This window comes from Dermochelys coriacea, chromosome 2 (assembly GCF_009764565.3).
Source record: "Dermochelys coriacea isolate rDerCor1 chromosome 2, rDerCor1.pri.v4, whole genome shotgun sequence".
Classification (NCBI taxonomy): domain Eukaryota; kingdom Metazoa; phylum Chordata; order Testudines; family Dermochelyidae; genus Dermochelys; species Dermochelys coriacea.
Genome location: NC_050069.1, coordinates 200,695,032 through 201,271,747, shown reverse-complemented (window position 1 = coordinate 201,271,747; position 576,716 = coordinate 200,695,032). Strand labels below are relative to the sequence as shown.

Sequence of the window (576,716 nt, the reverse complement as noted above, 5' to 3'; positions counted from 1 at the left end):
GCCATACCAACTATAACGAGACTAATCAATTAAGATGGGCTATCATCAGCAGGAGGAAAAATACCTACAAAATCACTACAAATGTCCTCTCATCATTCTCTATAAATATCTATTCTCGTGGCATCTGTCTTTAGCCACCGCTTCTGTTGCAACTCTGCTCTCCCTCTCTCCTGCAGATGCCATACCACAGCAAGCATGGAGGCCGCTCAGATCACCGCGGCACTTATGAGCATTGTAAACACCTCGTGCATTATCCTGCAGCATGTGCAGAACCAGAACCTGCAAAAGCAGGCGAGGAGGCGACAGCAGTGCGGTGACGAGAGTGATGAGGACATGGACACAGATTTCTCTCAAAGCATGGGCCCCAGCAATTTGGACATCCTGGTGGCAATGGGTCAGGCTCATGCCATGGAACACCAATTCTGGGCCCAGGAAACAAGTACAGACTGGTGGGATCACATAATGTTGCAGGTCTGGGATGATTCACAGTGGCTGCGAAATTTTTGCATGCGTAAGGGCACTTTCATGGAACTTTGTGACTTGCTTTCCCCTGCCCTGAAGCACAAGAATATCAAGATGAGAGCGGCCCTCACAGTTCACAAGCATGAGGAGATAGCCCACTGGAAGCTTGCAATGCCAGACAGCTACCGGTCAGTCGGGAATCAATTTGGAGTGGGCAAATCTACTGTAGGGGCTGCTGTGATCCAAGTAGCCAACGCAATCACTGAGCTGCTGCTATCAAGGGTAGTGACTATGGGAAATGTGCAGGTCATAGTGAATGCCTTTGCTACAATGGGGTTCCCTAATTGTGGTGGGGCAATAGATGGAACGCATATTCCTATCTTGGGACCAGACCACCTTAGCAGCCAGTACGTAAACTGCAAGGGGTACTTTTCAATGGTGCTGCAATCACTGGTGGATCACAAGGGACGTTTCACCAACATCAACGTGGAACATCTGGGAAAGGCGCATGATGCTCACATCTTCAGGAACTCTGGTCTGTTTGAACAGCCTCAGGAAGGGACTTACTTCCCAGACCAGAAAATAACAGTTGGGGATGTTGAAATGGCTATAGTTATCCTTGGGGACCCAGCCTACCCCTCATGAAGCCATACATAGGCAGCCTGGAGAGTAGTCAGGAGCTGTTCAACTATATGCTGAGCAAGTGCAGAATGGTGGTAGAATGTGCATTTGGACGTTTCAAAGCATGCTGGCACAGTTTACTGACTCGGTTAGACCTCAGCGAAACCAATATTCCCATTGTTATTGCTGTTTACTGTGTGCTCCACAATAACTGTGAGAGTAAGGGGGAGACGTTTATGGCGGGGTGGGAGGTTGAGGCAAATCACCTGACCACTGATTATGCACAGCCAGACACCAGGGTGGTTAGAAGAGCGCAGCAGGGTGTGGTGCGCATCAGAGAAGCTTTGAAAATCAGTTTCATGAAATGATGGTTCTGTTTGTTTCTCCTTGATGAAAACCCGCTCTCTGGGTTCATTCTACTTCCCTATGAGCCAACCTCCCTTCCCTTCCCCCTTCTATCACCGCTTGCAGAGGCAATAAAGTCATTATTGTTTCAAAATCATGCATTCTTTATTAATTTGTCACACAAATAGGGGGATAACTGCCAAGGTAGCCCAGGAGAGGTGGGGGAGGAAGGAAGCACTGGGTGGGGTGATGGAGGAGGGGAGGACAAGGCCACACTGCACTTCAAATGCCAGCCTTCTGTTGCTTGGGCAGTTCTCTGTGGTGGAGTGGTTGGGTGCCTGGAGGGCCTCTACCCCGTGTTCATGGGCTTCTGGGTGAGGAGGCTATGGAACTTGGGGAGGAGGGCGGACAGTTACACAGGGGCTGCAGCGGCAGTCTGTACTCCTGCTGCCTTTCCTGCAGCTCGACCAGAAGCTGAAGCATATCAGTTTGATCCCCCAGTAGCCTCAGCATTGCATCCTGCCTCCTCTCATAGCACTCCTGCCACCTCTCATCTTGCTCCCACCATCTCTCATCTTGCTCGTCATTTCTGTCATTACGTTCATTTTCTGCTTTCCTGGACTCTGCCATTGTTTGCCTCCACGCATTCTGCTGAGCTTTTTCAGTGTGGGAGGACTGCATGAGCTCAGAGAACATTTCATCACAAGCGCATTTTTTCACCTTCTTATCTGCGCTAGCCTCTGGGATGGAGATAATAGGGGGAGCGTTGAAACATTTGCAGCTGGGGGAGGAAAAAAAGGGAGAGTAGTATCTAAAAAACATTTTAGAGAACAATGAGTAGACTCTTTTACGGTGAACCAAGCTGTTAACGTTACTTAGCACATGTGCTTTCAGTACAAGATCGCATTTTGCTTCTTGTATTGAGGGCCTGCCGGTTTGGTGTGAGAGATCACACACGCAGGGCTGGGCAACAAAATTTGGCTTGCAGGTAGCCATGGTAAGCCACAGTCTTTCGGCTTCTTCAACCTTCATAACATGTGGGAATGGTTTCAAACAGCAGCACCCTCCTTTCCCATACCAAACACCCATTGGGTTGGCCATTTAAAAGGAGGGGTTGTACTGGCCGCAAATGCATCCCAAGTCTTCAGTGCAAATTAATCATTAAACACATTTGCTTTTAAACCATGTATTATATTTACAAAGGTACACTCACCAGAGGTGCCTTCTCTGGCTTCATGGTCCAGTAGCCCGCCTTGGGAAGGTTGGGAGGGTATTGGCTCCAGGGTGATAAACAGTTCCTGGCTGTCGGGGAGAATGCTTTCTCTGCTTATCTGCTGTGCACTATCCTCCTCCTCCTCGTCATCTTCCTCATTCCCAAAATCCTCATGCCTGTTGCATGAGACGCCCCCCTTGCAAGTGTCCACAGACAGGGGTGGGGTAGTAGTAGGGGTCCCCCTAGAATTGCATGCAGCTCATCGTAGAGGTGGCATGTGTGGGGCTTTGACCCAGGGAGGCTGTTTGTCTCTTTGGTAGGCTTGCCTGAGCTCCTTAATTTTATGGGTCCCTGTTGTAGCCTCTGTGCAACGTGCCCTTGGAGATTTTTGCAAATATTTTGGCATTTTGTCTTTTGGAATGGAGTTCTGATAGCACGGACTCGTCTCCCCATACAGCGATCAGATCCAGTACCTCCCATTCGGTCCATGCTGGAGCTCTTTTGCGATTCTGGGACTGCATGGTCACTTGTGCTAATGAGCTCGCCAAGCTGGCCAAACAGGCAATGAACTTCAAAAGTTCCCAGGGCTTTTCCTGGGTACCTGGCTAGTGCATCTGAGTTGAGAATGCTGTCCAGAGCAGTCACAATGGAGCACTCTGGAATAGCTCCTGGAGGCCGATACCGTCAAATTGCATCCACACTACCCGAAATTTGACCCGGTGATGTCGATTTCAGTGCTAATCCCCTTGTCGGGGAGGAGTACAGAAATCAATTTTAAGAGCCCTGTAAGTCGATAAAAATGGCTTCGTTGTGTGGACGGGTGCAGGGTTAAATCGATCTAACGCTGCTAAATTCGACCTAAACTTGTAGTGTAGACCAGGGCTGAGTTCTTGTGTTATGAGAGGTACTAAACAACACTTCCTTATCTACTTTCCCTACACTAGTCATGATTTTATAGACCTCAATCATATCTCCCCTTAGCCGTCTCTTTTCCCAGTCTTATTAATCTCTCCTCATATGGAAGCTGTTCCATACCCCTAATCATTTTTGTTTCCTTTTTCTGAACCTTTTCCAATTCCAATATATCTTTTTTGAGATGGGGAGACCATATCTGCACACAGTATTCAAGATGCGGGCGTGGATTTTTATAGAGGCAACATGATATTTTCTGTCCTATTATCTATCCCTTTCTTAATTATTCCCAGCATTCTGTTCGCTTTTTTGACTGCCTCTGCACATTGAATGGATGTTTTCAGAGAACTATCCACAATGACTCCAAGATCTCTTTCTTGAGTGGTAAAAGCTAATTTACACCCCATCATTTCATATGTACAGTTGGGATTATGCTTTCCAATGTGCATTACTTCGCATTTATCAACATTAAATTTCATCTGCCATTTTTGTTCAACATTAAATTTCATCTGCCAACAGTCACTCAGTTTTGAGAGATCCTTTTGTAGCTCTTTGCAGTCTGCCGGAGTTATATAAAATTATATGTTATAGAAAACATACTAAACTACACAAGATCAAACCCTAGTGTAGCAAATAATATCAGAAACTAGTGAATAATATAATGGGCTACTTCATCAGTTCCATTGATTTTGATTATGATGTGTGGTGCAAGCGGAATCAAGAAGCACATATGGCAACCCTTTAAGGGCCTGGAAGAACATACCATCTCTTAACTTTTATTAACCCTGGAAAATCCAATGACCGATAACTGTAAATTTTATCTGAAGGGCAAGTTAAACTAATTGTGCTTCTGGGTCTCCATGAGGATATTTCTGTCTCATATTCAGCTTGCTCTCTGTGTGTTTTTAGCATTGTCCCTTTTTCTTGTCTTTTGCTTTAACTTCTTCTCTGTAAATCTGAATTGGCCTTCTATATTTTCTTTCTCTTTGCTTTTATGTGTGTCCTTTTCATTCATCTTTTCTTAGAATGTAGGCATGGCCCTTCATAAAAAACTAACAAGAAAAAGAAGGGCATTTAAGTTCCTCCAGCTCACTTTTGATTAGGCTGGTTGGGGGAAAAATAGCCCAAAATTATTTTAAACTGATTTAGCAGGGCTGGAATGCACTACCGCATATAAACAGACCCAAATACAGACAGCAATAAAATCAATTTTAATTTCCAATTAGAGAGAAAGAAGTACCAGAAGTAAGTGTCCTTTTACTCTCAGCCATTGATTTGCCTGGGGCAGTACAGTCACTAATTCCTCCCCCTTCAGAAACAAAACAAAACAAAAATAGCAATTTTAACAATAGGAAATATTGCTGACATGGCAGCTTTAAGTGTAGGTTTCAATATTCCACTAATACAAATAGGCAGTAGGCATCCTGCAAGAAAGTATTTAAATAGGTCAATACTTAGAGAAATTTCAAAGTACTGGTCAGAACAGGTTCAACAATGTTGGAAAGCACCCACATACCAAGGAAGGTAAAATAGACTTACTCTATCACTGATGAAACTTCAACTGACTTACCTCAGGGATGAATGTGGCCCAGTGGCATTTCTTTCTTTATTTTACAAGCAGTACTGTAACTCAGGAATGTCACCACTGCTATTTTTAGCCCCACAAGCCTAAGTCAATTAACCTGGGCTCTAAGACTCGGCACTGCAGGTTTTAATTTGAAGTGTAGACATACTCAAAGGTATTAAATGATGTTGTATACCTTTTTAGGCTAACTAGCATCCTATTAGCAGAAGAAAAAAATCACTTCTGAGTAAGCTAACAATTTTTCCTAGGCACAGGATACAGTGAACAAGCTACAGTAAGACTGGAATCAAGGTTGTCAGAACATATGGTTCAAGGACTCAACATCATGTGGTTAGGTTAACATAGGTTATGTCTACACTGCAATGTAAGCTCAGGCTCATGTTCAGGTTCAAGCCCAATCCCCCTCCTGTCTACACACACATCTGTCTGACGCAGGTCAGTAAGCCCTCAGGACCCAGACCCTAGGACCTAGCAGGGGTAGGTCTGAGCCCAAGTCCCACTGAGCTCAGGCCCGGGTCCCTAGACTCGTGTCCTGAGAGTCCACCAATGCTATCCCACAACCCCATAGGCCAGTGTTGCTTGACCTTTCTATCCCAAGATTAGCCAATCGATACTCAGGAAATGGAAACAACCACCTTAGTTCAAGAACAGCTGCTCATTTTATTCTGACTGTTGAACTGCAAAAACAGTGAATCATCTCCTGCGTTAACGTGGACCACTTCAGGAAGGCATCTTTTGCCAAGTGCATTGCTACCAGGTCATGGGAGCACAGTCAGATTCTGGTAAACCTCTGGTGTGAGGTGAGCAAGATGTTTGACTTTTGTAAGAGTACTAGAAATGATGATGAGTACCAAGAAATAGCGGACAAACTGGCAGAATCAGAGATTAACCTGATCGCTGACCAGGGAGTGGATTTAAGCAGCTCAAGAATGACTATCAGAAAGCAAGGGATAAGAACCACACCTCTGGGAACTCCCTGTCATCCTTCCCCTTTTACAATCAATTTGACTGGGTGCTGGGTACTGTGATGAGCACCAACTTCCTAGCAGTTCATGATATCCAGATTAGCTGGGATAGCAACCAGCTGACCCCCAAATCTAACACAGCACTGGAGAGGAGCAAGAAGCTGCCAGATCAGGCTAACATAGAATCATAGACTATCAGGGTTGAAAGGGACCTCAGGAGGTCATCTACTCCAACCCCCCTGCTCAAAGCAGGACCAATCCCCAATTTTTTTGCCCAGATCCCTAAATGGCCCCCTCAAGGATTGAACTTACAACCCTGGGTTTAGCAGGCCAATGCTCAAGCCACTGAGCTATCCCTCCCCGCTAACAAAGCGACTCTGATGCTCAAAACAGTCCTCATGAAGCTTTGCTGTCAGAGCAGGTGCAGCATGTCCTGGATCCATAGTCAGAGGAGCCATTTAATGACACCCAGAGGAGCAGCCCACTGTGGAAATGGGAGCAGCAGCAAAAGGCAAAGGTAGCCCCACAGCCTGGTAAATATTTGGCTCCATGTCTGTATTAATATATAAATGAGAGGGATTTCCAGGTTATGACCCAAAGCAATGATTTTTGCAAGCCATGAGTAGCATCTTGTATCCATTAATGTTGGAATGCATGCCAGCACTTTGGATTCTCTCCAACCCCAATTCAACATGAAATTCAAAATGGATAACAGAAAGCAAAAACAACATTTAAAGTAGCATTTTAACATCAAATTTTTACTAGATAGTTGCACATTCTTACAAAGACATGCTGGGGTCTTAAAAGTAAGAACCTTGTATTGCCTTCCCTTTTAGTATGCTGCATTGTACAATTTGGCGACGTCACATAACCAGCTACCTGTACAAGGAGAAAGGGGAAATGTAGTGAATGGGAGACAAAAAAATCACTGTCCAAAAGATGGCTTACATGGTTTACACAATCCAAAAGTATGCCAGAGAAGTGGGCATGCTGGCTGTGTAGTTCTTTGAGAGTATGTATTGTCATATGTATTTACATGTAATCCAGTAGATGCAGTCAGACCAGACCATACTGTAAACTGCAGATGTACCTGCAGAAAGTTTTCAGCAGGTTACAAGGAGGCAGTAATCCATGTAGATGTTAGCACGACATCCTGTTAATTCTCCCATAAATTTTCACCCAATCCCAGCTGCTGATCACTGCAAACTTTTCCAATAATAGGAACTCCAGATAGGTAGTTACATTTTGAGGCAGGGTATACTTCTGGGCCCTCCCCTGCAGGTCACCAGCCTCCACTGTGCTTGTAGACACATTGTTCAGTCACCATAAACCTGAAAACGTCTTTGGCGTACACTGCTGAGTTGCCCCTGGTAGTTTGGACTAGAGTGTTCCATTCAGGAACTTCCAGCATTGTTATGTTCTCCAGAATGTGGAATTCCTGAAAGGGTGGAGAAACCATCCGTAGTAAACCATGGCAACAGTCTCCCTCCCCCACTCCAAGGCTAAAATGGTCTGCAATATTTAAAAATATCATTTATAAATTTTCCCCTTACCCTTATGAGTGCAGGATACACACTCTGCTTAACTCTGAGGGAGGAAAATAGAGTAGAGTAGAAAGAGTTGTCCGCAAGGCTGCTTGCACTAATGACCACAAGAGCTCAAGCTCTTGCTCCACCCGCACCACATCCTGAGTCCTTTCCGTGGTACCATGTCCAGAAGATCAGGAACACATTTGACAATACCATGGTTGGGTGGCCCATGCAATCAGAACTGAACACTAGTTGGACAGGACAAGTGTCCCCCCTGCAGTCTTCCACACACCCCCCCCCCCACACACACACCTCCAGAGCAGGGCCAAGCACATGCAAAATGTAGAAAGGCAAAGGAGAAGGGGTGGGGAGGGTCAAGGGACACATGGATGAAGGAGATTTATTTATTTGTTTGCATAAATTTCACTGTTCAATGTTTGTGTTATACACTTTATTTTGTTATTGGGTTTTGTGTTTTAATGAGACCTGGCCTGCTTTTCAATTCTTACATTTTTAATGTATTTATTTATTTGGCAATACAGCCATGATAACAAATAAAGGCACATATTTCATTAGGAAACTTTATTACCCTCATTGCCTCACATCATATCACATGTATTTCAAAGAATAAAGATTAAGGCACAACTGGGAAGTTGTATCTAAACACAATTTCTCAAAATATCTTTTCAGACCAATCCATAATGAAAATCCCCAGTTCCTATCACACAAGCCACCTTTCCTGCCGCCCCCTCCGCCTCCCCCCGGCCACACACACTGTATAAGCAATCAACTCAGCCATAATTGAAAATGTATCACAATCCCCCACTCATAGTGTACCACAATAGTATTTCATTTACCTTTAACATTGCGGTAGAAGCACATTCATAAACATACTATATCCCATCTTCCGCTAGTCCATAATGTGGCCGCAGATGTGTAGTGATCAGAAGTGGCTAGCTTCTAGATGATTATAGCAACCCACTTGTGAACCAGCATGGCCGCCCTCATCTGTTTCTTGACAGTGGAAGGTTGGGGCAAGCTGCTTACAAAGCTCCAGAAATGTCTCTTTCTTCATGCAAAAGTTCTGGACCCCTTGCTAATCATGCCAGGGCCACATGACGATGTGATCCAGAAACACCAGTCCACACAGGGGGCATCAGCAACTATGCAAAGAGTCGTGAGCAGCATCAACCAGTTGAAGTCTGCCATGTCTGTATCATCCTCTTTCTCTGATAGGTTCCTATAGTAATGCCACAGAAATGTCTACCAGCATCTCATAGAATCTGTGACCATTTCCTGACAGGAGTGAAAGCGGAAGCAGGACAAGTTTTCCAAATGGTGCCTCTTCCATGTTGCTGGCTATGATTGCCAAGAGCATGCAGACCCAAAAGATGGCTTGGCAGGATGTATTGGCAGGCTGAGATGACCTCTGGAAAAGTGCTGTGGGATGGACAGTCAAGTTTTCCCCACATTGCACCACAAACAAGGACTAGAGCAGCTACACTTCGGAAAGGCACGAAGCAGCCTGGGTTGACTCAGGTCTGTGTAGTGCAGTGTGAGCATGTGTGGTGGGGTGTGAGACCCAGGTCCAGAAATTCTAACCCAGAGTCAATGTTCAATGTGGAAGCTCAGGTGCGGGCTTAGAAACATGGAGCCTGCATGCTTTAGTCCTACAGACCTAGCGTAGACATACCATAGCCAGACTGAGTCTGAAATGGAGTCTCTGGTGAGTTAGCTGAACTCTGCATTCAGGATGATTCCATATAGCAATGTTCTTCCAGGACATTTAGCAATGGCAATGAAAGACCCTTTTTTAAAAAATCACTTTATGTGGATGAGTGTAGTTTAAAAAGGGATTAGCATGATGGAGATTCTTTAGCAGTTGCAACAGCGTTACTATATAGCAAATGTATTCAGCAAACAAATAGACCTGTTTACACATAGATGCAAGAGAATTGGCATTGCTTTGGAGTTTATTTGCAATGGCCTCCTGTGTTTGCAGCAGATTAGTGATGGCCAGTGAGTTTGACAAAATATGGCATTTTTAAAAGTTGGTCTCTATGATGGTGACATTAGTTCAATTTAGTTACAGGAGGTGATACACTGATTCAGGGCTGTGCTAGTTTGGTCCAACAATTTAGGAAGATGTGACGATTGATCATGATGTTTAAAGCTTTCAATTCTTAAAGCATAACATATTCAAAATATTTACAATGAAACTGCAGAAATTATCACATATTACTTAACGTTTATATTGCCAAAAAGGTCTCTTAAGGACACTGCCAGCACAGATGGAAGTGCAAGGAGAGTTACATTCTGGTTTCTGCTCTACTCCTGACTCAGTGAAGCTGTCCCTTATTTAGGCAGGATTGTAGGGTTACAGTCTAGTCCTTTATGCTTTCTTATTTGGGCCTATAGAGATAGCTTAAAGATATTTTATGTAGCAGTAATGCAAGAAACCTACGGGCCTATCCTGTAAAATATTTAGCTTAAGTAGTTAACTTAAGGCTTTGAGGTCTATGACCCTAGCATAAATTGAGTTACACAACAGTGTTATTGGGGAACTGGGAATATTACGCTGAGGAGATTTTTGTATGAAACAATACTAGGTTACTGCAGGAATATGAACTGATGCCAGTTTTTGGATATTTTAGGATAGGAACATCTGCAAATTACAACCAGAAACTTTCCTGCGCAATGAATTGATGTATATGATAATAAGCTGAGATCACTAATATACTAACCTATCAGATAAGGTTTCAGAGTAGCAGCCGTGTTAGTCTGTATTCGCAAAAAGAAAAGGAGTACTTGTGGCACCTTAGAGACTAACAAATTTATTAGAGCATAAGCTTTCGTGAGCTCACGAAAGCTTATGCTCTAATAAATTTGTTAGTCTCTAAGGTGCCACAAGTACTCCTTTTCTTCTATCAGATAAGGAAACCCCAACATTATTAGGGTGAGGAAGTTAGTTATGGACTAATGTTAGTTAGAGGCCATTCTAACTGCAAATGAGAACAGGACATCATAAGTACAGAGACAGTTGTATTCCTTTGAAGGCAGGCAGTTCAATTTTCTATTTACTGAGATTAATGGTCATCCCCTCTCACTTTCACAGGCTGAGAAACTGTAAAAAGGAACAAAGCAGACAGAAACAGCCTGTCAAATTGTAGATCACTGGAAAGGTCACATCAATACAGTTGCTGGCTGATGTCTTTTGCTGGGTGTATGATGGATTAAAAACTTCACTCTTGTGACAAAAATGATAATGAGAACACAAAATGAACCCAGCATTCTGACAGGAATTGCAATGAAAATCAGAATAGTACAAATTTAATCTAATCCCATCACAGTGTTGGAACTTCAGTCACGAAGAATTTAGTTACATCTAGTGTTTTACACTTAATCTCCCGTACACTTAGTTTACACGGGAAAAGGTAAAGTTCTGATACTTTGAAGTTGTGAGAGACTTGCAGGTCCTGCATTATTTTGCAGTCTAGGCCCCATAGCATAACATGCTCAGCTCTAACTGTTATACCAATAAAGCAGGATCTTATTAAAAGGGAAAAGGCAAAATGCCATATTTATTGTAAATACAGAAAGAATCATAGTAAGCAGTTAGTTATAGCTATAACATTCCATTCAACTTCATATTTATTCACACATTCATTCATACACACACACACAGGTTCTGCAAGGTTGTTATCATAGTTACCAGCCTTAGAGTTGCTCATGCCAAGCCACTGGCCAGGTGGCCTGAACATGGGGAGGGAGCAGGACCTTGTCAGATGCTCATCTGATGCTCCTGGAAGTTGGTTTGCAGAATCAGACGCCAAAGTTCTCACTTTCTAGAGTCCATTTTTATAGGAATTGCTTCATCATGCTGTTGCTGAATCAATCAGCAGATGGCACATTCCTGATGGCTCCGTGCTGCCAGATGTTATCTTGTTCTGTGGTTCTCCCATTCTTGAGACTGATGAGTGGATTCCAGTCTGCCCTCCGGGGGTCCTCTGGTTATTTCCACTTGACGCCTTCTTCAGCTGATGAACACTGGATCCTTAAGCTGGCATCTCCCTGATCATTCAGTTATTATCCACACCAAGCATCCATCCCCATACATCCTCTATCTCTATTTTAATCACAATTGTTAACAAAGTGAGATGAATACAACAAAAGGGCGGGGAGTCTCTGGGTGCTGTTTCTGTTGTTACAGAGTATTGCTTTGAGTCTCTCTGTGTGAGTAGCTATTGTTACAAAGAATTGCTTTGAGAACAGACTCTGTCTTAGAATGTACTAACACAATTAGCAGCTTGCAAGTTTCACACAGAGAGGGAGAGAAACAGTACCAAAAACCAAGAGACCTCTTAATTAGTAATACCCTGGAACTTAAACTATGGGGAATCAAACTCATTTGTGATTTTAATACAGAACTACTTTAATATGATCCAACATAACCTCCAATTTTGTACATGCAACTACCTGAATCCACAGAACTGAATGCACACTGGTGCACCCAACTGGAGCACCCAAATTTCCAAATGCAAAATAAGAGCACACTTATTACTTTATGTGTAATCAGTGACATATGAAAAGTTGGAGGCCATTTTAAGACTCTGGGGAAAGCTTTAATCCAAATTTCCCTCACATTGCAGTGGCCTCGACCATTGGTTCACCTCATTTCCTCCTGTTCTCTCCCTGGGACACATAATGGTCTAGTGTCCTGTGGGTTTTAATACTTTGCTCTGATTTTGACTGTTGGATTTAGTGTGCAGGTGCCAGGCGATGTTGGTGGCCTATGATATACTGGAGGTCAGACTAGATGATTTAGTGGTAGCCCTCTGGCCTTGAAGTCTGTCACTCTATGACAAATCTTACCTTTCTTAATTTCTTCCATGAGAGGCTGAAGTCCAATTACCAATTTTACCAGCTTTAAACATTTGTTTTAGGTTTCAAAGTCATCCATGCAGGTAAAAAGCACCAAGATGCTTTTTCAAATGACAGTAAAGTCACAAAGCAAACATTGGATTTCTCTCTTTTCAGTGGAAATTCAAGATGGCAGGTCACTCACCCCCCTGCAGACCTGTGTGGTATGCCACACTATTCCCATGTAAATTAGTTATTTATATCTTTTGGAGAAAGCTCTGTTTTCTCTAACAATCACAAAAGACTTGCCCCTTGAATATCCAGTTACTGTTACCTTAAAGGTCTAGAGGAAGGAATATACAGCAGGTTTCTTTCAGGCATATGCCTAAACCTAAGCTGTTTATTTTACAGGCTTGCCATTTTACTGTAAGGACAAGATTTACAAGTTCACAATTGCATTCAGCAATTATTTAGATTGGATTTAAATTACAGCTACATGAGATCTTGCACACAGCAGTACATTTTTTATTTAACAAGTTTCACTGACAGTTCCAGTTCATTTCTAAGTACAGCCTCTGAAGCACATATTTAGAGCTACTTCTTGATTTCCTCCCTTTCTCATCAACTCTCATAAAGAAGATCTCAAAATTTTAAAACATAGTAAAATAAGTCTCGACACAATCCTAGTGCTTTTTAAAAAAAAAACACCATGATTTTCATAGCAGTAATGTAGAAAAAAAATTATGCTGTGTGCAAAAATATGCAAAATCAAGCACTACTGAAGTCTGCCAACACTCCTAATCTGCTGAAAATCCTAATTATCACAAGAAGATCCCATCCCATATACAACTCCCAATCTGAAGAGTTAGTGCTTCAGAAATATAAAAATATCAAGGTAAAAAGTAGTTTCTTTTCCCACCTCCCAGTTATTCAACTGGTGCTGAAAACAAACATGAAACTGCAAATCAACTTTATGAAAAAATAATTCCCCAATAAGTGCACAGTGATATCAATATCAAACCAACCTTCCCAGACTCAGCTATTAGTAGGTCTGTAATGTGCAAGGTGTGTTGCATATCATTTGCTATTGCAAAACTATAAGTGTGTAATGTAAATATGTATAATTTATAGGAGATAGGTGAAAGGACACCTAATGTGTTTAGTGGTAACTGTACCTCGAACGTGTACCTTCTGAAGGCACTCTTAAAATATGTCCATATAAATATTATGACAAGGCCTGGTATGCTGACTGCAAGATAGCACATAAAAAAAGAACTGGCACCACACAGAAAAAAATCATGATACAGAAAAGAAAAAAATTATAAAGTCTTCTAAAAGGGTATAAAGTTAGATGGGTCTAGGATTCTTCTAATGCATGTAATGGAAACAACAGTAAACTTATTGTATTTGCCTATTGTCTCTTCACTTTCTTTAATCTTACCTTTATACAGACTCAGTATCAGATACGGCTCTCTTCTCTCTCCCAAACCCAATATACCTTATATACCTCTCCATCTCCTCTTCATAACGTAGCATTCCTTGAACTAATAAATTTACTGTAGCAATTTAAAAAACAAACATTCTTCCATTTGTGTTTACCCACATGTTAATGACCATGCATAAAATCTTTTCTCTATTCCCCTTGTGATAAAAGCTACTTCTATGGCTCCCATCAACTGAAGCAATTAATTGTATGGTTATGACTTGGGTAGTTACAAGTGTAACCTTTCTGCCCATCAGAGTTGGCAGCAACAAGGGCTGGGTTCAGTATATAGGGGTTCCATTCCAATAACACAATGCAAAACTGGCTCGAGCCCCCACCAAGTGACCTGGAACAAATATATACCACCCCCGCTGGGCACCTCCAAGAGGCAATACTTCCCCTCTCGCAAGCACAGAGTCTGAGTGTAGCAAAAAGCCTTTTAATAACAGAGAGAAACAATGTGTCATTATGTTGGGGAAACACCAACAGGATTCATAACGCAACCCATGAGCAAAAAACCCACCCAAAGCAAATTTGGGCATGTCCTTTCCCTTTGGTTCTTGAGTCCAGCAACCCAAAATCACCCAGAGTTTCTGTCCCTGGTCAGGCCAACCCCAGAGTTCGAAAGTTTATCTGAAGAGTTTTACCTCCCAACCTGGGTGAAGATGGGGGGGTGTGGGGGTCAAGGGGCACCTTACATGGTTAAAAGCTGATTGCCCTACCCCTCCATGGGCTCCGCTCTGCCAGCCTCCCTCATGAGCTGCTCCAGGCATCTGACAAACTGCTCTATTCTGCCAGCTGTCCCACAAATTGCTCTGCTCCACCAGCCACTCTGCTCCACCAGCCGTCCAGCAATATATCTTCGGGCTCCCCCACTACTTAACACAACACTCAGTGATTTTAGCTCTTTTGTGATTTCAGCTTATAGTAGGGGAACCTCGCCGCTGGTACACCATTAGCCCAAAGTGAATTCAGCTCAGCAGCCTGTAACTAGACTCTTAATAGAAACAAAATTAGCTCTGATATTCCACAGTAGAGAGAGGAGGAGAAGGTGCAATTAGCATGTAAAGCCCTCACCAGAGGGATTATACCACCAAGTATTAATACCTATCCCCAGCCTCTCTCTATTCACTGGGTTTTGGAACCCATGACCCTTGCCTAGCGAGTGCTGCTTAGTTGATGGTGAGTCCTTCCATCATAACAAAAGACCAAGTACAGTTCCGCTGTCCTTGATTCACATAATCAGGATAATAACAGTTTATTCCTGCCCCAATAACAGAGAAACTGGGGCTCCTACAGCAGCCAAAGTGACCATCGAGGCAGGGTGGGAGTGCCTATGGAAATGAGATCAGCCCCTGAAGTTCTTTTCCACAACCCACCATGACTCACCACCAGATGTCAGGGTAGAGCTCATCCTGACTCTTTTTACACAAGCATATAGCTTCCCTGTATTGGACTGAATCAGAACATATTAACTAGGTGTCAACTTCTAAGCATTAACAGCCTAATGGTCAGGGGCAGTGTTTCTTGAGAAAAAGAATCTTAGCTCTGTTCCCGCTGCAATAAGTGAGGTTAAAGTCATTGTGTATACACCCCATTGTGCATGTGCAGTCAAAAATCAAACAAGAGGGTAGGATACATAAAAAATAAGACAGCAAATAGCATTATATTTTCAGTACTATTTATATAAATGGATGGTATGCCCTCACTTGGAATATTGTATTCAGGTCTCATAACCCTCAAAAGGATCTGTCAGAAAAAAAGAGGATGAAAATGACTGAGATTATGAAGCAAGATTAAAAAGAAAGAATTGTTTCAAGAGAGAGGAAATTAACAGCATGCAGTGTTGCTAACTCTCATAATTTTATCACGAGTCTCACAATAACTGGTGCTTTTCTTAAAGCCCCAACCCCTGGCATCATGTAAATCTATGAGAATCTCAGCTTTTATTGGGGAAAAAAATAAGTTTCTGTCCCTCATAGTTGCTAAAAAGAGCTTGAGAACTTGACCCCCAACTGTCAATCAACAGAAGGTAAATCAAAAGACCCAAATTTATTGTTTTTAAACATCTCATAACTTCAGGGGCCCTGAGTCATGATTTCTGGGGTTGGCCGTACTGAAACAGGGAAGTATTAGAGAAGTATTCAAAATAATGACTAGTATGCAGAAGGTTGATCAGGCGCTCTGTAATTCTTTATTGTAACACAGGAACATCAAACTGAAAAGCAGTACAATTAAACATGGCAAACATATAATTAACCTGCAGAGCCCACTACCACAGGATATCACTGAGCCCAAGAGCTTTTTAAAAAAAGGATTTTTTAAAAATTAGACATATATACTGATAATTAGGCCATTCCATAGTTACCATAGACAGGATAAAAAGGTATCCTATGTAGGTACAATTGAATGGCTTTCCTTGAGGCTCCCCTAGTGAGAGTGTGCTGCAATAGAAGTTCATCACTTGGATACCTCCTTTGCGAAGATGGCTCTCATTGGTCAATCCGGGTATTTGCCATAAGTGCTTGGGTTGGCTGATGGGCATCACTAATTAAAAGCTGGGCTGCCTGGAAACAGGCCTATTCCTGCTCCATCCACACCCTTTTAGGCAGTAAATTTCTTTAATCCTTAAGTGATTTCTTTTAGGCAGTAAATACAATCTGTTATCTGAATCAACCTAGGGTCTTTTTGTTTTCCCAAAAGAGAGTTTCACAAGATCACAACTTTGGATAGTAAGTCTCAACAGCATGGGTACAGGATACTGTATAACAAATTAGAGAAAGAGAGGCAATAGTCTTAAGGCATGGTAAAGTGATGGGTCAACAAATACACAGGTGTAATCAATTGCAAAAAAGGGCAAGCTTCTTTTTTATGCTTTTATTTCTCCAGTGAATGTATGATCCCTCATGGTACCATGCCTTGAAGACTATTAATTCTAATTTCTCCATTATTCTTTGGAACTTCCACCTAAGTAATGCAAAAAATTAGCCACATTTGCTGAGCTATGTGAAAGTTATGTTGATGACTGGGTCAAAGCCCAGAGCACACGCATGTATCTGAAATGACCTACTTCTATTTATTTATTTATTTATTTATATATGTTTGTGCTCATGAGTCAAAAACACAGAACAGGGTTTGGTTTGATTTTTTAAACTCAAGGGGGAAAAAACATTGCTCCCAGGCTGAGCCTTATACTGCCTAAGCTAAATTAATCCCCATTCTCCCAAGAAAGCTTATAATAGAAATACCAACAGACCTGTAACTATGGTATTCAGGGGTGAATGGTGAAGCTGTCAGTGCCAAAGCTCCTTCAAAGCCACACAGAATTACTTATAGAAATTTCCTTGATAAAATCAATAGGTCTAAAAAGTTTAATAGGCAGCAGATTTCCCCTCTTATTCTCTTTGTCTTTCGCAAAATATTTTACTTGTTAAAAATATTCCAAACTATTCAATCCTCCAGGGACAGCTTAAGATTTCTTTCATTAATGAATTATTTAAAACCAGTGTACATTGACCAGAGTCTACAAAAAATGTATGCAAGCACTGTAATGTTATTTGCACTGGGAAAAATACTTGGGCTTAATAGTAAAAAGCAAAACTTCTGCAGCTTGGGGAAAAAATATTTTATGTTAGATTCAACCATGTTGTGCTTTGTTAAGGCTGGTCAAATAGTAAGAAAAGTTATTTGTGAACAGTTCACTAACTTCTAAATAGAATTTTACTTCATCCTTATTTGTAGCCATTTTATTCACCTTCCATGAACAACTGCAAGTGAAGTTTTAATCATACGAATGTGGTGGAAAGCAAATTTTGGGTCTATAAAACAGACTTTTTAAAATCACCAGACAATTTTTTGTTGAGGTACAATAGAAGGAGTTTATAGAGGTTTTATCATCCAGTCAGGGAAAAGAAAAAATAACATACAAGTTAAGTGACCTCTCACACAGCTTGAATACACAACACTAACAGTGAACTATTCACAAACAATACATATTATAAATTTTGTTCTCACAAAACATTCAATTCAACAACTTTGGATAGCAAACAAAATAGTTTAAAAATCAGTGTGATGGGCTGCCTTCCCCTCATTGGGCTCTAAGAGGTTAATAGAGCCCTTGGGAGACTGCACAGGAAGCAGCCATATAAGAAGGGCTGCAGAAGTGAGCAGCTTCAGTCACTCCCTGGAGCTTGAGGAGGGAGAAGGACAGGCTGCTTTGCCAGCTGAAAGCAGCAAGCATCCTGGACAGAGCTGTGATGCTGGCAGAGACCTGGGGAGCTAAAGGCAGCTCCTGGGGAGCTGCAGGGGTCTGCAGGCTGAGGCCCTGAGGCAAGGACAAAGAGGGTGCTGGGGTGCGAGGAAGTGGCCCATGAAAATCTACTGAGGAGGGTTCTGCCAGCAGCAGCCATCTACAGGGTCCCTGGGCCAGGACCTGGAATAGTGGGTGACCCTGGGGCTCCCCCTTGTCACTGAGGACATGGCTGGACTAAGGGACTGTGACATTCTCCTGGAAGGGGGAAGCACAGAGTGCAGCACAGCCAGACGGCTGTGTCATGCAGTCCTGGGAGTGAGTTCCTGGAGCAAAAGCAACAGCGGTGAGACACCACCAGAAGAAGGTGCACTGGCTAGTCATCCAGCAGGGGGCACTGCAGTTGTGAGTCCCACCCCATCACAATCAGTCTCTTAGAACACTGCATGAACAAAAAAAAAAGCAGCTGAAGACCAGATTCTCTCCCCCGCCCTTATCCATCTACCTTATTCCCTTGTTTCAAATGCCTGCTTAAAGTCTTTGTTTGGAGCAGGTGGTGCTATGTTTAATTCCACTGCACAGATCCATTATTTAAGAGCAGCTGCCAGTTTTGGTGATCTACTGCACCAGTAGTCCTGACTTTAGGGGATGGGTATCTATTTTCCATATCTTATCCCCTGAAGTTCTAGTACTTATCCCTTGACTAATCACTAGGAAAAGGCAAATTTCAAACAGAATTTCAGAGGTTTAGCATGCGTCTACAAATTGTATCATGAGAATAAACAAAAAATCCTGTTTAGTCTATGCAATATTAGGTCTATTGCAAATATGCTAGCCTCCTTCTTGCAATCATGTAGTCAACAAGAGTCTTCAAAAAACAAAGGTTTGAGTGAGGTCCCTGATGTATCCCACATTTCTCTAGCATCCTCTGAAGTTATGTAGCCCAGTGAGTGAAATGCCATGCTCTCAAATTCCTCTAAACCTGCTGCTGAGGCAACGGAATAGGGAAAATGTTATCCAGAGAGTATCCAAAGTTTTTTGTTTCTGATTAAGATTGTATGTACAGCCAGGACAGATCTATTTTGTATAACATGCATTATGGCTGCTCTTCATCAGATCATTAGACAAGAAATACAAAGTTAAGGATTAATCTTCAGCTACAAGTTTTGAATATAACGTGACTGTGACAAATAGGCCTGTGTTCCTCATCTTTAAACATATGGGCCAGACATAGGAGCCCATAGAATAGTCATAACTTGTATTGCTACAAAGGGCTATATGTATTTGTGTTCCTGGAATCACTGGGGAGATGGGGAGGTAATACAAAAACCTCAAGGCTGGCAATGCAGATAACCAGAGTTTGAAGCATGACCACATGAGATTGAGGGGGGAGGGACTGGTTTTTCCTGTTTTTAGGAGACAAAGCAATTATTTTGATATAAAGGCTAAATTTAAACAGCACCAGCGCCTTCTTTCTGATCAAGCAAATGGCCATAACCTTTAGGCCAAGGAAAATCTGGGAGCAACCCTTGCTGAAAGGTTGGAAAGACTAACCATAGGACTGATGGGCAATTTCTGGTATGTTTAGTATGTGTGTAGGACGTTTTGTTGTTTTTTGTTTTCTCTGTATATTTCTTACCCTGAATAAATGTGCTTTGCTGAGAAATAGTCATGTGGTGGTTTTTAAAAGCCAGTGTACTCTGTTCCTGGCCCTCAAAGAGAAAGAAAAGTGCAGGTTGTGATGGGTTGGATCACAGAAACCCCTTTGGGGCTGCCAACTAATGTGCCAAGACTACTTCTGCCCCTGCTTTCCCTGCCAGCTTGGGACTCCAGCACCCTGTCTTGTTGAGCCAAACATGCCAGTCTGCTCCAACCCAGACCCAGGGTCAGAACCACATGTCCCAAAGCTGCAGACTTAACTGGAAGCAGCTTAAGAAATGTTCCTGTCTTTAACACTCAGATGCCCAACTCCCAATGGGGTCCAAACCCCAAATAAATCCATTTTACCCTGTATAAAGCTTAAAATAAACTCAAATTGTTCACCCTCTATAACACTGATAGAGATATGCACAGCTGTTTGACCCCACCCACCAGGTATTAATACATACTCTAGATTAATTAATAAGTAAAAAGTGATTTTATTAAACACAGAAAGTAGGATTTAAGAGGTTTCAAGTAGTAACAGACAGAACAAAGTAAATTACCAAGCAAAATAAAATAGAACATGCAAGTCTATGTCTAAGAAAAACCTCACCCAGTAAGCTTCCTTTTACAGACTAGTCTCCTTCTAGTCTGGGTCCAGCAATCATTCACACCCCCTGTAATTACTGTCCTTTATTCCAGTTTCTTTCAGATATCCTTGGAGGTGGAGAGGCTATCTCTTGAGCAAGCTGAAAACAAAATGGAGGGGTTTCCCAGGGGTTTAAATAGACTCTCTTGTGGGTGGACACCCCTTCCTCCCTCCCCCTGTATAGAATCCAGCTACAAAATGGAGTTTTGGATTCACATGGGCCAGTCACATGTCCATGCATGACTTAGAAATTACAGGTAACATCCATGGGTCACATGCTACCTTGAACATCCTCAAGTAGACTTCTTATGTGAATTGGAGCATTCCAAGATCCATTGTCCCTTAAGTGCTTCTTAATTGGTCACTTAATTTGCACATTCCTTTCTCAAGAAGCTGACCAAATGTTTTACAAAGGCTACTTAAAAATCAAGTCAGTACACACCCAATATTCATACCTTTGAATACAAAAATGATACATGCATACTAACAGGATTAATAGATTCAGTAGATTATAACCTTTACAGAGATGTTACATGTCATATGTAGCATACAACATATTCTAGTTATGTCATATATACATTCATAAGCGTATTTCCATAAAGCCTTATGGGGGGCACAGTCACACAGGTGCTGGCCTTTAGGCAGACTAGCTTGCTGGGGAGATCACAGTGAACTACTGGGGACTGCCATTTAACACCCTACCCTGGGGAGAGAAGACTGAAGGTCCCTACCCATAAAGGGATGATGGCTAGAGGTCAGAAACCTGAACAGACATTTCTAGAGTAGAACACAGAGTGGGGGAGTGGGTGCAAAGGTGCACTTATCCCAAAACTGTGACACTGACAAATTGTATCTTTAATCTTTACAAAACCCCACCTTTATCTCCAACCAAAACATAAATGGAAAAAACAGAACATATTTAAAATTATAAAGATTAAATTTAAGTAATTAATTAAATTTAATTAATTAATTAATTAATTAAATTTGCATAATTATTGTTCTTTGCTAGCTTCCCATAATTATTGTTATTTGCTAGTATGCTCTGGGATTTTATTTATTTATTTTTGTAACAGGAAACAAAGTAATGACTCATAGCTATAATTTCCCACTTTTTTCAAAAAGATAAATGGTCAGAAAAGCACAGTCCCAAATTTGTAAAAAGTGTATACACAGTATACATCAAAAGGAGCTGTATTTTGTATCTTCTTTTCATATAACCTTGTTTCAAAGATAGTAACAAATAATCACCCTTTGAAAACAAACAATGCAACTTACCAAAATACAAAAGCCAAAGTGGCACAGCTGGGTCTTATCAAAACACAGTATGTGTTCACTATAGTTGCTCCTGTGGCCCCCCCTTTGTAACCGCAGGGGGAGAGATCGTTATTTTAATGGAATAGAAAGCAGTGATGTCACATCATTTACGCAATATACTGCTCACAAGGAGCTAACACACAAACATTATCACCTTCTAAGTTCTTACTGTGATTGTTTTTATGGTGACCAATTTCCCTGTCTGTTGTAAACGGGTTTCTCATTATCTTCACGGCTGTAGATTAGCCAAAGGCAGAAACTGCATTACTGAAGGTTCCAAAAGCTTATGCAACTAAGGAGGTACAAACAGGGGAATCTCGAGAAGCAGTAGAGAGATATTACCTGTGTATGTAGCACTGGTGTGGCAGAGAATCAGAAATCCATTGTTTGCCCAGTCCTAATCCACAATTAGATTAAATGATGTTAGAAAAATTGGAGAGGATTCAGGAAGGAGCCATGAGAATGATTAAAGAATTGGAAAACATGGCTTCTGAGGATTTAAGGAGCTCAATCTATTTAGTTTATCAAAGAGAAAATTCATGGGTGACTTGATCACAGTTTATTAGTACGTTCAAGGGGAACAGAAATTTGGTAGTAGAGGGCTCTTCGTAATAGCAGACAGGGGTATTAACAAGATCCAATGGCTGAAAGCTGAAGCTAGACACATTCAGAGTAGAAATAAGAAACAATTTTTTTAACAGTGAGGGTAATTAATCACTGGAACAATCAAATAAGGTTGTGGTGGATTCTCCATCACTGGCATTTTTAAAATCAAGATTGGATGCTTTTTTAAAAAGAGCTGTTCTAATTCAAACAGGAATTAATTAAGGGAAGTCTTATGGCCTGAGTTATGTAGGAGACCAGACTAGATAATCACAATGGCCTTTTCTGTGCAGGCAGGAAGGGACAAGCTGCTTTGAGCCACAGGGGAAGGTGGATTGGGGGGGTGGGGGTGGGAGGGAGAGATGAGCTCTGCAAGGACACAGGCTAGGACATCCCTTTTTCCCCCCCTCCGCCCCCCCCACTGTTCGAAGTAGCTCCCATTCCTTCCCTCCGCACAGTGCCGAAAGGCTGTTGCTGGCTGCACTCTGGTGTGAACCCTGGCAGAAATCTGGGAAGGGGAGCCCACCCCCCATGTGTTGCCTCAGGAAGATGCGGCAGCAGGTACCAGAAGAGGTGAGTTTGTCCCGTGGGCCAGCTGGGCAGGGAGGGCCAGGCAGAGAGGGTTGGGTCAGTTGGTCACCCCCTCCCCTCCATGTGAGAGCAGTGTAAGGGAGTGTGTGTGTCACCCCTCCCTGTGTGAACTCCAAAGCCTAAATGATAAGAAGGTAAATAAAAATAATCCAACTACGCAGCATTTCTTTTTAACAGGAGCTCAGTCAATTTCATGTTAATTGGAACATTTGTACTGCATAGTTCTGATTGCCGTTTAACTCACTTGAATATGAGTAATTTTACCAGGTGTTCCATATTCAGCATAGGGAAATGTGGTCACCCTAATTATCTGAAAATATATGACATCCTCAAAGAGGTTTTCTTATTGGTGTGATAATCAGACTGAGTTTTTCCAGGGACCATGGAGTGCACTTGTCAGACAGCAGCACTGACATCTGGCTCTGGGATATGAGGACCTGGTGTAGGCCCAAAAGTCTAAGCTCAAAAATTTAACCAAAAACTAATTTTAAGTCATAATATAAAAATTGTTTTACATAGCAATATTTGCATTTTGTTAGTAAAATCTGTTTTAAATTGTTAAAAAGAAATGGTTTTATTCTGTTTTAGTGTTAGTAAAAAAAAAAAGATTCCATTTTGGTTTTAGTATGATTAAAAGGTTAGAACTGTAAATTGTTGTTCTGTAAAAAATCTTGCTTTTAAAATTATTTACTGTTTTATATGTAAATAAAAATTTAGAGTATATTAACAAATAAAAAATGCTAGTACCAAATGGGCTAAATAATTAGGTTGGTGTTTTGACCTTTTATATTACCAAAATTGTTCTAATAGCTAAAAAAGAGCAAACTAACAATCCTAAAGCAAAGGCATACCTCCAAAAAATACAGCCAAAAAACAAAATAAAAAACAGCTGCAAAAACTCCCAGTAACAACCCAAAATAAGGCTGATTGAAAGCAACCTTAACTATTGCCTTTTAACAACTTCAGCATAAAACAGCAAAGCCCATAAACTTGCATTAAAAACTTATTACCATTAAAAAAGGGTGTATTGCCATGGGACTTTAGGTTCATTCTGGATTAACATCGAAGCTTTGGATGCGTCCGACAGAGACCCAGCTCCTCCCCTCCTTTGTGTGCAGTTTCACCTAGCCACTAAAATTAACCAAGCAATGCTAAAAACTAATAACTATACAATCCAGCTGCAAAACCTTTAATGTGTATATATAAAAATAAAAGCATATGCTACGTTCAATATTTAAATTATACTTTAAATAAACATGGCATATTGCCTTGTCCCCTAAAAAACCAATTGTCTTGTTTCAGAGTAGCAGCCGTGTTAGTCTGTATTCGCAAAAAGAAAAGGAGTACTTGTGGCACCTTAGAGACTAACAAATTTATTAGAGCATAAGCTTTCGATGAAGTGAGCTGTAGCTCACGAAAGCTTATGCTCTAATAAATTTGTTAGTCTCTAAGGCGCCACAAGTACTCCTTTTCTTTTTGCAATTGTCTTGTGTGTCTTATAAGCATAACACTGGATCAGACAGGTGTTTACGGTGTGGATGGGGGATGCAACCAGATTTGTCACTGGAGCTCCCAGTGGCCGATTTCCAGTTTGGTTAAAAGGGCCAGTTCCTTAAAGACAAGGACCTGGGATTCTACTGAGGGATCTTGTGCTTATGGGATAGGGGGAGATCTTGTGGTCTTCATGGGCCAAAGTCCTCCCCTTTTTAGTACTCTATGTCCCCCTCACAGGGGGAAAGCATGGGGAAAAAACAATCAAGAGTGAGCTGAGTCTTAAGGGTAGGTTGAGGAGAGTCTACATCGAATTCTGGGTTACATGGTGGGAGTCCTGTAACCCTATACTGGAATCACTTAATGCCTGACATGTGAAAGTATGGTGAAAGGGTGTGTTGTGCCCCTCTGCTGGGTTAAGTTTAATAAAGTTGCAGGCTACCACTTAAAATCCATCCCTGTGTCTGCCATCATTTACCAGCTTGTCCTGATCAAGCAGCACTAGGCCACCAATTTGTCCTGAATATTTGTTAATGAACTCAAGAGCAAGTTAGCAGACAGCTATGAATCACTTACACTACAAGGGCTTGCTGGGAACTTGCAAGAAAGAAGTTGGCAGAACAAGTTAACCAAATACATGCTCTTACTACTGTTAAAATAAGGAAAGAGCAATTTCCAGGTAAGTCAGTTCATTGCAGTACCTACCTGCTTTGCAAAGAGGAAGGTCTCCTCTTGCTCATTGGCAAGACTTTCAAGTGCTTGAATGTTGGGGTGTCCTGCAATGGTGGTTTTATGTAAAATTTGTAACAGGTTGAAAGTATTTTCTCCCTTTAACTGGATGAATACTACTGACTTGAAATGTTTCTTTAGTCCTCTGTGTAGTTTATTTTAATTTAATGTAATTTAATTTTAATAATAAAAGTGCTTGAATAAATATTTTTATGGCGCACACAGGAAAAACAGTGTGTCCAGAACAACATACTAACAAAATGTGGGGAAAAGTTGTTATGAAAGCCTTCAATGTTAGTAAATGAAGTTTTTAGTGACAGGTTTCAGAGTAGCAGCCATGTTAGTCTGTATTCGCAAAAAGAAAAGCAGTACTTGTGGCACCTTAGAGACTAACAAATTTATTAGAGCATAAGCTTTCGTGAGCTACAGCTCACTTCATCGGATGCTTGAGTACTGCTTTTCTTTTTGCGAAGTTTTTAGTGTTTCTCAATAAGTACATCTATGAACAAAAGCACAGTGGTCTCTGTCTTTTTATGTACAAGCTATTTTAATTATTTAGCAAAACATGACAAATGTTATAGAAATATCTATTTCACACCAGTGCTGATACCTGTACATAAAAATATAAAACACGTCCCATACAAATGCTGCTATTGTTATTTCAAAACATCATAGTTTCAATCATTCATTACTTTAACAAAGAATGTTAAGATATTGTATAAACATGACAGGAGGAAAAAGGGGTTTTATCTTTATAAAGAATGTCAACATATCTTACTTTCCCTTACAAAGTGTATCAATGTGTCTTTCATAATAAAAGAGCAAGCTATTCCTTAAAAACGATAATCTTCTAAAACACACAATTTAGTAAAAGTCTTTATATCATTCATGCAAATGTCATCTGTTTTCTCTCTTGCAAATTTCTCACTTAGAAAGAAAGTTGACATGCTTTATAAACACAAAAGCATGAAATTGATGTATGTCCCTGCAGTTCACAAAATCACAAATTTCATATCAAACAAAATACACATTGCAGATCACTCCACACACACTGATTAGTAGCTGAAATTTCTTTCAAATTCCCCTAGGCGTATTGCCAAGAAGGATTCTGAAAAAGGGTGAGATGCTCATGACCCAAATCTATATTCCAACCTATTCTGAAACAAATATTTCACAAAACAAAGAAGTTACCTGTATATAACAAATACATAAAAAATAGAACTCTTTAATAAAATGAGAGATTAATAAATTAGATTCAAAAATATAATCTCTATATTTTATTAATCTGAAAAGATTTTGGAACAAACAATTCATTACCTTGTGAAACTGAAAATTCTGAGACAACCTTGACTATGTTCTCAAGATTGTTCCACCTTTGTAAATAACACATGATTTCTCTTTTCCCAGATCTGCAGAGTTGTTGGCTATTGTATCATAGCCATTTCTTACTATCTCATATTTGATATTGCCGTGTTTGCTCAGTTTCAATTTGACTAACAAGCTATATTAAAAGGTGGAAAGTATGTAAAACTATGCTGGCCTGCAGTCTTCATCTTTTATGCACTGGTTCTCAAATTTTTTTTTTTTTTGCAGACCACTTGAAAATTGCTGAGGGTCTCAGAGGACCATGTAATGATCTTTCCAAATATTGTTTACATCATTGGCTAACTATTGTAAAGCACTTTGGATAAAAGTGCTATATTAAAAAAAACCTTAATAATCATTGTTTTTTTAAAAGCACACAACTCATATTTTAATATCAGTAGTCTTACCTTTCTAATGCGATAGATGTGCCCTCTCTCCCCTGTCACGGCAGCCCGCAAGCTGGGGCTGGGAAGGAGGGGGGGTCTCTCCCCCACCACAGCAGCCACAGACCTGAAGCTGGGAAGGAGGGCTATCTCTCCCTGGTAGCTGCAACCCTGGAGCTGGGGAAAGTCACCTCTTTCTCAGGCCGCCACAACCCTGCATGTCCCAAATTCCCCCCACTTGCTCTTCTCACTCCACTACCCCTCCCACCTACCCACTATACCCCCCAAGGCCACCCCCTCAACTTACATGTGCATCTTTTCCAGCGTCCAGGCACTTAATTAGTGTGCAGCTCCACTAATTAGGTGGGTGGCCCTCATTCTCTTGTTTGCAGCCACCCAGGCATGTACCTTAGAGGGAGCCATCTGCGGACCACCTGACTGGAGCTCATCTGCAGACCACAGTTTGAGATCCTCTGTTCTACAGTATATACAGATTTTTACAAACAATGATCCATTTTCCAGTCAGGTTGCAAATCCAGAGAAGTTACTAAGGTTGTGCTAGTGTAAGTAGGCACTGAACTTGGCCCTACGTACATTGACAATATACCATGTTAAGCAAGCTTCTGTACTCCACCAAGTGTCAATTTTATAGGAACTCAATGTTATTGAATGGAATCCACCCTGCAGGACAGGAGATTTTTAAAGCTCCACATTTGTGCATATTAGGAGCTGGGTACAGGTTCAGCCCTCTGCTTTGCTGCTCTAAGTTACGCTGGCAAGAAAGGCCCCCGAGGAGCCATTCTAATAATCAGGACTTATTGAAGTGCAATAGCTCCAGCTATATCCCCTCACATGGCCTCAGAATTCCCCGTACATCAATAGGAGGGGAGCAAGTGCCATAGAGACAGGTGCAAGCTGTATGCCACGGGAGGTCAGAGGAATAGCGCTGTTTTGCAAGGCCTGGGTGGTGCAAAGTTGCTGCATATGAGGCCAAAATATAATAGACATTCCTGCCAGCCCAACCAAGTCCTCGGGGTGCGAACAGGAGAAACTGGCCAGACAGCTACTCCCAGACACTTTGGATGGATACAAGCTACGCCTTTCCTTTCAAATATACGTAAAAAAGAAAAGGAGTACTTGTGGCACCTTAGAGACTAACAAATTTTTGTGAGCATAAGCTTTCGTGAGCTACAGCTCACTTCATCGGATGAAGGATAGCTACTCTCAGGTCTTCAACAAAAAAACTTCAAAAACAGACTCCAACGAGAGATTGCTGAATTGGAATTAATTTGCAAATTGGATACAATTAATTTAGGCTTGAATAGAGACTGGGAGTGGATGAATCATTACATAAAGTAAAACTATTTCCCCATGTTATTTCTCCCCCCATCCCACCCCCTACTGTTCCTCAGACGTTCTTGTTAACTGCTGGAAATGGCCCATCTTGATTATCACCACAAAAAGTTTTCCTCCTTTCCCCCCTCCTTCCTGCTGGTAATAGCTCATCTTAAGTGATCACTCTCCTTACAGTGTGTATGATAAACCCATTGTTTCATGTTCTCTGTGTGTGTATAAAAATCTCCCCACTGTATTTTCCACCAAATGCATCCGATGAAGTGAGCCGTAGCTCACGAAAGCTTATGCTCAGATAAATTTGTTAGTCTCTAAGGTGCCACAAGTACTCCTTTTCTTTTTTGCAAATACAGACTAACAGGCTGCTACTCTGAAACTTCAAACAAAACAGTCTCTTTCTTGGCCCCCTATTGTTTAATTTTCTAAATATTATTACTGTATTGTGTGTGTCCTCCCTCATATGGCTTTGCTTCTACCTTTTTGTTGGGAACTGTTAATTTGTTCTCCTTTTCCACTCAGTCCATGCAAGCATGTTCAATTATTCAGTCGTAATGTTAGCCTTTATAGCATCTACAAAAAGTAGCCCATTTTCCCCTCATTTCCACCAAGTGCATGACTACTAAATCCTTTTATCAGCCACATGATACTCAAGAAGAAAACAGAGTGTGGATAATAGTAACCCTGGCCTGTCTCTAGCAGTAGCAGCACATTTGCATGACTATGAAGTAGCCACGGTGACATACAGAGCGGACCTCTATCATGAATGGTTCCACACAAATCTTCTTACAGCAAGGGTCAGTATGGGAGCATTTAGGGTTATTAAATCCCTCAAAATTGCATCTTCCAGCCTGATTCATGGTTGATCTTATGCGCTACTTCCATCAACCTCAGCTCTATACAACTTCTGACAAAGTGTACCACCCTGGACATGTCACCCCTCCCCTCGTCGCAGTCATCTTTTTCTCAATCACTGCGAGTTGCCAGGATCATTGAAGTATCTCCTCCTTTCTGAGGAAATCAAACCAAATGGTGTTAAGAATATACTGTATCTTCTGTCCCTGAAACAGTTTAGTTCCCTCCTCTCATCTGTTTTTAACAGACACATTTCTGCTGCATATAGCAGAATTATCACCACCACGTTGAAAACTCATATCTTGGTTGTCCCACAGACATCCTGCCACCAGCCAGATACCTTTGAAGACACTGAAATGCAAATGATGCAAAACTGAGCTGATGTTTGACAGTGGGAGGTTCTACATCTAAAGAAGTCACACAACTGCCCGGACAGATAAAACTATTCACTCACTAGCATCTCAATGTACATAAAACGTCAGAAGGTCATTTGTTCCTATAGGAGGCATGCAAAGCTTTGGTTTTATCCTGATGGATCTTAAATCCCATAGATTCTGCTGTTTTTTCCCCAGCTCTTCCAGCATCAGCTATAATGGGTCAGTGTCAAGCTGTCCATCATTGGCTCAAGAGCATGAATACTAACCTCAGAGGAAACCATTCAGAAGCAGGACAGAAAACCCAAATTGGTTGTGAGTTCTATACTTAGATTTCACCATCCAATTGTCAAGTGTGACTTTCTCAAGCACTATAACAGCCTTAACACAGAGTCATAGACAGTCCCCTTTGGTACTCCAATTTATCTTGTCACCCAGGTAAGCTTCCCTTGGTGATAGATGGTCCCTTACACCAAAGATCACAGCAATATTCAGGTTACTCCCAGTCCTAAAGAACCAGTCATTTACCCCAGTCATTTGTTCCTTAGATCTCACACCAAAGACAGCGCTTGTGGCCAGTCCTATAATAAACTATCTAAAGATTTATTAAGTAGGAAAAGGAAATGTGATATTTACAAGGTTAAAGCAGTTAAACATACATACACACAAATGAATTCCAGTCTTATGTTAGGTAATAGAAGCCTCTATAATAGGCAAGCTCTACATGTCCTTTACGGCTAACCCAGGCCAAGCACTGGGGATCTTTTGCTTATGCTTTGTAATCCTTGCTCCTCAGTGTCCAAGCAGCATAAAAGATACAGTTTCTCCTTGTTCAGGCCTTTTATTCCTTCCCCACTTCTGCTTCAAGTTATAATTTCAGCTGTTGGGAGAATTCAGTTGCAGTCTCCTCTTAATGGGTGGAGCAATCAACAAAGTCTGTAGTCCTCTGATGCTCCACAGTGGTTTGTCTGGTATAGATGGGCCTTCTTTTGTTGGGCAGGATGGCAATCTAGTATTTCACACTTGGTAATGCTTCTCTCTTGACTGGTGATTTACAGTTACAGAGCAAACACTTAAATATTATCTTGTAACATGGGATACAGATATTATCAGTGAGATTAATGCATGCAGCAACTTATAAGCATTTCACAAAGTCTAAACACTAAAAACATTTTTTTAAGTCTAATACTTATTTTAATAATAATAGCACACAGATGAACCAAACTGGCATGATTTGGCACCTGGTCTGGCAGCATCACAGTCAGTAGTCTCTCCAAAAAGGCAACATCATCTGCATACTTGAGATCTTCTAAAGAAAGTATTAGGAAAAATGCTTTAACTGTACGGGTAGTTAACCTCCGGAATAGGCTTCAACAGGAAGTTATGGAATCCCTGTCACTGGAAGTTTTTAAAAACAGGTTGGACAAACACCCGTCAGGAATGGTCTAGGTTTACTTGGTCCTTCCTCAGCAAAGGGGACTTGACTTCTCAAAGTTTCTTCCAGCTCTATAGTTCTAGGATTCTATGAATCTTTAGATTTCACACCTCCTACTTTGTCAATCAGCTTTGTCATCGGGTAGCCTATTAGAACAGTAAAAATGTAGGTCAGAGAACATGTCCCTGGAGTACCCTGAATCTATTAAAAACCAATCTGTAATACAAATGTTGACCCTCATATAGCTAAATGTACTACAGTACAGTTCCTCTACTAAGTCACTAAGTCCTCCAGCACCCCATGCTGATGTAGCAGTATCCATAGTGCTGACCAATGCACTGAGACTGAAGCAATTACAAAGTCTACAGACACAATATTAACTTCCTTTTGTCACTCTCATCATTTTTAAATAATATTAAGTAGAGCATACTGTGATGGAATACACTCCTGTATTCACACCCTACACACTATGGTAATAATCTCTGTGTAAGGTGGGCATCATTTGAAAACTCATAATTTGTTGGTCAGTATAGTCCTGATAAAATGTGTGCCAACACTGTATGTGAAGTATAAGATTACCCTGTATGGTGTTTTTAACTCATGTTCCAAACCCCACAACCCTGCCTAGCCAGAAGTAAACAAATAGGTCTGTCTAAAACAAAGGAATGTGTGCTTGTCTTAATTTGCATTTAAGCAGTAAACAAAGTCATCAAGCAGAAAGGGAAAACAAAAGAAGCTTCAAACTGGTGAAAAAAACAGCAGGAAACATCCTGCCACACAGACTTTGTCTCCTGGGTCTCAGATGGAAATGTTTTTCAAGAGGGGGACTGAAACTATAAAAGGGAAGGACAAACACCCCTGGGGACATGTCCCCTCACTGACCATCACATTCTCTGCACCTGAGAAGACAACAGCATTATTCCCTACAATTTAAGCAGACTGGATGCTGAAAAAGATGCCTTTTATACCACATTAGATGACATTGTCTCTAGTATGTCACCCTGGCTTCATACTATCATCTTAGGAGATATGAATGCAAGACTTGGCCATGATAGGACTGGATTTGAACTGGTACTTGAGCCACACATCTTACTGGAAAGAAGATCAGATAATGATGTGCATCTATTAAAATTTGCTTCCACATATGGACTATTTTTAATAGCTATTTGGTTACAGCACAATTCCCATAAGTATACATTTCAATAGCCATTGGGCAACAATGCAACTTTGCATCACATTCTAGTTCAGAAATCCTTGACTAAACTCATCCAGGATGTACGTGTATATAGGTGTGCTGGCCTTCCTCTGAAATCTAATTGACTCCTAATAGCAGCTATAATGTTCTATTTAATAAAGTTCCAGAGATGGGTATTGGTTGCATCTGAATTCTTCAATGCTAAGTTACTTGATGAAGTGATCACTAATAGTTAAAAGCGTTTCCTACAAATATTCCATATTAGATGACCAGCTGTCTACAGTGGAGGAAGAGTGGGCTTTCTTTTGGGAGTCTATCACAGAGATTACTGGAGAACAACTTGGACTAAGGAGAATGAAAAAGCAACATTGGATTACAGGTAATACCATCAAATTATGAGATAATTTAAGAAGTTGCAGTGCAGAACAGATGCACTAGATACTAGAAGGCCAAAGTGAAGTCTATGAAGAGGAGGAGGAAATGGGCAATAGAGGGAAAAAATGTCTTGAACAAGCAGTCAGGAGGACCTGCTGGAAGGATCATAATCAATGGTGGAATAGTATGGTGCAGCACATTGAGGAAGCTTCTGAAAGATATGATCAAAAATATGTATTTGAGATTTTGAAGGCCCTAACTATCACCACTTCTGCCATTTAAGAACAAATACACACAATACTGCCAAGATATTGATGCACAACTCAAGCAATGGTGTCAGCATTTCTATTAATTAGTGAATAGATCTGCACCAAGAAGTAAACTACAACTGAACCCAGCAGAAAACAGAACAATGAAAGAGGAAGTGATTCTTGCAGTCAAACAGTTATGAAAAGATAAAGCAGCCCTGGTCTGGACAATATTTCATCAGAACTGCTAAAGAGTGGAGGCCCAAATTTAGTACACAGGCTTCTTAGAGTTGCCTTTAAGTTTGGGAAATCAGTCACATTACAGAAGATTGGAAAACGGGCTGCATCACCTCTTTGGGGAAAAAAAAAAAAAGGAGAGTGAGCAATCAGCCTATGTTAAACCATTCTCCCAAATTACTAAATACACTGTGTTTTTCTTTCACATGAAAGATTACATGGTGCCTGAACACAGAAAATTACTGCTAGTGAGACAGCTCGGCTGGAAGAGTAGCTGCATTTGCCTACAGTGCAACAGTCCCTTATCAGTGCTATGGCATATCAATCACTTTTAATTTTAAAATGTATTAAAAAGTTAATCATGCTGCACAGTACATTATACTTAACATATGAATCCATTTTGAATGATACACTGATTTCTGTACAAGAGCCCAACATGTTTTGTTTTCAACAAAGACAGACACCTTTAATGTTTCTTTTTGAAAACTAGGCTCACATGGGGTGGGGGGAGAGGGAACAAAAACAACAAATTCGTCTGTTCCATTGTCAGGGATTTTTTTAACCTATAATTCCACAGAAAGACTCTCCAAACACACTAGAATTGTAATGCAAGTAAGATTACAGCCATCAGTATCTCTTCATTTTCTCCTCTTTCCTCTGACTATACTCCCTCTTCTGAAATTGCATGGTACAGACAGAGTATTAAAAAAAAAAAATCAAGCACTGAAATCATTGCCAAATACACAGAAAAGGAAAAGGAATGTCATTAAAACATTTGTGTGTGTCAAGTTTTCAAGTATTCATTTAATGTTATTTCATTTCTTTGTTTAGATTCATAACAAAAGGGGGAGCAGGGTTCCTAACCAAGCTTTCTAGGCATGATCACTATATTTTAAAAGTAAAGCATAAAAAGCCAATTATACCCCTAAAGCCAGAAGATAATCAGGGATAACAATACAATAGCTTGCCACACCCACTAACACCAGCCTTTATTGTGCCCCTCCCTCGTCTAATTGCCAGAACAAAGAGGTGGGCTATACAACAAGCTCTGAATGTCAAGAAACGTGCACTCTGTTGGGACAAAAGGGAGTGAGAAATGAATTCAAAAGTTGAAGAGCCCTCCTGGAAGAGGCTGTGTTGGCAGCTCTCACTTATATTTACGTTTGCTAAAATTTGATTTTTTTTTATTTTGACAGAGAATATCAACGTTTATATTTAAGCAATTTTTAACTTTTATCAACTAAAATTTTTACAGTTGCAGGAAATTATGGGGGGAGTCAGACAGTAATTATTTAATGATAGTAGGCACTGGTGTCAAAAATTAAAGCTTTATAACCATTAAAACACAAATTGTCAACTTCAGATGTTAAAATATACAAAGTACATATCCTTAAATCAAACTCAAGTAAGTTCTCAAGCACCATTTTCCTTACTTTGCCTATCTGTACATTTAGATGATCATCAATGGAAATGTTTTCATTGGTTTGTGTGTGTAAAGTGAAATTGACATTTACCAATAAAAATCTAATACTTCCAAGCCTATCCCCTGCTGGGACTCCAGCTTTAGAGCCTCTGATGGCCACTACTGTGGCCCTAGGACATGGGGAGAGAGAGGGAGACACATACTCTCTCTGTGTCTCATATACAGGCACCTCCCAAGCCATTTAGGGATTTATAGCTCAAAACTAAACATCTTGAACTCCACCCTAAAACTGACAGTAAGCCAGTGTAGATCCCAGAGCCGTTACATTGTGGGCTCCAACACAATATACAGCTGAAAACATGGGCATCCACATTATGAACCAGACTCAGTTTCAGGTTGATATAACAATGTGGCCCCAAGCAAAGCTCATGCATTGCGTTAGTCTGATCTTGAGGTGACAAAGATGGATTATAGTAGCAAGGTTCACATCTGAGAGAACTGGTCATTATCTTCAGACTAGCCACAAATTGAAAGGATAGACATCACTCACTGCTGCAATATGGTCATCTGACAGCACTGGAGGAGTCTAATAATGCCCCCACATTGTAAACTCTCATAACAATGGACAGGGACACACTTCCAATTAAAGGAGGAAGGTATAACTTGGCCAAGTCTTCCAGTTGCTCCCACTACCATCAACTAGTCTTATCTGGATGAGCTTCAGCCAGCTCCTATATCCAAATCCGTACCACACATTGATAAAGGCATAGAATAGCACTGGCGGAACTGAATTAGACTGAGAAATAGAGTTGGGTATCATCAACGTAGTGAAAAAGCCATAGTCTATACCTCCCTGCTAACGCTTCCAATCCCCCTTATTGGATAAAATTGAAAAAGATGGGAGATAAGATGCAGAAAAGAATTGTCTATCACTACCTCTGGAATCTCTCAAAGATGTGAAGCCATAAAAGGCAGCACCTCCCACTAGAGTTCACTGGTGAGCCAATTGAATCATAGAAAATTAGGGTTGGAAGAGACCTCAGGAGATGATTTAGTCTAACTCCCTACTCAAAGCAGAACCAACCCCAACTAAATCATCCCAGCCAGGGCTTTGTCAAACCAGACCTTAAAAATCTCTATGGATGGATATTCCACCACCTGCATAGGTAACCCATTCCAGTGCTTCACCACCCTCCTATTGAAATAGTGTTTCCCAATATCCAACCTAGACCTCCCCCACTGCAACTTGAGACCATTGCTTCTTGTTCTGTCATCTGCCACCACTGAGAATAGCCTAGCTCCATCCTCTTTGGAACCCCCCCTCCCCCATTCAGGTCGTTGAAGGCTGCTATCAAATCCCCCCTCACTCTTCTCTTCTGTAGACTAAATAACCCCAGTTCCCTCAGCCTCTCCTCCTAAGTCATGTGCCCCAGCCCCCTAATAATTTTCGTTGCCCTCTGATGGACTCTCTCCAATTTGTCCACATCCTTTCTGTAGTGGGGGGCCCAAAACTGTGATCTGTGATTGGGTACCTTCTGCGCAGCCTCTCCATGGCTCTATTAGAGCGCAGTGTGGGGAAAGCGCCCCATCACAGGCTGATAAGGAAGATTCAGAGAAAAAGTACCTTTTAGGAATAATGATGTACTTGAATATCTTTTAGAATTATAGTCCCTAGGCTGAATCCTCAGGTATGATGGCAGTGTGTTCAGTGCTTATGAAGAGGGAAACAAAGGTAATTTTCTGCCATCTTACCGATTTTAGGAGTAACCAAGGGCCTGTTCAGTCCCTTACACAAATAAGAGCAGAATCAGGGCTTCTCTAGGCTGCCTTGGCTTGTAACCATCCCCCAAAGGGCATCATACTGGTGGGGATTGCTGGAAATCGGTGCACTTCATCCGACTCCTCATCCTGTCTCCAGCATGCCCCAAGATATCCCCAACACCAAGTTCAGGAGAAGGGGTAGTTGGCATAGGCACGGCTATGTTAGTTCTATGCCAGCCCAGGCTCAATAAAAAAGATTATTAGTCTATGACTGTGGGAGCAGAAAGGTTGCAGAAAATCAACTCCCTCCATCCTCTGCTTTTCTGAGCTGTGTGAAATCCAAACTCAGTGTTGCTGAGAATCTGACCCTGTAATTCTAGCTGTTTTAGCTGTATTTCTATTTTTCATATAAATGTCTTACCCTTTTTTGAATCATACTAGACTATTTGTTTCTATAATATCATGTGGCAATGAGTTCCACAGGGTTATTTACTTATTTTTTGGAAAAGTATTGTTAGCATAAACAAATTTAAATGGACTGTAATATTAGTTCACCAGTGTAATTGTGGCATAACTCTGTTGAAACTAATGGATCTACCCCTTGTTTACAACTGTATAACTAAGAGTACATTTTCTTTTAATTTCACTAGGTAACTTCAACAGAATAGCTCATATGAGTAGAACTCTGACCTACAGAAAGAAATTCATGTGTTAACCCAATGCACCAAACAGAACATGTATGTTTCTCAGGTATCTTATGCTACCTATTTGTACTAATTCTTCCACATATAAATTTGTTCATTTTGCTCATTACTTTTGGTGGATTTTCCTTACACTCTAAATTTCCTTGCATTATTGATATCTTTAGTAAAACAATCATTTGTCACTGTTTTCAATTGATAATACACTTTTATTTTTAAGACACGTTATATGTCATATAGCACTGATACACACATACACCAATCACAGATTTTCAAAGGGAAATTTTGATGGCATTAAAAAGCTTTTCTGTTTTGAAATGGGATAGAGCTGCAGAGAGAAAAAACACATGAAAATGCATGGGAATTTTTTTCCTCTGAGTTATTTTTCCTCCATATTTAATGTATCTATGCAGTCTATCATAGCAATGGTCTCTATGGACTAAATATTGCCTCTACAGCCCTGGACCATCAAATTATCCAAAATACTGGAGGACAACCTGCAAAACAACACAGTGTAAGAAAGATAGGATATGAAACAAACCTTAGTTAAACAAAATGCTTAACTGATCATGCGTATCACCTTTCTTAGGGATCTCTGAATTTAGATTGCTTAATGAAAGAAAAGTACTCAAGGTGAATTTAATTTTATAGAGAGTTTTGTTATGATCCTTAACAGTAGCAACTAATAGATAAGGTATAACAATGGCAAAAATAATATTGGACTATGGTTTTGCTAACAAACTAGAAAATTTATCAATACAATAACTATCCAGGTTTTCAGAATCAGATAATACAACCACAATAGAAAAGAATATTCTACCATCCTGGGTCCCACTTGTGCCAACAATGGTGTTGCTAACAAAACAGAGGAAAAACAATAAAGCTAAAGCCTAAAACAATTTGGTCAATTACTTTCCTGAGAATTCAACCCGATTTCCTTCCCAATGGATCTACAGTACTCAACCCTTTTAACCTACATCCCAACGAATTACATTAGACCCAGGATCCGATTAGCACTCCTAACTAACATAAATGTTATGAGAAACCCTGTTTATGACAAAGTGTATAGACTGAGTGCATTTCAAGTGGTTTTTACACTTGGTTTTGTTCTGTGTCTGTATACATCTAGAACTTGAAAGGCTATATGAACCTATTAACAATGGTAGACACATGTAGTGTTTCACAATCTTAGTTAACAGTAACTTGTTCGGTTTCAAAGCTATTTTTCAACATGCTAGATTGAACTCTGCTACAAAACAAGGACATGCACTGGAATTCTGTGACAATGATTAAAGCACATACACTTTCATATACACTTCTCTACTAATTAGGTACTCAGTTTTAGGAAACAGTCTACCATCTGATTTGGGTTGTCACCCAAGAAAAAGTCTGTGTTATACTTATCACCAGATCCTTGCTCAGCCATCAGCTTTCAGCTCAGTTACTGTTCACAGCAGGAGTGGACACTGTAAATACATATTGAGTGAAGGATGGATGTGACCATAGTCTTTTCCTGGCATACTAACAGGCAATCTAAATTGCTGGAAAATAGACAGAGACAGTTAAAGGTGCCTATCTGAGATAGGTACTTGATACCACTAGAAGGACGCCCAAGTGGCCAGCCCCAGGACCTCATTTTTCTCCCTTCCAGGTGTCTTCAGCTTTTGGGAAACAATGTACTGAAGGAGACAGGTCGTTTTATCCCATTTCTGCTCAGTAGTCCAACTTGTTTCCTCTTCTTGAAGATGCTGACATGGACCGGTTAGACACTGCCCCATTCTTCTGATGAAGATTCAAAATATCCAACCAAAATGAGAGTTGTCCTCTCTTACTATCCAATTAAGGAATGAGGCATCACCTCTGAGTTTTTGCAACTGGGGCTGGAATTTTCCAGTCCCTTTGCTTTTCTCATACCAGCTTGCTTAAGACAAGTTAGGCTGTAGCTGTTTGTACCACCATCTTGGGACATACATTGAAGAGTGGCTGGTTTGCTCCAGTCAGCAACATATCTCCACAAGTCAGTTTCCATCTGTACAAATCTTCCATTTCTGTTCTCCTTGTTTTACAACAATGGGGGGACCTTGGTATGTATCGCTGAGCTGTCTGTGCATTACTGATCAAAGAGTTACATTTTTGATTATTTCACTCTGTGACCAAGTGTCCTTATAAACACACTATTTGGTTTCAGTTCCTTTAATTTACTTCCTCTTTCATCACAGGTGTATTCCCTAACTTGATAGCATAAGCATGCTTGACTGCAAATATTAACCATACTTCTTCACTAAATTTTAAAAAAATCAATATGAGTGCAACCCCCTTCTCTCCTACCAGGATTGCTCATGAGGTAAAAGCATCATTAATGTTTACAATATTTTGCCCTAACTTGTATCACTTCCTTTTTACATATATAACTTCATTTAATCACAATTATTGATTCAGTCTGGTTCCCTATTTTTCCTATGGTATCTGACAATGTAATATGGTATCTTAATATTTGATATTTATATTTGAATTCATCACTCAAAAGGAAAGTCTCTTCAGTGCTCACTTACAAAAGGCTGCAGAAATTCTGAGTTTCCTCAGAGTACTTGGCAACTCTGAAGAAATTTTGCCATTAGACTGAGTATTTTGTTTCGTTTTGTGAATCTCAGATCTGTGTCCTATCTTTTCTAAAAAATCTCGATGCCTGGGCAATTCTTAAATAGTAAAAACTCATAATTTGGGGGCATTTGTTAATACAACAGGCTCAGGTGAACATCACCACAGCACTACACTAGCTTCTTGGGCTCCCTATTCACTACAAGACCAGATTCAAGACCCTTATGCTGATTTTCAAGCCCCTCACCAAATGGGCCCAGGCTCTTTTTAGGGTACACCTAGACTGCAAGAAAACCCCCTCAGCACTGAGTCTCAGACCTGAGCTTGGGCTTGGGCTGAGGGGCTAGAAGCAGCAGTGTAGACACTCGCGCTTGGGCTGTTCCCTGGGCTCTGAGACCCTCCCCACTCATGGGGTCTCAGAACCCAGGCTCCAGTCCAAACTCAAACATCTTTGCTGCAATTTTATAGCTCCACAACCTGAGCCCACTGACCCGGGTCAGCCCCAACCATGCTGTGGGTCTTTTATCACAACGTAGATGTATCCTTGGGGAGTCTCTCACAAAGACCATGATTGGCCCTGACAACTGTGCTTCTCTGGAACTGCAAACCAAATGAGTAAAGCTTGTGGCAGCAAAGATCAGAGGAAGTCCATAGTCATGGAACTCTTCCCAGAAGAGTGTAAGGCTATCATGAATATCACTGCCTTCAGAAACACATACAAGACCCGTGTCTTCCATAGCATCCACCTTGGAATATTTCAGAAGATTAGGCAAATGAATTTAAAAAAAAAACAAACCACCACTCAGGCTTACCTCAGAGAGAAACCAAAGAAGATGTTAGTGCTACTGTTACATCTGCAATTTTATTTATTTTAAGTTATTCCAATGCCTTGGTGATGGTGGCAGGGTTGATAGGTAAGAAAAAGTGAACAGTTTCCTAAACTCCAGTCTTAAAATTTCTTCTTGGCTCATTCTTCAAAATACCATTTTCCAGTGAACCATTCTAAAAAGAGACTGGCAGATTTTTCTTATTGAAGTCATTGAAGATAGCAGAAAGAGGAATATTATGTGGTCCACTGGGAGCCTAAACACCAATCTGTCTTCTGTATACACAGTCTCACTGAATGAAGTGCCAAAGAGATAAAAGCACTCCTAGTAAATGTCTGATAAGCATTGCTTCTTACTCCCTCCTGGACTTATTGAACTGCCCAGCTGTGCATCTTAGAGAGATTCAAAAAACAGATTCTTGACTTTAAAAGGATAACTTTGCTGTAAGCTAAAATCCCAGCACTTCAGTCTTTTATTTTTTAATTTATTCTTAATGTTCCCTAAATGGCATCTGAAGATGAATTTGAAAGATGCCTCATTTATTTAAGCTTTCACTTACCACGCAAATATGGTTAAAGATTGAATCAAACAGCGGTTGTGGTGTTTTCAGTCTTACGTGTGACAAACATAAAATTTGTTTGCAGCAAATAAATGTCTGTAATATTGGGTTCTTTGCTATCAAAGAACAGCGTAAAATTGTTAGGATTGAACTTGCCAATTGAAAGCAGGGTTCTTGTGCTATATATTAATCTGCTTTCAATGTGTCTTAAAAATCTTTACAAAAAATTAAAATAAAATTAGTGTGAAAGAAACATATAGTGCGTACAATTTTAAAGACTGTTGAGATGTTTAAAGCCACTTGTAGTCAGATAAAAATATTTATATTGGATTCCATTGTCGTGGAAAGTAAGAGCACTGCAGTGCTATTTACAATAATCATGTACTTTTATAGAATAAAGGGAGATTATAGTTGTACTCAAAGCTAGGTATATAATGCAACAAACTCTTGAATCAATTTCTCCATTTTCCTGCATGTCACACTACAGAGCCACTTAAAATATCTCACTCTACAGGTACATTATTAATGTGCTAATGATTTCAAAAGACACCAACAATATGTCAGACTACTAACTGGAACTTGCTCAACATCCAGAAAAGAATTTTGGTAGTGGATAAGCTAAGATACTCATTTGTTGCTGAATATCATACACACTTTATTTCTCGTTCCTCATTCCAACTCCTCAAGATTTTTTTTCAAAAATAAGCTTGTTTTTGACTCTCTAGTCTAAATGGAAGCTAAAACTTCAAGACATTTGTTTATCTCCACTTATGCTAAATGAAATATTTGCTGTTGCAATTGAGGGACCAATACATACATTTTAAATTTGGGTGCCTTGGGCCACATTACATGTTTGAAGAGCGATAAAAAATATTGTCTAATACTGAATTCTTTACAAGGCATTTATACTTCCAAAATGTTGTTAAAGTATGTATGTAGGAGTATGTAATATATTCATTATACATCTAGGGCTAGTGTATAGGTTTCTGTATTGCTGTCTGATCCCAGTAAGGGGGCATTTAATGGGATAGCCTCTCTGAGGTGCAAATTTTTCTCCTGCTCCCTCCATGTTTCCCATGGAAGCAAAAGCAGTTTACTACCCTCTTTCATAAAAAGAAAAGGAGTACTTGTGGCACCTTAGAGACTAACAAATTTATTAGAGCATAAGCTTTCGTGAGCTACAGCTCACTTCATCGGATGCATTTGGTGGAAAAAACAGAGGAGAGATTTATATACACACACACAGAGAACATGAAACAATGGGTTTATCATACACACTGTAAGGAGAGTGATCACTTAAGATAAGCCATCACCAGCAGCAGGGGGGGGAAAGGAGGAAAACCTTTCATGGTGACAAGCAAGGTAGGCTAATTCCAGCAGTTAACAAGAATATCAGAGGAACTGTGGGGGGTGGGGTTGGGGGGGGAGAAATAACATGGGGAAATAGTTTTACTTTGTGTAATGACTCATCCATTCCCACTCTCTATTCAAGCCTACGTTAATTGTATCCAGTTTGCAAATTAATTCCAATTCAGCAGTCTCTCGTTGGGAGTCTGTTTTTGAAGCTTTTTTGTTGAAGTATAGCCACTCTTAGGTCTGTGATCGAGTGACCAGAGAGATTGAAGTGTTCTCCAACTGGTTTTTGAATGTTATAATTCTTGACGTCTGATTTGTGTCCATTCATTCTTTTACGTAGAGACTGTCCAGTTTGGCCAATGTACATGGCAGAGGGGCATTGCTGGCACATGATGGCATATATCACATTGGTAGATGCGCAGGTGAACGAGCCTCTGATAGTGTGGCTGATGTGATTAGGCCCTATGATGGTATCCCCTGAATAGATATGTGGACAGAGTTGGCAACGGGTTTTGTTGCAAGGATAGGTTCCTGAGTTAGTGGTTCTGTTGTGTGGTGTGTGGTTGCTGGTGAGTATTTGCTTCAGATTGGGGGGGGCTGTCTGTAAGCAAGGACTGGTCTGTCTCCCAAGATCTGTGAGAGTGATGGGTCGTCCTTCAGGATAGGTTGTAGATCCTTGATGATGCGTTGGAGAGGTTTTAGTTGGGGGCTGAAGGTGATGGCTAGTGGCGTTCTGTTGTTTTCTTTGTTGGGCCTGTCCCTCTTTCATGATCACCAGCTTAGCTGCACTGTCAGGTGCATACAGGGAATAGGGAGGTGGAACAACTCCCTGCCCGTTTGTTGGAGTGGGAAGGTATAGGCTAAGCACATCTGCCCTCTCCACATGCCTGCATTAAAAAAGCAGGAAAGCCACAGAAGAGGTGAGTGGGGAAAATATTATTTCCCCTTTATACAGATTCTAAGGGCCAGATGGTGGCACACTGCTTAGAATCTATTTGTCACTCATATAAAATTGTTTATTAGAAAAAGTAATACATTTGCTTCTTGCAGATCAGTACAGCAGGTACAAACATCTCTCTCTGATGTTAGTTATGCTTAAAAAAACACAATATATTGATCTTGGTAGTTCGTGCTTTACAAAATGTATTTACTTCAGCAGCAAAAGGCCCAGTCCTGGAAGGTGATGAGTGACCTCAGTGCCCACTGAAGTCTACGTTGCTCTGTATCTTGCAGGGTTGGCACTAAGGGATTGAAATACATTCTGGAATTGAACTGTAGTCCATGTGAGTTCTGGGAACACTCAAAGATGAAATCGTGTTGCATCTTGTTCCCTTCAGCTGTCTAATCACATCTGGCTGCATCTGAAAAATTGCAGGAAGATGCTAGGTTCTGAGCTGGCTGAATGCTCTTAACAGATGTTAGTTCCCTAAAGTTTAATACTCTGAACAAAACAAAACACAAAAATTAAATTTCCTTTTCAAGGAAATCTAAGTGGGTGCTTTGTGATTCTTCAATTCACAACATTTGAGGTCTACTAAAAACTCAACTAACGTTGCTAAAAGCAAAATACTCTTCTTTTTTAAGTGAAAACAAGTAAATTAGCTCAGACCACACAGTACGTACACAATGATAATATTTTTAACATTTTTTCTTAAGTGTTTAATAATTAAACAAGTCAAGTTTTTGCAGGCTTTGCAGGTTAAAAGTTTGTGGGTTGCTTTGGTGCCTTAATAGCTTTTACCTCGCCAGTTGTTCAACCTTTCAGGAAGATGCTGTTGCAGCAATGAAAACTGTGAGTTCAAGGTATTATGAAAACATTCATAGAGTTAATAAAAAGATAGTCATTCTGAAAGCACTTAAGCCAACACAAAATTTACAACACTGCCAAGTCACACAATGAAGAGTTCTTAGCAATGTTTTGCAAAGGTATCTACAGGTTCTCAATGTTTTATGCTGTATTCATGTTCTCCTCCCAATCTCTCGTAATCTGCACCCAGCACATTTTCCATCTTGAAGTGCTATTATCATAAATGAAAAAGAAAAGGACATTTAGATGATTTCCATTCCCATTTTATTTTTTGCTCTCTCGACCTCCTGGTAAGTTGTTTTACTATGAAGATTTCATTATAATCTCTATTAAATTCAAAATGGAATAGAGCAAGGATGATACAATTCATTTTATTGACATTAATAATTATAGAAAAGGTAACGATGTGAATAGTCCTTTCATCGAAACAGCAAAGGCTGTAATAACTTTCTACATTATGGGAGCTTACCTCCACCTTGCTTAAGAAATGGCTCTCCATTGTATTATTAGTCATCTCTTAAGCATAGAACAAGGATGCCACTGCACCAAACAGGTAGCAACATGACTGTAAATTAAATGAGTTTTTGGCACAGAAATTAGATACTACAAAAACTAGCCTATCAAAAATGTCTGCATACCATGATAAATAAACTACAATACTCACCCCATGGTCATGGCCTACTACAAACCTCTCAGCGTCCCTTGTCAATACCGATTAGCTGTCGCGCAAATGTACCATTCTGAAATAGTGACATATAGTATCTTTAGAAGGCCACTGAAGGAGCTTTTTTTACTTTCAGAAATGAATTAAAGAAACATTATGACCCATCTAGTATAGTCATACTTTTAGTTCTATCTATCTTGTATCTTAGAATTTTACACTGCTATCCTTCACTGTACTATCTGAGCACCTTCCACGTAAAATCAATAGCAAATAGACTCCTGGAGTCTCTGCCACTTGTCCCTTTGCAGGGTCAAAACTCTGCTTAGGATACAGGTTTTTGTTTTGTTTTAGGGAGGGAAGTTGGTAGGAATTGGGGAATAAAAGGGGATATTCATATTGCATGTGTCACTTATGGTGGAAAAGGTTTCTCAACAAATAATGTCTCCACCTAAATATGCATTATAGCAAATCTACTGAAGGGAAGTTATTCCATGCCATAAAGAATGATACAGAATAACCAGACAAGATGTATTCACATGCCCACTTCCAGGAAAGAACATAGCACTGGAAGGGACCTCCTGGATCATCAAATCCAATTCCCTGCTATTGCAGGCCACTCTGTTATATAATCTCCATTCATAAATGTTTCAAGCTCCATGTTAAAACTAGTTCAGTTTCTTGCCCCCACTACTCCTGTTGGGAGGCTGTTCCAGTACCTCACTCCTCTGGACAGTTAGAATCCTTCTAGTTTCCAGCCTAGATGTATTCACGGCCAGTTTATACCCATTAGTTCTTGTGCCAATATTAGCCTTTAGATTAAATAGGTTTCCCTTCCCCCATATATTTATCCCTGCTCAGGCTTCATTTTGCTGGACTAAACAAGCCAGCTCTTTTAGTCTGTTCTGGTAAAATAGGGTTTCCATTCCCCTGATCATTCTAGCAGTCCTTCTCTGCATCTGTTCCAGATGACTTAATCTTTCCTGAACAGGGTCAGAGCTTCTCTAGTGCCATGTTGTAAGGCATACTATATGTCAATAAAAATCTCTTCCCTCAAGGTCAGGTTAGCAGAACTCAGAGACGTTCCATTTCAAACACAGAGAAATTTGCAAGTGGAAAACGTTTTAATGAAAATGACACAAATGCTGTAAACCCTTTAACTGTTTTAACAGGATCTGGCAAAAAGCAGTTTGATTAGATGATTAATCAGTGTACTGAAAAGGTTGCACTTGATGGTCAGTGAGTGTTTAAATAGCAAGAAAATATTTTCTAATTAGAGATTGAGCCAGACCAACAGGAGCTGTGCTAGGTTCAGTAGTGCTAGTTCAAAGAGAGAGCTCAGCTGACCCATTATAAAAACCTTCGCAGTACAAAAATAAAGAAGGATAAAAAGGCTCTCCTAACTAATTGGTGAAACTGGAGCTAAGTTGCAATAATGCAATAATGATCAAAGGTTATTTAAAATGGGACATCTGTCATGTGCATATGGTGAAGGTTTATTTCTCACTGAGAATTTGTAAATCAAGTCACTAGTTTAAAAAAATCACATCTGAATACAGTGGGGATAACAGGCATTGTTCTACATGTAGGAATTCAGTGGTAAGATTTCCTATTTACACATGACAGAGACAGAGTCACCTACTACAGGACAGGCCCAACAAAGAAAATAAGAGAACGCCATTAGCCATCACCTTCAGCTCCCAACTAAAACCTCTCCAACGCATCATCAAGGATCTACAACCCATCCTGAAGGACGACCCATCACTCTCACAGATCTTGGGAGACAGGCCAGTCCTTGCTTACAGACAGCCCCCCAATCTGAAGCAAATACTCACCAACAACCACACACCACACAACAGAACCACTAACTCAGGAACCTATCCTTGCAACAAAGCCCGTTGCCAACTCTGTCCACATATCTATTCAGGGGACACCATCATAGGGCCTAATCACATCAGCCACACTATCAGAGGCTCGTTCACCTGCGCATCTACCAATGTGATATATGCCATCATGTGCCAGCAATGCCCCTCTGCCATGTACATTGGTCAAACTGGACAGTCTCTACGTAAAAGAATAAATGGACACAAATCAGATGTCAAGAATTATAACATTCAAAAACCAGTTGGAGAACACTTCAATCTTTCCGGTCACTTGATTACAGACCTGAGGGTGGCTATCCTTCAACAAAAAAACTTCAAAAACAGACTCCAACGAGAGACTGCTGAATTGGAATTAATTTGCAAACTGGATACAATTAACTTAGGCTTGAATAGAGAGTGGGAATGGATGAGTCATTACACAAAGTAAAACTATTTCCCCATGTTATTTCTCCCCCCCCCCACTCCATCCTCCACTGTTCCTCAGATGTTCTTGTTAACTGCTGGAAATAGCCTACCTTGCTTGTCACCATGAAAGGTTTTCCTCCTCCCCCCCCCCCCCGCCCCGCTGCTGGTGATGGCTCAGCTTAAGTGATCACTCTCCTTACAGTGTGTATGATAAAACCCATTGCTTCATGTTCTCTATGTGTGTATATAAATCTCCCCTCTGTATTTTCCACCAAATGCATCCGATGAAGTGAGCTGTAGCTCACGAAAGCTTATGCTCAAATAAATTTGTTAGTCTCTAAGGTGCCACAAGTACTCCTTTTCTTTTTGCGAATACAGACTAACACGGCTGCTACTCTGAAAAGAGACAGAGTTGATACCCTTGGAGCCAAAGCCACAGCATCCAGTATCTGGTCACAGGCTTTGATAAATTCTCAAAGATTTTGTAGGCTCCATGTGTCAGAGAGGGGTATGAAGGTCCAATTTACAGAAGTGAGTAGAGATCTTTGATGAAAATTGCTATAACGTGATGCACAGTTGAAAGAGCCAACAACTTTCGTGTGTGATTATACAGGGTCCTGAAATGAAATGGCAGGTAGAAAGAGTCATTTATGTCACTACATATTCCTGGGCCCTGGGTTAAAGTTGGATCTCTTTCCCCTCCCCACTATTCTTTAACAAAAAGTTATTAATTAAATGGCTAACTAGGCAACATAAAGACTGAACAGTGTAATAAGAATAATCCTTAGTGCACATTCCAAGTGACATGAAATGGGCTCAGGAGAGACTGGAAATGGGTCAGAATGAATTTTTAAAAAATGCTCCAAACTAATTTTAAAATGTTCAAACCAAGGCAAGGGAGGGAAACAAATCTTCTCACTGAGGCTTAGTGAAAAAGATCACAAGTCTAGAGAATGATATAATGTGGGTCAGAGATAAGGCTATGCAGGGAATAGAAATGCTAAAAATGGAAACTTCTCAAAAAGTCAGACACTTTAAAAAGGAAAATAAAGTTAAAGGGATAAACGAAATGAAAAATGGCTGCTATAGCAAGCTTAGATTTTGAAGAGGATGTGGATAGAAGGTTAAAAAGGTTTTGACAGGCATCTTCAAATGATGGTACAAATATTAGAAGAGACTCTGCCTCTGGAGGGATCAGAGCATGAAATCAGGATGTCCAAAATATTCTACACCCATAAAATAGGACATTTCTATTTTGCTTTCTTCCTCCCCTCCACACCATTGCCCCCAAGGAAAAGTGCCAACTGTAAAGGAGCTTCAGACTAAGCTTGCAGAAAGTCTTGCTTCTTTTAATATAGATCCTCCTCGGGTGCCCCATCCCATCCTGAAAGTCCTGGCCAAATGAATCATCAGTCTGCTAAAGGAGGACAGATTTCTTTAAACCAGCTTGCAGAGACCAGCTCATCTATAAATTCTTCTTCATATAACTGCCTACCTCTGGGGATGCAGTGGATATAGTTTTCAGAGTAGCAGCTGTGTTAGTCTGTATTCGCAAAAAGAAAAGGAGGACTTGTGGCACCTTAGAGATTAACACATTTATTAGAGCATAAGCTTTCGTGAGCTACAGCTCACTTCATCGGATGCATCTGGTGGAAAAAACAGAGGGGAGATGGATATACACACAGAGAACATGAAACAATGGGTTTATCATACACACTGTAAGGAGAGTGATCACTTAAGATCAAGTGATCACTCTCCTTACAGTGTGTATGATAAACCCATTGTTTCATGTTCTCTATTAAGTGATCACTCTCCTTACAGTGTGTATGATAAACCCATTGTTTCATGTTCTCTGTGTGTGTGTATCCATCTCCCCTCTGTTTTCTTCTTCCAAGTTGGAACATGTAACTCAAAGCAAGACAGTGAAAACTGGCAAGATTTTCAAGTCCCCTGACAGCAAGTGCTTCAGATTTCAATATAGGTGAGTCACAAGGAGAATAAATTTTAGTTTGGAAATTAGAACAGAATAAACATAGCATGATTTACAAAAAACAAATCTATGCAGAGTTTTTCTGGTGATAGGAAACCACAATGAGAGGCCAAACTACTAGGGGGTATTAGAATGCCTCCAAACTCAGGCTAGGAAACCTGCCATGGTTAAAAAGCAAGGAAACAAGATCCAATAATGTTAGGGCTAGATTCTGGCTAGCTTTTACATGGGTACAATACAGAGGAGGGAAGTTCCCCACCACTACCTTTCATATGGCCTGTGTAAAGCTAGGCAGAACTGAAGTCCCAGTGCTCAGGGTCTGCTGCCCTTATTTCCTAGGGGACACTAATCAACACAAGGTGGAGAGTAGGTGGCCTTGACTTCACCTCCTTAACAGGGTGCAGCAAGGTAATGTACTCACTCCCTATGCCGCAGGGTGTCCCCAGGAGCCAGAATGTCTTTGGGGCCGTACAAACTGTACCCTACCCCCAGTGCAAGCCTGCCTCACTGTAATACACTCCAGCCCTTAGTGGTCATATTACTACAAAAACGTAGATCAGTTTAATTCAGTTTATGTTTCTTAAGTCCATGGAAAGAGTGATAGAACATGAATGTCACACATGACAATTTGGGATTATTAAAACAAAGTCTGAAAGACTAAACTTTGGGTTTGATTATACAGTTTTTCCTGAGGGCAAAAGTCCTACTGAAGTCACTGGCTCTTCTGCCTGCATAAGGTTGAGCATATAAAGTCCCTTGGTGAGGGAAATACACTTTAAAAACAAAACTCAGAAAAGGTTACAAGAAAAATAAAGATGAAACGCTTACTAGTGCCTAACTTAAACTGTAGGAGATTTAAACAAAATTTCTCACCACATGCTTCCAGTAAGGCTACTGAGCAAACTCTTCAAGTCAGGACTGTCCCTGCCCTACCCCCAGCCAAATCCAGTGGCTGTTTTCCTTGATCTTCTTAGGTACAATGCCAGTGACAGACAGAGGGGATGGGGGTATCTTCAGTGTTTGCCCCTTGTTTTTATGCTCTTAGTCCCCCTCTTGAAAAATAGTTCCAGCTGGGAACTAGGAGACAAAAAACGACGTGGGCGGATGTTCCCTGCTGTTTTTTCTACCTATTTGAGCTTCCTTTGTTTCCCTTCCTGCTTGATGACCCTGTTTACTTCTTAAATTAAGGCAAAAATACACTCTTTTGTTCAAGACAGACCTGTCTGCTGACTTCTGCCAAGGCAGGGATGTGGGGTTTGGAACATGTGTTGACAATATCATATGGGGAATCTTATAACTTCACATACAATATTGCCCCACATATTTTATCAGGACAATACTGACCAGCAAATTATGAGTTTTCAAATGCCTTATAAGGTATATCTTGAAAAAAACATAACAAAAGTGTGTAAGATATGACAATAAGGGTATACTTCATCACAATATGCAAGTGGCTGCAATGTCTGATCAAGATACACTGAAGTTAGATTTTCCCATTGCTATTGTGGGTGAAGGCCAATTAAGAAGAGGATAACTTCTCAGTGTCTATAAAGTGAAATTCCTTTAAAGTGTAATCCCCTTGTAATATTATGTTTAAGGTAAAACTATCATTCCATCTGTACTAAAAGTGATTATTTAAGCTAACTTTGAAAATATAATTCAGTTAAATAAGGCCATTGGAATAGATTAGATTGTCTAGTGAAATCCTTTTGGAAGGGGTGTTGTCTGGATGCAAAAATAGTCATGGGTTTGTTTTAAAAAATGACACTTTTTAAAAATTGTGTATTAGAGTCAGAGTCTTACGCGAAGACATTTTTGTTTCATGGATAATTTTCCTGTGCCTATCCAAGGAATTATGTTATATGGTTAACGCTGCAGCCCTTGGTGTAAATGATCCCTCAATTAGATTTCCAGATTAGCACCTGGTGCCTCTACCTGAAAATCTCCAGCAAATAAGCAACATCTAGGCTAGTTGCAGAATTAATAAAATTCAGAGGTTAGATCCCTTCTCAAGTTACCAAATTGTATCCCACAAGGTAGCACTTTTATTAGGAAAGGTTTGGGAGGATACAGCTTTTGGAAATAAAATTATGATATTGAGCTATATGTACAGCAAATGAAAGAGATAACCAATGTCTTAAACAACCAGATTATAGCAACAGAACTTTATCTTCATGTGTAAAGGCACTGCCTGATCTGAATTTTGAGGGAGAGTCTTTATCTTTAGGAAGCCAGTCTGCCTTCCTCTGTGCTGGGAAAGCTAAAATTAAGACACACAAAAATGTCAGTAACAAAGCCATAAACAGAACTCAGGATTGCAGACTCCCATTTTAGCTGCAATGCAAGGTGCTATAGGGAAGACGGTATTTATGTCTAAACAGAAGTCTTCTGGGTTTAAAGACCTACCATTTATTTTACATAATGAGGGAGCTACTTATGAAAGGTTAATAGAAAACATTTTGTATGATTTACTTTTCATTTTTTTAGGTGTCACTTTGGTTTATATTAAACCCTTGGAGCAGGAATTAAAATCTGCAGAGCAGAAATGTGATATGGCTGCCAGTCTGAAACAATTATAAGAATGCAAGTTGTTTCAGAAAGGGAATTATTTGGGATGGAGCATTAATAAGAAATGAAGTTTCTGAGCCAACCGAATGTGGGCAGTACTGACCAGACCCCACTAATGTTAGGTAAGTCAATCAATTGAAAGGCATTAGCTCCTATTATCAGCTTTATTCCTGGTTTTTCATGTATGGCAAAGCAGACTTACAGCAGCAATTCATTATTTTAAAAGAAGTTTCTCCAAAAGTTGAATAAGTCTCTGGCAATGACACAGCTCTGTGAGTAGCCCTGCTTTATATCACTTTTTCTCCTTTGTATATACTGCGTAGATAGATACATGGCTGGGGGTGGGCAAAGTCAAGCATAACTATTGTGTCTCCAGAAACATTAGCAGCAACTATTCCTTTCTCTTTTTTTAAAATAAATTTGTAGAAAAATGTCATTATAATTAGAGATGTGCAAATCTACACAAGGTTCAGAGTTTCAGATTGATAAGTCATAAGTCCCCATATGTCTGAACGCTGTGAAAGAGAGCTTAATCAAAATCTTTTGTGATCTCCCTTTCCCTACCGCTCTTTTGTTTCCTTTCTCCCAAAGCAACCAGACAGCCTCCTTCTGATCTCATTCTTCCCTTACCTGACCTCTCCAAATTTCATTTCTGACCATACCCCCTCTCCTCCCACAAGAGTGCAACCAGGTCTCTGGCTTTTAGCCATCAAAGCTTGACCTTTGTTTCTTCTCCATTTCCTGTGTATCTCTCCCTCATCCTCTGGGCTAATCCAAAGGCTCTAATTTTATCTTATTCCATCAAGACTCCCACAGGGTCCCACTGAACTTGGCAGTTTTTACAAAGCCAGCTACTATCTTAAAAGGCTGTGTACTCTGGTTGGGACTTTCCAACTCAGAGCCACGTCCAAATTCTCTTCACATCCCTGGACCATGGAGGCCCAGAGCCTTGTTGGATTTAAAGACTGATTCTGGCCCAACCAAAGTTGCCAGTCCTACTTCTAACTTCCAGTAATTTTGATGGGAAATCAAAGCAAAGGCAAGGAAATGTTTTGGACTGAACATTCCTTGGTTGAGCTAAGGGTATACGTGAGGCAGTGCATCAGTGCAACGGCACCCCCTTTGGCCAAGTGTGGTATAGCCCATGGGATCAAATAGCCTAGAGCGACTGTCAGTCTATCCCTGGTGCCCAGAAGTGTGAAAAACCCTTCCTTCACTACCAAGTCAGTAGGGGAACCCAGGCCCACCCACTCCACTGGATGCCAGCTCAGGGCCCTCGAGGTAGATAAGCAGGGTTAGTGTTCTTCAATTCTGACAAGGGCCTGAGCTTCTTCCTACCTTCCCCTGGATCTCTGCAAGCTCTCCAGCCTGTTAGTCAGTTCATTGCCTCCTGGGCTGTTGTCTCTGGGCAGCTCTTGAGTAGATTGCCAGCAAGAGCTACTTTCTCTAGCAAGCTTACTCCTCTTGTAACCACCCCATCCCTCTGCTTCCCAGCCTTTTTATCCTCCCAGCTCCCATGAACAACAGTGGCCAAAGGTGCCTGTATTAACCCTTTGGTCACTGATCCACCATGGGGTACATACACATACATATATACAATATATTTCTTTAAACATTCTGATCTCAGCTAGTTCTGAGTTTTTTTCTACACCAATTGCTATTCCAATCACCTACATCTAGTCTCTACTAAGATGCAAAAATCCAGAGGGAGATATTGCAACAACAACAACAAAAAAAGATTTCTACTTGAAACCGCCACTGAATAAGAACCTGAGAATTCTTATGCACTATCTAAAATAGATGTCCAGTATAAAGAATATACATGTAAACTCTGCATTAACCAAGAGTGAAAGAAGATAAATTGACAGATAGATAAGAGTGCTGGTGAAATAAAGCAGATAAGTGGCTGTGGCTGGAGAATTGCAAACACTGCCATCTCTGATGCAGAAAGTTTAGAAAATTGCTTATGGCTGAACTTCTGATGAGCTAAAGGAAGATCAGCGAATGAGCCCAGAGTGTGTCATTGAATGGAAATTGACAGGAAAAAATCCATTACGAATTGCAATGTTTCCTCTTGGCATCATCATTAAAAGATATTAGTGACAGTGGGAACCTCTGGCATTTAAAGAGAAAGTGGTCCATCATGGATTGGAAAAACCCACTTCTTGTAGCTGTAGGCTTCAATTTGTTATAGCTGGTCTTTTAAGAAAGGAAGTTATGACAATGTCTTATGAATCTGATGCTAAAAACACCCTAAATTACCAAAACTTTACAGGTGAATGAAGTGTTTGCAGAAGGTGAAGATGTTGTACAGTAGGATACAGTGAATGCTCCATATGTAAATGTCATTTGCAAGGTAAAGCTCTGAAAGTGTATTTCATCCTAAAGGAATGTCTACATGGCAATGTAAGCCTGGGCCCAGGCTTGAGCCCAACCCTCCTTTCCATCTTACACACAAGGCATTTGAGCTTGGACTCGGACTCAGGGTCCTAGGACCCCGTGAGGGTGGAGGGTTTGAGCATAAATCAAGCCAGGACCCAGGGTTCAAGCCCTATCACTTTGCAGTGTAGATGCAGTCCCACCCTGGACTTGGGTCCTGGGAGTCCACAAAAAGTATCCCATAATCCCATGGGACAACTTCTCTATCCCAAGAATCACCAATCGACTCCAGGGAAACAGAAGCAACCCCCCTTATTGTAGTGCAGCCTCTCAACAAGTCAGTGTTTAACCCTTCCATTATACTCTGACCACCAAGTTGCAAACCCTTTGGAAAGCCTTCTGCATTGCAATGGACGCTGACCAGAGGAAGTCCTTTACAAAGCATGCTGTTTCAGGGTGACAGGAGCACAGCCAGATTTTGGTTAATATCTGGGGTGTGGCCAGCAAAACAGTAGATTTTAGAAAGAGTACCAAGAATGACCATGCATTACCAGCAAATAGCAAAGAAACTGGCAGTGCTGGAAATTTACTGTACTGGTTACCAGTGCAGGGAGTAGATTAAGCAGCTCAAGACCAACTACTGGAAAACCAGGGACCAGAGCTACACCGCGGGCAACTCACCAACATCATGCCCATTTTATGTTGAGCTTAATGGTGTGCTGGGTACTGGGCTGAGCAGAGAACTAATGGTGGCACACAGTGACCTGGTCAGCCACGACGGCCCCTTGCTGGCCCCAGAATCCCTCATTGGAACTGATGGGAGCCAGCAGCAACTGCTGCTGAGAAGCCAGAGAAGTGACTCTTCTGCTGACACCGATCCCAGAAAAGGCTTTTCAGCAGAAGCTGCTGAAGCACATCCCAGAGCTGTACTCAGAGGTGCTGCTTGATGCCCCCTCCCTGCCTAGAACAGCCCACCGAGGAATCAGCAACAGTAACAGAAGAGGCAGAAGCCACACCAGAACCTGGTAAGTTTCTGACTCCTTTTTAATGTGTATTAATATAGGAATGAGAGGGCTTTCCAATCTATGGACCAATACAGAAGTTATTACACACTGCTAGGTGGGGCATGTATCCATTAATGGCAGGATGTATGCCAGCATGTTGGTGCCCCTCACCCCCACCCATGTGGAATTCAAAATGGCGACCAGGAAATGCAAACAATTAAAAAAAAAAGCCTTAAAATTGAATTTTTACTTGATAGGTGCACATTTTTGCTAGGCATCCCTGTTTCTTAAAAATAATGTTACATTGTCATCCCTGTAAGTACTCCACTCTATAACCACTCAACAATGTAATGAGCCACCTGAAAAGAGTAAAACTGGGCAGAGGAAGGGAACCAGAGGAGGTGGAATTGTGTTTCATTTGCAAATCTAGTCAATTTCAGTTACATGTAATCCATGTAGTCCATACGTGACAATATTATTTGTCCCAAATTTGACTGGGATTTGAAATTTGTCCAGAAGAGAAGACAGAGAGGAGAGAGAGGGTATAAGGAGGATGGCCATGGAGTTCTGTGTGTTTGCATGAAGTCATAACAGGCGAAGCCATGTGGAAGCTACAGCAGCATGCTGTTAATTCCCTCAAGACTTCTTACCCAATCTCGGGTGCTGATAGCTGCAAACTTTTCCTGTAGCAGGAACTCCAGATAGGTAATCACATTCCGAGAGAGGGGTATTGTCCAGGGCCACTTCAGTAGCTGGCCAGCCCACACCACTCAGAGATGTGCTGTTCAGTCACTATTTATTTGAATATTTCAATAGCGTACACTGCTGGTTTCCCACAGGCAGTTTGGAGCAACACCTCCCTTTGCCAGTCGGGCACCACAACAACTGTCATGTCCTCCAAAATGTGGAATGCCTGAAATGACAGAGAAACCCTTTTGTAGCATGTCCACCAACTGCTGCCCCAATCCTAAGTTGTTCTGCAAATTTTAGAATAAAAAGCAGCTGTGATTTTTAACTTACTATTCTTCCTCCACTTCTTTCACTGAGATTAACCCAACTGTGTCCAGGGAGCTTCTGTGGTCTGAAGCATCCCTCTCACAATATACTGAAGTTCAGTTTTAAAAAGTAATATTTTATGTCCTTGAAATTGCATAGATTTTTGTAGTGCTCCTGCACTGAGCTATTTGAAAAGATAACCTTCTGTGTCTTGTCCTATTTCAGGCCCCGTGATTTCTACAGACTTTAGTACCTCCACAGCTTGTCCACACTGCAGCAGCAGCCAAGGCTCAATGTACCTTCATGGATTATTCCTAAAGGAAGCTCTTGACAAAGCCAACAAGCAGGTCCAGTACCAAAGGCAGAGGGACTTACAACTAGTTGAAAGTCATGGCAAGAGGAAAGGCTCAGGATGGCTGCACAGCTTGAGGACAGGGTTGCAGCATGGGAGCAGACATTTGCTTTGCAGTTCCTGGAACAGGAATTGCTGCTAAGGGAAGATGATGCATTCCAGGAACAACTTGGATAACTCTGTGGCTGGGTGGCTTATGCAATCGGGCCCTGTGAGCAGCTGGACAGGTCAACTGTGACCATGCTGACCTCCATACTATACCCTCTCTGGTGCCAAATGCATGGCAAATATGGAAGGAAGGGAAAGGAAAGGTGGGGGGCAGGGGAGATGCAAGCATAGGGAGGTTCTGTTTTGTACATTGTTTCACTATTTTCAAATGATCATGCACTTTGTTTTTTGGGGTTTTCTTTTAAAAGGTTTTGTTGTTACTGGCGTTTTGGTGGGGTAATGACAGATGGCCTGCCTGGCAATGAGTTAATATTGTACTTTTCTAAGAAAAGTATAAATAGAGCTTTTTATTTTATCAGTAAAGTTTACTGTTCTCGCTGCATCACCTCATAAAATGTGTATTTCAAATAAAAAAGGTAAATACATGATCAGAGAAAATTGGGAATTTGTATGCAAATACTATTCCTCAGTGCAGTTAGTTACATCAACCCATACAACAATCACTTCCTTATATCAACACATACTGTAAATCAACACCCTCCCCTCCCATTTGATAAGCAATCAGGTCATTCAGAAACACACTGCATGGCAATCAGCCACTCCCCACAAACAAATAAACCTCTCCTCCCACAGCACATTCATAAAGGAACTTTTCTACCTTTTTCGTTGGCCTGTGCAGGTCCATAAAGTATGAGCACAAAGCATCCCTGACTTCTGTTGCCTGAGTGCATCCAGCTCCAGCTGTGATAGGTGCACTGAGTGTGCAGTTCAGCAGTCCATCATTTCATAGTTCCATGCAGGGGAAAACGGCTCATCTTTGGGTTCACAAAGATTGAGAAGAGCACAGCAAGCCCCAGTAATGGGCACAGCATTGAAGACGATGGAATCCAAATGTGCCTAGAGATATCTCCAATGGGATTTCAATCTGTCCAACGCACATTCAACAGTGATTCTACACCCCTGAGAGTGTAATTAAACTTCTTTTGTCCAGGCCTTTAATATTAGGCTATGGTTTCATAAGTCAAGGCAAAAGGGAGTATGTGGAGTCCCCCAGAATAGTGGTGGGGACAGTAATGCCATTTATGACAATGTCATTTAGTGGGAATAGCATCCCAGCCTGTCTATGACTGTAGACTCCCAATCAGTGAAAAACCCTGGCATCACCTAAACTTTTCCAGTGCAGCACATGTCAACATTCATAAGTCAGCTCTGTGGTTCACAAGGACCTGCATAACAGTGTAGCAGCATCCTTTGTGGTGTATGTACTCAGTGCTCCTTGAGGATGGCGAACTGTGGGCACGTGAGTCCCATCAATGGCCCTGGCATAGTTTGGAAACCCCATTCTCTCAACGCCAACAATTACCTCAGGAATATCTTTTATGCCTACTAACTTGGGGTAAACCACAGGTCTGATTGCCTCAGAAACCTTCACCACAACTTTACCCACAGTCAACTTCCCTCCACCAAACTGGTTGGCAACAGACGTGTAGTTATCTGGGGTAGGCAGCTTTCAAACAGTTACAGGAACTCACTTCTGGATCAGCAAGCCAAACGCATGCTTACACTGGAGGACCAGGGCAAGCTGCTCACAAAGCTCCAGAAACTTAGCTTTCTTCATGTAAAAATTCTGGACCCACAGCTGGTCATCCCAGGTTTGCAAGGTGATATGATCATCTCAGTCTGTGCTTGTGGCCCTGCTCCAGAAGTCGGTCTATGTGGAGGGCTGACTGTCATGAGCAGCATCAGCCAGTTCAAGTTTGCTTTATCTGTGTCCTCCTCTTCTCCCATCATTAGCTCTGTCAGGTGCCCTCAGTGGTCAAAAATTGCCACTGAAATGTCCACCAGTGTCTCATGGAAGCTCTGCCAGTTTCCTGAAATAGGAGTGAAAATTCAAGCGAGAGTTCTTCAACTGGTAAACTCTTCCAAGTTACTGTCTTTGGTAGCTGGGAGTATACAGACCAAATGACAACTCTGAAGGATGCATTGGCAGGCTGTTCAAATGTCCTGTAATGTGCAGGATGGACAGTGAAGTTTTCCCACACTGCACCATGATCAAAGAGCTAGAGCAGCCACATTTTGGGAGAGGGTTAGGAAGACTGGGGTATGATTGAACTCAGGTCTGCGTACTGCAATGTGGATTTTGGAGCCCCAGGTTTGAGCTCACGTTCATGGGCGACGTGTGACTCCTCCATTTGGAGCAGCTGGGTCTGCCCGGATCATGGCCCTGCTCCGAGGCCCACTCCCATCGGCCTCCTCCTCCCAAAGCCCTGCCCACACTCCACTCCCAACCCCCTTCCCCAAAGTCCCCCTGCCTGCCTGCCGCTTGTGCCTCTTCTCCCCTTCCCTCGTGGCTCCTCCTGCCCACCACCCAGCTGGCCACTCACTGCTCATGCGCACCTCTTCATTCCCTCCTCCAAGGCCCCCTGCCCATCCCATGTGACTCTTCGCCCTTCCTCCGAGGTCCCCATGCAGGTGAAGTGGGGATTTGTGACTCTCTCAGCAGATGAGAGAGAGAGAGATGTAATGGATACTTCTGGACACAGGCATCTTGAAAGGGGCTGGCCAGAAAATGAGGCCTAATTTAAGTATTTTTAGTGAGTTCAATTCACTCCACCAGTATTTGCACATGCATCCACTTGCATGTATTTCTGTGGCATGACAGCAGTGCTTGGTACTTTTCTCCCCAGTGGTTAAGCTTGCTGACTCTTACTGACCTAGAGTGAGAGACTAATCTTGAGTACCATGGCTAGTATTTTTCAAAAGGCCCTGTGGGAGTTAGGCACACAACTCCTGCTAAAATTCAGTGGGACTTAAGTGAATAATTCCCTTAGAAAATGAATAATTGCTTAGCATATGAATATCAGGGCTGGGATTTTCTTTTCTTAATAGAACTTTAACACTTTTCAGATGAATTCCACATACTGTTCATGTTGCACAAGTGATTTAAATACTAATTAATTTGAAAAGACAGGGCATCTCACAAAAGGGTTCCCAGTGACAATGTGATTTTCCATAAACAGTCTTTTAACAAGGACATTGCCCTAAATTTGAAGAGAAACGTGCAAATATCCATATTTGCCTGGCTGAGTGTTTATGATGTTACTTACGTGTTATCTTTGCATGGGAAATTGTTTGCAAACATTAAGCCTATTATGCAGAGCATATTTACCTCAAACAGTGCTATTTTTCAGTAAAATGTACATACCACAAGGTCAAGAATGACAAACTTACCTTTAGGATTAAGAGCATCAGAAGCAAACTCCCCACAAACCAGGAAACACCAGCTCAAAGAGGCACCAGATGCTGGTAGAACAAAAGATGCAAAACATGCAGACATATCTTCACTGCTACAATGATCAATATTCCCCAAACCACACCTTTCAAGACCCATGGGTCCTACACTTGTCTATCACAACATGTGGTGTACCTCATCCAGTGCACTAAATGACCTAACAACAACTACTTAGGTAAAACCTGACAATCACTACACTCTTGAATGAACACACATAGAAAAATGATAAAAGACAAAATACACCCTTTCACCCATGGGTGAACACTTATCACAAAGCGTTCACTCCATATCTGACCTCTCAGTCCTCATCCTCAATGGAAACTGCACAACACATTCTAAAGACGAGCCTAGGAACATAAATTCATAACTCTGCTGGCCATTAAAACCCACAGATTTAACAGAGACACTGGTTTTATGACTCATTACAACAATTTTTTGTGGGAGGGATAGCTCAGTGGTTTGAGCATTGGCCTGCTAAACCCAGCATTGTGAGTTCAATCCTTGATGGGGCCATTTAGGAATCTGGGGTAAAAATTGGGGATTGGTCCTGCTTCAAGCAGGGGGTTGGACTAGATGACCTCCTAAGGACCCTTCCAACCCTAACCATCTATGATAATTTGCAACACACCCTACTGCCTGCTGTCCCTTAAGTTCTCACTTCATTTTAAGTGGTCTCCGTACAGTAGCGTTTCTCAACCTTTTTGATACCAGGGACCGGCTTGCTGCCTTCCTAAACTACATCAGAGAAATCTTAGGAACCGGCACCAATCCATGGGCTGGTAATTGAGAAAAACTGTCTTACAGAATGTGTGAATCTCTTATGCTTAACAATCTGTCACCATCTTGTATTTAGCTTAGATATTCTGGTTACCTTCCCCAGACCCAAAGAAGAGCTCTGTGAAGCTCAAAAGCTTATCACTTCCACAAACAGAAGATTGTTCAATAAAAGATATTACCTCACCTTCCTTGTTGCTCTCAATTAGGATTAAATTCAGTTTGCCATGGACAACTGTTGAATGAGAGACAGAATCAGTAGATATATTGGAGAGGCAAAAAGCAGCCATTTCATTGAGCAGGTCCACAGACAGAATATACAAAGGCAGTTAGTTCTGTATATCAATAATATGTTCTTTGATCCCCAAGGACATTGATTTCCTGGCACTGGGCTCCCAGGGCTAGAGATGGCCCAAAGTTTGAATTTCCTTTCTGTGGGGAATTCTGAAGATGTGGAAAAAAAATTAGTTCCATTTTGGAATGAAAAGTAGAATTTTCAAAATTTCCCAGGGCAAGGAAAATCTCCAAAAAGATTGTTTCACAATAACTGACGCATTTCATTTTGAAATTTTCTATGTGGAATGAGCCCGCGAACCCAAGTTCCGAGGCTCCCGGCTCAGCCCAACTCCCCATTATCACTAGTGAACTGATGGGGAGCTGAGAGCCTGGAAGGCCTGGGAGCCACAGCTGAGCCAGGAGCTTTGGAGTTTGGGAGCAGGGGCTCGCAGGCGCGCAGCAGGCAGCCTAGAAGGCTTGGCTGAAGCTAAGGTTCTCAATGCTCCCAGTTCCACAAAGGCAGCCCTGGGGTCCCCAGAGAGATCCACATGGCAGGCCTGCCCTGAAGCCAGGAACTGCCAAAGCCCAGGCTCCCCAGTAGCCTACTACACAGGTTGCCATCAGAACCCTGCCTGTAGTTCATTGGAAGTTCATCAAACCAAATACATTTCTACAAAATATTTCAGGTTAGATGAATTGGCACTTTTCAGTGAAAGCCTGTCTTGTCAGAAAATTCCTGATTAGCTCTTCCATGGACCATCTTGCAACTGACACTTATGTCACAAGAGACTGGTTTTGTACAAGCCACAGATGAGCCCTCAATCTGAGCACAATGGTCGTTTTTCACACTTTGGACGTTACAATCCTTTTCTCTGGTTTTGAAGAAAATACCAATCCTATTCCCTTACTGGCAAAGGCATGACACATAAGTATCTAGTAGGCAAGCAGCAGACACCACTGATGTGGTCAACTTACTGTACCTTCTCTGCATACATTACATATATAGCATTTGAAAGCTTATTATGTCTCCTTTAAGATGGTATATGACATGGAGCTCTCAAGTAGTGACATTACCATAGAAATGGAGATAAACAATGACACCATCAAGCCTTTAAAATGACCACTTTGAAATAAATGCATTAGTTTCTGTTAGTTTAATGACTCTCTTATTTCAAGATATAAAATTGGATTCCTTTGTGGCCCCATATCATCACAACAATCTAAAGAATAAAACAAAATCTAATCATAAATTTGTACAGGTATTATTGAAATGTAATAGCACTTGTGAAATTTCTAGCCAATATCATTTTCATCATTATGAACTCTGTCGACAAAGAGTGGTTTATCATAGTCCTCATTGCCTTGGCATGTACACCGTTCCATGCAGGGAAGATCATTCTGACTACAGACACAGCTGATTGTGCAGTGACCCCAACTGGCTCAGGTACAAATAAGATCTTATAGGAGCTCAGATGCCATTGGGCCCTTGAAGAACACAGGAAGTAGTTCATCATTCACATTTTTCCATCCATGTTGCTACGATGATCCCATATCTGGTTTACCTGTGTGTGAAGCATAAGTTTTGGAACTAGGGGTGCTGAAGGGTGTGGCAGCACCCCCTGGTTTGAAGTGGTTTCCATCATATTCAGGGTTTACAGTTTTATTCAATGGCTTTCAGCACCCCCACTATAAAAACTGTTCCAGCACCTATGGTGTAAAGACATCCAAATCTTTGTTTGCCAAGACGTCCTTTTGGCATGGTCTTCAAAACTATTTGTGCATGGTGGGAGTCTGAGCAGTGATTTGTCCTTTTTGATGGCTAGCTTGATGTGCAAGCAATTCAGGTCTCTGTGGGTCTCCTTTTCTTTCTTGCTCTGAGCATACAGCACCACTACAAACTTCCTTGCTGCAGAAATTGTGGCTTGTCCATTACTATCTCTCAATTTGGCAAGATCCTTGAAGTGGTAAGTTCCTTTTATTTTGACAACATTTAAACACAGATTTTTTTTCCCCGAATCAAATAGGGACGACATAGTCACACCCTGTTAATGAATGTACAGCAGAAAATATGTTGCAGAAATCAGGAGTGAGTGCGTCACACATTGCATGCACAGGTATGAAGCAACACTTGTAAGCTGTGCTGGTAACGGTGACTGTTTCAATCCACATGTCATCTATGTGTTTGTTTTTGGAAAGTAGTGAACAGGAAGGACTAAACCATCTATTTCAGGTGACCTAATTAGTATGGTTCCTTTGACATCAAGAGACCCCAAACCCATATTGGTACATACAGCATGCAGAAGCATCCTTGTGACCACTTCCTCGAGTGCACTTCCACTGTACAAGTCTTGGGCTTCTTCAGTACCTCTGCTGTAATGGACTTTGCTATGTCACCATTGGAAATGACTGCAGCAAGAAGGAGTGTTTGTGTTGTGTGTGATTCTACAATCTCAGGTGCATTTTGAACTAAGTATTTAGAGAGGAATTTTACAAGTGACTACTTGTTGGATGCCACATTTAGAAACTTTTTCCACGGAGGCACAGGGCATCCAGCATTTCACTTAGTATTTCTTGCATCCAACCTTAGATCCTGTCTGGTGCTATCTTTCTGCAGTTTTGACAGAGTTACTGTTGTCATATCTGTCAAAAACTTCAATTATAAAATTAGCTTTGTCAAATCCTTTTAGGACTTGCCTCACGTACTAAGCAGACAGTTCTTTGAATGTGTGGAATTTGTCTCCAGACATCATTTCTATGACAGCCATGACATCTCTGTTATACACTGTGGTTTCTTTGTTGCATGCTCTTTAACTCTTACAGATTCTTTCAGTTTGGGCTTTCAGCTGATGCTGTAATTCAGCTTTGTCTGTTTTTCTCATCAGCATGGAAGAGGGACATAGGCACAGGTCCTGCTGGGGACTAAGAAGAGTGGCCATTGAAACATCATCTCTGCATCTTGCTAAAGAGCGGACTCTGTGGAAAACAATTTTGGACTGATCATTGCTGTGATTGTCCCTCCCTTACAAGATTTAAATTTGGTCTTCTTGGTAATGTCAGCAATTGTTGTGATGCCAGATTTCTTGACTGAGCTGAAGGGGCTGTCAGATTCCTGTCAGAATCAAGTGCATCTCTCATAAATCTCTCCATTTGTTTTTCACCAATATCTGCTTTTTTCAGTCAAGGCTGTTGTACATCTGATGCAGTCCAGTAGATATGCTGATAAGCAGCTCTAAATGTGATTCAGGGTCAGGTGGATTTGTCATATTGTTGATGACATGGTTGGTAAGAGCTATGGCATGTTCTTCATCTCTCTTCAGTGCAAAGGCGAAGATTTGTTTGTGGACTTTTGTCTTCAGTACTTCTTGTTATTCCATATCTGTCTCTCAAACCTTTTGCATATTCATAACAAGAAGCTGTGTATTGTCATCTCTAACACTAATACTGACCTGCACATGTGTCACTAAATTAAAAAGCTAGTTTCTAGACTATTCCGAAGGCTAGTAATGCATGCATAGGCAATCACAAATTAAAGTCTTCTACCTTGCAGACTAGATGCCACAGTGTATGTAGAAAAGCTTACAAATGGAGAATAATTACATTAGGAATTCACATACATTTATATGCACCCACTATGCAGTACAGACTGTGGGCAGGACCATACTGCTATTAGTTCAGTGTAAGACTGTTCTGGTCAGCAAATTTCAACTGAAAATATAGACAACTATTATAATCCCTAATGACATATTTTGGCAATTAATAATATGCAATGTGAAAAACATTTCATGTTAGTATATTGCAAATTGTTGATATTCACCATTTTTGCCACATATTAAACAGCTTCATAGTTTCTGTGGAAAAAAATATTTGGCCACGCAAAACCAATAAAAAAAATGTTAATACAGTTTTGTTTAGTTGCTCTGACCAATAAACACCAGATTGAAATTAACTGAAACCATAAAACCATGTGTTTCTGGACCGGTGCAAAACATTATACTCATTTTGGGTATCATTGTTTCACCTTGGCTATAGGTTTACAGCACCACTTGACCGCTCCACATCTTACCTCATCTAAACAGTACATAAAATAAGCTTTCAAATGATATATCATGTCAGTTTGTGCAGGGTGAGTACATTAAACTCCAACTACATGGCCCTTTTTGGAGAATTGCCGCACACCTATAGTAACAGAGTAAAATATATTGATTATAAAAAAATGCTATGCCTGCTCCACCAGCTCTGTTTTTTTATTCCACTCTAGTCCTGAATTTAACAGAGCATGTGAGGTAAATCTTCAAGATGCAGATGTATACAATGTATACCCTTCCTGAGGTAATGGAGACAGGATAGTCTTGTCAGTAAAGCACAGGACTGGAAGTAAGAAGATACTCCCAGATCTTCTACAGACTTCCTCTATGGTCTTAGGCATTTAATCTCTTAACTGCTCTGTTCCTCAGTTTTCTCATCTGCAAGGCCAGCAAAATAACTTCTTAACGGCAATGGTGCTAGGATTAGTTTATTCGTTTGAAATCCCTGGATAGAAGGTGCTATCGAAATGCAATTTAATTATTATATGATATAGCCACCACAGTGGTTCCAGATACTGCAGAAACTGACACATTTTTAAAAAGCTAGTCGTGAGCTCCTGCTTCTGTTGGCCATTTCAATGGAATGGCAAAAGGACAGTAACTATGTTAACATGAAATTGGATATTATCACCTATACAGGGTTATACTGCATACTGAAACAATGATGGGCAAGCCATTAACCTTATTAGAATGTTTCAGGCATACAACATCATGTAGCCAAGAAAGTGGAAGTATCTCATAAGGGTCTAATGGCTATGAAATGATGACAATGAAGCTATCTGGTTGCAAAGATTTGTACAACCACCTGGGCTACCTTATAGGTGAAAGCTAGACACTTAGGCTAGTAGCATTAGGATGTTGTGAGAAAGTTCAAAGATTGCACTTGGGCACTCTAAATTGCATATACATATCATTCCAAATCCTAGTAACACATTCCTACTGGAAGTTAATAAAAGTCAGATTTTACTATATTAATGTCCATAGGGATTTTGAGAAATTGTGAAGGACACCATATGACCCCTAATATGAATTACATACAGGTTTCTTGCTAATAGTGTTTACCTGTCAGAGGCAGCTAACTCATTACCCCATCTAGCTACAAGGGAATAACATTTTAGGGAGCTAGAATCTAGCATGTTGACTGAGAAGCCAACCTTGGGAAGAAGTTTGTGATGATCTTTGCTTTCTTTGCTAAATGAAATCTAACCCCAGCAAAGGGCTGAGTTTTAGCTTTATGTAAAGAATGGACTTGTTTGAAGAGTAGGTTGGGAAAAATGTCTGCTCACAGTACACAATATGTTTAGGAAAAATCCTGTAAGGAAGCCTGTATACAAACATTTGACAGCACATAAAATGAAAATGGTTGAATTAGTTCAGATTATATTAATATGTATAATAGTTTGCAGTAGAAGATGGATAGTGGGAATATTGATTGCACACACTGTTACTATAGGATAACGTTTGGAATCAAATCTTCATTCCCTGCCCAAGAATAGAATGGTTGTTCTGTCTGGCATACTCACCAATAGCCATTTATCTATATGGGTTATCTATCTAGCTATTAGAACATGTATATATTCCATAATATCTAAAATGTCGGCAGGGACTGCTAGAGCAGCTACACATCAAAAGTCAACAAATATGATTATCTTTGTACATAGCATAATATTTATTAAGTTGCTGTTGCACATGCAGAATTAAAAATGACTGCATAATTTTTTATCCAACATGGTTTATTTTGTGATCTAAGGAATAAGTCACATTTGAAGAAAATCAGCTCATCATTAAGTGTTAGCTATGAAGATCCATTATTTCAAATAATTGGAGCCAGGCAATAAAGATTGGTCTCTTGTCAGAACTTCTGTGATAGTAGAAATCTGGCTCTTTGCAAAAATTATGCCAAAGATATTATCTGAACCCCTTAGTTTGGAAAGGAACCTGGCAGAGAACAAGAAGAAGTAAAAAGAAGGAATCACTTTTTCACTACCCAAGGAAGCCAAGTAAGAGACAGCCAAAATGCTGCTGCCTTTGTTCTGAGAGCAAAAACAGGAAGAGGTTTGCAGCTCCACATCTCATAGAGGGTGTGTCTGGCAATAAGTGGGGTGATGTCCCCCTGCTCACTAGCTAACACTGGGGATGGAGCACGTTATGCTGGTAGTAAAAGTGCACCAGTTCTCCTACCCAACATGCTCCCTCCAGTGCCAGGAAGTAGAATGCCTCACATTGGATTATACCTTCCTCTGTATTGCTTGGCAATGAGGTGCTCTCCTCAAGTGCTCTGTCTCTTAGCTACACTCCTTGCATTCCTCTTGCTCTCAGGAATATTAAATTCAGTCTTTGGATTTTTAAGTATACTTCAAAGAAAATCAATGGGAAATTTTAATAGACAGTCTCAGCAGGACCACTTTAAGAGTGTCTACATTCTTCCTTCTTGATGTAGAATAGATAACCACACTACATCTCAGTTTACAGGCCAGTTTGAAGGCTGTCTTCCTGAAGGACAGATTACAAATTACATGACAGACTGCTTTGCTGTTACACTTAACTGATAATTAAGGATCCAATTCTGTCACTGAGGTCATGGAGATCATAGATTCCATGACTTCAATGGATCTCCGTGCCATCCGCAGTGATGGGGGCTGGAGCAGCTGTCAGCTCCTGCTGCAGGAGCAGTGGTCCACAGGGCCAGGTAAGTCCCTGTGGCTCGAACAGCAGCCCAGGGCCATCGGATCAGTGCCCCCCAGGCTGGATCATCAGCTGCCGGGCCTGGAGCATGAGTAGTGGCCCCTGGGGTCACCAGATCTGCGACCCAGGGCCAAGTCAGCCCCCAGAGCCAATGGAGCAGCAGCCCCGGGGCCAGGTGAGCCCAAGGGGCTGGAGCAGCAGCATGGGGCTGATGGGCCAGTGCCCCCTTCGTCAAAGCAGTGGCTGCTGGGGCCGGAGCATGAACAGCGGCTGCCAGGGCCACCAGAGCTGCTGGGTCAGCCCCGCTGGGCTGGAGCAGTAAACCACCACAGGAACAGCCCCTGGACCGCTGGTCAGCCCATGGAGCCAGATCAGCAACTGGGACTGTAGATTTTGTCCTCCCCCATGCATATTTTTAGTAAAAGTCAAGGACAGGTCACAGGCTTCCATGAATTTTTGTGTATTGCCTGCGATCTGTCCATGACTTTTACTAAAAATACCTGTGACAAAATCTTAACCTTGCTGATAACTATCTACTATGAGGTAATTAATCTCCTCTTAAATTCAAATGATCACAAATTACATTATGTAGTTGGAATACACATTTTCAATTTAAAATCCCCTTAATCTACAGGATGATATTTATTATCTTAGCTACGGACAGTTAATTTTGGTCAATACAGATATAACAGTAAGAAACAGACAAAACTGTACAGCTCATTATCCCTCAGTCAGGTAAAACTGGGGTAAGCAAAAGGCTCAGATAGTTAGTAGGCTGTTTTTCATGTAGTCCAAACACAACTGTCCTATAAAAAGGTAAAGAGTAAATAGGTAGGCAAAAAAATGTCAGTAAGTCCCAAGATCAAGCAGGCATCTTCCCTTGCTTCACCTTTCTCCTAACTATCGCTTCCTGTTTAGATTCTTGAAGTTCCTCCCAAATGACTCTTCAAAAAATTCATATATAAAAGTTTGTTTTTTTTATTTTAAACCATCTTAACAAATTCTATAGGATGGATATAATTCACTATTAAAGTCTATAAAATGGTTAAAGATTCTATAGACATGACATAATTACAGCTGGTCTTAAACTAGAATTTCCATTCAGAATGAAAAAGCCAAAATTTCCCACCAAATGAAAATTTTGAACATTTCTGACACAAAACTATTGAAGCATTTTGTTTTAATAATGTTGAATCATTTCATTTAGACTTATTATACTTAAGATAATTTGTATTACTTAATATATGTTACAATATTCAATATAATTTTATATAAATCAAAAATTAAACAAAACAATCTTTTGAAATTAATATCATCTAAAATTCCAATATACACTTTGGATATTGGATGGGACAACCAGAACTTGAACAGTATTCAAGGTTTGGTCATACCATTAATTTATATAGTGGCATTATGATGTTATTGCTTTACTGTCTATTACTTTCCTAATGGTTCCTTACATTCTGATAGCTTTTTGACTGTGATTGCAATTGAGCGGATGTTTTCAGAAAAACATCTGCGCTGAATCCAAGGTCTCTTTCTTGAGTGATAACAGCTAATTTAGACCCCATCATTCTGTATGTATAGTTTGTTTTCCAATATGCATTACTTTGGATTTATCAACATGGAATTTCATCTGCCATTTTGTTGCCCAATCAGTTGGTTTTCTGCGATCCCTTCACAGTTAGCTTTGTACTTAACTATGTTGAGTAATTTTGTATTGTCTGCAAACTTTGCCACCTCACTGCTTAGTCCTTTTTCCAGATCAGTTATAAATATGTTGAACAGCACTGGTCCCAGTGCAGACCCTTGGGGGACCACACTATTTACCTCTCTCCATTGTGCAAACTGGCCATTTATTCCTATGCTGTGTTTCCTGTCTTTTAACCAATTACTGATACACGGGAGAACCATCCCGTCTTATCCCATAACTGCTTAGTTTTCTTAAGAGCCTTTGGTGAGGGACCTTGTCAAAGGTCTTCTGAAAGTCCAAGTACACTATACCCACTGGATCACCCTTGTCCAGATGTATACGCTCAAAGAATTCTAACAAAAGAATTATGATTAAACTGTTCCATTTAGACACAATCTTTTATTGAATGTTGTATGGAGCAGATATGGATCCTCATGGATCTATAAAATCCACCCAGCTACCTAAGTAGAGACTGTGCCTATTTATATTCTTTCCTTTAAGTAACTTGTCTGAGTGACCCTAGTATACCTCGTTATCTCATTTATTATTTTGATTACTTCAGTCATAGCACCCTCTTCCTCCAGCAAATATAGTCCATTTACTCAATCTTTCTGCATACATTAACCTTCCATGTATTTTCACATTATTCTTGCTCCTTCTGCTTAGTCTTTTCTGTCTCTTCAGGGGTCTTTTTAGAGTTTAGCATTGTGCACCAAAATCTGACACAGCAAAGCAGCAAATGGAAAAATGTTTTGGGGTTGGTATTACAGTCACTGGTGACAGAGTGAATAGAAGGAAACTCACTGTGCTGCTTCATCCTGTAGTGCATTTTTAAGTGTCAGGCTGGTTATCTACCCAGAAAAAAACTCACAGAAATAAGAAGGCCAGTGGGCTGACCTTGCACTTCCTCCTAAAGGTGCCAGTTGGGGAAATTAGCAAGCAAGTAACCACTGAAGAAGTGGATGCCTCTGGGTCCCCTTCCTGATGGCTTCTAGAGTGTAATTGGAATGGTTCAGTATGGACTGACTGGCATGGTAGAAGTGGAATTCTGGTGAAGGTGGGACAATACAGATGAGAAAGTAGGCTCCATGACTGGGTCTTGACTTGGGAAAAGAAAGTGGAGCAGCTTCCAGACCCATTAGCTTGAATCCACCACTGAATATTTTAGATCCAAAGCCCAAGAGATAGGTCTGGTCTAGAGATAAGGATCTGGATACCCCAAAGTTAAAGATATTTGATTTTGGAATCTGAATTTGGACCTCTATTAATATTAATTGAAATAAAGATCCAGTTGGCTAAAAACTGAAAAGCATACAAAAGTAAAGTCTTGAGTCTTATATTGTGTGACAGAGCAAACAACAAATTCAGCAAATTCTAAACAATTTTTATAGGCTTTTATGCCTTGCCTGTTTGGGTCAGTGATTCTGGTCCTTCATTGACAGAATATTACTAGATTTTTAGATTGAAAGTATGAGGGGTTTTGTTTGTGGGGCAATATTGCTATGGAAATTGCAGAACAACAAAAGATTAATGTACATTATGATACTGTGATATATCAATTGTTTGGTAAGTTAGCAAAAATATAATAGAGGGTTGAAGATTTATGTTGAATAGCACTGAATGAACAAGTCCCATAATATTAAAATGATGCATTTTTTTCCTTTTTATGCGCTGACAGCTTGGGGCTCTTGGCCAGATGCTCAGCTGATATAAGTCACCATAGTTCTATAGCCCATTATTTTTGTTCAGTGCAGGAAAAAAATCAAATCTGTGATATGTGATAGCACAAAAAGGCCTCAGTACTGGTTGGAACTCCATTGAGCTTTGTGCTGTTACTGTGCTCCAGGAACTCTTGGTGCTATCCGGCAGAGGGTACAAGAGTGCATAGGGGTTCACAGGGATCCCCTGGGTCTGATGTGTACAGAATAGTGCTGAAGCAGCCTCCATTCCCTTTTCCCGTCCACTTTTGAATTCTTGTGCCACTTAAATAACATGTGATATAATTTACTCATTGAAGAACCAATATAATGCCCATTAAAGCCAACAGAAGTTGTTTCATTTCAATCGCTGAGTTAATAGTTGAACAGTGATTTGGACTGGGATGGGTAAGTGACATACTGTGGGCTTGATCCAGAGATGACCTGTGCCTGCTGATAGTGGGCAGGGCAGAGTGAAGGCAGCCAGCTTCTGCTATGTTACTAAACATGATCAATCCATGTGAGCATGCTTAGTACAAGCCACGCAGCAAATCTGGGGTAGGGCACGTGACCTCTGCTTGCCCACCACGCAATGTCTCTGTTGATCCAAAGCACTTTTAAGTCAGAAGGACTCCCACTGACTTCAGCAGGCTTTGGATCAGGCTCCATCTTCCTTTAAAGCTCAGCTAAATGGCTGATTACATATATCTTCTCACTCTGACTTAAACTAGTAAAATAGCCTTAGAATTCAGAAATTAAAGGCCCAGTCCTGAAAACATTTAAGAATGCAAGTGTTTCCATAGAGTTCAATGTGACTATTCACCTATATAAAATTATCTGCATGCAAAAGTATTTGTGAAATGAAGGTCTATATTATTTGTATCTTTTTGATTTATGTATTCATTTACTTCTAAGATTTCCTATAGGAATACTCTACACAGAAGAATTATTAAGTTTGCTGAGTTACATACTGTGAAATAATCTTGTAACCAATAGGTCTCCATTTTTTAAAAAACGTAAGTTAGGACTGTCAGAAAATCTTTCCAATGGCATTAAGAAAGTGAAGGTCCTTGGGACTGAGCAAAAGAGTCAAGTGTTATGCTGGATTTCTTAAAATCCCCTGTAAATCTGCTGAAAGAACATAATAACCTTTAATAAAACAGTATTCTAGGCACTGCTTAAGGGTAAGAACATATTTTTGCTATCTGTAATGTAATGAAAATGTACCTCCAGGACTTTGAAACATACATACAGATAATAAATATAGCCTCGGTTTCACACTAAGCTCAGTGCATGCTGGACAGAATGTTCAGATTTTAGTCAAAGCTGCATAAATACTCATACATTGGAGACATGGTCAACATTATAGCTAAGTACTCTACTACTGAATCTTAGTGCATTAAGTAAAACTTCCATATAAAGCAAATAGAAATGCAGGTTTCTCCTCTGTGGATCTAAAGGGTAATTCTCTTTGTCTATCTCTCTCAAAAGTTTCAGAGTAGCAGCCGTGTTAGTCTGTATTCGCAAAAAGAAAAGGAGTACTTGTGGCACCTTAGAGACTAACAAATTTATTAGAGCATAAGCTTTCGTGAGCTACAGCTCACTTCATCGGATGCATTTGGTGGAAAAAACAGAGGAGAGATTTATATACACACACACAGAGAACATGAAACAATGGGTTTATCATACACACTGTAAGGAGAGTGATCACTTAAGATAAGCCATCACCAACAGCAGGGGGGGGAAGGAGGAAAACCTTTCATGGTGACAAGCAGGTAGGCTAATTCCAGCAGTTAACAAGAATATCAGAAGAACATTGGGGGGCGGGGTGGGAGGGAGAAATACCATGGGGAAATAGGTTTACTTTGTGTAATGACTCATCCATTCCCAGTCTCTATTCAAGCCTAAGTTAATTGTATCCAGTTTGCAAATTAATTCCAATTCAGCAGTCTCTCGTTGGAGTCTGTTTTTGAAGCTTTTTTGTTGAAGTATAGCCACTCTTAGGTCTGTGATCGAGTGACCAGAGAGATTGAAGTGTTCTCCAACTGGTTTTTGAATGTTATAATTCTTGACGTCTGATTTGTGTCCATTCATTCTTTTACGTAGAGAAAAACGTAAAAGAATGAATGGACACAAATCAGACGTCAAGAATTATAACATTCAAAAACCAGTTGGAGAACACTTCAATCTCTCTGGTCACTCGATCACAGATCTAAGAGTGGCTATACTTCAACAAAAAAGCTTCGAAAACAGACTCCAACGAGAGACTGCTGAATTGGAATTAATTTGCAAACTGGATACAATTAACTTAGGCTTGAATAGAGACTGGGAATGGATGAGTCATTACACAAAGTAAAACTATTTCCCCATGGTATTTCTCCCTCCCACCCCACCCCCCACTGTTCTTCTGATATTCTTGTTAACTGCTGGAATTAGCCTACCTGCTTGTCATCATGAAAGGTTTTCCTCCTTCTCCCCCTGCTGTTGGTGATGGCTTATCTTAAGTGATCACTCTCCTTACAGTGTGTATGATAAACCCATTGTTTCATGTTCTCTGTGTGTGTGTATATAAATCTCTCCTCTGTTTTTTCCACCAAATGCATCCGATGAAGTGAGCTGTAGCTCACGAAAGCTTATGCTCTAATAAATTTATTAGTCTCTAAGGTGCCACAAGTACTCCTTTTCTTTTCTCTCAAAAGTGTTTGTGTTCTGCTTTTTATCTTAAAATACCTGGAATGTCAGGATGAGCTTGCCCTGCTTTCAGGGGAAGACTTGTTGGAGGTTTCAGGTGTATATTGGAAGCTCATAACTTAACTAAAAAGATGAGAGTGTTTAATATTTAGCAAGGACATCCCTTGTCCTAGATGGTACACATTTGAGTTAGATACATTTTTAACCCTACCCCAGTCTCCCAAAAGATAGACAAAAAGAAAAGGAGTATTTGTGGCACCTTAGAGACTAACAAATTTATTAGAGCATAAGCTTTCGTGAGCTACAGCTCACTTCCACCAAATGCATCCGATGAAGTGAGCTGTAGCTCACGAAAGCTTATGCTCTAATAAATTTGTTAGTCTCTAAGGTGCCACAAATACTCCTTTTCTTTTTGCGAATACAGACTAACACGGCTGCTACTCTGAAAAGATAGACACTAATTAAAAACAAATCTCCACACCAACCCCCACCTTCAACTGCTCACATTTCAGTCTCATGGAATTATAAATGAAACAAGAATAGTTCTCCAGCTACTTACAGAATTTCAGAGTAAACAAGACCTAAATTTCAAGTGCAAAAAAAAAAACCTGATTTTTAAAGAAATAACAATCCAGACTTTCCTTATGCAGCACCAAAGAGCATAAAAATTCAAAAGCCCAATGTATACCTTTGCAGCTGCCAATGCCTCACAATGCCACAGGTATTATGTAATATGGATACCTATCCCCTCGGTTATCGGCTAAGACCACAGACCCATTTCATGTAAGCTACTGAATAGCCATTAGATAACAAATGACTTTCAAACACTATTAACTTGAGCTTGATTATGCTGCCACTTATTGCCAAACAAAGTGCTTATTATGGTGAATAGTCCCATTGATGTTGGAACTACTCATAGCACTGAGCCCTATGCTTGGTAGGAAGAGGTTGCAGGATCAAACCCTTGGGCTGGATCTGACGTAGAGTCCTAGAAGTGAAAGGCTGCATTACCGAATCTTTGGATTCATCCAGTCCCGACTTGTATAAACAGTCTTAAACAGCTGTATAGAATATGGCTTCCAAAGCTAGCTACAGAAAGCACTAAGCTGTGCTACTAACATTATCAGCAAAGGAAAGCATTACCATAAAAATGATATATCAGGTTTACGCTTTCAGTACGATTAAACCCCCGCAGATTCCAGTAACACATCAGCTGAAAAGTTCTGACAGGTATTTTTTAAAACCTTAGTACCTAGAGAGCTTGCAACACACACTAGATTCAATATTCACAGAACTGGCATAAAAGTATGAGATTTGGGATGTAGGTCAAAAGATTGATATCCTGCCTCCCTAATATTTGCATTTTCAGTTTAGTTTCCATTCTCAATAAATATTCTGGATTGATAGCCCTAGACAATGAAGTCCTCTCCCTATCCTCTGAAGGGGGACTGAATGAGTGTCAGGAATTCAAGTTGCCACACTAAGCCAATGTTCCTCAATTCTGAATTGGAAGGATCATTACCATCAATCATTTATACTATGGGAGGACCAAGAGGCTTCAATTGGTCAGGCATGGTACAAACACAATAAATGACTATCCCTTCCCTCAGTGGCAGTCCCTTCCCTCGGACACCTTACGATCTAGAGGCAGCCTATAATAGGTGGGTGAAACACATGAAGCAAATGCAGTGAGAGCAGGTGAGCGGGAGGAAAGAAGGACAGATAGAAAAACAATAAAACTAGGATCTTTGTGCGTGCACTAGCTGCATGAACAATCACAGTTCGCCACCTTCCGAGGACTACCTCAGACTGCAAAGACAGTGGTAATTAATAATGATCTGTTACTCTCCGCAACAATCCCATAAATATCACTCACCACAGGAAAAAAGGAGCGGGGATGCAACACAGTAAAAGAAAAGGAAAAGGAGGGAAATAGAACTCTGGAGCCCACAGTTTCATACTATTGTCATACAGAATTCTGGGCAGGGAAACCGTAAGATGTTGTTGAACCGGATATCAAGATGGAGAGAGTTCCACAACCTCTGCCCCATCACAGAAAAAGCGGGCACAGTCACCTCCTGAATCCCTAAAAGATGGGTAGTCTTAGAATGCCAATACCTGCCAGGAAAGATTCAAGGAGGTGTTGTCAGATGTTATGAAGACCTACAAGTTAAGAGCTTTAAAAGCCAACAGAACCAACTTAACTCATTCTGATTTACAGGCAGCCCGTTCTCATAGCATTTTATATCACAGTGACATAATGAAGATGATGGGTCAAAACCAGAACCTTGAATCCTAATGTCTTCAAATGCCAGGAACTCAGATTTTAATCCCTAAAGCCAAATATGCCCCCATTTCTAGGCTTTCAAATTGGATGCTCGTAAAATCTCCTGAGAACAGTTTGTGAGATTATTCCACTACCGAAGCCAGGGACAGCTCCAGGCACCAGCTTTCCAAACAGGTGCTTGGGGCGGCATTCAGAATGGGGCGGCAGTCCATGTCCCGCGGCGGCAATTTGGCAGCAACTGCTTGGGGCGGCAAAATTGGTAGAGCCGCCCCGACTGAAGCTAAAACAAAACCTAGCACTGATTTGATCTCTAATGTAACCTAAATCAAATATCTGCTCTTTTGCCTATTTGTGAAGCACTCTTAACTAACCTTTGGAGAACTGAGACAGGAACCCAGATGTTGCTTTCAGTTGCACCAGTGCAAATCCCAAGTAAATGTGAGACTGGATACAAACTCAAATTTTGTCATTTTCAACAAACAAGGAGGTGATAATCTGCCTTGCCTAGATGTTTACATACATAGCACCATCACTGCAATATCTGCATTCTCCAAAAATATTGAAACAGAAATCATAGCAACAGTTTCTACCACTTTTTGACTGTCTGCACCAATCTATTTCTTCCTGACAACATTTCCCATTGTTACCACCACTGTTTCAGTGCCACATGTGCCAGGAACTGTGGAAATGTTACTGTACACCAACCACTAACATTTTGACTACAGGTTTCAGAGTAGCAGCCGTGTTAGTCTGTATTCGCAAAAAGAAAAGGAGTACTTGTGGCACCTTAGAGACTAACAAATTTATTAGAGCATAAGCTTTCGTGAGCTACAGCTCACTTCATCGGATGCATTTGCTGGAAAAAACAGAGGAGAGATTTATACACACACACACATAGAACATGAAACAATGGGTTTATCATATACACACAGTAAGGAGAGTGATCACTTAAGATAAGCCATCACCAGCAGCAGGGGGGGGAAAGGAGGAAAACCTTTCATGGTGACAAGCAAGGTAGGCTAATTCCAGCAGTTAACAAGAATATCAGAGGAACAGTGGGGGGTGGGGTGGGAGGGAGAAATACCATGGGGAAATAGTTCTACTTTGTGTAATGACTCATGGCCCCACAGTATGCCAACATTTTTATGGCTGACTTAGAACAACGCTTCCTCAGCTCTCGTCCCCTAATGCCCCTACTCTACTTGCGCTACATTGATGACATCTTCATCATCTGGACCCATGGAAAAGAAGCTCTTGAGGAATTCCACCATGATTTCAACAATTTCCATCCCACCATCAACCTCAGCCTGGACCAGTCCACACAAGAGATCCACTTCCTGGACACTACGGTGCTAATAAGCGATGGTCACATAAACACCACCCTGTATCGGAAACCTACTGACCGCTATTCCTACCTACATGCCTCTAGCTTTCATCCAGATCATACCACTCGATCTATTGTCTACAGCCAAGCGCTACGATATAACCGCATTTGCTCCAACCCCTCAGACAGAGACAAACACCTACAAGATCTCTATCATGCATTCCTACAACTACAATACCCACCTGCTGAAGTGAAGAAACAGATTGCCAGAGCCAGAAGAGTACCCAGAAGTCACCTACTACAGGACAGGCCCAACAAAGAAAACAACAGAACGCCACTAGCCATCACCTTCAGCCCCCAACTAAAACCTCTCCAACGCATCATCAAGGATCTACAACCTATCCTGAAGGACGAGCCATCACTCTCACAGATCTTGGGAGACAGACCAGTCCTTGCTTACAGACAGCCCCCCAATCTGAAGCAAATACTCACCAGCAACCACACACCACACAACAGAACCACTAACCCAGGAACCTATCCTTGCAACAAAGCCCGTTGCCAACTCTGTCCACATATCTATTCAGGGGATACCATCATAGGGCCTAATCACATCAGCTACACTATCAGAGGCTCGTTCACCTGCGCATCTACCAATGTGATATATGCCATCATGTGCCAGCAATGCCCCTCTGCCATGTACATTGGCCAAACTGGACAGTCTCTACGTAAAAGAATGAATGGACACAAATCAGACGTCAAGAATTGTAACATTCAAAAACCAGTTGGAGAACACTTCAATCTCTCTGGTCACTCGATCACAGACCTAAGAGTGGCTATACTTCAACAAAAAAGCTTCAAAAACAGACTCCAACGAGAGACTGCTGAATTGGAATTAATTTGCAAACTGGATACAATTAACTTAGGCTTGAATAGAGACTGGGAATGGATGAGTCATTACACAAAGTAAAACTATTTCCCCATGGTATTTCTCCCTCCCACCCCACCCCCCAATGTTCCTCTGATATTCTTGTTAACTGCTGGAATTAGCCTACCTTGCTTGTCACCATGAAAGGTTTTCCTCCTTTCCCCCCCCTGCTGCTGGTGATGGCTTATCTTAAGTGATCACTCTCCTTACAGTGTGTATGATAAACCCATTGTTTCATGTTCTCTGTGTGTGTGTATATAAATCTCTCCTCTGTTTTTTCCACCAAATGCATCCGATGAAGTGAGCTGTAGCTCACGAAAGCTTATGCTCTAATAAATTTGTTAGTCTCTAAGGTGCCACAAGTACTCCTTTTCATTTTGACTACAGTGTCATCTAACCGCACTCAGATATAGGCAGCACCTACAATGAAGCAGGAGAGATGGACCAAGCAGCTGTGAACCAGCGTAGAAGTGAACCACGTTGTCTAGAAAAACACAGAGGGAGCATGAGAGAAGATAATCAGGAGATAAGGGAAGGAAGAATGTGCATGGGAGCTGAGAGAGAGAAAGAAACAGGAAGAGGAAAGAAATAAATGAAGTACAGAAGGACGCAGTGTGATTAATGCTTTCACTAATGACAAAATATTCATTGCTTTAAAGTACCTAAGCATCTTTCTGATTATAGGGCTAAACTGTGGCTTTGATACAAGCCCTGTGTATGGGGAAGCACAGCTATGGAAGACAATCTGCCTCCCAGTTTTCCCTCCGCTCAATGTGAGAGAGAAAGGAAGAGAAGGACATACCTTGCACCTATACTGGCACCAGGAAGAAACAAGGCCTTACTCCTTCCCACTCACCTGCAAGGAACAGAAATTACCAACTATTTAGAGGTTGCTTCCCCATCCCCTCACTACGCACGTAGCTGGTATCTGGCACAGACAAGAGGACACCTTACACATCTTCTTACTCCCTTGGTTGGAGACATTAGATGAGACACACTGACTGACACACTGGGCTGATTTCTGACTCTCTTACTCAAACTGAACAGAGACTTACACTGCAAGGATTCTCACTGAAATCAATGGAACAACTCACAGAGTAAGGTACTAAACAAGGAGAATGAAGTGGCAGCATCCAGCCCATAACTTGCCCATGTAATCAATTATGGTTCCCATAAGAATGTGACATGATTGCAAATGGGATTGTTATTAGACAGGAGGGTGGTCCACAAGATGATATCCCTGTTAAGAAGTTGTCCACACTGGGAAAAATCTTGAAAGCCATTGCTATAAAGAAAAGGAGTACTTGTGGCACCTTAGAGACTAACAAATTTATTAGAGCATAAGCTTTCGTGAGCTACAGCTCACTTCATCGGATGCATTTGGTGGAAAAAACAGAGGAGAGATTTATATACACACACACAGAGAACATGAAACAATGGGTTTATCATACACACTGTAAGGAGAGTGATCACTTAAGATAAGCCATCACCAACAGCAGGGGGGGGAAGGAGGAAAACCTTTCATGGTGACAAGCAGGTAGGCTAATTCCAGCAGTTAACAAGAATATCAGAGGAACAGTGGGGGGTGGGGTGGGAGGGAGAAATACCATGGGGAAATAGTTTTACTTTGTGTAATGACTCATCCATTCCCAGTCTCTATTCAAGCCTAAGTTAATTGTATCCAGTTTGCAAATTAATTCCAATTCAGCAGTCTCTCGTTGGAGTCTGTTTTTGAAGCTTTTTTGTTGAAGTATAGCCACTCTTAGGTCTGTGATCGAGTGACCAGAGAGATTGAAGTGTTCTCCAACTGGTTTTTGAATGTTATAATTCTTGATGTCTGATTTGTGTCCATTCATTCTTTTACGTAGAGACTGTCCAGTTTGGCCAATGTACATGGCAGAGGGGCATTGCTGGCACATGATGGCATATATCACATTGGTAGATGCGCAGGTGAAGGAGCCTCTGATAGTGTGGCTGATGTGATTAGGCCCTATGATGGTATCCCCTGAATAGATATGTGGACAGAGTTGGCAACGGGCTTTGTTGCAAGGATAGGTTCCTGGGTTAGTGGTTCTGTTGTGTGGTGTGTGGTTGCTGGTGAGTATTTGCTTCAGATTGGGGGGCTGTCTGTAAGCAAGGACTGGTCTATCTCCCAAGATCTGAGAGAGCGATGGCTCGTCCTTCAGGATAGGTTGTAGATCCTTGATGATGCGTTGGAGGGGTTTTAGTTGGGGGCTGAAGGTGATGGCTAGTGGCGTTCTGTTGTTTTCTTTGTTGGGCCTGTCCTGTAGTAGGTGACTTCTGGGTACTCTTCTGGCTCTGGCAATCTGTTTCTTCACTTCAGCAGGTGGGTACTGTAGTTGTAGGAATGCATGATAGAGATCTTGTAGGTGTTTGTCTCTGTCTGAGGGGTTGGAGCAAATGCGGTTATATCGTAGCGCTTGGCTGTAGACAATGGATCGAGTGGTATGATCTGGATGAAAGCTAGAGGCATGTAGGTAGGAATAGCGGTCAGTAGGTTTCCGATATAGGGTGGTGTTTATGTGACCATCGCTTATTAGCACCGTAGTGTCCAGGAAGTGGATCTCTTGTGTGGACTGGTCCAGGCTGAGGTTGATGGTGGGATGGAAATTGTTGAAATCATGGTGGAATTCCTCAAGAGCTTCTTTTCCATGGGTCCAGATGATGAAGATGTCATCAATGTAGCGCAAGTAGAGTAGGGGCATTAGGGAACGAGAGCTGAGGAAGCGTTGTTCTAAGTCAGCCATAAAAATGTTGGCATACTGTGGGGCCATGCGGGTACCCATCGCAGTGCCGCTGATTTGAAGGTATACATTGTCACCAAATGTGAAATAGTTATGGGTCAGGACAAAGTCACAAAGTTCTGCCACCAGGTTAGCCGTGACAGTATCGGGGATACTGTTCCTGACGGCTTGTAGTCCATCTTTGTGTGGAATATTGGTGTAGAGGGCTTCTACATCCATAGTGGCTAGGATGGTGTTTTTAGGAAGATCACCAATGGACTGTAGTTTCCTCAGGAAATCGGTGGTGTCTCGAAGATAGCTGGGAGTGCTGGTAACGAAGGGCCTGAGGAGGGAGTCTACATAGCCAGACAATCCTGCTGTCAGGGTGCCAATGCCTGAGATGATGGGGCGTCCAGGATTTCCAGGTTTATGGATCTTGGGTAGCAGATAGAATACCCCAGGTCCTGGCTCCAGGGGTGTGTCTGTGCGGATTTGTTCTTGTGCTTTTTCAGGGAGTTTCTTGAGCAAATGCTGTAGTTTCTTTTGGTAACTCTCACTGGGATCAGAGGGTAATGGCTTGTAGAAAGTGGTGTTGGAGAGCTGCCTAGTAGCCTCTTGTTCATACTCTGACCTATTCATGATGACGACAGCACCTCCTTTGTCAGCCTTTTTGATTATGATGTCAGAGTTGTTTCTGAGGCTGTGGATGGCACTGTGTTCTGCATGGCTGAGGTTATGGGGTAAGTGATGCTGCTTTTCCACAATTTCAGCTCGTGCACGTCGGCGGAAGCAGTCTATGTAGAAATCCAGGCTGCTGTTTCGACCTTCAGGAGGAGTCCACCTAGAATCCTTCTTTTTGTAGTGTTGGCAGGAAGGTCTCTGTGGGTTAATATGTTGGTCAGAGTTTTAATCTATCCAACTATACTCTTAGCCCAGCGGAAGAATCTGTCCTATCTCGGGGCCTCTCCTTTTGCCCCTCCACCCCCACGAACATGATACAGTTCTGTGGTGACCTAGAATCCTATTTTCGACGTCTCAGACTCAAGGAATATTTCCAACACACCTCTGACCAACATATTAACCCACAGAGACCTTCCTGCCAACACTACAAAAAGAAGGATTCTAGGTGGACTCCTCCTGAAGGTCGAAACAGCAGCCTGGATTTCTACATAGACTGCTTCCGCCGACGTGCACGAGCTGAAATTGTGGAAAAGCAGCATCGCTTACCCCATAACCTCAGCCATGCAGAACACAGTGCCATCCACAGCCTCAGAAACAACTCTGACATCATAATCAAAAAGGCTGACAAAGGAGGTGCTGTCGTCATCATGAATAGGTCAGAGTATGAACAAGAGGCTACTAGGCAGCTCTCCAACACCACTTTCTACAAGCCATTACCCTCTGATCCCAGTGAGAGTTACCAAAAGAAACTACAGCATTTGCTCAAGAAACTCCCTGAAAAAGCACAAGAACAAATCCGCACAGACACACCCCTGGAGCCAGGACCTGGGGTATTCTATCTGCTACCCAAGATCCATAAACCTGGAAATCCTGGACGCCCCATCATCTCAGGCATTGGCACCCTGACAGCAGGATTGTCTGGCTATGTAGACTCCCTCCTCAGGCCCTTCGTTACCAGCACTCCCAGCTATCTTCGAGACACCACCGATTTCCTGAGGAAACTACAGTCCATTGGTGATCTTCCTAAAAACACCATCCTAGCCACTATGGATGTAGAAGCCCTCTACACCAATATTCCACACAAAGATGGACTACAAGCCGTCAGGAACAGTATCCCCGATACTGTCACGGCTAACCTGGTGGCAGAACTTTGTGACTTTGTCCTGACCCATAACTATTTCACATTTGGTGACAATGTATACCTTCAAATCAGCGGCACTGCGATGGGTACCCGCATGGCCCCACAGTATGCCAACATTTTTATGGCTGACTTAGAACAACGCTTCCTCAGCTCTCGTTCCCTAATGCCCCTACTCTACTTGCGCTACATTGATGACATCTTCATCATCTGGACCCATGGAAAAGAAGCTCTTGAGGAATTCCACCATGATTTCAACAATTTCCATCCCACCATCAACCTCAGCCTGGACCAGTCCACACAAGAGATCCACTTCCTGGACACTACGGTGCTAATAAGCGATGGTCACATAAACACCACCCTATATCGGAAACCTACTGACCGCTATTCCTACCTACATGCCTCTAGCTTTCATCCAGATCATACCACTCGATCCATTGTCTACAGCCAAGCGCTACGATATAACCGCATTTGCTCCAACCCCTCAGACAGAGACAAACACCTACAAGATCTCTATCATGCATTCCTACAACTACAGTACCCACCTGCTGAAGTGAAGAAACAGATTGCCAGAGCCAGAAGAGTACCCAGAAGTCACCTACTACAGGACAGGCCCAACAAAGAAAACAACAGAACGCCACTAGCCATCACCTTCAGCCCCCAACTAAAACCCCTCCAACGCATCATCAAGGATCTACAACCTATCCTGAAGGACGAGCCATCGCTCTCTCAGATCTTGGGAGATAGACCAGTCCTTGCTTACAGACAGCCCCCCAATCTGAAGCAAATACTCACCAGCAACCACACACCACACAACAGAACCACTAACCCAGGAACCTATCCTTGCAACAAAGCCCGTTGCCAACTCTGTCCACATATCTATTCAGGGGATACCATCATAGGGCCTAATCACATCAGCCACACTATCAGAGGCTCCTTCACCTGCGCATCTACCAATGTGATATATGCCATCATGTGCCAGCAATGCCCCTCTGCCATGTACATTGGCCAAACTGGACAGTCTCTACGTAAAAGAATGAATGGACACAAATCAGACATCAAGAATTATAACATTCAAAAACCAGTTGGAGAACACTTCAATCTCTCTGGTCACTCGATCACAGACCTAAGAGTGGCTATACTTCAACAAAAAAGCTTCAAAAACAGACTCCAACGAGAGACTGCTGAATTGGAATTAATTTGCAAACTGGATACAATTAACTTAGGCTTGAATAGAGACTGGGAATGGATGAGTCATTACACAAAGTAAAACTATTTCCCCATGGTATTTCTCCCTCCCACCCCACCCCCCACTGTTCCTCTGATATTCTTGTTAACTGCTGGAATTAGCCTACCTGCTTGTCACCATGAAAGGTTTTCCTCCTTCCCCCCCCTGCTGTTGGTGATGGCTTATCTTAAGTGATCACTCTCCTTACAGTGTGTATGATAAACCCATTGTTTCATGTTCTCTGTGTGTGTGTATATAAATCTCTACTCTGTTTTTTCCACCAAATGCATCCGATGAAGTGAGCTGTAGCTCACGAAAGCTTATGCTCTAATAAATTTGTTAGTCTCTAAGGTGCCACAAGTACTCCTTTTCTTTTTGAGAATACAGACTAACACGGCTGCTACTCTGAAACCTGTGATTATGCAAGGCACTGAATTTAGCCGTATAGAGTGGAAATCTGTCAACTTCATGAAAAAACTCGCACAGATACAGACAGACATCATCTTCCTCTCCAAATGCAAACAGATGGACATCATACCGAAAGGACTGAAGGTAAAAAATCCATTACAATCTACATACCACACAGACTATGCTGACAGCTTGTGCCACACACTCTCAAGGAAACTGCGGAACCACCTGATCAACATCCTCTACAGCAAACAGGGAAAGATTAAGAATGAGCTCTCAAAACTGGATACTCTCATAAAGAACCAACCTTCCACACAAACTTCCTCGTGGCTGGACTTTACAAAAACTAGACAAGCCATTTACAAAACACACTTTGATTCTCTACAAAAGAAAAAGGACACTAAGCTATCTAAACTACTATATGCCACAAGGGGCCACAACAATGGTTCCCGTAACCCACCCAGCAATATTGTTAATCTATCCAACTATACTCTTAGCCCAGCGGAAGAATCTGTCCTATCTCGGGGCCTCTCCTTTTGCCCCTCCACCCCCACGAACATGATACAGTTCTGTGGTGACCTAGAATCCTATTTTCGACGTCTCAGACTCAAGGAATATTTCCAACACACCTCTGACCAACATATTAACCCACAGAGACCTTCCTGCCAACACTACAAAAAGAAGGATTCTAGGTGGACTCCTCCTGAAGGTCGAAACAGCAGCCTGGATTTCTACATAGACTGCTTCCGCCGACGTGCACGAGCTGAAATTGTGGAAAAGCAGCATCGCTTACCCCATAACCTCAGCCATGCAGAACACAGTGCCATCCACAGCCTCAGAAACAACTCTGACATCATAATCAAAAAGGCTGACAAAGGAGGTGCTGTCGTCATCATGAATAGGTCAGAGTATGAACAAGAGGCTACTAGGCAGCTCTCCAACACCACTTTCTACAAGCCATTACCCTCTGATCCCAGTGAGAGTTACCAAAAGAAACTACAGCATTTGCTCAAGAAACTCCCTGAAAAAGCACAAGAACAAATCCGCACAGACACACCCCTGGAGCCAGGACCTGGGGTATTCTATCTGCTACCCAAGATCCATAAACCTGGAAATCCTGGACGCCCCATCATCTCAGGCATTGGCACCCTGACAGCAGGATTGTCTGGCTATGTAGACTCCCTCCTCAGGCCCTTCGTTACCAGCACTCCCAGCTATCTTCGAGACACCACCGATTTCCTGAGGAAACTACAGTCCATTGGTGATCTTCCTAAAAACACCATCCTAGCCACTATGGATGTAGAAGCCCTCTACACCAATATTCCACACAAAGATGGACTACAAGCCGTCAGGAACAGTATCCCCGATACTGTCACGGCTAACCTGGTGGCAGAACTTTGTGACTTTGTCCTGACCCATAACTATTTCACATTTGGTGACAATGTATACCTTCAAATCAGCGGCACTGCGATGGGTACCCGCATGGCCCCACAGTATGCCAACATTTTTATGGCTGACTTAGAACAACGCTTCCTCAGCTCTCGTTCCCTAATGCCCCTACTCTACTTGCGCTACATTGATGACATCTTCATCATCTGGACCCATGGAAAAGAAGCTCTTGAGGAATTCCACCATGATTTCAACAATTTCCATCCCACCATCAACCTCAGCCTGGACCAGTCCACACAAGAGATCCACTTCCTGGACACTACGGTGCTAATAAGCGATGGTCACATAAACACCACCCTATATCGGAAACCTACTGACCGCTATTCCTACCTACATGCCTCTAGCTTTCATCCAGATCATACCACTCGATCCATTGTCTACAGCCAAGCGCTACGATATAACCGCATTTGCTCCAACCCCTCAGACAGAGACAAACACCTACAAGATCTCTATCATGCATTCCTACAACTACAGTACGCACCTGCTGAAGTGAAGAAACAGATTGACAGAGCCAGAAGAGTACCCAGAAGTCACCTACTACAGGACAGGCCCAACAAAGAAAACAACAGAACGCCACTAGCCATCACCTTCAGCCCCCAACTAAAACCCCTCCAACGCATCATCAAGGATCTACAACCTATCCTGAAGGACGAGCCATCGCTCTCTCAGATCTTGGGAGATAGACCAGTCCTTGCTTACAGACAGCCCCCCAATCTGAAGCAAATACTCACCAGCAACCACACACCACACAACAGAACCACTAACCCAGGAACCTATCCTTGCAACAAAGCCCGTTGCCAACTCTGTCCACATATCTATTCAGGGGATACCATCATAGGGCCTAATCACATCAGCCACACTATCAGAGGCTCCTTCACCTGCGCATCTACCAATGTGATATATGCCATCATGTGCCAGCAATGCCCCTCTGCCATGTACATTGGCCAAACTGGACAGTCTCTACGTAAAAGAATGAATGGACACAAATCAGACATCAAGAATTATAACATTCAAAAACCAGTTGGAGAACACTTCAATCTCTCTGGTCACTCGATCACAGACCTAAGAGTGGCTATACTTCAACAAAAAAGCTTCAAAAACAGACTCCAACGAGAGACTGCTGAATTGGAATTAATTTGCAAACTGGATACAATTAACTTAGGCTTGAATAGAGACTGGGAATGGATGAGTCATTACACAAAGTAAAACTATTTCCCCATGGTATTTCTCCCTCCCACCCCACCCCCCAATGTTCCTCTGATATTCTTGTTAACTGCTGGAATTAGCCTACCTTGCTTGTCACCATGAAAGGTTTTCCTCCTTTCCCCCCCCTGCTGCTGGTGATGGCTTATCTTAAGTGATCACTCTCCTTACAGTGTGTATGATAAACCCATTGTTTCATGTTCTCTGTGTGTGTGTATATAAATCTCTCCTCTGTTTTTTCCACCAAATGCATCCGATGAAGTGAGCTGTAGCTCACGAAAGCTTATGCTCTAATAAATTTGTTAGTCTCTAAGGTGCCACAAGTACTCCTTTTCATTTTGACTACAGTGTCATCTAACCGCACTCAGATATAGGCAGCACCTACAATGAAGCAGGAGAGATGGACCAAGCAGCTGTGAACCAGCGTAGAAGTGAACCACGTTGTCTAGAAAAACACAGAGGGAGCATGAGAGAAGATAATCAGGAGATAAGGGAAGGAAGAATGTGCATGGGAGCTGAGAGAGAGAAAGAAACAGGAAGAGGAAAGAAATAAATGAAGTACAGAAGGACGCAGTGTGATTAATGCTTTCACTAATGACAAAATATTCATTGCTTTAAAGTACCTAAGCATCTTTCTGATTATAGGGCTAAACTGTGGCTTTGATACAAGCCCTGTGTATGGGGAAGCACAGCTATGGAAGACAATCTGCCTCCCAGTTTTCCCTCCGCTCAATGTGAGAGAGAAAGGAAGAGAAGGACATACCTTGCACCTATACTGGCACCAGGAAGAAACAAGGCCTTACTCCTTCCCACTCACCTGCAAGGAACAGAAATTACCAACTATTTAGAGGTTGCTTCCCCATCCCCTCACTACGCACGTAGCTGGTATCTGGCACAGACAAGAGGACACCTTACACATCTTCTTACTCCCTTGGTTGGAGACATTAGATGAGACACACTGACTGACACACTGGGCTGATTTCTGACTCTCTTACTCAAACTGAACAGAGACTTACACTGCAAGGATTCTCACTGAAATCAATGGAACAACTCACAGAGTAAGGTACTAAACAAGGAGAATGAAGTGGCAGCATCCAGCCCATAACTTGCCCATGTAATCAATTATGGTTCCCATAAGAATGTGACATGATTGCAAATGGGATTGTTATTAGACAGGAGGGTGGTCCACAAGATGATATCCCTGTTAAGAAGTTGTCCACACTGGGAAAAATCTTGAAAGCCATTGCTATAAAGAAAAGGAGTACTTGTGGCACCTTAGAGACTAACAAATTTATTAGAGCATAAGCTTTCGTGAGCTACAGCTCACTTCATCGGATGCATTTGGTGGAAAAAACAGAGGAGAGATTTATATACACACACACAGAGAACATGAAACAATGGGTTTATCATACACACTGTAAGGAGAGTGATCACTTAAGATAAGCCATCACCAACAGCAGGGGGGGGAAGGAGGAAAACCTTTCATGGTGACAAGCAGGTAGGCTAATTCCAGCAGTTAACAAGAATATCAGAGGAACAGTGGGGGGTGGGGTGGGAGGGAGAAATACCATGGGGAAATAGTTTTACTTTGTGTAATGACTCATCCATTCCCAGTCTCTATTCAAGCCTAAGTTAATTGTATCCAGTTTGCAAATTAATTCCAATTCAGCAGTCTCTCGTTGGAGTCTGTTTTTGAAGCTTTTTTGTTGAAGTATAGCCACTCTTAGGTCTGTGATCGAGTGACCAGAGAGATTGAAGTGTTCTCCAACTGGTTTTTGAATGTTATAATTCTTGATGTCTGATTTGTGTCCATTCATTCTTTTACGTAGAGACTGTCCAGTTTGGCCAATGTACATGGCAGAGGGGCATTGCTGGCACATGATGGCATATATCACATTGGTAGATGCGCAGGTGAAGGAGCCTCTGATAGTGTGGCTGATGTGATTAGGCCCTATGATGGTATCCCCTGAATAGATATGTGGACAGAGTTGGCAACGGGCTTTGTTGCAAGGATAGGTTCCTGGGTTAGTGGTTCTGTTGTGTGGTGTGTGGTTGCTGGTGAGTATTTGCTTCAGATTGGGGGGCTGTCTGTAAGCAAGGACTGGTCTATCTCCCAAGATCTGAGAGAGCGATGGCTCGTCCTTCAGGATAGGTTGTAGATCCTTGATGATGCGTTGGAGGGGTTTTAGTTGGGGGCTGAAGGTGATGGCTAGTGGCGTTCTGTTGTTTTCTTTGTTGGGCCTGTCCTGTAGTAGGTGACTTCTGGGTACTCTTCTGGCTCTGGCAATCTGTTTCTTCACTTCAGCAGGTGGGTACTGTAGTTGTAGGAATGCATGATAGAGATCTTGTAGGTGTTTGTCTCTGTCTGAGGGGTTGGAGCAAATGCGGTTATATCGTAGCGCTTGGCTGTAGACAATGGATCGAGTGGTATGATCTGGATGAAAGCTAGAGGCATGTAGGTAGGAATAGCGGTCAGTAGGTTTCCGATATAGGGTGGTGTTTATGTGACCATCGCTTATTAGCACCGTAGTGTCCAGGAAGTGGATCTCTTGTGTGGACTGGTCCAGGCTGAGGTTGATGGTGGGATGGAAATTGTTGAAATCATGGTGGAATTCCTCAAGAGCTTCTTTTCCATGGGTCCAGATGATGAAGATGTCATCAATGTAGCGCAAGTAGAGTAGGGGCATTAGGGAACGAGAGCTGAGGAAGCGTTGTTCTAAGTCAGCCATAAAAATGTTGGCATACTGTGGGGCCATGCGGGTACCCATCGCAGTGCCGCTGATTTGAAGGTATACATTGTCACCAAATGTGAAATAGTTATGGGTCAGGACAAAGTCACAAAGTTCTGCCACCAGGTTAGCCGTGACAGTATCGGGGATACTGTTCCTGACGGCTTGTAGTCCATCTTTGTGTGGAATATTGGTGTAGAGGGCTTCTACATCCATAGTGGCTAGGATGGTGTTTTTAGGAAGATCACCAATGGACTGTAGTTTCCTCAGGAAATCGGTGGTGTCTCGAAGATAGCTGGGAGTGCTGGTAACGAAGGGCCTGAGGAGGGAGTCTACATAGCCAGACAATCCTGCTGTCAGGGTGCCAATGCCTGAGATGATGGGGCGTCCAGGATTTCCAGGTTTATGGATCTTGGGTAGCAGATAGAATACCCCAGGTCCTGGCTCCAGGGGTGTGTCTGTGCGGATTTGTTCTTGTGCTTTTTCAGGGAGTTTCTTGAGCAAATGCTGTAGTTTCTTTTGGTAACTCTCACTGGGATCAGAGGGTAATGGCTTGTAGAAAGTGGTGTTGGAGAGCTGCCTAGTAGCCTCTTGTTCATACTCTGACCTATTCATGATGACGACAGCACCTCCTTTGTCAGCCTTTTTGATTATGATGTCAGAGTTGTTTCTGAGGCTGTGGATGGCACTGTGTTCTGCATGGCTGAGGTTATGGGGTAAGTGATGCTGCTTTTCCACAATTTCAGCTCGTGCACGTCGGCGGAAGCAGTCTATGTAGAAATCCAGGCTGCTGTTTCGACCTTCAGGAGGAGTCCACCTAGAATCCTTCTTTTTGTAGTGTTGGCAGGAAGGTCTCTGTGGGTTAATATGTTGGTCAGAGTTTTAATCTATCCAACTATACTCTTAGCCCAGCGGAAGAATCTGTCCTATCTCGGGGCCTCTCCTTTTGCCCCTCCACCCCCACGAACATGATACAGTTCTGTGGTGACCTAGAATCCTATTTTCGACGTCTCAGACTCAAGGAATATTTCCAACACACCTCTGACCAACATATTAACCCACAGAGACCTTCCTGCCAACACTACAAAAAGAAGGATTCTAGGTGGACTCCTCCTGAAGGTCGAAACAGCAGCCTGGATTTCTACATAGACTGCTTCCGCCGACGTGCACGAGCTGAAATTGTGGAAAAGCAGCATCGCTTACCCCATAACCTCAGCCATGCAGAACACAGTGCCATCCACAGCCTCAGAAACAACTCTGACATCATAATCAAAAAGGCTGACAAAGGAGGTGCTGTCGTCATCATGAATAGGTCAGAGTATGAACAAGAGGCTACTAGGCAGCTCTCCAACACCACTTTCTACAAGCCATTACCCTCTGATCCCAGTGAGAGTTACCAAAAGAAACTACAGCATTTGCTCAAGAAACTCCCTGAAAAAGCACAAGAACAAATCCGCACAGACACACCCCTGGAGCCAGGACCTGGGGTATTCTATCTGCTACCCAAGATCCATAAACCTGGAAATCCTGGACGCCCCATCATCTCAGGCATTGGCACCCTGACAGCAGGATTGTCTGGCTATGTAGACTCCCTCCTCAGGCCCTTCGTTACCAGCACTCCCAGCTATCTTCGAGACACCACCGATTTCCTGAGGAAACTACAGTCCATTGGTGATCTTCCTAAAAACACCATCCTAGCCACTATGGATGTAGAAGCCCTCTACACCAATATTCCACACAAAGATGGACTACAAGCCGTCAGGAACAGTATCCCCGATACTGTCACGGCTAACCTGGTGGCAGAACTTTGTGACTTTGTCCTGACCCATAACTATTTCACATTTGGTGACAATGTATACCTTCAAATCAGCGGCACTGCGATGGGTACCCGCATGGCCCCACAGTATGCCAACATTTTTATGGCTGACTTAGAACAACGCTTCCTCAGCTCTCGTTCCCTAATGCCCCTACTCTACTTGCGCTACATTGATGACATCTTCATCATCTGGACCCATGGAAAAGAAGCTCTTGAGGAATTCCACCATGATTTCAACAATTTCCATCCCACCATCAACCTCAGCCTGGACCAGTCCACACAAGAGATCCACTTCCTGGACACTACGGTGCTAATAAGCGATGGTCACATAAACACCACCCTATATCGGAAACCTACTGACCGCTATTCCTACCTACATGCCTCTAGCTTTCATCCAGATCATACCACTCGATCCATTGTCTACAGCCAAGCGCTACGATATAACCGCATTTGCTCCAACCCCTCAGACAGAGACAAACACCTACAAGATCTCTATCATGCATTCCTACAACTACAGTACCCACCTGCTGAAGTGAAGAAACAGATTGCCAGAGCCAGAAGAGTACCCAGAAGTCACCTACTACAGGACAGGCCCAACAAAGAAAACAACAGAACGCCACTAGCCATCACCTTCAGCCCCCAACTAAAACCCCTCCAACGCATCATCAAGGATCTACAACCTATCCTGAAGGACGAGCCATCGCTCTCTCAGATCTTGGGAGATAGACCAGTCCTTGCTTACAGACAGCCCCCCAATCTGAAGCAAATACTCACCAGCAACCACACACCACACAACAGAACCACTAACCCAGGAACCTATCCTTGCAACAAAGCCCGTTGCCAACTCTGTCCACATATCTATTCAGGGGATACCATCATAGGGCCTAATCACATCAGCCACACTATCAGAGGCTCCTTCACCTGCGCATCTACCAATGTGATATATGCCATCATGTGCCAGCAATGCCCCTCTGCCATGTACATTGGCCAAACTGGACAGTCTCTACGTAAAAGAATGAATGGACACAAATCAGACATCAAGAATTATAACATTCAAAAACCAGTTGGAGAACACTTCAATCTCTCTGGTCACTCGATCACAGACCTAAGAGTGGCTATACTTCAACAAAAAAGCTTCAAAAACAGACTCCAACGAGAGACTGCTGAATTGGAATTAATTTGCAAACTGGATACAATTAACTTAGGCTTGAATAGAGACTGGGAATGGATGAGTCATTACACAAAGTAAAACTATTTCCCCATGGTATTTCTCCCTCCCACCCCACCCCCCCACTGTTCCTCTGATATTCTTGTTAACTGCTGGAATTAGCCTACCTGCTTGTCACCATGAAAGGTTTTCCTCCTTCCCCCCCCTGCTGTTGGTGATGGCTTATCTTAAGTGATCACTCTCCTTACAGTGTGTATGATAAACCCATTGTTTCATGTTCTCTGTGTGTGTGTATATAAATCTCTACTCTGTTTTTTTCCACCAAATGCATCCGATGAAGTGAGCTGTAGCTCACGAAAGCTTATGCTCTAATAAATTTGTTAGTCTCTAAGGTGCCACAAGTACTCCTTTTCTTTTTGAGAATACAGACTAACACGGCTGCTACTCTGAAACCTGTGATTATGCAAGGCACTGAATTTAGCCGTATAGAGTGGAAATCTGTCAACTTCATGAAAAAACTCGCACAGATACAGACAGACATCATCTTCCTCTCCAAATGCAAACAGATGGACATCATACCGAAAGGACTGAAGGTAAAAAATCCATTACAATCTACATACCACACAGACTATGCTGACAGCTTGTGCCACACACTCTCAAGGAAACTGCGGAACCACCTGATCAACATCCTCTACAGCAAACAGGGAAAGATTAAGAATGAGCTCTCAAAACTGGATACTCTCATAAAGAACCAACCTTCCACACAAACTTCCTCGTGGCTGGACTTTACAAAAACTAGACAAGCCATTTACAAAACACACTTTGATTCTCTACAAAAGAAAAAGGACACTAAGCTATCTAAACTACTATATGCCACAAGGGGCCACAACAATGGTTCCCGTAACCCACCCAGCAATATTGTTAATCTATCCAACTATACTCTTAGCCCAGCGGAAGAATCTGTCCTATCTCGGGGCCTCTCCTTTTGCCCCTCCACCCCCACGAACATGATACAGTTCTGTGGTGACCTAGAATCCTATTTTCGACGTCTCAGACTCAAGGAATATTTCCAACACACCTCTGACCAACATATTAACCCACAGAGACCTTCCTGCCAACACTACAAAAAGAAGGATTCTAGGTGGACTCCTCCTGAAGGTCGAAACAGCAGCCTGGATTTCTACATAGACTGCTTCCGCCGACGTGCACGAGCTGAAATTGTGGAAAAGCAGCATCGCTTACCCCATAACCTCAGCCATGCAGAACACAGTGCCATCCACAGCCTCAGAAACAACTCTGACATCATAATCAAAAAGGCTGACAAAGGAGGTGCTGTCGTCATCATGAATAGGTCAGAGTATGAACAAGAGGCTACTAGGCAGCTCTCCAACACCACTTTCTACAAGCCATTACCCTCTGATCCCAGTGAGAGTTACCAAAAGAAACTACAGCATTTGCTCAAGAAACTCCCTGAAAAAGCACAAGAACAAATCCGCACAGACACACCCCTGGAGCCAGGACCTGGGGTATTCTATCTGCTACCCAAGATCCATAAACCTGGAAATCCTGGACGCCCCATCATCTCAGGCATTGGCACCCTGACAGCAGGATTGTCTGGCTATGTAGACTCCCTCCTCAGGCCCTTCGTTACCAGCACTCCCAGCTATCTTCGAGACACCACCGATTTCCTGAGGAAACTACAGTCCATTGGTGATCTTCCTAAAACACCATCCTAGCCACTATGGATGTAGAAGCCCTCTACACCAATATTCCACACAAAGATGGACTACAAGCCGTCAGGAACAGTATCCCCGATACTGTCACGGCTAACCTGGTGGCAGAACTTTGTGACTTTGTCCTGACCCATAACTATTTCACATTTGGTGACAATGTATACCTTCAAATCAGCGGCACTGCGATGGGTACCCGCATGGCCCCACAGTATGCCAACATTTTTATGGCTGACTTAGAACAACGCTTCCTCAGCTCTCGTTCCCTAATGCCCCTACTCTACTTGCGCTACATTGATGACATCTTCATCATCTGGACCCATGGAAAAGAAGCTCTTGAGGAATTCCACCATGATTTCAACAATTTCCATCCCACCATCAACCTCAGCCTGGACCAGTCCACACAAGAGATCCACTTCCTGGACACTACGGTGCTAATAAGCGATGGTCACATAAACACCACCCTATATCGGAAACCTACTGACCGCTATTCCTACCTACATGCCTCTAGCTTTCATCCAGATCATACCACTCGATCCATTGTCTACAGCCAAGCGCTACGATATAACCGCATTTGCTCCAACCCCTCAGACAGAGACAAACACCTACAAGATCTCTATCATGCATTCCTACAACTACAGTACGCACCTGCTGAAGTGAAGAAACAGATTGACAGAGCCAGAAGAGTACCCAGAAGTCACCTACTACAGGACAGGCCCAACAAAGAAAACAACAGAACGCCACTAGCCATCACCTTCAGCCCCCAACTAAAACCCCTCCAACGCATCATCAAGGATCTACAACCTATCCTGAAGGACGAGCCATCGCTCTCTCAGATCTTGGGAGATAGACCAGTCCTTGCTTACAGACAGCCCCCCAATCTGAAGCAAATACTCACCAGCAACCACACACCACACAACAGAACCACTAACCCAGGAACCTATCCTTGCAACAAAGCCCGTTGCCAACTCTGTCCACATATCTATTCAGGGGATACCATCATAGGGCCTAATCACATCAGCCACACTATCAGAGGCTCCTTCACCTGCGCATCTACCAATGTGATATATGCCATCATGTGCCAGCAATGCCCCTCTGCCATGTACATTGGCCAAACTGGACAGTCTCTACGTAAAAGAATGAATGGACACAAATCAGACATCAAGAATTATAACATTCAAAACCAGTTGGAGAACACTTCAATCTCTCTGGTCACTCGATCACAGACCTAAGAGTGGCTATACTTCAACAAAAAAGCTTCAAAAACAGACTCCAACGAGAGACTGCTGAATTGGAATTAATTTGCAAACTGGATACAATTAACTTAGGCTTGAATAGAGACTGGGAATGGATGAGTCATTACACAAAGTAAAACTATTTCCCCATGGTATTTCTCCCTCCCACCCCACCCCCCACTGTTCCTCTGATATTCTTGTTAACTGCTGGAATTAGCCTACCTGCTTGTCACCATGAAAGGTTTTCCTCCTTCCCCCCCCTGCTGTTGGTGATGGCTTATCTTAAGTGATCACTCTCCTTACAGTGTGTATGATAAACCCATTGTTTCATGTTCTCTGTGTGTGTGTATATAAATCTCTACTCTGTTTTTTCCACCAAATGCATCCGATGAAGTGAGCTGTAGCTCACGAAAGCTTATGCTCTAATAAATTTGTTAGTCTCTAAGGTGCCACAAGTACTCCTTTTCTTTTTGAGAATACAGACTAACACGGCTGCTACTCTGAAATTGCTATAAAGGACTGTGTTGTAAGCAGCTTCTGGACAGTAACCATTAAAGTTGTCTGGCATCAAAACCTGTTCAGGAGTGACCATTGCAATAGAGGGGCAGTGTGTTAATTCTTAAAAAAATAAGAAATAAAGTGGCCAGTCTGTTGACAACGAAGAGGATTCTGGGTTTTTTGTTTGTTTGTTTTTCTGTGTGAGTAATTTTCATTGGATCTATGATCCTGTGTGTGATGCACATTTTTAGGTCTAATTCAGGTCAGTGTTAAGGAACTAAGCAAGCTACAATGCACTTTAACCTCAAATTTCTTTAACAAGCCTCAGATTTTGAGCAAATCCTTATCAAGTGACAGGTGGATGGTAAAGCACTAATGCAAGCCTGATTTCAAGACATGGAAGTATTTTATTTATACAGATGTATATAGATGGAAAATAGAAGTATGCTGTAGCTTTCAGTATAAAAAAAAAAAATCCTGCAACAAGAACCTCCCTTCCTTGTATCTTATATGAGTCAATGTTTTTGAAAATAGGAAAAGCAGTTTTTAACTAGTTTTTCAAGAGGATGTAAATCATATTTTTGCAGATTGGGAAATACAGTTTGTTTCCTCTAAGTCAGGTTTATTGATTAATCTTCTAGGTACATTATAAAGCTTAAAAGATATATTCACCGACTGCTATATATTTTCTGATTCTACAGCTCACTGTAGACTGTGTCAATATATTTTTACCTTAGCAGGGCCATCTTCAAGGTCACTGGGACTATTTCTGTTAAGCTTTAATATTGTATCTCTGCATGCACTAAATCCTGGATATTACACTATTGACTTACAAAAGAATGACTTCTTTCAGCTTGACTATATTCAGTTCACTGAAATTTATATTCTTTGCTTCAGAGCGTTTATTGGACCACTCAGCATGAGGAAAACCTCTGGCTGAATTTTGTGGTGAGGCCTGGCTCTGTTTGGGCTATTTGGTTAGGGCTCCCTGGCCTAAGGTTAGAGTTAGATAGGGGAGGGTGCCCCACGTTAGGGTTAGGGTTAGGCCAGGGTCTTACTGGATTCCCCAGATTAGGGTTGCAAAGAATAGAGCTCCCCGCATAAGGGTTTGGCCTGGGTCTTGTTGGGGCACCTGGTTACAAAGAGTAGGGTTGCCAAGCTTAGGTTAAGCTTGGGAATGGTACCACTCTCTGGGCTATAGTTAGAGTTATCAGAAGTAGGGTTCCCCAGTCCACGATTAGGTCTGGGTCTAGTAGGGCTCACCAGGCTAGTCTTAGGGATAAAAAAAGGTTGCGTTCCTCGTACTAGGCTTAGACCTGGGTTTAGTTGGGCTACCGAGCTGTGGTTAGGGTTACAGAGAACAGGGCTTCCGGGGCTAGGATTAGGGTTACAGTGTAGGGCTCCCCATGACAGAGTTAGGCCTCAGGACTGTAGGGCTCACTGAGCTAGGGCTAGAGTTACAAAATTCAGGTTGCCCTACACTAGAGTTAGGCCTGGGCCTGGTAGGGCTACCTGCGTGAGCGTTTAGGTTACAAAGGGTAGTAGTCCCAATGCGGCAGTTAGGCATATGTCTGCTAGGGGCACATCAATTAGGATTGGGGTTAAAAAGGGTCGGGGTCCCCAGGCTAGGGTTAGGGCTGGGTTTGATTGGGCTCTCCAAGCTAGGATCAGGGTTACAAAGGGAAGGGGGCTCCCTGGGCTACGGTTAGGCCCGGAGCCAGTATGCCTCCACCACCTAGGGTTAAGATTCCAAAGAGTATGTATCCCCACATTATGGTTAGGCCTCAGACTGGTACAGCTCTTTGAGCTAGACTTAGGGTTACAAAGGGTAGGCCTCCCCAGAGTAGGATTAGACTTGGGTCTGGTTGGCCTACCTGGATTAAATTTAGGGTTACAAAATATAGGGGTCCCAGAGCTAAGATTGGGTTACACTATGTAGGGGTTCCTGGGATGCCATTAGGCCTCTGGCTGGAAAGGCTCCCTGGCAAGGGTAGAGGTGGATTAAGGTTTCCTGGGGCCCTGGGCCAGAACAAGAGGGGGGGAACCCCTCCCCTCTCCTTCGGCCAGCAGTCCCACCCCTTCTGACTGCAACCCTGCCCACAGCCCACCCCTTTCTCCCCCTTCTCTAGGATCCTATCCCATCCCTCCCATTCCGCCCACCCCACAACCTATTTGATCCTTTTTGTCCCCCGCTCCCACGAGGGTTGCCAACTTTCTAATAGCACAAAACCGAGCAAGGTCCTGCCCCTGCCCCGCCCTTTTTTTGAGGCTTCACCCCTGCTCACTCCATTCCCCCTTCCTCCATCACTCACTCTCCCCCACCCCCACTCACTTTTATCGGGCGGGAGCAGAGGATTGAGGTATGGGAGGGGGATGAGGGCTCTGGCTGCAAGTGCAGGCTTTGTAATGAGGCCAGGGATGAGGGGTTCAGGGTGCAGAGGGTGAGGGCTCTGGGGTGGAGGTATAGGCTCTGGGATGGGGCTAGGGATGAATGGTTTGGGGTGCAAAATGGGTCTCCGGGCTGGGGCCGAAGGGTTCAGAGTGCGGGAAGGGATGCAGGCTCCAACTGGGTGTATGGGTTCTGGGGTGGGGCCAATAATGAGGGGTTTGGGGTGCAGGAGCAGACTCAGGGCTGGGGCAGGGGGGTAGAGTGAGGGTTGTTGTGGGATGCAGTTTCCGGGAGGAATTTTGGGTGCAGGAGAGGACTCCGGGCTGGAGCAGGGAGTTGGAGTGCAGGGCAATGAGGGCTCTGGCTGGGGGTGTGGGCTCTGGGGTGCAGGAGGGGACTGGGCAGGAGTGTGTAACGGGGGGTGCAGGCTCCGGGAAGGAGTTTGAATGCAGGAGGGGACTCTGGGCTGGGGAAAGGGTGCAGAAGGGGACTCCAGGCTGAGGCAGAGGGGTGGGGTTCAGAGTGCGGGTTCCCAGCGGTGCTTTCTGTGGCTCCCAAGAAGCGGTGGCCCGGTCCCTGCAGTGCAGCCCATAGGCGCATTGGTGGCCAGTGAGGTTCCGCATACTACTCTCGCATCTGCAGGCACCACCCCCGCAGCTCCCATTGATTGCGGTTCCCAGCCAATGGGAGCTACTTAGTTAGCACTCAGGGCGAGGGCAGAGTGTGGAGACTCCCCGGACACCTATGAGCCTAGGGGCCACAGAGACCCGGCGACCACTTCCAGGAGCCACGCAGAGCTAGGGCAGATAGGGAGCCTGCCATAGCCCCGGCCCCTTGCTGCGCTGCTGACTGGAATTTTAATGGCCCGGTCAGCGGTGCCAACCAGAGCCACCAGCATCCCTTTTCAACCAGAAGTTCTGCTTGAAAACCGGAAGCCTGGCAACTCTATCCCCCACTGCAGCTCCCAAGATTGGAGAAGCTCTGTCCTTGCACCACAGCCCCAGGACCACAGCAGGGAGTGAGAGCTACTCCAGTACCAGGGTCACAGCGGGGGTCCAGGTGCATGGATTTTCCCCGCCACCACCATGCTTCTGTAGGGGACCTGACTTCGGGTGCTGGGGTTTTTCCATCCCGCCCACCCAGCACTTTTGCCGGAGAGCAGGGTAGGGCACGGGGGCTTCCCCTGTTGCCTTGCACTTCTGCCAGGGATGGGGTTGGGCACTGGGGGCTTCCTCTACTGGAGATGCAGGCTACTGGGAGGGCTTCCCCAGCCTGGGAGATTCCACCGGGGAGTGGTCCAGATGGCTGCTGAACAGCTTTCCCTGTCCCATGTCTTTTGCCAGGGATGGGGTCAGGGGCCGCTGGGGGAGCTTCTCCCATCCCGCAGCTTCTACCAGGGTTGGGGGGGCTTCCCCCACCCGCTGGGTGGCAGAAGCCAGGGCTCTCTCCATTGGCTGGCGCTTCTGTGCACGGGCCTCAGTGGCTAATCCACCACTGGCCTAGGCTTAAGGTTACAAACGGTACGGCTTCCCGTTATTGTGTTAGGCCTGGTTCTTGTAGGTCTCCAAGGGTTAGGGTTACAAAGAGAAGGGTTCCCAACAAGAAGGTTAGGCCTGTATATCACAAGGGTACCCTGGTTAGGGTTAGAATGCATAGGATTCCCCATGCTAAAGTTAGACCTGGGACTGGTAGGGTTCCCCAGCCTAGGATTAGAGTTACAAATGGGCTAGAGTTAGGCATTCATGTGGTTGGGCTACCCTAGTTAGGGTTAGAGCTAGAAAAGGATACGGCTCCTGAACTAGGATTAGTAATACACAGGGCAGGGCTCCCTGAGATAAGGTTAGACCTGTGGCTGGTAGGACTCCCTAGGCTAGAGTTAGGCCTCTGTCTGGATGGGCTACCTGAGCTAGAGTTAGGGTTACAAAGTACAGTGCTCACAGGACTAAGATTAGGATTTCATAGCATAAGGGTCCCAGGGATCTGTTAGGCATGTGTGAAAGATAAGGCTCCCTGGCCTAGTGTTGTAGGCCTACAAAGGATAGGGATCCCTGGGTTAAGGTTAGACCTGGGGCTGGTATGGCTCTGCAGCCTCAGTTAGGATTACAAAGATTATGGATCCCTGTGCTGAGGTTATGACTAGGACAAAGTCCCTGGGCTAGTCTTAGCATTACAAAGGGTGGGGCTCCCCAGGCTAGAGTTAGGGTTACAAAGGGGAGGGCTCCCCGGGATAGGTTTAGGCCAGGGTCTGGTAGGGATTCCTGGATAAGGATTAGGTTTGACAGGATGAGACTCCCAATATGGAATTAGGCCTTGGTCTGGTGGAGGTACCCATATTAGAGTTAGGGTTGTGTGATGTCCTCTCCCTTTAAACTTTCAGGGGGCTTGGAATTCTTCTCGCTCCCCAGTGCAAAGCCACATTTTCATGTTAGTTTCAGTTTTTCAGTCACAACAATAAAGTGAATATGGCACACAGCTATGTGTCAATCAACTCCCCCTGTGTTCAGTCAGTCAGCTTTGTGTTCTTGGGGAACCAGGGCACAGTATCCAGCCTGTCTGACTCATGAAGGATACACCTCACCTCCCCCTCAACCCATCTCTGCTTGAACCAAAACCAAACAGAGGAAAGATTTACAGAAAGCAATGAAAACACCTACAGCCCTCCTGACAAGGGTGATAGGATTAAAGCAACTCCCCTAGCCTCATTTGCATTGAAGATGGGACAGGGAGGCATCTCCATTAGCATGGAGAACAGAGATTCCAAAGCTAGAACCGCACTGAACTCTAGGACCAGAAAAGCAGGGAAGCACTGCATCCTGGGGGATCTCTGCTCCAGATGTTAATGAACCTACGTCTGCACACACCCAGCTCAGCAGTTATCAGACCAATTCTACTAATGAATCCTTGATTGATATCCAAAATACTGAAGCTGTCTAATTGCATTGGGAGCTCCCTGGAAGGAACACCACCCATAACAAGAGTGATCAGTTCCTATTGTCTAGCCTAAAGAAATCCTTGAGTCATCAATTTACCCATAACCAAATCTAGTGTTCTCCCTTGAACCATTGTGGTTTCCCTACAAAAAAACCTACCCACGCTCAAGTAAGTGTTCTACCATGGATCCAAACTTTGCATCAGTTCCACTGGGATTTCATCTTCTGAATGATCATGCTGAGGGCTCTGCAAGATCCCAGCTCTCTCTCTCTGTTTTCTTTTCTACCTTTTTAACCCTGATGTTTTCTATATATGACTTTTGTAATCTTTTATAATGTAACTGTTATGTTTGTTTAGGCTCTCCTTGTGTGGTTATCGCTATTATTCAATAAATAACTTTTATGGTTAAGCTGGTTGTTTCCCTCCCGCTCTCTCTGAACTTTACTTTTTTGTGTTTCTGGTTTCTCCATTTACTCTGCAGCAATGCTTCTCTTACCTAAGCTAAAGATCCCTGTAGTGCCCAAAAATACTGGGAGGTTTGCTCATCAAGTGGGTTACTACCGGAACAATTGTAACGTGAAAGTGGGGATAGGGATGTGCTGAACCTATGACATATGAAGGTGGTATCTTGGAAGTGCTGCTTGACCCAGTCCACTGAGTCCAGGGGCATATAAGGGGTCAGCTTGAGAGTGCTGATTGACCACTCAGATTTGCTCTGTTAGTGTGAGAGAGACTGAGAGTGAGTGTGTGTGCATGTGTGCATGCACGCTCATCTGATTCTGGGGCTGGAGGAACCCAGCCCTGGGGAACCTAAGTCCTGCAAGATAGCTCCATTGGGAGGGGACTTGCAGAAGAGAAAAGTAGAGTTCCATATGAACACACAAGTGACGCAAGCAGTACACTGATAGAATTACAGAACCACCCCCGCCCCCGAAGGGTAACCTAATAAATGAGCGTATCCCAACGTAACAGGCAAATCTGGTAACAGTGTGTCTATCCCCTTCTTTGCTGGCTCCAAAAGTATAACATTTGACAATGAGGAATTTATATCCCATGAATGTCCAGTGTTCCCATTGCCTGAACAAGAAGAAGAAAAAGTAAGCAAATAATACTATAAAAAAAAAAAAGGAGTTAAGTTCTCCTAGAACAGTGAACTCCAACCTTTTTATGCACAAGATCACTTTTTGAATTTAAGATCAACCCACGATCTATCCTGCCCCTTCCCCAAGGCCCTGCCCTTCCCTGAGGCCCCGCCCTGCTCACTCCATTACCCCCTTTCCGGGACGGAGGGAAAGGAGGCAGAGAAGAGGCAGGAACTTTGGGGGGCGAGGGCGGTGCAGAGGTGGGAAGAGGTGGGGGTGCAGGTGAGGACCCACCAGGCAGAGGGGAAGTCGGCACTGTAGAAGTGGCTGGCGGGGGGGTGAAGAGGCAAGCGGTGAGCCAACGGAGGGTGGGCGGTGGGGGAGGTGGCAAGCAATGGGTGGGGGACTGAGGAGGGACGCAGCAAGCCAGCAGCGGGTCGGGGGATGGAGGAAGGGTGCGGTAGTGGGAGGGCTGAGCGGGGAGGGGGCGGGACCTGGGGCAGAGTGGGGGTGGAGCCTGGGAGGAGCGGGGGTGGACTATGGGTGGGGCTGCTGGAACCCCAATGTGTCCCAGTATTTTACTGTTGTGATCTAGTCACCTTAGGCACAATGGAAAGTTGGCACCTGTACTTAGGTCGACTTACTGCAGTGTCTACACTGCACTGTGTTGATGGGAGATGCTCTCCCCTTGACTTACCTTACTCCTCTCATTTGGTGGAGTACTGGAGTCAACCAGAGAGCGCTCTGCGGTCAGTTTAGTGGGTCTTCACTAGACCCGCTAAATTGACACCCACTCAATCAATTTCAGCAGCAGGGATCCCCGGTAACTGTAGACATAGCTTTGGGGAGGCTCTGCTCTTTATACCTGCATGTAGTGGAACATGGCAGCAGGGGGAGCTCAAGCCACTCAGCAGGTACTGCTGAGAGGAAAAGTTTCCAATGGTCATGTGCTCAGGCCACTGTCACTAAGAGTGGAATGCACATGTGCAATCACTGGAAGAAGAAGTATCATTTCGCCTACGATCAGATGATTACCTACATAATCAATTACACACGATTGTTCTTTCAAAGTCCATATTTGTGTAAACAAAGCTATCTTTGCAAACAGTATTCAAATACAAAAACCTGCTAAAACTTCAGCAGATTAATGTTCCAAAATCTCAATTTCAATTCTGGAGGAAAGCAATTTAAAACCCAAATGGATTAATCAGACAACACTCTATCTGGTGTCAAATGACAATGTTGTGGGATTTTAGCTATCCAAGCATTTGCTCATGAAACCTTGGTGAATGGGAGAGAAAAGGAAAGAGGAAAAGGATGAAAAAAGTTCCCTCTGGGCTAAATAGTAGACATATCTACTTGTAATTATAACAAGAATTAACAGTTAGGGAGCCTGTAGTTAATCAGCTTACTCTTACCAGTAAGTGTCTTTGCAGCAACAAGAATTATAATAGAGACAGAGAGAGGACCAAATTCTGTTCTCAATTGTGCCAACGTAAATCTGTAACTCAGGATTACTGATATCAAGGGATTTGCTCCAATGCAACAGAAAAATTTGGCTTCAAGACTATTAAAATAGACATAAAGGGACACTCATCTCAGTTGAAGTCACCAGAGTTGCACTGATGTTACAAAAGAATTTGGTCCCAAATAGTTCATTTTACACACAGAATTTTTTGCATTAATTATTTTCAGCTACAATACACATTATCAGGCCACATACACAAATGAACATACAGCTTGTTTCCTACAAGATCTCTGTCAGTTTGACCCAGTTTTTCATTGATGATATCAGGTACTGAGCATCAGCAAGGATTCCCCACAATGGAGTGCTGACAAGTTATTCTGCACAATGCTGGTACTCTGGCTCAATACCATAAGGTTAGACTAAATACCTTTCTGTTGCTTTTTCCTTCTCTCAAGGAGCAATTGCTTAGAAAAATAACCTTTGGCTGACAAGACTGTAAGACAAACAAAAAATGCATCCTAGCTGCTGTTATCAGAGAGTTTGCTAGGAACCAAACTTCAATTCCCAACAGCAGACGACTAATAGTCTCAGTCATTGAGCCATCAACTTCAGCAAGTCAAAATTAAGCATAACTGATGGTTGGCTGCCTGGGAAATAGCCTGGACTAACTTTAGAGAAGAAACCTGTAAGTTAAATGAACAATCCACATAATGGCCAATATATAGATTTCCGCTCCTTTTGGAGCACAGTATGTACAGAGGGATAATTAACTTTGGCAATCACAAGGAGATAAACACACCTACATGCAGTCTGTAGAATGAAGAACTGGCAGCCATGCTACAGAATACATAAAATAAGATGTACAGACAGGAAACGGTTGCTCACAGATTACAAAGTCATTCACAGATAACAGCTGTGCACCCTCCCTTTATAAAAATGGTTCAGGGTGACATTAAGGTAAGCATATAACTTTAAAAAACCTGTGTCTGTGATGTACTGACACGCTTAAAAGTTGAGGCTAAAAGAGGACATCACTTTACATGAGAGTAGTTTGTACTGTCATTGCTATCCTCTTGGGACAGATCAGAAAACACAAGAGAGGATGTTTCCTTAATTAAAATCCTTCCATCAGATAGATAAGCCTCAAAAAGAAGCTTCCCCTCACATACACATTCTCTAGACAATTTTTAAATGCAAGGGATTCAAAGCATTACAGGCTTGACCCTGATTAACACTCATTTAAAGGCCCCTTTACACTAAGCAGTGTCAAGGGGACTTAGTGTAAGTGACAATCAGGCCCTATGCACCTGCTCATTTGGGCTTTGATAAAACACTGAGTAGATTGGCTGTATTTTGACACTTACATGGAGGTTTCATTGTATCTGAATTCACACAGACCACATGCCACTTTTTAAAGTGGAATCTCAACAAAGGACTAGCACATACAATTCCCTTTCGTTATTTATACTTGACTTCATAAATGTCTCACAAGTCTGGCCTCCTCTTTCTTATCTGCACATAACTCTCCTTGACTATCATTGATAGTAGCTGAGCACACAAAGGTGAGATTTTGCCCACAGATTTTTTAAGATAATGACTTATCTTCATATTGGAAGAAAGTGACTACCTCTCCCACCCTGTTCAAAGCCAAAGTAAATGGGCTTTGCTTGGAGAACTAAGCAGGATTGTCTGTGTGAAAACAGAAGCCACACACTGAACCAGGCTATGGTCCATTGAATAGTGTTTGTTGCCCTCTGTGCCCATTTCCCAGAGGGTACCAAGGACTGCTCAGCCTAGTTGGATCCAGTGCAATGTACTGGGACTGTTGGAATGCAACTCATTTCCACCCATTTCACTCCGCAATGTGGCTACACTTCCTAGAGCACCCACAACAAAGAGTTCCTCGGAGCTCCAGGGGCATGGAATACCTTATATGGGCCTTCTGTCAAAAGGTGAATTTCATACCCTGCTCCCTCAGCTGTTGGTTTACTTTGTACATTTCTACATTTGTGAGCAATGCCACAATCCTATTTTAAAAATACAACGAAGGGTAAGCATAAGATGTGACACTATGATCCTGCACATGAAATAATAATATTAATATCTATGTTGTGCCTAATTTAATGCACACTTTTTATTTCTTTGATGAAAACGCTGTACAGGAAAATAAACAAATTGTAAGAGCAAAGCAAGTTTAGGAATTAGAGTGACTCACTTTGGCCCAGATCCTCAAAGATACCTAGGCACGTAATGACCATTGATTTCAATAGAGTTAGGCTCCTGAATACCTTTTGAGGATCTGGGCCTTTCTAATTTGTTCATATTCTACCTTCTCCCCCGCCCAAAAAAACCCCACCATCCGTGTGGCTGATTAGCTGTGCGCTGTTCTTCCCAAAGAACATCTAAAATACCAATTACTAATTGAATGAGCTAGCATGTATGTACACCACTTCCTTTTGCAATCAGAATTGTCCATTTGAAACCCAGAGTTCCTGATTTGGAGGTATTTTAGGTCACACAAGAATGTGATTGGTCCTTAACCTCACAGAAGCACTGAAATGGTAGAAGTGTATGACTTTTTAATCAATTAAAAAAAATAGCATTTGGCTTTACAGAAATTATTTGTTTTGTTTTAATTACCTCCCTAATTAGGCTTCCCTGTCTGTAACGATTATGTCTCACCACGTGCTCAAGGGGTAGAGCCCAGGTTGCTGTAAAAAGCTTAAATTTAATTTCTTGACTTGTGGGTTTTAATTTCTATTTCAACATTGCTTTTGCCTGCAATAATCAATGGCTTGGAACGTTAACATTAAAAATGTGACTTAAATATGAAAATATTTTCATAATGAACATTTCCAAGTCTTGCTTTTCTTCACATTTTTATTAGTCATTGAAAAATATGCAGACAAAGATGCTGTGGAGACTTTAATTACTACTGGCCATCACAGCTGCAGTGTTAATTTTTTTATTGACAGCATGGTACAGTAAATTTATGATTGAAATTTATTTTTCTATTAGGTAAATATAAATTCTTAGATGTAATTTGCTCGTATGTGCTTTAATCCCATAATAGGGTTACTATTCCAACAGGATTTACAAAATATTTACAGAATGAGAACTACAACAGCAAAGCACAACCTTGCATTTAGCTTTGTCAATTTAAAAGAAAATAATCCATCCAATCATAATCCATTACTTGTGTTCTCAGAAACTGAATATAAATCGATATACAGGATGACATTAGTTCTACATTAGTAGATTTACATTACTGAAATTAATATTAGGCATGCACGTATTACCATAATGAAAGCAGTACAAGTACCTGGATTGATATTATTAGGTTATTTATAATAATATATTTAGAAGTTTCTACAGGATTCACACTTTGTATTATTAGTCTCCGCCTTTAATACAAGGCAGAACTTGTGCATAAGTAAGGGCTCACCCCTACAGTCTCTACTCAGGCAAAACTCCCATTGATAATCATACTGCTGCTAGAGGTCTCTTGTTGTGTTTGAGGAGAAAAAACTCCAGGAAATTGACCAGAATATATATCAATCACAAACTCTGTGCTAACTTGTTTTCAATTATATGTTCTTGAAGGAGTTTGAAGGTCCCAATTACAGGAAACAATTATAAACCTGAGCAAAACTCCAACTAGGAAAGAGATGCTAACACCTCCACTCATGAGAGCATAACATAATACAAAATGCACAGTGCAGCTCTGAATCAGGCCTTCAGCGAATGAGTAGATTTTAGCTTGGATTTCCTATAAATTATCTGGGTTTAAGCAAGGTTATTGGGGTTTTGTTTTTTAAAAAACAAACAACAAAATTTGGTTTTATATTGAATATTTCTGAAAAAATGTTCGATTCTCTTCTTATTCACACCTGTGCAAATACACGATCTCCAGTTCTCAGCCATGCTGCATTTGGGAATATTATGGAAGCACAGGAACACAACAGCAGTTCTGATGCCCTCTCCTTCCATCCCCTGGTAAAAGGAGTCTGACTGGGATATACCTGCCCAACGACAATCCCTGCTGCTAGAACAACTTGGGGGGGAGAGGGGTGGGCAGTGATGCGTTATTGACTGCCAGCATAAAGTCAAGCAGCTCAGGGCTGGGAGCAGATCAATAGCTAAACAGATCTCTGGACAGGGGGTATATAAAGGTTGTTTTGTAGTTTTCCCCCTACAGGGCTGCACCAAGCCCAGCTTAGATGCAGCAGAGGATCTGGCTCATTGTTTTCAGTGGAGTTGAGAGCTATGCTGGTGTTCGAGACAGGAATATTGGGCCTAAAGTATTTAACATGCAGCTTATCTACGTATGATGTACTGAGTGCCATGGCAGGAGTCAATGTGATGGCACTCTGTTCACCCACACAAGTGGGGCAATTATATGAGATGTAGGATGGGAATTAGCCAAATTATCACAAAAAGAGACCAGTCTCCTTTTTACTCCCCCTTCTAAACCAATGTTATATACAAAGGTTAATTCGCTTCCTTCCAAATCCACTGAGGAAACAACATACACAATCCACTCCTTTGGGGAATGCATGCTGGAGCATTACCACATCTCCCAATCCTAATAATAAAATTTACTACTTGTTATCACGCCATGATTCTCCCCCAAATTAATTATCTCCAAAGCCAGTACCCAGTTTAACTCCCTACATTCACTTCTGTATTATTGAAAAGTCTCACTTTGTGTAGAGTATTTATGCTTGTTTGTAAGCAACCCAGTTCATAGCTCAATTTTTTTTGTTAAGATCTGCAGATGTTTGCACAGAGTCTTGGAAAATTGTATTCCCTTCTTCCTCTAGATGACCTTCCACAATTCTAGCCTATTAGATGGCACAGAAAAGGAATGCAAATATGAAGTGTGTATTTATGCCAATTCTTAGCTGGACTAGAGTAACTTTGGAAATTTCATACTGTGGGATGAAAGGCTGTTTAAACTGCATTTGAGTGATACCAGTTACTAAGTGCCAGAGGTATTATCTTCACGTCAGTACTTCAGAAATATACCTGAAGGAATGGGGGAAAAGGGATGAGAAGAGTTATTTAACAAAGAGATGAATACTGTTGTCCTGACGTAAGAAAAACTCCCAATGGGCCAAATTCTGTTCTCATTTACATTGGTGAAACCCAACTGAAGTATATGGGGGCAGGGAGCCAAGTCTTTTAAGACATTGGGGATATACTGGTGCAACAGAGCAGAATTTGGCCCAAAGGAAGGAGGTTACATCCATTGTTTTGAACTTGTCCTTATGAACAGAAGTTTTTTTAATTGGTTCCCATTTGGCATTAGCATAGAATCTTGGTTTAATACCAATTTTTGCATTTGTCCATACGAGGACTTAAGATTCACTACTTCCTCTCACACTTTCTAGGATAGCTCCAGACCCCTGGGAAGAGAGAACCAGTAAGAAGGCTGAGAAGTAGCATGGTGGTAGAAGTGGGGAAAGTAGGTAGGCCACACTACCACTAGCCTTGCTATCTCCTGAATTGAGATGGAAGCTGCTTCAAAGTGCTAGGCCACCAGTGGCTCCCTCCTGCACTATCTGGGACAAGAGCCTCTCCACCCACCTTCCAGGAGCAGGCGCAGATTCCTGAGAGGAAACAAGCAGAAATGGGGCAGAGTAGGCCAGAAGTAGGCCCGCACCTCCACTACATCGCCTCTGGTGAAAAGAGATCTAGACTATGCTCTTGTCTGTACCACTCACCCCCCACCATCACTACTACACCGGGCAGAAGCCACTCCAGCCACTTCCCAGGTAGAGAGAGAAGCAGCAGCAGCAGGGCAGATAAATTCACAACCCCGGGAGCCTCCCTACACACCTCTGGCATGAGTAGAGACTTCTTCCACCAATTGGTAATTTGAGCAGGGTCAGGCTATTTTCATACAGAATGAAATGGCTTCCAGGAGGAAGGTGTTATGAGAACCATACAGTAGAGTATGCAAATTGCTATATGAAGGGAAGACATGGGGCCAGGGCAGGTGGGGAGAATTGTGAATTGTGACTATGGGGAACTTTAAACCAGAACTGAAATTAGCAGTTATTTAGGGACAAATAAGGTAAATCCAGAATAACTCCATTGACTTCACTGGAGTCACCCCAGCTTTTGACCCTTAGTTCTCAAAACAAATATGCAAAAAAAAAAATTCTATTGAATTACTACATTAGGTAGCTGTTGTCAGAAGCTACCGGTATAGTGCCTGCTCGTGTTCCGTGATGAGAACAGTTGGCTGCGTGTGTGTTCCCTCTGTGTGCTGTCCCAGCTCTGCGCAGATAGCGAACACAGCAGACCCCGAGTGAACCCCCAGTGACCACGGACTCTAGTACGGTACGAATGCATGTCTGCCAGGTTTATTGTCAAATGAAACACAGTAATAGTTCCCTATAGACTCTACAGGGCATACTACGAATTAGTGCTCCCTGGCAATGGACTCAGCTCAGTCAGTGGCGGGACTTTCCTTTGCCCCCTAGGCCGGACAAAGACACCACTCCAGGGATACATTCTTATACACAGGTACAAACAAGTTACATAACGCTCCTGATGTATTGAGGTGCAACCCCTGTACGTAACTATGCACCACCCTTCTACGTAGTGAGGTGCCGCCTCTCACCTTGTACATGTTGGTTCAAACAAAACAACTCTATCCATCATACTAGCCTTTTGCCCCTGTCCTTGTTATCTATGTTATCTATATCTTAGGTATAAGAATGTTCTTGTTCCATTTGTATACAGTTCTGGTATCCAATACACTTTAGATATATGTTTGTGCAACAGCATATGTTTATGCAACCTCAGCCTTTTCTTGCCAGCTTCTGTGAGCGGGGCCTGCCTCTGGCTCACAGCTTAACTTTGCTTTATGTTAGCAAAGTCTTGACCATTACTTTAGCTCAGGCTTTAGGTCTCATACCGGGCCTCTGATACCATGGGTTTTTGTTTCAGGGCCTCATCTTACTACAATAGCCATACAAAGGCAAGAATATGTAGAAAGAATTAAAATCTTCCATAAAAGGTAAATAAAATAGAGTTACTCCAGATTTACACATCATAAACATGAACAGTACTGGGCTGAAATATTCTAAAAATCTAAATGTGTATACCATATTTGTTCTAATGAAAGCTATATATGCAGAGCCTGAGCCCACAAATTGTGGCTATAGCACAGTAGGAGAATATTTATGTCCTTCAAGCACAAGAAACAGAAGTAAAATTCACAGGTCAGTAGTTTTATCTGGAGCCAGAGAAAACTACAGACTAAAGAGAGTCACATCTAACTCTAAAAAGTTTTTCATCACACACAAGTCACTTTCTTTTTTCTCTCCCACTTTCCAGACAGTCTAGGTTGCTACATTTGAACTCATACTCAGTAAGGTCTATACTAAATTCCATTCAACTTTGAACAGATAGTGCTTGATTCTCCTTTGTATTTTGTAAGTTTTACTTCATTGACTTCAAAGGAATTTAAACACTGGATCAGGGCTGTTTGAAGTCTGGCAATCCTCTCAAAAGGGTGTCTGTAGAAATGCCATTGCAAGATTGCATGCTTATTGTCTTTCAACAAGTCCAAATCAAATTTGTTTAGTTTACAAATTGTTAAACCTAGCTCTCCATTCAGGGGGAGTTTTGCTCAAGGACCATGATTTCTCTTCCTCCATTTTTTTTAAGTGAAGCTGTATTTTTTCTGACTCACGGCACTATCTATAATAAAGATTCTGCTGGATAAATTCTGTCCTCAGTGGGATCACACAGACTGAGGCCTAATTGTGATTTTATTCTGATGTAAATCAGGAGTGATTCCATCTCAGGTATTTCTGTGGCCCTGATTACTGTAGCATCTGAGCGCCTCACGATCCTCAATATATTTATCCTCACACCCCTGTGAAGTAGGAAAGTACTATTATCCCACTTGAGATGGGAAACTGAACACAAAGGCTAAGAGCTTTGCCCAAGGTAACATAGGAGCATAGCAGGGACTCAAGCCAGGTCTCCATTCAAGTCAATGAAGTCTAATGGTATAAGACAGTAATGAGATCAGAATAAGTTCCAAAGAACAGATATGTTGAATAAGAAGGTGCCATTCTTAAATAATCACTTTTCTGAGTGGAACTACACTTTAAAGGACTTTGCCCACCTACTCATTAATTTCTAGACCATGTCTGAAATCATGGCAATTTCTGTTCCAGTGACTTAGGGCCCAGTGGAACAGTAGCTGTTTACACTAGCTGAAGATCTGGCCCTCATGCTTTACGCAACATACTGTGAACACTTCATTGTCTCTTGGACCTCCTCTCCCACCACCAGACTTCTACAGACCCAGGAACTGTCTCTATCATATCTCAGAATTTATCTTGGTGACATTTAATGGAAAAATTTTGTTTGCAACTGTGCATGTATGTTTGGGGTGAGAGTGGAATTCTTGTATTCTATTATTATTTGAGAATGATTCACTTAGATTAGCAAGATCAAAGGGATGTACTCTACCTGAAGAGAGACTAAGTAAATATTTTACATGTTTGCCACAACTAAGCAACTGTTCATCCTGAGAAATTCCCTGGTGAACCAACTAATGTTGTCTGAGTCAAGATACCACCATACAGAAATTTGACCCACCAGTGCTAGTGATTAGAATGATAGTGTCAAATATTTTTATCTTAATTCTAGAATGTTTCTTTTCACTCTCGGTCTCATTTTTGGATGAAATCCCAATGTATCATGGAGCTTGTGATGGGGTGTCCACCCCATACAAGGCTTGAAAGAGTTAAGATGGCTAGCTGGGCCAATTAGCTCCCCAGGCTCCACCAGGAAGAGAGCCAGGGCACAGGGAATTAGATATGAGGCTCAGGGAAGGGCCTTTATAAAGCCCAGGAACTGAAAGGAGGTAGCCTACCATTACTCCCTGGGAGGAGGAAGTTTGCGCTGGCAAACCCAGAGAGGGGAGAGAGCCAGAAAGGTAGGAAAGGCTCAGGGGGAAAGCAGCAAGGTATGGGATAGGGATGATCTGGGCTGCTGACAAGATGTCCCCTGAGCTGGAAATTGGAATCCAGGGTAGAGTGTGGGCCCAGGTTCCCCTACCAGCCACTTGGGAAGTGGCACAGACCACAAAGCAGAGAGCAGACTGTCAGGGACAGTTTGCCTTGGAAGACTTTGATACACAGGAAGAGGACCACCATGAAGGGTGAAGGGCCAAGTCATGAACAGGAAGCTGCAGCTCCTGGAGTGAGAGGCGCCGCAGGATTAGAGAAGATGATGGGTGGAGAGATCACCAGAGAAGGGTGCAGCACCTGGTAAGAACTAATCCCCAGAGCGGTCAGGAGGAGGAGTCCTTAGCAGTGTGGGGACCATGTAACAGAGCAGCATAACCTATGTGACAATGAGGATTTCTGAGGAAAATGTTAACTGAAAGAAGTCATGTTTAACTTTTCAAAAAAGATCTATGCAAACTGACCAGTACACATTATGGCATCTAAAAAAAAAGAGTAAAAATAAAAATGAAAAGGGGTTCACTAATTCTGCTTTCACTATCTGGAAATAACAGTTGCAGAAATATTATACTCTCCACTTTTAATATCACTGAGGTAATATGATCTTATCTTATGGTTCTGTCAAATGGGATTTCTAGTATATTGAACCACAAAAAATTGTGTTTAAATGATTTGACTCATGAGTCAAGAAATTTAGAATTAAGGCTAAAAAATTTGCCCTTAACTTTCCCTATTGTTCCCCCCGTTTGAAAAACCTCTTTAGGACAAAGATGTGATTTAAGCCTTAACTCTGAATTACCTTGCTTTTGGGGAATTAAGTTAGTCCCTAACTCCTATTTTAGTGCAGTTATGTAATTTAATAATCTCAGAGCTAAAAACTTGCATAAGTCTGGCAAATTTCAGAGTGAGCAAGTTTTTATGGCTGAATTTAAAATGCACTTCTAAACTGGGGCTGATAATGGAAAAATTGATGGACCCCTAACTTCAGTGGTTTTACCAGGTGCTGCTGTAGTCACTATGAATAAAAAGCTGAATCTTATTAAACAAGCTCATGCTGGAAGACATCCAAGACAAGTGAAAGTGAAGACTTCAGAACATTAAAAATAGAAGTTTAAAAATGGACTGCCAGGGGAAAATAATTAGTGTCTTTTGTTGTTGTTGCTTCTTTATGACTTCTAAAGAAAATTCTTTTTCCTGCTTGCTTTTTAAATCTTATAGATGTTAAGTCGGGTCTCAAACTTGCGTTGTGAACTCTCTACCCATTGAATGAAGGGGTGAGAATGTGGACTCTTTACCACACTTTTCTCCCAAGTATTTCTCATGCATTGGAATTAAATAGGTATGAATGAATAAAGGTTTTAACAGTTTGAACAAAAATCCCATCCCCTCTAAAATTGCTACACTTTCAATGTACAGTATTGTGATGTCACAATCACACTAGTTATATCTCCAGGAGTTCCAGGGTATACCAGACCTGAATGTTTGTTTTTTCCCCTAAACCAACAACAAAACCCAACCTTTTAGGCTTCTTCCTACATCATCAAGAAATAAAAAAAGGGCACAAGCGCACTTTTCTCTCAGGTCACCTTTAACGAAAACAGGGCTTATCTGAAGTCAATCATTTCTATTTACAGTAATCTCAAAAGTTCATATTAGCTTCGATTGTGCAACTTGCATTTAAACTTTGATCTTCACCTCCTTGATCTGACATACAACTTTTGCTTCTGACAAGTGAACCAAAACAATTATTGAAAATGGCTCTTCAGTTGGAGTCAAAGGGATAAAAGCATCCTTGCTGAAAGTGGATTTTTTTCCTGGCATATGCAGAACTAGCAACAGAGCAAGTTTTGCTGCTTTTGTTTTATGTGCACAATATTTTCTACATTTCTAGAGGAAACGTGGTAACATTTCAAATGAGTTATTGTGCCTAGGTATTCTTGATGGCCACTCTATGTCAGATCCTACCCTCTCCTTTTAGGATTAGAGGGCATGGAGATCTAGTGTATCCCTTCCCAGCACAAAATAGGGAAGTGCTGCCTTCAGAGCCTCATTCGCCTTCCCACTGCACACAGATCTGCTGGAGTGTAGGATCCATGCCTGGAGAGGTAACAGGTCACATGCAGACTGGAGATGACAACAGGAAGACAGTCTTGAAGGCAACAGCATTCTATCACCAACTCCACAGGTCCACTTCAGGTGGCTTCAGGTCCACTAACTAACATAGTAATCCCCATCAGCAAGGATCCTGCAGAAACTATGCAATCTGTAACAGATTCAGAGACAGCAGAGCCAATCCATTAAGGGCCAGCTTGTGGAGCTCTGTATTTCTGCAGACCTGAGGGGTTCTGCTGGGACAAATCCCTGCTTGTTCTGTGTGTAAGCAAACCCCAACCCACTATTGAATGATGCCAGCCCACTTACAATTTGCCTATACAGGTTATTCCCATGCAGGTTATTCCCATCTCGTTCTCTCTCCTCATGTGACAAAGCAGCAAATTTCATAGAGGAACTGAAGTGGAGTCAGGGTAAATTCCATTTTTTCCCCCTCCATTCAAACAATTATGCTCAGCTTGTAGAATCTTACATCAATCACTTCTCACGTTCATATGGAGGGCACAAGAATCCAGCTTTCAAAGTGTACTTCATAATCTGCTGTAGTTGTTGCAGTCCATTACAGTTCCAGTAAAATGAACCTGCTATCTAATGTAAGCAGACTCCTGTCAATTATCCTCTAATTTACTGCCTGTAGCTAAATTGAATTTGGTTCTGCTTACATACCTGATCTTTTACAAATGACAACATGCCTCTTCATATTAGTTCATGACCTTAAGTGTTTTTCCATGCCATCCTTGTATCTCTGACCCTCTATTCTTTCTCTTACTTACACAAAAGAGGGGCCCAAATCTAGAACAAAAAGGAAAAGGAATTTGGACTCAAATCAATGCTGACATTGGATAAAAATACAGAAGAATGTTCCTGACTTAATTTAAAACCACATACACTTTTATTTTAAGTAAATTCTTTGGCCATATTAAGTCATAATTTTCATGGTTAGCGCGAGCAGGTTTGAGATGGGTACGGTTTATTTTCAGGCTGATTAAGTTGGAGTCACTAGCAATTAATGTAAAGGCAGAGTTCAGTTCTAACTGTGAGCTGTTACAAAGTATATAGAGTCCACTGTACCTGGTAACATGCAGATGACCAAGAATTGGAGTTACTGTACTGGATGTTAAAGGCTTTTGGAAGCTACAGTAGTGTGCCAATATTGTAGAATATCTAAAACTTAAAATAGTTAGTCTCCAATGCTGAAACCTTTAATAACCACTGAAAAGGAACCATTCACAAGTATTATAACAAACAGGATGGCTGTGCATACTTATTTCCAGTGCCACATTAGAAGGATTTTATGTATTCTTCAGGATTTTTAATATTAATCACAATTTTAATGTGTTGCAGTTTTATATCTGAATAATTCATATTGTTATATTTAAACCTAACCTTACTTGCTAGATTGTGCCACCCCTACTGAGGTCCAATAGCAACTTACTCTTAGCGTATGTCCATTGAAATCAATGGAATAACTTGAGGAATACAGTAAAGGTGAGACAATTTGGTCTTTTACAGTTAGAATAGGTTAAAATCTTAGTGTCTGTCATCTCTACATTTATTTCATGCACAGAACTTGTACTGATCTCAATACGGAGTACTGAAGCATCCAGAGTTGAGCATCATATGTAGTGGCTGTTACTAGTTAAACCATAAGTTTTATATAGTAATTATAATATCTTAACAGGTCTATTAATCATTTTGATGTCTGTGCAGAGTAACAGAAATTCATCTAAGGAGGATAGTAGCGGAGAGAAAGAGGGAAAATAAATCAGACATTATTGTAAAGCAACCTTTCTTAAGGGGCCTCCATTTATAAGCAGTTATTGTTCAGCGTTGTATTACATACAAAGGCTGATGTTTTCAAAACACAGAGGCTTGAGTTCTGCACACAAAGCATATGGATAGAAAGGTACACCCAAGATCTCACACACTAAATAAACAGAGGAAATGCACATGCAAAATAATAGCTAGACCATGTGTGCACTAATCTGATTTGTGCACACAAGCATAGTAGCTTCATAGGGGTTTACTTCTGTGAAGATGCATTTATTTGTAAACCTTCTAGAAATCTGGCAAAAATGCTCCTAGCAAAGAGGCCAAGTGAGAGGCTGCCTTTTATTAAACAAAAAAAAAACAGACACACTCCTTGTAACCATGCATTTGAAGCATGTTCTGAGGCAAAGATGCAAAAATGCTATTTTGTGTTATACAGTGACCAATTCCTGGGAGTAAAACCAACAGTTTTATAAAGGTCACAGAAAGGAAGGACTCCACAAATATCTTTAAAACAGTCATAGTGCACTTGCTCCCTCTGATTTGTTGTGTTCTAGTGTCCTCCAATGGATACTTTCGAAAGTGCTAGCTTTTGAAATGGCACTGAATTAGAATTACTGCTGTGACTTCGAGTCCTTGGGGCATCTTAAAGACTAACAATTTTATTTGGGCATTAGCTTTTGTGGGCTAAAACCCACTTCATCAGATGCATGGAGTGAAAAATACAATAAGCAGTATATATATTACAGAACATGAAAAGATGGAAGTTGCCTTACCAAATGGGGGGTCAGTACGAACGAACCAATTCAATTAAGGTGGAAGTGGCCTATTCTCAACAGTTGACAAGAAGGGGTGAATATCAACAGAGAGGAAAATTACCTTTGTAGTGCTCACGAGGCCCATGCAATCAAGGTGGGCATTGCCCATTCCCAACAGTTGACAACAAGGTGTGACTTGTTTAATGATTTGAGTAGGAAACTGCATGCAAGATTGGAGGGGAAGGGGACAGGAAATCAAGTTCTCACCTGGTCTTCAGTCTCTTCCCTTTGACTAGCAACACTTGGGTACATGAATGACACACATTTTACCCAATAGCTCAGCAGTCAAAGCACTCACCCAGAACGTGAGAGACCTGGCCATATGGTGACCCTAGGCAGAGAGGGAATTAAACCTGGTTCTCACATTCCAAATGAGTGCCCTAGCCACTGGGCTAAAGCTGATAAGGGAGGCAGCACTGCCATCTCATATTGTAAATGTAGGCCTTTAAAATATTGCCCAAATACCCCAAAGAAAATAGTTGGGTTGAATTGTGTTTTCATTTTTAAGACCTGAAACAGATTCAATTGACCAAAACCTCTCGCAATTTTCATATTTAGTGTGACCCCGTCACGGGATCACTCATCACACTTGCGCCTCCTGCTACACATTTCAGGCATTCGCTCAGTCCCAGTGGGTGTGCCTGTGTATGGTGGTGGCTCTCCCATCCTCGCCTCCACCTGCAGACCCATTACGGCTCCTTTCCCTCAGCGTCTGCTTCCTGGCATGGCCCTCCCACTGTCTCACCATCCGTTTCCCCCCCCCACGCTTCCAGGGTACTCCTCCAACAAGAGTCCAGCCACTCCTCGCCAGCAGCATGGCCGTCCACAGCCAGGCCACTCCTTCCCTGCTAGAACTTGCCCTTCCCCAGGTACTAGTCTCTCTGTAGCCCTCTAGGAAGCCAGTCTTCTCCCTAGGGCTCACTGCAGCAGACTCGCTTGCTCTGGCCTGCCGTTGCCTTGATGGGCTGTTTCCTTGCAGCCCTCCAGGCTGGGTTTTAACCCTATCAGGGCCAGTGTGGGGCAGAAGCCCAGTCACAGACCCAAACTGATATTTTATTTTTCTGCAAGTGCCATTAAACCAAAGAGTCAGTTATTTACCCAGTTCTAAGGGTTAAGGTCAAACCAGGGCCTTGATCAAGCAAAAAACGTAGGGCACCAAAAACCCGTTTGACAGCTTCAGAGTTTAAGGCATAAATCAGCAAATATGCTTAATACCCCATTGCAGACAGTTATGGGACAGTAACCATTTTTTATCACTACTGCCTGGCCTGGATTTAAACTACTGAGCTAATGGTAATAGGCTCTGTATCCTTTTTATTGATCCATCCATGTCACATGCTTCCTCTATAACTTTTATATTGCTCACTATACAAGCACAGGAAGAATAATGTTTCCCTTACAAAGAACTCAGTAGTAATAATCCCTTTCACCCACGTTCCTTTCCACATAGAAGGGTTTAAAACAGTGTCAGATTCTCTTAAGCACAAAGATCAGTAATGTACTTCCAGGTCCCCTTATACACACAATTGTCTAATACACTTTCAGATTCCCTAAGAGACAAAGCTCTGTAATCCACTATCTAGGTTCCTTAAAGTGGAAAGTGTCTCGTATACTTCCCCATTCCATTAAGCACTGGGGTTTCTTATAGGCTGTAATTTTTGCTAACACAATTCTGTCTATGTTCCCAGATTTCCCTATGCTGTATTCTCTAATACAGTCTCAAATTCTCGAGCATTTTTCTGAGGCATTTGTAAAAGCCATTTTACCAGTCAGTTTATATACCTTCTGAACATCTAATATTTTTTTTCCACTGAATGCATCCAATGAAGTGAGCTGTAGCTCACAAAAGCTTAAACTCAAATAAATTTGTTAGTCTCTAAGGTGCCACAAGTACTCCTTTTCTTTTTATCTAATATTTAAGTTTCTATGTTTCTTTCTACTGTAATTTGCAGTACTACAGAAAGGCACAGGGCACACATAGGCAGGCCATTCATCCTGTTTAAAGCCAGACAGTCCTGCATTTCTAAGGTTTCTCCCTCATCCAGTGCTGAGACAAAACCAGATATGATTCTGTCCAGTATTGCACAAGAGACATGATTTTGAGGAATGCACTGTCCTATCCCTGTGGGATGTGCCCTCACATGCACAGTGCATGCAAGGTCATGCCTTTGGGGCAGTGCCCTCTTCAAAATGCATCCCCTATGCAGAGAGACCTCAGGTACACTGTGCACATGTGGTCACATAAGCGGGGGTAGGCTCATGCCGTTCTCACAAGTACTACGTCTGGTATTCTGGGGATACATGAGAAGCCATCCTTATGACACACAATAAATAGACTGAGTAAAATTTTCTAAAGTGAATTAGGAACCTAAGGGCTTCTCTACAGAATGCATTAGCTTGCATCAGAGGAGTGTAAGTTTTAGTCCGCAGGAGTGCGTCACACACTAACTAGCCATATGAATCCTGCTGGCCTGCACTTTACTATGGTAACATGCACTAAAGAACTTTATTGTTTGAAATGGGACTACATTATCACACACTAGTATACAGCATTATTCGTGTATTTATGTTTTAATATGCATGCTCTGATTTATGTCTATGTGGTATGTTGTATTATTTACCTGGGAAATGGTAATGTCAAAAGTTTGTTAAAATCACCATCTTGAATGGTGTCTAGTAGTTGTTTGGCAGCCATGTTGGCTACCCTTCTCTTTGGAACTTTGGTGCCCTTTTGTTTGAGTTTGGCGCTCTTTTGTGGAAAGGAGGGAAAGGAATGGTCAGGTGGTCACTAATCTGCCTAGAGAGTAGAGGATATAAAAGCCCCACACACACGGGCACGAGGGTGCTGTCCTCCCTAGTGGCAGCCTGCATTCGCATCGTCAGATCAAGAACCGTTGGAAGATCTCTGAGAGATATCACCATCGCTACTTAACTGAGAAGTGATCCTGATCCTAATCCTGGTCCAGCAGTCAAAGGTCTGAGTCCTCTCTGCGCCATCTCTCATTCCCAAGCACAGTGGTAGGTCCGGATCCAACATTGCGAGGCCGAGGCAGACAATCAGACGAACTTTGATCTGTAAAGTGCAAGTACCTTTGTCTGTCATTTGTAGAGGGAGAGGGTTCCGGGCTTCATGCCCGTGCAAGCCACTGAGATATTTTGTCCATATACTTACCTTATGTTAAATAAAGCACCTTTTTAGTTTTTTTTTAGTTCTTGTCCCTTATCCTTATTTGCACTGAGATCAATTAGGTGATAGATCCTAATTCAGGGACAGCCGTGCCTCTGACTTCTTAGCAGGGGTCCATAACATTCTTAATTTCTCCCCCCAAATTGATACATTGTAATTGTAGGGCACTTTTAGTAGGGTCCTCACAAGCCAGTTAGTGCACAACATGTTAGCGCACACTAAAAGTACACCCCTCTGGGGCGGATAAACACACTGTGCAGACAAGCCCTAAATCTCATTCTCAAAAGTGACTTAGCCACTTAGGATCCTCAACCTCATTTTAAATAGAACTTAGGCACTTTTGAAAGTGTTATCCTTTACCTATGTAGAAGTTAGAGGCCAGATCCTCAGCTGATTTAAGTCAGCATAGTTCCATAGTTCTGATGATCTGGCCTTGGGCTGGTGTGTGAGTGACTGTGCCAATTACTGGGCATACAGTTACATATTATTACTACTGAGGATCAGCAAATCCATGCTTGAAAAAAAATACACAGTCAAGACCCTCACAAATCTTTCATCTTTAAACTCAAATGTTACCAGCCTCCCAGCTAAACAAGCCCTCCATCAGTCTTCTTGCAACTCTGAATCCCTATCTTAAATGATCACCTCCTTATCTAGGGCAGTAGAGAGAAAAGACAACGCCTTTTCCAGATCTACTTGCAGCTCCACTGTGGGAGAAGTGCTTACACTAGTAGAATCCCTCAAGTTATTACAGCTCTGCTAGGACATAAGGGGAACATGGCTGCTAATTAGAGCTGGTAAAAAATTTCAAGACTAGATTCTTTTCCTATCAAAAGATGCTGTTTTCACTGAATCTCCATTTTCATGAAACATTTATTATCAATATTGATAAAAACTCTCAGGTCTAGAATGGATCACACCCAGACCTACTCCAAAATAACATATAGCCCAATGGGTAGGTCAACACCCTGCTGGGAAGTGGGAGACCCAGGTCCAAATCCCTGCTCTAAACCAGGCTGAGAGATTTGAATCTAGGTCTCCCCCATCCCAGGGGAGTGCAATAATCACTGTGCTATTTGCTCTCAAAGAATTCTGGATTTACTAATTTCCTTAAGAAAATGTATAAACTGAATATATCTGTATAAGAAGCTGCATGGGATATGATAACTAGTTCTAATCAGATCAAATATTTTCACCTTGATAAGATCTCATGGTATTAAAATGCAAAACTCTTCCCATAACTGAAAAGATTGCCTATAAAGAGCCACTGGCATATCAGGGGTTATGCTTTAAGGTTACAAAAGAGGTACATCTTGGGAGGATTTACAATGGTTATTGTGACAAACGGAAAGACACATTGCTTAATACGAATGTTTTGTTCCAATTTAGCAGGAAAATACAGTCCTAGGTTTATAAGCATGCTGTATAAAAGTAAAATATTTCTATGATGCAACAGAGTAGCATTATTCCTGGATTATTTAAGTGGAAATGGAGACAGTAATCTGTCTATACCACTACTCACAAATGATTTATGGATTTAGGGGTGTTTTTGGCCTCTTAAGACACATTGTTTTAAACTAGAACATATTAGTGCTATAGAAAAGCAATCCTGGCTGATAAAAGGTCAAATTTTTCAAGAAAAATAATTTTTATTTCTTGAAACTTTTTGCTTTCTAAAAGTAAAGTCAGTTTTCACAGACACTTTACCCTGAACATTTGTTCTTGCTGAGAAAATAAGGCTATTTCTTCCCAAACTTTGAAACTTTCCAGGTTGTTAGGGTAAATCCACAAAAACTGAATTTTGCACTGGTGATCAAAATTCATTCTTTCTACCAGAAACAGTTGCCTTCACTGGGGTAAACTGAAATTTGTCCTGAATGAAATTCACAAAAATACACATTGTTAAACTAAACTCTTTCCATCCCATTGAGGTTTCTATCTGCAATGAATGAACAGGGAAGAAAAATACAGGCACTCCCATCCCCGTTTCCTCTAAATTTACATTCATGAGGGAAGTAGAAGTGTGTTAGTGAAGCAACTGGGTCAGAAGAAACCCTATAGGATTTTGAATGAGCACACAACTTTCAATATAAATCCTTGAACATCAAGTTACAGTATTATCCATGTGATAGATCACCAGTAATGTAGAATGCACTATAACAGAGAAGAATGTACTGGCCACTTGTGTTATAGGTGCACTAGATGTAGAGCTACTGAAAATTCTTTTCTATTGGAAGCCTTGAGGCATAGGACACAATATAAAGATATATTAAAAGGTAAAGGTTACCTTCTATTTGAGTCATTCAGGTGAGGCTCACATACATTTAGTGCCTCATGATGGTTGTCCACTTAGTTATTCAGGGCTGGGCAGTGAGCAATCTGACTGCATAAGACAGGGTGTTGTTCTGTAAAGTCTGTTCGTCTGTCATAGTTGGCAAGATAGCTTGTGCTCACATGTTGTGCTTGTGTCTGTTTTCTCCTTAGAAGATGCACTAGATAAACAGGGACACCTCATGTCCCAGTATGAGTTAAGTCTTTCGGCACTCCCACTTGCAAAACAGTAGAAACCTGTGGAAAGCATTAATCTGGTACAAATTATTTTTGTGGGGGCCATTCTGCTCCCATTAACTTCAATGGGAGCAGAACTGCGTTCTCTATTTTATTATCAGTTATCAGCATGCAGGGCCGGATTAACCCATAGGCTAATAAGGCTATAGATTTAGGCCCACTTATTTTTAGGCCCTCCTGTAGGCCCTCCATTCCATATTAAAATAACAGCTAAGCGACAGTAGCGGGGCGATCAGAATTTCTGTGTCTCATTAGGTTTCAGAGTAGCAGCCGTGTTAGTCTGTATTCGCAAAAAGAACAGCAGTACTTGTGGCACCTTAGAGACTAACAAATTTATTTGAGCATAAGCTTTCGTGAGCTACAGCTCACTTCATCGGATGAATTTGGTGGAAAAAACAGAGGAGAGATTTATATACACACACAGAGAACATGAAACAATGGGTTTATCATACACACTGTAAGGAGAGTGATCACTTAAGATAAGCCATCACCAGCAGCAGGGGGGGGGGAAAGGAGGAAAACCTTTCATGGTGACAAGCAAGGTAGGCTAATTCCAGCAGTTAACAAGAATATCAGAGGAACATTGGGGGGTGGGGTGGGGGGGAGAAATACCATGGGGAAATAGTTTTACTTTGTGTAATGACTCATACATTCCCAGTCTCTATTCAAGCCTAAGTTAATTGTATCCAGTTTGCAAATTAATTCCAATTCAGCAGTCTCTCGTTGGAGTCTGTTTTTGAAGCTTTTTTGTTGAAGGATAGCCACTCTTAGGTCTGTAATCGAGTGACCAGAGAGATTGAAGTGTTCTCCAACTGGTTTTTGAATGTTATAATTCTTGACGTCTGATTTGTGTCCATTCATTCTTTTATGTAGAGACTGTCCAGTTTGGCCAATGTACATGGCAGAGGGGCATTGCTGGCACATGATGGCATATATCACATTGGTAGATGCGCAGGTGAAGGAGCCTCTGATAGTGTGGCTGATGTGATTAGGCCCTATGATGGTATCCCCTGAATAGATATGTGGACAGAGTTGGCAACGGGCTTTGTTGCAAGAATAGGTTCCTGGGTTAGTGGTTCTGTTGTGTGGTGTGTGGTTGCTGGTGAGTATTTGCTTCAGATTGGGGGGGCTGTCTGTAAGCAAGGACTGGCCTGTCTCCCAAGATCTGTAAGAGTGATGGGTCGTCCTTCAGGATAGGTTGTAGATCCTTGATGATGCATTGGAGAGGTTTTAGTTGGGGGCTGAAGGTGATGGCTAGTGGCGTTCTGTTATTTTCTTTGTTGGGCAGGACAGGATCACTCTCCTTACAGTGTGTATGATAAACCCATTGTTTCATGTTCTCTGTGTGTGTATATAAATCTCTCCTCTGTTTTTTCCACCAAATGCATCTGATGAAGTGAGCTGTAGCTCACGAAAGCTTATGCTCTAATAAATTTGTTAGTCTCTAAGGTGCCACAAGTACTGCTTTTCTTTTTGTGTCTCATTAGATATTGCTTTGTACAAATTAATCCATCAAGGTTTGGATTCAATTTATGGTGGTTGTAATTTTGTCTTTGTGGGCTAAGCAAGTGTTTGGCAAAGTAGTGAGGCATTCACAGTAGATTGTCAACCCCCAACCTTCTCTGAAATATCCCCAGATTTGTTCTCCACTCCCAGACATCATAGAAAGATGAAAAGGGAAAGAAGGACAGCTAAGGCCTTGGGAACCCGAATACTGGCCCAAAGCCAGAGGGTCGCTCTAGTAGGTAGGCGGACCCAAGCAGCTGAAAAGGAGGCCACCTAGGAGGGAAAAGCACCCGAGTCTGACCCACACCCTAACACCTCTGAACCAGTAGAGGTAACAGAGACTGGCCCCCTAGATCTCGGGCAGATTAGCCCCGGGAGAGGAAATTTTGGATGGGACCAGGCTGAAGATCCAAGTATGACAACATTAGGAAGGAGATGACTGAAATAGATGGGGTCCGTGTGGAAGGGAAAACCCAGGGACCAGGACCCTACTTTATAATGAAGAAGAATTTCTTATACTGGGTTGCACCAGTACAGGGGCAGAAGGTACAGCAGATCTTAGTACCTCAAAAACACCAGAAGGCTGTATTAAGTCTGGCCCATAGTCATCTTTTGAGGGGGCATTTGAGGGTAAAGAAGACCCTGGCATGGGTCCTGCGACGATTCTTCTGGCCCAGAGTACATGAAGAAGTGCGGAGGTACTGTGTGTCCTCCATGGAGTGTCAGCTGCACAGTCCCTGTCCCCACTTGAGGGCACCTTTGTACCCCTTCCCATCATACAGGTCCCTTGAGCGAATAGCCATGGACCTCATGGGACCCCTGGAGAAGACAGCCCAGGGCCATCAATATATACTTGTCGTTCTGGATTATGTTACTCGCTACCCAGAAGCCATCACCTGCGGAACACGGCCTCTAAAATGATAGCGAAAGAGTTGGTAGTGATCTTTGCCTGAGTGGAGCTATCAAAAGAGATATTAACATATATTAAAAGGTTCCCCATTTATGTCAAAGCTAATGAAGGACCTCTGTACGCTGCTCCATATACATATCCTGAGAACGTCAGTCTATCATGTGCAGACCGATGGGCTGATAGAAAGTGATCAATGGCTCCATGTCTAGTTGGCAGCCGGTGTCAAGTGGAGTGCCCCAGGGGTCGGTCCTGGGGCCCGTTTTGTTCAATATCTTCATAAATGATCTGGAGGATGGTGTGGATTGCACTCTCAGCAAATTTGCGGATGATACTAAACTGGGAGGAGTGGTAGATACGCTGGAGGGGAGGGATAGGATACAGAAGGACCTAGACAAATTGGAGGATTGGGCCAAAAGAAATCTAATGAGGTTCAATAAGGATAAATGCAGGGTCCTGCACTTAGGATGGAAGAATCCAATGCACCGCTACAGACTAGGGACCGAATGGCTCGGCAGCAGTTCTGCGGAAAAGGACCTAGGGGTGACAGTGGACGAGAAGCTGGATATGAGTCAGCAGTGTGCCCTTGTTGCCAAGAAGGCCAATGGCATTTTGGGTTGTATAAGTAGGGGCATAGCGAGCAGATCGAGGGACGTGATCGTTCCCCTCTATTCGACACTGGTGAGGCCTCATCTGGAGTACTGTGTCCAGTTTTGGGCCCCACACTACAGGAAGGATGTGGATAAATTGGAAAGAGTACAACGAAGGGCAACGAAAATGATTAGGGGTCTAGAGCACATGACTTATGAGGAGAGGCTGAGGGAGCTGGGATTGTTTAGTCTGGAGAAGAGAAGAATGAGGGGGGATTTGATAGCTGCTTTCAACTACCTGAAAGGGGATTTCAAAGAGGATGGCTCTAGACTGTTCTCAATGGTAGCAGATGACAGAACGAGGAGTAATGGTCTCAAGTTGCAATGGGGGAGGTTTAGATTGGATATTAGGAAAAACTTTTTCACTAAGAGGGTGGTGAAACACTGGAATGCGTTACCTAGGGAGGTGGTAGAATCTCCTTCCTTAGAGGTTTTTAAGGTCAGGCTTGACAAAGCCCTAGCTGGGATGATTTAACTGGGACTTGGTCCTGCTTTGAGCAGGGGGTTGGACTGGATGGCCTTCTGGGGTCCCTTCCAACCCTGATATTCTATGATTCTATGATTCTATGATTCTATGAAAGGTTTAATCGAACCCTCAAGGCAATGATAAGGAAAGTGATAAGTCAGGACGGGAAGGATTGGGACACCCTACTACCCTACCTTACTTTTGCAATCCGGGAGGTACCTCAGGCCTCAACTGGGTTTTCCCCCTTTGAATTATTATATGGATGCTGCCCCCATGGCATACTAGATATTGCAAAAGAACTCTGGGAAGAGGAACTCCATGAGGGGAGAAATATAATTGACCATGTGTTGCAGATGCGAGAACGGATAGCCCGGATCACCCCTATTATACGGGAACATTTGGAAAAGGCGCAGGAGGCCCAGCGAACCCATTACAATCGCCAGGCAAAAGTCCGATAGTTCCAACCAGGGGATCGGGTGATGGTGTTGGTACCCACGGCAGAAAGCCAGCTTTTGGCGCAATGGCAGGTGGGTTGAACCCAAGGAGTCCCCCCCAAGGTGCGACAGCCAGGACGCTGGAAACTAGAACAAATTTATCACATTAACCTCTTAAAGCCTTGGCACCAACGAGAGGCATGTGTAGTGGCCCAAGAGACCCCGATCCAGGGAAATAACATGCAGGAGCAGATCAGGATATCCACTGATATGACACCAAACCAGAAGAAGGAGGTAGCTGAGATGATCACCTGATACCAGGATGTGTTTTCAACTAAACCAGGCCAGACCACCAAAGCATATCATCACATTATCACAGACCCTAGGGCAAAGGTAACTTTAAGGCCCTTTCGGGTCCCAGCAGCAAAAAGGGAGGAGATCAAGGCAGAGGTAAAAAGGATTTTGGAGCTGGGAATCATCGAAGAGTCCCACAGTCAGTGGTCAAGCCCAATTGTGTTGGTGCCCAAACCCGATGGCACCACTAGGTTGTGTAATGACTTTCACCAGCTGAAAGAGATACCCAAATTCGATGCATATCCCTACCCCATATCGATGAGTTAGTTGACCACCTGGGCAATGCCCAATTTTTAACTACCCTTGATTTAACAAAGGGATACTGGCAGATTCCCCTTGCCAAAGATGCGAAAGAAAAGACAACATTCTCTACACCAGAAGGTCTGTTTCTGTTCTTCCTTTTGGACTGCATGGGGCACCTGCCACCTTCCAGCATCTTATGGACAAGCTCCTACGGCCCCATACCAATTATGCAGCGGCATACCTGGATGATATGATTATTCACACCCCTGACTGAGAAACCCACTTAGGAAAGGTGGAAGCAGTTCTGGACATGCTAAGACGGGCTGGCCTCATAGCCAACCTGGCCAAGTGTGCTATTGGGCTAGCCGAGGCTAAATACCTTGGCTACATTGTAGGAAGGGGCATGGTCAAGCCCCAATTAAACAAACTAGAGGCTATCCAAAATTGGCCCCGGCCCAAATAGAAAAAGCAAGTCCAGGCATTCCTGGGTGTGGTGGGGTACTACCGATGATTTATTCCCCATTTTGCTACCAGAGCGAGTCCCCTGACAGATCTGGTAAAAAACCGGGGACCAGACATGGTGAAGTGGAGAGATGCTGCAGAGAAAGCATTCACAGATCTACGGACAGCCCTCTGTAATAATCCTGTGCTTATAGACACAGACTTCAACAAAGAATTCATTTTACAAACAGATGTCTCTGAAGTAGGATTGGGAGCTGTCCTATCGCAGATGGTCGGAGATGAAGAACACCCAGTCCTCTACCTCAGCAGGAAATTCCTCCCGAGAGAGCAGAAGTATGCCATGGTTGAAAGAGAGTGCCTAGCTGTGAAATGGGCCATGAAAACACTACGTTATTACCTTCTGGGACAACGGTTTACCCTTGTGACCGACCATGCACCCCTCCAGTGGATGCAGCGAAATAAAGAGAAGAACGCAAGGGTGACCAGATGGTTCCTGTCCCTACAACCTTTCCAATTCACCATACAACACTGGGCTGGAAGCCACCATGGCAATGCAGATGGCTTGTCACGAGTACACTGCCTGACGTCCCAAGTTGCCCAACCCCATAGTGTTGAACAGAGGGGAGGGGATATGTGACAGGGTCAGGCAGATGGCTACAGGAGAGTAACAGAAGGCAGATGTATTAGCCCCAGGCTAAGCAGGTCCCTTTTCCCTGGGTAAGGTAACAGGTAACAATCAGGAACCTTCTGGAGACAATTAAGACAGGCAGGCTGATTAGAACACCTGCAGCCAATCAAGAAGCTGCTAGAATCAATTAAGGCAGGCTAATCCGGGCACCTGGGTTTTAAAAAGGAGCTCACTTCAGTTTGTGGTATGCGTATGAGGAGCTGGGAACAAGAGGCACTAGGAGCTGAGAGTGAGAACGTGGACTGTTGGAGGACTGAGGTATACAAGCATTATCAGACACCAGGAGGAAGTGAGGATAAAGAAGGTGTTGGGAGGAGGTCCTGGGGAAGTAGCCCAGGGAGTTGTAGCTGTCGCACAGCTATTCCAAGTGGCACTCTAGACAGCAGCATTCCACAGGGCCCTGGGCTGTAACCCGGGTTCCCCCCAAATCCTCCCAACTCCTGATCAGACACAGGAGGAATCGACCTGGACAGTGGGTTCAGAAAAACAGCCAAGCTGAGGGCTGCCGTGAAGCTCCAAGGTGAGCAAATCCACCAATAATTGCAAGACCCACCAACGTAGAGGAGGAACTTTGTCACAGTTATTACAGGAGAATCTCAATTCTTTTTATGTATATTTTAAACAAGTGTCTATTCCTCCCAGTTGTGAAGAAAAGCTTGAAAACATGAACCCTAAAGGCTCAGGAATGGGAAGGCAAATAAAGTAAACCCTATATTTTTTATGTAGATAGACAGATAAATGCGCGCACACACACACACACACACACACACACACACACACACACCCTGACTTTGGTGGGCTTGAGTCATGATGTTTCAATGCTTGTTGCTGGCAATATTGCAACAGGCCTGGGTTGGTTCTGGAGTTGCACAAGTTATTTTCACCAAGTCTGCCATCTTTCACTAGCTCAGCTGTAGTGGCGCCTCTAGGTGGCCACAGGGCTGAAAAATATTTGGCACAATGCTATGTTTTGTGTAACTATCCCAAGATACATGGTCACCCTAGGAAATACTCTACCTGCAAGAGTCTCATAGGGTTAGGAAGGAGTTCATTCCTGTAGGCCTGTGCCCTGCTCAGCAGCAGAATCCTCACAAAAAGGTTTGTGTGGAAATTTTTGGGATGAGGAAATGAAAGTAGTGGAGGTGGCTTTTCTCCATGGTGTGCACCTTGTTCCAGACCCACTAGAATTTCACTCCTTTGACCTGGGATGTGAAGTGCTCTCTTAGGAACCAATTGTGCAAACACTCCCACGTGATTTCAGCTGTTTTGTGTGCTGAATTGTTTGGAGCATTAGGTTCACAGATAGCACATCAAAGTGTCCATTGAAAACTAACGACATGCTAGAAGTACAAATATTTTTGGACTCAAACTCAAAGAATGACTTCTTGTACTTAAAATGAAAAGGCACAGGTTTAACATGAAGACATTTAGTGATTAAAAAGTAAATGAGTAAGTTATTAATATTATGAAAATTACTGCAGCAGATTTTCAAACGTTCTCTAAGTACATATTAATGCCACAACAAGACTGAGGACAGCATCTCGAAAGGTGGATTTACTAAAGTGTTTAATTAAAATTGGATTTAAATTCTGAGAACATATTAGAGTTCATATGCTCAGGCAGAAAAAATTAGTTGTCTTAAAAATTCCTTTTAAAGCTTTTTTTATTTTTAAACCACAACTAGCTTTCCTCATTGTACTAGCTCTCAGCATGCTGCCACCTCTGCTGTCTCAACCTTCAGAAGATATTTCAAACAGTGGAGAGATTTAAAAACAAAAACAAAAACACCTCAAGCTATTGATTATTATTGTTTCCCTTCCCACACAGTGATTTCATAAGTGCTAATCATGCACCATCTCATCATGTAAGCTGGTAGATGTCAGGGTAGCTCCTTAAGCACATAATAGGTAGAATGCTTAGAAATCCACCCCTTGAGAGATTCTTATTCTGCTTGAGTCAGGCTAACCCCAATGCATATGTGCACTGGATGAAGTCTGCTAGGTGAAGCAATGTATAGTCAAGCTGATGGGCCAAAACTCTCAAATTTGAGTGTCTAAAAATAGGCAAATCTATGCTCAGGCTTCTAAATAATTGACCCGATTTTAAGAGGTGATGAGCAGCTCCAGCTGGTACTGTGTCAGGAACCAGGGTATGGGCAGTCTGGTTCAGTGGTTAGAGGCATAGGCAGTCAGTATGAGTGGGTCGAGCCAGAGTCAGCAGCCAAGGTCTGAGTCAGAGCGAGTAGTCAAGGGACCTGAGGACAGGGTGAGGAACAAGGCCCTGACCTGCTCCTTATGTGAGCCACCTTGTTCCTGGTATCCCTTCCAGGCTTAAAAAATAGATTTGCAACAATCAGAAGTCTTGGGAAGGGCTGTCAGTTATCAATACCATGAGCAGCAATACCTCCAGTGACTCGTCTTCAAGGATGTATGTTGAATTGACTGTGGCTCTACCAAGGCTGCCTGGTGGAAGCATGAAGCACTGGTTCAAGTCCAAAAATCCTGACACATGGACTTCCATGGGAGTTGAAAACCTCTGGGGGGGAATCAGTAGTTCTTTAGATGCCCAAATATGGATGTAAGTGCCAACATTAAGGCACACAAATTTTAAAGTTTTGGTCTCCCCTCCACCCACATCTCATTGACGGTCTTTCCTTTCACTATATTTGGTATTACACTGACATTTTGAAGTAAGATTGAACAGGATTTCCTTTGGAACCCTCTAAAACCACTCCCAAATTACCATAGATTACCTGCAGAGCAATCTAAGGTTAAAGGCAGTCAAAATATGACTTTATTCCAACCAAATTTTTAACAATTTTTGGAGTATCAACTAGAAACTGGAACAAAGTTTTCCACAAGAAATACTTCTCATGAAAACATTGCCTTTTTTTGACCAGCTGTAATGGAGGTGTTACTTTATCACAGGAGCAGAATGTACCTACATAACTGTCTCAGAATCCAGTACTCTTTTATTACTTAAGAAAGAAAAGGTGTTTATTTTTACCTTTGAAATATCAGAAATGCCAGCCAGGACATCTCAAGTTTGGCTGGAGGACATCCTACCTGTCTTAAAGGTGCATATTGTTAGCTAAAAGGGAATGGGTGCTGAATCTTTAACAAAGACACCTTTTCTCCAAAATTTTAGTCATAGATGTTAAATAGGTGTTAAGAAAACAAAACAGAATTTCAAACCAGGGCTTTGGAGCTGTGCTCTAGCTCCAGGCAGAAACCTGCAGCTCCACTGCCCTGGAGCTGCTCCGTGCTCCAGCTCCGGACTCCACTCCAAAGCCCTGCTTCAAACAGTGACTAAAAATCCCTTCCCCTTCAATTGCTTAATTTTCATTCCCAAAATGCCATAATTTCATTATCTCTCTAGTCAGCATGGTCTTCGGGGTAGACAACAATTTAAATTTCTAACATATCAGAAACATGAGCAGAAGAAAAAAAGATAGCTGGGATTTCAATATATATTTAAAGAAATATAAAGGAGCATAATCCCACTTTTCCGAGTTATATTTTAAGGACCATTTTTGGCCCCTTATTCTATTGTACAATAAAGTGTACCATGTGCCTACAAGAAGGCTAAATGGCACAAGTCTATACTCCAGAGACTAAACCAGCATAACCTCATCGCGTAGACAAAGCCTAAACTAACGGAATGGTTTTCCCATCAATCTAGCAATGCCAACTCCACAAAGTCCTGACTCGGTTTTTAAATCAGCCCTTACTCCAGTTCCTTCATTTTTACTCTATTGAGGTCAAGTGGAAAGACCTTCAGATTATAAATTATTTTAAAAAGTTAATACTTTGCATTTACATAATTTTTATCCCAAAGAGCTTTACAAATATTAACCAATTAACTCTCCAGAAATAAGACGGATAACTGAAATATAGCCACCCACTGTGTGATAAGCAGCAGCTGTGAATAGCACACAGAAACACTGTACAACAATTAAGGGTAAGAACTGAAAAATACCATAACCAAATGACATTGTAGTAGACAGTCAGGTAGGGAGAAAATTACTACTTGAGCTGGAATTTGTCAGGAACATAAGGATTAACACTTACTCTCTGAAAATTACAACAGCTTTAAGTACTGATCTCTTGTGGTCATTTCCTTTAAATAGCCCATTTGAAAGACATTGGCACACTACTGCTTAGCATCATGTTGGGATATTATTGGTCCATTAATGACTCAGAGGGAAGAATCACCAACACTACTTCCTGCTATGCCAAAGGTCCTTTGAGAACTACTGAATTTGGAGACTTTCAAAGTGAAGGTTAAGCCCTATTTCTTTGCATGAAGTTTTAATGACTGTTTGAACTACTGAAGTAAAGTATAGAGATATTTTATTAAATCCTTAATTTATAATTATATATATAAATTTATTATTTAGTTGGGAATTGGTCCTGCTTTGAGCAGGGGGTTGGACTAGATGACCTCCTGAGGTCCCTTCCAATCCTGATAGTCTATGAAAAAGCTACACTGTGCAACTTTTGTATTTCTTTTCATTAGCACAAACTGCCTAGGTTCTGGGGCAATGGAATTTAATTCCATTCCATTCCGTTGTAATTGTCTCAGAGCCAAATCCTGAAGTCTCACTCAAATTCTCAGGGCAATTTTACTCAGGTAAATTCCCACTGACTTAAAGCAGAAAACTCAGGATGACCCTACAACCAAGATTTTTGAGCATAGGAGCTCAAACTTAGGCTCCTAAATATCCATATTTAAACACAAAAATTACCTAATACTCCTTGCCTAATACATGCTACTCAGTGGCTTCTGATATCTTAATACACTTTTTCCACAACCCATGTTTATTCCAGTGGAACCAGACATTAGCAGTAAAGTTCTATCATCTCACCATGTATAATTCATTTAAAAACATAATATACTTCGCAGTTGCTGGCGCAGAACATTCAGGACCTGCCCTATATTAGCATTTCAAAACCATACAACCTGCCAGGCCATGACTAATAACTTAGAACAGGTTGCTTTCACCCTTCTCTTTCATATACTATTTTGTTACAGTCACTGGGACAGATGATCCTTGGCAAAGGGTCCCCAGTTCTTTGCAAACTCCTCTCACTTCAGACCCAACAAACTCACTACACCAAACATGCCTTGCAGAATATTTATCCATAAAGAGTAATATGTAAGGTATTTACAGAAAGCTTGTAACTTGTCAAGCTTCATAATCATTGCAGGATGTACATACAGGTAATATTTAAGAATGGACTTGGTCAGGAAAAAGGGAATTCACTCTGGGCCTGAACACAATTATTTATCAGTTTCTAGGATTCTCAGAAATATAGTCTGAGTCCCTTACACCAATGGTTCTCAACCAGGGGTCCTGGGCCCTTTGGGGGCCTTGAGCAGGTTTCAGGGGGTCCTCCAAGCATGGCCAGCGTTAGACTTGCTGGGGCCCAAAGCAGGAAGCCAAAGCCCCACCAAATGGGGCTGAAACTTGGGGCCCTGAGCCCTGGCACCAGGGGCTGAAGCCAAAGCCTGAGCAACTTAGCTTCATGGGGCCACCAGGCAATTGTCCTGCTTGCTACCCCCGAATGCCAGCCATGGCCTTTATATGCAGAAAACCAGCTGTAGTGGCACAGGTGGGCCATGGAGTTTTTATAGCATGTTGGGAGGCCTCAGGTAGAAAAAGGTTGAGAACTCTGCCTTACACAAACCCAAACTTCCACTTGAGAGGAAAGTCAATAGCAACATGGGTTGTTAAAATTACATCCTCTTACTACAAAACACAGAACTTGATGCTTCCCTTAGGTGAGTGAAAGGCAACAGAAGTGGGCAGAAAGACTAAACTGTTCAGGGCAATGACCGTCATTTACCATATGTTTGAACAGAGCCCAGCACAGCAGTGCCTTGATCTCAACTGGGACCACAAAGCACTACCCCAAGCCAAATACTAACAAGGGGATGAGAAGCATAGACATTTAGGAGTTATTGCACCACCACTGCATGATTTCTCCACTCTAGGCACTCCCAGAAGCCCCTTTGCATCCACTACATATAACCAGGCACCATTTCTTCTATGCTTCTCACTCCATCCCCCCTTCAACTGCATGGGAAGACTGGGGGGAGAAGAAGCAGTAATACTTGTCTTTGAGAACATGTCATTGAAGGCAACATGCACCCTGTACCTGACAAAGGAGTGGATTGTGAGAGACAGTGCATCTCCTGCAAGGTGCTGAGCACCCTCAAGTCCCCTGACTTGACTAACAGAAGAGAGTACTTGGCAAACCCCCCCTTACTCCCCCCCAAAAGGTTTTCAGCACCAAGCAGCATCAGTTCTTATGAGCAACATGAATTATTCTTTTCCTAAAGAGTCATACAATGTATCATAACACATTGTAGAGACGAGTACAGATGACAATATAATAGCAGTTGCTTTCAAAGCATTTCTGAAGAGGCATTCATATCAGTTTAATGCATCTCTATATCATAATACATTGCACAATAATTAGAAAAACAAATATCACTTAACACAGGGCCAAATCATGCCCTTAGATGCACATGTGCAGCTCCCACAGACTCACTAGGAACCTTGTGTATACATCCCAGGACAGAAATTGGCCCAGAGCATTTAGATAAGCTACCTTAGAGACAACCAAATAATTCATTGTGAAAATGATATCTTCAGGCTGTGTGTGATGGTAATTCTTATTTTGATACTTTAGCTCCTCCTTGTGGCAAGTAGTAGTTTTAATCTCTACTGGATACAAAGAACATTTTTTTAAGTCTTGCTTTTCCTTCATTATTCTTAATACAAAAAATGAAATCTCACCAAAAATACAATAATACACTATGAGGCAAGAATGATTAGTTCTGAGGATAATGAAAGTAGAACAAAGACAGCATTAGTCTAATAATTGCTATTAGTCACAAATGGGTACTTTCATAACACGATGTAGCTAATCTGTATGTTCATAAAAGCCACTCTGTGTTCAGATACAAATCAACTATTTCAGAGAATGAGCTTTGGACAGAGATATTTGAATTAAAATAGCCTCTCTCAGGCACAATAGCTGTCCTTTTCCCCCTTTGCTTGGGGCAAGATATCCAGCAACACATACTATATTTCGTCAAAGAATTCCAGTTTATGTTCTGTCAAGCAAAATGTAACAAGCCATGATTGTAGTTATGTAAATGTCTTTCTTGATGTTACAAGGAACACCACATTACAGTGCAAAGTATGTGCCATGTTTATTTAAGAAAATCGACTCCAAGATGACAAATGTCTTTTTTTTAATTACAAATGAATTATAGAACAGAAAATAACTAAATATATATTATTTTTTTCAGTTTGTGTCTTTTTTGCATGACAGCTTTTTATGTTCCGTCAGTTTCACTTCTGCATTGAGTGTTTGCTTTACTTCCCTTTCTTAGGTGCTAGAATGAGGATATCAGCTTGCTCATGCATGGTGCGAAAATCTCACATACTCACTCTTTCAGACACTGAGTACAACAACTGTGCAACCACAGTTGGTTTACAGGGTTTTTTTGTTTTGTTTTTTTGGTTTCTGTTGTATAACTCTCTCTCAGTTAAGTTATTTAATGTATGCATTTGCAAACAATGCTTTTAATAGATAATATATAGGTCTTGTTTTAAACATTTTTGTTTTGTTTTTTACTAATGGATGCCTTAATTTTTAGTTCTTTGGATCAGGACAAGTAAATTGCCTATTTTAGAGATGTTACAAATCCACACTTAATTCAGCCAATTATTCACTAATGGCTGTCAGTATCTGGAAATACCTGACATGGTTCTCTGGTACTTCTGGGGAGACCTGAGGCAAAGGAAAGCAGCAGCAGCAGGCGGAAATGGGCAGGTGATCTCCCCAAGACGACTCCATGGAACCCATAGGCAGAGAAGAGCAGTGGATCTAGGAAGCAGAAGGAGCAGACATTTGCCTCCAGCTACTTCTCAGAGCTGCCTGTGCACAGCACAAGACAAAGGGCTGTTTCGCATTTTCACTGATGTCCCCCACCAGGCCCACAAACACTGCAGCAGTCAAGAAAAACAGTCAAACCAAAAAACCTTAGGAAAAGTTGGTTAAATAATTTGAGCAGCTATTCAGAGGAAGATGCACTGTGCCTCGATTCTGTGAAATTGAACAAATCATAAATTGACAGTGTCCCTTTACCTACTCAATTACCACATGTGCAATTGCATAGGCTATAAAAGGGATCAATCACTCAATACCTCTGACTTTCAGGAAACTATAACCCCTCTCACAGATATTCCATGATTGAGTAATATTTCTCACAGCACCACATAACTTACAAGTGGTCCTACCATTAGCTCCTGCAGCAGAAAGTGCAAATCTCACATCTCCCAGTCTGCTATAATCAATGCTTTGACACTCGTTACAGGCAGAGGGAGCAAACCACCCATGGGAGGGAACAGAAATGTAAGGGGACTGTTGGCCCCTTACTATAAACCTCAGTGGGTTGTTTTGTTTTTTTTTGGTTGGCTAGCTCCCAGTACCAAAAGAAAGGGGAAGGGTTGATAGGAAATCAGGATCCTGAGACTGCCAGTCCCCAGGAACAATGGGGAGAGGCCAATGCTCCAGGTCTGCCTGATTGACAGGGCAGGCAGGCTAATGAGGGAGTTAGAGGGGCTAACGGGGTCCCGTCCTCCAGGTGAGCTGGAATTGCCTGGAACAGAGTGATGGGGGCTAAGGAGCTAAGGAGAGAGCAGGAGCCCAAGCTGAGCTGGGAAGCAGAGCCCAGCCAGCCAGAAACAGAGAAGCAGCCCAGGGAGCAGGTCAGTGCTGGGAGCAGAGCCACAGAAGCAGCCCACAGAGCAGACCTGTGCTGGGAGAAGAGCTGCAGCAACCATAGAATATCAGGGTTGGAAGGGACCTCAGGAGGTCATCTAGTCCAACCCCCTGCTCAAAGCAGGACCAATCCCCAACTAAATCATCCCAGCCAGGGCTTTGTCAAGCCTGACCTTAAAAACTTCTAAGGAAGGAGATTCCACCACCTCCCTAAACAACGCATTCCAGTGTTTCACCACCCTCCTAGTGAAAAAGTTTTTCCTAATATCCAACCTAATCAGAGCCAGAGGGGCCAGAAAAAGCAGCCCAGGGCACTGGAGGCAGAGCAGCATCAATGCTGAGGCAGAGTGGAGCTAGATCAGTCCAGAGCCGGGTGCGATGAGCAGCTGGGGAGAGCGAGGGGGGAACCTGGGCAGCAGGCCAGTGCAGGGAAATGCCCCCAGCCAGGAGGCCTTGCAGGCGAGACTCAGGAGGATCATAACCCTGACAGAGGGGGATACAGAGGGGAGGCTGACGCTGGGAAGAAGGGTCCTACCATGTAGAGCCTGAGAGCATGTGGCCACCACCAGAGCAAGTGTCCAACCCGCAGCATCCCTGCAGCACAGCCAGGACTGAGAAGGAGGCCTGGAACTTGTGAAACAGACTGAACTTCCCTTACACTCCTAAGACGCTGGTTGTGATGTCCCCATGCCACAGAGCAGAGTTATGTGTTTTCCTTTAAGCTTTCCCACATTTTCCTTATTATTTTAAATTGACTGCTGTTTGATAAATTGTATTTGCTTTGAACTGTATGTAATGATCAGTGGGTCAGGGAAGCATCCAGTGCAGAGAGAGTACCCCAGAGTGGGGACACCCTAGCCCCTGTCCTAAGAGACCACAACAAGGTTAGGGGTTGAGCCCCCCAGGAATCCTGGGCCCAGCCTTGTTGGGGTTACGAGGACTCTGCCACACAGGAGAGTGGAAGGGGAGCTCTCAAGGTCAGGCAGGCCTCTGGGTAGAGGAAATGGGGGTGAGGACTCGGATCCTTTCACTAGCCCATTTCACAGGGGTAGTGTATAAGCCAGGAAAGTTCCCCACAATAGTGGGACCATTCCCCCGCTTACAGAAAGGATCCAATGATGAGGAAGCTGCACAAGCCACACTCCCACACCATGGGCTGGAAAAGGAGGATTGGGGAATAATCCATTCCATGATTGCTCTGTACAGGCCGGGATATAGACACAGCCTGTGAGTAAACCTCTGCTCTATAAGCTGTGTGTCGTCTGTGAGCCAGGGAAAACCTGTGTCTGTGGTTACCGCAGGACAGAATTCCTTCTGTTTACTTGCCCAAATCCTCTCTCTTCTCTGTTAAGGAGATTACTGAGAAAGGCCAGGAAAGAAAAAAATAAAAAAGGATGAAAAATGGTATCCCACATTTTGAGAAGCCAGTATGTCTTGCAAACCAGCAGTCGTGCTGGCACAACTTTTATATAGGTGGTGCTGAAGACGGAAACCATGTATTTGGGTTGTTATTACTACTTCAAGCCAGGGAATACAGCAGAATCCCCAGCACCCCTAGTTCCAGCACCTATGCAAACCAGTGTTCGGAAGCTTGCTAATAGTAACGTATAGCTTGTGTGGCTATCTACTGTAGCTTCTGTGGTACTTGTTGTATTATAACCTACAACAGTTAACTCATTTTGTTTTTAAATGCATTAATTTAGGGGATTTAGTGGCACATTACAGGTTTACAGCCCGGAGACCGAAATCCGCTTTTTCCAACGGAACAAATACAGGTTCCTTACGTCATTGTATTTCAAAACCATGTCCTGAAAGGACCAACTCTACGGCTGAAAACATAGTTCCCTCAGCCGATCCAGGCTGTGTACACACTATAGCTTACATCAGTATAAGTTATGTCACTCAGGAGTGTGAATAATCCACCACCCTGAGCAATGTAAATTACACTGACCTATGCACCAGTGTGGACAGCACTATGTAAGCTGGAGAGCTTCTCCCACCAACATAGCTATCACCACTCACGGAGGCTGCAGTAATTAAGTCAACGGGAGAGCTCTCTCACATTAGCGCTGCTAGTGTAGATGCTTTAAGCCACAGTTGCACAGCTGCATTGATGCAGCTGCACCACTGTAAACTCTGTAGTGTAGTCATAGCTTCAGTCATTAGCCTCCCTGAACTGTCAACGAAGGAATGAGCCAGTGACAGTCATGCCAAGGAATGTTAGGGACATCTGCTCCTGAGGCCACCATCTCATTTCACACAGGCTACCAGATAACCAGAAGAGAAAAAATGTTTATTCTCACTACCAACCTCAGCTGAATTTGAACCGAGAAGTCAATTTGTTTTCAGTATGGTTGAGGTATGTTCCCCATATGCATTTCATTGCCCTACATACAATGCCTACTCCCCAAATGATTCCTATGTTCCCCAACAAACACCACTCAACATGCTGCCCTCCCCCACCTCTGTACTGCCACTCTTTTGCCATATCCAGCTTTAAAAAGTTGATGTGTATCAATATATGTTAACACCAGAATATAGTAAAGGCAGCATTTGAGGATGAGCATTTTGAGGAGCAGGCTGTGGTGGGGGCTATGAGGAGCAAGGCTATGCTAGGGAGAGAATATGTGGGAAACCTGGATGAGGTGGGATGAGGGGAGCAAGAGGAATCCTGAAGGGAGAAAAGGAGTAGCATTGCAGGGGAATGAGGGCTTATGTATTATTTTCCCTATTAGTGTTGATATACATTTATTTAAAAACATGGGAATTTCCCCAGAACAAAACCCATCAGATTACAGCGAGTTTTATTCAACAGACAATCCCAATAACATAATCTCTACAATTTAAGCAACACCAATTCAATTATTCCTCCTCCCCAATCCAAAATATGCACCATCATTCCTTCTCATGCTCACCTATTACAATACACATATCCCCCTCCAAAACAATCAGCAACAAATGTACAGCCTTACCTCTGATCCCCCACAGTTACCCACCAACCCACAAGCAACATCATCTTGAAAGCACAAATACATAAATTAATGACATTTTGTATGGCGAAAACACAAGGATGTGTATGAACACCTAGAATTTTTTTTAAAGACCCTTCCCCCAAATGGCAGATGGATTTTTAGCCATGCTTTAAAGAATCTCAAACATCCAATCTTTTGGATTATCCAACTGCACCATTGTTCCCAGTACTATTTCAATATGGTGACATTCTTGGCTTAGGGCCCAATTCATCACTGCGTTATTCCAGTTGTGTGTCAGTATAACTCCATTAAAATCAGTGAAGATACATCAGTGGACAACTGGAATAAAGCAGCAGATTGGGCCCTTTGTTTAACCTCTAAAACATTATATGTAACAAGGGAATAGAAATTAAGAGCCAGATCCTCAGTTGTGTAAATCGTCTGAGTTCCACTAGAACGAACCTTGAGGCTTGACCTCAGAGCGTTGACCTAACTTGTGCTGTGCTGACACCCTTTCTATGAGCAGCCATGAAATAGCAGCTATGGCTCTGCGCAGCACTGACTAGACTGTAATTAGCTCTGTGCTTGTCATGGGTGTTCCCAGGGGGAAGCCAGGGGGTTGTTTGGAAGCTAGTTTGAGCTAGCACAGCCAGTGTAAAGCATTGGGAGACTGAACCCTTATTTTCAAGAGTATGGTTACTGCCTTCATGTGGTTGTATAAATTTCCACAAATTTGGATAAGAGTTAAAATGTACGGCAAAGTAAATTAGAGAAAGACAAGCTTCATCTCTGCCAAATGCTAAAATTAATAGGAATTTTTAAAACTATGTATCTGCAAGTCAACAAAAGAATACAGAATTTCATCAATGGCATTATGACTAAGAGTTCAGAGAAAGTCTAGAATTTGCAAAGGAATAAGGAACACCATTTTTAGCCCTGTATGAAACATGGATAGGTATAACTGAAGAAGCTGCTTTTGGAAGCTTTTTTCTGTTACTCTTGGGGCAGTTACTCTTACTCACTTCTCACTCCTTTATTTTCTTATATGGAAATATCAAAGCTTGAATACTTGCACATTTGTTGTACAGCATCTTTAAAGAAATTAGTGAAAACAATCTTTAACATCCCCCCCACACCCCAGAAAAAAGCATTGCAGTTTAAGAAAATTATATTTAAAAGAACAATGGGATACTTCGTGTCACTGATCCTTTTTAGAACAAAACTCATTTATACAGCGTTCTCCCTGCATGAGAATTAACATCTCATTTTTGCCTCAAAAAGAGTAGCGCCTACACCAGGCAATAATTTTTCACCCTTCTATTTCCTTCCTTGAAACACTACTTCATGTTTAATTTGGAGTCAAATGTCAAGGAAAGAGAAAGATCAATTGTGAATATTCCAGGCTAACAAAAAAACAAAAATCCTTGATTCAAAGTTTTACTTTACATACCTACAGTTTCCCAGTAGTCCCATTTCTCATTCCGAATTTGAATAATCTTTACAATTTATATTCCCCAAAACTCAGATTTAATGAGTTAGTCGGTATAGAAAAAGAAATAACAGCTGCAGCTTATCCCGCTGTGCTATTCAGTAATGACAATGTTATACCACATTAGTAATTGTGACATTAATAAAAAGAAACCCATAGGATTAGCCAGTGACAGCTGACTTTAGTCAAATGTAGGTCATGCTTTGTTTGCTCAGAGCTGGGTAATAAATTTCCAGGTAAGTGCTCTCATGTGTCACACACATTTGCCAGGAGCATAATTTCAGCCACACTAAATGATCCACATTTTTAAATTTCCGTAAGCAGTTTCTAAATTATTGTTAAGCATTTAATTCCACTGCAGCATCTTATAGGTTACTTAAAGTTATTAACTTGTGACACTACTGTGTGTTTCTTTTCTCATGGCAGTTAATAGTATCTTGATCTCATTTTCCTTTCACCTGAAGGTATCTGAGACTGTGAAGTATGAGTATTTAACAAAAGATTCTTAGCAAAGAACCAAACCCAATCCATTTTCCTGCACTAGCTAAAGGGGAAAACACCATTTGGACTCCATCCAAGGAGCAGCAAGATATTTTCCACCACATAAGGGAGGCTTTAAAAAAAAAATGAAAGGAAATGAAGGTGATGCCTTCAATTAATAGTACAAAAGATCCTATCTCTATCTCTGTTATTTTGGCAAGCCCTCAAAATCTGGATTTAAAACAGACCTTTAACATATTCATATTCTACTCTCAATATAAACATACAATACACATATCTTGAACTTAAAAGGCCAAATTCTGCCTTCACACTCACTTCAGTGGGAAAGAACATGTGTAATGGAGAGCAGAATGTAACCTTAACATTGTAATCTTACCTCCTCCTCATTTACTAATTGTATGAGGGTAACAATTAGAGGCATCAACCAAAATTGGGGCCCCATTGTTCTTGGTTTCATATAAACACAGTGAAAGATGGTCTCCCTGTCCTGAAGAATTCAAATCTAAATAGAGAAAACAGAAAAAAATTATACTTATTTCCTCCATTTTACATATAGAGAGATGAAGTGACTTGCCCAAGGCCACATAACAAGTTTGTGGCATGGTAGGGAATTGAACCTAGTGTCCTGAGTCCCAGACAAGTACCAAAGCCCCAAGACTATTCTTCCACTCCATTTATACTTAATGCAATTCTTTTACCTTCTAGTGGTTTAGATCTTATATCTAGAGTGCCATATATTTTTAACCCATGTCTTGATTTGTAAAAATGTAGCTACCTGTCAAGCCACCTCTGGGCACAAGAGCAATTAGAACCCAAATCGCAATTATAAATCACTCTAGACCACATCACATTCATGATCTAAATAAAAGCTAAGGACAGCATGTTTGAACTTGGATGCCTAGAATTAGGCCCCTAAATCTATGGGGCTCAGTTGTCCCCTCCCATGGAAAAAACCCACACAAGGGGGTAAGTGTAAGTAACAAAACAAACAAGCAGAGTTACCAGGATCTGCATAGAACCTGAGGCATCAGATTAGACTAGGGCCATTAGCACAGAGACCGCATGCATTGTTTCTTTCATTGGTTCATTGTTTCTAGTGACATACCCACCCCCACAATACTTCCTGTCAGTGTGGTTCCAGTGCAACCATGTTGTCAGGTTTTTCTCCAGCCTGAACTGATCCCAAAGCTCCCTTAAAAGGGGGAGATTCATCACCACAGACAGCATAGTCATAAACACACAGACACGCACACCGGTGAATTTCCTCCCCGCCCCCATCTCCTTTCCCAACAACACATATCTGAAGGTCCACTACATATATCTGCTGATAGGAAGGAGAGGCAGGGAAATTTGTACTGGACACCTGTGTGTGTGCACCTTCATCTCTCTCTCTCACTCTCCCTTCCCCTAGCCCATCATTGTGCCCAAACAAGGCCCAGAGTAGGCCAGTGGTGCTATGGAACTGTCTGACCTCTGCACATGGATCTCAGGGGCACATTCATACCCATAATGAGGCACTTAAAGGTGTGAGAGGAGAGGGGACTGCACAGCACAAAAAACCCACCCTAATTTTTCATAAAGGGGCTAAATATGGAGAGATTGTCTTGTTTGAGACACCCAGCTTTAAAGTCTTTTTACAATTCAAGGACTTTTTTTTTTAAACACAAATAAAGTGGAAGAATTGACACACTAATAAATTCATGTTAGTAATAGCTTTAGGAAAAAATCTAAGACAGTCACATATTAAAGAATGTTAAGCTCTCTATTATCCTCAGTAATTAAGAACGCTAAAGCTCTGATACAATTACTGTATGACAGAAAGTCATATGAATCTGAAGTCTGGAATTTTCTGTGAGGAACTAACAAAATGAAAACATTTTGTTGTCATTTTTTATTACAACCATGAAATAACAGCAATGCTTTAAAGGGTCCTTTTTCTCTTTTAAAGGACTTCATTTGTACCTGCAACCCTTTCTTGTTATGAGACAACTCATTGTGAAATTGTGGCTATATTTTTAAAAGAACATTTATTTCATAGCGGGTTCTGGTTCCCAGGAGGTGCTGAACACCTTCAGCCATCTTTGACTTCAAAGGGAATCAAGGGTATTCGGCACTTTGCAGCGCCGAGATGTAAATCTATATTACCTATAAATCATCATGTTACCTAATGTGAAAAAATACAAGATATTTGTGCAATTCAAACATGAGTGTGCAAAAAGACACACTCAGAAACGGACATGTGAGGACAAATTCTTCGCTCAACTATAGCCAGGCAACCCTGCTGATTTCAATGGGGATTGCGTACGCACATCTGAGGGCAGAACCTGACCCACAGTTTTGAAAGAGACAATTCTGGCCAGGCTGCCTGTTGCTCCTGCCTTCTGGTTGATCTGTGGGGAATCTCTCTGAATAACACTGTGCTCCCCCTAACTGGGCACCAGTCACAGGAGCTCTCTTTTCCTTATATCTCACTACAGCTGGTCAAAAGTTTTCCATCTAAATATTTTATCAAAAATGGCTTTGACAAAATGGGATTTTTTTAAAAAAATGTTTATTTTTGTCTGACATTTCTCAGGTTTATACCAATATAACCCCAAAACTGAAAGCTTTCAGCAACAAAAAACCATGTTAAATGAAAATTTTTGAATATGGAAAAAAATTCCTTTCCATCTAAATTGGGGGGAGGGGGCGAGTGGGGGGAACCAATTGCTTCCTGACCAGTTCTCTGACTGTGCAGGGTGACCCTCCTTTGTTCAGTGTCCCCCTTGCCCTCCCTGGGCTCAGACAGCCAGTGACTCACAAGTATACCCCCTGCTAAGGTCAGCGTTATGCTCCGAGACACCCCAGAACAGCAATCCCAAAACACAAAGAAATCAAAGGAAGACATGCAAGTAGGTGGTCAATCAAAACATGTAACAATCATGCACCAATTAAATCAGCAACAGTCTGAACAAAACATAAAATAAAACCAAATGGCAGATATGTAGCAGCAGGTCCTACACTCACGCAAACAGGAATTAGAACACTGAGTTTAGGGAATAGGAAGCAATTCCCTGCTATGGTCTGTTCACGACTACCGGTTTCAGAGGGGCCAGAGAAGCAGTAGATCTATGCACTGTGCAGGCTGAGCATACCGTCACACAATGCTCAATGTCTGAGTGCAGCCCTGGCCACCAAGCATAACTACGCAGAAGTTCCTTCATCTTTGTAACTCCCAAGCGTCCTTCTTGAGTCACATCCAGGACTGTTTGTCGCATCTCTGCTGCGATACCATCTGTGCTGCTTTGCATAAGATGTGTCACGTAACACACATCTTCACTGTGAGCTCAGAACATATTTTGCAGAATGTAGACAAAGTTCTCTTCAGGACTGCATCTGTCCAGTCCACTTGTACAGCACATATCACCTTGCACAGCATCTTAAAGAGTGACATCATCAGTCTGCCCTATGTCAATTGGCATATCCTTAAGAAAGAACAATATGGCTTACTGTGCTCTTTCAAGAAATTCTGTTGGATTGGCACTGTCGTATGCAGAAATGACATCAGCAAGTAAATTACATCTTTCTTTGATATGTACCAAATTAAAGTCATACTGCTGCAGCTGAATAATCCACCACTACAGCCACATATTCAGCAGGTCAATAGCGTTATGATGGAGGCCTAAAAAAATTATCAGTTTGTAATGTGAAATGTCTTCCCAATAAGATTGAAGCATACAGTTGCAAAATCTATTGCCAAGAATTTTCTCTCAATGTTGGTATACTTTGCTTCCATTGGGGTGAGAGTACAGGATGCATATACAACCAGCCATCCCTCCTGAAGCAGAGCTGCACCCAGGCCCCAAATGCATGGATCAGTTTGAATCGTTACAGGCTTCCTTGGATCAAAATAAGCACAGGACTGGATCCAACAGAGGGCTTAATGCACGGTTTCAAAACCATGCTTTGCCTATTAAGTCCAAAACAACTGTCCCTGGGCTAAATCCCGTAGAGGCTTCGCAAGGATACTAAAATGGAGCAGAGCAAAGCCACCTATGTATTGAGCTTGGCCAAGGAATGAACGTAAAAATGCTACAGTCAGTGGGAAGTGGTAGAGGAGCAACAGCTTGTAGCCATTCAGGTGTCGGTTTCACACTATCAACCAATAGAAAATGCCCTAGAAATCCTACAGCATCTTTTGCAATACCATACTTGGACGCATTCAACTTTATGCCATCTTGGAGTTAGGTTAACATCCAGAAGAGCATTATACTCAGAAAGGGTCCTACCAAAGATGAGAATGTCATCCAAATAGAAAAATGCACTCTGAATATTATCAAGGAACTGAGAGACTACTCTCAGAAATCAGAAGCAGAGACTAAACCAAAAAGAGCCATTGTGTCAAGAGGCACTACCTTCAAACTGGCATGCTGAAAGTCAAATAACTGCAACTTTCAGCCCCGGGTATTTACCAATAACCATACTGGCAATCTCACACAGAGAAAATCCAGGATCCACTTACCCAGCAAGTCACCACTTCGAAGATTGGAAATTAAAACTGCTCACATGTCACATATTTATTAAGGGACCTAAAATTTGTGCACAGTCAAAAGTTGCCATTCTTCTTGTAGAGGATCACCATGAGTGAGCTCCAACCCTTAGGCCTACCACCTCCCAAATGCACTGAAATTCTGTTAGAATCTTGTCCAAAAATGCAGCTGATACACAACATGCAGGCGGTGCAAAGGGCTTGGCATGTGAATCCAGCACCAGAGAGAGTATGCATATCCCATGGACAGACCACCACTACCATTAAATAAATCAGGGTGTCTCTGAATGATATGTTGGGAATCCTCTTCTATTCTAGGGGACACAACCGTATCCAAGGTATCTTGTGCAAGTTCATGCATAATACCAAGCTGTAAGCACAGATCGTAGGACAATAATAGAACTGCATTCACAGCCTTGCCTTTAACAACGTAAAACTTTGCCATCAAAGCTATGCCTTCATAGAGCACAGATCATATAGCTTCACCCACTGTCTGCAAAGCACACAAATTCCAAGCTTTTATAACCACTATAGTTGGGCAAGTGTCTAGATGATGATCTAACAGAGGGGAAAATGTTAACTTCAGAACCCATATCCACCATGTACTTTAGCAGTGTACCATTAATTTCCACAATACAGGATATCTGCTCCAGGGCCTTGCCACATGAGAAAGTTGTACTAAAGGAAACATCAGGGTCCCTGGTAAAGGTGGTCTCACATGGCTCCAGGTTTACGGTATGCACTTAAGGCCTCCCATCATTGTGAACCAGTGCACTGCAGCACACTAAGCCCTGGTCTACACTAGGCATTGAGGTTGAATTTAGTGGCATTAAATCAATGTATCCCTGTACCGTCCACATGACAAAGCCCTTTTCTTTGACTTAAAGAGCTCTTAAAATCAATTTCCTTACTCCACCTCTGACAAGGGGATTAGCGCTGAAATCGGTTTTGCTGGGTCGAATTTGGGGTACTGTGGACGCAATTAGATGGTATTGGCCTCCAGGAGCTATCCCAGAGTGCTCCATTGTGACCGCTCTGGACAGCACTCTCAACTCAGATGCACTGACCAGGTAGACAGGAAAAGGCCCGCGAACTTTTCAATTTCAATTTCCTGTTTGGCCAGTGTGGCAAGCTGCAGGTGACCATGCAGAGCTCATCAGCAGAGGTGACCATGCGGAGCTCATCAGCAGAGGTGACCATGATGGAGTCCCAGAATCGCGACCGAATGGGAGGTACGGGATCTGATCGCTGTATGGGGAGAGGAATCCGTGCTATCAGAACTACATTCCAGTTTTTTAAATGCCAAAACATTTGTGAAAATCTCCCAGGGCATGAAGGACAGAGGCCATAACAGGGACCCAAAGCAGTGCCGCGTGAAACTTAAGGAGCTGAGGAAAGCCTACCAGAAAACCAGAGAGGCGAATGGCCGCTCTGGGTCAGTGCCCCAAACATGCCACTTCTATGAAGAGCTCCATGCCATTTTAGGGGTTTCAGCCACCACTACCCCAGCCGTGTTGTTTGACTCCTTCAATGGAGATGGAGGCAACACGGAAGCAGGTTTTGGGGACGAGGAAGACGATGATGAGGAGGTTGTAGATAGCTCACAGCAAACAAGCGGAGAAACCAGTTTTCCTGACAGCCAGGAACTGTTTCTCACCCTGGACCTGGAGCCAGTACCCCCCAAACCCACCCAAGGCTGCCTCCTGGACCCACCAGGTGGAGAAGGGACCTCTGGTGAGTGTACCTTTTAAAATAGTATACAAGGTTTAAAAGCCAGCATGTTTAATGATTAATTTGCCCTGGCATTCGTGGCTCTCCTGGATATACTCCCAAAGCCTTTGCAAAAGGTTTCTGGGGAGGGCAGCCTTATTCCATCCACTATGGGAGGACACTTTACCACTCCAGGCCAGTAGCACATACTTGGGAATCATTGTAGAACAAAGCATTGTAGTGTATGTTTGCTGGCATTCAAAAAACATCCGTTCTTTATCTCTCTGTGTTATCCTCAGGAGCGTGATATCATTCATGGTCACCTGGTTGAAATAGGGTGCTTTTCTTAAGGGGACATTCAGAGGTGCCCGTTCCTGCTGGGCTGTTTGCCTGTGGCTGAACAGAAATGTTCCCCGCTGTTAGCCATGTGGTGGCAGCAGGTAAAATGCAACCTTGGAATGAAAGCACATGTGCTATGTATGTAATGTTAACAACAAGGTTTACCATGAAAGAGTGTACCTATTGTTCTATAAAAGGTGTCTTTTTAAATACCACTGTCCTTTTTTTTTCTCCACCAGCTGCATGTGTTTCAAGGATCACAGGATCTTCTCCTTCCCAGAGGCTAACGAAGATTAGAAAGCGAAAAAAATGCACTCGCGATGAAATGTTCTCTGAGCTCATGCTGTCCTCCCACCCTGACAGAGCACAGACGAATGCATGGAGGCAGACAATGTCAGAGTGCAGGAAAGCACAAAATGACCAGGAGGAGAGGTGGCAGGCTGAAGAGAGTAAGTGGCGGGCTGAAGAGAGGGCTGAAGCTGAAAGGTGGTGGCAGCATGATGAGAGAAGGCAGGATTCAATGCTGAGGCTGCTGGAGGATCAAACTAATATGCTACAGCGTATGGTTGAGCTGCAGGAAAGGCAGCAGGAGCACAGACCGCCGCTACAGCCCCTGTGTAACCAACCACCCTCCTCCCCAAGTTCCATAGCCTCCTCACCAAGACGCCCAAGAACGCGGTGGGGGGGCCTCCGGCCACCCAGCCACTCCACCCCAAAGGATTGCCCAAGTAACAGAAGGCTGGCATTCAAAAAGTTTTAAACTTTTAAAGTGCTGTGTGGCCTTGTTCTTTCTTCCTCGGCTACCTTGGTAATTATCCCCCTATTTGTGTGATGAATTAATAAAGAATGCATGAATGTGAAGCAACAATGACTTTATTGCCTCTACAAGCGGTGATCGAAGGGAGGTGGGGAGGGTGGTTAGCTTACAGGGAAGTAGAGTGAACCAAGGGGTGGGCGGTTTCATCAAGGAGAAACAAACAGAACTTTCACACCGTAGCCTGGCCAGTCATGAAACTGGTTTTTAAAACTTCTCTGATGAGCACCGCAACCTCCTGTGCTCTTCTAACCACCCTGGTGTCTGGCTTTGCATAACCAGCAGCCAGGTGATTTGCCTCAACCTCCCACCCCACCATAAATGTCTCCCCCTTACTCTCACAGATATTGTGGAGCGCCCAGCAAGCAGTAATAACAGTGGGAATATTGGTTTCGGTGAGGTCTTACCAAGTCAGTAAACTGCACCAGCGCACTTTTAAACATCCAAATTCACATTCTACCACCATTCTGCACTTGCTCAGCCTGTAGTTGAACAGCTCCTGACTATTCTCCAGGCTGCCTATGTATGGCTTCATGAGCCATGGCATTAAGGGGTAGGCTGAGTCCCCAAGGATAACTATAGGCATTTCAACATCCCCAACGGTTATTTTCTGGTCTGGGAATAAAGTCCCTTCCTGCAGCTTTTGAAACAGACCAGAGTTCCTGAAGATGCGAGCGTCATGTGCCTTTCCCGGCCATCCCACGCTGATGTTGGTGAAACGTCCCTTGTGAGCCACCAGTGCTTGCAGCACTATTGAAAAGTACCCCTTGCGGTTTATGTACTTTCTGGCTTGGTGCTCCGGGGCCAAGATAGGGATATGGGTTCCATCTATGGCCCCACCACAGTTAGGGAATCCCATTGCAGCAAAGCCATCCACTATGACCTGCACATTTCCCCGGGTACCCTTGATATCAGCAGATCTTTGATTGTGTTGGCTACTTGCATCACAGCAGCCCCCACAGTAGATTTGCCCACTCCAAACTGATTCCTGACTGACGGGTAGCTGTCTGGTATTGCAGGCTTCCACAGGGCTATTGCCACTCGCTTCTCAACTGTGAGGGCTGCTCTCATCTTGGTATTCTTGCGCCTCAGGGCAGGGGAAAGCAAGTCACAAAGTTCCATGAAAGTGCTCTTACGCATGCAAAAGTTTCGCAGCCACTGGGAATCGTCCCAGACCTGCAACACTATGCGGTCCCACCAGTCTGTGCTTGTTTCCCGGGCCCAGAATCGGCGTTCCACCGCATGAGCCTGCCCCATTAGCACCATGATGCCCACATTGCCAGGGCACGTACTTTGAGAGAAGTCTGTGTCCATGTCCTCATCACTCTCGTAACTGCTCTGATGTCGCCTACTCGCCCGTTTTCACTTTGCCAGGTTCTGGTGCTGCATATACTGCCGGATAATGTGTGTGGTGTTTAATGTGCTCCTAATTGCCAAAGTAATCTGAGCGGGCTCCATGCTTGCCGTAGTATGGCATCTGCACGGAAAAAAGGCGCGGAACGATTGTCTGCTGTTGCCCTGATGGAAGGAGGGGCGACTGATGACATGGCTTACAGGGTTGGCTTACGGGGAATTAAAATCAACAAAGGGGGTGGCTTTGTGAGAAACTGAATGGCCGCCTCAAGGATAGAACTCAAAACTAGGTTTAGCAGGCCGTTGATTTCACAGAGGGAAGGGGGGAGGAGAAAATGAATACAAAACAAATCTGGTCTATTTCTTGTTTTGAGCCACTTCATCTATCTTTATACATCTTGCTGGCAGCAGACTGTGCAGTACGACCACTAGCCATCGTCACCTCCTGGGTGATCGGCAGAAGACGGTGCAGTATGACTGCTGACCATCATCTTCTGCTGGCTGCAGATTAAAAGACAGTGCACTGCCGGTAGGACTCAATCGCCATGAGACGAAACAAGGGAAATGACCTGGCTAAGTCACTCCCATGTTTGCCCAGGCACCCGGTTAAAAGAGCACCCAGGACTACATCGACGATGGCTACCAGTCATACTGCACTGTCTGCTGCCAAAAGGCAATAAACTGCTGCTGTGTAGCAATGCAGTACCACATCCGCCAGCACCCAGGAGACATACGGTGACGGTTAGCTGAGTGGGCTCCGTGCTTGCCGTGGTATGGTGTCTGCACAGGTAACTCAAGAATAAAGGCGCAAAACGATTGTCTGCCCTTGCTTTTATGGAGGGAGGGATGGAACGGGGGCCTGACAATATGTACCCAGAACCACCCGCGACAATGTTTTAGCCCCATCAGGCACTGGGATTGCTACCGAGAATTCAAATGGGCGGTGGAGACTGCAGGAACTGTGGGCTACCCACAGTGCAAAGCTCCAGAAGTCGACGGTTGCGTCGGTACTGTGGACACAGTCTGCCGACTACATGCACTTAGAGCATTTGTGTGGCGACACACACACTCGACTGTATAAAAACGCTTTCTACAAAACCAACTTCTATAAATTTGACCTAATTTCGTAGTGTAGACATACCCTAAGGGTTCTTCCTTCCCATGAGCCCAGCACACAGCAGTTCTAGCCAGGCAGGCAGGGAAATTGGCTAAGTGACCCATACTACCACAGTGGAAACAGTGTGGGGCTGGCAACTTTTGCTGCTAACTCTGTGGAGCTGGAGTAGGAAACATCATATGACTCTGGTCAATGAAAGCAGGAGGAGCAGCTGAAGGTTTAAGTGTAGACACACAGAGAGCAGCAGTCTGAGACATAGAACCCCTGTCAGCTGAGCCCTCTCAAATACCTCACTCATAGCAACTGCAGGATCTAAAGTTAGAGTTATAGCATCTTTAGCCAGTCACTGTTCGTGCAGGCAGTCATGCTGGCCACCTTCAAAAAATGTTTTACTCTTCAGCAGAACAGAATCTCCAGTCCCAAAATATTCATTGAGGTGCTGCACAGCCACATCAAAGGGGACTTGGGCTCTGAGAGTCTAGCATGAATATCAATGCCATTGTGGCCTAAGCAGTTCCTAGCAACAGTAACCTAGCCACATTGGACAATTGCAGGATCTGCACACAGTTCCAAAAATTCCAAATAAAATATCACCAGTCAACAGCCAAAGGATGTACAGACAGCATGGGTCACAAAATAGAAGCACTCATCACCATAATGTTATGCTCTGATGTGCCCCAGAACAGCAATTCCAAAACACAAGATAATTGAAGCAAGATATGCAGGTAGGTGACCAATCAAAACATGGAATAACCATGAACCAGCTAAGTCAGCAACAGTCTAAATAGAACATAACCATCCAGATGGCAGGTATGTAGCAGCAGGCGCTGGGTAACTGCACACATCCAACACTATGTACATTAGGGTTGCCAACTTTCTAATCACACAGAACAAAACACCCCTGCCCGCCCCTTCCCCACTCCTTCTCCGAGGCCCTGCATCCGCTCGCTCTGTCCCCCCATCCCTCTGTCGCTTGCTCTTCCCCACCCTCACTCACTTTCACTGGGCTGGGGGTCGGGATGTGGGAAGGGGGTGAGGGCTTCGGCTGGGGCTGTGGTCTCTGGGGTGGGCCCAGGGATGAGGGGTTTGGGGTGCAGGAGAGGGCTCCAGGCTGGGGCAAGGGGTTCGGGTGTGGTGGGGGTTCTGGGTTCTGGGCTGGGGGTGAGGGCTCTGGGTGAGGTCAGAAATGAGGGGTTTGGGGTGCAGGAGAGGGATCCAGGCTGGGGCAGGGGGTTGTGGTGCAAGGGGGTGAGGACTCCAGCTGGGGATGCAGGCTCTGGGGTGGGGCTAGGAATGAGGGGTTTGAGGTGCAGGAGGGAGCTCTGGGCTGGGGCAGGGGGTGGAGTGTAGAGGTCGGGTCTCCGGGGGGTGAGGGCTCCAGCTGGGGATGCAGGCTTTGGAGTGGAGCCAGAGGTGAGGGGTTTGGGGTGCAAGAGGGGGCTGGGGCAGAGGTCGGTGCAGGCTCCAGGAAGGAATTTGGAGGCGGGAGGGGACTCTGGGCTGGGGCAGGTGGTTGGTGTGTGGGAGGGGGTCCGGGGTCACGGCAGCACTTACCACGGCTCCCAGGAAGCAGCTGCCAGGTCCCTGCAGCCCCTAGACACATGGGCAGCCAGGGAGGCTCCATGCACTGATCTCACACTCGCAGGCACCACCCCAGCAGTTCCCATTGGTCGCAGTTCTCAGTCAATGAGAGCTGCAGAGCTGGCCCTTGGGATGGGGGCAGCGTGCATAGCCTCCCTGACTGCACATGCATCATGGGGCTGCAGGGACCTGGCAGCTGCCTCCAGAATCCTTGCAAAGCTAGGGCAGGCAGGGAGCCTGCCTTAGCCCCAGCCCCCCGCTGCACCACCGGCCAGACTTTTAACAGTCCGGTCAGCAGTGCCGACTGAAGCTGCCAGGGTCCCTTTTTGACCGGGTGTTCCGGTCGAAAACCGTATGCCTGGCAACCCTAATGTGCATACACAGACGCACACACACACACAAAGAAACTGGAACCCTGAGTTCAGAAAGCAGAAACCAGGAAACAAACAAGAAGCAATAAGCAGGAAGGCAACACACCTACCCCAACCAACACTGTCAGGCAGAGTGCTTTGCTGGCAGCGTATGGCCCTCACTTAGATTTTTTTTTTCCCCCACACGAAGGCAAACAAGAAGATACAAGTGCCAAAATACAATTTTAACAACATTTTTCCTCAGAATATTAAAAATTTATGGGAAAAAATGTTAAAAGTCTTCATAATGGAGAGATTCTCCCCCCGATATAACCCTTTTACACTGCAGTCTAGAAGGGTCACTAGATTCCTGGAACCAGTCAAATGAGAATTCCCCCTCATGCAGGCTTTGCACAAGGTAATTTATGCTGCTCTATGAGGCCCCTGCCACAAGCCCAGGGGGCATGTTGGTGATGAGGGTGGGAGTGGAGACAGAAGGGCATATCACATAGCACCACAGAAGTTCTAGTGCAGGGGTGGGCAAACTTTTTGGCCCGAGAGCCACATATGGGTATGGAAACTGTATGGTGGGCCATGAATGCTCACAAAATTGGGGGTTGGGTTGTGAGAGGGCTTCAGCTGGGGAGTGTGGGCTCTGAGGTGGGGCTAATGGTTGGGGGTTCAGGAAGGTGTTCTGAGCTGGTACTGAGGGATTTGGAGGGTGGGAGGGGGATCAGGGCTGGGGCAGGGGGTTGGGGCAGCTCTTACCTCAAGCAGCTCCCAGAAACAGCAGCATGTCTCCCCTCCGGCTCCTACCCAGAGGGCCGGCCACATGGCTCTGCACTCTGCCCTGTCCGCAGGCACTATCCCTGCAGCTCCCATTGTCCCATTGTTCCCAGTCAATGGGGGCTGCAGGGTCAGTGCTTTGACCAGGGGCAGCGTGCGGAGCCCCCTGGCTGCCCCATTGATCGGAGCTGTAAGGGGGACATGCCGCTGCTTCTGGGAGCCATGCAGAGTGGGGCAAGACCCCAACCCTGCTCCCCACCTGTAGTGCCAGAGCGGGTCAAGCCCTGGACCCCACTTCCCAGCAGAAGCTTGAGGGCCGGATTAAAACGTCTGGAGGGCCAGATGTGGTCCCTGGACGGTAGTTTGTCCACCCCTGTTCTATCAGGCGTTTTCATCTATAGGAAAAAATACCCCCTCCCCCCTCTGCCCCCTGCTAAGTTATACCAGGGCTTCATTGACCCCTGCAGCAGCCCAAAACTTAGAGGACACAATGGTGCCTGAAACCCAATTTAGTCACACACACACAAGCAAGTTTTGTGCTGTGCCACTTAGAGGCACAAAATACACACACACAAATCATACTCTAACTCCTAAATATGGGTCACACTTGTCTTTTGCCCCAAATCAAAAGTAGTTGATGAAGGTAACAACACCAGCAGTACCTCTACTGGGCCTTTGTTCACAGCTACTCAGATGAACTGTAGGATATCTCTAAAGGGAAGGAATTATCTTTGGCAAGCATTTAGCTACAATTCCTGATTGGTCTGTGGAGGGGGACTGTCAGTATTTCCTGAGGAAAGCACAGCAATTAAAAGAGGAAGAGTGTCATTGTAAATTTACTCTGCTGTGATTACTAAATAATACTCAAACAGAAATAGCATCTGTAAAATCTGATACATGTTCACCTTACCATGCAGGTGTAAAGAAATAAAACAGCAATTTATTCCATAAATTGGTCATAAGGATTACTGTCTGTCAAACAAATATATAGCACTGTCAACTCCAAATATTCAAAAATCATGAGTCATGCCCTCCCACAATCTTAAAATTATCTTAAGATAGATTATCTTAAAAATCATAAGATTTTTAAAACATGTTTTGAGTTCTTTTTCTTTGCCTTCTTATTTTAGCCTTTCAGAGTCACTTTTCCAAGTTTTGCTTCACAATCAAGAAAGCAAGAAATTTAATTAAAAAAAAAATTCTCAAAATCTCCAGGAGTTGTGGCTTTAAGAAAAAAAGCAGCCAAAAAACAAAACACCAAATATCACATGACAAAAAAAATCACAAGAGTTGGCAATAACAATTAATACATCAGTGTGTAAAATTAAAACCACTCTGTCACCAGAAACAGGCAGCTGATGAGCTCAAAAGGAAACCAACCTTTTGGTGGCAAGGGAAAGGAATAGAAAGAAAAACATTTTTTCCTCCAACTAACAATGGATTATAGGGGCAGTTCTTTAAATTTCATTGTTGAGCCCTTGTTCAGCTATGAGTCAATGATGTGTCTGAACAAATGTCTCTCTCTGTGAAGAAAGATCAATACCGAATGTAACTGACACTACAGGGCAGATTCACTGATATCAGTGAAGTTATAACAGGGATGAAGTTGGTCTTGTACACCTTTTTGTAATGATCAAATTACCACCATCCCTGTGAGTGCTAAATAATGTCTGCACTGAGGAGGAGGGCAGCAGGAAGACCAGGTAAGGCCACTAGCCTCCAAGACGCTCACATAGTCTAGATGCAAGAGGGCACCTTGGGGAATTGTGAAGAATGGTGAAGGTTAGCTGAACAAAATACATCATGCCAAGTTTGTGACTCATTCACAAATTTGGGCTGACATTCAAGGCTTCAACTGAACCCTAATTTCTGATGACTTCTGCAGTTGGGTTCAGGGTTGTGTGTGAATCACTTTCTCTCAGACATAATGGTTACATGATATTGCGACTTTATTAAAAAAAAACATACACCTTTGGGTATAAGGGCCACCTGAATCCTAATTACTATGAAATAAAATTACTAAGAAAAGAATTAAATGTACTTTGTAACCTCTAAGTGTATTCCCAAGTGAAGAAATAAATGAAGTCATTTTACTAATGAAGACCTTGGAGGTTAATCAGACAACTATGTTAAAAAAAATGTCGCTAAAAAGATATTTTTTAAAAACTTGATGCACAGTAATGTAAGGGCCAAATTCTGCAACTGGATAGAAGCATGCAACTTTCATTGGCTTTCATTGGAGTTGCATGCATATATTGAAGGGCAAAATTTGATCCCAAAAATATAAGAACCAATCTGACCAATTCACTGAAACTCTTAATATTAGTGTCAGATTAAAGGACGCAAACAAACACAAAGTAAAAGTAAATGGAAATTAGATGTAATGTTTGAGAGCATAAGATATTACTAACTATGATTAATATCCTTTCAAAAGGATTATAATTTTCCAAGTTTGACTGATTTAGTTATTACAGTTGTAAGGAAACATGTTGATCATGAAATATGCACTTAACTCTTAGACATGAACCACAGAACAAGTTTTGAACTGGACACAAGGGGCACTAGAAGGTTTTCACGCTGAAAATAAGATTGCTTCCGACCAAGCAACGAAAGATTTGTTCCCAAAAAACTAGAAAAGTTAATTATAGTTTTCTTATTAATAAATCCAATTTCACTTCCTGCTTATAAGGGCGAGATCTAGGAAGGTGTTGAAAACGAACAGGAGGAACTTAGGTACTTTCCTGTCAAGTTGAGAGCATTTGTCACCATCTGTTGTACAGATGGATCCAAATTCTGCAGCTTGGGCACATTTCTGTTCCATATTACAAAGCATTTTCCTTCTATCCAGGTTCCTAACAAAAGAGGGAGTTATGGTTTTAATGTACAGTTATTGGAAGTTAAGGTACAAGCCATCTTTTAACATTGAAGGGAAAAGAGCGAACTATTTATTTATTTTTTGTTCAGCAGCCTAACACCCCTCACACACATTTATTACCCTTTTCTTTCTTAGATTCTTTACAGTGGCCATCCATTCATCTCTGAACCTTCTCCCACCCAATACTATCCCCATACTGAGATTTCCCATGCATGCAGCTTCCCAGAATCAGAAAACCCACCTCCAGACTCAGAACCTTTTCTTCTCCTACATGAGACCCACCATCACTGGGCTCAAAAGCCCTCGCTACTAATTTCTGAGTCTGGAAACAGAAGGATCATAGGCAGAAGGATGGGTTATAGACCTGGAAAATGCTCTGTTTCTGTGGTCAGTCTGGATATTTTCCCTGCTGCCTCTGAGTCCCATGGTGTCAACAATTGGAAGTGCATTAAGTAGGCTACCTAACTACTAGAGCAATGTGGAGAAAGGCAAATTCTGTTTCATGGAAAATGTCAATATTTGACAGGAAAATGGAATAGATCCTGGGAGCCAGGACTTCTGAGGAGTTGGACAGGCAAGCTGGCAGAAACCGTGACTGAGTTCCATCAAAACTTCAAAGCAGAACCATCTCCGCAGAACATTTCTATTTCAAAGATTTGTCAAATTCTGACCCCAAAAAAGCATTTCATTTAAATTTTTCTGACCAGCTGTAGTTGTGACTTTATCAGAGGGCTCAGCTCCATTAGCCCAAAAAAAGCAGTCACCCTTGAGGTTGTTTCAGGTTTAGCATCATACTTTCTTCTCACCCTCTCCCCATCTAGCTCTTACCTGAGTTGAGAGAGAATCATATTGCTGGGAGTGCAGAGGTACACCTCATCATTCCTATAACACAGCTATTAGAGATAAATTTTCTTATGAAAGAACAAGATACATCCCAGAGAGATTTTTTGACCTCTAAGTGTCAGATTAAAATAGATGCCTTTGGTACAGTCCAGTACAAAGATCATGGCAATCAACTGAGGAAAGCTGCAAGCATTCACATAATTCTACCCAAACACATAGTTACTGCATGCACCTTTGGCATAAACTGGCCACTGATATTTGGGATGATTCTGAATTTACATGGTTGGATTGGATTCTCCTGCAACACTAAGTGATTAGTGTAGTAAACTGCCCAAAATAGCTTTTGCATCATGTGCCATCACAGATGCTATTGTATGTTTGGCTTCTGTGTTCAATCTCTAAGGAGACCTATGCCAAACTCTGTGTAATAATGGGCTGCAACTTATATGAAATGACTTTGCAACAGAAAAGAAAGATACATTCAGTAATTACCTGCCCTGAGGGGAAGTTATAAAAAAATAAATATTAATACGTCTTTCACCAGAGGATGTCAAAGTGATTTGCAAACATTAACAAAAATTCAACAGACTCCATACTCATCATGTACAAACTGCTGAGAAAGACAACAAGCTATAGTCATCATTTGTGACAATTTATTCTTAGCTAAAATGATCAACTTTTCCTATGTGGTATATAGGTGTATGTAAGGTCAGAAAAGTTAACAGATACTGACAGGTTTTTTTGTCACAGAGTTTCCCGATGAGGCACTCAACAGCTGGAGAGAAGAGACAGAAGCAAGTCCTGACTGGTTTGGAGTAGCAATGGAGGGCCAGAAAGCCAAAATTTGTTCTGTCTGTGGAAGCTGTTTTAATGCAGTACTGTTGTAGCTGTGTCAGTCCCAGGATGTTAGAGAAATAAAAGATACTGGTCCAATAAAAGATATTACCTCATCCACCTTGTCTCTCTGAAATTGTTTTAATACAGTGAAACCTGTGTAAGATCCTCTTTCCCAGCTACAGATTGTGCTGCTCAGTAACTTATTTGGCTCAGTTGATGGATGGCTTTGAAAATGTTACAAGAAAGTTTTAACTTTCTTGTCTCTCAAAAAACCAAGGCCTGGGTTCAGCAAAGCATTTAAGGAACTGATTAACTTCTAGCACGTGGGTAATTGAAGACAATGGATTCACTCAACCATGTACTTACATGCTTTGCTGAATCAGGGCCCATAGTAAAAATTTCCTATCTTCCACTAGGCATTAATAGAGACAGCAAAGACTGGGACAGACAGCAAGTGATTCTTCTGAGAAATTATCTGAATTATTCTGTATCACTATTCTTAGCTACTTTAAGTTATTCCATTTTAGAAGCAGCATCTCAGATGTGAATCTGTTCCCAGTTACAGGTCACCTCCTGCCCCTCTCTCACTTCACACGTTTGAATACTGATGCAGTTTGAGCATTGCCAATTTTCCTGAAAGCTTGCAGCAAAATTGATCTCTATGCTAGCTACCTCTTTCAATGCTTTCCCTCCAAGGAATAATGGAGGCTGGTAATGGGAATATCTGAAGATGGGTAGGCAAACCTGATACACTGTTATATTTTTCTAAGCGAGGACCCTTTCCTTCTGTTGCTTCTTTGATTCACTCTTCAGTTTGTACAGACTTCTAAAAAACGAGGGAGATGTTTATCCTTCCTCTGTCAAGGAAAGCCACAAACATCTAAATACAACTGTGTAACCCTTTTACCCATCAGAGTTGGTAGCAACAAGGGCCGGGTTCAGTATCTAGGGGTTCCGTTCCAATAACACAATGCAAAACCGGCTCGAGCCCCACCCAGTGACCTGGGACAAATATATACCACCACCACCACCATCCCCCCAGGCACCTCTAAGAGGCAATACTTCCCCTCTCGCAAGCACAGAGTCTGAGTGTAGCAAAAGTCTTTTAATTACAGAGAAACAATGTGGCATTATGTTGGGGAAACACCACCAACAGGATTCATAACACAAACCATGAGCCAAAATCTACCCCAAGCAAATTGGGCCATGTCCTTTTTCTTTGGTTCTTGAGTCCAGCTACCCAAAAGTCACCTAAAGTCCCAAAAGTCTCTGTCCCTGGTCAGTGCAGCCCCAGAGTTTGAAAGTTTATCTGCAGAGTTTGACCTCCCAGCCTGGGTGGAAATGGAGGGGTTAAGGGGCACCTTATGTGGTCTCAAGCCAACTGCCCCACCTCTCCGTGGGGCTCTGCTCTGTTCTGCCAGCCATCCCATGAGCCGCTAAAGCTGTCTCACCAACTGCTTCACCAGCCACCCTGTGAGCCACTCCAGTCGTCCCACAATATAGCTACAAGCTTCCGCACCCTCCCTACTTAACACAGCGCTCACTGACTTCAGCTTTTAGTAATTTTAGCTCTTCAGGAATTTCAGCTTGTAGTAGGGGAGCCTACCATTGGCCCAAATCGGGGGGGGCACATACCACCAAGTACTAATACCTATCCCCAACTTCTCTCAATTCACTGGGTTATGGAACCCATGACCCTTGCCTAGCGAGTGTTGCTGAGTGTTGCTGAGTTGATGGCGACTCTCTCCATCATAACAAAAGGCCAAGTACAGTTCTGCCATCCTTGATTCATATAGTCAGGATAATAACGGTTTATTCTTCCTGCCCCAACAACAGAGAAACTGGGGCTCCTACAGCAGCCAAAGTGACCATCTAGGCAGGGTGGGTGTGCCTATGCAAGTGAGATCAGCCCCTGAAGTTCTTTGCCCCAACTCACCACTGTATGTCAGGGTAGAGGTCATCCTGACTGTTTACAACAGCATGAACTTTTTTTCAGCACGTGCATGCAATTTAGCGTTCAAGCTATAGAAATAGATGGCTCACCTTTCCCAGAACTGACAGACGTGAATAAAAATGTAACAGATTATTACCTTCCCCTCTCCCCGCAGTTTCCATCACCGCTGAGCACACCAGCAACCTTCCTGTTAAGCTAGGAATCATCTTCAATGCGCACATCTAGACCCTGTCTTATTCTTACTACTTCTTCCTCTGTCTCTTTCCACCCACAAAGCTAAAATTGTCATCCTGATCTTGATCTCCCTGGCTTCTCTTAGAATGACATTAAGGCTTTCTCTGTGTTCTAGGGCTGTGATTCAAAGATATTCCTACCTGTGCAGTTAGGTGGAAGCCACACAAGTGCCATCCACTATGGACTCCTCTCTTGGGTAAACATGATTTGCCCCCAATAAAATTATTATTTCAGTGCTTTATCCTTTGTCATGCAGGAGGTGCAGCCAGGCCAAACCTGATCAGCACTGTGACCCTGTGCATGAGTTTGCAACGTCTAAAGAGGGGAGCCAGACCCAGTCAGCAGATGCCGCTGCAGGGGGAGTTTGTCTTTTTAAAATGTTCTTTTTAGTTTTATTTCATGTTATTTTGCATTTGCGAAGGTGCAGGTGGGCAGGAGAATGTGGGACAGGGTAGGGCAGCTCAGGGAAGAAGACTGAGGAGATGAAAATGGGGGACGAAGATGGGAAACTAGGAGGTGAGGGAGTCAAGACAGTAATAGGAAAAGAACCACTTCTCCCCTACTTTAGGAAGGGATAAGTGGAGTCTCCATATGAGCATCAAAGAAGAGGCAAGCATGTGTGTGCATTATAGGCTGACTTTTAAATCTGAAGTCACCACACACACTGGTCAGGAGTTAAAGTCAAAAATACAGACTAAAAACATTTTTTAAAATCTCATGTTTGAGTTCTAAGAAGCCACATGGCCAGCCTCATGAGCTCAGACAGTTTGTAATCTGTGGGTAAGAAACTGCCAGTGATTTATTCAGAGTGATTGAACCCCATGGCCCTGGTTGGCTGGGTTTTTAAAAACACCTCCTTTCCTCAGCTGAATGCAAGTGCCTCTCCTGTCTGCTCACCTTTATTGGCTTATTTAAAATACACCATGCCTTTACCATAATCAAATGTCTGGGTTCAGCAAACTAATTCAGGCAGTTTACTCTGGAAAGGATGTTGTACAAATCCCATTGAGTGGGTTTGCTCTCCCACTGTTCTTATGGGAATGCTACTCCCTGCTTCCCACTTAGGCCGTTCACGCATCCGGGCAGAGTTCCTCTGGGCGGCATCCGCTGGCTCCCTTGACACCTTGGAGGAGCAGTGGGTGCTGTCCAAGGTTCTCCGTTCGGTGTCCCCACCAGGTTCCCTTCGTTTAGCCCTGTGACCTCACTCCCGTTCCTGTTGTATCTCTTGTTGTCCCCCGCAATCATATGGAATCCTGGACCTGTGGATCCTCCCATTAGGCTGTGGGGAGGTCCTTCAGCAGTGGGCTTCCGCCCATCCACTTCCTGGATCCCAACAGGATTGTTCCACCCTTCTTGAATGCTTCACTGTTACCAAGTACACAGCCAGGCAGGCCCAACTAATTTATAGTAAAGCCACCTTTGGGCTGCATATTATCTTTGCAGACCCTGGAACAAAGCCATTGTAGCGATGCAAAAAGAAAAGGTGTACTTGTGGCACCTTAGAGACTAACAAATTTATTTGAGCATAAGCTTTCGTGAGCTACAGCTCACTTCATCGGATGCATTTGGTGGAAATGGTGCTAAAACCCACCATATCCATGTCAGATAAATGGCTCCTCTTGCTTCACCAGGACAGTTAATAAAATATTCATCCTTTCCCTCCAAGTAAATTTTAGTCTGTTTTGTTTTCAATCAGGACAACAAATTAAGGGGGAGGGGAGTTATAGGGAATTGTCATAGGTCTCAACAAGTTTGAAACAAAATCACTACGTGATCTTAGATTTTCTTTGTTTAGTTTAGAGAATACATCAGAAAAACTCAGTGAGAAATATTACTGCTTAGTTGAGAATTTCTATATAGTCAACTAAAACTAACACAAGATCAAGTCAACTAATGACCAGGGGCTAAAGCCTTTTCTTCGCATCCATGGGCAAAAGGAAAAAAGCCCCACTGGATCTCAGCTAAGGGGCTGCCAAAGGCAGACTGCCAACTATGCAACATCACTTCCCCAGCCAACTCCCGTGCCAGACTCTGTGGAAGCCCCTCCTCACAGACTCTACACAGAATCAGATTCACAGATGGACTAGATTGAGGCATAAAGAAGAGAGAATGAGCACCGTCTAAGGAAACTCATTTCTCTTCCCCTCTTTTGAGGAAATTCCCAGGACACTACTCTGCAGCATCCATTGGGGACCAGAGGTCAAAAAGCCATAAGAAGCCTCATGTCTCTGAACCTGTACCCAATGATGCAGGAACTAAGAGTGCTGGGTGTGCTGCCACACCCCCTGGCTTAAAGTAGTAATAACAAACACCGAATACATAATTTACATCAACATTTCACTATAAAAATTGGACCAGCACCACTGGCCTATGGAGCTCTCCCATGGCATCTCTAAATAGCACGCTGCTTCATCTACCTACAGGAAACAGTCCTAAGGAGACTCATTATCGTTGTTTAATGCTTTTAAAGCAGCTTAAGGACACTTAGAATCAACTCCATGTGCACCCATCAAATGATATTCTAAAGTTCTCTGTTTCTCCTCCGTCTCCTCCCAGCAATATCCAAATAGAAGCCTACCCTGAGTGGGAAGAGAAATAAGTTATACCAGTATAATGCAACCTTAAATCAATATTACTGCATCCACACTGGAGTTTGTACTTGTATAACTATATCAGACAAGACAAACATATTTCAGACTCCTAACCGAAATAGCTACACTGGCACAATTTTCAAGTGTGGACCATGCCTTATCAGCTAAGCGGGCCTCGTCTCTTGATCACTGTGGTCACCACCATCATCCTGCCTGTTATTCAAGTCTATAGCTGAAAGTCATCTTCGACAAGGACCTCCCTGTAGGTCCTCATAGCCTGGATATGAGGACCTAAAGGATATGTCTAAATCTTGCCCATTCTTTTTGTGTAATATCTCTAAGATGGATGAACAGCTAGAGCTCTCATCATCTTGTATCTTGATTACTGCAACATCCTGTTCTCTGGCCTGGACAAATGCAATCTTGCCCAGCTCATATCCATTCAAAATGCCATCGTCCATTGTTTTGACCATGTTAGCCTTCTTCTTATACCCCTCCACTAGCTCCCCAAAAGCATGAAATTTTTTAGAAAGTAATACATTTGGGGTTTTTTCTTTGTTCTGTGGTTTCTGAGCCTTTAGGTTAACAGGTCACATTTTCTATCTTTTCTTCACAACTCTATTTAAATTTAAAACTGAGCCTCTCTAGCAGCCAAGGCTTCAGATCAACACAGATCATCATAAGAACTGGCAACAGTGACTGTTAGCCACATGCTTAAGTGGTTTTGGGGGTCAGCACCTTCACCTCAAGCCCCTTCATCTTTGAGCTTCTTCCTTCTTGAATACAAGTTTGGAAGGGGGCTTTGCAGCAAACCTGGACAGTTAACAAATCCAGTCTCTAGTTGTAAGGCTGTGAGGCCCCTGGGAGATAAGGAAACTAGGAATACAGAAAGTGGTAGAGTGCCTTGAACTCATTTAAATGACATCTCCCTAGCCCCCCTCTACCCCACCCTTCCCTTCCAAGCCATCCTGATGCTCCTATCTCAGAAGTACAGGAAGGTTCCCCCCACCCCTACTTACTGAGCTGACTGTTCTGGTAAGGTTGGCCCAGCGTAAAACTAATTAACGTGATCTTCTGAATCTCATACACCACAAAGCCGTATATCTTATGGGCTCAACAAGGCTCTCAGAGATTCCTTTCAGGTCCGTTGTTATGAAGCGCACCATTAGATATAGTAGGAAAGAGGTTCAGCAAGATAGCAAATAGTAAGCGTGATAAATGATGGGGGGGGGGGGGGAAGCTCCCTTTTATGGACACCCAGTAGCTATAAAATCCCTCTTAGTAGCTGTTCTCTAATTGTTCTACCTGTAAAGGGTTAAAAAATGTCACTGCTATGCATAGGTAAAAGAAGTAAGTGGACACCTGGCCAAAAGAGCCAATGGGAAGCCTAGAACTTTTTAAAATTGAAACGATTCCCCTTTTGTCTATCTGTTGTGGTTCTCCCGGAGTGAGGGACAGGGCAGAGCTATGCTGTAAAAAGCTTGGGCCGGGTATGAAAAAATCATCAGTATCATACCTAGAAACTACTCATTTGAAACCCCAGATATGTAAGAAGATCAGGAAATGTCTAGGAAGGCACGATTAGATTTATCTCTTTTGATTTCTTTATGGCTTATGGATTCCTCTGTGCTAACCCTGGGTGCTTTTGTTTTGCTTGTAACCTTTAAGATTGACTTCAAGAAAATGATTCTTGATGCCTAATCCTTGTAGTTGCTCTTTTTAAATCTAGCAATAGCCTAAGTTCCCAGATGTATTTTCTTTCTTTTGTTTTTTAATAAACTTTACCTTTTTTAAGAACAGAATTGGATTTGTGTGTCCTAAGAGGTTCGTGCACATGTTGTTTAATTAGCTGGTGGCAACAGATGCTTTCCTTTGTTTTTCTTTCTCAGCTCTACCCAGGGGGGAGTGAAAGGGCTTGAGGGTACCCCACAGGAAGGAATTCCCAAGTGCGCCCTCCTGGGCTTTCAAAGGAGGTCTGCACTTGGGTGGTGGCAGCATCTACCAATCCAAGGTCAGAGAAAAACTGTAACCTTGGAAGTTTAATACAAGCCTGGAGAGGCCAGTATTAACTGTTAGAATTGCCAGAGTGGGGAATAAACCTTAACAGTAAGTAGAATCTAAACCACCACGATAAAGAAGCAGAGGCCCTTTAAAAATGTGTTTACTGCAATCAAACCTTTCCTTCCTTTGAAAGGCGTGTTTTTCTGTTAATTCATGTCAGTTCCAATTAGAACTACTGAACCATCCAGGACATACATCAAGATCTCTTTGGTATTGGGATTTAGAGTTTGGTGTAAGGCAACCAGATTTTAGAAAGCCATTTAGGGATTAAATGATTCAGTGTAAGGTTTCTGCCACCTATAATTTAAGAGCTAAAAGTCTTTCTGCAGCCACCAATACTTACAAGGTCATGAGCTGGCTTTTACTCTGCTATTTCAATTTGTAAAATGTACTGGAGGCGGTGTGAGGGGAGGGCTGATCCCGCACAGGTTTTTGCAGGGAGAATTCTTTAATTAATAATAGAAATAGCTGTACAAAGAGAAAGTAACTCATAGTTTTGACTTCAGGATTAGTACTACTGTCAATTTTACATATAAGAGAATGGATGCTAATAATTAGAGAGCAATCTGAATGGGAAAGTTCAGCAATATTTAAAAAAAAACCACTTAAGGTTGATAGACTTTGCACACAGATGAAATTTCAGGCTTGTGATTTTGTGTGTTCATTTATCTAAAGCAGATGTTTTATTACTACCCAATAAAAAGAAGATACCTTCTTCACTGGACCACAAAAACGCATGAAATTCATGATTAATATTAATTAGCCCTATTTTATGTAATGAATCATTCACAAGCTAATATTAAATCCTGTTAGTGCATCCCTTAATCAAAATGATTGCTGCATGCTTTCAATTAATAATTTCTCTCCTGTTTGTTTCAGATACCCAGTATTTGGTATTTACTGAATGCAACTGGTAGCATGATACAACTTCTGCTCCCTGAAAGATTTTAAACAAGGGAATCATAAATGAAAAATAAATGTTTAGTTAATTTTCAGGTGAATAATAATTTGTACAAAACTTGGGAATCAAAATTTTACACAAATATCTATGAGTATCATGAACCCACAAATCAAAGCAAACCAGACTTGATGCTTTTATTTCCCTCCCTCCCTGTTTTTTTAATTATTTTTAATTATTAATTATTATTATTAACTATTTAACCATTTCAGGGGGGGAAAGGCAGCTAAAAACCACAGTTCAGCCTCAAACCTCAACATGGTTATTTTAAATAAATAAATAAAATAAAATAAAATAAAATAAAATAAAAGTGAGATTTTCTGGAGGGATTGGATGACTCCACTGGGGGTTGGTAATGGTGGGAGATTTCATGGTCCAGTGGGTTGCCAGTTCATATCCAACCCACACTGTAGCAACTGAAAGTTGCCACTGTCTGTAGCTTCTTGGTTGGCCTAAATGCAATGAGGTTTTTTTTTTATGGTGTTCAGAACACCTCACCACCACCCGCAAAAAAGTTCACTGCAGCAGCTGTTAATTAATTGGAATTTTTGTTAGTCTCAGCAGAGGGGCCATGTCTGAAGAATTATATCATCTGCTAAGTATTCCCTTTAGATGAGAACTGAAGCAGTTGGACAGGATAGAGAGGTTCCCCAATGGCTTGCATTGCCATTGGCCATGTAGAATATTTATTTTAAAACGACAAGCCATGCAGCAACCACTTGGACTTCCTTAAAGTTTTTATACTTAAGGGGAAAAGGAATTAAAGTTTCATTTCAGCCAGTGAAGCAGCAGGTAGACAGGTCGTGAGCCATTACTCTCTGGTGGAGGGGTGTGTCATACCCATCAATCACATTTCCTTGCATAGGTTGCTGAGTTTAGTCAATACTATTATAATGCACTATTATGTGTTTCCATATGAAAAGAGCAATTCTACCTGTCTATCTTTCAGCCTGAAAGATTTATTTTAGATTAAAGGGAACCATCAAACAGGACACCAAAAAAAAGTTTCTGTGAGGAAAATCCCATGTGTCTCATCTGTAACATGCAGCATCAGCGCTTCCACACAAAATGGCACCTACCCCTCCCTGCAGGCTGTAGATTCTTAGGAATGTAGGGTATGCATATAAAGCATTTTGGAGCAAAAAGTAGCAAGCCTCTCAGCTCAGTCAATAGACTCAGGCTAGTGGGTTAAAAACAACAGTATAAACAGCACTTCAGAGTTGTAGCTTGGGCTGAAGCTCAGGCTCTGAAGCCCACCCTAGGTTTCAGAGCCAAGCCACAACTTCTAATCTCTGTGTATACAGCTATTTTTGCAGCACTTGTGAAAGCCCCATTAGCCTATGTCTTTTGACCCAGGGTGGGAGGCTTGCTCCCGCTCACTCCAAAATGCTGTGTAGAAATACCCTTAAAGGTAAAGTACCCCAACATTTACATATTACCAACACCACACCCATATTCTGTAGCGTCAGACATTTTAGACATTTTTCTACTTACTTTTTATTTCAACTTATGGATGTGTTCATCTTGTATTTTAATTTTCTACAGTAACTGTGGCATTATAGCTATTGTATTATGTATAATTACCAGCATATGGAGATTTAAGAAGGGTGGTGTCTGTGTCTAGCAACTGATATGGAATGTTGGGTGTGTCAAATTAAAAAGACTTCTTGGTTGCTAATCAGCTAGAGTTGAGGCTGGAGAGTCAAACCTAGGAATAAGTGAGCTGCAGGTAGCTTGTAAATAATAACCTACTCACAGCTAGCTTTTGTTTCTGCTTTACATTGTGTTCATAGTTTTGTTTTTCAGACCAAAAGGGACTTTTACACTCATCTAGGCTGATCTCCAGTTATTTATTCCAATTTAAGTGATTGCAGTTCATTTAAACACACATTTGTCTAACTGGATTTCAAGAAAGAGTACAAACAAAGGCAGAACTACCCTTATGTTCTCAACTAGAACTTAATACAGCGTGCAGTTAGTGAGACCAAACTCTCCCTTCTGTACTGACGTTCCTCCACCTTCTAAAGGAGCGAGGCCACCTTAAACTTATGCTTCTCAAATATTGATTTCTTCGAATAACTTAGGATAAATTTAAAAACTCTCATTGTTACAGCAGAGGAGAAGAGCAAGAGCCAGGCCTGCTTTCCTTGATCCCTCCTTCAGTCAGAAGATGAGATCAAGGCTGATAGCCCCACTGAAGTAGGGTGCGAGAATTAGCGATGAAAACCCTGGATTCTTCTCATTTAGGGGGAAGCTGTTTTTCTTCCTGGGGTGGAAAGATCTCTCTTCCTCTTGTTTCTCCTCTGCACTGGGCTGGGCAGGTGGTTAAGGTGTCCTCCTTCACAGGCCAAAAGAAGTTCCCCCTCTTCAGTGTAGGTATGTGTGCATGGTGGTGGTTGTAGCAGCGGCAGCAACAAAGATAGGCTGTAGTGAACACCCATTTCTCTTCCTTACTAGGGAGGTGGGAGGATCCCAGAGCTCAGCTGCAACCCTAGCCCAAATGTCTACACAACAATTAAATGGCCTGTTGGCCAGAGTCAGGCAGCCTGGGCCAGATGTGGGTTTTTAATTGCAGTGTAAACATACCCCTAGAGACCATTACCTGCCATCCATACCTCATGTCAGGATGGTGTAAGAGTCACACCAGGAGAGGGTATGGCAAATGTCTGTCTCTTTCAATGGGAAATGCCTTAAGGAGTAGCAGACCAGTACAGGGGAGATAGATAGAAGCATGCATTTTGATGGTGATGGGTTTGGGAAGTTGATATCTCCTGATGGAAATAAGGAAGCCTATCACACTGCCCTTAGTCTCCTCGTTGCACTTATAGTGTATCTGAAAATCTAAAGTGGGAACAAGCTGGAAGCTCATGTCACCCCACATGAATCTTGATTAATATGCTAGCATAAAATAAGCATAATTATTTAAAAGAGCAAATGTCTATTAAGGTCCCAAGTCAAATGTCGCTGATATTTGATAAACATATTGATGTACTCTTCTTCCCGATGAAGGATGAATAAAGGGAATGTGTTCACTATTACTGCAAAATTACTTTTCTAATGGAAAAAGAAAAGGAGTACTTGTGGCACCTTAGAGACTAACAAATTTATTTGAGCATAAGCTTCCGTGAGCTACAGCTCACTTCATCGGATGCATTTAGTGGAAAATACAGTGGGGAGATTTATATACACAGAGAACATGAAACAATGGGTCTTACCATGCACACTGTAACAAGAGTGATCGGGTAAGGTGAGCTATTACCAGCAGGAGAGCAGTGGGCGGGGGGGAATTTTGTAGTGATAATCAAGGTGGGCCATTTCCAGCAGTTGACAAGAACGTCTGAGGAACAGTGGGGGTGGGGGAAATAAACATGGGGAAAATAGTTTTACTTTGTGTAATGACCCATCCACTCCCAGTCTTTACTCAAGCTAAGTTAATTGTATCCAGTTTGCAAACTAATTCCAATTCAGCAGTTTCTCGTTGGAGTCTGTTTTTGACTCCCTCCTCAGGCCCTATGCTACCAGCACTCCCAGCTATCTTCGAGACATCACTGACTTCCTGAGGAAACTACAATCCATCGGTGATCTTCCTGAAAACACCATCCTAGCCACTATGGATGTAGAAGCCCTCTACACCAACATTCCACACAAAGATTGACTACAACATCAGGAACAGTATCCCCGATAATGTCACAGCAAATCTGGTGGCTAAACTTTGTGACTTTGTCCTCACCCACAACTATTTCACATTTGGGGACAATGTATACCTTCAAATCAGCAGCACTGCTATGGGTACGCACATGGCCCCCCAGTATGCCAACATTTTATGGATGACTTAGAACAACGCTTCCTCAGCTCTCGTCCTCTAATGCCCCTACTCTACTTGCGCGACACTGATGACATCATCATCATCTGAAACCATGGAAAAGAAGCCCTTGAGAAATTCTACCATGATTTCAACAATTTCCATCCCACCATCAACCTCAGCCTGCACCAGTCCACACAAGAGATCCACTTCCTGGACACTACAGTGTTAATAAGCGATGGTCACATAAACACCACCCTATATCGGAAACCTACTGACTGCTATGTCTAACCTACATGCCTCCAGCTTTCATCCAGACCACACCACACAATTCATTGTCTACAAACAAGCTCTACGATACAACCGCATTTGCTCCAACCCCTCAGATAGAGACAAACACCTACAAGATCTCTATCAAGCATTCTTACCAACTGCAATACTCACCTGCTGAAGTGAAGAAACAGATTTACAGAACCAGAAGAGTACCCAGAAGTCACCTACTACAGGACAGGCCCAACAAAGAAAATAACAGAACGCCACTAGCCATCACCTTCAGCCCCCAACTAAAACCTCTCCAATGTATCATCAAGGATCTACAACCTATCCTGAAGGATGACCCATCACTCTCACAGATCTTGGGAGACAGGCCAGTCCTTGCTTACAGACAGCCCCCCAACCTGAAGCAAATACTCACCAGCAACCACACACCACACAACAGAACCACTAACCCAGGAACCTATCCTTGCAACAAAGCCCATTGCCAACTCTGTCCACATATCTATTCAGGTGACACCATCACAGGGCCTAATCACATCATCCACACTATCAGAGGCTCGTTCACCTGCACATCTACCAATGTGATATATGCCATCATGTGCCAGCAATGCCCCTCTGCCATGTACATTGGTCAAACTGGACAGTCTCTATGTAAAAAAATAAATGGACACAAATCAGACGTCAAGAATTATAACGTTCAAAAGCCAGTCGGAGAACACTTCAATCTCTTTGGTCACTCGATTACAGACCTAAAAGTGGCAATTCTTCAACAAAAAAGCTTCAAGAACAGACTCCAAGGAGAGACTGCTGAATTGGAATTAATTTGCAAACTGGATACAATTAACTTAGGCTTGAATAAAGACTGGGAGTGGATGGGTCATTACACAAAGTAAAACTATTTCCCCATGTTTATTCTCTCCCCACAACCCCCCGCCACTGTTCCTCAGACGTTCATGTCAACTGCTGGAAATGGCCCACCTTGATCATCCTGCCCCCACCGCTCTCCTGCTGGTAATAGTTCACCTTACCTGATCACTCTCCTTACAGTGTGTATGGTAACACCCATTGTTTCATGTTCTCTGTGTATATAAATCTCCCCACTGTATTTTCCACTGAATGCATCTGATGAAGTCAGCTGTCGCTCATGAAAGCTTATGCTCAGATAAATTAGTTAGTCTCTAAGGTGCCACACATACTCCTTTTCTTTTTATTATTTTATTTGTTCACTGGTTTCCTCTAGAGAAGAAATTAGTGCCTTGTGATCTTGACAACCAAGTTCAAATCAGACATATTGCAAGTGGATGGAATATTTATCATCAAGGGACATAACAAGATTTTCAGTTCCCAACAGTTAAAGAGGAAATATGCATATGTGATAAGTATAAATATATAACAAAGCACCCATTTAGGAACCCTATCAAGGTAAGTCATAATAAAAACAAGCAAGCAAGCTATTATTTTCAACTTAAACTTCTCACTTGACTGAGCTTCTTACTAATGTGATTTTGATTAGCTCCCAGAATAGAAATATATAATCATGATAGCCAAACTCTACAACAGTAGAGAAACAAGGAGGGTGAGGTAATATCGTTTATTGGACTAATTGCAGTTGGTGAGAAGGACACACTTTCAAGCTACACGGAGATCTTCAAATGGCTTTTTGGTTCAGTACGATAGCTTTCATGAATGAGAAACAGATGACATGATGTACCCTCTAAGAAGTTCATGTCCAGTCTATATAATGTTATTTTTAAATACAATGGTGTGAAGACCAAATGTACAGATGTATGTACATATATGGATATATATAGATATAGATATATAGATATATGTACAGATGGAGTACATATATGGATGATTGTCAGGACTGGTCTGTCTTCATTACCCCAGGACACAAACTGGCATGTTATTTTAGACACGGTTAATTTAACTACCCAGACTAATTTGATCTTCAGGTAGGGTGACAAGTGTAAAATACACAGAAGATATTCTCTGCTTTCAGGCTCACTCCCTGCTTTCAGACTCACTTTCTGTGAATAAGTTGCATTATTAGCATTTTATATTTTACTTGTCTTAATTACACCTGGACCAGAGGGTCTTTCATCCTTCAGAGGCCCTTTCAGCTGCACAGCTCTTTTCCTCTCTAAAAGCAAAACCCTATATTTATGGATGATATTTCACATGCAAATCACAAAAACTGACCTTAGCTCAACTTAGGCAGATCTCTGCTGCAGCTCCACTGAAGTCGCTCTGAGCCTGGTTAGGGAGGCATTTGACACCCTGGACTACAGTTAAGGAAACAAAAACACTCACACACACACCACTTTTTTAAAAAAAATAAACAAAACATGAATGCTTGAAATAAATACTCCAATCTTATTGCTTTTAAAACCTTAGCTTTATATATATATTTTTATACAGAGAGTATAAAAGGTTAAAGGTTTAAATGACTCTTCAGAGATAACTGAATACACTAAAGCAAGTGAAAACATGCAGAGTGGACTAACAAATTAGTATCAATTTAAATTTCTGTGTAGTTCTTACATTCACTAAAGGCCATATTTAGAATTTGATAGGCAACTCAAGATGATTCAGAAGCATCTGTATTTTACATCCCTAACTTTACTCAGTCATTTGTTTTGATATTGTTGTCCACATCCTCTAGCTGTACAATCCACTGTCAGCTATTGATTTCATAATGGAACTCCATGTACTGTACTGCACTGCATATTTAAAACTGATTTCACTCATATCATAAATGGTTGATGGTGCTTTGAACACACTGCACCAGATCTTTAGCCATAACTCTAGTTAAACGTATGGAGTTACAGCAATTCACCAAAATAACTGAGAATCTGGCCCAATGGGTATCATAAGCTTATCTCATTCTTGAAAAGTGGCTATATTGGTAACTGAAACAACGAGATGCAAATATCACAGTTTTCTTCCCAAGGTTGGCCAATCTTGGGCATTTCCCTCAGGACCCTTCTGTCTCTGTCCTAGTCCCTCATTTTTTTTGTCTCAGGAGAGATGCACCATTCTTTCTTATATCCTGGTTGAAGCTAACACAATCCACCTGCCAGTACTCACAACTTCCACTGTGACAATTACTAATTCATATTTAACCTGGAAGATAGGGCTAGAACTCTAGTCCTCGTGTCTCAAAAAACACAGATGTCTACCATTTAAGTTAAAGAGGAGCTCCTTTAATTTTGCTATTAGTAGGGCTCTTGTTCTCTGTGGTCAGTCAGTAGTTGGAAACATGATTCACTTGCATAAAGCTGGTATCTTACATATTATCCCTGCTTTCCTATTAGACCAAATATCCTATACTTGTGAGGTTCACAAGAATTTATATCCAACAGTTGGGCACTACTCTATAATTACTCAATTTTCTGCACACAGACATTATTATTATACAAATCACCCACATCCAAAGAGATAAGGCTTGAAACCTGTTCCTGGCACACCAAAAACCCTAGTCCTCTACTGCTTGTAGCAGTTCAAGTAAAGGCTCTCAACCAGTAGTATTCAATTTGGGAAATTTATATGTCACAATCTTATAGCTACTTCACCTTTACTAGTCAGTTATGTAGTCTGAACTCTTACTGTAATCCACCAGGCAACAAATTACCTTTTTTTGCCCTTGCTGAATTTGTTTACAAGGTATGATCTCCTATTACAGGATCTCTACTTCAGTTCAACTTGAGATTTGATTAACATTTAATAGTTGCTTGTGGTATCATGTCAGATCACCTAGGAAGTAATGATGGGCAAACTTCCAAACAGTGGGGAAGTTAAAAAGCTGATGTGAAACTTATTCAAGCCTTTTTGAAGGTGTCACTCCAATCCCAGACTGACATTACTAAATTAACCAAATTAATTGTTTATTTGTGTTTAGCTAAAAGGATCCCTGAAGTGAAATTAATGAATTAAAGGATTAAGTTCTAATTTCTCCAAAGTGAAAGAGAAGCTAAGGGAGACTGACTATTTTCAGTAATACAATGGAACTGTGGATCAGATTGTTTGGGGGGAGGAGGCAGGAGGGCTTAAACAATGGGTCAGGAAGCAGAGTTAGTCACAGATTCTTTTGAATGGCAAAAAGGTGGTTATTTCCTACTCTGACATCATCTAAAACATAGTGAGCATCATGGATAACTGTAAAGGAGAAAATATGATGGCAAGGCTAGCTTTATTATTGATATTTTCTTGTCTGTCTAATCAGTAACAATAGTAAGTTCCAATTTGTTTCACCCTTATTCATGCTGAGTAGGACTTTATTTCTGGAATCACCCCAAGATTTCAATGGAATTATTTGCAATGATGTATGAGGATAGTTGTGGGACAATCTAGCCCTAATCACTTTAAAGATAGACCAAAGGAAGGTGGTGTGTTGGAAACTGGTTAAAAATGATAAGCTGTCACTTTAATTGGGAGGGGGTTCCTAGTTCTGCTTGCAGGTGGCTCTGAAGGAAATTATGGGATCTGGGTCATGTGAGTCAGTCAATAGCCAGCCAACCTGGAGCGAACCAGTTTACAGCAAGGTAGCGTGAATTGTGCCTCACTGCCTAAGGGAGCAGCTTGTTCGTTCGCTCTCTGTTTTGGGTTCTGTGCAGACATGCCAAACCTGTGAAAAAAATGCAGAAATTGGGCTAGTTTTTGGCTTCATTGGCTTGTAGCTTCTTTTTTTTGATTGGCTCCCGGCAAGCAGGGGCAAGGGAGGGAGAGAATCAGGGGTGCACAGCTGGCCCACCACCATCCCAGACTGCACACCAGGGGGATCTAGTCCCATAGAGTGTTGGGGTTCTTAGGGATTGGCTTGCTTTGGCCTTGTTTTGAAATGGGATTAGCTTGATTTTTGTCTTCTTGTGAAAGCTGGCAACTGTCATTCTGTGTGTTATTCTGAATTCTAAGAAATAAAATAGTATTATGTTGCAACCTTTCAGTGAGAGTATTTACATTTTTAATCTAATTTCTCTGTGGCTATGCTATGAACATAACAGGGAATATAGCTGTACAAGCATGTATGCTTATTTCATCTACATGCTTTATGCTGCAGCATTTGGGGGGTTTTTTGGGTGGGAGGGCGGGGGAATTAGATTAAAGAAAGAGAATCAGTGGGGAAGAGACATGGTGTCCACAATTCAGGAAGGATGTTGAAAGATTGGAGAGGGTTCAGAGAGGAGCCATGAGAATGACTAAAGGATTAGAAAACATGGCTTATAAAAATAGACTCAAAGAGCTTAATCTATTTAGCTTACAAAAAGAGAATGTTAAGGAGTGACTTGATTACAGTCTATAAGTACCTACATGTAGAACAAATACTTAATAATGGGTTCTTCAGTCTAGCAGAGAAAGATATAACATGATCCAATGTCAGTTTTAAATTGCAGTAAGGACTCCATATAAATCCTGATGAGTCTAACTATGGTATACTATCTATTATGCTGATGGAGAGATGCTAAGCAAGTTATATTATTCTGCCAGGAAGGCAGGAAACAAAAAGAGGGAGAAAGAATTATGTGCTGCACTCATTTTACAAAGGAATGGCCAAATTTGGCAATTTCTCTTAACATTTCGGTTCATATCCCCTGTGGTTTATTCTGCGTTTGTGTGTCTGGGTGGGGGTGGGTCAGTCAAAACTCTGGCCTTGTCTTCACTACATGAGAAAGTTAATCTAAACTTTGCAATTTGAGTTACATTAGTAGTGTAACTCAAGTCGACATAGCTTAGATCTACTTTCCGCGGGGTCCACACTATGCTATGTCGATGGGAGATGCTCTCCCGTCAACTCCCCTTACGCTTCTCGGTCTGGTGGAGTACACAAATTAATGGGAGAACAATCTGCAGTCAATTTTGCGGGTCTTCACTAGACCCTTTAAATTGACCACCGCTGCATTGATTGCCACACATCAACCCTCAAGTAGAGCCACACAATTTTTTCTGCTTTCCACCTAAAACGACAATAAAAGCTCAAATTTACTTAAATTCAGCCCAGGTTTATGTAAAACATGACTGTATTTTGTTCAAAACTCATTGGTGACCCTTAGTGAACTGCTCCATGAACTTGGCCCATGTTTCAAGTATGTTATATTAGGGAGTGGGTCTCCCTATAAAAGTTTCATGCAACTCTAATGCATCAGTGCAATCCCTGAGTGTCTGAAAATTCCCACTGAATTGCACAGCTGAAAAGTGCACAGACCACAGAAAAGACCACAGAAAAGTGCAGTGAGTTTAGAGAGAAAGTAAAAGGCTCCATAACAATATGTTTTACTTATTTATTAATTTAATGTAAATTTATTTAGGGATAGAACTTCATTGAGGTCTCTTACCAAACCAATCTGAAAGACAATGGCATTAAAATATCAGCAAAACAATCAGATTATCATACAATTGCAACAAAAAAACAAAAGTGGTCAGGTGCAGTCACACAGATGATAGCAATAAATGCTTATTCTAAAAGTAATTGCATATAACTTTTAAGGAAGTTTGCAAAAGGTCTATAAACTTGATTCATACTCAGCATGGTGGCTAAAAGCAGACAAAGCTTCCAACAATCCTTATATGCCAACAGAGAAAAAATTCAGCCAGCACACAGGCACATCCAAACTTTGTAGTCCATTTCCAACAAACACCACACGCCAGTAGTTCTATAAAACAGGCAAGAGCTGGAACTTTATGCCAATTACTGGCAAGCAAATTCAAACACAAAACAGCCTACTTGATTTCATCAGGTAACACAGCATGCCACAAAAAGTGCAGTTGCTTTGTAAGCTGGGTTTATCTGATGCAGGTGTGTAACTATATGCAACACATTTAATTATTTGATATGCTTTATTTCCATGCCAATACACAGATCAGAGATAGTCAAGCATGTGTTACTTGTGAAGCACTCCTTCGCAGCACACGCACACAACCTTTCTACCCAATGGCCTTCTGAAATCTCGCAACCTCTTGTCACTGCTGCTAGTTCAATCAAGGGGAAAAGAACTGAAATAGGGGTTGGAAGGTGGGTATCAGTATTGAGAAAAAAATCAGACCCTACCATGACCTTTTAAAAAGCACAAAATCACTATCTTCCCTGTCCCCCACCCCCTTCACGCACTGCACCATTTACTTTGAAATTGGAACCATAGCAGCCTAGTTATCAAAACCTTTCCTGACCCTCTAGCTCACTAAGGCCTTGTCTTTACAAAGACTGTAATGTTAGATCATGTTAGCTAGTTCAATCTATCATCTTCTAAAACTCTCATTGAGGGAAGGAAAGTTGTACTTTTAGCATTTGCCCAACTGGTAAAGTAATAAAGCCTAGAGTGCCTCCCAAGTTTCAACACAATCAGCTTAAAATTAGGGTTGTCAATTAATTGCAGTTAACTCACCTGATTAATTCAAAAAAATTAATCACGATTAATCACAGTTTTAATCGCACTGTTAAACAATATAATACCAGTTGAAATTTATTAAAATATTTTTGGATGTTTTTCTACATTTTCAAAAATATTGATTTCAGTTACAACACAGAATAAAAAGTGTACTATGCTCACTTGATATTATTCTTTTTTATTACATATATTTGCACTGTAAAAATGATAAAAAGAAATAGTATTTTTCAATTCACTCATACAAGTACTGTAGTGCAATCTCTTTATCATGAAAATGCAACTTACAAATCTACATTTTTTTTAATGTAACTGCACTCAAAAACAAAACATGCTGATGATGCTCATTAAAAAAATAATGCGTTAATTAAATTTGTGACTGAACTCCCTGGGGGAGAATTGTATGTCTCCTGCTCCGTGGTTTTACCTGCCTTCTGCCATATATTTCATGTTAAAGCAATCTCGGATAATTACCCAGCACATGTTGTTCATTTTAATAACACTTTCACTTCAGATTTGACAAAATGCAAAGAAGATTCCAATGTGAGCTTTGTAAAGATAGCTACAGCACTCCACCCAAGGTTTAAGAATCTGAAATGCCTTCCAAAATCTGAGAGGGATGAGGTATGGAGCATGCTATCAGAAGTCTCAGAAAAGTAACACTCCGATTCGGAAACTACAGAACCTGAACCATCAAAAAAGAAAATCAACCTTCTGCTGGTGCATCTGACTCAGATGATGAAAATGAACATGAGTTGGTCTGCACTGCTTTGGATTATTATCGAGCAGAACCCGTCATCAGCATGGGTGCATGGCCTCTGGAATGGTGGTCAAAGCATGAAGGAACATATGAATCTTTAGTGCATCTGGCACATAAATACCTTGCAACACCGACTACAAAAGTGCCATGCAAATGCCTGTTCTCACTTTCAGGTGACATTGTAAATAAGAACCGGGCAGCATTATCAAATGTAAATGTAAATAAACTTGTTTGTCTTAGCAATTGGCTGAACAAGTAGGCTCTAAAGTTTTACATTGTTTTATTTTTGAGTGCAGTATTTTTGTACAAAATTCTACATTTGTAATTTCAACTTTCATGATAAAGAGACTGAAATACAGTACTTGTATTAGATGAATTGAAAAATACTATTTCTTTTGTTTTTTTACAGTGCAAATATTTGTAATAAAAAATATAAAGTGAGCACTATAGTGTTGTAATAAAATCAATATATTTGAAAATGTGAAAAACATCCAAAAATATTTAAATAAATGGTATTCTATTGTTGTTTAACAGGGCAATTAATTGTTTTAATCGCTTGACAGCCCGACTTAAAATACAACTCTCCTTGTCTTGACTGGAGTTTCAGAAGAGGTTGGCTAGATTGAGCTAGCTAACACCATCAATCATTCCATCTTTAAATCCTAATCAAGACAAAACATAACCCTTTTAGCCAGTCCCACCAGTAATGATGAATATACTGATCAACCTCAGCCCCGCCTCAGCAGAGACTAGTGCCTTAACCCCTCCCCAAATGCTAAAATCTTGCTGTGTGCCTATAATCACAAGCAACCCTAACCCATCCAGCTGCCAAATGTTCACACCTACAAAGGTGATTTGCTATGTGGGTTACAGAAATCTGCCTGAGGCCCAGCTTGTCTAACTTTGCACAGGACCCTCAGGAGCTGTGAGACATACCCTGGACTGATGTGTTCCACCCAGTTATTTAGAAAGGTTGTCTCAATCCTTTGCCAGTATAAAAAGAAGAGAAGAACCTCAAAGTCACAAGCACATCTACTCTGCTTGCAGCAGTGTAACAACATATGAAATAATAGTGACATGGAAGAGCAATCTCAAATATTGTGGGTTTCTTTTTATTATGGCCTGCAGTCTTACCACCACCTCAGGCTGTGATCCCATTGGCTTTCACGAGGTAGAGCAGAGTCAAGCCTAATTGGTACTTGGATAGAAAAACTGTAGGGAAAACCCAGAAGTAGTTTTAGTTATTCAGTATCAGAAGGAACATTTTCCCCTCTGCATCAATACTAAAAAAGTGCTCTAGTGTATCTTTAGGGGATAGTTCTGTCGCTCAGATAAAACATAACGCAGGGACTTGATTGCTTATGGTTAATAAAGATCCTAGAGCACTTTTCCCCAAGAGTAGAGGTGTTAATTCGGTTGGTAACTCCATTCTGAAGACAAAACTCCCCCACCAGTATCAAATGGAGATTGTATCCTTTCTTCATTTCTGTTTTAGATTATAATGTAATGTTGCTAAGCACTGAAACAGTTGTCATTTATTACCCCCGAGGTGGCAGCGCTGTGCTTCAACAGTGTTTCCTGTATGTGTAAATTGTTTAGATTAAAAGGTTTTAAGCAAAGTAGATATAAGGACCCCAATTCTCCAGTACAGCTGAAGAATGTTTGATGGAAATGTGGAAGGCTGTGTATGCAGGTGGCTCTGAGCTAACTTTGTGCTTTCTTGATCCTGGGGCTTTCCAGGTCCCAGGCCAGTTCTCAGAACAAGTCAGAGCAGTCTAAGGGCTGCTCTAATTTATACCAACTACCAACAGCCTGCAAGGCACATTATCACAGGCAGGAATAAGCCCTAGTGTCAGGATGACTTGACCATTTTTCCTTTTCCCTAGCCAGGCCTCCCACACTGGCAACCAGCATGAGGCAGTAGAGTAGGCACCACAACATCACCCAAGGGTCCCCCAGACTGGGGAAATCCTCTAATGTCTGGATCTGCCAGATTTAGGGTTGTTTTCTGCTGGAGGAGCAGTGAAAATCAGCCCTACCATAGAATAGACTCTGGGCCAATATATTTTAGATATTACTGTTAAGACATATTTAGGAAATTCCATTGTGCAAATAGAACAAAATTCAAACTATTTTATTTGCCTTGACTCAGTACAGTACTAAACACAAAAACCTCACATATTCATCACAGAGAAGACAATCTTTATCAATTAGTACTTGAATTCAATCCTTAAAGAGTCTGTTGTACAGTACTCTAAATATCTTTGACATTACTATGTCTTATTTTGTTTTAATGTATACCCCTTCACATTTGAATTTTGCCACTTCAGTTAAGTGCCTTTTATGAGTTATTGATGCTCCATGGTTTTGCTAGTACTTCATTCTTTACCATCTGTGACAAGATTTTTAATCTTTATACAACAGAAACCAAGCACAAGCAAGGATGACCTGTCAAGAATACTTACAACTTTGTGGTTAACTCTCTCTTGAGTGTGATTTAATCGACATGGTGCTGCTTGACAGTATACAAGATACAGCAACATAGTAAAATCTACATATTAACCCTCTGATATTAACAAGTTAAATCACCTATAATGCCCATGTTTCTTGTTAAAAATTAGCAAGAAGAATGTTTCTGACCTGTGTTACAAAATAATATTTGGAGTTTATATTTTTTTAATGCTGCTATATTTACACTTTTAAAGTTTTCTGTTTATTAGCAGAACAGGTAGTACATGATCAGTGGCAGTGTGAATTTCCCCATGCTGTTCTGACAATATGCCTCAACCCTAATTTAGAAGAGAGTTTTTTGAGGGAGTTTTGAGTCTTCATTGTAAATTCTGCCCTGGGCCTCTCTGTGGAGATTGCCAGGAAATGTGGGTGCCCCTTGCTAGGGGATTTTTTGTGATGTACTCATATCTCCATTAAGAACTGAAGTGTAACCACTAACCCATTGCAACCACTAACCCATTGTAACCACTAACCCTAATCCGTGACTTCCAGAGACCTCCATGTGACATTCTCTGCTTCAGCCCCAGGGGCTGCAGGACTCTGGAGCTGACAGCCAACGGGGCCCTGGCAGGGTTCCAGGGACAGGCAACAGCCTCGCACGAGGGGTAGGGGGATGCCTCAGGTGAGCGGCTGGGTGTCCCATTTTCTCTTTGGGAAATATGGTCATCTTGCAGCTTCCAGCCGCTGTGGGCAGAGGGAGAACCCCACAGCTCCCAGCCACCACTGTGGTGGGGGAAACCGTGGAGCCACAGCAGCAAAAGTCACAGACAGGTCACAGACAGGTCCATGACTTTTACTAAAAATAACCATGACAAAATCTTAGCCTTTCTTATAATCCAACAAATCTGCTCCTAGATACAATAGCAATGGGTGCTATTGAAGAAAAGAACAGGTAGAAACATCCATTAGATACTAACTTTCTTTTAGTGAGGCTTGTAATCTGGGGATCATCTTTGTAACCTTCATCCACAGATCCAGGCCAAGTCCAAATCTTCCTGATTTATTTTTCTCCACAACATTTTGAAGATCCAACCTTCTACCCCCAATGGCTAATGCTCTCATCTATGTTCTGATCACCTCCAGTCTCTAGCTCCTCTTACACCTTTTAATACCATACCTCTCCTCCAGTCCATCAAAAATGTAAAATTATCCTCACCACCTGGCAATATGACTTCTGCTTTTTGAGGGCTTGATCCAAAGCCCACTGAAGGCAGAAGAAAGACTCCTATTAACTTAAGTGGATTTTGAATTAATCCACTGACTTCACTTTCTCCAATACTTCAAACATAAGATCTGTGCCCTTATCTTCAAGGCCCTACATAACTCTGCTCACCCCTTACATGTACAGTCTCTTTCATATCACCCACCTACCCTCTCCACTTGCCAATGAGACCAGTCTTGATGTCATGTTGATTCAACTCTACCACAACCATGTCAGTGTCTTTATTCCATGCGACCCCCATCCTCAGGTAATGAAGTAATAGTAAATAAGTAACCTCTGTTCATTCTATTCCTCCTTTAGATTCCCTTCTGTGATGCCTACAATAGTGAGTCAATAACCATAATTATTTTAAATAAACACTTTTAATTGAGCAATCAAGATGTTCACAAACACAAACAGTGTAACAGCGCAATCTTCATGCTGCAACATGTGGACTAATTCCTCAGTCCCTCCTCTGCTGTTTATTACTCTCATTCTAATCTCAGATTAGATGATAAACTCCCCAGGAGAGGGACCCTGTCTTTTTTTTTTTTTTTTTTTGGTTCTGTAAAGTGCCTGTCAATTTGCTTGGCTCTGTAAAATAATAATAATAAATATTGTGCATAAATTATAAGGATATCATTATAGACTCAAAATTCCTTTTACAGTCAAGACTATTTTAACAGACTTTTAAAAAAATCAGATGTCAATTTCTGTATTCGGTGCCCAGCAATATCAATGGGAATATGAGGGTATTTTAGTGCTTTTAGAAGATTACTTGGTTAAAGGATTCATTTGCAACTTTCCCTTAAAGAATCGCTGCCACAATCCACTAAATTTAGAACTTGAAAATATTCAGTTTAGTAGTTCTATAAAGGTGCTTAGAAACTTCAGAGCATGAATGTAAGTGACCTAGTTTAGTCTTCTAATGCAGCCAAGAATCTCTCTCTAGAAAGACTTTTCCAGGACATAACAGTCTCAGGCTTCAGATGAATGTTGTGCATGCCTCTACTAGAGCTGAAGTCTACAATTTAATCTAATCTGTTTAACATCTGAGGATCTAGTTTTAGATTTTTGGCAGCTAACATATGCTCCCCCTGTGGCAACTACATAACAACATCATATAGTTAAAAAAATCGAGATCGGTTCAGGCTCAATTACCTCATGAAACTATTTTAAAATTCAGGCCAAACAAAACGGCAGTATTTCAGTTTAGTAGCATTATTTTGGTTCACAGCTGTTTTAAAAGGACACATTCTAAAGTTTTATGGCTTTCAGCACCTGCAGCTTGGATGAAAGTATTTATCCCATCTTCGTCATAGAGGGCTACCTGTACCAAGGAAGAAGAAATGAGCGAAGAGACAGTAAACACAGGGGGCAAAGTACCTGGTTTTGAAACCATTCTGTTATAGTGATGGAATGGAAAAAAATAAAATGGTAAAAAAGTTGCCAACATGAGAATAAAAGTCAACTGTAAAATAGGTAAGAATCTTCAGAATAGTAAGTTTCCTAAATTAAATATTTATAAACCTGGCATCAACATTTAGAATCTTATTTTTTTACTTAACTCTTTTTAACAAGTTAATTTCCTGTATGTCTGTTTAACCTCCAGTGTTAACATACATAGATTCTAAAGTCTTTGGAACAAAAATTGTGTTTTCACTATATGCGTCTACAGTGTCTAACAGGGACTTCAGTTGCTATCATAATACAGATAATAATAAATGTAGGGTAAACAGTGAAAGTCCCTGAAAAAGGCCTGCCTGGGACAATAAAAGCTATACTTTCACTAAGAGGGGAAGGATTAAAAAGAAATTGGGGTCAATCAATTGGGGAGACAAAAGAAAAAATGAAGAGGGGCTAAGGCAGGGCTGGAAGCGTAGCAGGTGAGGGTCAGTGGGGGATGCTGATCAGAAAAGGCTAGACAAGTGAAAGGCACCAGTTTATTTGTTCTTTGTGAGCTCACCCACATCCTTGTGATCATCTCACCCTTAACTGAGGACAGGATCCACAATGACCCAAGGGTCAACTTGTGGCTTTGAACAACAACAAAAGAACAGGAATGGGACTGAGGGCAGAAGTGCCTGTGACAGGATGTACTTGCCCCACACTGGGAACTAAAGTGTTAAGACAGCACTCTTAGCAGCGGAAGCCACACCCTCTCGCCCCTACTGGGCGTGCTCTAACTGCTGCTGCAGTATAAAAGGAAGCAGCCTAGCTCAGTCTGGGCAGAGTAGGAAGGATGCACCTTGCTGGTTCTAGCTGCAGAGTAGCCGGAATCCTGGACCATGGGAGCAGGAGACACTGAGGCTCAGACGGGTACCCAGGTACCTGTGGACACCACAGGGAGATTGAAGTTGCTGGCAGTGGTGTCATCCAAGTTTCCTGAAGACTTCAACTGTGGAAGTCATGATAGGAAGTAGCGCAGGGAGGGACTAGCCAGTGTCCCTGCAGCATTTAGCATGTTTTGGGTTGATTTCCTGCCAACTTCATTTGTCACCACCCCCCTCTCATGATTGACTCTGGCTATTGGGCCACATTACCTGGCAGTCAGTGGGTAGTCCTGTTGACTCCAGCCATTCGGCCATGCAGCCCTGAGGCTATGGGCAGCCATATTGACTTAACTGAAGGGCTACCAGACCCTTGCCCCACCCTCACTGTGATGGGTATAGCACCCACTGCCCCACAAAGGAGTCAATGGATGCTACTCATGGAAGCTCTGCCCGGACAGTGAGATGATTAGGGAAATAGGCTGTTTGTGACTGTGGGGGATTCCCAGCCAGCTTTCTCCTCCTGAAGTGATACTGTCAAGCTGTTCTCTTTAACTATGGAACAATGCTACAAGCTAGTGACAGAGGATGTGGAAAAAGCTAATGTACTCAATGCTTTTTTTGCCTCTGTTTTCACTAACAAGGTCAGCTCCCAGACTGCTGTGCTGGACATCACAAAATGGGGAAGAGATGGCCAGCCCTCTGTAGAGATAGAGGTGGTTAGGGACTATTTAGAAAAGCTGGACGTGCACAAGTCCATGGGGCCGGACGAATTGCATCCGAGAGTGCTGAGGGAATTGGCGGCTGTGATTGCAGAGCCCTTGGCCATTATCTTTGAAAACTCGTGGCGAACGGGGGAAGTCCCGGATGACTGGAAAAAGGCTAATGTAGTGCCCATCTTTAAAAAAGGGAAGAAGGAGGATCCTGGGAACTACAGGCCGGTCAGCCTCACCTCAGTCCCTGGAAAAATCATGGAGCAGGTCCTCAAAGAATCAATCCTGAAGCACTTAGAGGAGAGGAAAGTGATCAGGAACAGTCAGCATGGATTCACCAAGGGAAGGTCATGCCTGACTAATCTAATCGCCTTTTATGATGAGATTACTGGTTCTGTGGATGAAGGGAAAGCAGTGGATGTATTGTTTCTTGACTTTAGCAAAGCTTTTGACACGGTCTCCCACAGCATTCTTGTCAGCAAGTTAAGGAAGTATGGGCTGGATGAATGCACTATAAGGTGGGTAGAAAGCTGGCTAGATTGTCGGGCTCAACGGGTAGTGATCAATGGCTCCATGTCTAGTTGGCAGCCGGTGTCAAGTGGAGTGCCCCAGGGGTCGGTCCTGGGGCCCGTTTTGTTCAATATCTTCATAAATGATCTGGAGGATGGTGTGGATTGCACTCTCAGCAAATTTGCGGATGATACTAAACTGGGAGGAGTGGTAGATACGCTGGAGGGGAGGGATAGGATACAGAAGGACCTAGACAAATTGGAAGATTGGGCCAAAAGAAATCTAATGAGGTTCAATAAGGATAAGTGCAGGGTCCTGCACTTAGGATGGAAGAATCCAATGCACCGCTACAGACTAGGGACCGAATGGCTCGGCAGCAGTTCTGCGGAAAAGGACCTAGGGGTGACAGTGGACGAGAAGCTGGATATGAGTCAGCAGTGTGCCCTTGTTGCCAAGAAGGCCAATGGCATTTTGGGATGTATAAGTAGGGGCATAGCGAGCAGATCGAGGGACGTGATCGTTCCCCTCTATTCGACACTGGTGAGGCCTCATCTGGAGTACTGTGTCCAGTTTTGGGCCCCACACTACAAGAAGGATGTGGATAAATTGGAAAGAGTACAGCGAAGGGCAACAAAAATGATTAGGGGTCTAGAGCACATGACTTACGAGGAGAGGCTGAGGGAGCTGGGATTGTTTAGTCTGCAGAAGAGAAGAATGAGGGGGGATTTGATAGCTGCTTTCAACTACCTGAAAGGGGGTTTCAAAGAGGATGGCTCTAGACTGTTCTCAATGGTAGCAGATGACAGAACGAGGAGTAATGGTCTCAAGTTGCAATGGGGGAGGTTTAGATTGGATATTAGGAAAAACTTTTTCACTAAGAGGGTGGTGAAACACTGGAATGCGTTACCTAGGGAGGTGGTAGAATCTCCTTCCTTAGAGGTTTTTAAGGTCAGGCTTGACAAAGCCCTGGCTAGGATGATTTAACTGGGACTTGGTCTGCTTTGAGCAGGGGGTTGGACTAGATGACCTTCTGGGGTCCCTTCCAACCCTGATATTCTATGATTCTATGATTCTATGAATGGACTTCAATGTAAGAGAAACAGTAGGGGCAATGACAGGAAAAGTTTTCCCCCATGGCCTACCAGTGTGCCACTCAGACCAAGCTAGTGATGAGAGAACAAGTGAACACACGTCCTCGCCTCCAGGGTACCCCTCATTCCTGAACACAGCATTGCAGGGGACTTGGTCTCTCACACTCCTCTGGTGGCCACTTTTTCAGCTACAGTGACCACTCCCAGAGAGCCTCTTCCACAGACTCCCTCATTGGGTCTACTGTGGCTTAGCCTTCCAGCCAACTGATGGGATAGTTCACACCATTTGTGGGATTAAGCTCTAAATAAAATAGCCTTCACCCCTTCTGGACTTGACTCCTTTAAACAAAAGATTCTTTTCCATATCTGGGCTCAATTTCAATTCCCTCACCCTTGTAGAACCTCATATAGGATTCTTCTCTATTGGAGCAACCTCTCTCCTCCCAACTGACCTCCCTCAGTCTATTTATATGGCTTAGCTCCACCCCTTCTGGCCAGGAGACAATTAATTACTCAACCTTCAGATGCAAAGCATGATTAATTGCATTCTTTCATTTGCCTTGCAGGTGATGGAGTTAAGCCCCATCACAGGGAAGTTAAACTCCCATGTCCTTTTCATATTTGGCTTCTCTGCTGAGAAAGCCAGCTAGTGCTAGCTGTGGTCATGGTTTTCATCCTGGATGTACTTGTCCACTAGGAATTGATATTAGTCCACCAATACAGTTCATATAGACCACAAAACAGGTGTTAGACTGCAAAGCTTTCAGGTGAGGTGAGGCAAGGGGTAAGAGGGGAATTCTCCAAGAATATCAGAGCTGGTTGAATACCCCACAAAAAAAAGTCAAACAAATTTTATTTATGACAAATTGTTAAATTAATTGACTAATGAATATTGTTCTCACCATATCTAGAAAATACTCATCCAAATTTCAAAGCTAATTTGGATCCAAACATATTATCCACTCCTTCATGTCACTTCAAGCTAAAACTATAATCTTTTCATAAATAATTTTCAGATTAAGAATTATTACTTAAAGAAATTTGTGAATAATTTTGAATTACAAATATATTCAAGAATTTCAGTCAGCTGATTTTTGTGAGTTGTTCACTGGCAATCTTCACTGTGTAAATAATTTAGAATAAATTAATTGTTCAATTGTGACTTGCGTTACTAATATGGGCTGGATTCAAACCAATAAAAAATCATGTATCCTGAAACTTAGCCCATCAGACACAGTTTGCCAAAAAGCTGATTTTTATGGAATATTTAGTATTTATAAATAAAATGCAATCGTATAAATAGCTGATAAGAATGAAAGTTTAACCATACAGCCAGATTAAGTCATAGGCACTATAGACCTATGCAGTGAGGTCTGCCTGAATCTGCAGAGAGCCTGGACTATTAGCTCTGAAAGGTGTGAACCACCTCATGTATCTCAATATGGTGATAACTCCAAGATCCACTACTCTGGGGACCCTGCTGCTGCTACTACTACCCCAGCAGAGAACAGAGGTGAGAGAATACATCCTGGTTGCTGCGGTAAATACTGGGAGGCATCCCTGCTTTTCTGTGGAGAGGAGAGAGGGCTTCTGATAATCCTAAAGGGACAAGTCTCTGCTACCACTTCCAGGGAAGTGGTGGGAGGAAAGAGCCCTCATGCCACTTCTCACACTCCTTCTTGAAGAACAAGAGGAATAAAATAAAAAACACAGCAGCCTAGAAAGTGTTTTACTAGAGCCAAATGAATTTTACACATGAAAAGTCAGAAACCTCACAGTGTTTAAATATGGCATGCTAATAATGATCTCTCAGAAACTGTGATGATGATAATCCCTAGCCACACAGACTCCAGGGGCAGGATTAAGGATGATTGACTATGAAGCAAACCAAGAAACATGGTGGATTCTTCATTTCTCAAATCTATATCTCAAGACTGGATGACTTTCTAGAAGACATGCTTTAGGCAAACACAAGTTACTGGAGTACAGGGGTAATTGAATTAAATTCTGTGGCCTTTGGCACACAGGAAGTCAGACTGAGCTAATGGTCTCTTCTGGCCTTAAAAACTATTAATCTATGATGGCCATAGGATTATTTTCCAAGACTCCTTGACTTGGGTGGAGTTAATTACAATATGGCTACAAAACTTTGAAATTGCTAAATTTTAAATGGCAAAATGGTGAAAACGGATACTGAAAAATTGAACTGGGTTTATGAAAGAATAGGTTCTGATTCTGAGCTGCATCTTTCAGGAGTTACGTTCCAGGAGGGAAAGGAGCAAAGATGGCTTTAAACCGCCTTTGCATGCCCTCAGTTCTTGACCTGGCTGAGGGCCTTCACTTTCTTCCTCCCTGAGCTCAAATGAGATTGGGGCAGCTAACAAGGAGCCCTTGTGTGAGAGAGGTGTACAGGAGTGTGTAGGGATGTATGTGTGTCACCCATTCCTGTGTGAACCCTGAAACCTTAAACATAAGAAGGTAAATCAAAAGAATCCAACTACATGATATTTCTTTTTACCAGGGGCTCCGTCAACTTGATGTTAATTTGAACGTTTGTACTGCATAATTCTAATTGATTGCCATTGAACTCACTTGAATGAGTAATTTTACCAGGTGTCCCATATTCAGCATTGGGAAATATGGTCACCCTATCTTTCTCATAACCCATCAGTGCAGGAAGAAGTACCCATCAAGCCCCAGCTGATAGCCACTGGAATGTATCCAGGAGCCATTTCTCTACAAGACAGTCCTGCACCAGTGACAGTAGCAGCAGAGAGCCAGTGTCTGCCTGGTCCCCTCCCATGCTATGTAGTAGCAGTCACTGGAGTCAGCAGATATTGCCCCATGCCATGTAATTGGGTCCAGGAAATAAAAATCAGTCTTTTGCCAGCAGTCCTTTACGTTATGCCTTCAATATCATGGAAAATTTAACCTTTGGCAAAAATGGAGTGAGGGAAGTCACCTGAATCCCTGAGTTTGCAAGGGAACATTGCAGAGAACTGGAGGAGTGGTGCTTACAAGCCTGGAAGTGAATGGTATTCTGGACAATCTGGAGAGGGTGAAATCCTCCATAGTGCAACATATGGCAAGCAAGATGTGTTGGCAATCTACAGTATCTTGCAGGAGAATATGAAGACAAAGTCATTCAAAGTTTCAAAAAAGGTTTGGTCCATGCAAAACTGTTACCTGGGAAAGGCACAGTTTCTTTATAAGAAATCAGTGGCCAGCTGCAATCCTTGACCAGTGTGTTACAGATCTATGAAGCTAAATAATGTGAATAGTTAGACTAACTGGAGACCAAGTTATTTGTGGCATAACTGATAAGTAGGTCAAGGTTATTGTGAGAAGTGGACTTGATAGTAGATATTTGCAAGGTTAGTGAAAACTATACATCAAATGAACACATGAGCAAGTATGACAGCCTCATAGTAACTGAGCCACACAGGAGTGAACTAGGGACTTCCAGAGCTAAAAGCATAAGATGTTACAGCTGGAGCTGAACTTCCAAGGGGGCAGGAGGCAAGAATAGACAGTGGGGCATGTGTAACACACACTGAGCAGTGGATTACACAAGCGATGAAAAAATAGAAGTACATCTAATTATAAATCCATGCCAAGGCAAAATAACAGCATACAGTGCAAACAAATGACAGAGATCATATCTGTTTGCAATAAAAGTGGAGGCAATCACATGACATAAGGAGATCCAGCATAAGGAGTATAGGAGATACTGACTACTATTATATGAGAAAGGTAAATCTGTTGTGAACCATGCCATGTGACTGCAGCAATGAAATAAAGAGCAGTCTCTCACCAACATACCTCTGTGGCACATGCTTCTAATCAGGAGCCACTTCAGTGCACTGTAGCCAGGGACTTTCCCCAACTAGGACACATCTGAGAGAAGCCCTTTTAACTATGCTAGACTAATCACAATGTACGTTAGGCTTGTAACTACTGTTCTGATCTGGCATGAGGCCCCAACCCTGGCAACCAGGCCTCAGATATCAGCCACAATGTCTCCTCTGCTTCTGTATATAGCAATATTGCCACCCTGGTTCATGTCTAGAGCTCTTAGGCAGTAATACAAATAATAATAGTCATTAATAATAATAAATATAGCAAGAATTGGCAACACTGAAGTTTGGCTCTGCAGAATGCTGCCTGCAGGAGTCTCCCTTTTGGGATATGCTCAGCATATTCACGCACACAACAATAGGAGAGAAGATTGATGCTGGCAGTGCTTAACACATACATTTAGGGCTAGATCCACAATGGAATTTAGGTGCCTAAATCCAAAATTTAGATCCCCAAAAGCCCTGCTCAGCTACTGCCTAACCCTGTAGGCATCTAAATTCCCTAAGCATTTATATTTCTGCTGGTGGGCATGTGCATAGCTGCCTAAATCCTGATATCCATTGCCTTAGCTCATGCCTAAGCCGCAGTGGGATTCACAAACTAAGCATTCTTCTGCTTTTCTCAGCTGTGGGGACCATAGGCGCCAACTCAGTGGGTGCTCCAGGGCTGCAGCACCCACAGAAAAAAATTAGCCAAGCTCCGTCCCTTTCCCCAGTGCCTCACACCTGCCAGCAGCCCCACCGATCAACTCCTCCCACTCCCTTCCTGTACCTCCCACCCACCATGGAACAGCTAATCCACTGTGTGTAGGAGGTGCTGGGAAGGAAGGGGAGGAGCAGTTGTGGGTGCACTCAGGGGAGTGGACAGAAAGAAGGGGGTAAGGGTCGGGCCTTGGGGGAAGGGATGGAGTGGGAATGGGGGCAGGTCCTGGGACTGAGCAGGAGTTGAGCACCCCTGGGGAAAATTGGAAACTGGCATCCATGGTGGGTACTGTTCCAGTAGGCATACTCAGAGACCACCTCATAGAACACAAACCGAATTGAATCCCACACAAAATGCAGCTGGAGGAGAATTTAAAACAAAGTCTTGGGGCAGCTGCTGGCTGGGGAAGTGCTGCTGGAAGAAAGGGGAGATATCACTGGACAACTAGAATGAGCGCAGAGCCTCTATGAAGATGGATCCATGCTTCTTGCTATTAGGGGCTGGACCTAAGGCCTTCTATAGGGCAAGTAAACCTTGGTCCCTCAACAGAGCAGTTTGGGGGCAGGGGATACTCTGTGCTCCAAGTCTCATGAAGATTTCGAACCTTGTAGCATTCTCCTGTGGGTTTCAGAAGGCAATCAATCCCATTATTATTTTATTGGCATAAGGGAGCTCTTTTCTAGTGCATGGTGATAGAGTAATAATCTACAATGTACAGCCTTATCACCATTTACAAGTGAATCATATAAAACTCCTCCATTATCATACACCATAAAAAAGATTAAGCCACACGTACATTTTAAAAGGTAATTATTATATTTAAAGAAATGAAACTGAATTCTGAAGGACTGCAGGATTCATATATAGCACCAGCGGCTGCACCAATTTATTCTTTCTATTAAAACAGTTTTTATGATTCCAGACTTGTATTTTTGTTAGAAAATAAAAGTTTAAAGCCAAGCACGGCTGCTGAATAATGCTAATAAAACCTGCATCTGCCTAGTAGGGCCAAAGAAGCTGGAGAGGTGGCAGATAGCAGCAGAAGAGGGCAGGGCAGATATGGAAAGCAGTAATAGGAGAGGCAAAGATTTATAAATGGGTTCTTTGTTACCATGTGTTACAATCTGTATTTGTATCTGTGCAAAATTGTGATCAACAGACTGCAGTTCAGAAGAGGCTAACACATCATGATGACACCAGAATTGGGCACCAGAATCCTTGGATTGAATTACAGCTGTAATGCGTACAGTAGGCTGTACATAATTTGGTTATATATAAATCAAATGTGTATTTGGGAACTATGATTTATGTGATTAGGCCAAAGATGTATGTGCGTAACCTGTTATTAACCTTTTGAAAACAGTAGTTTCTTCTGAACACAAATCAATGTAGTATTTTTAAAAAAAAAAATCAGAATTAAGTTATGTAACAAAATATGTCCTTTATATGAAAGTAAAACAAGCTGACATTTGCTTTCCTTTGTAAGGCAGATGTTTTAATTGTTAGATAAGCTCCTAATAGTTTGCTCTTTTTTGAAAGGAAAATAAAAGTATATGAATAACTTCTCCTTCCCCATGCTTTTCAGAGAAGCTACTTTTCTTGAAGATTAGGAGTCTTTTGGATTCAAGCCCTAGCTCTTCCTATATCTTCAAACTATGGTTTGAATTAGTTCTCTTTTCTAACAAAAAACTCCTGCTGTTCTTGACAATCTCTTAATTACTTTTCAAGCTTCCCCTGTTTTGCAAACTTCTGTGAAAATGTAATTGTGATGCTAATAAAAGGAATGGATTTTCTTTTCATTTGGACAGAAAAATACAAAATACAGAGGTGTGCACGAGATACATTGTAAGATAACATAATTACAAATATGCAAACAATACTATATAAGAACCTTGTGTTAAGAAAATGTAGTTGGGCGAATTATAATACAATGGAGTAAAGGCGAAAGCACAATGTGGATTTCAATCAGGATTCAATCCTGGGAAGTATTAGGAGCCAAAATTTGACAAATATATGTGTTCAAAATTCCATATCAAGATAACTCCATAATGCTGAAACTGCATCCTCTCAGAGGTCTAAGTAGAAATAACCTGTTTCCCCCAAGCTTCACAAAAACATAATTCTTAGATTAAAAAATACCCAACCTACAACTGATACATATGTTTTGGAGGCAGCCAGCGGCTTCCAATCTGTTATCAGACATAAAGATTCTACACACATAGGCAGAGTTGCTTCAATATGGGCTGCTGTCTTTTTGAGAGCAAATAGAGACTTCAAGGCCTGCTCAGCCAAAATTATACAGCACAAGACCAAAAGGGAAAAACAGCAGAGAGCTGCAAATGATTAGTGAGTGCTCATGTAAATTCTCTCTCTGTCTTCCTCAGACCTCAATTCTTTATCCTGCAGCTAATCTTCTCTGTACCCATACCCAGAGGGGAAAAAAGCCTGTGAATCCCCAAACTAGGGCTGATGCTAACCTACACTCTACAGCCCCATTATGGAGAGATGGATGGGTTTGGGGTAGTTGCTTTGCCTTGTCCCATTAACTGGGGTCAGCCGTACAGACCCATAGAGCAGGTGTGATTGGCACAACTTTTATGAACCATCTGGCCCGGCCTGATTGTCTTGTTTTGAAATCAAAGTTTTCCTTCTCCTCCGGGAGCTGCCTGCAATGACTGATGAACCCTACTTTTTCTGAGAAAGGCACAGAGAAGTGAAGTGACTTACCCAAGGTGACCCAGCATGTCCATAACCGAGCCAGGAATGAAACCCAGGTTCCCCAAGACCTAGTCCTGCACCCTTTCTAGAGTACCACGCTGCCTCCTCTGGCTCTGGGATAGTTGATGAGGCTGTTTTAAGCTAACAGATAGGTAGATTTGGAAACTCTCCCCCAGGATCACTAGTGCGGGACAGTTGAAAGATGCTCCTGCCCTAATTTCCCAAGTTGGGGGGAACCCTGAGCCCTATGACTTTTGTGTTGGTTCCATCCTCACCCACTACGTCCATTTCAACTGCCATCTGAAACTCAGCCGGTAGGGTCATCCCTTTAGAATTTCTTTTTTTGGTGACCACTCACTCTCTGCAGTAAGCATTTGGGGATACTGTGAGACTTACATTATCTTGTAGTGGAAATCAGAGAGAAGGCAACTGAGATGTGCTAAAAATTATGCCAAAGAATGTCAGAAATTGCATTGCATTCATACCCCCGATCATCATGATTATCCACTATCACTTATGCTAGTGCAAATCCAGAGAAACTTCACTGAATTCAATGGAAGTACTCTAGATTTACCCAGGTTTAACTGCAAGCAGAGTTTGTCCTACTGGGTATGGCTCAAGGACCCATTGTACAGAGCCCTTACTTTGAGAGAGACTGCATAGCCCTGATCTGCTGCATAAGGGCCTTATCAGGGGTAAGGGACCAGGGTATTTGAATGTTTATAAGGAGAACCTCTCTGAAGCCCTTGTTCTACAAGCAGACATTTGCCAGCTGCAGTTGGTGCTGACATGGAGACCCAAAGTGCACAGTCTGCAGGTACTGCTGCCTGGAAGAACAGTACTGTAGTTTGCTATTATTCCCTCTGGCAAATTAGGTAGCTTTTCAGAGGTATTATACCAAATTAAACTGTCTTCCTCAACTTCTCACATCTTTTCTACTGACCACACGACTCTTTTTCTCTGTTTATTAGTCTTGTGCAAATGGGACCACTATGGTGAGATGCTATTGTATCATACCACTTCCTCCCTGCATATGACTTTTTTAGGAATTCATTGTACTTACTGATTTGTGCCTCTGCTCTCCATTGCTCAGCACACGAGCCAAGGCAGTGTGCAGTCCGCAGTTATTGTTGTTTAGTTCTGAAGGTGAAGTGGAAAACGAGTCAACATCAGTGTTTTGTTAACATTAAGTCTATGTGCTAAAGGGAACTTGCCAAAAGAATCATAGAATGTCAAAGTTGGAAGGGACCTCAGGAGGTTATGTAGTCCAACCCCCTGCTCAAAGCAGGGCCAACACCAACTAAATCATCTGAGAAAGAATACAACAAAAGCTGGCTGCTGTGCTGACTGTTTGTTCTCAGGAGACTGATTTGCTGACATCACCAGCACTGGCAGATCTGAATGTTCCTCTTTTGGTTCCTTTGCTGCAATTTAGATTGCACTGTTGCAATTCATTTCACTGCTCTGACCAATGAGGGTCAGGGGTTTGAATTCTTGTACATGTTTTTTTCTGGAAATTGAAACTAAATTAGAATTGGTGGTCTGCCAAGAATAGAGAAGCTTCTACCATCATGAATGTACATTACGAGCCAAATCCTCAGGTCCTCCCTGTGGACGATAAGTGTTTGCCCAAGTGTTGAGCTAATAGCAAGTAAGGACTTCAGATTTGGCCCAGTGAGTGTTAAAACTATTACCTTAACTTTCTTTCCTCCCAAAACGTGTAAGTGAATATAGTCCTTACAAAAGAAAACAATAGCACTGGCCTGAAGGAGCATAGTGCAGTTTTCCCTGTACTGCTGTGATGATATCAGCCTACCTGACCAGAGATTTCTAGTATGTGAAACTGTGCAATGATTTTCTATTGTACACAAATAGGGAGTAGGATGATCTCCCAAAATACTTTAATTCCTATTTTATTTCATCTGTAAAAATTAAGTCTAAAGAAAGGAATTTTGATCTAAACAATGTAGTGCCCAGACACCACAGTGATTAGTACCAGATTAGATTAGTTAAAAAATGTGTTGTTCTCTTTGCTGCTTCTTTTCAGTTCTAATGTACAAAATGTATATTTACACAGATGGACCAAATAGCGGAAGCATGTATTTGTGCTATTTGTTAAAATTTTAATTTGACCATATCCATGATTCTTTTCTGTTTGCTTTCTGCAAACGTTTGAGTGCTTGCACATTTCCAGCCAGAATCTGCCCACTTTGCACTATCTGAATAGTGAAAACGGACAGTGTGGTCTAGAGAATTTAATTGAAACTTCTGTGATTTGTTTCCAGACACTTCACAATCAGAAAAATTCACTGAGCAAAGGATTAATTATAAATTATTCAGCAAACTCTGTCTCACAAAATGTTGTCAGCATTGCATGGATATTCAATCTCATGAGTCCTGCTGACATTGACAGGAAATATATGTCTTAACCTCTGCTCACTGTTGTGAAAAAGTAGAGTTTTAAGTGGAATCAGTTTATAGAAAAGGTCATTATTAGAGAAAATGCTTTTCCACATCAGAATTGTTTTAAAAAATATTGAGACAGGTGAGGGAGAAGGATCTGTGGAAAAAAAAGTCTTCTGCTATCATTTTTATTTTGAAAACCTGGTTGTTTAAATGCTCTTCTTATTGTGTAGTAAAATTTGCTTCTAATTCATAGCCTGATTAACATGTGCAGTTCCAAATTCTATTTTCTGTTATCATTTTGCTGTGGAATACACTAGCTAAAAATATAGACTATTCTCGAATATAATTTTTTAAATCAGATTGTACAGTAACATGGTTTAATCCTGTCCACTCAGGCCAGGCCAAACTGGGCAGCAAATGAGTTTAGCAATGGTTTTTAAATTCATTGGTTTGTGTAATGAAGATCAGAAGTATTTGGAAGTTCCTGCATCCCTGCCACATGCCCTCTCAGCTCCTCCCTTCTCCCAGCCCCCTATTTCTGGCCACTTCATTCCAAAATCATCAAGCGATAGACTAGTTTGCAGCTATTTTTACTTTCATTTGCGGGGGGGGAGGGAAATCTTCTTCAGAGACCTAGGTTGAAAAAGGAAATCAAAGCTATGGCTTAGCCTACATGAAAGATTAAATATTAATAGCTAAAAGTTCACTGAAGCTGAATGCTGTTTACAGAGCAGGACCCTGCCTGAGTGGATGCCAAAAAGATTGTTCTGTTTTCTACAACAAGGATCAAATTCCATTCTCATTTACACTGGTGTGAATATGATTGTTAAATTCATCTGGATTTACACTGGTTTAATCAAGGATCAGATTCTGCTACCCTTACTGACTTAGTAAATCATTAAGTAGTACTTTACTCTACTAGTGGCCATCTTACACCACTGTTACTAAGGGTATGTTTACACTCCAACTGAAGGTGTGATTGTAGCATGTGTAGACATACCCAAGCTAGCTTTGATCTAGCTAATTCTGCTACCTATAGCTGTGAAGCCATGCTAGCACAGGTTGTACAGACCTGTCCTCGGTACTTATTCAGGCAGCTAACCCACACTGAAGTCTGTGCTGCTGTGACTTCACTTCTATCGGTACCCAAGCTAGCTAGAGCACACGTAGCTCAGGTATGTCCATACATGCAGCAATCACATCACTGATTGCATTGTAGACATGTCCTGAAAGTGGCATAAAGTGGCCCTGAGAGATTATAGAATCATAGAACTGGAAGGGACCTCAAGAGGTCATCTAGTCCAATCCCCTGCACTCATGGCAGGACTAAGTACTATCTAGACCAGAGTTTCTCAAATGCGGCCACCACCTCCTGAGTGACAATGGGGGGGGGGCAGGGGAATAACCCTCCCCCAGGGCCACAGCAGGGGCTGGTCTCTGTCCCCTTCTGGAGCCACAAACACTGTAGGAGCAGGCGGTCAGCATGAGCTCCCCACCTTCCTGGGGACAGTGGGCCTCGGGCTTCAGGCTTAAGCCCTGGGATGGTGGGTGACAGGCTCTGGCCATGCTGCAGCAGGCTCCACCCCCCAGCCACAGGGCTCCAGGCTCACCCCCCACACATCGCCCCTGGCCCTCGCTGCCTCCTCCAGTCCCCAACGGTAAACCAGGGCCCCAGGTTCTTGCTCTGGGCTCGCCTCCCCCATCTCTCCTGATTCCCACTGCCTCCCATCTATCCCCTATTGCTCCTTGGCCCCCACCCACCTCCCCATCCAGCGCTTAATTTGGCCCCCAGCTTGCTGAAAAAATGTCACTTTTCACAACAGACTTACTAGCTAGCAAGTCTAAAAAAAAGAAAAAAGGCAACCAAAAAAAAAAAAAAGCAAAACATGCAAAGCACCTTATTTGTGTTTCTATTCTGTTTAGGTCCAGTAATGAACAGACAACTGTACATTATTTTTAATGATTGAGTCTGCAAAAAAACCCTACATAAATAAATTACAATGATTTGGATGTGTATATGCGCATATTTATTTGTTTTTCCTGAAGTTAATTAAGTATTTTAGGAAAAATTGTCAGAGCGGCCACCAGCAAGACCCCTGATCAAAACCACTGATCTACACCATCCCTGAGAGGTGTTTGTCCAACCTGCTATTAAAAATTTCCAATGATGGCGATTCCACAACCTCCCTAGGCAATTTATTCCAGCGCTTAAATCACCCTGACAGGAAATTTTTCTTAATGTCCAACCTAAACCTTCCTTGCTGCAATGGAAGCCCATTGTTTCTTGTCCTATCATCAGATGTTAAAAAGAACAATTCTTCTCCCTCCTCCTTGTAACAACCTTTTATGTACTTCAAAACTGTTATCATGTCCCCTCTCAGTCTTCTCTTCTACAGACTAAACAAACCCAGTTTTTTCAATCTTCCCTCATAGGTCACATTTTCTAGACCTTTAATCATTTTTGTTGCTCTTCTCTGGACTTTCTCCAATTTCTCCACATCTTTTCTGAAATGTGGTGCCTAGAACTGGACACAATACTCCAGTTGAGGCCTAATCAGCGCAGAAGAATTACTTCTTGTGTCTTGATAACAACACTCCTGCTAATACATCCCAGAATCATGTTAGCTTTTTTTTGCAACAGCGTTACACTGTTGACTCATATTTAGCTTGTGGTCCACTACGATCCTCAGATCTCTCTCCACAGTTCTCCTTCCTTGGCAGTCATTTCCCATTTTGTATGTGTGCACCTGATTGTTCCTTCCTAAGTGCAGTACTTTGCATTTGTCCTTATTGAATTTCATCCAGTTTACTTCAGACCATTTTCCAGTTTGTCCAGATCATTTTGAATTTTAATCCTATCCTCCAAAGCTCTTGCAACCCCTCCCAGTTTGGTATCATCCACAAACTTTGTAAGTGTACTCTCTATGCCATTATCTAAATCATTGATGAAGATATTGAACAGAACCGGACCCAGAACTGATCCCTGTGGGACCCCACTCATTATTCCCTTCCAGCATTACTGTGAACCACTGATAACTACTCTCTGGGAACAATTTTCCAATAAGTTATGCACCCACCTTATAATAACTCCATCTAGGTTGCATTTCCCTAGTTTGTTTATGAGAAGGTCATGCAAAATAGTATCAAAAGTTTTATGTTAATGTCCTATAGTAAAAGGTCATGAAATACTGTTTTGCATCCCGCAGTTAAGATTGATCCTGTTTAATCTTATTTTGCTGCTTAAATCATATTGTGACAGAAGAGCATTGAATACAAAGCGATTTAGATACTTCCTGGTGACCACCATCAGGGAAGATGATGGAATCATTGGTCTGAGGCAAGGCTGTGCAAGTATGCAGTCTGTGAGAATTGCCTGCAGTGGATAAAGCAGTATCCTCTCAGTTGCTGTGCTGTGCATCATTCTTCGAAGTATTCCCTAAGGATGAGCATGCTAGCCATCTGAAACAAGTGTGGGTAAAGCTTATTACAATATCACATTACCGCTATTGAGCTGTTTCAGCTTAAAATCAGCAGTGGACCCTTTGTTTGTATATCTTGTTTCTCAACGTAATGATACATTTTTAAGAAAGAGAAGGAATGCTCCATAAAATGTGTCAAGGAAGACATGATAGAACATCTGGTGAATATATATTTAGGGCTAGGTTACACAATTGGAATAAACATTCTGTAAATATGTATAGTATTTATAGTTTGACTGGAGAGAGTGCTTTTGTTCTGCATCTGAATGCACTCTTAGAAATTATGTTATTAAGTTACAGAGGGAATTTTTCCCCCCAGTTTATAAGAATACAGGTCACAAACTGGCTTCCTGTTCATCAAGGCCCTGATTCAGAAAAGCATCCCAATTTAGTGCTTAAGTGCTGCCCAAAACTGGGGTGTAAGAGCTAAAGTGTGGAATTACAATCTGCCCTGCAGAATGTAGATGTGTTGCCCCAGAAGCAGCACAAGGAAAGGATCATGCTTCAGAAAGGCACAATTTCTTCTCTTTTTCTTTGCTCGTACACTGCTGATCAGACCCATGCTGGCTGGTGCACTGGAGACAGAGTCAAGACTCCACACTCACTCATTTGAGGGGTGCAGAGCCTAAGAAGGTAATTCAGGGGCATTGGAACTTACTTCTCCTTTGGCTCCAAGTGGCCACATTTTGGCCTTAATATATGGAATGGTTTCTGTCAGGCTATGAGACTGAGCCCTAGGCATAGAACCCCAATATTTCATTACCATGTTACTCATATTAGACATGAGCTGCCATACTGGTATTAGACATCCAACCTTTCGACACTGCTAGTGCTATCAATATCTTTGGTGACTTCCAGCACTAGAATCTAAATTGTTTCACTGCTGAAGGTTGTCATTGGTGGTACTTCTAATGCTGGATATTAGCAATGCTGCTAAGGTCTCATGCAGGAGTTCTCAAACATTTTCATAGTGTGGGTCACAGGTTAACAGAGCTATTGACTCATGGAGAGCTTCCTGTCTCATTCACAACTACATGGGCCTGCTCCTTCATGATTTTATAATATCTGTGGCCGCTCCAGCGATTGGTTATGTTCAAAATACTATCAGAAAAGTATTTGATGTATTTTAGCTGTCTTTTAATGCAATTTAGCAGCTGGAAACAAGGAAGAGATCAGCACTAAGTAATCAGCCAAATCTCCACAGACTACCAGTAAATTGTCCACGAGCCACAGTTTGAGAAGCACTGGTCTAAGGTGATTCTTATTACTTATTATTTGTAAAAAGAAAAGGAGTACTTGTGGCACCTTAGAGACTAACAAATTTATTTGAGCATAAGCTTTCATGAGCTACAGCTCACTTCATCGGATGCATTCAGTGGAAAATACAGTAGGGAGATTTATATGCACACATGCACAGAGAACATGAAACAATAGGTTTTATCATATACACTGTAAGGAGAGCGATCACTTAAGATGACCTATTACCAGCAGGGGTGGGGGGGGAAGAAAACCTTTTGTGGTGATAATCAAGGTGGGCCACTTCCAGCAGTTGACAAGAACATCTGAGGAACAGTAGGGGGTGGAAGGGGGGGAAATAGTTTTACTTTGTGTAATGACTCATCCACTCCCAGTCTCTATTCAAGCCTAAGTTAATTGTATCCAGTTTGCAAATTAATTCCAATTCAGAAGTCTCTCATTGGAGTCTGTTTCTGAAGTTTTTTTGTTGAAGAATAGCCACTTAGGTCTGTAATCGAGTGACCAGAGAGATTGAAGTGTTCTCTGATTGGTTTTTGAATGTTATAATTCTTGACATCTGATTTGTGTCCATTTTACGTAGAGACTGTCCAGTTTGACCAATGTACATGGCAGGAGGGCATTGCTGGCACATGATGGCATATATCACATTGGTAGATTGGTAGCTCACGAAAGCTTATGCTCAAATAAATTTGTTAGGCTTGAATAGAGACTGGGAGTGGATGGATCATTACACAAAGTAAAACTATTTCCCCATGTTATTCCTCCCCCCCCACCACCACCACTGTTCCTCAGATGTTCTTGTCAACTGCTGTAAACGGCCCACCTTGATTATCACCACAAAAAGGTTTTCTTCCTTCCTCCCCCGCCTTGCTGGTAATAGCTCATCTTAAGTGATCACTCTCCTTACAGTGTGTATGATAAAACCCATTGTTTTATGTTCTCTGTGTGTGTATATAAATCTCCCCTCTGTATTTTCCACCAAATGCATCCGATGAAGTGAGCTGTAGCTCACGAAAGCTTATGCTCAAATAAATTTGTTAGTCTCTAAGGTGCCACAAGTACTCCTTTTCTTTTTGCGAATACAGACTAACATGGCTGCTACTCTGAAACTTACTATTTGTATTATTGTAAAAGCTCCAGTCATGGACCATGACCCCATTTTGCTAGGCTTTGTACAAGCACAGAACAAAAAGTCCCTGCCTCAAAGATCTTACAATTTAAGTTTACCATACCTGCGAGGAGTAAGTAACCAAGGAGTTGGATTAGGAAGTGGAAAAGTAATCAAGAGAAAGAGAGATGCCAAGAGAGTGACTGGCAAAGGGAAGGGAAGCAGTGAAGGAGGTAAGTGGGAAAAGGTTGAAGTAGGATGACAGGCAGGAAACCAATGAAGGGCTGAGGGGGTCATTGCTATGGAGAAAGAATGGCAAAGAATGAGTATGAAGGTAAGAGGGAAGCGTGAAGGTGAAGGAAAAGGGAGAAGAGATAAAAAGTGTGCAAAAATGTGCCAAAAGCCAATGGGAAGATAAGTCAAACAAGACAAGGCCCCCAGATGTGCCTGTTATTCATCACATCCTGTTTCTCCCCACACAACTCTCCTTCACTTTTCTTAGCATGTTTAGTTTTATTTTGTTAAAGTTGAAAACACTCAAATCTATCTGTTTTCTCGAGTTAGTGAGCAAAAAGAGAACTTCATTCCAGATGCCAAAAGCCATTTATTACTAAATAAATAAATGAGATCCTAAACTGACAGACAAGTCAAATTTATAACACATCATCTGTTTTGTGAAAGCAATAAAACAGATTCTGCATACATCATCATAACCTGTCTCATTCTGCCTAGACTCTCAAGTTTTTAGGGCCAGATTGTGGCTGCCCCTTACACAGGGCTGCAGAGTACAAGGAATCTCCCTGTCACTCCCAATGCCTATTTAGCAGCCAGACACAATTGCAGGGCCTGTGTTCAGAGGTGCTCAGGGACTGTCCTGTCCAGACATCTCTGGAAAATGTCGCAAAAGGATCAGGTGAGGATACAGGGAGGAGAAGGCGTCTTCAGTTTGGTGCAGCCTGCGCGACCCCTTTGTGTACAACAAAGTTCTAAAAGGAACTGGAAGCATAAAAGGGGAGCCTTTGCTCATGCACAGTCCCTCCCAATCTGCCCCAGGAGTGGTGAGGCTCTTGAATAGTGAATAACCATTTGATGTTTAGCCCACTCACTTAGGATTTCTGAGTTCCCATAACATTTCTCAAAGTTTATGCACTGTTGCTACTGAAAATGCAAACTGCCACCTGAGATCTCAGATATTTATTTCCCCCTATTCTTGGAGTGAAAAGTGTAGCACAATTCAGCTTTGTAACTCCACTCTGGAAAATGAAAGTAAACCAGTGCTGTTGTAGTGTTCACTTTCATTTTTAAGAATTATAATAATTATACTTTGCACCTTGATCTGAGGCTCTCAAAGTGCTTTACAGACATCAGTTAATTAATTCCGCTTTTCATAGGAACTGGGTATTATTATCTCTGCTTTGCAAAAGAGAAACTGAGCAAGATAGCAATTAAGTGACTCGTCTGAGGTCAGACAGTCAGTCAATATGCCTAGGTCTCCACCCCCCCATGCTTAACGGAAAAGACCATTCTTCCTCCACAATGTTCACCACGCAACCTGAAACCACATGAAAGTAACCTTGTTTAGGGTTTCAATACAAACTCAAGCCTCGGTGCAGCTTTGCCAACAGGCTTGTTGTGACATTTGTGAACTTTTAGAGTGAATCTAGACCCAGGTTTGAGCAAACCTGGACAGATATGTGGCTTAGTAACCAACCATGTAAAATATATGAAAATGGATTATATATTTTGACTGAGTTTGGTTTGACTTTTGACATTTAAACCCAAAGGCATACTTGAGGGTGCAAACTATTATGAATCAACAACAGCCTTGCATAGCCCTCACCGTTTTGCACAGTTCTCTATTTTTGCTATAAAATGTAATGGTGCTTTGGGGCAGAAACAAAGAAAACCTGAAATCTCATGTCAGAACTATGGTTTCAAATGAAACATACAATTTAAGGTGCATAATTCCCAGAGTGTATTCAGGCCTTTATTAAAATGCATAAATGGCAAATAATTTATAGCTTCTATAAAAGATTTTACAGTGGCAATTAGGACCTGATCCAAAGCCCATTAATGTCAATGGGAATAGTTCCATTGATCTAAATGGGCTTTGGATCAGGACCTACTAGGAATGTACACCATTCTTTGTGTCCTTGCACCATACAGAGAGGAGGGAGAAAATATGTGGATGGTCCACATGTGTCTATCTCACCTTCTAGGCTCCAACCAATGTATTTTTAACTGTCAGCAATGACCAGTCCATTATATTTAAATTGCCAGCCAAATTCTGGTTCATCATTTTCCTGAACTCAGTAAGCAGATGTACAGGCAGTTGGGATACTCACAGCTTCTCTGTCATTTCACCTCATGGGAGATGAAATGTAGCAAACTATCTAGCTGGTCTCCACTGCACTAAGGAATTCTAGGCAAGTAAAGCAGTGCACCCAAAGCTGAAGACTCACAGGCATGCAATGCTACCTTTGAAATTCTTCTAAAAACAAATGATATCTTCTGTTGTCTCAAAGGAATAATAAACTGTGGCTGGCTGATTGCAGAATATAATAATCAGCCATCTGAATTAGTAGACATTCCTAGGAGTGACTGTCTTTTGCTTTTCCAGACAGGATTTGTAAAGATAACATTACTCAATATCTAAAGAACACGGCTCTACAGTGCATTACTATATGACAGCTATATTAACTGAAGTTAGAAATTGTTAGATTCAGAGTTACACTCTATCAGTGTATTTAGTCACAATAACACTCTTATTCAAAAATAAATGGTTATTGAAAGCCATTTCCACTAATATGATACTTTAGGAACTTTTAAGGAAAAGAAATCTTCACAGTAAGTGTCACTTCATTTGTAATATCAGGCATCTTAATCTCATTTGGGTTGATCTGGATACTTGGATGTCTTAGATACTGTATTCAGTTTTACAGCATATTTGAATCTCTGCTACTTTCATTATTCTGACATTTATTTTACTGTTTTGACCTTAACTAAAATCTAGAAGTCAGAGGACCCCCCCCACACACACACACCCATGAGATCTAAGTGGGCATTAAACATTCCATCAGGATTGCGTCCCAAAAGCTCTTCATAAAATGGAAAATCAAAATAAAAATAAATTTAAAAGAGAAGGTAAAAACAGTGGACCAGATTCTCTACTACTTTCCATTTGTGCAGTGTAAATGTATTAGTATTTTACAGCCACTTTTCACAGGTAGAAATGGCTATATAAGATGCAAATGTAGAAGAGAACCAGGTCCAGCTAGTTTAAACCATTGCAATAATTATAGCTAGATGGGCCTAAACTTAGTTATAGGGATGAGCACAATTTTAAAATCTGCTCTCATCTATGTTGTCTTTCACCAAACTCTCTCTCTCGGAATCACAGGTGCAGCCAAATATCACAAAGATATGAATGTGGATCAAGTTCCAGAATATTTTTTAATATTAAAAACAGGCTTTTTTCTTCTTCCAGATCCCACCCAATACTTCCTTGTAGCTCATTTAAATATTATGACCTCTTTTCAAACCAAGTACTCATAGACCACAAGAAGTATGCTCCATCCTTTTTCTTGTAGGTTAATATTCAAATGTCCAGTCTTAAACTAGAATTTGAGCATTGCATCATAACTGGCCAAGCTTTAGAGTAGTCTAAGTTCAGTTTCTATGACATAGGTCCTACCGATGGCCAGGGGTCTATTTCTGGTGCTCAAGAGATACCACTAAATTGTGCCCTTTAAGGGCAACAGTGTGAAAAAGAAAAAATGTATTTTTATTTGTAAAGAGAAAATGTGTTTCCCTGAGCCACAAGTTGCAATTTTTAAATTGAAACATTTTTATCAATCCCATCACTATGGGGAGGTAGTAGAAAGCACTGCCTCCCACAGGTCCTGGAACTAGAGGTGCCGGGAGTGCTGACACACCGAGTGGCTTGAAATGGATTCCATTATATACAGAGTTTACAGTTTGGTTCAATGGCTGTGGGTAACCCCACTATACAAATTGTTCTAGCACAGGGGTGGGCAAACTACAGCCTGGGAGCCAGATCCAGCCCATCAATTGTTCTAAGCCAGCCCTCGAGCATCTGCTGGGGAGCGGGGTCTGGAGCTTGCCCTGCTCCAGCACTCCGGCACTCTAGGCGGGTAGCAGGGTCAGGGACACTCCACGCAGCTGGTGAAAGCAAGCCGCATTGCCCGCCTCTGGCACTCCAGCCAGGGAGCAGGGTCGGGGGCCTCTCCACGGGGCTCCTGGAAGCTGCAACATGGCCCACCTCTGGTTCTATGCTCTCCAATGGCCCCGCTCCAGTGGCCCCCTCTGGCACTCCAATGGGAGCTGCAGGGGTGGTGCCTGCAGATGGGGCAGCGTGCAGAGCAGCCTGGCTGCGCCTCCATGTAGAAGCCAGAAGGGGGACATACTGCTGCTTCCGGGAGCCGCTTGAGGTAAGCATGGCCCAGAGCCTGCACCCCTGAGCCTCTCCCCACGCCCCAGCCCCCTGCCTCAGCCCTGATCCTGTTATGCAGAAAAAACTACACAGGATCGTTTCAGGGGACAAGACAAGACGTCATGTTTATTATAACACAATTTGATTTATGACCAATAATTAATACCTATGTGTGTATGTATGTATATATATATATATATATATATATATATATATATATACACACACACACACATCCCGAAATGTTCTGCAGCTGCTGTTTAGTTACCAGTCCTGAACATAGCTTGAGTTCGTGGCTTGGGTTTGTAGCTTGTGGTGGCTAACTGGCCAGGAAAGCTGTGTACAAGGAAGAGCTGGGTCTCTGTTGGGCATGCACCGATGCCCTTCCATGTTGGCAGCAGAATGTTACCCACCAAAGTCTTCCATCTCATCCATCCTTTTTGTAGGCTTTAGTTTGAATCCAGAGTCTATAGGTCTTGCTGTGTCAAGCTGTCTCTGGGTTCAGTGTGATTGATCACCCATCAATTGCAGACATGACTTTCAGCCTGGGACCTGGCTTTGATGTTTCTTCAGTTGTACTTTTGTTCTTTTCTTTTTAGGGTGGACTCTTCTTGCTTTCTCAGGGCTGTTGTCTGCATCTTCAGCCGTTGATATTTACACTTTATTTCATCAGGAGAGGCTGGGGCTGGAGGTTGATTCTATCATCCATACATACCTCATTCACACATCTAAACTACACTAATAAGATTACATCAGAGTTTTGCAAAATGAATGTTGCAGCAGGGTTTACAAAATGGAGTGAGCATTTTAAAATGGAGTTTGGGCCAAGTTAAAACAGAGTTTGAGTTACAATATGGACAAGTGTAAGGAATGGCAAACAGTGAGCAGAAGTTACAATGTTGAAACAGTACAAGTTTCAGTGATTTAAGCAGCAATTGGATTCAAAGTGAAACTCAATAAGCCAGTTATTAGGGTAACTGGTTTTATGAATGAGTGTTGTTGTTTCATTCATAAAACTTTGCTTATGAAGTTATATTATAAAGTGAACAATTAAAAACAATTTCATTGATCAGTTCTACAATCCCCCTCCCTCCCACCAAACCCCTCAGTCCCAGCCCAGAGCAACCTCCTATCCCCCAAATTCCTCATCCCCAGCCCCACTCCAGAGCCCGCACTCCCAACAGAGCCCTCGCCCCCCCACACACACCCCCCAACCCCAATTTTGTGAGCATTCATGGCCCACCATACAATTTCTATTCCCAGATGTGGCCCTCGAGCCAAAAAGTTTGCCCACCCTTGTTCTAGCTCCCTTGTTGCCTCTCAGTTACCTCTCACCACTTACCCTGCAGGCCCAGGAACAGCTATGATGCAATTTAAGAGAGCTCTATGCAGCTGCAGTCCCTTCCCTATTCCAACTGCTCCAATAGCTCCTATGTGGGCCAACTGCTGCATTGCAGGGGAAGGAGAAGAGAATAATTCTTGCTCCTCTCTTTCCTGCTTCCCTGATAGGCTGTGGGAACCCAAGAAAGCCAAGGGATAGGAGTTTGATGGGCTCTACCTGTACTTAAGGGAAGATGTAGCAAAGGACAGTAACACTCCCACCACAGTTACCCAGAGCAGACCAGGAGAGGGCAAAAGATGGAGAAACCGAGAATCAACAACAGGTTGCAGCTGGTTGCTGCCCTAATTTACATAAACTGGTTATAGTCCCCAATCCTCAATAAACCAGTGAGGATAATTGAAATGTATTGAACTCCAGCCACTTCCCTTTCCCAGCTCCAGTATACCTCTGCCCGCCTTCAACATCCCCATTGCACCAGGATCTGCAGGGAGAGAGTATAAGCCTTGGCTATACTGTCTTGATGCCATTGGGGACTTCCCTTTCTCTAGGGGAATCCCCAGCAGAAAATTTGTGGGTTATTTCTGTTTCCTTTACACTGCCTAAAGCAGCACAAAGGAAGAGGGCCAGAGCATACAATTTGGGTGAAATATTGATTGTGGCCCCTGACATTTTTGAAATATGTTCAGCTCTCATGCTGGAAAGGTTGGACACTTTGATTTCTTTTGCTGTAGAAACCTTCTCCTCAACCACGCATAACCTGTTTATCCCATTTCCTCCACAGGTAGAAGAACTAATAGCTCTTCTGTATTTTATCCATCTTAGATCAGAAACCCAAGCTTTGATCATGTGGTTAAAGAGGTTATGAATCCAGTAGAAAAGAACAGGAATTTGGAAAAGGACAGAAGATACTGCCTTATTTTATCTACCCTCACCTCTCAATGTTTTCTTCCACCTCAGAATTAGATAGATAATGCAAAGAATGTTTCCACATTTGCAGCCACTGCATTAGAATGACTTTAAAAATAAAGGTTTTTGCTGTAGCAGCTAGAAGAGATTATTCTTAAAATCGTGGATTCAGTTGTTAACAGTTTCTGTCTTTAACCTATCATGATATTATCCTCTGCAGTTATCTTAAGTTAGGCTTTAAACTAGCAGGTAAAAACAAGCCTCCACTCTTGACACTAAGCAGTGATTTATTTCCTACCTCGAAGAAAAAGTCAGGATTTTATTAAGAATGCAGAAGTTAGTTATTACTTCCCTCCCACTTCCACCCATCCCTAATATGTTTTATCTTTATTCTTTAGAATCCTGGATAGTAAAGCACTTGAGACCTGTGAGGATACTGATTCCACATTGCTATTGTTCTAGTTTTTTTTCTTCTGGTTCCAGTTGAACGACAGTTAGTGGAAGCTGCTTCAGAGCACAGGAGAGGAGGAGCAGCTGAAGAGTCCTGATTTTATACTGAAGAAAAAGGTCTGTAGATGTTTGCATGAGACTTAAGTCTATTTTCATATTTAATGGTTTGAACAAATTGGGATAAACAAGTAAAATCTAATCTTCTGGGGTTTTTTGTTATGTTTCAGAACAAATAAAGAAGACAAACTACTACTAACTTGTCTCCGTGCCCATAAAATTATTTTCCCTTAGGATGGTAGGAAAAATACTTTGCTTAAAATAGTTTTCTGTCAAGGCACTAGGAAAATAACAAGCTTGTCATTGTTCAGGATTCAACCATGACTGTTTTGATTTTGAACATAATTCTTTTTTAGCAATCAATTCATGAATTAAATTGAAAATGTAATATTATTTCTGTTTTTGCTACTGCCCTAAGATTTTTCCATGCTGGTCCACTGCGCTCCACTCTATGTGCTGGCAGCTGTAATGTAAAATGAATAAGAATTTTGGTCTCTGAATTGGTGTGTCTCAGTGCTTCAGAGATCAGGATTCTTGTAAATTTCACTTTACGGTTGCCAGCATAGATAGCAGAGTTCAGCCAAGTAGCAATAAAAGCAACAGGGAATCATGGGGAAGACACACACATTTGGAGAAAGTGTGAGGAAAAACAAATTGGAAAGAGTGAGAAAAAGTAAAGTACGGGCCTGATTCTCAGTTACTACGCATGATGTAGGGACAAGAGTAGGGGGGGGCAAAGGTACCTTTTAGTCACTTTTTCTCTCCCTTGATGAAATCCATGCTGTTCTCAACTAGGACCACGACTGCCCCACACAAATCCAACAGAGCTGTATCACAGATCTGAATATCAGATGCCTGCACCCAGCTAAGGGACCCAGCCAAGGGGAAGAGAATGCCCCTCCCCCAGCACCACCTGTATGCATTCCCTTATTTTCAATTTAGTTAATATAGACACATACTACAAGTTCCCAAAGTAATACACAGGAACTTGTAATGTGTGTCTATTCAAAGGGGCTTTATTAGCAAATTAAGTACCACCACAAATCTCCCTGATCTTAATTTGAAAATGTTGTTCAGTACACAAGGCAGTATCTGGTTAGACTCCGGCCCCAGCCAGGCCTTCCTTCACAAGGTTCACTCAAGAGATCTATTCCCTCTCTCAGCCAGCCACCCCAAAGCTAGGCTTTTCCTCTTTTATCACCACCCTGCAGGCTTGATACCTTGTACAGCTGTAAAGAGGTGGGGCTGATTGGGCCCACAGGCTCTCATTAACCCCTTCTTGTTCAATATAACATCCCACTCTATTATATATCCCATCCCACTGATTTCAGGGGTATCAGGATTTCATGTTTTCTATTCTGTGGTTCTACAAGGCCCTGTTCTGCCTGTGGTGTAAATTAGACTAGCTGTAGTGTAGTACATGGGGACTGGGATTGTGACTGATGTAGAGTCTTTACATCAACTGGGGAAGTTTCCAGCACACAGGATATTCTCATTGAATTTTCAATGCCCACTTCAAGGCATCTTTAAACTACCAGAACAGTGTTAAAGGGCCTCAGTGTGAGAACTGAAAATGAAATGCATATCTCCATGGTTAGATTTAGGAGAGCCATCCTGATCTATAAGAAGAAAGGCAATGTCCAGGTGATTCCTGATACCACAAGATTGGCAACCCAGGCAGTGGCCTTTTACTATGATAACTTATTGTCATTTGAAGACGGTGTGCATTACTTATAAGGTTATTTATACCATCAGGCTCTGCTGATTGGTCTTTTACTGGCCCTGTAAGAATTTATCTAGGGCATATTGCTAATTGGCACTGCTCCTAGTTTATGTGAAGAGCTTCTCTCAATAGGTTCCTTAGTAGGAACAGAAAAAACACAACTGTTTATATACAAAATAAGAGACAAGATAGGTGAGATATAGGGTGATGTCCCATATATATATATATTTATTATGTCCCATTTTGGCCAGGACAATCAGTTTTTAAGCCTTGTCCTGGCTGTCCCAACATTTTTGGCAAAAGTGGGCATTTGTCCTGTTTGCTTTGCCAACTTGACCAGAAGGAAGAGCTCAGGCTAGCTCCACATGGTTTCTCATTTTCCCTTTGGGAAATATGGTCACCCTAGTGAGATAATATCTTTTATTAGACCAATTTTTGTTGGTGGAAGAGACAGAAGACAAGCTTTTGAGCTATACAGAGCTGTTCTCAGGTCTGGGAAAGTTAATCAGAGTGTAAAGCTAAATATAAGGTGAAACAGGTCTTTAAGCATAGGAATTAACATGTTGCAAGGGACCATTCAAAATGACTGTAATAAGAAGTAGCTTGTTCCGGTGCTTTTTTAAACATGGGTGGGAATTATATTTGAATTCCTTTCATTTCTAGGAGAAACTTTTAAATGAGCATGATTAGGACATGAAAACAGGTTATTTCAAAATAGTTAATCTCTCAAAGGAGAGAAAGATTGTTTATTGTGCAGTAATATACAGAAAGAATATGTAGAAAGAATGGGGAGAGCATCAAAAGACAGGTGTCAACAGCATTTCCAGTCTTTAGGTTTCTCAGCAGTGGTTCCTGAGATTTATATTTGTGATCTCCACTATTCTACATCCATCGGTTAGGATAAGTACTGTAACCTGATTTACACCTAAAATAGAGATGAGCACTGAAATGTAAATGCTGTGAAAATTTAAAAAAAAATTTCCCCCAAAAAGGAAAAATATGGTGATTCATCATTAAATATTTATCTTCTGTGTTAATTGAAAAGGGGTTTGTATTTATAAAAAGTTTAGTGAAATCTAGCTAAAAATTGATTACAGATGATGGGAAGCACATTACTATTGCATTCTTGTCCCTCCCTTCTGAAACACGCCCCCAGTGTGGGGATGTAAGCATCCATCAGGGAGTTCTTTACTCTGGTCTTACTCCCTGATTGGCGTTTAGCTTCCCTCTCTGGCTATGTGTTTGAGGCAGAAACAGGAGTTGGACTGATGGAAGGAGGGGATGGGCTGGCACTACAGAAATGTGCAGTTCTCGCTGGCAGGATGAGAGAAGTGAGGAGCAGAGGAGAGGGAGAAAATCAGAGGGGACGAAGCAGAAGAAAGACCGTTAATGTGCATTCCCATGTGCTTTTGCTATGGTCATCCTTCTCTCTCTCCTACTTCCTCTGTCCTACTGTCCTCCTTTGTGTGTTGCACCTCTGCTTCATCTTGTTTTCATTTACACCCTAACTTCTTTGGGGGGTATGGCCTTTTATAATTTGTTTGCACAACAACCCGCACCGGGGGGCACTGATCCTGATTGGGGCCTCTGGAACTTATTACAATATGTAATAATAAATAGAAAAAAAAGCGGAAGGGGAAATTCCATATCTCCCTCTAGGATGATGAAACTCTCCAGAGACCACCTGTCTGACCTAGGGCAGATCCTTGCCTCCTGTGCCCTCCCTCACCTTGTATTTAACCTGGAACGTACCCACCTTAGCCCTCTCAGCACCCAGCTTCCACCAGACCTAGCCCCTCCTTTCATCCATCCAGGTGGCCAGCCCAATGATGGCCATACATAACCCCAATGCAACCACCTTAACTAAACGTAATTCCCCATGCATCTACCTCCCCTACACATAACTCCCCCCCCCACACATACACACAGAGCTGGGCACCCAGCTCCCCTACACATAACCCCCCCCACAGATACCCACCCAGTTCCCCGCACCTAACCCCCAGCTCCCCCCCACCTAACCCCGCCCCACGGCACCCAGCTCCCCCCTACCTAACCCTCATCCCGGCACCCAGCTCCCCCACCACCCACCTCTCGCACCCGATTCACTTTTCTCACCCCAGCGCTCCCACCGGTGTTTCCCTTTAACGCGCGCTCCCGCCAGACCCCTCCACCCCCGCGCCCGCTCGCGGGTCATTTTCGCCTCCCCCTCTGAGAACGTGCGCGCGAGCCCGCTCCTCCCCCGACCCGCGAGCTCCGGGCTCATTGGCTGTCGGGTGCGCGCGCGCGGCGGGGTCGGGTGCGCGCGGCGGCAGCTTCACTTCTCTTCGGGCAGCGGCGGCGGCGGCAGCGGTAGCCGAGGGGGCAGCACGTAGCCCCCACCCCTCGCCTGGCCCGAGCCGAGCCGAGCCGGGCCGCTCGCCGCGCAGCGCCCGCAGCCTGAGCCGGCACCAACACCAGCCCTAGCCCTGCGCCCGCAGGTAACGACTCCCCTCTCCCTGTTCCCCCCGGCACCGCCTGCCCCCAATCCCCTGTCTCTGCCCCCCCCCCAGCACTGCCTGCCCCTGCCCGCCTCATTCCTCTAAACTCCCCCCCCCCAGCACTGCCTGCTGCCCCATCTCTCTCCCGCCGCACCCCACCTAGGGCATCGCCTGTTCCCTTGTACCCTCCTGCCCCCACACCCATTCCTTTTATCCCCAGCAATACCTGCCCCATCACCTTACCCCCCCCCATCCAGCAGCCCCCAGCACTGTCTGCCCCTCCAGCACATCGCTTTGCCCCCCCCCCCAGCCCCTGTCCCGTTCCTCTACTCTCCTGGCACTGCCTGCCCCCCTCCCCCACTACATTCCTCTACTCTCCTGGCACTGCCTGCCCCCCAACCTCCTCCAGCCCAGTTCTCCTACCCCCTGGCATCACCACCTCCCTCCTAGCCCATCTCTCTACCTCCCCGACTCCCCGCTACCCAGCACAACTTGTTCCCCTGGGCTCCCCTCCCTATCCCCTTTCTATAGCCCCATTCATCCTTATGCCCTTGACACCTCTCCTCAGCCCATCCCTCTGCCCCATCCATCCATCCCCAGGTCCCCCAGCCATAGCTGCACAGATCCCTACATCCTCCTTACTCTCACCATATCTCTTGCCCCATCTTTCTGTCCATCCTTGTGTCCCCTAGCCAACTCTGTCTATGCATCTCCACATCCTCTGCTCCAGCTATATCCATCCCACAGCTCCCCAAACCCCTCATATCCCCTCTATCACTCCTACCCCATCCACCTGCCCTCTGACATCCCTCCACATCTCACTGCAATAGCTCCATCTATTCCCCTGTCACCCTCTTCCCCACCACCTCCCGCTGACCTAGCCCCATCAATTCCCCTTTTCTACTCCCTCCACCACATTCCTCCTGCCTCTGTTCCTCTCCCAGGGTCCTAGAAATGCCTTCTCTCCAAATCTTTCTACAATAACACCTGCATTCTTCAGCAATATCTCCTTCACTATCCCCTACAATACTCCCACACACAGGCAAAGGCCACTTTCTTTTCCCCCTCTTATCATCCCTATATCTCTACCAGTACTTCTGTTTCTTTTGCTCTCCTCTCATTGCCCTTCTATCCCCTAGAAATACCCTTCCCTCTCCTTAGTATCTTGTTCTTAAACTCCCCTTATCCTCTCTTTGCACTCATTCACAAACACATAGAGGGGGTAAAGAATTCCTTCCCCCATTATTCCCTTATCTCCCAGTTCTCACTATTATAACCCCTTGCCCCCAAGGAGTGGGATGGGGAGCACCCCCCCCTTTCAGAAATACATAAGGATGGGAATTGGCAAACACAAGTAAGGAATTCTACCCTATGCAACAGCCCCCTCTTCAATAGAGATGGATCTAAACCACCCCACTGCGTGATGAGTAAATTAATCCCTTAGCTCATTTTGCCCAACCCCCCATCTCTTCCTCATATGACCCCTATGCCTTCCTTACAAAGTCTTCTTCCATCATCCACTGTCACCTATTTCTCACCCCTAATCCTTTTCCTTCCAGCCTCTCTCTTTTCGCCTTCTCCCTACCCCTTTCCTCCTCCACACAAAGTATCTGGAAAGTGCAGGATAAATGTCATTTTGAAAAGTGCCTGTTTCAGTCTCCTGCTATCTTCTAGTACTGCATAATTATTGTACATTGTGTCTCTCTGACATGTGCCTCCCCCTCCCCCTCCAGGCAGCAGGAAAATAGGAGAGGGGGGTGTGTGTGTGTGTGTGTGTGTGTGTGTTTCAGTCTAGAGCTGCTGCAGCAGCAGCTTTTTATTTCTTTCTGGGTCCCTCTCTCAACCATAGACATTGGCCTGGTTGGCTAGAAATCGGACTCCTCCTGTTTTCTCTCCTATAATGTTTTGATCTTTTCGCCCTTTATGATTTCTAATGAAGATCAAGTGAGGTGTCTGCTCCTGCTGCTGCTTTTCATGGACCCAGCAGAAAAGTTCAATTTATCTTTGCTTATAGGAATTAAGGCAGCTTTAGAAAGACTTCATCACTGGCTCTGCTGCCCTCAGGACTATCTGCACATTGCCAGGATCTCTTTCCCTAGCTGCTACTGTTGGTTTGTTTGTGTGTGTGGGGGGGAAGAGCATGGCATAAATGGAAGAAGTATGTTCTCTTGAACGTGTTTGACTTAAAATTTATAGCAGAGGTTTGATACAAAGGTCTCTGAAGAATCATGGTGTGTTCAGGGAAATACTTTTAATCCCCCTTCTGTTCCCTCCATCCAGTTCTCTCAACACAAGGGCAGCAGAGGGTTTAAATTTTGAATGTGGCATAATTTAGCAATCCAGAGAATTGGACACAGTCTTTTTTCTTTTCTCTTTGCACTGAGACGAGACTAGGGGATGTTTGGCTTCAAGAAATATTTTGTGTGTGTTTGTGTAATTGCACTGAAATGTTTTCCCACAGTGTCATTCCCGTTTCGATTTTTCCACTCTTATTGTTCGTTTTTTCTTATTTTGGCCACATATTTGAAGGTCTGACTTCACAGACCCTTTTAAATATTCTTTTATCGAGGTTAAATTTAGCTTTCAATCCTTAAATAAAATATAACTTGATTTTTATTTAAATGAAATAAAAGGGACAGTATAGAAAATATTTGCCTCTGAGAGTGAAATAAGAAAATAGCCAGACATCAAATGACAGATTTAAACGTTTTCGTGTTGTAAAAGCTGGCATTACTTGTTACAGTAATTACACATTATGGGCTACTGTTTCTGCATATATCTGTTGAGTAGTAACCTGAATTCATGAAGTGAATGCAGTAGTTCTTGGATAATAGTAATATTTATAGCAGAATCATCCACAGCAGACCTTCTGTGGACATAAACTTCATTAAAAGATGTTGCTGATTTTTTTTTTCCAACAGTTTAAAGTATACATATGTTGTGTGGATAATCCTCTCATTCTAAAATTAAATGTTAATGGAAGATCAATATCCAAACTTGCAGAGCAAATAAAGAATATCTCAAGTGTGTTAAGGAAATATAAGATTGTTTTACCTCTGTATAGAAACAGAAAATATAACTATATGTAGCTGCGAAGTCAAAATGTGCATTTAATAGTTGTATGCAGTGTAGTTGTAGCAATATTGGTCCCAGGATATTGGAGACACAAGGTGGGTGAGCTAATTTCTTTTAGCTTGTTTCTCACCAGCAGAAGTTGGTCCAATGAAAGATATTACCCTGCCCACCTTGTCTCATTTAATAATTGTAACTCGGTCTTGAAACTATCAGTGTATTTATAGTAGCTTGTTTGTTAACTTAAAGCTTTATTTTTCTCCCTTAAGATTTGACAACTGGGATGTAGATACCTAAGATTAATCTGTGTAAAATGTGAAATATGGAAAAGACAATGTTATGTCTCTGCTGTGGGAAAAATTTAAGAAATAAAAGAATTGTTTACTGTTAACTATAGAAGTCAAATAATGCATCATTTTCCATTCTTAAATGCACCACTAAGTCTGTACAATGTAATCATTTTTATAATCAAAACAAAAAAAAAAGAGCTGATACTGATTAAGGCTAATCTATTCTAGCTTCCATCATCATGAACTGTGTTCTCTTTAAGAATTCTAAACCCCACCAAACCTCACTGCTTTGATACAGTCATATAAATTAAGCAAAGGGACTTAATTCATATGAAAGTGGTTAGGATTCATTCACATGAATAATCATTTGCAGTATCGGGCCCCCATTGGAGGCCATTATTTAAGCAAAGCGTATGATATTTTTGATAAATTTAAGATTTTGGTAATGCTCCTAACTGCAGAAAATTTTTTTTTTTCAGTAGGCAACTATCACAATTTTTGGTTCTTTGTTTGCTTTTTTTTTCTTTCTTCCAGCGCCACCTCAGTGACAGTGAAGTTTTTCCTTCTTTCCACTGCCCTCCTTCCATATATGTATTGGGAATACTGTCTGGGTAGAATATTTCCATCCTAATGTTCAGTTACAAACTATTAATAAACTTTTAGTGGGTTATATAAGCAAACTATTGCACATTTTACATCATATTTTTTAGAGCAGTGGTTCTCAAACTTCATTGCACTGGAACCTCCTTTTCTGACAACAAATTACTACACACGTTACTGGAGTGGGGACTGAAGCCTGAGCCTGCCCAAGCTCCACTGCCCTGGGTGGTGGGAGCAAAGTCTGAGGGCTTCAGCCACAGGTGTGGGGCGGGGGCCTGTAACCTGAACCCCGCCACTCAGGGCTAAAGCCCTCAGGTTTCGGCCCTGAGCGATGGGGCACAGGCTTCGGCTTTGGCCCTAGCAAGTTTAATGCCAACTTTCAGGACCCCTTTAAAATGGGGTTGGAGCCATTTTGGGGTCCTGACCCACAGTTTGAGAGCTGCTGTTTTAGAGTCAGAGTCTGGAATCCTGGTTTATTCTCTTGAGAGAATATTGCAGCATATTATAATTGAGATGTACAGTTTTCTGTAACTGGTGTTCTGCGTATGGTTTCTGTATATGGCTAAAAGGATAAATGAGACAAAGTTCACAGACTAAAACAATATTGAACATAAACCTCGTGCACTGTAGGTCAGATTCTGATGTGAATTACATCTGTATAATTCCACTGAGTTCATGTAGGTTGCACAGATGTAACTGAGCAAAAGTTGGCCCTATATGCTATTAAAGTTGTTCTTTTATTAGAATATCACAAAGAGAACACAGTGGTGTCACTGAGGTAAAGAGGGACCTTCTAGTATTGCTTCAGGTTTCAAATAGATTCAGTCAGCAATTGTTGCCACCACATCTGGCAATCTTAGATCTAACCCCCAAGAAAAAGCCTCATTTACAACAGTTAGAGAAGTCATAATATTAATTACAACCATTTTAATTTAAACAGTCTATAGTTGAAGAAATGCAATTATTAAAGTGAAGGAGGAAAAGAAGAATATAGCTAAATGTTACAAGTGTGAGATAAAATATACTGAGATAATAAAGTTAGACTTCTCGGTGACTAGTGTTCATTGACAGCTTTGTCGTCTGATGTCCTCTGCTCACAAACAGGCTTTAGCAGTACAGATTTCCTTACGTTTTCCCACCAATGTGCTTACTCCCTGGTGTGGGAGTATCATCTCTAGCTATGAAAGATAGTTCCATTTCTGGTTTCAGAGTAGCAGCCGTGTTAGTCTGTATTCGCAAAAAGAAAAGGAGTACTTGTGGCACCTTAGAGACTAACAAATTTATTAGAGCATAAGCTTTCGTGAGCTACAGCTCACTTCATCGGATGCATTTCATTTCTATGTCCTTATAAGCTTTCTCTATCAAGTGTGCCAACCAAAATGAATTCTGTGAAGTGGAAACCCATCCACTGGGAGTTGGTTAGCCTAGACTTTTTACCTGTGGGCTAATGAATAGTCTTAAAATAGTAATGACTGCCAGTTACTAACAAAAGGGGCCTGATTTGAACCAATGTCTTAGAGGTGAAAGACTCTTCCTCCCATCACTAATCCCTTGAGCTATCCACTCCATTAAGCCTCGATTGATTGTCTTATTCATTTGGTTTTGTTTTCCACTTAGCATTTATTCTGGATATCTCCCTTTCAATATTTTTCATATATGTAAAAAGGCTTTTCATATTTTGTTGTATACTTTGTAGTTGATGTAAAATGTCTATCTCTTCAGTTACTCTGTAGACGTTTGTGGCTAGATTCTTCAATACTGCAGACTAAAATACTGCAATATAAAGAGTACAATATTATGCAAGTAATTTCTTCACCCTATATATCTCTAGTTTAAAAAAAAAAAGCATAGTATTGTTACTAAAGTTATCAGACATTTTAAGAAGAGACTCCTTACTCGTCTTTGTTTTTTAGCCCAGAGTCTAAAATGTCCACTGAAGGGCAAAGAGTTGATGATAGCCCAAGCACTAGTGGAGGAAGCTCTGATGGAGATCAACGTGAGGGTGTTCAGCAAGAGCAAGAAAGGGAGCAGGTTCAACCCAAGAAAAAGGAGGGCAAGATCTCTAGCAAAACAGCTGCTAAACTATCAACTAGTGCTAAAAGGTACCCTGCTCTTTGAAGCTTTTTTTTTTTTTTGGATGGGCATCAGCCTAATTCATTTTCTTAATGTTTTATTACAGTATGATTGAATTTGTACATTAGTTCTTTGATTGGGGTCGCAATGTGACCTGTATGCTGCTGCTGCTGCTACTTTTTAAAAAAATATATTTATTTTTTGGCAAACTGGTTTGTTTTCACATGGGTTTAATATTAGCTTGCATGATGGAAACTGACACTGTTTTATTCTTAGTAAAACTCAGTTTTTTGTATTCTTATGAAGTGTGTGTGTGTGTGTGTGTGTGTGTGAGAGAGAGAGAGAGAAACTTGTCAGTGTAACTTAGAGTTAATTAACCATAAACATTTCAGACAAGTCAGTAATTCAGCGTGCTAGGAGAGTACTGTAATACCTATCACTACAAAGTACTGCATTTTCTTGTCCCAGATGGTCAAGTCAGAAATGATGGAATGAACAAATGTTTTCGTTTCATTACATTAAACTGTGTTATGTCTTAATTCTGTTTTTGTGTTTTTTTTTCCCATTCCTGAGAGGAATAGTAGATTTGGAGAATAGCTATTGAAATGACCCCACTCCGTCACATCAGTCATTGGATCATTGGCATGCATGGACTGTGCAAAGGAAGCCTGCATTAACAGTGTAGCCATGTCACATCAGTATTACTTTAGGCAGCAATGTTCAAAACCTATTAAAGGGAACCCAAATACAAAACAATTTTAAGAGTTTATATTGAACCCAAATGTGCAGACCTAACTCATGCAGAACTCTGAGCTTGATTCTTCACTAATTTACACCAGTCTAAATTAGGAGTTACTGTTGTAAAACTAGTATAAAGGAGAGGAGAATCAGGCCCCCATTGTGTTCATTTGGCGTTTCTTCTAAATATGGTGTGTACATATTCATAGGCTGCAAATACTAGTGTGTGTACATTTTAATTCATACATTTTACCTTACTTTGACTTGATAGTATATAATTTATTTGTACCAGCCTCACAGATCTAAACCTCTCTACGTACCTACTCCGGTATCTTCATGAGTCACTCTCCATCCTGCCAGTGATGCCAGTATTGATCACGCATTTTGTCCACTTCTCTGTTTATCTTCAGGCTTTCATTTTATTCAAGGATAATCTTCCTTTATGTAGTCTGTGGCGCCAATGCCCGCTTCCCTCCCCGCCTTTCAAATCTTTCCTCAAGGTCCACTTCTACCATGATGCTTACAGAAGATTATCTAGCCATTATCAGTTGGCAGAAGATCAATGGGGATTACTAATATCTAACTCTTTTTTTTATATTTTATAACTAAAGGGAGAAGAACGACTATCAATAACTTAGAACTATAAAATTGTGCAAATACCTGGTCTTTGTAGTTGCTACTGCTTCTAACCTTGCCTATGCTCACATATCTCCTATTGTTACATCAACTTGTTGTGTCTTGTAGCCACATTAGAATAGGTTCTGCACATTCCTGTGTTTGTACAGTGCCCAGCACAATGATACCATGATTCCGACTGGGGCCTGTGACACTACTGTATTAAAAAATTTATGATAGCAGTTGGGCTATTTATTCTTAGTTCTGTGTCTTCAAAGCTTAGAGCTCTTATTAACATGCATTTAGCAGTGATAAAATTACTTAAACCTTTTAAAATTTAATCATATCTGCTAGTGGTTTCTGCTGAAACTAATTATTCCAATTGCAGACAGATATGTTTGCCAATCAGACTGTAAAACAGCAGTTTTACATGTATAGTATATAAAAAAAATTATGAATCTGAAAGTTGAAATGTTTTCCAAGAACTATGCTTCTTAAAATTGTTTGGATATGTTCAAATAAACTTGTAGTTTAATAATTCTGTAAAGTAGTAAGAGACTTATTTAGATGTTAGTCTTATCAACATTGGTAACTGCAGAGTCACTTCAGTTAAAGTTGTTTCTACTTTCTTATCCAAACCCCATTTTCAGGGGCTTGTAACTCCACTTATGAATTATTTAGGCTGAAAATTTAATATACAAATTCTTAGCTTGATAAGGTGGCTGTTTGAAACGTGTGAAAATCAGTTGGAATGTTTTAAGAATATGGGGAAGAAAATAAACTGCTATAGGGTTCTGTTGCTTTTTTATTTACCACTTGCAAGGAGTAGCTTGGAATAAAAATAAAATTTTAAAGGTACTTACCTCTCAATATGAGATATTGAGACAAACATCTTAGAGCAGTGGTTTTCAAACTTTTTTTTCTGGGGACCCAGTTGAAGAAAATTGGTGGTGCCCGCAGCCAATGAAGCTGGGGGTGAGGGGCTCGGATGTGGGAGGGGCTCGGGTGTGGAAGAGGGTTGGGATGCAGCTGTGAGGGCTGCCTAGTGGGGCTAGGAATGAGGGTTCAGGGTGTGGAGGGGGCTCTGGGCTGGGGCAGGGAGTTGGGGTACAGGAGGAAGTCAGGGCTCTGGGCTTCGGGTGCAGGCTCTGGGCTGGGGCTGAAGGGTTTGGGGTACAGGAGGGGCTCTGGGTTTTGGGGGGTCTCAGGGCGGTGGCAGGGGATTGGAGTGAGGGTTGGGGCGCTGACTTACCTCTAGTGGCTCCCGGTCAGCGGTGGTGCCAGGGTGCAGAGGCAAGCTTCCCACCCGTCCTCGCACCATGGACTGCGCTGTGCCCCGGAAGCAGCCAGCAGCAGGTCTGGCTCCTAGGCAGAGGCATGCAAGCAGCTCATGCCTGCAGGCACTCCCCGCCCCGAGCTGTGTGCGGAGCCGATATTTGGGGTGGGGCAGCACACAGAGCCCTCTGGCCCCCCTGCCTTAAAGCCAGACCCACTGCTGCCCGCTTCTGGGGCACAACTCAGTGTTGGAACAGGTAGACACTAGCCTGCCTTAGCTGGGAAGCACCGCCAATGGTACTTCTAACAACCGGTTGACGCTGCTGACCAGAGATGCTCGAGTCCCTGCGTGCTGAGCAAGGCGACCCAGGACCTTACATGCTGCAACCCAGTACTGGGTCGTGACCCGAACTTGGAAAAACACTGCTTTAGAGTGTGTTTTTTGTAAACACAACTTAATAGGACTACTTGCAGGATTAGAGGTATAGCAGTTCACTTGAAATGTTCATCTCTTCAAAAATAATAGTGAGTTTTACCAGTTGATTGTGGAGAAAGACTGCACCAATATTTTGCGGAAACCGATTTCTGCTCTGTTACATGCATGTAACCCCACTGAATCCAGTTGTTAGTCTAAAATCCCAATAACGTTTGCATAATGGAGGACAATTCATCCAGTAACTGTTTTTAATAACTCTAAAATAATTTTGGAATCACACAATTGAAGTTAGCAGAATAATTTAAAGCATCCAGCTTTTACATGAATTATAATTATTAGACAGCACTGGAAAACTAATACAGCTCTGGAGCTTAGTCTTATTCCAAGTGCTAAATTATAGTCTACAGACTGCAGGCTTCATTCTGATCTCAGTTTGGAAGCCATGCATTGTCACACACTTGAAAAATGTATTTGTGCACGTGGAAGTGAAGTAGCAATCTTATTTTAGATACGTTATCCTGAGTAATTACCCTGTGTATCTCAGATTAGAATTAAAATCTAAAGAGTTGTTGTAATACAAATTTTCTTGCTGTTATAAATTTGATTCTAAAATTTTACTACTTATAAAAGTCACTTCAGCAATATTATTTTTATATAAATCAATAGAAGGAAATGTTCAGTTACGTGTGAAATGTGCTCCAAGATGTTCTATAATATATATATACTCTTTAGGGTGCTACCTCAGCAATTTAATGCTCCCTAAAATGACTTGATTTTGAGGGAAGTATGAGGCATTTTGTGCTTCCCTGTATTCCTGAGTATTATAGTTTGTGTAACATTATCAACATTATTTTAATTTAGTTTTTGGTGGTTAATTTAATTGCAAATGTTGCAGTCATAGGATGCTCATCTTACTTCGATGAGTTTTCTTCTGTCAGCATTTTGTGTTGACTTGTATTTCTGTTTTTCCTTCTTTCTCTTTTCTCCTCACCCCCATTTAGTGGGTTTTTGTGTGGTTCCAGTAGAAGAGTGATAAGTTAGGGATATATGGGTTGCCATAATAGAATAGTATTTTAAATAAATTTGGCAACCAATATTGTACTTGACAAGCCACAAGTGACCGAGAAAATACTGAAAAAGGAAAACAACTCCATGACTTTTTTTTAAGTTGGCATTTATAAGTGGGCCTAATATATTCTGTTCTCCTTAAACAGCCATTCTTAGTTCAATTTCCAAGGACGCTGTTCTGTCACAACTTTTGAAAGAGTGAAATGTATAATAGGGTTTGCCCTGTTTTAAAATGTGGTCTAAATTTTCTCCAATCTGGGTTTTTGGGTTGCCTAATGTTTATGTGAAGGGAGGCACAAAGCCCAGAAAAATGGAAGCAATAAAATGAATTTCTAGGAAGAGTGACTACATGGCAATAAATAGTAGGACCTGAGCGCCTCTAGAGTATTCAGTCCTCAATCTTTTCCTCATAAAAATGCTACAGAATCCTTACTTTACAAGTGACAGCAAGCAATCCTGCTAGTCTTACAGCAGTAGTTCCCCACAGCCTCATATTTATTAGTATTTGAGAGCACTTTTCATTTTGAAAAAGCTTGTCCTAGATTAGCTGATCCTTTCAGGGTAGATAAGTATTTTTCCCCATCTGTAAAATGGGGGAGCACGGAGAGAGAGAGCTTGAATTTTCTAAGACCATAAAAGGAGCATCAGTGTGACATTGCAAATTGCATGTTCCTGGTGCAGTCCTGGATTCTGACTACTGGAGCATGGTTCTCTCTCACTAGTCAAGTAGTAACATAATAGTACTAATAAGTACTAATAACTGATACCTATTTTCATTTTTTATTATATAGCCTGGCATTGCTAAATATAAATACATTTGGGCAGAAAATCTGTTGGCAACAAAATCCATAGAGATAGTTGCCAAGGGGGAGGAAGGAAACCCTGTGGTTTCTGAGGGATCCTTCAGAGGCTTGAGCAATCTGTGTGTTGGTTCCTATGCCTCTCTGCTGTCTCTGGATTATCCACTCCACTCCCAGGTGGTATAGCTCCACTGAAGCTATGCTACTAGGGTTTCCCACCATTGAAGGATCCCTGCAGAATAGGTTATACTGCTAGAGTCTGTATATCCTTTACTAGCTCCATGGGATTTATCCTGAACAAGGAATTATGTGCCTCCCCTTCATTACCTGTTTCTGAAAGGCGCTCACCAGAGAGACAGTCAACAGGGTAGTGGCAGCACTAGCATGGTTGGTGTGTAGTAAAGGAGATCTACATGTAGAAGGCAATCAGTATTGGGATTTTTGGGACATGATCTGGTCATTTACATGCAATTTCAACAATAAAATACAAATGCAGTTCGTATTTGTTTCAACCACTTGCTACAGTAACACATGTTCAGGACTTAAATACAAGGTAGCATGCGGTTTCATTTTTGTGGCTAGAGGTGCAAGGTACTGTGATTTCTTCCCTCCACCTCATCCCCAATGAAATTCTTGCTTCTGCTCATCGTCTAGGGGCCAGAAAAAGCAAAACAAATAGCAGTTAATACTATTATGGACAAATATTCTCATGTTTATCTGAACCACATCCTTTAAAGAATCAGATCTATCTATATCAACCTGAAGACCCTAATCATTGTACTAGGGCCTGATATGAGGTGAGGGCAGGAGAGACATCCACAACTTCCCCTTTCCCTTCTGGAATGAAGGGGAGGAGGTTAGATGTGGAAGGATACTGAAAATGGAAGACTTGTGGTTTAGGACACGGGGCAATATCTGTTCTCATTCTCTTCTTGATGTTTCATACTCCTTATGATGAAGTATCAGCTGCTGTATATGTGTGTTCAAAGTGAGGATGTAGTCCAGGGCGGGCAAACTATGGCCTGCCAGCCGTTATAATCTGGCCCTTGAGCTCCTGCTGGGGAGCGGGATCTGGGGCTTGCCCCACTCCGGTGCTCCAGCAGGATCAGGGGCTGTTCCATACAGCTCCTGGAAGCAGCAGCATGGCCCTCCTCCATCTCTTATGCGTAGGAGCAGCCAGGGCGCTCCAATCTGCATTCTGTCCCTGCCCCAACTGCCACCCCCGCAACTCCCATTGGCCGAGAACTGTGGCCAATGGGAGCTGCATGGGTGGGCCTGTGGATGGGGCAGCGTGCAGCACTGCCTGGCCGCAACTCCGCATAGGAGCCAGAGAAAGGACATGCTTCTGCTTCTGGGAGCCGCTTGAGGTAAGTGCTGCCAGGAGCGTGCACTCCAAGCCTCCCCCCATGCCCCCATACCTCCCTACCCCACCGCTGATCCCCCTCCTGCTCTCCAAAACGCTTGATCACAGCCCAGAGCACTCTCCTGCACCCCCAGCCAGAGCCCTTAATGCCCCCCGACCCAGCCCTGATCCCTTTCCCACCCTCCGAAGTCCTCTGTCCAAACCCAGAGCACCCTCCTGCACCCCCAGCCCCAGAGCCTCCTCCTGCACTCTGAATTCCTCATTTCTGGCCCCACCCCAGAGCCCTGATCCCCTCCCACACCTCAACCCCAATTTTGAGGATTCAGAGCCCGCCATACAATTTCTATTCTTGGATGTGGCCCTTGGGCCAAAAAAGTCTCTCCTTCTCCCCGCCCCCCCCCCCGGTGTAGTTCTGAAGTGGTGCATTTTCAGAGCCATTCTGTACAACTTGCCAGAGAGAAAAATCCATAGACCACAAAACTGAAGGAGATTTCTATGTTCCTTAGGTGTTCACATGATCTAAATGAGAGAGTTTCCCATTTTGCTTAAATTTGCACTTTATATAATTTTTGAACTGGAAAAAGGATAATTTAAATATGGAACTCTTTTTTGAGGGGATAAAGGTGGGGGGGGGAGAGAAGGGGTGAGATGTCCGGCAAATATTTTTTTTTTTTAAATGGTAGTGTTTGGTATGTTGAGCCACTTAAACTTGTCATATTTTCTTTTCTTTTTTTTAGTGGATTTTTTAGCATTTCTCTAATTACTTTTTTCCAAATATCAGTTAAGAAAAATTAATTCATGTTTTTTCATTGAGATACCTTCTACTGAAATATACAATATAGTGAAGTATTTACATTCTCTAGCAGTTGGAATCATCAAACATATTTCATTTCTCTCCCTGCACAGAAGTATCTTGTAAATTTTCCCCCAATCTCATACACACATGTGCGCGCACATCCTCCCCAAGATATGAGACTAGGACTAATATAGGAGGTAGCATTTTATTTTTGGCTGGTTCCTTTCCCTTCTTAGGCTACAAACAAATGAATCACAAAATGCATTCTTAATGGAACAAGGGGAGTATTGATAGTAGTTTTGGCCCAGTTTTTAAAAAGGTATTTAGTCATTGCTGTGCTGAACATTGCCTAACTGTTTTAGAAATCTCAATCTCATTTTCAAAAGGCATATAGACACTGACTGTCGATGGAATTTAGACTTGTGGTGTTTGAAAATGAGATTTATGCTACTAAAGCTCCTAAGAGTTGTGGTGATGAGTGCACCAATGCCTAAATACCTTTAAGAATCTGGGCCTTTGAGATTATCTTCCACATCCAGGACTGCATTTAGATCTTAATATTATGTTTAGAATTAGAATAAATTGCTTATTTTTAATCTTGAGTGCTCTAATATACCTGACTGTTTACCTTGGGGAAATCAGTTTCTTTACTCATGCTTGTTATAAATCACCACCATGCATTCTACACACAAGATACACATGTACCTTAGGCCATGCTTGAGCTCTGTGGCTAAGATTTAGCATGTATCCTGGGGAAAGGTAATCTGGCCACTCTAATTTTCTTCATTGAGATGATAAAAGCAATGGATACCTGCTTCTTTAGCCCAGATCTCTGGAAGAGGGGAGAGCATTCAGCAATGTTGAATTATTCCTTTTTTCCCCTTGATGCTGCAGAAAACCCTCCAGGCTGTGGTGTGAACACCTTTGTCGTCAGGTTTTGGATGGATGTGACTAGGTTTACAGGGTGTGTGGTCTGGAGAACCTCCATGGATGGAATGCTGCCCTGCCAAATCTATAGGAATTTTCTTACATAAACTGGTGGTGATTCCTAAACTGATGTGTAGACTCCTGCTTTGCTTTTAAATTCCTTTGGGGGAAGAGGGCTGGTTTGGCCCAGCACAGGTGGGGAGGATAAGGAAATCTAATGCCATAGAGGATAGCTGTACTATGGTTCTGGGGCATGGCGTATGGGTCCAGCCCTCTCTACGATGTACCAAGATGTGTGGAATTCTCACAGTTCTTGGGTTATGAGTCTGTTTTCAGAGATGCTGGGTACTCAAACATATGAAAATCAGCCTATGAAGTCTGTATCTTTTGACCCCTAGTTTTTAAAAATATGGTCAGTTTTTTAAATGTGTGCATTGCCTTACCATAATAGGCCTGTCCACAGAAGGACATAATTTGGCTCTTTTATGAGGCTGGTACATGAGGCATCCTTTCTGAAAAACACTGGTAATTTTTTAAATAAGATGTACGAGCTGAGTCTGACTAGATTGTGTGTGCCACACACAAAAAAACATTGCAGCCTGACTTTCGTCAAATATTTTGTTAAGCCGTTTCATGAAACTTTGACATCAACTTTCCATTACAGATGAGAATGAACTATATATTGTAGTATTAACAGTAGATTTTTCATAAAGTTGGAGGAAATCCATTTAAGAAAAAGTATTGTCTTTATACTTCTGTATATAACTTCTGTTTCTTTTTTCTTAAGAATTCAGAAAGAACTTGCAGAAATTACATTAGACCCTCCTCCAAACTGTAGGTAAGTTTACATGGATTTTATTAATTTGAAATGCATATGGAAATTACATAGAGGACCAGAGGTAATTTTTCAGTTTTTCCTTGGAGGTGAATACTTAGCTTGATTTTTGACATAAAGGACATAAATACCATTGTTTGTAGATGCAAATATTTGTTATCACTTAAATGATAGTGGTGGCGATCAGGAGAAGTTTGCTAAAAATACAGCACTAATGAAATGTAGGCAAAGTTATTGAGTTGCAATTTGTTTACAATCCTGGAAAATATCTTTTTGGTGACAGTTATTAGTGTGACTCTTTTCCTTACAAATTGGTAACTTTGAGAAAAATGTTAAGTACAAACATTGCAGATCTTGATCTTTTTGTCTGGCCATTGGTTATGACATTAAGAGGAAACTTAATGAAGTGGAGTTGGTTATCAAACATTTTTTGACTTTATGCTTTGCCTTTCTGTCAGTTAGGTTTATTTATAGTGAGTTAAAACTTGCTTTAAAATTAGTATTGATGTAGGCAAAGAAAACCCTGTTACCTTGTAGCTCAGATTTTGTAAAATAGTTTTCAGATGGCTGCTCCAGAATTCTTATCTGGCAGCTTGACATAACGGTCATATTGGAATTATGCCAGAGTTGTGCAGCAGTACTTAAGGGAGCCCCTGCAATAGTACCTCTTGCATGGGAAGTCAGACTAAATGCAGATGGATAGTTCTAATCCAATTCTGCCAACTGATTTCCAGCATTGCATGTGGGAAAGGTCCATTCTATCGTGTTGTAAAAAGAAAGTTTGAGAGAAGTAGCTGATGGCATGCAGTTTTTATAATGAATTCCAGTACATTTCAATATCAGATTAACTAAGGAAATGGTAGTAAAAATGACAGTCGGCTTTATTGTTTTGGTTGCTTGACAAAAGTATATGTGTAAGAAAATGTTATAAGAAGATTTGATATAGTTGTGCTGGATCTCAGGATGTAATTCAGGTAGTTACATATGAAAGCACTGTGCAGGGAAGTGGCTTTGTAATAATAGTGTTAAAAGAGTATTTCACTCACTCAATTAGGATGAACATTGCTTTGCTACATAAAACGTTTTAATAACTAAGCTGTTCTGTCATACTTATGACTGAGAGTCTTCAGTCACATCAAAGCTGTTTCAAATGGCAGGCCTTTACTTAGGTGTTGATGACTGATGCTTATTAGTGGGCTGATTTGCTGAGGTAAATATAAAATTCCAGTCTGTACATAAATGAAGAAAGAGCACTTTGAACTGAATCTAAAAGGCTTGCAGTTTTTACAACAGACACATTTGTTTGTTTTTCTGAATCCTTTCTCTTATAACAAAGCAATCATTTTAGTATACTATGTACTGCTATATATATTTTTTTAAAGCAAATGTAAAGTCATCACTAATGGGCTTAGTGGAAACCTCTTTTAGCAACTCGTACAGAAAATGTATGAACTGGGGTTTTACTGTTCTCTGAATTTGTTGGACTAATGACAAAGTATCATTGCCTCCATCATGTATTGGATTTCAATCTGTCTTGCAAAATGAAAGAATTACATTTAACTTAGTGTCTGGTCTTTCAGTGTAGTTTTTGAGATAGCATTATTTCATGTTGTGATCTTGATAGATAATCATTTAGTAACTTTACTATTGGCAAATGTTTTTTTATAGTCCAATAAGAAATCACTTCATTTAGTTTTGTGCAGTGGTGACATAGTCTAGTGTTTTTTTTCCTAAACTTTACTTATTTTCTATTATATTTAAACATTATGAAATCAACGTACCAGCCAGGGATGATTCCTCAATATGATGAAGAAAGATAAGTTGTAATAGAGTATTTCTTATCCTAAAGTACTTGATTTCTTGCAGAAACTCAACTCATTCTTACAGAACATGTGCTAAAGATAAATGTTGAATAGGATATAGATATGTTTTCCTCCAAATGGGTCTCAGATGGTTTCTTAAATAAACTGTTTGTACGAATTATGGCTCCAGTCCACATGCAGGTACGCTCCCATTGATTTTCAATGGGAATTTTACATACACACAAGGCAAGATTGGGCCATAGATATGTGTACAAATCTGTTTTTATTTTTTCTAACACTCCCCCTCTCCGTGCCCCCCCCCCTTCAAATGCAGCCAGGTGTGAAGTGAAACTTGTCAACTGCTTAACAAGGCATGAGAGCCATATCAAATATCTTAGGATCTCGAAGTGTAGAATACTTTATCCAGCTGAAAATATAGTGATATATTAGGCTAAAATTACCTGAATTGGAATTTGGCTAGTATCTGTGGGGAATAGGACAGCCCTATTCATATGTGAAATGCCATGGGATCTTTGGTTGACCACAGATTGTCAGGACCCTGATTTTTATGTCACATCCAAAGACTCTCCAGTACGATAGTACCCCTTTATGCTATGGTAGGGTAGAGTCTCAATATTTATTCAGAAGGAGGAGCAGTACCAGCCAAATTGCTAAGACCACTTCATTATTTGTAAGCCTAAACTTATTTAAACTTACTAAGCACTTGTATAGCATATTTGTGAAAATCTGCGCGTTTTAAAGAAACGTGTTATTGACATATATGTGTGCCTGAATAATTAGCAGACAATTGCTGTGGCAACTTGAAACATTTCTTTCAAAAACTGAGAAATGTAGTCAGTAGTTTTGTGCATATGAAAATCTGAGACCAATAGGAGTTAGTGATTTCAGATAGCTTTGAGTCACAGAAGTACAGAAAATTGCTTTCAAAACTGAAATTCCACATCATATAGACTACTGTGGCCTTTGGCTATTTTAGCAACAAGAAATTTAAAATGAATTATTTTGTGTGATATAGTTTACTGCTTGTGAGCACTTACAAATTTAAAATTTTGTTAGATTTTTTTACATGGAATGATGTTACAGTGTGATCTATCCAGCAGTCCTTACCCAGGGCAAAAGTTCTTTTTACGTCAATGAGAATTGTGCTGGTGAGAACATGGATATAGATAAGCTTTTGCATATACACATCAGACAAATAAGCGATGGATTTCAGAGATCCTGTAAAGGTGGATTTAGGAGTATACGAAACCTAAGTTCCGTGCTTTAGTAGGTATTAGTGTAGTCTATATTCAGTGGGCTTTGGTTCAGTCCTATGGAAAGAATCGCACTCACCGTAATAAACTTTGGATCATGCCCTACGGGCGTGTGTGTAATATACCAAATATCATGGGTAGTAGCAGAAGCCAAGTTGGAGGGGTTGCAGGGAGGGGAAAGTGTACCATTACCATTTACAAAGAACAGTACCTCATGAAGAATCTGGTGTAAAAGTTTCTTGATCATTGTGCAGACTGCATTATTATCAAGGCAAATTATGTAACTTGAGAGAGAATATGGATCTCTGTATTTGAGAGACCTAAACACTTTTAAGATTGCATTAAAAGTTTTAATACACCCCCACCTTCGCTTTTTTTTTTTAAGTATCTCTACCATTTGGCTATATTTTTTTCCCCAAAGATGTATCTTAATTGCTGGTGATACTGCCTGCAATAGATATTGTAACAAGCTAGGGAAGTGCTCAAACTTCTCACATGTTAAATTTAAGATTTTATATATCTATATATCTGTTGTATAGTAAAACATACGAAATCCCACCTTCTCTAATTTTTACATAGTTTGGACCTTCTTTTAGTAGGACAGTGTCTCATGGAACATCTCTTACCTATTCCTGATCATGTAGATCAGCTCCCTCTCCACCTGGCAATAGAATAACATCTCTGGCAACTACAGCAGTTGCTTACATGGAAAAGTAATTTTAGGAATGTATTGTATTTTTAGCTTTTTTTCCATATGAATTTAGTAGCTGGAAACAAGGAGGAGCCATCCAGCACAAAGTCACTAGCTGGCTCTCTGTGGACCACAGTTTGGGAACCAGTGCTCAACAATTTCCCATTTAAATCAGTTCAGTATCCCTTAATTTTTCCCACTCTGCAGTGACCCCTTATGGCAACTGTCACAATCCCTTCATTTTCCTATACATTTTGTCTCCTGTCCTTTTTCTGTTTTCCCTTGTCATATTTTTTTTAAGCTTTCCAGTATTTTATGGGCTGTGCTTTAAACTAAACTTGCTATGCAGCCTACTGGATAAATGCTTTCTATTTCAAAACAATTGAGTTAAAACCCTAAATGTGTACTTATTAAAATTTATATCTACTTTAAACTTTCATAGATTCCAAGGCCAGAGGGGACCATTATGATTATCTAGTCTGACCTCTTGTATAACATGTCATAGAACTTCCCCAAAATAATTTGAGTGCACATTGTTTAGAAAAATATCCAGTCTTGATTGAAAAATTGTCAGTGATGGAGAGTCCACTAGGACTCTTAATAAATTGTTCCAGTGATTACTTATTCACCTATTAGGTTTATGCCTTATTTCCAGTTTGAATTTGTCTAGCTTCCGGCTATTGGACTGTTACACATTTCTTTGCTAGCTTGAAGAACCCATTATTAAATATTTGTTCCCTGTGTAGATACTTATTAACTGTAATCAAGTCACCCCCAACCTTCTTTGTTCAATCTAAATAAATTGAGATCTTTGAGTCAGCACTATAAGGCATGTTTGGTAATCCTTTCATTGTTCTCATGGCTCTTCTATGAACCCTCTCCAATTTATCAACAGCCTTCTTGAATTGTGGACGCCAGAACCAGACATTGTATTCCAGCAGCAGTTATACCAGTGCCAAGAATAGAGATAAATTAACTTCTCTGCTCCTACTCAAGTTTCCCCTATTTATGCATCTCAGGATCTTGTTAGCTTTTTTGTTCACAGTGTCGTATTGGGAGCCCATGTTCAACTGCTTATCCATCACTGCCCCCAAATCTTTTTCAGAGTCTCTGCTTCCCAGGTTAGAGTCTTCAATTGTGTAAGTATGGCCTAGATTCTTTATTCCTAGATATTTACATTTAACCCTATTGAAATGCATATTGTTGGCTTGTGACCAGTTTACCAAGTGATCTAGATCGCTCTGAATCAATGACCTCTTTGTTGTTTACCATTTCGCCCAGTTTTTGTCATCTGCAAAAGTTATCAGTGATCTATTTTCCATAAACCCATCTTGATTTATATTAATTACATTACCCTCTTTTTTAGTTCTTTTTTAATCAGGTCTCATTATTTTTCCTGGGATTGATGTCTGGCATACAGGCCTGTAATTATCTTGGTCATCCTGTTTTAAAAAATGGCACATTAGCTTTCTTCCAGTCTTCTGGAACTTCCTGAGTGTTCCAAGACCTGAAAATCAACATTAATGGTCCAGCAAGCTCCTAATCCAGCTCATTAAAACTTTGAGTTGAAAGTTGTCTGGACTTGCTGATTTTAAAAATGGTCTAACTTCAGTAGCTTCAGTTTAACATCCTTTAGTGATACTGGTAGAATCACCATAATCTGAGAAAAGAAAAGAAGTACTTGTGGCATCTTAGAGACTAACAAATTTATTTGAGCATAAGCTTTCGTGAGCTACAGCTCACTTCATCGGATGCATTCGGTGGAAAATACAGTGGGGAGATTATTTATATATATATATACATACACACACACACAGACCATGAAACAATGGGTTGTTTAGTTTTTTTATAAAACCCATTGTTTCATGTTCTCTGTGTGTGTGTATATATAAATCTCCCTACTGTATTTTCCACCGAATGCATCCGATGAAGTGAGTTGTAGCTCACGAAAGCTTATGCTCAAATAAATTTGTTAGTCTCTAAGGTGCCACAAGTACTTTTCTTTTTACGAATACAGACTAACACAGCTGCTACTCTGAAACCTGTTATAATCTGAGACTATCACATCTGTATTTGGAAAAAGAACAGAAATAGATTTTTGGCTACTTCTGCCTCGTCTGCATTATTATTGATAGGTCTACCATTTCCATCTAGTAATGGACGTGTACGGTTGTCAGGATTCTTTTTGTTCATAATATATTTTTAAAAACTCTTTGTTCTTAATTCTGCTAGCCATAGATTTCTACTTGAGTGCCTTGGTTTCCCTTATCAATTTTTACAATTAAATTTCTGATTAATATTCATTATTATCAATTCCCCCTTTCTTCCATTTGTTAAATACTGTTTTTTTTATAGCTAGCTTCCCTTCACTTCTAAACCAGGTCAGTTTTCTAACCAGCACAATTGCTTTCTCAATTGTGGCTTTTTGGGCATCTAATAAGGAGTTCTTTAATGATTCGCATTATCATTTTTTTCTGACTAAATTCTTCCTCCCATCTGATTTGACTCATACTTGCTGTCTGCTTTGTGAAACTGGCCGTGTTAAAGCTCCAAATAGATGTTACTGGTCTGCACATTGTACATACTGCTTGTGCATGATAAAATGTGATTAAGTTATGATCACTTGTACTTAAGCTGCCTTTTAATTTTTAGTTCTATGATCAATTCCTCTTTATTAGACTTTTTCTTAACAGACTTCCCTTATGTTTGATTGCAATGTTTTTTGAGTTGGGAAATTGTCATCTATAATGTTTAGAAATTCCAAGTATTTTAGTATTGGCAGCATCAGACCTCCAGTATGTCACTCAAATTGAAGTCCCCATGTTAACACAGCTTCCCTTTCCTCTTCCCCTACCCCCGCCATAATGACGGGTTTCAGAGTAGCAGCCTTGTTAGTCTGTATCCGCAAAAAGAAAAGGAGTACTTGTGGCTCCTTAGAGAAAATTCGGTGGAAAATACAGTGGGGAGATTTATATACATTTTCCACCGAATGCATCCGATGAAGTGAGTTGTAGCTCATGAAAGCTTATGCTCAAATAAATTTTAGTCTCTAAGGTGCCACAAGTCCTCCTTTTCTTTCTCCCCTCCCATGAGTGTGAATTGTGACACTATGTGTGTGTGTGTGTGTGTGTGTGTGCATTTTTTTTGTTACTTTTCTGTGTGTGTTCATCTTGTGGATATACTTTATCTGAAAATTTCTGGGTAAACCTGAAATTCTTTTGAGGAAGCGCTATCACATTATTTTTCTGTCTCCCTCCCTCCCTTCCTTCTACATTTGCCTTGTTTTGGCTGGTCCAGTAAGATTCTACTAGCCTACTCCCAGGGTATGCTCACCCACTGGGTTGTTATACTCCTCTTCAAGACTACTTCGTTCCCAAAGGCTGTTACAAACTGCCCAGTCCATTGACTCTGTGTGGCAATTGAACTCTTGAATTTGTTGTTTGAAGATGGATATTCGGTATGATTCCTCCTCTCTTACCCTCCCAACCCAATAGGGTGAGGTTCCTCTTTGTCAGAGGAAACTTTAAAGAGGTTGTATTGCCAGAGTATGATTTCTTGTTTGACAATTCCCGCACAGAACTTGGGAAGAGATGGTGTAAGTTGTGCCAGAGATTGGGCACTCCTAAAACAGCGGTAGAGGTGGCTTTCCTGATTGAAAAGAGTCTTCCTCTTTTCTTGCTGGTTTCAGAGTAGCAGCCGTGTTAGTCTGTATTCGCAAAAAGAAAAGGAGTACTTGTGGCACCTTAGAGACTAACAAATTTATTAGAGCATAAGCTTTCGTGAGCTACAGCTCGCTTCATCGGATGCATTCGATGAAGTGAGCTGTAGCTCACGAAAGCTTATGCTCTAATAAATTTGTTAGTCTCTAAGGTGCCACAAGTACTCCTTTTCTTTTCTTGCTGATAGTCTTGTGACTTTAGAGATGTGCAGTGTTGCCTACGTCCAGCAGGAAAATCTCTCCTGCCATCTTCCCTTCACCCCCACCTTAAAACTAAAGGTTGGTCACTTTTATTGTAATTTAAAATAGCTATCAGGACTTCTGATCAGTTAATTTATTATTATTTATTCATTTGGGTTGTGGTAAAGAGGAATTGATCCAATCATGGGGTTGTGGGAGTGCCAGTGTACTGGGGTGTATGAGAGATGCAAACCAGACCCAGAATAGTGGTTCACAGGAGACTAGGAGTTTATTTAAATAAACTTCTCTTCCTCTGAGCAGCTCCACTGCTTTCTGCTGCAGATGTACTCCCCCTCTCATCCCATTTGATCTTGCACAGAGGATTTACTTCCTGCCTGAATGGGCTTACCCTGCTGTGTAGTCACTTCACTTCTGTGTAGCCTCCTGGAGAATGTGTACCTCACAAGAGTACAGATAATTTCTTCTGGTCAGGCCACTAAGAATGTACTTCAACCAACATCAATTAATCAGAAGCATATAGTGGAGGATGGTGATATTAAAGCACAGAGCCCTGTAGGGGTAAGATGGCTTTTAATGTCTTTCATTATAGAATTTAGTTTTTGTTGTTTTTTTACTAGTTTGCACACATTACGAGTTCTTTCTGCATCTTTTAATATTTTTTTCTCTGTATGTTGCTGTTTCAAAGTGGAGTAAAGGATGTGTTCCTCAAAAACACACACAGTACAATCCCAGGGTAATCACTTAAAGTGTACCACAGTTGTTGTTATAAATTATCACTGTTAGTTTGCCTGGGTTTATAACTGGTGGCTTCAGTATTACTTAAAATATCTTGGGTGGAAAGTGTCAAATTACTTTCTAACATGTAATCTTTTAATTCCTTAAGCTATTTTCTTTTTGAAAAAGAAATCCATGATAATATCTTCTGTCTTCTTTTTAAAGTCTGAAGTATTTAGCTATAATGCAAAAGGAAGATTAATCAGTTTAAAAATTTTTCTTCAAACAAATATCTTACGTTTTCTCTGTGTCACTATTTGTGACATTCTTAACCTTTTGAAGGCATACTGACTGATTTAGAGACCTAATCTGACTTTCTAAAATTTGTTCATATCTTTATCAGTTTGTATATGTCAAGATGAAGTGCACTGCATATGCAGACCATTGATGATTGATTTTTTTTTTTTTGTACACGGGTTTGCTATATTTGAATGAATGTTTCAGAAGTAGAGATTTTCAAAAATGAACTATAGAGAGGAGTAATCTACTGCAGCAGGAAACTTGTCTGGATCCCTTAGTGCAGTGGTTCTCAAAGCTGGCCCGCCGTTTGTTCAGGGAAAGCCCCTGGAGGGCCAGACCTGCCGCGTCTGCAGGTTTGGCCGATCGCGGCTCCCACTGGCCGCGGTTTGCTGCTCCAGGCCAATGGGGGCTCTGGGAAGGGCGGCCAGCGCATCCCTTGGCCCATGCCGCTTCCCGGAGCCCCCATTGGCCTGGAGCGGCAAACCGCGGCCAGTGGGAGCCGCCGTCGACCGAACCTGCAGACGCGGCAGGTAAACAAACCGGTCCGGCCCACCACGGACTTTCTCTGAACAAACGGCAGACCAGCTTTGAGAACCATTGCCTTAGTGTACACAAGATAATGAAGAACCAACACTTGGTTGATTGAAACAAGGTCTACATCTCCGTTAATGGCAATTCTCTTTGTGTACCGTGATAACTTTTAAACACCACATTTGATCAATTCCAAAATTTCAGGGAATGTTCTAGACATCAATGGCCAGAACCATACAGATGCTGATAAAAATGGGAAAAACCAAAAGGAGGAAATGGGGGACACATGGAACAGATAACATCTGGTTAGCAGAGTCAGCAGCTTCAACCACCTGTATAATTGTCAATATATCAAAGAACTAGTTGATGGCAGCCATTAACACATTACAGCATAACAATAGTCCTCATTTTAGCTCTGCCTATGCACCCAATACAGGTTAAAATGTTGACAACCTGAAAGACTTCTCCCTCATATAGAAATAAATGAAAATGATGGGGTAGGGAAAACAGAGATGCATACAGAGCCCATTGCATTGGAGGAGGAGAACAGGAATGGGAGGGGACAGTCTCTGGCAGGAGAGGTGAATGAGGGATCTTGGTATTGGCAGGGCACACAAATCATACCATGGGAGAATGGGACCTAGTGGTAGGAGTCAGGCAGTAATGGGGGCACACAGAGCCTCTGCCATTGTGAAGTTGGGGGAGAGGGAGGACTTGGTCACACACAGAGTTCGTGACATGAGGGATAGAGTAGGGGGTTGCAGAAAGTCCTGAAATACATGGGGATATGAGGGTGACACACAGAGGGCTGGGGGGATGGAGGTATGCAAGGAGCTCCTGGAGTGTGTTGTGCTGTCAGCCTACAGAAGCAAAAAAAGTATGCAACTCTAGTTTAAATATACATAACAGGAAAATAGGGAGGGAGAGAAGAAATGAAATCCTACAAGTTGCTTTTTTAAGATGCACAGAGTGTTTCTCTGCCTAGCACAATGTATGGGAATTCAAGATGAGGGCTTTCTTCAATCTGGTTCCTCTCCAAAAAGAGATGCTAAATAAAATATAGTAGAATGGCAGATGGTCTCTGTAAGTTAGTCTGTCAAGCTGTATGATAAGATAGCAAGGGGAAAACTGAGTATCTGGCCTGGGCTTTGGGAGGAAGGACTCTTTCTTCAGGACCCCAGACCCAGCTTTCTTGTTCCTTCTCCTTTTGTATTCTTGATCTAAAGAAACCCTTCCCTGTCTTTCTGAGGCCCTGTCTCCACTACAACCTTTGGTCAATGCATGTGTTGTCAGTGTACAGTTGCTGTAGTTTGTATGTTGCTCTGCGCACTGCACGTACTCACCAGAAGATTTTACACTGATGTAGAGTGCAGTGCACCTTGGGTAAGTATCCCAGTGTGCCATGCACTGCTGTCCAAAGCAATGACTTTTGGGGTAGTGTTTGTGGGCTGGTAATGACTTGCCCAGAGATATCTGGGACCTAGGGGGTTAAGTGCCCAGCATGCAACTTTCTCCATCCCATAATGCCATCCGTATCCCATAGTTAGGGCCCTACCAAATTCACAACTGTGAAAACATGTCAAGGACCATGAAATCTGATCTCCCCCTACAATAGATGGATAGCACAGGGAAGGGTAGGGTTGGGGGAGCTCCAGCCGGGCGCTTCTATTATGTGCCCAGGCTCTAGCTGCTAGTCCCAGCCAGCCAGGCTCGGAAGGGGTGGGACTTCCTCTTCCCCTGCACAGGCCACTCCCAGAGCTGGGTCAGACCTGCCTCCAGGAAGCTCAGTGGCTGCTGGCTGGGGAGTCCAGCTCTGAAGGCAGCACAGAAGCTTCCTGCAGCCGGGCAAGGTTTCCAGAGGTGGATGCATCCAAAGCCTAGCCCTGGGAATGGCCTGTCCAGGGGAAGAGGAAGTTCTGTCACTCCTCTTCCCAATTGGCTAGGACTAACAGCATGTGCCCAATGAATGGTAGGAGCCTCCTTGCCCCTCCCTGGCTTCAGGCCCAGCACTTGGGGATTAAAGAAGCCTTGGGCTGGCTGTGCGTGCGTGCGTGTATGCGTGTGTGTGTGGTGGGGAGGCGGGGGGAGGAACCACTGACCATGGTGCCCCCCTGACCGTTGGGCCCTGCGTGGTAACCCATCCATAGGGTGTACCCCCCAAAAGTGATAACTCCTCCATGCCCTGCAACCCTCACTTCTGCACTACTGTTGGTGACTGCACTGAAGGCAGCGTCCCTGCCAGCATCAGTGCAGAAGTGAGGATGGCAGTTCCGCAATCCCTTACAGTAGCTTTGTGACTCCCTTTTGGGTTGGTACTCCCATGGTTACAACACTATGAAATTTCAGATGTAAACATCTGAAACCCTGAAATTGACAATTTTAAAAATATGACTGAAATTGACCAAAGTGGACTGAATTTGGAAGGGCCCTCCCCAAAATTTTCTTGAATAAATACAGAACACACAATTCTTCTTCTGATATTTGTGGAGCCACGGGAGGTACCACAACAGTGGATGTGAGGATGTCTTCAAGGACAGTTTGCTGAGCAATATAGCAAAAAACAAGTCAGGTTTGTTGGTAGTGTTCACAGAGCAGTTGTAGATGGTGAAAGCTGCTTCTGGGCTTGAGAAACAAGCATTGGCTGGTGGGATCACATTGTAATGCAGGTTTGGAATGATGAATTCTGGTTGAAGAACTTTCAGATGTTAAAGGACATATTCTTAGATCTGCATGCTGAACTTGTTCCAGATCTCCAGCACATGGACGTTGGACAGAGCTGCATTGACAGTGGCAAAGCAAATGGCAGTTCCAATTGTACTCTGCAAGCTTGCAGTGCTGGCTTGCTACAGATCAGTGGGAAATAGTTTTGGAATTGGAAAATTACAGTGGGGGCCATTGTCATGCAAGTGTCTTGGGCACTAATTGTTGCCTGCATCGAGAACATGTAGGAAACAGGGATGGTCTTTGGGGCAGTGGGGTTTCCATATTGCAGTGGAGCAATAGACAGCATGCAGATCCCTGTTTTGGCCTCAGATCGCTTTGCTAGCTGTAAATCAACAGAGTAAACCAACAGATAGGGCTACTTTTTCCATGGTTATGCTAGCATTAATGGCTCACTGCAGGGGTGTTTCGCCCGTATCAATGTGGACTGGTCAGGAAAGATGCATGATGTTCACAACTTGAACACTGGACTGCTCAGAAAACTGCAAGCAGGGACATTTTTTCCTGATTGGCAGATTACCCATTGGCGATATTGAAATGCCATTAGTGATTCTGGGGGAACCATCCTACCCCTTGCACTCTCCTGGCTCATGAAACCATACACTGGACATCCTGACAATACCAAGGAAAGATTCAGTTACTGGCTCAGCAGGTGCAGAATGACTGTTGAATAAGCTTTTGATAGATTGAAGGGATGCTTGTGGTGGTTACTCACTAGACTGGATCTCGGTGAGAAAAATATTCCAGTGGATTTGATCTCTTGTGTCTTGCATAATATCTTGTGAAGCCAAGGGGGGAAAAGCTGCCTCGAGGGTGGAGTGGCTGTCTGCTGACTTGGAACATCCAGACACCAAGGCTATTGCAGGAGCACAACATGAAGCTATGAGCTTAAGGGAGGCTTTGAAAGAGCGCTTTAGCAATTAGTCACAGTAGTGTTCTCTGCTGGAGTGTTCTCTGGGCCTGGAGTTTTGGGTGCTGCTAAGAATTGTCGTGCTCTCTGAATGCCTATAGATAGGACTAGGTGTTTTCATGAAGCTATGAATTCTGTATTGTTTGGTGTGCATTTACACATACTGTTTGCTTTGACTACTGCTATGCATTCTGCAATGAATTGTGCATTAAAAGATAATTCAGTTATCTAAAAATAGAATTTCACTGTGGTGGGAAAAATGGTGAAGAAAACCAATGTGCAAAATAACCCCAGGCAATGTTTTTATACTAAATTTTAACAGAGTGGAAATTTAAAATAAAAGAAAATAAACATGTATGTCCATTTTAGTACATAAATGTAGTCCATTGTGGCTACACATATACCTGTGAGAAACAAGATTTGGTTTATGTAAAGCTGTGGTATGTTGAGTAGTGTAGCAAGCAGCAACCATGAAGTTCTCCAAGGAGCGCAAAGGGTAGAAAGTCTTGGATTTTGGGGCCTGTAGGTCAACCAGGGTCTGCAGTATTTGAGTTTGTTGCCCATGAAGACCCATAATGCTCTCGTGCATTTCCTGCTAAATGTTCTGCTGGCGCTCCTGGGCCTTTTTCCTGTCCTCTGTCTTTCTCCCCACTGTTGGCCATATTGTGCCTCTAAGCCCTTTGTTCATGGTTCAGTATATCACTGGCTTGCAGGATCTCGGAGAACATGTTCTCTTCTTTCTGCTCCTCCTTGGGATCAGGCATCTGCAGCTGCAGAAAGGACACTCCTCAGGGCCGCCATGACAGAAGCTGCTAAGATGTATTGTTGGGTTTACAGTCACAAAAGAAAAGGAAAGACAGGTTTCAAAATTGCCTTCCCTTCTTCCCAGAAACACTTTTAACAAGAAACTCGTATTGATGATTCAGCTTTGGAATGCCTCTGTCCAGCATCGCTCTCCAGCCCCAGCAAATATGGCCTACATGGGGGAAGGATTTTCTGTTGCATGAAGCTATAGAATTTCAGTCCCTATTCTGTTGGTATAGGCATAGGGTTAGGGCACTGAATATTTGGCATTGTTTTTCCAGACTGCATAGATTTTTTTAGCTGATATTCCACTCCTGAGGGTCACAAAGACACAGAACATTGTTGCTACTGATGTCCTGGGCCTGTATACCACTAGCTTTTTCACTGCAGTGGTGCCAGCTGAACTCATCAGAGTGTTGTGGGAAAGTGTCCTCCTGCAGAGGAAGAAATAAGGCAGCTAAAACCTTTGGGAAAAGATTTCAGAGCATCTCCATGAAAGTTTTTAATCAACATGTCTTAAGAGGATAAAAGGGACATTCCTATGCACATAAACTAAGCGCTCCATGTGTGAGCCCCTCCGCTCCTTCCTGTGCATAACCCAAGAGGGGAATGAAAACCAGATTTCAGTAATTTCACTTCCTCTACCTCTTCTAGTAAGAGTAAAACAATGAGAAGTCGATATCTTTGTCTTAACTTGAGGATGGGCTGGGTGCCGTTTTTAAATGTAAACGTTGTAAGGAAAAATGCATGTGTACACTCTACCGAGTTCCCTTGCACTTCTTCCGGCTCAGCCACACTCCCCTGGTGGGACTGGTTAGACTGTGGTGGCGTTTCAGACATATCCTGCCTTGCAGAATGGCTGGATTCCTCCACTGTGTCTCCCCCCTTCCTCCCTTCTTGCTGTTCGCTGCAGGAATCTTTGCCTTAAGCTTTTTTGAGGTATCCACAAGGGTCTGCGGGGTGCTGGTAGGGTCTCTGCCAAGTATGGTATGCAATTGATTGTAGAAGCAGTGAGTCTCAAGCACAGCACCAGATATATTCTCCCTGGTCTTGTGGTATCCCTGGTGAAGTTCGTTACTTTCACATGGCACTGCTGCTAGTCACAGTCATACCCCTTTCTTTGCCTGCATCTCCGATGCAATCTGCTCCTAACTGTGAACATTTCTACAGCTGGTCTATGGCTGTGCTTGTACAGCCACTTCACTGCACAAAACCAGAAGATGTAATACCTCCTGTCTACTTCAGGCAGGAGCGCTTCTAGTACCTCTTTGTGTGCATGGAGCCAGCCTGGTCAATTTGGCAGTTGCACTCAACAAAAGTCAGCTGTTAGGTTGACAAGTTGGGAGATCAGGAAAAGACCATTCAAAAATATGCTTGTAGCAGTGTTGACGGCTCACCCCGTGGCATCTCCTGCTAGCTGTCTGGGAATTAGCACTTTTTACCAGCTCCGGAGCGCCCTCTGCCGGTGGTCTCCCAGTTGCTGGCCCCAAGTGTCCCTCCTGGATCCCGGTGCCCTTTTACTTGGGGTGCTGCCCTCCAGGCAGTAGCCCACAGATCTGGGTCTCCCCTCCCCAGGGAACTCCCACCCTCTATGCCCACCTTGCCTCAGCCTATGGCCTACTGCCAGTCACCATCTAGCCCCCTTTCACTGGTGCTGACTGCAGTCTGTATAAGCCAGTTGTCATAGGCAAGGGAGGTTTTGACCTGCTGCCTTTCCCTGCAACCCAGTACTTCCAGGGCCATGTACAAGGCCCTGCAGCCTGGGGAGTTGCCAGCCTGGAGCTCCCCCTGCTCCTCTGGCCTTTCCCCAGCCCTGCTTTACTCCAGGACCCTTAGGCTTCCCAAGCAGCCAGGTCCATCCCCCTCCTCTGCTAGAGGGAGACTGTGTGCTCCAGGCCCACTGCACTCTTTTATAAGGGCCAGCTCCCAATCAGCCCTGCCACAGCCCTCTCCCTGGGCTGTTTTAAGCCTTTTAAGGCAGGAGCAGGTGACCACTCCGTCACAATGCTCTTTTAAATTGAGAGATGTGGCTTCTAGTTTCTGTGATCCTTGGCAGTGGGGTTGAAAATTGTGAACAGAGCAGTATCTGTCAGAGGAAGTGGTGTATTGTGGGAGAGTTGCTGGAGGACAATGAGAGTCAACACATCATGCAGTGTTTACACTCTCACTGTTTTGAGCTTAGTAGGTCGACTTTGGTGACTCTAATGGGGCGCTATGTTGGCTGGAGATAAATTTGAGTGTAGTCACATGCACATATAGGTCATACAAGGTGACTTAATGTCAACTTAATTTTGTAGTATAGACCAGGCCTTAGTGTGGATTGTATATCATAAAGATGTTATATCTTTTTTTTAAAAAAAAGAAAAGGAATACTTGTGGCACCTTAGAGACTAACAAATTTATTTGAGCATCCAATGAAGTGAGCTGTAGCTCACTTCATCTTTTTTGTTACTCCCTCATTACCCCTCTTCAAGAAAACCCTAAGACGAGTATGCTAAATAAACAATAGGTGCTTCTCAGGAAGGCAAACAAAGCAAACTTGGTGTCCCTAGGCCACATAATTGTGTAGTTATCAGGAAACAAAAGACACTTCTAAATGCACAACTTGTTAATACCACTTATTTGGCTTTAGAAGTTTTCCCCAAGCTTTCTTAAAAAGTCTACCCTGGGATGTGATGTGACATGTAACATTCCAGGAAGATAGGTTGTTTTTTTTTTTTTTATTGTGGAACTCTGATGGAGGAAGGTTATTTGAACCCTGCCTTTAATGGGTAGCTAGCATTGACATAAACTGTAGAGTAGTTACTGCTCCTTCACACTTCATACATGTCCGTGCTTGTATTAGCAGTATACTTAGACTTGTGTATACTACTAGTTGTCTAGTAAATGTTAGGAGGAAAAAAATGAAACCTACTTCCTCTGGCTCTGCTTATAAGGTTGACAGTATAATTGGGTAAGTAGTTTTTCAATAAACCATAGTTACTCTTCTGGACTTAAAACATCAGTGCCTTGTTTATGCAGAAATAAGGGATGAAAAAACCCTCTTCCCATAGCTTTTTTTTTTTAACCTTTATCATTATCCAAATTCAATGTATACAGCTATGATAGGGCACCTTCTTTGACTTTATTAGACTTGCATTCTTGTTATAAGTTAGGAAAAATAGTTTTTCATGCTCTCTCTCTTATTAAGGCCAGTCAGTACCTTTCATCTATGGATATTGGTTTATATCCTTTCTCAGCGCAAACATGAAAACAAATTGTGCTAAGTTATGCTGGGGGCCATGACAGCCCCTGCTTGGAGGGTGCAAAGATGGCTTAGCTACCTCTGCTCCTCACCTCCTAGGTCTTGATTTCTGTGCTGTGCCTCTGATAGCACAGAACCTCACTGCATGGCCAAATTCAGTGGGACCACACGTATGTTTGAGAGCAGATTTTGAACTGTGTACTTAATTTCATGTTTTAAAATCCTTTTCTTTCTAGGAAGAACCTACAAGAACGTTTGAAATTTTGTGTGTGCATATGTGAATGAATGGGGGTGTGTGTTTCACCTGTCAGTCATAAAATGAAGGAAACCTGACTTTGTATGAAAAACATAAAAAAACATTTTCTTCCTCTGCTCAGACCTTGCATACCAAGCTTCAGTCCTGAGGTAATTTTTATTGTAGTTCTATATCCCTAAATATTTTATTTTCTAAAATCTGAAAACAAGGCACTATATTCAATTATAGCATCCCTAAGACAATGCTATAACTTTTGAATTATTCCTGGAATATGTTAAACGTGTTTTATAGTAATAGTGAGAACGTATCGCCTGTTTTCCATTGTGCTTTGGGAGAAAAGTGGCAGTTCAGAAACAAGAATTTCACGAACTAATAAAGATGTGTACTTTTCAGCATCTCAAATTAAATATGAATCAGATCTTTTTGCTGTTTTCCTTGTGTAAACTGATGTGCAGTAATATTTATTTGTGCTTTCCTTACACATTTGCAGCTTTGTTACAAGTTTTTTGGGGTATCTAATTGGCCACAGCTTTGAATCGTAGTTTAACACATACCAAATGTTGCTAATTACAGTTAAGATATCTCCTTGAAATTTTTATATTCACTTACCCTGACAATTTTTTCACTTGTTTATATGCCTTTAATTTTTCACTCTAACAGTTCTTACGGCGCTTTAATTTATTTTTATTTCAAAACTATAGAACTGGATTAAACAGGCTCTTTAAACACTTCCATGTTAGTTGGCAAGGAGCCAGTTACTGTATATCAGCTATCTTAATAGAAACCATGCTTAGCAATGCTTCACATATGGCAGCTCTTGTTTGTATGGTATGGCATTGTGTCGTAAATAGTACCTCTTATACTGTAGTTAAATTTATGCCAGAACCTGAAGTTTCCTCTGATTAACGTTAACAAAATGGTAATGAGCCAATTGTTTCTGTTTTGGGGGCGAGGGTGGAATCTATCATTAAACACATAATTTAATGTCTGCTGTGCACAAAGCACTATTTATGTGGCCTTTATTAACTTGAGATCCTTATTGTGACAGTAGCGAAGGCTACAGATGAGTGATGACATGCTTTCTGAACCCTCTTGGCTCTTAATACTGTAAATATTATGGAGGCACAGATCATGGCTCCATAGTTTTGATTAAGATGAGTTTTGCACTTAAATCAGAGGATTCAACTACTTTTATGTTAGAAAGTATATTTTCAGAACAGTTACTATTTGAGTACTGAATGAACTTGAGAATTTGAAAGTAAATTCATTTGTTTCTAGTTAAATTTTAATAGGTCCCTAAAGAAACTTAGGACTCCGTATCAGACCTTTTTGTTCGGGGTAACCTCAGTTTAGGCAGTTTGTATTAAATTTTTAAAAAAAAAATAACTTGCAGAGGCATCTCTTAAGGAAAACTGGTACAGTAGGTGTGTGGCACTTTAAATAAGTTTTAAGGAATAATGGTCATTCTTTCTATTATTCTTCATAACTAAGTTTCTCCATGAGCAGACGCTGAAAAACGTTGTTCTTCAGGAAACCACCTTCTATTGACTGGGTGCATCCAGCTCCAGCTCTGGTAGGTGCACTTTCTGGCCGAGTGTACCAGTTCAGCAGTCCATCATAGTTCCATTCATAGGGGAAATGGCTCATCTCTGGCTTAGCATTACTGTGGTTTGCTGTTCTCTGCACAATCTTTGTGCACAGCATTGATGACACTGGAATCCAAGTGGGTCTGTACACATCTCCCGTGGGATTTGAATCTGCCAAAAGCACATCCAACAACCATTCTACACCTGCTGAGTGTAATTAAACCTTCTTTTGCCACGGCGTCTCATCTTCAGGGTAAGATTTCATAAGCCAAGGCAGAAGAGGGTAGGCAGGTGCCCCAGAATAATGATGAGGACAGTAACTCTATTTTTGAAAATTTCATTTCATGAGAATAGTCCCAGCCTGTCCATGAGTGTAGACTTCTGATTGGCAAAAAACCCTGGCATCATGAACTTTCACAGTGCAGCCCAAGTGGACATTCATATATTAACCTCTGTGGTCCATAAGGGCCAGCGTAACAATGGAGCAGTACCTTTTTGGTTATGCTCTCAGGAGCTCCTGGAGAAGGGAGAACTCTGGGCAGGTGAGCCCATCAATGGCTTCAGTGCAGCTGGGAAACCCTGTTCTCTCAAAGCCAGCAATTATTTCAGGAATGTCTTTTATTTCCACTAGTTTGGGATAAACCACACTTCTGATTGCCTCAGAAACCTTCAGCACCACTTTTACCACGGTCAGTTTTCCAGCATCAAACTGTGACAGTCTGGGGTAGCCAGCTTCCAGACGGTTATAGGAACTAACTTTTTGGTCATGCAGGGTTGTCCTCGTGCAGGTGTTTATGCTGAGGGTAGGGGCAAGCTGTTCACAAAGCTTCAGAAATGCAGCTTTCTTCATGCTAAAGTTCTGGACCCACTGGTGGCCTTCCCAGCGCTGCAAGATGACGTGGTCCACCCAGTCTCTGCTTGTAGCCCTGCTCCAGAGGTGCTGGTCTAGGTAGAGGGCATCAGCGGTTATGCAGCATGTCATGAGCAGCATCAACCAGTTCGCGTCTGCCATGTCTGTCTCGTCGTCGTCCTTCTCCTGTTTCCTCAGTCAAAGCTCTGTCAAGTGCAAGGATCTCAAACTCGACTTACCTTAGGACCAGTGTCAGTCCTCAAATCCTCCCAGCAGGCCAGTAATGTCACTGAAGATGGTGTTCAGAAAAGAAAACAGTTTTATTTTTTTAAGAAATTCTAAATAAAAAATACAATATAAACGTCATACAACTTTATTCAATTCTTCACTCATCTGAGAGTTCTTAGTGTTTCCAGACACCTGGCAACGCTTCAGTTTTTTGATGTTTGGCCTCTGTGACTGAGCAGTTGAAACTTTCAGGATGTCAGCAAGGTGTGCCTCAGATAGTTGTGTTCGGTATTTTGACTTGTTTTGACTTAGGGGAAAAAAGTGATGCTGCCTCCATGGCTGACTCTGCCCAGCGACTAGTGATGGCATCTCTGTCCCTCTGGGAGCTGTGGGGGAGGCACATGCAGCAGACATTGCAGGCAGCGTGTCTGCATGGGTGTCTCCTCTGCGGCCGCAGTGGGGAGGTTCTCGGGCTGCAGATAGCCCGCAGGTCAGGACTTTGAGACCCAAGGTCAAGTGCTTTTGGTGGGTCAGAAAACATCACTGAAAAATCCACCAGTGTCTCATGGAAGCTCTACCCATTTCTGGAAACAGGAGTGAAAGCACGAGCAAGAGAAGTTCTTCACATGGTGCTTCCATATTTCTGTGAGGGGATCGTGCAGACCAAAATTACTGCTTGGCAGGATGTATTAGCAGTCTGTTCAAACTTCCCGTAACGTGCAGGGTGGGCAGTTGAGTTTTTACATGCTGCACCATGGCCAGAGGGCTAGAATGGCCACACTTCAGGAGGGTACTAGGAAGTCTGGGATATGGTTGGTTTGAGTTGGGTCTGCATGCTGCAGTGTGGATGCCAGAGCCCTGTGTTTGACCACAGGGTAGAAAATTCTTAACCTAGGGTTGGCAATCAGTGAAGACGAACAAGTCCTGGGTTCTCTAACCAAGGGTCTGCTGACTTGTGTCCCACTAACCCTGGGCTTACATTGCAGTGTAGACCTACTCAAAATGGCTGCTCTCTTCTGTTTTCAGTGGGACTGATATTACAGGCTGACATCTGCTTTCAACCTTAATGCAATGTTAGCATAGTTTGTGTCTGGGAATACTACAAAATGCAATACAATAATACTGGCTTCTTAAATGTACTAAATGACTTAAATGAGTGTGTTCCCTATACCTAGGTGATTTTCTTTCGCATTTAAAAATGGGTTGATGGCATATATACAACTCACTGTAAATAAATGTTCAATACTTGTTCTACATGTACATTTAACTTTTCTTAATCTTAATTACCATTGTATGTATTTATTAACAGTGGATGGCACTGGTCAAATATTGTTGGGGCGGGAGAACTGTTAATGCAGTTAATTAGGTCTGAATCTGGTCCTGTAAATTTATATAGATTTATTAGCCAAACTAAAATTGGTAGTTGCTGGTATTTCAACTGGTATGTTCTCTAAAATGTATGACAAGTCCCAATTAGATTATTTATTGAATAAAGTGGCTGGCTGTTACCGTTTGAGTATATATAAAGCTTTAGCCATGACCTTTTCTGGAATGGCGCAGGGGCATCTTGCTGCAGCAGGAGTTCCCGGGACAAATACTGTTTCATTTCAGTCAAAACTCTTCTTGTGAATACATGGTACACCTCTGACATCTTAGAGACTAACAAATTTATTTGAGCATAAGCTTTCGTGAATTACAGCTCACTTCATCGGATGCTCAAATTTTAGTCTCTAAGGTGCCACAAGTACTCCTTTTCTTTTTGCGAATACAGACTAACATGGCTGCTACTCTGAAACATGGTACACCTCTGTCATCCAAGAACAAGAAGCAGCATATGCTATCCTCTATGAAAGTACAGTTCTGCTGGCTGGTTGTAAGGAACCCTGGCCCTAAGCTACCACTGGTGCTAGTCCAGAGCAAAAGTTCTGACCTCAAGTCACTTTGTTGCTAGCAGAAAGAAAAGGAGTACTTGTGGCACCTTAGAGACTAACAAATTTATTAGAGCATAAGCTTTCGTGAGCTATAGCTCACTTCATCGGATGTGTCTTCTTCATCCTGCCTTTCCCTATTTTGGGGCACTTGTGTAGGGTTTGCCACAGCTTGCCTCAGAGGAAGTAGCCAGCCTGGAAAACATAATTAGCTGATTCTTATTTATATTAGGTTTTATTTTATCCACAACAAAACAAATCTGTTTTCAAAAATATTTCTAAAAGAGGGCTCGCTTTACTGCCACATCTTACTCACAGGAATGTCCTGTATGTAGTAAAACACTGACACACAATGAACATATCACAAAAAGGAATTGTCATGTCGCAAATGGTTGCAATGACAAGTGATTGAAAATGTTTGCAAGTTTAAAGGTGGGAAATACTTAAAGAAGATGACTCAATTTTCTTTCTTTCTTTGCCTGCCTGCCTGCCTGCCTGCCTAGTTGTAAGAGGAAAAAGCACCTTTTGAATATAGTTTAAATTGTGGGCACAACTATCTAATCCTGTTTGCCTGTGTATATTCCCAAAGAATCTATCAGCCCAGTATATTAGGTACTGATGCAAGAAGCATATTTTGAGTTTTGTCGCACAGAACTGAAATGCAAGATTACCAATTTGAAACGTAACATTCCAGAAACAAAATCAGTTAGCCATGAGTAGTAGTATGGGTGGGGAAAACTAATGTAATTTATGCACAAATCTCCATTGAAGCAACACAGTCAACTTGAAAATCACATTTCCACCTGAAAATGTTGTAGCATAAATCATATTTGAATGCAGGACTCAGGTATAATGACGTACTGTGTTAGGAAGCTTCAAGAGAGATTTGATTAATAAAACACTCTAATTTTGAGTGCTTTACATTTGTATGACAGGTTTCAGAGTAGCAGCTGTGTTAGTCTGTATTTGCAAAAAGAAAAGGAGTACTTGTGGCACCTTAGAGACTAAAATTTATTGGAGCATAAGCTTTCGTGAGCTACAGCTCACTTCATCGGATGCATCCGATGAAGTGAGCTGTAGCTCACGAAAGCTTATGCTCCAATAAATTTTAGTCTCTAAGGTGCCACAAGTACTCCTTTTCTTTTTACATTTGTATGTAATAGTTTCTGGGAGCCAGATATACAGCTTCACAAGCCCACAACACAGTGGGTGTAGAATGCTGCATTTAAGATGTTCTGTAACAACCTTTGTTGCTCCTTACTGAATACAAATAGCTCAAGGATGACAGCTATCTCAATTTCAGTAGAATCTTTGGTTTAGATGATGATTTTTATTGTTACCAGTACAGAGCACTTTGCAGACTGGTATCAAGGTTAATTGTCACTCTGAGGAGTGAAGCAGTATGTCAATCCATGCTCAGCTCAGCTAAGGAGGATAAATTATTATTCAAGTAGTATGTAGATGAACTCAAAATATGGTGTGTGCGTATATACACAACCAAAATATCTGCATTTTCTTTTTATTTATCCTTTCATTTAACTAGAAAATTAAGTTATCACTGTGTATAAATATTTGTAATGGACATTGTAGTAATATGCCAAACATTCACAGTGCTACAGGAAATGGGATTCCGCCAGAACGACTTTGGGAAGTGGTTGCTTTAAGCTTCAGTTTCTTATGTCAACAAAGACTAGTTTCTTTATTATGTCTGTGCCTGTTTTTAGCAGTTGTACTATTCCATTATACATTCTCTTCTCATAGTGTGAACAAACTTCACTGACTCATTATTTTTTATAATTTATGCTAAAACTTGCAAATCATTTGGATTATTTTGCATTCTTTATGTACATTTCACATATTCATTGTGAAGTTCGCTTTTGATTCCTAGAACCAAAACACTATATCACTGGTAAAACATACTATAAACAACCAAACGTATATCAAATGTATATAAAATAAACTAAAATACTCTCCATTATATTGGTTGGCTTCCTGTAACCCTGGTAACTGCACAGCATTCTGAGGGATTGGGTATGACTGTTTTGACTTCTTGGTGATGTATAGCCAGAGTGCAGTTGTACGGTTTGTCAGTCTGGAATTGATTGCCCTAAATTTACAGATCCTCTGTAGCCTAGGGCATTCAGATTAAAAGTAGTTCTTCCTCTTAAAGTATTTTAATTTAAAAGGATGCAGCAGCTTTGTTCCTCTTGTTGCCAGTCTGGAAGATTGATTTTTTTCCCCCCCTCGGTATGAAAATTATAATGCTACAGGGGTCTTCCTTAGCCTTGGGAATTGATGTGATTTATTTTGAAGTGGTGGTGGCTGTACTTAGCTACTCATGCAGCTGTTTCCCTTCCACGCAACCACAATGACTTTATTCACATGAAGGCTTTTGTTTATATATCTGAAATATTAGCTGCAGCAAGAAAATTGTCAGTTAAGGGTGATTTTTTTTGTTAGATATGTAAAAGTGATGTCCTGATTGGGCCAACATCAAACCTGATGTAACTGCAGTGGAATTACACCAAGCGTGAATGTGGCCAGATATACTTTCACAAAGTATGTAAATGGAAAAATTCTAGAACAGTTTTAAGATTTCGGAAATTAATGTGAACATGTTTTGTATAGCTTTTTTTTTTAACAAACTTTCCTGTAATCTGTTGTCTACACAGCTTGCTAGAGACGTTGAGCTTTGTAGGAAGGCAATTCATTAGTGACTTAGTTTATTATCTTCTGCTTTTTTCCTCAGCTAATTTAATTCATGTGTGATATACTCCTGCAGCCAATGAGCTCAAAATTTTAGAGGGTTTTTTGTACTGCTAAACATTTTCATACAAAATTGTAAGGCTTTAAAACTCTGTATGGCTTTAGTAGCTTAACTTATGACTAATGAAGTTTTTAACAAATGAAATGGAAAAGGGCCAACTTATTAGTGGAGTAGCATAATAAACCATACATGGTTTGTTTGTTATAGCTCGGTATTAGAATAATGTTTCAAAGGGAAAACATGCAGAGATGATTAGTAAATAACACAGTACCATAGTGATGTGAGGCTGCCCAACTATAGCAGTGATCTAGTTGGGATATTCATGTGAGTACATAAATATATACTTACATTTTTCTTATCCTAATGAGTACTGGTAATGTCTAATTTTAGTAACCATTTATGCTGAGATGCTATAAAGAAATCATGAAACTTTTGGTTGAATAAATGACTGTTGTAGAGGTGTAATGAGCACCATCTGGTAGCTTTTGCTTCAGATTGCTTTGAGCTTACATAATACACATTTGCAATACCGAGAAAAGGTGAACCAAGCCTACTATAAAGACATATTTTCGTTAACATTTTGAGTCAAATGTGTATCAAAGGTATTTCATAGCTTTCTTCAGGTTTCATAATACAATAGCTACAATTGGCCAAATTTTACAAATTGTGCATTGACTTTGTATAGTTCAAAGGAAGACATGGAATTAGAAATGGCAATAAGTGTGATAAGTGGTGGAGAGAAGAACCAGTACTAAACATAGAGATGCAGCAAAGTAGTCTGTACTACCTGTTGTAAATGGAAAAAGTCATAGGCCTGCCAGGTCTGTCCAATTCTTTTCTAAAATTAGGGCTAGGGCATGGTGTGCAAAACTGGTGGTCTTGATCAATTACCTCAAAACTGCCAAAACAGCTGATTCAAAATATTATACTATTGTAAATCTATGCAGTCGAAAATCTTCATATATTCCTTTTCTCTTTTTCTTTTGAGGTAGAGTTAGATCTTGTCAGTATCCTTTACTCTTTCAGCCAAATTTTAACGTTTGGTGGCATAACGCTGTGTTGGACCTCACTGGATAAAGATGAATTACTCATTGGACTGAAAGTTAGTGGTTGGCTAGTGATCATGACTAAGGATATGATTTTTGTCATGGAGGTCATGGATTGTAATGAGGTTGGAGCAGCTCTCAGCCCTTAGGGCATGAAACAGTGGGGCTGGAGTGGCTGTCAGCCCTATGCCCCCAGTGGCTGGAGTGGCGCTCAGCCCCTTCGCCCGTGCCCACACACACAGACAGGTTGTGGGCTTTCATGAATTTTTATTTGTTACTCGCAACCTTTCTGTGACTTTGGAATAATTCCTGTGACAAAATCTTAACCTTAATCATGTCCTAGTGACATTCAGTATGGGCAAATAAACCATCAATATATAACTAACTGTTGCACACAGTCCTAAAAGAGTTCCACTTGCTGCACACTCAACTGGCTGCTGTCTTCGGGTTCTAGTGGCTAGACCCATGTTCCCTTAAGCTTCCATTGGACTAAGTAGGTTGTAGTTCTTTCTCTCGCCCCCCCCACCCCCGGCACTGTTGGCCTCTCTGGTTCATTACCTGGGCACAGTGTCCGTTACCCCTTTCACGGAAACAGGTGTCCTAGGCCCCAGGACGAGTGCTGACATGAAAATGCCCATTTCCCCATTAGCTTAAGCACACTTTTCCCCAGAGTTCAGTCTTGTGGGTACACTGAATTTACAGTTGTGAGACAAATGGAAAGTGAAGCAAACAGATGCAAAAGAGAGGCTTAGAAAAGGTTTCTAAACAAAATTACTCTGCACAGAAGATACAGATGCAGACACATAACCCTACATGCTTTGCCCCTGCTTCTGTTTCCTCACAACTCTGGAGCATTCTCTGGGCTTAAATCAGAGTCCTCTGAGGAATCTAGATCCTTCCCTGCCTGTACATGACTTCTCCTCTAAATTATGGAGTAAGACTTTCTCCCAGGTCATCTAGCTTCCATTTTCCTTGCCTAGTCCTTAGGTAAACAAGACCTCAGTCTCTGCTATGAAAGCATGCCATCTCTCCTAGGAAATTTCCTCTGTGTCTCTGGGAGTCCCTCTGAATTCCTCAACTTCTTAGCCTTTGTTTTTTAAAAGGTCTGTACTAACACCTGGTTTCTTTGTGCTGCTGTGAGTGGATTTTTCACTATCCAAACGCCACCCCTCTGCAGAGAACTTTGGAGAGAACTGAAATCCATCAGCCATCTTATTATTCTGTCTGGGCCAGGTCTAGTCACTAGTTAGTGACCCTTAACAACTGTCTTTCTCAAAGACCGATTGTAGGCGTCACTCCTCTGTTATTTAGCACAAGCGTGACACTGAGCCAGAAAGGGTTAAGCAACTTGCAGACTAAATGACCCAAGTTCTACCTTTTTAAATTTGTTAGTCGCCAAAGTGCCACTTTCCTTTTCTTTTTTACCTTTTTAAAGACATTAGAAAAGTATATAAATGGTAATTAGGGCTATTCCTAAAAAATAGCTAACAAATCCATGTTAGATAGACTAGAGCTTTGAAATGTAAACTTGTATTGTTGAACTGGAAGAAGATAGTGATTGTATTGGTCTGTGTTTACTTATATCTTGTTAGAGGTTAACAATGTAACCAGAAGATTCCTGTCACTATATTCTACTGATTGAGAGATCAAATGGGGATATTAGCATTAAGATGCTACTTGAGTGTAGTAATATCATTGTGTATATTTCTCTTTGAAGTTTGTAGTAAACTGTCTATGAATTGATTAATGGATAATTACCTTATGCTGATAAATGCAACTAATTACCTGAAAAAGTGAGGCATTTACCCACGAAAGCTTATGCTCAAATAAATCTGTTAGTCTTTAAGGTGCCACCGGACTCCTTGTTGTTTTTTGTGGATACAGACTAACACAGCTACCCCCTGATACTTGACATTAATTACCTGTGTACACATAGGAAATTGGAGGTTTTACTTCAAAGCCACAATGCTTCACCCAAGGCATACCTGCTGTCAAGAGGCTGTCAATAGGACGATAGCCCACTAGAGATCTATAAAACTAACTCTAGGGTCCTAATTCTGTATCTCAGATCTGCTTAAGCTTGGTTAAGGGAAGCTTGAGTTACAAGACTGAGGTCTCCAGCTCCGGACTTGGATTACCTGCTAATTCTCATGGATTGAACAAATTCTATACATGGATTGCCTTTTGGGACTGTAACCTGATGAACTGATTTTGCAAATAACTTTTTGCAACTCAGCAGCTCATCTCTATTATAAAACTGACCTAAGAACTCTATTCATATCTGTATGTGTAATGATCTTTTAACCCTAATACTCATTTCTTTTTTAATAAATCTTAGATTAGTTAATAAATACACGCTTACAGCCAATTCTTAAGTAAGATCTGAAGTATTCATTGGCCTGGTGGGTAATATGTCTGATCTCTTGGGACTGGTAGAACGTTGTATATGATGAACAAGATTTTCAGTAATCCTCATCATATTTGACTTGGCTGTCTGGGTGGGAGCCCCAGGCTGGATTGAATCACAGAATATCAGGGTTGGAAGGGACCTCAGGAGGTCATCTAGTCCAGCCGCCTGCCCAAAGCAGGACCAATCCCCTACTAAATCATCCCAGCCAGAGCTTTGTCAAGCCTGACCTTAAAAGCCTCTGAGGAAGGAGAATCCACCACCTCCCTACGTAACCCATTCCAGTGCTTCACCACCCTCCTAGTGAAAACATTTGTCTTAATATGCAACCTAATCCTCCCCCACTGCAATTTGAGACCATTACTCCTTATTCTGTCATCTGCTACCACTGAGAACAGTCTAGATCCATCCTCTTTGGAACCCCCTTTTAGGTAGTTGAAAGCAGCTATAAAATCTCCTCTCATACTTCTCTTCTGCAGACTAAATAATCCCAGTTCCCTCAGCCTCTCCTCATAAATAATGTGCTCCAGCCCCCTAATAATTTTTGTTGCCCTCTGCTGGATGTTTTCCAATTTTTCCACATCCTTCTTGTAGTGTAGGGCCCAAAACTGGACACGGTACTCCAGATGAAGCCTCATCAATGCCGAATAGAGGGGAATGATCAAGTCCCTCAATCAGCTGGCAGTGCTGCTACTTACTTAGCCCAAAATTATGTTAGCCTTCTTGGCAACAAGGGCACACTGTTGACTCGTATCCAGCTTCTCGTCCACTGTAACCCCTAGGTCCTTTTCTGCAGAACTGCTGCCTATCTCCTTGGTCCCTAATCTGTAGCAGTTCATGCGATTCTTCCATCCTAAGTGCAGGACTCTGCACTTGTCCTTATTGAACCTCATCAGATTTCTTTTGGCCCAATTCTCTAATTTGTCTAGGTCCCTCTGTATCCTCTCCCTACCCTCCAGCATATCTACCACTCCTCCCAATTTAGTGTTATCTGCAAACTTGCTGAGAGTGCAATCCACACCATCCTCCAGATCATTAATGAAGATATTGAACAAAAGTGGCCCCAGGATCAACCCTTGGAGCACACTGCTTGATACCGCCTGCCAACTAGACATGGAGCCATTGATCACTACACATTGAGCCCAATCTAGCCAGATTTCTATCCACCTTATAGTCCATTCATCCAGCCCTTACTTTAACTTGCTGGCAAGAATACTGTGGGAGACCATGTCAAAAGCTTTGCTAAAGTCAAGGAATAACATGTCCACTGCTTTCCCCTCATCCACAGAGCCAGTTATCTCATCATAGAAGGCAATTAGATTAGTCAGGCATAATTTGTCCTTGGTGAATCCATGCTGACTGTTCCTGATCACTTTCCTCTCCTCTAAGTGCTTCAGAATTGATTCCTTGAGGACCTACTCAATGATTTTTCCAGGGACTGAGGTGAGGCTGACTGGCCTGTAGTTCCCCGGATCCTCCTCCTTCCCTTTTTTAAAGATTGGCGCTACATTAGCCTTTTTCCAGTCGTCCGGGACCTCTCCCAATCACAATGAGTTTTCAAAGTTAATTGCCAGTAGCTCTGCAATTACATCAGCCAACTCCTTTAGCACCCTTGGATGCAGCACATCTGGACCCATGGACTTGTGCTTGTCTAGCTTTTCTAAATAGTCCCAAACCACTTCTTTCTCCACAGAGGGCTGGTCACCTTTTCCCCATACTTGCTGCCCAGTGCAGTAGTCTGGATGCTGACTTTGTTCGTGAAGACCGAGGCAAAAAAAGCATTGAATACATTAGCTTTTTCCATATCCTCTGTCACTAATTTGCCTCCCTCATTCAGTAAGGGGCCCACACTTTCCTTGACCACCACCTTGTGCTAACATACCTGTAGAAACCCTTCTTGTTACTCTTAACATCCCTTGCTAGCTGCAACTCCAAGTGTGATTTGGCCTTCCTGATTTCACTCCTGCATGCCTGAGCAATATTTTATACTCCTCCCTGGTCAATTGTCCAATGACTTACTATAAGCTTTTTTTGTGTTTAAAATCAGCAAGGATTTCACTGTTAAGCCATGCTGGTCGCCTGCCATATTTACTGTTCTTTCTACACATTGGGATGGTTTGTTCCAGCAACCTTAATAAGTATTCTTTAAAATACAGCCAGCTCTTCTGGACTCCTTTTCCCCCTCATGTTGTTCTCCCAGAGAATCCTGCCTATCGTTTCCCTGAGGGAGTCAGTCTGCTTTTCTGAAATCCAGGGTCCATATTCTGCTGCTCTCCTTTCTTCCTTGTGTTAGAATCATGAACTCAACCATCTCATCATGTTTCAGAGTAGCAGCCGTGTTAGTCTGTATTCGCAAAAAAGAAAAGGAGTACTTGTGGCACCTTAGAGACTAACAAATTTATTAGAGCATAAGCTTTCGTGAGCTACAGCTCACTTCATCGGATTATCTCATCATGGTCACTCTCCCAGGTTCCCATCCACTTTTGCTTCCCCTAGTAATTCTTCCCTGTTTGTGAGCAGCAGGTCAAGAAGAGCTCTGCCCCTAGTTGGTTCCTCTACCACTTGCACCCGGAAATTTTCCCCTACACTTTCCAAAAACTTTCTGGATTGTCTGTGCACTGCTATATTGCTCTCCCAGCAGATACCGGGGTGATTGAAGTCCCCCATGAGAACCAGGGCCTGAGATCTAGTAACTTCTGTTAGTTGCCTGAAGAAAGCCTTGTCCAACTCATTTCCCTGGGCTGGTGGTCTATAGCAGTTATTGCTTTAAGGCAGTAAGAAGCAATGGAAGCAAAGCAGCAATTGTAGAAGCTGTTTTGTTGCTAGCTTGGTGAATCTAATGATTAAAATAACCACCAGTTGTGAGGATTGGCTGGCTGTCCCATTCTTTGCAGTTTGTCCTAATTGAGCAATCTCGGTGTCTCTCTTCCTCCTCCCCCCCCCCCTTCCCTGGTACCAACAGTCACAACAAGGACCAGGCGACAATACATAGTGAAACAGACACAAGACATAAGAATAAACCATTCATAAAATCAAACTGGAATTCATAAGTTTTACACAGATTCCACAAATCATCACAATCCTAAATGGAAAATAGGGAAAATAGATAACCTCTAATTTATGCTGATTGCTATGACGTGTAGAAAATAGATATGGGAAGCTAAAGATATCAGGGAAAATTCATGGCTAAGGCCAAGAAGGGTTTTGTTTTGGTAGGAACAAAAGAAATCCTGCATCGACCCATTACTAGATGGAGATGGTAAAATTTGTTAATGATACAGAACAGGCAGAAGCGGTCAATACATTTCTGTTCTACTTCTTTCAAAATACAGGATGATATGCTCTTATCACATGAGGCTGATTAAATACGTTCCAGTCCATTAGTAACTAAGAAGGATGTTAAATAGCATCTGCTAGGGATAACGGTTTTAAATTAGCATGCTCGGGAAACTTGCACCCAAGAGTCCTTAAAGAACTGGCTGACAAGATCTCCGGCCCACTGCTGTGGTTCCAAAATATATTTAAAAACTATCATGGAAGATGGGAAGAGTCCTCATGGTATGACACTATTCAAAATGGTCAAGTGTGATTACCTGGGAACTACAGGCATCTACATCATATAGTTGTTTACAAGGTGTTTGCCTTAGTTCCATATGATCTGATTTTAAAAATTAGCACTAGACAATCTCAAGAGAGCGTACATTAACTAGATTCAGAATTGGCTAATGGACGGTTCTCAAAGTAGTTGTCAAGGGAGATTTTTCTAGTGAAGTTCTGCAAGGATTGATACTAAGTTTGATGCTAGTCAACATTTTTATCAGTAGTTTAGAAGTAAATAAAATTCACTACTGATTAAAATTTGCGGATGACACAAAGACTGGAGCAATGAGGGAAAAAATGGTAAAGACAGGGCAGTTATACAGAGCGATCTGAAAGGCTGAGTAAACTGGGCCTGTTTGGGGGGGAAAAATGCATTTTAATACAGCCAAATGCCAATTTATACATCTAGGAATAACTAATGGAGGCTATACTTACAGGATGATGGACTGTGTCCTGGAAAGCAGTGATTGTGAAAAGACTTTAGGGGCTATGTAGACAAGCCACTGAACAAGAGTTCCCTGTGTGATGCTGTGACGAAAAGGGCTATTGCAAACCTTGGATGTATAAACAGGAGAGTAGGAGTAAGGAGGTGATTTAATTTCTGTATATAGCATTTGAGAGACAAGTACTGGAATACTGCCTCCAGTTCTGGGATACAGATTTTTAAAACGATGTTTGGAAAATTAGGAGAGTGCAGAAAAGACCCAAAAAATTAGTTGAGGGCTAGAGAAAATGCCTTAAGGTGAGAGACTTGGAGCTCAGTCTGTTTTTCTTATAGAAAAGAAGACACAGAGGAGACTTGATTTACAGTGTATAAGTACATTAATGAGGAGAAAATACCAGGTACTAAAAGGCATTCTAATTTGGTGGAGAGAGAAAAATTCCAATTAGAAATAAGGCAGAATGTTTTAACAGGGAGGGTAACAAACTACCAATGTATATTCCATCTCTTGAAATGAAGACTGAATGCCATTCTCACAGATATTCTTTACATTATTGGGCTCAGTACACGGGTGACTGGGTGAAATTTAATGGCCTGTGATATACAGGAAGTCAGATGTAATGATCCTGTCTGGCTCTAAAGTCTGACTGTTCTGTGCACCTGCATGATATAAAAACTGTGAGGGTTACACTCCACTTAAGCTGCTTGCTTTCATCTCTATCAGGGAAGATTAGTCACTTGAGAATTTACTGTTTAAATAGAAGGTGCTTTTACAGTCTGTGGAAGAAGCTACATTTGTAGCTTGTATTTGTCTTTCAAGAGCAAATGATATTTAGTAAGAGGACCAATAAATAAATAAAAAATGGCACCATGGCTAACCAGCAGAGTAAAAGAGGTGGCTAGATGTTAAAAAAGTGTCCTTTAAAAACTGGAAGTCAAATCCCTAGTGAGGAAAGCGGAGCATAAACTCTGGCAAGTCAAGTGTAAAAATATAATAAGGCAGACTAAGAGAGAATTTGAACAACTAGTCAATGATACACAAACTAACAGAAAATTTAAGTACATCAGAACCAGGAAATCTGCTAAATAATCATTGGGGACTGTGAAGGGTTGAGTCACAGAAAACCCCTTAGGACTGCCACCTCTTGCGCTAAGACTACCTCTGAGTCTGTTTTCCCTGCTAGCTTGGGTCTTCAGTACCCTGCCTTTTGAGCCAGACACACTAGCCTGCTGCAAAGAATAGTCCTTTCTCAAGAAGCTGACCAAATGGTTGAGGCTAGTTAGAATCAAACACATTGAGATGCAAGTACATAGCCAATATTCATAACTTCAAATACAAAAATGATACACACATACAGACAGCATAATCATAACCAGCAAACTACAGCCATTCCATAGACACCCCACTTGATCTCCTCTGTACAAGACCTGGTGCAACCATAGGACCCTGATTGCAATAATCTATACAGTCACAGTTCATGTCACTAACATCACAGGGACCACTGGATGATCAAGGTGCTAAAGGAGCACTCAGAGAAAACAATGCCGTTGTGGAGAAGTTAAATGAATACATTGCACTGGTCTTAATTGCAGAGGATATGGGGGAGATTTTCACATCTGAGCCATTCTTTTTAGGTAACAGATCTTTGGAACTGTCCAGGATTGAGGTGTCAATAGAAGTTTTGGAACAAACTGATAAATTAAACAGAAGTCACCAGGACCAGATAGATCCAAGAGTTCTAAAGGAACTCGGATATGAAATAGCAGAACTACTAACTGTGGTGTACAAACTATTGCTTAAATCAGCCTCTGCACCAGATGACTGGAGGGTAGTTAATGTAACACCTATTTTTGAAAAAGGCTCCGGAGACGATCCGGGCAATTACAGGCCAGTGATCCTAATTTCGGTACCAGACAAACTGGTTGAAACTATAGTAAAGAACAAAATTATCAGACACATGGATGAGCATGACATATTGGTGAAGAGTCCACATGGCTTTGGTGAGGCTTGATTTGCCTTTACAAATCTATTAGAATTCTTTGTGGGGTTTGTCAAACATGTGGACATGGATGATCTAATGCAGTGGCTCTCAAACTTTCCAGACTACTGTACCTCTTTCAGGAGTCTGATTTGTCTTGTATATCCCAAAGTTTCACCTCATTTTTAAAAACTGCTTGCTTACAAAATCACATACAAATACAAAAGTGTCACAGTGTACTTACTGAAAACTTGCTTATTCTCATTTATTTTATAATTGTGTGGTGAAAATCAATTGCAATGTAAATATTGTACTTACACTTCAGTGTATAGTGTAGAGAGCAGTATAAACAAATAATAGTAAGAAATTTTAGTTTGTACAGATTTTACTTGTGCTTTTAATTAGGGCTGTCAAGTGATTACAAAAAGTAATCACAATTAATTGCACGACTAAAAATTATGATTAATTGCATGATCACACTATTAAACAATTATAGAATAAAATTTATTTAAATATTTATGGATGTTTTCTACATTTTCAAATATATTGATTTCAATTACAAGACAGAATAGAAAGTGTACAGTGCTCACTTTATATTTATGTATGTGTATTGTAAAAAAAAATTGTATTTTTCAATTCACCTAATGCAAGCACTGTAGTGCAATCTCTTTTTATGAAAGATAATGAAGTTATGTACAAAAAACTGCATTCAAAAATAAAGCAATGTAAGATTTTTAGAGCCTTCAAGTTCACTGAGTCCTACTTTTTGTTCAGCCATTTGCTCAGACAAACAAGTTTGTTTACATTTGCTGGAGATAATGCTGCCTGCTTCTTTACAATCTCATCTGAAAGTGAGAACAGCCATTCTCATGGCACTGTTGTAGCCAGAGTTGCCAGGTATACTAAAGATTCATATGTCCCTTCATGTTTCAACCACTATTCCAGGGGACATGTGTCCATGTTTGATTATGGGTTCTGCTTGATAACAGTCCAAAGCAATGCGGACCAATGCATGTTTGTTTTCGTTATTTGTGTCAGATGCCACCGGCAGAACGTTGGTGGTTTTTGGTGTGGGTGTGGGGGGTGGTAGTGGTTCCGATTCTGTTTCCACATCAGTGTTGCTCTTTTAAGACATCTGAAAGCATGCTCCACACATCATCCCTCTCAGATTTTGGAAGGCACTTCAAGCTTGGGTCCAGTGCTGTAGGTATCTTTAGAAATCTCACATTGGTACCTTATTTGCATTTTGTCAAATCTGCAGTGAAAGTGTTCTTAAAATGAACAAGATGTGCTGGGTCATCATCCAAGCCTGCTAGAACATGAAATATATGGCAGAATGCAGGTAACACAGAGTAGGGGACATACAATTCTCCCTCAAGGAGTTCAGTCACAAATTTAATTAACACATTTATTTTTAACAAGCATAATCAGCATGGAACCATGTACTCTGGAATAGTGGCCGAAGCATGAAGGGGCATATGAATGTTTAGCATATCTGGCACGTAAATACATTGCAACGCCGGCTACAAAAGTCCCATGAGAATGCTTGTTCTCACTTTCTGTTGACATTGTAAATAAGCGGGCAGCAATATCTCCTGTAAATGTAAACAAACTTGTTTGTCTTAGTGATTGGCTGAACAAGAAGTAGAACAGAGTGGACTTGTAGGCTCTGAAGTTTTTTTTAGTGCAGTTATGTAATAAAAATCTACATCTGAAAGTTGCATTTTTACAACAAAGATTGCACTACAGTACTTGTATGAATTGAAAAATACTATTTCATCATTTTTACAGTGCAAATATTTGTAAAAAATATACACTTTGATTTCAGTTACAACACAATACAATAAACATGAAGATGTAGAAAAACATCCAAAATATTTAATAAATTTCAATTGGGGGTCTATTGTTTAACAGTGCAATTAAAACTGATTAATCAGTTCATTTTTTTTAATCGTGGTTAATTCTTTTGAGTTAATTAATTGCAGTTAACTCATACAATCAACAGCCCTACTTTTAATGTAGCCTGTTGTAGAACTAGGCAAATATATAGATGAGTAGATGTAACCCTTGGAACACCTTGCGTGCTTCAAGGGGTATATGTACCCCTGATTGAGAACCACTGATCTAATGGATATAGTGTACTTGAACTTGACAATTGACAAAACCATTGACAATGTCCCTTACCCAAGGTTCTTAAGCAAAGTAAGGAGTCTTGAGATAAAAGGAAAGGTCCTGTCATGGATCAGTAACTGGTTAAAAGATAAGAAACAAAGGTTAGGAAGAAATGGTAAGTTTTCACAGTGGAGAGAGGTAAATAGCAGGGTCCCCCAAGGGTCTGTATTGGAACGTGTGCTGTTCAACATATTCATAAATGAGCTGGAAAAAATGGTAGCAAAATTTGCAGATTACGTAAAATTACTCAAAATAGTTAAATCCAAAGGTGACTGCAAAGAGTTACAAAGGAATCTTAAGTTTCAGAGTAGCAGCTGTGTTAGTCTGTATCCGCAAAAAGAAAAGGAGTACTTGTGGCACCTTAGAGACTAACAAATTTATTTGAGCATAAGCTTTCGTGAGCTACAGCTCACTTCATCAGATGCATTTGCATCCGATGAAGTGAGCTGTAGCTCACGAAAGCTTATGCTCAAATAAGTTTTAGTCTTAAAGGAATCTTACTTGACTGGGTGGCAAAATGGCAGTTGAAATTCAATGTTGATAAATGCCAAGTAATGCACATTAGAAAAAAAAATTGTAATGATGCATACAAAATTATGGGGTTTAAATTAGCTGTTAGCGCTCAAGAAAGAGATCTTGGAGTCACTATAGATAGATAGTACTCTGACAACATCTGCTAAATGGGCAGTGGCAGTCAAAAAAGCTAACAAAATGTTACAAAATGTTAGGAAAGGGATAGATAAGACATAAATACTATAATTTCACTATCTAAATCTATGGTACTCCCAAACTTTGAATGCTGTGACAGGTTCTAGTCACCTCCTCTCAAAAAAGGTGTATTAGAATTAGAAAAGGTGCAGAGAAGGACAATGAAAAAGATTATCGGTATGTATCAGCAGAGAGATTAAAAAGACTGGGACTGTTAATTTTAGAAAAAAAGATAACTAAAGGGGGATATGATAGAGATCTAGGAAATCATGAGTGCTATGGAGAAAGTAAATATGGAAGTGTTTACTCTTTCACATGACAGAAGAACTAAGGTTCAGTTAATGAAATTAATAGGCAGCAGTTTTAAAACAAACCCAGGGAAGTGCTTCTTTATGTGATTCACAGTCAACCTGTGGACTGACGGGATGTTGTGAAGGCCAAAAGTTTAACTGAATTTAAAAAAAGACTTATCTAAGTTCGTGGAGGAGGAATCTATCAATGGCTATTAGCCAAGACGGCCAGGGTTGCAACCCCATGTTCTGGATATCCCTAAACCTTCAACTGCCAGAAACTGGGATTGAGCAACTGGGGATGGATCACTCAAATGTGCCCTTTTCTATTCATTCTCTCTGAAGCATCTTGTACTGGCCACAGTCTGAGACAGCATACTGGGGTAGGTGTACCATTAGTCCAGCCCAAGATGTCTGTTCTTACTCATTTCTAAAACTTGCATTAAACTCATAATTTCCATTTTATACACATTCTATTTGTTCTGCAATAAAGCAATCAGTTTGTCCTCCTCTGTTTTAGTCTTTCTTTTTCTTACACCCTTCGCCCCCAACCATATTCCTGCATGCCCTTGACATACAGTGACTTGGATCTAAAGCTTTCTCTAACTGCAGGGATTGCACAGGTTTAACATAAATCAGTTGTTAAAACTTATTTTAATTAAAGGCTGCAAAACCCCAGGTTCAAAATTTATAAATCTGAGGATTGTAACCTTTAACCTCCCCTGCTAATATTTGCATAGTAAAAATTATCAAGGAAAAATACTGATATTTTCCAGAGCTGAAGTATCCTCTGTATTCTTGAATATCAGAACAATAAGTACCTCAGGCCAAGTCTACGCTACGAACTTATAACAGTATAACTATATTGCTCACCAGTGTGAAAAATCCACACCCTGGCTGTAGACAGCAGTAGGTCAATGGGAGAGGTTCTCCTGTTGACATAGCTACTGCTTCTCAAGTTGCTGGATTAACTACGCCAACGGAAAAAGCTCTCCCGTTGGCATAGTAGCGTCTTCACTAAAGTGCTACAGCTGTACAGTTGCAGCTGTGCTGCTGCAGCGCTGTATGTGAAAACAAGACTCAGTCATTTCTCTGAGGAGGCATGTTGTTTCTGGAGATAGTAATTAAATAGCGCAGTAAAAAGGGGAGCAACCCTACCAATAAAGTATTTAAAATTACATTTGAATTCCATCAAAACTTGGGGCTTGTTCAACAGCATGTCATACAGGACATTCTTTATCTCCTCACATTTAGGAGCATCAAAACAATTCTTGCTCCTGCAGCTTATGTAGCTCCAGACACTAGATCTCTGGGAGGTATGACCTGTTTTGAAATTCACTAGGGATGCAAAAGAATGTAGATTACTCTGAGGATTTAAAGGTCACTGGTTACTTGGTGGTTGGTTGTGGTGGTCTGATCTGCCTTTGTCACTGTCAAGATGTGGGTTTCCATTTTTCAGAGTTTAACAGCCAATAGTAGAATTAAACCCACCATCGATATGTGTCTAATGTATTGTGTATGCTTTGTTACTGTTAGTACAAGTACTACTTAAAGTGAGCAATTTCTTTGGTTAATGTTGTCTGAAGAGCCACATGCTTCCTCTTGTGAGAGGCTAAGACTTCTGCAAAAGCCCTCAACACCACTTTTAGATTCCCAGCAAATTTGGAGTAACCTGTACCAGAAGATAGATTTAACAAGAATGTCTCCACCTCTGACTTGTTCTTAGGTGAAAATACTTCTTCACACATAGTGATATGGTTAAGCAAGAACTTTATTTAGGCCTCATTGTTACAGGACTTTTCAGAAAAAGTGCTGATGATAGGGGAGCACCATGGGTATGTCACATTCTTTGTTTCTGTGAGAGAGGACTTGTATTTACAAATCAACATGCATAGGTATAATGAAGAAAAAAGTGTGAGCTTAGTAGGTGTCACTTCACAGAGAGCTACATGAAAAGGGCAAAAATACAGTACTTGAGCAACCACTGAATAATTCGCATAACTCCATATGCCCTGAGAATCTGAAGCTGAGAATATCTTTATTCTCTGAGAAGTGCTGCACCTCTTTTCTTCAATACTTTCTTAATTTTTCATTTCCTTAACTTCTGTTTCTTTTAGCAAGGTGCCCTTCTCTTGGCTGCAGAGTTGTTTCACAGCCACTTCTGTCCCCTCCTGCTGAAAGCTCAGTAGCTCCAGTGTTTCTAATATGTTCCTTCTGCAGGGACAGTAGCTTTTCTGGCCTGCTCATGCCTTGCTCCACTGTTCCACATACATTACCCTGTAAGGATCCTATGTGTATCTGGGCTCCATTCCACATCAGAGGGTTTTCACAATTTGCTTGACTCTCCCCACCCTCGGCCCTGCTTCTAGACTCCCCCCCCACCCACCCACCCACCCAACTTCTATTGCAAGAAGATACTTCAGACTCTTGCCCTGGGGACTGAATTTGCCTCAAAATGGGGGCGACCAATAGACTGTAAGGAACAACTCAGCAGGCTCCATGCAGCCCAGGTTATTCTTAAATATCTAAACAGGAAGTTTTCATAGTTTTAACAGAGTCTTCTGAATGCAATATTGTCTTCAATCTTTTGGTGTACATCAGTATGGCTGCACAATAGTCACTCAAGTAAAAACAAACAAAAATTAAACTGGATAGTGCCTGTGTTAGAAGCCAATCAATTTAATGGAAACTATCCATGTAATTTTCAAACCCCTAAACCTTAATTTACAATTTCTGAGAAATTTGGACTTGTGTTCTGAAATGCAGTGGGCTGCCAGGATATACTATCCATACCCAAGACATTTAAGGCTGTTACCATTGTGAGAAGACCTGATCAATGTTGCTAACCTTGCACTGCTTAGATTAACTTCCACAGCTGCCAGTTTAACAGTGTGGTTATAGGCTTTCAAATGAAAATTGTACTAACAGGTATTATGCAAAACTGATCTTTAATCAATAAACATTTGTATCATATTTTTAACTTCTGCTGGCCAAAAATATGTGGCTTGTTTTACTACTACATGAAAATAAACTGAAAGGAGTGGTAACAAGGAATTCATTTAGAAGCTTAGTTTTTTAGGTATAGATCATTTTCAAAAGCAGGGAGAAGGTGTTTTTTGTTTTTTAAGTTGAACAGTTGATAACCTGGTTAAAAGTTACCAAGGTATCTATGATTATTCTTTAAATGGCTGTTTCAGTGACATTTTACATGGTAGCATAATTGATGGTGTCAGTTGTAGTAAATAATTCAGTTCTTTAGCTCTTTCATTGTGTAGCAGGATTTGTGGATGACAGAGGTCAGATGACTGACTGACTGACTTGTGAAAATCCACCTTGTCACTGTTCACCCCACATGTAAAATTGGAATTTGAATTACTTAACCCACAGAATAGTTATTTTTGTCCTACCACTGTATGCAGAACAGAGTTGCTCAAAAGGTAACTGTTACATTTCTAATACCTGAAATTAAAATGCAAGCAAGCTGCAGTGTTGGCATGGTTGAAATTTATTTTGGATTCCAAATGGTTAAAATAATCAGTAAAGGAAACAATTTAACATAGTTTTTGGATACTGTATTTGACTGAATTTAAGTTTCTTGTAACTGGGCTAAACTGGTACGTATATGTTTAAACTTTTCTAAAGCCAAAGTATACTTAATCATTTCATAGAACAAAAAACGGTTATGTGACTGATGGTGCTGACAAATGTCTGAAATTAAAAAGATGTTGTCAAACTAAGTTTTATAATAACATTTCTGCTCCTGCTCATTCATCAACTTAGATGATGGGATAACCAGCTTTAGTCTCTGCTAATTAGATAGAGCCATCCAGTCTGATTTTTTTAAACTCATTTTTAGTTCACCATTCATCATACCAGTTTCCCAGTCTTTGTTCTTCTGTCTCCTGGGGACTGTCATGGACTGAGCCCCATTCTTAAGCCTGTTTTCACATACAATGAAGTCCAGCAGCCAAAGCATGGTTGGTTGTCTTTTTTTTTTATTATTATTATTATTTTTATTTTTATTTTTTTAATTTATAAAGGCTTTAATAAAGAGAATAAATATTATTACTTCCTGGTACCTTTTCAACTCTTCAAAGCAGGACTTTTATTTTGCATCAGTTGCTTTTTCAGCCATGTCTACACTACCACTTATGTCGCCCGGGCATGTGAAAAAACACCCACCTGAGAGCTGTAAATTATGTTGGCATAAGTGGTGGTGTGGACAGTGCTATATTGGCAGGAGAGCTTCTCCAGTAGACATAGCTACCTCCACTTATTGGGGATGATTTAATTATGACGACAGGAGAGCTATCTGACGAGTCCCTTTTGGCACCCAAAATAAAACTGTTAGTGCTAATGTTCATACAGTTGTGAGTAAAATTAAACTCCCTTTTCTTTTGAAAGGTGCCTAGGTCCTTTTTTAGTTACTTTTTAATAGGGACTCTTGTTAGGAATACCAGAAAAATCTTAATGTCCTTTTTCATATGTGGTAATTCTAATTTGGATAGTTTGCCATGTTTGTGTTGATGGTGGGTGGCTGAGTGAGGTTTCTCCTGAAGAAGTGTATGTACCGTTGTTTCTTGAAAATTGGTCTCCTTTTTTAAGGATTGTAAATTGAGGGGGTTTTTCCCTCTGATTTGGGTTATGCTGGATATGTATTATTAATAATTATCTGTAGTGAGCTAACTCTCAAGTATCTGAATACAGATTGAGGGCATTGCTTTGCAAGCACATAAAATGTGGTCTTACTAAATTAATCCAAGACCCTATCCTAAGGATCAATCCTGAAGAGACTTGCATAGTTTGAAACATTAGACTCTTAAACAGAAATGGCCCGATTCTTCACAGAGCAGAAAAATGCAAAAGCTATTATATGGCAAAATATTGCAGTCCTTATTCAAGCAAAATTCCTATAAAAGTCAATAGAAGCTTTGCCTGAGTAAAGGCTTCAGGATTGGACTTTGGGTTACATTGCTAAGTTATTTGCACATTGAGGCCTCAGTCTCTCTGATGGGGGTTTCTAGACATTATTGCAATAAAAACAATAAGTACTACTTATAATGCATTAAGTGTGTCATAGCAGAGTTTCAAGCACTATAGAAATGCCTGTTTTTTCTGTTTTTTAAAAGTGATAATTCCACTCTTTGGTATTGTTTTGGCCTCCATACTGAAGTACCATGTTACATTTTGGCCAACAGAGTTCAGGTATGTCTACACAAAGAGAGAAGATCCACAGCTGGCCCTGGTCAGCTGCCTCGTGCTCATGGGACTGAAAAATTGCGGCGCAGATGTTTGCGCTCAGGCTAGAGCCCGAGCTCTGGCACCCAGTGAAGGTGGAGGTCCAAGAGCTCAGGCTGCAGCCTGAGCCTGAATGTCTTTGCAGCAATTTTTAGCCCTGCAGCCTGAGCCTGGGGAGCCTGAGTCAGCTGACCCAGGCTAGTTGTGGCTGCTCTGCAGGTCTTTTATCTCTATCTAGACATATCCATAGACAACAGCAGCAGTGATTAAAGGTGAGGAGGAGAAACCTTGTGGAATAAAGGTAAGTGAGTTGGGCCTGTTAAATCTAGAGACAAGATGGCTGGCTGACTGGAGATATTTTTTCTCCAAATATATAAAGAATTGATTTTTATAAGGAACATGGGTCAATTATTTCCTTAATGAAATAGGACAGAATAAGAAGCAGTGGGCTTAGCCTACGTGAAAAGATAGTTTTAGCTATAAACAGCTGGGCAATGGAACAAGTTACCAAAGGGAGGTTACTTAATGGCTGGAGGCAGTAAAGGCTAGAACTGTCACCCATCTGCCAGGAATGTTTTATTGTGTATGAAATAGATCGTGCCAGGGTGTGGACTAGAAGACTCAATAAAGATTCCCTTTAAACCTAATGAATCTATGATACTAAACAAAAAACAAACCCAAAACTTTTGCTGATGCTTAATTGGCAAAAATAGAAAGGATTTTTTTTTTAATGTCTGAAGCAGGACTGGACTTCAAAACAGTCTCTTTGACTAACATTGCTCTACTTTCATGTTTTCAAGGGGAGTTGTTTTATTCTGCACAAATAACTTTTGTATCCGGAAATGCTTCCTAAACAGTATTTGCATTAAAAGAAAAGGAGGACTTGTGGCACCTTAGAGACTAACAAATTATTAGAGCATAAGCTTTCGTGAGCTAGAGCTCACTTCATCGGATGCATACAGTGGAAAATATAGTGGGGAGATTTTATATACACAGAGAACATGAAACAATGGATGTTACCATACAGACTGTAATAAGAGTGATCAGGAAAGGTGAGCTATTACCAGTATTTGCGTTAATTTTCTGGTCTGAAAGCTGTTGCTGGCATCCGCAAAATTTTCCAAAGAAGCCAAACCTAGCAGTTTATGTTCCCTGATTAGCTTTGTGGATTACTTGAGATAATTTCAGGTTGATGGTGAAGGAAATAATGCCTGTCATTGTAAGCCTTACAGCAATGAATCTCAAGGCAGTACTACGGGCTCAGTCAGCCTTGTCAGCAAGTTGTTGGCAGTTCAGAAAGGATTTCTACTTGGCCAAGGACTTCCAGCTACTTGGCCAAGTCAATCTTGTCACATAATCCTTAGGGGCCAAGCTTTTTATTTCCAGTTTATATTTTAAAGAAGAATTCATTGGAGTTGAGCAAGAACATGTCCTTTGAATTTTGTTAACGAGATTAGACAATTGTGTGGTCAGTCCTTTAGAGGCTGTGGGATGTATTACTCTATTTTCTTATTGCTTTAATATGCTCTTAGGAAAGGGACTTCATTGTGGCCAGGATTTCACTTAGTGTTTTTAATAAATGGAAACTGCAAAGGGGAAGAAGGTCACTAGACAGGTGGCTGTAAAATTTATTCCCCAGATTTATAGGTAAAATATCTAAATTAAGGTGGCTGCCTTAGATTAACATCAGGCCTGAACTTGTATGCTTGAATGTTTGCTCACAAAATAGATGGAAAATGTGATCCAGCACTGAGGGTACTGGATTGGCAACAAGGAGAACTAGATTCTGTTCCTACCTCTGTTGCTGACATCCTGTGACCTTGGGCAAATCACTTCACCTTTCTGTGCCTGAGTAATATAGACAGAATTATGCATATTCTCCTTTGTAAAGTGCTTTGAGATCTAAAGATGTAACAGTGTAAGTTGTAACATCTATTAATTTGTCCTTTTATTATATTTCTTAGATGAGAGAACAAATGTACCCAAACACAATACTTCAGTCTCCAAAGATAGAACAAACCACAGACGTGCCTCAAAAACTTTCCTTAAAGTTCTTATTTACACTGAGAATTGAGCCACCAGTGTAGCTGCACTGGTGAAAACGCCTAGTGTAGATGCAGTCTGTACTGATGCAGTTTAACCCAATTTGAAACCGGTGTAAACTGCACCAGTACATACTGTACTGCAGTGGTCTAAACCATGTCTCCAATGTTGACTGACATCCCAGTGTTGACAAGGCCTAAGTAGGCTACTACAGTGGTCGTAGAATTACCTTGATTCTAGTGGGAATGATTCAATACAGTACTAATCTACATCTGTCTATAGTGAGTTAGTCATAACCTATGTCATTCCCATAACACTTTTTTTTTGTGTCTAGGAACTAAAATATAAAATGAGTTGGGGGCGCAAGTATATCCTTTATTATTGTTATGAGCAAAGAACGAAATGTGTTTGTCACTTATTTGTAAGTGATTTGGTTGCACTGAGAGATTTCACATCTTATTTTCTTTAAATGTAAAATATTGATGAATTTATGTGAATCAGAATTAAATTAATTGAATGTTCTATGGAGTTTACTTGCCTGCATTCATCATAGTGGTCCGATAGACACTAGTGATGAGTGTATGAAATTGATATGTGGTTTGTAGAAACATTTATGTATCCTGATGGACTGTGTAAACACTATATATGTTGTAAGGGAGATTTCCAAAGTCCTAAAATCAGTTGATTTGTATAAAAACGTTTTATTAACGTATAACATACAATATCTAATCTGTATACTTTTTAAAATTACAAGCCCATCTTTGATCCAACTTTACATATGTATGTACAAAAAACAATAATTTTTTCCACAGGTACAGAGTATAGTTGTAAATTATCATTCTATGCCAAATCTACTTTTTTCTTTTGGTTTGTCAATAAGCATGCTTCATTCTGGAATTTTAATTGAATATAAATAGAGAAACAATCCAAAGTATAAAATGCAGGATATTGAAATGAAATAATCATAATTAGAATCAAATTAAAAAGGAAAGAATACAGATGTCTTTGAAATATAAACAGGTATTTTCTATCTGATAAATGCCTTAACACTTGATTTTAGTATGTGCTTAGCAATTTGTAAATAGTACAAGAGCAAGGCAGTCTTTTCAGTCCCTTCCTCCCCCACCTCATATCCCCTAGCTCTGATTATTCACCATGCCAAGCTTTCTGTGTTGCCCTGGTGTGAAACTGCCAGTTGATTATGATGTTGATGATGATGTATCTAATTTGATGATGTCAGACTAGCAAACCAAGGGGGGTTAATTTTATTCTTTGCTATATGTTCTGTCCTTCAATGTGATGCATACAGTATGTAAATCTTAAGAATAGACCTGAGAAAATGCGTACATAATGTATTATAAAACATGATGAATAAAATTAATTTCTAGTATAAACTTCACAGAAAGCAATGGAATTGTACCAGGTATAAATATGGCTTGTTGTATTTAAATAAAAGTATACTGGTATGGAAATTAAAGGTGATGACAATAACTTGACGATTTAAGTGGTTTTTCATAATTAAGATTTTGACATAGATGGTTAGTGCTAAATAAATATGCCGTGAATACTTATGACTACTATAAATCAGTGTTTGAACAACCTATTACCTGGTTTATTGTTGCATTCATGGTGAAGTCCAATGTGTGCAAAATTTGAGGACGTTTTAGTGTAATATCAGGGTTCTGAAAATAGCTCAATAGAAATGGCGTAAATACTAAATAAGATTAGGATTTTGTATGTCAGTCATATATACTGTATGCTATTACTGTTTTCTGTAAGAATAACAGAATTTTACACTATGGTTTAAATTGGCTTAGCTTCTGAATACCATTTTAAATCTTCATAGTAGTGAGCTTGTACTCTGTAATACCTACTCATTTCTGTAGTGCTAAGCCTACTGTCATTAATGATATAGCTTCCTATACATATTCCTCTTTGGGAAGCCACGTTCTCTTGTTTCTCCTCTTATCTTCATGAAGAACTGGCTAAAGCTTAAGTTGTTGGGTTTTTTCCACACATCCCATCCCCACCCTCTGCAAAGGAATGACCTCTTCAGTAGATTAGTGCAAAAGGCTGAGGCCCTAATTCTTCTTTCAGTTTCACTGGTGAAGCAAAGGTAAATTGAGATGGGGAAAAGTCGTGCCGCATTCGTCTCCCTTTCTCTGACTGCTGAAACTCCTTCCTGGGCACAAAATATACTGAGGATTCCATTGTTTTGGAGATGTCTAGATGTGGGGAATGGCTGCGTTTACAGTGTCATTTCCCTTTGAGGCACCCCTCTCCTTTCAAATGTATGGATGTTGTAATATAAAACAATATTGAGCCCCTTTGGAGTTATGAAACTTTTCTCCTGCTTTTGAATTTCGAAAGGTCTGATCTTGCATTTCTCATTAGGCAATCATTTTAAGGAGCACTATGATCTTATAAGGACTGTAGGATTGGACTCCATGTGTTATTGTCCAGTGTATGCTGTCTCTGGTAAGGAATTGGCAGCTGGCTATGTCAGAATTTGAAAAATCCATTTGTGAGTGGTGAGAGCAAAGATTTCCTTGGTGAGTGAATAGGTGCAAGTTATAAATTTCTGCAGAATTTTGGGTCCTGTTTTTAAATTCCTAACCCTTATGGTTGTGAAGAAAACCTTTCAAAAGTGAAATGATTCAGAGATTGCTGAATCTATAGATAGATGATTCCAGTATCACTTCTGTTCAGAGCTTTGCCAGGCAAGTAAAACTGCCCCAAATCATCAGTACTTAAGCTGTTGGACAAGAGTGAGCAGAAGCAGCAGAGAAAGATGCTCAAAGTTATTCATGCTGTGTGGGGGAGAAATACAAAAGGTCTGAAGAGTGTTGTGTAGTAGAGATCTTCTCTTTCCTCCCCCTTCCACACTCACAGATCCAGAAGCTCTAGGAATAATGTATCTGAGCATCACAATTTCACTGCATTACCTTGTAGAAATCTGGAGACACTGGAGGAGGGAGTTGAGATACAAAGCTGCTTCTCTCTGTCTGCAGCTGAAGGTGAGTGGAGCTTCAAAATCATAAGAGTTCTTTTAGTTACTCTGCTGTGAAAAGACAGCTTTCTAGCACTGAGTCATCATCCCTGGACCTTAGCGTTAGGAGCCCGCAAATCTCATCTTTGTGTCTGGCTGGTGGCTGTCTTTGGAACTCTCATTCCCTGGTCTAAAGTTTTACTTCCTGCTCTGCTTTTGGGGCATGGGAGTGGATGGGAGGAAACAAGTAAAAGGAAAGAAAGCAATTGTTTATCGTTATGCAACAATCTCCATTTCTCCTTTCCAATCTGTTTCTTTCACAGTGCAGTTAGTTTAGAAGATTGTTGATGCCTCCTTAACTTTGTTTTGCTGCTCACTAAATCTTTTTTTCCTATGAAATGACAGTGATAACTTTTTTCCAATAAGTGTTTGATCTCTAATGAATACACAGGTCACTTTTTTCTTTGCTGTTGGAATGAACTTATTCTGTAGCTGTTCTGTGACAATTCGTAATTAGAATAAAGTGCTGGCGAATCTCTGTTCTTGAACAAGGGTTAATCAAGCAACAAAAGACTATTGTGATTTGTTTTAATCTAAGGCTGAAAATCTTTTTTCAAAGCAGTTAACATTAGTGCTTTTGTTTTAAGCTATTACTTTTGAAGATTTGGAGGCAAAGAAATAATATATTGGGGTTAATTTACAGTTTATGATTTGTGATTTTAAGAAAAAGCAAAAAAAAGATTTGGCCAGTGCCAGCGTTTTGTCCGCAGATCGTTTTGACACGCATCAGTCTACAATGAATAACTTGTCCTACTCCAAAATGGAGAAATTCTGCCTTGTTTACATTTATGGACTCTGTGGTCAGGACTCCGAGATCATTCTTGGACCTTGCACTTACCAAGGCAGTGTGTCATGTAAAGTAGAATGCTAAGTAATGTCATATTTCAAATAGTTTCTATGTCTGATTCCACCATACATTGCAGCAGTGCTCAGGTGAATATCCTCTGATACCCTGTGGTTGGCAGATTCTCATGGAAGAGAGAGACACCAGTTTTCATGGCTGTAGTAACTCCAATGGAAGCTTGATCTGGGAGTACCTGGCTTAAATGTGTGATATACAATTCCCACTGAACTTCCTATGAGCTGTTTCTCAACCCCCTGGTGTGGGAATCTCGTTTTAGGGTTGGGTTTTTTGTTTTATTTTTTTCTCCTTTTATATTTGCAGAACTAGCTCATTGTTCCTCAGTTAGACTGGCCCAGTTTGTAGCATTTCTGGCTTTCTGCTGCACATCCTGGAAGACTATAGATGTTTGTTTCTGGAATGTAGGAAGCTGGTAGCGAGGGGTGGTGTTGTCAGGGGAGTTTGTTGATCCTGAGTATCTGGGGGATGCAGCGGCTTGGGGATAGTGGGTTCCAGTGAGAGGCAGTGGGGATTGTGCAGGAGACAGGGAATAGCGTGTGTCTGGGCAAGGCAGGGAGTTTGTGTTGGGTGCTTGTGGGAGGTGGGGAGGCAGGGGCACTCAGGTTCACTCTTTCCTCCCCCCCCCCATGTGCATATACCCATCAGTAGTGGTTACGAGGTGCCCAGCTTCAGGGGAGCAACAAGAATTTTCTTAGAGGGGACTGGTCAGGCCTGCATATGCAGATGGAGTTCCCCTTTGCATTGCCTCAACTTCTTCCTTCTTCCCCTCCCCTTCCACCAGAGAAACCAATCTCAGCAGAGACCTCTCCTCACCTCTGGACTGGCAGAGATCTTCCTCCCCTCCCACTGGACAGACCCAGACCAGCTGGGACTTCTCTCCCCTTCTTTCTCTTCCCCTCCCTCTCTATGACTGGCGGTGGGCAGGGGACGGGATTGGGTTCATTGCCACCACCCCGTTGCATCCCTGCCTGGTCGTCCTTGCCTCTTTCCTGTCGAGCCCATCAAAACTGTTAGCAGCTGGAGGCCCCGTCCTCCATGCTGCTGTTTCCCAAGCATTAATGGTAACAGGCTAAATGTGGGTCACACATGCCTCTGCCTATAGATATGAGGGACCACAACCTTGCCTCCCACTCCCACCAAATCTGGTGCTCCTGAAGTGCACATGCACCTCCAACTCCAAGCAAAGCTGCCTGACCAGAACGGAAGGCATCTGCCTGTCCTGAGTGTGGGCAAAAACAAAAAAAGTCATCAGAATGTTGACAGAGTTCATTAGATCTCAGGTTATCGACTTGTCACGGCAAAGATTGAAAACTCTTCAGTAGACCATAAGTCACTCGATTTAGAGACACTGTTGCTAAAACAGCAACATTGCATGTGCCCTGTCTGTTCTCTGCAGTTGTGCCCTATCCTTATGCAGTGGAACGGTACTGGTTTTAGGTACTGTGATACCTTCCGTATTACTGAGCATAAGAACAGTCATACTGGCTCAGACCATCTAGCCCAATATCCTGTCTTCCAACAGTGGCCAATGCCAGGTGCCCCAGAGGGAATGAACGGAACAGGTAATCACCAAGTGATCCATTCCCTGAGCAGTGAAAAGGATTTGCTCCATCACATGAGTAGTGATATTCATCTCTTTGTTCAGAATGGTGAAGCTTTAGGACTAAATGCAGCCCTGATGTAAACAGGCACAACTCCATTGACTCCTTTAATAGAATATAAGCAGATATAAATATAGTTGAATTTGACTCAAAGTCTTCAGCATTAAGCTAGATCAGAGAAACAGGAAACTATATATTACAGTTATGTCAAACCTATCATCCTTCAATTTGCATTGGATGCGTGGATGAATATTAGAAGAATTAAACTTTTTTGTTCACAGCCAGGCATTTGTCTGATACATCAAGGTTTTCAAAGTGCCACTTGATGTTACATATGTAAGTAGCACGCTTCATTTAAAACAAAATATTTGATCTTCTCATTAGAAAGAAGTCCATACTGATTCAGAATGATGTTTATGTATGAAGTGTTTCATTTGTACTGGGGGGCTCCAGTGTGCATATTAGAATTTTTAAAATCAATTTTAAATTGATCCAAATGTTTAATTTGAAAAACTGAAGGAATTTTTTGTTGTACTAAATGGCTGCATTTTAATAGAAAACTAATATACAAATGTTTGAGAGATAGAAACAGTCCTTTTTATGTTTATCTATTTTAAGCAGCTTCAGTACTCTGAAAACAAAGGCACTGGTGTACATGCCACTGATAATAGGCAGTGTGACCATATCATGTATGCTTCCTTAATAATGTCTGACATTATCAGATTGATTAACTCAGCATGGGGCCTTAATCAGATTTAACTACAGTTGGCAGCTGTACACTAGTAGAATAGTAATACATCAGGGAATAAATGAGACTTCTTTTATAAGCTGCGTTAAACACGAAACTCAAAAATGTACCATAAAAATTATCATTATTTCTAGTATCAATACAATGAAATGTGAAACCATTATGATGTTCACACTGTAGCGGTCTCAAATCTGTGCCAGCTCATGTTTTCTAAGATTTTCTGTTGCCAGCAGCTTGACATGGTGATCTTCAGTTTTTAATCTGATAATTGATCAGGTTGGATTTCAGGTAGTCATGATTTCCTGTAGAATTCAAAGACCAAAGCATTTTAAAGCCTCTGCATTTCATTCACTGTGTAAACTATCCAGGAATGAATGACTTAGACACGCTAGCAGAAAATGAAATTAAAATGTTGCTTATTTATCTACAAAATTAAGCATGTCTGTATGAAAACCTACTGCGACAAAAGCAAATGTCAGTTTCATCTGGCTGGCTGTGTTTTTTAGCAATATGGTTTCAGACCAAATGCCATATTGTGACACATTGTTTCAGCCTCCTCCAATACACAAAGTTGATATTAATAAATTAAATGCAAACTGTAACAATGTTAATGAAACATTCATTCATAGATTACAAAGCCAGAAGGGGGACCTTTGTAATCATCTAGTCCTACCTCCTGCATTAACACTATAGGACTTCCTGAATTAGTTCCTTTTTGAACTAGAGCATATCTTTTAGAAAAACATCAAATCTTGATTTGAAAATTTCCATGGATGGTGAGTTGTCCAATGGTTAATTTCCCTCACTGTTAAGATGTTTGCATCTTGTTTCTAGTTCTGAGTTCAACTTCCAGCCACTAGATCTTGTTATACCTTTAGCAGCCAGATAGAAGAGCCCTCCATTATCAAATTTCTGTTTCCCATGTATGTATTTATAGTCGGTGGTCAAGTCACCCCTGAACTTTCTCTTTGGTAAGCTAAATAGATCTAGCTCCTTGAGTCTATCACAATAAGGCATATTTTCCAATCCTTTAATTCTTGTGGCTCTTCTCTGAATCCTCTCTAATTTTTCCAACATCCTTCTTGGAATATGGACACCAGAACTGGACATTGTATTTCAGTTGCAGTTGTTCTAGTGCCAAATACAGAGATAATATAACCTCTGTACTCCTACTTGAGATTCCTTGACTATATACCCTAATATCACTTAAGTCCTTTTGGGTATCATGTCGCATGAGTGATTAGTGTTCATCTCCTTATTCACCATGACTCCCAAGTCTCTTTCAGTGGGTTTGCTTCCCGGGATAGTCTCCCATTGTATGCCTGAATTCTTTATTCCTAGATGTACGACTGTACATTTGGCCATTATGAAACACACATTGTTCGCTAGTGCCCCTTTTACCAAGTATTACAGATTGCGCTGTAGCAGCGACTTGTCCTTTTTATTACTTACCACTCCCACATCTGTGTTATGTGCAAACTTTGTCTGTTTTGTTTGAGTTTTGTTTTCTTCCCGGTCACTGATAAACATTTTAAATAGATTAGGCCAAGAGCTGATCCCTGCTGGACTGGCTGGGTCAGAAGTGAAATACTCTGTACTAAAGCAAAGGGAAAATGGGACACTGTGTGGTGCTGGCCTGAGTTGGTTGCCTGAGCCCTGCACCCCTGCACATGGGGCTGGGCCATACCCTCTTCCCTGCCCCCCCAAGGCTCTGACCTGAATCGCTGGCCTGAGCCCTGCCTCCCACACAGGCAGGCTCTCATCTGAGCCCAGCCTGCTCCCTGCATGGGGCTGGTGTCGCACATCATCTGAGCCCTGTCTGCGCCCCCCCCCCCCGCCCCATGGCTGGCTGCTGCTTGCCAGAAGCCTACCTCTCTACCATGCAGCTGGCGTCAGTGCTTGGTGGAGCCCTGTTCCCCAAACCCCTGCAGAACTGGTGTTGTCTCTTACCGTGGCACAGCCCTCTACGTCCTGCTAGGGATGTGCACCCCACATTTTTGGCAAAAGTGGGCATTTGTCCTATTTGCTTTTGCTAACTGATCAGCAAGAGCAAACAGGACAAATGTCCACTTTTGCCCCCAAAAAAAGTCATGACAGCCAGAACAGGGCTTAAAAAAGGGACTATCCTGGCCAAAATGGGATGGATGGTGTCAAGCTTCCTTCCCCCCTCTGAACTCTAGGGTACAGATGTGGGGATCTGCATGAAAGACCCCCTAAGCTTATTCTTACCAGCTTAGGTTAAAAACTTCCCCCAGGTACAAACTTCGCCTTGTCCTTGAACCGAATGCTGCCACCACCAAGCATTTTAAACGACGAACATGGAAAGAGCCCACTTGGAGACGTCTTCCCCACAAAATTTATGCCCCCAAGCCCTTTCCTGGGGAAGGCTTGATAATAATATCCTCACCAATTGGTACTGGTGAACCCAGACCCAAACCCTTGGATCTTAAGAACAATGAAAAATCAATCAGGTTTTTAAAAGAAAAATTTTAATTAAAGAAAAGGTAAAAGAATCACCTCTGTAAAATCAGGATGGTAAATACCTTACAGGGTAATCAGATTCAAAACATAGAGAATCCCTCTAGGCAAAACCTTAAGTTACAAAAAGACACAAAAACAAGATTATATATTCCATCCAACAGTTTATTTAACCAGCCATTAAACAAAAGGAAATCTAACGCATTTCTAGCTAGATTATTTACTAATTTAACAGGAGTAGTAAGTCTGCATTCCTGATCTGTTCCCGGCAAAAGCATCACACAAACAGACGAATCCTTTGTCCTCTCCCCCCCCCCCCCCCAGATTTGAAAGTATCTTGTCCCCTCGTTGGCCATTTTGGGTTAGGTGCCAGCAAGGTTACCTTAGCTCCTTAACCCTTTACAGGTGAAAGTGTTTTGCCTCTGGCCAGGAGGGATTTTATAGCACTGTTTACAGAAAGGTGGTTACACTTCCCTTTATTTTTAGAACACGCCCTCCAAATCACAGAGAGGGTGAAACACTGGCTGTGATTTCTTCCTGGAGCTCTAGGAGAAAACAGAGTTAATAAGACACATGAATCTCTAAATATACTACTAACTCTATAAAGACTAACAATATTTTCCACATGTCAAGGACGATTTTAACCGATTGATTCTGGGAAACTTTCACAGGAGAGTTCATCAGCCACTTTGTTAGAAGCTCCCGAGATGTGTTGGATGTTGAAATCAAAATCTTGGAGAGCTAAACTCCACTGAATACATTTTTTGTTATTTCCCATGGCGGTATGAAGCCACTGTAGCGCAGCATGGTCAGTTTGCAGGTGGAAATGCTGTCCCCAAACATATGGGTGTAGCTTTTCCAGAGCGTAGACAATGGCACAACATTCCTTTTCACTGATTGACCAGTGGCTTTCTCTCTGACAGCTTCTTGCTGAGAAACACAATGGGTGGAACTCTTGATTTGGTCCTTCCTGCATTAAAACTGCTCCCACACCACGCTTGGATGCATCTGTGGTTACTAGGAACAGTTTGTCAAAGTCTGGGGCCCTTAGTACAGGGTCAGACATGAGTGTCGCTTTAATCTGGTTAAAGGCCTTCTGACACTGTACAGTCCACTGAACTGCATTTGGCTGTTTCTTTTTGGTTAGGTCTGTCAGCGGGGCGGTGATTTGGCTGTATTGCGGTACAAATCACTTGTAATATCCGGCCAAGCCTAAGAAGGATTGAACCTGTTTCTTTGACTTTGGGACAGGCCGCTTTTGGATAGCATCCACTTTGGCCTGTAGGGGGTTGATAGTTCCTTGACCCACCTGGTGTCCAAGGTAAGTCACTCTGTTTAGGCCTGTTTGACACTTCTTAGCCTTAACAGTTAGTCCTTCCTCCCTTATGCGCTCAAAGACTTTTTGTAGATGTTCCAGGTGTTCTGCCTAGGAATCCGAAATATGGCCACATCATCAAGGTAGGCAACTGCATATTCTCCCAATCCCACTAGGAGATCATCCACAAATGTTTGGAAGGTGGCGGGTGCATTCCGTAGCCCGAAAGGGGGCACATTAAATTCATACAGCCAGACATGTGTGATGAAGACTGACCTTTCCTTGGCGGATTCATCTAGCGGTACCTGCCAGTACCCCTTGGTTAAGTCCAAGGTAGAGATGAACTGGGCCCATCCCACTTTCTCCAATAGTTCATCTGTGCGTGGTATTGGATAGTTGTCTGGGCGAGCTACAGCATTTAACTTATGGTAGTTCACGCAAAAACGAATCTCCCCATCTGGTTTGGGAACTAGAACCACTGGAGATGCCCAGGCACTGCAGAGGGGCAGATTACACCCATCTTTAGCACATCCTGGATCTCCCTTTCTATAGCAGTTTTAGCTTGAGGAGACACCAGGTAAGGTTGGGCTCTAATTGAGTGAGCATTACCTGTGTCAATGGAGTGGTATACCCATTCAGTCAGTCCTGGGGTGGCTGAGAACGTCACTGTGTAGCTAGTGCACAGCTCCTGGATCTGCTGTCGCTGCGTATGCCCAAGGGTCATGGAGAGGTTCACCTCTTCCACGCCACCAGCACTTTTTCCTTCGTAGTAGACACCTTCAGGCCACTCAGCGTCATCTTCTCCCTGGGTTGTAAACTGACAAACCTTTAATTCTCTGGAATAAAAGGGCTTTAGAGAATTAATATGGTACACCTTAGGCTTTCGGTTGGAGGTGGGGAATGCTATGAGATAATTAACAGCTCCCAGGCACTCTTGGACCGTGAATGGGGATTGTGGACCTGGGCTTGGTCCCTCTGGAAGCAGGTGATGGGGCTGTTTCCATTGACTGTGAACCGCTCTCCGCTGGCGCACTGTGTTGGGATTCAGGCTCCGGCTGAGCCTCTTATGTAGGGTTATCTGCTGCTGCCGGTGCAGGTTTGGTGGGGCCTTCTGGTGTTGGGGTTGCAAGTACTGGGTTCAGTGCTGGCAATGGATCTGGTGCTGGTTGTTCTGCCTGTTCCGGTTCTGAGACTGGCTCTGTCTGGGTCCCTGTGACTGGGTCCACTACTGCTGTTGTAGATGTTGGCATGGGGTCCGGTTCCATCACCTCTGACCAGGTTCTGGTAGAAGTTTCCGGAATAGAGCTAGGTGTGACAGCGTGCTTAGCCTGGCTGCGGGTGACCATTCCCGCCCTCTTGGCTAGCTGATTGGCCAAATCTTCCCCCAACAGCATGGGGATGGGATAATCATCATAGACTGCAAAAGTCCATGTTCCTGACCAGCCCTTGTACTGGACTGGCAACTTGGCTGTAGGCAAGTCAAAAATTTGACTTGAAGGGTTGAATCGTCACTTGGACCTCTGGGTCGATTAAATTGGGGTCCACTAAGGAAGCATGAATAGCTCACATTTGTGCTCCGGTGTCCCTTCTTGCTGTGACCTTCTTCCCGCCCACATTGTTTCCCTCTGCTCTGAGCGTATCTGGGAGGCATCTGGGCCTGAGGACCTATGGTGAGATTCCGGTGCAATGAACTGTAATCTGTTGGGGTTCTTGGGGCAGTTGGCCTTTACATGCCCCGGCTCGTTACATTTAAAACATCGTCCAGCTGACGGGTCACTAGGGCAAGGTGGGTTGCTGGAGAACGGTGTGGCGGTACTATAAGGTGTCTGGAGTGTTCCTTGGGGTGTAGTTGGGGCCTTGGACTGCCCCCAGTAGTAGGGTGTGGTCTGAGGTTGTCCCTTCTGGTATCTGCTCCAACTGCGACCAGGGTTGTTCCTCTCTCCTCCCTCCAACCGTTTTGTTCCGGCTTGCCCCTCCTCTCTGGTGGTCTGGGACTGCTCGTATTGATCAGTAAAAGAAGCAAGACTTTCTGCTGAGTCTATTTTCTTATTCCATAAACTCTGTTTTATATTCTCCTTAGACATATTCAGGAATTGCTCCTGTATCATCAAATCCTGCATTCCTCCAAAGTTAGTTACAGCCTGTCCGTTGAGCCATTTATCAAATAGATCTGTCATCTGGTTTACATAAGCCACATTACTTAGTCCAGGTCCTCTCTTAAGGATTCTACATTTTACTCTGTAAGTTTCTGGTGTAACTTGAAATTGTTTTAAAATCAAATCCTTGAATTTATTATAGTGAGAAGCCTCACCAATAGGCATCTTATTGAATATGTCCAGAGCTCTTCCAGTCAATTTTGCGACCAATGTGGTCATCTTGTGAGCTTCAGGAATTTGATGGCGTGTGCACAGTCTCTCAAAGGTGAGAAAATATTCAGCAATATCACTGGATTCATCATACTATGGACATATTCGCTCCCATTTGTGGATCCGTTAGGGAAGGATTGTTAGGGTTATTCGGTATATTCTGCTGAGCCTTTTCCTTCTCCATCTCCAGAGCATGCTTCCTCTCTTTTTCCTTCTCCTCCATTTCTTTACGCTTTGCCTCCTCAGCATGCTTTCTCTCTTTTTCCTTTGCCTCCATTTCTCTCCTGTAGGCCGCCTCCCTTGCTTTTTCTTTGGCTGCCATTTCTTTTTCTTTTGCCTCCGTTTCCATCTGCCCGAGTTCTACTTGTCTTTCATGTTTTGTTTTTCCTCAGCCTCAAATCTGGCTAATTCCAGCTTCTGTTGAACAGTGCAGTCTGTCGTCCTAACCTCTCTGTTTTTAACTAACTTTACATCCAAGAGTTAGAAAAAAAAAAACGGCTTGTAAAATTTTGCTGTGCTGTAACCTAGTACCTTTGTCTCTGACAGCTGTTCTCAGCCTACAGAAAAATCCTTTTGTTATGCCTGCTGCTCTGTCCCCGAGGTAGAGAGACAGAATCTACAACTGCAATCACCTTTTACAAAACCTTTTAAAATCCTGCTGTGCTTCTGGTTCAAAATGATCTCTGGTTCAAAATATCCCGCCACTCTGCCACCAAGTCAAGATTCATTCCCCACTCCAGATTTGAAAGTATCTTGTCCCCTCATTGGTCATTTTGGGTCAGGTGCCAGCGAGGTTATCTTAGCTTTTTAACGCTTTATGGGTGAAAGGGTTTTGCCTCTGCCAGGAGGGATTTTATAGCACTGTATACAGAAAGGTGGTTACCCTTCCCTTTATTTTTATGACATATGGTCACTCTATCTGTAGCAGGATTTCATTACTATTTTTTCTCCACTACAGGCTTCCTACTTGACCTGAGTGGCAGAGGAGGTCCTTTACCTACCTTCTCTACATCTGCAGACTGACTGTGGGAAGGCAGAAGGGCAACCCTGACCCTCCCCACTGACTGTATTCCAGATTGTAGTCGAAATAAGTGTCTGCAGTGAACAGGATTTATGCTGCATTTGTAAGTCTGTGTTGTGGAGATGACTTGGAGCTGGGGGGGATAGTCATGCTCCCCCTCCTCCCCCCGATTTTTGGCTCACATCACTAAAGGCAGATCAAATTAGAGTGGATTTAGTATAGAACATTTCTTGATACATGCTTGTTTCATGAATATTTTACTCTGGCTTTTGTACATTGTATTGAATGCAAGTTGAGTCAGAATTTGACTTCTGTAATAGGTTTGTTCTCCTTGGACCTTTTTGAGGTGTAACCTTGCCTCAGAGTTCCCTCTTGCAGTGCCCTTGGGGTAATTGAGTAGCACATAAGTAGTGCTCCAAATCAAAATATCCCATTTAAGTATTTGGTGTATTATACTAAAATACAGTCAACACTTTGTCCATGCATCCAGGCTCTGCAAGTCCTTCCCGGACCTTCATCAGGGTTTTACAGTTTTTCCCTAGCAAGGTCTGCCACTAGTCTTTCTTTTGGGGTCACTGCCCCAGCTCCTTGTGCATAGGGAGTTCTGTGTCTCACTTCAGACACTTGGCTGCTGCTTTTCCCAGACAGCTGTTTTCTGCCAGTTTTTATGCAGTGACCTCCAACAGCTCTTTAATGTATCCTACGGGCGGTTAAAGATAAGCAGGCAATTAACTGCCACTGGACATATCCTTAATCATCAGGTTTTGTTGATCGGGCATATCATTTAATTCAAAGTGGATCAAGTATCCATATCAACATTGCTTTGAAAGAGAAACAGGATGAAACAACACAAGACATCTTTATTTTTATATCAAAGGTAAACCACCATAAGAAGGAATTGCTTTGAATAGGAAATTCAGTTCCACAGAATCACATAGGCAAGCACACTAAGAGGTCTGTGCAATACAGACTAACATTGATCACACAATCACAGAGATGGAAGGGTAATCAATATTAAAAGAAAATCTACAGTTTATAACTACAGCCAAACTATAATCAACCAAGTAAATATTCTTCTGCATTTAAGCAGCTCAGAAATATGCTTTTAAAGGGAGGAGTAAGAACTATCCTACGCTGGCATTCCTCCAATCTTTGTACATGTTTCACCTAAGGGGAAATTTCGTATTGAGTTGGTGAGTATATCATGTAAAAAGGGTTTCAGAGTAGCAGCCATGTTAGTCTGTATTCGCAAAAAGAAAAGGAGTACTTGTGGCACCTTAGAGACTAACAAATTTATTTGAGCATAAGCTTTCGTGAGCTACAGCTCACTTCATTGGATGCATCCGATGAAGTGAGCTGTAGCTCACGAAAGCTTATGCTCAAATAAAGTTGTTAGTCTCTAAGGTGCCACAAGTACTCCTTTTTCTTTTTTGTAAAAAGGGAAAATCCTTCTGCAAAAAAGCAAACCCTTTAAGGATATCACTAATTCCAACACTACAATAAATGTCACTGTATGGCAGATCATATATGTTTCACTAGTAATTGCCCCTAGAAAACAATAGCATTTAAAGAAAAATAGAAAAACCTTATTTCTCACATCACTACTTATTTGTCAGTCCTGCATTGAGAGAACTGCCTATCTGCTTGCACATCCTGGAGGTGGTTGAAGCTGTTGCTGATTGGCATTCTTTTAAAGACTATATATCTCTTGGAATCTTGACAGAAAGCTTTACTTCCACTGTGGTCAGATGGTAGATGAAAAACCTGTCAATCTAATGTTGTAGAGGAGAATGGGAATTGCTCATATTTATTTATTTACTTACATATTTTTCAAGAATCCTCTTGTTTGTAGCTTTGCTCATTGTTTCTTGTCTTAAATTAGTTTGCAAACTTCCTGGAGAAGTGGGTTTCCAGTGTATTTGTACAGAATCGAGCAAAATTTGCTACTGATACTGATGAGGGCCCCAGGATACTATCATAATACAAATAATAGTTCTGACTGAAACAAACCTCATGCTGATGTGTCCCATCCAATACTCCTGAGATTGGAGTACTAAAACCAATGCTGCCATTATATATTATTCCTGTTGGAACTTTCATCTGCACTGTGAGTATTCAGAAAAGTTCTGATAGCCATGCAAATTCGGGGTCTGCACGCTAGTGAATTTCTGGATGATATCCTAATTAGGTCAAAGTCATTTCATTCAGCACAAGAAGCAACACTGAAAGTATTCAATAGTTCAGTATGGATTCATAGTAGACAAAAATAATTAATTGATATGTTCAACAGATACTATCAACAGCGGTGATCTCACCAGGGATGGTGCAGAAGATTCACTGGCTAATTTGTTATATAATGGATGGCAAAAAGCACAAAATTAGCTGGCCTAGTCTTCTCATCACACTATTACAAGTATTCCTGCTCCTGTGAAAACCACCAGCAGTGGAGAGGATGAAGAATAAGTATTACCAGAAATAGTAAGATTATTATTTCAGTAAAGACAGGAGAATAGTAATTTCCACACGTGGCAAAAAACTTCAAAAATTACCATATGTCTAAGACCTGGAGGACTAAACCAGCTAGCCAAAACTAGTGAACGATGAGGGAATGGCTACATCAACAAGATCTAGGGACAACGCCTTGGTGGGTAGCCCCTACACCTTACCATCTTGACTCTTCTGGGAAGATTGCCTCTGAGTACAAAATATCTTAGGAATTTGAAGTTCTATTTGTCTCCAGCTGGAAGGAAGAAGCTGTTTCTTCTTTCCATCTTGTGGCTGCTATGATGGTATACACTGCACATCCGTGCACTTCTCTCGTTACCTACCTGCCTGCTGCTTTACAAAGGAGATTTAAAAAGTCTCTGATCCTCTACTTTACTTTTCCTTGGGAACTGTGTTTAGATCTTCACTTTTGAATAACGGCAGTGACTTATTGCTGTTTCCCATCATAAATTTCTCCAGAAGTAGCCTTATCAATCAGTCAAATCAATATCATTGATAGTTTGTGCTTTGTCGTATGGTTTTGAATAACAGTAGTAAAAAGATGAAGTTCATGTTAAGTTTAATTCTGCTCCTGTATGTAGCATCATTTTCTGTAGACTCAGGAAGACAGTATATTGCTTTATATTTGGTTCTTCGGTTCATTCTTGGAAGGTTGTCTTTTCACCCAAGAGGTGAAAACTTGCTTTAATTTTAATACAATTTTAGGTCAATAATTTACACAGAATTAAGCACCAAATTTATCAGTGAAAGTTTTCCACCCATTGCTGCTAAGTGCGGGAGAGGATTTTTTTTCAAGCCCTATGACAAAGTATTGTGAAATCATATGCAAGCCTGTTCAAATTAGAGATGGGTGAAACATATTGACCAAAACTTTTCAGCAAAAAATAAAGATTTTGTAACTCTGAAACCTTTAATGAATTCATGTTGTTTTTGCCAAATTATTCATTTTGAAAAGAATCTAAAAACTTTGAAACTAAATATTTTGATTTTTTTGTTCAAACTGACTTAATTTTATTAAATTCAAATATTTAAAAACGCTCATTTGAAACAAAACATTTTGTTTTCAAGTTGAATGAAACAGTTCATGTCACCTAAAATTGATTATTTTTTTGTAGCTTTTCAATATTGCCGACAACAATCCATTATTTGCTCAGCTCTAGTTCAGATGGGATGCACACACAGGGCAGATTAAACCAGGAAACATGATCCTGAGCAGAAAGTTACAATTTCCTAGAAGAACCAAGAGCAATTGCTATTAGCAGAACCTTTTAGCCAAGGACAATACTTGTTAATTGTCAAATGACACAACAGTGGTCACTTGTATAAATAATTGGATACAAGGAATAGGTCACTGAATCTGAAAGGGTAGAGTCTGAGGGCAGTGCAGTACTGCTATCAATAAAAGCAGTATGAGGAACTCAACATAATGGCAGATGTGTTGAACAGGCATTTGCATTCAGATTTTCAAATGAATACAAAGTAGGCTAGTTAAATTGAAAGTCTGTGCAGATCAGGAAAACTACATTGAAAGGAAAGGTTCCTTATGTCTCAGGTTTTTTTATATTGCTTCTAGAATCTGTTTTTAAGAAAAACACAATTTGGTTCAGGTAGACAACCTCTCTCAAATTATTATTCTAGCCGTTATTTTAGCACATTAAATCAGTGAAATAGTGTGACAGATACTACAGCATCAGACATCTTTCTCCAGTTTTAACATTCAGTTAAGATTAAAATGCTTTGATTTTTTGGTAGTTAGGGATCTTTTTAAAGGCTGAAGAATGTAATTTTTAAAAGGAATCAAGAGTATTCAAATGCTACTTTGAATTCTACTGAAAAACCGTCCATGTGCTGTAGGGCAGTCAGTTATCCAGCTACCCCATACATTAACAGATTCTCGAGAGAGAACTGCAGATTAGGAAGTGGCCCTCTTAGATCTATATATTCTTGTATTTGCAAGAAGGTCTATATAGAGTAAGAGTTAAAAAGCAAGGAACCTTTGAATGCATTCAGGAAACATTTGCAGTTTTTAAGGTAAATGGTGGCGTGGTAGAAAGATGGCCACATTCTGATCTTGGTTACTCCAAATTTTCACTGACGTAACTCGATTAACTCAAGTTTATATAGTGTAAATGAGCTCTGGTGTTGGGGAGAAAAACCAAGATCCTTCCCCCGCATCTCTTATGCTTACATAACTTTTATTTAAATGCCTAATCATGAGATTTTTAAAACAAAATCCACATGGACTTCAACATGTAGATACACCAAATTTTAATTTTACTCTCTTCCTGACAACTCCAGCAAACTCAAAATCAGAATCCTCATAGTTCTGTCTTCAGCTGTGCCTGACAAACACTGCAGAAGGTTCTAAGAAACTTACTGACTATATCAGTACTTTCCATATTTACTTGACTGACACTGGTGTGTGTGTGTGTGTGTGTGTGTGTTTAAAAAAAAAATCAGTATTTTCAGGGAACAATTATTTTACATGAAAGTTGTTGAAGTTTGAAGTACAGTCAAATTTCAAAAATAGTGTGACTTTATTCAACTTTTAACTCTAAAAATGTTGCAAGTGCTTAAAGAAAATAAACCTATGTATACCATTTGATATAGTTTTTAAATCAGTTTCAGTGAGATTAAAATAAACTGCATTGTACTAACAGATATATATTAAGAAAAACTGAAGCATAACTTTAATTTATAGATGAAGATCAAAGAAGCTTAAAACATTTGTGCTGCAAAGTTAATTACAAATGCTAGGAAAAATTAGTCTTTAGTTTATTTTTTATACTTGGCTAAAATAGTATAAGTAGCATTGTTGCATTATTTGAAACTTTTTATTTGTAATCATATTGCTATGAATTGACCCAAATGATTAGTCAATATTTGGGGACTTGCAGGTTATTTCCCTTAGCAGGGGAAATTGATGATGGATATAGGTATTTCTTTGATATAATACTGTTTTTTTTCACTAGGAATGTACACACAGTACTGTTTTCCTGAGCACAGTAGGAATCAAACAGGAGGCAGTTTCCTTGCTCACAATTGCAAACGTCTTTCCAGCTAGTTCTCTGCCTGTGAAGCTTTCTTGGTTTTTTTTTTTTCAGGCCTCTATACCAGTGCTTTTCTTGCGGTCTCTTTGGCTTTCTGTTGCTTTCTCTGTATCCTAACTGCTTCTGCACAGAGACACACATATCTACACCAAAGAGTACCCAGCCCCCTGCATTTGCATTCAGTCCCCGGTGACATCCCACCACCAACATAGATTCACTTCTGACCAGGTTTGCATGTGGTCTGTGTTTTGGGTAGTGGCTCTAGTTGTTTCAGCTACCTTACTCCAAAAAGGAGTTTAGCTGCTGCTTACATTATTTCTAAATAAAGGACCGCTGTCCCACCCACTAGCTTTGTCAAGGTTTTACCTGATATCCATCATGACAGTAGGCTTGAGACCTTAAAATTTAACATTGACCTTATAGCTGGAGGCAAGCAAAGGTGTTCATTTGCTTACTGACACAGCATTACTTCAGCTAGATTAAAATATATCTGTATTCCTCCCATTTACACTAATCTTTCTTATTTGTGTATGCTAAGTACACCTAAGGACGACTTTACGTAGCGCTGCAGCAGTGCAGCTTAGTGAAGTGCTTAGAGAAGTTGCTACCTACGCTGACTTACTCCACCTCCCTGAGAGGCATTGACATAGTCCTGTCTACACTGGGGGTTAGGGTGATATAATTATGTTGCTTAGGGGTGTGGCTTTTCCATACCCTGAGTGACATAGTTATGCGAACATAAATTGGTGATGTAGACCAAGCCTCAATGTTGAAAGATAGCATGAAAGTCTGGTGAGGTCGATCAGGGGTGCCTGGACAGACATGTTTATCCTCCTCTTAGAACACTGAATGGGAGTGACTCCAGGTCATTCTCTTCTTTAAATTTTGTCTCATGGAGATTCAGTCCTGCCTGGAATATCATGTGAGCTGGAGGCTTCTGCCTCAGGCTGCTCTCCCAGCCGGCAGCACTGCGCTGTCGCACCTACCCCAGCCTGCCCCTTGCTCCCATGACTCATGAAGCCTGGACAGTAGTAAGGAGCAGTTCACCTTGTGGAATGTCAAATCCAGAATGAAGGAGTACACTCAATGGGCCACTTTAAGATTATTTCAGAGTCCTAGATAGCATTTAGTCCCTATAAAAGGCTTCATGAAAATTTTCCCCCGCCCCTAACAAAAATGTTAATTTATCAGAGCAGCTGAAAGGGTAAGGAACCCGGGACTATAATTTAGAGAGAGCTTCCATATTATTTAACTCATAATTGATATAATTCAAAGTAAAATTTCACAGCACAGTCTGTTCTAAGACTAAAAATTCGGGAGGGGAGTCAGAAAAAGGAACAGTGACCTATTTCCACCTGGTTTCAAACCAGGGACCTTTTGTGTGTTAGGTGAAAATGATAACCACTACGCTACACTCCGATGAAGTGAGCTGTAGCTCACGAAAGCTTATGCTCTAATAAATTTGTTAGTCTCTAAGGTGCCACAAGTACTCCTTTTCTTTTTGCGAATACAGACTAACACGGCTGCTACTCTGAAACCTGACAAACTTGAATGTATCCCTCGCATAGTTCCTATTATACTTTATGTAATGTGTGGTTGTGTATTATTAATAGTTTGGTGTGTCATGGGGCTTCTCTTTTTTTGCCACAGACTTTACCAAATGCTCAGGAACGTTTTCTCTAGCTACAGAAGCTACCTAATGCAATGTCTATATCTATGGTCTTCCTGCTCACAAAGTGGTCATGCCCCTGCCCAAGGCTGACACGGCGACCTGTATCGGGTAGGATTGCTAGCGAGGCATGATACTTTTGCTGTTAAGCAAACACAGCAATTCTTTCCTGGCCTCTGCAATTGAATGCCTCCATGCATTAAGCTGTGCCCTATCAGTGCGGGAGGACTACATGAGCTCGGAAAACATGTCATCGTGAGTGTGGTTTTTTTCGCCTTCTACTCTGTGATAACGTCAGGGACTGAGATGATAGAGGGAGCGTAGAAACATTCTACTTTCTACGATTCTGGGGGGACTGCATGGCCACCTGTGCTGCTGAGTGCTGCTTAGTTTGCCACGCTGACCAAACAGGAAATAAAATTCAAAAGTTCCTGGCGATTTTCCTGTGTACCTGGCTAGTGCATCGGAGTTCAAAGTGCTGTCCAGAGTGGTCACAATGGAGCACTCTGGGATAGCCCCCAGAGGCAATACTGTCGAATTGCGTCCACACTACCCCAAATTCGATCCCGCAATGACGATTTCAGTGCTAATCCCCTCGTTGGGGAGGAATACAGAAATCGATTTTAAGAGCCCTTTAAGTCGACAAAAATTGCTTCGTGTGGACGGATGCCGGGTTAAATCGATCTAACGCTGCTAAATTTGACCTAAACTTGTAGTGTAGACCAGGGCTTAAAGATCCCTATTTCCTCTCTTTATTCTATCTGGGGAAGAATGTAAAGTAATTTTATCCTTAGTAATACCTTAGTTAATTCTTTCTCTGTAAAGCATGATTGTTTGAACTGGCTCAACAGTGTTCACATAATGAAGGTTCATTACTTTGGCTGACATTCCTGGCACACTCATCTCATTAGAATGTTTAAAAAAAACAAAACAAAACAAAAAAAAACTTCACTGAATAAGAAAGCTGTTTGACACGATGCTGCTGCCAACATATATAATTTTTCAAATATAAAGTATGACTAGAAAGTAGCAAACAAAAGCAATTCAGTAGAATTTAGCTGCTGTAGGTGTGACTTTAAAATGCTACACTATTACCACTAGATAATAAAATAGTAAAATGTATCTAGTGTTTTCCTAGATATTTGAATGTTAAATTTTCAGCACAGATTACTCTTTAAACATGCTGGGTAATTAAATCATTAAGTATTTTATAAATATTATTTTCTCTTAAAATCATGTAATTAATACATAACTAGGTAAATTTTTGTTACATTTTTCAAACTTTCGTTGGAAATCAGTGTTTTGTAAGCATAGTCAAACACAGTTTAAATTACTAAACTCCACGTGGAGGGAGGAGTACTGGATTAAGAAAAGTATAATCCGTTTTGTACTTCACATTTTTGTTAGAATACAAAAAAGAAAAAATCAAGATTCAAAATTTGATTATGCAATATGGATTAGGCTCTTCTGGTATTTTCAATAAAGTAATGGGAAAGATTGAAAATAAGATGAGAAAAGTGATTCATGCAAAAGTGCGGAAACTGCTTTTCACAACTTAATTATTGTAAATATGCTGAAGAAGAGTTTACAAAGTCTTTAGTAAATATGTACTGTATTTACACCATACAATGTATGAGCTGTTGCAATCAATTGGTCAATAAAACAATGTGTAAACTTTCATAATATGCATTTACATGATAGGTTCATTCTATTTTTCTCCTTTAAGAAATAAAAACTGACAAAAGTAGGAAATCAGTGGAAGTCAAGTGAGTTAAAGTGATGTTTCAGCATTAATGCTTAATTATTCAATACATCTTCTAGAATGTTCTTAATGCACCATATCCATTAATGAAAATTGGGAGTTGCATATGCATAACAAATTAAGACTGTCCCCATGACCTATAATACTGCTCATTAATTCAAGGAATACTTTCCCTTCTATACCAGCCTCTGAAATATTGTGGACCTATTTCAAAACATTGGTGTTATTTTTTAAAAAAATACAAATAACTTTATTGTTTTTAAATGAGTGATAATTTAGAGAACGTGAAATAAATACAAGGTCATCATTTACAAAGGAGGAAAAATATTGCTTGTGCAACTGAGTACAAAGCTAGGAATCAAAATACTTTCAGTGTGAAGATGACTCTTGAAAACGTTTGGGTCTTTTTTTTATATTATAATTCCCAAAATAGGTAGATCTGACAGTCCCATCCGCTTCTGCAAGTGGAAGAAACCCAGAAATGTCCCAGGGATGTAGAAAGTAGGGAGTGCCAGTTCGGCATGTGGTTTCCCCTCACTTTTTCACTCTTTAGACACAACATGGGGAACAGGCTCTCCCTTTTGCAAGAAGAGCTGGTACGGGTGGTCCTTCTCTCTGATGTAATTCCTGTCCAACCCTAAGGAAAATTGCATGTGTAAGATAATATTAAGCCCATTAGTGTTGTTTGCATGATTTATTCAAATGCTTTGTGAATCCTGTCCTCTTGTTGGAGGTTGTTTTGGGGGCATGGTTAAGCTGCAAGATAAAGGTAGCACAGTTCATATAACTATCTTATTGTGAAGTCCAGGGGATGGAGAAGCTATGCAGAGCAACAGTCTGAGAATGGATCCAGTGTTCACAGATCTCCCAAGATCCGTGTTTATTCTTTTTACCGCCTCCCATGTATCTGTGAATCTGGTTGTTTATCTTGACTATTTAAATGGCCCTTTTCTAAAGCAGATGGAATTCATTTGTATTTGTTATTAATTAGATCCTTCCTTCTTTATGTAGCCAAACAGGCCTTTCCTAACTTTGCTTTTATTTCACATACAAAATGTTTTGGATCAGATAATGCACAGCTGATTTGGCTAAGCTGATTTGACATGTGAGTCACTACTACTTCACTTTCTAGTTGACATTATTTGCTACCTCAGGCCACTGGTTTTTTCCTTGCCTGCTCCATTATGGTTCTTTTATGCCAACAGAATGTGTCAGATAATGCACCATTCTTTCCCTTCTGTACTGGGCCTCTGTCCTGTTTCTGTCCTTATGAACTTGTGGAAACAATAACAAACAGAAGTGACTATACATGAGGCACTGTACATTGGCATAGTTCCTGCACAGAGGGCTAGATATAGGAATATTTGATGATGAGTAGTGGTCTTGCCCACAATGGGACACCCATGTAACTGCCCCTTTTATATCCATTCTCCTACTACCCAACACAGAATAAACTGATTCTTTTCCTCTTCCAAATGTCAATCCCTTTCAAAGTTTCCTTTACAAATTCTGTTCTGAACATTCCTTGGTTTTATGGAGATCAAATAGTCCTAGCCTATTTTTAAATTTTGTGAATTTCATGTTTCAGTTAAATTAGGGCCTGATTCTCTCCCCTGAGCTATCTAGACCAGGGTTCTCAAACTTTGGTCCATGAACTCCATTCAGGTGGTCTGCAGATAGTTCCCTCTAAGGTGTGCATTTGGGTGGCCACGTATGAAAGAATGAAGGGCCACCTACCTAATTAGTGGAGCTGCACAGGCGTGGTTCCACTAATTAGGTGCCTGGACCCTGAAGAAGATGCACATGTAAGGTGAGGAGGTGGCCTTAGGGGGAATAGAGGGTAGGTGGGAGGGGGCAGTGGGGTGAGAAGAGGGGGTGGGGGGGATTTTGGATGTGCAGGGCTGAAGTGACCAGAGAAAGAGGTGACTTTCCCCAGCTCCAGGGCTGCGGCTGCCAGGGAGAAATGGCCCTCCTTCCTAGTCTCAGCTTTGTGGCTGCTGTTGGCAGGAGAGAGGGCTCATCCATCATATTAGAAAGGTAAGGCTACTGATATTAAAATATGAGTTGTGCGCTTTTATTTGTAGAACAAAAAAAGTTTAATTTTTTTTTATATAGCACTTTTATCCAGAGGGCTTTACAAGAGTTAGCTAAGAGTACAAACAACATTTGGAAAGATCATTAAGTGGTCCACCGAGAGCCTCAGCAATTTGTAAGTGGCCCGCGGAAAAAAAAAGTTTGAGAACCACTGATCTATACCCTATAAATCTAGTCGGCTGAAAATTCCCCCTGCAGGAGTAGAGAAGCTCTGTTGGTGTAAAGCTGACATAGTTGGCTCCTGTGCCACCAAATCTCTCAGCCTCCCAGTGTAGTGGGTGGGCTGGGGATGTGACCAGAGCACAGCTGTGTTCATGCAGTTTTCAACAGGCAGGCCTTTTGGGACTGTTGCTAGCTTGTGTAGATGGGAGCAGCCTACAGACCACCTCTACCTTATTTACAGACTGGAGCTGTTCAGAGTAAAGAACTTGGGAATCGTAGTGGCCCCCTGGAATTCCGCTGTCACATTTTCTGAACTGAACAGATCTCTCTGCAGTAGAGAATCTGGCCCATCATATTCATAGATGTTGTTCTTTGATGGTAGTATTGTCAAAGGAGTATTAAATTACAGTTAGACCCAGAGCAGCAGAAATGACCATGCTCTCTCACTGGTTTGTCCTGTTGGTAATTATAAGGTGGAAACTTGGGGGAAATTATACATCTTTTTTATAAACTGCTGACTTGCTAATTTATTGGATGTCAAATACAGCTTGTCTGTGTTACCAGAGCTGCTTTTCATGTTCATCTCCATCTTATTCCATTCCTTTTTTCCCTCAGGTGTATTTTATTTGGTTCTATATCACCATTATATGCTGTTCTGTAGTTTTACATAAATGTATTTTTTTATTTCTATATTTTGTGTAAGAAATAACATTTGTTCTACATCAGTTTTGTTTATCACTTATTCAGCACTCACATTTCCGTGGTCATCAATAATGGTGATCTTTGCAGAATATTCACCACTTTGACAAATATAAACAGGCCAGCATGAACTGGGGTAATTTAAGAGATGTATTCTCACAGGACCAGTAGCCAACCACTTGTTCTCTGCCTCTTGTTTTTGAATAAGATATTATGATAAGAAAGGTGGGGTTAGAGGCAATTAAAAATAGGCTGAATGCACCCTCAAAGTAGATATACCTGGTAGTTCTGGTGAAAGGGGCTTTTAAGTGCTTTCTCAGAATCACCTGATTTCAGTGTATAAACCCCAGTACCTAAGGGTGTGGATTTATAGAGTACATTAGTTTTAAAGAAAGACGGCTACATGGAAGTAATTGATTTCCCTATTATTTCTTTTTGTCACTGTTTAAATGTGTGTAACTTATGAATAGTCCTCAGTGGAGACAACTGCTTATAATAATTTGAAGTGCACTCTTCAAAACTTTCTTTTAAAATATTTGTTATTAATCAACTCTAATTTCTGGTAAGAAAGTAAGTTTTCTTGCCTGGTAAACTAATGAAGAGATCATTTTAAAGCGGAGATCCTCTGGCAGGGGCAGGATAATAAATTTGCTTTAATTTCCTGTACTTCTCAGAAAATCCTTGGCAATCACTAATACACTGCAAGATGCATAAAAATCAATTGTGTTTTAAAAAATGGATTTTTTAATTTGATTTTGTTTAAATGAGAATTTTTCTTTTTAAAAATAAAACAGTTTAAAAGGAAATCTGAATTTAATAAAAATGTTGACTTGAATTTATTATAATCTCTTAACATTTAAATAAAAAAACAAATATGTGATTCCTGGAGCCTCTATTAAAAATATTTGAGTTATAGGCTGCCTTTCTATATAAAGAGATGTTTTTCCCCTGATTCCAACTTTTGAGGTCAAGCTTTATAAATAGGGCACAATAGTTTATGTGCTGTATTAAGACCTTGGCTGTTGGAGATCTAGGGAGTTTGCTACTGAGTGCAAGAGACTGGCAAAGTCACTGGAGGCATTGGGACCTGTCCTCTGTCTCCTGGAGACCCCATCAGGATTATCCACTGAGCCCAACTGGGTGGTCTCATACGCCTATTTTATAGCTTCTCCTTACCTGAGTTCTGATTGACTCTGTTCTCAAATTATGAATATTTATGACACCTCCCCGCGCGCGCACACACCATCGAAACTTACTCTCCAGTTCATGGAAAAACACTGAAGTTTATGTACCCAAAACATTTATAGTTTAATAAAAATAGATGTTATAAACTGTTTTGTGTTTAATTAAATTTCGTTACCATGCTAATGCAGCTTGACACAAATCAAGAGCAAAAACTTAATTATCTAATCAGCAAGTAATATATCATTCATTGTTTTCTAACATACAAAAAATATACAGTTACAAGGATTCTGAAAATATTAAATTGTATAATTGCTTAAATAAATGTGTATAGTTATAGTGCATGCTCCTAGCTAGCAAAAAGATGTTCCAAATCTAGTGTAAAGACTCTAGTTAGTTGTAAATCAACATATTTTAAAGGTTTTATCAACCAATGAGAATACACCTTTCTTCAGAAAATAAATGAAGTTGATCAAATGGAAAAGTTGATTATAATAGATTATTTAAATCCAGGCTTTCCACTTGGTGATTTAAATTGCCTTGATTTTAAATCGGTTCACCCTGACAGAGTTTTTCAGAAGCAAAGAGCATAGATGGCCATTCCAACTTTTGAACTGAAATGTTAACAGCATTAAACTGTAATTTCTTATAAATCTGTAATTTGAGACCTTATGCGATATCTACTAAAATTTATGTAATGCTTAATGGCATATTTTAAATGCATATACAAAAGTGTGGTCCAGATTTTCTGCTCCATCCGTTTCCCTTTGGGCTGCTGTGGCAGCACAAAGGGGACTGTCTCCCTGTTGATGATTATCCACTGGCCATAGAACTGGCATAGTCAGCTCCTACATCACCGTCCATTGCCAACCTCTAGCACAAAGGATGTGGTGAGGAGGAGATATGGCCTGAGTTTATTGCACTATGCTACTTTCTGCTGGCCGAGGGCCACTTGAGGACCATTGCCATCTGGTGCAGGTTAGATAGTCCACTCCGTCCCACCTCTGTGCTGGGTTGAGTAGAAACTTGGCACAGCAGAGAATCTAGCCTTAAATTTATTACATCATTTGTATTTATACTTTATTTACAACTTTGCTGTGATGAACAGTTTTATGATTTACAGACAATGACAAAAAAGTTCAGATCAGCCAATTGGTAAAAATATGAAGGACATACTGTATGCCTCAGACCAGTGGAATTTAGCTTGTCTTGCCTGAACTACACAACTTGTGAAACAGTTACAGCCTGTGGCTGCCTCAGACATCTGGGCAATCTCCAAGAACTTATAGTTGAGCTCTTATTAGAAATTGGCTCTTATTTTAAAAGATGCATATAAAATGGCTCCTCTGGTTTGTTGATATTTAACAGTTTCATACCGTTGGTGCTTCCAGAGTAAGTGAAAACCTAATATTTGTATCAATAGAGAAATTATATCTCTGTGTATGTTGTGTACATAATATAAAAATAAAAACTGGCATATTCAGTATTTTTCCAAGGATGATAAATGTCTTGGGGTTAAAAGAACATCTATATCCATCCAAGAGGAGAAGTGTTCTGGTTCAGATTAGACACCAGAAGGACAATGATCAGAATTGGGGAAAAAAGAGGTGGTTGAATTGTGTAGTTCTAATCATTTCATTTCCACTGAAAACGTTGCTGTCACATAGAGGAATTGATTTATGGTCAGACATTTTTCTCCACTATTTCTAGTTGACTGCCCTGTTGCACCATTCCTTCCTCTGAAACAAGCACATATGCAGATGTGGATTACTACTCAGGCAAAGCCAATGCCAGCTATCCGAGCTACCATTGCTCTCTGGACAGCCGGCTTCTGAGCCTGGCTCAGCTGGTGAAGTGTGTTATCTCAACAGCATGTTCAACTTATATTTTCTTACTGGACCTGATACTGTTTATGTAATCAGTCTGGCTTGCTTTCAAACCATTTTCTATCATTTAATATTCATTGAATTAGAAGGTTAAGAAAATCTTAATTGATTGAATTGACATTTGAAGTGCTGTAGGCAAATGATATTCTCCTTCTCCCTAATGCATATACAGCATTAAGTCACAGGGTGTGTGTGTGTGTGTGTATGCGCGTGCGTGCGCGCGCGCACACACCCATGTATGTTATGGTTGCCACCTCTGATTTGCAAAAAAAAAACCAGGACGTCCAGAATGAGCCTGAGCCCATAAAACTGGAGAGTTGGCAGTGTGTAGTGAGCATCCTTACGGATTTTCAGAGACAGCTATCTCAGAAAAGGAATGAGCCTTGTAAAACCCAGATAGTTTGCAACCCTAGAAAGTGAGAAAAATGGTACTGAAAACATAGGCTGCAAACAGAGGGGAGGAGCAACAAATGTGCTAATATTTTAAAATATGTTTTCAAGGGAAGTTCAAAAACGCAGATGGTTTTGAGGTGGAACACTAAGTGCTACCCACAAATGAGTTACTCTTTGGTGAATCCAGCTTAGAGAGAGGTCTTGAGCCTCATAGTTATTTCTCCAAACAAAACAAGAATGAGAGGCTTGAATAGACATCATGAAAACCTCATCTCATATCTAGCATGTTATTTTGTTTAAGGTAATATTGAGAATGTTTTTTTTGGTTATTGCCTATCATCTAAACCAGGGATTCCCAAACTGTGGCACATGAGCTTGTTGAAAGTGGTATACAAAAAAACTCAAGTCTTTTGGTTTCAAATGAATTGTTGTATGTGCTGCAGGATGCCAGAAAATGCCCGAGAAGCAAAAGGCACTCTCCTGGCTGCATTCAAGCATCATGATGAATAACGTTTTTCTACTATGCCAGCTTAGTAGTTTTATTTAGTCGTGTATTGTGCATTGTGGCTGTGCAGATGGATGCTGCACTAATCTAGTGCACAGCTAGCTGGCTTTCTGTAAAGCCTAGCCTTCAGTTTGTGTTGAGACACACAACTCAAGGCAAACTCACAAAATTCCATATTGCATAATGAGAACTCCCCTTGTCCCAAAAGACATAGCAAGCAGGGTTGGTTCAGAACGACTGCAAAACCTGCAGCTTCAGGGATCCCTGAGATCAATGGGCCCCATGTAGAAAGTGCTCCCTCTGCACTACAGGGCTGTGAGGCAGGGGGTGCCTTCCCTTCTGTATTCTCAGGGAAGTTGGGGGTGTGAATAGCTGGTTGAGTCCTGTAGATAAGTCTGTCTATAGCACTTAAGATATGTCTGCACTGCAATCAGAGATGTGATTGCAGCACATGTAGACATACCCACTCTAGCTTTGATTTAGCTAGCTTGAATAACAATACCAGTGGAGCTGTGTCAGCAGGGGTGGAAGTACAGCCTTGCTGTTCAAGAACATAAAGGGGGTTATCGAGCCAGTGCTGCCACCCATGCTGTTGTGGCTTCACTGTTTGCTAATAAATCTTGCTTGGATATGTTAACAGGTGCTGCAGTCACACCTCTCAATGTAGACAAACCCTAAGAGTCAACAGGCTCTTCAGCAGCAGTGCAACTGACTGGCTGCAATTTGAGCCTCTTCCTAGCACAGGAAGCCACTGTACAGTTTGCGCAGCATTGCAGGCACCCAGGAGCCCTGGATCAAAGCTGCTCTCTACCTTCACCCCCTGAGCCCTCCCTGCCAATAATGATACTTTTTTTAGTTTTCTCTGAAAGCTACTCAAAATGTTCTGATTTTTTATAGTATTTAACTTTTGTAAAAACTTAATGAAATTTGGCTAATGTTTAACAATAATTCAGATAAGAATTAGCAGGAACTTTGTATGTAAATTAGGCAAGTTAAAAAGGAAGCCACTGAATGTAGCTTAATCACATACCAAAAAATGTCAAGACATCATTTATGACATTGTTTCTTGTATTTTGAGTAACACGAAAGACAAAATAACTGGTTTATTGGGGGTGAGGGCAGGGGGTTTGTTTGGCAGCACAATCTAAAAACCTGATGTTTTAAAAGTATGTTATAATTGAATGTTTTAGACTTCGCTTCTTTAGGCATTTATTTTGCTATAAAGTCCTGAAATACTTAAGCCTATAAGGCCTAAAATAAATGTGCAAAAACGGGAGAGATTTTCATGTAGTATTTCAAACATCTCATTTTTAAGAAGGCAGTATGTGAACCAATAAAGTTTGGGAACCACTGATGTAGACCTTTTTTTCCAATGGCTTATTAAGGTATACAGAATTTACCAATTAAACTAGCCATATTTGTGTAAAGAACACTACTGGAAACGTACAATGTAATTGATGTGTGCAACTTGTCTCATTACCATTTTAATGCTAAGAAGAGTGGCAAAACTGGGGCTTCTAAAGCAGGGTCAGTAAAGTTACTCTTTGGGTAGGTCCTCTGATTTTTGGAAGACTATACACTTGCAATAATTTTATTTGCTTTCTAAATATGTATTAGTACTATGTGTTCTCTCTGCTCACATCAGCTTCCAATTTAGAAATTCAGCTCCATTCCCTTTCTGTAGTTAGTTCACCAGATGGAGGAGAAACAAGGATTTGATATTGGCATTTATTCTATATTCTGGGGTTTTTCATTTGCCTTAGCAATAGCTTTACATGCAAAAACTTGCATGAACTTAATAGATATTTACAGGACAATGACTGTGTTGTGGGGTAAGTATACTCCATCCCCCTTTAGGGCTGGGAAAAGGTGTTGTAACCTCATAGTTAAGTCTATCCGACTACCCTCAACCTCAAGGCAGTAAGGCCCAGTGGCCAATGTCTATAAAGTTAATATGGCTGTCATATTGCTGCCTTCCTCAGCAGGGCTGTGTGGCCTGGTGGCCAGAGTCAGTATGGGTTGCCCTCCTCAGTGGGCTGCGTCATCTGGGGGCCAGTTGTGGGAGTGAGCAGCTACCTACTGATGGGTGGTGGCAGTTTAGGGGGACCCAGGCCCTCCTTACTCCATTCCAGTTCAGGGCCCTGTCATTGGCAAGTGTGTTCACCACTGAGTCAGCAGGGATCCGACTGAAACATGCTGATTCAATGCCTGGGTCTATAACCAGTCCACTGTCTAGTTCCCCTCGGCCACTTCCTGCTGTATCTCTTGATGCCATGATCTGGGCATCTTCAGGGTCTCCAAGTTCCTTGTCTCATACTTCTTCTGGTGGCTCCAACCTCCCTACGGTGTCCATGGGTAGTTGGTATCTGCCTGGGTCCTGGCACCTCTGGCTTCCACAGTCTGGGGTTTCAGCCGCTCTCGGGCTGGGGCCTGCAACATGCTTCCTTTCTCCTCGGCGACCGGTCTAGATTGAGCTGAGCTGCTCCCTCTTATACTGCATGCCCAGCAAGGGGGTGTGGCTTCCTCTGCTCACAGTGTGGGGTTAATCCCTGCCAATCCAGTGTGGGGCAACTGCACCCTGTGTCACACTGTTGTAATGTGAAAACCTATGGGATAAAGTTAATTTCACGTAGATTATTTTTCAGAACAGCAGCGATGTCTGTTAAACATGGCATTATTGACATGAGCCAACAAACTCACTATTAACGGAAAAGATCCAAAAGGATCACCGAACCTTAGTTTTATTTATGCTAGTGAAATGCAATAAATCTCACTTAAGAAGAGCTATGTCTTATGTATTCTGCTATAGAAAATTCAATTTGAGCTGTGTTAAGAGTACTCTATAATGATCTCAGTAACATGCATGATTACCAAGATAGAACAATAAGCCTAATTCTGCTCACGTTAGTTTTAACCTCTTTGTTACTTCCTTACCTTAAGTAAAGTTAATCCTGAGTATTTGGTTTATTTATGAAATATCTAAAACTGAAAGCTTTGAAAATGTCAAAACTACTTAAAAAAATTCTGTCTACATTATTGTAGTTGCTTGATTTGTCTCGAACTATAGAGAAACAAAGTGCGTGGCTGCTGAATTATTAGACACACAAGGTGGGTGAGGTAATATGTTTTATTGGACCAACTTCTGTTGGTGAAAGAGACCAAGCTTACACAGAGGTCTTCATCAGTTCATATCCTGGGACCAACAAGGTACAACAACACTGCAAACAATGCTGAATTGTTTGTCAGCTTAAATGCAGTTTTTGAAATTCTCTTAATGTATTCACCTGATTTGATTGTATTCAACCCTCTTTCTCTGCATGTAGCTCACATTAACATTGGTGGAGTTGTTTTGCAGGTTGATCAAGTCAAGAAGAAACTACTAAATGTGTCAATCTAATACAGGGCAGTGTTCTGATCTCTAATGTATGTGAGGGCCTCCATTTAAATCAATGAGAATTGTGCACATCTGAGGATATAACAGGCTAAGGATGCTGTAAGGTTTGGGGTGAGAGAGGCCCAGCTGTGAACCCTGTGCCCGGGGACCCACTGGCCTGGTGCTGACAGCCTGATCTATCAGCCGGGCACAGGGTTCACAGCTGGGTCTCTCCCACCCCAAACCTGACAGCCTCAGCTGTCATCCGGATGGCGGGCTCACAGCTTGCCCCTCCCCACACCGGCACCAGTGTTGACAGCCCTAGCTGTCAGATGGGCTTAGAGCTCACAGCTGTGAGCCCAGTGCCTGGTTGAGAGCACGGACTGTCAGCACCGGGACGAGGGAGTTCCCAGCGGTGAGCCCTGTGTCCAGCTGATGCTGGGCTCCACCTGTCAGTGTCCCACAATGCCCCACTTCAGTCAGAGGACGTGCAACACTGACAGAAGATGCATAGTGTGAACGTGAGCCACTGCTTTAGTTATGCAGTGGCTGTATGTCGACTTAAGTCAACTTAATTTTGTAGTGTGTACAGCCCTCTGTGTTACAGAGTAGGTCTGCACTTCCCTCTAATATTTTGGGAGTTTTACACTCTGGAAGATATTCTGTCTGTCTCTGGTTGGAACACTTTCAGACATTACTAGGTGGGAATGATGGTGAAAATGCAGGCTGATGATCAGATGTGTGCATAACTGATAAAAAGTACTGGGCATAAACGGAACCAGTTATTAGTCACAAAAGCACAATCTCCAGTAACACTTATGTGAAGTAGGGATAGATTCTGTTTGCTCACTTTTTCAAAAATAATAAAAATGAAGCTTAACAGTCAAAAATAAAGAAACTGGATGGAGCTAAGAGGAAATTTTGGCAGAAGATGAGGGGAATATACAGTAAAACTATCTAGCATCTTAAGTTTAATTTGGTATTAGGATCAAAATAAAATATTTCCTAATTAGGAGTTTATTATCTTAAATGAATTGGAAAGTTCAATATTAGCAAATTTAGATTAAGAAAACACAACAAAACCCTAACTCCCACAGCGTAAGAAATCTGTAAGAGCCTAATGTAATATTAATACATGGACTGATGGTAACAAAAGGTTTAACAACAAATACATTCACTATGATTAGTTTCAAATAATAGAACATCTGCATTCAAAAAGGTGATAAATACGTCCAACGGGGATTTCTGCTCTGGCCTGGATATCTATACAGCAGTCATAGGGCCAATGAGGCAGCAAGATATCTGCCTTCTTTTTGTAAAAAATGTCAGACATCCTGGTAATTGCTGGTATAGCCGTGGTATTTGGAGGTGGGATGGTGGTGGGAGGGGAAGGGGCTGAAGGAGGCTAGTAAGGGCTCTCCTGACTTGGCTTGGTGAGAGAAGGGGGTAGCCTCTTTTTCTAGACAGGTTGAAGCAGCATGACTGGTGGCAGTGCAGAAGGGTGAATTAGATCATGCTAGAGCTCCAGCGGATGTGGGGGTCATGGATGGTAGCTAAGTGATGCTGAGAATAACTGGGAAGTGTGGGAAGTGGAGGAGAAAGGACTAGGCCAAACGGTAAGGTTTCCAGGTGGTCCTGTATGGTAATGACTTCTTGAGGAGCTGTTTCTCCTATAACTAAACCAGAACATATAAGGGAGCTGTTGACCCCCTCGATGAGGTCGGGACAGGCTTGACCCATGTCGGAATCTGATGTTGCCACGTTAATTCTAGGTCCATAAAGTTACCAGATGCTCCCATATCCACTAGAGCTTCCAAATGGATTTCTACCATGGCCAGATGTCTTAAGCAGAAAGGGAACTGAAGGTGAATAGGGTGAAGTGCCGCCACTGAGGCAAACCTGCAGCCAAACTAGAGCTGCTCTCTCAGCTGCATTAACTTACTCTTCCCACAGAACCTTCAGTGACTCAGCTTTCAAGCATGCAGAAGCATATTATCCCTGAAGAGAGCCTGAGTCAGATGACCCCCAGGTTCAGGTATTTCCCCAACCCCACTGGAGCTGCAGATCAGTCCGTGCCTGCCCAGGAATCCTCTTGCTGCCTCACAACCTATCACATTTCTTGACTCCTAGCCTGCTCCTGATCCAGTTACTGATCTGCTCCAGCCTTGCCTCTGACTCCTTATCTCCTCGGATTCTGATCGCCTGGCTTCAACCTTTGGCCTGTGTCTGGACTCTGGCTACGGTACTGACCTGGCTTGTTCGCAGACTCTGATCTCAGTTCTGACCCCAGCCTGTTCCCAGGTCTCAATTACAGCACTACACTCTGCTCAGTCCCAGCCCTATGTCCGGCTTCGACCTCTGCTCCAACTGGTAGCCCTGACTACTGGGAGGCAGTGCCTGACTGTTGGACACTAGAACAATAGGACTCATACCATTCCCAAGGGGCACCTTCATTCAAGGTTGGGGCCTGGAATTTCCCTGCTGAGAAATGGATGGACCTTTGGATGGGCAGCCTGAGACAGTGACCAATTCCACCACAGTAAAGGCATAAGCCTACCAAGTGTTGTCCGTTGTTGTCTCCATTGGAAAGGCAGGGCCAGATGGTGCCGAGTTGCATGAGCTCTGGTTGTTGCATGAGGTCAATGAGGGTCTGGGTCTGGGCAGGTCTGACTGGGTAGGGGTCAGGACACTGCTGTCTTTTCCTGAGGACATTTCCATAATTGGCTGTTGGTTCTTATGCTAAGATCAGTCCGAGTGCCCAAATTGTTTGGGATTTCTGTATGGGCCAGTTTGTCCTTCACTTTGTCACTCAGATGAATGGTGGTGCTATGTGGCCTCATTCCATTCTGTGTCAGCTGCAAGGCGACAGAATTCTGTGACATAGTTGGCAACTGGCTGGTGGCCTTGTCCAATGGCTGAAGTGCTGACTCCACCATGCATATCTAGTTTGGGTTGTCGAAAGTGGTTGCCATAGCCTAGATAAAATTCTCCAACTCCCCCCCTCTTCCCCCCCCCCACCACCATAGGGGCCTAGATTGCTTCACCAAGGGGGATGTCCAGTCCAGTGCCTCCCAGATTGAGAGACTGATGATTAGCCCCACATTGGCTTTGTCAGTGGGATAGGTCTGAGGCTTTATCGGGAACAGATGGCTCCAAAGCAAGCCAGAATTTTTTTACACTGGAAAAACAAAGTATTTTTTCTTAGCCTCGTTTTCAGAAATGGTTAAAACTGTTTTATCTGAAATTTTCCAAAAAAAACTTCAGCCTGAGTCAGACACAAGCATGGAGATTTTGGGCCTGAATGGTTGAAAGTTTGCAAAGTTTATAAATAATGGGAAACATAATGGGAAGAGTTGGACAACCTTATAATGGGCAGTACTATCAGCCATGCCTATCTTGAAAACACAGTTCAATGTCAACTCAACTCAAAACAAATCTTTACCAGAATCTTTACAGTTCCTGCCTGAAACTGGATTCTGCTGCCTGGCCTTACCTTATAGCTTCTGCCTATTAAGGCTTCTACCCCTGTTTCCTGCAGGTATCTCCCACCAAGCTTTCCATTTTGCTTGTTGCAGAGACCCAACTACTGGCTCCTTCACCTGACCCTGTTCTACCAGCTCTCTTCAAAGCACCTCTGTCTTATAGAAAGTCCTGCCTCTAGGCTGTCATCACATGATGCTTGGTCACCTAAAGCATCCATTAGTTGGACTCTTCAGAATACTGGAGCCTTGCATGTGTGCCAGAACTAGTGCACTGTTGATTTTACAATAAAGGATGGGTTGGAAGACAACTCTATTTACTGCTCTGTATCATACTTGCTGTATGCTCTCTGTGTCTTGCTCTGAGCCTTCCCTTATTTCTTAATTTAGTATTTATTTACTTTTATAAGAAGTGTCTGCCCTGAGCTGTAGGTGTCTTTTGTCTCTAAATGCCTCCTCCTTAGCTTTCTGTTATCTTTTCCGTGACATGCTTTTGTCTACTCTTTCCTTTTCCTCGCCTACTCTTTCTCTCCATCATTTAGTGTATTCACCTTTTCTTGCATTATACTTGTCACCGTCCCTTCTTTGCCAAACTTGTTCTTGTTAAATTAGCCTGTGAATGCCTGTGGATCTTACTCTGAGCTCAGCGAGAGCTATGTTGAGGACATATACAGACTGGGTTAGCTTACTGGGAGGCCTGGGGTAAGGTGAAAGAAGGGAGGGAACATGTGATAGTCTCCGAGGGGTAAAAAGGAGTACTTGTGGCACCTTAGAGACTAAAGTATTTGAAGCTTAAGGGCATTCAGACAGAATGCTGAGCTGGCTGGTGGCTCCTTCACTTGGACAGTCTGCAAGGGTTTACAAAACCAGTATCAACAAAAGTAAATAAATAAAAGCTTTTGTATGGGTGAGTGGGATGCACCCTCTAAGTCTTCAGGAACACACGGTCACCCTACTTCTGTGTTCATAACTACAGATTTTTAAAAATACCGTATTATTTTTAATTGCTTTCTGTTGCTTTTTTCTTAGTCAGCTTGATTCACTATGGAAGCATTAATACCCAAATGAAAAGACTCCCAAGAGTTAAGCTTTTTAAAAAGTAAACGTTTGAAAGTAATAATGAAAGTGCAATTAAACATGACTTTTTGCAAGTATTTTAATTTGAAAATAATGCAAGTTGGTAAGGTTGACAGTAAACAAACCCAGAATTATCTACTAATCATTGAAAACACCAATAAACTGTATGGAAACTATAGTGATTAATGTATAGAAAATGTGCATATAATTTAATCTATTGCTATTTTAATATTTATTTTAAAAAATATTTTAAATGACCCAATCATTTAAAATTTAATAGTTTCATATTTTCTTTTTAAAAATATAGTTTTTCAGTACAATTGTTTAAAACGTGTGTATATAGATGGGAAAAACCAACAGTAACCTATTGTGCTATAAGCAAATATTATACAAATCTATATTTCATATTTGGAATATTAAACATAATTATCTCAATGAATAAATTGGAATAGATAATGCCTGCCAAGAATAGCAAAAAGGTAGGTTTGAAAGTGAATGTTCATCTAACTGTATAAAAACCGTGTATAGAAAGTTTTGGTATGTAAAAAAAAAAATTTTTAGTGAATATATTTTAGTAAGCAAGTATTAGAAATTAAAGATGGAAAAATCCTAGAAAGTGGTCACATCCATTCCCTTGTGAGTGCAAGATTGTTGTGTGGATGAGCAATCCCAATAAGGCTGTTTTGTTTGTCTTATTAGAAAATAAGATACTGAAGTCTAGCTGTATTAACATTGTCCTGAACCAACTGGAGAAGCGTTATGAAAAATTTCAAACATACTTCACAAATAATCCATGATTAAATCTGATTTTGCAGTTTCCACTGATATGATTACAGTTCATAGATTTATATTAGACATGAGAAATATATTTCTGTTTACACCAAATATTTTCAGGGTATTATGTCTACTTAGTCTAAATACTTTTTTCACTTATTGTATCAGTTCTTACCAATAACCAATCCAGTGCCTTTGAGGTACCAAATGAAGAGCTCAATGAAATTTAAGATACTGTTTTAAAAGTCTTGGATGTGATAGGCAATTTTATTTGGGCTCTTTGAACTATTGTAGGTTCTGCAGCCATGAGAGAGGTGACTTTATTTTAAATGAAAATATTCCTTTGATTCATTTGATTATATTTGTATTTGTACAATGATTGACAAAATAAAGAAAAATTTAAATTTCCACAGGTGACTGGTTTATTACATTCTAAAAGTGGGGAGAAAGCTACTTCATAGTCACTTGCACGTGTTATGCTCCAAGTTGGAACATTTAAAAATGTCTGATTCATTCTGTAGCTAGCTGCCAAGTATTTCTCCTGTTTAAGACAAAGCAGGAAATTATCCATGTTGTTGTTGCTGCACTGCTGAATCAGCTAAATGAATCAACTGTTAGTTTGAAATAAGGCCATAGATGAGCTGCCTTTTAGAATGTCTCAGCTGCCCTGTGTTCACCATTTACACTGAAATATGCCGTTAACTCTCCTGATACCAACACACACATTCACCCCTGAACAGAGACGTTAAACTGCTTGATGTATTTTGGCTATGGGAGAAATAAGTTTCTCAAACTGGAGTTTGATTCTTCCTTTTTTAATGTTATAACTCTAGATATACACAACTTTCAGAATCTACCAGTATCTGCTTGAATAAAATATTTTATCACTATTTATCTCCTAGAATGATGCTTGGCATATACATAAGATGATGCCCCAGATTCATTCTGGAGTCTAGACCAGCTTCCATCTCTGTGTTAAGGGTTTTCCATCATAACCATTGCCATAGCATTTAAATGGTTTCCCGGTAATCTGAATAGTGAGATCCAAAGTAGATTTAATGGAATACTGGGTGTTTGCTTTTCATCTTTTTCAAATTCTGGGGGGCTGTTTTGATTATATTGGTTTTAAATAGAAAATGTAGCCTTCTAGTTTTGATAGAAAAGTTTCATTTTAAAAGGATGGGCCTTTATCATGTTCTAAAATTGACCAGACATTTTAGTTTAATTGAATAATTTCTGGTAGCTCATTCTACAGCCAGACTCCCTTTAGTGAGAACACTTTTTCTTGTTCTCAGATGGTTTGCCCTAGTTTCGTTGGCTGCATTTTCCTAAAGGAGCATAGTTACTTTAAGGAGTCATGGACGGAGAAACCGTCATTAATGCAGCTGGATCCTGATTAATTGATGGCTCTGAAAATAGGGACCCAAACCCCTTAAACTTGACAATTTAATAATACTGAGACTCAGCAGCGAGTGCAGAGCATGGGGTTGCTGAGACTTATTCCTATGAGGAGGAGTCAGGCTGGCAGTTTGCACAAATTGGAACCTCTAGAATTGCTTCTAAATTGAGCACCAAATAAACCGAATTATAATCGGTTATAATTACAATCCAATCTGGGGATGACAAATGAGTGGATCGCCGTAGCCATAACCTCATTGAGTCTCCTGACAAGGATGTGAGTCTTTGTGAAGGGGATTATGTTGGAGAAGGGAAGTGAGGAGGTGGGGGAAAGGATGGCTTTGGATATTGTGTTGCTAGAGGTGTTACGGAACAACAGTCTCTGAAAACCTTGTCTTAGATTATTTTAAGTAATTGATGAGTACAGTTGCAATAACAATTGATAGTAAACAAATTTACTCTTAACATATTGGAAGGGTAAAGAATATCATACATAAGAATCTTAAATTGTGGTGTTCATTTTATTTTTTGCTGCTTTTTGCATTGTGTATTTCAAGTTCTTAATTCAAAATGATTTTTTTATTTGAGTCACAAAGGCAACATTAGAAAGGTAAACTAGGCAGTGTTTGAGTACGTGAATAAACAGGCAGTAATGAACTCATCCACAAAGAAGCATAATCTTTCATCTAGCCAAAAAGAGCATACCCTGGCTATGAGACAAAAAGTGTTTGGGGGGACTCAAGTGATTAGTGCTACTAGTTAATATTGAACACTATTGAGGAAATAAAATAAGTGGGGCAACCAGGAAAGTAAAAACCTTTGCTTGTAAATGAGAGAGAGTGAGCTTTTACAATTAGCTTTTGATTTTTTCCTTTACTCTGAGACCTGTCTTTACTATATGCTACAAAATGCCTCCTGTGGAATTATTATTATTTGTATTATTGTAGCCTCTAGGAGACCTAGTCATGGGCCAGGATCCTGTTGCACTGGGGCGCTGTACAAAGACAGAACAAAAGAATGGATCATGCCCCAAAGATCTTACAATCTAAGTACAAGACAAGAGACAACAGATGGATACAGACAGATGGGGAATTACAAAGAAACAGTGAGGCAATATTGGTCAGTGGGATAGGCAGTGGTATCAGTGCACCTGTGACCAAATCATTGTCAAGTTTTTTTGTAGGCATCATGGAAAAGGAGTGTTTGAAGGAGAATATTGAGGTAGCTTTGCAGATGCTTACAGGGGATGACTCTCACACAAATTGAAAATTGAACAATTGTGTGGTGGAGGCTGGCATTATTGACTGATCTGAGATGGGGTTGACATTTCAGTACTGAATGAGAGATGATGGGTAGGGTAGTTTAGGCCAGGAAGGATCTTAAAAGTGAAGAGGAAAAGCTTAGGTTTGATATGATAGAGAATGAGGATGATTCATAGAGGGCTGACATTGTCAAAGCGACGAACTAGGAGAATGTTCTTTGCAGCAACATTCTGAATGGTTACAAGCAGTGCAATATTACAGTTGTCAGTGCCAGAGAACAGGATGTTGCAGTAATTGAGATGTGAGATGATGAAAGCCTGGATGAGAGTTTTGTATGTGGATGGATACAGGAGGCTGTATCTGAGAGATGGTATGCAGAAGGAATTTGCAAGATTTAGAAATAGCCGTGATGTAAGGATTTAGATTTTTGAGTTGAAGGTGATGCCTGGGTTATGGCCCTGACTGATAGGCAGGATGATGGTGTTGAACAAAGATATGAGGGTGAAGATTGCACTCTGTTCCAGCCATATTGAGCTTGCCCTGGCATCTGAACATTCCTGAAGAGATGTCAGAGAAACAGGCTGAGATTTTAAATTGGACAGAAGGACCAGTTTGCAATAGTGAGGCAGATCTGCAAGTCGCCAGCATAGAGATGATGGTTAAATTTGTGTTTGTAAATGTACCCTGAAATAAAGTATAGAAAAGAAGGGGAACCAAGGACAGAGCCAATAAAAGTTGGAGGAAGGATGAGGAGGATCTGCCAAAGGACATGCTGAAGGAGCAATTAGAGAAATAAAAAGAGAACCGGGAGAGATGAATGCATCTGTAGTAAGTGGCTCATGCGGTGTTGGATGGTGGTCTAATTTTACATCTGATCTGACGACCACAAGGGAACTGAGATAAAAATATTTGTATTTCAACACAGTCAGTCACTCTTTGACACTAACTGGTCACAGCGGTGATGAAAGGCAGAATTCAAAGCTACACTCTAATCAGGGCAGTGAGTTTCCCTATTTTAACAGGTTTCAGAGTAGCAGCCGTGTTAGTCTGTATTTGCAAAAAAGAAAAGGAGTACTTGTGGCACCTTAGAGACTAACAAATTTATTTGAGCATAAGCTTTGGTGAGCTACAGCTCACTTCATCGGATGCCTTTTTCCCTATTTTAAGGTTTTCATCTTTTGTAAGTCTCCAGAGTGTGCTCATTTTGAGGGAGAAGAGATGGATATGGAAACCAGGTAAAACTTCTCTTGTACTATTTAATGTGGAATGCATGACGTCTTTATTTTGAATGGGAAACAAAGGGTAGTAGATGTAAAGTGTGTGTGTGTGTGTGGAGCAGGGAGTTGTATATATAAAAAGTTGTATGCCTTTTATATAAGGAGAACAGCTCCGAGGTATTTCATTAGTGATTCTCTGGAATATAAACAGCTGAAGGAATTATGCCATTTTATAAAAGATGCCTTTCTGTATTGATTACCACCTTTCCCCCTACACTCTATAAATGGATGATGCAAAGGTAGAGTGCATCAGGTCTGCAAGTGAAGTATGTACTACAGCAGGGGTGGCCAACCTGAGCCTGAGAAGGAGCCAGAATTTACCAATTGCCCAAAAGCCACAGTAATACATCAGCAGCCTCCCATCAGCTCTCTTCCCCACTCCCACCTCCCACTCCCAGAGCCTCCCACCCACTGGCAGCCCCGACGATGAGCACCTCCCTCTCCCTCCCACAACTCCTGATCAGCTGTTTCATGGTGTACAGGAGGCTCTGGGAGGGAGGGGGGAGGAGCGAGAGCACGGCAGGCTCAGGGGAGGGTGCGGGAAGGGGTAGAGTGGGGGCAGGGCCTGTGGCAGAGCCAGGGGTTGAGCAGTGAGCATCCCCAGCACATTGGAAAGCTGGCACCTGTAGCTTCAGCCCCAGACTCTGTGCCTTACAAGGAGCCACATATTAACTTCTGAAGAGCTGCATGTGGCTCTGGAGCCACAGGTTGGCCATCCTTGTACTACAGTGTTGGATGTGCCTTTTGGACTGATTTATACTGTTTCAAAAAGGTTAAAGGGCCACAAACAATATTTTGTAATAGATTCTGTGATGGTTTTTGCTCCGCTTCCCACTGCTGCCGGTGAGGGCCTGTCAGGGGGTGGGGTGTGTGGATAGGGGTCAGAGAATTCAGGGGACAGGGAGCAGGGGGGTTGGGTAAGGGGTGGGTCCCTGGGGGTGATTAGGGACAGAGGTCTCTGGAGGGGGCGGTCAGGGAACAAGGAACAGGGGGACCAAAGTTAGTTTGATATAACACGGTCTCGCCTATAACGCGGTGAGATTTTTTTGTGTCCCAAGGACCGTGTTATATTGGGGTAGAGGTGTATTTACAGGTATCTTGTTGTTTTTTTTTGTTTTGTTTTTGTTTTTGTTTTTTTGCCAAGCGCATATAGTTGAATTCGCGTAAGTTAAATGCACGTATGATGTGACTCACCTGTATGGCTACCTCGCCCTAACATGTTATGTCTGTATAATAATGCCTGGTCTTGCAGCTTTGTAAAGTTGTATTACGTAATTTTATTGGATATCCTATTGAATGTGAGGTATTTGTTAACATATACAATCTATAAGTTTATCTTTTTATCTGTTTCTTAAAATGAAAAAAATATTAACCACAAAAAATCACACTCCAAACATAAATTTTCTTCTTACCACAGGTTTCAGAGTAGCAGCCGTGTTAGTCTGTATTCGCAAAAAGAAAAGGAGTACCAGTGGCACCTTAGAGACTAACAAATTTATTAGAGCATAAGCTTTCGTGAGCTACAGCTCACTTCATTGGATGCATTTGGTGGAAAAAACAGAGGAGAGATTTATATATACACACACACACAGAGAACATGAAACAATGGGTTTATCATACACACTGTAAGGAGAGTTTCAGAGTAGCAGCCGTGTTAGTCTGTATTCACAAAAAGAAAAGGAGTACCAGTGGCACCTTAGAGACTAACAAATTTATTAGAGCATAAGCTTTCGTGAGCTACAGCTCACTTCATTGGATGCATTTGGTGGAAAAAACAGAGGAGAGATTTATATACACACACACAGAGAACATGAAACAATGGGTTTATCATACACACTGTAAGGAGAGTTTCAGAGTAGCAGCCGTGTTAGTCTGTATTCGCAAAAAGAAAAGGAGTACTTGTGGCACCTTAAAGACTAACAAATTTATTAGAGCATAAGCTTTCGTGAGCTACAGCTCACTTCATCGGATGCATCCGATGAAGTGAGCTGTAGCTCACGAAAGCTTATGCTCTAATAAATTTGTTAGTCTTTAAGGTGCCACAAGTACTCCTTTTCTCTTTGTAAGGAGAGTGATCACTTAAGATAAGCCATCACCAGCAGCAGGGGGGGGAAAGGAGGAAAAGCTTTCATGGTGACAAGCAAGGTAGGCTAATTCCAGCAGTTAACAAGAATATCAGAGGAACAGTGGGGGGTGGGGTGGGAGGGAGAAATAACATGGAGAAATAGTTTTACTTTGTGTAATGACTCATCCATTCCCAGTCTCTATTCAAGCCTAAGTTAATTGTATCCAGTTTGCAAATTAATTCCAATTCAGCAGTCTCTCGTTGGAGTCTGTTTTTGAAGCTTTTTTGTTGAAGTATAGCCACTCTAAGATCTGTGATCGAGTGACCAGAGAGATTGAAGTGTTCTCCAACTGGTTTTTGAATGTTATAATTCTTTACGTCTGATTTATGTCCATTCATTCTTTTACGTAGAGACTGTCCAGTTTGGCCAATGTACATGGCAGAGGGGCATTGCTGGCACATGATGGCATATATCACATTGGTAGATGCGCAGGTGAACGAGCCTCTGATAGTGTGGCTGATGTGATTAGGCCCTATGATGGTATCCCCTGAATAGATATGTGGACAGAGTTGGCAACGGGCTTTGTTGCAAGGATAGGTTCCTGGGTTAGTGGTTCTGTTGTGTGGTGTGTGGTTGCTGGTGAGTATTTGCTTCAGATTGGGGGGCTGTCTGTAAGCAAGGACTGGTCTGTCTCCCAAGATCTGTGAGAGTATCACTCTCCTTACAGTGTGTATAATAAACCCATTGTTTCATGTTCTCTGTGTGTGTATATAAATCTCTCCTCTGTTTTTTCCACCAAATGCATCCGATGAAGTGAGCTGTAGCTCACGAAAGCTTATGCTCTAATAAATTTGTTAGTCTCTAAGGTGCCACCGGTACTCCTTTTCTTTTTGCGAATACAGACTAACACGGCTGCTACTCTGAAACCTGTGATTATGCAAGGCACTGAATTTAGCCGTATAGAGTGGAAATCTGTCAACTTCATGAAAAAACTCGCACAGATACAGACAGACATCGTCTTCCTCTCCAAATGCAAACAGATGGACATCATACCGAAAGGACTGAAGGTAAAAAATGCATTACAATCTACATACCACACAGACTATGCTGACAGCTTGTGCCACACACTCTCAAAGAAACTGCGGAACCACCTGATCAACATCCTGTACAGCAAACAGGGAAAGATTAAGAATGAGCTCTCAAAACTGGATACTCTCATAAAGAACCAACCTTCCACACAAACTTCCTCGTGGCTGGACTTTACAAAAACTAGACAAGCCATTTACAAAACACACTTAGCTTAGTGTCCTTTTTCTTTTGTAGAGAAGCAATCTAAACTACTATATGCCACAAGGGGCCACAACAATGGTTCCCGTAACCCACCCAGCAATATTGTTAATCTATCCAACTATACTCTTAGCCCAGCAGAAGAATCTGTCCTATCTCGGGGCCTCTCCTTTTGCCCCTCCACCCCCACGAACATGATACAGTTCTGTGGTGACCTAGAATCCTATTTTCGACGTCTCAGACTCAAGGAATATTTCCAACACACCTCTGACCAACATATTAACCCACAGAGACCTTCCTGCCAACACTACAAAAAGAAGGATTCTGGGTGGACTCCTCCTGAAGGTCGAAACAGCAGCCTGGATTTCTACATAGACTGCTTCCGCCGACGTGCACGAGCTGAAATTGTGGAAAAGCAGCATCGCTTACCCCATAACCTCAGCCATGCAGAACACAGTGCCATCCACAGCCTCAGAAACAACTCTGACATCATAATCAAAAAGGCTGACAAAGGAGGTGCTGTCGTCATCATGAATAGGTCGGAGTATGAACAAGAGGTTACTAGGCAGCTCTCCAACACCACTTTCTACAAGCCATTACCGTCTGATCCCACTGAGAGTTACCAAAAGAAACTACAGCATTTGCTCAAGAAACTCCCTGAAAAAGCACAAGAACAAATCCGCACAGACACACCCCTGGAGCCCCGACCTGGGGTATTCTATCTGCTACCCAAGATCCATAAACCTGGAAATCCTGGACGCCCCATCATCTCAGGCATTGGCACCCTGACAGCAGGATTGTCTGGCTATGTAGACTCCCTCCTCAGGCCCTTCGTTACCAGCACTCCCAGCTATCTTCGAGACACCACCGATTTCCTGAGGAAACTACAGTCCATTGGTGATCTTCCTAAAAACACCATCCTAGCCACTATGGATGTAGAAGCCCTCTACACCAACATTCCACACAAAGATGGACTACAAGCCGTCAGGAACAGTATCCCCGATACTGTCACGGCTAACCTGGTGGCTGAACTTTGTGACTTTGTCCTGACCCATAACTATTTCACATTTGGTGACAATGTATACCTTCAAATCAGCGGCACTGCGATGGGTACCCGCATGGCCCCACAGTATGCCAACATTTTTATGGCTGACTTAGAACAACGCTTCCTCAGCTCTCGTCCCCTAATGCCCCTACTCTACTTGCGCTACATTGATGACATCTTCATCATCTGGACCCATGGAAAAGAAGCTCTTGAGGAATTCCACCATGATTTCAACAATTTCCATCCCACCATCAACCTCAGCCTGGACCAGTCCACACAAGAGATCCACTTCCTGGACCCTACGGTGCTAATAAGCGATGGTCACAAACACCACCCTATATCGGAAACCTACTGACCGCTATTCCTACCTACATGCCTCTAGCTTTCATCCAGATCATACCACTCGATCCATTGTCTACAGCCAAGCGCTACGATATAACCGCATTTGCTCCAACCCCTCAGACAGAGACAAACACCTACAAGATCTCTATCATGCATTCCTACAACTACAATACCCACCTGCTGAAGTGAAGAAACAGATTGACAGAGCCAGAAGAGTACCCAGAAGTCACCTACTACAGGACAGGCCCAACAAAGAAAACAACAGAACGCCACTAGCCATCACCTTCAGCCCCCAACTAAAACCTCTCCAACACATCATCAAGGATCTACAACCCATCCTGAAGGACGAGCCATCACTCTCACAGATCTTGGGAGACAGACCAGTCCTTGCTTACAGACAGCCCCCCAATCTGAAGCAAATACTCACCAAGAACCACACACCACACAACAGAACCACTAACCCAGGAACCTATCCTTGCAACAAAGCCCGTTGCCAACTCTGTCCACATATCTATTCAGGGGATACCATCATAGGGCCTAATCACATCAGCCACACTATCAGAGGCTCGTTCACCTGCGCATCTACCAATGTGATATATGCCATCATGTGCCAGCAATGCCCCTCTGCCATGTACATTGGCCAAACTGGACAGTCTCTACGTAAAAGAATGAATGGACACAAATCAGAGGTCAAGAATTATAACATTCAAAAACCAGTTGGAGAACACTTCAATCTCTCTGGTCACTCGATCACAGACCTAAGAGTGGCTATACTTCAACAAAAAAGCTTCAAAAACAGACTCCAACGAGAGACTGCTGAATTGGAATTAATTTGGAAACTGGATACAATTAACTTAGGCTTGAATAGAGACTGGGAATGGATGAGTCATTACACAAAGTAAAACTATTTCCCCATGGTATTTCTCCCTCCCACCCCACCCCCCACTGTTCCTCTGATATTCTTGTTAACTGCTGGAATTAGCCTACCTTGCTTGTCACCATGAAAGCTTTTCCTCCTTTCCCCCCCCTGCTGCTGGTGATGGCTTATCTTAAGTGATCACTCTCCTTACAGTGTGTATGATAAACCCATTGTTTCATGTTCTCTGTGTGTGTGTATATAAATCTCTCCTCTGTTTTTTCCACCAAATGCATCCGATGAAGTGAGCTGTAGCTCACGAAAGCTTATGCTCTAATAAATTTGTTAGTCTCTAAGGTGCCACCGGTACTCCTTTTCTTCTTACCACAGTCTCCCTTAAGGGCCAAAGGTTAGACATCACTGGTGTACTATGTACCTGGAGTTCTGTAAGTAAGATGCAAATAGTCTATCAAGGAGTAATTGTGCAAGCTAGTTTAGGTGGTGAATTTATTCTGCCCTGGACACTTCATGTAATTTTAAATCCGTCCTCAAGCTGAACTCTCTTGTATGTTTGGGACTTAGTTGACATGCCTGATCATTTAGGAAAATATGCTAATTTGGAATAATATAGTTAGCGTTTTTTCAGGTTTAGTGTGGATAAACTACAGTAGTCAGTAGCTGATACATAGGGCAGGAGGCTTAACAGTGTCAACAAACAACACTGACAGTGTTCAAAGTCATCAGATTCTCAGGTGATGCTATCACTAGCTCATGCATTAGGTAAACGTATTCATTGTTTGTTTAGGAGTTTGCTGGATTAACAAACCAAATGGATATTGTTACTATAATTTTCATACTGCTAAAATATTGTTATTCTCTATAATAAATCTCCAAAATCTGGAAACTGAAAAGCTTCCTTGCAAAACTTTTTCTCCTGTAATGTGCGAACCCTGGTTTGTTACTTTTGGGTTGCACATGAGAGCTGGGCTGCTGCTTGAATTGATATTTCTTTTAAAGATAAACATTGAAGCATTTATTTTAAGAAGCAAAATGAAACAGAATATCCCCAAATACAATTAAGTGGACTTTGCAAACAGATATGGTATAAGGAAAGAAACTAGGCAAAATGTTGCGAGTTTTTTCTGTGTGTTGAAGCAGATTTGATGCCAGAATTGGATTAATTGGATTCTTTTTTGTTTTCTTAAGTAGCAGTGATGAAATATAAATGACTAGAATATGTTATACTGAAAATCTTTGCTCTCTTGGTTACTGTATATTGATATATTTCAAACAAATGCCAATAAAAATGGGTAAACCAATAGAACAGTACTGATCCTGAAAAAAAATCATCTTGTGCTGGTTTCTCTTACTAATTAAAATGTTCAAATAGTTAAAAAGTTACTGTATTGTAATCCCTTCCTGTTTGGCCAGAGAATTTCCTCTTAATTCCCTTAAACAAAACAACTTGTGTGAGGGAAAACATACGCCTTCCTTCCCTTCCGCCCACGTGCACCAATGTACCCACCTATAAACACTCTCCTTCGTATCATGGGTAGGCAATATGCGCCAACAACCAATCATTTCTTGTTTATTCATGGCTAAGGCTAAGATTTTTGTCATGGGTATTTTTAGTAAAAGTCATGGGCAGGTCATGGGTAATAAACAAAAATTCATAGCCTGTGACCTCTCCATGACTTTTTTATTATATAAATATTCCTGACTAAAACTTAGCAGCTCCTGGGTGCTGCTGCTCTGGGAGGCCTGGGGGCCGATGGCTAGCCCCTGCACTGGTCGTGGGGGCTGACTGCCCCCCGGCCACCCTATTCTGAGGCCCCGGGGACTGCTGCTCGGGCGTTCCCCAGGGCCAGCCACCTCAGGACCCCTGCTTGTGTGCTTCCCCCAGACCAGCTGCCCAAGCAGCGGTCAGTGCAGCTGGCCTCGGTGCTGCCCCTAGGACAGCTGCTTGGGCTCTCCCTGGGACTGCCCCCGGGACCGCTGCTCGGGCGCTCCCCGGGGCCAGCTGCTCTGGGACTGCCTGAGCAGCAGCCGGTGGGGCTAGCCTTAGGGCTGCTCCAGCAGCGGCCAGTGCGGCTGGCTGTGGGGCGCCCAATGCTCTGACAGCCCTGGGATCAGCCACACCGGACATTGCAGCTGCGAAAGTTATGGAAAGTCATGGAATCATGACTTTCGCAACCTCCTTGACAGAATCACAGCCTTATTCATGTCATATGGCTGCTTCTCCCTCTCTTCAAGCTGCACAACAAGAGCTACGTCAATTCTAGAATTGTGCTAGGGTTGGAGTAGCTCCTTTAAGTTGCATTTTGGAGGGGTAGGATGAACAAGTTCAGTGTAGGGAGCCTTTTAGATGGAAAATAACTCATCTGCATGAGTTACTCTCAGCCTAAGTATCTCTGCAATTCTGGTGTATGTGTGGGGAGGAGAAAAGGCCCTGTGAGCAGATCAATCGGACACTAGCAGCTACCATCCTCATCCCTAGTGTTTGAGGGCTTATATGATCCAGAAGGCTATAAATACTTTAGTTTGGTGATAGTGCCTCTAGAGCCGAGAACATTTTATACTGACTGCTGAACTACTAAGGGCATGGTAATTTTTAATATTAAGTTAGTTGTGTGTTTAGGATTTGGTGTTAGGTACAAGATAGCATTTTGTAAATGACTGGGTCATAATAATGAAATACATCAGTGAGGGAAGCATGAAGGTCAATTCCTTCACCACCTCCAAAATCAACAGTTTTGTATTATTTTGCTCAAAGTTACAGTTTTCTTTGTAGCACAAAGATTAGGCTGTGCAACTTAAGTGTGGAAAAATGATTTGATATGGTCTAATGGCTGTAAACTACATATCTGAAGTTTTATAGACATTCCACTTCAATGAATTTAAAAAAAATCATGTATGAAGCTCTGAATTCAAGGTACGACTGCGTCAATCCTAGCTTTCCATATTCCTTCTTTTCCTTATAACCAAATGGGAATAATTTGAAAAGTTCATAGAGATGGGAGAAGGAAGAGTGCTAAAGAAATCTAGTGAGAGAGAATCAATGCTTAAAGTGTGCATAGAATCATAAGACTGGAATGGACCTCGAGAGGTCATCTAGTCCAGTCCCCTGCACTGATGGCAGGACCAAGTATTATCTAGACCATTCCTGACAGGTGTTGTCTAACCTGCTCTTAAAAATCTCCAATGAAGGGATAGAGATTCCACAACCTCCCTAGGCAATGTATTCCAGTGCTTAATCACCCTGACAGTTAGGAAGTTTTTCCTAATATTCAACCTGGTGAGTGGTTCACAAGAAGTTACAGACCAAGCCAAAAAAAGAGAAAAGAACAGATTAAATTGAGCCAGGTCGCTAAGTGGTTCACTTTAATTACTGTTTTACTAAAGCTGCTGTTCCTAGATTGATACCCACCCCCCCCCACCACCACTTTCTTTAACCACTAGAGAGAATAATATACAGGATACTGAACAATAAAAGATAAGAGACTAATTCTGACAAATAGGGAGGAACTGGTTGAAAATTTCCCCCAAAAGTGGAAATGAGATCACTTTATGAAGGATAAATATGTATGAAAATATAAAATATAAAAAAACCCACAATCCTGTAGGACAAAATTGGAAAGACCAAAGTACAGATTAGATTGAACTAGCTAGGGACATAAAGGTAACAAGAAAATATTTTACAAATACCTGAGGAGCAAGAACAAAGATGGGTTCGGCCCATTATTTAATGAGGTAGGAAAGACAGTAACAGAAATTACAGTAATGACTGAAGTGTTAAGTGCCTTTTTTGTTTTATTTTTCACCAAAAAAAGTTGGCAGTGATCGGACGGCTAACATAGTGAACATCTGTATAGATGGGGTAGGATCTGAGGCTAAAATATGGATATAACAAGTTAAAGATTACTTAGACAAGTTAGACGTCTTCATGTCAGCAGGCCCTGAATAAATACATCCTAGAATATTTAAGTAATTGGCCAAAGAGATCTCAGAGCCATTAGTGATTATCTTTGAGAACACGTGGAGGACAGGAAACAACCCGGAGGACTGGAAAAGGACAAATATAGTACCTATCTATACAGAGGGGAATAAGGACAACTCAGGAAATTATAGACAAGTCATCTTAATTTTAGAACCCAGAAAGATTATGGAGCAAATAAACAATCAGTTTGTAATCACCTACACAATAAGGTGATAAGTAACAATCCCATGGATTTGCCAAGAACAAATCACATCAAATGAATCTAATATTCTTCTTTGACAGGGTAACAAGCCTTGTGGATAGAGGAGAAGCAGCAGATGTGATATGACTTTAGTAAGACTTTTGATACTGTAGCACATGAACTTCTCAGAAACAAATTAGGGAAACATAGCCTAGATGAACCTACTGTAAGGTGGGTGCACAACTGGTTGGAAAACTGTACTCAAAGTAAACATCCGATCAATGGTTCACAGTCAAGCTGGACAGGCATATTGAGTGGAGTCCCACATGGATCTGTCTTAGGTCCAGTTCTTTTTAATATCTTCCAAAATGATTTGGATAATGACAGAGAATATACTCCTAAAGTTTGCAGGTGATTGCTGGGAAGGGTTGCGAGCACTCTGGAGGACAGGCTTAGAATTCAAAAAAAGAAAAGGAGTACTGGTGGCACTAAATTTGTTAGTCTCTAAGGTGCCACCAGTACTCCTTTTCTTTTTGCGAATACAGACTAACACGGCTGCTACTCTGAAACCTTAGAATTCAAAGTGATCTTAACAAACTGGAGAAATGGTCTGAAATAAATAGGCTGGAATTCAATAACGACAAATGCCAAAGTACTATACTTAGGAAGGAATAATCAGTTGCACAAATACAAAACAGGAAATGACTGCCTAGGAAGGAGTACTGGAGAAAAGGATCTGGGTTTATGGTGGATCAGAAATTAAATGAGAGTGCAACTCTGAGGCAAAAAAGCAAACACCACTCTGGGATATATTGGTAGGAGTGTTGTAAGCAGACTTGAGAAGTAATTCTCCCTTTCTACTCAGCACTGATGAGATCTCAACTGGAGTACTTTGTCCAGTTCTGGGCACCACACTTTGGGAAAGATGTGGATAAATAGGAGAAAGTCCAGCGGAGAGCAACAAAAATGAGTAAAGAAAACATGACCTACGAGGAAAAAGCGGGGGAAAAAATGGTTTGTTTAGTCTGGAGAAGAGAACACTGAGTGGGGACATAAGTCTTCATGTACTTAAAAGGTGTTATAAATGGAGGACGAGGACAGGTCAAGAAGTATTGGGTTTAAATTGTAGCAAGGGAGATTCAGGTTAGACACCAGGAAAAATTTCCTAACTGTAAGACTAGTTAAGTGTTGGCACAAATTATCCAGGGAGATTGTGGAATCTTCGTCACTGGATTTTTTTATGAACAGTTTAGATAAACACCTGTCAGGGATGGTTTAGGTAATGCTCAGTCCTGCCTCAGTGCAGGGCACTGAAATAGATAACCTATCTAGGTCCCTTCCAGTCCTACATTTTGATGATTTGATAATTTCCCCCCTAGTTTTAATGCCATTAATTGGAGAAAAGGATCATACTAGGGACATTTTAAAGAAAATGTATTGAGGCTAATAAAACATGCAATTATTCTTCCATGGTGATAAATAAAAACTGTACAGTGCTAACTCTAATTTCCCGTTTCTAAAACTGGTTTAAATTTGAATGTTTTTTTTCCTAGATACAAGGTCTGCTTTTTTCAAAATCAATTGCTTTTTTTATATAAGGACCTAAATGACAAGATACTTTAACCACTATTCTAATTAGGTCATTCAGACTTTCATTAATTTCATTGTCTGATTTAAATTTAATCTGATACCTATTGTGCATTTGCATGATCTCACCAGATAAAATAGCCTCACATTCTATTTGAAATAGACAACGGAATAATCATTTTAACTATGAATACCTTACCTGGGTCTCACTGGATTCCTGCCAAAACCTCAAGACCGTTATCAAGAGCTTTCTTCCAATTATTTGGAATAAAAGTAAATCTAGGATTAAACTGTCTGTTTAGCACCCCTAACAGTGACATCGATGGGAATCGGTTGGCCATTTATAATATTAGATTCTATAATATTGCCTCTTCGACAGTAAGCCTCTTTTTATGTTTCTTCCTCTTTAGCAGCTGTGAAATTAGGTTTATTCTATTGTGGATTTCAAAGGTCAAAGTTTTAGTGTTTTTGCTCGTTAGCTGTGTGACTGAAATATTATTTGTGAAGTGTGAGCAAATACATCTTTCTTGCTGAAGGGATGTGTGTGTTGAATTCCCTCTCAACCAAGAGTAAATGTCAAGACTACTCTTCACTATTTCAGACAGTGAGTCTGGATACTTCATTGGGTTGGTATGAGTGGAGGATTTGCTATCTCCTGTTATTCCATACTGTGTTACAAGAATTTTTTTTCCTCCTTTTTCACATGAGTAGCCATATACCCATGATAACTTTGAGCCACTCATGATAGTTCCCACAGCTTTGTTCATGAAAAGAGACTGTTAAGAAAAGCAGCAGAGTTTGGAAAGAGTACCGTGTCCTATTTATAAGCTGGTTGTGCATTAATATCCAGTGTTCTCTGCTTCTAATAGAGCATTCCATCTCAGGAGCTGAAAGTGCTTTGTAAATATTGATAAATTAATCGTAACAACACCTGATGAGGTAGATGGGTTTAATTCTTTTTTTAACACGTGTCTAAGGTCAAATGAAGAACTAAATTAAAGCTAGGGATTCATAGATTCTAAGGCCAGAAGGAACTATTGTGATCATTTGTCTGACCTCCTGTATAGCATAGAGTGTAGAACTTCCCCAAAATGATTCCTAGGGCATCTCTTTTAGAAAAAAAAAAAATCCAATCTTGAACATAGATCACCTGGAGTCATGTCCTGTGCCTTATCTACAAGATTAAATTTCCCTTCCTTAACACAAGACATGGTGTGCCATTAGCAATCAGTGTTTTCCCAGTCTAGGTGATTTGAATAAAGTTTTTGTTTTTTTTTAATTAGTAATATCCTATATGGGTTGCTGATGCAGCTTGAACCCAGAACCTTGAGATCTATAGCACAGACCACCAGCACTTGAGCTAAAGGATTAAGTTCAGTAGATGGTGGTAGTAGTGCTGTTACATATTGGGCTACTCACTAGAGGTGGACATAACACACACTTTGTCAAATTTTTAATGAGAATTTTAGAGGGGGAACTTTTTATAATCAATTTTTAAGAAGCATATTAAAATTATTATGTATTATTCGTATTACTGTTGCACCTTGTCATGGTCTAGGGCCCTGTGGTGCAAGTCATTGTATAAACACAGAACAAAAATGGGACGTGTTCAAAATCTATTTATTCAGAATTCATGTTTACATTATTTTAAATGCATTTATGTAGCTGGGAATCCTCCTCGCTGCCTTAAATTGTTTTTTTTTGGTTTTTTTTTTTTGGTTTTTTTTTTTGGTTTTTTTAAGGTTTTGATCTCAGTTACTGGTAAGCACTCATACTCCAGTTGCTCCTGTTTTGTCTAGTGAGGGAGAAAAAGCTCCCTTCCTTTCCTTACTGTGACAGAAAGCTGTTTTGTGTCATATCTGCTCATTTATGATCTAGCAGACATTTTATAGTTTTACTGTACCATCAAAGTACCTTGGACCAGTGGGTTCTTATGAATGTGATCAAGCAGTATACCATCCAGTTTCAGACTGTTCCACCTCTCTCCTCTCCCCTCTTCAGAGACTGTTATCACACCATATTTTTCAAACAAAAAGTCTACTTCTCTATTGGTTCCAGTTTGTAGGAGGGGGGGTTTCTACTCCCAGTATTGCTTAGCCAAAAAGAAGGGGAAATGCAGATTCACCCTGGATCTTCAGCATCACAATGCCTTCATCAGTCATTTCAAATTCAGAATAGTCATGCTACCTTCTGTCATCCCCTCTTTGAATCCTGTGGACTGGTCCACAACTCTCAACCTGTAGGATATCTCTTTCCCCATTTCAGTGCTTCCAGCACACAAAAGATAACTTCAGTTTTTGGTAAGAACATTGCACTACCACTAAAGGGTCCCCCCCTTTGGCATGTCCATGGTCCCAACAGTGTTGACCAAGGTTTTGTAATGGCTACCCACTTAAGAAGTCCAGGAGTCCAGGTATACTGTTATCTGCACAGCTCGCTGATATGGGACTCTGCCCTGCAACAGGTCATGGACTTGATTCATAAGACCCTGGACCTTTTGAGGACCCAGGGTCAACAATGATAAATTCATAGTGACTCCAAACAAAACATCAAATTCATAGGGGCATTGTTAGATTCCAAACTGGCAAGACTATACTCCCTCCAAAAAAGTTTCATCCTGTGATGGACATCATGCGAGAATTTCAAGATCAGTGTGCCATGTGGGTAAGAACCTTTCTGAAGTTTTCAGGTTATTTGTAAGCATTGAGATTGGGGGGGTGAGCGGGAGGGTTTAGATCAGTTTACTGCCCAACAGGATGAATAAGATAGACTCTTTTCCCAGAGAAATTTCATCATCATCATTATTAAATTAGTGGATACAGCCCTGCACAGATAAAAAAAATTTATATTAATAAATGAATTAAAAAAATAATTTCAATTAATCGTGCAATTAAAAAATTCATCATACTATTAAACAATAATAGAATATCCTTTATTTAAATATTTTTGGATATTTTCTACATTTTCAAATATATTTCCGTTACAACACAACACATACCCTGCTAACTTTATATTTTTGATTACAAATATTTGCACTGTAAAAAAAAACTAAAGAAATAGTATTTTTCAATTCACCTAATACAAGTACTTTAGTGCAATATCTTTATCATGAAAGTTGAACTTACAAAAGTAGAATTATCTACAAAAAATAACTGCACTCAAAAATAAAAAAATGTAAAACTTTAGAGCCTACAATTCCACTCAGTTCTACTTATTTACAGTGTCACCTGAAGGTGAGAATAGGCGTTTGCATGGCACTTTTTGTAGCTGGCATTGCAAGGTATTTACATGCTAGATATGCTAAACATTCATATGCCTCTTCATGCTTCGGCCACCATTCCAGAGGACATGCTTCCGTGCTGATGATGCTAGTTTAAAAAAAATGCGTTAATTAAATTTGTGATTGAACTCCTTGTGGGAGAATTGTATGTCTCCTGCTGTTTTACCCGCATTCTGCCATATATTTTGTGTTACTGCAGTCTAGGATGATGACCCAGCATGTGGTGTTCATTTTACAAACACTTTCACTGCAGATTTGACAAAACACAAAGAAGGTACCAGTGTTAGATTTCTAAAGATATCTATAGCACTCAACCCAAGGTTTAAGAATCTGAAGTGCATTCCAAAATCTGAGAGGGAGGAGGTGTGGAACATGCTATCAGAAGTCTTAAAAGAGCAATACTCCGGTCTCGAAACTACAGAACCTGAACCACCAAAAAAGAAAATCAATCTTCTGCTGGTGGCATCTGACTCAGATAATGAAAATGAACATGCATCAGTCCACACCGTTTTGGATAGTTACCAAGCAGAACCTGTCATCGGCATGGATGCATGTCCTCTGGAATGATGGTTAAAGCATGAAGGGACATATGAATCTTTAGTGCATCTGGCACGTAAATATCTTGCAACACCAGCTACAACAGTGCCATGCAAATGCCTGCTCTTACTTTCAGGTGACAATGTAACCAAGAAGCGGGCAGCATTATCTCCTGCAAATGTAAAGAAGCTTTTTTGTCTGAGTGAGTGGCTGAACAAGAAGTAAGACTGAATGGACTTGTAGGCTCTAAAGTTTTACATTGTTTTGTTTTTGAGTGCAGTTACGTAACCAAAAAAAAAAAATCTACATCTGTAAGTTGAACTTTCATGATAAAGAGAGTGCACTACAGTACTCATACGAATTGAACTGAAAAATACTATTTTTTATTTTTTTTACAGTGCAAATATTTGTAATAAAAATAATATAAAATGAGCACTGTATACTTTTTCTGTGTTGTAATTGAAATCAGTATATTTGAAAATGTAGAAAAACATCCAAAAATATTTAATAAATTTCAATTGGTATTTTATTGTTTAACTGTGAGATTAAAAGTGCGATCCTCCGGCGTGGTTGTACTGCCCGCAGCCCATCTCCTGCCCTACCCACTGGGGTGGGCACCAGGCTCACTGCAGTTGTCCCTGGTCACACTAGTGTGTTCAAGTGGTGCACACTCTCCCAGACAGGAGTCCCTTTCATGCAGTGCTCTGCGTCTCCTGTCCGGGGGCAGGCAAGGTACTTGTACGTATTAGCGTGACCAGGGACAGCTGCCAGTGAGCCTGGTATTTGCCCCATTGGGCGGGGCTAGGAGTGGTACAGGAGCTGCCGGGATAGAGCGCTAGCTCCTGAGAGCAGTGGCCAGATGTGCTGTTTCTTTCACCGCTGCAGTTTCTGGTAGAGCCCTGCAGCTCCACAGATAACAATTTATATCTGAAAAAAGAAAGAGTACTTGTGGCACCTTAGAGACTAACAAATTTATTTGAGCATAAGCTTTGGTGAGCTACAGCTCACTTCATCAGATGCATTCAGTGGAATGAATGGGGAGATTTATATACACAGAGAACATGAAACAATGGGTGTTACCATACACACTGTAACGAGAGTGCTCAGGTAAGGTGAGCTATTACCAGCGGGGGGGGGGGGGACCTTTTGTAGTGATGATCAAGGTGGGCCATTTCCAGCAGTTGACAAGAATGACTGAGGAACAGCCGGGGGGCAGGGGGGGAGATAAACATGGGGAAATAGTTTTACTTTGTGTAATGACCCATCCGCTCCCAGTCTTTATTCAAGCCTAAGTTAATTGTATCCAGTTTACAAATTAGTTCCAATTCAGCAGTCTCTCCTTGGAGTCTGTTCTTGAAGCTTTTTTGTTGAAGAATTGCCACTTTTAGGTCTGTAATTGAGTGACCAAAGAGATTGAAGTGTTCTCCGACTGGCTTTTGAACGTTATAATTCTTGACGTCTGATTTGTGTCCATCTATTCTTTTACATAGAAACCGTCCGATTTGGCCAATGTACATGGCAGAAAAGGCATTGCTGGCACATGATGGCATATATCACATTGGTAGATGTGCAGGTAAACGAGCCTCTGACAGTGTGGCTGATGTGATTAGGCCCTATGATGGTGTCTCCTGAATAGATCTGTGGACACAGTTGGCAATGGGCTTTGTTGCAAGGATAGGTCCCTGGGTTAGTGGTTCTGTTGTGTGGTGTGTGGATGCTGGTGAGTATTTGCTTCAGGTTGGGGGGCTGTCTGTAAGCAAGGACTGGTCTGTCTTTCAAGATCTGTGAGAGTGATCTCTTTCAAGATCTGTGATCCTGAACCATCCTTCAGGATAGGATATAGATCCTTGATGATGAGTTGGAGAGGTTTTAGTTGGGGGCTGAAGGTGAAGGCTAGTGGCATTCTGTTATTTTCTTTGTTGGGCCTGTCCTGTAGTAGGTGACTTGTGTTTCTTCACTTCAGCAGGTGGGTATTGTAGTTGTAAGAATGCTTGATAGAGATCTTTTAGGTGTTTGTCTCTGTCTGAGGGGTTGGAGCAAATGCGGTTGTATCGTGGAGCTTGGCTGTAGACAATGAATTGTATGGTGTGGTCTGGGTGAAAGCTGGAGGCATGTAGGTAGGAATAGCGGTCAGTAGGTTTCCAGTATAGGGTGGTGTTTATGTGACCATCGCTTATTAGCACTGTAGTGTCCCGGAAGTGGATCTCTTGCATGGACTGGTCCAGGCTGAGGTTGATGGTAGGATGGAAATTGTCGAAATCATGGTGGAATTCCTCAAGGGCTTCTTTTCCATGGGTCCAGACCATGAAGATGTCATCAATGTAGCGCAAGTAGAGTAGGGGCATTAGGGGACGAGAGCTGAGGAAGCGTTGTTCTAAGTCAGCCATAAAAATATTGGCATACTGTGGGGCCATGCGGGTACCCATCGCAGTGCCGCTGATTTGAAGGTATACATTGTCCCCAAATGTGAAATAGTTATGGGTGAGGACAAAGTCACAAAGTTCAGCCATCAGGTTAGCCGTGACATTATCGGGGATACTGTTCCTGATGGCTTGTAGTCCATCTTTGTGTGGAATGTTGGTGTAGAGGGCTTCTACATCCATAGTGGCTAGGATGGTGTTTTCAGGAAGATCACCGGTGGATTGTAGTTTCCTCAGGAAGTCAGTGGTGTCTCAAAGATAGCTGGGAGTGCTGGCAGCATAGAGCATGAGGAGGAAGTCTACATAGACAGACAATTCAGCTGTCAGGGTGCCAGTGCCTGAGATGATGGGGCAGATAGGATTTCCAGGTTTATGGATCTTGGGTAGCAGATAGAATACCATTGATCGGGATTCTAGCAGTGTCTCTGTGCAGATTTGTTGTGCTTTTTCAGGGAGTTTCTTGAGCAAATGCTGTAGTTTCTTTTGGTAACCCTCAGTGGGATCAGAGGGTAATGGCTTGTAGAAAGTGGTGGTGGAGAGTGCCTAGCAGCCTCTTGTTCATATTCCGACCTATTCATGATGACGACAGCATCTCCTTTGTCAGCCTTTTTGATTATGATGTCAGAGTTGTTTCTGAGGCTATGAATGGCATTGTGTTCTGCACAACTGAGGTTATGGGGCAAGTGATGCTGCTTTTCCACAATTTCAGCCCATGCATGTCGGCGGAAGCACTCTATGTAGAAGTCCAATCTATTGTTTCGACCTTCAGGAGTCCACTCAGAATCCTTCTTTTTGTAGTCTTGGTAGGAAGGTCTCTGTGTGTTAGTATGTTGTTCAGAGGTGTGTTGGAAATATTCCTTGAGTCGGAGACGTTGAAAATAGGATTCTAGGTCACCACAGAACTGTGTCATGTTCGTGGGGGTGGAGGGGCAAAAGAAGAGGCCCCGAGATAGGACAGATTCTTCTGCTGGGCTGAGTATAGTTGGATAGATTAACAATATTGCTGGGTGGGTTAAGGGAACCACTGTTGTGGCCCCTTGTGGCATGTAGTAAGTTTAGATAGTTTAGTGTCTTTTTTCTTTTGTAGAGAAGCAAAGTGTGTGTTGTAAATGGCTTGTCTAGTTGTTGTAAAGTCCAGCCACGAGGAAGTTTGTGTGGAAGGTTGTTTTTTTTTTATGAGTATCCAGTTTTGAGAGCTCATTCTTAATCTTTCCCTGTTTGCTGTAGAGGATGTTGATCAGTGGTTCCGCAGTTTCTCTGAGACTGTGTGGCACAAGCTGTCAGCATGGTCTGTGTGGTATGTAGATTGTAATGGATTTTTTACCTTCAGTCCTTTTGGTATGATGTCCATCTGTTTACATTTGGATGTCTGTCTGTATCTATACGAGTTTTTTCATGAAGTTGATAGATTTCCACTCTATATGGCCAAATTCAATGCCTTGCATAAAGACATGTTTCAGAGTAGCAGCCATGTTAGTCTGTATCCGCAAAAAGAAAAGGAGGACTTGTGGCACCTTAGAGACTAACAAATTTATTTGAGCATAAGCTTTCGTGAGCTACAGCTCATTTCATCGGATGCATTCAGTGGAAAATACAGTGGGGAGATTTATATACACAAAAAACATGAATGATAATTGGGACTCATTTAAGAATCCCTTATGCAATGCCCAAAATACTACAATCCCACAGTTGAGGAAGAAGGCTCTGCTGGCTCAAAAAAAAAAAACAAAAAACAACCCAACCTGTTTTAGAGAGGAAGTGATGGCAGCTTGAAAAAATTAAGTAATATATAACAAATGGAAGAATGGGGAAGTTGATAATAATGAATATAAATCTGAAGTTAGGAATTGTAGGGAAGCCAAGGGGACAAAAGAAGAATTATTTTGGTCAACAGAGATAAGGACAGTGAGAGATTTTTAAAAATATATTGGGAACCAAAAGAATCCTGACAATGGTATTTGTCCATTAGTAGATGGAAATAGTAGAATTATCAATAATAATGCTTAAGAGGCAGAAGTGTTCAATAAATATTTCTGTTTTGCATTTGGGGAAAAACAGCTGTAATAGTTTCATCATATGGTGACAACACTCTTTCCATCCCATTAGTATCTCTTGAGGATGTTAAATAGAGAAGCTACTAAAGTCAGACATTTTTAAATCAGCAAGTGCAGATAACTTGCATCCATGATTTTTAAAAGAGCTGTCTGAGGAGCTCACTGGACTGTTAATATTGATTTTCAATAAGTCTTTGAGCACTGGGGAAATTCCAGAAGACTGAAAGAAAGCTAATGTTGTGCCCATTTTTAAAAAGAGTAGATGGGATGACCCACATAATTATAGGACTAGAAGCCTGACATTGATCCCAGGCAAGATAATGGAGCAGCTGCTGCAGGACTCGATTAATAAAGAACTAAAGGAGGGTAATGTAATTAATACAAATGGGTATAGTTTATGGAAAATAGAACTAGTCAAATTAACTAGTTTTCTTCTTTTAATGAGATTACAAGTTTTGTTTTAGTACTATAAAAGTAATAGTGTTGAGTAATGTACTTAGAGTTCTGTAAAGCATTTGACTTGGTATTGCACAACCTTTTGATTAGAAAAACTAGAACAATATAAAATTAACATGGCACACATTAAATGGATTAAAAAATTGATAAATTATAGGTCTCAAAATGTAATTGTAAATGGAGAATAGTCTTTGAGCGGGTGTATTTCCAGTTGAGTCCCACAGGGCTCAGTCCTTTGTCCTCTGTTGTTTAGCATCTTTATCAGTGACTTGGGGAAAAAAACATAAAATTTGTAGATAAAGTTTGTAGGTGACACACAAATTGGAGGAGTGGTAAGTACTGAAGAGTGACAGGTCACCGGAGGGATCTACAATGCTTGGTATACTGGGCATAAGCAAATAATATGAGTTAATATGGAACAAAGAATGTGGGCCATACTTAAGAATGGGGATATCTCTAGGGAAACAGTAACTCTGAAGATCATGAGGGCCCATAGTTTGCATGTGCAGCCCCAAAGGACACCACTGTTCAGAATAATCTAATCTTGCATGCCTTGGATGCCTGAATACCTACAGTGAAATCTGTATGGACAACACATCTCAAAGAACCACAGATGCTTTCGGGTAAATAAATGTTCTTTCTTAATATATACTGATCAAACAGTGTGGTTGTGTACCTCCTTATCTAGCTGTGAAGGAAATTAGCTGGAATTTGGGTATTGCATTTTGGCCCTCATTTTTCTGACCAGAATAATACCTGATGTATAAATCATCAAGCTCATCAATTCTTGACATATAATTGTTGTACTGGTAACATAAACCACTGCTTAAATACACATTGTTATCAATTGTAATACCCCCCAGTGGTTTTAAGGGCATAGTACTTGAAGGTTAATGTAAAATGATTTGAAGAATGCTGTGGATGGAGTAAGATTGGCCTATTCTCCATGAGTTACAGTAAATACATTGTTTGTTATCCAGTCAGGTCTTTTTTAAAAGGTTTGGATACTATTCTGATCTAAGAATTTAAGATTTTTATTTTGGGGGGGGGTAAAGTCTTTATAAAAGAGGTTATAGGCACTTTGGTCTTACACTGCTGCTTATGACAGTGAATGTGTAGAATAAGTCCCCTTTATAACGTATTAACTTACCCTAGTGCATAATGCAAAATCACTGTTCAAAAGGCTTTTATAGGAGGAAAGATAGCCATGGCTCCATTTACAGCATTGCCTGTCAGCATTTTATTTGTCTACAGAAGCATATGACGTAGCATTTCAGTTTACTGAAAAAAGCATGCGTATTCCACAGCTATGGAGAACACTATATTAGGAAGTAGGTCAATGTTTGAATGTAAAAGTCTCTTGTCAATTCCTGGATCTTTGCAGATATTTTGAGTCTTTGAACTTTTCCCCTCCTAAGAAGTTGGCTGCTATTTAAAAGAAAAGGAAAAAACAAAAACTTTTGTTTTGCTGATTGTCTAATCTGTTTTGTGAATGTATTAATTTTATTCCTAACGTTTTAAGCTTGCATTTAATAATGCTATCTTTATGTACATTTTGCATTTTAGTGCTATGAGTGCAATGACCAGCTGACTAATATAAGTTGACTCTTATTGGACAAATCCAGCATTATAGAAACTACAGCTGATTTGTTCCAGGGCTGAATTTGACAAAAGTGTGTCTCATTACAGTGTGTATGGTAACACCCATGGTTTCATGTTCTCTGTTTATATAGGTTTCAGAGTAGCAGCCATGTTAGTCTGTATTCACAAAAAAGAAAAGGAGTACTTGTGGCACCTTAGAGACTAACACATTTATTTGAGCATAAGCTTTCGTGAGCTACAGCTCACTGCATCCGATGAAGGATACAAACTAACACGGCTGCTACTCTGAAACAAAGCATATACAATGTATGATAAAATACGGGTATCTGAAAAAGTATAATAGATTTGAAAAATATGAACATAGACTAGCTTTCTTGTACAGCTGTTTATGACAATGTCAGTGCATTCATTTCAGTGATGTTGGCCAATCTAATAATTTCAAATTATGATTTGTAAGCAAAGTCTGGATGAGCTCTCCCTGACAGCTAGTGATGAGCTGTGGGGAAAGGCTTCAGGACCAGATTGTATTTACATTCACACCTAATCTACCTAGGTTTCAGAGTAGCAGCCGTGTTAGTCTGTATTCGCAAAAAGAAAAGGAGTACCCGTGGCACCTTAGAGACTAACAAATTTATTAGAGCATAAGCTTTCGTGAGCTACTGCTCACTTCATCGGATGCATTTGGTGGAAAAAACAGAGGAGAGATTTATATACACACACACAGAGAACATGAAACAATGGGTTTATCATACACACTGTAAGGAGAGTGATCACTTAAGATAAGCCATCACCAACAGCAGGGGGGGGAAGGAGGAAAACCTTCCATGGTGACAAGCAGGTAGGCTAATTCCAGCAGTTAACAAGAATATCAGAGGAACAGTGGGGGGTGGGGTGGGGGGGAGAAATACCATGGGGAAATAGTTTTACTTTGTGTAATGACTCATCCATTCCCAGTCTCTATTCAAGCCTAAGTTAATTGTATCCAGTTTGCAAATTAATTCCAATTCAGCAGTCTCTCGTTGGAGTCTGTTTTCGAAGCTTTTTTGTTGAAGTATAGCCACTCTTAGGTCTGTGATCGAGTGACCAGAGAGATTGAAGTGTTCTCCAACTGGTTTTTGAATGTTATAATTCTTGACGTCTGATTTGTGTCCATTCATTCTTTTACGTAGAGACTGTCCAGTTTGGCCAATGTACATGGCAGAGGGGCATTGCTAGCACATGATGGCATATATCACATTGGTAGATGCGCAGCTGAACGAGCCTCTGATAGTGTGGCTGATGTGATTAGGCCCTATGATGGTATCCCCTGAATAGATATGTGGACAGAGTTGGCAACGGGCTTTGTTGCAAGGATAGGTTCCTGGGTTAGTGGTTCTGTTGTGTGGTGTGTGGTTGCTGGTGAGTATTTGCTTCAGATTGGGGGGCTGTCTGTAAGCAAGGACTGGTCTATCTCCCAAGATCTGAGAGAGCGATGGCTCGTCCTTCAGGATAGGTTGTAGATCCTTGATGATGCGTTGGAGAGGTTTTAGTTGGGGGCTGAAGGTGATGGCTAGTGGCGTTCTGTTGTTTTCTTTGTTGGGCCTGTCCTGTAGTAGGTGACTTCTGGGTACTCTTCTGGCTCTGTCAATCTGTTTCTTCACTTCAGCAGGTGGGTATTGTAGTTGTAGGAATGCATGATAGAGATCTTGTAGGTGTTTGTCTCTGTCTGAGGGGTTGGAGCAAATGCGGTTATATCGTAGCGCTTGGCTGTAGACAATGGATCGAGTGGTATGATCTGGATGAAAGCTAGAGGCATGTAGGTAGGAATAGCGGTCAGTAGGTTTCCGATATAGGGTGGTGTTTGTGACCATCGCTTATTAGCACCGTAGTGTCCAGGAAGTGGATCTCTTGTGTGGACTGGTCCAGGCTGAGGTTGATGGTGGGATGGAAATTGTTGAAATCATGGTGGAATTCCTCAAGAGCTTCTTTTCCATGGGTCCAGATGATGAAGATGTCATCAATGTAGCGCAAGTAGAGTAGGGGCATTAGGGGACGAGAGCTGAGGAAGCGTTGTTCTAAGTCAGCTATAAAAATGTTGGCATACTGTGGGGCCATGCGGGTACCCATCGCAGTGCCGCTGATTTGAAGGTATACATTGTCACCAAATGTGAAATAGTTATGGGTCAGGACAAAGTCACAAAGTTCTGCCACCAGGTTAGCCGTGACAGTATCGGGGATACTGTTCCTGACGGCTTGTAGTCCATCTTTGTATGGAATGTTGGTGTAGAGGGCTTCTACATCCATAGTGGCTAGGATGGTGTTTTTAGGAAGATCACCAATGGACTGTAGTTTCCTCAGGAAATCGGTGGTGTCTCGAAGATAGCTGGGAGTGCTGGTAACGAAGGGCCTGAGGAGGGAGTCTACATAGCCAGACAATCCTGCTGTCAGGGTGCCAATGCCTGAGATGATGGGGCGTCCAGGATTTCCAGGTTTATGGATCTTGGGTAGCAGATAGAATACCCCAGGTCGGGGCTCCAGGGGTGTGTCTGTGCGGATTTGTTCTTGTGCTTTTTCAGGGAGTTTCTTGAGCAAATGCTGTAGTTTCTTTTGGTAACTCTCAGTGGGATCAGAGGGTAATGGCTTGTAGAAAGTGGTGTTGGAGAGCTGCCTAGTAGCTTCTTGTTCATACTCCGACCTATTCATGATGACGACAGCACCTCCTTTGTCAGCCTTTTTGATTATGATGTCAGAGTTGTTTCTGAGGCTGTGGATGGCACTGTGTTCTGCATGGCTGAGGTTATGGGGTAAGCGATGCTGCTTTTCCACAATTTCAGCTCGTGCACGTCGGCGGAAGCAGTCTATGTAGAAATCCAGGCTGCTGTTTCGACCTTCAGGAGGAGTCCACCCAGAATCCTTCTTTTTGTAGTGTTGGCAGGAAGGTCTCTGTGGGTTAATATGTTGGTCAGAGGTGTGTTGGAAATATTCCTTGAGTCTGAGACGTCGAAAATAGGATTCTAGGTCACCACAGAACTGTATCATGTTCGTGGGGGTGGAGGGGCAAAAGGAGAGGCCCCGAGATAGGACAGATTCTTCCGCTGGGCTAAGAGTATAGTTGGATAGATTAACAATATTGCTGGGTGGGTTACGGGAACCATTGTTGTGGCCCCTTGTGGCCACCTGCTGAAGTGAAGAAACAGATTGACAGAGCCAGAAGAGTACCCAGAAGTCACCTACTACAGGACAGGCCCAACAAAGAAAACAACAGAATGCCACTAGCCATCACCTTCAGCCCCCAACTAAAACCTCTCCAACGCATCATCAAGGATCTACAACCTATCCTGAAGGACGAGCCATCGCTCTCTCAGATCTTGGGAGATAGACCAGTCCTTGCTTACAGACAGCCCCCCAATCTGAAGCAAATACTCACCAGCAACCACACACCACACAACAGAACCACTAACCCAGGAACCTATCCTTGCAACAAAGCCCGTTGCCAACTCTGTCCACATATCTATTCAGGGGATACCATCATAGGGCCTAATCACATCAGCCACACTATCAGAGGCTTGTTCACCTGCGCATCTACCAATGTGATATATGCCATCATGTGCCAGCAATGCCCCTCTGCCATGTACATTGGCCAAACTGGACAGTCTCTACGTAAAAGAATGAATGGACACAAATCAGACGTCAAGAATTATAACATTCAAAAACCAGTTGGAGAACACTTCAATCTCTCTGGTCACTCGATCACAGACCTAAGAGTGGCTATACTTCAACAAAAAAGCTTCAAAAACAGACTCCAACGAGAGACTGCTGAATTGGAATTAATTTGCAAACTGGATACAATTAACTTAGGCTTGAATAGAGACTGGGAATGGATGAGTCATTACACAAAGTAAAACTATTTCCCCATGGTATTTCTCCCTCCCACCCCACCCCCCACTGTTCCTCTGATATTCTTGTTAACTGCTGGAATTAGCCTACCTGCTTGTCACCATGGAAGGTTTTCCTCCTTTCCCCCCCCTGCTGTTGGTGATGGCTTATCTTAAGTGATCACTCTCCTTACAGTGTGTACGATAAACCCATTGTTTCATGTTCTCTGTGTGTGTGTATATAAATCTCTCCTCTGTTTTTTCCACCAAATGCATCCGATGAAGTGAGCTGTAGCTCACGAAAGCTTATGCTCAAATAAATTTGTTAGTCTCTAAGGTGCCACAAGTACTCCTTTTCTTTTTGCTAATCTACCTAGGTATCCAGCAAACAGAGCTGTGTTGCCCAGGTGATAGATTTTGCCTGGGGTTGGGTTACAAATCACTTGAATGCAGGGGGGATGTGTAATGAAATGTTGTTGTTCTTATTGTATGAGTAAAGGGCAGTAGAACCGTACTTAGCCTGTGCTGATTGAGGGCATCAAGAGAGGGTGGGGATAGGTGTTTTGCTTGATAGTCTGCCTGAGTCACACATACTATTAGATCTGCCCCTCTCCACTGTTTAAAGACAGAGCTGCTTAGATAGTCTTTATTTTGCTAAGTTTCAGAGTAGCAGCCGTGTTAGTCTGTATTCGCAAAAAGAAAAGGAGTACTTGTGGCACCTTAGAGACTAACAAATTTATTTGAGCATAAGCTTTCGTGAGCTACAGCTCACTTCATCCGATGAAGTGAGCTGTAGCTCACGAAAGCTTATGCTCTAATAAATTTGTTAGTCTCTAAGGTGCCACAAGTACTCCTTTTCTTTTTATTTTGCTAAGTGATCGCTACAGCTGAAATCACTGATAATCAGGTCTAAGTACTTAGACCTGCTGTGGGACAATGTTTCTGTGGAAGAGATGGCCTAGTCTGCTCTAGCAGTGAGGTTCCCCCACTGAGAGCTCAGCTGAAATCACTGAGAGCTGGTGGAACTTCATGAGACCAACTCACAGAGGTCATGGTGGCAGCAGAAGGTGATGGCGCAGGGCCATTGGCAACAGAGCGATGGATTGAACGTGGCACAGTGAGCAACAGTGGCCAGAGCGAACACTGAGCAGCTGGAGGAACAAGCAAGGTGCCTTCTTGCCCCCCGCTGGGAGATGAACTCATGTGAAAGCACCTCTGAACTCTGAGTCTCCACTGACCAAGGACAACACCAGTGAGTGTTAATGAGGCTGTTAAGAATGTTGGAGACGCAACACAGTTCATGCGAACAAACATGGCCATGGCATCATACTTTCTATTTAAGCAAGAGATACCACACACTACAAACTGGAGGCCAATGTTAAGTACATTGTCACTTGTTCATCCTGAAGTTGAACACTGGTTCTGAACATGACCAGCAAATGCTACTGTCTTTTTGCAAGAAACTCAACTGACTGGCTAGACGCATGTGGTGCAACAGTGAAAGACTCAACAGTTGAAAAAAGTGAAGAACTCTCACCACATTCAAAAAATTTGCATACATGGCTGATCGGTGCACCAATGGAAATGGTCATTGTGTACATTATCTTCATGTCAGTGGTAAGCCAGTAGATGTATTTCTAAACGTTCAAGTTATAAATGACAGATTGGCTGCATTTGGGATAACCCACATCTTAGAAGAGTTAAATGCTTGTCAATGGGACCCCAAAGAGATGGCTGCTTGTGCATTTGATGGAGCTGCAAACTTCTCTGGAAGCCATGGTGGAGCACAAGCTTTGCTCAGAGAAAAATGTAATCCTAGTCTCTCCTATACACAGTGCAGAGGCCCATCTACTCAACTAGCGCTAGTACAAGCTGCAGACTCTTTAAAAGACATTTTAAAAGTTATAAATTTAATGTCTTCATTATATTCTTTTTTCAGCAAGAGTCCAAAAAGACTGAATATCTTGGAAAATATAGACAATACACTGGACTGAAGTTCAAATTAGTCCAACCTGGGAAAATCCTCTGGCTTTCTCATGAGCGATCCTTGGCTATTGTCTTAAAATTACTTCAGCTATTATTACTGGCTTTGGAAAGTATCTACCAAGATGGGATGGATCTAAGTAATGAGGTTGGTGGATTATTTTTGCTACTACGTTCAGAGAAGACTATTGCCATTCTCTCTCTTGTAAGTCTACTGTTGAAACCACTTGGGTCATTAAACAATGCCATCCGGGCATCTGCTACAACAGTAGTAGATCTTTGTCCAGCAATAGAAACTACATGTGGATCAATCAGAGAGCTATCCATTGAAAAAGTACTGGAAGAAGCAAAGACTTCATGAATGAAGGCATTTATATTGAATCCTTAAGTGAAGAGGACAAGAAGTGTTTAAGACAACTGAAAAAGTACACAGACTTGATTCTTAAAAATCTACAACAGCGACTTCTAGATTCTACTCAATCTCTACATAGCTTTTACAGATCCCTGTCTTTTAAAACACCGACAGTTGAGTGGAGTGAGGCACTACCAGCAATGGGGCTGCCATGTGCTCGGTACAGAATAGAAAATTTGAACACAGAATGGAATATCATACGACGAATGAATGAAGATTTGACTTCAACTTCTTTTTTATCACCACTAGTGGCTTGACCTGATCTTTATGCTGTTTCCTGGGCTGAAAGAAGTAGGAATTTATCTCTTGCTACTCCCAGTCACAACAGCGACAGTTGAGCGTTCTTTTTCATCATTGAATGAAGTTTTGTATTTTGAAAGAAGTCACCTTCTGCCTAATCATGTGAATGAACTAATAAATATATCGATTGAAGGAATGGACGTACCGGACACACAAGAAGCCACCAAAGATGAATGCATTGCATTCAAGAAGTTCATTAACAGAGTTGTACAAAATTATAACAAGAAACCAAGAGGGATGTAGATGTAGTGCTTCATAGAAGGCTTGAGTAGCCAACTTTAATTTGTGTGATGATTTTAAAATCTAATAAAATGGGCATGAAACATTTTTCAGTTTTTACTATGGTGCCCTACAGCCCGCCTTCACCCTCAGTCTCAACCCTCATCGGCCCTGACCTCTCCCCTTGTAAATTTGAACACCCCCACCCAATTTCAATTCCTGGGGAAAACATTGGCCCTGGAATTTTTGATATTCCTCTTCCTGTTTGCTTGGCGTGGACAGTTCACACTGCAGCTTCTCAGCTAACCATGCTGGCTTTCTGCGGCAAAAGCACTCCCACCTGGAGTACACCAGAGCTGTTGGATCTGCTGGGTTTGTAGAGAGAGGAGGCTGTGCTGTTGCAGCTTCACTCAAGCTGTAGGAACTTTGACAGCTATGGTCAGATTGCTCATGGTATGCAGGAGAAGGGACACGAAAAGGGGACGTGGCAGCAGTGCCATGCTAAGATCAAGGAGCTCAGGCAGGCATACCAGAAGGCAAGGGAGGCCAACCGCCACTCCGGTGCAGTGCCGAAGACATGCTGCTTCTACAAGGCAAAGCCACCTCCATACTTCATGGGGACTGGAGGCAGCAACCAGTGGAGCCAAACCCGAGGACAAAGTGATGGATGAGGATGTGGGACATGTGACAGGGTGGGCCGGTGGGGTGACAAGCTGAGACCTACTTTTGATTCCAGAGGGATCTAGCCAGTTCCAGCACTTCGGCTCTGGCACACATGAAGCAGGAGAGGCAGGATCTGGTAAGCACTTGCTTTGCTTTGATACTGTACAGTGATAGGACATTGAGTTCATTTAGTTTGTCATGGTAGAAGAGGGATAAAGGATAGAAATTTACAACAGAGCCTATGCAGTGAGGGCCTGGGAGAAAAGTTTTAATCCTCCATAGAGATCTTTAGGAAACTTTTATGTAAGTATTCTGCAATCCTCTGCAGAAGGTTTTTTTGACAGAGCTACCTTGTTTCTCCCCCACTGTAGGAAACTTTGCCATGTCAACCAACCATTATTTCTGCAGGGACCAAAACGGCACACAGGTGAGCAGCATACGAATCTGGTCTGAAGCTGCAGTCATGTAGGAGATGTACCCTTGCATCTTGGATTACCTTTAGGAGTAAGATATTGGGCTCGATTACCTCAACCTGTGGAAAAAGGGCCAATATTCAGAATACTCTTCCTAGACGCGTGTAGTGACCCTCTTTGTTAACCACCCAGACCCTTTGCTCAGAGATGGCGGAAGCACAGTTCACAGGGGCTGTTCAAAAATGGCGCAAAACAAAGTCTGAAGCCCATGGAATGATGGGACGGAAGAACTGCATCATGGGATGGTGAACACGCCGCCATGATGCACTGTGATCTATTTGTAGATCTCCAAGTGGCAGAGGGTGGCAAGTTGCACAGTGGGATAGCTACCCACGATGCATCGCTCTTTCTGTCAATGCAAGAGCACCAAACATGGACGTGCTCTGCTGACACAAGGAGCATTGTGTGGAAATGCACAACTGATGTAATTGAAGTGGCTTATGATCGTTGATGTAACAAAGGTGACTTAAGCCATGTCTACGCTACAGAGTTAAGTCAAGTTAGCTTGTTTCCTTTACATGATGAATACTATTTACTTGCTCCATTTACAAATGTTTTATTAAAAAACAAGTTTGAGCTAGACTTGTTGAAACAAAATAATCATGGAACACGACAGTTCCACAATCCCTTTTCAGAATGAAACCAAGCTTTAAAAAATATGTGCCAGTATGATATTAATGCCCTGAAAACAGGAGGATGAATCCGCTTTTAATTGTTTGTAAAATTCTTGATAAGTTGTCATTAGAAAAGTTTTAAGAAGGATAGCATTTAAGCAGGATAAATCCCATCCTGAACTTCTGTGCTTCCTAGTGAGATGGTTTTTAATTTATTCTGGAATATGAGTGACCTCTCCACATCCAGTCTACAATAGAAAAAAATGTAAATATACATACCTTATTCTTTGGCTGCTTTGGTTCTGGCAGTTTAGACTGAGGTACTTGAAAATAGTGGAGGTTTTAAAAAGTTATTTGTATTATAAACTGGGATTTAATAAGTTTTGCTTTCTATATATTCTAGGCTGAACAGCTAGGTAGAACAGAATTTCAAACTAGGCAATTTCCTCATAACATTCAAAATCCTAATACATTTAACATACCTGGAAAGGGTATAGAACAGGCATGGCCAACCTGTGGCTCCGGAGCCACATGCGGCTCTTCAGAAGTTAATATGCAGCTCTTTGTATAGGCACAGACTCCGGGGTTGGAGCTACAAGTGCCAACTTTCCAGTGCCAACTGTGGCTCTGCCACAGGCCCTGCCCCCTCTCCACCCTCCCCTGAGCCTGCCATGCCCTCGCTCCTCCCCCTCCCCCTCCGAGCCTCCTGCACGCCACAAAACAGCTGATTGGCAGGTGCGGGGACGGAGGGGGAGGTGCTGATTGATGGGTCTGCCAGCCGGTAGGAGGCGCTGGGAGCGGGGGGGGGGAATGGGGGAGCTGATGGGGGGCTATTGACATATTACTGTGGCTCTTTGGCAACGTACATTGGTAAATTCTGGCTCCTTCTGAGGCTCAGGTTGGCCACCCCGATATAGAATATTCAAGCTTTTTATTAAGCCAAATACGAAAGTAGTTAATGATTCATTTATGTATAGACTCATCATTGTTCATATACACTAAATAAGGGCTATTATATGTTACACAACTATAATTGACCATTACTTGCTTATGAATTTAACTTTAAACAAAAATAAATTACAGGACCTTCCAGGAAACTTATAAATGTACAAAAATCATTAATTTGTGTTATACAGCTTGCTTTGTTTCTGTGACCATGTAAACTAGAAGTTTTTATCTCTAAATGTAAATTGTCACTAAGCCACTTGGTCAATGTGCTTGCATGAGAGATAAAAGGCGTTGGGATAACATGTGGCAATTCCACTTGCTCTTTGCTTCTGAATTATTTTTTCTTTAAATGATCTATTTTTTCTTTGGAGCTTTCCACAGTGTAAAATAATATTCATGATAACTTTGTAATGTTTACACTCCTGGTTACATAGAGCCTCTTAAATAGTTTTTCTTCATTCTTGGAGAAATGCCTTGTTTGTAAAGTTTATTCTATTTTTCTTCAGTAAGGCATTGGCTTGAAATTCTGCTATTGCAGATATAATATTGTTCCGCTTTTCACTCTAGGTTCACTTAGGCATTAGTAAAAGTTACTGATGGAAGAACTGTTATAATTTAGACAAGACATGCACTTTCATATCATATTCTCCTACCACGAGCTCCAGCTCCACAGCTCCCATTGGCCGGGAACCGTGGCCAATGGGAGCTGCAGGAGGGGTGTGGACAGGCGGGGGAAGCGGACAGAGTCCCTGTGGTTGCCCATACGCCTAGGAGGCAGAGGGACATGCTGACCACTTCCTGGGAGCTACCTGAGGTAAGCACCACCCGGAGCCCTCACCTCTCATCCCCTCCTACACCCCAGCCCTGAGCCCCCTCCTGCACCCTAAACCCCTCATCCCCAGCCCCACCCCAGGGCCCATACCCTCACCCCTGCCCCAACCCAGAGTCCCCTCCCATACTCGAAACCCCTTGGCCACATTCCCCAGTCTGAAGCCCCCTCCTGCACCCTAAATCCCTCATCCCTGGACCCACCTCAGAGCCTTCACCCCCTCCTGCACCCTTGCCCCAGCCCAGAGCCCCTCCCGCACCCTAAATCTCTCATTTCTGGCCCCACCCCAGAGCCTACATCCCTAGCTCAGAGCCAGTACCTCCTCCCACACCTCAACTCCCACCTGAGCCTGGAGCCCCCTCCTGCACACCAAACCCCTCATCCTCGGTCCCACCCTAGAGCCCTCACCCTCTCCCACATATCAACCCACGGCCTCAGCCCGGAACCCCCTCCTGCACCCTGAATCCCTCATTTCTGGCCCCACCACAGAGCCTGCACCCCAGCGAGAGCCCTCACCCCCTCCCGCACCCCTGCCCCAGCCTAGTGAAAATGAACGAGTAAGTGAGGGTAGGGGAGAGTGAACGACGGAGGCAGGGGGGATGGAGTGAGTGGGGGGCAGGGACTGGGGGATAGGGTGTTCAGTTTTCTGCTGTTAGAAAGTAGGCAACCCTAAATGTAGCCAGTGAAGAAATCTTGACCCAAGAGTTCTGGTAAGACAAGAGCTTGCTCTGCAGTTTACCCTCATTTCCCTCCTAAAATACCATAAATGTATGTGTACATTAACATGCCTGTCCATGTGTGTGAATTCCTGTATCTTAATGTGCGCCGCTCCTCCCTGTATCTCCTCTCTGGTTCTAGTTTCCCTTATAGGGAGTTTGTCCCTCCCTCAGCAATACATTCTCCCTCTCCTCCATTGAGGGGACCGTCAGGAGTGTGTCCTGGCTTTCTCCTCCCATGTGCTTCATTCCTGTGAAGAGGGAACTTCAAACTGCTGAGTACAGCCAGCAGAGAAGCTGTACTGTTGCCTCTGTCTCTCCTGTTGGCTAGATCTGACCTTCCAATTGGTGAATATTTTGTCTCTTCACTTGTCAGCTGTTAGGCAATGCAGGGGAGGGGAAGTATTGATTACTGTTGCATACCGTGGCACGTTTTGGGCTATAATTAACTATAGTCTGTATAGCATGTAATTAACTAGTTGGAATTTGGCCATGATATTATGCTGACAAACCATTTCTTATGAAAAGTACTATGAGATTAGTTAACTGTCAAAAGTGGTCAATACCTAGTATAGTATGGTAGCATCTGAAAGTTGATGTCTCCAACAGTATACTTCCACCAAGCACAATCCTGTGTTTTAGGTTCATTGCTGACCCAATTCAAGAGTCATTAGTACATTTTCCTGAAACAATTGAGTTTTCCTTATCCAAATGCTGCTCAGATCTTGCCCATTTTAATTTGTGAGAACTGATAAGATCAGAGCCTGAAGTAGCATGGTTGCAAACTTGCTAATTTTCTTGTCTCCAGTACCACATTTGGACTCTTCATTGATCCATTATATGACATGGGCACCAGGCAGAAGACCTAATCAAATTTAACCAAAGATTTTGTCTCTGAGGTATCTGCCCACCTTTAACTCTTCTTTTTCCTTAGTTCTAGAGCAGATTGCAGAAGCAGGTTCTTGCTCCATAATGTCACCACAGAAATTTTCTCAAAATGAATCAGAAATCAAATACCCAAGAAGAGGGGATAAAAATTTTCAGTTGTAGAGAACCATTTCAACATACAACTGTTAATTCTATTTATCTCATGGCTCCAAACACTCATGTGAATGTATCACAAAAGCACTGTTAGCTTGTACCTTCAGCCTCGAAGGATAGCTCTGAAAAGTCCTTGTCAGCATACAGAAACCTTCAGATGTAACAAATTGTTTTGCTCCTAACTTGCTGCATTGACTCTTGCCAAATGTGGTTTTACTAATTGCAAAACCTTGTGGAAGCTAGAGTTCGGACAGAGTCTGTTGCTTAACCTTCCTTGCTAAGGGAAACAGGCATGATAGTTTCCGAGGCTTCAGTTACTGCTGTTCATCCTCTCAAGACCATTTTGTTCACTCATTAGCAGAAATTCTGATAATGAAAATGACTGAAAGATTAAACAAGGAATCACTTTTTTATTGAGGGAAGGGCTATATTGCTTATTTCCTTATTCCTCTCACTTCTGCTGTAGTGGCTGGAGTTTCCTCAGACTATTAAGGATGAGGAGAGTAGTCTAACAAGTCTGGAAAGGGCCAGAAGAGCCATGTTTTTCTGGATGGAATTTAGTAGAGGACTTTGGTTTTTTATGCAAAGCTTTCAGAGTTTCTCAGAACAAAGTTGGGTACTTCAGCTTTCACATCTGGAGAGCTTTTTCCTCATTAAGGATGCAAAATTGGGCATACAGTTATGCTTAATCTCTCAGTAAATGTTGTCTCATTAAGGATAGCTGTCCAATCAAATCATTAAGGTATATATGCTGACTGTTGCTAAGGCAATGTTCAGATCCTCAGTTCCTAAAGCTGTGACCTCCTGCTGTGGCTAATCTTTCCCACTATGTGAAGACAGCTCCATTCCCTGAGACTTTCTTGGAAAGATGGAAGGAAAGAAAATGAGCCAGGTCTTGTGTGTCTGATATTTCTGCCTGCTTAGTTAGCCATTCCAATTCATTACAAATACTCAGTACAGTCCCCAATTGAATGCTTTTGTGAGTTTAGACACATGAAGAAAGTAGGCCCAGATCCTCAAATATCCGCTTACATATAATTAAGGATCTGGGCCATAGTATCTAGTTCTTGAAGTGAATCCATCTGTTGCAACTTAGACTCTGACTTGGTTTGTGTCTCAGTCCGTTACAGAGCTATCCTTACTGATCCTGAGTACAGATCTGAAAACCAGGAAATTGCATAACTCTCTCTGCAGCCCAGGCAAACTGCTTGGCTTCTGCCCTCAGTTCCCACCTGTAAATATAGGTAATTATCTATCTCCCAGTATTGTTAAGAGAATTTATTATTTTTGTAAAGCACTTTGAATCTTAAAAACACTATATGAAGGCTAATCATTAATATTATATCATGCTGACCAGTCAGGAGAAGTCAAGTTCTTTCAACATTTCACTCCCTTGCTGTCTGTCCTGCAAGAACTTTAGATACGCTTTTCCAAGACTGTTAATTTTTAATGATACATCTGAATTTCTAGCTTTCTAGTAAGTGGCATTTAATAGGACACATCCTCCTTGATGTCACATTCTTGAACCAGAGGCCCATGGCCCCAGCAGTTCCTTTTGTCTATTGTAAGAGCACTGAGCTTCAGTAATCAGTAACCCTGACACATCTGAGATTTATTACGTGTGCAGGTAGATTGTAAGAATGTGTGCACGTCAGCTGAGTTGGGGCATGAGATGATGCATGAGCTAGAAAGAAACCAGCTTGACTTTGCAGAGCTGACAGTTGGAAGAATAACATCTTTGTACTTGTAAAGTGAGCAAATTTGATGTAGAAATAATTGACACAAACACTGGACTCCATTAAGCCATTTTAAGTCACATCGTAGTGCTGCATCTTGATATTTTATAGTAGGTAATGAGTAAAAACAATACTTTGGAGTATATTAAATGACTAAAGCTGAGTAGTAGGTATTTTTTGTTTTCTCACTAGTAATTTTCAGAGTGAGTTTACATATAATTTTACTATTTAAATATAATTACTATGTGGAAAAATGTGTTTTGCTGAAAACTAGCTCTATGATTTCCATTTATTAGGCTTTGCCTTGTTAATGACAAAATTGCTTTAGTGGCACATAAATTATGTAAATGTGAGCTGTTCCTTTGAGGAAAGATGTTCAGTGGTTCATAAGGGCAAAGAAAACTTGCTTTGCCTAAAAGAACCTGAATTAGATTGGAATATTACTTTAATACAATTGTCTATTATTTATCCTAAGGCAAATTGATCCTTTTAAGTATTTTATTGTACTGTTTCCTTCTAAATGTTTCATCAGCTGTCTTCTCCCTCAGCTCGGTTAAGTGCTGCCTTCCAGCACTATCCAAAGAGCTGCAAGATAAAGGGAACAGCTGGTTTCACCAGTGCCAAGTGCCACTGCTTGGATATTTAGAAAAAGATGCTGATGGAGTGGTTAGTTTCCTCTGTCCCGAAGGCTGGATGAGTCATTTCTGCTAGGTGGCTTGTGCTCATTGTCTCAAGGTCTGATTTGATACTTCCCCAACTTCTTGATTTCTGTTGCTATTACAAGTAACAGTTACCCAGGGGCATCCTTTGCAGGGGGCAATTTGTACCCTGCCAGGCACAGCTTAACAGAACAAAAGTAAGTATTTTTTCTAGCGTTCAGCAACATTTTTCAGTTGCCTCATAGCTTTTCAGCACCACTAACATTTTTGACATTTCTGAGCTCTTCATTTTCCATCGGTTGCCACCCCTTTGAAGGCTTTTCTCCTTTTTCATCAGTTACATGAGAGATGCACACAAAGTCCTCTGAGGTGTATCAGGGCCATTGCCGGAAGGCCAGGAAAATAAATTAGTTTGGGAGCTTTGGAGATACCTGGGTTCAGGAGCATCTGGAACTAGAAGACATATTAAGAAAGAATAATGTGGTATGTAGGTGGGAGGACAAGAATAAATAAAGAGGCAGTGGTGAGTATCAGCATTCCAGGGATAGGGCTAATTAATTCCAGGCTCTGGCTTTCTGTCATGATCTGATAACTGGTAATTTTCTCCTCTTGTTTCTGATTTGTTTAATGGTGCTACTGGGAAGGATTCTGAGTGTATAGGAAAGGGTTTTTTGGGTACTGTGACTCAGCCTCAATAACTGTTTCCATTCACTTGATTTGAAAAAAAACACCCCTCCCCCCACCCTCCGCAAAAAAACCCTTCATTGATCTTCCTCTATCTGTCCTCAGACTGTGAGTTTCTCAGGGCAGGTGCTTTCTCTTCTTGAGTGTCTGGAAAGTGCCTAGCACCTTGTGGGCACTACCAGAAAAGAGGACATAAACTGAACAGTTTAGAAATTGAAATAAATTTGATAAAAATTAAAAACATTTTTCTCTTATCCTTTCTGTACCATACCCATGTCCACCATCATTTTTAATACTCTAGTGCACAATTAAAAATGTTTTAGTGTATACGTAATAAACAGATAAGTCTGTGACCTATATAGAAAGAAAAATATGAATAAAGAAAAACAAATAAATCCATCATCATGAACACATCAGAACGATAGTGACATCTCTCCTACCCCACATCAACCCAGGACATACAGAATCATTTTACTCATTTGCACCCATCTTCTGCAGTGAAAGGTGGTAGTTAGTAATTCCACACAGAGAGACACAATACTGTTGCCAATATATGCTTCAGACAGAGGAAGATAGATTTCCCATACTTAATTCTTTTAAGGGCAAACAACCTCATTACATCTGTACCAATGCTTTTGGAAAACTGTAAATGAATATGCAAGTCATAAAATGAATTTTGTGTAATGGTAGGCGTGAAATCAGATCTCCTAATATCACATTACACACTTGCAGACTTAGGTGATGATATAGAGAATGATGGCAACAAGAAAAGCACTTGCCAATAAGGGGAAATAACCTACAGTCCCTGTACATACTCTTCCCTACCCCAGGAAATCTGGGATGATATGGCAAAATATAAGTTATAATACTACTTTGAGGTGACCTCTGCACATCCTCAGTTGGGAGAGGTGCACATGCACACACCCTGCAGCACTGCTGATGTTTGGGAGCTGTCTAGAAAGTAAGTGCCCATGAGGATTATATGCACTAAACAGTCATAGGTGAAGTTATAAGAGGTCATGTAGTCCCAGTCATGTCCTTTGCCATGTCTTGCTGTGAACTTAGGAACCTTTATTATGTGAGGACATGGAAAACTTCTCTTGGTTATCAACAAAAGCTCCTGTAAATTATTTGTTGTTGACATTTTAGATACATTTCTGTACTGTTGGGCAGTTCACCTTTCTCAGACTATCTCTGATCTAGGGGATTGTACTAAATGCAAAAGAACTGGAGAAAGATTTTAGGCACTGTGTTTTGTTCTGTGTTTTGTCCATCTTCCTGGACTCAGTGTACATTATGTGCTGTCTGAAGTATCTCAGGGAGGGCCATTCCCCAGATGATTGTCCTATTGCTGGGCCTTCACATACCATGCCCTAAACTAAGGACACAGACAAGGCTCAAGGCCCTTCCTCTTGAGAGGCTCCCTATGAATCAGACCCTTAGAGTTATTTTCAGGCCAGTTTAATTGTGGGCATCATTATACTGCAGCTGGGAGTGTGCCTCACAGCCTGGGTAGACAGACACACACTAGCTCTGTTCAAGCTAGTGCACTAAAAACAAGTGTAGAATGTGGCATGGGCTAGCCACCTGAGTATGGATCCATGGGGTTGGACAGGCTTGCACTTGGGAGGCTAGCTCGTGCAGCTGCGCATTCTGCAGTGTTCGGGCATGATATTTTTAGCATGCTAGCACAAGCAGAGCTAGTGCATCAGTGTACCTGGGCTGGGATGTGCACGCTCAGCTGCAGTGTAGACCTACTTAGAGGGTCCACTTTCCCTTTATACTAGATAGCTCTAGGAGCACTCATACTAGTTTTCTGAGATAGAATAGTTCTCCTCTACTATGGACTGCCTAATCCAGCATTTAGTTACCAGATGCCAGCACATATTTTGTTAGGTAAACTATGTAATTACCAGATATACTTTGAAGAGTTCAGAGCATTACAAAATAAGTCTTTTTAATAACTATTCTGTATTGATATTTTTCCTTTACAATACAGCAAAAGTGTAAATATATTAAAACTAGAAATTTGATACTTGTACAAATCTTATATCTTTGTCAATGATAAGGTGCAACATCAACATCCTAATTAAAAATATATTGCAAGCAGAATAAGTGAGCAATAATAAATCCAGGGAATTTATTACAATTTTTCTGGTATTAATTAGAAAATATATATTGTGATCTGATTCCTGATGACATTCTAATTTTCCAGTATTTTGACTCTGCCTCATTAGCGTAGTATTTTAGTAGTAACTTGCTTCTGATAATGCATTTAATGTTTCAGTACTCTATATCATTTCAAATATCTGAAGGATCGGGTTTGTGCTCAAATGTTTGTTTGCCATTTGGTTTGTTTACATAATGTTATTACTTGGGCAGGAAGGAATATCCAGTTCACAAAGACATTTAAATCCATTCAAAAAAATGAATGTGGATGCAGCTCATAGTCAGTTACAATAATGTATTCATTTAAATTATGCAGACTTTGCTCCAACACTATACAACAGATTACTTGACAGTTTTGATATTTCAAAGAAAGAATTCAATTTTGTTAGTATAGTGAAGTTAGAGCTCAATCCTGTAAACTTTTATTCTTCTTTGAATGGTAGCTCATATTAATTCCAGTTAGGTGTGTGCACGCAGTATGCATAGTCGTCAGAAAGTTTTTCCCTAGCAACTCCCGTCGGGTTGGCTGTGGAGCACCCCGGAGTGACACCTTCATGGCGCTCAATATATGACCCTTCCAACTCGGCGCCTCCTCAGTTCCTTCTTACCCTCAGTGATGCTCATTGGAACTGGGGCATCTCGCTTCACAAGCTCTCCACATTTTCATAGCATTTTGACTGTTTGTACTTTGTAGTTATTATAGTTAGTAGTTAGTTAGCTGTTGGGCTGGGGGGGTTTACCTCCACCCTGACCACGTTCTCCTTGGGAGACTTGCATGCCCAAGTCGCAGGGGTTCAAGCCTTGCAAGTCCTTCAGCAAGCCGTAGCCAACAGGAGACCCCCACAACGCTTTTTAAAGTGTCTGGGGGAAGCACACCAAGTGGACAAGTGCAGGATTTGTAAGGGGTTTTGCCCCAGAACCAAAAGGGAGCAAGACTTTCACCTCAAGCAGCTCATAGAGATGGCACTCAGACAGCAACCTACATCGGCGAAGCAAGATCCTGCACCGAGCTCATCAGTGCACAGTGCCCCGGCAGTAGTGGTAGAAGTGGCACCGGAGAAAGACTCTGGGAGAGACCCGCGGCACTGCTGCTCCCCGGTGCCAAAACCGGCGGGATCAACCCAGAACCGGTCCCACTCCCTGGCGCATAGCAGCACCGGAAGCAGGGGGAGGAGTGGGATCTCCAGCTCAGAGACACATCCCATTGGAGCTGACCAGAGAGGAGCACCCAGTGCCGAAGTCTTTGGAGACAGCACTGTCGATTTTGGCCCTGCAAGGGGGACCATCAAGTTCGATGCCGTTGGACTCCCCGGCCCAGGTCATCGAGGAGGTAGAATTACCATCCACCCCAGACACCTTTGAGTCCATGAGGGACCTCATCACCATGACAGCGCCAAGGTCCCCCACCCTTTGCGCCAAGCCTCCCGTACCGGAACACGGGGCACCGTCTTGAGGCAAACTGGTGATGCTCCGTCCCTCGGCACTGTTGATGGAATATCAGCCACCACTCAGAGTCCTGGTGCCACTTGCAATTGTGGCACCGGTCAGACTCGCAGCACCCGTGCAGATCACGCCAGCGCTCCCGCTTGCAGTGCTGATCCTCATGTCGATCCCCATCGTGCAGCAGGTCCTGCTCCTCATCAAGACCATACAGGCCAATACTAAGACCATTTGGCAGACCCCAGCCTCCATCCCTCTCACTGCGAAGGGCGTGGAGAGGAAGTATTTTGTCCCATCGAAGGGGTACGAATACCTCTTTGCACACCCGCAGCCTTGCTCGTTGGTGGTGTCTGCAGTAAACAAGAAGGAGAGACAGGGACAACAAGCCCCAGCGCCTAAGTCCCAGGATGCCAATCGCCTGGTCGGCAGGGTCATATATTCGGTGCCATGATAAAATATTAAAGCCCTGATTATACAAAAATTTGTACACATGATTAACTTTACACAATGCAAGTAGTCCTATATACTGTTCATAAACGGAAAGCTAAGCATGTGCATAAATCTTTTCAGGATTTGCCTAAAGCAGCAAGATCAGACTGAGAAAATATAGGAAATTTCAAACAAGAAGAGCCTAATTCTGCAGTGCCCTTAACCATATTGTACTCATTTGCAGCAGAATAAATTGAGTCCAACTACTGATTTAGCACTAGTAAATCAGAATGTTAGATTTGTTGGTTAGTAAATCAGCATGCATTTTTGCACTGCTATAAATGATTCCTTAAGACCCAGGGCAGCAGTGAATTGGAATGCAAGTTTGCTTTTGTAACATTAACTCTGCCACACTGCACATGTGTAATAGGTTTTTTTTTACGCTTCTTCCTGAATCTTTTACATTCTTTTGGCTAACAAATTTATAAGGGTTTTCATTTGTCTGTTTTTCCCTTTTGTCTATAAGTATGTTTTCAGAAGGGGAGAAACTGATTGACTAAGAAAGTGAAACAGTGACACTACACAAAATGCTGTCATGAGCAAAGTAAATAAACTAAAAAAATAGAGAATTTCTTTCTAATATCTTTCATTAACAGTAATATTAGGAAGTATTTGCAAATATAGTTGGTAAAAATTTTTGGACAGTAATGTCTAAATTGTCCCTTTTGATATTGCATTAATACTAATCTCTTTATATTTTTTTAATTTTTTTTCCCTATTTAGTCATGAGGATTTCTTTGGTTGACAAGTCATTCAAATGTATAGTACCAGTTCTGGGATCTTGAAGGCATTTTGGGGCCTGATGATAAATAAAAGAAGACGTTCAGTGTTTTAAATCAAGCATTTGAAAAACTTCCTTCAGTCTGATTTCTAAATGAAATAAATCAAAAGATGGCTTACTGCAGCCAGTCTGAATCTAGTCAAAAAGCTTTGCAGCTAGCTTGTCCTCCTTCCTATTATAAAGGTCAGAAACCCAGGAGGCCAGCTACTCCCTTAAAAGATGAGGTTCTAATGTTTACTTACTTCACTATATACCAAAACTTCCCTTATGGAGAGGTTACTAGATAGTCCATTCATTGGATTGGAATCTTGACTCGGAGCAAGAGAATTATGATACGTCTTCACTGAATGAGAGGTATACTTATGTCATTGGGATCTTTTTAAAACTACATAGTGTTCCATTTCCTGTGGATAGGTAGTAGCCAGGCCATGCTTGGAGCCATAGAAAATGGGCATGAGTATTGCCATAACCCAGGACACTTAGTTTGATGTTTTTGCCTATGATGCCTTTGAAAGAAGATGTTCTATCTATGTCCTCTGTTCCATGTTCCAGTGTAGAATCTTTAACTGTGAACCCAAGGCGAAACTTGAAGCTCCACATGCTATAATGATGATCAGTCCCTAAAGATAGAACTACTGTTGGAAAGGAGCTATAATTGCTTTGGGTTGCTGTGTGGCACTGGAGTCTTGATAGAGGGGACCCATTAAAAGAGGCAAAAATGTGTCAAAGGATTTGCATTTGTCACTGCTTAAAACATAGAATGCAGGACTTAGGACATAGAACTCAGACTTAATAGTGACTGGGATTTCCTTTTCCATAATCACAATATACACATAGTTTTCAGTAAAAACAAAAACTGCATATCCGAGGATTTAATAAGTCATTTTGTAACTCTTATATTGGAGAAATTGTCCAACTCTAGTAAATATGTGTGAAAGTGAGACTTCTAATATTGTGAAAATAGTCTATACTGACTTGCTTTGTTAATGCCAGTTGTGGAAGTAAAAACTGCCTAGTTCATTAATTTATATACGAAGAGTATTCAAGATTTCAGGTACCAATTGTAAGTATTAGATGAGAGAAGATTGTTCATTTGGAGTCTGATATTGCATCTCAGTCGTGTTGATGAAAGGGAGGAGAAGTTGATGCAACTTGGGCAGGGGGCAGCACAGAATGGGGAAACAGCAACTTCATGGAATGCTTGTTCTGTACCCCGAGGAAGTCGTTCTCTGAAAACTCTGGGATTAAGTTTCCATTGGGTAGGAATGTGGGTGTCAGAAGTGGGAAAAACTTGGCCTGGGGAACGAAGTCTCTCAATTGAAGCCTCAGCAGCACACGTCCAAGTAGAAACTAATACTGCTCATGGCAGCATTTACTCCTGTTCTGCAGCTGCTTGGGGAGGCCTTTGCAAATGCCTGGGCAGAAAGACGTGTCAGCATTCCACTGAAACTCTTAAAAGTCTGACGTCACAGGTTTTTTGTTAATAGTTTTTGCTCCCATGTGCCATAGAGGAGGGTTTGACTCTAGAATCAGTTGCTGAATTTCCCCTCATTATCTTCTCTACACCATTTTGGCAAAGGTCCTTTTTAAAAAAAAAAAAAAAAAAAAGAGTAGTGTTGGTGTTGTGGGGCTAGAAGAGGAGAGGATGAAAAATTGCTGCTATAAAAGCCTATAAAGCTTCTGTTGTCTGTATTAAATGCAACCCTTGAGAAACTAATGGAAAATAAAGTAATCAAATATGAGTTTGGGTTGATTTTTTTTTTAATTAATGGATTATATTGCTACTGCAGTAAGCATAGGATTCCATAGTGTTCAACTTCTTGTCATTGTCAATTAATTTGCTGCTCCTCCACATCTAACAGATGGCCAGTTTCTAAATTTTGCCCTGACTTTTTGGTGTCAGGCACATACAGTACTTTAAAACCTTGAACATAATTTTACAATTCATTTGTGTGGGAGGAACAAAGAGAAAAATATAGAGAAAGGGTGTGGTAGTTTAAAGGTATGAAGGTGGGGGTGGGAGTAGCTGAATTCAGTAGCCTGAAGCTAAGATTTGTGGGAATCGGTTGTTTTTTTTTTTCTTTCTACTTCTGGTATAGATTTGTTCTATTGCATTCTTAAGTGGAGTGTGAACTGAAAAGGAACATTTGTTGTTTTGTAATTGAATTAGAAAACTTGTTTGAACTATGGATTTATTAGTAAGCGCATACCCATCTCAATTGAAATTGTTTTCACTGTTTAAGCCTACAAAGGGTAATAACAGCTATATACAATAATATTAAAACAGATGCTAAAGGCACAGTCCAACTGTAGTCAGAGCACTTTAGTGTAGAGTGACCAGACAGCAAATGTGAAAAATTGGGGTGGGGGTGGGGGTTAATAGGAGCCTATGTAAGAAAAAGACCCAAAAATCGGGACTGTCCCTATAAAATCGGGACATCTGGTCACCCTACTTTAGTATGAAAGATACTAATTCACTGCTAGGCCAGCTTACCATTTGGCTAACAAGGTCTGGTAGTGCCAAAGATGCAACTGCTTAACTGTCTTTGAGTGAGGAAGTGCCTTGCATCATTTATCAGTAGTCCCTCTAATCAAACCAGTATTGGAGTAAGATTTAAAAGTCTGCCAAACTGAATAATACCTATCTATTATAGAGGGCTTTTGCATAAGTAGATTGCAATGCAAGATTTCATATATAATAAAAATGCCTTAGCACTTATGTGGTGTTTCCCAACCATAGACATCAAAACACATGACAAACGCAGATAATACTTATACGCGAGTATGACTGACCTTTTGGGATGCATTCACAGGATGCATTCAGTCACAGTGAGAGGGACTTCTTTATCCTTTGATCAAATCAAACAGGTGACTTGTGTTAGAAATCGTGTAACTTCTGTCTGCATAACTGGTATCTGGTGGGAGCTGCATTATAAGTCTATAGCTATGTTGATGCTGGCATTCTGATGTCTGGAAAAACTGGTACCTTGACACAATATGCTGCCAATGGCACTGGATGCTAAGAGCCCATCTACATTACAAAGATAACCATATCAATGGACCTACTTACATAGAATTTAAGCCCAGGAGGAACCATTAGATCATCATCTGACCTCCTGTATATCACCTTCAAGACCAGGGGTGCTGAAACAATTTGTATAGTGGGGGTGCTGAGAGCCTTTAAACCAAACTGTAAATCTGGTATATGATGGAAACCACTTGAAGCCGGGGGTGCGGCAGCAACCCTAGTTCCAGCATCTATGTTCAAGGCTGTAGCTTAGTTATGTAATCCTGTTATAACTAGGTCTCTGTCAAATATTTTAACTGGGCCCCTGACCCTGATGGTTACATTTGTAATGGAGATGGGCCCTGTAGAGTAATGGCTAAAGAAACAACTTCACCTGCAAGGTAGAAAAACAACTTTAATGCTTTATTAATGAGGTTTTAGTTTAGAGGAGTACTCTAAAATGTAAATGAAGAACTCAAATAAGAAATGAGAATAGGATTAACCTCCCATTAGTTAATGTTTGTTACAGTGTAAACATGCCTCAAGAAGGAGTGTGAGCTTCTTGTTGCTGCAGAGCATGCTTGTAATTAATACAGTGGTAAATGTTCTAAGTTTCTAAGAGCATGTGGCTTGTCTCACTGAGGTCAGAAGCTACTCCAGGAAAGATGCAAGCAAGCCCACTATTCTTTTCTCTCAAGGTTCATTAATGGCTGAGTCATCTATTGAAAACTGAGTAATCAGCAGATTAGTCTGCATTTGCTGACTTCTACTGTTAGAACAAAGCTAACAAGCAAGAAAAAAAAACACAGCAGGAGTCAGGATGGGGGAAATGGATAGGCTATCCAAGCTAGTTACGCTGGAAAATTTTAGTAAAGTGATCAGCAATGAAATAGTTACCAGTGTTGACGTGAGTGGACCAGGGCTCATCACAAAGCATGTAACAACTGGGGACAGCATTCTCAGTGAAGATCTGGCTATGAAATGAGCTTCCAGAAGGGATCAGGCAAAGCCAGAGTCTGACCGTCTTTAGGAAATACTACAAAACCTTCCTCTTCGGAAAAAAATCTTTCCTCATAGCAAGAATGGTACTCATAATGTTGAAACCCCAGCTACCCACATGTTCCCCCGCCCCGCCACAAAAATCCCAACCTGTAATGAGCAACTCAGAATTCAAACAGAATTCCCCAAGCAGAGTTTTCGCTTAAAAAAGAGTAAGTGCTTGACACTTGTTGACTAATATATTAATTATATATTATCTGCACACTTTCTCTCTCATATACTATATATATATAGAAAAGTAATAATAACATTAAGCACAAATATTGTAACAGTGATATAGCCTAAACTGCCCTATGCCATAATCCTATTCATTTACGCTAAATATCCCATAACACCTTGTATTTGTTGAAGTAAGCATTTGGCACAAGCAGATAGGAAACTTGTCAAAATCAAGATACATTCATTCTGTGTCTTAGTACAAGCTGGGGAAGTACCTTCACGGATAAGTACTTAGAATGCTAGTATCCAAAACAAAAGGAACAGAACAACAAATTAGGGAGCTGGAGCAAATTGATGGGTTGGATTATAGTGATGTGTAAAGAAATGTGTAACTTGTAAAATGATAAAATACCAGCTGAAATGTATAGTTTTGGGAGCATGCCTTCTGCATTAGGTGAATGTAACATCCCTGCATGGGACTGCTCTTTGGAGACTGGTATTGTGTAGAATCTTTTTCCTATACCTTATTAATAAACCTGGTTGACTGTCTTTATTTCGTCTCTTGAATATATTTTATAACAAAATAATGAGCCAAAGTATGGTCAAGCAATTGACTATACAGTTTATCAAAACACTCCATGAAGTCTCCAGTAAAGAGGTTGTTTTTGCTTTTGAATTTGCACTCATTTGCAAATTTGCATGGAAGGCACTCATGCTATGGTGATGTGCATCAGTATGAAATCCAAAAATATATAAATAAATGATATCTTTAAACTTCAATATCAATACTAGTATGATGACTGAAAGTAGCTCATACCTTTCTTAAAATGTAAGGCCATGAAAATGAAGCCTTCCACAATCTGCACACAGATTAGAAGCCAGAACCAAGATTTTTTTTTTAAAAAAGAGTGCTATACTTAAGCACCTAAATCTCTACATTGGAGTCTATATCAGAGACATACTTTTCAAAAATGGGAGTTGCTGGGTGATGAGCAATTTTGAAAATCCGTGCTAAACTCTGGACGCTATTTTTGAAAATTTTGGTCCTGTCTTCTGATCTGTCTGCAGATTGTGAGAGGTTATTTTCAGTCATAAAGGTGTTGTTTTTAAAGAATATTTAAAATCGGTAGAAAGTAATGAAATGCCAGAACATTTCTCGGTCTGATTGCTGATTGACAGCCATATTGTATTTATACTTCTATTTCAATATTAACTATTATTTTCATGTGTTTTCTAATGATATGTTATCTATAAATGAATGGTGGGAGAGCCACAAAAGGTTTTGGATTAAGATGCACATCCAGAATTTTAGATGTTTTCTGAACAGTGGAGACCCCAATAGTATCTAGTGATTCTCTCTCCGCATATAATTTCCCTGTAAGGGAATAATTCTCTCTCTCCAGCAACAGTCTTCCCTCTTTTCTCTTAAAAGTAGTGGCCTTGTTGGCAGATAGGGGAGGCCTGGTGTTCTGCTCCTCTCCTCTGGTGTGTTGGGGTAGGATGGGAAATCTTTTGTCGCTCCCTACCAAAAATGTCAAGTGCTGACTTCCTTACTTTCTCTACACTTTGGGTTCTGTTCCCTCTCACCACCGGAACTGATCTTCTCTTTCCCCCCCTTCAACTGATTTCCACCCTATTCACACAATCACTAGTTGAGTCTATCCCCTTTTGCACATTCTTAGTTGATCTATCTTCTTCCCCCAGGAACATAGGAATTGCCATACTGGATCGGACCGGAGGTCCATCTAATCCAGTATTCTGTCACTGACAGTAGCTAGTACCAAGTGCTTCAGATGAAGGTGCAAGACTTCTGCAGTAGGCAGTTATAGGATAATCTGCCTTCCAAATTGTCTCATCCTGATCTCTTAGAGATTTAGTTATAGTTGCTCTGAAAAAAGGCTTTCATGTAGTTTCTGTTTACATGTAGCATAGTTATAAACAAACCCTGTAATCATATGGTTTGGCTCAGTTAGGCGCGCAGGGCCAGTTAGACAGGTAGAACTGCAGGTTCTGGAAGCATGGATGAGATGATGGTATAGGGAGAATGGTTTTAGATTTATTAGGAACTGGGGACCCTTTGGGGAAAGGAGGAGCCTATACAGGAAGGATAGCCTACATCTAAACCAAAACAGAACCAGATTGCTGGTATGTAAAATTAAAAAGAAGGTAGAGGAGTTTTTAAATCGAGGGCTGGGAAAAGCCAACAGAGACATCATTTAGGGGAGCATCTATTAACAGGGATTTTCTATATCCTAGTAAAGAGGAGAGGATAGAAGTTGACAGGTAGGAACTGATGCAAAATGGTCAAATGAAAGATTCCCATTCAGTTGTACAACACAGGCGGACAACTGAAAGTGAAAAAGTTTATAAGTGCTTGCATACAAATACTATCAATCTAAATACTTACATGGATGAACTTAAGTGCCTGTTATTAAATGAGGATATTGATATAATAGGCACCACAGAAAGTTTGCGGAATGATGATAATCAATGGGATATGGTAATAGCAGGGTACAAAATATATAGGAATGAAAGAGTAAGTGGTGCTGGTCGGGGAGCAGCTCTGTATGAAAGAAAGCATCGAGTCAAATATAGCCAATATCTTAAATGAATGAAACTGTACTATAGACACTCTATAGATAGAAATTCCATGCTTGAATAATAAGCGTGTAAGTATATGTTATAACACTTGTAATAGCAGTAGGAATATACTATTGTCCATCTAAACAGAATGATTGTGAAATGCCCAGGCAGATTAGAGAGGCTATAAAAATAGAAAACTCAATAATAATAATAATTAATAATGGTGGATTTCAGCTGTCCCCACATTGACTGGGCACGTCACCTCAGAATGGGATGTGAAAATAAAATTTCTAGACACGATTAATGGCTACTTCTTGGTTTGTCCTGGAACCCACAAAGGGAGAGGCAGTTCTTGATTTAGTTCTAAATAGAGCTCAGATATCTGGTCCAAGAGGTGAATATAGCTGAACTGCTAATTAATACTGACCATAATGTAATAAAATTTCACATGCCTCTGTGGGCAAAAAGACCAAAGAAGCCCACCACAATAGCATTTAACTTCAAGAAGGGGAACTAAACAAAAATGAGGAAGCTAGTTAAATGGAAATGAAAAAGAACAGTCACAAGAGTGAAATGCCTGGAAGCTGCATGGAAACTTTTTACAAACACCATAATAGAGGCTTAAATTAAATGTATACCCCAAATTAAAAAAAAAAATAGTAAGAGGGTGAAAAAATGCCACCGTGTTAAACAATAGAGTAAAAGAGGCGATTAGAGGCTAAAGGGTGCTTTTTAAATATTGGAACAGCTTCCATATGAGGAGAGATTAAAAAGACTGGCACTGCTCAACTTCGAAGAGAGATGACTAAGGGGGGATATGGTAGAGGTGTATAAAATCACGAATGGGTTGGAAAGGTGTCACTTACCCTTTCACATAACACAATAACTATGGGTTTCCTAATGAAATTAATAGTCATCAGGTTTAAAACAAACAAAAGGAAGTACTTCACACGATACACAGTCAACTGTAGAATTCATTGTTGGGGATATTGTGAACGCTAAAACGTATAACTGGGTTCAAAAAAGAATTAGATCAGTTCCTGGAAGATAGATTCATCAATTTCTCTTAGCCAAGACAGTCAGAGATGCAATCCCATGCTCTGGGTGTCCCTAAGCCTCTAACTGCCGGAAGCTGGGATTGGATGATGTGATGGATCACACAATAATTGCCCTGTTCTTTTCATTCCCTCTGAAGAATCTGGCGTTGGCCGTTATCAAAAGACAGGATGCTGGGCTAGATGGGCCATTGGTCTGACCCAGTATGGCCATTCTTATGGTCTTAAGTTTATTGTAAATACTGTTAGTAATATATCTATGTTATGGAACTCATTCATACTTACTTCCTGTATAAGTAATTCCACACTGTATTGGGCGTGATTTCTCCCTAATAGTAACTGTCCTTAGATCTTGACTAAGTACTGAAAATTAATCCCACTTCAGGAGAACTTTCTTTTTCTTTTCTTTTTCTTTTCTTAATGCATTCATGTCATATTTTTATTTAAATTATATGGTTCTACTCTACTGAAAGATATTAACTGTATGGGTCCAATGGCTGAATCTGACCTATAATAAACCAAAACTGTTAATGAAGCAATAATGTATGATTATTGGATTAATGAATCAGTGGCTTTTTTGGAGGGTTGTGGGTGGGATATGAGTCCTCTGTTTTCCCTATGAAACTCCAAGGCTTGGTCTACACAACAGACTTATGTTGGTATAAGTACATCAGATTTTCCACACCCCTGAGCAACACAGTTATACCTACATAACTCCAGGTGTAGACAACATTATGTCGACAGAAGGGCTTCTGCCATTGACATTGCTACAGACACTCTGGAAGGTGGAGTACGTATGCCAACAGGCATAGGTAGCACCTTCACTAAGCTCTACAGCAGCGCAGCTCTATAGCTGTAGACAAGCCCTGACACACAATAACTTCTCCTCCTCTGTCTTCAAAGCATTACCTGGCAGTTACCGTCTTTTAACTGGAGAAACAAGCAGTGTCATTCCATAAACTGCCAAAGGGTTTGAAGCCAGATCTCTTATTTTACGGCTCTGTCTCAAGAAAATTCATGTCTTTCTATCAGCGTTACTTCCTGCTTGTACAGTGCTCCACACGTTGTTCTGAAAGTACAGAAGCATTTCTTTGTTTCTAAAAGGTTTTTAGCTAAACCCCAGAGTGCTTGTGTAAATTGTGCTTGGTCAAGTGAATTTTTTTAAATGCCCTGTAGGAAGAAGGGAGAAAAGAGAATTTGTTCATCCTTGTGTACTATAATTCCTTTCCTTTCCTTTTCCTTTCCTTCTGAAGAAAGAGAATTTGCCCATTATTTGTTTTTTAACTAAGTTCTTTTGTTACCTTTTTAAAAATCATATATCCCTCCTTATAGGTACTGCCTTACCTATTAGATAGGCAAGGGTTTTTGTTGTTGTTTTTAATATAATACTATGTAATAGTGTATGTCAAGCTAATTTTGTTTGGATCCACAGCCTACTCTATTAATGCTTCTCAACCCCAAGACTCTGTAATGATAGTCAAATACCCCTTGAAATGAGAAACACAATGAAGGGCATCAATTTTTTTTATTGAACATGCTTTTATTTTATATATACATGTACAAGCATGCAAATAGCCTGGAATTTACAATAATGGAACTAAACAATGATTCTGTGTATTAGCATGCTTTATGTAGAAAGCCACTGTTTACAGTAAAATAAGAAGTCCATTTACTCTAATGTTCACTGTTGTATTTTGTGATAGCTTCCCCCCCCCCAACTCCTTTACCACATTCTACACCCTAGGTCTGCTCACATGGATGGACCTTACAACTTTTGCTTTATCAAGACAATGTCCATCATGACTCCTAAAATAATGATATTCATTATTGATGTTGGAGAAGGTCCAAGAGGGCATAACATGGATACAGGTTGATGCTCATCAGAACAAGCTGGAAGAGATAATTAATGAATTAGCAGTAGCCATGCCAGCTGTACATGGAAGTTCATGAGACAATACACAGAGGAATTAATGACCACACAAACAGCAGAGAGGTCCACTAGTCATTCGTTGAAGGCCCTGTACTAATTGCCATGACTCTGGGACAAATTTACTAGCTGAAGAGATTTGTTGAAGTCTGAAGAGTTGTTTAAGGAAACTTTTCCTGATGTTTCCAAACACTCATTTCACTGTCTACCAAACAACATCCTGGGCACCCTGGCTGCAACCCTGCTGTCCCTGATGTTGCCTCTCTGCCTTTCTCCTTCCCCTACACCCATGTGTTTGATCTTCCTGCACAAATTTGGCCCATCCCTCCCCTCCACTTTGCCCTGAACTTCAGCACCCATTTCGCAGCAGGGAGCATGTTGAATCCCAGGTAAGGGCAGAGTGAGGACATTGGCTTCAGCAGATGCTACCAAACAGCGAAGCAACCCATTGTGTAGGGGAACAGATTGTGACACTATACCTTCCCCCTTCCCTCCCATTCCGTCCTCGCTTCACTCTGGGAATGCATTCCACTGAAGTTAGAATGAGGGCAGCAGCTTCTCTGGTGACTAGTTCACATCTACTTTGAGTGTCCTATTTCAACTTTTTTTTTTTTTAATTCTTCATATTCCTAGCCTGTATGGTAATCTGTATTTTTGGGTGGTTACTATTCTGTTAATATGGATTTATCAATTAATTTGAAAACAACTATCTTAATAGTAAATCAAAAACTACCTACTGTGGAGGAGAGAGCTGTGCAAATAACTGATTTTTTCAGTTCACTGGCAAGTCTGAAACGCAGTAATACAAAAAAGCCTTAGATTCAAACTGAAACTGAAATTTTTCAGAATTTTTGGTGAATCAAAAGAGTCAGAAAAATTTCTGCTTGGGTTGAATGAAATATTTTGTTCAACTGAAACTGAAGATTTCTTTTTGGGCATTTTAAGCCTTTTTAAATAAAAGCAAAGGAAACAGAGCTAGATTCACAAAATGGTGCTGGAGGTTCTGCTGCCCTTGCACCCACTTGCCCAATAGATAGGGCACTCACTTGGGATGAGAGAGACCCATGTTCCAAGCCCCACGCTGGAGCAAGGACTTGAACCTAACTGCCCTTCCCTCTGCATGAGTGTCCTAATCAGAGGCTATAGGATATTTTGGGCTGAGTCTCTCTGTCTCTCCTGTTGTAGCTGTTCCATTGGAACAGGAACTGGAATCCAGGGGTCCCCAACCCACAAGTGTCCTAATCACTGGGCCATAGAGTCATTGTGACTCTTTCTCTGGTCCAAAGACTATTAAAATATTTATATAAAAATTGAACAGCTTCAACAGTAGAGCTGGAGAGAGACCTACATCAGAATAACGTAAAGCCTGATAATTAGGGCACCTACGTGGGAGGTGGACACATGGGTTCAGATCCCTGCTCAAGAACCAGGGACTCAAACCTGGGTCTCCCACGTCAGTGCCCTAACCATTGGGCCATTGGATATGGAGAGCAGCAGCGCCCCTGCCACTGTTTTGTGAATGGTACCTAAATCCCCTTGTGACTCTAGTCCAAAACCTCAAAACGTTTCATTCTGACATTTTTGATTTTTTTTCTTTGTTTTTAACAAAACTATTCATGAAATGTTTTGGTCAACTCAAATTTTCCTTTTTTTCAGAAAAAAAAAAAAGTTTCAGCTGAAAAATGTTGCCAGCCATAGTTGGAGATGTCCTTCACCTGCATTTTGATTGCAGTTATTCAGATGCAGGACTGACAAGCCAAGGCACACACAACACAAAGGAATATTAAAATCTGCTTTAGCTAGCAGTGTGATTGATCATATGTTTGTCTACAGAGCCATAGTAATTCATGCTGTTCAAAGGCCTAATCCCTACCAGAATTTAAAAAAAAAAAAAAAACCCTATAGATATTAGACTTGAATGGAAGAAAAGCAAGAATAATTTATAAAAGATACAATGTAGTAACTGAAAAAGAGACATATCTAACCCATACGGGTAGCATATCTGGGTTGTGTAGATTAAAAAAATCATGGATTGTCATTTTTTTAAACCTGCATATAAAGGGCTGTAATTGTTTCTTGGATATCTGGATACTACTCTTGTCCTTTAATATTACGTGGACAACTTTACTGAAATTATATCATTAATAGATCATATGTCACTGATATATACATTACGTCTTCTGGGCCTGATTCAGGAGAGCATCCTTATTTAGAAAACGCACTTGGGCACATGACAAAGGCCCGTTGACATCAGTGGGTCTTAAGCATGTGCTTTCCTGAAGTGTGGCCTGTGTTACAAAGTATATATGATGATGTACTATAAAGGCTTTATCAGAATCAGTCTGGCAGGTGCATTACTTGTCAGTGGCAAACCTACAGGAGAGCTTTGCAGATCATTCCAAACGTATACTCTGTACATTCCACGTTGTTGATAGAAAAACTATTTTTTTTTTAAATCGGCTTACTATTTTGTCTCATCAGTAACAAACCCCTTTAGTGCTATGAATACAATGGCCTGGACCTCTAAAGGAAAGAAAAATATAATAAAATGTCAAATATCTATAAATTACCGAAAGTATTTCTGTACATGAAAATGTAATTAATTCAAAGTCTTGAGACATCTTTAGGCTACAAAACTGAATACGGTGTCTCCCAGGGGAAAGATGTAAATCTCAGATTTCCAGAGGTATGAAGCACTTATAAGGAGTCTGGCAAGAACACCCCTGGAACCCTGACCACGAGTATTCTATCTGCTACCCAAGATCCATAAACCTGGAAATCCTGGATGCCCCATCATCTCAGGCATTGGCACCCTGACAGCAAGATTGTCTGGCTATGTCGACTCCCTCCTCAGGCCCTACGCTGCCAGCACTCCCAGCTCTCTGCGAGACACCACTGACTTCCTGAGGAAACTACAATCCATTGGTGATCTTCCTGAAAACACCATCTTAGCCACTATGGATGTAGAAGCTGTCTACACCAACATTCCACACAAAGATGGACTACAAGCCGTCAGGAACAGTATCCTCGATAATGTCACGGCAAACCTAGTGGCTGAACTTTGCAACTTTGTCATTACCCATAACAATTTCACATTTGGGGACAATGTATACCTTCAAATCAGCGGCACTGCCATGGGTTCCCGCATGGCCCCCCAGTATGCCAACATTTTTATGGCTGACTTAGAACAACGCTTTCTCAGCTCTTGTCCCCTAATGCCCCTACTCTACTTGCGCTACACTGATGACATCTTCATCATCTGGACCCATGGAAAAGAAGCCCTTGAGGAATTCCACCATGATTTCAACAATTTCCATCCCACCATCAACCTCAGCCTGGACCAGTCCACACGAGATCCACCTCCTGGATACTACGGTGCTAATAAGCGATGGACACATAAACACCATCCTATACTGGAAACCTGCTGATCACTATGCCTACCTACATGCCTCCAGCTTTCATCCAGACCACACCACACAATTCATTGTCTACAGCCAAGCTCTACAATACAACCGCATTTGCTCCAACTCCTCAGACAGAGACAAACACCTACAAGATCTCTATCAAGCATTCTTACAACTACAATACCCACCTGCTGAAGTGAAGAAACAGATTGACAGAGCCAGAAGAGTACCCAAAAGTTACCTACTACAGGACAGGCCCAACAAAGAAAATAACAGAATGCCACTAGCCATCACCTTCAGCCCCCCACTAAAACCTCTCCAATGTATCATCAAGGATCTACAACCTATCCTGAAGAATGACCCATCACTCTCACAGATCTTGCGAGACAGGCCAGTCCTTGCTTACAGACAGCCCCCCAACCTGAAGCAAATACTTATCAGCATCCACACAACAGAATCACTAGCCCAGGAACCTATCCTTGCAACAAAGTCTGTTCCCAACTGTGTCAACCGATTTATTCAGGAGACACTATCATAGGGCCTAATCACATCAGCCACACTATCAGAGGCTCGTTCATCTGCACATCTACCAATGTGATATATGCCATCATGTGCCAGCAATGTCCCTCTGCCATGTACATTGGCCAAACTGGACAGTTGCTATGTAAAAGAATAAATGGACACAAATCAGACGTCAAGAATTATAACGTTCAAAAACCAGTCGGAGAACACTTCAGTCTCTTTGGTCACTCGATTCCAGACCTAAAAGTGGCAATTCTTCAACAAAAAAACTTCAAAAACAGACTCCAAGGAGAGACTGCTGAATTGGAACTAATTTGCAAACTGGATACAATTAACTTAGGCTTGAATAAAGACTGTGAGTGGATGGGTCATTACACAAAGTAAAACTATTTCCCCACGTTTATCTCCCTTCCCCCCACCCCCCACTGTTCCTCAGACATTCATGTCAACTGCTGGAAATGGCCCACCTTGATTATCATTACAAAAGTCCCCCTCCCCCGGCTCTCCTGCTGGTAATAGCTCAATTTACCTGATCACTCTTGTTACAGTGTGTATGGAAACACCCATTGTTTCATGTTCTCTGTGTATATAAATCTCTCCACTGTATTTTCCACCAAATGCATCCGATGAAGTGAGCTGTAGCTCACGAAAGCTTATGCTCAGATAAATTTGTTAGTCTCTAAGGTGCAACAAGTCCTCCTTTTCTTTTTGCAAATACAGACTAACACGGCTGCTACTCTGAAACCTAGAATTAGAAGAGATCTCTTGGACTTGATTTTTTGTTTCCTCTCTATGGAGGAGGAGGAGGAGGAGAAGTATTTTAAGGAAAACTGTATTCTCCACCCCACTTTTTTGTGTCTGATAGAAATTAACATATGTTGTATTCAGTGGTGTTGTAGCTGTCTTGATCCCAGGATATTAGCAGGACAAGATGGCTGAGGTGATTTTTATTGGATCAACTTCTTCATGACTAACAGTTATCTGTTTCTTTAACAAAAAATAAAACCATCATATTGTAATGAGAAATTTTGGCAGCTGAAGCTGTGTTTAATCTGTAAACAGGTTAGTAATATTTAATACTTCAATTTGTATGCTGGGGATTTTCTTTTGTTCCTAACAGTTCTATATTTAAGATTACAAAAGCTTCCAGGCAGAACTGTTTGGGTAGTAAAGTGATGAACTGACACCAGATTACAGAGCAGGGGGGAAAAAACATTATGCTAACAGCAGTTAATGGTTTTCAGCTGTTGCTGATCTAATTGATCTTGTTTCTATAACAGAAAGCAGTTTTCTGTGATTCATATGTCTTATTGGAATGTATTCTACTCCCTTGTTTTTTAAGCCTCGCTTACTCTGGTTTTCCCTTTTCTTAAAAGTCATCACTAACAATGTGTTCCTTTTCAAGCTAATATTTGTCTAAAAAACCCTCTGTCAGTCTGACTTTAAAAAAAAGAAATCAAATCTTCCCTATTTGTCACAGAACAAAATTAATCTTTGAATTAAAATAACCCAGAAGTGGGTTTTTTACCCATGAAAGCTTATGCCCAAATAAATCTGTTAGTCTTTAAGGTGTCACCGGACTCCTTGTTGTTTCTGTGAAAAGAGAATCATTGCATGCATGGTCTGTAGCACTGTTGCCCTTTGTATTGTGCTTAAATAAAATATTGTGTATAACAAATCTGCTCTCATTTTTTCCAAGAAAAAAATATCATATAGCACCTGTTTGAATGTGTGCAGGAATCTAATCTTACATCTCGCCTTACCCCTATAATCTCCTTTTGCCCTTGCAGAGGTAATCTAGTATCACAATGGGAGACAAAGTAACATTTACAACCTAGAAAGCCTGTCTGCCTCTTGGAGGCAAATGGGGGCTGGGTATGGCTGAATATATATATTTTTCTTTTTTAAAATGTTGATACAGTGTCCCCTGAGGATTTTTCCTGTATGAGGTCAAATAACCTTGTTCCTTTGTTCACTCATCCCTGCCTCATTCTGAATGCTTGGGGCTATTTTCTGAGTATTCCATTTCATTTCCATTTAATACTTCCACCATTCTTGTTTTTTCTTTCATTTATCAATTCAGAATAAGTTTACATCATGTGAGCAGAAAAAAACAAAGATGACTTTTATATACAATCTTGTAAATGTCTTTTTGAAGAAAAAACTGGAATGTAAAAATAAGAATTATGAATATGAATTCCGCAGAGCACTTAAGTCCAAATCTAAGCACTTGCTTAAGTGCTTTTACTGAACTGGGGACTAGATACTGCAAAAAGATCGAACTCTGCCACTCTGTAAGCTGTTCCCCTGAAATAAAATGGCTTACTCACAGAACAAGGAACATCTAGCACAAGGAAGGATAAATCTATCCAGCCCGAAGTAATTATGCATTTGTCTTTGGGTAGTGTCACTATGGGTGCTCCACTTCAGGTGTGCTCATACCTCTTACACCTTTAATCGGAGATTTTTTGGTAATAATGCCTGTTGTTCAGGCTGTGCATGTGCCCTGTGCTTCCTCATGCCCCGCTCCAAGGCTATATAGGCCTGTGCGGGCAAATGGCCCAGTTCCTTCTCAACTATCTTGGGCTGAGACGGCGCATTAGTGTGCCTTACTTTTGAAGTCTTTTAGCCTAGTTACCCTTTTTTTAGTTTTTTTCTTTAGTTTTCTTTACTTTTTATTTAGGGGGACTTTCTCTTGATCCCTTTCCCCTTTGAGGAGGGGGACCTTCCCCTGTTAGATTCTGTTGCCTCAGCATATGCCGAGCTCTGCAGATTTTAAGCAGTGTCTCTCTTGCTGGGAGGCCATCCTGGTCAGCAAGGGCATTCCCCTTATATCTGCTGCTTGGGAGAGTCTCATATCCCACAAAGTGCTCTATCTGCTCTGCTTTCAAGGACAGGGCAAGAAAAAATTCACAGCTAAAAGTGAGATTCTTAATGATGGGGTGTTTCCTCCAAAGGGCCTGAGATTCAGGCAAGGAGATCTCTCCTGGACATTGGTTGTTGAATGGACACTGTGCCAATCAACTTTGTCACATCCATCTGGGTGTATGTTAGGTAAATCCACAGAGAAGACCCATAGAAAATGGAGTTATTCTCCACAGAAAGAGTCCACCTCAAAAAGACCTCTATCCTCACAGGACATGACCAGTGCGGGAGACCTTGTGTCCGACTTGGTATAGCTGAAGCTCCAGACACTATCAATATCAATTCCCTTTATGTCACAGTTCACCTATTTCACAAATGATTCCTGTGCTTTTCAGGAAGCCAGGATAACTTTCAGTATCGAGTGCTTCCATTCAGCCTTTTCTCTGCTCCAAAAGTGTTCTCAAAGGTGCTGGCAGTGGTTGCAGCTTACTTTCAGCATCAAAGGTTATTTGTTTTTCCATACCTTAATGACTGGCTACTCAAAGGCTGGTCTTACAATAAGGATTTCAATGCCATAAAGAGGATGAGATCTCTTCGCTGCAAGCTAGAGTTGCAGCTTAACGTTGAGAAATTCATGTTGAGCCTGGTACAAAGAACAGAGTTTGTAGGAGCCTCCTTGATGCTATATCAGCCAGTGCTTATCTCTTCGCCGCCGCCCCCCACCTCACCCCCAGATTCTTGACATTAGCAAATTTTGTCTCAAAGATTCAGATCAGCCCACAGACCTCAATAAGAACTTATCTTCAAATGTTTGGACACATGGGAGCCTGCACCTTTGTGATGCTGTGCACAAAGCTCTGCCTTCGATCTTTCCAGTTTTACATTCCGAACAAACACAGCTTAAACCAGTTAGTGTTGGTCACTCAACGGATATGAAACTCTCTCAATTGATGGAGGGCCCCCAGACAAGGTCTGCATGGGGATCCAACCACCTCTTTCTATCAACATAATGATGACTGCATCCCTAATGGGCTGGGGATCACACCTGAGGACCCGCACTGTCCAGGACAAATGGCCTGTCCAAAAGACACGACCGCATGTTAATCTCTGTGAACTGAGGGCAGTCAGGAATGCCTATATCCACTTCCTGTCTTTAATCAGGAATAAATTCATAAAGATTCTCATGGACAATATAGCTTGCATATTCTGTATCAACCAACAGGGAGCGGGCCAAGTCCCCTTCCCTTTGTACTGAAGTGGTAAAGCTCTGGAATTGGTGCATAGCCAATTGTCAATTCTTATTTTGGCAACTTATCTTGTGGACACACAGAACAGGTTAACAGACAACCTCAGCAGGGACTTCTCCCAGGACAAATGGGAGTTGGATCCTCAGATTCTCAATCAAATGTTTTGGACTTGAGTGGTTCCAAAAATAGACCTCTGCCACTATGGCCAATAAGAAATGCTAACACTTTTGCTCAAGGAGTAGGGGGGCTGGGTCCTCTCTCTTTGGAAAATACCTTGCTCATTTTGTGGACAAGAGGCCTTCTATATGACTTTCCTCACCATGCCCCTGATTCTGAAAGTGATCAAGATCAAGTACGACAAAGCCAGAATTTTATTAATTATTCCCAACAGTGACCCGGAGAGATATGGTATCCTTACCTGATTCATCTTGCCATTTGTAAGGCAATCAGTCTTCCATCCATTCTTCACCTTCTCTCCCAAATCACCAACCATACTCTTCATCCCATCCTGAAGATACTTTGTCTCAAAGCTTGGCTTCCTGATGGTTCATGGGACTAGAGTCGAACTGTTCTAAGGAGATACAACAGGAATTACGGAACAGCAGGAAAGATTCCATGAGATGTACATACCTCCACAAGTGATGAAGATTCAGCCTGTGGTGTGTCCAGAGAAGTGTTCCATCTGTTCATTCTTTCCTCTTGATCATCCTTGACTACCTCGTAGAGCTAAAAAAAAACACAGGATTTTCTGGGTTTATCAGGGTCCACTTGCCATCTATTCAGCAGTTGAGAGATTCTCAGTCTTCACCCATCTAACAGACTTTTGGGGGTTTATCACCTGCTTGTAGTATTGGAGAAATAGGGGCTCTAATGGCAAGTCCTCCATTTAGAGTATTTTTCAAGGACAGGATTTCATTACATTCGCACCCAAAATTTTTATCTGTCATCTGAATTTCATATCAACCAGGTTATCCCCCCTGTAGGGGGTTTTTAAATTTTGTTTGTTTGTTTTTTACCAAAGCCTCATCATTCCAGAGAAGAGGCCATTTTACACACTTTTGATGTTAGGAGGGAGTTAGCCTTTTATTTGGAAAGAACTAAGCCATTTAGGAAGTCACTCAGACTGTTCATGGCTGTTCTGGATAGATCCAAAGGTTTGGTGATTTCTGCCTAGAGACTCTTCAGGTGGATTTCTGATTGTATCATATTATGCTATAAATCTGTAGATATACAGTCTCCTTCTAAGGGCCATTCCAGAAGAACTTTATCTACTTCAGCAGCATTACTCAAGAATGTTCCTGTTCTGGACATGTGTAAGGCTGCTAATGGGTCTTCCATACACACCTTTTCCAAGCATTATGCAGTGGTCCAGTCTTCTAGATCAGATGCTGCCATTGGAAATGCTGTCTCGTTTTCAATCTTGGACTTGGCTCTGGCTCTGAAGCCTTTCCCCTCCCACCCCCAGCCTCCAGCTGGGGGTACGGTTCAGTAGCCACCTGAATTGGAGCACCCATAGGGACGCTACTCAAAGAAGAAAGAGGTTATTCACCTTGTGCAGTAACTGGAGTTCTTTAAGATGTGTGCCCCTATGGGTGTTCTACTATCCATCGTCCTTCCCCCGTTTCAGTTTTTTCCTCTGTGACTTCACGGTGGAGTCAGAACTGAGGGAAGTTCACCCACACAGTCCTATATAACCTTGGAGCAGGGCATGAGGACACATAGGGTGCATGCATAGGGTAAATGGGCACGACTACCAAAAATCTCCAGTTAAGGATGCAAGGGGTATGAGCACATCTGAAGTAGAGCACCCAAAGGGACAGACATCTCAAAGAACTCCAGTTTCTGCACAAGGTGAGTAACCTCTATTTTTTAGTGGCATAAGAATATATGATCAACAGTCACTGTATGAAGATCCTTTAAAAATCCAAAAAGAAAAGGAGTACCCGTGGCACCTTAGAGACTAACAAATTTATTAGAGCATAAGCTTTCGTGAGCTACAACTCATGCATCCGATGAAGTGAGCTGTAGCTCACGAAAGCTTATGCTCTAATAAATTTGTTAGTCTCTAAGGTGCCACGGGTACTCCTTTTCTTTTTGCGAATACAGACTAACACGGCTGCTACTCTGAAACCTTTAAAAATCCAGTTGATCAAATAGTTGAACATCAAAGCAAATTTCCAAATTACCAAAACAGTCATTTTTAAACAGATATACCAGAAAAATCTTTCTCATAGTCTTGTTCAAAGAAAATAAATTGTCTGATTGGTATATAGCCACAACTTTTCAGTGAAACAAATGGAAGGGTTAAAGTCTAATGAGGAAAACTCCCTGTCAAAGAATCATGAGCACTTCCAAACCCATGTAAATAGGAAAAAGAGTCAAGAAGTGAAATAAAATGGTTACTAAGTATTGTCTCGCCTTACCAAATGTCGTGTTGGAGTCTCCATCACTGACTATTTTTAAATCAAGTTTGGATGTTTTTCGAGAAGATATGCTCTAGTTCAAACAGAAATAAATTCAGGGAAGTCCAGTGGCCTGTGTTTCACAAGAGCTCAGAGTAGGTGATCACAATGGACCTTTCTGGCTTTATAATCTGAGAGTCAGGAAAAAGGAGCTTATTTATCAAGATTTTCGGCACCATTATAAATATAAAAGCCTAAAGTTAGCTTTCTAAAGCCAAGCGAAATGAAAAATGGCCTAGTTTTCATACGTGTCGAATGCCTACAAATCCTCTTGAAATTTTTAGGAATATCAGGTTCTCAGAACTTATAAAAATGCACATATAAAAATCAGGCTTCTTTTAGGTATTTCAAAGTGGGCACTCAAAAATTGAGGCATCCAAAAACACAAGTTATTTTTGAAAATTGAAAGTCATAGTAATCTATCTGATTGATTTATCTAAAGTCTCCCCTTATATGGCAGACTCCTTCAGAAAAAATCAGTTTGATTTAAGAGAGAGTGAATGAAGATGTAAAGAAAAGATGCAAAGAGAAGAAAAGAAATGTTAATGGTCAGAGAAGTCTGGGTGAGAATTTGAGAAGGAATAGTGGAAGCCTAGGCTTATATATAGAGAAGAATAACAGCCTGGACATGCTTGCACTTCTGTTTTGTAAAAATACTTATTGTTTACATAAAATAAGGTTAATCTAGGTTAGTTTAGGAAATACTGCTGAAAATAGTTCAAATAAAATTTAAAACATTACAAAACATAATGCAATCCAGTGACCTCCCAGGTTTTATCTCTGGCAATAGTATAAACATGCCTTTATGCTTTGTGTCCATAAAAAAAACCCCTAACATTTCCTTCTGAACAGTAGAGAGGAGAAATTTCCCCACGTTAACTAGCATTTCAGGTTCCTGCTGTTGCTACAGCACTGTTAGCTAGTGCAGGCAGGGGGTTAACGGCAGTCAGTTTGGACTTGTAGTTTGCTACTGGTTTGATTTTTTTTTTTTCTCTTCTCTGTCATTTAGTTTTTCTACAATGCCTCCTTTGGAGATCATGTATCCACAATGTTGACGACTCTTGTGATTTTATAGCAAGTCTCGTGATACTTTGTGGGTTTTTTAAGTTCCTGAATTCATATGAATACATGAGACTCTTATGTTTAAAAAAAAAAAAATTCTAGCCCTCCTGGTTGTGGAAAAAATCTTGAAAAAGGATCCAAATGCACTGTAAAGTTCAAAAACCAGAAGGTAAATAAAAGGAACCCTTTCGGGTATTTATTTTTAAATCTTAGGATTTTTCAATTCTTGGGGTTGGCAGTACTGTACGCACAATGCAGGTGGTTATAACATTTAAGGTTTGTGGTATAGCTACAGTGACAATAAAAGCACATTTTAAAAATAATATGAAACTACTAGACCTGTCTGTCTAACAGTAGTATAGATGCCATTGCTGTAAAAAATCAATGGAAACAGCAGAAGTACTCAGTGAGCTATCTATTGCTGTCATTTCACATAAGCATTATTGGTCCTGTAATGCTTTTATTTCGTATCAGGTCAAAAAGGACCATAGTAACATGTAAGACACATTGGGAATGAATGGTTCAATGATAACTGAGTGGTTTCATTGTAAGACCTATTAATCCTGCTGCTGGAAGTTCAAAATAATTTATTTATTACAGTAGCTGGAGGTTCTTTGTAGCACATTGCTTCACAAGCTTTTACTAATTCTTGTTGAAAGAACCATAGCATGTTTTTCAATATAAATTCTATAAAATGCATACTGTATACTATATGCTGGATTAAAGAGCCTGCTCAGTTTTAACTATTACAGTAAGAAAAGGAGTACTTGTGGCACCTTAGAGACTAACAAATTTATTAGAGCATAAGCTTTCGTGAGCTACAGCTCACTTCATCGGATGCATTTGGTGGAAAAAACAGAGGAGAGATTTATATACACACACACAGAGAACATGAAACAATGGGTTTATCATACACACTGTAAGGAGAGTGATCACTTAAGATAAGCCATCACCAACAGCAGGGGGGGGAAGGAGGAAAACCTTTCATGGTGACAAGCAGGTAGGCTAATTCCAGCAGTTAACAAGAATATCAGAGGAACAGTGGGGGGTGGGGTGGGAGGGAGAAATACCATGGGGAAATAGTTTTACTTTGTGTAATGACTCATCCATTCCCAGTCTCTATTCAAGCCTAAATTAATTGTATCCAGTTTGCAAATTAATTCCAATTCAGCAGTCTCTCGTTGGAGTCTGTTTTTGAAGCTTTTTTGTTGAAGTATAGCCACTCTTAGGTCTGTGATCGAGTGACCAGAGAGATTGAAGTGTTCTCCAACTGGTTTTTGAATGTTATAATTCTTGACGTCTGATTTGTGTCCATTCATTCTTTTACGTAGAGACTGTCCAGTTTGGCCAATGTACATGGCAGAGGGGCATTGCTGGCACATGATGGCATATATCACATTGGTAGATGCCATCATAGGGCCTAATCACATCAGCCACACTATCAGAGGCTCGTTCACCTGCGCATCTACCAATGTGATATATGCCATCATGTGCCAGCAATGCCCCTCTGCCATGTACATTGGCCAAACTGGACAGTCTCTACGTAAAAGAAAGAATGGACACAAATCAGACGTCAAGAATTATAACATTCAAAAACCAGTTGGAGAACACTTCAATCTCTCTGGTCACAGACCTAAGAGTGGCTATACTTCAACAAAAAAGCTTCAAAAACAGACTCCAAGGAGAGACTGCTGAATTGGAATTAATTTGCAAACTGGATACAATTAACTTAGGCTTGAATAGAGACTGGGAATGGATGAGTCATTACACAAAGTAAAACTATTTCCCCATGGTATTTCTCCCTCCCACCCCACCCCCCACTGTTCCTCTGATATTCTTGTTAACTGCTGGAATTAGCCTACCTGCTTGTCACCATGAAAGGTTTTCCTCCTTCCCCCCCCCTGCTGTTGGTGATGGCTTATCTTAAGTGATCACTCTCCTTACAGTGTGTATGATAAACCCATTGTTTCATGTTCTCTGTGTGTGTGTATATAAATCTCTCCTCTGTTTTTTCCACCAAATGCATCCGATGAAGTGAGCTGTAGCTCACGAAAGCTTATGCTCTAATAAATTTGTTAGTCTCTAAGGTGCCACAAGTACTCCTTTTCTTTTTGCGAATACAGACTAACACGGCTGCTACTCTGAAAACTATTACAGTGTTTGTGAAAGAACACTCGACAAATAGAATATGTAGCCATCTGCATGTAGACCACAAATTTGGAAGTGATATATGATAAATTGTAGAACCATGAGATAAATTGCATTCATCATGCACCACTGGCCAACAAACCTGCACTTTGCCCATTAGACTTCTCCATTTGGACTTCTTATAATGTTCCCTAACATCAGAACATCAGCTATTTAAAAAAAAAAAAAAAAAAAAAAAAAAGAGAGAGAGTAAAATAACTGTTCCGTTCACACCACAGATGAATTTTCCACCCAGATCTATTGAAGTCCTGAACTATTGACCATTATAAGGTTCAATATCATGTGAACCCTAAAGAGCAGAAATGGGAGTTTTATTCTATTAGAAAGTTGGGGACCCCATTTTCCAATGGTGTAAGTCACGACATTAGTTTCTATTTCTGGTAGGTTGAGAGATATGGACCTTACAATTGCACCACTGTGATTTATAAAGAAACCATTTTAAATAATTTTTACAGGTTACTGAAATCTATTCATTATCATTTTACTCTCCCTACAAAGCCTGTAAAGTGGGACTTGGTAGTAAAATCGCTTGCCTTTACAGCTTACACAAAGCTCTTCTTTAGAGGCAGAGATATAAGAAATAGTACCAATAAAAATTTAAAACTCTCTAAAACATATCTAAAGTAGATTGTTGGCAAAATATGTGAAATATACAAGATAGATGATAATACGGTGTAGTGTGAAGGTTTTATGGACACTCATTTGGGATGATCTGTATAAACTAAGGTACCTCTCCAGTCTTATGTGGATAAAACCTTTAAGCTACACCATCATGTGTGTGAGAGAGATATTTGTGTGTGTGTGTGTGTGTGTGTGTGTGTGTGTGTGTGTAAAGTTTTTGTGTGTACAAATACTCTTTCTTTTTTTGTGTGTGTGCTCATGTGTTTCAAACTGGAATTTCATTATTGATCTGTTCTATCTTTAAACCCTCGATTTCCATCACACCTGCACCAGGGTTGCTTGTTTTTCTTTGTTTTGAGTGAAAATCACGGGTGTTAGAACATTTTAAAATTGTTTGTGTATGAAATTTGACTTCTGTTTTGAAATGTGTAACTAGTTTGATGAATCATTGTTCCTCAGTACAATTTTTTTATGTCTAATATCACCTGATTGGAATTCCATACTTATAATTGTAATATGACATGACTTCTGCACTACAGCAAAGCATTTCACATCCAGATAACTTCATAATTACTTCTAATTTTCATGTTCTAACCTGCTACTTCATCTTCTTTACCTTCAATTTTCACTTTTCATTAAAAGAAAAAATATTTTATACATTGTATGCATGGGGCCATCCTGTCTTCAGGATGTTTATGTTCAAAAGGACTGCACCTTAGATGGGAATCAAAGTGCATAACTGCTGGGTCCCAATGATGGCTGTCCCAAAACCCTCTGGGTTTATGCTCCATGGACCTTTTGCGGTGTCTCAAACTACAAAAGGCATTCCATTAAAGGTTTATAGACCCAGGGTACTAGTCCATGTGCTTTAGCACATACCTTCCTGAATTGTTGATAGCCTCTGCTGGTTTGTGTCCCTTGTGTTCCTGGCACAAAGAATGTGAATGGGCTGCTCTGTAGGGATTTGGTGGCCACTCCATTATGGCCAATATACAGATGCAAATTTATGCTGGAAAGCATTTTAGTAAGGAGGTTATTGGGGTGGGGTGGAGAGGTTGTTTATGCTGGTCCCTTGGAAGGTATCACAAGAAAGAGAAAGAAGTAGCTGCTGTCAATTTTGTTTTAGAAAAAATGAGCAAGATCCTCAGTGTAGGAAGATGGGGAGGTAGGGAGAAAGTTTCAGAGAAGTTGGAGGTGGAGAAGACTCAGCAGGGGTGAAGGCAGAAGAGCTGTAGCATGGGGCACGGGTCACTTGCTGGAGGATTCTCTGCACCTTGAAGTCTTTAAATCATGATTTGAGGACTTCAATAACTCAGACATAGGTGAGAGGTTTATTGCAGGAGTGGGTGGGTGAGACTCTGTGGCCTGCATTGTGCAGGAGGTCAGATTAGATGATCATAATGGTCCCTTCTGACCTTAATATCCTATGAGTCTATGAGCTGATCAATGAAAATGAAGAAAGAGCGAATAGATAAGGGTGACAGAACTAGCTGGAGAAACTTGACATAGAAAAGCCAAGTCTCCAAAAGTGCTCTGTGCACAGCACCGTGGGAGCAGGATTGGAGATAGGTAATGCAGATGGCTGAGTTTAAATTGAAGATTAGAAAGGAAGACAAGGTAGCATAAAAAGGGAGCAAAAGAATCTAATATACAGAAAAGGAAAGAGCTGAAACATGGACAGTAGAGTTAAAGGGTATGTGAGTGAGCGCAGGAAGGGAGACAGACAGAATGGGTGACAAGGATATAGGGTTTTGAAGATTGAGCGCTGCAGTGCTAGATATGGGGAATTAAGAAGAGGGCAAAGGTTAGGAGGCAGAAGACAATGCATAAGAGAGTGATGGTGGGAATGCAGAAAGAGGAGGATTCAAAACCCTTTACTGTCCTTGGGCTCAGAGTCAAACAAAATATGGAGGGAATAAAAAGCAACATTCTTGATCTAGTTCAGGTAATACTGAAGCTTCAGCAAGGCTTGTTGTTGCCCTGGTGAGTCTGCATATGAGATTTTTCACTATGGTAGTTGTGTATTATAAATGTATATCCAGAACCATTCAGCTACTTCAAGTGAAAATCTGAAATCTCATTTGTAGACCCTCACTGTCATAAGTATCCAAATTTTTGATTAAAAGTGTAGCTTCTAACTGTGTTCAATTTATATGTGTTTAATATTAAAGGGAGAAAATAAATGAATTACTAAAGCCAGTATATGAATTAAACAAACGCCTCCTTTATATGTGATTTTTGATCATTTGCTAAGTGGGTTAAATAGTCAAGATTGCTTTCCTTAATTTAGTTCACATACTAAATACACAGGTACACAGTGGAATAAGTGAAATATGCTATAGTAAGAAAACAATTTATTTTGTGATTTAACCCTAATCAACCATTGCTAATGTGCTATAAAATTTCACTTAAGATAGATACTGACTCCCATTGGTAAAGATAATGGCCTCTAGTTGTCTCATCTTCCTTATTCCAATATATTATCCATGCAGAATCCATAATTTAATTATCACCTGATAATATTGGTTCTAAATTCATTTCTGTGCTTTTGGGCTGAAGTCACAGTGATGAGCCAATTAAAACCATTATCTGGCTTTTCAAAGCATCAGACTTGTCGTTAGGCTCAACTCTGTTGGGTCTTTCAAGATGGAACATGCTGCTCTCAGTCCTATAGGGATTAACTAAACAAAAGAATTTTTTTAAAGGAAATTTGAAATGTTTTCTTCTATGCAATGTTATAATTGTCAGATCTCGTAGTTTTCTTCCTTTAAGCATATTTGAAAAAGTATAATATGTGACTAAATTGAATTACAGAGACACTGGATTTTTTTTAACCCCAAAGGAAAAATTTGACTCAGAAATATACATGAAGTAGTAACTGCAAGAATCATGTTGGATATTATCTGTTTGAATGAATGTAGTGAAACATAAAATGCAGCACATCATAACCTTAGAGATTTGTAATGCGAAAATGAACAATTAATTTATGCAGATGTCATCAAACGATTTGAAAGGACAATAGCCACATTGTTTCAGTTTCATTACATTGTTCATTAGCATGAAAGGCTGTTTTTCCTTTTTTTTAATTTTTTGATAAACTTGATGGAGTTTCAGATTGGGGGTACTTCTAATTCATCCAAATCTGTATTTAGTTAAAAGAAAAGGAGTACTTGTGGCACCTTAGAGACTAACAAATTTATTAGAGCATAAGCTTTCGTGAGCTACAGCTCACTTCATCGGATGCATTTAGTTGTATTTAGATGTATTTAGTTAGTGGCTGGTTTAAAAATTGTAAACTATGTACATCTGCAGTATTTGTGATTGGGGTCTGAGTGCATAATATAGAAAAATGTGTGTACTTGATCTATAAAGCTATAATGTTACTTTATATAGTTTTCACAGTTCTGTCACCATGTATATGTTGTAACAGGGCAGCAGACTCTAGGGACCAGATTCTCTAGTCCACTAACGCCACTTTGCTCTGCATAAATTGCACAAAATGGCCTTAAAGGGTATATATACACTGCAATAAAAGATATGTGGCACAGCCGTGGCAGGCCTGGGTCAGCTGACTCAGGCTCATGGGGCTTGGGCTGGGGGGCTATAAAATTTCAGTGTAGATGTTCAGGCTCTGAAACTCAGCGAGATGAGAAGATCTCAGAGCCCAAGCTCCAGCCTGAACCCAAACATCGACACTGCAGTTTTTAGTCCCCCCAAACTCGAGTCAGCTGACCTGGGCTCAGGGCTACGGATTTCTTATTACAGTGTAGACCTATCCAAAGTGTCTGGAGAAGCCAATGGAGTATTCCCTCTTCAGAGAAACTACTCCATCCGATGAAGTGAGCTGTAGCTCACGAAAGCTTATGCTCTAATAAATTTGTTAGTCTCTAAGGTGCCACAAGTACTCCTTTTCTTTTTGCGAATACAGACTAACACGGCTGCTACTCTGAAATACACCAATAGTGTAACCACGGGCTGTCCCTGTGCAGCTCTAACTTGCCCTGGGACCATGTGACCTGGAATTAGGAAGCTACAGTTAATTCCTAGCAGCCCACCCTCTCAAGTGAATCAAGAATCAAACTCTAAGAGACTGTGTCTGTGGGTGCAAAGGTCCGATGTTAAAGCATCCTGTTAGATGCTTGAAACTTGCATGAAGGTGCAATAGAATTATCTCTGAGTCCACAATAGGAGTTAGGATTCGGTTAGCTCCAACTAAGCTATAAATGAGGGAACTAAGGTCTGGGCAGAGAAATTCCACAGGAAAATAAGTAACAGACAAGCTGGTGGAGAACACTTCAGCTGGTAAAAGAATATCCAACTCTTATAGCTCTTTTCATCAGCAGATCTTAAAGCACTTTACAGAGTTGGTCAGTGTCCTGATTATATAGATGGGGAAACAGAGAGGTGAAGTGACTAGTCCAAGGTCACCCAGCAGGCTGGTGGTAGAGCTGGGAATGGAACCAAGTCATCTGAATCCAGTCCAGTTCTTTATCCAGTAGGCTTCACTGGTATTTGTACTGGTATTTTAGTTATTAATTAAGCCAAACCCCGCAAAGGGGGTTTAGACTATATACTAGTATTTTATAAGGAACAGGGTGGGAATTCTGCCTGCTTACATGTGTGTATTAAAAAATCTCTTTTTTGTTTATTGGTGTTTCACCGTGGTATAGGCATATATTCTTTTATTTAATAAAAAGCAAAACAGGAAACCAGGTTGTTTCTTAAAATAATCATTTAAAAAGCACAGACAAGAAAAGAGTGAGCATGGATAAGAAATAAATATAACTACAGTTATCAGAATCTACATAGTGATGACTATAAATGACCGTCAGAACAAATATAACATGCTGCACTGTATTTAAAATTGCTATTTTATAGTGTTAATAATGTTCTTAATCCAGACTTCGGACTGATCTAATTTTTTTCTTGTATTTTTAAGTATGAAAAGACTTTTTAATGTAAACCACAAAATTGCATTCTTAGATAACATGCATTACAAAATTTTACTTGTCCACAAACCCAGAGTAAATAATTTTCATCAGTCATCATGATAGAAGGCAAATGAGAAGAATTAATAAATTGCCATGATAATTTTGCAGAGCTGTAAGGGTTTTAAGGAAATCAGGTGGCCCTCACAGTCACAGAATAATTCAAAACGAGATGCTGCCAATTCTCAATTCACTCCATGAGGCAGCTATAGAAAGGCAAGATCCTGCAATCCTTACTTGGGCAAAACTCCCTTTGAAGTCAATGGAAGACTTGTCCAACTGTAGAACTGGATCCAAGAGTTGGATATTCTTTTACCAGCTGAAGTGTTCTCCACCAGCTTGTCTGTTACTTTCCTGTGGAACTTCTCTGCCCAGACCTTAGTTCCCTCATTTATAGCTTAGTTGGAGCTAACTGAATCCTAACTCCTATTGTGGACTCAGAGATAATTCTATTGCACCTTCATGCAAGTTTCAAGCATCTAACAACAGGATGCTTTGATTATATTATTTCATTATAAACCCTATGATTTATAAGGATACCCAGTGTTAAAAGATCATGATCACCTACATACACTAGTGTGTATCATGGATAAAGTTTCATCTGGAATACTATTTCTTTGTTTTTAATAGTTTGACCTCATATAAGAAGAGTTTTTGTGGTTCAGTTCCTTTTTTAATGCTAGTTTTAAAACAAATAGAAGGGAAATAAATGCCATAGATCAAAAGGGCTTTAGAATCTCATATCAGTGGATTACTTGTGATTTAACTATGTTTTTAAGATAATTTCTAAAAGGTATTTTTAAAAGTACTCCATAATATTTTCTTAGCAAGTATTCTCTGTGAAAGCATTTTAGCAGTACCAGGCATTCCAGATTATAGATGGACAGTACCAAATATGCTTTGTTCTATTTTGGGTAATATTCCAAATATACCTTTGTTACATATACCACACTGCACTGAAGCTGTGTGCAGTGAATTTGTATTATGGAAGCACTGGTTGTGATCCATATTCAAGGTTGGGTTTTATTTTGCACCAAAAACAGGAATTCTACTGTTTTGTTTCATATGAAAATTACAGTATATCTTCCACAAACATAGTCGTTACTCTTAATATAGAATTGATTTTCTGCGAATGTACTTGGAGTTGAAATTGATTTGAAAACGGGTCCTTATAGAACTTTAGTGCTTTTCTTTTTTTATTTATTTTTTTTTGTCCTGATTGAACTTAATAATGGAATAATGTAGGGTACATCTACAAAGCAAAAAAAAAAAAAAGAGAGAGAGAGAGAGAGAGAGAGAAACCCAGACCAATGAGTCTCAATGTCAACTCATCTGGGCTTGCAAGCCAAAAATAGCAGTGTAGTCTTTCGGGCTCAGGATGGAGCCTAGGCTCTGAAACCTGGTGAGGGGGTGAGTCTGGGAGACCAGGATCCAGCTTGAGCCCAAACATCTATACTGCTGTTTTTAGCCCCATATCATAAGCCATGAAAGCCTGAGTCAGTTGATCCAGGCTCCGAAGCTCACAGCTGTGGGGTTTTTTTTGTTTTGATTTTGTTGTGTTTTGCTTTATAGACATTCCCCAAAATCTTCAGACTTTCTTTATAGGTGAAATTCATCAATGTTTTGTGCTTAGGCTGTTTGAATAAATTAGGTTGTAATTAAGTTAAATTAACTATTCTCATATCCAGTTGTTTTGATTATATAGGCCAGGGATGGGCAAACTTTTTGGCCCGAGGGCCACATCTGGGTGAGGAAATTGCATGCAGGGCCATGAATGTAGGGCTGGGGAAGGCGGTGGAAGTGCGGGGTGCAGGAGGGGTGTGGGGTGCAGAGTGTGGGAGGGGGCTCAGGGCAGGGGCTTGGGGTGCAGGAAGGGTGTGGGGTGCAGGGGGCTCAGAGCAGGGGGTTGGGGTGCAGGGTTACTTTGAGCGGCTCCAGGGTGGGAGCGGCGCACATGGAGGCTAAGGCAGGCTCCCCACCTGCCTTGGCCCTGCGCTGCTCCCAGAAGCAGCCGGCACCATGTCCCTGCAGCCCCTGGGAGGGGAAGGCAGAGGGTTCTGCGCGCTGCCTTCACCTGTGGGTACCTCCCCTAAAGCTCCCATTGGCCGTGGTTCCGCAAAAAACAAACAAACTTTTGCAAGCTCTTGTAATGTTAAAAGGCTAGTTAAATAAAAATTTGCATAATGTAGACTGAGTACTTTTGGTATTTAAAAAAAAATGTAAACAGCTGACATAGCAAGGTTTAAAAAGCAGCTATTACATACAATATTGGACCAGGTTTATACTGATCTCCATCTCTTGTGAAGGGAAGCTTCCTGCCAGCCTGAATAAGTCTCAGGACACTGCAATAAAAAGCCTGCAGCACCAAATCTCAGAGCCCAGATTAACTGAGTTGGGCCCGTGGGGCGCTGCCGTCTCTCTCTCTCTGTTGAATTGAAGGGGATTCCAGCTCAGGATTGCAGTTGTGTCTATATGGTTTGAGGAGAGAGGCAGTGTCTGTAATAGGAAGGTCCCATGCAATTAAGACTTTGAAGGGTATTTATTGGCATAATTTTTTAAAAGTGTTCTTAGTTAATATCCTATGCACTCCAGAGTGTTAATTTTTGGATTATGTGAACCAGAGGGGAATGTGCAATATCTGCTGTTTTCTGACAGATTTATGATTTCATATCAGTGATGGTACAGGCAGTAAGTTTTTTCTCACTGAAGATTTCTCCAGCATGAAAGTTACATGTAAAGTAGAAGATAAGATGGATACATTTGATGAATGTTGGTTTCCAAAAGTGAAATTCTTTAGGGGAGATTTTCTTTAAACTGATGTAGCGAGATCTTTTGGTTTATAAGATCATGTATGTAGCTGTATTGTAGTTGATTAAGTATGGGGGCGGGGATTACTGCTTGTCATGCACCTCATGGAGAGGGTTTGCTTGGAGGTATGGTTTCTTTTTCTGTCATTGTTAATTCGTTCAGAGGCTTCTTTTAGTAAGATATAGTTGATTATAAAAGAAATGCCCAGAGGTAACCGTCTTGTCCATTAGTATTATCACTTTTATAGCTTAAGACGACCTCTCTTTTATGGACTTAATTTTTCCTGATGTGGTAGTTATTTTGAATACAGAGTTAGGCTTAAAAGCTAGATTTCCATCAGAAGCAGGGCGTCTGCTACTTGTGTTCTTTGGATTGTGACATCAAATATGATCTTTACTACACAAAGAACTTGGTAGTTACTGTGGATACCAAAAATATGACTGAGCAATTGTTGTTAGCTGAGATTTGGCAGTTTGCTATTATGAGGCATTAAAATAATTTCCAACAAATAGAGATTGCTGAAAATAGATTTCATGGCTATAAGAGCTACTGACTAGGTACTGTGATAGTTCAAAAAGATGTGAATAGTCTCACAGAGTATCTGCAAATAACCTAATGGAGAACCTCGGAAGATCACTTGCTTGTATGCTTTCACCTAAACCAATCAGTCCCATTGTACTGGAAAAGATTAATCATCAAAATGCAGTAATCATACTAATGACTTCTAAGTGCCCAAGGAGATCATGGATCTTGTATTTAATACACACATCCATAAACTAGTTTTTCAGGTTGCCTCTAAAACCAATATTCTACATTCAAACACTCAACAATGAAAACTAAAAATGAGTGCTTTGGAAATTGCAAGGTCATGACATACAAAGGAGTTCTCTCAAAATGTAGCAATCTGTCCTTTTTTTGCCAAATAGGTTGGATAAACAGGCCTCTGTGGATGCAACATTTGGCAGAGGAGATGCCTGTTATCTGTTCCTTCCACGTGTTAACATATTGCTAATTAGGTCTGAGAATGAGGTGAAATGATTCATCCTAGCTGATCTGCTAGTGTCTTTAGTAATTACTCACACTAATCATAGAATCATAGAATATCAGGGTTGGAAGGGACCCCAGAAGGTCATCTAGTCCAACCCCCTGCTCAAAGCAGGACCAAGTCCCAGTTAAATCATCCTAGCCAGGGCTTTGTCAAGCCTGACCTTAAAAACCTCTAAGGAAGGAGATTCTACCACCTCCCTAGGTAACGCATTCCAGTGTTTCACCACCCTCTTAGTGAAAAAGTTTTTCCTAATATCCAATCTAAACCTCCCCCATTGCAACTTGAGACCATTACTCCTCGTTCTGTCATCTGCTACCATTGAGAACAGTCTAGAGCCATCCTCTTTGAAACCCCCTTTCAGGTAGTTGAAAGCAGCTATCAAATCCCCCCTCATTCTTCTCTTCTGCAGACTAAACAATCCCAGCTCCCTCAGCCTCTCCTCATAAGTCATGTGCTCTAGACCCCTAATCATTTTTGTTGCCCTTCGCTGTACTCTTTCCAATTTATCCACATCCTTCTTGTAGTGTGGGGCCCAAAACTGGACACAGTACTCCAGATGAGGCCTCACCAGTGTCGAATAGAGGGGAACGATCACGTCCCTCGATCTGCTCGCTATGCCCCTACTTATACATCCCAAAATGCCATTGGCCTTCTTGGCAACAAGGGCACACTGCTGACTCATATCCAGCTTCTCGTCCACTGTCACCCCTAGGTCCTTTTCCGCAGAACTGCTGCCGAGCCATTCGGTCCCTAGTCTGTAGCGGTGCATTGGATTCTTCCATCCTAAGTGCAGGACCCTGCACTTATCCTTATTGAACCTCATTAGATTTCTTTTGGCCCAATCTTCCAATTTGTCTAGGTCCTTCTGTATCCTATCCCTCCCCTCCAGCGTATCTACCACTCCTCCCAGTTTAGTATCATCCGCGAATTTGCTGAGAGTGCAATCCACACCATCCTCCAGATCATTTATGAAGATATTGAACAAAACGGGCCCCAGGACCGACCCCTGGGGCACTCCACTTGACACCGGCTGCCAACTAGACATGGAGCCATTGATCACTACCCGTTGAGCCCGACAATCTAGCCAGCTTTCTACCCACCTTATAGTGCATTCATCCAGCCCATACTTCCTTAACTTGCTGACAAGAATGCTGTGGGAGACCGTGTCAAAAGCTTTGCTAAAGTCAAGAAACAATACATCCACTGCTTTCCCTTCATCCACAGAACCAGTAATCTCATCATAAAAGGCGATTAGATTAGTCAGGCATGACCTTCCCTTGGTGAATCCATGCTGACTGTTCCTGATCACTTTCCTCTCCTCTAAGTGCTTCAGGATTGATTCTTTGAGGACCTGCTCCATGATTTTTCCAGGGACTGAGGTGAGGCTGACCGGCCTGTAGTTCCCAGGATCCTCCTTCTTCCCTTTTTTAAAGATGGGCACTACATTAGCCTTTTTCCAGTCATCCGGGACTTCCCCCGTTCGCCACGAGTTTTCAAAGATAATGGCCAAGGGCTCTGCAATCACAGCCGCCAATTCCCTCAGCACTCTCGGATGCAATTCGTCCGGCCCCATGGACTTGTGCACGTCCAGCTTTTCTAAATAGTCCCTAACCACCTCTATCTCTACAGAGGGCTGGCCATCTCTTCCCCATTTTGTGATGTCCAGCACAGCAGTCTGGGAGCTGACCTTGTTAGTGAAAACAGAGGCAAAAAAAGCATTGAGTACATTAGCTTTTTCCACATCCTCTGTCACTAGCTTGCCTCCCTCATTCAGTAAGGGGCCCACACTTTCCTTGGCTTTCTTCTTGTTGCCAACATACCTGAAGAAACCCTTCTTGTTACTCTTGACATCTCTTGCTAGCTGCAGCTCCAGGTGCGATTTGGCCCTCCTGATATCTTTCCTACATGCCCGAGCAATATTTTTATACTCTTCCCTGGTCATATGTCCAACCTTCCACTTCTTGTAAGCTTCTTTTTTATGTTTAAGATCCGCTAGGATTTCACCATTAAGCCAAGCTGGTCGCCTGCCATATTTACTATAATAATAATAATAATAAATACCAATCCACTTGAGGAAGGAGAGGAAAAAAGGAGAAAGAGAGAAAAGTTTGTGAAATAGTACATATTAAGATCTCTGGTTAGTTTTTTGTATTACCTTCTTCTAGAAAGTTCTTTAGCTATCCATTCATTCTTTGAATTCTCCTATGTGTATCCAAGACCAGTGATGAAGAAGCCACACCACTGCCATATCTTGGTGGTGGTGTTAAAAAAGATTTATATGATGATCTGTAGAAATCACTGTGTATTCTTGTCAATATGAGAAGGAGGAAAACACCAGTAATACAGAGCTGTAAGGAGTGACATAAAGGAAGTATGAAAGTTTAACATGCATGGGACTGTGGTAACATGGGGTGGAGGGTTAAAGTTTCTAAATTATTGGTTTTGAAGTAAACAATTTATCACATTATTTCTAGTTTCCTTGTCCACTGCTGATCAAGGTAAATGCATTCCAGTGTACAGTAACTCCTCACTTAATGTTGTCCTGATGAATGTTGTTTCATTGTTACGTTGCTGATCAATTAGGGAACATGCCCATTTAAAGTTGTGCAATGCTCCCATATAACGTAGTTTGGCAGCTGCCTGCTTTGTCCACTGCTTGCAGGAAGATCAGCCTGTTGCAGCTAGCTGGTGGGGGCTTGGAACCAGGGTGGACTGGCAGCCCCTCCCCCCCACCTATGAGCTCCCCACTCCCCTAAGTTCCCTGTGCGGCAGCCGCCCAGCAGGCTATCAATTGCTGGCAGTTCAGCTGTCTCCACCCCCACTGCCATGTGCTGTCCCTGCCCTCTGCCTTGGAGCTGCTCTCTAGAGCCTCCTGCTTGCTGGGGGGGGAGAGGGGAGACGGACCAAGGGCAGGAGAGGGAGGCTAATGTCAGGGTGTCCCCCTGCTCCTGCACAGCGCTTATCCCATCTCCATAGAGCAGGGGGGACACATGACAGGGCTCAGGATGGAGGGAGCTTCCTGACAACAGCTGCTGCGGTCTCAGCTTGCTGATTAACTTAACAAGGCAGTGTACTCCCCCCCCCCACACACACACACACACGGTGTGTGTCTCTGTCTGCCAAGCTGTCTGTCCTGCCATGCAGAGTGTGAGGCTACATTAACAACAAGTTAACCCTTGAGGGCTCAGCCAATTGCTAGTTCATCATTTAGCAGTAAGCATTCCCTGGGAAATATCCCACCCTCTGACTCCACCACCTCAACCAAGCTTCACAATCATCATCACTGTGTACAGTATTAAATTGTTTGTTTAAAACTTATTTGTGTGTGTGTGTGTGTGTATAGTCTTTTGTCTGGCAAAAAAAAAATTTCCTTGGAACCTAACCCCCCCATTTACATTAATGCTTATGGGGAAATTGGATTTGTTTAACATCGTTTTGCTTAAAGTCGCATTTTTCAGGAACATAACTACAACGTTAAGTGAGTTACTGTAGTTAATAGAAAAGTAGCCACAAGAAAATTCAAATGTGACAGACACATGCAAACATAAAAATTTAACTCACCAAAAAAAGCTAGGTTGTTATATCTTAAAAATCAAGAACCATTAGATATGTTACGCTACCATAACACAAATTAATAACCTGGATAATTCAAATGTATGCCCTAATCTTCCGAAGGTTTGCTCATGTGTTTAATTTTACACACTGTGTGCATGTGTAAATCTCTGAAGGATCAGGACCTGTTCAGAGGCAAAAGGCAAGAGAAACTGGGATGAACAAAAATGGTACCACTTACCTAATTCATGGATGCTGACATTTTGCATTATTGAGAGATGTACTGGCAACTTGTTAGAAGCTTGACAGCTGCACTTTATTTATATATAAATGTTAACATATCAACAATAAACCCACATAATCTTAATGTTTGCATGTGCTTCTTTTGCTTATCTTTTAAAATAGATTAATAGAAATTGGGATGGATAGTCCACTAGGTAGTCATAAGAATAAGAAAGAAGACTAGGGGCTCTCGCTTGCTGGCCTGTTAGAGCCATTTGTCTTTAATGAGACACATCTCCATGTCAATTATAGTGAATTAGGGACTTGCCCATAGCCCAGAGAGAGTTAGGTCAGCTTCCCCTCTTTACCGCCTAGATCCATCCCTCCACTCTAAGGGCACCACTTGGAGCAGACATTATCCCACCTTCTGGGATGGGGGAGTGAGAAGGAGGTGAGTCGGGCTGCCCTCAAATGCGCCCCTTGGATCCATCTGTCCATTTGTTAGCACATGTGCAGTGTTTAATTCAGTGTTTAATTACATGATCACATACAGGACTACTGCCTCATTCTCTGCACAGAAAGGATGCACAAAGGGCCAGCATTAAGATTGCACAGACAAACATAAATTTGAATTTCTTAACTTTCAATGCTGGACTAGGCAATCTAAATAATGTTCTTTTAACATAGGGGCTTGGGGAGATTTTTCTTGGGGAAGTTGATTTTGTTTGGGTTTTTTTTGTTTTTGTTTGTTTTGAGGTGGCGCATATATTACTGTATGCTCTGAGGTTTCTTCTTCAGGAACCAACTCCTATTCTGCCCTCCTTGCCACAGCCTTAATGGTCAGTGTTTCAGGCCTTAAGGTCTGCAAATTCTCTATGGGTATGTCTACACTGCAATTAAAAACCCACGGCTGGCCCATGGCAGCTGACTTGGGCTCGAGCTGCGGGACTGTTCAATTTCAATGTAGACGTCTGGGCTCTAGTACCCTGTGAGGTGGGAGAGTCCCAGAGCTTGGAACGTCTATACCGCAATTAAACAGCCTCATTGCCCGAGCCCCACGAACCCAAGCCCGCTGGCATAGGCCTGCCACAGGTGTCTAACTGCAGTGTAGATAGGGTTGCCAACACTCCTAGATTGTCTTGGAGTCTCCAGGAATTAAAGATTAATCTTTAATTACAGATTGTCGTGAGGAAATCTCCAGGAATATATCCAACCAAAATTGGCAACCCTAAGTATAGACCAGGGGTCTCAAACTCAAATGACCATGAGGGCCACATGAGGACTAGTACATTGGCCTGAGGGCTGCATCACTGCCCCCCCACTGCTGCCCCGGCTCCGCCCCCACTCCACCCCTTCTATGAGGCCCCGCCCCTGCCCCACCTCTTCCCAGCCCCCATTCCAACCCCTTCCCCCAAAATCCCAACTCCAGGGGGTGCAGGAGGGGTGCAGGGGCCTCGGGGCAGGATGTCGGGGTGCAGCAGGGGGCTCAGGGCAGGGGGTTGGGGTGCAGAAGGGGTGCAGGATGCGGCGGGGGCTCCAGCCTGCGCACACCAGGGGCAGGGTAGGCTCCCCGCCTGCCTGCCATGCCCTGCCCTGCCCCGCTCCCCCCACCCCACCCCGCGCCGCTCCAGGAAGCTGCCGGAACCTGGGGGTAGGGCACAGGGGTCTGTGTGTTGCCCTGGCCATGCCTCCAGGACCCTCCCCCCCCCCCACCCGCAGGTCCCATTGGCTGGGAACGGGGAACCACGGCCAATGGGAGCTTCAGAGGCGGTCCCTGGAGGCACGGCCAGGGCAACACACAGACCCCTGTGCCTCCCCTCCCCCAGGTCCCGGCCGCTTCCTGGAGCGGTGTGGGGGCAGGGCAGGCAGGCGGGGAGCCTGCCCTTGCCACTGGAGCGGGCTGGGCCAGGCCGGGCCAGAGCCGCTCTAGGTAAGCGGTGGGGGTGGCGGGGAAGCTGCCTGGTGTAGACTTATCCTATGACTCTCCAGGAGCATACTGGGGAAGTCCTGCAGGTGGTCCTTTTGTGAAAGTCCTGCAACTCAGCTTAGGAGTGCTGCGTAGTGATCATGCCAGACGTACACATTCCTAGGCTGGTGTTTTCAAAGATCTACAAAACACCATTCACACTGTATTTCATGCTGATCTGCTTATACACAATCACAAAGCAGCATCGACAAAATAAGTAATTTCAATATCTGTCTCAGATATGAGTGCTTGAGTTTTACAGGTACTACTTTTGTATTCAGCTAAAAGAAAAGGGAAGGAAAGTGATTTATTGCTCGGCGCTTGCATAATACAGACTGTGCAGTACTGTGTAAAAGGTTAATGTAATTGCTTTAGTCCTCTGATATATAAATGGCATGTTTAGGTGTGTAAATGTTTGTGCCTCACAGAATTTTAAAAATAGGAGAAACAAGTTACAAATGAGTAACACTGAAATCTTCTGTTGTAAGAAATGCAGTCTTTTTTCTTCCTCTATGGAGGATTTGGAATCTCTGGTAGAGACTGGTGAAAAGAATAATAAATTTGCCAAATAACAGCCTCATTTGCCTCATTTGTTAGTCAAATATTGCCTGAATAATAGATGCCAGACTCTAGTTGTCTGTCTCCTGTCCATCTTGAGAAAAACAGCAGTGTTTATTGCTGTTTGCAGGGGCTTTGAACTGTGTGGGACCTGCTGAGTTCTTCTCCATCTGACTATATCAGGGGAGCAGAAAAATGTACCCTGCTACCTTGTGCTCTGCAAAATAGAGGGGAAAGAGAATCCTCCCAGCTTGTCTCCCACTCCTTTCCCTAGGATCTGTGACAGCCTGAAAGAAAGAGGAGTCTTTCCATAACAACCCCCCTCTGTCTGGTGCAGCAGAGAGAGCTACTAACAAGTTAATTGGCAGGGTTTCCGCATTTAAAAACAAACCAACCAAACCCAATTTGCTCTGTGGAATTTCAGTCCTAAAAGACTACTGCTTCTGCAACACAGAGGGATAGACTTCCCCATGAAGATATGAGGGTGACTCCGAGGGAATTGAGCCTCCTGGCTGCCACTTGCTAAAGACAAGATCCTATAGAAGTAGAGGGAGGAAGAAAGACAGCCTGCCTCTCCAGAAGACAAAACTAAAGAATGGATTGAGAGCATTATGGGCAGATTTAAGCAATCTTGGGCTTCTTGAAGATCCAACCCCTGTCTCATGGGCCCACCCTCCACTTAGAGTGGCAGTGAGGCCTCCTTCCCTCCTTGAGTCAGGGGCATCAGCATGAAGTCCCAGCACCCCCGGAGTGCTAGGATGGTCTCTCTCTCCTGTTGGGAGCAGCAAGGGTCTTTTTGCCTCCATAGAGAGGCAGACATGACAGCAGAGGGAACCCAGCAGCTGGTGTATCTGCATGGATTGATGGACCAGGACTGCTGCATTTTCCTCCAGCCACACAGTCCTCTACTGATGTACTGTTGGCAGGACACCCCAGATCAGGGAGCCTTGGAGTTAACACCCCATTGAGAAAGTCTATTGTTTAAGACTCCTTGCAGACTCGCACAGAGGTTACAACTTCAGTTAATACACAGCTCACATATTCAACCTTTTCTTTGCAAACATGGGGGCCAAAACCTTTTTTTTTTTTTTTTTTTAAATGAAAGCTGAGATTCTGATCTCATCATGTAACGGGTCTCTAAAAGCAGGCCAATAGTGCCTGTGCCTTAATCTGGCCCTGTGACAAGTGGGGTGGGGCCAGCCAGGTGTCTTTGGGCCTGAGGGGATTCAAGAGGGAAGTTCTTATCCCCTTCCATGTAGTTGAAAGGTTAACAAAGTTACACTCCAAGAGAATTTTTTTCTCAGTCATCCTCCTCTTCATGCCAGAGACTAGAGGCGTTTATCCTGAGGAGACAAAATACGATTTGAATACAAACATGAGCTAATTTGTTCACATTAGTAATTTGACAGCTAATAAAACACTGCCATAATGTTTATATTTCTCACACTGCTATATTGTTAATCAAAGAACACAAATTAAAGGATTTCAGATAATTAATGGAAGATGTATAAATATTTTTATTGGATTTCTAACAAAGTGGTCCAATGATATGATGTTCTATATGTTAATACCATAAGCGGAAGAGGACTGTGTATATAAGAGAACAGTCGCAAAGAGCATAGGAGTAGGAATAATATGGTGTTTAACAAATCAAAAAATAATTATCTCAGGTCTTCCCAGCTCCATTTGTTTGTGGCATGAAAACTGATATCATCAGTAGACACATTAAATTTAAGTAGCATTAATCTGATGAGCAAGTGCGAGAAACTTTCCCTTAACAATTAAATCTATAATGAAGGAGATTCGATTTTTTAAAAGGTTAAATTTAAACTTAGAAAGTGGCCAACCAACACTTTTACAGAATGTTTTCTGGCTTCACTCCATGGTAAATTTTATATCTAGCTATATGCCGTTAGCTTTAAGGAAACAAATATTTAGAATATCACTAGGGTGGTTCAACCAGAAAGACCAACGTTTTTTTCTTTGATTTAAGTATTCCAATAGCTTGTTTAACAACTACTATTTTGTTCATGTTATGAAAAGTGGAAATATTCCAAAAATGATTTAAAAATCTCTTAACAAGAAACAGTGAACAGGTGCTGGAGCTCTCTTACTGTATAACCGTATGAGCTGCTCGGCTGCTATAGAAAGTCCTGGATTCTGTTAAGGCACAGAAGGGGAATTTGAAATACTTTTAACTGCTTCAGAATTATGAAATGACTTGACCTGGCCTTCCCTTCAAGCTTTTATCTGCAACCTTTTCTTTGTTCTTTCCTGTACACAAGCTGATCTTCAATTGCCCTCCTTCCATCTGCTCCTTGGTACCTCCCCAAACTGTTGGTTAATGGACTAGAAATTCTGTCTGTTATGAAAAGTTACACAGTAAGCAGTGGGGGGTGGGGAAAAAGAATGAGAAGTTAGATTCTAGGGGTCAATTGGCACTTTGTTGTTCCACCTCTACCCATTTTCCTCAAGGTCAGCCATAATTTTGTGCCTGATATTTTTGTTGAGAATCTGAGATATTTTTCAGGGCCCTTGTGTTTGAAAGCAAAGAGGTAAAAGAATCCTGTGACTCAGTCAGAACTGCATTTAGCCTTCATGTAACGATATTGACTCCAAAATGGTTTTGGAGAACTCCCACAGCACTGTACAGTCTCAATGGAATCTGTACTACCTTGTGGTGTTTCATAGAATCCTAGAACTGGAAGGGACCTCAAGAGGTCATGTAGTCCAGTCCCTTGCACTCATGGCAGGACTAAGTATTATCTAGACAATTCCTGACAGTTACTTGTCTAACCTTCTCTTAAAAATCTCTAACGATTCCAAAACCTCCCTAGGCAATTTATTCCAGTGCTTATGGACCCTGACAGGAAAATTTTCCTAATGTCCAACCTAAACCTCCCTTGCTGCAATTTAAGCCCATTGTTTCTTGTCCTATCCTCAAAGGTTAAGAAGAACAATTTTTCTCCCTCCTCTTTTTAACAATCTTTCATGTACTTGAAAACTGTTATGTCCCTTCTCAGTCTTCTCTTTACCAGACTAAACAAACCCAATTTTTTCAATCTTCCTTCATAGATCAAGTTTTCTAGACCTTTAATCATTTTTGTTGCTCTCCTCTGGACCTTCTCCAATTTTCCTGAAATGTGGCACCCAGAGCAGGCACAGTATTCCAATTGAGGTCTAATAGGTGCGGAGTAGAGCGTAAGAATTACTTCTTGTGTTTGCTTCAACACTCCTGCTAATAAATCCCACAATGATGTTTGCTTTTTTTTTTCAACAGTGTTACACTGTTGACTCATATTTAGCTTGTTGTCCACTAGGACTCCCAGTTCCCTTTCCACAGTACTTCTTCCTAGGCAGTCATTTCCTATTTTGTTTGTGTGCAACTGTTATTCCTTCCTAAATGGAGTATTTTGCATTTGTCCTTATTGAATTTCATCCTTTTTACTTCAGACCATTTCTCCAGTTTGTCCAGATCATTTTGATTTTAATCTGTTTGCTTCATCTGCTAGTGTAGAAGGAAAACTTAGAAAGTGTCTGCAGGATACAATGTTTTAAAAAGATTAATATTCAGCAGTTTTGCAAAGCGGCATCAGCAGCTGTTATCAAGGTCAGTTGCAAAAGGAAAGCAGGGTTCCCCCATTCCATTTCATAAATTATAAAAGAGCAAATTTGAATTGGTAGTTCTTGTTTTGTTTCTGAACATTGTGTCTAAAATATTAACATATTCATACACAAACTAATTTTAAACATTGTTTATTATCTGTCTTACACTGATGAAAGTCCTAAAATTCAAAGTGTAGGCTGAAACTACCTTTAATCTGCATGCATTTCCTATGTATTATAGGGATCATCAGAGAGTAATGTTTTAAAATAGGATTGCAGATTTAACTCTGAATTTCCTGGCCTTGATGGTTTAAGCCAGACCCTTCACGTTATTTTATTGATTTTTGTTGTTCTCTGTTACTCTATTATTTGTTATATTGAAGTTGCTTTGTTTATTTTATACGTGATGCTGTATGAGTAAGTTTATTAATGCAGTATAAAATCTTGTTGTCCTGTAATTACTTTATCATTTTGTGTTGCTGTTTATGGATACTTGAGTCCAAATTCTAACCAAGTACAGCTTAAAAGAGTCCCTTATGGGCAGAGAAAGTACACATCATAGATTTCCTCCTGATTCTGGCTTCTTTACAAACTCAATGAAGAGGCTACTCCTCAGGTCCTCTGCAACTGGAAGATAGGAATTGCTGTGCTGTATCACACCTGAGGTCCATCTTGTCCAGTATGCTGTTCAGGACAGTAACCAATGCCAGATGCTTAAGAGGAAGGAGTACAAATTATGCAGTAGGCAAATGCTGGATAATCTGCCCCCATGTACAATAAGACACTTCTAATAATTATAGATTGACTTAAACTCTGAAGTGTAAGTTTTAGAACCAAGAATCCTGATGCCCTGCACCCACTATTGTTTCACAAATACTTGTGTAACCTGTTGGCAATATGCGTGTTGCATCTGCCTGTATGGTCTGGTCAGCATGCTTTCTCCCACTAATTACTTCTATAGCTAAAGGCCCTACTTAATGTGTGATATTATGGATCCTGCAATATTATGCTTCCACTACAATGTTATCAGCTGGGCGGCTGACAGTGGGAGCCCCAGCCACCTGCCAGCTGAGGCTCCTGCTGTCAGCCCCACCAGCTGGTGGCCAGAATCCCGCTGTCAGCCTGTGTATTAATTACTGTAATATAGCTGCATCAAAATGTTTGGTTATCAAAAAAATTAGCAGGCAGAACATAATACTTGAGTGTTTATATTGTTCCACAAAAACAACAAGGAGCCCGGTGGCACCTTAAAGACTAACGGATTTATTTGGGCATAAGGTTTCGTGGGCTTGAACCCACTTCATCAGATGTGTGGTTTATTTGGGCATAAGCTTTCGTGGGCTAGAACCCACTTCATCAGATGCATGGAGGCATCCGATGAAGTGGGTTCTAGCCCACGAAAGCTTATGCCCAAATAAATCTTTGTCTTTAAGGTGCCACCGGACTCCTTGGTGTTTTTGTGGATACAGACTAACACAGCTACCCCCTGATATATTTTTTCAGTAATTTTTTCTTAAACAAATAGGTCTACTTCAGCTTTCCCAAATTACTGCAATTAATAAAGGTCCATTATTACTTTTCCACAATTTTCCCATGTCTTGTCCACAATTCAGCCACAATTATTTGACAATCATCCAACATTTCAAGTAGGGCCTTACCTATAGCTGAAGTGGACGAGGTCTGTTTTGGGGATCTGAAGTTTGTAGTTCAAAATGCTCCTGATTTTCCATTGGTGGGTTGTGGGGAGGTAGGGTTTGAAAAAAGTGTGTGTGTGTGTGTACTATACAGTTTGTGTAAGGAGCCGGGAGTAATTGTTGGAATTATTTTTTTATTGAAAACCCTTTATAAGTGAATTTGGATATTGTGTTAATATTAGTTTTACGTTTGCATTTTAATTATTTGTATTTGGTAAGTAGGAGTTGTCCTTTAAGAATAGGGTGTATAGACTGACAACAGTGTGTGGGAGAATTTGTCTGTGTATAGAAAGTGGGAGATCATGCCTGTGTAAGCTTCAGATAGGCCCGAACTTCATTTAATAAACGTAGTTATTGTGAAAGCAATATTCATTCTCAGCATCAGCACTTATAAGGGACTGGATGCCTCCAGATACTGCTAATGAGTTATAAAGCCTATCATCCAGGAATGTGCACAAAGGAGGGGCAACCAGGGGCACCGACCAATACTCCCTGCCACCCCCCAAACCCCACCCCAAATCTTTGTGTGTTCCTGAAGTCCGGTGAGGGAGGAAGCAACAGGGCGGTTGCCGGCTGAGCTGCTCCCCTTACGGCTGCAGCCTGCTGCTTCTCCTTCCCTACTGTTGGCAGTCCTACCTGTTGCCTGTGCCTCCAGCCCCTGACTCACCTCAGCAGGCATCTGCAAAGCAGGTCACAGCGCTGGGACTCCAGCAGCAGGGAAGGAGAAGCTGCGGACTGCAGCTGTAGGGGTAGGGGAGGACCCTGCAGCCAGCTGCCCTGCTGCTTCCTCCTTGCTCTGGTTACAGGGACATGGAGAGTGCCTGCTGCAGGGGGAGCTGCTGCCTCCTCGTGGCTGGGCATCCCTGCCAGAGGCGTCTCGAGAAATGGGGGAGAGGGTGTCATGCTAACCTTTCATTTGTATATGTTTAACATGCCCCTCCAAAAATATTCAAATTTAAATTCATGCGCACGCCCCTGCTATGTTGGTCACCAATTTGAATCCTGCTTAGCAGGGATTAAAAATTGTTCTCATCTATTGGATGTTTGCTAGTCACTCTGAGACAAGTTTGGTCCTAGTTCTACCTCTCATATTGCAAGCTCACCACTATGCTTTGCACTAGATTAATCTCGTCATGGCAGGAACTCTCTCTTACTATGTATTTGTATAGTATCTAGCACAAGGAGGTGCCAGTCTCAGATAGTTCCTCCAGTGAAAACTGCTGCGGGGCCCAAAATTGCCGGATTCAAAATATGATGACAACATTGTGATTGTCACACAGACTCATCAGGATTGAGCAAGGAACATTCAAAAAACAAAAGACAGACCAAAAAGGATGATTTAATCTTTTTTTTTAAAAGAATCTCATGATTTTGGGGAGGTCTGTTGAACTTTTGGGGTTGGCAGTACTGTGTTTTTCATTTTAGAGCCTTTGAGCATGAATGTTATGTAAATAAAGTTAATTTTATATCCAAGAATATTAATATTATTACTACCTTAATTTTTCTACATAGATTCTTTTTGCAGTGTATATCTTTCAGTCAACTATAAAATTTTCTCCTTTTCTCTTTTGTAAGATAAAAATATTTGTCTCCTAAAGGGAACTTAATTTTTTTTGTTTTTGACCAGGCTGAATACATGAAGAAGCCAAGAACCACTTGTATATTCAGATTTATTTCTAAATCTTTGATTCTTGCTTGTTGGTTTTTTCAGTTTTATATGTCCAAATCCCACTACAATATTAAGGGGTGGGATCTGAGTTACTACAGAGAATTCTTTCCTGGGTATCTGGCTGGTGAAACTTGCCCATATGCTCAGGGTTCAGCTAATCGCCATATTTGGGGTTGGGAAGGAATTTTCCTCCAGGACAGATTGGAAGAGGCCCTGGAGGTTTTTCACCTTCCTCCATAGCATGGGGCACGGATCACTTGCTGAAGGATTCTCTGCTCCTTGAAGTCTTTAAACCATGATTTGAGGACTTCAATAGCTCAGACATAGGTGAGAGGTTTATTGCAGGAGTGGGTGGGTGAGATTCTGTGGCCTGCATTGTGCAGGAGGTCAGACTAGATGATCATAATGGTCCCTTCTGATCTTAATACCTATGAATCTAAGAAATACTCACATTTTCACTCTTCATATCTCAGGCAAAGGGTATGCAAGCAGACACTCCATCTGTGACTCTGGTCTTGTTAAAAACCCAGTGCATGAGCAAAAGTGAAGAGAGTAGGAAATCAATCTTACTGTTAAATGGCTTACAGATTTGTTTGTTCTTCAGTTAGATAAAAATTGAGGCTGAGTGGATTCTAGTATTTCATAGAACCATAGGATTAGAAGTGACCGCAAAGGTCATCTAGTCTAACCCCCTGCCAAGATGCAGGGGATTTGTTGTGTCTAAACCATCCAAGACAGATGGCTATCGAGTCTCCTTCTGAAAACTTCCAGTGAAAAGCTTCCATAACCTTCCGAGGCAGTCTGTTCCATTATCTTACTGTTTTTATAGTTAGGAAGTTTTTCCTGAGATTTAATCTAAATCTGTTATGCTGTAGTTTGAACCCATTACCTCTTGTCTTGCCCTCTGTGGCAAAAGAGAACATCTTTTCTCCATCTTTTTGATGGCAGCCTTTCAAGTATCTGAAGACCGCTATCATGTATCCTCTTAATCTCATCTTTTTTAAACTAAGCATACCCAGTTCCTTCAGCCTTTGCTCATATGGCTTGCATTCCGTTCCTTTGATCATGTTTATCGCTTGCCTCTGGATTCATTCCAGTTTCTCTACATCCTTTCTCTAGATTGGTGACCAGCTGAGGCCTAACCAGCACCAAATAGAGCAGTAGTATCACCTCCCATGACTTCCATGCTATGCCTCTGTTAATACAACCTAAAATTGCATTTGCTTTTTTTGCGGACTCATGTTGAGGTTGTGATCCACCACAGCTCCCAGATACTTCTCAGCAGTGCTGCTGCCAAGCCAGTTTTCCCCCAGTCTATATTTGTGCATTTGGTATTTCTTTCTTAAGGGTAATACCTAACACTTGTCTTCGTGCAATTTCATGTTATTGTCTAGCCCAGTTCTTCAATTTATCAAGATCTCTCTGAATTTTAGCTCTATCCTCCAAAGTATAGGCAACCCCCCTGCTTTGTGTCATCTAAAAACTTGATCAGTATGTTCTCTATACCGACGTCCAGCTCATTAATAAAGATGTTAAACAACACCCGAACCCAGAACAAATACCTGTGGAACCCCCCTTGAGACCTCCATCCCAATTCGACATCATTTCATTAATAGTTATTTTTTGTTTGTAATTATTTGCCATAAATGGATACATAACTGGTTAGTTCTGTCGAGCCCACACTTCTCCAATCAGAATGTCATGTGGGACTGTGTCAAAAGCCTTGCTGAAGTCCAGGTATATTATGTCCACCGCATTCCCCCTGTCCACCACATCAGTTTCCCTGTCAAAGAAGGAAATCAAGCTGGTTTGGCATGATTGTTCTTGGTAAATCCATCCTGGCTGCTAGTGATTACCCCTTCATCCGCCAGGTATTGTAAATTGAATGTTTTATACATTGCTCTAGAAGCTTCCCAGGTATTGAAGTCAGGCTGATGGGTCTATAGTTTTCTGGCTCCTCCTTTTTCTCTTTTTTAAAGATGGGCACTACGTTAGCCCTTCTCCAGTCTTCTGGGACCTCTCCTGTCATCCATGAGTTTGTAAACATTATTCCCAGTGGCTCTGAGATTTCTTCAGCTAATTCCTTCAGTACCCTCAGGTGAATAGCATCCAGCCCCACTGATTTGAATTCATTCAAATTGATCAGAAGATCTCTGACATGTTCTTTATTTTTCCCGATCTGCATCCCTTCCCCTTTATTGTCTGTGGTAATGTCACTAGTCATCCAGTCACATGTTGTTTTATTTTTTTTTTAGAAGACTGAAGCAAAGTAGTCATAGAGCAGTTCTACCTTCCTATCATCTTCCGTTACCAGCTCACCTTCTCCATTGAGCAACGGACTCACCGCATTCCTGATCTTTCTTTTTTGTCTGACATATTTAAAGAACCCCTTTCTGTTGTCTCTAACATTTCTTGTCAGCTATAACTCATTCTTGGCATTGTCTTTCCTGATTTTGTTCCTATACTCTCATGCTATTCCTATGTATACTTCCTTGGTGACATGTCCCTCCTTCCATTTCCTGTATGTATCCCTTTTGGTTTTTAGATAGCTAAAAAGTTACTTGTTCAGCCACATGGGCCTTCTGTGGCTTTTGTTATCTTTCCTCTGTATCCGAATAGCTTGATGTTGAGCCACTAGTATTACATCTTTTAAGAACTGCCAGCCCCCTTGACTCCTTTTCTTCCAAATTGTTCTTTCCATGGGACTTGGCTTATTTCTCTGAGTCGATTGAAATCTGCCTTTCTAAAGGCCAGTGTCCTTGTTTTGCTGTTCCCATATCCTCCTTTCCATAGGATATTGAATTCTATCAGATCATGATCACTTCCTCCCAAATTCCTGACTGCCTTCATGTTCACAACTAATTCATCCCTGTTGGTCAAAACCAGATCCAAAATGGACAATCCCCAAGTTGTTTCCTTAACTTTCTGAATCAGAAAGCTGTCCCCAACAGATGCTAAGAATTTGCAGGATGTATTATGTTTTGCTGCAATGGTGTTCCAACAGATATCAGGGAAGTTAAAATCCCCTATTAGTACTAGCTAATGTTTGTTACCTGCTTGTAGAATAACTCATCCACTTCCTCTTCTGGATTTGGTGGTCTATAATAGACCCCCACCATAACATTGCTACTGTTCTTTTCCTCATTCAGAGACTCTCAGTAGGTCTGTCACACGCTTCCCCTTGGACGTCGGAGAAAGTGTATACATTCCTAACATACAGCGCAACACCTCCTCCTTTTTTCCCATACCTATCCTTTCGGAACAAGCGATATCCCTCAATGCTGGTACTCCAGTCATGGGAATTATCCCACTAAGTCTCTCTGAAGTCAATTAAGTCATTTTATTTAAATTTAGCACAATAGTTATTGAAATATTTGTAAAAGAGAAATATGTGCATTAGTGCTGAGGACTGGGCAGTGTTTTAGGGTAGACCAAATATTTATCATTATAAATTCATGAAAAATATAGCTGTATAATGGAAATGTTGGCTCGGCACATAAAACTAATTTTTTTAAAATCTAGTATAGAAACTTCACTCTGCCTTTCTAGAGGTAATCTTCATAGAATATTAGGGTTGGAAGAGACCTCAGGAGGTCATCTAGTCCAATCCCCTGCTCAAAGCAGGACCAACACCAATTAAATCATCCCAGCCAAGGTTTTGTCAAGCCAGGCCTTAAAAACCTCAAATTTTTTATCATTTGTCTTATTTCATCTCCTTTGTATTTAAATTTTTTTTATAATTTATATAAAGATGAGGGTCTTGTATAAATGCAAGTGTACAAATGAGTCTCCCAGGCATATTTACCTGTTAAATAATGTGTCAACACTTAGATATTACTTTCCAGTACCATAGTTAAAAGAAGAGGAGTTTTAAGGTCCTCCTTGGATAAGTAATGTATTTGTTGTGAAAACCAGCCTCCCTTCCTCTTTCTCTCACTTTCTTTCAGAAATAACCAACTTCCCTTTCAGCAGGTGCATATCATTGGCATTTTGTCACATCTCAGATTAAATCTCCACTTTGATCCCCAGTTGAATCTGTCCCTTTTTTGCCACCTAAGATTCAGCTCTTCAAGAGTCTATCTTTGTGCAAAGCATTTGCTATGCTATTTAAATACAGTAATCTTAAAAAGAATACAATTTTCTTCTCATATTTGTCTCTCTCTGACTTTGAAAAGTGTGGGGAGTTAAAAGAGACTTTATTGGAGCTCCATTATCACTAAAATGATCAACCAGAAAAGATTATGACAAGGTGCAAAATACTCTGAAAATAGAACGTACTTAAAGCTTTGTCTTTTCAGTTTGCAGTCTTTGTAGACTACGCTTATTTCCTCGAGTATGCTGTTGGCTGTACAATTCAGTTCCGCAAAAGGACACTCGGATTCACTCTGTGTATCCTGACAGATGAGTGTAAACTTTCTGAAATATGTGTTGGAGAGGCAGAGTAGTGCATTAGTTAAGCGCAGAGGGCTGGGAAAGAACAGATCTGGGTTCTGTTTTCTTCTTTGAAACTGGCTGGCTGTGTGACCTTGAGCAAGTCGAACATTTCTATGCTTCAGTTTCCCTCTGTGATGGAGTTTATAATACTAAACCACCTTTCTAAAGCACTGTGTGATCTTTGGATAAAAAAAGCACATGGAATGTATTATTATTATACAGGATGGCAGACATCCAGATCTTAATTATCCTTGTTATTCCAGCTGTAGGTCCAGGCAGTTGGTTTAGCAATCTGGTCTTTGTTTCTATCCTAACTTTCCTCTGTTCTCCTATTTTAAATCTAATACTGCAAGTTTGAAAAGGCATTTTTATCCCATTACCTACACCACATGTACTTATAGCTCTTGTTTATTATACAGGAAAAAATGGAAATAATTACATTTTTAAAACAATGAATATTGTTGATATTGAATTATGAACAATGAATTAAACAAGTAATTGACTTTATAATAATAATTGACTTGAATAATATAATTGACTTGAATAATAAATTATACCATTAGCTTGCACTCTGATTACTCAAATGGTGAAGTAACACTTTCCCAGGAAACACAGAAGTATATCATACAGGAAAAGATTAAAGACAATGGTTATTTCATTATCACTGGATTTGATCATTATATGTGTTGCTTGATCACCCACAGTAAAATTGACAAAAAGACAGTGTGAAATTGCCCAAATACACATTCAGTTTGAGTTTCTTTATGCCATTTAGAAACACTAAACAAAGCTAGCTTTAATAACTTTAAAAAAACCCTCTTGTTCTCCTTGGAAATACATTCACAAAGGATACCTATTGAGTTTACCTCAGATATTTAAACAAAAAATGATGTAGTCAGCTTAATTTGTGTAGTCAGTTTAATTGAAGGCTCATTTTATTTTTCAAGCTGTGTTGTGTTGTAAACAAAATATGATGTGCCTGTTTTTTGAGACTTTCAGAATTTCAGAATATTTTATAAACATTCTGGCTTTTAGCATGAACAGTTTATTTTTAATCAAGAGATGGATTACTCTGAGGCTGCTGAAAATGCAGCTTCATCTATTAGCCAGCTTAAAGAGGGTGGAAACTTATATTATTGTCTCTCCCACCACCATTCCGATGTTAACAAGTTCACCTCCTGAGTTCCTGGGCCAGAGATCAAGAATCCTGAGTTTTCTCCCAAACTGCAGCTTAAAGTGCTGAGTCTGTACTTTCCAATCAGCTAATTTAACTGCATATGTAATATGATTTTATTCTATAATTTTTTTACATATGCATATTGACACTCCCCTCCTTCTTTCTTTTTTCTCTGACCCCCTCTCTTACAATGAATGACTAGGATATGCTCTCCTTTAATTTTAGGGAAAGACATTTCTCCAAAGCTATCATTTTAAATATCAATATTAAAGTGCATTGTGTTTTATAACACTAGAGAAGACAAACTCCTCATGTTTCCTTTTTACCCGCGCGGGCTCTCTTCACCCCCTTTTCCCTTCTCCCTCAGCACCCAACCCTGCAGAAGCCCTTTCTCCTCTACCTGACTCTGGCTCCACGGAGTTAGAGGAGACTAACTGATCTCTTGATTCTCTCTCCTTTCTCCACCACCAATCTACAGGGTAATGCAATGCAGTTAATGCAGTTGAAAGCAATATTCTGTGAAGGCCCTTCTGCTTTAGAACTCCCTTGCCCCTGTGTTGTGACAGAGCATGTGCATGATTAAGTCCATCCCTGTTCAGTAAAGCACTTGCTTTACATTAAGCATGTGTTTAAGTGCTTTGCTGAATCAGGTTCTAAATTAGAAAAATGAGCCAAAACCTGGTTCTAGTGAAGTCTATGGCCAAATTCTTCTTATGGACTTACAAGGAACTCAAGATCTGGCCATGAAAAGACTATCTCCTATTGTGTGCCAGACGTAATACTTACGAAATTGGAAGGATTATAATGTGCTTTGCTGGAACGGTTCATTGGTAACTTCATCTTAAGTAGCCTGCTCAAAGAGATGCTTCTTCGTATCTTTCCATTCTTACTAGAACTGGACTCAAGCTGTAAAGTTCAGTGACGTTTGGATCTGGGGTTCTGATTTAGCCTATCTCTAGTTCTGACGTAGGGTAGACTTGGTTTTCTCTGGCAGTATATTTAATACATTAAAATGTCCATAATACATGGAAGGAACACTATAAGAACCAATATCCATAAAGCTGTTACTAGTATTCTGAACAATATGTTGTACCTTCTTCCCTCTGGTGGTTTGGAGTATTGCTATTTGTTTTTCACATATAAAGGTTAGAAAGGTTGAATTAAACTTTCAAGAAAATTGGAAGATAAGATTTCCGTAGTCTCATCTGGTTCTTCCAGAGTACTCAGTTATATTCTGGAATGCCTGATTTCACCATCGCCCTTCTTTGGTGTGTAGTTTCAGAATCGCTGGTAGAACACAAAGCTTATGAATGTGTTTTCTCGGAGCTGTGTATAAATGACAGTTTGGGAAGAAAAAAAAAGTTACAAGTTACACTAATTTTTTACAGTGCTTCCTTGTGGAAGAATTAGTACATGTATTGATGTGCTTTGTGTGTGCTAAAATGATTGCAGTTTATTTTAATGCAGATATCTGCCAAAATTCTCTCTCTCAAGTTTTCTGTCTATATTTTTTTAAACAAGAAACTAGATCTCTGAAAATGTGAGAAATACTGGTAAGTGTGCCATGAGAGGACTGAAGGGAAATCCTGAAGAGATAATGTTTCACAGGAATGCCTTCACATCGATGGCACTGTTCTGTGAAACCCTCTGAATCACTGCAGATTTAAACACTGAAATTGAATCCTAGAAATATAACCCTCATGAGCACAATATTTGGGTAAACATTAAAATGTAACAGAGGGATGAATGAGAGTAAATTTGTCTTCATAAGTAGAAAAATAAAATGTCGATGGGGCTTGGAAAGGCACCAAAAACCTAATACATTTTACAGTATGTGAAAGCAAATTAAAACATGCCGGGAACTAAATTTGTAAACAGTGAAAAGTCATTGTTTAAATTTATACATTCTTAATTGGATTGCTCAACTTATTTTTGCCCCTACTAAGCTGTATTATTGTACTGGTGTATCACCATGCATATTGTTTAAAATATTTTTCATTTGTTTTTAAATAAATAAAGTTAATTATTTTCAGAGTATAGAAACATATAGCATATTAAAAGACCCAGACACTTAGTGCTCTGTGAGTTTACTGAGATGATCACATCCTTGGCTGGCACTTGAATTGAGAATCATATTCTTTATTACTGCACAGCAGAACAATTTTAATTGCTCCCTTGAACATTACAATACTTTCACGCATGAAAAAATAGCATTACATGTATGAGAATAAGTCTGAGCTATTTCAGTCACTCTTCCCATTAGACAGTGAAAATTGTGTTTTAAAAAGAAAAACTGCTGTCATGTACAGATTTTTTTTAAAAGCTATTGCTGACATATCATGGAAGAGTGGCAAAGCAGTTCTTGTGGGGATATATGATCTACTTTGTTCTGTACAAAGAAAGCAAAAGATTAGCCAAAATAACTGAATTGGAAAATTCTACACTAAACTTAGAAAAACAACACAAGCACTCAAAATACAGTTAGTTGCAATACTAATTAAGAGAATGCTCTAGAAAAAATGTAATCCCTGAACTTAAGAAAGAGGGGAAATGTTTAGCCAAATTCTAAATAACAAGCTTTCAGGACTATTGTTACTATCTTTATACAGCCCTATCATACCATAATAATGACTCTCAAATAAGAGACTATATTTTCCTAGTCTTAGAATGAGATTTTTTTCTTGATAAAATAAATTTTCTTTTAATTTGCTTACTAATGGATTCAGGAACCAACTGTAAATATCTATATATAGTCCTGTTGTCCTCCATGTCTGAAGATCAAGGAATTTCTTCAGCAACCATTCAGTTCAAAAGTAATTATCTTAGTACAAAACATTTTCCCCATGATATGTGGCACTGATTTTTAAGCATTCTAAAGACTTTTCTTAAACTTTTTTTTTAAATGGGGTAGAATCTTTAAAATTACACTTGACAACTAGGTTACTTAACAATATCTGGGGAACTCCAACTGTTTACAGGATCAAATTCAGGTACTTAGACTGCCCTCGTTATATCATGGGGATCTTTAAAACATCAGAAACTATGAATCCTAGTAGGGACTGTATGCCACTATGTATGATATCAAGTAGATAGCTGTTATATAAAAAAATCAAGTACAGGTTCTTGTCTACATTCCAGAATACACAGAAGCACAAAAGAAATGAGGAATAAAGGAGAATAACCATGGATCTGAGAAGGAAATGTATTTGGAGGACCTTAGTAATTCAGTTTGAGAGTGTTCAACTTCAGACATTTTGTGCCTGTTTTTTAAACATCCCTCAAAATGAACACCTGAAAAAGGATCTAAAATTATTACCCATTTTTTAAAATCTTGGCCTTAATGGGGTATTTGCCGACCTGAAGGGGTCATAAACCGTGAGTCAGCCCCTCAAAAACCATGAGATTGGCCCAGAAAATCATGAGATTTTTTAAAATAACATGGTTTTAGTTTTTTTATTATATTTTATTTTATTTTTTTACTTTTAAATTCCCTTCTATTCCTCTGCCAATGTGTGTTTGATAATTTCAGGTTGAAAAATCAACCTGAAACACACGCCTCTCCCTGGCTGCTCAGGTGGAGACTTCACTTATCTTCTTCTCATTCCTAAGATGGAGAACTGCCCTCCATCTCCTGTTACTGTCTTGACCCAGCCCTGAGGCACTTGCATCAAGCTCTGCCTGCATGCCCAGCCCTGAAAATCATGGGATCAGAGGAGCTTCTCAGGTCATTGTGACAGCACCTCCTGCAGGCACCAAAATCTTGTGACTTGTGGTCAGTTCACAAGAGTTGACAACGTTGCAACACTGCCTTCTCCTGGCTGCTTGAAGGGGACTCCCCTTACCCACTGCTACCACCAGGGTGAGAGAGCTGCCATTCTATCCCCTCCATTTACCACCCCCAGCACTACCCTCTGCACCCCACTTAGCCTCTCACCAGTCCCCACGTTTCCCTGCGCCCCTGCTCTCCCTTTACTCTCTCCATCCACCTTTCCCAAGATCTCTGATGCTCCTCACAGTCCCTGTGTCCTGTTCAGTCCCTAAATCATTGAGTGGCAGTCATTTTGCCTGTGAACATGGCTTCAGTCTAACTGAAAACAGTAAGAGGTGACAGCCAGCTTTATTAAGGGCAACCTCACTTCCAAAAGCAGACAGACTGGCAAGAAATGGTGGCCATCTTGGTGGCTTCAGCCCCTTTTACAGTAATAGGAAGTGGAAAAATTGTGAGTTGGAAGCCTTTCATTGAGTTTTCATGGAACAAGTAAAAAACTACCCCAAAATTGCTAGAGTTGTGATAACAATCACAAGAGTGGCAATACTGTTAATTTGTTTTTTTTCCTAGAATTGTCTCCATAGATCCTCAGTCTTGCAGATGGAACAGTAGTAGCGATCAACACAGGAAAGGAGCTAAGGAGTTTTTAATTAAAGATGGAGTATAAAATAGCTGTCCCAAAATGTGGGCATCTGATGTAGCTTTGTCAAGAGAATAATACTGGCTGAAAATGTGTATTAGTCTCCATGTAACTGCTCTGAAAATGAGAGATATACTTGTTAAATATAGGCAGACCCTAGAAGCCAGCACTAGTTGACTAAGCATGAGACATGGGATCAGGAATTCTAATACAAATTCTGCCATTCATTTTTTAAGTAGCCTCAGGCAAACCAGTTCAGTTCTCTGGGCCAGAATCAGAGCTGGTATAAATTTACTGTAGTTCCATTGACTTCAATGGTAGGTGATTTGCAGCAGCTGACAATTTGGACCTCTGTGTGTTTTATTTCCTCATTCACAAACTTAGATAGCAGTTCCAGCCTATCTCAGCAGGATGTTGTGAGGATGAATGTTTGAGTATTTTAAAGCTATACAATATTACATCCGTTTTATAATAATGATAATTATTAGAAGCTGCCACTGTCATAGCCCTAATTTTAAGGGTGTTAAGGACTTCCAGTGTCTAGCTAATAGGGTTGCCAACACTCCAGGATTGTCCTGGAGTCTCCAGAAATTAAAGATTAATCTTTTGTCATGTGATGGGACCTCCAGGAATATGTCCAACCAAAATTGGCAAACCTACTCGCTAATATTATCACTTCGATAAGAACTAGCTAGTAGAGGGTCAATCTAGATTAAACAGAGGTGATGCTGCTGGTTTGGCAAAATGGACATTTTAATGTATGAGGCATGCCCTGTACTTTTGTTGCCAGGTTTTGCAGTGTAGTGGGGTCCTATTGGATCCACTACTGGTTCTGAATATTCAAATAGACAAGAAGTCTTTCTTCTAATTTGCTTGGCTAAGAGGTTGTGCCCTTGCCTTGCAGATATGAACCTCACTGCAATTAGTTATGTCTTTATCACCTCCAGGTTGGATTAGCGTACTGTATTGCATGCAAAGAAACTTCAGCTAGTGCACAACACCCCTGGCCACATATCTTTGTGGAGCTTCACCTATGGGAGCATATTTATTACCTGTGTTCTAAAGACTGCACTAATTTCTCATTTTCTTTGATATTAGTGCAGTAACATATCACTGAGCATTGTATACAATATTTAATTTATAACATTACACCCGACCCGTTTTTAACATATATTTTCTTACTTTGTTTTAGTTTCCCTTTGAATCAGCTGGTGATTTAACCCAAGACTGTTCATTCCTATGTATAATTCATAAATTATATTACCATTACTTGAAAGCTAATATGTTATTACACTATGTTCAAGATAAGGGATATCTTTCTCCAGTCACTCATGAAAATATAACTGGCCAAATTGACCCTTGGCGTACAGTCTTTTATGTAGAGACTTTAAGGGCCAAATTATCAAATGGCCTTCATTAATATGTTCACATTTGTAGGCACATTCACATTTACTCAGGCAAAAGAATATATGTAACCCCCACACTAAAGACCTGATCTAAAGTTTGTTAAAATCAGTGGGAAAATGGCAGTTGACTTCAGTGGGCTTCAGATCAGGCTATACTGGCAATTATTTGAAAATGTGGACCTAACATTCAGACAAAGAGCCTGGTCCAAAGTCCATTGAAGTCAATCAGCTTCTTTCCATTGACTTCAGAGGCCTTTGGATCAGGACTAAAATTTTGTTTGGGTATAAAGTGAATCCTTTGAAACAGTTCTACAGAATTATAGGTGCCCTCTGAATTCCACCTTGATAGAACAAAATTACATTTAAAAATCTATACTAGTTTTAGGGAATTATATACCTACACTGTCATCTGTCCTTAGTAGTGTCATAATGGGATATAAAATTAAAAACTGGCTAGATAAACAAGTTCTTCCTTGTGTTTAACAGAAGCCCAGGGTTGTCCCATCCTGTTCTATTCTCTCTAATCCTTCATTAAAGTGCTCTGACTTTGCAGAATTTATCTTGTCATGCTAGTAAGAAAAGTTTAGTTAAGTGTTTAGGTTATATTTTCAGAGTGGGTTTGCTGCTGTTGATTTTTCTTAATTTTTTTAGACTTACCTTTTCAACTGTTTGGCTCTTAAACCCTAAAACAGTTGAATATGAAATCCAATTCCAGGTTAATCTTAAGAAAAAGTTTCAAATGTAAACACTTTTGTATTAAGCCAGTATTGCTGCTGCTATTTTCAGTTTTAGAAAAAAATATTTTTTAGTATAGAAGCATTTTTAACTTGTAAATCAGACAGAAAGTGTAATATTGAATATACCTCTAGGGCTATATACATGACACTATCTATATCATTGTAAAGTATAATTTTTATGGCTGTTCTGAGAGCTTAGTGGATAACTTAACACACTGTCATTATGGGGGAAATGAAGCACTTGTGGAGGAACAGCTTTGAGGCACCCAATCATGTTATTGGTTTGCAGTCTCACTGAAGAATGTCTTCTTGAGCATCTGCTCACATCTGGATGAAAGTGACATTCTTCTTTTGAGAAGGTTCTCAATCTCCCCAGGTGAAGAGAAATGCTGTGATGCTACCACTGCAGATCTATGTGGAAGAAAGATGGTAAAACTGATGGCAAACAAGGAAAGGTGTGAGAGATGAAGAGCTTATGATTCTAGTTAACCTGGGCACATTTTCAATATCCTTCTCACTGGGTACAGTAGATGTGGAACAATATTCATTTTCAGTACTTTGATAAAGAATATCTGTGTGTAATCCTTTTCCACAACAAAATACCTTGAATAACTTCACCTGGGCTAAGAGGCATAAAATACCAAAGTCATGGCTAAATAGATCTCTTAGTCTACCTTTATTTCCTATGTTGCCACATGAGACATTGTAAAATGTTTTTAAAGAGTTCCTCTGGTTATCAATTGAAAAACACCTCTCTACTGCATCCATCCATCCATCCACTAAACCTCATTTTGATCCCTCTGCTTTTCACCCAACATCCCACCACACAGTAACACAGTCTTTCATACTGTGAAGTAACAAACTCGTAGGAAAACTCTGGGAAGCTCATAGTGTTCATTGCACTGGAGATATGCTTTACGGAGAATAAAATTCTGAGATTGCCCCAAAGTAAGAGAGCATATCAACTCCTAGACTCCTATCTCCTCTTTAGTACCAAATGTTACCAAGTAACATTTCTATATTCCTTTTAGTTGACACATTTGTAGTATATATGACGATTTCTGTAATGGAAGCATCAATTAGTAATGAAATATTAATACTTATGACAATTTGCCTTGAGGGTCTCTTTTTAGAAGCAGTCTAGATTAATACAAATACAGATATTCTAAAAATATTGACTTTGACATTGCAATAAATAAGTCGCAGTGCAACTTTGAGCTTTTCTCTTCTTAAGGCTTCTGCTGTGTGACATCCATTTATCAAGAATAAATTTCTGTAGGAGTAGTAATTGTCTTAGACTTATAGCCTATAGTAACAGACTTTGAGTTCTTATCATCATTCTTCATTGGATATCCCAGTTCCCCTTTATTAAGGGGTAGAGAATCACTTTTTTCTTGTTACTTGGTATGAATATGAAATTGCTGATAAATTGATTGGTTCTAACAAATCTAACATTCCATGATAGGTTCACATATTTTATTTTAAAGGTTTTGTACAATAGCAGCAGCCCTCATTCATTTCTTTTTAGTAAATAATGTGCATTTTGGTGCAATTCATCTTACATTGTTGTTCATTGGGGGAAAATGTGCTGCTAATTCTTTTATTGTGCTCATCCATTACAAGCACCATGGACAGAAAGTGGTCCAGAGTCTCTGAGATGAAAGGAAGTTCCTTCAAAATTTCATTTGTTTACATGTTTTGTGTTAGGACCTTTAATGCACCAAAGAATTGTCAGATACTCTTTTGGAGTCCTAAACCTAAAAACGTCTACCTAGCTACCGATGGCAACATTTTTGGTCCAGTAGATGCTGTATGGCGATGTCTTGAAGCATGGTGGTCATAGCCAAATCCCACTAAGACCATAGTAATGCAGCATGATTTCCAAGGGCTACTTTATCAGGTTCTTTCACAAAAGAAATCTTCTATTTGGAATTAGAAACTCTTCCAGTATTGTCTTTCATCGTGAAGAAAGATGGTCAGCTCTGCTGATGTCATCATTTTATAGTTCTAGAGATGTGGTGGAAAGGCTCCACAGCCATCTTACAGCTCTACCTGCTACTTTAAAAGTACTGAAACAAGCTGTTTGTGAATAGTAAATATAATTGATTTTTAATTGGTTTAACTAAGTGATTGTGGTCACATTTTTCAGAAACTGTTTTTTCCTTTATCATTTAAATGCTATTTTGGAAATTTGTAATTGTTCAAATAAAGTACAATCTGAAAATATTCATTGCGTACGGATGCTTACAGAAAATAAAGGGCATTTATTCAAAGTCTTTGTAACACATAATGTGTTGTTGGAACTAACAGTGATTTATTCCTCCTGAATCCAAAAGGTATGTTTTCTTTAAAATTGGTTAGTAAACCGAACTATAATTAGCAGCAACTCTGAGATCTAAATTATGCCTGGTGTTTCCATTTGTGAGAGTGTTAGGGAGGTGGGAAGGGGTGGCATTAAAGGGAGATCAACGAGCTAGTGTATAAGTTAATGAGTGGCAATAAGTCTCATCTTTTTCACAGATTTATTCTTGTTTGTAATTTACCTTTGGGAATCATTGAAATTTCACTCACCAGGATATATCCCACTGAGATTTGTGATCTTATTTACAAAGGAGTTCTCAAATATACTGCAGGAGATAAGTTACCAAACAAAGACACTTGCATAACAAAAAGAAAAGGAGTACTTGTGGCACCTTAGAGACTAACAAATTTATTAGCATAACAAGAATCACATCATAAGATAAAAATGTAAGTATAAGGATAGAATGATTTAGAAACAAGTACACAAGAGATAGAAGTGAAAAATTATTATGGACACATATTTTAGAGATTTATCTCAAATCTAATAGAGATTAAAATCTTTTCATTACTTTAAAAATATTTTCTTTGTTTATTACAGTAAATCCATGGAAATTTGAAAATTATATTTTTAACCTAGTGTTTCCCTCCAATGTGTATTTGTATTGGTTTGTTTTTCTGAAGTTACTGCTGAGTGATAAGCTACTGGCATTTATTTTTTTTCTTTTAAAAAGCAATAGCACCACCAAGAAAAAGTACGTGTAAAAATTACATAGACTTTATGAACAGATATAAAATAAATAAAGCCAAGTGGATATATTTTTTGGCTTCCCAACTTAACAATGCCCCTTTCCTGTAATGGAACTAATGCCTTTCACAGTTTTACATTTTGGATCTGCAAGACGAATTAGAATCTATAGATCATAAATCTGTATAGGATTTTACTTCCATTTAAAAGTGCACAAATATTCAGGGGCATTTTCTTTACTTCAGATATGAAGAAAGCCCAACAAATTATATATGCCTCTCCACAGAAAATCAAAGTTCAGCATTTTTATCTACTCCTTTTATTATGGATGTATCATTTTTTTTACCCAAGGAAAATCTTTTTAAAAATATTGTCCTTTAAATCTACTTACATTGACATAAATATGTAAGATATATTTCTCAACTTTACAAGTCAACTATAACTGTTATATATTATACCAAACGTGGTCATTTTATTGTTACTTTGACTTGCAACCTCTGCCCTCATTTGTTTGTTGGCTCTTATGCTAATTTTATAGGCTGAAATTTTCAAAGGAGCATAACAATAACATTTGTACGGATTTAGCAGCTGATTTCGTTAAATCAGTTCAGCTCTCTTGTGTGGACATTTATTTTGGTTGGTACAATTTTCTCTTGTGGACAAGGTGTTAAACTCATTTGAAAATCCCACCTGCAAATTCTTTGCAGCAAGGATTCTCTTTTATTATGTATGTGTGTATACCACCTGGCACGTTGAGGCCTCAATCTCCATTTGGGCCTCTAGGCACTGCCACATTACCACTAACAATGCAAATCCTTGAATTCAGAGAGCCCCTCTAAGTCGCAGAAGTATTTCTAAATCTCGGGAGACTCATGTTGGCACTCTACAGCTCCTGCATATTTAAAAACCTAGGAACAGCCATACTATCTCAGACGTCCTGTATCCTGTCTTCATCAGTTTTAAATTTGTTGTCTTTTAGGTTCACTGAATGTCCCTTTGGTCATTTTTTATTTCTATGACTTCAGATTTAAAAATTCACCCACAAGGCCTGAGAATTGCCAGATTTACTCTCAGGGCAAAAAGGACAGTATTTTTCAAAGTTTGAAGAAAATTCAATGTTTTTGTCATTGATTTCAACTAGAGTAGGGATTGGAGATTTTTTACTAATGGTGTATTTTTCACTTATTTTGTGAAGGTTATATATATATATATATATATATATATATATATATATAGGCCAAAAAGGAGATTTTTATTGACACATTTCAGAAATGTATAGCTGATCTGAAATTGGCATGAACAATTTTGGGAAGGAATTTAAAATGAAAACCTCTTCCAGCAGCCGTATTGGTGTGTAACTTTCACAATTTTATAGAAACTTGAGGTTTTGTTAAAATGCTTGGTCTTTTGAGATAATGGAGTCTTTGATGTTAAGCTGTAATTGGCATCAGTTTTTCTTCTGGTTAAGGAACCAGTGATGGTGTTCCTCTTTAAAAACAATGTGATGCCTGTATCCTCAAAGCTACTATTTACATATCATCAGCCTTCTTCAATTTGTTTGTTTCTTTCACAAGGTTTAAATAAAATTACAGTGAAAGCCAGACAGGAAAGAGAAACATCTTGAGAGATCCTAATAAAATAAAAATTGAAAAGCAGGAAAAGGGAGCTACATGTGTCTTATCATTACAGTTAGCTTTTCAAAGAAAAATACAAACTGTCAGGAAATTAGAGTGGGAATATGACAGAGAGGGAGAAATAACTAGCAAGAAAAATACCACGCTCTGAAAATGGGACTTCAGACAGATTTTAAAAAATTAAATGACATTTGGGACACTGCATTCATGGTAGAGAGAGGATTTAACACATGAAACTATGGAGTTTTAACAATTAACACATAAATTTCATATACCATAAAGGTGTGTTGAGCTTTTATTCTTAAAGGATGAAATTCACCCCTGTGCAGAAAGCCTGCAAAAATCTTATAAACTATTGAAGTCTTAATTTCTGTTTTGAGGGCATTAGTCAGACTTAAATGGTGGATAGACTTTACTTGGGCCCTGTGCACAGGGTTAAATTCCTTGTGTAGACTAGGAGAAAATGCGTCTTTAAACAGTTAGCTAAAATGACTTGAAATGCCACTTAGCAACTAAGATAGGCACAGTTTAACTCCTTTAAAACTGTATGAGCTGTTATACCATATCTGCTAGGTTAATATATCTTGAAGGGGTCACCCACATGAGTAGTTTATGTTCTCATATGTGTTTGTGTATAAATAGCATTGTGAGATTCCATGTTCAGTGACTTCCAGATCAAATGTGTTCAGTTTACAAGTGACTACATGATTTTTCTAACTCCCAGCTCTTTTCAGGCACAGATCCTCATTTCTTTTTCACACATAGGAATTTCTGTGGGGACAAGCAGAAAGAGGGAATGATGTCACAAAGGTACTCTCCTCTCCCCACCTCCTTAGGGAAGCATAGGGTTTTGGCTTATTCTCTCGTCAAGCTGTAGTTAACAATAGGTTGATGCACAGACGTCTCCATCTCTCACATCTCTCTGTATTTGTACTGCAGTGGTAACAGGAGTAAAAGGTTTCAGAGTAGCAGCCGTGTTAGTCTGTATTCGCAAAAAGAAAAGGAGTACTTGTGGCACCTTAGAGACAAAAACTCAGTTTTGCCAGTGAGTCACTTGACTCTGACCACATGTAGGAAGAGAAACTATTGAAGAAAAAACATTTTTACATACAAAGATAAGGTGGGTGAGGTCATATCTTTGATTGGGCCAACTTCTGAGACAAGCTATCCAATTTATGCAGAGCTCTTTTTCAGGTCTGGGAATATTAGGCCATGTCTACACTAGCAAACTTACAGCAGCACATCTGTACCGATGCATCTATGCCATTGTAAGATCTCTCTTGTAGCCACTCTGTGCTGATGGGAGAGACCTCTCCTGTTGACATAATAAAACCACCAAAATAAACAGTGGTAGCTATGTCAGCGGGTGAAGCTCTCGCGCAGCCACAGCACTGTGCACACGAGTGCTTATGCCAGCAAAACTTATGTTGATCTGAGCATGTTTTTTTCACATCGTGAGCAACATAAGTTTTGCCAGCATAAGTGTAGTGTAGACATGGCCTTACTCAGAGTGTCACAGCTAAAGACAAGGTGGAACAGATTATTTAACATAAGTAGTTACATATTTCAAGGGATCACTGAAGGTGAATTGGCCCATTAACACCCGTCCAGTCATCAGGAGGAAAGGAAGGGGGAGAAAAGCAGAGCGTAGGGAGAAGAGTGGTGTTAGTGAGTTATAGATTGTTGTAAGCCATATATCCAGTGTATAAGTGGGGGAAATGGGGAGCCAGCTAAGCGCCCACTACTTTTTTCTTTGGGTGCTCCACTGTGTGGCCCTTGATAACTTGCTGTGCAGCCATGCAGTCACGCATCTTAGAGGGAACTTAGATGGGGAGTATTGTTCATTGTAGCAATGGAGATGCATGCAGGCTTTGCATTTGTTGTTCTGGCAGTGTCTGGTACCGCTTGGAGTTGGTGTATCCTGGTCTGTAGAGAGCTTGCTTCTATAGGTGCCAACTCTGTGGGTGCTCCTGGGCTGGAGCACCCAAAGAAAAAAGTAGTGGGCGCTTAGCCGGCTCCCCATTTCCCCCCAGAGCACCTCCTGCCCGCTGGTTGCCCTGCCGATCAACTCCTCCTCCTTCCTCCCAGCACCTCCCACCTGCCGCAATCAGCTGTTCCACTGAGGGGATGGGAAGAAGCAGGAACGGGGTGCACTCAGTGGAAGAGGTGGGATTGGGATGGAGTGGGGGCATGAAGAGGTGGGACGGGGGATTGTGAGAAGGGGTGAGGTGAAGGCGGGGCCTGGGGCAGAGCGGGGAATGGAGCACCCCTGGGGAGTGGAGGAAGCCAGTACCAGTGCTTGCTTCTGATTATGAGCTTGGGGGTTGTCTGAAGGCAAGAAGGTGGGGTTTCAGGAGAGATTTCTTTCCAGATGGAGTTCCCATTGAGTATGGGTTGTACTTGTTTATTGATAACCCGTATGGGTTCTAGTGTGGGATAGTAGGTGGCAAGTAGCTGTGTGTAGTCAGAATTTCTGTCTTGAAGCAGGTTCTCTCCGGATATTTGGGTGGCCCGTTCCACAATCTACTTCTCTGGTGGAATGTCTTTGTCTGGTGACAACTGCTTTGAGTGTGTTAAGCTGTATATCCCAGACTTTCTCCTCAAAGCATATTTTATAGTATCTGAGTGCCTTATTTTTATATAGTCATTTTGTGTCTACAGTTGTACTCTAACATTTATTATCTACTTTCACTAGCTAGTAATAGTTAGAGAAAACTGTGGAAACATTTTCATTGCATTATGGACTCATAAATGTATGACTAATAAAATGTTGCAGTCAGTCAAACTCCCAAAAATCTAGTCAGGGTGAATCACAAGAAGACAGATGCTTTAAAATTTTGGGAAGAGTGAAATCCATGTTGATGATCCTGAATTACAATTATATACCTAACAATAAAATCAAGATTACACCAGTCACCATATTCCAAATTTAAATGACAAATGAGCAAATCTACAATTTAACAGTTTTAACCAATTTGACAAGTTTTTTTGTCACCTCTTTACTAAAGGTCAGATACTACTGCACTGGGAGCCATATCAATACTTAGATAAATAGCTGTTGTTTGGAATTACAGTTGAGGGTAAGAACGACATTTCTAGTGCTGAGAAAAAACTAATTCACCTGTCAGTAAGTACATATGTGGATCTGGGCCCAAAGCTCCACCCCTTTCCTCTTCGTTTGACTGTTGGCTAATTTAGCTGACTCACCACTCAGCTTGTTAGTTTCTGTGAATCCCTTTCTTAGATGCCTAACTTTACTAGTGGGTCTCAAAGTGTGAAGCATGCTCCCCCTCTGCCCCCCAGGAGATGTGGAGGAATGTTTCGGGGGAGCTCAGCCAGCCCCCATGGGGGGTAGGGAGGGAGAAACACACTTCTAGCTCTGCTCTGGCCCCAACCTTGCTCCTTCCCCAGTCCTGCTCTGCCTCCAGGCCCAGCTCCGCCTTCACTCCCTCTTTGTCTCCAGACTAGCTCCAACCCCAGTTGCAGCTTCACTCCACCCCCAGATCAGCTCCGGCCTCAGCCCGACTTTCCCTTCATTCCCTCTCTGCCCTCAGACCAGCTCCGTTTCTAGCCCCATTTCCTCCTCCATCCCCAGTTCTGCCCCCAGTTCTACCTTCAGTCCAAGCTCCGCTGAGTTAACCTAGTCCTCAATTCCTTAACAAAGAGATCCCTTTAGCAACAACTGCTGTCTCCAGGTCTTTTCCTTGCTGTGGAAAAGAAGGCTGCCTTTATATCACTTCTTTTCCCAGTATTTCTCATTAGCCTATCGTTCCCATTTGTCCCCCTGGGGACAAGTCCTAGAACACTTTGGTTCTACTGTGAACGTGGAACAAGGCCAGAGTTGGATCTTGAAATCCTCTTAAAGGGCTAATTTAGCATGTGACAATCCCACAAGTAAATAAACAGTCTTACCATGCTCTTCTCTCATTGGCAACCCCTGTGTTACCAATCACGGTATACAGAGAATAATATTAGCCTAGAGCCTTTTAATAGCAGTATTCTCATAAGGTAACATATTTAACACCAAAAAGAAAAGGAGTACCGGTGGCACCTTAGAGACTAACAAATTTATTAGAGCATAAGCTTTCGTGAGCTACAGCTCACTTCATCGGATGCATCGGATGTATGCATCCGATGAAGTGAGCTGTAGCTCACGAAAGCTTATGCTCTAATAAATTTGTTAGTCTCTAAGGTGCCACCGGTACTCCTTTTCTTTTTGCGAATACAGACTAACACGGCTGCTACTCTGAAACCTATATTTAACACCAAGGTACATTTGTGACAGTAATTGTACAGCTTCAATTGTAGCTGTCAAATATTGAAAAAATATTTGTTGTGTATATCTTAGATTTATTTATTTACTGTATTTGATTTGTTTCTTGTCATTACAGAGTGATTTGATTCAATAAAATGATCTCTCAAGACTATTTTTAAATGAAATCCAGTCTCCAAAATTATTTACCTTGATTAAATACAAATGAAAATACAAGTTAACATTGTTTCCATTTTAACCGTGAAGAAATAATTCTAGAGACAAGGTGAGTGAGGTGATATCTTTTATTGGACCAACTTCTGTTAGTGCAAGAGGCAAGCTTTCTTCACCTCTGTGTAGCTCGAAAACTTGTCTCTTTCACCAACAGAAGTTGCTCCGTCCAGTAAAAGATATTACCTGACCCACCTTGTCTCTCTAATATCCTGGGACCAACAACAGCACTGCAGACAAGAAATAATTCTGGCATACTTCAATCTGTATGCTGATTTAAGCCTTCAAGAATATAGGAAGGTTTTGTATCTTTCTCATAATAAACTTAGCATAATGCACTATGGGCCAAATACCCAGACTCATTTATGTAGAACTCAGGAGCTCCACAGCCACTAACTGTGTAGACATGTTTGATTGGTGGATTCACATAGTCAAGGATCCACTAGGCTCCCAGTGATTCAAGTGCGCTGGGTGCAGTGGGCTGCAGACCTGGAAAATAAAATTTCTAAAAGAGAGCCAGGTCATTGAGGGGTGCATATTTTTTGTGCTGCCTGAGGGGAAACCCCCTCTGATTGGCTACTTTCCCCACTTGCCCATCTCCTGGAGAAGAGCAGTCAATCAGAGCTGCTGCAGGAGGTAGGCAGAGCACTGTCCTCCACTCAGGACTCCACATCATTCTTACAGGTGGGGTGGGAGTAGAAAGAGTCCAGCCGCCCAGGATCACTCTGCTTCCACCTGTGAGAAACAGGATGGCTCCTCTGCTTCTCCTCCCTGCAATGCCCAGCCTGGGAAGGGTAAGAGAGGACCCCTCTGCAGGCTTGGGAGAGGGGGGTGAAGAACTCCAGGAGCTGCAAGAAGAGCGGAGGTGAGGCTGCAGGGGCAGAACTGATAGGGTGACGGGATGCCCAGTTTTCAACCGGAAAGTCCGGTCGAAATGTGGACGTGACAGTCTGATCAGATCTACTGATGAGACATTCCCAAGTCCAGTTACTGCAGGCAGGGAGGCACTGGGTCATCACTTGCACTTACTCAGCTGGGGCTGTCTCCTACCTGCAGCTCCCAGCCCAGGCTCCGCAAGCAAATCCCTCCTGAGCTGGGTGAGAGGGGAAACGCAGCAAATGACGGGGGGGGCGGGAGTGAGGGAAGTTGAGTGGATGGGGTGGAGCTTAGGAGAAAGAGGCAGGGCATGGGAGGTTCTGGCACTCCTACTGGAGTATCCAGTTTTTAAATTTATCAAGCTGGCAGCCCTAAGAACTGATGGAGCAGAATTGATGGGGAGCTAAAGGGAGAAGAACAGATGTGGGGACTAGGAGGACAGGATTGATTTGGGGGCAGACTTAACTGCTGGGCAGCAGGATGGGCCAATGTGGGGATGATGATAGACATCACCACCAACCCCCAACACACACACACACTTTTTTCAGACCACTTTAAGCACTGTAGACTCCCATACATATACACCTTGAAAAGTTCCTTTGCAGTGGAAAAATGATCTACTTCCAGAATTAGAATTTCAATAATGTTGAAGCTCCATTGGGATATTGGGTGGTCCAGTAGCAGCAACATTTGGAATGTTGGGTGTTTTCACATGCCTGTTATAACATAAATGCCCTTTATGCCAATACACAGTTTCTTTGCATTTTATAAACAAACTCACAGAAAGAATGTGTGATATAATGATTATAGTAGTAATGACTCTAAAGGGCCAAATTTAGCAGTATTTAAATCATGTTATTACTTTGCAAATAGTACCTTAACATCATTAAAATACCCCTGGCAGTAAAGATGTTAGATTAAAGTCTTAGCATCTGTCTAATCTTACTGATTTCTTTTGACTTCTTTTTACTATTCCAGTATTGTTATTCTAACTAACCCTTGAGAACATTAGTACATAATCTCTGTGCCTGCAAAACAGACGTGAGTGCTATATGCTGTGCATAATAAACATTTATCGCCAATTACATGATTAATTTTTCTATTCACGTAACATTTTTATGATGCATGAACATTTAAGAGACCAAATATGTTTTACTTGATTTGTTTCTTATAGATAAACATAAGAGACTAGAACCTTGTATAATACTTGTATGTCTTTTGCTGGTGAAAACAACAGTCTGTTTCCTGAACTATTATTGAGGTTCAAGTCCCCAGTTTTATGCAGTTTTATTCACACTTGAAATATCTGTGTATTTAAAAAAAATAATGGGGAAAATAGAAAAGATGATACTTTATTTCTGGTTAATTTATATTTTAAACTAAGTAAGTATGTAAAGCACCTTGAGGTCTAAGAAGAAAATATAAATATAGAAGTAGATGTATATAAACGCTAAAAATATTAAGACTGTACACAATTCAAGCCCCATATTTTACCATTTGAGTTATGTAAATTATAAATTAGAAACTCAGTGAAAAGATCAAAATTTAATAACTTTTGACAAATACTGCAGATTCATCAGTAGTCAGCAGTGTCAATGATGCGGGATGACCACAATTTATTTGGTAACCTGACATTACAAGAAATGAAACAAAGCACAAATACAATTGTCGGCTGGGTTTTTTTGTTACTTTTGTAATATCACTAAAAATGCCACAAAGGAAATTAAAATAGCTACATTTAAAAGACTTGTAAGATTGTGCCACAAACCATCACAAGCTTAAGGGATGTGAAATACTGCTTTTTGTAACATACTTTTAAATATGTAAGGAAAAAACCTGAGGACATCTTAGATGTACAAATCAGTAGTCCACTCCCTCAAGGTACACAATTATCAGGCAGGAGAATACCTCACTTACCTTAATATCCAGTTTGGGGGGTTTCTTGAGAAGAAACTGAATAAGACCAAGTTCATGCAGAAAAATGGTTTTCCCATGATGAAGATGGTTGAGGAGTGAAACTGGTTATGGCTAAAACTGCTTCATCCAAGTCGGTGTCACTTTGCAACTGGAGGTGTGAGTAAAGCTCTTCTGTGCCACTTTACTGAAGCAGCTTGCTTACTCGCAAAAAGAAAGGGCAGAAAGGAGGAGACATGCATAAGATGACTGGGGAGAACTGACCCACATTTTGGGCAGCCACATAATTTTCACGTGAAGAATTATGAGCCCAGTGGTGCAAGTTGCTGAGCCTGAGCTTCCATTAAAGCAAGTTGTAAATAAGTTACTGATGTTATAAATAAATTTATTCTCTCCTGTCCATCTTATTTATGTGGTTCATTTTCAAATGATTTTGTGAATCAGAAAGCTTATGAAGTGCAGAAAAGACTAATACAGATATGAGCAGCAAAGGAGGCAAATACAAATAAAATAAAACTGCAAATACAGCACTAAAAGTATAGTTTTGCTATACAGTAATACTGTTATATTAGTGTCTTTTTAATGCATTGCAATTGTGTGTAAATATGTTCATGACAAAAGCTGGATGAACATATAAAAGTTATTTATCTATATAAAAATCTAATTATTCAATGGCTCAGAGAGGTAACCGTGTCTGCATCTCCATGCATCTGAAGAAGTGGGGTTTTTACCCACGAAAGCTTATGCCCAAATAAATGTTAGTCTTTAAGGTGCCACTGGACTCCTCATTGTTTTCATTTCAGTGGAGAAATTACTACTTTTATAGACAAGCAGACTTCTTTGTAATGGAGTAACTCCTAGCTTAGTAACTCCTCATTTTACAGTTTCTGTGACCAGATAATTCTGAACTTCAAATGATCCGGTTACAATATGACAACTTTTTCAAAGCACATTTAGATTTGTCCATATTAATGAAAGTGATATCTTACACCTGCAGAATTGTAACTGACTTATTTTTACTTCTTTGCAAGATACAGTAACTTTATATACTACTGGGGCCTGATTCTGATCTCACTTAAACACCACATTTGCACTCATGTGACACTGTTGCATTCAGTGGAGTTACTCCTGTTTTACACATCTAAGAGAAATCAGAATCAGTCTGCTAGGCTTCAAAAAGACTTAAATCAAAATTGAAAAAGGTTTCCAAACTGTAGTCTATGAAACACTTGTGGATACCAGACAGAGAGCTATCTGGTCATATGCCACTGGCCCTTGTCCTTGTTTCCAGCTGCTATATTGCATTAAAAGACAACTAAAAATAAATAATTTTTTTTAATATTACTTCTTCGAGCAGTTTCCCTATGGGTGCTCCACCTCAGGATATGCACGCCCCCATGTGCACTCAATTGGAGATTTTTGTAAGCAGTGTCAGTAGGTCCATGCCTGCGCCCTAAACATGCTCATGCATGAATATGAGGGTATATAGGGAAAGACGGATCCACTGCCACTCCAGTTCCTTCTCAACTGCCTGTGGCTTGAGACGGAGTGTTCTGGTGTCGATTAGCTGAACCACATGGCTTGTTACACTTTGCTTTCTTACATCTTTTTCATTGTAGGTTTTTCTTAGTTATTTCTTCATTATTTTTTTTCTATTATTAGCACAAATTCATGTTTTGAGGGGGTTCCCCTACCACTTTTCATCGTTTACCCATTTTGAGCCCTCTGGGTTTTTTTCCCAGCCCTCATCCACCGCCTCAAGCGTGGGTTATGCCCAGGACCACAGGCTACAAATCTTGCTTGACCTGCCACAGGTTGTTTCCCCCAACAACGGCCATTCAAGCTGCCACTGTTGCTTGGGAGAAACCCACATTCACTCTGAATGTAAATTTGCCTAGGGTTTAAAAGCAGATCTAAAATATTGCGGAAGGACAGACTTGAACTCCTACTTAGATGCATTACCTGAGTCCTGTGGAGTCCATGTTACTCCCCTGTACATCAGTTCCTCTGAATGCCACTACTTGGGCAGTAAGCAAAGATTTGCTGGAGGTTCTGGTACTCCCCAGACCTTCCACGAAGAAAAGACCCCATTCTCTGGAATGAGAATCTGAGTCTCAGGAGACCTCATATCCCAATAGAGGTACCGTCGGGGGTCCCTTTCACTCCACTAGCGCAACCATGGTACCAACTAAGAACAACACATCTCATACCAATATCAGCATGAGTCGATGCCTCCAAAAGATAGAACCAAGGCTAGGTCCTCATTGGTACTGTCTTCCATGGCCAGAATTGAAAAGTGTCCGTATTTATTCTAGTGCAGTCTCCAGTACCAATAGTACATTCCAACATGCCCACTGAAAGGCCACGCAAAGCATGGTGGAGACTAGGCACTGCAAGGAGTACTGCCCAGGGGGCCAGAGCAACAGCACCCTGCGATATCCTGATTGGCCCAGGCTTACTATTTAACCCTGGAGGGTGCCCTAGGTAGTCATCTGGGCAACCATGCAGACTTCCAGCTTGCTGCAGCTCCAGGCTTCACCTAGCCTTGCTTTCTGACCTTCAGTCTCCAACCCCTGGCTGACATCAACCCCAACTCTTGCCTCCTCAGTCCAGCATGATGGTACTCCTGATCTTCAGTCTCCAATCCCAGACTGCCTCTGATTCTGACTCTTGCCTACTGATTTCAGCTCTCACAGCTACTATGATCTCTGCTCACCAACTACTACCTCATGGCCACCTCTTGACTCCACAATGCCACAATGCAGTAGCCACTAGGTCAGGCCACCTACACCCCAGTATCTTACAAGCTGCCCCTTCAAGGATACAGGCTCTGACTCATAGGTGTCTATACATGGTTCCTCAACCTTCCAATCTCCCTCCTTAGAGAATCACACTGAAGAAGGAGCTCAGAGCCGGAAGGACACCTGGTTACCATGTCAAGGACAACCTTGTGGTCCTGCACCATTCCTTTATGCCCCACCACAATGGACTTAATGGAACCTGTGGGCTCCTTATGGCAACCTTTTCTACAGGGTACCATCTCAGAAGAGGTTCCGTCAGGAACATCAGCCAGTGCCTCTAGGTCCTGCCCCCCAGAAACATCCTCCAAAGCAGGAACCAGTGTAAAAGAAAGAAACACTACCATTCCATAAAAACTCTGCATCACCAGATGAGGCTGTCGTGCCTCCCTTGCCAACCTATCCCAATGACTTTAAGGCCTTTCATGAATTCATAAAAAGGGTAGCAGACACCTTACAAGCTCCATTAGAGGAGATTCAGGAAACTCAACACTCCTTGTTGGACATCCTTCATTCAGCTCTTGCAGAAAATATTGCCTTGCCCATCAACGAAGGTTTGCTTATTCCAGCCACTATCTCACCCATGTTTAAATGAGCCACCAAGAAGTATTACACACACAGGTTCAGAGTAAATTTTTCCCACCTGGATTTCAACTCTCTGGTGGAGGCTGCTAACAAATGGACCACACTGGATTCTTCTTCTGCCAGAGCATACTTACGCAGGGACTTATTCACCACTTATCCACTCTTGTTTCAATAACGCAACAGAGTTCAGAAAACACTGCAAGGGTTTAGCTGCAACTTCTGGGCCATACGGCAGCATGTATGTTCATGACTCCCCTAACAAGACTTCACTCTCAGTGCCTTCAAGCATGGTTGAAAACTGTCTACAACACCAACAGACACAGTCTACCCAAACAGGTGTCAGTACCTTGGAAGGTCCTCGATTCTCTGAACTGGTAGAAGAACCTACAAAATGTAGGCATGGGAGTTCCATTTGTACAGCAGCCTCCGAGAAGGATTATCCTGACAAATGTTTCCCTGATCGGTTGGGGTGCACATTTCCAAAACCTCACAACTCAGGGCAAATGGACCTCTCAGGAGGCAATACTCCATGTCAAAATATTGGCACTCAAAGCAGTCCATTATGCTTGCCAACATTTCCTACCACACATCAAGGACCACTCAATCAGAATAATGCTGGACAACAGAACAGTGATGTGTTAAATCAGTCAGAAAGGAGGATCAGTATCTCGGTCCTTGTTTACTGAATCCATAAAACTATGGATGGGGTGCATATAGTACCACACACAAATCTCAGCAGTTTATCTACTGGGACTACCCAACACAGTGGCGGACTCCCTCAGCAGACATTTTCAGCACTGCCCATGAGTAGGAACTGAACCTTGCACAGTAACTTGAGTTCTTCAAGATGTGTGACCGTATAGGTGCTCATCTATCTGCCCTCCTTCTCCTCTGTGTTGGAATCTCTTTCTTGTGACTTTCATGGGTGAGAAGGAACTGGAGTGGCTGCAGGTCTGCCTCTCCTTATATACCCTTGCTTTGGGGCACAAGAGTGTCTAGAGCACAGATGCAGATTTCTGGACAAAAATTTATCAAGAGCACATGGGCATGTGCATATCCTGATGTGGAGCATTCATAAGGACACACATCTTGAAGAACTCAAGTTATTGTATAAGGTAAATAACTTCTCCTTTCCCATGTAATAAATTGCCATAGTCATCACACACATGTTCTGTGGTTGTGAATGAGAGAAATGGTCACTGCTACTGTGACGTTGGATGCAGGTCAACCCCAAGACAATTTTTCAGTCTACTATGGTCCGGGAAAAGTTTGGGAAGCTCTGAGTTAGTGTCTTTCAGATTAGTTCCAGTATTGCCAACTGTCACCATTTTTTCACTCATCGGGATTTCAGCCAGGGCTGGAATTATTTTTTGCATTATTATGCACTGTTTGTGGTGTTTACTCAGCTCTAGTCCTTCAGAGTTTTTACTATTTTTATAGTCTTATAGCTATGCCTAACACGAGGCTAATACTTTATGGATCATAAATTTTATAAATTTTGCTTTTTGAACAAGCTTTTTGAGAGACCAAGATTTCTGCTGTACAAGCCAGTATTCCCAGTTCAGCTGTGCCTATTCTACACTCTAATTTTAACACATAATGGAGCTCCAAACTCCAGGCTCATGATCAATTTCCTCAGTGTTTATGGTGACTGTGACATTATAAACTCTATAGGAATAATTTCAGTATCTGGTTGGTAGATACATGAAGTCAGAACTGACCTGGGATGGTGATATTGGTATGGAGACCCAGTGGTACTATTTGTCTGTTTTTCCTTTTGCTCAATTCTGTTATGATTATATCTTAATTTACTTTTGTTATTATTTTCTGTTTAATAACCTTACAATTTTTGCTTGAGTAGACTAAATGACTATGACTAGGCAGTCGTCTTTGGCTTGTAAGAAAGTGAAATAGAAAAGAGGTGAAGTTATTGAAGGGGTTAGGTATGCACTAAAATTTGTAATCTGAGGGATACCACTTAAATTAACACACTTTAAGTCTGGTTTATACTACTTAGTTTTGGGTTTTTTTTATAATCCTATGTAACTGTTGTCATTAGCAAAATTTCCATAGCCAAAGGCAAAGTGTTTCATTTAAAACTGAAAGAGGAAAGTAAATGAACTAATACATATACACTAATAATAGGGCCTTTTCAGCTGTGAGAGAGAAACGAGATCTCTTGGCTCTTAATGGAGGAAAAGGACTGCAGGGACAGTCTGAGGACTTTTGGAGATTTCTAAAGATAATCAGTTTAATTCTGAATAGTATGGTGAAATAAATCCTAATAAATGGGCTTTATGCAGGTGACCTGGTTGGGGCTGGAGTGGATAGAATTGTGTGTGGAGCATCTGCACAGACACTCTGAGCACTCCCCTATAACTAGGGTTGAAACTCGAAAAAAATAAGTGATGGTGTTCTTCCAAGCTCGGCCTATTCATGAGATGTCAAATGAGATGTCACTCAGAATCAGTTGTCAGGTCTTCATAATATAATTGCATGAGGTCTAGTAGCTCATTTACTGAGGTTGAAGATAAATGGTATTGATAAATCATCTTCAGAGATGTATAAGATGTATGAAGTCAACTAAAAGTCACGCAGGTCATCATAGACAAATAAGTGACTATAAAAGATTCAGAATGAGGGTAGTTATTAAGCTTCCAATCACATTACAGTTATAAACATACTGTTATCAACAAAATAATGTTAATTAGGGGAATAATTCATAAATGACACCCCCTCTTATCCAACATTTCCTCATTGTGTGAAATAAAAGGGAGTCAAGTGTCCAAACATTTGTTGAATGATTTTTTTTTTAACAATTAGCAAGTAATTTTTCCTATGGATATTACTTCCCATGTCTCATGTTATAGAATTACAATTAGGCAACAAAATGCATTCCATATGCAAATGGCCTGTGTGCTACAATTATCCAGCTTTTTATTATTTTCTAATGCTGAGCTACAGCACCTTTCTTTAGTTTTTACTTGTGACATAAGCACTATTGGCAACTACACTGAACTAATTTCACTGACTTATCCCCTCTCCTCTTATCTAGATCCAGGAATATAATTATTAAATGTTTAGAAATACAAAATACTGTGCCCCACCCCTGCCAAAAAAAAGGTATTTTCTTCTTTTGAAGATGGATAATGATGATCTGTTTCCAGTTAAACTGGAAGGGAATTAGCCTGGACAGGAATCTGGTTTCATTTGTTGGGGAGGGTGAGTGGAAGACCCCAAGTACATCAAACTGCTTTTCAGAATGTGAAAAGCAGTTTGTGAATCATCCAAAAGTTGGATGTGTTATAGTAACAATGTGTCTTTTATTGGAATGGCTTCTGTAACTGCTAGCTTGTGACGCTTTCTGTCAACCAGGAAAATGGAGGTCTTAATCTTTACATTTATGTGTATATTATTATAACATTTTCAAATTTGTTACTTCTTCATCTACAGTGACAGTTTCTAGTTAGTTTCCAAGTTCTCAGAAGCCAATAAGATACTTTTCCCTTGTAATTTGATCAGTATATTTTATACCACTTTTACAGTTGTGTAATTTCACGGTTTACAGTGGAGTTACTCAACATTTACCTTATGGTAACTGAGATCAAAATCTGGTTTATTCCCTGAAAAGACAATGGAGAAAGAATCAATAAGATTTTGAAATTTTAAAAGAAGCTTCCTACAGTAGGAAACGGTCTGTTTTTAGAGACCTGTGAAACTTTGGGAAAGCATTTCTGACAAACCAATTAATCTGTTCAGGTGATTTAGAATATTTTAGAAAAATCACTTAATTACTAATATAAGCTTCATTAATTAATTTAGTTTTTTCTGCTGCACATGGTTATATCCTTGCTATTCTGTACTCTGTTTCTGTTAAATGGTTCCATATATTGCAGCATGGAGCTTCAACATGTTCTCAAACGCTGCCCAGAGCATGTCTGAACTGTAGTCAGAGAGAAATGTTTTATTTCCCTTTCCACTGTCAAATTTTATTTTCCAGAGATCTGAAAATGTATATTTCACATTATTTGTTACAGTAGCGTCTGAACTATTTCGTAAAGTTCAGCTTACCTTTGTTTACGAAGGATATGCAGAAGCTCAGAACTTTTTTTTTTTTTAAAAAAGGTTACAGTGATTCAAGAATTGAAGAATATGACAGAGGAAGAGAGAGACATAGTCTAGAGAGAACTCAGTTGGGATGGAATGATGGGATCTGATCACAGTCTATAAATGCTTTCAAGGTAATATAAATGAAGGAAGGGAATTATTCACAGTCTCTGAAAATAGTAAGAAAAAGATTAATAGCATGAAGCCAAGAAAGTTTAAGCCAAATATTAGCATACAGTTTTTAAATACTGAGGCAGATCCTCAGCTGGTGTAAATCAGCCTAGCTCCATTAAAGCCAAGCTAAGGATCTAGCCCAGTAGGAGCAATTTTAAAGAAACGAGATGGTTCCAGTTTACCCTGATTGTGCCAGTTTTGAAGAGCAGTCCTGGCTGAATCTTTTGAGATTGGGATTTTGCCTAGTTTAAATAGAATTGGCTGGTTAGATAGCTGGCTGATTCTCCTCACCTCCTGCTATGGGTCATTGCCCTTCCTACTGCAGATCTCTCTCTGGTGTCTTGCTATGGCATTCCCTCCCCACCCCATTCTGTTCTAAACTATAATGCTGTACTCTGGTCAAGCCCAATTACCTTAGTGCTAGAATTTATGCAAGTGGAGTTCCTAACATACAAGTGGCACTTTACTCAGAAAAATGATCAGATCAAATCAGAGTAAAGTAAATTAACCTTCATCTCAGATCTGTGTCATTCACAGCTGTTAATTTAATATAAAAGTCATCACAGATAGAAGATCTACGTGGGGAAAACTTCTCTAGTACACATTCTGCTACAGAGCTATAAAACAGCAGCAGCAACAGTACAACTTGATTGAACAACCTGTCAGCCACCGTAGAGTCCTGGGAAATAAATGATTGCATGTAGACTAAAGCAAGTTACAGTACTCCACCTACAGTGTTGACCTAGAGTAGTCACTGCCTAATATACTACATATCTATTTTACTCTTGACAGTTTCTGCCTCATTGAGGTATGTTGTGCTACCACAGGTAGTCTAGGGCATGATCTGTGAAGCACCATAATACCTTGGAATAGTACAGCCAATTTCTTAGAGGTGGAGTCTCGAGAGGACAGAGTGAGAGATGGCCCAATGGGACATCAGTCAGCATTAAGGTAGGAAGGGAGGCACCACTGCAAGGGAAGAAGTAGAAGAATGTTCAGGGTGGGAATCGAGTGAAGGAAAGATTGAACCACAGTGGGAAGGTGGATTGAAAGGTGTGGAGAGGTGACTTGGCATTCTGATGACTGATCCTGTAGAAATGATAACAAAATAAGACAAGTAAAACTCGTCTGTGAATGAGAGACACCATACTATGCCACTGGTTTTGTTTTTACTCAGAGAGAAAAGTGCCATCTATTGAATCACCATGTCTTCTTCCTGTACAACAGGGGCGGGGAACCTTTTTTCGATCATGGGCCATTGACCCACAGAAAAAATCAATTCCAGGCCATACACAAGTAAAAAGCAACTTAATTTAGTTTTGTTTTTTAAGAGAGAGAAATGTAAAACATTCAAACACCTACTTTTATGGTCTGATGGCTGACGTTGCAAAATAAGTCAGACAGCAGTTTCTCACACTACAAACCGAACAACTCTGTAGGTGCACGCACACGGCTTGGGGATGCTACTGGCTGCTCCACAGTGGAGCGCCAGAAGCACGCATTGGATGAGAATGAGGCACGCACTGCCAGGCTCCAGTGATGGCTGTTGTGAGGTCATAACGCACTACAGTGGCTGGAGGCTCCACCTTGCCCCAGCGTTGCTGTTACAGCCACTGCCTGCAGCTCACCTCCTTCCTTATCCCTGCCGCTGACTCCACCCCTCCCCCCGGCTATTGTCATAGGTCCATATTTTTAGAAATACTTTCCGCAGCACAGATGTAATTAAGCAACGGGCTGGATTTGGCCTGCGGGCTGTAGGTTCCCCACCCATGCTGTACAACCTAGATTTTCTCTGGAGGTCTCCAGTATAAATTCTTTCCAACCTCAACTCTGCTTAGTTAACAAGATGATGTGATCAGAGCTTGCGGTGGCATTGTTGCAGACAGGGTCATGAATATCATGATAGGGCCTTATGTAATATTTTACAGAGTGACGGAGGTGCAGCAACATAAGACAAGTTTGCACAAGGAGGGGAAACTCGGACAAAAAATGAATGAGACTTGCAGCTGTATTGAGGGGAACATCACTAGAAAACCAAAAAGTTGGTGGGATAGAGAACACAACCAAAGTGGTTGCACTTATACATATTTAGAATGCATTGTGTAACAAAAGGAAATGCACAGCTAGTTCAAACCATCAGTGAAATCAATAAAAGTTCCATACAATGAGCAGAAGTAAGAAACCAATAGTTATTTCAACCATCTGCTGTATTAGAGAACATTGCCAGCACTCTCCAATTCACTTTCATATAGTGTAATATCTTACAATCACTCAATTTCTTAAAGAATTAAATTCTAGTGTACATTTGTTATTAATAAAAATCAGTTTGAAAGATTTATGGAGAGATTGAGTGGGAAGAGTGCAACTGGCTTTTTGTTTTATCTTTTATTAATACTTTTATAATCTTTTATTAATACTATATCATTTTATTAGATTCTTGAATGTACTGTTTTTATTTAATCTTTTTTGAATTTCACCTCCAAAATATCATTCACAGCATAAAACAGTCTTGTATTCCACAAGTATCAATGTAAACTAAGCAACGGTCACCTCTCCAGCTCTTCTTCCCCCCCCTCCCCCGCCACACATACCCGTGCTCTCCTTTCCCATCTCACTTTACTGGAGGAAGGTGGGGGAGAACAAACAGACAAACAAAAAAAACTCTAATAGTTTGAAAAGCAATGAAATTGGTTTAGGTTTTAGTTCAAATGCTGATGCTTAGTTTAGAGCTATATCACTGATTGTATAGGGTGATTTTAGGAAAAATGAATTGAATCATAGAATACCAGAGTTGGAAGGGCCCTCAGGAGATCATCTAGTCCAACCCCCTGCTCAAAGCAGGCACAATCCCCAATTTTTTTTGCCCCAGATCTCTAAATGGCCCCCTCAAGGATTGCATTTACAACCCTGGGTTTAGCAGGCCAATGCTCAAACCACTGAGCTACCCCTCCCCCCATAACTATCCCTCCCTTGATTACTTCTAAATCCCTTTCACTGCCATTCATTCATTTACTGTGTTTTAAGGCTTCTAGGCGGAGAGAAAAAAATCTCATAAAAAGAGAGCGTCTTACAAAAACAAGGGTTAACATTTCGAAAACTAACCTGGGGATTTAGCCACTCCCCTAGTCAGCTTTGAAGATCTCAGCCAGTATTTTTTAACCAATTCTCAGGTGTATGAAAACGCTAAACCTTAGCCTGATGATATAGGGACAGTTTTCTGCATTTTTGTGTCAGTCACCTGAGTTCAAGGCCCTATTCTCCTACTCCCCAAGTCGTGAGTAATTTAAAGAAAGCATTCTTCGTTTGGTGAAAGGTTTAGAGGATTGCACAATAGCAGTCCCTCTGGTAAATTATAGCACCTGAGAGCATTTGCATTCCCATTAAGATCAAAAGGAATTCCAGTGACGTTCAGACCCTTGAAATCAATAGTTTTGTTATTGGCTTTAATGGTAGCTGGATTACACCAATAAAGAGCAGGTTTTATAGGCTCTAAAAGGATTCCTATCCAGTCCTTGTCAATCAGAAAGACTGAGCTTGTTTCAGTCACTAATATGTGTTTATGAGAAGCTAAAGGGTGGAAAGGGGGTATTAAGGTATTCTTTGTGTACTAAAAGTGATGCAGGGACTCCACAGAAAAAGAGGAACAGAAAAAGGAGGAAGAAGAATAGGGTTTTTCTTGTGATAAATTAATGTAAGGGCCACTTGTTTTGGTACCAAAATTTTCCTGAAAGGAAGGAAAATCATAGGCAACTTTCCTGGAGGATTCCTTTTTCTGTGCTTTTTATTTTAAAAAGTGTTACTTAGATCCTTATCAGTCTTGCACAAAACAGAATACATCTCAGCACTAGCACAAATGTGCCCATTGTGTACATGCACACAGTATAATCAGTTCAGAATCTACCAGACATATGAGCCCCAACACGAAAACACAGCTGGACATGGGGCAGTGTTTGGGATAGTGGAAGAATACAGGTATATGGAGCTTGGGAAAGAAATGGGTGCTGGAAGATGATTATCTGTGGATGTGTAAAACTAAAGCACAGTTTGACAGGAAACCTCAGACACTGTTAATAGTGGGTTTCAGAGTAGCAGCCGTGTTAGTCTGTATTCGCAAAAAGAAAAGGAGTACTTGTGGCACCTTAGAGACTAACAAATTTATTAGAGCATAAGCTTTCGTGAGCTACAGCTCACTTCATCGGATGCATTTGGTGGGAAAAATATTTTCAGGTTTTAGAGTAGCAGCCGTGTTAGTCTGTATTCGCAAAAAGAAAAAAAAATTTTTTTCCACCAAATGCATCCGATAAAGTGAGCTGTAGCTCACGAAAGCTTATGCTCTAATAAATTTGTTAGTCTCTAAGGTGCCACAAGTACTCCTTTTCTTTTTACTGTTAATAGTGTTCTTGATTATATTCAGATAGTGCTGGTAATGACATGACAATCGCTATTATTAACAGGAAGAGAGTTCTGAAAATATAGCAGCTTTAATCTACCAAATAGTATCCCATTAGAGTCTGATGCAAAGCCCACTGAAATCAGGAGGAGTGTTTCTTTTGATTTCAGTGGGCTTTTAATCAGGCCTATAAGGAGCACAAATATATTTTAATATAATATATTTAATATATATTGCACATAGGTCTCCAGAACTCACTATGAGCCTGGAGTCTGTCTCACAGGCAGAAATTCTGATTTATAATACTGTAACTAATGCTTCCAAGCCACTTGGGGAGTCTGGGTGCAAAGTATTATTTTCATGATGTCACCGTGCACAGGCATATGAAGAGGAAGTGGAAACACTGACCAGAACATAAATGTACAGCTTCCATCATCACAGTTTCATGCAAAATGTAACAAGTTTGGATCATTAGACATTCTGTGTGATTTAAAAGTTATATCCTACCATTTTTAATTACTTCAGTGATGGAAAGGTAACAAGAACTTCAACTTCTTGAAGTTCTACAAGTTAGTGTGACAGAAAATATATAAAATGATGAGATGGTGGGAAAGGAGAGACTTTTCAAACTGTTTTCAATATGAAATGGAATAAGTGAAAGGATACTGTGTGTTTTCATAGGAGTTCTTTTGCTGTTGTTTGTTTTACACCAAGTAAAATCTTAAATGTTGTACCTATTCAGTTTTCTAATATAGGAAAATAATTGTGTTCAAATATACTATAGACATACAGGTTTCAGACAGTCCCCAACTGATTTTCACTGTCTGCTGGTAATAGATTGGACAAAATAGCAGTGCTAGTTGAGTGGGAGTTAATGCTTTTGAAAACAGCAAATACACTTAAATACAGTGTATTAACAGTGGGCGTTCTGCTTATTTTTATTGCAAGCTTTAGCACTGTGCAATTTTCCTGCAACATGTTAACAATAATCCACTTCATGCTGGCATTTAAATATTTATTGAACATTACAGTGGAAAAGTTATGGGAAAAGATAGATAAAGAAAACAAATTACATCTCAGTGTGGCAGAAAGCACTGAAGAGGATTGTGGTTTCTAGTAATATGAAATATAATTTTAACATCAGCTGCAGTTGTTCTCCAAGAAAAACAAGGACTCTGTTCAGACCAGAGGGTTAGATACAAATTACACATTTTTTTTGCCTCACCTTAACTAAACTGTGTGTGTTATGTGAACAAATTCACAATACCAGAAAGGTATGCTACTGTCTCTTGCCTAATACCCCACTGAATACAGAAAGCAGTAGTTAGTCATAAAACCTAGAGAGCCAAGTTGTGCCTTTAAGGCACTTGTCTACATTGAGGGCAGTACCCAGCTGTACAATCCGTCCTCAAGCTCCCTGGAGCACCCATACCTCCATTCTACATCTACTCTGTAAGCCAGTGCGCAGGAGAGGGAGGTGGGCGTGGCCTTTAACAGGTTCCAACTTTCATTTTTCTGGGTGAGTGCTCCTGCACACCCTCTGCCCCAAGACACTGCCCCCACTCCACCCCTTCCTCCAAAGCCCTGCCCTCACTCCGCCTCTTCCTGTCCCCACTTCGCCCCCTCCCCCAGCGCTTCCACCCATCGCTGAAAAGATGATCGGCAGGAGCCACCAAACAGCTAGTGGGTGGGTGGTGGGTGCTGAGCACCCACTATTTTTTTTTCTTTGTGTGCTCAAGCCCCAGAGTGCCCACAGAGTTCAGCACCTATGCTTCTCATCATCCCAACCCTTTTCAGGGTGATGTGTATATTCAGCAATGTATAGAGGGATGATTCTCTGTGCTAATTTTGCATGTGCAATTAACTTCTCTTGCCTGCACATGCATACTTTGTTGGCCTTATGTGCTAAGTAATGACAGTCTGACCCCAAAAATTTATAAGATGGAATTTTTTAAAAAAAATTGTTTTGAAAAATGTCATCTTAAATGTCAATATCTTAAGTTTCAGTAGGGAGTGAATTTTTATGGTCTTAAAATGCTGTGAAAATAGACTTTTAATAGCAAAATGCTGGCACTGCTTTGCTATAATTCCAGAAGTGCAAACAGCATCTTTCATACATGTGTCCCCGTGCACCTGATATATTAATAATTTTCTATAAAGAATGTTCTACAAATTATTACAATACAAATGAACAAATGCAAATAAACTATACAAGTACAATAAGGCAGTGGTGAAGGGGCAGGAAGAATGACTAACCATGACAGATGGCTCAGGAATAGTTTGTTTCATTGTGGAAAAAAAACTTCATGACCAATAGACCAGAGAGGAGACCAAGGGGACAACATGAAAGAAGACGTCACTGCTCACTGTGGCAAAAGCTATTATTAACAAAGTATTTAAATAAAATTAAATAATATGTACACCAAGAGAATTTTACATTCACGAATAGCATGATGCAAGGTTGAGGCAAGCTAATTACTGTGGGCCTGATTTTAACAGATGCCAATCATCACCCGCAGCTCCTCTTGAATTCAATGGAAGTTGTGGGTATTCAACACTTTTGAAAACCAAGGCCATTTACAGGTAGTTCAAGCAAAACTCTTTTTGAAGGGGAGTCCTATTAAACTCCCAGGGGAGATTTTTCTGAATAAAGACTGCAAGATTGGACCGTATTTCAACTTCATGTTCAGTAACATATAGTTAATATAGAACAGCGTTCTTCAACCATCCATAATTTGGCCTCTTAATATGACTATCTGGATTCCATATAATCCATTGTAATTAATGAAACATCACAATTATCACTATGATTTTAAGTAGTTATTCTGATCATAAGTCATTCTTTCCAGTGTGCATGTTGTAGTGTAAAGCACTCTTAGAAACAGTCATTCCATGATATGTCTTCAGTTTCATGATTTATACTGTGCACATTTCTTTTCACACTATGCTTTTTTTTCGCAATCTAGGTACCCTTGCTAAACCGTGTGTATAGTATTTTCATAGATTATCAATGTACAGGATTCTGCAAAACAAATATCTGCATCTTACATGGTTAACAGAATTTCTACAGGAGGTGTCATAGGACTAGATGTTCACGTAAGCTGCCTTCTCCATTTTGCATCATCCTGAGCACTCACAACTTTTGTACAAAATTGCTATTTAGAAAGTGATCAAATGGCTATTACATCTTTGTTCTCATTTGAATAGAGCAGGACAGCTGGCTCTCACAGATCATTCCATTTTTATTTATATAGTAGAAACAATTTCTTCTGGTGCTGAAAATTTAGTTCTGACTTGAGAACACTCTCTAGGCGGAAATGACTACACAAGATGCAAAGCAGTGATGAATTAGACCTTGATCATTTCCTCTGCCCCTAATTTTCCATGGACCCTTGAAAGATTTGTAGCAGGTATTAATAGTCAAACATCTGCAATTCTTCATTAATTTTTATTTATTTAATGATTTTACACATCAGTTGCCCCTTGGACACATGAAAAAAATTATAAATGTAGAAAGCACAAACAAATGGGGAACTAATTAAGTATCATGCTTATGCAACTTCCTCACAAAACTTAAAAAGAAGCATAAAGTCCTGAAAGATGAAGACATGAACACATTTTGAGAAACTAATAAAATATAAGAATAATTGATAATATATACTTTAAAAGGACTACAGTGGAACCCTGATTATCTGATCTAAGTGGGATGGGGCCAAATCAGATAACTACAAATCAAAATAAACCAGAGAATGGGCAGTGGAGCCCCAGCTGCTGTCATCCCCACATGGCTGATGGTTTAGTTAATATAGAGAACTGGATAATGGAGACTTGGTTAAACCAGGTTCTACTGTAGTTCACAAACATATTCCTGAAAAAGAGATGTAAACTGACCTAGGCCAAGTCTACACTACAAATGCTTTGCCAGTGCTATGCTGGTATAGCTAGACCAGCAGAGCCCCCTAGGGTAGATCCAGCTTATGCTAACAGAAGGAATTTTTCTGTCAAAATAGTAGCACCACCTATCCAAATCAGCATAATAATACCATCTTCTCAAATGGCATTGGCTATGTTGACAGAAGCAAACTCATGTTGGCCTAACTGCATCTACACTGGGGGATTGCTTGCATAGCTCTGTTAGCTGGGATGGTGTTTTTTTTATACCCCTAACTTACATAGCTGTGAAGGCAAAACTTCGTAGTGTAGACATGTAGACCTGGCTTAAGGAAAAATAGAGACTGTGTGAATCTGCATGTCTCAAAACATTCTTTAAGTGAGTTCAAAGGTTAAAAGATGCATTTAAGAGTTTTGGCCACGTTTGAGAGGCCATCCAGTCAACTTGATGGCAGTTCTCTCTCTCTTTGTCAGTATGTACTACAATAACTTTTAAACACCATATATGATTAATTCCAAAATTTCAGAAATGTTCTAGGCATCAGTTGGAAGAACGGTACTGATTTGGGGGGAAAATCAGAAAACTGAAAGGGGGAAAATGGGGGACATATAAAGATCCTTTTCTCATCAGCGGAGTTGCAGCTTCACGCACCTTTGCAATTGTCTGTAAATCAAGGAACCAGTTGATGGTACCCATTAACGCCGTCCAACATAATACCCTTATCTCACCTCTGCCCCTCCTCCCAATAGAGTTTAGCATGTTGACACCTTGAATGGCTTATCTCCAAGAAGACTAATAATAATGGAAGGAATGAGTGTGTGCACACATCTGGGGGGGCAAGGGGGAAGGAATTGGAGACTCCGGTATGGGAAGAGAGGGGGAATGGGGATGCACACAGAGCACACCTGACATGGGGGCAAAGAACAGGGGACCCTGGCATGGGAGGCCCTCAAAGAAAATTCCACATGGGGGAAAGTTGGGAATGGAAAGATGAGGGGGCACACAGAGCTACAAGCATGGGGGAAGTTTCAGGGCATCCCTCAAATAGAGGGGGATGGGAGACTAACTCAAAAGGGAGCTTGGAGGTAGTAGGGGGAATGGAGAAATGCAAGGAACCCTTGGTATGTACAGTGTACTCTGTTTACACAAGCTACTGTAATTACTGGGGCTGTTCAGTGCTGGACTACATCAAACCCCTAGGGTGCCACTAGTATGTTAGATATGTCATAACTTGAAAGCAAGCCCTGTAGGTGATCCAATACATAGGCCTTTTAGGCACTGGCTCTGGTGGGTTTCAATAATTGCATGGACACATGGCTAAATAAAAGGGTATTTTACTAGGACTGACAAGAAAGGGAAAGGCTGCAGGTTCCTTAGGTTACAGAGGCTTAAACAGTTACTGTTCAAAATGAGCAATAGCAGTTCTTATTTAGACCCCTGGGGCAGGCCAATCAAGAGTTGGGACTCTTCAGGCCAAGGTCTGGGATGCCCTTTCCAATACACTCTATTCCAAACAAATCAAAGCTTGTAGGTTTCCAGGCCAGGATCAGTTACTGTCTCTCATTGGGGCCCATGGTATTTCACTGCAGCGTCTTGTCCAGCCTTTGCTGCTTCCTCATAAGTCCCACACAAATCTGCATCCAGCTATGTTGTCCAGCAGTCACAGCCTGTTCCACACGCAGCTCTGCACATAGTTCCTGGGGCTTGCTCCCTGTGTCCAGCTTCTGCTGGCTCATCATACAGCCAGGACCTTTCATCTTAGCTGACCAGAGGAAAGAGAAGGGCAATAGAGAGGGGACTGATGGGAATTGTAGTCCCCTGATTAGCAGATTCATCACTCTACGAAGTATAGAGTCTCCTGCTAAGTGAATACTACTACAATGGTTTCTTTAAGAATCTAAACTCTCTTCCAATTACTGAATTGTATACAGTTTAGCATGATCACCTTCTTTTGTCCATATATAGACTATTTATGATGTTGTGAAGGTCAAGACTGTAACAGGGTTCAAAAAAGAACTAGATAAATTCATGGAGTATAGGTCCATCAATGGCTATTAGCCAAGATGGGCAGAGATGGTGCCCCAGGCTCTGTTTGCCAGAAGCTGAGAATGGGTGACAGGGGATGGATCATTTATTCCGGTCATTCCCTCTGAAACACTTGGCATTGGCCACTGTTGGAAGACAGGATACTGGGCTAGATGTACTTTTGGTCTGACCGAGTATGGCCATTCTTATGTTCTTATGTATGATTAAATCAAATTGGATTCACCTATCTTTCCCATCAGTAAATTTTCTGGATTATCTATGATCATTAGACAGGATCCACTGATTTGGGGGATAGTAAATTTATGTTTCAGTTTGTTTAGAGAAGAATATTCCTATAGGAAGTGGGTCTCATTTATATGGAATGATATGATACATAGCTTCCAAATAGGAGGTGCTATAGTATGATTATATATAGGAACTTCAAGTATTCTACTTTAAGGAAGTGACTGAAGAGAGAGAACAGCACATGTGGAGGAAGGACTAAAGCTTGAATGTTTCACTTTCTTGGCTCTCTTTCTCATTGTGTGCTTGAACACTGAAGCTGTAATATTTTTAAGAAGCTCTCAGCAAGGGAGCTACAACAGAAGAGATTGTAACTGAATCAGCATGTTGTTTCTTTGCCTGTTTTAGTTATTTTCTTTGGAGAATAAATTATTTATTGTTCATAACTTTGCTTTCTCTTGCTTATCTAAGACCTTGTCTTCACTAAAATATTTGTACCACTTTATACCAATACATATATGTAAAGCATTACAATAGCCCTTGTGTGGATGCAGTTATATTGTTATATTGGTGCTTCCTGTACAGGAATAAGTATAGTGGCGTAAGTCACTTTTATATCCATATAACTACATCTATACTAGGGCTTGTACTGGTATAACTATTTCAGGAAAAAAAGGACACCCTAACTGAAATAATTCTACTCATAAAACTTTCAAGTAAAGACCAGGCTTAAGTCATGAATCCTTCAAACTGATGGCAAGAACCTTTGTGAAAAATAGGTCCCATTACAGAACTTATATGATGAAAAACAATGAAAAATTGGCCTACTTGATCTTTGTTCCTTCAGGTTATGGAATAGAAACCCAAATGCATCAGAGCAGTGCTTGACGCACCTGGGTGTGTCATATCCAGGCTTTGCCCTGCCTTTCTCTCTCCACATCCCCCCGGTCCTGGGGACTACTAAGAACCAAATTGGCTCCTATCACAAGTGACAGAAACCTCAGGTCTTCTCCAGCTTTTACTAGCAGATAACCTGCTCCAAAGGGTCATCATGCCAGCCAAGATTGCCCTCTCACTGCTGACACACCATGGGTATCAGGAGAGGCTGATGGAAATGAGCTGTGCCAGCTCATGCCTCCCATTTGCTAGAAGAATCCTCAAGTAATCTCTTAAGGAAACTTAAAGTGCCCTTTGTGTAGTTGGAACAGCGAAAAGGGCTCTTTAATATGGCCATGGATCTGTCCCTATAATTGAAGTATTGAAAGATAAAGTTGCTTGGCACTCAACACTTCAATTCATGCATAAAACACTATTGTATGCCTATAATTAAGAAAATCAGGTACAGCTTTCTCTTTCAACTTGATAGTATATCAAAGAAGCAAACAAATACACAGACTGTTTCTCTTTAGATTATTATTTTTGAGTTATTGTATTCAGTGAGTCTGTTGTTTGATATGATGATAGTCAAATGGTAAGATTGCTGTCACTGCAGGGAATTTACAGCCTCTGTATTTGATCTGTCAGATCTTCTTTCGGAGATTAAACGTGGCCTGTTTGTTGTACAATTGTCTAAAACTTTAGTTTGCAAATTAGAAAATGTGTAGCTACTATTTTCCTTTAATTTATTTTACCCCACACATTCTTTGTGATTGTACCTTCTAACCTTGTAAAGGTGGTACTCCCAATTCAAAATGCTAGAGGCATTAGCAGCTATTGTGACTTTGGGCATTCCTGGTATCTTTTATAAAATTTTAAAATATTAATTTTTCTTAATTGTGGGTCTCAATCATCTCAAGTTGCACAAAGAGGATGGAAGTTTCACAAACAAACTTTTTTTGGGGGGGGGTATTTACAAAATTCCATTAGCATGTCTGAATTCTTAGGCATCTGTTTTTGCAAGGTGTTAAATTAATGGTGAGATGCTGTGCACACATGGATTAGCACCTCCTTTGAAAATGTATTGCATGCCTAATTATTTGTCTTTTAATTCACGTTTTAGTCTTACTACAAATTTAACAGTGTAGCCAAATAAAGTCCATGTGTTTATTGAAATACTGAGTTAATTACTAAATTGAAGGAGAGAGAGAAAAGCAGAAGACCATCATAAACAAATACATTGGATCTGTTTAAAATAAAGGGACTGGCTACACTGGAAACTTCAAAGTGCTGTCGCGGGAGCACTCCCACGGCAGCACTTTGAAGTGCGAGTGTGGTCACGCACAAGTGCTGGGAGAGAGCTCTCCCATTGCTCCTGGTAATCCACCTCCATGAGGGGATTAGCTCCGAGCGCTGGGAGCGTGTTTAAATTAGTGCTTTAAAGCGTTCTGACTTGCTGCGCTCAGGGGGGTGATTTTTCACACCCCTGAGCCAGCAAGTTAGAGCGCTATAAAATGTAAGTGTAGCCAAGCCCAAAAACTAAATAAAGCTAACAAGAAGATTTATGGTAATTTAAAGTAGTGAAGATGTAGATAGTACATTAATTTACCACTGTTTGCCTTAGCCCTCCCCCAGTATTCAGTATGCAAAAAAGATTTTTTGTATGGGGGGGCCTCCCCTGACCTCTCCCTTACATTTAAAAGCATAGTCTAGTCTTCAAATTGCAGCTAAGCCTATGAAAGTTGCTTATTGTCTGTCCACTCGACAATTTGATTTATTGAAACAATCACTTGAAACTTGAGCCACCTAAAGGCTATTAAAAGCTTCTTGCTGCTGCTGAACTCAATAGTTAGAATGCTAAAGAAAGGAAAAGTCTAAACTGAATTAGGTGTTTTGTTACTGAGCACCAATCCAGGGCTGCTGGGGTTTCTAGGCCAACTTTCAAATCACTGAAGCCATTTTCCCTGGTGTTGCCTCAGTGGGAGGCTCTCAAGTGTCAACTGAAAACTAATATCCACTCCTCAGTTGCCTGGCAGTTGACATGGCTGTCACAGAATTATAACCATTGGAATACCATATATTTAGAGGTCACAGATACTACAAAGAAACCTACAAAGAAAATGTGATGTGTGGAGGATTTGCTGCCCCTTTGTATTAGTCCTTGTAATATGCCTGGCATCTCTGAGCAGTTGGACAAATTATTATGTGAGGTCTAAGAGCGCACGTGTTGTGAAAGGAGTCATCTAATTTAGTTCCAATTAACACATGGTCCACACTGCTACTAAATGCTATTTATTTTATTTTATTGAAGTGGCAATTTATTAAATTGCTTGAAACAATAAATTGGTGAAATTCTATAATGCCTCCTTACAAAAATCAGTTTATTAATCATGTTGCACTTGAAATATGTAGCCAGTTTTTTTTAAAACCCTCTTAAAACAATAAAAATAAAATTGCCACAGGGGCTGTGCTTAAAGAAAACAAAAGCTCCAGCTCTGTCAGCACTGTTCAATTTATAATATTTTGGGAAGAGAGGGGGTGGAAAACATATTTTTAAGGTTCATGCTTAATCTGAAGGAGTTCTTTTAATTAGCTAAGAAAGGAGATGGAGAATGGTTCTGTTTAAGAAATTGCTACTGCTCCCAGGAAATCATCGTAAGATGAGTAGAAAATGAGTGTCTCACTTGGCATAAATTAATTAATTATTTGATGTCTTTTAACATATGATACACTGCAAACTCGAAGCAATAACACGGACAATGAGACACCTTATGACCTGAGGCTTTTTTTTTAAGACTGGATAATAATTGAAGTATAATTAGAGAATTTCTAGGATCTGGATCTAATTAATTGCTTTCACCACAGTTATAGAAAGGATTGAATTGGGTTTTTCAAAAATCACACAAGTATTTTGCTCTCATTCTGTTATTTTTTAAAATGTATTACATTTTACAGAAGAAAATTATAAATATAATCAAGGCAAGACTGGTTGATGTATCAATTTGATACTTAAATAATTAAAAAATAATCCACCTCTTGAACAGGACAATAAATTATGTTTTGACTTTCTGTGAAACATCATTCCACTTTACAGATTTCAATTTTAAACTGCTATATCGTTATGCAAAGTGTGTGCAAATAATGTCACTACATACTTCATTTTTTAAAATCCCTGGATCAGAAACATTTTTATCAAGCCCCAAACCTCTGTTATGAGAGGGGAACTTCTAATGAAACGTTTGTCTTAAAAATAGAATATAGGAGTAACCTGATCGTATCAGGTTTCATAGTAGTAGCCGTGTTAGTCTGTATTAGCAAAAAGAAAAGGAGTACTTGTGGCATCTTAGAGACTAACAAATTTATTTGAGCATAAGCTTTCGTGAGCTACAGCTCACTTCAACGATGAAGTGAGCTGTAGCTCATGAAAGCTTATGCTTAAAGAAATTTGTTAGTCTCTAAGGTGCCACAAGTACTCCTTTTCTGATCGTATCAGTATTTTTATTGAAACCTGTGCTTTGCCAAATGAGAAAAAAGGAAAAAATGCTATAAGTTCTGCAGGCTCATTACTAAGTATCATCTGTACCAATTCTCAAAGTATTACTTTTCCTGATTTCCCTGTGCAAACTATTTTCTATGGGTCAAAAATATTTTGCTCTCTTTTTCTTATGTAATTTGTCTAATTATATGGCCCCAATCACTGTGTTGTCTGAACACCACACATCATTAATGAATGTATCCTCTCAGTATTTTAATGAGATAGGGAAGTATTATTTATCCCTATTTCGCAGATGGGGAACTGACACAGAGAGATGAATTAACTTGATTGTCCTGTGCACTGACCCAGAAAATCTGTAGCAGAGCCAGGAACTGAACCCAGATCTCCTGATGACCCGGTCAAACTGCCTTAACTAGAAACCATGGAGTCTATTATGAATGTGCTGCCTTGAGTAGGTTACCCCCAACTAAATTACTATTATTAAAAGTATCCATTTCCTCTTGACACATGACACCTTTGGTTGGTATTCACCAGTATTTCTGAAAACTCTTGTTTAAACCTTTGGCAGTGGAACATCCAGATTTCCCAGCATTAATGTACTCACTGGAAAGAAGGATTGTCTTGCTTCATTCAGCATAGACCACTGGAAATGGTAAAGGAGCAGCATTGCTGGGTTCCAAATGTAGTGCTGTTCAGTTGTTCAAAGAAGAAAAATGACTTTGCGTTAGGAAAAATAAAATGAGAGGAAATCTCAGATTTATGGATGATGCACCATGAAGGGGGAACAAGTTAAATAATATATATAATAGAACTTCCAGCAACTACATAATGAGTCTCCCGTAACATGAAAAGTGCTTGAGATATACCCATAAAGGAGGCAAAGAAAATCTTTGTGACACTTTTTTTTTGTTCTGTTTTTGCATTTTGCTCTTTTCTTCACTGCTGCATGTGAACAACGAGGTGCAGTTCATTAGAAGCCTGATCTCTGAAATGCTGTCTGAGAATATATGCAATTACAAAAGATTAAAGTGGAAATGGAGCAAGTGGGGAGATTAAGAGAGTTAGTCAGGCAGAACCTGTGTATGTTGAGCTTAGTAGTACAAAATAAAGACCTTTTACTGCACAGCTGCCTCTTGTTTATTTCTTCCTTCCTCGGCTCTCTCTGAAGTTACCACAGACTTGAACTTTATAACCCTTTCAGTACCAGGTCCCGGATGGAATTTCTGGTCAAAGGAGAGAGCCTCCTGGATAGAGCACTTGTCTGGGATTTGAAAAACCCAGGTCCTTAATCTGAATCTGACAGAGCAGGGACTTGAGCCTATGTCTATTACAGGTTCTTGCTCTCTCCCTCACATGTTTTTTCACAAAAAATTCAAAAGGTATCATTTTAATTCCGCTTTGGAACAAAGCAAATTTTGAAACCTCAAAATTTTTCATTAAACAGAATTGTTGTTTTCCAGCCAGCCCTAATATTGTTTCTAAATTCAGTGCTCTATGGCCAATCACCAGACCCTACTGCAGGTAATATGAAAGAAGGGCTGGCATTTAAGGGGTTAACTTGAATGTCAGTAACACATATACAGGAGTCAGAAGACCCTTTAATCTTTAGCACAAGTACATCTAGAACTGGATTTCAACAGCTGGCTGCCTAAATTTCATCCACAAAGTCTGTGTTCACAAAGACTGTACTTGCATGCACAGAGCAGGTAATCGAGTATGCAATAAGTATGTGTATGCACAATTACCAATTTTGCAGATGCAGTGTGCATGCATGCAGATTTTGCTGGTGCAGTTTAAGTAGCCAGGATCAAATTAATGTTGTCCTTAGTTATACATATGCAACCCCCATTTGGGTCAATGGAGTGCATGGGTTTGTAACACTCTAGAATTAATTTGATCCCAGTTTTAAAAATTCAGCCCCTACAATATTAGAATGGCTTGAAAAGAATCACATACAATAAATGTACAGTACCTATTAAACACAAGTTGCTGTGGTCTATATCATGTTTTTGATTTCCTGAGACACTTCAATTATTTTGGTTTAGAATACAAAGGTAATTCTTCAGATTGTTATAAAGTCACAGCAGTATCAAGAATCCTTCAGGATTCCTGTTCGTGAAAGGTCTGAAATATGTATTGTATTCACTGGACTGTAATAATGTTTTAAAGATTAAGGCCCCAATTTTCAAAAACAGCCTTTAATTTTGGGTGTCTCAATTTTTGGATGCCTAAACTAGGGCACGTAAGCCCCAATTCAGGAAGGAATTTTGTTCAAGATAGCACTTAAGCATACTTAAGTGCTTTCTTGAATCAGAACACTAAGACCTAATTCAGGAGTGCTGAGAACCTAAGGCTATCATTGACTTAAATTGGATTTATTGCTATTTAGCACATGTGAAAATTATGTAGAAATGTTTAAAATCGAGAACCCAAAAGTTAAGGCAATCTAAAATTAGAGACTACTTTGGAAATTTGGCCCTAAACCTGTTTATTAATTGTATTGTACATGTTTTTCTGTAGAATTCTTGAAGCATTCTTGAAAATCTGAAACGCTTCCTTTTGGAACTTATTATTGATTTGATAGCAGTGTGCAATTTTGCAACATGATAAGAAAGTTTATTTTTCTGTCTGTCCTCTGAGATGCATTACGTTTCTGGAAGAGAATTTCCACACCAGAACCTGATGTATACACTGGGCGTATTATAGGGACTTACACTGCTGTTGCAGTGGAACCAGATTGGATCCATTTAATGCAATTAAGATTTCTACCCATCATTTCACACAGAAAATACATTGGTATCCTGTTTTGTTCTACCACAGAAACTCATTGAATTACATCATGATTAGGTTTATTATTGGATTTTCTAATATGACATATTTCTATGTTTTAGATAATAAATATGATTTATATGGTACTGAAATAAAATACATTACAGAAAAGGCTTTATTTTCAAGCCCTTTTAAATTGTGTTTTAATTGTTCTTTCTGTTTGGTTTGCACTAAGTTATTGGAAGCTTGAAATTAACATTTCTATCGCCACTGCTTTCTGCCTTTTTCATTTGGGAAACATTTCTCTGCTTTACACCCCTGTTTCTCAGGGACCATAAATCCACATGGCTTCTCCTGTTTCCTTCTTTGTCTTCCTGTTGTCCTCAATGCTGTCAGCACAGTTCTAGGAACAGGAATAGTTGAACAGTACCCCCTCTGCTGGCTAGTTTGTTGCTTGTGTGGTCAGCAGAACAAAGTACTAAAGAGTATTGCTGAACAGATAATTGATTGTTCATTTTAGTGTTCAAACTGAAAAATTATTTAGTGTGTGTCAAACCAAAGCTGATTTTTTTGGGTTTTTCTTGGTGAAATGACCCCCCGCCCCCGCCCAAATTTAAATTGGGTCGAACAAAACATTTGGAATGTTTATTCAAAATGACATTTTCAATATTTTCTAAATTAACCATTTTGATATTTCTGAAATTTTTGTTTTCATATTTTTTTGGTTGAGCAGTTCACTGAATTCAACCCAAATTCACAAATTGTTCTGGTGCCCTGAAAAATGCCTTTTTCAGTGAGTTTATTAGTCACTGAAAAAATTTTGCCCAGCTCTACTAAACAGATATTCATGAAGAGCTTAATTTCCAAAGCAGTCAGTTGCAAAGTTTCCATTGACTTCTGTAAGAAGAGGCTAGGGCCCAAAACAGTATCTGTCTTTGATTTCTATGGAGCAAATCCTAACCCCCAGAACAAAACCCAAATACTTGGGTAACTAAATGGGGAATTATGCCGGTGCCAAAAGGAAGAATATTCACCTTTCTCCCAGGCCACTGAATCTCAACAGAGCAACTGTACACCTACTGTTGCAGTCTGAGAGCTTCACTATAGCCCACTCTGTTCCTGCACCCTCTGCCTCTATGCAGAAGGGAAGGCCAGTGGATCTGCAGAGCAGATCTACAACTGCTTTCCTTCTCCAACCCTGCCCCCAAGGTTTTCCCTTGTCCTGAGACTCAAGTAGGGTCAACTGAGAACATCTGCACAATGCAGCAAACCCTCTTGCCTGAGTTTGGTTCACGCCGCATTTGGTTCCACTTCTGTCAGTGATCTCTGCAACCACTGAGGATAGGAAAGTAACTTTCTCTTCGCTGACCAAATAGTAGATTATTTATAGGGTTTCTGGCTTTAGATGTTTAATGATTTGGTGTATTTATTTTTAGATGATTTATTGCTCATTTTTAGCATAAAAATCAGTTTTTAATCAGTATTTGGAAAAGTTCACTTTCTTTTAGTTATGTAAAAAATTGGCCCTCTCTGAAGCCATGTATTTCTGGGGATGAGCTTCCAGCCAACTTGGGAGACCTTTAGGGCTTGACAACAATTATCTGTGGTATAAAAATGGTAAGTTTGGGCAGAGGGATGATGTATTTTATGTGTATTTTAGAATATCAAATTTTCATATTGTTGCTTTGGTGTTTTGTAGGCTTTAAGCTAAAACCAGAAATCCTACTTACACATAATAATCTGGAAGGCTATTCCCCACAACAAGAAGATAGCAGTTTTAAAGTAGGTCAGATTTTGGAGCTGCAGTACTTAGTAGTGTTTCTTTCACCAAAATTGGGGTTGTGAAAAGCAAAAGCAAAAAACCGGTGATCCAAAGTCAGTATTAGTTTTATCAGCTCTAACCCTGAATTTCCTGAGATTGGGGATTATTGTGTCACAAAATTCACGATATTCAAATGTATATTTTGTTATATTTTTTTAAAAAGCCAAATCTTTCACAGAAGATTTTTAAATGTGTTAAATTGCTAATAAATGTAGGACTTTTTCATTTGATTGTGTGGGTTAGAGAAGGGAAATGATGGTGAGTTGTCATTTTTTTTGGCACATTACCATGACTGGGAACAAGTTAAGAAAAAAAGAAGAATAGATTGAGTCACTCCTTGCTCCAGAAAATTATTAAGTAAAGAAGAAAGAGAGATCATATTTGTCAACTCTTCTGTGCTCTCGACAAACGTTAAGTACAGAAGTCAGCAAATAAGCAGCTTCAACAAGATAATAATTCTATCTGCTGCTGTTTAGGTGACATATTTACTTGTTGGCAGCCAGAACCCTAATGGAAGGGGCACTACAAACACTTAAATCAACTTCTTCCACAGCCCTTTACTATTACTTAAAATGGTTTCTGTTGAAGCATCTAATTTGCCGTCAGACACATGGCCAAATCGCCACTGGTCCTTTAGGGTTGCACCAGTGTAAACAGAGCAGTTTGGCCACACTGACATTTTTTAAAAATGTCTCGTGAGCAAAGAACCAAATTGCCCTGCAGAGAATCTACAGTAGATTAAAATATTTGTTTTGAAGATTCAGGGCAGAAATGGAAGGCATAAAGTGACTACATAGAAAATAAATGGATTTTTAAAATTCTACATGCAACAAGCCATCACTCTGTGGCAATGGCTGTGGATCCATGTGGATTGACATATTTGCATAACTTGTCAATGTATGAACATGACAATCTTAATGCAGCATAGGAGACAATGTGATTGTATTTTTCAGAAGCCCAATTCTCATTGGGAAGAGGCTACAGAGTTTTTAATCCGTAACTTCAGCATGAAAGTAAAGAAAGATTTAATGAAAGATTTTATTTTAAAGAAGTTGTATTTTAAAAAATAGTATGTTGAGGTTCTCTCTATTTCGGAGCTGACACAAGAAAGATTATCTGATATGTGAACCAACATTAATAGGGAGAAATCAAGTCCCTTCTCCAATCCACATACAGTCCATATATAGAGCCCACCAATATATATAGATTTAAGTTAACAAATATGCTGCCAAAAATCTTTTTCATAATGAAGAAAAAAACCTATTTTATAACACATACAGTCACACACACATGCTCACCTTCTTTCAGAAGTTTAGTTCATTACGTTCAGAGACTCTTTACACACGAAAAAACAAATTTGGCAAAAGCCATGTGCAGACTGCAGTGCTCTCAGCACGTCAACAGTGATTCCAGTCTCTGGAGATGCTTCCATGACACTGTCAAGCCTGACTCTCATATATGGATTTGAGTTGCCGTTGCAGGGGGTTGGCTTCAGCTCAGTGGGAAAGCTCAATGGGCTTTATGGCTCAAGACAGGACTCCTAGCTTAACAGTTCCATAACTGAGTCATCAGCCTAGAAGCTTGGACAGGAGGGCCATCAAGCAAAAGAAATCGTAGCCAACAAAAAGGGTTTCAAGAGGAGTTTCCTTCCATCTTTTCAATAATACCATTTAACTTTCCAACATGACAGGAGCCCCAATTTCATCCCATTTCAATGCTGTTTCTCCCAGAATTACATAGGAGTTCCTACAATTACTCCCACAGGTTTCAGCTGTGGGAAGAGATAGGACCAGAATCAGAACTGTGCCAGGGGACAAGTAGCTTGTTTCCATTAGCTCTCTGTTCCCTTACCTTGAGGAAAATCCATGAATGTATTTAGTTTCTTCAGTCGCCTTCCACATGGGGCCAACTCTCCTCAGGACCGGATAGGCCAGTGCGCAGTTTGTTGCTGCCATATGAGGTTAGCAAGCTCCTTTCTGCTGTATAAACCAAGGGCAGGATTTTTGTCCCTGAGTCATTGTTGAGATGGAGCTAAAAGGGATGTGTGATATATATAAAACCTAGTCTTGGAACTAAAATGCTTTTAAATACACAAATTAAATTTGTATAATGCCTAGAGATAGGGGTTTTACCTGCCACATTTCATTCCTTTCTGTTCTGTTGCCTTCTCTGATGAGAATCAGCCTTTTATAAAGTTATATCTAAGGGGAAAATGTTTTTTGCCTTAAACCTGTGAGGAATTATTTTATTGTAGTTTTTATGTTGGTACAGCATGTGTCTGTTACCACCAAACCACTTTCTGATAACCTTGGTCTTTATTTACATATGGTGCATTGTATGTTTGTATTTACTTTTTTATCCCAGTGTAAGTCAGAGTCTCATGATTTTAAAAAAAAGTCATCTCCTCTAATATTTTATTTTCCTAATAAACATACTGGGACAAATTTAGTCCTGATGTAAATCGGTGATGTCAGTTGTGTTAAACCAGGGCAGAATTTGGCCTATTATTTTGATTTCAGAGAAACCTTTTATGTCTGGATGAGTTACAAGAGTTGTACCTTACTCTGCTACAAACAGCTCTATTGGCACTAGTAAACTCTTGGAAGAGAATATATATCCTGATAAGCACACACTGAAGAACATGTAGTGAGTAGGTTTTTAGTCCGGTGAATATGAAATCCAGGAAGTGTGTATATTTGTATAGCATTTGATTTACTGTGGATTGTCCATTATTTTTAAGTGTAAAATAAAATGACAGTATATAGTGACTAGATGCTTCTTAATGTGGGCGAGAGAAATACCAAAGAAAATAGTAGAATGTATGGAAACTTTTTTTAAAAGTAAAGCTAGAATCCACCACATCTAAGTGAGTCTGTCATATTATTTCAAGTTGTCTATCATAGTTTCCTCTCAGGCAAAGTAACTTTACCAGTGGCCCACCTTTTTTACATGAGTGTGTGTGCCAATTCACTGGCACACTCATTTCTCATTTTGGGTTATCCTTTCCCCGGGACATATTTCTGTAACATAAGCTCCCTTGGCTGACCTTTTGGAACCAGGCACATATCGTCTCTGGAGATGCTTCCATGACACTGTCAAGCCTGACTACCATATATGGATTTGAGTTCCATTGTGCCACCTGTGAAGTCACGTCTCCACATCTGCCAGGATGGGATGGAATCTCATAGCCAACTAGAGATGGTAGAATGTGTTCCTTGCAGATGTGAGAGCTCAACATCAGAATGGATCCAAGAGCACTCCTAAACTATGGACTGAACCAAATTCAAGACCCTAGCATGCAGATCTTAGACCCTTGAGTATCTTTACTCACATGAATAGTTACATTAAATTACTCATGTGCATAAGTGTTCTCAGGATCAAGTTCTAAGATTGTACAAGATTTGCAGAAAATTACTCCTGGGTGCAGTGTTTATTACTGTGAGTAGTTCCATTGGCTTCACCCAGTGGTAAGTATTTGCGGTAACAGGCTGTCAGGAACTCAGATGCCTTTGGGCTTGGTTGCCTAGCAATCCAGTGAGCTCGGCTGGGCCCAATAAACTGCACTAAGTGACTATGCTCCCTGATTGGTCAGCAGACCCAACAAATCACCATTTAAGCTCTGTAGCAACAACAGCATAGTACCTGTTCAATACATTCCATGCCTGTAGATGTGCCAGATCTGCTTCCTGTCTCGGCCTTGCTTCACCCTTAGGTTGCTCTTCTTCAGTCCCTGCCTGCCTCTGAACTCCTGATTCCTAACTCCTGGTTCTGACCCCTGATGTATCTCCTGACCAAGAATCCCAGCTGTACCCTTTGGTTGTGTTCTGGTTCCTGGCTCCAACCCTTAGCTTGTCTCCTGACCACGCCTCCAGTTCTGCCTTCTGATTCTGCTCTGACCACTATGCCAGATTCCAGCTCTTACCACTAGGTTGCACTATCTACACCTCGGTGTGTGACAGAGGCTCTTAGTTACCTTCCTTTTCATTCATGTTTTCATATGTATGTGAGTTGTGGTATGTGTGTGGATACAAATAGGCAACTTCATAACGTGGCTTGTGTATCCAAAATCCAAATCTGCTTTTGGAAGCAGATCTACAGGTTGGCTTTACATTTCTTTTTTAACACCCAATAATGTGTGCTTCTGGTTTGGACTACAATTAGGAGCTCTTATGTAAAACATTATGAAGTTCTAAGAGAACATATTTACAATATAAATAAAGAATCATTTGGACTGATTATTACTCATTTACATTGGGCACCCATATTGGTAAGCAGACCAAAAACTCTCCCTAAGTATATTGCCATTCTCACCTAAACTTAAATACATCTTCTAAAATTTAGGAGTAATCCTAAATCAGGGTGTAATAAGGAGATGGTGAAGACTACTTTGAATTAGGCTTTCACCTCCTGGACACACAGTAACAGTTACAAAGTCAGTTCTCTTTATGATATGATTACTGGGTTTATAGGTCCTGGTTTCAGTTGAAGCTCCAACCTGGTTGAGTTTTATTTGGTTCATTATAAGTATATTAAATTGAGAAATGTATTTTGTCATTGAAATGTACACTAGATAGCTATAACAAGTGTGCCAGTGCCATATGTAATGAATCACTGTAATGTTTTATAGCCTTCAAATAAAAAAGATGGTTGTGGATAAGATATTATGGGCAAATGGAGCTGAACAAAGACAAAACAGAGAAGCCAGATTTGCTTCTGTCAGTACTAAGGTTTTAGATTACTTACATTTATTGGAAAATGTTTGATTTGTCTCAATTGCTGAACATAAAGTGAAATTAAACTTGTGGAAAAAGAAAGGATCCAGTTTACATCTGGAAAGTTCAGACATTAAATTATTGAATCAAAATGATTATTAGGGTGAATGTGTTGCTGTACATTAAAATAGTTTTTAGATAAACTCTGAGAGCTTCATTGTTTTTCTGCATGTTTCATGGATGTAAATTAGGAAGTAAATTAATTTACTACCTTTTTCAGAAAGTATATATATATAAATTTAAAGGGACAACATCAATACAAAAATCATATATTTATTAATCTTTATCTGTATTACTAATAACACTTCAAACTGTTAAAAAAGAATAATTTCTAAACTCTCATTTACTTACCACTGTTTATGGAACACTACTTGAACAGTACAGTTTTTGGTCTGTTTTTGGACTGTACACAACTTGACAATGGGGAGCAGATTGTCAAAGACGTTCACCCACCTATTGTAATTTTAATGGTAAATATCATGATTGTGCATGTAAATCAAGTAACTGCAAACACATCCAATTGGGCAGCTGACTGGCCACCTTTATATCTACCTTATATTTAATCCTGTTTTCAAAGAGACTTCACTTGTTTGTTTCACCTATCAGTTTGCCACAGCCTGAATTTGTTGACTTTCAACAGGGCCTATTTGTTCACTCTGGCTTTTCCTGGAAGACAAGGGTAAATAAATGGGTGGCTTTCATGAAAGAGTTTTAATTCAAAAAGGGATCCAAGGTTTTTTGGGGCATTGGTTCTATTTGCATGCAGTTTTTGTACTGATATTGTATGTGGCCAGAGCTCTGGATTGGCATATTTTTATAAGTTTAATAAAATTTGCATGCATGTCTTAGAAAAGTTGTCCCTGAAACTAAACTGCTCCATCTCCCTTTTTGTTCATGGTCTGTTTTACTCTCCCATACTGATGTAGGGTTGCCAACTTTCTGATTGCAGAAAACCAAACATGCTTGCCCCACTTCTGCCCCGAGGCCCAGCCCCTTCTTGGAGGCCTCGCCTCCCTGCTCACTCCATCCCCCTTCCCTCTGTTGCTTGCTCTCCCCCACCCTCACTCACTCACTCACTCACTCACTCTTTTCACTGGGCTGAGGCAGGGGGATAGTGTGCAGGAGAGGGTGAGGGCTCTGGCTGGAGGTATGGGCTCTGGGGTGGGGCTGGGGCTGAGGGGTTTGGGGTGCAGGATGGGGCCCTGGGCTTGGGCCAAGGGGTTCAGAATGCAGGAGAGGGCTGGGGGAGGGTGTTGGGGTGTTGGAGGGGTATGGACTCTGACCTGGGGATCTAGGCTCTGGGGTGGGGCCAGAAATTAGAGGTTCAGGGTGCAGAAGGGGGCTCTGGGCTGGGGCAGGGGGTTGGGGTGAGGGGGTGAGGGCTATGGCTGGTGGTGCAGGCTCTGGGGTGGGGCCAAGTATGAGGGGCCTGGGGTGTAGGAGGGGACTCCAGGCTGTAGCCAAGGGGTTCGCAGTGTGGCAGGGGGCTCAGGGCTGGGACAAGGAGTGCGGGCGGGGAGACGGGGTTGGGGTGCGGGCTCCGGGAGGGAGTTTGGGTGCAGGAGGGGGCTCAGGCTGGGAGAGGGGTTTGGGGGTGCAAGAGGGGGTTTGAGGTGTGGACTCCAGATGGTGCTTACCTCAGCCAGCTCCCAGAAGTGGTCAGCATGTCCCTCTGGCTCCTAAGTGGAGATGTGGCCAGGTGGCTCTGCGAACTGCCGTCACCCTCAGGTGCTACCCCCACAGGTCCCATTGTCGTGGTTCCTGGCCAATGGGAACCGTGGAGTTGGCGCTCTGGGTGGGGGGCAGTGCGTGGAGCTCCTGTGGCTGCCCTGTTCCTAGGAGCCAGAGGGACATGCCGGATGCTTCCAGGAGCCACACAGAGCCAGGGCAGGGAGCCTGCCTTAGTCCCGCTGCACCGCCGACCAGACATTTAACAGCACCACTGACTGGATCCACCAGAGTCCATTTTCAACTGGACCTTCCAGTTGAAAACTGAACCCTTGGCAACTCTATACTCATACACTATTGCAATGCTATGGTGTTTGGATTTCCAATACTGCAAAGTTTGAGGCTCAGACTTGGCAATGTCCCTGTAATAGCCTGATAAAAATTAACATGTAATTGAACAAAATTTTGTGTAAGAAATACAGATTCAAACAGAAATTTTCTTTTATTAGGAGATATTAACTTGTGGCTATAAAAATGCATGTTATTCATTAAACGTAATGTTTTCAATTCTATCAAGCAAAGAGTAATAGACTTCCAAAATTGCTACTATACTGCTTGTTTGCAAATAAAACTTACCTTTATATTCTACATTTTGGAGAACTGCATTTCATTTATTCAACACAAACTTAGGTCCTTTTAAAATCTACAGAAATGAAAGAGAGACAGGGTGAGGTAATATATTTTATTGGATCAACTCCTGTGTAGGCTCAAAAGCTTGTCCAACGAAAGATACTGCTTCACCCAGCTTGTCTCTCTAATATCCTGGGACCAACATGACTACAACAACACTGCATACAGTAGTGAAAGTCAACCAGAAAGTCAGATTTTTAATTTTGCACAGAACTGCAAAGTACTGTTGCAGATAGACAACAAAAATGGACTGTGGAGACAATTTATTGAAATCCATTGCATGCTGAAATACAGTTAATAATATATTTTTGTCCTGCACAGGCATGTCTTAAATAGCTACACATACATAAAATGAAGGTAGCTTTATGCAGTCAATATTGCATGTAAATTACTTGGAGTCAGATTGTGCCCCCTAGACCTACTTGCAGATTTCACCCCGCCAAAAGGGATAGTCAGCCTCCATAGCATTGTCACCTCTTCACAGGGCTCCGGAGGGTTCTCAGCCAGGTTGGGATATGTGTATGGAGAGGGAGTGGGGATTATATGGGCTGGAGCAGACATTGGGTGGTCCCACAGTGGAATGAGTAAGGCTGGGTAGGACACGTTGTACCCCCAGCAGCCCCATAGTAAACCTGGGAAAGTTAATACAATGTTGGGCTGTATTACCTTTTCCACTGAGCCCCTTCTCTCGAGTGGTTCTCCATTCAGAGAGTTTCCAGGGCAGCTACAGCCAGGGGGAGTCACCTGTAATGTGACTCCAATGGAGCTTCTCTACCATTCAGAGGGAGGGTGTACAACGGTGCCCAAAAGATTTCAGTGTGCAGATGTCTCTGGTCTCTAGTGGTTCACCTGTGATCGATGCGATTCAAGAGTGGGCCCTGCTACTCATTACTTAGGGGGAAAACCCATTCTCTCTTGCATAACATATGGGAGCAACTATGCAAAGGGAACCTTGTGTTTTCCTCCCATCTAGTCTTTTACAGATGGTTTTACTATGGGAAGGGTGATCTGGCACTTGCTATTTAAAACCCCTATATGTAATGATAGGGACATGTGTAAAAGAAACTACCCATCCAACCTCCTCACAATTATATTTCACTACATTACCTTCATAATGAATGATGCTTTTAAACTCAGCATTTAAAATGTACATATAAAGTTGGCCTTTTAATACTAAATAAACAACTAACAACATTTTTAACTAAAACTGCCTTTTAAGCTCCCAGCAGACTCCTTAGGAATCCACATGAAGGTTAAGGGACCTTGAATTATGGTCAGGTGCTTGTTTAAATCTGTTTTGCTATTGCTCCAACAGAATGAAGTATATCTTCAAAATACCCACAAGAAAATGATAGATAAACAGTATCATAGAAATTAGAGGTGGAAAAGATCTAGTCAGTTACCTCGTTCACCCACTTTCCAGTACAGAATTGTTCCTTACATTACATTTTCCACAGCTCTGTTAGTTTTAATTGTCTTCATTGGAAGTTTTTTCTGCTTATGTGAGAGTAGAATTTTAGGATATTTTCCTAATATTTAAATCAGAAAATAGTTTAAAATAGATCAGAATTAATTTGCAAATGCAATTGTGCGTGCATTTTTTGCAAGTCTCTTGCTGAAAATTTGAGAGACATGCAAATTGAAAGCACAAATGCATACACATATTATGTGATTACAAATATAGGTTCCCAAAAAAACACTAATTTTTGCACACTAACCTCAAACCTGTTGAAGTCCATTGAAGTCAATAGGAATTTTACTAATGTATTGAACCTTTAGCCCTTAATTCTTAGGAATGTTAATTGCCCCCTCCCCTCCCCCCACATCTTTATCGTGTGGTTTAAGATTTATGATCCTTTGGTTAGCTACAGATTTCCCTTAAGAAATCATACTGGGGGACTTAGGAAAAGAGGAAAAAATGGAAGATTAGAGAGGCAGTGTTTCCCAGAAAGAAAGTGACTCTTCAGTTCCTAGCTTTTAAATATTGCACAGTTGCCCACCTCATTGTGTTGATTGTGTCTCAAGATAACACAAGATTATTACCAGACTTTGTGGTTCTTTTCTTATATAATAGTTCACTTCCTTCTCAGTAACAATTTAAAATCTAGGGTAAATGTCTACACACTGACATTTGTCCCCATCATATTTGTCATATTTCACAGGGAAATCTGCTGGTTTTGTTGGAGTACTTGTGTGGGGAGCATGTATTCATTTAAAAGTGCATCTTTGGTCCTGCATATGCTATTCGTTTAGTTTTAAGTACAGCATGTGTGTATTCTGTAGGAGCTGCACTTACTTGATAGTTTTTCCTCAGGCAAAAAAACAAAAATATGCTTTAATGCAGTCTGTGTCTGTGTCATGGACATTGGAGTCATAGCTGAAAGCTTATTAAGTAAAGTTCCTGGAGATGTTTAGCATGATTGTACCACTATAAAATAACCTTTTCCTTACTCCAGTTTTTTTCCTTTATCCTCCACATTTCTGTGTCTCAAAATAATCTATATATTGTTACATTTGAATTTCTGTCTGTAAGAAGATTAAAACCAAGGACCAAATCCCATTCACTTCACTCATATTAGTGCAGTTGATTTCAATGAGGTTACTTGCATGAGTAAAGTAGGAAGGGATTTAACTCGAAATCCTTTTACTGTTTTCCAAGGAGGAGAGAGATCATTGACTATAATACATATCTTATTTGAGTGTTGTATGTCACCAATAAATGATGTTACTTTTTTTTAGTCACTAAGCCACATTAAGCAGTTTTAAGTTCTGCCCTCAGCATGACTAGTCTCTCTCAGCTGCATCTGTCTCTTCAGTATGCAGACAGTACATGAAAGGAAAATTGTGCTTTACTCTATTATATAAGAAATCACTAAGCTATGAAAAATAGATTACTATTAATAAACACAATTTTCTTCAAAAAGCTACAGTATGCATACAGTTGTGAGGAAGCAGCTGCTTTCCTCTCCAGAATGTAGAATTGGCAAGTACATTAATTTTAAAAAAGATTATTTTTAAGACATCAAAAACATAGTAAATCTACAGTGTCTGTGACTAGAATACACATGCAACACTGCTGTGATTCAGTGTGATCTGACAGGGGAGCCCTTTTTTCATCTTCATACATAAACTGCAATACTTAAAATATTTGTTAGAGAATCAGATGCATGTCTCATCACAAATAATTTAGGAAGTTGGTGAACCATTGCTGATTTTGATCATACTGTCAAACAGGAACAGAATTTTGAATATCTCTTTCCTCACCTCTCCCCTGCCATTAAAATAAAAGTGATTTTTTTCACCCATTAAAAACTGTCAGTGAATGTAGTGATTGTGAAAAGCACCAGATTGATCATTATAAAGATTATTATGGATACCTTTTTATTTAAAAAAAAATGGAACAGCATAGGTAGCAGTAGTACATGTTTTTCCACTCTGCCCTGTCTAAGCGCCTCAACCATCAGCCAGTCCATTTAGTGGTGAGAGGATAATTCATTCTCCAGCTGACTGAAACTACCAACAAGGGTGCTATTTGTGATGATATTTTTTTATGGTGGGAGACATTTGTCCACTAGGAAATGGATTAAAACCACCTATTCATTTCCCAGAGACAACCAAACAGCCTTCAAATACTAATAACTTGGACTGTAACCAACCTGGGCTGGCTTTGAACCAGAGACCACAAGATGAAAGTTCTATATCTCATTATCAGTTCCCTGAGTCATCCTTTTCTCTTTAAATGTTTCTGCTGAAGAGGAGGCTCTTTCACTCTTGGGTGAAACCCCTATGGATTGCTAAGAAGAGCTCCTCCCCTCCATTGTCTAAGTCCCCTGCACTGTGCTCCAGCTTCTCCAGTATCCTGCATTCTGCTGCATCCCCTCTGATTCTTTGCTCCAGGGCACATCTAAGTTTTTTTTTATGTTGGTTTTTGTTTACAGTTTTTTAACATTTACAAAATGTAATATAACTGCAAACGTACAATGGGAATGGAGAGAATGGATGTATAACACAGTATGGTTATATCCCAAATATCATAACTATTTTGTCATTTATTCTAAAATGACCATACCATATTGTATCAGGATTGCTATAATTTGTTTTGTCTGTTGTTCTGTTTGAATGCCCAAGAATAATATACACACTCATTACATGGTTAGCCATAAATATTAGGACTGTCAATTAATCGCAGTTAACTCATGCGATTAACTCAAAAAAATTAATCACAATTAAAAAAACTAATTGCGATTAATCGCACAGTTAAACAATAGAATGCCAACTGAAATGTATTAAATATTTTTGGATGTTTTTCTACATTTTCAAATATATTGATTTCTATTGCAACACAGAATTCAAAGTGTACAGTGCTCACTTTATATTATTTTTATTACAAATATTTGAACTGTAAAAATGATAAACAAAAGAAATAGTATTTTTCTGTTCTCCTCATATAAGTACTGCAGTACAATCTCTTTATCATGAAAGTGCAACTTACAAATGTAGACTTTTTTTTGTTATATAACTACTCTCAAAAACAAAACTATGAAAAACTTTAGAGCCTACAAGTCCACTCAGTCTTGTTCAGTCAATCGCTAAGACAAACAAGTTTGTTTACTGTTACAGGAGATAATGCCGCCTGCTTCTTCTTTACAATGTCACCTGAAAGATCCACTTTTAAGTCTGTTAATGTGTGTCCAGGGAGACTGAAGTGTTCTCCTACTGGTTTTTGAATTTTACAGTTCTTGATGTTTGATTTGTGTCCATTTATTCTTTTCATAGAGACTGTCTGGTTTGGCCAATGTAAATGGCAGAGGGGCATTGCTGGCACATGATGGCATATATCACATTGGTAGATGTGCAGTTGAATGACCCCCCGATGGTGTGGCTGATGTGGTTTGGTCCTATGATGGGGTCCCTTGAATAGATATGCGGACAGAGCTGGCAATAGGGTTTGTTGCAGGCATTGGTTCCTGGGTTAGTGTTTTTGTTGTGTGATGTGTAGTTCCTGGTGAGTATTTGCTTCAGGTTGGAGGGCTGTCTGTAAGCGCGGACTGGCCTGTCTCCCAAGGTCTGTGAGAATGAGGGATCATCCTTCAGGATAGGTTGTAGATCCTTGATGATGCGCTAAAGAGGTTTTAGTTGTGGGCTGTAGGTGACAGCTAGTGGTATTCTGTTACTTTCTTTGTTGGGCCTGTCCTGTAGTAGGTGACTTCTGGGTACCCTTCAGGCTCTGTCAATCTGTTTCTTTACTTCACCGTGTGAGTATTGTTGTTTTAAGAATGTTTGATAGAGATCCTGTAGGTGTTTGTCTCTGTCTGAAGGATTGGAGCAAATGTGGTTGTATCGTAGAGCGTGGCTGTAGACAATGGATCATGTCGTGTGGTCTGGATGAAAGCTGGAGGCATGTAGGTAAGTATAGCGGTCAGTAGGTTTCCGGTATAGAGTGGTGTTTATGTGACCATCGCTTATTTTCACTGTAGTGTCCAGGAAGTGGATCTCTTGTGTGGACTGGTCCAGGCTGAGGTTGATGGTGGGATGGAAATTGTTGAAATCCTGGTGGAATTCCTCAAGGGCCTCCTTCCCATGTGTCCAGATAATGAAGATGTCATCAATGTAGTGCAAGAAGAGTAGGGGTACTAGGGGATGAGAGCTGAGGAAGCATTGTTCTAAGTCAGCCATAAAAATGTTGGCATACTGTGGGGCCATGTGGGTAACCATAGCAGTGCCACTGACTTGAAAGTATAAATTGTCCCCAAATTTGAAATAGTTGTGGGTGAGGACAAAGTCTTCAAGACACCACTGACTTCCTGAGGAAACTACAATCCATTGGTGACCTTCCAGAAAATACCATCCTGGTCACTATGGATGTAGAAGCCCTCTACACCAACATTCCACACAAAGATGGACTACAAGCCACCAGGAACAATATCCCCTATAATGTCACAGAAAACCTGGTGGCTGAACTTTGTGACTTTGTCCTCACCCACAACTGTTTGCTTCAATCCCTCAGACAGAGACAAACACCTGAATGTCCTAAATAAAATAGTTCCTCTTATTGAAAGGCAGATCAGAAAACCACTCTTCCAGTCAAGACCTTGGAATATTCAGAATTTCAGGTAATGCTGATGGTTCTAACAGTGTGAAATTTATTTGTCAACTTCATACTACAACCTTAGGAGGGAATTAACCATCAACCTCAGAAAATCAAAAACTCTTTTCAATATAAGCCTGCATTTAAACTATGACATAAAATTCTCTCTCCAGAGACTTTGACAAAATTTTCCAACATGCAAGAAAACTGAGAAATCTTTACATATGATCCTTTGTATTTATACTTCCATGGATTCAAATGTCAAGACCAATCTAAGAAGAATGGAATCTTAAAATATCTTGACAATGCTTTAATGAATTAGGACAATCAGCTTCAAGATGTATTATAGAATCACATTCTAACCTAAAACATTCTCCAAGACTCTGCCAGATCCATAGTTAAGGCAGAAGTTGGTATAAATTTCTCCACCCCCAGAGACACTGCAAAGAAAATTGCCTATACATTGTGTTCTTCAAAAGGTTAGAATATGGTCTATAACATGGATTGTGTATTCCCTTCACCTTTAGGCGAGTTTCAATATTAGGGATCAGAACAATTTTAAACAATGAACAAATTTGTGCAAATTGTGATGCAAATTTGGAAATATTTGGAAGTATATTTTCTTCTGTTTGTGAGCTATTTGGAGAAATAAGGTGATCTCAGATTTCCTTTTTCAGTGTCTGTCCACTGATGGGCTTGTCTGCATAAGGAAGTGCCATTGTGTTATGATGTGTTTAATATTATGTTAATTAACACATCTTGTAACAGCGTGTCATTTCCCAATATAGGCATACTAGATTGATGGTAAGTATAACAAGTGTTCTAATATGCTTATCTTTTGAGGTTAAAGGGTGTCCATATTCTAACTTATTTTCCTATTGGTAGGGTGACAGGACAGCACAATCATTAATTATAGTGCTAGTGCAAGACTATATTTATAGTGTGGTTGAGACCCAAATGTGAATACCTCCTCTCCTTCCTTCCATCCTCCTCAACTAATATTTTGGGAGAGTTTTTAAAGTAGCTTTCTGTGGAGATATTAACTGTTCTAAAGCACCTCAAAAAAAAAATCTTAAAACAACACACAAATAGATCATGTACATTTGAAACTAAATGAAAAGTTACACTGATTTCAATAGGGTCTCAAAAATCCCTGAATCCTTTTTAAGTGTAAGACAGGATTTTTCTGCAATTCCCAGGACAGTGGATTTTGTAGAAGGTGATACTCCAGGGCAAATTGTACCAATAAAATAATATTTTTAAAAATGGAGTGCACCTCTCACTTGGCAGAGCTGTGTTGTTGGGTTTTTTTGTTTGTTTTGTTTTTTAAAAAAGAATGATAGATGTATCCCATTGTTCTTCAAAGCTGGGAAAGACCCAGGGGATTGCAGGTTATATGGGTCTATCTTGCTGTTGAACACAGGCTACAAGATTGTTGTCAAAAATTTCTGCCCTGTATCTTGAATCTTTATTACCAAAATCAATTCACTACAATCAGACTGTATTTATTTATTTAAATAGACAGATATATGGCAGGTAACTCATTCTATGTGGTTGGGATGTCCGAGTACTCCAGTTTAGAATCTCCTGAAGCAGTTATCAGTGAAAGTTAGATGCTGCAAAGGCCTTGGATAGGACAGAACAACTGATTTGGATATTCATATATCAAATAAATTAAATCACTGTACTTTAATGTGCAAAAACACTACGGTCTCACATTGTCTAGCTAGCTATCTTGATGGGATGGTGATGATTTTGATAATGAAATATAAGTGCCTCATAATGCAATTGATGCCTTAATTAAAGCTCTATGATTTTGTGACAACAAATAATAGTTGATGTTCTATATGCAGAATTAAGGTTAGTCAAATGTCATGCTTTGCAGTTTTAACGGATTGCCTGCAGAATATGTTTTGCTCCATTAACAACATTACACTGTTGGCTAGATGCATTGTGGAAGGGGTGGGCTATCTTCCTCTGAAGCATCAATTATGTGCCAGTGTTGAGATGGAAGACCAGATTTGATGGACCAATAGTCTGAACCCGCATGTTCTGTGTTTCTAAACGTTGTGTACATATGCACACAGTATAGCTCTGGGGAAAAGATTCTCTACAAAAAAATTACAGTATTGTGTTGGTTTCTATGATGCTGCATAGAGAAGTATGAATTTCACTTTTTTATTAGCCAAAATAGATGGACTTTTATTAAAAAATCCCTTTCTTGATTATCTTATCAGTGATAGTTGGTAATATTATCACAGTTCCTGACAATACTTTGGCAGCAGCAAAACAAAATGTGTAATATGTTGAGAAAATCAGAAATTGGTTTGTTTAGAGTATTGAAAATGGAACAGTTAGTTATTAACATTTTACATAGCTTGGTAGTAAAATCAGCACAGCACTTGTATTTTCAGTCCCTTTGGCAGTAAAAGGATTTCAATCTAGTTTGTGTCAGGCTGGCACTTGATTCAATAGTAATCTTAGTGATGCCATAGATAGGCCATAAAATATGCCTGATATGCCTGCTAACACCATTTTCTTTGAATTCCATTTTCTAAATGCTCTTTTAAAAGATACCACTCTTCATTATGAAAAGTTATTAGTTTTAAGAATGATTTGAAAGAGAGAATGTTCTGTATTCCCAGTTATGCAGATACAATGATTTTTCCCATTTGGTCTACTGGTTTCTCCTGACCTTTAGGTCAATTTATCTAAGAATTTATCTAAGAATTAGATAAATTCATGGAGGATAGATCCATCAATGGCTGTTAGCCAGGATGGGCAGGGATGGTGTCCCTAGCCTCTGTTTGCCAGAACCTGGGAATGGGCTACAGGGATGGATCACGTGATGATGACCTGTTCTGTTCATTCCCTCTGGGGCACCTGGCATTGGACACTGTCGGAAGACAGGATACTGGGCTAGATGGACCTTTGGTCTGACCCAGTAGGGCCATTCTTATGTTTTTATGGGGACTGGCAAGTAACACTGTATGAGAGAGGCAGCTAATACGCACACCTGAAACAATCTGAAGCGTCCATAGCCCAGGAACTAAAAGCCTGGTCTGTTTCTGATGCGAGGTCTTCCAAATAGCAGTTCACTGCACTTCCACAGTAAGTGCATCTTAATCACAGAGTGAAGGAAACATTAGTAACAGGTAGTGATCAGTCCTTCACTGGTAGGTTTTGTGTAGTTTTACCATATCATTGCTAATGATGAACAGATCTTTGCTAATGATGAGCAGGAGTTTGAAATTATTTTTATACACAGGCACATGAATTATAACTCCTTCTAACTTGTTTGAGCCAGACTCCCTCTTCCCTCTCCTTCCAGCCTCTTCTGTGCTGCCTCTGCTACTTCCACAGACACCAAGTGGGCAATTCTGCCTGTAGAAATGTTTTCTTCTCTAGTAGAGCACTCATCGCTTCTGGCTACTCTAGATTTCCATAGTGCCTGTCCATACCAGTTGCCTTATACTTTTAAGTTACGTTTGTAATTTTAAAATAATATAGATTTTTGTTCATTATTTGTTTTAACTTAAAAAGTAGGTTTTAAAATTAGCAACCAGGACAGGTAAGTGCAAGTTCTGTGAAATAAAAAAATAATAAAAATTAAGAAATAGATTCATAGATACTAAGGTCAGACGGGACCATTATGATCATCTAGTCTGACCTCCTGCACGAGGCAGGCCACAGAATCTCACCCACCCACTCCTGCGAAAAACCTCTCACCTATGTCTGAGCTATTGAAGTCCTCAAATCGTGGTTTAAAGACTTCAGGGAGCAGAGAATCCTCCAGCAAGTGACCCAATCTGCCCTGGAGGAAAATTCCTTCCCGACCCCAAATATGACGATCAGCTAAACCCTGAGCATATTGGCAAGATTCACCAGCCAGATACTCAGGAAAAAATTTTCTGTAGTAACTCAGTTCTCACCCCATCTAACATCTCATCACAGGCCATTAGGCCTATTTACCATGAATATTTAAAGATCAATTAATTACCAAAATCATGTTATCCCATCATACCATCTCCTCCATAAACTTATCAAGTTTAATCTTAAAGCCAGATAGATTTTTCGCCCCCACTGCTTCCCTTGGAATGCTATTCCAAAACTTCACTCCTCTGATGGTTAGAAACCTTCGTCTAATTTCAAGTCTAAACTTCCTGGTGGCCAGTTTATACCCATTTGTTCTTGTGTCCACATTGGTACTGAGCTTAAATAATTCCTCTCCCTCTCCGGTATTTATCCCTCTGATATATTTATAGAGAGCAATCATATCTCCCCTCAACCTTCTTTTAGTTAGGCTAAACAAGCCAAGCTCCTTAAGTCTCCTTTCATAAGACAAGTTTTCCATTCCTCGGATCATCCTAGTAGCCCTTCTCTGTACCTGTTCCAGTTTAAATTCATCCTTCTTAAACATGGGAGACCAGAATTGCACACAGTATTCCAGGTGAGGTCTCACCAGTGCCTTGAATAACGGTACTAAAACCTCCTTATCTCTACTGGAAATACCTCTCCTGATGCATCCCAAGACGGCATTAGCTTTTTTCATGGCCATATCACATTGGTGGCTCATAGTCATCCTATGATCAACCAATACTCCAAGGTCCTTCTCCTCCTCCATTACTTCTCATTGATGCGTCCCCAGCTTATAACTAAAATTCTTGTTATTAATCCCTAAATGCATAACCTTACACTTCTCACTATTAAATTTCATCCTATTACTATTACTCCAGTTTACAAGATCATCCAGATCCTCCTGTGTGATATCCCGGTCCTTCTCTAAATTGGCAATGCATCCCAGCTTTGTATCATCTGCAAACTTTATTAGCACACTCCTACTTTTTGTGCCGAGGTCAGTAATAAAAAGATTAAATAAGATTGGTCACAAAACCGATCCCTGAGGAACTCCCCTGGTAACCTCCCTCCAGCCTGACAGTTCACCTTTCAGTATGATCCGTTGTAATCTCCCCTTTAACCAAATCCTTATCCACCTTTCAATTTTCATATCGATCCTCATGTTTTCCAATTTAACTAATAATTCCCCATGTGGCATAGTATCAAACGCCTTACTGAAATCTAGGTAAATTAGATCCACTGCGTTTCCTTTGTCTAAAAAATCTTTCTCAAAGAAGGAGATCAGGTTGGTTTGGCACAACTTACCTTTTGTAAAACCATGTTGTATTTTGTCCCATTTACCATTGACTTCAATGTCCTTAACTAATTTCTCCTTCAAAATTTATTCCAAGACCTTGCATACTACAGATGTCAAACTAACAGGCCTGTAGTTACCCGGATCACTTTTTTTCCCTTTCTTAAAAATAGGAACTATGTTAGCAATTCTCCAATCATACGGTACAACCCCTAAGTTTATAGATTCATTAAAAATTCTTGATAATGTGCTTGCAATTTCGTGTGCCAATTCCTTTAATATTCTTGGATGAAGTGGAGGATGGAGTGGAGGTCAAGGATAATCTAAGCATGGCCCCATATCTAAACAAATACTTTGCCTAATGATCCCATTAGGCTGTTCTACTTTTGCTTCTATCTCAGATATGGTGATATCTACCTCCATATCCTCATTCCCATTTGTCATGCTACCATTATCCCTAAGATCCTCTTTAGCCTTATTAAAGACTGAGGCAAAGTATTTGTTTAGATATGGGGCCATGCTTAGATTATCCTTGACCTCCACTCCATCCTCAATGTTTAGTGGTCCCACTTCTTCTTTCTTTGTTTTCTTCTTATTTATATGGCTATAGAACCTTTTAATATTGGTTTTAATTCCCTTTGCAAGGCCCAACTCTACTTGACTTTTAGCCTGTCTCACTTTATCCCTACATGTTCTGACCTCAATAAGGTACCTTTCTTTGCTGATCCCTCCCATCTTCTACTCCCTGTATGCTTTCTGCTTTTTCTTAATCACCTCTCTGAGATGCTTGCTTATCCAGCTTGGTCTACAACTCCTGCCTATGAATTTTTTCCCTTTTCTTGGGATGCAGGCTTCCGATAGCTTCTGCAGCTTTGATTTAAAGTAATCCCAGGCCTCCTCTGCCTTTAAATCCATAAATTCTTCAGTCCAATCCACTTCCCTAACTAATTTCCTTTATTTTTGAAAGTCAGCCCTTTTGAAATCAAAAACCCTAGTTGCAGATTTATTTTTGTTAATCCTTCCATTCAGTTTGAACTGAGTTAGCTCATGATCACTTGAATCAAGATTATCCCCTACAGCCATTTCTTCTATGAAGTCCTCACTACTCATCAAACCAAATCTATAATGACATCGCCTCTAGTCGGTTCAGCAACTACTTGACGAAGGAATCCATCAGCTATCGCATCTAGGAAAATCTGAGCCCTATTATTATTACTAGCACTCGTCCTCCAGTCTATATTTGGGAAGTTAAAGTCTCCCATGATCACACAGTTTCCATTAGTATTTACTTTATTAAAAACATTAAAAAGGGCTCTATCCATATCCAAATTAGATCCCAGAGGTCTATAGCACACCCCAAGCACTATCCCACGGGAGGCTCTAATAGATTTCTTCCTCAATGTAATTTTTGCCCAGACGGACTCTGTCTTATCCATTCCGTTGCTTCTTATTTCTTTACATTCTACCTCATCATTGATATACAATGCTACTCCACCACCTTTACCTTTATTTCGGTCTTTCCTAAACAGCACATACCCTTCAATACCTGTAGTCCAGTCATGACTACTCTTCCACCATGTTTCTGTTATCCCTATAATATCTGGTTTCACTTCCTGTACCAGTAGCTCTAGTTCCTCCATTTCGTTACCTAGGCTCCTCACATTGGTGTACAAACATCTTAATTTTTGCAGTAACAGAAAGGAAAAAGGCAAAAATAGGGGCTAGCTGTGAGTTACAAGGAAATAAAAATATCAAGGAGTGCTGGGTCAAAAGAGTGGAACCTACATTAGAAGGTCATAGAGATGTCTATTAATTTATTCATAGTTTGTTTATTTTATGCTTTATTCTCTATCTATCATCTGGTGAGATACTGTACTTAGTATAGGTTTCAGAGTAGCAGCCATGTTAGTCTGTATTCGCAAAAAGAAAAAGAGTACTTGTGGCACCTTAGAGACTAACAAATTTATTTGAGCATAAGCTTTTGTGAGCTACAGCTCACTTCATTGGATGCATTCAGTAGAAAATACAGTGGGGAGATTTATATACACAGAGAACATGAAACAATGGGTGTTACCATACACACTGTAAGGAGAGTGATCACTTAAGATGAGCTATTACCAGCGGGGGGGGGGGGGGGAGAAAACCTTTTGTAGTGATTATCAAGGTGGGACATTTCCAGCAGTTGACAAGAACGTCTGAGGAACAGTGAAGGGTGGGGGTGGGGGGAAATAAACATGGAGAAATAGTTTTACTTGTGTAACGACCCATCCGCTCCCAGTCTCTATTCAAGCCTAAGTTAATTGTATCCAGTTTGCAAATTACAACTACAATACCCACCTGTTGAAGTGAAGAAACAGATTTACAGAGCCAGAAGAGTACCCAGAAGTCACTTACTACAGGACAGGCCCAACAAAGAAAATAACAGAACGCCACTAGCCATCACCTTCAGCCCCCGACTAAAACCTCTCCAACGCATCTTCAAGGATCTACAACCTATCCTGAAGGACGACCCATCACTCTCACAAATCTTGGGAGACAGGCCAGTCCTTGCTTACAGACAGCCCCCCAACCTGAAGCAAATACTCACCAGCAACCACACACCACACAACAGAACCACTAACCCAGGAACCTATCCTTGCAACAAAGCCCATTGCCAACTCTGTCCACATATCTATTCACGGAATACCAGCAGAGGGCCTAATCACATCAGCCACACTATCAGAGGCTCATTTACCTGCACATCTACCAATGTGATATATGCCAGCATGTGCCAGCAATGCCCCTCTGCCATGTACATTGGTCAAACTGGACAGTCTCTACGTAAAAGAATAAATGGACACAAATCAGACATCAAGAATTATAACATTCAAAAATCAGTTGGAGAACACTTCAGTCTCTTTGGTCACTCGATTACAGACCTAAAAGTGGCAATTCTTCAACAAAAAAACTTCAAAAACAGACTGCATCGAGAGACTGCTGAATTGGAATTAATTTGCAAACTGGATACAATTAACTTCGGCTTGAATAGAGACTGGGAGTGGAAGGGTCATTACACAAAGTAATGTGTGTATATGGTAACACCCCTTACAATGTGTATGGTAACACTCATTGTTTCATGTTCTTTGTGTATATAAACCTCCCCACTGTATTTTCCACTGAATGCATCCAATGAAGTGAGCTGTAGCTCACGAAAGCTTATTCTCAAATAAATTTGTTAGTCTCTAAGGTGCCACAAGTACTCCTTTTCTTTGTACTTAGTATAATTTACCATAGACATTAATCACACAAGTAAAGATTTTGTCTTATTTTAAAACAGGGTCTGATTCTTCTCTGACTTACCCTGGTATGTATCAGAGTAGCAGCCGTGTTAGTCTGTATTCGCAAAAAGAAAAGGAGTACTTGTGGCACCTTAGAGACTAACAAATTTATTAGAGCATAAGCTTTCGTGAGCTACAGCTCACTTCATCGGATGCATTTGGTGGAAAAAACAGAGGAGAGATTTATATACACACACACAGAGAACATGAAACAATGGGTTTATCATACACACTGTAAGGAGAGTGATCACTTAAGATAAGCCATCACCAACAGCAGGGGGGGGAAGGAGGAAAACCTTTCATGGTGACAAGCAGGTAGGCTAATTCCAGCAGTTAACAAGAATATCAGAGGAACAGTGGGGGGTGGGGTGGGAGGGAGAAATACCATGGGGAAATAGTTTTACTTTGTGTAATGACTCATCCATTCCCAGTCTCTATTCAAGCCTAAGTTAATTGTATCCAGTTTGCAAATTAATTCCAATTCAGCAGTCTCTCGTTGGAGTCTGTTTTTGAAGCTTTTTTGTTGAAGTATAGCCACTCTTAGGTCTGTGATCGAGTGACCAGAGAGATTGAAGTGTTCTCCAACTGGTTTTTGAATGTTATAATTCTTGACGTCTGATTTGTGTCCATTCATTCTTTTACGTAGAGACTGTCCAGTTTGGCCAATGTACATGGCAGAGGGGCATTGCTGGCACATGATGGCATATATCACATTGGTAGATGCACAGGTGAACGAGCCTCTGATAGTGTGGCTGATGTGATTAGGCCCTATGATGGTATCCCCTGAATAGATATGTGGACAGAGTTGGCAATGGGCTTTGTTGCAAGGATAGGTTCCTGGGTTAGTGGTTCTGTTGTGTGGTGTGTGGTTGCTGGTGAGTATTTGCTTCAGATTGGGGGGCTGTCTGTAAGCAAGGACTGGTCTGTCTCCCAAGATCTGAGAGAGCGATGGCTCGTCCTTCAGGATAGGTTGTAGATCCTTGATGATGCGTTGGAGGGGTTTTAGTTGGGGGCTGAAGGTGATGGCTAGTGGCGTTCTGTTGTTTTCTTTGTTGGGCCTGTCCTGTAGTAGGTGACTTCTGGGTACTCTTCTGGCTCTGTCAATCTGTTTCTTCACTTCAGCAGGTGGGTACTGTAGTTGTAGGAATGCATGATAGAGATCTTGTAGGTGTTTGTCTCTGTCTGAGGGGTTGGAGCAAATGCGGTTATATCGTAGCGCTTGGCTGTAGACAATGGATCGAGTGGTATGATCTGGATGAAAGCTAGAGGCATGTAGGTAGGAATAGCGGTCAGTAGGTTTCCGATATAGGGTGGTGTTTATGTGACCATCGCTTATTAGCACCGTAGTGTCCAGGAAGTGGATCTCTTGTGTGGACTGGTCCAGGCTGAGGTTGATGGTGGGATGGAAATTGTTGAAATCATGGTGGAATTCCTCAAGAGCTTCTTTTCCATGGGTCCAGATGATGAAGATGTCATCAATGTAGCGCAAGTAGAGTAGGGGCATTAGGGAACGAGAGCTGAGGAAGCGTTGTTCTAAGTCAGCCATAAAAATGTTGGCATACTGTGGGGCCATGCGGGTACCCATCGCAGTGCCGCTGATTTGAAGGTATACATTGTCACCAAATGTGAAATAGTTATGGGTCAGGACAAAGTCACAAAGTTCTGCCACCAGGTTAGCCGTGACAGTATCGGGGATACTGTTCCTGACGGCTTGTAGTCCATCTTTGTGTGGAATGTTGGTGTAGAGGGCTTCTACATCCATAGTGGCTAGGATGGTGTTTTTAGGAAGATCACCAATGGACTGTAGTTTCCTCAGGAAATCGGTGGTGTCTCGAAGATAGCTGGGAGTGCTGGTAACGAAGGGCCTGAGGAGGGAGTCTACATAGCCAGACAATCCTGCTGTCAGGGTGCCAATGCCTGAGATGATGGGGCGTCCAGGATTTCCAGGTTTATGGATCTTGGGTAGCAGATAGAATACCCCAGGTCCTGGCTCCAGGGGTGTGTCTGTGCGGATTTGTTCTTGTGCTTTTTCAGGGAGTTTCTTGAGCAAATGCTGTAGTTTCTTTTGGTAACTCTCAGTGGGATCAGAGGGTAATGGCTTGTAGAAAGTGGTGTTGGAGAGCTGCCTAGTAGCCTCTTGTTCATACTCTGACCTATTCATGATGACGACAGCACCTCCTTTGTCAGCCTTTTTGATTATGATGTCAGAGTTGTTTCTGAGGCTGTGGATGGCACTGTGTTCTGCATGGCTGAGGTTATGGGGTAAGCGATGAAGCTTTTCCACAATTTCAGCTCGTGCACGTCGGCGGAAGCAGTCTATGTAGAAATCCAGGCTGCTGTTTCGACCTTCAGGAGGAGTCCACCTAGAATCCTTCTTTTTGTAGTGTTGGCAGGAAGGTCTCTGTGGGTTAATATGAGGAAACTACAGTCCATTGGTGATCTTCCTAAAAACACCATCCTAGCCACTATGGATGTAGAAGCCCTCTACACCAACATTCCACACAAAGATGGACTACAAGCCGTCAGGAACAGTATCCCCGATACTGTCACGGCTAACCTGGTGGCAGAACTTTGTGACTTTGTCCTGACCCATAACTATTTCACATTTGGTGACAATGTATACCTTCAAATCAGCGGCACTGCGATGGGTACCCGCATGGCCCCACAGTATGCCAACATTTTTATGGCTGACTTAGAACAACGCTTCCTCAGCTCTCGTTCCCTAATGCCCCTACTCTACTTGCGCTACATTGATGACATCTTCATCATCTGGACCCATGGAAAAGAAGCTCTTGAGGAATTCCACCATGATTTCAACAATTTCCATCCCACCATCAACCTCAGCCTGGACCAGTCCACACAAGAGATCCACTTCCTGGACACTACGGTGCTAATAAGCGATGGTCACATAAACACCACCCTATATCGGAAACCTACTGACCGCTATTCCTACCTACATGCCTCTAGCTTTCATCCAGATCATACCACTCGATCCATTGTCTACAGCCAAGCGCTACGATATAACCGCATTTGCTCCAACCCCTCAGACAGAGACAAACACCTACAAGATCTCTATCATGCATTCCTACAACTACAGTACGCACCTGCTGAAGTGAAGAAACAGATTGACAGAGCCAGAAGAGTACCCAGAAGTCACCTACTACAGGACAGGCCCAACAAAGAAAACAACAGAACGCCACTAGCCATCACCTTCAGCCCCCAACTAAAACCCCTCCAACGCATCATCAAGGATCTACAACCTATCCTGAAGGACGAGCCATCGCTCTCTCAGATCTTGGGAGACAGACCAGTCCTTGCTTACAGACAGCCCCCCAATCTGAAGCAAATACTCACCAGCAACCACACACCACACAACAGAACCACTAACCCAGGAACCTATCCTTGCAACAAAGCCCGTTGCCAACTCTGTCCACATATCTATTCAGGGGATACCATCATAGGGCCTAATCACATCAGCCACACTATCAGAGGCTCGTTCACCTGCGCATCTACCAATGTGATATATGCCATCATGTGCCAGCAATGCCCCTCTGCCATGTACATTGGCCAAACTGGACAGTCTCTACGTAAAAGAATGAATGGACACAAATCAGACGTCAAGAATTATAACATTCAAAAACCAGTTGGAGAACACTTCAATCTCTCTGGTCACTCGATCACAGACCTAAGAGTGGCTATACTTCAACAAAAAAGCTTCAAAAACAGACTCCAACGAGAGACTGCTGAATTGGAATTAATTTGCAAACTGGATACAATTAACTTAGGCTTGAATAGAGACTGGGAATGGATGAGTCATTACACAAAGTAAAACTATTTCCCCATGGTATTTCTCCCTCCCACCCCACCCCCCACTGTTCCTCTGATATTCTTGTTAACTGCTGGAATTAGCCTACCTGCTTGTCACCATGAAAGGTTTTCCTCCTTCCCCCCCCTGCTGTTGGTGATGGCTTATCTTAAGTGATCACTCTCCTTACAGTGTGTATGATAAACCCATTGTTTCATGTTCTCTGTGTGTGTGTATATAAATCTCTCCTCTGTTTTTTCCACCAAATGCATCCGATGAAGTGAGCTGTAGCTCACGAAAGCTTATGCTCTAATAAATTTGTTAGTCTCTAAGGTGCCACAAGTACTCCTTTTCTTCCTGGTATGTATAAATCAGGACTAATTCCAGTGAAGCCAAAAGTGGTATTGTAGTGTAAAACTGATGGGAGAAGGAAATCAGGCCCACAGATTCAAACTACCAAGCAATGCCTTGTTTCTAATCTTGAATAATGAAAGCCTGCTGGGTAGGTCTTTATGTAACCTTGTTGCAGTGAACGAAGTGGAGAATAGTTAATAGAATTGCCATTTTTAAATTCTCATTGTGAATACTCAGCATGCTGTGATCATATACCGAGTAATGGTGTTTACCATCAATAAATTGCTGTAGATACTATAATATAAATAAGAGTTTTATGCATTAGGACATAGTTCCCAACCCAGAGACATTCTGAGGACAGGACTACAAAGAATAAATGCATCAAAGTACAGTAGTCTTGGAATAACCCCAATCTATTACAGTGCTAGAATATTTGTAATGATTTTATTGGGGGGTGGAGGGGGTTTAGAGACAAATAACTAAATAAAGAAACATAGACGAAGTCAACCATATGTTGTTCACTTTGTGTTTAATCTATATGTTGTTTTTATTGTGGCCAGAATCATGCATTTCTCAGCACAACATGCCATCGGCAGGAGGGAACCAATGCTTCACATTCCCATAGTAATTTTTAGTGGCTTCAGTGACAGGTACTCAGAGGAAAATAATCAGAAGAAAGCAAATAAGATGCCTCACATAAAGACTTTTGCTCACTGACTTAGTGTACTGCAGGCTTGTTGCCAAGACGAAAACAGCAGATAGCCCTGATGTATAAATTACATCTCAGGTTATGGTAGTAAAAATACATCTAAGAGACTCATTGCTGAAACTAGAGAAGTCTTATAATGAGGCACTACAGTACATAATGAACACAGTTGCTCTAATAAGTATATGGATACAATATTTTGAGATGCATTAAAGGACACATTGCTATTCCTTTACCGATTTTTTTTTAACCAATTACCATTACAAACTGTTCCTGGCCAATGGGAGCTGCGGAGTTGATGCTCAGGATGGGGGCAGTGCGCAGAGCCCCCTTGGCCATCCCCGCCCTAGGAGCTGGAGAGACATGTCACTGCTTCCAGGGAGCTGCACAGAGCTGGGAAGAGAGCCTGCCAGCCCTGCACCAACCGAATTTTTAACAGCCTGGTCAGCAGTGCTGACCGGAGCCACCAGGGTCCCTTTTCAACCAGGCATTCCAGTCAAAAACGACACCTGGTAACCCTGCTTTGCTTCATATTTCTCATGTAAAAGAGGGATAATGAAACTTTTCTGTCTCTCAGAAAGGGTGTTGAAAGACTTAATTTAATTATGTTTGATCCTCAGACTAAGGCACAGTGTAAACTTACAGCAATTTAATGTGCTGAACTAAAGCATTGAATCCAGCTCAAACCCCAAACTTTAGAGTGTTAGATCCCAGGAAGCCAAACTTTCTATCGAGGTCTGATTTTAAGTAGAGGGAGCAAGTCTGGAAATACCTTAAGAAAAGCAACTCTTACAGAATTTTGACATGAACTTTTCAGCCCCATCCAGAATAAGGAGGTGAAATGAAAGTTCATGAAAATGAAAATCATGAGGAAATGAGGCTTTGTGAGCTTTCTGAATCTTTACCAAAAGAAAGAAAAGAAAAGTATATGGGTAATGTTTGTTTATGATTGAAGTCATTCATATTTTACCCAAACTGGTTCACCCTAATTTTATTTTATTTCTTTTTGTTTCCTCAGATTTTGCTATGATTATTTGATTCATAGCAGAGGTGTTACTAACAAAAGTGCCATGCCCATTGCCACAGGGGGTCTCAGAGTTGGCTGCTGGTGTTCCTTTGCTTTTGTTTTGGAGCAGTTTACTCCTTTGGTTTCTGTGGCAACTGTTTATTGCACACATTTGTAAAACACCGACTGGAATCACTGTGGCATCTGGATAGGCAGCTGTGGCCTCCCTGCTGCTCCAACACTCGCTCTGCCGGTGCTTCATTCACTGTCTGAAGCTCACCAAGAGGCAGCAGGGGAAAGTATTGAAAGACAGAAACAGAGTGGACAGCTGCTAGCAATGGATTCCATATTCATGCCAATTGTCTGAGACTCCTCCACCTCACAGAGCAAGGGAGCACTCCACCAGAGCAAAGGCCATTTCGGTAACTTTGCTTCAGGAAGTACCTCTCATTGACATATGCAAAGAAGCCACATGAAGTCCCATTCGTACCTTCACAAAACACTACACCCTAGTACACACCCCTCATCTGATGCATCCTCTGGTCTTCAATTTCAGTACCACAAGGGTCCTCATGCCCACCTTTCTTCATGAGTACTGCTTGTCAATCACCCAGAGTGGAATACACATAGGGACCAGCACTCAGAGAAGAAAGAGAGGTTACCTGCCTTCTGTAATGGGAATTCTTTGAGATGTGTGGTCTCTATCTGTATTCTACTATCTGGACTTCTTCACCTCTGCTTTGGATCATAACTCTGATTCACTGTAGAGAAAGAAATGGAGAGGCAGTCGGTCCTTAGTTCCTTGGTTTGGCACCTGAGGCAAGAAAGTACACAGGCACAGAACAATGGACGCTACCAGTATGAATATTCTGGTCGCAGGTGCATGGAGCACAGGTGTACCCCAAGGTGGAATGCAAGTAGAGCCACACGTCTTGAAGAACTCTGATTAAGGACGGTAGGCAATCTCTCTTTTTCCTCCCTGCAGATGTGGCAGTAAGGTCAGACCCCAAAATTCATATTTCCAGTAAGATCCAGAGGAGAGGGAAAGAGGAGCATAGCCTTGAACTGGCCCTCCCAGGTTCCAAAACTTCCCTTACCCAGTGCACAGGTTTATGCTCCCTACCCTCACAGAACTAGGAGGAAGTGTTTGGTCCTTTGACACTAAACATATGTTTGAATAAGAAATCTAATTGAAAATAACATTATTGTGATTAATTGATTCCATTTGTCTACTTCGACCCACATGGGAGATACTTTTACTTCTTTGACCTTTTGCATTTTCATTGATTTTGACCAACACTCTGTAAAGTGAGTAGATTTATGTACAAATTACAGCTCTGATTAAAATAAAAATCAACCATGTTTTTGTTCTGTTCTCCAGATAACTCTCTTTAATAATATGTCTAGGACAATCTGTAGTAATACTGACGCAGTAATGGAACTCTCTCGTTAATTCAATGATACACCAGTGTAAGCTGAATATTATAGTGCACTCTTTAAATGAAGTTAAGGTTTGGTATTCATCATGCTTTGTACTGGACAAGCAGCTTTTAGTACATCTTCTTTCAAGCAGCCGCCTGCCTAAAATGTGTTGTGAGAATTGAAAATACTCAACACATTAGCCACATTTAAAATAAAATGGATTCAATTACAGTTGTTTCTGAGGGACATATATTTCTCCTCTAAGTGGTTTGCACACATTTCACCTGCAAATAGATTGCACATGGCTAGAGGCAACGGCAGAGAGAGAGGTATGTTTCCTGTTAGGAGAGATGTGCTGGATGATGAAATATAAAGGAGATCATTTTTAAATTATCCAGTTCTTTGTCCTTAATTTAGCACTTACATATTGATGTCATTCTGGAGGTGGCATGGAACCTACTTGTTATCATCCCACCCCCAAGTTTGCCACTGAGCTGTGGAAGAGTGCCCCCAGTGAATATGACAGACAGTACACTATGGAGCGTATCATTCATTGTAAGGGAATAATGACAATACAGAGCTATCAGTTGACAAGTCATTGCTAAATCCAATTCCTATGAAGATATACGCTTACACTATACCTCGTCAGCCTTCTATTACAAATTTCACCTGAAATAGATGCTCGAAATCTTGGAGGGGTCCATTGCCAGCTCTAGAATGGCCCTGAATTCTTCTTGTTTTGTTCATTGTTTTGTTATATCTTTCACCACTTTTAGTATTTAAGAATCAGGTCTCAAATTTGGAGACTGAATCATTGGCATATCTGACAGATCAGTCCTTATCCCAACTACTGTATCTTTATGGTTGATCTGATTCCATCTGGAACTGCTACAGCCATCGTTATCCCCATTATTGAAACTGACTGGTTTAACATCAGTTGAGTGGGAAGCAGCATATATATGTGCTCTGCTCTGAGTCGGTTCAGCATTAGATGATTTAATCTCCCCTTTGCCAAACTGGTGTCCATCTGTATTAGTCCTTTCAAAGATAACAGTTTCAAGCACTGAGATGTTTACTTTACTTTCATTGAGATCTTTGGTTTAATTGCCAATAATATTAATCGAGCTGGAATATAAATCACACTGAATGCAAAATATTTGGGCTTCACTGTATGGGGCAAATGTCCACGTAAAGAGAAGGGTAATTAAATTCTCTTGCATTGTAACCCTGATTTAGCTGAGGGCTTTCACATATGGGAATTTTCTCTGGAGAAATCCCATGTGTTGTCACTCTTGTTGTCAATATCGTAAATGGTGATTATAATAAAAGCCTTAATTAGGCAAGAAGGGAAAGAAATAATACGTCTATTGAACTTTAGTATTATTAATGTGCAAGAGAAGAAGGCTTATGCTGGTGCTTGCTGTTAGCTCGTTCATTGTGCACATAAATCTCTATTTTATATCGGTTGACCAAGCTTACTGTCACTGATCATCCAAATATGCAAACATTGTAGACACAGAGTTTTGCTACCCTTGACATAATTTAAGCTGTTATTTAAAATAAATAAATAAATATAATGTTTCTGTCCCTCTGGGTTGCAAAGATAATCTTTGAATTAATATAAATCAATGTCCATCACAGTGCTGTCAGGCTGGGCGTGCAGCTGGACATGCTGAAACAGTTGAATTGACAGATGTGGCATTTTTCTACTATTTGAATTAAGAGGTTGTTGACTTCAAATGCTAACACTGCTAAACATGTAGGCAAAACAATATGATCAAATTAAGTTATGGAAATGTAAGTATAATGGGCAGCTGGGTACATTTTTAAGTTTTGATCCTCCAAAATCAAAAACACATGAGTTGTACTCAAAACCAAAAGAGGGCCCAGCTGTCTCATGCAGGCTAAATGGAGTCTAGTAAAAATACGATTTTCTTTTGATGCTTACTGTATTTAACCTTTTATCTGTGTTTGACATTTATATCACTTCCATTTTAGCCTGCTGGTATCAAATGAGTAGTTGCTTTTACCAATATTAGAAAATTTGTCTCTGTAGAAAATGGTAAGGGATTTTCTTTGCAGATTATGGATTGTTGGGTTTTTTTAATGTAAAGTTTAGACTGTCTTTACTTCTTGCCTTTTTTATTTGAACTAATTGCCTAGTGCTTTTAGGGCTTTGCTTTCTGTGTCCCTCACATATTGTAGCAGTGCTGTGGCCCCAGCATTTGTTTAGGTTTATAAAGTGTACAATTAGCCCTTTTAATGCCTAGTTCAGTCACAATTAAACCTCCCCCGATGGCTTATGATTGGTCTTTCCAAAGGCTGTGGAGGTGTTTTTAATTATTAATTCTCTGGTTTGTTTCTTACAGCAGTCTCAGCTGTGCTTTATTATTCAAAGGTTAATGCAAGCTGAGAACCGGGTAAATTAAATTTGTTTGGCAGCTAGCAATCTGATGTATTACAGATATTGTGAGATACAGATGGGTAGCAATTCTTTTGCTGTTGTGATGCTTAAAAAAACAGATTTTATCTTTAAGACTATTGCTAGTTTTGATAGCATGGCTGATATTATAAGATGATGGTTCCATAATATGATAGTGTCTGCAACACATTTTTGTTAAGAAGTGTGTAGTTTAGAAATACAAGACACATTAGCAGCTCTTATAGAAAATTGATGTAGATATCATTACTAATGAACTGGTACACTGCACAGTAGTAAGTCACCCAGTTGTATGTGGGGAATCATACAATCAGACGTTTTAATGAAGGGAGTTGAAGGAATTTCAGGTGGAAGAGGGTTTATTAACTTTCAGTGAACAAAACGAATAGTTGAGAAGTGAACATGACATGATGTTGTGTAATAATTGTACGCCTTGAGTACATTGTGAGGCAGGGAGCATAGCCAAGAGCTTTCATCTGTTCTAGACATTCAGCTATTTCACAAACCCTGCATGCTCTGGAATTCTTTATTGCAGTCATAACAAGAATTATTTCATAAGAAATGCCTTAAGAAAATACTGTGACACTTATTTTGAAAAATCCACTAACCCGTCTTTCCTGTAAACTATGGTAGGTGCCCACATCACAGAAGTCACCATCATGACTGATCTTAATTAAAAATAATGTTTGTTGTTGTTGTATATAGACAAACCACTAACCCAGAGGTATCCTGTAGGTTCTTCAAACACAAAATATTACTTGTATTAGAACCTAGCTTATCAATGAATTAGATCTGAATATGTTATTGATATTTACTGAAATCAAGTAACTAACACATCCACAGAAAAAATAAACGTTAGGGTTGTGCTCACTGCAACTAAAATCCTGCACGTGAAAGTCCACACTGAATAAAATGTATGGTTCTGAGGCTGTGTTATTTGAAAAGAGGTTACTTTGATTTATATGGAAGCCGTGTTACAAAAAATATATTAGTTTTCAATGTGCCTAGATGTTGATTGAATACCGGAGGGGGGGTTTCTATTTCCAAATATAGAGCTATATTCTGTACATTTTAAATATATGTTAGTACTCGGTAGTTTAAATGAGGAATATATATTAACATAATCCTACAATTTAACCTGCTAGTATCTCTTTCTTTTGATAAGCTTTTCAGTACATTGTAATAATTGTAGAGTAAAACAGCCTTCTGTATTAGTCATTGGAGTGATTTAGAATAGTGACTTAGAGCATCCAGCCAGAAGGTCATTTGTATGGTGCCAAGATTTTAATGCAGTCTGTCCTGTATAATAATGTGTGTTGCTGCAATGCCACCTAGTGATGAGGTGGATAAGAAGGTAGTTGAATACTGCATGGCTGACAGACAAGTAGTCTCTGTCTCCTTGTATTCTAAATACTGCCTCACCTCCCTCCGCTAAGAATATTTTAATTGCAGTCAGGAAGCTAATCTTTCTATAATTATTTGAATAATTTATTAATACAGTGATTATACTACATTTACGTGTCTGATTATCACTTTGGGTGAAAAAGAAGATGGCATCAGACAAATGTATTATTGGGGAATAGCTCCATGAATGCAATATATTATTTTTGCTTCTGGTGTGATTGCCAGATAATGTTATCATAAATATAACTGATGTACTATATGCTCAGTTTTATGTGGTTACTCATTATGCCATATTTTTGTTTTCTGTTTTAGTGCTGGACCCAAAGGAGACAACATTTATGAATGGAGGTCAACTATACTGGGGCCTCCAGGTTCTGTGTATGAAGGGGGAGTTTTCTTCCTTGATATTACCTTTTCACCAGATTATCCTTTTAAACCACCTAAGGTTAGTAGAAGAATTTTAAAAGTAAAATAGCAGTACCCAGTAAATAATTAAATGGTATATGTCCATAGTACTCCTTTTTAATAATCATTCTGCAACAAGAGAGCTAGCAGCATCAGCCACCTCTATAATTGTCTTTAGATCAAAGAATCAGTTAACCATTAACATATTCCAGCCTAACAGTACCCTTCATTTTTCCTCAGTACACCCTCCCACTACAGTTTAAAAACGTTAACACTGTAACAGCTAATCTACGCTGCAAATGCTTTGCTGGTATAGCTGTACTGGGAAAGCCCCTCATGGTGGAAACACATCTCATACAGGCAAAAGGAGTGCTTTTACTGGTATCATTCAACCACCTCCCCAAATAACATAAACTATACAGGCAAAATAACTCTTTTGCCGGGCTAAGCTTCATCTACGAGGGGAATTCTGGCATATTCTGGCGCATATGTCTGTAAAACTTTGTAGTGTAGACCTCGCCTGAAACAGAAAGGAGAATAAGAACAGTGGGGTGGGGGGCGAAGGGCATGGGGGAAAATGAGGAGGAACATAGAACCCCGGCAGGGGAGAAATGGGGAACCCTGGTGGAGGGTTGAAGGGGAGTTATGGAGGGCATACATAGCCCATGGCTTGCAGAGGGAATGGGGTGGGGCCCTAGTATGGGCAGCATACAAAGGCCCTAGCGTGGGGGAATGGGTGGCACACACAACCCTGGTATGCAGTTGGAGTGGGGAGCAAAAAGAGCCCTGGCATGGAGGAAGAGAATGGGGGGGCATGGTAGGGAGGGCAAGGGGGAAGAGGGGGCACACAGCAGAAGAGATGATTGCAGGGGGTCCCTGAAATAGAGGGGGATGGGAGGGTGGCACACAGGGAGCTTGTGGGGGAGATTGGAGAGATATGAGAAGATCCTGAGGTGTGCAGTGTGCTCAGCCTACAGAAGAAATAAAGTGTATCACAACCTTATTCTATAGTATCCCAGAGTATCTAAACATTGAGGTCACAGACAAGAATGTTATGGTTGAGGTTCATCTATCCCACTGACCACTGTTTTAGCCAAAACTTTCCAATTCCTATTTAGGAACGTAAATAAGAGGCCTGGCTTTCAAAAGTGATGAGAATCCATAGCCCCTCCTATTTAAGTCAGTTGAAGCTTTGGGTGCTCAGGCCATCTGAAAATCAGGGCTGAGACCCTCAGGCCCACTCTGGTCCCTTTACACTGCATAAAAGAGCCAGAGCAGGGCAAAGAGGATTAAATGCCCCATACCCCGGTAGGGGAGGATTCTCCAGGCATAGGCACTGTAGAACATAGCTGTAAAGCTGCTTCACAAGGACCTCCTCACTTATCCCTCTATAGAGTCCTGGCAGGAGTGGGGCTGGGGGTGGCTATAGAATCACAGCACTGCAGAGATTCCAGGCAGCGCTGTGGCCAATAAGGAAGCCTGAGCGATTAACCCCTTCCCTCCCACGCAGAGGATGGGCCCCAAAGTGGCTGCTGCCCGGCCCGCGCAGAGCAGGGCGGCTGCGGCTGGAGGGTCCCGCTGGCTGGAACTTGGCCCTAACACGCAATAAAGACTTTGGCTTTTGTAAGAAAGAAAGAAAGAAAGAAAGAAAGAAAGACAGACTGCTGTCACTTAGGCTATGCCTGCACTACAGAGCTTATGTTGGCATAGCTATCGAGGCAGAGCCCCCTGATGTAGATGCAGCATATACACAGTTCTGGCCACATAATTGTATCTACACTGAGGGTTTTGTTAGCTTAACTATGTTTCTAGGGAGTGTGTTTTTTTTCAAACCCCTGAGCTACATAGCTATGCTGCTATAAGTTTTGCATGTAGACCAGACCTTAGACAGCCTTCACTCTCCCCCCAGACTGTCTAAATTATGCCAGGGTCTCTTCAGCCCACAGAACAAGACATTCACCACAGAATCCCTAATTTAGGTTCCTAAATATGGATTAAAGTGCCTAACTTTAGGCACATAAATTGGAAAATTACAGCCATTTTAAGAATAGTTAATGTCAGTCCCCTAGCCAAAAAAACACCAAACAAAAAAAACTCAAAAGGGGATCTTCACATGCAGATGATAAGTGTAGCATTAAGCTCTCTCCAAAATGAGAAGCCATAAAATAATCTAAGCCACAATACTTTTTTTTGATAAGGCTATCTAAAGAGCTAGATATGAGAGAGTAAGATCTGGTTCTTCTTTCTGTTAAAACTGCACTTCAGTTTTGAGGAAACACATTAAATGAGTCCTTTCTGAACAGAAGGTAAAGGTCCAATTTGCTCTCTCGCCCTGAGATAATGACTTTTTCAGACCACACTCAATTATATTTTGGTGACTGTATTATTTTGTAAAATGAGTAATGAAATTTTGTGTTTCTTATTAATGAAATAGGGAAGTTCTTATCCTGCTTTCTAACCACTGTTTTGTGCTCCTTTATTCTTGCTTCCAGTTGTCATTATAAGACATTTGTGCATATAAATAATATAAACGTTGTGACAAAGTTCCTGCTCTACCTTGGTGGGTCTTGCACTTATTGGCGGATTTGCTTGCATTGGAGCTTCACGGCAGCCCTCAGCTTGGTCATTTTTCTGAATTCACAGTCCAGGTCGACTCCTCCTGTGTCTGACCAGGAGTTGCGAGGATTTGGGGGGAACCCGGGCCCGCCCTCTACTCCGCGTTCCAGGCCAGGGCCCTGTGGAAAGCAGCTGTCTAGAGTGCCTCCTGGAACAGCTGTGCGACAGCTACAAATCCCTGGGCTACTTCCCCATGGCCTCCTCCAAACACCTTCTTTATCCTCACCATAGGACCTTTCTCCTGGTGTCTGATAATGCTTGTACACCTCAGTCCTCCAACAGTCAGCGTTCTCACTCTCAGCTCCTAGTGCCTCTTGCTCCCAGCTCCTCACACGCACCACACAAACTGAATGAGCTCCTTTTTAAAACCCAGGTGCCCTGATTACCTGCCTTAATTAATTCTAGCAGCTTCTTGTTTGGCTACAGGTGTTCTAATCAGCCTGTCTTAATTGTCTCCAGAAGGTTCCTGATTGTTCTGGAACCTTCCCTATTACCTTAGCCAGGGAAAAGGGACCTACTTAGCCTGGGGCTTATATATCTGCCTTCTGTTACTCTCCTGTAGCCATCTTGCCCGGCTCTATCACAACGTGTATTGTGATAAAGGGTGATAGAACTGATGATACTGCATTGTACTATTACAGGGCCAGCAATTACAACAAGGTCAGTTGTTATCCATAAAAAAAATATGGGGGTGTAAGTGCAGAGGACCTGTATCAGTATTTTACTAAACCTCCTTTTTGCACTGTGTGACTTTTATTCTAACAGCTTTCATCCATTGTTGTAGATAATCTCTATCTTCAAACGTGCTCTGAGTAATCTTACATTGTTCATGTTTTCAGTGTGCATATTCTCCCTCCTCTCAGAAACTGACTCGTGTATAAAATCCTTTGGGAAGTCCCTTGAGAAATGGAGTGTGGGAAGGTGACTACTTGTCACAAGATAACTGCTGCAGTCAGTATGTTGTTTAAATCTGTCCTCCTAACCTTGATTTGTATAGCCTAAAAAAAATCTGTCAAGGAGGCAGACTATCTGGTAGAGAGCTTCATGGTACAGTTCTGTGTATGTAAGTAGGCAGAATTGCCACCTCTCTCAGTTTTATTTTAAGACTTGTGATATTTGGTGCTGTTCTTAAAGCCCCTGCTTCTGGAGTCATGTGAATGTGAGAATCTCTGTTTTATTTATTAATTTTTTTATTCATTTTTAGTCCTCATGGTTGTGAAGAAAAGTTTAAGAAAGGCTTAAAACTAAAAGGCAAATAAAAAGAACCTAAAACTTATTAGTTTTTCTGAAAAAAAATCTCATGATTTGGAAGCCATATCAAGATTTGGTGGGGAGGGGGCCTTGATTCATGTTTTTTTGAATGCTTGCAGTTAGCAATACTGAGTAGGTGACTTGCACGTGGGTGTAGAATTGAAACAGCCTGACACTCATTTGTTACTATTGTAGAATTCATATATTCCTCTTGAGACTTATAAGGCTGCTTTTATCCTCTGTTACCATTAAGGAAACATTTAAAGGAACACTGTCAAATTTGATAATCCCAAAATTTGACCACAGAAGCACTGGCAAGAAACATGTCTTGCCAGTCTCAGATGCAATCACATGACTTTGGTTGAGGTTCCAAAGGCCCATATCACAAGACACAGTTATTGTTACAAGGCCTAATCTAAAGCCCACTGAAGTCAATGGATGTCAAACTATTTTTCTGTTTGCAGATGTCATGGAATCCATTAATGAGAGAGAGAGTATGTGTGTTGAGAAGTGGGGGAAAATATTTTTATAATTATGAAAAATACTTTGCTGGTGAACTTGTAATTAGGGTTGCCAGGCATCTGGTTTTCAACTGGAATGCCCGGTCGAAAAGGGACCCTGGCAGCTCCGGTCAGCACTGCTGATTTGGCTGCTAAAAGTCTGGTTGGCTCTGCAGTGGGGCTAAGGCAGGCTCCCTGCCTGCCCTGGCTCTGGGCAGCTCCCGGAAGCAGTGGCATGTCCTCAATTCGGTTCCTAGGCTCGGGGCAGCCAGGGAATTCCACGCGCTGCCCCCGCCTCAAGCGCTCATTCCCCAGCTCCCATTGGCCAGAAACCATGGCCATTGGGAGCTTCAGGGTCAGCACCTCTGGATGGGACAGCACGCAGACCGACCTGGCGGTGCCTCCACCCTAGGAGCCAGAGTGGGGACATACCACTGCTTCTGGGAGCTGCCTGAGATAAGTGCCACCTGGAGCCTGCACCCTGCATCCCCTTCTGCACCTGAACCCCCTGCCCCAGCCCTGAGCCCACTCCCGCACCCCAACTCCCTGCCCCAGCCCTGAGCCCCCTCCCTCACCCAAACTCCCTCCCAGAGCCTGCATCCTTTGCTGTATCCCAACCCCTTGTCCCAGCCTGGAGCCCCTCCTGAACCCCAAACCCCTCATCCCCAGCCCCACACCAGAGCCCACAACCTCAGCCGGAGCCCTCGTTCTCCCCCGCACCCTAACCCCCTGCCCCAGCCTGGAACCACCTCCCACACTCTGAACCCCTTGGCCCCATCCCATAGCCCCCTCCTGCACCCCAGACCCCTCATTTCTGGCCCCACTCCAAAGCCTGCACCCCCAGCTGGAGCCCTCACACTCTCCTGCACCCCAACCACTGCCCCATCCCAGTGAAAATGAACAAGTGAGCAAGTGTGGAGGAGAGCGAGTGACAGATGGAGGGGGAATGGAGTGAGTGGGAGCAGGGCCTTGGAGAAGGGGCGGGGAAGGGGTGGGCTTCAGGGAGAAGGGGGGGACAGGGGTGGGGCAAGGATGTTTGGTTTTCTGCAGTCAGAAATTTGGCAATGCCTCAGTTCCTTTGTGCACACTCAAAACCTATTCATGCATTTTTGAATACTAGCTCCGATGCACATAAGTGTTAATACTCAGAAAACTTTATATTTATCAAATAATATGAAAACATATTTACATGTGCAAGGCTGTGCAAGCCAAAACCTGGAGGAATTTGGCCTATATATTTTTGAGTCTGGTAATAACATTTTAAATTTATTCTTCCATGTAGTCAAACAGTTTTCCTGCCTCATTTCTGTACTTTCAAATTCCTTCCTCCTTCCCTATTTTTTCCTGCCTTTTTCCTCATCACATAAAAGAACTTAATCATGTAGCCACTCAGTGTTTGCTTATTTTTTTTCAAATTTTCCCTTTCCAAATCCTCCCTCAGTTTAAACCATCTCCTCCTTTATCATCATCCCCAGCAATTTCTAAAGACTTTGGAACCATTATCCTCATGTCTCTCATTCATTTTTAAAATCTTCTCAGCTCTTTTGTGTTTGCTGCTCTTAAAGTCCCCTTGATGCTTCATCCCCATCTTTTGTACATTTAATAACTTGAGTTGGGGGACTGGTAAAGCCAGGAGGCTCATTTAAACTGAATCAAAAAGTATGCTTTCAGGAACAAGAGTATTCTCTGTAGAACTTCAGGATTCAGGGCCATTCCCCCTATGTGGCCCAGCTATATTCCAAAAGGTCATTTACCTAAACAGTATTGCTGCAGTCTACCAGATTCCCTTCACTCCACATGAGCCAATCCTTCTCCCAAGGTCAATATTTTCCATCCTGCCTATCCAGTCCTGAATTATTCTGCTTGTCTATTCCTGTCAATGTCCTTCTGAAAGGTAGACATGAACCTAATAGCACATTAGTTATAAATCAATATCAATAACTTATTTTCCATAAATAGCAAAAATAAAATCTCTGTGGTACATCACTGAATGCTGTTTGATTTGCTCTTCATAATATCCATCTCTCCCGCTCCCCGCCCTTTGAACTCAGTTCTTTTCAACCTTTTAACCTTTTTTTTTTCAGTTGTGTTTTGTTTGTTTGTTTTTTAAAGCATCATCTTGGTGTCAGGGGGTGCCAAGCTGTGATTAGGTGTGGAACAGACCAAGTGAAGCAGAGCACATCTGCAAAAGCCAGATGCTGATGAGATTTTGATCGTGATTCACAAACACAGCATAAATTCTGCAAGGCAAGGATTCACTTCAACCCAAAGATGAAATATCTTCCTTGTGCTTCAGTGGATGGTTGAATACAAGGATTGGTGTCCTGTTCTGAATGGCCACTTGCAAAAATTAATAGAAGTATCTAGATGTGATGCCAGGGAAATATTCCTGCATTTCTTCTAGGTCTTAATGACCTCTCCAAACTCTTTTCGAAATACCTTTGAGATTCCTGTTTCTTGCTAAATATCTTCCTTTCATGCTTAAAGGTTTCCAGAAAGCTCTGGCTCCTAAAGATGTCTGGCTCTACTTCCTCTACAATATTGGGAAGTAGAGGCATATATACCTAGGAATATTGCTCCTTTTAGTCAGCCTGGGAGAATATTAACCCATTCTAATTCTATTTGTAACTTTTTTCCATATTAGAAATTGGTAAATTTTCTAAGCATGCACACCATTGAGAAATGGGAACCTTCTGAAGTTCACCCAAGGTGACAAATTAACACCACACCATTTCACACACTCTAAATTGTCAGATGAAGGGGGGTTCATTTCATTATCGCACTTTCCATCCCTCCAGAACAGAAAGTCTTTACAAATCAGTAGGCCATGTCGTGTTCTCCCACATAGCTGTTTGTGGAAACAAGAATATTTTCAAGAAAATTATCTCCAGGAATTATCACTACAGCGTCTGCAATTTCACCAAGAATAATCTTTATTAATAATGTCTACTCAGATATTTGACTGTATTCAATCTGCTATGGTCTCAATTCCATTTATCCATAGCTATTACAATGTGGATATATCTGTCATTATCCTTGTACTTCTGCTACCTTTAATTTTGAATTTGAGTGATATATAAAATCCATAATCCCAACTCTACCATTAATCTTTCTGAGGACTTTAATCTCAACTGACTGAAAGATGGTACACGGGACTTGAAAGCTTTCATAATGCTAACTCATTTCAAAATCAAAACTAGAATAACAGAAAAGTCCATTTCCCCTTGTAAATCTCACATGTATATTGATTGATTGAAAAATTGTTCTCAGGATTTGAAACTTTAGCTGCGTTAAATCAATTTAGAATGCTAGGAAAGTCTTGTTCCTTTGTAAATATCACATATAGTGTCTATAGTATCTTGTCTTAATAGCAATATTGAATATCTCTTTCATGTTTCGTACATGATGGTCACGTAATGCTAATCTGTATGCACAAAATATCATTATCTACTATAGAATCCGTCTCCTGTGATACAAGCCTTATGCATCCGATGAAGTGAGCTGTAGCTCACGAAAGCTTATGCTCTAATAAATTTGTTAGTCTCTAAGGTGCCACAAGTACTCCTTTTCTTTTTGCTCTTTTCATAAATTCAGTCTGATATACGAGACTTCAGTTCCTTTTGTCCAGAGCTTTTACTTCTCTTTTCATATTTATTTTATACATGATTGGCTTTTAAGGACAAATTTTTCTTATCTGCAGTATAGTAGCTAATTTTTCAAGATGCCATTTATCTGAGGGGAAAAGCAAGCATAAAACTGGCATTCTTAAGTATTACCAAGTGTATTGCCAATGCCTACTATTACCTAACGTTCAAAAATCATGCCAGACCCCAAAAAATCATTTTGTCTTAAAATCATGAGATTTTTCAAAAAAATAATCACATTGTTTTTCACCTGCCTTCTGATATGTTAATCTTTTGGGGGGAAGCTGCCCACCCGCTCCAGTTTGTGTGCTAGCATTTCAAGTTCAAAATGAACTAAAATACACACACATACACATTGCATGCATCCTTATTCACTACTCAGAGAGGCCTCTACTTACCCTCTCCTATAACTCTGGGTGTGACGGCTGTCACTCTAGCCCTCCGACTTAACTTGTGAGAATAGCCACTGTCCTACTGGCACTGTTTCTCCATGTTCTCCCTCCCCGCCCTCAGCCTCCCTGTTACACCCTATCTCCTTTTGCTCCTCCTCCCCCCAATATTTAGCTCAGAGTCTCCTACCCATCCCATTGTCATTCTAAGCCATGCCATTCCTCTGCAACTCCTTTCAGCTACCTTCTGCTCCCCACATTCCCCCCGATTCCTCATAGTTTCTTGTCCTGTTTCCTAAAAACCCTTCTGCCCTTACAGTCTCATTTTCTGTTATTCTGATCCTTGCTTGGCCTTCATATGAAGATTAAAGATCCACAGTCCTTGCTGGGGGCAGGCTCACTTTCACCTATAAAAGTGAGAGGGCCATGGTGGTCATCTTGCTGAAGGCAGCCTGTGACTTCAGTCCTATTGTCAGTAAATGAAGACAGAAGCCAGTTGGGGAAAGAGTGAAACTTGATTGAAAGCAGAAACCAGAAATGTATGCGAACCATTAAAAAGTAACCAAATATCAGAAGAGTCATGACAATAATTGTGAGAATCAGCAATACGATTCTTAATCCTGCTATCCAGGGCTGCCAGGGCAGCTGTCTGTTAAGACTGAAAACTATAATCTGCATTTCCCCTCCCTCTCAAGCCCTTTGTAACACTATCCATTTCACTGTTTGCACCTTCACATGACACTGAAACTATATGGCAGTACACAGCAGTGACTTCAGCAGAGGTTAAGTCCAGATGCAGTTCTTCCTTCTCCCCATTGGAGTAACGTCAGTGCCCATCAAAGGGACAGAATCACAGAGAGCACTAGAGGACTGTGAAACACATAGAAAGAGACAAGACAGAGGAGAGGAGGAGGACATATATATTATCAGTACAAGCAAAGGTCACATCTGATATAAAATGGCATTGTGAACCACTGTGGTTTTCTGGGAATTCAAGTACCTTCTAATTCTTCTGAGTTTCATAATTATCATTCTTTCCCACTATATTTTCAGTTTGCCAAATTAAGTAAAAAGCTTCCTTTTATTTATTTGTTTGTTTATTTTAGGGCTGTCAAGTGCTTAATTGTGTGATTAAAAAAATTAATCGCAATGAATCACGTGATTAATCACGCTGTTAAACAATAATAGAATACTATTTATATGAATATTTTTGGATGTTTTCCACAATGTTTCATTGATTTCAATTACAACACAGAATACAAAGTATACAGTGCTCACTTTTTATTTATTTTTTATTATAAATATTTGCACTGTAAAAATAAAAGAAATAGTATTTTTCAATTCACTTAATCCAAGTACTGTAGGGCAATCTCTTTATCATGAAAGTTGAACTTAGAAATGTAGAATTATGTACAAAAAATAGCTGCATTCAAAAATAAAACAATGTAAAACTTTAGAGCCTACAAGTTCACTCAGTCCTACTTCTTGTTCAGCCAATCGCTCACACAAACAAGTTTGTTTACATTTCAAGGAGATAATGTTGCCTGCTTCTTGTTTACAATGTCACCTGAAAGTGAGAATAGGCGTTCGCATGGCACTGTTGTAGCCAGCATTGCAAGATATTTATGTGCCAGATGCGCTAAAGATTGATATGTCACTTCATCTTCAACCACCATTCCAGAGGACATGCGTCCATGCTGATGACAGGTTCTGCTTGATAATGATACAAAGCAGTTCGGACCAATGCATGTTCCTTTTCATCATCTGAGTCAGGTGTCACCAGCAGAAGGTTGATTTTCTTTTTTGGTGGTTCGGGTTCTGTAGTTTCCACATCAGAGTGTTGTTCTTTTAAAACTTCTGAAAGCATGCTCCCTACCTCGTCCCTCTCAGATCTTGTAAGGCACTCCAGACTCTTAAATCTTGGGTCAAGTGCTGTAACTATCTTTAGAAATCTCACCTTGGTACCTTCCTTGCATTTTGTCAAATCTGCAGTTAAAGTGTTCTTAAAACGAACAACATGCTGGGTCATCATCTGAGACTGCTATAACATGAAATATATGGCAGAATGCAGGTAAAACACAGAACAGGAGACATACAATTCTCCTCCATGGAGTTCAGTGACAAATTTAATGAATCCATTATTTGTTTAACAAGCGTCATAGCATGGAAACATGTCCTCTGGAATGGTGGCCAAAGTAAAGGGGCATATGAATGTTTAGCATATCTGGCATGTGAATATCTTGCAATGCCGACTACAAAAGTGCCATGCGAACACCTGTTCTCACTTTCTGGTGACATTGTAAATAAGAAGCAGGCAGCATTATCTCTTGTAAATATAAACAAACTTGTTTGTCTTAGCAAATGGCTGAACAAGAAGTAGGATTGAGTGGACTTGTAGGCTCCAAAGTTTTACTTTGTTTTGTTTTTAAGTCCAGTTACGTAACAACAAAAAATCCACATTTGTAAGTTGTGCTTTCATGATAAAGATGATTGCACTACAGTACTTGCATAAGGTGAATTGAAAAATACTATTCCTTTTGTTTATCATTTTTACAGTGCAAATATTTCTAATAAAAATATAAAGTGAGCACTGTACACTTTGTATTCTATGTTGTATATATTTGAAAATGTAGAATAATGTCCAAAATTTTTTATAAATTTCAGATGGTATTCTATTGTTTAACAGTGCAATTAAAATTGCAATTAATTGCGATTAATTTTTTTGAGTTAATGGCATGAGTTAACTGCGATTAATCAACAGCTGTAATTTATTTATATTTTATTATAATGATCTCATCCAAAACTCAGGGCACATGTACAAAATAAACTCTTGCCATTTCCTCACTCCCAAACTCAGATACTCCTACCACCACCACTCTCTTCCCATCTCCCCAAGCAGATACAAAGTGCTCTAAGTTGTCAAAATGTACGTTGAGGGTGCCCAGTTTCTTGAAGGAAATTCTTTGTACCTCAGAGATTGGGTGGTACCCACCAACTTTCTCTTTGGGAAAGAAACTGTTTAATGTTTATTGGTAGTCCAGCAGTTTTATAGGCCAGTTAATTCAGTCACACTGCATAAAAATGGTACATTGTTTAAAAATAATAATAATTAAATATATTGGATGTGTGATGTTTGACTACATTTCTGTCAGAATAGATAGGTTTCTTTAGCTTATCATGAAAGGGCATTTTGGCAATACCCAAAAAGGAAAGATTGGTAGGCTACATTTTGGGGTTATTGTGACAGACATGGCTGGTCTGTAAGATTAAACTAGTCAGAAAGTTATCCACAGAAACAGTTTATTAAAATGCTTAAATAACAGCCAATACATCTCTCAGATTTGTTTTTTGCCTTTCATTTGGCTGGCACAGCCTTTTTTAAATTCCATAATCACACAAAGTAACGTCAGGAGTAAAGTCATCTTACAGAAACTTGTATTGTCTGTCTTTATCTGAGAAAGCTTTTGACTCTCTACATCACTCAATATTGCTCTGTATCCTGAAGCTCTGTGACCTGGACATGTTTCCATTTTCTTTCTTCTCCTCCTGCCCTTTCCATTATTTTCAAAGGACTTCTTTACATAGCTTCTTAGAACATCTTGACTTGCTCTTTGTTGTAGTTACAGCAAGGATTAGTACTAGAATCCATCTTTAGACCTACCAACTCTGCATGTCAATTGAAAATATTTATATGGTACATATATGCTTAGTATTGCTCTGTTTACATCAAATGATATTTCTTTTGCCTTTAATGGCCTTTCCACTGAGGTGGAGTGGGCAGTTAGCCAGCTTCATAATTACTATTAATATACTGTATCATTATCATCATTATCATAAGTAGATATTGTTTCATTTTGGACACAATTAAAAGATGATGCACATGAACACTATTATACACTCCATGGAATCATTATCACTTCTAGCAAGCCATATTAAGCACTGAGCATTTTGTTAGAGAAACCTAGGTCTTCTGTTTTGGGGGATTTATTAATTTCATTTTGGGGGGTTATTTTTAGCAATTTGAGTTTTATGTAGATGTCCAAAAACGGGTTTTTCAGGGCTTTCTCTTTATATATACTGTAATGAGTAATCTCTTTGTAATGTTCCCTGTTTCAAACAGCACTATGTTAAAGTGCATTCCACTATAGAACATTTAGTGTGCTCCAGCATGGACCAATTAATGAGCAACACATGTTTAGAAATCACACACCCAAAGTCTACATTACCCCACCGTATAAACAAGCCCTTACATATTGGTGGTTTGATGGTGGTTATTGGATGAACATCGATTTTGCTTTCTTGCTTTATTTGTTTGTTTCGTGTTTCATTGGCGTTTGGCAGTTAAAACTGAAAAAACAGAAGCCTTACAAAAAACATAGAATGATTTCAGCCTCAGATTTCTTAACAGTTAATTAGTTTCACATCTGATAAATAAAATGTGCAGTGTAGCTCAAATAAAATAGTTATAAGGTAATACTTCCTTCTAATGCAGATGGTTTGTGTTTTCTCTTTATGCAGTAAATCTATGGGTATTCATTACCTATTAAGTTTAGATTATTTGAAATGTTTACAAAAAATCAAATAAATAAAGTCCTTTTGTTGGTGCACATTAGTATAGTCTGCTTTAACAGTGAGCATCATATGGTCAGTCATTTATTGTGCACTTTACATGGTAATCCATTAAGTATCTCAGCTGTTGTTCTTCCTAATTAATTGTCATTATGTATGCTACAATTTTGTAGTTAGAAAACAGAGATGGATCACCTTGTCTTAGAAATGCAGCCTTAGTCCTAGGCATAATACACACTAAATTGAGTTGCCCTCTATAAGGAATTTAAGGATACTAATTAACATAAAGGTTATTGCATCTTGCAGGGACATAGGGATTTTAAATTTAGACTGTTCTGCAGTAGTTCTGAGTAAAGACTAAAGAGTTTTGGCTTGATCTTGTTTTATGATTCTCTCTTTTGGAATGGACAAAGTTTGACTGACTGAAACCAGAACTGCTACTCCTGCCTAAACTCCAGAGTTAGGCTTTGTCTACACTGGATTTTTGTTGGTAAAACTTTCGTCATTCAGGGGTGTGAAAAAAACACATCCCTGAATGACAGAAGTTTTACTGGCAAAAAGTGCCGATGTGAATAGCACTTTGTCGGTGGGAGAGCTCTCCTGCCGACAAAGCTATCACTGCTCGTTGTGGGTAGAAATTTTTTGTCAGCAGGAAAGCTCTTCCTGCCGACAAAGAGCGCCTACACTGAACACTTTTTAGTGGCACGGCTATAGCAGCACAGCTATATCGCTAAAAGGTGCATCGTGTAGACATAGGCTTAGACTCACAAAGTGCAGAGTTCATTTTGACCTTTTCCCCATGTACCTCAACTCCTTGCACCCCATGGTTATGCTCCTAAAGTTTTTATTAAAACAGAACAACCACTGAAGAATTGGGGGCCATAGGAATTTTGTCTGAGTGAGGACTGCAAGTTTGGGTCCCTGAAGTATAGGGCTGTTCTATTATTTAAAATATGCCTGAAATGATATAGACCAGCTCAATTCTCTATTCAGATTCCATAACTGAGGTGACATCACTTATACAGTGCAGGTTGAAGCATCATTTGGAGGGGAAGGGCTAGATATTTTGACATGAAAATAATCCAAACATTACTAATTAGCTAAGATAATTATGGGTTGGGTGCTCCTTAGTCTAGCTTTTGAGGACATTCAGTGCATATTGTGATTGGTTTTTAAAGCTTTCCATGGTACTGGCACTGACAACGTTTGAAACCTGATCCTTGAGTCTTGTGCAGTCAACTCTCTGAGGTCACCCACACCCCTTCTTCTACTTAGGATGTGTGAAGTGGGCATTGCAGCTTTTGCTGTGGAAAGCCTTTCAGTATGGAAAACAGTCTCCACATCCCAATTCATCTTTCTTCGTCCGACCTGGCTTTTCACATTGTACTAAAGTTTTCTTCCCCGCCCCATGACTACTCGTGGCTCTATACATATTTCCTTTCTTTTCAATCCCTTCTTTTTCTTTATTACAAATTAACCAGTCACCAGGACCAGATGGTATTCACTCAAGAGTTCTGAAGGAACTCAAATGTGAAATTGCAGAACTACTAACTGTGGTATATAACCATTCATTTAAATCAGCTTCTGTACCGGATGACTGGAGGATAGCTAATGTGACGCCATTAAAAAAAAAAAAAAAAGCAGCTCCAGAGGTGATCCTGGCAATTACAGGCCAGTAATCTTAACTTCAGTACCAGGCAAATTGGTTGAACTATAGCAAAGAACAGAATTATCAGACAGATAGATGAACACAATTTGTTGAGGAAGAGTCAACACGGTTTTTGTAAAGGGAAACCATGCCACACCAATCTACTAGAATTCTTGGAAGGGGTCAACAAGCATGTGGACAAGGGTGATATACTGTACTTAGATTTTCAGAAAGCCTTTGACACGGGCCCTCACCAAAGCAAAGTAAGGAGTCATGGGATAAGAGGGAAGGTCCTCTCATGGATTGGTAACTGGTTAAAAGATAGAAAACAAAGGGTAGGAATAAATGGTCAGTTTTCAGAATGAAGAGAGGTAAATAGTGGTGCCCCCAGGGCTCTGTACTGGTACCGGTACTATTCAAAATATTCATAAATTATCTGGAAAAAGGGGTAAACAGAGAGGTGGCAAAATTTGCAGGTGATACAAAACTACTTAAGATAGTTACGTCCAAAGCAGACTGTGAAGAGTTACAAAAGGATTTCACAAAACTGGGTGACTGGGCAACAAAATGGTAGAGGAAATTCAGTGTTGAAAAATGCAAAGTAATGCACATTGGAAAACATAATCCCAACTATATATATAAAATGATGGGGTCTAAAATAGCTGTTATCACTCAAGAAAGAGATCTTGAAGTCATTGAAAACATCCACTCTATGTGCAGCGGCAGTCAAAAAAGCTAACAGAATGTTTGGAATCATTAGGAAAGGGATAGATAATAAAACAGAAAATGTCATATAGCCTCTACATAAATCCATGGTATGCCCACATCTTGAATTCTGTGTGCAGATTTGGTTGCCCCATCTCAAAAAAGATATATTGGAATTAGGAAAGGTACAGAAAAGGGCAACAAAATGATTAGGGGTATGGAACTGCTTCCATATGAGGAGAGATTAATAAGACTGGGACTTTTCATCTTGGAAAAGAGGCAGCTAAGGGGGTTATGATAGAGGTCTATAAAATCATGACTGGTGTGTGGAGAAAGTAAATAAGGAAGTGTTATTTACTCCTCATAACACAAGAACTAGGGGTCACCAAAGGAAATTAATCGGCAGCAGGTTTCAAACAAACAAACAAAAGGAAGTATTCCTTCACACAATGCATAGTCAACCTGTGGAACTCTTTGCCAGGGCATGTTGTGAAGGCCAAGACTATAACAGGGTTCAAAAAAGAACTCAATAAGTTAATGGAGGATAGGTCCATCAATTAGCCGGGATGGGAAGAGATGGTGTCCCTAGCCTCTGTTTGCCAGAAACTGGGATGGTCGACAGGGGATGGATCACTTGATGATTACCTGTTCTGTTCATTCTCTCTGGGGCACCTGGCATTGGCCACTGTTGGAAGACAAGATACTGGGCTAGATGGACCATACTGACCCAGTATGGCCGCTCCTAGTTCTTAACCTGATTTGTTTTTCTTTAAAGAGGTTAGACTTTTGTTTTTATTCTGTTTATAGAACCTAACTAACTTTGCTGTGGAACACTAGATACATGTATTTATCATTATTATTATTATTTATTGCCAAAATTGTTTGAATTCATTTGAATTCCTTACAGGTTACCTTTAAAACCTTCTATGATATTTTTATTGTTTTCAGAAAATTGTCCTATCTTTCCGCCTTTTCTGTAACGTACAGTTCCCTGACCTGCACATATATCCTGTGAAAATAAGATATTCTGTATGCACTACAGTATAAAAGAAAATGAGTCCATAGAGGACAGATATCTTTGGGGAAATGGAAATTACTCTTCTATCATTCATTTGTTTGATGATAACTTCCTGCATATACCCATAAATCTTTGAATGTTAGTAGGAGTGTTATTTAGGCTTTTGTATTAAGGAATAAATGGAAACATTAGACTGCATCCTTTACAGGACACATTTAAATGGTATCAAGTGTAAAAATCTGACTATATTGTAGAAAATGTAATACCCCTGGAGTAATATTGTCAGCTGGCTTCTTGTCTCCTCACAATAGATGGAGATAGCCCTGCAAAACATCAGATTGTATGTGTGACACATACAACATCAGATATGTGGGAGTCAGTGTCTGAGGGAATGAGATGCTCCTGTCTCATTTATACTTTCTAGCAATTTTCAGCTGCGGTTAGTTTCCCAAGTTGGCTGCAATGGAGGCTGGAATACAGGACATTCACCTGGAGGAGGAAACAATATTTCCAATTGTCTTCTAAATTGTGGCTTATTTACACCATTCTGGTGATGTCAATGGGACAGAACCAGTCTTTGGTGAATATCCTTATAGCAGAGAGATTTTCAACTGACCTGTAGCCAGCACAATGTCTCTGTGCCTTCCTCCCAGATAGATTTTCTTGCTGTAGTAACTTACCGAGCTGGAGATGCAGGAATATTTTTAAAGGGTTATAAAGGTATCAGAAAAAAGCACGTAGGTAAGCCAGCCTGAAAAAGATTAATTGAAAGCACAACTTCATAGAAAAGCATAGATATGTGGAGTATAGACTAGCAAACTGCTCAATCAGCTTCTGAGTTCATAATAACCTTAGGCATAAATGTATTTAAAAGCCAGTAAACCTGATATAGTTGGTTCTTTGTTACATAACTCACTGATTCATGCAATCAGGGATCCAAATATTGCTTATCTAGATCTCTGTGAAAAAGTAGTGATGAGGAAGAAGTATTTTTCATTGCCTCCAATGCTTTACCAACAGAAAGCTTCTGGCTTTTCACTCCTTTCTCTTATCAAGGCTATTTGAACGACTGAGGTAAAGGGATTGAAGAAGTGTTCAACCAGTTAAAGAATATTTATGTGATTAAAATAGCAGTATGTTATTGCACATATTTGTATCATCTGCCTAGTTTACTGACAAATATCCCCATTTGGATCCCATTGAAAACAGAAATTTTGTCCTTGCCTAAAATAAGAGTAGATTCAGAGCTGTCATCAAGTTTTTATTGCTGTCAGTACTGTCTCATGAATAATCCCACTCATTTCTTGACTTAATTTAGACTCCAGAAAGTTATTGTTGCTGGTGAGATATTCCACAGAAATGATACATCTTGATTTTTAGCTGCCATGTTGAGCAAGTCATTATAAAAATCTTGTTTTGACTTGTCATCTGAGTAAATCTAATAGGGAAACAAATTGCTGATGGGGAATAACTAAGGAACACCAAGCTGTCATTTTTACATAGTCCCTTTCTATCCAATAACCGCACACCTTTCTTTTACAGCTGAAATTATTTGAAAATAAAAGGCCTGTATTTTCAGGACACACTTTAGAACAGGTACACACATTACTCCAGCACAGAAGAAGGAAAGGCAGGCTACCCTTCTGGTGTGTTCAGTAGAGGTTCACTTGTAGAGCCCTGTTCGGATACACAAATGTGTATCCGCATCCAATCCACGATCCACAAATATTATTTGTGCATATCCGCATCCGCAGATACGGATATCTGCAGATATCCATGGATTTGCAGGGCTCTACACTGGGGGCCAAGGTATCCTCCCCACCAGAACCTGGTTGGGGAGAGCTGTGTAGGCAGCTGTGGGGAGCCTGGGTCCCTCCACCTGCCCTGGGCAGGAGCCCGGGCAGCCTCTGCCCTGTGTCGCTGCCCCCCAGGCCTCCCACCCAGGGCAAGTGGAGGGTCCATGCTGTGATTCCTCACAGTTGCCCACCTGGCTCTTACCATCGGAGCCCTGTGTGGATACAAAATTTGTATCTGCATCTGTACTGCTATCTGCAGAAATGGTCCACAGATATAAAGCGGATACCCATGGATTTGCAGGGCTCTATTCATTTGATGTGAACTAGAATGAGTACAAACATCAAAAAAATAATAATATGAACAACAAAAGAAAAGATATGTAAATGCAATTCCATTGGTTCATTTGTGATTTTAAATTTGGAAATGCAAATCAGGTTACTGTGTCAGCCTCTCCTAAAGAATTTGTCTACCTAGCTCCAGGACATTTTACGTCAGCTTTTTCTACCAGTCATTAAGCTGTCCAACACCCAATCCAATCAACTGAGCTAGGTGCTAGGCAAATGGGATGGGATGTGGGAGAAATCCTTTCTCCTCCTCCCCTCAAAGGCAGAAATGGCTGTAGAGCGACTTCATGGAGATGACTCCAGATCAGTGGTTAAAATGTGCTCTGTGTCCCCTGTGCAGAGACAAGGGAAGTCAGGAGACTCCATACAAGTGTATCTCTGGAACCATGTCCCAACCTTGCACACTGACACCAAACCGGTTCTGTTACCAGCCAGAGAGAAAGATGCAGAATTTGAACTATAGTAAATGTCCTAAAACTTGCACAACTTTTAATTGAATGCAGCATAGTAGTATCACTCTGCAAAGTTACACAAGCCTCAGGAAAGCAGAATGTTCTTTAACTGATAAGATTTTATAACTACTTTATAATAATAATAATACTGGAATTATTGGTTTTAAACACCTTTTTTACTTAGACACTGTCTTTTCTAGGTTACATTTCGGACAAGAATCTATCACTGTAATATTAACAGCCAAGGAGTGATCTGCCTTGACATTTTAAAAGACAACTGGAGTCCAGCATTAACCATTTCTAAAGTTCTCCTCTCCATCTGCTCACTTCTTACAGACTGCAACCCTGGTAAGAAAATAACACTGGTTTTACTTTTGCATTCATTCACATCTAGCTTTCTGTTATCTATTAGTATCTGCTTGGTACAGTGTTTTACTACTGTATTAAAAAAAAGATATAGATGTAGCTTTAAAATTTAGTGCATGTGATTGCTACAATGCTAAGTGAAAAAATGTACATGATATAAATTAAAGAGAAAACATATTGTCAGAAGGGCAGGTGCATTTTTAGTGTGAGAATAAAAATATGCTATTTCAAACTAAAGAGTTTAATCCCTAATATATCCCTAGGGGTAAATGCTATTTGAGAAAAGTGGGATATTACAGACAGATAATATTACTGAACATTGAAATGGAAAGCTTTCATTTAGACATCCTTCTGAAAAGAGTATAATAGTACCAATTCTGGTGGAAGGCTAACAAAACAGTTTACAAATAATAGGAATTAATGCAGAGAGTAGGCAATCACTCTTATTAACGAGTATAGTGGTTAACCATTCCCCTCAACTTTCAGTCACACACCCTGTTGCTTCCTACTGACTGCTAGGCCTGTGGCTCCACCCTTTGTCCTGCCCCCAGTGACCAAGGAATGATTCTGGTTGTATGACTGAGAATCCCAGACATTCCAAAATAATGAGTCAGGCTCCCCAAAATCATGACATTGGTTTACATGTCATGAGATTTTTACCATGATACATTCTGGAGTCTTTTTATTTGCCTTCTGGTTTCTAAGCCTTTAAGATTCATGTTTTGAAGTTTAGTTTTGTTTTTTTCCAAACCATGAGGGCTAGAAATTTACTTTATAAAAAAAAAAGAAGGAAAACTAGCTTCCTATGTGATCACAGTCCTCCAGGAGCTGGGGCTTTAAGAAAAACACTAAAATATCTCAAGGCTCACAATGAAATTCTGAGGGTAGGCAAGTGTTTGACTGGCTAAATTCCTTCATTTGGGGTTGCCTTAGATGTGATACAAAAAGCTGCAGTTAGGTGTAAAAAGAAGTCCAATATATAGTTACCCGTGGTGACTGAAATAACGCAACCCAAACTTACAGGAAAAATGAGGTCCTGGTAATGCTCACAATGTCCTAGTTAAAACCTAAAACAGTAAAGGTGACTGGACAGTTACTAAATACCTTGTGACTTCAGGCATGTTTATTTCTGGGGTTTAGAGCACCCCCTACTGATGTGTTGGAGGGACTTCATGTACACATTTCTCACTATACATTTTATTGAGCAGAGGCTTGTCTTTTGATACAGCTGGAGTGGTAACACAAATGTAAAGAAAAGAAAACTAATAGTCTAGGAGTCTTTAGAATAAGCATAAAGGGTATGGTGACATTAATGGAAAATATGAAGTTTTCTATTAGTGATATATGGGCACTTCAAAAGTCAGTGGGAAAGCTGTGTTAGAGTTAGAAGTTGGAAATATACATTTTTTTTGTTGTTTTTTTGGGGGTGGGGGCGTCTGGTCTCCAAAGGGACACTATCAACTTGAAAATATAGTCTGTTTCAAATAGTGAATTAAAAGTAATTTCTGGTACTTCACCTGTCCCGTAGCTCCCCTGCCATTTTTTGTACAATTGGATTTTTCTTTTCTTAATGTTTTTCCCTCCCCTGTGATTGTGTGAAATACCCACACAAAATAACAGCAGAAACTGGATGAGTATAGAGGGGAAACAGTAAACATGACTATACAAAGAATGCTGTCAAGCGCAAAAAGTAAACAAACTCAAAAAGATTGAGGAAAGAAGAGTTCTTTTTCCTGTAATCTCTGTCGGTTATAGTAATCTTGGGTGTTATTGTAACTGTAGTTGGTAAAATATTTTGTACAGGAGTTTGATTTTTTAAGTTAAATATCCCTTTAAATACTCTATAGGGATTTGCTTACTGTGTCTTGTGAATTTCATAACTTGATTTTGTACATGTGAACTCTGTATTTTAGTGATATGTTTCTGAAATTGAAGACTTCTACAAATTTAGGGGCTCTTATTTTTCATTGTACAGCCTGATGTGATAGCGCTACTTATTTCTATTTCTGGCTGCACTATAACAGTTCTCCTGCTTGTGCCATTTGTTTCATTTTCTGAGTACAGTTCTGATGATATTTTATCATTAACAAACTGTTGGATTAGACATTCTCTGAAATCTAATTGGAACACGGTGTTGTAAATTGACTCCCTCTTTCTCTCAGTGGGGGAATCATTCTGAAAATAGCCCTGGCACATCTGGGAGAAATATTGTGTATATATATTCTCTATTAGCTGGGAGCAATTTTCAGTCCACTTTGTCCTTCCTTCTTCTAAGGTATACTGCCTCATTTTAGAGGCAGAGACCCAGCAGGGGGCTCAAGTCGATAAGCAACCTTGAACTCTTTGTTCACCATTCATCAAACAGGCAGAAGCAGATCAGGTCAAATGGAAAGGCAACACTGAATATCCCACAAATATAAACACTTAGGATGTGTGAGTTCCCCCCTCTCCCCCCCTTTGAAGGGAAAAATCAAGTATCAGTTACCCAGTAGTCTTACATTTATGCAAATCTTCATTAGAACAACAAATAACAGTAAGAATGGCAGCTAATTAACCCTCAGCCATACACAGTGATTAAACTGAGCTGGAGCACAGCTGCAGCTTCCTTGGCAAGCATAGCTATTCTTCTCAAACAGGCTGAGCAAATGAAAAGAGGTATTTGCTCCTGCCGCTTCTGTCACTCACACAGTAATCTACAAAAGACATTGAGAGAGCCTCTTTCCTCACTGGTTATGTACATCACTGCCCTTTGTTTTGTGTTAGTTGAGGCAGGAACTTGTTTGTCCTTTTTAAACAACTAATATAATCCTTTGCTCATAAGCTGTCTCAGACTCTTCAGTTCTGATTATTATTAATTGTCTCTATTTCGCTTTGCAGTATCAGACAGTAAATTGTGTTAACAAATGTCTGAATTTTGTAACAGCTGGCTGAGTTTTAGGGAGGGCTGGGGGGGGAGGGAGGAATGATACAGTATTTGTGTATGATTGGACACGTGTGAGCTATCTGCAAAAATAACAGAGGCCATTGTGAAATGTAAGAAATGAATGAAATGCTAGCATTCCCCTGGTAAATATTAGTTTGTATTTTCATTTAAATTGACATCCTCAGATTAAAAATTCCATATATGTTTACACGGGAAGACCCCAGTCCTCCAAACATTTTGGCATGTCCATAAATTTACTTGCATGAGTAGTCCTGTAAAACTTATGGGACTACTCATGTGCATAAAGTAAAGCATGTTTGCAGGATCTGGGCCTAAGAAAGTTCACTTTTCAATAGTTAGATGTTATGGGCTTGTCTAGACCAGGAGTTATTCCAGAATAACTATTCAGATATAAAAAGAAAAGGAGGACTTGTGGCACCTTAGAGACTAACAAATTTATTTGAGCATATAGTCTCTAAGGTGCCACAAGTACTCCTTTTCTTTTTGCGGATACTACAGCAGACTAACACGGCTGCTACTCTGAAACCCGTCATTATTCAGGTATAGCTATTCTGGAATAAGAATGTTCACATGTGGAGTTATTCAGGCATAGCTGTTGTGCTTTAAATGCATACCCTAACTTAATCCAAATTAACTTTCAAAGGTAGACAAGCCCTTAGTTTACTTTAATGCATTTTTTCACAACTTGAAATATGAAAATTAATTATTTTTACTTTTGTCTCTAGACAGTTTTGTTCCCTGGTTCTCATGCACTAGGAAAATACTGAAGCATTTGGCTTGCAATCACTGCAGGGGAAATATTTAAATAAAAAACTTTCATTGGAATTTTTCTTTAAATGTATAACAACTTTTCTATTGACTTTTAAGTTTTATAAATCCTTATTTTTACACAATCTAAAATTGGGATTTAAAATGGCCTGACAATGTCTTTGGTGTCTCGCTGCCTAATATAGAATTATGTGTATTGAAGAATTTGTGGCAAATCCCCATTTTAATTTGTGGGCCACGCCCAGTACAAACCACCATTTTAATTAAGGCTTCTAGGTAGAACATGTTAGATTTGTAGGGGCTGAAATCCTATAGCTGCCCCACCCAACATTCATGTTTCTTTCACCCATGTTAAACTGCATATGCATTTAAGTTAATCATGTGGCATTTAACTCATGCCAATCTCTGCATATTTTCAGGTTTTAGAGTAGCAGCCGTGTTAGTTTGTATTCGCAAAAAGAAAAAAAAAGTTTTTTCCACCAAATGCATTCGATGAAGTGAGCTGTAGCTCACGAAAGCTTATGCTCTAATAAATTTGTTAGTCTTTGCATATTTTGTCATTGTTTGATTTTTATTAAATAGCATTATTTCCATATATACAGTTCTAAATTCAATTCGATTTTATACTTCAAGTGATTGCATATGTCCATTCCACTTCAGGTGTGTGCCCAGTGCACTTTCAAAGATTTTTCCTTCCATGGTATCCATCAGGGTGGGGTATGCGCTCTCTTCTTCCTCACGCTGCTCTGTAATGGAATAAAGGGCAGAGCCAGGCACAACCCCCTGAGTTCCTTCTTACTGCCCGTGACGGTTGTTGAAGTATCTTATCTTGCTACCTCAAGATTTTCACCTCTGTTTATATATGGTTCATACTCACTTTTAGTCATAGATTTAGTGTTAAAATTAGTAATAGTATTAAGTTTCCTTTATTAGACTGGGGAGGTGTATAGTCTTCAATCTTAGATACTGATTTTGGTGTCGGGGCATGCCTTGGTCACCAGGCTTTGAACCCTGTAAGTCCCCCACAAGAAACTTATGTCAGTGAGCAACCTGCACTCCACCAGCCTGAACTGGCTTGGAGAGACTCATGTCAGGGATCGCTGCCAAATCTGCAGGGAATTTAAGCCAAGAACCAAGAAAGACAAGGAGCCCAGACCTTAATTTCTTCTAATGGAGTCAGCCCTGCCTCCCCCCACCCCAGAGCCTTCCCATTCAGAGCTAGTACTAAGCACAACTTCTTCAGTCATGAACACTCCTTCTGTTTTGGCCAAACCCTGATGCCAGTCACCCTGCCCAGTACTGAGGAAGATAGCTTTTAAGGACTCTGAGTAGCAGCCGTGTTAGTCTGTATCCGATGAAGTGAGCTGTAACTCACGAAAGCTTATGCTCAAATAAATGTGTTAGTCTCTAAGGTGCCACAAGTCCTCCTTTTCTTTCTAAGGACTCTGTATCCAGATCAAGGTCCCTGGCACCAAAGTCCGGCAAGCATGCTTAGAAAGATAGTAGAGGGTGCTCAACAGTGAGGCAATCATCTACTCGGGTGGGACCATCGACTCCAATGTCGGCCCTGGCCCCATTGAGACTGGCCCCTGAAGCAACACTTATCTAGTTCAGCAGTGCCATCCTTGTTGACTCAACAGCAAGGCTCTATTCCATTGCTATCAACTCCAGAAGCTTATGCAGCAGCACGTGATCTGCTCAGTCTCTCGATACCAGTTTCACCAGCAAGCCAAGAATCCTCTCACCCAGTACCATCAGGTGTAGTAAGTTTGTTGGCTGCTTCATCTCAGCATTGGGTACTATGGGCGCCTCTGGACACGTGAGTGCCTCATCGTACGGTATCATCCAGAGAGAACCGAGCAATAATCTCTCTAGTGCTGTCTATTCTGGGCTCCCGATGCCAATCTCTGGCACCAACAGGAACAGCCTTGGTTGAAAGAAGCTGATTCATCCTCAGACTCGGCAATCAGCTCGTATGTATCACAGTCATGTCATTATTCCCCTCCAAGCGTTTACACTCCCTGGTATCCACCTGAGGCTCTGTTGTGCCTGGACAGTAGAGATTTATGGCTTGGAGGAAACTGGGGTCTGGAGACTTACCAATGGCCATTTTGGAACTCGGAGGAGTTTCCCCATCCCCCCAGGTAGTGTCTACACTTTCCCCACTCTACTTCCTCAAGTAGGTGTCGAGACCCACCCTGGCAGGATACCACACCCGGTACTTGGCTTGACTTGAGCAAGAGTAACTTGCTCCTGTGAATCTCCACTTGGAGGACTCTGAGGAGGCTCCACTATGGCCGGCTTTGTCTTCCTCCTCTTTATCACCCAACAAGGGAGTGGTAGTGGAGGTGAGATACTCTTCGACTGGTGATTATAGAGCCCATCAAGACCTTCTAAAGAAGGTGGCTTTTGCCTTGGGTATTCAGGTGGGAGAGTGGTCCCACACAGACTGGTCAACATCTGAGCATCTGTAGGATCTTCTCAAGTGATGCTCTAAATTAATGAGACTGTCTTGAAGCTCACCAGAGTCCTGTGGCAAACTTGATCTCCCCTTCCACCCACCCACAGCAAAAAGGGCTGAGTGCAGGTATTGTGTCTTCTTCTAGGGGTTTGAACATGTTTACACCACTCCCCTCCAGGGTCATTGGTGGTTTCAGCTGCCAATGAGAGAGAGTGCCAGGGTCAGTAAGCATCTACAGTAATGCTTCACTTAACGTTGTAGTTATGTTCCTGAAAAATGCGACATTAAGCAAAATGATGTTAAGTGAATCCAATTTCCCCATAAGAATTAATGTAAATGGGGGGGTTAGGTTCCAGGGAAGTTTTTTTCACCAGACAAAAACTATATTATATGTATATCATATAAGTTTTAAACAAACAATTTAATACTGTACACAGCAATGATGATTGAGAAGCTTGGTTGAGGTGGTGAAGTCAGAGGGTGGGATATTTCCCAGGGAATGCCTTACTGCTAAATGATGAACTAGCATTCATAGAATATCAGGGTTGGAAGGGACCTCAGGAGGTCATCCAGTCCAACCCCCTGCTCAAAGCAGGACCAAGCCCCAATTTTTGCCCCAGATCCCTAAATGGCCCCCTCAAGGATTGAACTCACAACCCTGGGTTTAGCAGACCACTGTGTTATCCCTCCCCGCAAGGGTTAGCACATTGTTGTTAATGTAGCCTCACACTCTACAAGGCAGCACGAATGGAGGGAGGGGAGACAGCATGTTAGACAGAGACAGAGCGACTCACCTTGTGTGTGGGAGAGAGAGATGTGCATTGCCTCTTTAAGTATGTTGACCCCACTCTAAGTTCACTGCCTTTTTAAGTATATCAGCAAGTTGAGACAGCAGCTGCAGCCAGCAAGCTCTCTCCGTCCTGAGCTCTGTCCTGAGCTCTGTTGTGTCCCCAGCCTGCTCTATATGAAGAAGGGGCAAGCGGGGGGCAGGAGTGGGGGGAGGGGGACCCCGACATTAGCTCCCTTCTTCCTCCCCACACAGCAAGCCGGAGGCTCCCGGGAGCAGCTCCAAGGCAGAGGGCATGAGCAGCACATGGCAGTTGCGGGAGGGACAGCTGAACTGCCGGCAAGACTGCCACACAGGGAATGTAGAGGCGCAGGGTACTGATAGGTGGGTGGCCGGTCCACCCTGGTTCCAAGCCCCCATCAGCTAGCTGCAACAGGCTGCTCTTTCTGCACGCAGTGGACAAAGCAGACAGCTGCCAAACAATGTTATAAGGAAGCATTGCACAACTTTAAACAAGCATATTACCTAATTGATCAGCAACATAACAACGAAACAACGTTAACCGAGATAACTTTAAGTGAGGAGTTACTGTACCCCAAAAGCAAAGAAGCTTGATCTATTTTGCCAAAAGCTTTATTCAACTGCTGGATTGCAACTCAGGATTGCTGATCAGCAGGCATTTCTGGGATATTAAGATATTGTGCCAGAGGTTAAAATCACAAAGATTTTAAGGACTGATTCCCAAAGGTCATGAGGCAAGAGTTCCTCTCTGTGGTGGACGAGGGAAAGTTAGTAGCTAGGATCTCACCTGGATTAATTTGGATGCCACCAACTCTGCAGCTAGAGCCCTGGCATCGGCCATTATGATGAGCAGATGTTCGTGGCTCCAGTCATCTGCTCTTCCTCAGGAGGTCCAACAAACCATCAGGGATCTTCCCTTTCAGGGACTGTCACTTTTCTCCAAGCAGACAGATGACAAACTGCATGGCCTGAAGGATTCCAGTGCAACACTAAAGTCTTTGGGCATTTATTCACATGCCCCAAAGAAGCAGCAGCCACACCACTGTCTCTCATTTATACCTCACCAAAAGGAGGTAATTCGGAAAAAGGGCAGAAGTTATAGGAGAAGGATCCTGTTTCCTAGTGGGGCTTAAACCTAGTGTTGTCAAAACTAATGGGTCCTCCCTCCCTTTGAACCTTTAGCTACTTGCTTTCTCGCTCAGTGAAAGTAGCCTTTTTAGTGTCATATCACCCCAGCCAGGAGAATGGGTAAATTATGAGCTCTTTTGTCTCATCCTGCATATACTGTCTTCTGCAAGAACTAGATGTGCCTATGCCTTCATCCAAAATTTCTCACCAAGATGGGTTCTCACTTCCATATTAATCAGGCAATGTACTTATCAAGTTTGTTCCCCAAACCTCAGTCTCATCAGGATGCTAAGAAACTCCGTTTTGGATGTTAGAAGAGCATTAGCATTTTACTAGACTAGGACTAAACCATTTAGATCCTAGCCTGTTATTCATAGCAGTTGCAGACAGGATGAAAGGCCTTCCAGTCTCTCTTTGTGGATCTCCTCTTGTATTTAGTTGTGTTACAACTTCACCAATATAATTCCACCGAGTAAGATGCTGGCACATTCAACCAGACCTCAAACAGCCTTTCTGGCCTAGGTGCCTATTCTGGACATTTGCCAAACAGCAACTTGATCTGCTGGGCTTACCTTCACTTCACATTATAACATCTCTCATCAATCTAAAGATGATGCTAGATTTGGACATGTGATCTCCAGTCATTTTCAGGTAGACTCCGATCCCACCTCCAGATCAAACTGCTTGTGAGTCACCTGAAGTTGGACTGGACATGTGCAGTCACTCAAAGAAGAAAAAGTTGCTAACCTGTTCTGTAACTGTTATCCTTTGAGATGTGGTGAATGTGTCTATTCCACAACCCACCCTCTTTCACCTCTATATTGCAGTCTATCTGGAGCGAAGGAACTGAGAGGTGTCTGGGGTTCAGGCATACAGATGCCTGGCATGGGCCTATAGTGTACCTGCCCAGAAGCAGAAACAGAGGCACCGAGGGAACTTTTACTGCAAAAACATAGTGCTGAGCAATTTTTGCCACTTATAGGGCTCAGAGGCAGATGAACAGGGCTTTTGTGAATCCCTGATTCTGGGATTTAGGCCCCTAAAGTGGCAGTTAGACACCTAAGTCATTTTGTGAATCCAGCCCTTAATGTGCAGTTTAACATGCTTCACATAGAATAACATACCTCAGTTAGTAGTATGAATTAGGGCTGTCAAGCAATAAAAATAATTAATCATGATTAAAAAATTAATTGTGTGATTCAAAAAATTAATCACAATTAATCACACTGTTAAACAATAATAGAATACCATTTATTTAAATATTTTTGGATGTTTTCTACATTTTCAAATATATTGATTTCAATTACAACACAGAATACAAAGTGTAGAATACTCACTTTATATTTATTTTTGATTATAAGTGTTTGCACTGTAAAAAAACAAAAGAAATAGTATTTTTCAATTCACCTAATACAAGTACTGTAGTGCAGTCTCTTTATCATGAAAGTTGAACTTACAAACATAGAATTATGTACAAAAGAAATTTCATTCAAAAATAAAACAATGTAAAATTTTAGCATCTATAAGTCCATTCAGTCCTACTTCCTGCTCAGCTAACTGCTCAGACAAACAAGTTTGTTTACATTTACAGAAGATAATGCTGCCCACTTCTTGTTTACAATGTCACCTGAAAGTGAGAACAGGCGTCCTCATGGCATTGTTGTAGCCGGCGTCGCAAGATGCATAAGTGCCAGATGCGCTGAAGATTCATATGTCCCTTCATCTTCAACCACCAATCCAAAGAACATGCGTCCATGCTGATGATGGGTTCTGCTCGATAAAAATCCATCCGAGGCAGTGTGGACCGAGGCATGTTCATTTTCATTATCTGAGTCAGATGCCACCAGCAGAAGGTTGATTTTTTTTTTTGGTGGTGGTTTGGGTTCTGTAGTTTCCACATCAGAGTGTTGCTCTCTTAAGATTTCTGAAAGCATACTCCACACCTCATCCCTCTCAGATTTAGGAAGGCACTTCAGATTCTTAAACCTTGGGTCGAGTGCTGTAGCTACTTTTAGAAATCTCACATTGGTACCTTCTTTGCGTTTTGTGAAATCTGCAGTGAAAGTGTTCTTAAAATGAACAACATGTGCTGGATCATCATCCAAGACTGCTATAACATGAAATATATGGCAGAATGTGGGTAAAAACAGGGGACATACAATTCTCCCCCTAAGGAGTTCAGTCACAAATTTAATGAATGCATTATTTGTTTAACGAGCATTATCAGCATGGAACCATGTCCTCTGGAATGATGGCTGAAGCATGAAGGGACACACGAATGTTTAGCATATCTGGCACGTAAATACCTTACAATGCCAGCTACAAAAGTGCCATGCAAATGCCTATTCTCACTTTCTGGTGACATTGTAAATAAGAAGAGGGCAGCATTATCTCCTGTAAATGTAAACAAACTTGTTTGTCTTAGAGATTGGCTGAATAAGAAGTAGGACTGAGTGGACTTGCAGGCTCTGAAGTTTTACATTGTTTTGTTTATGAGTGAAGTTATGTAACAAAAAAAATCTACATTTGTAAGTTGCACTTTCACAACAAAGAGATTGCACTACAGTACTTCAGAGTAGCAGCCGTGTTAGTCTGTATTCACAAAAAGAAAAGGAGTACTTGTGGCACCTTAGAGACTAACAAATTTATTAGAGCATAAGCTTTCGTGAGCTACAGCTCACTTCATCGGATGCATCCGATGAAGTGAGCTGTAGCTCACGAAAGCTTATGCTCTAATAAATTTGTTAGTCTCTAAGGTGCCACAAGTACTCCTTTTCTTACTACAGTACTTGTATGAGGTGAACTGAAAAATATTATTTCTTTTGTTTATCATTTTTACAGTGCAAATATTTGTAATAAAAAATAATATACACTTTGATTTTAATTACAACACAGAATACAATATATATGAAAATGTAGAGAAACATCCAAAATATTTAATAAATTCCAATTGGTATTCTATTTTTAACAGTGCAATTAAAACTGTGATTAATCTCAATTAATTGTTTAATCATGATTAATTTTTTTAATTAATCACGTGAGTTAAATGCAATCAATCAACACCCCTAGTATAAATAAATTTGTATTTATCATTGCTTTTAGACCAAGTACTACAGACTTTTACCATTATGGCTTTATTGGATGATTTCCTATTTAATAACCTACATTTAAGAACGTGGGTGCATATCTTAACAACTTGCATTTATCTAAACACGGATAAACAAAGTAAGATAACATCCTAAGATTATTGAGTTCTTTACTTGTCCACACTGGAGACTTGCCTCCAGGCTTCCCTGGTATGAGTCATCTTTATGATTTTATCTTTCCCAGTAATTTCATTATTTTCATCCCAGAGTAGGTATTGGTGACAGTTGTGGATAACATATTGTTGCGGCGTTTTTATTATAGCTATAAGATAACCATGTAGTTTGGCAGAATACAGAAAGTATTTAGACAATTTTGCATCCTGCCTAAATACTTTCTGCCAAAAAAAGCTTGCTTAAATGTTGTTAACTCCCTTATCTACACCTGCATGGGGGTACTGGCAGTTAGGAAACTTGGTAGTAGGGATACATCTATTGTGATAATCCTTCTGTTTGCTTGTTTTTGTTTTCCTGGAGGCCTGCAAGGTCCTAGACTGGTACAGCTGAGAATATAAAATCCCAGCCTTTTTATTCTTTGCTGAGAAGGATTCAATCACGTTTCTCAGAGTATTATCTGATCTTCATTTGTGTCTTATAGCACTTTGGGAAGAGAGTTTTCCGTATAACCATTCAGCATCAGATTCAGAAGCCCAAGAGAAAGTGGGGCATTCCCCACAATGGAAGGCTCACCGTCCAACTCTAGGGCCTCTACAGGGTGGAAGGTGGGCAGCTATAATTCAAGGAAGATCTGAGGGGTGGCACTGAATCACCACTTGTGGTTGCTGCTCTAGCCATGTCCTCTCCCAAGACAGCAACGCCCACTTTTCAGACTGTGAAGGACCCTGTGTAGTTGTTCTCCTTGGCATCAGGGAAGATGTGGCCATTTTACACTGCCACTACCTCCTCCCTCAGTAGACTTTCTGCAAATGGACCTTTTCCAGGGTTTATGCCTGGAGTGAATACGGCCCACAATTTAACCCTCACTCCTAAATGGGATATTGTGTTAATATTTTTGGAACTTTAAGATTTCATCTGCATATTTTGTTTTAGGTCATTTTAAATAATTGCCAAGTAGTTAAATTCCACAGCTAGAGAGCTAACGTGTTACAGATCTGTTCCCTCATACAAGAAGCTCCACCTATAACTGTGTGTATTTTAAATGTGCTAGTGTATGTCCACCATAGTAATAAAAGGGCCTCTTCTCAAAATCTTAAAGTGAGAGCCTCCTGTCCAAAAAATTTAAAAATAAAGTAAAGCTGATCAATGAGGGGAAAATAGCAAAATTATTGTAAAACAAAATCTGTTCCATCGTGGAATATTTAGCTTTGAGTAGATATTTAGCTAAGTTGTGGTCAAAATTCTTCTATTTGTCTCCAGTCTAGTAATTTTTAAGATACTTACTCAGCACAGAATAGCGAACATCCAGGCCACCCTTCCCCTGGTGCTTGAAGCATAGCTAGCCGAGTCTTTTCTTTTCTCCCACCCATTCTCCTTCTTCACAGCTAGTTCTGATCTTGGCCCTGTATGAGCCAGGTGGAAAAAGAGAGGGAAGTATTTGCCCCCTCTTATCTGGTGCCTCTCCATGGCACAAGCCACTTTCTGTCCCCTCCTTCTTGTTGCCAGTTTATGTCAGATGCTCCTTTCTCTTATTCCTCCCAGCTATCAGACATCCCCCCTGCTGAAAGCTGAATTTAAGAACTCAGGGTGATAGTAAGTTTGAGGTGCCTACAGCGTCTAGGCACAGGATATCTCAATCCTCTCTATTGCAATCTGTTATCTGTACTTTAGAGCTATCATTTTGCCATTATGAACAAACTTGACCTAAGATTCAGATCTGAATTTCATTCTGCAGACTTATTATTGAAAGAGAGGGTTAAGATGTGATAAGGTAAAGGGAAGCTAAAGATAAGTTAAAGAGAAGTAAGGAATTTAATTTTCTATTATAAAAAAATAGAAGCAGACTAATGCATACTGGAAAGGTTATTGATTTTATAAAGTAACGATAAATCTTTTCAAAAAAATTTGTTGCCAAAATGTCTGTAGAAAATGGGAACAACAGCATTTAACTATGAAAAGAGTTTCTGCACTGTAATTCCATCAGCTGTTTGATTATAAGTAGATCTGCGGTGCTATTGTCATAGTAGGTGATGATGATTCTAGAAAATCCCTTTAAAAATAGGCAAAGTAGTGTCTAATATACTGCATTTTCTGAGGTTGACTAACCATTGATATTTCAACTTCTCTTCAGAGTCCACAGTCATTCTGCCAGTTGCACTGCCAGAGCAGTATCATCTATGCAACAAAATAATCTCATTTTGCCATATGAGCTTGCTTGTCCTTTGTGTGGGCAGCAAGGTATCACGCAAATGGAGAAATTGATCTGTTGTCTAAGATTATTTTATTTTATTTAGCTTAGAGCTATTGTCCCGCTTTTCTTTACTGAGTTTATAACCATGTTTTTTCAATAAATATGAAGATTCCTACTTACTGATGTTTCATCACATCACACTGCAGAATGTTCTTCTTGCTAGAGAGAGATCATGATTGCATTGAAAATGTCTTCACCTGGTCATTCAAAGGAGATACTAAATAGGGGACAATAAACAGGAGCTAAGCCAGTGAGGAAGCAATTCATGAAGTAGATTCTTTTATTTGCAATATACCTTTCATAACCTTTTGAAAATCCCAGCTCCTCTCCAGAAGACATTAGCTAGTTCCCTACTAAAAATACCAAAATCAAACAGTTTGTCTAATTAATCTGTCACATTTTTATTGGACCAGGAGCCCATTTTTTTCAGACTATTTTTTCATTGTTGTTGTTGTTCACAGCTGATTTAACAATGCTGATCGGTTCTATCTTAAATTGACCCTGCTACAGAGTTTTCCAGGGCAATCCTTTCTTCAGTATTGTCATTCTGCAGTAATTGAGTGCAAAACAGAAATGGTCTGTTTTGTTCCCTGAGAAGCACAACTGTATCTTTCTTTCATATTCCTTTAGAAACAACTTGTTCATTATTATGGCCTCTCACAACATCTGCGTTAACCAATATACCTATTTCTTACTAAATGCTTTACATTTCCCTGCAAGTCCTGCAGTGCACATTATATACCTATATGGAGTTGGAGATTTTCAAACCAGGTTATTCCTTGTTCCAAAATAAACTCATATCATCAGATTCTTTGAGGTTTTCTAGGCACTTGGTTCTCTTTCCTTCTAATCACTGGTGTCTCTTCACTGTTATGATATTTCTCCTGTTTTTCTGAGGGGATCCTCCTTTTTACCACTGTGATAGACCTAGGCCAGTTGGGTACAGCAGAGTAGTCTTATTGGGATCCGGGAAGTGGGCGGGCGAAGCCCGTCCACTGCTAAAGGATCCCCCCCAGCCTAAAAGGGGGATCCACAGGACCTAGATGCCCAAAAAATTCCGGGGGACAACTAATAAAATAACAGGGATAGGAGTGCGGTCAAACGAAGGGAACCGGACGGGGACACCGAGCAGAGAACCCCGGACAGCGCCCACTGCTCCTCAAAGGCATCAAGGGAGTCAGAGGACGCCACCCAGAGGAACTCTGCCCGGATATGTGAACGGACCGAGGATCAGAAATAGGCCCCACAGTCACAGGAGACTCCATCGGCCAACCTCCTGACTCTGGTTTTGTAGATGGCCATTTTAGCTAGGGCCAGGAGGAGGTTGACCAGGAGATCCTGGGACTTTGTGGGGCCACGGATAGGGAGTGCATAAATGAGAAGGTGAGGGGAGAAGTGCAACCAAAAACGTAATAAAATATTGGTGAGGAGCCGGAATAGGGGCTGCAGCCTGGCACACTCCAGGTATACATGTGCCAGGGTATCCCTCACGCCGCAAAAGGGGCAGGTGTCTGGGATTGAAGTGAACCGCGCCAAGTACACGCCCGTGCTCACGGCTCCGTGAAGGAGCCGCCAACTGACATCCCCGGCGGGCCTTGGGACTAAGGTGGAATATAGGCTGGCCCACCGGGGCTCCTCACCCTCCAAAGGTGGCAGGAGGTCCCGCCATTTTGTATCAGGGCGGGACAGGAGGGTGCGGGCGTGAAGGGTGTGGAGCACGAGTGTGTAGAGATGTTTTCTTGGCGCGGTTTGAAAGCAGACCGGCTGCATCTCGTGCAGCCGGCTTTTAGTGAAGAGGTCGGTTGGGTCCACGGGGCAGGGGTCCAATTAAAAGGTCCGGCGGGCATGGGGTAACGGGTGGGCGGGGCGTGCCCTCGTGCAGGACCCGGTCGAGATGAACCCGAGCAGCGGGCGGCAAAGCGGCCTTCACCTCCTGAGGTATGCGCCGGGGAGTACAAGGTCTGGAAAGCCCCATGTGCTGAGTGAGCGTCAGGGGATCCAGCCAGTCTCCCCGGTCATAGTCCAGGAGGTCTCCGACTCTTGTGACCTCTGCCAGGACCAAACTCTGGCGCACCGAGCGGGACTCCGCCACCTGCACACGGAGCTGGGGGTTGTGTAGCAGGGGCTCCGCGAGGAGATCTGCCCCCTCGGTGGCCGCCACGGACCTGGTCGTTGTAAAGAGTTTCCAGGTCCGGAGGAGGTCCTGGTAGAAGACCGGCAGCCCGGAGAGGTCTCGCGGAAGACCTCTCGGATGGAGATAAAGGAGCTGCCGGTCGTATCGGAGCCCTCGGAAGCGGCGCAGGAAGGCGTGTGCCAGTATGCTCCACGCCGGACTACCTGCACCATAAAGGAGCCTCTGCAGGGTCTGAAGGCGGAAGACATGGACCTGAGTGAGCAGACATTTTCGGCCCTGCCCTCCCTCCTCCAGAGGTAGATGAAGAACCCCTGCAGGGACCCAGTGCAGTCCTGACCAAAAGAACTCCAGAATCGATGTCCGGAGGTTGGCCAGGAAACCCGGGGCCAGGACCAGGGTGTTAAGCCGGTACCAGAGCATGGACAGGACTAGTTGATTAAGCACCAGTGCTCTCCCTCGAAGGGAGAGGCACCGGTACAGCAGAGTAGTCAAAGGCAGATATATTGTTTACTGGAGAAGCAGTTTTCTGTTACCTGAGGAGGGGCTGTTCCAGGCTAGCGTGGACACATGACTTCAATTAACCTGCAAAGAGTCAGGTGAGGCCATTAAGCTAATGTGAACACCTGACTCTAATGAAGGCTCCTCTGATGCTATAAAAGGGCTCACTCCCGTCAGGCCAAAGGGAGTAGAAGGGCTAGGTAATGAAGACAACCTCAAGCTGTTGGAAAGAGAGCCCCAAGGTAATGGTGAAGAAGCTGTTAAGAGAGAGAAGCAGGAGAGCTTTGGGGAAATGGCCCAGGGAAATGTAGCAGCTCTGGCAGTAAAAGGTCAGCTGCTCCTATTAGGGTCCCTGGGCTGGAACCTGGAGTAGAGGGTGGGCCTGGGTTTCCCCCAACCCGCCACTACAGAAACACCTCCTGGGAGGGGAAGACAGGTCCCTGTCAGGACAGGAGGCTAAACTGTTCTGGAATAAGCCCATAGGGACAACAGAGACACTGGGAGTTCTCTCACCAACCTTGTTAGGGGGCTTATTCCTTCACCCACTTGCTTCCCTGGTCCTTCTAGCATGAACAGAAAGCAACAATACCCAAAGTCCAAAGGTGCAAACAATTCAATGTTTATTGGGGTGAACTTCCACCAAGCATGATTCCAGTTTCCTTCCTTTGTGTCCCCCTTCCCAGCTCTGACACCAGAGCCTTACACCTGTGTCCCTGTTTCCATTCCCCTCCCTTAGCAAAACATGCTTCCAATTTCCCCACCCCCATTCCCTGTTCCCATTCCCCCCCCCCCACACACACACACACACTCACTAACTGCGGACTATATAGTAAAACTTGAGTTCTGCTTAGTTATACCTTAACCTATCATTTTACTGAAATTTAACTGACCAATTCTAACATATTGTAACATGATTATGTAACCAATTATATCCCACCACCTTAATTGGTTTACACCCAGCAAAATTAATTATACAGCAGACAGGAACAATCACAGAACCAGACAGAGATTATACAGACAGACAATAGCAAAGTGGGAACTATAATGACAAAACAATACAGAAGTGAGGATTTCACATCCAAGCTATTGAGAAGTGAGTTCTTGCCAGACAGGATGCTGTCAAACTAAGTTTCCTTTTACATCTTCAGGCACTTCCCTTTCTCTGGAGGTGATAGGCATTATCAGGACAGGACTGTATTCCTAACAGCCTAATAGCAGCTTATTTCAATGCGTCTAGTTTGGAATGCGAGGATGTGACCGGTCGCTTCCCAGCTTATGGCTGCCTCTGCTGCTTAGCCAAAGGCCTTAGCCTAAGCACAGGGCCTCAGACTGTCACAGTAAGAGAAGGCCCTTACACCAGCAGACAGTGACTTTGATTCTTTTTTTATACCTCTATAACTAGCCAAGTGATGAGAATACACCTAAATTCGTAGAGTATAGACCTTTACAGACAGGCCTGAATATCTATATCCTAACAAACCTCCTTGCTGGCTTATGATGAAAAGGGCTCAGTAGACTGTAACCCTGGCCCTAGAGAGAGAAGGGCTACATGGAGGGTCACAGTGAGCCTCTGAGGGTAGCATAAACTGCCTGGAATCATGGGACCCACAGGGACAAGGTCAGATCTCTGCCACACCACTAATCTCTGAACTATAACCAAATGATTTACTTACCCTTTAACCCATGATGAGCTGCCAAAATCTTAACAACCAGTTCCCTATAAAAAGTTCCGATATAAGGGATGTGCCCCAGTATGTATTTTTTGTACCAACAGGGTTACCATAGGTCTGTATTTTCCCGGAAGGAATTTTTAAAATTTAAAAATTCTTCCCGGACAGCGATTTAAGAACCAAAAAGCCTGACCTGTCCAGGGAAAATATGGATGTATGATCACAGGTTTCAGAGTAGCAGCCGTGTTAGTCTGTATTCGCAAAAAGAAAAGGAGTACTTGTTTCAGAGTAGCAGCCGTGTTAGTCTGTATTCTCAAAAAGAAAAGGAGTACTTGTGGCACCTTAGAGACTAACAAATTTATTAGAGCATAAGCTTTCGTGAGCTACAGCTCACTTCATCGGATGCATTTGGTGGAAAAAACAGAGGAGAGATTTATATACACACACACAGAGAACATGAAACAATGGGTTTATCATACACACTGTAAGGAGAGTGATCACTTAAGATAAGTGACTTATGAGGAGAGGCTGAGGGAGCTGGGATTGTTTAGTCTGCAGAAGAGAAGAATGAGGGGGGATTTGATAGCTGCTTTCAACTACCTGAAAGGGGGTTTCAAAGAGGATGGCTCTAGACTGTTCTCAATGGTAGCAGATGACAGAACGAGGAGTAATGGTCTCAAGTTGCAATGGGGGAGGTTTAGATTGGATATTAGGAAAAACTTTTTCACTAAGAGGGTGGTGAAACACTGGAATGCGTTACCTAGGGAGGTGGTAGAATCTCCTTCCTTAGAGGTTTTTAAGGTCAGGCTTGACAAAGCCCTAGCTGGGATGATTTAACTGGGACTTGGTCCTGCTTTGAGCAGGGGGTTGGACTAGATGACCTTCTGGGGTCCCTTCCAACCCTGATATTCTATGATTCTATGATTCTATGATAAGCCACCACCAACAGCAGGGGGGGGAAGGAGGAAAACCTTTCATGGTGACAAGCAGGTAGGCTAATTCCAGCAGTTAACAAGAATATCAGAGGAACAGTGGGGGGTGGGGTGGGGGGGAGAAATACCATGGGGAAATAGTTTTACTTTGTGTAATGACTCATCCATTCCCAGTCTCTATTCAAGCCTAAGTTAATTGTATCCAGTTTGCAAATTAATTCCAATTCAGCAGTCTCTCGTTGGAGTCTGTTTTTGAAGCTTTTTTGTTGAAGTATAGCCACTCTTAGGTCTGTGATCAAGTGACCAGAGAGATTGAAGTGTTCTCCAACTGGTTTTTGAATGTTATAATTCTTGACATCTGATTTGTGTCCATTCATTCTTTTACGTAGAGACTGTCCAGTTTGGCCAATGTACATGGCAGAGGGGCATTGCTGGCACATGATGGCATATATCACATTGGTAGATGCGCAGGTGAACGAGCCTCTGATAGTGTGGCTGATGTGATTAGGCCCTATGATGGTATCCCCTGAATAGATATGTGGACAGAGTTGGCAACGGGCTTTGTTGCAAGGATAGGTTCCTGGGTTAGTGGTTCTGTTGTGTGGTGTGTGGTTGCTGGGGAGTATTTGCTTCAGATTGGGGGGCTGTCTGTAAGCAAGGACTGGTCTGTCTCCCAAGATCTGAGAGAGCGATGGCTCGTCCTTCAGGATAGGTTGTAGATCCTTGATGATGCGTTGGAGAGGTTTTAGTTGGGGGCTGAAGGTGATGGCTAGTGGCGTTCTGTTGTTTTCTTTGTTGGGCCTGTCCTGTAGTAGGTGACTTCTGGGTACTCTTCTGGCTCTGTCAATCTGTTTCTTCACTTCAGCAGGTGGGTATTGTAGTTGTAGGAATGCATGATAGAGATCTTGTAGGTGTTTGTCTCTGTCTGAGGGGTTGGAGCAAATGCGGTTATATCGTAGCGCTTGGCTGTAGACAATGGATCGAGTGGTATGATCTGGATGAAAGCTAGAGGCATGTAGGTAGGAATAGCGGTCAGTAGGTTTCCGATATAGGGTGGTGTTTATGTGACCATCGCTTATTAGCACCGTAGTGTCCAGGAAGTGGATCTCTTGTGTGGACTGGTCCAGGCTGAGGTTGATGGTGGGATGGAAATTGTTGAAATCATGGTGGAATTCCTCAAGAGCTTCTTTTCCATGGGTCCAGATGATGAAGATGTCATCAATGTAGCGCAAGTAGAGTAGGGGCATTAGGGAACGAGAGCTGAGGAAGCGTTGTTCTAAGTCAGCCATAAAAATGTTGGCATACTGTGGGGCCATGCGGGTACCCATCGCAGTGCCGCTGATTTGAAGGTATACATTGTCACCAAATGTGAAATAGTTATGGGTCAGGACAAAGTCACAAAGTTCAGCCACCAGGTTAGCCGTGACAGTATCGGGGATACTGTTCCTGACGGCTTGTAGTCCATCTTTGTGTGGAATGTTGGTGTAGAGGGCTTCTACATCCATAGTGGCTAGGATGGTGTTTTTAGGAAGATCACCAATGGACTGTAGTTTCCTCAGGAAATCGGTGGTGTCTCGAAGATAGCTGGGAGTGCTGGTAACGAAGGGCCTGAGGAGGGAGTCTACATAGCCAGACAATCCTGCTGTCAGGGTGCCAATGCCTGAGATGATGGGGCGTCCAGGATTTCCAGGTTTATGGATCTTGGGTAGCAGATAGAATACCCCAGGTCGGGGCTCCAGGGGTGTGTCTGTGCGGATTTGTTCTTGTGCTTTTTCAGGGAGTTTCTTGAGCAAATGCTGTAGTTTCTTTTGGTAACTCTCAGTGGGATCAGACGGTAATGGCTTGTAGAAAGTGGTGTTGGAGAGCTGCCTAGTAGCCTCTTGTTCATACTCCGACCTATTCATGATGACGACAGCACCTCCTTTGTCAGCCTTTTTGATTATGATGTCAGAGTTGTTTCTGAGGCTGTGGATGGCACTGTGTTCTGCATGGCTGAGGTTATGGGTCATGTGCCAGCAATGCCCCTCTGCCATGTACATTGGCCAAACTGGACAGTCTCTACGTAAAAGAATGAATGGACACAAATCAGACGTCAAGAATTATAACATTCAAAAACCAAAAAAAATAGAGACTGGGAATGGATGAGTCATTACACAAAGTAAAACTATTTCCCCATGGTATTTCTCCCTCCCACCCCACCCCCCACTGTTCCTCTGATATTCTTGTTAACTGCTGGAATTAGCCTACCTGCTTGTCACCATGAAAGGTTTTCCTCCTTCCCCCCCCTGCTGTTGGTGATGGCTTATCTTAAGTGATCACTCTCCTTACAGTGTGTATGATAAACCCATTGTTTCATGTTCTCTGTGTGTGTGTATATAAATCTCTCCTCTGTTTTTTCCACCAAATGCATCCGATGAAGTGAGCTGTAGCTCACGAAAGCTTATGCTCTAATAAATTTGTTAGTCTCTAAGGTGCCACAAGTACTCCTTTTCTTTTTATGGATGTATGTTAACCCTGCCTAAAGTTTTTTTTTTTTTTTAATGGGCCTGAACTAGAGATGAGCTCCGTTTCACATGTGTGGGTCCCCGCCACTCCCTGGGGGTGTGCTAGGGTGACCAGGTGTCCTGATTTTATAGGGACAGTCCTGACTTCGGGGTGGTTTTTTTTATATAGGCTCCTATTACCCCCCCCAACCCCTGTCCTGATTTTTCACACTTGCTGTCTGGTCACCCTAGAGTGTGCACATGTGTGGGTCCCAGCTGCTTCCTGCCCCTCTCATTGAAGGAGGTGTGTAGGGTTACTGCCCTGGGAACTGCAGGGCACCAGTGGACATGGGGCCAGCTGCAGACAGGCATGGGGCAGGGCTAGCTGGAGGCAGGGGGTGCAGGGCTGGCTGCGGGTAGGGCAGGGGTGCAGAGCTGGTTGGAGACGGGCTGGTGCAGGCAGGGCAGGGAGTGCAGGGGCGGCTGGAGACGGGCTGCCTGTGGGCAGGGGGTGCAGGGGTGGCTGGAGACGGGCTGGCTGCAGGCAGGGCAGGGGGTGTGTGCGTCCGGGACTGGAGATAGGAAGGTGCAGGGTTGGCTGGAGGCAAGGGGGTGTGGGGCTGGCTGCGGGCAGGACAGGCTGCGGGCAGGGCAGGGGGTGCAGAGCTGGCTGGAGACAGGAAGGTGCGGGGTTGGCTGGAGGCAAGGAGGTGTGGGGCTTGCTGGAGACTGGCTGGCTGAAGGCAGGGCAGGGGCGGGCTGGCTGCGGGCAGGGCAGGGAGTGCGGGGGTGGCTGGAGATGGGCTGGCTGCGGGCAGGGCAGGGGGTGTGTGCAGCAGGGGCTGCTGCAGGCAGGGGGTGCGGGGATGGCTGGAGACAGGCTGGCTGCAGGCAGGGGGTGCAGGGGTGGCTGGAGACGGGCCGGCTGCGGGCAGGGCAGGGCAGCGGGTGTGGGGCTGGCTGCAGGCAGCAGGTGTGGGGCTGGCTGAAGATGGGGGCTGGAGGCAGGGCAGCAGGGGTGCGGGGGGGCTGGAGGCAGGGGATGCCGGGGGTGCGGGGGGGCTGGCTGCGGGCAGGGCAGGGCCTGGCTGCAGGCTGCAGCTGTGGGGCTGGCTGGAGGCAGGGCAGCGAGGGTGCGGGGGTGGCTGGGTGGCAGGGGCTGGCTGCGGGCAGGGCAGCGAGGGTGTGGGGGGGGCTGGGCGGCAGGGGGGGCTGGAGGCAGGGCAGGGGTAGCTGGAGATGGGGGCTGGAGGTAGGGCAGGGGGGTGCAGGGGTGGCTGGGGCAGTGGCTGGCCGCGGGCAGGGGGTGTGGCAGGGGTTTGCTGCGGGCAGGGCAGGGGGGTGCGGAGGTGGCTGGAGGCAGGGCAGGGGTAGCTGGAGACGGGGGCTGGCTGCAGGGGTTGTGGGGGTGGCTGGAGGCAGGGGCTGGCCGCGGGCAGGGTGGTGGGTGCTCATGGGGAGAGCGGCTCGGAGCAGCCCGAGCAGCAGGACACAGCCCAGGTCCAGCAGAGCAGCCGGGGACCCACCAGGCAGCATCGGGAGCCCCAGCACCAGGGCGGCGGCGGCGGCAGCAGCAGCAGCAGGTCTTGTGCTCAGGGCCAGGCGGCAGCCCACAACCCCCCAGTGGCTGGAGGAGGAATTACATCACTTCTTAGCCGGAGTCCATCGAAGCATCAGCACCCCCTGCAGGGAAGCAGGTTAACAACCAGTTCTAAAACTGCTTCAACATTTAACAACCGGTTTGCACGAACCAGTGGGAACCAGCTCCAGCTCACCACTGCCTTTAAGCATGGCCCTAGCTATTTAGGTTATGTCTACACTGCAGTTAAACACCTGCGGCTGGCTGATATCGGGTGACTTGGGCTACAGGACTATTTAATTATAGACAGTGTAGACCAGCGGTTCTCAAACTGTGGGTTGGGACCCCAAAATGGGTTGCAACCCCATTTTAATGGGGTCACCAGGGCTGGGGTTAGACTTGCGGGGGCCAGGGCCCAAAGCCCGAGCCCCCACTGCCCAGGGCGGTGGGGGCTCGGGCTTTGTCTTCAGCCCTGGGTAGCAGGACTCAGGCTACAGGCCCCCTGCCCAAGGCTGAAGCCCTTGGACTTTGGCTTTGTGCACCCTCCACCCCTTCTGCCCCCACTCCCACCTGGCATAGTGGAGCTTGGGCTTCGGCCTTGACCCTCGGGTGGCCTCAAGGTTCAGTGCCCCCTCCTGGGGTTGTGCAGTATTTTTTGTTGTCAGATAGGGATCACAGTGCAATGAAGTTTGAGAACCGCTGGTGTAGAAGTTCAGGCTTGGACTGGAGCCCTAAGCCTGAACGCCTATTCTTCAATTAATCAGCCCCATAGCCCGAGCCTGGCAAGCCCAAGTGTTTAACTGCAGTGTAGACATATCTTTAGGGCCAGATTTTTAATGTTAGTTAGGTATCTAGTGGGATTTTCCAAGGCACCAGGAGCCTAACTCCCATTGAAAATAATGGGAATTAAATGGTCCAGCTTCAAAAGCATTTAGATGCCTATCTGCATCTCTAGGTAGCTAAATATCTTGAAAAATCTGGCCATTGCATATCTGTATAACTTTACACATGTGCGTAGATCTATATATACTTACCTTAGTGTATGTGATTGGCATGTAGAGTTATGCACATGTGTAAATGTTCGCAGGATTGGGGCCAAAACTACAACATCATATATTGATGATTATACACAGATCAGTAATGAAGGGAATGAATTCTCTTTTCCATTAAGAGCATATAAAAATGTTAGAGATTTTGTTTCAGTTCAATGGACTAACCCTCCCTCAGCATGAGTCCATGATTGTAGGAATCGTTATAGCAACAGGGAAAGCATTCATTAAATAGAAAATAGTTCATAGGTCTCAGGGAAAGGACTTAATACTCTGTCTCTTGTAGTCTCTACAGTAACTGTCTTGGAATAGCTGTAGCTCTTAATTGTGTGGGGAAGGGGTAGCAGATTTATGTAGACCTAAATCTTTGTACACTTTCAAGTTGCACATGGAGAACACCTGATGTGTGCAAGTTAGCAAGTTACCAAGAGATGTGAACATGCAGGTATGTATTTTTAAACAGTCATTAGACCATCATTAAAAAAATCAATACAGCCATAAGAAGGTTGCATGGAAATACTTAGGTTAAAACAATTCTAACAGAAAATAAGTATAAGGACTGCTCTAATAATTTTATTCCGAAAACTGTCTGGAGTTATTTACATAATGCATTTAGTGGGTGTTATATAATTTAAAGAGTAAAGCAAGTGGCATAGATTACATTGTTAAAGTAATGTATATTCTGTAGTGTCTTAAACATACAATACTGTAGTAATTAGATACAATTCCAAACTGAGTCATACATTCCTTTCTTACCCAACATTCAAAATTTTACAGCAAAAAGGTAAGTTAGAAGTTCTCGTACTGAAACAGGTTAATATTCCACCTAGTCAGATATTTGTCTTCAAGATTACCTAGTGCAAGGAGATTCAGTGAAAAGTGTTAAATTCCCTGAAGTCACTTAATCATATAATACACAAGAGGAATTTCCTTCCAGACCACTAACTAGTGATCAGTTCATGTCTTGAAGCATAAGCACTATTAGCCCTTGAAAATTTAACTTGCATTACAATGACTTGTGTTTGTAAATCTTTTTTTAATCTTCCTAAATTGTTTGCCTCAATAGTATCCTGTAACAAGATAGTGAGTTCCACATGCTTAATTATTTGGTGTGTAAAACAATTTCACTTTTTTCTCTAAATTTGTAGCTTTTGTGTCCCATTATTATTGGGGAAAGATAACTAGGAGCATCTCACTGGCATTCTTCTATATCATTCATTATTTTATATCTATCATGTATTCTCTTGCTTGTCTCCTTTCCAGAATAAATAATCCTAATCTTTAATCATTTCGTTCTTTGGGAAAGATCCTCTAGTGCCTAAGTATTTTTGTAGTCCTTCTCTGTGCCTTTTCTACTTTGACTTGATCTTTATTTAAGACTAGGTGAGAGACTTAACTTTAATCACAATGAGATCCTATCATTAGTTTATTAAATGAGACCTAATAAATGGGCTAATCAAACCCAAATCATCAAGGATTTCCGATTTAAAGCTCAAGAAACACTGTGAGATATAAATAAAAAAAGTCACAGTGAACAGTAAGTAGTAATAGTGTCAGATTCTGCCCTCAGATTCTGCAAGTCCCATTACCTTCAGAGTAAATTGATGAACTGATATGCTAGTGTTACTGATCTTAAATTTACCTTAATCCTGTCTTTTGAGGAGGTTTAAAAATCAGTCTTCAAAATAAAGAGAAAAAGCAATACACTAAAAAAAAAAAGCTAGCATACATAAGCCATAAAAGATGTGATAAATACATGGTTACAAACCTTAAATGTGTGGTGATCTTCACATCAAGGGAAAATTCATAGTTAGGGAGGTGTGAAAATATGTTTTTACATTAGTCCTAGCAGAAGCAATGTGATCTGCTGAACCACATTCATCTTAAAGAATTTTAAATTGAGAATAATTGATAGGTCCCACAAATGCAGAATAAGGAGTCCACTCTCCTCTCAATCAGCATTTGTAACTCCAAATACTAGGGGAATATAGCCTTTATGCTACACATGATGAATCCTCCTGAAATTTACAATGAAAAAACCTTACTGCAGTTGCATAGAATAACTCAGCTATTTTAATTATTTTTGTTTCTAAAACATTTAGTCAGTATTAAAGACTACAAATTTTATTTAAAAAGCAGCTAGAGTAATTAGAATCAAATGCCAAAATTCATCTTAAACTACTATCTTTTTTTTTCAAAATTCACTTTGATCATTTACAGTTGTGTCCTGCATTTTGTCTGTCAGTTACTGACAGGATCTTAATTACAGTGTAGTTTTATGAATGATGCAGCTATATCACATTTGGACTTGGCTAAGGTTGTTTCTCCAGCTGAAATATCTCCAACCTGGTTGATATTTTATGAAGCCCACTCCTTACTGTATGCAATATTTTCTCACTAAGATAGCTGCATGAACCTGAAACAAAACTTTTAATAAAAGGTGGTTGAGATAGTAAAAACTCCTTCCGCAGAATACAAGTGATGCCTTATCAGTGTTTCTACACTTAATCCTCTTTTAATCTGGTATTCAGCATTTCCCAATAAACACAAGGGCCAAATCACCAGCTCATATAAATTGGCATAGCTTCTGCTGAGGAGCTTGCCCAAGATTTTCATCAATATTTTTAGACGGTTATGTTTTTCCTCTATCTTGTTTTTGAACATGGAAGGGAGTTGGCAAAATAAAGAGTTTAAAATTTTTTACAAGGCAAAATACCTATAATGTCCCTGTACCCTCCTTGCCTTTTTGTATTTTGCAAAGGCAAGCCCAGTTTCTAGTTCTGGGTCTTTACATAGCCCCAGATCTTATCCTTCTAATTGTCCAAGATCAGACTCCATACCTCTGATTAGTTCAGCCACCTTTAATGCTTCTTCCACATCTTAAACTATTTACCCTTGCTCACCATACAAATCTCACACTTCCATTATTCTTGAAGTTTCTGAAAATAAGATTGCTACATCAATATCAGCTGACCTTGGCCCTCCAGCATTTTCACCACAAGACTGCAGTAACAACTCTGAAAATCTCATAACCAACTGTCAGATGCACAAAGCTTACAATCATGGCTATAAATCATCTGGCTATCCAATCCACTGCTTTCTTAAGTAACATTCCAGGAACCTGTGTTTCTGAGTGGTTCTGATTTTTACCTTTAGAAGTGATCTACATGTTTGCAAGTGTTTCTAGTTTGTTCTGTTTGGTTGCATGACTAATTTGACACAATTCAATATTTTTATGAATTTTTGCAGCCATCACATAGCATCAGATAAAGCCATTTATTTGCCATTTGTTGCTCTGGTATCCCTGATTTTTGAGCAGCCAGGTCTTTAAATTCATGGCAGGACTTCAGGTGCAGTAGCTGGAGGATAAGACATTTATGTGAACAGCATAATATATATATATATACACACATCTTAAGGGTGTCCAGTTTAAGGATGGGCTGTTATATTAAGATACAATATTCATTATGGGTAAAAAATGGAACTGTGATTTGGAGCTATTTGTGGCACAACTCATGTGCATAAAGCTTAATAGGAGGACACATCCATAGAATGGAATATATTGCATTCTTAAGTACATTGTTATTTAAATAACACTTACGATTACAATCAGTGTGTTCAACAAATAGTTCTGCATTTATTGTCGTATTGGTATTAAATGAACATTTGGCTTTAAATATACTGGCCACCCTCCCTCCCCACCCCAATACACACATTCTACAGCCTTCTTTAAACAGTTTAAACTTACAGTGGTGCCTTTTCTCAGCTAAAGACAGTTAGATTTTTATGGAATGTTTGTTAATTGGTGACAGTTGCCAGAGTTTTCTAGCTTTCTTAAAAATGATATACACTGGCCAGCTTCAGCAGCATGGCTAAAGAACAAATAGCAAAACAAGACCATTCCAAATTTAGAATTGTGGATCTATTATTGCTCTATCCAGTTCTAGGTAAAAGCAGCTGCTTTTGATTATTTTGACTTGAGACACAAGGCAAATTATTTCTTCAGGTTTTTTCTTTCTAGGTTGGTGCCTCAAATTAAGATGCAGGTTTTTCTCAGCTCTTCAGCATGCTTCTCATATGTTCTTACAATCTGTTCAAATTCTGGCTGATGTTCTGCCTAGCCCCCTTGAGCTGGAACCTGCGAGGGGAGTACAGGGCTGAGTTTGGTCCTGCGACTCTTCTCCCCCACAAAGAGACCATTCTGGAGGCCTTGCACGAGAAGAACAGAGTAGAGTGCCTAAGCCAGGCCTAAAGGATAATATGCACACATCCTGTGCATAATACAAACTCCTTCCCCACACAAATTATTTATGCTTCTGCAAGGAAGGGCCTGTGAATGGGCTGCTACCAGACAGAAAACAAGTGCTCTTTCAAGCTGATATGGTGTATGTTGGTGCTACAGTATATGTTGGTGCTATTTAAGCTTAATAACAAGAAAATACTTCCTGATAATCATTTGTTAGACTTTAGAAAATTTCCCAAACAGTATAATAGAAATCCCATCACTTAGGCCTTTTAATAGTTGACTAGATAAAGCAGCATAGGACTGGAACAGAACTGTACTGGCAAGAGGACAGTTTAAATGACCCACTGGGTGTTTTTTCTATCTAACTTCTGTGATGTCTCTCTCCTCTGAGTCTCCTAGGAACCATCTGAAGCCATTTATATTGTAGATTTGCCCTTGGCTTCAACATATTAATGAAAAAGATGTCCCTCAAAGAGAAATACATCTCATAAGTGATGCAGGAATCACTAATGAAATTCTATATCCTGTGTTATGCAGGTGGTCAGATTAGATCATCCTAATGGTCTCATCTGGCCTTAAAAACCTACAACTGTGTGAAAACAGAGGCTCTACCAATTGCTGTGTAATGGGTAGAATCTCTTTGGAAAGAAAATGAGTTAGCAGAAAGACACCTGCTCTGAGTCGCCCTCTTTCCAATCTTTCTGAGATCGTAACAGTCAGAGCTCCATGCTGAAGATAAGAGGCCAAATCTGGAATGACTTCATGAAAATTAATTGAATTATTCCTAATTTATACCACTGTCACTGAAGTCAGAATTTGGCCTCAAAGCTAGAAAATGCTCCTGGTCTTTGCCTTTTGGCAGTGAATGCACAAGGTGGGACTCTTGCGGGGGGGGAATAGCCACCTGTTACCAAAAATGAAGTTCAGTTACCCTGAGCACCTTAAATTCGGTTCTTATCCATGGTCATAAGGTGTTTCTGGGGCATCAATTGGACCTGCAAACAAACTTTATCAGAGAGGATTCCTTAATCTCTGCCATTTTGACCAAGAATCCCAAACTGAGTAGGCTCCAGGACTCTTCTTAGGGTATTGTGCTTAGAGGGTGTGATTGTAGGTCATATAGACACATCCAAACTTGCTTTAATTTAGCTAGTTTGAGTACCAGATCAGCAAAACTCTACCTTCAGCCACCTGAATAGTTACCCAGCATTCTAGGGGGTTTGTACAGCCTGCACTGAATCCCATGCCACTGCAACTCCACTGCTCTAGTTAGCTAGTTCAAAGCTAGCTCAAGTATGTCTACATCAGCTGCTGTCACACCCCATGATTGCAATGTAGATATACTCTTAGAGTTAGATGGTGGTTTTACCTCACCAAATGGCCTACATGAAATTCCCACAACAATCTTGGACTCAAGTAGTTTAATTAAAAAACTATATTTAGAAAGACAAGGTGGGTAACAATGTCTTTTATTGGACCAACTTCTGTTGGTGAGAGAGAGAGAAGCGTTAGAGCCACACAGAGCTCTTCTTCAGGTCTGGGAAACACTCCCAGTGCCACAGCAAAATGCAAGGTGGACCAGATTGTTTAGCATAAGTAGTTGGCACATATTGTAAGGTTTCAGAGTAGCAGCTGTGTTAGTCTGTATTCGCAAAAAGAAAAGGAGTACTTGTGACACCTTGGAGACTAACAAATTTATTTGAGCATAAGCTTTCGTGAGCTACAGCTTTCATGATGCATCCGATGAAGTGAGCTGTAGCTCACGAAAGCTTATGCTCAAATAAATTTGTTAGTCTCCAAGGTGCCACAAGTACTCCTTTTCTTTTTACATATTGTAAGGGGTCACTCACCTTGCATTTTGCTGTTAGATCTGGGAAAGGTACTCCCAGTATGAAGAAGACCTGTGTGGCTCTAAAGCTTGTCTCTCTCACCAACAGAACTTGGTCCACTAAAAAATATTACCTTGCCCACCTTGACACTCTAATATAATGGGGCTGACACGGCCACAACTACACTGCATAAAACAAGAGTTAGTAAGACTAGAAGGAGAAAAATCAGATTAAACCAAAATAAATGGTATGCATGACTTATGTAATTTTATTCTTGGCAAAAGCAAAGATATTTACTCCCTTGATTAGATGCAATAACAAAACAGTCTTGCATTTCTAGAGGGCACATTCTCTTTCCCCCTAGCTTTCCTTTTCTTCTCTCAGCCCTTTTGACAGAATGTCAAAGACACAACTTATGGTTTCTTGGATAGGTAGCTTCCCAGTCCCCCTCTCATGTACAAGTATCTCATCATCCCAATAAGACTGTTTTAACAACTATAAAATTAGATACATTTTGCTTACCTTGTCTACTCTTCCATTTTCACAGAGAACTACCTGCTGGTACAGCTCCACACACCAGTGGTCTCAGTGATAGTATGACAAGTGTAGACAGGACATGAATGGTTTTGATGCCATATCTTCTAGACCTGTGATCCTTGGACTTTGAAAGTATTAGCCTATCCACTACAGTATCAGGCATCCGTCCCAAAGATTCTTATAGATAATTTATCTTCTAAAGCATCCACTGTGTGCTTCCTCAGTCAATTCAGGACTATATTTCCACCTTTGGAAAAACAGTTTCCTGTTTTTCTTGAACAATATGAAGTTATACAGAAGATGTATAAGCACAATAGTTGCCTCATGTTAGGGTTTTTTTTTCTTCTTCAGATAAATCTCTCTGCCCCCTCCCCTTTAGTCAATCTTTATTGCCATGTTTTTGCATACTACTAGTCCTGGCTGAAGATTGTCAGCCTGGACTCAGAGCCACCCATTTTTTAAAGGTACTGAGAATATATCATTTCTGTAATTCATTGCCAACTTGAATTCAACTCTGTATCAAATATGGATCATGGGCAGACAAAAACTAATCAGTCATGCAACCATATTTTCAGTTGCCAGATTTTATGGTCAAGCACAAATCAGGTTTATAGAAAAAAGATTCTGAAATCCCCTCTTTCCTTCTCCAGGAGAAGCAAGTGAATTTCATCAGGAAAACTACTTGGGAAGGTATGGAGGTAGCCAAGCATAAAACAGATAACTAGTAATGTTTGTAATGTGACAGCAAGAATGGCCACAACACCTGTATCAAGTGACTAGGCATAATGTGGGTCATTTGTTGCTTGTCTGTTACTGTTCACCACTGGCATTTGAACCTGAGTACTCCTTGAAAAATGATCAATTTCCCACTTAATTCTCCACCGTGAAATATTATTCAGGATGTTACATGGAGGATCATTTCCAAGAAATTCTGTCTGCATCTGAAAAGGATGTCACGGAACTTGTGCCAAATGATGATTTAACTGAAGAGTGCTCTATGGTGGTGGTGGAAGGGGATGTGAATAGATTAAAAAAAATTTAATAAAATGAAAAATCCCTAGCAATCCATCCCCATGATAAATCAAAGAAATAAGCATTCTTAAAACCCATAGCCCATAACCTATGTACTTAGAGATACGTGCTAGTCACACAAAGACTCTGAGATTTTATGGTTGGGTCATAGCATTTCTGGATCAGAATGCTGCCATTTCCATTTCTGCTGTTTGCCACTTACATTTTCTTCTCATAAAGGCAAATCCAGACTGCTGTAACCTGTTCTCTGGGTTGGTCCAGCAGAGCATGAGTTTGACAGGCTTCAAGTGCAGTGTAAGAAGTGTCTGTCCAGTAAAGCTTTTGATTGTCCTCTGTACTGTTTTTAGTAACAGGAATAGGTGTGATGGTCTTGAGTTCATTAGGAAGTACTGATATTTTCCTAATAGATTGGTTAGTCTAATGGATGTGAGGCATCTGGGTGTCAAGGCATAGGATGCTATTCTAGAACTTGAAATTGTTCCAGCATACTTATCCTCCTAATGGATGCATGTTCTTCTTTAATGAAGGACAGGTCTTCAAGAGATCCCAGTACCCAGAGTACACACTCCTAGATTATATATTCCAGCTAACCACCTGTCAACAACTGGAATTTATAGGAGCCCTGCTAGACACTGGTTAGTCAAAACCAGCACTGGCATTAGGAATAAGCAGACTATAAGCAATTGCTCTAGGGCCCCAAGCAGCTCAAGGGGACCCCCATTCACTTTTTTAATATGTAGTAGGGAGGGCAGGCCAAAAATATTCCTGTTTAGGGCCCCCAGTGGGCTAGAACCACCTCTGGTCAAAACCTACTTTCTTAAAACAAGAATTATTTGGCCTTGGCAAAACACTCAGAAATCACAGCCAGCAGTTTTCTTTAAGAACCATATTAATAACATTGGGATAATACACCTTATTTCTAGAATATCTTCACACAAGGCAGCCTCATATCACACCAGTCCGTGGCTTTGGGCAACATGCATCCAGGTTATTTGACAGCAAGTCTAGAGAAAAGAATTTTGCATTTCCTTGTATTCAGAGCATTTGAATGGCAGATGTGTTCAAATTGGGTTGCAGAGCTCACTTATGTTCACACACAGTGAACTTAACTCTCCAGAAGATTAGTTTGTTCATCAGCATCATGTTACATATGCCTCAATGTATATTCTTTAGTATATAGCTGGCTGCTCTTTCAACCTTTATATCGGGGGGTCTCAAACTCAATTTACCTTAGGGCCAGTACCGGTCCTCAAATCCTCCCAGCGGGCCAATAATGTTATTCATGCTACCCAAAACCCCACCCCCTCCAAAAAAAACTCCACCCCACACCTGCCTACGGCTCTGGGAGGGAGTTTGGGTGCAAAGGGGTGAGAGGCTGGGCGCTGGGTGGGGGAGGGGTCTGGGGTGCAGGCTCTGGGATGGAGTTTGGGTGCAGGCTCTGAGAGGGAGGAGGGAGCTGGGGGTGTGTGGGGAGGGAGTGCAGGCTCTCTGAGGGAGTTTCGGGGTGCAGGTTCTGGGAGGGGGTCGGGCTCCAAGGCAGGGCGGGCCGGGGGGGCTTCCACATGCTGCTGCCCCTGCAGCTTCCCATTGGCCACAGGGGTGCTAGTGGCAGGGGGCAGTGTGCCCTGCCCTGGGGCCGCAGGGCGGGTCCAGCAGACTGGAGCAAGCAGGCAGCCGCTGCTCACCTCTGCTGCGCTGCCAGGGCCCTGGGCCATTGTAAATCGCCATGGGGGGAGAGCGCGCGGGGGGCAGCAGGTGGGGCCCAAATTGCTGGAGCCCCACAGGCCACACTGGGGAGGTTCCCAGACTGCATATGTTTGAGACCCCGCTTTATAAGAATCCCTAGAAAGCAGATCAATTTCTGCCTAATATGTAGTACTCAAAGTTCTAATGTATTGAAAGCCTTCTTTAAAGTAAAGCCTGCTACATCCTGGGGATATCACTGACACCTACAGTGATCTGTCTATCGTGTTTATATGGCCCCCATTACCATATGATTTTAGCAACTCACAATTTGCTATGCGTCCTCACAATGTGAGGTAGGGAGATATTATCCCTATTTTACAGATGGGGATGTGAGAAACGGAGGCTAAATGACTTGCCCCAGTGTCCTGTAGGAAGTCTGGCAGAGCAAGGAATTGAACCTTTGTCTCCAGCTAGTACCCTAACCACCAGATTATCTCTGTGATGATAAACTCTTCTTGAGCTGTCTGAGTTTTACAAATGCAAGTGTCTCACAGGCAAAATTCTTGACAGGTGTGTATTACTCATTTTTCATAGTCTTCCAACTCCAGCTTCTGATACACCCTTCACTTAGTACTCTAAGGATAAAAGTTGATGTCTTACTTATTTTTTCATTATTATTCTGGGGTGATGTCCTTTGAAGGTCATATTATTGCCACTTTATCAAATCCATGTCAACAATGGTAGCCAGCCACCAGTTGGTTCCACCTACTGAGATATGTATGTGTAAGCGGGGGAATAGTCCCACTCTTGTAGGGAATTTTCTTGGCTTCTGCACAGTGAAGTGGGCTAGCAAAAGGATCCGAGTCCTCGCTCCCACTTCCTTTACCCAGTGGCCTCCCTGCCCCTGAGGACTCCCCTTCCACTCTCCTGTCTGGCAGAGTCCTCGTAACCCCAAATCCAGCTCACACAGAGGATGGGACCTCCCTGGGCTCCTGACTCCCTGTTAGCCTGCCCGTCCTGTCATTCAGGCTGACCTGAAGCATTGGCCTCTCCATTGTTCCTGGGGGCTGTCAGTCTCAGGGTCCTGATTCCCCATCAATCCTTCCCCCTTTTTAGTACTGGGAGCTAGCCAACCAAAACACCCCCACTGAATGTTAGTAAGGGGGCAACAGTCCCCTTACATATGCTCTAAGGCAAACACATCAAGCACAATTGATAGTCTAACAAAGCATTGATGCCTAAATACATTACCATTCTGTTGCAACAAGAATCTAAATTTGGCCAGGCTAATCTGACAGGTTAATTCTCCCCACCCTCTTTTCAGACAGGAAGGAGCTTCTTCAACTATAAATCCAGAATAACTCCATTGACTTCAGGGGAATTACTATGATTTTACACCAATATAATTTACAGTAGGTTCTGCACATATTGTCTTTGCTGCTTCAACTGCTATGCAGTCGTATTCAAAAATATTCTCAGTTATCATGGTATGCTCAGTTATCTTGGTACTATGCTTGTATAGTCACATTTATATTTTAAAAGATATTCTTAGTGTATCCTCTTTTAGTAAACATTGAACAATTATCTAGAATGTTATTGTTTTTTTGTACAGAAATAGCTATTTGTTTGTTTTTACCACATAATTTATTTGTACTAAATCCCACTTCCCTTATAAAAATATTAGTTCATTTGATATAGGTGTCTCTCTGCTCTATACTCTCCAAAGAGTTAGGTTCAGTAGATGGATAGATGTATTTATAAAGAAGTTATTGTTTGTAAGCTGATTTAGAGCTTATGAAAATGAAAAACTAGCTACACTTCATATTGTAGCATAGGCACCAATGTATAAATGTCATCACACTTCTGCTACTGCTCTTCATCCTCACCTACATTAACTCTGCTATTCTAGTCCTGAGCATCTATTGATCAGATGCTCACCTGTGTGGCTAATCTTATTGTAGCAAAAATGGAGTTTAGTGCTATATTAAACTCATTTTCACTTGTACCCTATAATGGTAGCAAAGATTTCCAAAGGTAAAAGGTTAGTGCTATAGCTAAGTGTGCCACCTCTAAGAAATTGTTCACATGTCCATAATTAATAATAGGAGGAGAGATCGACTGTCCAGACTGCCCACAAAGGTTGGAAAATGCTGCTACTGTATAATTAATGATGGATACTATGATGTACTTCAAATACACCTCATTGTCCATTCCAAGACACCTGGTAGCTTTGACTTGTGGTTCTAGAAGTTTGTTTTTATAACAGGTGATGTGGTGCACACTGGAAACCTTGAGGCAAGATATTTCCCATCAGAGAACAATTCATTTTTCTTCTTTTAACCCCTTGTTCCCAGAATGTTAAGTTGTCCAAAGGCATGTATAGTGCAGAAAGTCCCAAAGGCCAAGATCTGCAAAGGTACTTAGGCACCTAAGTCCCAGTTTTAGGCTCCACTGAGTTCTGCAGAATTCCCCCTTGGCTGCCATTTAGGCACCTACGTTTCTGACTCTGGGTACATGCACTACTGCCTCACTCTAGGCATACAGATACCTAAGCCCCAGAGGAAGTTAGGTGCTTCTCTACATCACGCATATAGAGGCCTGATCCAGTAGGCATACTTGGAGGCCATCTACCGGATTGGGTCCCATTCAAACCTAGCCCGATGAAGGTACCTGCTTTTAGCCCAGTGGTTAGCACACTCATCTGGGAAACACAGGTTCAGTTCCCCCCCTCTGCCTGAGGGGAAGAAAAAGGATTTGAACAGTGGTCTCCCACTTCTCAGCAGTGTGCTCCTGCCACTGAGCTCTGTGGGATTCCACAGTGGGATACCCCAGTCTGTCCTATTAATTATTTATCTAGAAGGTAATACCTTCAAAGAGTCATTGGAGCAGGGGGACTGGACCTTGGGTCTCCCTCATGGGTGCCCTAACCACCAGGCTACAGTGTCATCCTCTCTCCCAGCAGTTGTGTGTGAAATGTGGCTAAAAGTTTAAGGGGGACCCCTCCTCCCCCTCTAGGCTGTTTTGTGTGAAGCAAGGCAGCCTGACTTCCAGAAAGGAATTGCTGCAGAGATAGGTGCCTCCCTGCAGCCCAGATTCAGGACTTCTCTGTAAGAGGGGTGGGACTTAGTACATACCCCCTCTCAATGGTATCTCCTATTGGCTGGCATAGGTGGCTCCCTATCCAGCATGCATCTTTTGTGGATTGCATTTTTAGACACCTGTATCTCCCCAATCATTATATAGTTCCTGTGATTTTTTTTTAAGGCACCTACAAGTTACTGAGCATCACAATGTACTTTTTTTAATAATAAGCTTAAGGACACATATTTTTGATGTGTAAAACTATCAGCATTATCTACTTCATTTGCTCTTAAGTCAACTGGTGTTCCAGTGAATGATTCACATTTGCAGTTTCCTTCTAATAGTGTTGAACCTTAAGAAATCACCGGAGAGGGGTGTTGTAAAACTTTTGAGGGCAGTTTTTCAAAGGTAGGTAAATATGAACATGCATAAATGCTGGAGTTTGACAGCACACACACTAACCACCTTTGAAAAATTGGACTTTACTGCAAATCAATATAGGAATATATACCATCCTGTAGAGGTATTTGCATTAATATTACTAAACAAAAATTACTTTTATTTTTAGCCACCGACAATAGTCACCTGTATACTGTCTAGGAAGAATTATTCCAGGGTACCCATCCTACTTAGGACCTTGACTGTGCCTAAAGGAATTTAAAATAAAGATCCCCAACTTTTTCGTAGTATGGACCACATCTTAAGAGAGAGTCTTGTGGATCTTTCCCACCCAGGATCATTAAGACTATCTCCCTTCCTGTTCACTACTGCAAGACATCCTTATGGCAAATACTGCAGTTGCTTCTGCATATAGAAGCAGTACAGGGGATAATTGGAAAAACAGTAAGGACCATATGACCCTTCACTTCTCCGCAGGCCACCAGCAAATATTCTGTGGATCTCTAGGGTCCATAGGCCACAGGTTGGTAATTAAGTTACAAATCATATACATAATGTCCAAATATTTAAAAAAACTAATTTACTTTTATTTATGCCTTCTACAGGTATTTTTTTTGCATTTCACTCAACCTGAACAATTAAAACAGATTTGTCAAGTGTTACTCCCCCCACCCCCCGAAATTCTTCTGTACTAGAAGGTCTATTGATCCTATAGAGTGGGATTTCAGCTTGCATCTTAAGAAGCAGAACAGTTTATAGCTCAGGAGGCAGAATCAGACCTTTCAGTAAGCAGCAGTGTTCCAGCCCCTAAAATTCTGCTCTCTTCAGCTGCAGGGACTGGCTTTTCCCAATCCTAAATAATTTAAAAAATTATTATTCAATTGATTGGATTCTGAGTTGTTGTTTTTTTGTTTTTTTTACAAGGCTATGTTATTTAGCCTCAGTAAACTTTCTGGAACCCTTTTCTGATACTCTAGTAACTCCATCAGATTTTTTTCCCACTGAAATTTTAAATATAATGGAAATATTTAATGTATTGTAAACTATTTTATATACAACAAACATATTAAGCCTAAATTGGTTCTCCTTTAACCACTCTGACACCAGCAATTGGGATTTCATTGCACATCACATGGCTGATGGAGGAGATACTCCAATGAAATTAAAAAAATGGAGATAGTGTAAGTTTGCTGTGTTCTTAAAACAGCATTCAAAAGCCCAAGAGATGAGCTCTGCTCTGAAATTATTTTCTGACTTGCAATTAGCTGCAAAAATACAATAAGATTAAAATATAGCATAGTAATAAATTTCATTTATTTGAGGGAAATGTAGTTTTAAGTTTGTCTTGTGAATGATAAAGCATTAACTATTAAACAAAGCTGAAATTTTGTAATGACCAAACCGGGATTCATCCAACTCCTCAGTACACGAACTCTCTTGAAAAGAGAATCAGACTAGAATTGGACTGTAAATTTGATTGGCCTCACGACAGACATGAGGAACATTTTTGTCCTTATGAAATCATGTTAAGTGCACTGCAAAAGAACATGGCAAGTCATTGTAGATCAGCCTATCAAGCCATTTTAAGCTATGCACAGCAGTTAAAACTAAAGTGCAGTGAAATGAATTCCAGTACAACATGAGAATTACATAATTCTTCCCACATTTAGAAAGCTGTCAGCCACAGGTCTATTGCTAATGAACCAAGAGACTCCTTCAAACTTTGGTTCCATTGGTTGCCACTGTCCATCATGAACTACATCATGTAATTTTATCCTTTGCCATGTGTTTTGAGCATGGGACGAAAAAGAATTTTCCTGAGGGGGATGGAGGGCGCCCAGATTAACTGCCAAGTAGCACAGGCCTAGAAGCGAAAGAGGTCGAGGAGGCAGGTTTCAGAGACGGCAGCCTGAGATTTCTGGGAGGCAGGTAAGATAGAGACTGGCCAGGACCTCTCCTCCCACACCAGAGAGACCAGAATTGGCTCAGACCTCCCTGACTCGGTAGGGTCTGTAGCCAAGCGGGGAACCTGCTGCCCTGCCCCCATCCTGTTGCGACCCTGGTTTTGAGTCACTCTTGTACTAATTCAGCTGCAGTTACATTGTTTTCTTTAACCTTTACAAAATCTTGCATATTGTGTATCCACAGTCCAAAACAATATATTGCAAATTGTGTTATATGATCACAGCCTTATCTGAGGTGCAGAAGACTGCTGTTGTCCACTGGTTTTGCAACAGCAGGATCTATTGGTCTGTTTATTTTTACCATAAGATAATACTATTGCATAGAATCCGTCTGGTACCATAGAGCATAATGTTTACCTGCTGGTTTCTTTTCTCTGACTTCACTTGGAATCACTTCAGTCCTGATATTGTACAGTAAGGTTTACTTCAGCATGCTAAGTACACCAGGCAATTGATTTTTAAATCTGTGAGTTGTGGACTTCATGCAATAATAATTTATCAGGTTGCTGGGGCCAAAGTCTGAAGTTGCTGGGAGTTGCACCAACTTCTTATATAAATTGATAATGTGTCCTAGTCACCAACATCTACTGTGCTGGTGAAATCCTGAGTTAGGCATAATATGGCTTCACTGCAATAAATATTTATGTTCATCACAAACCCACTGCATAATTTAGCGCAGTTGGTAATCTCTGCTCAAGAGTCTCATTAGTGCCATGGCAGGGATGTTACAGGTCAGGATTACTGTGCATTAGCTGTGCAATCTGGGGTAGCTGTACATGCTGTCTTAAACCAGCACTTACTTTCACAAACAGTAAGGGCCCAATACTGCAAATACTTATGTACAGGAGTCACCATGTTCTCATTGGTAGTCCCTTGAGATAGGCCACCTGTGTATATGTGTTTGCAAGATCAGGCCCCTCCTTAACTTATTATAAACATTAAGCTGTTCTGTACCTTAACTATAGCAGAGCTCAGAGTAGCAGCCGTGTTAGTCTGTATTCGCAAAAAGAAAAGGAGTACTTGTGGCACCTTAGAGACTAACAAATTTATTAGAGCATAAGCTTTCGTGAGCTACAGCTCACTTCATCGGATGAAGTGAGCTGTAGCTCACGAAAGCTTATGCTCTAATAAATTTTAGTCTCTAAGGTGCCACAAGTACTCCTTTTCTTATAGCAGAGCTGCACTTCATAATTTGTATGTGTTTATTTTTAAGGCCTGTATTTTTGGCTTGGCCTTTTATGTGGCGTTTTTTTGTGGTAAATTATTATTTATTTTGATTTTTCATCAGCTTCTCTAGTGTTTGAAGTGTAGTTTAATTTTGTTATTTATTCTGTTTGTCCTTTTAATGTATTTCATAAGTTTTCCTGATCATGCCAAAACTGTGCATTACTTTTACATTTTGATCCACTATTTTTCATTGTTTTTGGACACACTCCCATTTGATTTCTAAAATGAACTGTGGTGTAACTAATGAATTACACCACTACAAAGTTTATCAACAAAATTTCTACTGTTGGAAATAAATGCAGACATTTACATACGGAAAACAAGAATCCCTTTTACAGTGATGTGAAAAGAAAGTGTGACCTTTATGGAGCATGGGATAAATATTTTAATCCTTTAATTTGCCTGAATAATGCCATTTTAGAACCAAATTGTGCTCAGCATCTGCTGAGATGTGCAAGGAAGGGAGAGGGAATATTTTCCCCCCTATTTATATTAGTGTATTACCTAGACATCCCAGCCAAGACTAGGGTCCCATTGTGCTAGGCGCTGTACAGACTTAGTAAGAGACAGTCCTGGGCCTGCCCCAAACAGTTTACAATCTCAATTAAAAAAAAAAGACGAAAGTTGGGGGCAGAAGCGCACTAGCACAGGTGGATGAAGTGACTTGCCCTAGGTCACAGCAGACCAATAGCAGTCAGGAATAAAATCCAAATCTTATGAGCTTCAATCTAGTGCTGTATCCACTGCCTCCCTACTCCTATTCTTGCACCTGCTGCTCAGGGCCAGGCACCAATCAAGTCCTTGCACTCAGGAAGCAAAAGAGCCCCATAAAGCTAGCGCTGCTACCCTCTCTAGGGACCAGATCTAAATTGAAGTAAATAGAAGTCTTTCCATTAACTTCCATGGGCTCTGGATTAGTCCCGAAGGGGAAAAGGAAGGAGGTGGAAGGGGACACAGTAGCTATGTTCTCTGGGAGCTTTAACGTTGAGACTCACCGCCACGGCGCCTCCTGCTGGCTGGCTGAGAATTAGCTAGTTTTCCAGCTCCGGAGAGCCCTCTGGAAGCCGGTGTCATCACCACCCCTGTGTCCCTTCTGGACCCTGGTGCCACTTTGTCTGGGGATTCTGCCCCAGCAGTATCCTCTGGGTCTCCCCTCCCCAGGGAACCCCCTAATCCCACCTTGCTTCAGTGCCTACTGCCAGTCATCATTTAGCCCCAGTCACTGGGGCCAACTGCAGCCTGTAATGGCCTCTCACCATTGGCAAAGGGGGTAGGACATACTGACTCTGCCTAGTCCCGGGCTGCCCCTTTGCAGCCCCAGCACCTGGTTTAGGCCCCGCACAAGACCCTACAGCCTGGGGGGGGGTTGTCAGGCTGGAGCTCCCCAGCCCCTCTTGCCTTTCCCCCAGCACTGGCCTACCTCAGGTCCCTGCTCAGCTCCCAGGCAGCCAGGTGCTTCCCTCTCAAAAGCTAAAGAGAAGCGCCTGGCTCACTGGCCTTTTATAGGGCCAGCTACAACCTGATTGGGGCATGGCCCTATCTGTGGCTGCCTTCCCCATCAGTTGAGGCTTGCTGCATTCCCAAGCAGCAGCCCTCTCGCAGCTGCAGCCCACTCCCAGGGCTGATTTTAAGCCCTTCAGAGCAAGAGCAGTGACCACCCCACTACAGAGCTCTTGGACACATTATATTAGTCTGTATTACCAAAGCCCCTAGAAGCCCTCGTCATGTATCAGGACAATGTTGTGCAAGGTGCTGTACAGTCACAAAACAAAGTTCCTACCCAAAAGGGTATAAGACAAGAGGCAAGAGATGGTTATAGATAGACAGGAGACTACAAGGAAACAATACAGGGTATGTGGCAATATATCATGTAATCCTTACCGATTTGTAGGGCAGAAGTAGATCACTAACACAGTATGATCACAGACACAAACTCTAATTTAAACTTTTAGAAATAGTGATAATAAAATAACTGCAGTTTAAGACAATGAGGCTCTCTGAGAGAAATGAGTGGGACTACTCCCATGCCTAAATGTTTTGCTGGATTAGGGACAGAGGAATCACCACCTTGCAGGACTGAGCATTAAAGCTGCCACAATGTTTTCAAGAAACAAGGTGGGAGAAGTAATATCTTCTAGTGGCCCAACTTCTGTTGGTGAGAGAGAAAAGCTTTCAAGCCATACGGGGCTCCCCTTCAGGTCTGGGAAAGAAGAAAAGGAGCTCTGTGTGGCTCAAAAGCTCATCTCTCACCAACAGAAATCTGATCAATAGACGATATCACCTCACCCACCTGGTCTCTCTATGATCTTGGGACTGATGCAGTTACAACTACACTGCGTACAACAATGTTTTCAATTCAGGCAGTACAGCAGTGCCTCCTTTACACAGGGAGTAAGTCTTGCAGAATTTCACCAACTCTGTATGTGTAGCTGCACTCATGCTTCTCATAGAGTGGCTCCTCTAGTGTCTAGGGGTGGAGTTGCAAGGGTTCTGTCAGTCTCGTACCTCTTTATTTGTTCTGGTGCCACAACAGACTGTCAATATATGTAGTCTAACTCCCCAGCTAGGTCACTGCTTAATGCATTCCCCTTTTTGGAGGTTAAAAAGGGAACACAATCTAAAGACCTTCAAGCCCATTTCCATCTGGCACTTGCCACTCTGGGAGTCCTTTATTCTCAACACTCAGGCTTCCCCTCTTAGTCTGGGGGAGCAGTAGGGAAATCCAGGCCCACCCTCTCCTCTGGTTTTTAGCCCAGGGACTTTGTTTAGGCACCTGAGAGCCATTCCTCCAATCCCGCCACCATTTTCCCTGGGCTGCTCATATCTTTACCTCACTCATCAGCATCTTCACAAGACCTTGACTTTGTGGTTCCTCACAGCTTCTCCTGAGACCAGTTACAGAGGCATTTCCTAAGAGCCAGTCTCGGCTCTTCCCCACAGCAGCTGGATTGTACTGTTATAAGCTTTCTCTACCTCTATCCTTAAAACAATCAGCATCTCTCTCCTTTAAACAGGAGTTCTCCCTCAGCCCTTTTCCTGGGACTGAGGTTGTATCCTAAGCCCCTTGCCTTAGAGTAACCAGTATTTCCTGGTTCCTCCCTCAGCTCTCTCTCTGGGGTTGGGGTTGTGTCTCTAACCTCTTTGCTTTAGGTTAGTCATCTTCCCCTCCCTCAAGCAGGTACCCTCCACCCTCTTTTTGGAGCTGGAGTCTTTCCCAGCTGCAAGGCTTTTTGCCAGCTCCCTTTACCTGAACGCTCCCTCTCCAATTAGTCTTCCAATCTGGGGAGTTCAGCAGACTAGCCTTCTCCTGTCAGTGCCTGTCTGGTGTGAGGCAGGATGCAGCATTTATACTGGTCCCCTTCTTACACCTCCTTCACAGTTGATGGGATGAGAGGGGAGTCTTGCCTGGCCCTCCTGCAAGAATCACCATCTGTTACCAGGACCCTTAAGTCTCTATCAGGACCCTTCCAAACCTTTAACCGCTGAGGCCAGGTGATGGGATGGGCTAACCACTATGTTCTATTGCCCTCCATGGCAGCCTACCCTCTCACAGTAATGTTATAACTTCTGTTGATAGGACAGGCCCAGTGAAGGATAAATATGTTATACAACAGAGAGATAAGACACTCAACTCATTTTCTTGCTACTATTGGCATGTGTGCCATCCTCAATTTATTTTAACATAGTTATTTGTATTTCATTTTACAGTATGTCTGTATTTGTTGGTATTCATTCATTTCATAACTGATTTGGGGTATGATTAAAATATAGGTCTATTTTATTTGAAGAAGACACTTCATATACCAAGCACAGTTAACTCAATTCATACTTCATAGCATTGCAAAATTGTTTCATTATGTACATGAAGAGTGTGATCTCACAACACTGAAATCAATAGGATGTTGCTATAGACTTCAATGGGAGCAGGGTTGATGGGCCTACAAAGCTGTAGTTTTTAATGCAGTTGCTATTTTTGTTTTAATTTCCTTCTTGTTACCATAATGCATGTTTGTGTGTTTGGGGTTTTTTTTGTTCCTCCCTTCAGAATTCTTCAGAAAGGCCCCCTCAGGCCTAAAGTTATGGTGACTCATGTTTAGCAAGAATGGTTGGAACCGACCAGTGCCACTCCTGGATCAAGTAGAGAGGCCATTATCATGTGAAATCATGTTTTCTGTTTTAGCCCCTGATCCTGCAAATACTAATCACACGTTTAACTTTTCTACCCTAGTTTGTTCCACAATGGAAATACTCCAGGTATTAAAGTTTAAGCATGTGTGTATTTGCAGGAGTGGGACCCAAGGGACTGAGCATGCAGCATTCACAGTGTTGTCTCTCTTTGTTAGCTTGGAGAGAGTGACCCTAGGAACAAAGACTCCAGTCCTCAGAACGCTAACCACTGTGTAACAGATATTTTTCATTAGGTGATTTACAAACACTGGAAATAACCCAATCTAACCATAGCTGGCTAACCCAGAATAACTTATTCTGACCTTGAACTCTAATTAGAATTCTTCTGCCATGCAAAAGACCTGGCTTTTGGTCCTCAGAGCGATGAACATTGGAAGTTTTATGGAAGCACTTTACTCAGATCACCAACAATGTGACTCGCGTTGCCAAACAGCATCATCTCTAACCAATTAAAAAGCAGTATTAACTGGTTGTAATAGGAGTCATATGTGTTGTTTCTGGGCCTGAAATATAGTATCCATGCTATAGAGCCTGTAACGTGTGAAGGTGTAATAGAGACTCACTGCTCCACCAGAAACAGGAAGAACACATACCAGCCCAGAAAAGAGAAAATCTGTCAGTAGATTTGTACCTGATTTAAAATGACAAAATATTATTGCCTGAAAGGGAGAAATGTTCGTTAAGTACAGTCGTTCCTAGAGAAGTATGTATGGACTTGGTTGTGGGATTTCCCTTTGCCCTCCCAGAGGTTGGTTGGTTGGCTGGTTGTTTTGTTTAATGCTTCAAAGAGCCATTTATGGAGTCAGTATTATGTGAGATCTGGTCTTCTCGAGTATTTCTTTTTTGGGGGAAGGTGAAAGTACCATAGGAAGACCAGATCATGCATTATTTTGGCCACATGATGAGTTCCCGGATGTGCAAAAAGCCCACATAAACCAACCAGCAATACCAAGACTCTTGGGTTTATCTAATTCCCATGGAAACTGTGTATTGCTCTAATTCTTAAACTTAGTTTTATGCTCTTAAAGGTAAAATAAATCCATACACTCTTCCATACACTCCGTTCCACATGATAATGGGATTGGTGCTCACTATAATTGTTTGGTATTTGCAGCATGGATGGGGGGGGGGGAAGGGAAGAGATGTGCAGGAGTTGGAGGTCATAAATAAGCTTCTTGTTATGTGAATTATCTGAATTGTGAAATATTCTATGTAACTTTCTTGAAATAATAATGAAACATTTATTTTAAGAGCTATGAAGTATACTTTTTAAAAATTGGCCCTGTTTTAGTCACATATCCCCTGGCAATTTATTTTAGTCACACTGCTAAAAAACACACTACATCCTCTTGATTATTTCTCCCTATATGCAGATCTGCTTTTAAAATGGAAAAGCGTACATAAAAGCACCTTGTTCTTCAGATTAAGCCTATCGGAGCTTAATTGAGCTGGTTTTAACAACATTTCATTGGACTCCAGCTGTAGCAGACAGTCCTTCAAAGGCTGACAAGTATTTCATGGTTTTGTTTTCTTTTCAGCTGACCCCCTGGTTGGAAGTATTGCCACTCAGTATATGACTAACAGAGCAGAGCATGACAGAATGGCCAGACAGTGGACCAAGAGATATGCTACATAGGAATCTACTATAGAACATGCTGGACCTGTGCAAGCACATTCACTAAGTGCATCAATAGCCCTTCCCTTCCCTTTGTTCTTATTTTTTATTAAATTTTGAACAATTTTGTGACAAAAGTTTGTCCTTCCTTTCTGTTTTTATTTGTATTTGGTTCTTTGTTTGTTGGTTTTTGGTTTTTCATTCTGTTAACTTGAAAGTTGCTTCCCTCAAATGTAGACAGGGAATATTGGTTATCAGTGCAAAGAATGTTGGATCTGTAATAGTATAGAGCTTTGTCCCAAAGCTTTGTATTGATGTGTGGTTTTTTCTTTTCATGTGGTCTTTGGGAAAACAAACAAATTCAGAATTATATCTCGTTTCTACTTAAATGTAGTGTTTAGGGTTATTTTTTTGTACTGAAGTCTTTAATGGTGGGTGCATGCTACTGGGAACAAGTTTTGTATAAAAGCTTAAAATCAAGAATCACTGTGCATTACTAAGACTGTGTTTATCACTAGCCTTCTGTTTCCCACACAAAAGGCTATTGGGTTGAACAAAATAATATGTATTTTGATTTACTTTACAAAAAAAAAAGTGCTTGTAAATTTCTTAGGGACCTGCCACTTTTGACTGTGGATCAGTTGATGTACACTTGTATTATCAAAGCACTCAATAAAACACTGTGGCTGATAAATGCACTTTTTGTAAGACAGTGCTTTTGCTTTTTGTAGAGTGTAAATGGTATAGCTCTGCATGCAATTAAACTTGCATAATACCATTGCAAGTTAATCATTATATTTAGTCCTGAACTTTTAATTTCTCCTTGACAATAAGTTTCTTAACATGTAGAATTTCTCAATAAACTCTAGCTTTAATATAAGCTTTTTTAAAAAATATATTTTAAAAAGCTACCCTGTTACTTACTGGTGTCCAGCTACCCTGAAACCTCCTATATATCTTCTTTTCTACATCCATCTTGTTTGTAATAGTTAAAACAGCTGGTTACAAAAATAGCCCCACAATGAAAGTAGATGGTGGGCTGACAATTTTGTTCGTCAGGGCTAATTTTTCCTTTCCCCAGGCTCTTGTAATTATAAAAGCAACTGTTATTTTAAAAAAATTAAATGAAGGTTTTCAATGGCAAAATTGAGCCCACTGCACCAATCATTCCCAGCACGTCCCATGGCAAGGGTATTTCTATTCAGATTTGACCTTCAGGCTAATTTTAGGTATGCAGCCATAGAAGGAAAACTTCTACTCAGCTAAGGAAATGTGTGGGTGTTGTGATTTGGAAAATATACTCTGATGCTGATTCTAAACGCTCTTTGTGTTACAAAGGCATCCTGGAAAATCCCTGTCTCCTTAATTAAACATTACAGAAGCTGCATGCAGCACACTTTCTCTCTCCCCTGAAACAACTGTTAAAGTCTTTGGAGCTCAGTATCTACATTTATGAGACACTAATATTATCTGAATGTCTGGTAGTCTCAGAGCTCATAGCAATATTACCAGGATGGGGGTCAGTTGATGGGGGGGGAAGGAAAGTGGGTTGTATCAAATGACCTACCTATTATATGTTTAATAAATAGTATGAAACTGTATATTAACAAGTATTTGTGTGTGGTGGAAAGTATATTATCAGATTTTTAAATTGGAATGTCACTTTTTTAAATTAAAAAGCCTGCATTGTTTTCTGTCCTGCTTTAATATTTATTGTACATTCATCCACCTTTTGTTAATGTTTTAAAAAAATTGCCCTAAATCCATTTTACAGTCTAAATCTCTATTAGAAAACTACAAAGCATAATCAAGATGTACTGTACCATGTCAAAGAAATCTAATCTGTCAGAGCCATGGAAATATTTATATACTTTTATGATTTGGCTACTGGTAGGTCTAAATAAATCTCAATCTGTTCTATTTTGTAATATATGTCGGAGACCTTGAAACATTGTAGATTCACCTCTGTGTGTGTTTGGCATTTTATCTGTTTAAATAAATATGAGTGTGGTTTTGAATAACATTAGGCAAAAGCTTCCTAATTTTAAGAGAAGGAGACTGGTCTACTGGAGTAGTCTGTTACTAGCTGGATTTGCTAGTCTAGAAAATATTTATTATCTGTGGTTGTTTCTCCACAACTCTTTTTTTTTTCTTTTAAGTTAACTGAAAAAAGTTCACAAACAAAAAAAATTACATTAGCCACTCCTCACCTGCTGCTAATATTGCAGATCAATGTAAAGTCCTGGATATAACAGCTATGTCTTAGTTTTAATATCATTGGAATCCTGATGACAGGAGAATACGAGGTTGCGGTCAAGCCCCAAGAGAAAAAGGACTAAGAGGGAACAATTATGGAGGTAGCACTTTGCACAAAGGATATTAATCCACTCGTGCAATGTCTCCAGTCATCTATGCATCCTACATTCTCTTTATTGGGGCAGAGTGAAAATCTACTGGTTAGAATTTGCAAAAGTTTCAGCACATTTCTTCATTTCTCCAAAATTTTGCTTGTACTTCAGGTTCATCCATACCTCCCCAAAAAATCAAACTGAAGGTTTTGTATGAAGCCATGTGAACCTAGCAAAGTTAGTTTTGTTACAGAGTCAACAAAACTCACTGTTTTTTTTCCTCTGCTACCTCTCGAGCATGGGAGGAGCTCCCCATAAATATATTCAAGGCCACCTTATTGTTCTCCTTTCAGGTGTCTCTATAAAACTCTCCTCTGATATGATGCCTAAATAATAGTGGTGCCAGCCCAATAGCACCATTTTTTTGTTCAGAAGAGTTTTTGTTAGCTTGTGTCTGTCTGTTCCTATCTGTTGTCTCTTGTTTTATAGTTAGATTATAAGCTCCTTGGGGAAAGGATTCTCTATATTTGTACAATGCCCAGCATGGTTACTGGGGCTCCTACGTGCTACTGCAATAATCGTTTTCCCTACAGCTCAAGCCCTTATCTTTCTATGGGGAAAGCCAGGTGACCTTCTTTCCTTCTCATCTCTGTTTATGGGGGTGTCTAATTGATAGGTGCCTTCTCCCTTCCTCTAATCCCTCAAAATGTATCTTCTGAGAAACTGGCAGTTTGTCTAATCCTGCCACTCTGCAGCAGTAGGACCTGCAAAGGAATCCTCCTTTCTGTTACTGCTGCTTGATTGCTCTCTGGATTTCAGATGCTAGAGAGTGCACTATAGGATCAAGAAATCTCTGACATCTAACCAGCCACCACCCGAAGACAACAGAGGTGGGCAAAGTAGAAGAGTACCATCCTCCCTCATCCCAGAAGAAAGTAGCATGGTGAGGGGAGGATCCCAGCCAAGCAAAAGCAAAATACCAAACCAGGAAGAACTAATCTGATTTTGATTTTTAAGTGTAGCCAGAAACCTCCCCCACTTTAGCTAGATTTCAGAAAACCTAATGGTATCTTTGGTGTATTTCAAATTCATAGTGTAACTTAAAACCAGGTAAATTTCGCCAGGATTTATGAAATCTTACAACCACGTGGCATTCTGCTGCTGGTTCTTCAGCTCTTAACTCCAACGTGTACCACATCTTAATAGAAAGATTGCTTTGCAGACCACCTCCCCCATTCCTCTTGGGAGTTGCATAACATCCCCATGGCAACTGTGGTAATTACTGACATTGAAAAGCAATATTAGGAAAATATTTATGTATCTTTTGCTGTTTTTGGTGTGACAAATACTTTGTTCTTTTTGAAATAAATTAGTCACACTCTCTACTTTAGCTCTTCATTTCACTTCCTCATTCCATCTGGCCTGTTTCTCCTCAATGTAAACAAGGAGGAGAGCTGCCACCATGGGACCAGCCAGTTCTCCATATCTCACCAGCCAAGTGCACTGTGGAGCTTGAGTGGTCCATAGAGCACAGCTTGGGAACCTTCACTCCACACAGTAGCAATTCCAGAGATATAATCCTCATGATAGATATACCATTAAAAATATAGAAAAAGCACAGATAGTTTCTCTTTTCAGGAGCCTGGCAAATGAGTGTAAAATAACTGTAAAGCAGAGAGTGAGCATAGGCAAATGTGCACTTGCCCCAGACATACTGTTTTCTCTTCAAAGGACTTGCAGGATCTTTTGTTGTATTAAATCAGACCCATGCTGATTGTATTTTAAAGGATAATTTTGGCTTCCATTAATATTTGTAATGAAATATATCTCCCTTCCCCAGTATGTCGTTCAAAACCACCATGACACTGCCTAAAATTGTCTAAATATGTACTTGCTCTCTAGACCGTAGCGGTTCCAAAGTTAAATAACTTTTACAATGCCTGTTATTTAGTAGAATGACATTAATGGGTGCAAAGAAAATCCCTGCAACGTGGTCCTGAGCCTGCAACGAGTTGCATGAAGACAGATGCTTATCCCCACGTAAAACCTCACGGGAGCTTGCTTGTGCTGGGTGTGAGCACAGGGGTCTGCCTACATGCATTTCATTGCAGGATTGGGGTTATATCTGTAATTGGCCTCCTCTGAGACATTTTTATATGATATGTCAGTAGTCTGCAGATGATGTTAAAATTCCTCCTGTAAATAAAAAGTGGACAAGAGTAATTCAGAATTCTCTGGCATTTATTTTAGAGGAGCCTTAGAAATGTGGCCCACGTATGATGTAATTTCAAACAATACAGAAAAAAGTAGGCAGTAAAGGTCCAATAGTAGTTGACAATGAAGCATTTACTAATTTTAAAAAAGGATGGAAACTAGTGGAGAGAGACTGGAAACAGCAAAAGCATCAGTAGAAATTTTAACATTTGTGAATCCCAATTTAAGTATATTAAATTCACCTAAATCAATGAAATAAATAACAAAAGTCACCTTACAATCATAAACAAGCTGAAACAAAAATAAAGGGCTGTCCGCTATGGAGCCAACTCCCGGGCAGTACTACACAGCACTTTAGTAAAATATGTATTGGCACCTTCCTGAGCTCTTCAGTGCCGAACTCCTGCCCTTCAAGTGCCTCCTCCCACAAATGATCCCTCATCTCCTGCCTCACAGGAAGCAGCACCACCCCTTCAAAAAGGGTCCATGCCTCAGCACCATCCTCTATCCAAGAGCCAGGTTTGAGTAAGAGCCACCACTTTCACTGAGTACTCAACTTCCAGCTTTTAGCAGTTGCCTTTGTAATGGTTCCACTTTATTCTAGCCCACAGAGTGAATGTGAGAGAGTGGCCATGGAATTCTGGGCCCCACCCAGAGAAGGAGAAATCTCAGGCTTTTATCTAGACACCGGTGGAAAAGTATAATATATTAAAGTGAAGTAAGTCCTACTGGAAGGGGCTAAATGAATAGCGCAGAGTTTAGAAATCTTTTGTTGTTCTAATAGTGAGTCTCAGCCTCATAGGCTTGGAGGGACTCCCTATAGCAGGGGTGGGCAAACTTTTTGGGCCAAGGGCCACATCTGGGTGGGGAAACTGTATGCAGGGCAGGGGGTTGGGATGCGGGAGGGGGTGTGGTGTGCAGGTACAGGCTCAGGGCAAGGGATTGGGGCAGAGGAGGGGTGCAGGGTGTATGAGAGGGTTCAGGGAAGGGGGTTGGGGTGCGGGGTGCAGCAGGGGGCTCAGGGCAGGGGGTTGGGATGCAGGAGGGGTGCGAGGTGCAGGCAGGGGGCTTAGGGCAGGGAGTTGGTGGCAGGGGTGCAGGAGGGTTTGGGCTTTGGGGTGACAGCGGCATGCACCAGGACCAGGGCAGGCTCCATGCCTGCCTGCCCTGGCCCCACGCTGCACCACTCCAGGAAGCAGCCAGATCCACATCTCTGGGGCCCCTGAGGGAGGGGGGGCAGAGGGCTCCATGCGTTGCCCTTGCCATGCCTCCAGGTACCTCCCCCGAAGCTCCCATTGGCCACGGTTCCCAGTTCCCGGCCAATGGGAGCTGCGGGGGGGCAGTGCGTGGAGGCAAGAGCAATGCATGGAGCCCTCTGCTCCCCCTCCCCCAGGGGCCCCAGGGACGTGGTGCCAGCCACTTCTGAGAGTGGTGCGGGGCTTGCAGTACCATGGGGGGTAATCCCGCGGGCTGGATCCAAAGCCCTGATGGGCCAGATCCGGCCCGCAGGCCGTAGTTCGCCCACCCCTGCCCTATAGGCTTGTTCAATTGCTGCTTCATTCCCATCCAGTGCTTAGCCTCTCTGCTGAGATTGCACTAAAGGCCTGATCCTGCAAATGTTTATGCGTATGCTGAATTTAATATTAAGCATATACGTGTAATACCTACACCACAGACTTCTGCCACTATCACTCAGTCAGGGGCGTGCAGAGCTGTGATCTCTGACTGATAGACCTGGGCTGGCAAAAGCCCCTAGCTTAGATGCAGTTAAACTGGCATTTACTCTTTTACCAGTATAGTTTATTTCACGTGGTGCTGGGGAAGAAGAGAAGAAGAGAAGAAGATAAGCTGTAACAACGAAAGTACAGGTTTACCAATATATGCTGCAGCCACAGTAGGAGTGCTTTGCTCTTATAGTATAACGGTATTCCCACACTGGTAAACTACTCCTAATGTAGACATAACCCAAGTGTTCATACAATCAGGGCCATAGGAACTGGACTGAAACCTCCTAGCACAACTTCATTTTGCATAGCTACAAAACATCCTTCAGATGGTAACAACAGGCCAATGAGTAATGGACCTAGACTCCTAACCTAAACAAGCAAAGTCCAGTGAAAAACTCCAGAAGCCATTACCAATCTCCTGCATTACCTGGTTTCCCTAAGCCCATTGTAAAAATCTTTTTGAACTGGACAATGAATCTATATTTTATTTTAAAGGTTTGTGAATGCAAAAAAACCTGCTAATTTTAAACAGTCCAGAATTGCTCCAAGAATATGTGGTGGTTTGGAAGAAAATAGACACATGTGATCATGGATTGGCAGTACAGCCCAGCATTTCTAAATTACTACGGAGAAAGGGGAAGACTTATTATGATCCTGTGAGGTAAACAAGGTTTACTTCCATCTGACTAATATAGAAGTAGTTGTCGGAATTAGTCTCAGTTTTTAACTCAGCTCCTTTGGTACAATGAAGCAGAGGCTTCACTAACAAAAATCAGTTTAACTTTCTCCTCAGCTTCTGTGAAAGACTCTAATCTAGAAAGAGGATCTATGCAGGTGGCCCCTTACCTCTGTGCAGATCCCGTCTGAAATTAATAGGGCCCTTTGTGGACATAAGAGGCCACCCAAGCAGATCCAATGGCAAGATGTGAGCCTAAATTCTTAGACCTCATGCTGGCAAAGCCCTTCCCCATGTGGTTAACTTTACAAAGAACTACATACAGTGCATAAAGTTAAGTATGTATGTGTGTTTTGCAGGATCAGGTCCTTACATGGCTGTTTTTTGGCTTTGACTTTTTTCCAGATTCAACAGTCTTGTGTCAAAGTAGATGAATAATTTCAGCAGGAAAAAAAAAAGGTTAAAAAGGATATTCAGGCTGGCCTTGCAGACACTACGCACATGCTCAAATTTATTACTGTGAGTAGCCCCACTAATGGGACTATATTTGCCCAAGCCGCTTTTGTCCACACAACTGATTGCCCATCATATATTCATTTCCATTTATTTTTCAAGCATCTCTCCTAATAAAAGTGCCTGTCATCAGTATGCATTTTTTAACAGAAGCATTTGTTTTTAAACAAACGTTCCCCTGCAACATTTGCAACCCAACAGTGCAGCATTGATACCCTAAACATAAAACTGATTATATCCAAGAGTGAGATTGCCTTACAGGCCTTGATTTTCATTGTCCAAGCTGACAGAAATCCAAAATGTAAAAAGGACAGAGAAAAGTAAATTCAAACCCATTGTTTCATGTTCTCTGTGTGTGTGTGTATATAAATCTCTCCTCTGCTTTTTCCACCAAATGCATCCGATGAAGTGAGCTGTAGCTCACGAAAGCTTATGCTCTAATAAATTTGTTAGTCTCTAAGGTGCCACAAGTACTCCTTTTCTTTTTGCGAATACAGACTAACACGGCTGCTACTCTGAAACCTGTTAATAATCTAAAGTGTCACTAGTAACATAGGTAAAGAAGTGAGTTGATGGACTACATATGATTTTTCAGCTAACAGTGCTCCTTTGAGCAATTACATGCTGCCGGGGGCAGAAAAACCTTGCTTCATAGTTGACAGGAAGAGAGTTAAAATTCTTTCCTGCAGCACAGCCAGCTTTCAGCTGCTTCCTCTCAAGCAATGATTGCCATCAAACCCAGCCACGGAGTTGGGGGGAGGGAGGAAGGGAATGTGGCTGAATTTAGCTGGAGTGAGATAATTGGGTCATTAATGAGGAACTAGAGTAAGGTAGAGGGCTGGAGCATCAGAGAGTAGCCAAGCTTTTTAAGGTTTTGAAAAATTCCTAATGCCAAGATTTCTTTTCTGTTTATTGAAATTTGGCTGGAAGAAGCCTTTTTGCCTTTCTTCGTTTGGACCAAGCTGCTGAACTTGAATGTGTAGCGTGTTTTTCTTGCCCTGGCCTAAGCTAACCTAGTGTATCCTAGAGACATACTTAGGTGATTGTTCAGTAGGTGGTTATGCACTTGTTTCCCATACATAATGTTCCAGGGCACAAAACTGAAGGAGAGGTGACTTGAACCACCCTCCAAATGCAATAACTGCTTAAAATGGTGCACTGTAGGGGGAGGGTAAGTTTTCTTATTTGGCAATGGAAGAGCTGCATAAAAACAGGAACCAAATGAGTCACACACTCGGTTGCATCTGTAGGCCGGGTGCAGTACACACCCGAGGGGCTCCTTGCATCCCTCTAACCCTCACACAAGATCCTTGTGTGCCACCCTCCCATCCTCTATTTCAGGGACTTCCTGTAATTCCCCCCAATTTCCTCTCTGCCAGGGGCTTTTTGTGCCCCCCCTTAATCACCATGGCAGGGGCCCTGCGTGTCCCCCTTTGTCCTCCATTTTCCCCCTGCCAAGTGAACCCGATTCTCCCCTCTTCCCATGCCAGAAGCTCATTCCCCCCTCCATACCTACTGCTTAGCTTTTTGGCTGGGCAATAAGTCTGCCAAATTGCAACATTTTAAAACTGTGTGAAAGGATGGGCATAACTGGGGTGGGGGTATTGTTATGCTGGAATGTGTTAATGGCTAACCTGATACAAGAAACTCCAGGTGTTCCCATTTTCCCCTTCCAGGTGTGAATTTTCACAAAAAGCAGTTAGGTGCTGGCCATTGATGCCTAGAAAATTTCTAGGACAGACAGAGAAATGCCACTCATTTCAGTGTACCACCTTGCTTCACTTGCCCAAAACACAAGGTAGAACTATATGTTTACCCTCTGGTTTTATTTCAAAGCTGTTGCATAGATTGTATGTAGTGGACTAGTTCACATTAAAGGATGTTCATGACTGGAAATGTACTGTAGAGAGCAAAGCTTTATTCATCCAACTGGGACTGTAGACATGAAATTTATTCTGAACTGAGGGAGAGATTTTTGCATCAGAAATGCATGTTGTGGCTATCAGTGACAATAGAGGGAATGGAAGCTTTCAGAGGAGTGGTTCATTATTTTGTTCATATTCTGGCAATTGTGTCTCCAGTCCTACAAACACTGGTACTCTGTGGTACAAGTACATCTGGAGTCTGTGCCTGGAGCCTGGACAAGAAAACAAGAGGCATCATCTCTTGGCATCGCTCTCCTCTGGTATGTACATGTACCACCTACATGCAGAGTGCACAGACAGAGCCTTGTCTGCTCAGCCTATTTGCAGTTGGGTGGCAGAATTGGATGTGAAGCAGCAACAAATTGCAGAGTGGGAAACAAACCACAAGGAAACCTGAGTCTTTTTGGGAGCAGCAAAATAGAACTGCATTTCTATTGTAACACAGGCTCTAGTCATCCTCTTGAGCGATCCTATCTTCCAGTCAAGGAAAGAAGCAGGTTCATCCACAAAAAAAAGAGTGACTGAGTCAGTGAGCCTAGGGGCAGAGAACAAAGAAGCATTAAACTTGAACAAACTGTGTTGGGATTTTAGGAATGGGACCTGTATTGCTTTATCGCTATAGGATATACAGAAATTAAACCAAGCCCCCTAGTAACTTTCATGTTTCCACAGGAAAAAAACAAACTGTGGTACTGTTCCTGGTCACACACCATCCCTGTCACATGCTGCTCTGTTAATTAATAAATGTCAAACCTTTTATATCAAAGGTGATACTAACGAGAATCTGTGCAAATGCCCACAGGAGTGTGCCAAGAATCCCACAAACTGCATTGCAATAAGTTCAAAAATCATATCAGCCTGCTTAAACCCTCTTATAAATGTAGTGATTCAATCCGCCCTAAACCAGGTGGAGAGAGCTACCTGGAGACTTTTCCCTTCCATAACAGTGCAGAGCTGCTGCAGTGGTTCCTGTCCCACACCCAGCCTCCCAGCTGCTGCTGTTGCGGGTGTGACTAGGGAACAGAGAGCACAACTGACGCAGATTAGAGCACTCAGTGTAGAAGGAGGGGATACAAAGGTGATTTTTGCACACCCTGTAATCTGGTGCTTCTGTGCACCAGACCAGTCCCTTAGCATAGATCAAAGTACGCTAAAGGCTGTCTGATAACTCCTAACAGTAGATGGGGATTGCCAGCACATTAGGGATTGAGCTCAGTTCTTATACAAAGAATGAAGTCTTTAAACCTATGAGGGGCTGTTGTTTTTTAATAATAAATGTTGGATTCTTTCTATTTGCCTTCTGGTTTCTGGGCCTTTAGGGTGCATTTGTTTCATGTTTTCAGACTTTTCTCTGCACCCAAGAAAGCTAGAAACTTTTTTAAAAAAAAAATATTTTTAAAGGAAAGCTGAGATTTGTGCACAATCACGTGATTTTTGCAGCAAGGGCTGTAAGAAAAAATCAAATATTGCAATAAAAATCCCAAGTGTTGGCACTGCACTCAGCGGTGGAGGGTGAATTGCAGGATCTGAGGGATAGCCAGGATATTTCAGGTGTCTGTACCTCCTTGAGGTACAGTGCACAGATTCTATTTTGAGCTACTAAAATATTTTAAATTTTCAAAATTGCAAAGTAAAGAGAGCACCTGATTCAGTGTCAGGTCTTGTGTGCTTAAATACTTTGCTGAATCAGGGCCTCAATACTTCTTTTTGACTGTAAAGCTGGGAGGCTGGGCATGGGACAGGAACCACTGCAGCTGCTCTGCACTGTTATGGAAGGGAAGAGTCTCCAGGTAGCTCTCTCCATCTGGTTTAGGGCGGATTGAATCACTACATGTTATAAGAGGGTTTAAGCAGGCTGATATGATTTTTGAACTTATTGCAATGCAGTTTGTGGGATTCTTGGCACACTCCTGTGGGCATTTGCACAGATTCTCGTTAGTATCACCTTTTATATCTTTATTTTAGATAATGAATAGATTGGTATGTAATCTCTTATAGATAACAGAATTTTATTTTTCATAGATTAAACATCTACATAGAAGCTATTGTAGGACCCCAATAAAAAGATCTGAGGTATTTTTACCAATTAATTACAGCCTTTATTAAATTACACAGAGCACAAGCATGAGTGAAGGATATGGATAGACTGAGACAGATATGTGATGTGTGTCTGTTTTGGAATAACCAATTCCTTTTCATTCTTTACCCATTAGTGTTTGCCTGGGTACTGTAAAAGTGATTCATCATGATTCTGCCACTTTATGCAATCATCCCTAGCTCTTACAAAGAATTTATTTCGCTCCCCAAATACAGATATGCTCACTGTCTCTCAGATACATTAGATGTTATCCCTTAGCTTAAACGTGCACTGTTTTCAAAGCCAATGAGCTTTTACTGAAGTCAATCAAATCTTCACAGATAAAACGCAAATGCAGAGGACCCAATCTTGCTCCTATTAAAGTCAAAGGGAGTTTTCCCATTGGTGTCAGCAGCAGGAGGACTGGACCTTAAAGGTGAGGGGGGAGGATGATTTATAAAGCTGATAATAATGCCTCAACTTGATCTCAGCCAGCAGCTGCGAGGGTCAAACTTTGCTTCATCTAGACTGATTTCTGTTTGCAGTTCTGCCAGCACTTTATGTAATACAGAGCAGCAATGATACTAACTGTAACATGCTCTGTCTGCTTATGTAGCCTTCATTCACCAAGATACCTGAGCACCTCACAGACTAATTATATTAATCTCACAACATCTCTTGGAGGGAGTGAAGTATTATCATTGCCTCATTTTACAGATGCCAAAGTGAGAAACACTGAACTCAGGCAGTTCCTAAGGTTGCACAGGCAGAGCCAAGAATTGAATCCACATCTCACAAGCCTAATGCCTTAACCACAAGATAGGGTGACCAGACAGCAAGAGTGAAAAATCAAGACGGGATGGCAAGTAATAGGGACCTATATAAGACAAAGTGCCAAATATCAGGACTGTTCCTATAAAATTGGGACATCTGTCACAAGACCATCCTTCTGGTCTTCAGAAGACTTGATTTTGTTTGTGCAGCACTGACTTCCAGTTTAGTTTAACATTGATAAGCAGCGGTTATCTTTTAGTATAAATTAAATGTATCCTGTTTACTACCATTCCACAGAATACATCTTTAAGTGTATTGCTAGTCAAAAGCTTTCATCGAATAGAAACTGTCATCAGACTTAATTTACAGCTCAACATGTAAAAATATATAAGAAAGGTTCTTCAGGATTTTCCAGCAGTTCAGCCCTCTTCGCAGTGTGCACTCCTTCTCTCCCTCTGCTTGTGTCCCTGGTTCTGACTTGTGTTTCAGCATTATAGAAATTTCCCCTTGTTTTCCATCTCACGCTGGTCTCAGCTGTATACCTCTGGCCTGTGCTCCTCCCTGTCTCCACCCATCCCCTGCTGTGTTCTGACTTTAAGCATCTCAGGAATTTCATCACTTTTTTCTCCCCAAGTTGAACATTGTTTCTGTGTGCTATGAGACCCACAATGCACCTGTTGATTTACATTCATAGCAATCAGTACGCCTTTCCTGCTTGTTCTTAAAAGACCTCTCTGAATCTCTCCTTGGCTGTTAGTGAAACTGACTTGCAGGGCGCTGCTAGGTTTATATGTTCCCATAAGATACACCACTTCCTTTGCTCATTTCCTCTCCTTTACCATACAGTCTTAGCATAGGTTACAGTACATGGTAATGTATGTGAGGTATCATTTTCTATTTATAGCTAGGGCTGGATCAGTCAGTAGTCACAAAAGAGACAGCACTAAATAACATATGCGTAAGTCTTCATTCGAAATGAACAAATTGCAAACGTTGCCTGTAATAGCAAAATAGTGCCAAACATTGGTGTAAATCAGCAGTGCCTGGACTGCACACAGTGCTCTCTGTATGAACTCCCTGTTGCACTGGTTTTGTCATTGTGTGTAGTTTTGTTGCAATTACTTGTATTATATTTTCCTTAATGTATTTATTTTGAAAGTCAATGGGACTCAGGAGCCAAAGTGTCTGTCACTTTTGAAAATGAGCTTAGGGCTCCTTAATCACGTAGACCTTGCAATGCTTAGTGAAGCAACGCTTAAAAGCCTTTAAAATCTGGACGTTAGCCTGTTTGCCTCCCGTTTCCTCATCTGTCGAAAGGAGTATTATTAGTGGTATCACTCATAATCATCAGCACTGAGATAAATTAGTTAGTGTTCTTATAGGACTTGGCATAGGAAAGTATTTTCATTGTTAGATTTTAGGTAGTTACCTGCTCCAACAACATGAAGCTTTGTTTAGAAAACTGGTAGTGGACATGACTCATAGTTATGGCTACATTTATGTCAGGGAGGTCATGGAAGTCTTGGAATCTGTGACTTCCAGAGATCTCCAGGACATTCTCTGCTTCAGCCCCACGGACTGCAGGGTTCTGGAGCTGACAGCCAGCGGGGCCCTGGCAGGGTTCCAGGGACAGACAACAGCAGCGACAAGTGACAGGGGGCCCCCTGCAAAGTTCCAGGGACAGGTGACAGATTCCTGAAGGGGCCTCCTCAGGGTTCCAGTGACAGGCGACAGTCTCGTACGAGGGGGAGGGGGACGCCTGGGGCAAGCGGCTGGGGTGTCCCGTTTTCTCTTTGGGAAATATAGACACTCTGCAGCTCCCAGACGCTGTGGGCAGAGGGGGAACCCCACAGCTCCCAGCCACCAGGGAGCTGTAGCAGCACAAGTCACAGACAGGTCACGGCTTCTGTGAATTTTTGTTTATTGCCCGTGACCTGTCCATGACTTTTACTAAGAATAACCATGACAAAATCTCTATAAGGCCCTGGTTCAGCAAGGTACTCAAACATATGCTCCAGTCTCATTGAGTTCAGTGAGGAAATGCCTGACTGACCCCCATGTAAAGCCCTGATTCAGGAGAGCGTTTAAGCACTTGCTTATGGAGCTCACATACAGATTTAAATGTGACTGAGCGCTGCCCTGAATAAGGATGCTTTCCTGAAGCAGGGCCTAAATAACATGAGAATTAGGCTGATTCTTCTCTGCATTTTACAACTACTGAGATGAAAGAATTTTAAAGTGTTTAAATTAAACCTCTGGAGGCAGCCTGCTCAGTGGCTGGGAAGAGGGATCCCCTTCCATTGCTTTGCACTCCTGAAGGGAAGCCCGTCACAACTTCATTAGTTAGAAAGTGAGGTGGGAACAGGGAAGTCATTCAGTTGTGGATCAGATGTGGAAGGAAAGTCTTCCCTTTATGAAGACACACATCGGTTATCACTTGTACCAGTAGCCTTGCTCCACTCATTGCTTTGCACGCACTCACCTGGTATAGCAAAGTACGGACTCTCACTAAATACATCCAAGATGCTGGTGGCAGTCTTCCCCTCGACACGGATGTGTGATGGCATTCCATTGCTGAGCAATGCTCAGCAACACTGTATTTCATATCGTGCCACTACACTGGTACCTCACACGTGTACATTCACTTTAATCTCTGAAACGTGACATCAGAGTTTTCTCTTCTCTCGTGGTCTGGGGTGGACTGAAGTGATCTCTGGATAGATCTGCAAATGAACTGTCACAAAGCAAATGACTGGGCATAAGGGCTTCCTTTCGCAGGCAATTAATTGCAGACATGTTCTGCCAAGTGCCAGCTATACTCACCCACCAGATGTGCCATCAGTGAACATGCCCAAGACCTGAATGAAATACTGCTGGATGCTTTCTCCCCATCATGTGGAGAACAGAGGGAGGCGGATGCCTCTTGTTCTCCTTCAGTGAGGGCCTCTATCCAGATGACAATATCTCACAATTTACATAGTCACAATGTGAAACCCATAGAAATGGTCTCAACAGCTAGCAAGAAAATTTTGACTAGAAATGTTGTCATTTTAAGGCCAAAGGGGGCCATTAGATTATCTAGTCTGACCTCCTGTCTATCATAGATATTAAATTTCACCCAAATACCCCCATACAGAGCCCAATGACTTTAGCTAGACTAAAGCATTTCAGTCCTCAGGAGGCTAAACTGTTGTGTGCCACAGGCAGAGAACAGGAGCCTTGAGGCACCACCAGTGACTGAGGCCCCTGACATGGCCAGGAATTGATTAAGTGATCCCAGCTGGCAATCCATCCTCCGTGCTGCAGAAGAAAGTGAAAAACTGCCAAGGTCCTTGCCAATCTGACCAGGTGGAAAATTGCTTCCTGACCACAAATCTAGTTTGATAACCTGAGCATGTGGGCAAGATCCACTATCCAGTCACCTAAGAAAGAGGATTCCTTGTACCTCCTCAGAGCATTGCTCCAGCCCTTTCAGTGTTTCTCCTCCAGCTGTGGCCCATCTCTGATGCTGCAGAGAAAGGCGAAGAAACAACAACAAAAACACCTAGAATACATTCAGCCAATTGTGCATTGGGGAAAAAATTCCTTTCTGACCTCTGCAGGCGACTGGCTGAAGCTCTAAAGCTTGCCGTTTGATTGTAGTCATTGTCTTGATGCAAGTGTTATGCACATGGTGAGGTTAATGCAGAGCTTCCCATTCTCCCCAGGGCCTATGAACAAGGGGAACCATAGATTCAGATTCCAAGGCCAGAAGGGACCACCATGACTATCTAACCTGACTCCTCCCCCCAAACCTGCTGGCTTCTGGAAGATAGTAAATACAATTATAAAACTCTGAAATCTAAGCACAGAGTAAGGACACACCAGTATTCCAAATGCTTCACTTAAGGCCTGATACAAAACCCATTGAAATCAGTGGGAGTCTTTCCACTCCCTTTGTGTGCTTTGGATCAAACCCTTCACCTTCACCAAAAAAGATGTTGACTTGTGCTGTGAAATCTACATGGGTAATTAGGTCAGGAACTGCAATGAAAAGAGATGTGGTGAATGTTAAGATCTCTTTCTGCAGCTCCATCTATGTGATTCTTTGGAGTTTTAGATTAGCAGCCGTGTTAGTCTCTAATCACAAAAAGAAAAGGAGTACTTGTGGCACCTTAGAGACCACTGAATGCATCCGATGAAGTGAGCTGTAGCTCACGAAAGCTTATGCTCAAATAAATTTGTTAGTCTCTAAGGTGCCACAAGTACTCCTTTTCTTTTTGGAGTTTTACACATCAGCACAATGGGGATACTTGGGGTGAGGAGTGATTCCCATCTATTTCCTCTGACCAGGTACAGATGGAGCAGAAAGATCAATAGCCCATCTTCAAAATTATCCTGTTATAAATAAAAAAGCCCAGAGAGGAAAGAATTTATCAGACTGCTTCATCCTTGTTTCTTTCATTTTGTTTTCTTTGTGGGGGCACCTCTGAGTGACTCCTCATTATTTGTTTGGCTGCTTCTTCACCTTGGAAGCAATGGATATATTTCAGAGTGTTTGGGGTCTGAGTTTAGATAAGCATCATAAAGGTTGAATACATTGATTTTCATACAAGACATTCTCTGCACTCATTGCTGAGCTACGTATCTCCTACAGGAGCGTATTTGTTTGGGGTGGGAAGTATATATTGTGGTTTGGATTTATTTGGTATTTACATGTTAGATTTTTAAAAAAATCAATTTTAATTTATCTTAGATACTTATATGGCTTAATTACTGTAGTATTTGGGTGCCTCACAATCATTGAGCAATGATTTTTTTAAGTGAACCTTTATGGAATTAAAATTATTTCCCACCATTAATACAAATCAAATACAACAGAGTGCATGCCAAAATCTTCTGTGTGCCTGTCTATCTACATAGTCTTCTTTTGTTGCTGCAGTCCATTGTGCACTTGAGTCACTAATGCCTTATGTGCAAGGACCAATTTTCATATATCATTTAAACTTTTTTTTATTTAGAAACTAGATTATGTTTTTGACGAGAAGGGCAATTAGGTGTAAAGGATTAGCTCATCTGTTGTCTGTTTGTTTTCCGTCCTACAAAATGCCAGCAACAAAGAATGTGTGCACTTTGACTCTTATGTGCAAAATTGCTATTTCATTCACACACATTCAACTAGAGTTGCAATGTTACTAAAACATCTAACTTGTGCATTTAACAGCAGCGTACGAAGTGGAGCAGCAATGTATTATTTATGAGTGAATTGTCAGACTATTTGTTGACATAATTATGATGAGGCTCTCTGGACAGTTCATGTTAGAAGACTGTGATTGGAAATGAAAGCTATCCCCTTCCTGTGTAACTAAAGCCAAAGTCTTGGGAAATTTGAACTTTTGATTGTTAAGCGGCTAACACTGAGAAAACAAAAGGATGTTACCGGGAAGCAGGTGCCGTATATAGCACAGATGTCGTTCTCAAACTATGTATCCGATTTGTAACCCACCAGTGGGGTCATGAAGCGTTATTAGTAGGTCATGAGAAGCCCAGTGCTTTTGACTCTCCTTATCAGAAGGGATTTGGTCTTGTTACAGAAGTTCTGACAGTTCAGCAACATTGCATTCTTACTGTGCCAGCTGTGAAAGGTCAGTCACAGTCAGCTCTGGCTTCAGACAAAATATTTCCAGCAAGAGTCCTCCTGATGAACTATAGTTGTTTTGTCTATCCAGCGAATGATGATAGCTACATATTGTACAGTTTTCCTGTGCTACTGGATATCTCTTTGTTTGTATGATTTCTCAAACTCTGGGATTTATCAACTTAGATACAACTGTAAACAAAAACCCACAAGCTTCAGGCCCATCTTTCAGTTTTTTTCTTAGAAATATTAAAATACATAGTTGATTGGTTAACTTGTGGAAGTAACGTCATCTTCATACTTTTGAGCTACTGAAAAAGGGAGAAAGGAAAGAAAATACTTTCCAGATAATTGTAACTAAAACTGAAAATGATAATAATCAAAATATGGGAAGAAGCCTTTGTTCCCCTAGAGCAGGGGTTCTCAAACTGGGGGTCGGGACCCCTCAGGGGGTCGTGAGGTTATTACAGAGGGGATTGCGAGCTGTCAGCCTCCACCCCAAACCCTGCTTTGCCTCCAGCATTTATAATGGTGTTAAATATATTTTAAAGTGTTTTTAATTTATAAGGGAGAGGGTGTCACGCTCAGAGGCTTGCTATGTGAAAGGGGTCACCAGCACAAAAGTTTGAGAACCACTGCCCTGGAGGATGGCTGAATCTGATTGGAACTTACCCTTACAGAGGATGGTGAGGTGTGCTTATCAATCAGAGAGGGGCTAATTCCCACAGATGGTTGAATGTGCCTGGAGCTCTTCAAGGAGAAGGAGCTAACCACCCTACAGGCTTCTGGTTGGCGCTAGTCACTTTCTTATTTTATTTTGGAATATTTCCACTTCTCGGAGGTGAAAAACAATGCTGAGCCTATTCATACATCCACCATGGAAAACTGCAAATACAGGATCGATTGGACTTATCATGTAAGATATTTGTTAGGCACTGTTACCATGGTATAAAGCTCATGGGGCAATTGTTCATGTCAAAAGATAATGGTGCAAGCACCAAAGCAGTTCAATTACTGTGTGTCACGCTGCAGCATCGCAAGTTGCTAAAAAGTCCAATTCTCAAGTGACAGTCCTTGCCACAAATAATGCCAGTGTAAGGAGCAGGCCCGGAGAATGAAAGCTGGCACACTACTAGTTCATGAGGGCAGCTGCACTTTCCTCTTCATTTTCCTGTCTCTCAACCCCGTCTCTTCAGCCACTTTGATTCCCTGGCCCAGTACAACCTGTTGCTAGCTGCATCTTCCCAGCTTGTGGTGTCGATGTTGAAAGTTTTCAGGTTCCTCTTGTAAATGTCCTTGAACCTGAACTTATGTTGGCCCAGTGGCCTTGGAAAATTTGCAAGTTCTTCATACAGGAGATTCTTTGGAATGTGTACATTGTCCATCTAGTGCAGCTGACCAAGCCAATAGAGAGTCCGAGTTTGAGATTTGTGATTAGACTTGGCAATTTTGCTTTCTCAAGTACTTCAGTGTCAGAAACTTTGGTTTCCCACTTGATGTGTAGACTATGGTGAAGAAAGCGAGTGTGGAAAATGTTTAGCTTTCTCTCAAGCCTGCTGTAGGAGGTCCAGATCTCAGTACTATGCAGCAATGTGCTCAAAACACACATCTGGTAGATTCATATCTTGCTGTTCAATGTTAATTTCCTGTTATCCCATACATGCTTGGTCAGTTGGTTGAATGTGGTAGCTGCCTTTCTGATACAAAAATTAAGCTCACCATCTAGAGATTAGGATCAACAGTATCTGATATTTTGATAGCAGAACTTCTGCACAACTTCTAGCATAGCGTTAGTTCTTGGAACATCTGGAGCAGCCAACACATCTTGTGCCATAATCATTGTCTTATTTGAACGGATGGTTAGTCCAATTTTATGACAAACTAGTGCAAAGTTGCTGGAGCTCCTCTGTGTACGATGAGCATGGCGCCATCAGCGAAAAGAAGTTCTCTTGTCAGCAGCTATGTTTGACTTTGCTCGAGTATCTAATAAAAATGACTCTTTAAATTGTGTGGGTCAGTGAAACTGTGTAGCTTTCAGGATCCACAAATGAAGAGCCTCCTCAAAGGCCCCACACACAAAGGAACGGAGGGAGCTCATGGAGTAACTGCAAAGTGAAAACAACATTGCCTGTCAAGATCACACAGTGTTTGAAAACAGACTGTATGGAATTACAGCCAGAGTGAACAGCATAGTGGGAATGATATATCATCTCGGGCAGCTCCTGGCTGATTTCACTGTACAACAGTCAGGATGATGACAAAACTCAGCATAAGTAAAGCCTTTGCTAAGTCAAATCAGCATGTTGCCATTAGCAATTGACAATGCACTAATAACATAAAGATCCTGGATATTCCATAGAGATGAGAGAATCCAGATACTGATCTTGTTTATGGAAAAGTTCCCCACATAGTACTTATCATTGGACCCTAAAGAGCTAATTTATATTGGAAGCTGTTTGTGGATTCTTGTAAATAAATAAAACCCATTGTTTCATGTTCTCTGTGTGTGTATATAAATCTCCCCACTGTATTTTCCACTGAATGCATCCGATGAAGTGAGCTGTAGCTCACGAAAGCTTATGCTCAAATAAATTTCTTAGTCTCTAAGGTGCCACAAGTACTCCTTTTCTTTTTTGTGAATACAGACTAACAGGGCTGCTACTCTAAAACCTGTAAATAGACTGTAGTTGACAAACACCAAAGAGGGAACTCTGAGCTTAACTGTTTCTGAGATAAGGATTTAATAACATAACAAGAAAATCCATTTGAAGGCACTAGACCAGCTTTGATCTCAGTTACAGTGATAAATCTAGAGTTATTCCAATTAAATCAAAGGAGTTATTCAGGGTTTACACTAGTATAAATGAGACCAGAATCTGGCTGCTGTGTAGGCCCCATTATTCAGAACAAAAGGGGGACCCCAAATGCCTTCCCAAAGTTTCTTGCAGATTTACTAAAATCACAACTGAAGCATATGCTAGGAAGGATTCTGCCTATAATGCGTCAGACACTAAAATGCTGACTAGGTTGCATGCTATCGAATATTTTCTATTCATAAAATCTGATGGATAATTTTTATAATATTTAAAAGTCACTTCAAATTGTATGTTGCAATGATTTCCTGTTTTCTGATCATCAGAGACATGGTACCTTATCTGCCTATTTCCCCTCCCCTTTTCTGCAGAAAATCTCTCTTTAGATGTAGACTCATTATTCATATCCATCAATCTAGGTTCTTAATTGGCGCTTAAAGAGACAGACAAATCATACACAGTAGTTCTCATCCCGTTTGGAAATGGAAGGTGTCCAGCTACATTTCCTCAGTGCATTCAGTCTCAACTAGAACAGCATACAGTGGCGGATTAGCTACTGGACCAACAGGGCCAATTGGGGGCCCTCCAGAAAAATTGGTGGCCCCACGCCCCGACCCACTTCTCCCACCCAGCACTCCTGCCTTGACCCAGCTCCCCGGCAGGAGTGCCAGGTCGGGGGAGGGCAGAGCAAGCCCTTTATACTCCTTTTCTTTTTGACTAGTTAGGCATCTTGGGCTGAATTTTGCTCTCAGTTGCCCAAATGACAATCCAGATTAATTCTATTGGCTACAGCGGAGTTGCTCTGGGTTTACACTGGTGTAACTGAGAGCAGATTTTAGCTCCTGCTTTTCTGTACATTTTCTCCATCTGCTGAGGGCTGCATTGCATCACAGGCAGTGATGTGACATCCAAGGGGATTTGCAAGTTACGGAAATGTAATCTTATTTGTATTTGTTCTCAACTCTTTTAGGAGCTCAGATATTTCTGCTTTGTCTTTTGTTTTGTTTTGTTTGGCCCTTTTTTTTTTTTAAGTCAAGGTTAGTGGAGACAGTTGAAAAATTATAGGTAGAGTAATTCTTCTGGTAAGTAGAGCACCTGTGCTAACTTATCAGCTGAACTTTTGTAAAAGGATATTGAGGTACTTTTGCATATTTGAATAAGAAACTATCACAAGAAAAGAGGTAATAAAAAGGTGATAATACTATCTGGTAGTACAGGTTTCAGAGTAGCAGCCGTGTTAGTCTGTATTTGCAAAAAGAAAAGGAGTACTTGTGGCACCTTAGAGACTAACAAATTTATTTGAGCATAAGCTATCGTGAGCTACAGCTCACTTCATCGGGTGCATTTGGTGGAAAATACAGTGGGGAGATTTATATACACACATAGAGAACATGAAAAATGAGTTTTATCATACACACTGTAAGGAGAGTGATCAATTAAGATAAGCCATCACCAGTGGGGGGGAGGGGGAAGGAAAAAACCTTTCATGGTGACAAACAAGGTGGGCCATTTCCAGCAGTTAACAAGAATGTCTGAGGAACAGTGGGGGGTGGGGTGGGGGGAGAAATAACATGGGGAAATAGTTTTACTTTGTGTAATGACTCATCCACTCCCAGTCTCTATTCAAGCCTAAGTTAATTGTATCCAGTTTGCAAATTAATTCCAATTCAGCAGT

At 41.4% G+C, this 576,716-nt stretch overlaps 1 protein-coding gene and 3 long non-coding RNA genes across 6 annotated transcripts; 2 read left to right on the top strand and 2 right to left on the bottom strand.

The window, feature by feature from the left end:
* The first annotated feature begins 215,233 nt into the window (after window positions 1–215,233).
* Window positions 215,234–556,380, top strand: UBE2E2 (ubiquitin conjugating enzyme E2 E2). Of its 3 annotated transcripts, none has more exons than XM_038390202.2 (6): window positions 215,234–215,430; window positions 221,306–221,494; window positions 230,271–230,321; window positions 489,197–489,329; window positions 508,423–508,570; window positions 554,281–556,380. In XM_038390202.2, the coding sequence occupies exons 2-6, from the start codon at window positions 221,319–221,321 to the stop codon at window positions 554,376–554,378; spliced, it is 606 nt and encodes a 201-aa protein (XP_038246130.1). In that variant the 5' UTR covers window positions 215,234–215,430; window positions 221,306–221,318; the 3' UTR covers window positions 554,379–556,380. The 3 variants fall into 3 exon arrangements, with proteins under 3 accessions (XP_038246130.1, XP_043364972.1, XP_038246131.1); XM_043509037.1 differs by lacking the exon at window positions 554,281–556,380 and adding an exon at window positions 510,209–510,294 and having other exon boundaries at window positions 215,241–215,430; XM_038390203.2 differs by lacking the exon at window positions 230,271–230,321 and having other exon boundaries at window positions 215,248–215,430.
* Window positions 285,105–298,260, bottom strand: LOC122458951. The gene is made up of 3 exons (XR_006279321.1): window positions 298,246–298,260; window positions 287,552–287,555; window positions 285,105–285,341 (listed from the first exon to the last, which is right to left on the bottom strand). It is a non-coding gene; the product is annotated as an uncharacterized LOC122458951 (long non-coding RNA).
* LOC122458952 lies at window positions 286,902–293,143 on the top strand. The gene is made up of 2 exons (XR_006279322.1): window positions 286,902–289,423; window positions 289,649–293,143. It is a non-coding gene; the product is annotated as an uncharacterized LOC122458952 (long non-coding RNA).
* Window positions 556,381–564,010: 7,630 nt separating the features above from the next.
* On the bottom strand, window positions 564,011–564,770 carry LOC119852033. Its single transcript, XR_005291497.1, has 2 exons — window positions 564,682–564,770; window positions 564,011–564,295 (listed from the first exon to the last, which is right to left on the bottom strand). It is a non-coding gene; the product is annotated as an uncharacterized LOC119852033 (long non-coding RNA).
* Window positions 564,771–576,716: the final 11,946 nt, after the last annotated feature.

Excerpts from the sequence above, each read along its gene's own strand:
- UBE2E2 (XM_038390202.2), top strand. The coding sequence starts at position 221,319 with ATGTCCACTGAAGGGCAAAGAGTTGATGATAGCCCAAGCACTAGTGGA. Across the intron at positions 221,495-230,270 it reads CTATCAACTAGTGCTAAAAG|AATTCAGAAAGAACTTGCAG; the intron begins GTACCCTGCTCT and ends TTTTTTCTTAAG. Across the intron at positions 230,322-489,196 it reads GACCCTCCTCCAAACTGTAG|TGCTGGACCCAAAGGAGACA; the intron begins GTAAGTTTACAT and ends TTTCTGTTTTAG.